Source organism: Antechinus flavipes, chromosome 2, assembly GCF_016432865.1.
Source record: "Antechinus flavipes isolate AdamAnt ecotype Samford, QLD, Australia chromosome 2, AdamAnt_v2, whole genome shotgun sequence".
NCBI lineage: Eukaryota > Metazoa > Chordata > Mammalia > Dasyuromorphia > Dasyuridae > Antechinus > Antechinus flavipes.
Genome location: NC_067399.1, coordinates 111,294,924 through 111,871,639, shown reverse-complemented (window position 1 = coordinate 111,871,639; position 576,716 = coordinate 111,294,924). Strand labels below are relative to the sequence as shown.

At 35.1% G+C, this 576,716-nt stretch overlaps 4 protein-coding genes across 7 annotated transcripts; 2 read left to right on the top strand and 2 right to left on the bottom strand.

Annotated features, from left to right (window-relative positions):
- Window positions 1–5,114: 5,114 nt before the first annotated feature.
- B3GNT2 (UDP-GlcNAc:betaGal beta-1,3-N-acetylglucosaminyltransferase 2) lies at window positions 5,115–41,916 on the bottom strand. Its single transcript, XM_051975357.1, has 2 exons — window positions 41,104–41,916; window positions 5,115–7,708 (listed from the first exon to the last, which is right to left on the bottom strand). The coding sequence occupies exon 2, from the start codon at window positions 7,697–7,699 to the stop codon at window positions 6,506–6,508; it is 1,194 nt and encodes a 397-aa protein (XP_051831317.1). The 5' UTR covers window positions 7,700–7,708; window positions 41,104–41,916; the 3' UTR covers window positions 5,115–6,505.
- Window positions 41,917–115,122: 73,206 nt separating this feature from the next.
- COMMD1 (copper metabolism domain containing 1) lies at window positions 115,123–358,314 on the bottom strand. The gene is made up of 3 exons (XM_051975356.1): window positions 357,987–358,314; window positions 260,625–260,906; window positions 115,123–115,345 (listed from the first exon to the last, which is right to left on the bottom strand). Exons 1-3 carry the CDS (start codon window positions 358,161–358,163, stop codon window positions 115,238–115,240), a joined length of 567 nt encoding a protein of 188 aa, XP_051831316.1. The 5' UTR covers window positions 358,164–358,314; the 3' UTR covers window positions 115,123–115,237.
- Window positions 358,315–371,274: 12,960 nt separating this feature from the next.
- Window positions 371,275–393,180, top strand: CCT4 (chaperonin containing TCP1 subunit 4). The gene is made up of 14 exons (XM_051975355.1): window positions 371,275–371,575; window positions 376,026–376,078; window positions 378,227–378,316; window positions 380,611–380,719; window positions 381,037–381,179; window positions 382,005–382,126; window positions 382,446–382,578; window positions 385,888–386,027; window positions 386,345–386,441; window positions 386,535–386,645; window positions 386,725–386,855; window positions 387,134–387,368; window positions 390,227–390,340; window positions 392,921–393,180. Exons 1-14 carry the CDS (start codon window positions 371,449–371,451, stop codon window positions 392,933–392,935), a joined length of 1,620 nt encoding a protein of 539 aa, XP_051831315.1. The 5' UTR covers window positions 371,275–371,448; the 3' UTR covers window positions 392,936–393,180.
- Window positions 393,181–395,462: 2,282 nt separating this feature from the next.
- FAM161A (FAM161 centrosomal protein A) lies at window positions 395,463–427,987 on the top strand. Of its 4 annotated transcripts, XM_051975350.1 has the most exons (8): window positions 395,463–396,830; window positions 413,962–414,209; window positions 416,190–417,371; window positions 417,852–418,019; window positions 420,318–420,417; window positions 420,539–420,559; window positions 426,723–426,868; window positions 427,492–427,987. In XM_051975350.1, exons 1-8 carry the CDS (start codon window positions 396,672–396,674, stop codon window positions 427,616–427,618), a joined length of 2,151 nt encoding a protein of 716 aa, XP_051831310.1. In that variant the 5' UTR covers window positions 395,463–396,671; the 3' UTR covers window positions 427,619–427,987. The 4 variants fall into 4 exon arrangements, with proteins under 4 accessions (XP_051831310.1, XP_051831312.1, XP_051831313.1 ...); XM_051975352.1 differs by lacking the exon at window positions 420,539–420,559 and having other exon boundaries at window positions 395,578–396,830; XM_051975353.1 differs by lacking the exon at window positions 417,852–418,019 and having other exon boundaries at window positions 395,582–396,830.
- Window positions 427,988–576,716: the final 148,729 nt, after the last annotated feature.

Below are 576,716 nucleotides of genomic sequence, written 5' to 3'. Positions count from 1 at the left end.
GTAGCAGAGCAAAAAAAAAAAAAAAAAAGCAGAGGATACTAAGAACTAGAGAGTTTCTAAACTATCTACATAAATTAATGAATGAAATTTGTATTCTATAAATCTACATTTAATTGCTGGTTTTCTAAATGTGATATCTTTTGTCCAAGAACCAAGAGGTGACAATACTCAAAGAAGAGAACTTTTTGGTATTAATATTTTCCCTACTAATGAAATTATCATTAAACTAAAGGGAAATATAGGTTGCTGTCTCCTTGAAAAAACAAATGGAAAGGAAGAGGCAAAAGGGAGAAATAAAAGTGATAAAGAAGAAATATATTACCTTAGCTTGAGGAAATAAATGTCTATTTCCTGGTACAGATCACAAAATTGGCTTCCAGGACAGAGATTTTTTTTTTTTTTTAACATATTAATTTATTTTATTTTTTTTTCTTTTTTTTTTTTATTTTTATTTAATAATTACTTTATATTGACACTCGTTTCTGTTCCAATTTTTTTTCCCTCCCTCCCTCTACCCCCTCCCCTAGATGGCAAGCAGTCCTTTATATGTTGGATATGTTGCAGTATATCCTAGATACAATATATGTTTGCAGAACCGAACAGTTCTCTTGTTGCATAGGGAGAATTGGATTCAGAAGGTATAAATAACCCGGGAAGAAAAACAAAAGTGCAGATAGTTCACATTCGTTTCCCAGTGTTCTTTCTTTGGGTGTAGCTGCTTTTGTCCGTCATTTATCAATTGAAACTCAGATCTCTTTGTCAAAGAAATCTCCTTCCATCAAAATATGTCCTCATACAATATCGTTGTCGAAGTGTATAATGATCTCCTGGTTCTGCTCATTTCACTTAGCATCAGTTCATGTAAGTCTCGCCAGCAGGACAGAGATTTTAACTATTTAGGGATTTGCTCGAGAAAGATCACTTCAAGAAAAAAGCAAAGCACCTGATATTATTTCCTTGCCTTACTGATAGTTTCTCCTTCCAGAAAGCAAAGAAATAATATGGGATAATATACAGACTACAACAATATAAATGAAAACAATTCTGAAAAAGCAACAGAAATCCAGTGAATCCTGATCAGAAGCTAAAACATGCATCCTGCCTTTAGGTACAAAGTGACATACCTCTAGGTGTAAGGGTGAAATGTTTCCTAAGTGGTAAAATGGTTATTTTATCGGTTGGTTTTTCATGTTATTGCTTTTTGTTACAAAGTAAAATTCAATGAGTGGAAGGTATATCTTCACAGAAATTCCTATAAAAATTGTTTAAAAGACTCTCAAATATTAATCTTTAAAAATAGGGGGCAGGGCAGGAATTAGGTTATACACTGATATTTTGAAATTAACTCTAACCAATAAGGAGGAAGAGATTGATGGAATAATAGGTAACTTAAGGAGGAAAGTGACCATATCATCTATAATGTTTAAAAAATTCAAGATAGTTTGTGGAATAAAACAAGTATTTCTATAACAATATAATTTTTAAATGATTGTACATGAAACTGTAAGTCTGCCATATGCAATTTGCTAATTCTTTTAAATATAAGATTGCCAACATAAATTTTCTTCCCTCTCCTTCCCCGACCCCCGTTTTATTCCCTCCTTCCTGGTTATTATTGAAGTCGTGTGAGTGTGTGTGTGTGTGTGTGTGTGTGTGTGTGTGTGTGTGTGTGTAGGCCTAGTAGTGGTAACTGCTGGGCCAAAGAATCAACTAAAAAGTTAGTTGAAACATTAACTTTAGCAAGATGTAAAGGAAATTCACATATATTTCAGCATTCCTATGTATCCCAAGCAAAACCCTGAAAGAGATAATAAGATACCCCATTTAAAATAACTAACCCAGTCTAAAATACCCAGTAGTATGTCTGCCAAAACAAACCTAGGAATTATATAAACAAAATTATAAAAAAAATTTTTTTCACATAAAATCAGGTTTAAGTAATTGTAGAAATATTCGTGGGCAGGCAGGGGCAATGTAATAAAAAATGACAATTTTATCTAACTTATATATTCTTATGCCACCTCAATTACCAAAAAAAATATTTTATTGAGTTGGAAAAAAAATTAACCAAGTTCATTTGGAAAAACAAAAATTCAAGAATATCAAAGAAATTAATGGAAAAAAAAAAAAAAGAGAGAGAGAGATTAAACCTTGCACAGAACAATCCACTTACATACTATTGGTGGAGCTATGAATTTGTCCAGTCATTGGGAAAAGCAATTTGGCTAGAAAAGTTACTAAACTGTGAGTGCCCTTTGATTCTGCTATACCATTATGAGGTCTGAAACAATCCTACATTTCATAGTAGACAAAAATTACAAATTAAGGGATGGTTCTACAAGAAAAAAGCTAAGCAAGTTATGGTATGTGAATATAGTGAAATTATTATTATGCCATAAAATAACAATGGACAGAAGAATCTTAAGATTTCTATGAACTGATACTTCATGAAGCAAGTAGAACTAAGAGCACAATTTATACAATGACAACAAAATTATAGAGAAAAACAACTTTGAGAGACTTTGAAATTCTAGAATTATTTTAGTTGTTGAATTTTAAGATTTGAAATGCACACATATCAAATAAATTTAAATTTAAAATAAAATTTTCATTTGATCCCTGTTTGGTAGTGAACGAGATAAGGTAAGATCTTTCAAGACAGTTGTGAAAATCGAGTAAGGCTTTATCTATTTCAAAGTTTGAGTAGGCCTGAAGGACTTTAAGCATTGAGTCAAGGGCATACTTAACTCCCCTTCTTGTTATCCTCCCTATTTCAGTCAAATAGGGGCAACTATGTACTTACTGGTCAAGTTCAATTTCTAGGGTAGTTCCCACATTTAGAATGTAAGCTCCTCAGCCAATAAGGATGAGGGTCAGTGGTGGGAGGGGAATTTGCGTTAGGGATTAAAAGTGTTGACCCTGCCCCCTATGGTGCTTCCTCCCTTTGTCTGCTTGATGGGTGGGACGCCCATTCTCCCAAGAACGTATAATAAACTTTGCTTTACTTCTAGAGATTTCGCCAGTCTTTTTTTATTAAATGGTTTCTGATCCACACAGTAGCCTTATTTGACAATGGAGTGAAAGGAGACAGGGAGTCAAATGATTTGCTCATAGCTAACAATTCTTATTTCTTACCTGGGTACAGTACCTTAGGACTTCTCCAGTTGACTTCTCAACTATTGCTATCATTATTAGTATACCTAATCACCCTTAAAATCTCATCAGCTTTGATACTGTACCTCTACCTCTCCAATTGCAAAGTGGGGTTGTGAATTCTGGAAGGATCTCAACTCGGACATTCCTTCACTTCTCGCCTGACTACATGAATTTCAACTTTGACTTCCCCACCATACCCCTGCAGCTGGTAGTTTCCCTTACAACCTCGGTTTTCAACTTCCTTTTTTGTTTAAATTGTAAATTCCTTGAGAACAGAAACTTTCTTTTTCATATTTGTATCCCCAATACTTAACACAGTGCCTGGATGTCAATAAATTTTTACTGTCATACAGTTAGTGATAGTTAGAAATGGAACAAAAGTCATGACTCCAAATCCAATCTCCTTTCTACATAATGTTTTCTCACTGTTTCAATGAGACATATTTGAAGTTAAATATAATATAAATTATTAAAAAGTACAAAAGTAATATAAGAATTTAAAGGAAAAGGCTCAAAAGATTTATTTATGGCTCTGAGGGTCAACAAAAGCCTCAATGAAGAAGGTAACATTTGAATTGGATTTTGAAGTGTAAATTGCAATTGCAAAAGACATGCAAATGACAACAAGAATTGCAGGTCACACACACACATACACACATTGTTCTTGTTTTGTGGAAGCTTAAAATTTAGTTGCTTTTAGTAGTGGTCTTATTGGCTTTAGAAAGGTGTTAATCTTTCAGTGAACATTTATTAAATAGGGGAGAGACAAGACGATAATTTGGGAGCATCAATACTTAATTACCAGAAACATTGCCCTTTTTGAGTGTTCTCCAAGCTCTGACAAAAGCAGCACTGTTGGTAATTCAGAAACGGTTACTGTCCAAGAACCTTCTTCCAGCTCATCTCCTTTTTTCTCTCCTGGTAGAAACAGACTCACTAAAACTTGAGTGAATAAGTAGGCTGAGAGTAGAGAAATATTACACAACTTTCAGGGGAGAAACAGATGCCTGAAAAAAGGCAGGGTAAGTTACATTGGCAAATACAAATTAAGACACCTTCCTCATGCAGTTACACTTGTATTTCATAACCGTTGTAAAAGCTAGCTGTGGACTTCCTTCTAAAAAAGTCACACAATCATTTTGCTATAAAGATGAAGGTATGATTAAGTCCTCTACACAGTAAGCTTGCTGATCCATTAACTCAAGACACCAACTAGCAAAGAACTGAAGGGTAATCGATTTCCCATTCAATTATCTAAAAATAAAAATTTTTAGGCTCACCACGTGTTTTCTATCTAGCTTTTTTAAGTATTGAGAATGTTGTCAAATTTCTCTATATTTGCAACTTTGACTATTGTTTTTTAAAGTTTATTTCACATTGCAAAGAGAGGCTGCTTGTTATTTTTGTGATAAACTAAAGATAGACCCCAAATAAAGATAAGTCAATATGATATAAAATATTCCATCTTCCTTAAACCCCTTGTTAATATTCTAACTGGACAATCAATCTGAGCTTCCTTATCTCATTAGTTTAATTCAGAAGAAAGGAGATATAGAGCTGAAAAATCCCTTAGATGGAAAAATCACTTGGCTAACCACTTCATTTTAGATCTGAGGTCTAAAGAGTAAAATGAATTGTCTCACGTCAGGATTTAAACAGAGTGTGACATCAAGTTTATTATTCTTTCCATTCTGATATACCACCTACTCCCCTCTTTCCCCAACCCCTTTCAGCTGTCTTACAAGCCTAAAAATAGAAAAACTTTTTTTTAAATGGTTATCCCTGTTTTAAACTTTCCAAAATGGCTTCAAAATATGAGCTATTGAAATAGTTAAGGGCAACTTCCTTAAAGATTCAGAAAAATACTGATGACAAAAAAAATAACACATGATTATGTACATGAAAAAAAATAAACATTAAGTTCTAAAATGTGGTAGATAAAATGTTACACAAGAGAATTAAAAATACACAATGACTTTATTTCAACCCTTTTACATAGTCAACTATAATCTATGATGCATAAGAATTCTCAGTGACAGAATAAGCATAAAAATGGTACTTCAAGATAACATGATACTGGATAATGTGCATAAGACAACAGTTTGGCAGGATTTTGTTAAATCTAATAGTATACACCCAAAATAACTTTTTGAATTCAAAAATAACACTTAGTTTTATTTGACATGTTACATCTTAACTTTTTAAAAATATCATGCTCTAGTTAAATATTTAAAGGACAACACTGTATACAAATAAAATATTACACAAAATATATTTAACAAAATGTTTTGGTCAATCTGAACAATAAATAAAAACACAGGCACTTCTACATATAGACACTGGGATCAGTCACTAGTCAGAATAATTATTTTATACAAGCAATGTGAGAAATATGGCAAGAAAAGAATTCGAGTTCAATAGACAAAAACTGTTCATAAAATGGTCTTCACCTTCAAATTATTACCTGAAATATCAAGACTTTCCCTCAAGGCCCACGGGACCATTTAGTAGCACAAACCAAACAATGTTAAATGGCGAGCAATTCGATAACAATTACCCACTAGCAGATCATAATCACCTCTTGCCAATATGAGAATGGGGACTACCTTTAAAATGTTATCAGCAAGAGGCAAGTTTACATGTCCAGGTAAGATTCAAAATTAAAACAAAATATCCTAATAATACTACCTACCATCCCCAAAGAAAGAAAATTTGTGTCCTCACTCACACTGCTATGATGGAGTGCTTTTAAAATTAGGTCTAAGGGGAAAACTGTCACTCAGTCAAGCCAGCTTCATTTTAAAAAATTAGGGGGCCATATTGACTCAAAAAATACTGTTGGGGTGGCAGCAAAGACAAAAGTGCCAGAGAAATTATTCCTAAATTTAAGTTTCTCTAGACCATGTTAAATATGAAATTCATTGCATCTCAGACATAATTCTCATAAAAATGGCCTTCTACCCAGGAAATTTACAACAACCAATGTACTAAAGAATAAAAGCATATTAACAACTCTTCCATTACTTCTGAGAACAAAATAAAGATAAATCTAATTGTGCAGTTATAAACCTGGGGAACTCATGACTTTCAAGTTGAGAGGGAAACAGCATTCAAACATAATGACCTCTGGGCAGAACTAAATTTTCATGCCATTCTTTTTATGAAGAATTATGACCATATGCATTCTCACTTTCCAAAATACTAGATGAAAAGTTTAAATGCCTCTAAAAAGATTCCAGAAAAAGAAGCAATTCCAATGATTCAGCAAGAAATTACACCTAAATTATAGGGAAAAAGTTAGGATGTTTTAAAGATATGTTCTCTTATGCATATTTTACTTTCATATATTTCAGCAATTTACACGAAGATTTTGAAGCTGGGACCAAATGTTAATCATTTCCTGTGGCTTTCTGCTATGTACTAACATTAAGTCTGTGTAAGAACAAATATTTTTCCTGTTTTTTTCTTCTATATCAAATGTTCTGAAACCTCTGTGTTTTTCTGGAGCGAGGCCAAGTTTTTGAAGGCACATGCCAGTATAAACGTCATCAATGGGATAGAGAAGGACCTGTTCGGACACTTTGTTCAGCCTCAGGGCTAGACTGCCAGAGTAGAGAAATCCACCCCCTCCTGCATAAGGAGGATAGGCACCTTCATAAACACTTTCTGGGATATAGTACTTTAGCTTTTTCTCCCGATGAGGTCCAGCATCTTTGATCACATCACCTATAAATAAGTCTTTGGCTTTCTCCTTGGATATGCTATTCAAGTAATTTAGGATCTGATGAGTATTGACAAAAACATCATCATCCCCCTTGAAAACAAACTGGACATCTGGGCAAGAAGTGCTCACCCACTTCAGAAACAGTACTTCTTTCAGAGTCAAGTTGAAGAAAGTATCTCGGTAATTCCAAAGAAGAATGTCTTGGTATTTGTCACTCTCAAATTTCAACATATCTGAAAGGTTGGGAAAATGATCCTCAGGGGGAGTCTGGCCCAATAAAAAGACTCTTACAACTGTCTGGTTCCCAAAATTAGTCTCTTTTCCCCAGGATTCTCGAATTGCTTGTCTTCTATCAAAATGGGATGTGAGTGACTTAATAGCTAGCAGAAGGAAAGGTTTCTGCTTGCACTTTTCCTGCTGGTCTATCAGTAGTGAATAATTTCTACATCTCAGATAAAGCAGAAAATCTTTAAATCTCTCTGGTAGGTTTTCAAATTCCTTAATTGCTGACATCACTGATAGGTCCGGCTCACAGGAATTAAGAACACTTGCATTAGAAATCAAATTTTCTTCTACTGTTGTATTAGCCAGGATGCTCAAAATGGGATTGTATAGATGATTTAATTTCTCTTGTTCCCTATTCCAAAAGGCCTTGGCAGGTACATATTTCTTCCAGAACTTGCCTTTGGGCAATATAACTTCTCCTTTTCCACGTTCTTCTTGATTACCACTTTTGGAGACTTCTACAATCAAATAAATAAAAAAGTTTGCCATCATCAGAACTCCCAAAAACTTTATCCTTCGGCGTCCAACACTCATTTCTCATATCTGTGGGGAAAAAAAAAAAAGAAAGAAAATCAAGACTATTAAAAACATAATAGGTCAACAGTTTGCATTTATTTAATGGCATTTTTTCTTCTACACATTCTTGTGTTTCATACATTTGTCCTGTACATCTAAATATATCAAGTCAAGTCCTGATAGCCATTAACTATCTAGCTATATTTAGCCATCTGGTTTGTTGGTGTAAGTGTGTGTGTGTGTGTGTGTGTGTGTGTGTGTGTGTGTGTTTAAGCCTTCACTGTGTCTACTCTAGACAGTGCCATGTGACTGGATGGTTATGCAAGTAATTTTGTTAAGATCCATAATTCAGTTTTTAGTTTCTCTCTGCCAAATCCCCAAAAGGCTTGTCCCTGAAAGACAAACAACATTTTTGCCTATTAAAAATATAAAAGGAACTTATAGTGTGAAAGAAGATTAAAGGATATGACCTCCTAAAAGATATTAGGGTTATTTTTGCCTTTATTTATTTATTAACTCATAGCAAACCAACTCTATCAACTAATGGTATAGTCTATATCCTGCAGGATACTGAATAAAAACAAGATACATCCTCAGAATTTGAGGGCAATGTCAGAAAAATACTAATTTCCTCACAACAATCAGGGCATATATGGAACTACTTGTTATCCTCATATGAAAGATGATAAACTTGACTTTCAGAGATTCATCAGAACTGTGATAAACCAGATCTTAAATTAAGGCTAAAGGGGAAAAAACATAAAATGAGTGAGATCAAACTAATATAGAATAAAAACACCATTACAAGATTGTGAATAGACTTTTTCTATTGAGGCTACATTTTCTCCCAATTCAATCATGGATAGATGTCTCCTAAATTATCAGGAGTAAATGTTTCTTGCTAAACCTCAAAGACCATAAAGTGGCACAAAGAAACTGATATGTAATGAATTCTAATACCTTCAAGATAATGATGTCATTAAAAAAAAAAAAAACTGGCAGGATTATAGAGAGAGAAAAAGTGAGGGAATAAGAATTTATTGATATTTATCCAGCATGGTTCAAAGACTGGCTATATTAATGTAATCTATCTTTGACAAACATAATAAAAGATTCTGGTAGCCAAAGGTGATAGCCTATAATAACTAGCACTTAAGTATTGTGTTTTACAAATATCCTATCCTCACAACAACCCTAGGAGGTAGGTGCTATAATTATCTTACAGATAAGGAAACTGGAGTAGACAGAAGTTAAATGATTTCTTCAGAGTGACACAGCTAGACAGTGTCTGAGATCAGGTGTGAACTTTGGTCTTCTAACTACAAACTCAGAGCTCTAACTACTGAACCAGGGAGCCCTCAACATCTTAAAAAAAAAAAAAAAAAAAAGGTGGAGAGGAAAGGTTTAAACATTTTAAAATAGATCTAAAAATGCTTAGTAAGAAACGCCTTTTATTTATAATAAAAGCAAAGTGGGAGGGAGAGGAAAGAAATAGTACATGGACTTTAATGACTTTTGCCAGTCTGAATCTGTTGCTAAAATGAAGGTATCTATTGAAAAGATCTCAGCAGTTCATTTTATTGGAAAATGAAGAGAGTGTGCTAAAGAAGACTCAGAATTGACTTGTATGTGTGTGTGCTCATATATATATGGATGTTTGTATGTGGCTAGGAGAAAAGAAGTTGGCATATTTATAAGAATTGTAATTCATTTTCAAAGTATTTCAAATATAGACCGTTCATGATTGGATGTTAATTATAATTTTAAATTCATGCATGAGATAAAATCTAAGGAGACAGAAGAGACCTTATTTAAACAGAGAATCTCAGAACTGCAAAGAGGAACTGATATCAACTAGAATAATCAATATCTCCAAAAAAATCCTCCAACTATCTCAAGCTTAAGCAATTTTAACTGCTAAAGAATACAATGGTTTTTAGTTTTGTGAATTTTTTTAAATGTTAAGAACTATTTGCATTTCATGCCCATTTCTAATATCTATTATACAAACAGTATAAAATTAGAGAGATCCAAGCAAAATGCATACAATGATATCCTGGCCATCTTTCATTATTGTCTTTGAAATTTAGAGTAACATGACAATTTTACTGGATTAAGAAGTTAAAAGATCTGGGTTTATCACAATTCAGATGAATCTCTGAAAGTCAAGTTTATCATCTTTCATATGAGGATAACAAATACTTCCGTATATGGCATGATTGTTGTGAGGAAACCACCTAGAAACTGGAAAGCTATTATTAGGAATTATCAATTCAATTATTAATATCAGACCCCAAGGAGGTCATTACTTTTGTTTTCTGGCTGCTGTTTTAGGTATAAACAAAAGTTTTGGATGAAACAACAAATATTACAATTCCTTTTACCACCCAGTTAACATATCATGCTTTTTGTAATTTATAGAACACTTTATATGAGATTTGATAATAACTTGTAAGAGAAAAGAATGCCTTTTCTATTTCCTGATGCCACACAGGTCATATATTAATGTAAAAAATCCAAATTTATGCTCTATAAGAAATGATGATCAAGTTGATTTCAGACAATCCTGGTAAGACTTATGATGTTGAATGAAATAAGCAGAATAAGGAGAACATCATATGCAGTAACAACAAGATTATGTTATGATCAACTGTGATGGACTTGGTTCCTCAACAATGCGGTAATTCAAGTTAATTCCAATAAACTTGGAATGAAAAATGCCAATTGCATCCACAAAGAACTATGGAAACTGAATGGGAATCAAAGCACAGTATTTTTACCTTTTTGGGTCCCCCCCCCCTTGGTCTGATTTCTCTTGCATAAGGCAATTATGGAAATACGTTTAAAAGGATTGCACATATTTAACCTATATTAGATTACTTGCTATCTGGGGGAAGGGGGGGATATTTAGAACACAAAGTTTTACAAAAATGAATGTTGAAAACATTCCAACATATTTCATGTACTTGGAAAAATAAAATACTATTAAAAAAAAAAAAAGAAAAAATCCAAACATAATGGAGTTCCACTGTCTCTGATGGAGAGAAGAGTTTGTTGTAGAAACACTCTAGATCAGAGGTAGCGAGGTAGCAAAATATATAGAACATCAACCCTGGAGTCAGGAGAACCTAATTCAAATGTAGCCTCAAATACTTTCCTAACTGTGTGAGTTTGGGCTAGTCATCTAACCATGACTGCCTCCAAAAAAAAGAAAAAAGAAAACTGTTGATCTTTTCCATCTTTTGTCTATTTGCTGTCCTTCCAGTTTTAGCCTAAAATGTCCTCAGGATGATCTGGCTGAAACAAATCTCATTACACTTTTTTTTTTTTGGTTAAAGCTTTTTATTTTCAAAACATAGGCATGGATAATTTTTCAATATTGACCTTATGTCCCAAATTTCCTCCACTCCCTCCCCTAGATGCCAAGTAATCCAATATATAGTTAAACATGTGTGTTAAATGCAATTTATGTATACATACTTATAAAAGAAAAATCAGATCAAAAAGGAAAAAATATGCAAGCAAAACAAAATCTAATGTTGTGATCCACACTCAGTTCCCACAGTTCTCTCTCTGGGTGTATATGGCTCTCTTCATCACAAGATCATTTGAACTGGCCTCAATAATCTCATTGTTGAAAAGAGCTATATCCTTCAGAATTGATCATTGTATAATCTTGTTGTTGCCATGTATGATGATCTCCTGGTTCACTCATCATCAGTTCCTGTTAAATCATCATGATCGTTTCTTATAAAATAATAGTATTCCATAACATTCATATACAATAACTTATTCAGCCATTCTCCAATTGATGGGCATCTACTTAGTTTCTAGTTTTTGCCACTACAAAGAGGGCTTCCACAAACAATTTGCACATAGAAGTCCCTTTCTTCTTTTAAGATCTCTTTGGGATATAAGCCCAGTAGAGAAACTGCTGGATCAAAGGGTATACACATTTTCATAGCCCTTTGGGAATAGTTCCAAATTGCTCTCCAGAATGGTTGGATCAGTTCATAACTCCACCAACAATGTATTTTTATCCCAGTTTTCCCACATCCCCTCCAACATTCATCATTATCTTTTCCTGGCATCTTAGCCAATCTGAGGGGTGGGTAGTGGTACCTCGGAATTATCTTAATTTGCATTTCTCTGATCAATAGTGATTTAAAGCACCTTTTCATATGGCTAGAAATGGTTTCAATTTCTTCATCTGGAAATGGTCTGTTCATATCCTTTTACCATTTATCAACTGGAATATGGTCACACTTTCTGTAAACAAAATTTCCCCTCTACTATTTCTATGTTTTAGAAAGTCATACTACTCTTAAGTGTCAGACATTGGCTTCTATAAAATTTTTTAATGACAACTATTCATGTGTCCTCTCATTTATAACAAAACTATTAGAAACTAAACAGCCTACATGCATTACCTCCTAATTTTACTATTTACATAGTAAAATATTTATATAATACAACATATACAACAAATACAACATATTAAAAAAATTTTTTTAACATTTAATTGAGGAAAAATCAAATATTTTTTTCAAAAGGAAGGAAGTAATGACCATCAAAAGCCCACATCAAGAATAGGTCATGCCAGGCTAAAGGGTTAGTGGATTTCTCCTTGGGTTAGTAGATTAGTAGATCTTGGATATTTTACTCCATTGAAATTTTATAAAACAGCTATTATAGGAAAGTTACTATAGAGACACTTAATAAATACTGTAGGCATAATTATATTTTAGTAAGGAATCTGAGAAATTAAGGAGAAATGTGACCTAGATGACAGTCCAGTCAGGAGGTAGACTTTAGAAATAATTGCGTGATCAAATAATACGGAGGAAAGGCTCTTCCAAACTGCCCAAGGAAGGGATCTGGCCTTGGCTTTGTTTTGCTCAGATTTCTGTCAACAAATTAAACATAGATGATACAAAATTGCAAGGGATTGCAGCAAAAATACTGAATAAAAGCATCAGGCAAAGAAAAAGATAGAAAAAAAGCTATAAATAACACCAGGCCAAACAATAAGATTAAATGTAATACAGATAGAGTTAAAGTCCTACGTTTGGAGGCAAAAGATGTAATATGGATAAAGGTAACATCCTATATGTGAAACTTAAAGGTAAGGTCCTACATCTGAAGGAAAGAAAATATCAATATACCAGTATAAGATAAGGGTTGGAGGGGAGGGTAGAGTTAGAAACAATTCAAAAGAAAAAGATCTTGAGGATTGTAAATTGTAAATTGAAAGATTCAGTATGAATCAACCATAACATAGTAGTAAAAACAAAACAAAAACTTTATGTAATATTAGGCACAATGTCCTACAGGATATAATAATCCTGTGTATTTTGCCTTAGTTAGGACCACATCTGTAGTATGGTGTTTACTACTGATGGCCACACTATAGGAAAAGATAAACTGGTATGAGTGCAAAAGCATCCAACTAAGATGAAAGAAGGATTAGAAATCGTGCCACATGAGGCACTGGGGATGTCTGACCTGAAGAAGAAAAAACTTGGAGGCACATGAAAGCCATCTTCAATTATCTAAAGTACTATCATATGGAAGAAAGCCAAGAGTGGGAAGGAGTAGGTAGGTGGTAAAGAGAGATTTAGTTTTAATACTAATAGAAAACTTTCTACAAATTCAAAACTACTAGAAATTGAACTGGCCTTACTTGGTAAAGAGTTGGGTTCCCTAAACACAAAGGTCTTTTCCATTCAAAATTAGAGAATCCCTTGTCTAGGCTATTCAACTTCCCTAAGATCCTTCCAATTTTGTGATTCTGAGAGATATCTTAGACTAGTAACAGTGAATGCAACTGCTTAGGAAGAAAGTCTGAAGAGAAGGGTGAGGTTAGATTTGTAAATTAACAAGGAACCGGAGGCAGAAAAACCAGTGGAGCATATCACAGAAGTCAAGGGTGGAGGAAAAACAAAGAAGAAAGATTAATTAGTCAATAGTATCGGATATCATAGACAAGCTAAAGAGGATGAGGACCAAAAGAAGGACACTAGATATAATGATAAAGGGATTTACTGAACAAACATTTTCTTCAGAGTGATACGGGAAAGTCTTTTTAGAGAGGATGCATAGCGAGTGAATAGGTAACAAAGAAATGGAAACTAATTTTTCGATAAAGTTTATAATAAAGGAAAAAGGGAAAACATAGAATGAAACTTTTACTTTCAAAGAAAGGTTAGCTGTTACTTAGCAAAATATATGGAGTGTTGACATCATTAAGAATCTATAAGACTTGAGCTCACTAGCTGTATGACCCTGAGAAAGTGACTTAATTTTTAAGCCTCATTTCCTCATCTATAACATGAAGATAATAACAGAATCTACTATTCAGAGTTATGTAAGGATCAAAAGAGATATAGAACATATGAATTTGCTTTGTAAACCTTAAAGCACAAAAAAAAAATTCTGGAGTTATCATTACTACCTTAGCGTATCTATAATCACATGGGAAGAAGCCAGTAGTCAAAGAAATTAAGAATATAAAAGTAATGGCAGCCAGAACAAGATCTGGAGGAAGAAAATAGAGAATGGATCAAGACAAGAAATAGGATCACCTTATTCTCTGAAAAAGTATTAGAGAATGAATGGGTAAAAGACACCCATAATTTTTAAGCATGTTAATAACCTAAAAAGACTCCCAGCAGATGGCCTGAAGAATGGTTAAGTTGAGAGAGGAAACAGGTGTTTTAGGAAATTAAATATGGAATGACTTAAGTGGAGAACCAAGTCATTTCTGAGCAGCTGGTACAGACTCATCTGAAGTTTTTTGCTTAAATTTTAAAATGAATTAAACTAGCTTTATGTAAGACTTCATCAATAATGCTAAGGAGGCAAGGGATAGGATCATAGAAATTAAATGGTAAGGGTAACCCCATGGTTAAGGATCAGTAGGACAGAAATGGTAGAAATTCAAGTGGATTCTAAGATACCACCATACTTCTAGTATAATAAAGTATGATTTCAGATAATATTCATAGTCCAGAAATGATCATACCTCATTTCCATTTGTCATCTTTCTTCTCCTTGGTTCCAAATTGCTGAGTAGAAATTTTTTCACAATAAAACCAACTATTTATAAGCCAATTATTTGTAATATTTAATTTCCTTTGCTTAAATCTGCATTTGTAACAAACATATTCTATGTTAAGTTCTAAATTACACTGAAATCAATCAGCTGATTGGAATCATTATATTTGCCCCTCTATCATTTTATTATCACAGACTGCAGCTGACCCTCGATTTTTGAAATCTAAGTCAGAAGAGTACAAACAGGTCTTAACCTAAACAAGGCAAGCCTTAAGTACTGCTGGTCCAGTCACATCATTTTTACTCCAGCTAACTATAGAAAGCTAGCTCATGAACAGGTCAGTTGCACAGTGATAAATTTTATGCCAAAGAAACTAAAAATTCAATTTAATAAAGCATGAAGGGGTTATGAGTTGAACTGGAATATCCACTACAATGAAAACACTAATTCTTGGAGTACTTTACTATACAGAACACTTTTGAATGCCAAAAAAAAAAAAATTTCTGAACCTATAATACTTTTGCAATCAAGCAATTGCAATAATGAGCTCCTTGAGAGAAAAGACTAATCTATCATTACTTTTCTTTTTAACACCAAATCTTAGCACAGTGCTTGGCACATAATAAGCACCTAATAAATGCAAATTGACTGATATCTACCAAGAAATAGGCACTATGATAATCTGTGGGAATACAAAGATGTGCTATGAAACTGCCAGAGACTGTGTGATCTAATGAAAATATAATCATGGTAGAATTCAGAATCATTACATCTCAAAAGTTGGAAGAGGTCTTAGAAGCAGTTAGGTTTACTCTCATTAAGAATCCCTAGACTACATCTGTAGAAAGTGGTTATCCATCTCTAAGACTTTAGGTGGCAAACTCTACTATGAAACATTCCACTCCAGTTTTAGACAATTCTAACTGTTTAAAAGTTTCTTCTTCTATTAGGGCAAAAATCTTGCCTTTTTGCAATTTCATCCCATGGCTGATATAATTCTGCTCTGATATCATGCAGAATTTACTTAATTCCTCTTCTACTTAGAATCAGAAAACCCTGAGTTTTAATTCAGACTCAACACATTTACTAGCTGCCATTTGGCAAATCACTTAAACCTCTCTGTCTGTTTTCTTATCTGTAAAATGGGGGAGATGACACTACTATAAGTTCACAAGCATTTATTAAGCACTCATTATGTGCCAGACACTGTGCCAAGAGAATCAAATGAGAATGTGTTGTAGTGTGCAAATTTTAAACTATTATATAATTGCTAGCTGCAATTATTAATATTATTAATCCTGTTTTGTTACTACTTGAAGGCTATTCTACCCTCCTCAAGTCTTCTCTTCTCTAGCTAAAAATCTCCAAAGTAAACTTTATAAGATCTCCAGTGCCCTAACTCTAATAGTTGACTTCCTCAAGATTTGATCCCAATATTTCAGCCATGAACTGAACTAGACCTAGAGTAATCTTGCCCTGGCACAGCTACTTACCAGCCTTATGATCTCAGAAATGCAACTTATCTTCTAAGTCTCTCAGTTTCTTCATCAGTAAATTAGGTCCCTAAACTCCTTTCAAAATGTTAAGAATTCTATATGGTTACAATAATTAGGTTAATTTTTTTTAAAAAATAAAGCCTTTAAAAAATAAAGTCTTTGATTCAAAGGGATATACCTCGAAGTGGTCAATGATCAATATCTCAAAGATGTCAAAATATTTATAGTGACACTTTTTAGGAGTAGCAGAAAACTGAAAACAAAGTACATGCCTATGAATCAGGAAATGTTTATACAAGTTGTAGTAGTGGTAACATTTTACAGAATTTTACTGAGGGGAAGACTTATTGAACCAAAGCAAAGTGAAGTGAAGTAAGCAGAATCAGGAAACCAGTATACACAGTGTCTATAACAATGGAAACCCAAAGAATGATAACCAAAATGCAAAATTTACTGCTGTAAATTATCATAATTAATCTGTAGTCCTCCTCGAAAAAAAAGATGAGAAGGTACCTCCCTCCCTTTTTATTCCCCTCAGAGATGGGGAATGCCTGTGCATATGAAACACTGTAAATATAATGTCACATTTAATTTTGGTTGGATCTGCTACAAACTATTTTTTTTTGTTGTTGTTAAAAAGTGATAGCCTTAAGGGAGGGGAGGAAAGATATTTTGAGAAATGGAAGTGCTGCACAAATAAGATATTAATAAAAAGCCCATTTTTTAAAAAAATTAAGAGCTTCAAAGCTTTTTTGCAATAATAATATATGTTACAGGATAAGAAGATTAACTACTTTAGAGGTTGTAAACCCAGGATCTTTACCATATGACACTTTTTCTGCATTGTCAAATGCTATGTCAAAAGGCATCCTATTCCATTTCCACAACAGACTATATTGCCAACTGAGATATTTAATTCTTCAACAGGGAAATAATGCCAAAAGCATGTAAATGATGCTGAGAGCATAATAAATTCATCAATTAGAACTTTGTTCAACCTATTTTTTACTCCCATTCCATTACATCCACACATCTCTGTGCTAAGAATATATACATATATAGGTGGCCCTCTGCACCCATATAACAATCCAAGCAATGTCCTCAGAAGCAATCTTTTTTTTTTCTTATTCTTTGCCTTGTACTATCCCAAAAAGTTCTACGAGTAAGGCAATTCCTACAAATGTAATAGAGCTCTTTAAAGTCAACCTTCTTCTACCTGCTTTTAATCTTTATTCCGTACTTATGGGGGAGGAGGGTTCAGAGCTTATTCTTTGCTCATACAGAAGACCAAATCACAAGGATAGAAGAGAACAGCAACACTTTGGACATCTTTCCATTACTGACATATTAGTTATTCTTCTCCGCTCCTCACCTCTGGCCTTTCCAACTCACAAAGGAACAAATACTATGATAAAGTCAGGGCAGAAGGGGGAGGAGGAACACTAACTTGAGAAAAGTTATCTATTTCTGTTCTAGGATATGGCTTTTGTTTTAAGTTAAAACCACCCTCTTTATCTTACTAGGGTTATAAGCAATAACAAAGTACAAAAAGGAAGCAAAATCTATTGTCTTCTTCCTTAAATTTTTCTAGATATCTCACAAAATCTCATCAAAAAAAAGGAGCTTAGGTGCTATCTAGTTCAGTCTGGACCCAAATAAGAACACTCTCTACCCTAAATGGTCATCTAGCCTTACCATGAAGATCTCTTTGCAATGGGAAGAGTTCTCATCCATACCTTACCTTGTATTATGCTCATCTGAATATAAGACATAACTCCCAACTGAACAGGGCCTCTAAGCCTTGGAGGGATTGACTCCTGGAGTTTTTATTTTTGTGTAAGGATTTTTTTATTTTATATAAGGAATGTAAGGTTTCGGGGAGAAAATGCATGGTCAAAATATGAACTGTCATCTTTTATCTTTGTAAACCTCATTAGTCTAGTTCCTAACATATTAATATTTGCTAAACTGTGTTTTAAAGATGCAAAGAATAAGTATTATTCCACAGATCAAATGATTTATTTCTAAGTTTTAAAGCTTTTTTTTTTTTACCCGACAGTTACGAGGGCAAAGGTTAGTTTTTTTGTGCCAGAGACTCTCTCAGAATAACATTTTTAACTGAATAAAATTAAATACAAAGGACTTTAAGAGAAACCAAATATATTGAAATAGTTATTTTTAAAAATTAGGTCATAAACTCCAGGAGAAGAGCCTTTGAACTAAAGGTAAATAGTATCAGTCATAGCCCCTATAAGCATTACCTGGCAAGTAGTCTTGGTCAACTTTTCTAAAAATTAACAAGGTGGCTTGGCTTTTTAACCAATCTTAATGAAACCTCTTCCCCTTACCCTCACAGATGAATGGTAGTTGTTAATTTAAAGTGATATTAATCATTTATTCATTCATTCAGCTCCAGGGAAAATTCAATTCAGGCAAAAGGCAGTTCTTGCTCTCAACAAACTTATGGTCTACAAGCAAATAAATATATATATAAACCCATTCAAAATGTGAAAATGCAACCATGACTCAAAAATTTTTATATGAAACTAGTTGGATTGCTTTCCAAATGTTACTGACATGATTTTTGTATAAATTACTATGCTTCCTGATCTCCAGGTATCTTATCTGGAAAATGAAAGTCTCTTTTCTCCCCCTTCAAGCCTGTATATCTCCTAGCTTCCCCACCCCTTTTTTTTATTAACTCTCAGTAACTTATGCTTTTCTCATTCCTTGGACCATATCCAAGATACCAAGTATAAGTTAATGCTGACATAATGGGACAGGAAAGACAACAATAGAGACCAACTCAAATATTTATTTGGTGTCTACTATTTGTTTAAGACATTGCACTGGCAACTGAGATTTAAAAAATAAACGACAGCTCCTGTCATCAAGAAGCTTACATTCTACTATGAGGGAACAAGCCACATAATCAGAAAAACATAATACAAAATAGGATGTGATATTAGAAGATGTACATACAACTGAAAAATCCACCTATTATGTCTAGAAGGAAGAGACAAGTTATCAAGGCAAAATACTGGAACTATGTTTAGATCTAGAAGCCATACACACAGAAATTCTTTAGAAACAGAATCACCAGGAGAAAGTCCAAACAAAATGACTGAAGACAAAGGCTGGGGCATGGGAAATTATCCGGAAGTAGGAGAAAATAGTTAGATAGGAGAAAGACTAGGAAAAAGCAGTGTCAAAGAAAAGGAGGAAGACCAGTTAAAAAAAAAAAAAAAAAAAAAAAAAACCAGTGTCTCAGAAACTATAAAGGAAGAGAGAATTTAGTCAAAAGTATACTTCATTGAAGTGAAGGGAGAGAACTCAGAAAAAACATATTAGTGGTTTCCTCTTTTTAAAAAATCAATTTCAGTAGGAGTGTGGTTTAGCTAGAATTGGATTCTTGCTTGAATATGCAAAGAGATAATCTGGTGGTTTATCATATCTATACCTGCTGGGATAGGGCTAAGGTTGCACATGCCAGCTAAAGCTGCTTTTTGACAATGAACAAAACAAATGTTCATCTCCTCCAGTCAGACTTTTAACTCTGATCTCACTACTTCCAAATCCTGCCACCAATCATCTAATCTTCTAACTCAGCACTTTAATTTCCCTGAAGTGCACAGTCTTTCATCTTTTCAGAAAACTTCTATTAGCCTATTGTTAACTTCCTTATTTGGAAGATTTCCAACCATTGCCCCACCCCAAAGGAACTCCAGATTCATCTTCTGCATTGTTTCCCAGCAGTCCACTCTAAGACTTGTTTGACACCAGTGCAATTTTAGCCTTCATCCCTAAGCTATAACTTTCCAAGGATGCAAATTCAACCTTTTTAGGCAGCTACTAACAGTGCAGAGTAGTGTGCTAATAAGCTTTGGGGAGAGGCAAAGATTAAATAAGACAAGGTCTCTACCTCATGGACTTTAAACACACACAAATCAGTACAGCAAAATGTAAGAAGATAAAGAAAAAGTAGGTAGCAAACCAAGGGTTTGTATGCTCCAAAAGGCAGCGGGAGGTGGAGCAGGATTAGGGAAAACTTTATGGTAGAGATAGCTTTTGAATCTGATCTTAAAAGAATGATTTGGATTTCAATAGAGAAAGATGGGAAAGGGAAAGAGAAGAAAGAGGCAAGGATTGTCATTCATTCATCAAACACTTCAGTACTATTGGGTAGGAAGCATTGTGCTACACACAATGTTAGGGATACAAAAATATATTCACCACAGACCTTGCTCTCACAGAACTTAAAATATAATGCAGAGAATAGACTAGTTATGTGTCTTCATATTAGTCATTTCACGTATCTGCTTTATGTGTAAATTGAGATAGGATTGATTTCTAAGATTCCTTCCAGTTCCAACAGCCTATGTTTATGCCTTTTATTTCACATACCATATTCAACTATGTAAAAGGGAAAGAAAAATAAGCACAAAAGATATTTCTAGGCATTTTATTATAAGATATTTAAGGAAGGCTAAAATCACTTGGTCAGAGAGGGAGAAAGGGATGGAAAGATGAGGGGGAAGAGGAGAAAAAGTGGAGGAAGGTAGGGAGAATGTCATCGGAGATAAGTCTAAAGAAGACAGGTTGGAGTCAGATTATAGAAGATCTTGAATAGTAAAGGTACACAGAAATGATAAAATGAAAAATGTCTTAAGCATTTGTACAAAATGATTCATACCAGCACTTTTTATGGTTACAAAGAACCAGAATGTGCTATATGAATGAGGTAAAATATCACTGCATTATAAGAAATGAAGAAAAGGATTGATTCAGAGAAACCAGGGGAGAACCAATGCAGAGCTCAATGAGAGGAATGAAAGTTATCTAAACAGTGAATACAATATTCTAAATGAAAAACTGAAAAGACTCCAGAATTCTGGACAATGCAATGTCCAATCACAACTCCAGAAGACAGATAGTTGAGAAATTAGTTACGATGGGAAAAACTGAGTTTGTTTTAATGTTAATATCAAGTCAAAAATTTACCGGATTTAAAAGTAAAGGATAGGCAAGAACAAAAGGAATAAAACAAAGGCTGGGTTAGCACTAATATATAATTAAATTAGAGCCAGTTAAAAAATATACCTCCAACCAATCTTGTCTAAACTGACTTTGGCATTGTATACATCAGTATGAGTGAGTACTGCACCACTAAAAATCGCCATTGTCCTTACAATTTTGCAAATATTCTCTTGCACCTATTACATGCTTTGATCTGTGCTATGTTCTACATTATGATAGTAGAGTAAGTCAAGATCATCAGAGGAGAGATAATGGAAAAATAAAGAATTTCTTATTTCAAACACCCAGGAGAAGAATGAAATTGTCTCCTGGCTTGCAGGTGAGATAAAAAATAACTAAGTTTTTATGTAAGAAAGCATAGGTTTGAATAGTGTCAGTCTGGAGGTTGGGAAATCCCCAAGGAGGATACTGAGCAAAAACTATTATGAGGCAGGAATGATGGATTTCTTCTACGTTGGATTTATCTTGAATTAATTTACAAAAATAAATATATGCCATACCACATTTTAGAAGGAGCCTGAAGGGTAGAAAAACTAACAGGATAAATCTCAACAAGAAAGGCAATTAAGATTTAAGAAAAAAGAAAGGGAATCACCACTCTAGGTAGACTAAACTATTTTGAGGTTTAAAGGATTCCTTCAATTCTCTCTGATGTCACTTCCCTAATCTATTTTTTTCTATCTGCTTGATGTTAACTCTTTAATGTAGATCTGTGCATAATAAAATATTCCTTTCCTTGGCTCCATTTTTTCTTTTAAGGGAGAAAGACATTTCCTCCTTCAGTCTTGTTTTGGTAATACATGAAGGAACTCTTAATTGTCTTTGTTCATTTCTTCTTTTAAAGTTCAGGGATTTTGGCAGTATATCCCCTCCATCAATGCAAATGACAACCTCTCTTCATATGAATACAGTATTCTATGAATTGTTGTGGCTTGAAAAGTTCACCACCTACTACTTCCAACCTTGACCTTCTGGTCTTCCAGCAATAAGCACAGTGTCTGTTACTGAAGTAGTACCCAAATCTAAGCAGGTTCTGGGATTTTTTATTTTAGTAACTTCCACAATATGAAAAGACACAAGAAGAGGAATTGCTAGCCTGGAAACCAATGATCAGAAGAGGTTTTTTTGGAGAGAGGACATGAAGTGATTACAACATCTTAAAGAGCAAGATACATTTGTTTGTTAATGTCATTAGATTCAATAGATATTAATGGTGTATTAGTCTACCTACCATCTGGGGAAGGGGTGGGGGAAAGGAGAGGAAAAGTTGGAAAGGTTTTCCAAAGGTCAATGCTGAAAAATTACCCATGCAAATATCTTGTAAATAAAAAACTATAATAAAAAATAATTTTAAAAAAGATATTAATGGAGCACCTACATGCAAGGCAAAGGTAGTTAAGTGGCAAAGTATATAAAGTACTGGAATCAGGACTCATTTTCCTTAGTTCACTTTGGCCTCAGGTACTTACCCATGTGTGACCCTGGCCAAGTCACCTTAACTCTGTTTTGTCTCAATTTCTCCATTTATAAAGTGATCTAGACAAGGAAATGGCAAACCGCTCCAATTATCTTTGCCAAGAAAAACACCAAATGGGGTCATGAAGAGCTGGACATGACTGAAACAGCTAAACAACACATGGAAGGCACTCTGCTGTACCAACAGAACAGATTAGAAAATGCTTTTTTGAAAATATTGGCTTGCCAAGTGTCAAAAAACAGCCAAACAAAGCACGTCAGGACTAAGAGTATCTATTAAGAAATATTTGACTCAATCTACACTATATAGCCCCATCCTTTTCCAAAATAGCTGCTGTTTTACCAGCCAAAGGTCAAGCTTATTTGCTCTACTTTTACAGACCCTGACTGATCAGTGACCTGGGGTGGGGGGGTGGAGGGGGTGAGGGATGGAGGGGAGGAAAGGGATCATTTAGATTTTCTTTAAAATAAAATAAACATGCAGGAGTTATGAAGACTTGACCAGGAGATAACATCTGTATTTCAGATGAGAATGCTATGGATCAATTAGTCCCTGGGCCAGAATTGGTGTTTAAAAGATGGACTCCCCCATCTTCACATCCTTTCAACCAAGAAGTACAGCCCCTTTCTAGTAAAAGACCTAGCTTCATCAAGTGACCTTTTTACATATGTATTCAGCAGGTCTTAGAACACCTAGTCCTGAAAAACCCTTTAGAATGGAAAAACAAGAATTCTTCAGAGTGCTTGCAAGGGGGAAGATACTGTGTTACTGCAGAGCAACAAAATAGGAGACATCCACTTCCCTGTCTGTGGGGAATATTAAATAGGTGACTTCCTCAAGGTCTGGCAACTATTTTTAGAAAACAAAAATTCAGTGCAGTCCTTCCTGAACATCTTAATACACTCATAAGTGCTTGCTGGCCTTGGTATCTACATTCTGTTTCACTTTGAACAAGCAGCTGGAAGAGGCAGGTGGGCATTTTTGACCCACCTCAATTTTCTAATATTATAATTAAGGACAGACTTGAAGGGTTCTTTTGAAAGTATTCAAAAAAAGACTAACTGACCAATGCAGGTAAGTCAATAGTCAGAAAATATTAACTATATGCCTACTATATAACAGGCACTGTCATGGCACTTTTTTTTTTTTTCAAAAGAAAAGTAAAATAGCAGTCCCTGATCAAGGAGTTCACAGTCTACCAATTTTAACTTTAGAAAACATACAATGATGTGTGTTTCCTCTCCTGCCTTTCAGAAGAGAATGATAGACCAGGTGTGCCGTTTTGTTCAATGATGCATTCTATGTGGCAGATAACTGTGAGAAATGAGCTTTTTTTTTTTTAATTTTTAATTAGAAAAAAGATTTTTAAAAATAATATCAATAAAGCAAGAGGGAAAAAAAGGCTGGAAGACTGCTGTTTGATTAAAATTTCTGAACTTGTAGTTCATCTAGAAAATATAATATAAAACCACTTCCAATAATATAATCTCAAGAACATGATCAACAACAAAATACTCAGCATGCCTATGTCCTTGATGAATTCTTGCATATATAAAGAGCCCAACTGGTTAAATTCATTATCTGCAAACACAATTTATATTTCCCATCACTGAATCTCTGTTCAAAGTTGATTTTTATTCCTGGAATGCCCTCCTACTTGCCTCCATTTTCACCTGTCACATTCTTTTGCAGATAACACCTTTTCTTTTTCTATCTCTGTAATCTCTTATGTAACTCCCTTTTTCTATCTTGTATTGTATTATTTTTTTATACTTAGTCATGCTACCAACATGAAGACCTACTGAATTTTACGTGTATGTATAGGTATTCTATCACTATTTTTCAAATATTTTAAAGTGCTGCCAAGATTTATAAAATACAAATTTAAGTTCATAGTAGTTTTTTTTGGCATCCTATTCCTCTATAATCAGCAGATACAGTTAGAATATGTACTGTCACCTGGGGGAAAGGGAATGCAAGAAATTTTTTTCAGAACTAAAAAGATGTTTTCTCATTTAAAAGGTCAAGAACTACAATTACAAGTAATAAGGGTCTGGGAATACAGAGGTAGGCAAGATAACAGGTTGAGAAAGGCCTCAGGAATGAGGTAAGGATTTGAAAGGACTTTCAAGGTAGGATAAGGCTTAGATAAGAAAGAGAAGGAAGCATACATAGTAAGCTAGGGAATGAAATAGGGACTTAACAGAAAGGAATGTCACATTTACTATTCACAGGAATGCTAAGCAGACCAGTTCAAGCTAGCAGTAAAAAGGCCAGAGAAGGAAGGAAGACAGAAGTCAGAAAAAAATAGTGGGCCTTATATGCTCTTAAGAAAGAAAAATCTATAAGAAAAATATTAAGGCAAATCATTTTGCCCAAAAGATGATAAAATTAAAATTCCTTTGCTAAAGTGAGAGGAATGAAGCAGGAAGTGCACTTCTAAGTATCAGTTGTTTTTAAAAAGGAATTGCACCACTAAATAGTTTACTCTATGATCAGATCGCACTGAAAGTAGCTCTGTAACAGAAGTGTTTGTTCTCAGGTTGCACATTATCCAGAACTCACAATGTAGAAAGGAAGTAACAATTTTCAACCAGGAACCAGATTCAAAGTTTGAGTGTGCATCTTTCTGTTAAATACAGTCTCAACCAAAATTACAGTATCAAGCAGTTTCCTTCAACTATTTTCAAGGACCAAATTTTATGGGATGGAAGTGGAATGTTGATGTAGGTATGGATCAGAAAGTCTCTACTGTGTTGAAATTAAATGTAGCAACCAAAACAAACAAACAAATAATACAAAGTGGAAAAAGCAGAATAAGAAGAAGAGAATATACACTATGACTATATGAAAAGGGAAGAAGAAGTGAATGATAGGAAGCAGCATTTATTTAAGCATGAAGTAGGTGCCAGGTACTGTGCTAAAGCAAAATTTTACCTAATTTAATCCTCACAGCAATTAGGGAGATGCTATTGTCTCCCTTTTACAGTTGAGGAAATTGAGGTAGACAGAGGTTAAATGACTTGCCCAGAATTACACAATTAGTATGTATCTGAGATCCCATTTGAACTCCAGGATACTCCAGGTCCAGTATTCTTGATTTTAATTTTTTGTTCTTCTAAGTTAATTTTGTTATTTTTTCTAGCTCAACCTATTATATTGGCTAATGAGCTTAGATTTGTCTTTATTTGTGTGAAAAGTAAGAGAATGAAGCTAACAACTTTACCCAATTCAACTTCACTTAAATCTAATTTATATACATGTCAAGGTATTATTTATGTCACTGATACTTTTTGAAAATAAAGGATGACCACTCTAACAAATGGGACTAACGGGAAAAAGAATCCTGATCAATGAGGCAACTAGTTGGCTGGAGCACCAGCCTTGAAGTCAGGAGGACCTGAGTTCAAATTTGACTTCAGACACTTAATACTTCCTAGTTGTATGACTCTGGGCAAGTCACTTAACCCCAATTGTCTCAGCAAAAAAAAAAAAAAAAAAAAAAAAAAAAATCCTGAGAGATTCAGAGGAAGTGAAAAATTGTTATACATTGAAACACACTAATTTGGATTTATTGAATCCAAAATTTATATTGCATGCTAATGTTGATCATTTAAAGTGAATAATTTTTAAAAAATAAATTACTGTACACGATGATGCCTCCAGAAAGAATAAATGGCAAGTTAACTGAGAAACAAAAAATTGAAGAGAAGGGATTTAAAAGGAGTAATCCAGTATTATCTACAACATTCTAATATCATTTAGAATGTGTAATATGAAATGAAAAATGTGCAATTTATTCACTTTTCAAATGTTACATATTGAGTCATTTAAAAGTTCTATTTTCAGACCAGTAAGTACATTTCTATTTGTTCGGTAAGCGTTTGGCTAAGACACTGAATATCAGCATTATCAAAGGAAAAAAAAAAAAAAAACCAGCATGAACAATGAAGGGTAAATATATACAACCTTAAATACATATAACTTTTACTCAGTGTTAAAGACCTCCCCAACAAAACCTTTTCCATAAACTGTTAACCCAGAGAAAAAATACTACATGATTTTTCATTGTTCATCTCTATCCAGAAAGAGGGAGTAATTACAGACTGCAAAAGATAGAACCACCATCAATAACATAGCATTTTCACTCTTTTTTGTTATCTGCTTGCATTTTGTTTTTTCTCATTTTTTTCTTTTTGATTTGATTTTTCTTGTGCAGCACAATAATTGTAGAAATATGTATAGAATTGCACGTTTAACATATATTGGATTGCTTGCCATCTAGAGAAGGGGGAATTTAAAAACACAAGGTTTTGCAAAGGTCAATGTTGAAAAATTATCCATGCATGTTTTGAAAATAAAAAGCTTTAATTTAAAAAAAGGACAGAACCACCTGTATAATTCATAAACAAAGTGATAATTTTTTAAAATTAACCTTATTATTTAAATATACTAAAATTTCACATTATCCAATAGACCTTAACACTTTGGGAAATAATAAGCACTTAATAATGCCTGTTGATTGATAGACTGTTGATCTCATTGATGTAGGGGCTCACTTCACTTAATATGGCTGAGAGTATTGAACTATGTGATCTCTATGGTGACTTGGATTCTAAATCTATGCTCATCCTACAAGGTCATTAAACTTCCAGGAATTCTATCAATAAGGCTACAACTCAAATAAATAAATAAAGATTCTCTTTATGGCCAAATCTAAAAATAAATACATTTCTCATTCTGGTGCAAAAATATTTATAGTTGTTCTTTCTGTAGTGGCAAAGAATCAGAAAATAAGGGGGTGTCCATCAACTGGATAATAGCTTTAAAAAAATGGTATATACGAATGTAATGGATATTATGGTGCCAGAGGAAATGATAAATGAGTTGGTTTCAAAGAAATCTAAAAAGGCTTTTATGAACTGGAGATGAATGACACTAAAAGACTTAAATTTTAATCAATGAAATGGCCAAGCATGATTCCAGCAGGCCAGAAAGTAACCATGTAACTCCCTACCTGCTGAACAAGAAGGGAATCTGTTTTGCTTGACCACATATATTTGTTATATAAAGAGTGTTTTGTTTTGTTTTTTCCAATTGAGAGGAAGAGGAGAGGGGATGTTCTTGCTTGGACCTGACTGAATCAGGCCAGTCCCTAAATAGTCCCCAGTGCCCAAATAAATCTCATAGATCCTTTCAATACTAAGTATTGTAACAGAGAGAATGCTGAATGTGGGTGGGAATCTCAGGAAGATCCAAGTCCAAAGCCTGTCTCATATAATGTGTGTGTGACCCTGGACATGGTCTAACCCCTCTCAAATTCCATTTTTTCATCTGTAAAATGAGTTTAATTCCCACTCCTTTGGGAAGGTGAGAGGTGGACAGGGTATATTAATTTCTAATATGGAATACATATATATTATATATATGTAACTAACATAAACAAAAGCTCTTTGGGGACATCAATAATTTTTGAAGAATGTAAAAAAGGTTCTCAGGGGGATTAAAAAATTATTAGCCCCAAGTCTCTCCCCACTCTAGTCCATCCTCTATTTACTCAATAAAGTGATTTTCATAAAAGCAGGTCAGACTATGTCACCCCCCACTACTCAATAAACTATAGTGACTCCCTATCAGCCTAAATTTGGTGTTTAAAGCCTTAACTTGTGTACCCCACTTCCAGGCTTAGTTAGTTACTTTCAATACCTCTTCCTCCTATACCCTATACTATCCTATACCCTATACTATATCATCACTAACCCAATGATACTAGCTTCTTTATTAAATGATACCTCCATATCTTGACTAAACACATTTTCACTGGTTGTCTCCCATACCTGGAAGCCTTTTCCAAATCTCCAAATCTTTGCTTTCTGATTATCCTTCAAGTCTCCATTAGAGTCCCATTTCCTGCAAGAAGCCTTTCCCAATCCTCCTTAATCTCAGTGCCTTCTCTCTAGGATTCCCCCCAATTTATCTTGGTTGTGGTTGCCTGCATGCTATCTCTCTGATTAGATTGTGAGCCCCTAAAAAGCAATCTGGCCAACAGAATCTTAGTCAACCCTCTCAGCTCTATGCTACCTGTAAACTTGACAAGCATACTACCTGTATTTTCCATTGATCATTGGTAAAAATGTAATCTAGAATAGGGCCAAGAACAAAACCTTGAAGTACTCCATTCAAGATGTCTCCAAGAGGTTAGCAAACCCGCAATTACTTCATTCTTTGGATCTAGTTGTTCAACAAGTTCTAAATTTATCTAACTGTGAAACTGCTAAAATAATAATAATAATAATAATAATTAAGAAAATTTTGGTGGTCAAAAATGGAAAAATCAAAACTGATACTGCTATTTCACTTAAGGTAAAATTAAGCATTCATAGTAGGCTTTTTGAAAGTAGGAAAAGTTGGGGCAGCTAGGTGGCCTAGTAGTTAGAGCACCAGCCCTAAAGTCAGGAGGACCTGAGTTCAAATCTGGCCTCAGACACTTAACACCTCCTTGGGCAAGTCATTTAACCCCAATTGCCTAAGCAAAAAAAAAAAAAAAAAAAAAGGTAGGAAAGGTTTCATTTTTGCTTGGAATTTAGTAAACACTAAATAAATATTTGCTAGAACAAATAAAATAAAAACTTGCCTTCTCTGGAATTTTAATTAACTTTCAAAGTAATTCCTACTGCTTGATTTTGACAGGATAGAAATCACATGTAATACTGAATTTAAAAATTTCAAAGTCATTTTAGTAATATTCAAAATCAAAAACAGAAAAGCTGTTTTTTAAAATTTCAACAATAGGCATAAATCTATTTTCTCTCTGGTAGTTCAGGGTATGTGTGTCCTACCATAGTACAAAAGTTAGGTTTTTTTAACCAGATGGTGAATTTTAGCCAAAAAAAATTTTCCAAATCTACAGAATAACAAAGAAGCTAAACAACTGTATATCAGTTCACTCATTTTTGTGATCTTCTACTATAATCACTCTATCCAGAAGGCAAATGTCCTGAAGCATAGAGGATTGAGCTTAATTTAATTTTGTGTTCCACCTAACATAAGGTAGGTGTTCAAAGAGAATTAAATCCTATTAGGTAGCTGTTAAGGGCAGGTCTGACTCAGGGACAGCTCAGGTTCAATGGAGGAATGAAATGAGATATTTGTTACCAAAAGGAGTTTCACTTTCCCCACATGTATAGCCGCCCACTTTTCCTTCTCCCCACTCATAGGGACTATTTCCCAAGACAAAGCAGTCTGGGACTTGATTAACTGGTCCTTCATCCTGGTCATCTAAGGGCATTAAAAAAAAAAAAAGTCCCATCCAAGTACAATCCTGGCCTCTAAAATTTAGTGAATACCTGAGACCAAATATGTCACTGAGCAACAGACCAGACATTTTTCTAAAAGTAGTCCAAGCTTATCAAAACTGACACTATCACTCACTGCATCCTTGCTGCATATTTTTTTCTGTGTTAGAGCAAAGTAATATGCATCTGGGTGATCAAGGAGCCACGTCAATATAACCAGAGGAATTGTCTGGTTACAAAATAATTTTTTTAAAAAAATAAAACATATATGCCCATCAATTTAGGAATGACTAAATAAATTGTGCAAATGTAATGCACATGTAATGCAAATGTAATAAATGTTACAAATATAATGCAATATGGTATGTGAATGTAATAAAATTACAAATAGGGAATAATAAAAAGTATGAGAAAACATAAAACTTGATGCAAAGTGAAGTACAATATACACAAACTTGGACAATGTTAATGGAAAGACCAATAAGCATTAAACCAAACCAAATACTGTCTATATAATGACCAAGTATGACAAGAAGAGAAGATCCATCTCCATTCTTTCAATGGACAAAACTGGTAAGACCATATACATTCCCTATCAGCCTCAGCTGATGTGTTTGCTAGTTTTAAAATATTTTTTTCATTTTTTTCTTCTTTGTCCTAAGGAATGATTCTCTGGGGGTAGAGGAGGGCAAAGGGATATATTTGGAAATGAAGGTGATACAAAACTCCCCCCCCCAAAATCAATATATACATCCTATATCTCATAATTATATAAATTACTCAATTCACATGACAGTAAATCCCTAATATAGGAAAAAATATGAAAAATCAGCACTTAAAATAGTAGTAAATATTGACATTTCAATTGGTTTTTTAATTTTAGTAACTCAGTGAACAGCTTTGAAAATTTCCAATTTATTGTATGCTAACAAAAGTCTCAAATAACTGATAATCTTTAAAAGCACTACTGAAAATTGAAGATCATAGAGACTAGTCTCAGTCACACTGAAAATTAAAGTGCCGAAGAATATATAATTGTAATTATCAGTGATGAACTAGTCCCTTTCATTAAAGGAACCTTAGTGCTTTTAGCTTATCAAATTTAGTATCAGACTAAAGATGGACAGAACTATCAACTATATATGGGCACAGAAATGAAACATGATTCCTAAGAACAAAGCACATACTGGGAGAAAAAGCACAGGATTACAATAAAAAAAGGTAAGGATTGCAGAACTGACTGGAGTGCGGAGTGCTAGTCAAAGAAGAAAGACAGAAACAGGAAGGGGAAGAAATAAAGAACACTGCAGGAGGTAGCCCAGCCAGAAAGGAGACAGAAGCTGCAGCCCAGCCAGAGTTCCAGAGAGCTGACATCAGGATGTTCAAAAGCAGGCTTGCAGAAACACAGCCAGATCTCTCTCCAATCCATCTCCTCTGTTCATATTGCAATTTAAAGCACTTGAATTCTGTCACTGCTACAGACTGCCTTAACCACATCAGTTTGGCAAAAGCTGAAGCTACAGTACCGCCTTTATCAAGGCCACCATACACAGCACAGAGATCAGATGAGTTGCTATGTTACAGAACCTCTCCAGTCTTCTGACATCTTTTTTCACTGCCCTCCAGACTCAGAGATACTGGGATATTGTATCTAGCCTCCCTGCTGCTCCTCCCACATAACAATACTCCATCTCTCAACTAAATATATTTTTCACCTACTGTCCTCCATGCTTTCATCTTCATTTCTGCCTCCTGCTTTCCTGATCTCACCTAAAATACTACATGGGGTGAGCATGAGGTGCCTCCTTTTCCAACAATCCTTTTAATGCTAGTTCCTTCTAAGAAATATTTTTTCAATTTATTCTTTCTATATCTTGTTTATATATAGTTGTTTACATGTTGATTCCTCCCTTTGAATGTGATTTCCTAAAAACTAAGAACTGGGTTTTTCCTTTCATTATATCCCCAGAGTTTAGTAGAGACCGGTAGTAGATGCTTAATAAGTGCTTGTTGACTTGACCTCTACATGCATTCATTTCAGATTCTGGCTTCTGGATTACTTTTCACAAACAAGTATCTTTGGATGTTCTGTTCTATAACTTGTCTGTTATAGTCAACTATTTATGTTGAAAGAATACTTACTGCCTTTCACTCACTCAATACTTATCAAGAATCATCTTCCTGGGACATCTACAAAATTTCAAACCTGTAAAGTATCTGAAAGTTCATTTCATCCAACCCAGTCATTTTAGAATTGAGGAAACTAAGGTCCAGGAGGTTAAGTTAATAAAAGGAGGCTTGGGGATATAATAGGTTAGAAACAAAATCTGGACTAGAAAGAAAAGACTAAATTTGGAAACAGAGACCTTGATTGAAATCCTGGCATTGCTACCTATGGGAGTTGGCCATTGAAGATGGACTTCAGGTGCCTCATGTGTAAATGAAGAAATTGACTACATCATTTCTAAAGACTTTTCAAGTTCCCCCTGCAAATCCAAACAGATCTCTTCAGCCTCCGTTCTTTCCTCTGTATTTCCTTGACAAATTATTTTTTAAAAAACAAACCTAAGACTCTTAGAAACACTTCACTGATATTTCAAAAATTGAAGCATCTCTAGATTTCACTTCTCATGATACTAAGTGATATATTTATAACATTCTGTTAAGTGAGAGACCAAACAGCTTAGCATCAAAGAATGTATATTTTATTTATCTGTAAAAATAATTCTACTATATCTTCCATTGGGACTGTCACTTATAGGCTACAGCAACATCTGTTAATATTCAACTACTTTCTTTTCCTAGATACTCTCTTCTTTCTGGGGTTTCCTGGAACTACTTTCTCTTGATTCTCTTCTTACTCCTACCTACCTCTTTGGTTCCTCCTCTGAATTATCCTCTATCCATCTGCTAACTCTAATTATGGATGTTCCCCAAACCTCTGATCCTCAGTCTTCTCATCTATTTCTATATGTTCTCTCAGTGATCTCATCACCTCCCATGAGTTCAATTTTCATCTCTATGAAGATGATTTCCAAATCTAAATATTCAGCTCTCCTGGCTTACCTGAGGTTCCAGGTCACCTACCACCTATCTTATATTTCCTACTAGATATCCTTCTCCATAGGCACCTCCATCTCAACATGTCCAAAACAAAGCTATTTCCCTCCCCGACAAATCCCTATTTCTATCAACGTTATCACTATCTTTCTAGTTACCTAGGTTCAAAATTATCCTCAATGCCTCTCACTCTATCACCTTCCACAACCAGTTGCAGATTCCTATGGATTCTACCTCCATACCACTTGCACCCATTCCCTTCTCTGATTCCAATGTTACCAACATAGTTCAGATCCTCATAACCACTCCCTCACTTGCATTTGGTTTCCCCAACTCTAATATTTCCATTTTCCAGTCCATACTTCACAGACTGATATTCCTAAAACACTGATCTGACCAGTTCACTCCTCTGTTCAAGAAGTTATAGCAGCTCCCACTACCCCAGGACTGTTTTACATTCAAATCCCTTTACAACTGAACTCCAGTCTACCTCTCCAGATACTTCATATTATTCCCTCTCATACACTAGGTTTTAGCCAAACTAACTCCTCACACTATATTCCATTTTCTATCTCTGTATACAGACTGTCCTAACTTTCATCTCTTAAAATCCTCATTTCATTTAAAACTCAAATTGCCATCTCTACTATGTCTTTCCCCTTTCCTATAGCAACTATTCCCCATCCTAACCCCAAAGTCTGGTTCATATTTACTTTGTATCTTTTTAATCTGATAAACTTTTTTTCTTTACCATTTTCAATTAAAATTTTGAGTTTCAAACTCTATTCTTCCCTTTGTTTACCCTGTCAAGGAGGAGAGCAGGGAGGGACTATCCAATATAGATGCAAGAGATACATTTGCAATTATGTGAAACATTTCCATATCAATCATTTTGTATTAGAAGACTTGACTAAAAGAAAAAACAAGTGAAAAATAGCATGCTTCATTTTCTATTCAATGACTATCAATTCTTTCTCTGGAGGCTATATGTACATTTCAGTAGTGCTTTGGAAATGTCATGGATCACTGTATTGTTGAGAATGGCCAAGTCATTCATAACTCTTCATTAAATAACATTGCTATTGCTATGTCCAATGTTCTCCTGATTCTGTTCACTATGCATCAGTTCATATAAGTCTTTCCATGCAATTTTCTGAAATCATACTGCTTGTCATTTCTTATAGCACAATAATATTCCATTACAATCATATACCACAGCTTGTTTATCCATTCCCCAAAGGCATCCCTTTGATTTCCAATTCTTGGCTACCAGAAACTAACGGCTGTAAATATTTTTGTACAAATAGATCCTTTCCTCCCCCTTTCTGGATGTCTTTGGGATGTCTTTTTCCTCCCCTTTTCTGGATGTCAGCATTTGCATTGCTGGATCAAAAGGTAATTACAGTTTTATAGCACTTTGGGCATAGTTCCAAATTATTCTCCAGAATGCTTGTATCAGTTCACAACTCCACCAGCATTGCATTAGTGTTTCAGTTTTCCTACAACTCCAAAATGCAACAGTTTCCTTTTTTTTTATCACAGCCATTCCGATAGGTGTAAGATAGTAGCACAGAGTTGTTTTATTTGTATTCCTCTGGTCAACCGTGATTTAGAGCATTTTTTCATATGATTATAGATAACTGATTTGTCTGAAAACTGCCTGTTCATAAATAATAAGCTTTTTGATGTAAGAGACATAGAAGTTGATTAATATGTACTTGCTAGATTGATTGAATTTTTAAGTATACAAATACTTTAATGCTTTTGTTTAATAAACTTCTAGCCACTCTAATGGGTGTTAGAAAAATAAGATATAGAAAGAAAGTAAATAAGTTAGCTTTTGGAAAAATGAAAAACTGCCATCAATTTATTAATACTATAAGGAAATAGTATAAGGAATTACTATAAAGAAAATCTTCACTGAAGTCTTATTCTAATGCCTCATTATAACATGGAGGTGGCCCTGGGTTACTGAGGTTTCAAGGAATCAGAAATTATGGAAGGCTTTATCAAGCCTGGCTACAAACTTTATATCTATTAGTATCAGTTAACATCAATCAGGAGCAACTTACTTAAATTGGGAGAAGCTTATCCCACAAAGTTTGGTACACAAGTGATGAGTTGGGGGATTAAGGATTAAATTAACTTATAAGGCTTGATGGATAGAATACCCACACAGAGGAAATCATAGATTGTTGAAGCATAAACAGAAAATAGTTTTTAAAAAAATCTTGGGAAGGAATTTACATCCTGATAAATAGTACCAGAGCAACCCTATAAATCTATTATTCCAACTCTTGTTCAAGTAAAAATAATTCTAATCCAAATATTAATAGATAATTAAAATGAGAAGTCATCAAAAATCAGTTATAGGCAAAATGTTCAAGAATAAATTAATTAGAATATTCTCAGAATAAAATAGTTTTCTTCATCATTATTTCTACATACACAAAGCTGAATTCCTGCAAAATATTTCCAAGAAAATGAACTTTGCAAATGTATCGACCAAGACAATCATTTTTTTTTTAAAATGGCTCCAAACTTTCTGGAGCTGTCAACAATAGAATCAAGATAAAATTATGATGTGTGGGGTGGAAATTTTTAAAACTCAGTACAGGTACAATCTATATGTCATGTAAAGAATATGAGCTCAGGCAAATAGAAAAGGTCAATAAAAACACATTCTAATTTCTAATTAGAAAAGTTTTCTAATACTAATTCTAAAAATTATTGAATTTTTGTCATCAAGTATGTGCTGATGAAATTATTTCATCAATTTCTTATTGCTTTTCAAAGCATACATCTATGCACACTAATCTCAATAGTAATTGCTTCTCAAGAGACTAGAATTCAGTCATTCTACAATTTATAGAAACATGTTTGCTAAGTATCTAACAATAGTTATTCCACCAAAGAAAAACTGGATTCAACAACTGCTTGCTATATGTTCTATTTTGTACTCAACTGCATCCATTTTTATGTACTTCCTGGCAGTCAAGAAATGGAAGGCTGATTTCAAATATTACCCCTTATTCTATTTTATGTTATTATTGCTGTTTAATTATATTGTATCATACTGTCACTGACTATCCAGTTTCATGTTATGAATGTTACAGATACAGTAGCAGGCAATTGTTTTGAAGAATACCTAGATAAAAAGAAATTCTCAATAATTACTTTTCTAACAAACTGTTTTTAAGATTTTCCTGAAAAATCTTACTATATATATAGAGTATTGATAATTAATCAACTTCAGCATACAAATAGTATACTGAAATATTTCACAGCCACACGTGAATAAATACAATAAAGCTACTGATAAGATACAAGGAATATGTGATCCTAGGTAAATCATTTAACCAAGTTCCCAAGATAATAGTTAATAATTGTTGTTGTCTGGTCATTTTTCAGTTATATATGACTCTTTATGACTTTTTCTGGGGTTTGTTTTGACGAAGATAGAATGGTTTGTCATGTCTTTCTCCAATTCATTTTACAGATGAGGAAACTGAAGCAAATAGGGTTAAGTGACTTGCCCAGGATTACAGAACTAGTATCTAAGGCCAGATTTGGACTCTAGGCATGCTCAATTCACCTTGTCACTTAGCTTTCCCAATCAGTAATAATAGCCAGCACTTAAATATGCTTTTAAAACATGCAAAATCCATCCAAATGAATAAGGTAACAGGGGCACAAAAGTTAATTGACTAGCCCAAGATCACACAGCTAGTATCTAAAACAGAATTTGAACTCTACTCTTCCTGACTCCAAATCCTATGTTCCTATCCATTATGTTCCCAAACTACTTATCTGTGAATTCCCAATACAAGTGAAATCATAAGTACAGACAAAACAACCTCATAAAGTACTAGCATTTAAAAGTTTAAAATTACTTTTGTAAACTATATTCCCTAATAAGCTTCAGGGAAGTCTTCTCAAGAAGCTAAATATTACATAATATTGTGTCCACTGGGCAAATGGGAAGCAGCTGGAAGAGATATTTCAGGGTCAGTAAGAAATGTTACTTATTCAAAGCCTTGGAGTAGTGCCCTTGGCAAAACATTTCTAAACTGTTCAAATCTTGAATACTTATTTTTTAAAAATAAAGTACAGTAATATTATAAAAGAAAGTTACATTTAGGATGAGAAATATGAACTTCAACCCTTTTCTTTTAGTCCTATGCTAAATGAAAAATCTACAGAATATTTCTGTTCAGAACACTTAAGAATCTATATAAATAAAGCATAAAGGAACGGTTAAGTATTTAAAAAATATTTTTCTATGGACAGGTAGGTGGCACAATGGATAGAGCACCAGCCCTAAAATCAGAAGGACCTGAGTTCAAATCTGACCTCAGACACTAACACTTCTTAGCTGTGTGACCCTGGGCAAATCACTTAACCCCATCTGCCTTAGTGAAAGAAAGAAAAAAGAAAAGAAAGTTAAAAATTTTTTCTGGTCCACTACTCTTATGTAACCTGTTTGGTGGTCAAAAGTAATCCAACAAAACAAAACCTATATGGGAAAAAATGGAAAGAAATGAAATGGAAACTCAGTGCCTTAAGAAAAACATTTTTGTTTACTTGTTTGGATCTGGGATTCCATCAATTCAGAGAACTCCTTCCATAAGACCATTCATCATTATAGGCTCATAAATTTGCATGGTGGATGACAGTGATTAAGTGATTTGACAAGATCACCTGGCTACTTGGAGTCTGTGGAAGAGAATGAATTCAAGTCATTCTGGTCAGCCCTATCCATTATATTTATTCAGCCTCCTACAGATTTTATCATGGAAAACATTTTAACCACATTCTACTTTTGTATTTTTAATGTGAACAAAGAATAAAAACTAAAAGATGGAATGTACAAAAATCGAAGGAAGTAAATATGAAAAATGTTCCTTTACATGGAAACAATTGCAAAAAATATAGTCACATTTCAGGCCTCAAAAGACTGGCTTGCCAAACAACTTTGACAACAAAATGAATTGCTTTAAATGTTTCCCAAGGTATCTTAATATCAGTAAATTAGGAAATACCTCCTTTAAAAATAAAACAAAACATATACAGTATTTTATTCTGGTCACTGAATAAACCAAGGCAAATATATGCAAATGTATAAATTATGTATGTACATGTGTGTAAATATACACACGCAGAATCAAATATATATAAAATATGCAATAAAAATTCTACCATGTGGTGGTTCATGTTTTTAACGGGGATTTCAGAATATTCACTGGCTCCATCAAGCCTAAAAATTCCAGCAACTTCTGCTCATCTTCCATAGTCTCCACCTACAGAGATGCTTCATGTGCTCTAGTCTAGTCTCTACATTTGACAGCAAGGAACAAAAATTTAAAATGAGTAGCCTAAGATCTCAAGGATAGTAAGAGATGTAATTTGAATGCAAGGTCTTTCATTTTAAATCCAGCACTCATTTTATTGCCTCAGTCTCTATCAAATCCTGAGTCTTAAAACTGACTGAAAGAAAATAATTTAAAATAACAAAAATTTGTTGTGATTCAAAGTGGGGCTTAACATTATAAATCTAAAGTGGTTCTTACAGTTTTATTGGGTTTTGATAATGGACATTTGATAGTGTTCAAATTATCTGTTAAATGTCAATTATGGAAACATCTCTAATAAAATTACCAGAGGATGACTATTTCTTCATCCATAAAAAGGAAAGCTTTCAAAAACCTTCAGTACAAAAAAATCAAATCCAGTTATTAAGGGAAAGTAGAAGAAAACATACCAACAACATTGAAAATGAAAAGCCCAAATTTCAAAAGAAATATTTTTTAAATAGTAGAAAAGGAAAATAAGACCGAAAAGTTTATATTAACAACTGCTAATGCAGTTATCATAATTTAAATAAATTTTTCTTGAGAATCACAAGTAACACCTATTTCAAAGAAACATCATAAACTAGGTTACCAACCTACCTTTCCCTAAGGGTCACTGTCAGATTAGAAGCCTGATTATTAGCATGAGTGTATAGAAGTTCACAAGATTATAGGTGCTCAGTTTATATCTCTTCTCCAGATTCAACAATAAACACATCATTTACTTCACAAATCTGTTTGTTTATTTTTAAAATATTGCTACAACTGGACTTATGATCTGAAAACTTATATAAGGTCATGCTAAAGGAAGGAAAAAGAAAGAATATAATTATGCAAAACAGTCATCTTGAAAGTTGTGGAGGAGAAATTTAAAGCTAATAAGAACCTTAGAAACCTAGTCTACCACACTGAATTTACAGTTGAGGGAATTAAAGGCTTGTATAGGTTAAAATATTCCTTCAGGTAGTAAAAGGGGTAGAGGGGAGTTGAGCAGAATTCAAACTCAGGTTCTCTGACTACTAATAAAAAAATGGGGGGGAGAGAGACTAGTTCATTCTAGCATCCTCACACTACTCCCAAAACAATCACAAATCTACCTCAAATCAGAATTTAAAACAAAATCATTCTAAGCTCTCACATTCACTATCTTTTATAACCCAGGATAGGTCTTGTAACTGAACCTTACATTTTTACAAAACGTAATCACTAACATAAAAATGCTGTAGTATGGAAGTGAAAGAAACACGAATTTACTTCTAGAAGTCTCTAGAAGGTATCGATATGTCTCTTTCTACTTCAGTGCTAAAAGAACGTGTCCTGTCCTGCTAGAAGTATTTTTAAGACATTTTGATTCCCCATTCTAAGGGCTAACAACAAACATGATCGCTATGGCATATTTCACCATTCCGGTTTTTTCTGTTTGTCAGCGATTGACTGTTTTAAATGCCTGGCCCTAATAAGAGTCTCTACAGTAACCCAAGTGGGATCTCAATTCCCATCACTCAAGCTAACAGCCTAGTTAATGATTCAACTTCGGCAGCATGGAATATTTTTCTAGAGGTCAAACTGAAGGGTTCTTTTAAATAAGTTTAATGGAAACAAACCTTTAGGGGCCAAAAAATGGGGGGTAGGGCGAAAAGCTGCTGCCATTATTTAGCTAATAAACCAGCTGACTTTTCCCAGCATAAAACACAATATTGTGCAATATGTAGAAGAGAAATGTGTTGGAGTTGAGAGGGAATTAGGGGCAATGTTGGTGGCTTGGGTCCTGATGTGGAGGAGTCAAGGTGAGGAGAGGCAAAGGGGGCAATGCGGGAGGGAAAGGAGGAAAAGAAGGGCAATGTGGCAATGGGAGCAGAGGACAAAAAGAGGGGCAAAAGGAGTGGAGAGAAGCCAATGAGGGGCAAGGGCTGTGCAGGAGAAAAAGAAGGGCAATGGGGGGAGAGGAAGGAAAGACGGCAATGTGGCAATGGAGGTGAAGAGGAGGGGAAAGGCAATGGGAGAGGAGCTTAAAAACAAGCTTCTCAAAGACAGCATTCTCACTAAATGCTTCAGACTGAACAACCCAACCCACCTACCGCCTTAAAAGGTCCTCGGACTCGGGCGTTTCCCCTCTTTCCCTCATTAAAGTTAGGGCACTAGGCCCAGAAAGAGCCAAAAGAAAGAGAAAGGCTGAATTAGACAGAGCAGCCAGAGGGCTGGGGCCCTTCGCGATGACAAGGAGGAGGTGAAGGAGGGGTGGGGGGAGGAGGGGAAAGGGGCGCATCTGTAAAAGTCAGTTCACTCTTCTCAATTGATCCGACTTTGGGGGCTCGGAAATTAACATTGCAGTGGGGAGGAGGGGGGAGAGAAAGAGTTGGGGAGAACGAATAAAGAAGGGGAGAAATAATGCTGTAAGAGACCACACTCACCAACAAACTTATAAGAGGGTTGGGGAGGGGGATAGATAGATTAAAGCCCAGAAGCAGAGACAAGAAACACACAAGGTAAAAGCCGAAGGGCGAGTGCGTGGGCTGCAGGAGGAGAAAAGGTCACAGGAGGAAGTGGCAGAGACGGTCTAAAGGGGAAGGATACGCAGCACGAGAGTGGGGCCACAGTGGACCCCGTTGGGAGGGGGGAAGGGTACGTCGGCGCCCCAAGTCCGCTTACCTTGTCCAGGAGCAGTGTCTGCTCACACCGGGCGGAGAGGGTGGGGGACGGTGGTGATCGGAGCCGCATCCACCCTCCTCCTCCTCCTCCGGTTCCCCGGGCGGGCCAGCCGGCTGGCCCTCGGCTCAGCCCCGGGCAGCTTCCCGGGGCCGTCTCCGGCGAGACAACACAGCTGCGAGCTCCATCCCAGCCGGGCTCCCCACCGCGCGTGGTCTGGGCCGGGCCGGAGTGAAGACGGTGTGGGCGTCAGCGGCGGCCGAGGCTCCTCCTCGCTGGGGCGGGCAGCCGGCTCCGGCTAGGCGGCTGGCACGCCACGCACTTGTTGCAGCTGCTGCTGCTGTCGCTGCGTCGGAAGCTGCTGCTGCTGCTGCTGCTGCTGCCGCTGCTTCCAGACCTCTGGCTCTCCCTCCAGTCCCCCGGATCTCCCACTTCACAATTTCCCTACAGCGGAAGACCGCCGGAGTCTCCCGATTCAGCCCTCCAGGCAAGAGCACACACCCCTTAGACCTCACTGAAGCTGCTGTGCGACTCTCCTACTCGGCCAGGTCTGAAGAGGGAGGGAGCAGTGGAATCCCGCCCGCCCCGTCCAAAGCCCGGCCCCCAAAATCTGGCAAAGACCAATCAGAAAGGAAGTAAGGAGCGGGGCCAGAAGAAGGTTTGAATCTACGAGGCCCGGAACCCTCAAGGTCGCCCCCCTCAACCTTAAAATCTTTGGAAAAACTCTTACACGCACCCCATAATAACTCTTCCTACTAAAGGTTTGAGGAAGAGTGTCAAAGAAGAAACTACAGCTATCCTCCCCACCACTGAGGTGGGAATGTCACCCAGAGAAAAAGTAAAGTCCTTAAAATAATGAGAAAACTCATTTTCTGGACAGAATAATACGATGGTTTTATGGTCTCAGGATGACCATTAACTTCTTCATTCTTTCTAACCTAAATACTGCTAGCTTCATTTTTGCCCCATTTGAATTCACTGAGGGAGAGGACGGACACATCTATTTTTACTGACCCTTAGCACTTAGTAAGTAGACATTTACCAAATATTAGTCGGTGGAGGGGATGCTGGGAATAGGACTAGGCACCTCTAGGTAAGTTTAAGATGGGAGAGAGAGACATAAAGGCTGGAAACAGAACCTAGTTCAAAATGATTTTTACCAACTCAACAAATAATGACATTGAATGAAAATCTGTTTCCTCTGTCATGTAAAGGTTGTTATACAGTCCATCCTATTGAAGCTTCTAGAGATTTCTCCAGCTTTTTATTAAAAGGTGACCCTTCACCATTTCTGAACCACACACTATCCCTTAGCTTTTCTAGAATAAATACGCTTTAATATGTTTGCTTAAATGTTTCTGCAGAGGGTCCACTGTCCCGCCTACACCTCAGTAGAGCCCCATCCACTATGTTAGAGAGTGAAAGGGAGGATCGTTCTCAAAATTAATAACCCCCTGGGCTAATAATCCCCTGGGTTTAAGGAATTTACTGTGATGCGAGTAGAAAGAATCCCATATCTGTATTCCAGGCTGTTCAGTTGACTACTTGAGCAACTTTGGACTAGTCACTTTTTCGGTTTCCATTTCCATGCCAATAAAAAATGAAGATTGAATGACCTCATAAATCCCTCACAACCCAGAATCTGTAATCCCAAAATGTCAAAAAGGGAATTTATACTGAGCACTTTGGCTGTATTACCACCGATTTACATATGGGGGCAGGACCAGAACACCAGAACTCTCCCTCTTATTTCCACTGCACCCCTGACTCCACCCTTCTCTCAGCGCTTCTCCCTTTTTCTGTTCGCTTGCTTTCTGTCATCTCCCCCGTCCGTTTGCTCTAGTTATGTAGAGATGTAGGCACTTCATTGGGCTTTTCCTTAAACAGAGCTCCATGATCATGGAGTTAAACTATTGTTGATATTTTTTCAATATTTCAATTTTTTTTTTTTTTGCTGTATATGTGGAGGGTCGAGGTGGGATGAAGTTTTTTCATATTCCATTCTCTCTTCACCTCGATTTAGTTACCCTTCATTCTTATTTTACTTCATTTATTTGTTTTAAGAGAAAAAAAAATCCAATAAAAGCATTTCCAAAAAGTCTCAGCACTAAACCAAGCTCAGAGTTTCCCATTTTAATAGTAGGAAGTTTTTACCTTTCCTGGGACTATTTGCATTTCAATAGTCACCTGGGAGGGACTACTTAGCCCTGAGGGATGCATTGCCAATAGTGGAATTCCAGGCATCAATTTAAGAATGTGGGAAAAGGGAAAGACTATATAAGAATTCATTGCCCTTTTTTGGACCCCTAGAAGATAGCTATTGTTTAGAGGCTTCCACTTCGGTTTCCAAGTCCCCAACCCTACTTTGCCTCCTTACCAAAAAGCTCTTACAATTAAAAAAAAAAATTATCATAAGGATGCTTCTTATTGTCTTCTTCAAATATGAATGGAAATAAACTACATTTCCTTCATGATCCCATTGTCTACTAGTAATATTTAAGAATTCTGTAATAAAACTTCCATCACTGGCATATGGATTTCTTGTCAGTAGAATTCAGGATATGAGGTCTCATCATTCTAATTCTTATTCTTCTATCATTCTTTTCCTCTGATAAAAAAAGAAAGAGATGGGGAGGAAGGAAGGAAGGAAGGAAGGAGAGAGGGAGAGAGAAAGGGAAAGGAAAGGAGGAAGGGAAAAGGAAAAAACAAAGGAAAAACTGGTAAAGCAGAAGGAAAAAAAGTAAGGTTAGGAAGAAAAAAAAGAGAAAAGGAAAGAAAGAAAAACTCAACAAAAAATTTAACAGTAACTCAGGGAAATTTAAATGAATGAAGTCCATTTCTTTCTAACTGTGCCAAAATAATAATTCTTGAAATCACTTTCCTTGCTTCAAATCAAAACTTCTACATGTTGTTCCAGACTTTCCACTCCTCACTCTGTTACTCTCACCTATGCACATGATAGAACAGGACTAATATTACGAGATTTTTCTGTCCTAACAAGTCTCAGATGAGTTTCTACTTCTCTAGTGTAATCTTTCATTTTATTTGTTTGATTTTGATGTTACATCAGTTTGTGTCTGCATTTGTATACCTTAGATGCTCACCTGACAGATATTGACACACTTTATCATAAAACTAGCCAAAAGATTTGCCAAAGGACTGCAAAAGTATCAACTGGCACTCAGCTAGGAAATTAGAATCCACATCTTTCACAGCCAAAAGCTGCTCACTAACACCCAGGATTCAAGAATAAAAATATTCTCTCTGCTGTACCTAAAATTAATACATCTGGGAATAGATTTTCATTGCTAGACTAAAACTCGATTCTTTCCCTACCACTTCGTATTATGTTGTGTAGAAAATCACTTCTTCCTGACTGGATAGATAACAATGGAGACAGTGGCTCTGTTTGAATAATCATAAGTAAAACCAAGGCAGGTGTCTCCAACCAATACTAGAAGATTTCAAAGTTATCCTGCAATATCTACAATTTAGCTGGCTCTTACATCTTCTCTGAGATTTGCTGGGATGCTCAAAGAACAAAGAATCCTACGATTTTCTTTCTCTCTACTCATTGACAATCAACCTAACCTTTCAGGAACTTCATTCTCAACCTTCCTTCAAGGTTTGGAGATTAAAAAAAAAAAAAAAAGTAATCCCTCTCCACCAAATTGTCAGGCATCCCGAGTTCCCAAATGACCATAGCAAATATCAGCCAATCATTAAGGACAAGCTTTGCACCAAACATAGAAGACAGATAGAAAAGAATTATAAAAATGGTATTCAGATTTGGAGAAACTTAAAATCTAATTGGGAAAAAAAAAGAAAAATACACATAAATCAATTAGATAATATTATAAGGCCATATACAATTAAATGCTAAATTATGTAGTGCAATCAGTAAAGTACTGTTGTAATTCAGAGAAGAAGAAGATCAGTGTAGGCTATATACTACATACTTTAGGAAGGCTTCATGGAAGAATGAACCAAAGTCATAATCCTCCAATGTAAGATTTGAGCTTGAGTTCCAGGAAAAAAACACACAGACACACACATACATACATACATACATACATACATACACATACTTATTCAGTCAGGAGTTTCTTCTCAACTGAAGAAGAAAAACTCCCCATTCAGGTCTGTGACAGGAGGAAGGGCCAAGATTTGATTGGAAAGTTTTACTTGTGACCTCTAAGGGGGAGAAATATTTCCTTCTAGATCAAAAATAAGCTAGTCTAGCTCCTCTGAATTGTAACCTTCATCTCTGTCTCTTTCACCACTTTCAGAAAGTAAAGAAATAAGCATTGATTAAGTACCATCTATATTTCAGGCGTTATGGAAAGCATACTAAATTGTTTAATTTTTACCTTTGTATTATTAGAACCTAGCACTGTATCTGGCCACTGAGGTACCTTCTAACACTGATAACCTGAGGTTTATTTGGAAACAAAAAATCATGTCTTTAATGATTATCCTGCAGAATTACAAATAGAAGGTTCTCATAATTGCAGTATGGAGAACAGTACTGAACTATTGATATGATTATGAGGAAATGAGCCCATTAAAATGTATTTGATGAGTGTTCTGCCTTATCCCTCCAGATTTCCTCTAGCTCTGGAAACCATCAAGGTTATAAACACAATGCTCCCTTCCTCCCCCCCAAAAAAGGAAAGTTTTTTTGTTTGTTTGTTTGTTTTCCAAGGGGATAAGAAAAGATCTGCTGACTTTCACCAAAGGTCAAAGCTGGCTGGCTAAGCAGTGTTTCTTAAAATGTTTTTTTGAATTGAATAGCTTAAGGAACAGAGGCTGCCAACTGAGCTGACTTTTATTAGGAAAAGAAATTTCTCTGGCTCAGGGCCTTCTTCCCTGTCCTTTTCGATAACCTCTCATGAATTAAGCAAAAGGCCCAGATACTGCTATTGCGGTATACGCACTGTATTTTAAATATCATACTCTGTGAGCGTCCGGGTTTTGAAGCAGGTACCTCCCAACCCCAGGTTATCATGTAGACAGGATGCTATTACCAGAAAGGAGGGCATTCTCAGGATATACATATGTACATACATACATATGGGTGGCTAGGTGGTGCAGTAGATCTAGCACTGGACATGGAGTCCGGAAGACTCCTCTTTATAAATTCAAATCCAGTTTCAGACACTTATTAACTATGTGACTCTGAGCAAATCACTTCACCTATTTGCCACAGTTTCCTCGTCTATAAAATGAGCTGGAGAAGGAAATGGCAAACCCCTCCAGTATCTTTGCTAAGAAAACCCCAAATGAATGGGGTCATAAAGAGTAGCACATGACTGAAACAACTGACCAATGTATACATATACACATATACTTATGTGTGTGTATATATATATTGACAATGAACCTAGCAGGAAATCCCTGTTCTGCTCATCCATTAACTAGGAGAACTTTGACCTCATTATTTCTCAGAAAAGAAATGCCTTAATTCCAGTAGACTTGAGATGGAAAATACCATCCATATCCAAGCAAGAGAACTATGGAGGCAATGCACAGTATTTTCATATTTTTGTTGGTTGGTTTATTTGTTTTTTCTTTCGTGTGTGTGTGTGTGTGTGTGTGTGTGTGTGTGTTTCCATTTTGGTCTGATTTTTCTCATATAGTATGACAAATATGGAAATATGTTTAAAAGAATTGCATGTATTTAATCATATTAGATTGTTTGCTGTCTTGGTGAAGGGGAGAGGCAAAGGAGGGAAGGAGAAAAATTTAGAACACGAAGTCTTACAAAAAATGAAGTTGAAAACTATCTTTACATATATTTGGGAAAATAAAATACTATTGTTTCTTTTCTTCCTTCCTTGATAGATCAAAGTGGGGGGTCCACCAATATTCTGTTTGGGATATGGCAAAACATGATGACTCAGTAACACCTTTCATCACCAATAAAGCCATCTCTGGACAGTTTAGGGTGCAAGAGTAAATCACACTATGCCCCTCAAATATCTCCATCATTTTTATACAGATGAAATCAGTTTAAAATAAACCTTAAATAGCCTCAAAGGGTAAAATAAATCACTAAAGGGCAACAGGTAGCCCAAAGTGGGCTATAATCCAAATTTGTTATAGTTTAGGAAGGAGGAAGAAGAAGAGGAAGAGGAGGAAGAGAAGGAAGAGAAGGAGGAGGGAAAAGAAAAAAGAAGGAAAGAAAGGAGGGAGGAAGGGAGGAAAAAACAATTTTTAAAAATGCCTGTAAGAATTTAGGCCCAAAGACCTAGTACATAGCAATGTGTTGAAAGACTGGACCAGTACTCAAGTAACTTAGACTTCTGTTATTTTTACTTATAAATTGTGCAACCCTGGTCAAGTTAATGAACCCCTCAGAATTCCATCTTCCTCATCTGCAAAATTTGGATTATAATAACTGTAACAACAATATTTAGCAGAGTGCCAGGCATATAGTAAGTACTTAACACTTTGAACTTTTCAAAACACTTTATATATGTTATTTCATTTGATATACTATATAGCTTCATAATGTAGTCAAATCAACAAGCATTGAAGTGTTACAGAAATGTCCATTAATTTTTTAAAATAAATTTTTATTGATATCTTTTGCTTTTAACCTAAATTTCTCCTGGCATCCTTCTCCCTTTCCCCCTCCCTATAACTATGTAACAAAACAATATTTTTTAAGAAAAAAGAAAAAGACACAAAGATGAGAAATTTGATTAATGCCTCATAAAAACATCTGGAAAAACATATGTAATAGTCAATATCTTTGTATCTCCTGACTCTCTTAAAGACCAGAGGAAGGTGTCTTCTCAAATCTCATTTTTGGAACTATTTTTGTTATTTTTAATTCTTTAATTATATTCACTTTTGATTGTTTTGTAGTCATTATTCTTTCCATTTACTTTGCTGTAGTCATTGCACATATTTTTTTCTTGGATCTGCTTACTTCACTCTGCAAGAATTCATTAATTAGTCCTTAGTATTAGTTCATCAACTTAATCAAGTCAAATCAAGTCAACAAAGCATTTATCAAGCGCTTTTTATATGCTAGGCACTGTGCTAAGTGCTAGAGATACAAACAGGACCAAAAAAAAAAACCCAAAATCAAATGAGTTTCTGCATTCTACTAGGAGAAAAGGGGAAGGGAAAAGATACCTACATAGGAGAATTGTAAAGAAAGATTACCAGAAGTTTTCCAAGAGAAATGAAGGAGTGAACATGACTGATCTGGAGATCCTTCCTTTAAAATTGAGATTATGGGAAGAAATGTGGAGCTATACAGGCAGAAGACTCTTCTATCATGAGAAGGCTGTATGAGCAAAAAAATCTTCCAGGATGAGAAGGCTGCTGGAACACTACAGAAAAAGCAGCTTTCAGAGTGAAAAGAATTTTGTAACATATTAGAGAAAGAAATCTGAACATTCAAGTGGGTGACTAGGTCAATAATCACCAAGTAATTTTGTCACAAAGTCATTTAGTTACAAACTAAGTGTGTTATCCTATGCAAAATTTTAGATTCTAAACTGGAAGAGACCATTTAGTCCAATTCTTGGTTTACAGATAAAGAAACTAGGGCCCAGAGAGACTGACTGACCCAAGTTCACACAGTAAAATGGCAGAGCTAGCCATTTGAATCAAAGATCTCCAACTACACGTTTATCTTTCTTTCCATTTTACCATAATGTAACTCTGTTCTTCAGTCCCCACATCTTTAAGATGAGAATAATAGTACGTGTCCTATCTTCTCCATAGAATTGTGAGGATAGAAGGAGATTGTGCATGAAAATGTTGTAAATAGCATTGTCTAATGTAAATATATTATTATTTTCTACATAAGTAAGTTCACTTGAAAAAAATTCTGCCATCACTTTAATGAATTGAAGAATCTCCCAATTCTCACATGGAGATCACATGGAATCCAAAGAAAAGTATTATTCAGAAGTTCCAGTAAGGACAATCTTTATTTTTTTAATAATAGTTTTTAATTTTCAAAATATATGCAAAGATAGTTCTCATCCTTCACCCTTGCAAAACACTTTGTTCCAAGTTTTTCTTCCCCAACTCCCCTCCCCTAGACAGCAAGCAATCCAGTATGTGTTTAAACATGGGCAATTCTTCTATATATATTTCCATATTTATCAAGCTGTACAAGAAAAATCACATCAAAAAGAAAAAAAGAGACAAAAAAGAAGAAAGCAAGCAAACAACAATAAAAAGATGAAAACACTATGTTGTGATCCACATTCAGTCCCAACATTTCTCTTTCTGGATACGAGTGGCTTGTATCTATCACAAATCCATTCAAATTGTCCTGAATCACCTCATTGTTGAAAAGACCCAAGTCTATCACAGATGATCATCCATTCAAATTGTCCTGAATCACCTCATTGTTGAAAAGACCCAAGTCTATCACAGATGATCATCACATAATTTTATTACTACAATGTTCTCTTGATTCTATTCACTTCATTTATATAAACTTTTTTATATAAATATATAAATCTTTTCAGGCTTTTCTGAAACCATCCTGATCATTTTTTTATAGAACAGTAATATTCTTTAACATTCATATACCATAACTTAATCAGTCATTCCCCAACTGATGGGCATCCACTCAGTTTCCAGTTCTTTGCCACTACAAAAAAGGCTGCTACAAACTTTTTTGCACCTGTGGGTCCCTTTCCCTCCTTTGTGATCTCTTTGGGATACAGACCCAGTAGAGACACTACTGAATCAAAGGATATGTGGTTTGAAAGCCCTTTGAGCATAGTTCCTAATTGTTCTCCCAAATGGCTGGATCAGTTAACAACTCCATCAACAATGTATCAGTGCAAAAGGGACAATCTTAAAAACCAAATTAACTCCCATTTGGTAGGTTGGACAGAATTCTCCTTCCTTTTCTTCACTTGGCAAAGTGTCTGGGGAAAGAAGTCAACTAAGTGTCAAGCTCCAACCTAATACTCAACTGTAAGACTATTGAAAGACTCTTGGGTGTTAGGATTCTTACAAAGTGCTAAGTAAGTGGAATTAAAGAGACAGTGGTTAAATCTAGTTTAGCATTGATTTAATCCTACAACAAACAATGGTTTCCTAATGATATAATGATTAATGTATACTCAGTGTACAACATATAAGCAAGAAGCTCTCAGGGTCAGATACACAAGTGCACCAGAAGCTCTTGGAGGAGGAGACAGATTCATTCCATCTTCCACCTTTGTGCTGGCTGGAGGCTGAAGCTGGCAAAGGCAAAGGACTAGTAGCAGAAGCTCTTGGAACCAAGGAGAGAGACAGGCCTCTAAGAATGCTAATCGGGCCTCCAGAAAGGAGACAAGACTTTGAAGGAAACAATAAAAAACTTGGACTTTAATTCCTGACTGCATTTGGGGTGATTATACTGAACTGAAAGGAAGACTGCCCCCAGAAGCCCTCCAAGAAACCTGCTCCCAGAGAACATATATTTTAGAGAAGAATATTACACTTGGGGAAAAAATTGGGGCTTCATTTGGATCCAAGTCTTTCAAAATATCACAAGCACATATAAGGTATCCCAAAAGTCTCAGTGAAATTTTAAATTATTAAAGCTTAAAACTGCCATGAGATTTTTGGAGAAGTCTGTGCTCACAGCAATAATTATCCATAGGATTCACCTGAAATAAATAAGGAGTCAGGTAGGAACTAGTCTGTGTTAAAATTTCCAAACTACATGCATTAAGTTTTTTTGTTTCACATGTGCATTGTGTTCTTTCTGACACATTTCTCAGCTCAGTCTACATAACAGAAAAAAATCAAAATAACAGAATAATTAAGAATAAAACAAGCCTGAGACATATTCCAGATGAGGTTTATACTCCAGATTTAGACTTCATAAAGAAACTTTAAAAAAAAATAAGAAAAAATAAGCAAAGAGAAGATGTGTGTGATTTATTTTTTCTAGCTTCAAGGAAAAACAGCATTTGGGGTCTTGCTTCCCCCTTCTACTAAAAACATTACCCATTTTTGATATCAACATGAGCAGGTTTGAACTGACACTGAACTAAGAGTTTCTAGACCAATAAACACTAAAAATAGCTGGTGTATTTCTGTAGTCCAGAAAGACTCAAACAACCTCTCCAACCTTGCCCCAGAAGCCTTTTTCTCACATTGGCAATACTTCCAAGTGTATCCTTACTTACCCCCTTCTTTCTACTGTGGAGTTCCTCTCTCCATCTGAGGAAGAACTGGTACCAGCTGTCACTGGGGCCAACCCCATAATCTCCCAGACCACCTTTCCTCAATCTCTCCACATTTTATGTATTGTCTTCTCCCCTAAAATGTAAGGTCCTTGAGAGCAGGACTGGCTTTTTGCTTGCATTTATATTTCCAGTACTTGGTACAATTCCTGGTACAGAATAAGCACATAATAAATGCTTTATCTAAATCAATCATTCAGATCAAGAGAAGATCAGGGTTCATACTGAGAGGAAAATAATGGAGTGAAAAAGAAAAAAGTCACTCCTTTTTCCAAGAGAAACGTTAAATGGCCCCAAGTACAAATTGATTTCTCAGAACTTTAAGGAAGAAAATAATGTCCTGAAAACTAGAATTGAGCACAAGGAATTTAATGACATTCTAAGACACAAGGAAATAACAAAACCAAAAGAATGAAAAAAATGGAATATGAAACCTCATCAGAAAAACAACTGATCTAAATTCTTTACATTATTAACTCTTTATTTTCACTAATCTCTCAATGGAACAGCATTTCCTTCCATTATGAATTTAAAACAAAATGAAACATTAATCTGAGAAGGTTTCCATAGGCTTCATCAGGCTGCCAAAGGGAGTCTCTGATACAAAGAATGATTCCAAACCCCTGCTTTAGAGATTAGAGAATAGACTAGTGTAGTATAATGTTCATGTAGGGGAGTAATGGGGAATAAGACTAAAAGAGTAAGGTTGCCGTGTTGCAGAGGGTTTCAAATGCCTGGCCAAGGAGTTTAGAATTTAGTACTGAGATATTGTCACTGAAATTAACATTAATAAAAACTAAATCTGTTCCTATGGCAAATATAGGGCTAAATATATTTATTAGTCAATTGAGAGTAATTCACATATACAGGTTGAATTATATATCATAATACATGTATGATCCTAATTAAAAGTAGTTATTTGTAACTATGAAGAAAGTTATAATAATGTACAAAGTACCCACAACAGGCTCATTGCCAGGGGGCCTGTAGTCTAATTTTTCATACCTGAGAGGCTTTTGACAAGGACAGCAGGATCTAGAGCAAAGAATGTTATATCCCTGAGATTAAACCCTGCAGACTAGAATTCTGGCTCCACCATTTACTGCCTACAATGACCTTATAAGTCACTTAACCTTTCTTAACTTTAATGTCTCTAAAATGAAAGAACTGTACTAAATAACCTTCCAGCTATTAGAAAACCTTAATCTTCACTTACCCGTGTTTCCCCGATAATAAGACACTGTCTTATTATATTTTTTTTTTTTTGGACAGAAAACCACCAGAGGGCTTATTTTCAGGGGAGGGCTTATTTTAATGAACATTGACAGCAATTTTAATAAACAGGTAAATTGAACAAAAAAAAGTACCTTTATTCAATAATGATCATGTCATCTTCTTCAACAACATCATCATAAGTGTCCATACCCTGAAGTCCATCCTGGATGTCTTGTGCCTCTATTTCCTTCAGAAGAAGTAGGCCCAATCTGTCATGTCCAGCAATATGGTTCTCTTTAAATGAACATGTCTTGTCCAGGTAATCTGCTCCTAGTGCCTTGGCGACACAGCTGTCAGTAATTTTATCCCATGACTTCTTCTCCCAAGTCACGACTTCTTGCAGACAGGGCTTCACAAAGTTTCCACGCTGATTTCTTTCCATTCTACTTTCAATGTAGTCATTGACTTCCATGCACAAATGGTCCTTGAATGGCTTGTTTATTGCAATATCAAGGGTGTGGAGATAGGCAGTCATTCCTGCAGGAATCATTACTTAATCTATTCTTCTCTCTGCAAGGAAGTTCTTCATTTCTTTAGCGCGGTGAGTGCTGGATGAGTTCTTCTTTTATCCTCCATCATGCCCCCTGAGTTCTTCTTTTATCCTCCATCATGCCCCTTTTATCTTCCATCATGCCCCCTCACTCCCACTTACATACTGGGTTTTTATGTTGTCCTGCCTCAGCTCTCCTCCGCGGCACTGCTCTCAATGGCGCCAGCAAGCAAATCACTGGGGAAGAACAGGATGACGCGCTCACTGCTGCAGCTCTGATTGGATGCGGCATGTGTTTCAACCCCGGGGGGGAGGGGGAAAATGGTGCATACAGAGGGTACCGTAATGTAGCATGTAGCGCAGGGAATCACCTTCACTACAGTAGCAATCTCAATAGGGCTTATTTTCGGGGGAGGGCTTATTTTAGAGGAATCTTACACAGTAAGGGGAGAGCTTATTTTCGGGATAGGTCTTATCGGGGAACCATGGTAGTAGCAACTGAACTATGGAGATTTATAATGTAAATAATGTAATATTCATTCTAATCCAATAAATTTGCCTGAAACAGACTTACTTCTCATTGAGTATGACCATACTCCCAAACTCCAAGATGTATACACGCATATATAATCTATACACACACACACACACACACACACACACACAGTAAAAATCTTAGTGCAGTTTTAAACTTCAATAACTTAAAAAGGCACTAAGGCTTTTGGACCACCTGTGTGTGATAAATATTGCTTGCCTGAGAAATTAGGACAGAAAAAAATAATTCTTTTTATTTATTTAATTTTTTAATTAAAGTTTATTTTCAAAATATATACATGGATAATTTTTGACATTCATCCGTACAAAACCCTGTGTTCTAATTTTTCCCCTCCCCACAGTTGGTAAGTGATCTAATATATGTTAAACATATGTATTTCCTCTATACATATTTCCACAAATATGCTGCACAAGAAAAATCAGATCAAAATGGAAAAAAATAAGAAAGAAAACAAAATTCAAGCAAACAACAACAAAAAGAGTGAAAATACTATGTTGTGATCCACATACAGTTCCCACTGTCCTCTCTCAGGGTGCAGATGGCTTTCTTCATTACAAGAGAATTGCAACTGGTCTGAATCACCTCATTGTTGAAGAGAGCCACATCAATCAGAATTGATTATTGTATAGTCTTGCTGTTGTCATGTACAATGATTTCTTGGTTCTGCTCATCTCAGCATCAGTTCATGTAAGTCTCTCCAGTCCTCTCTGAAATCATCCTGCTGATCATTTCTTACAGAATAATAATATTCCATAACATTTATACACCATAATTTACTTAGCCATTCTCCAATTAATGGGCATCCATTCAATCTCCAGTTTCTAGCCACTACAAAAAGGGCTGCTACAAACATTTTTGCACATGTGGGTCCCTTTCCCTCCTTTAAGATCTCTTTGGGATATAAGTCCTGTAGTAACACTGCTGGATCAAAGGGTATGAACAGTTTGATATCCCTTTGGGCATACTTCCAAATTGCTATCCATAATGGTTGGATTAGTTCACAACTCCACCAACAATGCATCAGTGTCCCAGTTTTCCCACATTGCCTCCAACATTTGTCATTATCTTTTCTTGTCATTTTAGCCAAGCTGACAGGTATGTAGTGGTATCTCAGAATTGTCTTAACTTGTATTTCTCTGATCAATAGTGATTTAGACACATTTTCATATGATTAGAAATGGTTTTAATTTCTTCATCTGAAAATTGCCTGTTCATATCTTTTGACCATTTATCAATTGGAGAATGGTTTGAATTCTTATAAATTTGAGTCAATTCTCTATATATTTTAGAAATGAGGCCTTTTTCAGAACCCTTAAATGTAAAATTTTTTCACAGTTTATTGCTTCCCTACTAATCTTGTCTGCATTGGTTTTATTTGTACAAAAACCTTTTAACTTAATATAATCAAAATTATCCATTCTGCATTCAATAATGTACTCAAATTCTTCTTTGGCTACAGATTCCTTCCTTCTCCAGAGATCTGAGAAATAAACTATCCTCTGTTCTTCTAATTTGCTTATAATATCACTCTTTATGTCTAAATCATGAACCCATTCCAACTTTATCTTTGTATAAGGTATTAAGTGTGGGTCAATGTTGAGTTTCTGATGTACTAGTTTCCAATTTTCCCGGCAGTTTTTATCAAATAGTTCTTATCCCAAAAGCTAGGATCTTTGGATTTGTTAAATACTAGATTACCGTTGTGATTGACTCGTTTGTTCTGTAAACCTAACCTATTCCATTTATTGCCTACTCTATTTCTTTGTTAGTACCAAATAGTTTTGATGACTACTGCTTTATAATATAGTTTTAGGTCTGGTACAGCTAGGCCACCTTCATTTGCATTTTGTTTCATTACTTCCCTTGAAATTCTTGACCTTTTGTTCCTCCAGATGAATTTTGTTATTATTTTTTTCTACTTCTGTGAAGTAAGTTCTTGGCAGTTTGATTGGTATGACACTGAAAAGTAGATTAATTTAGGTATTATTGTTATTTTTATTAATATTCACTCAGCTTACCCATGAGCACTTGATATTTTCCCAAGGAATTAAATCTGACTTTTTTGTGTATGGAAAATGTTTTATAATTGTGTTCATATAATTCTTGACTTTGCCTTGGAAGTAGACTCCCAAACAATTTATATTATTGACAGTTATTTTAAATAGAATTTGTCTTTATATATCTTGCTGTTGGACTTTGTTGGTAATATACAAAAATTCTGAAGATTGGTGTGGATTTATTTTGTATCCTGCAACATTGCTAAAGTTGTTCATTGTTTCTAGTAGTTGTTTAGTTGATTCTCTAGGATCTCTAAGTATACCATCATATCATCTGCAAAGAGTGATAATTTGGTTTCTTCCATACCTATTCTAATTTCTTTAATCTCTTTTTCTTCTCTTACTGCCAAAGCTGACATTTCTAATATTAAATAGTAATGGTGATAATGAGCAACCTTATTTCATCCCTTATCTTATTAGGAATGGTTCTAGTTTGTCCCCGTTATTTCTGATGCTTGCTAATGGCTTTAGATAGATGCTATTGATGATTTTAAGGAAATGATGATTTAAGGAAAACTCCATTTAATCCTATACGCTCTAGTATTTTTAGTAGGACTGGATGTTGGATTTTGTCAAATGCTTTTTCTACATCTATTGAGATAATCATGGTTTTTGTTACTTTGGTTATTGATATAGTCAATTATTGATAATGGTTTTTCTAATATTGAACTAGCCCTGCATGGCTGGTTTAAATCCTACTTGGTCATGGTGTATTATCCTGGGCATAACTTGTTGTAATCTCTTTGATAATATTTTATTTAAGATTTTTGCATCAATATCCATTAGGGAAATTGATCTATGATTTTCTTTCTCTGTTTTGGCCCTACCTGGTTTAGGTATCAGCATCATGTCTGTGTCAAAAAAAAGTATTTAGTAGGATTCTTTCTTTCCATATTTTTCCAAAGATTTTGCATAATATTGGAAATAATTGTTCTTTAAATGTTTGATAGAATTCACATGTTAATCCATCTAGCCCTGAAGATTTTTTCTTAGGGAGTTGATTAATAATTTCAATTTTTTTTCTAAAATGGGACTAATTTGTTTCCTCTTTCAATCTGAGCAATCTATATGTTTCTAAATATTCACACATTTCACTTAGATTATCATGTTTATTGGCATACAGTTGGGCAAAATAATTCCTAATTATTGCTCCAATTTCCTCTTCATTAGTCGAAAGTTCATCCTTTTCATTTTTGATAATAGCAATTTGATTTTTTTTTATTTTTTCTGATCAAATTAACTAAAGGTTTATCTATTTTGTTGTTTTTTTTTTTTTTTCATAAAACCAGCTCTTAGTTTTGTTTATTAATTCAATAGTTTTTGGCGGTTTTTTACTTTCAATTTTATTAATCTCCCCTTTTATTTTCAGAATTTCAAATTTGGTATTTATTTGGGGGGTTTTTATTTGTGCTTTTTCTAGCTTTTTTAGTTACATACTTAATTCATTGGTCTTCTCTTTCTCTGTTTTATGCAAGTAAGTATCTAGACATATGAAACTTCCTCTAAGAACTGCTTTGTCTGCATCCCATAAATTTTAGTATGTTGTCTCATTATTGTCATTCTCTTGGATGAAATTATTGATTGTAACTATGATTTGTTGTTTCACTCATTCATTCTTTAGGATCAGATTATTTAGGTTCCAATTAAATTTTTGCTTGTTTTTCCCTGGTTCTTTATTACAGTGAATCTTATTGCATCATGATCTGAAAAAAATGCCCTTGCTATTTCTGCCTTTATGCATTTGATTTTGAGGTTTTTATTTCCTAATATATGGTCAATTTTTGTATAGGTTCCATGAACCGCTGAGAAAAAAGTATATTACCTTCTACCTCCATTCAATTTTCTCCAAAGATCTATCATATTTAACTTTTCTAAAATTCTACTTATCTCCTTAATTTCTTTCTTATTTATTTTGTGGTTTGATTTATCTAATTCTGAGAGAACAAGGTTGAGACTCCCACCAGTTTAGTTTTGCTGTCTATTTCTTCTTGTAGTTCTCTTAAATTCTCTGCTAAAAATTTGGGTGCTATCCACTAAGTGCATATGTTTAGTATTGCTATTGCTTCATTGTCTATGCTACCCTTTAGCAAGATATAGTTTCCTTCCTTATCTTTTTTAATTAGATCAATTTTTGCTTTTGCCTGATCTGAGATCAGAATTGCTACCCATGTTGGGGTTTTTTTTCTTTTTTCTTTCTTTTTTTTTTTAGTTCACCTGAAGTATAATATATTCTGCTCCAGCCTTTTAACTTCATTCTGTATGTATCACTCTGCTTTAAATGTGTTTCTTGTAAACAACATATGAAAGAATTCTGGCTTTTAATCTAGTCTGCTATTTGCTTCTGTTTTATGGAAGAGTTCATCCCATTTACATTCACAGTTAAAATGACTAATTCTGTATTTCCCACCATCTTATTTACCCCAAGTTATGCTTTTCTTTTTCCTATCCCCTTTCCTTCTCCCCACTATTTTGCTTCTGACCACCACCTCCCTCAAATATCCCCCCTTTTTAATCCCCTTCCTTTCTTATGCCTTTCTGTACTGCTTCTGTTTTCTTTTCTATTAGCCTCCCCCTTTCCTTTCCTGTTTCCCCTTCCACTTCCCTATTGGGTGAGACAGATTTCTCTGTGAAGCTATATATGCCTGATATTCTGTCTTTGAGCTAAATCTGATGACAACAAAATTCACACAATGTTCATGCTTCCTTTTAGTGATACCCTCAAATGTTTATGTGTATAGTAAACAGGTACATAAATTGGCTAAACAGAAACACATCAACAGTACATCAACAGTACATCTTAAACAATGCAGAAAGTTTTCTTTTCCTCAATTATAATAGTTCTTCTTTGTGTCTTCATGAAATGGAATTTCCTTCATTTTACCTCCATTTTTCTCTTCTTCCAGTACAATCCCCTTTCCACTCTAGTTTCTTTTTTATATTATCACAATAAAATTAAATACTTGCATTTTCTAAGTATACTCCTAACAGAGATATAGTTCTCAAGACTTCTTTCTTTTTTACCTTTTTATGCTTCTCTGGTGTTCTGTATTTGGTGATCAATGGCAGCGATGGATACTATCGTGCCTGTGGGGGAGGAAAAGGTGGAGGTGGAGGCAAGGTTTCTAACTCTGGCTCTGCCACTGCTTCTTCCCCACACAGGGAACCCACACACATTCCTCCAGTATGGCATTGTGTACTCAGAGTGAGGGGACAGCGGGCAGGCCCTTTAAGAGCTTCTCTGACTATCCTAAAGAGCATAAAATCTGTGCCTTCTAAGACACCAGGAGTTGTGTCCTCATAAGAAGTCATTTGGTAACCTACAGTGTCAGTTTTGTCAAGATCAAGTCCCGTGTATTCCAACCATAGGGACACTATCAGAAGGGTTTTTACAAACTTTCTGCATTGTTTAAGATGTACTGTTGATGTACTGTTGATGTGTTTCTGTTTAGCCAATTTATGTACCTGTTTACTATACACATAAACATTTGAGGGTATCACTAAAGGGAAACTGAATTCAGATCCCATCCCAGAAGGCTTATAGCACTTCCTCAGCCTCAACCGCCCCACTTAGCTCAGGCTAAGCGGCTACTCTGTCTCTGGGTGCTCAAAACCTGGATTCCCCTAACTTTTGTCCCTGTTCAGGGTGCCAGTTGTTGGGGTCCTCAGCTAGTGCAGACCTGCTGACACCAGCTGCAGTCTGAGCATTTATCCACAATTATCATTGCCTCTACGACCTTCGAATGTCTATGGATACAACAGAGCAGTTGGATGCTACTTATGCAGTTAGAGAAGCTTTATTGCTTGGTTACATCATCTTGTCTCTCCTTCCCCTCTCTCCCTCTGCTGACTTGTACTTATACCCCTCTTGTCTGCCCTTGCTAATGTGCCCCAGCAACAAGTATGTATATGGCTTGTGTATCCAGGAGCCCCACTCCTGAGACGGTGGAGGCAATCTCAATTTGGTGCGTGCTTGATGCCTGTCCTGACGTGTCTACAGGGTGTATACCCCAGACCTTTAGCCAATGAGGCAGAACTCACACTGAAGCCGCAACATCCATTCCCGAGATGAGCTGACTGAGATCTAACCAGCCAAAGACTACAAGGGTCAGATAGCACAAGACTTGTCTTTGCACAGACTTGTTGCCTATACAAATGGGGCTTGTGTGCAAGGTACACAATGAAGGGTCTTAAGATTAATGCAGACTATTGTTATTCTGTTCCCTAGAATTATTGTTGCTAGGTTCCCTAGCAGTCCAACTCTGGTCTTTTCGGCAAAAAGAAATGAAATTCACCTGTGTCATTGAATGTCCATCTTCTTCCCTGAATAATAATGTTCAATTTTGCTGCATAGTTGATTCTTGGCTGCAAGAATCCAAGTTCCTTTGCTTTTCAGAATATCATATTCCAGGCTCTTTGATCCTGTATGGGACAGGAAGACCTCTACCTAAAATGATTACTCAGAGATCACTCAAAGTAGAAAGCAGAAAGATTGTTTATTATAGCATCTCATGAGAGATGGGCAGTCCAACTGTGAGAGATAGAGAAGTGAAAGTACTCACAGAAGGAGTGCCGAAGAATCAGTGAATATACACAGCTTTTATAGATTTTGTTACAAGAGATTACATCACAAGTAAGAAAGCATGGGGGGGGGCATCTAATTGGTTGTTGCTGTTGGAAAAGATTGGATTGGAAGGTTTCTGGCTTAGGCCTTCAGGCTTTAGATAATCAAGCTGGAAGTGGTCAAGCTAATAGACTAAATATAGATAAATGTCACTGTCTGGTGTTAAGTAACTACATCTGCATATTTTATATTTATGCAGGACAGAGGGAAATAACAAAAAGCGGGGGGAGGAGGGGAATTCATATTTCTACTTATCTTGTAAGTTCTTCATCTTCCAATATCATACAACCCTTTAAAGTGGAAGCCACAATACTGATTGTGGCTCCTCAATATTTGAATTGTTCCTTTCTGCTGCTTGCAATATTTTTTCCTTGATCTGATAATTCTAAAATTTAGGTATGATATTCCTTAGAGTTTTCATTTTGGGGTCTCTTTCAGGAGTTGATTGGTGAATTCGTTCAATAATTATTTTATCTTCTGCCTCTAGCACATCAGGGCAATTTTCCTTGATGATTTCCTGAAAGATCATATCTAGGCTTTTTTTTAATCATGATTTTCAGCATATTCAATAATCCTTAGATTGTCTCTCCTAAATCTATTTTCCAGATCAGTTGTCTTTCCAATGAGGTATTTTACATTTTCTTCTATTTTTTCTTTTTCTTTTTCTTTTTCTTTTTTTTTTTGGTTTTGTTTGATTGATTCTTGATGTCTCATTGAGTCATTCATTTCCATTTGTTCAGTTCTAATTTTAGTGAATTATTTTCTTCAGTTACTTTTTTTAGCTCCTTTTGTATTTGGCCAATTGAATTTTTTAATGAGTTGTTTTTTTCAGTGGGTTTTTTGTTTCCATTTCATAAATTATGTTTTTAAGGAGTTGTTTTCTTTCTTCTTTTTCCATTTCATTAAGGAGTTATTTTTTAAAGAGTTTTTTGCTATTTCCATTTCACGAAACTTATTGTTTAAGGAGTTTTCTTCAGATAATTTCTGTGTTTCCTTTTCCAAACACTCTTGCAAAGTCCTCATTTCCTTTCCCCATTTCTCTTCTAGTTAGTTCTTTTTTAAGATTCTTTTTTAATTCTTCCAAGAGACCCTTGTGAGATGAGAACCAATTCATATCACCCTTTGGGGCTTCATCTGGAGATGATCTGCTTTTAGTGTTCTCAAGGTTTGAAATCCATTCTTCTCTTTCTCCATACAAACTATCTATGATCAGAGTTCTTTTTGCTTTTTTTGCTCATTTTTTTAAAAGTTGAGGTCTGCTTTTAGGTTAAATGGAAGATTGTCCAAACTTCCTATATAGGTGACAGTGGCTGTACTGGGTCAGTGCTGACTAACTTAGTGGGCATTATTTTGAAGTTCAGGAGCTCACTATTTGCCTTTTGTATTTGTGTTGTATATCTTCCAGCTAATTTGCTGATCTACTGGATTACAACCAGGACAGAGTAGCCAACACTGCTGTAGATTCTTCCCAGTAGATTCCCTGTTTCAGGCCCTATACTACCCTCAGTCTCTGCATTATGCCTGTGCTTGACCACCTCCCTCCATGCCTAATTGAAACAGACTTTTTTCTGAAGTTCTTCCAAAATATCTTCTGTTGGAAATTTGTTATACTCCAAATATTTGTGGGTTCTGTCACTTCAAAACCAGTTCAGAGGCTTAATTTGGTATTGATCTGAGGAACATCAGGAAGAGCTCAGATAAAGATATGTCTCCTCTCCACCATCTTGGCTCCACCCCCCAAAAATTGATTCTGTTATGCTATTCTTGGCTACTGATTCATTTGTTCCTTGAAGAATGGTGCTTGTTCAATCAGAGTCCAATTTCTGGGCAAGATCAAGACATAACTATTTCTTTGTATAGATGACATTGCATAGAGAATCAGCAAATTCTTCATGCAAATTAAGGGACTGGTGAATTAGGATATTTGAAGAAATATCAATATGTATGTTGATATTTAGCTAGTATGAGATCAAGAGTTAGTGTAGAGAAGGAGACTGAAAGTCAGGTATTGAACCTATTAAGAAATAAGGGAGGATGCCCTCGTTGGAGGGTAGTAGATAATGGCTATTGAGATCTGGCCTTTGTTAGCTTGAACCTGAAAGGAAGAGAAGCCAGTGAGTAGTGATAATAGTGAGATCTGAGGAGCAAAGAGCATTATGACTTCTCCACCTAGGAAGCAGTCTCAGAAGGAAAGAGAGCCTCATTGACTGTCCAAAAATGGGAATGAAGAATGAAAAAGGAAAATAAGGAAAAATGAAAAGGAGTTTGTTACTGATGAAGTAGGAATGCCAGAGGGCACAGTAGAAGGAGTAGGCAGATCTGGAATGGGACATTGTTGGGAGTAGGAGCCAATTAATAGGAGTGTATAGGAGTAAGAAAATGTGCAGTAGGGGATGGAGAATGGGGTTTGTACCTCAGTGATCAGAGATTGAAAATTCACTGGGATGGGAGCAATATAAGATGACAGATCTATGCTAACCATTTAGAAAATGAGTTCAGGCAGAGTTTCAGGCAAAACTTGTGATAGGTAGTGAGGTTGCATCTTCTGAAGCTTTAGGAGGACTGGCTCACAAGAGTAAAGAGCATAAGGAAATGTGGGAGTTCAATCTGTAGATGGTGGTACTTTGTGTTTGCTAGAGAAGGCTGGAATGGCAGGGGATAGATGAGGTCTTGTGTCTAGATAGAAAGGCATTCAAGAAGAAGTGTCCAAGAGGCCATAGAGGCTGGGCGGTAGAGAGCACTATGTGGGTCTATCACTGGAAAAGTTGCTGAGGTAGGCCAAAAGAACAGATTGGACTTTTTGTTAGTGATGACATGGCTAAGTAAATGAATAGAAAGACTCATTTCTAGTACTGAGAGTTTGGGCTTTGTGTAACTTTTAAAATATTTCATATATTCATAATATCCCATAAAATAAGAAATACTTTAAAACAGAGTTTCATGGGGTTTTGTCGTTGTTTTTAACCTTGTTTGGGAGTCTAGTGAAGCCTAAGATCCTCCTCTCACAATGTTTTGGGTTTTGTTTTGTTGAGGCAATTTGGATTAAGTGACTTGCCCAGAGTCACAGAGCCAGGAAGCATTAAGTGTCAGATTTGAACTCAGATACTCTTGACTTCAAGGTTGGTGCTCTATCCACTACACCAACTAGCTGCCCCCTCTTACAATGTTTTTAAAAGCAGAAAATAAAGTACATCAGATTAGAAAGGAAAAAAAATTTATTGAAATACAGTTTAAAAGTAAGAAACAGATGTATAGCCTATATTAGACTGTTTACCCTCTTAGGGAGAAGGGAGGGAAGGAAGGGAAGGAAAAAAATTTGGAGCTCAAAATCTTATGAAAGTGAATGTTAAAAATTATCTTTACATATAATTGGGAAAAATAATATACCATTAAGTGAAGGCAAACAACAACAGCTAAATAAATAAATAAACAGATTAAGATTCCTTGCTTCAGATTAAAAAAAAAAAAAAAAAGCTTCATCTTTTCTCTTAACTGTTCACTTCACAAATCTCTTCTACATTCCTTGCCTTTGATGGCATTACTGATAAAAACTCTTTTATATGTTTAATCATCCTACATGCAACTGCATATATTTTTTTAAACATATACCATCACCTTGAAGAAGGAGCTCCCAAAGAGCATGGAATGGGTTGAGTATGTGTTTACTGATGTGTCTAACAAAATATGGCTACTTACTAGATGTTTGTATACTAACATCAAATTATGTTTTATATTATATTTTATTATTATGTTATATTAAATAAATAGATTTATATTTATAAATAAATAAATAAATTTATATTAAAATTATATTTTCACAGCCAAGCCTTCCAAAGAAAGTCTAAGTGGACCACTAAATACTAAAATAACTGGTTCCCAGAATCTATTTATTCCATTATAAAGTGATCAAGAGGGCCATGAACTCTGGCTTTTCTTGATTTTACCCGCCCATCCTGCAGAATCTTGTGATGTCATCTGGAAGATTTTGATCATGGGAAGTCCAGGAAAAAAAGTACTTGGACTCTAATCATCTGGTCATCTCTGATGGTCAAAATCCAGTTCAGACAAAATATAATTCATGTCATTTTTCATTCAAGGAGTGTCACAACTCATCTGCCTAGGACATGACTTAAAGTCTTCAGTTGTCTTCCCAGTGATAGGGAATTTGAACTAATTTGAATTATATTCTAGTCCTGCTTGTTACTAATGAAGACTATACCCAAAGATAAAGAAGCAAATTTTTTCTCTTATTGTCATCAAGCCCTGTATCTCTACCTAATTAACACAATGTTCTACCCACTACGATTGGCTTTGGAGTCAGAAAGCTTTGAGTTCAAGTTTTAGCTCTGACAAATACAGGTGGTGTAATCCTAGGCAAGTCACTTAACTTGTTAATGTCTCAGGCAATTCTTTACAGGATTTTTAACTTGGGGTCCATAGAGTTGGTTTTTTAAAAATATTTTTGATAACCATATTTTAATTTAGTTGCTTTACCTCATAATCCTATATATTTTATATTTAAAAATATTATTCTGAGAAGATATCCAAAGGCATCATCAGACTAAGAATTCATAAAAGTAGTCAATTAAATTATCTGCTGGCTTAAGATACCAGTTTTTCTAGTTGATTCAGGGGGTAGAACTTGAGAGCTAAAACTAGCAAGCCGAGTTGAAATCTCACTTCAAACACTTGCTAGTTGTGTGATCCTAAGCAAGCCACTTAACCTCTGTTTCCCTCAGTTTTTTCATCTATAAAACAGGAATAATAGCACCTACCACCAAGGATTGTTGTGTCTCAAATAAGACTGTGCTTAATACAGTACACCTAGCACATAGTAAGCATTATAGAAATGTTTGTTGTTTTACGGTTGTTATCCTTATTATTCCTCACCAGGGTATTCTATATATGGATGAAATCAGATGTCTAGAAAAATTTTAGATTATATCATATGTGTATACTTGTGTATACATAATCTTTATATTGTATATTATCTTTAATTTTCATAATTTTAAAGAGAGAAAACTTGTCTTTAAAATTCCATTTACCTCTGCTTTGTTATTTCTCTTTTTATCTTCTTGGAGGAATTCTCTCATGCTATCTACTGAAAAGTACATTCACCACTGCCAAATCTTTAGGCTCTCCCTTCCACAGGGAACTCTCATGCTCTGGACCTTTCCCCTGCCATAAAAACTTATACAGTGTAGTAGCAGAAAGTCCTCAGAATATCTAATCAGGAGATCTAAGTATGAATCCAGGTGCTGTTGACTAGCTAACTTAACATCAAAGAACCTCAGTTTATTCATCTGTCAAATGGGAATAATAGTGATGGCACTTACCTCACAGTTTTCTTATGAAGAAGGCCCTTTGTAAAGCTTAAAGATAAGGATTTATGATTATCTGTCTTGTGATCCATTCTTTTATGTCTTGTTTAAGTAACTGGATGACTAATTAGATAAACTAAATTATCCCCGGCTTAATCTGGAGCAAGCCTTTTAGTAACTGCCATGCTTTTATTACTACTTAGGTATGACCTCCCTATAGATCAAGTCCTTTTCCCGCTCATGTAACCATGATTTAAGGGAGTAGGGGAATAGTTGCATGCTATCACCAAATGATGCATCATCAATTAAATAGCAGGGCCTCAAAACTACAGCCCGCCGGCCAGATGCGGCAGCTAAGAACGGTTATCCCTATCTCCCCGGGCTATGAAGTTTCTTTATTTAAAGACCCACAAAACAAAGTTTTTGTTTTTACTATAGTCCAGCCCTCCAACAGTCTGAGGGACAATGAACTGGCCCCCTATTTAAAAAGTTTGAGGACCCCTGAATAGGGTATCACCAAAGTCCTAGAGTGATTTCAAACTTTGAAAGTTTAAAATTTTACTAGACCATTTTTTTTTGGGGGGGGGGAGAGACATCCTGTATTTATAAGTGGAGTCTCCCATTAAAATTCTACTCCCATGTGATGATCTCCAAGGCCATTCTGGTGGAGTAACAGTTCTGGCAAATCCTATGAAACTGGAAATGTCCTAATCCTGTGCCTAGGAAAGGACCATATGCAGCAGTGTATTGCAGCCAGCTCTAACAAGCTTGATATCCAATTATTAATGTTTCAGAATAAGCATTTGTACCTCAGAAAGTTTTAATCAGTACAAAACAGAGCTTGGTTTTTTACTTTGTTAATTATCTAGATTTTTTTTAAAGTATGAATTATATAAATAAAATTTAAAAGTGTGTATGTACATACATTTTTTCCTAGTGGGCCTAGTTGTTAATTATTTACCAGCACACCTCTGTATTGCTCTATAAACATTGCTTAAGCTTATCAGGAGTGTCATAGAAGACTCAGAGAATAAATCCTCACCAGACTGAAGAGTTACTCTTAAAAAAACTTTCCTTCATGCCTTACCTTAAGTACCACTTTTTGCATGAATGTTTTCCCAACACTCTACACTTTGTCAGTTTCTCTGTCCCACCCGATCACTTCCTTTCTATTTTGCATGTATTTTGTACATAGCTGTATGTATTTATTTCCTTTCTCTTCTGTGTAGAATGTAAGTTCCTTGAGAGAAGGGACTGTTTTGGTTTTGTCTTTCTATCTCCAGCATCTAGCACAAGGCTTGAGACTTAATAAACACTCAATAAATCCTCAGTGATCAGAACACATCAAGAGTACTTTCTCAGCTATGGGCACCATGTTTTAGAATGGAGATAAAACAAAAGAAGGTAGTTAGAAAGAGAAAGGGCCTCGAATTCATGCTATGTGAAGTTGAAGGAATTGAAAACATTTGTCCTGGAGGAAAGCAGAATTAGGAAAGAAGATCTAGGGAGGAAGATAGTGGTCTTCAAGTATCTGCAAATCTAACACCTAGAAGAGTAATCAAACTTGTTATCATTGACCTGAGAAAATAGAATTAGGGATATTGGAAAGAAGTCACAGAGTGACAAATTTAGGTTTAATTAAAAAAAAAAAAAACTTCCTTAATAATCAGCACTATCTTTTAGTGGAGTGGGCTGCTGCAAGAACAATGAGTGTCTTTTCACTTTGAGGGTTATGCCGGATGCCCTTTGGGTTTCCTTCCAATTCTGAGATTCTGTAACTCTGGCTAAAAGTGTGATTGCTAATCACAAATAACGTTTACTAAATAATAGAGGAATTGCCATTTCAAGTCAATAAACGTGTTAAGTATCCATTATTTACCAGGGCTAGTCTCTGGCCATAGAAGAGCTCAAAAAGAATCTTGAGATTCTAAAGTAAGAGAAATAGAGGAAAAATTGGGAAGAGAAAGGAAGAGAAAGAAAATCATGAAAAACAAGTCAACAAGGAAACATTAAAAAAAAAAAATGAAGAAAATAATACCTTAAAAAAACAGACTAGGTCAAATGATAAAGGAAGTCCAAAAGAACCAATGGGAAGAGTACTTTAAAAAGCAGAATAGGCCAAATGTAGGAGGGGGAAATTCACTGAAGAAAACAATGCCTTTAAAAGTAGAATTGGAAAATGGAAAAGGAAGTACAAAAGCTCAATGAAGAAAATAATTCCTTAAAAATTAGAATTGAGCAAATGAAACTAATGACTTTATGAGAAATAAGAAACAATAAAAAAAAGACCAAAAGAATGGAAAAATAGAAAACAATGTGAAATATCTTATTGGAAAAACAACTGACTTAGCAATACCACTATTAAGTCTGTATACCAAAAGAGATTTAAAAAAAAGAACAAAAAGGAAAATACATAATACATACTACATGCATATGTGTGTGTGTGTTTGTATTTATAATAGGTCTTTTCTGGGAGCAAAGAATTGAAAATTGAGGGGATGCCCATCACTTGGGGAATGGCTGAATAAAATTGTGCTATGTTATCATGATGGAATACTATTGTGTTACAAAAAATGATGAATAGTATGCTCTCAGAAAAACCCGGAAAAAATTGCCATGACATGTCCTGTGAACAGAGTAAAAACAATATTGTAGGATGATCAGCTGAGAATGAACTAGCTATTATCAGCAATACAATGATGTAAGACAACTCTGAAGGATTTATAACAAAAAATGCTATCCATACTATACTCAAAAAGTTATCAAACTGTGGATACTCTTTGATCCAGAAGTGTTACTAACTGGGTTTCTATCCCAAAGAAATACTAAAGAAGGGAAAGGGACCTGTATGTGCCAAAATGTTTGTGGCAGCCCTGTTTGTAGTGGCCAGAAACTGGAAATTGAATGGATGTCTATCAATTGGAGAATGGCTGAGTAAATTATGGTACATGAATGTTATGGAATACTATTGTTCTGTAAGAAATGATCAGCAGGTTGATTTCAGAAAGGTTTGGAGAGATCTACATGAACTGATGCTGAATAAAAAGAGCAGAACCAGGAGATCATTATACACTTCAACAGCAATACTATATGAGGATCAATTTTGATGGACATGGCTCTCTTCAACAATGAGTGGATCCAAATCAGTTCCAATTGATCAGTAATGAAGAGAACCACCTATGCCCAGAGAAAGAACACTGGGAAATGAGTGTGGACCACAACATAGTATTTGCACACTTTCTGTTGTTCTTTGCTTGCATTTTTGTTTTTTTCATCTCAGATTATTTTTAATCTTCTTTCTAAATCCGATCTTTCTTGTGCAACAGGATAACTGTATAAATATGTATACATATATTGAATTTAACATATACTTTAACATATTTAACATGTATGGGACTACCTGCCATCCAGGGGAGGTGGTGGAGGGAAGGAGGGAAAAAGTTAAAACAGAAGTTTTTTCAAGGGTCAATGTTGAAAAATTACCTATGCATATGTTTTGTATATGAAAAGCTATTTTTAAAAAATGCTATACATACCCAGAGAAAGAACTGATAATGTCTGAATTCAGAAAGCAGAAATCTTAAAAAAAAAAAAAAAAAAAAAAAAAAAACCTTTATTTCTTTCTTAATTTTTTTTTTTAGTCTATGTTTTCTTTTACAACAAATGTTTTGCATAATTATACATGTATAGCATATTGAATTACTTGCATTCTCAGTCTGTGGGGTGGGGACAGAGAAAGAAAAAGAATCTGGAATTCATAATTTTAAGGATGTTGAAAATTGTAACTGGGGGGAAATAAAATAATATTTTTTTAAATGCCATTTATTATTTTGGGGAAAATGAGACCCAAAGAAAATAAGGTCACACAAAGTAACAAAGCCAGATTTCATTTGAGGTCTTTTGATTCCAAATTCAGTGCTCTTTTGACTATCCCCAAACAATTTTTTTCATCTTTTAATTGTCTATAAAATTTAAGTTTAAATCAATTAAAAGAATTTAAATATCTTTTGTTTTTACATTGCCTGATTTCCTCTTGTATTCAGACTCTTCTCTCCCTGTCCTACAAAGCCATTCAATATAAGAAATACTTTTTTTTTACACTGATCTATTGATGCTTTTTATTTTTAACTTCCATGTGACTTCCCAATGATCATGATATCTTCCTTCTCTCTCCTCCATCCCTTGAATTCTCCTTTGCAACAAAGGAGTAACATTAAGAAAAACAAACCAAAATTCTGACCTTGTCTAACAACATAGATATCATTCCATACTTAATAGTCTTTTACTTCTCTACTAAGGACAGAAGTATGTTTTGTCATCAGTGCTCTGAAGTCAATATTAAAGAGTGCACAGATCAGAGTTCTAAAGTCTTTCAAAGCTGTTTTTCTTTTGTTATTATGGTGTACAGTATTCCCCAATTTCTGCTCACTGTGCTTTATATTCTTTCTTAAAAGTCTACTGGAGTTTCTTGGAATTCTTCATATTCATTCGTTTTTATGACATAGCAATATTTTATTATATTCACATGCTACATATTGTTCAGTTATTTTCCAATTGATGGACAATTACTTTGCAAAGATACTTTTTATTCTTTAGGGAGATAAAGGAACAGAAGAAGCTTAAAGGAGACAGAGAGAGAGACAGAGACAGAGAGAGAGAGAGAGAGAGAGAGAGAGAGGAGAGAGAGAAAAAGAATGAAAGAAAAGAGAGAAAGAAAGAAAGAGAAAAAGAATGAAAGAAAAAAGAGAGAAAGAAAGAACAAGAAGGAAGAATGGAAGGAAAGAAGGAAGAAAGGAAGGAAAAAAGGAAGGAAGGAAGAAAGGGAGGGAAGAAGGGAAAGAGGGAGGGAGAAAGAGAAAGCATAAGAGAGAGAAGAGTATGATAGGATAAATAAAGTTTTATGATTAATAATTCTTTTCATATTTGACAGTATTGTTTATTTGGTATAAATTGCCAAGTAATTTGGCAGTGGAGGTAGGGAAAAGAATTTCTAAAATGAAGCTTCAGTGATCATTGTCTTTATGGAGTACAACAAATGATGTTTGATTTAATTGACTAAAGATCTCATTGAAAAAAAATTATTCCTGGGAAACTAGATGAAGCCTTGGCATTACAGGGCCTGAGTAATGCTTTAGATTAAGTATTGCTCTTGGCATCTAAGGATTTGAAAGACTCTATTATAATAAGGTTAAAATATTTACAAAATTGTCTTTGCTGAGTCCCAAGGATAATGGAATAAACAAAGAAAAATGAAAAAAATAAGAAATCATGGCTGGGATATAAGAAACCTTCAAATATTAGAGTTGTGGAAACTAAGTTGTATCCATCTCTTATGTCTTATGTCTATGGAGATCAAAGATAAATTCAATGTTTTTGTGAACTCTATCAGGTAAAATAAAAGGCAAGGGAGCTATGCTAATTGGATTGCTTTGGGAAGCAGCCAGATCTTTCTTTAAGAAAAGAGATACCTTATAAGAGGAGTTGGATCTACCCAGAGCACAGGATGCAGAATTAATTGCTAAGCTAGCTGATGCTGAAACATCCTGCCAATTGGTAAAGTGAAACCTCCATGAAACTAGGTCCCTTTTATTCAAGGCTCAAAGGAGGAGGGGGAAAAAGGACTGATTTAACATATGACTATCTGACTAAGGATAAATTGGTCAGGAGAGGGAAGATTCTGCAGGTGTATTACTTCAGGTATTGAAAAACAAAAACATAAGGATGAAAGCCTACTTGACAGGATTGTAGATAATACAGGCAAAGCACCTTGAAAATTTTAAAACACTATAAGTGCAAGTTGTAGTTATTATTATATTTACATGTTTATTATATTATAAATATTTAGCATTATCTAATATAACATAATAGATACAAAATAATTCACCTATATAGTACATATATATTTTATAAGTAATATTATTTATATTATGTTATTGTATTATATGTTATTTTAAAATAATATAAAGATTATTTATTATTAAAAGACTTTTATCAAACTATATAGTGTTCTGACTTTATAAAAATGTAAGGTTATAGCCTCGTATGGGAAGAAATATTCTTTTGATAAGAATAGCAATAAAAACACTAAGCTAATTGGACACTCCCAGTCTTTTGATTAGGGATTTTGATATCCCTAGGGATATTGGGAATAGGAAATAAAAGTCAGAATGCCCTTATCAATCTATAGATAAGCATTTATTAAGTGTTCCCACTCTGCTAAGCAGCAGGGTTACCAAGACAAAAATGAAATAGCTCCTGCCCTCAAGGAGCTTACTTTATCCTTGCTAGGAACAGATATATACATATACAAAATATAAATCCAAGTGAGGAAGCAAGTGGAAACTTCTACTATGCAGAATTTCCATGTCTAAGACACAGTGGTTATTGATTGATCATTTCTATTTCTTCTTCTGAATACTGTTCCTATTCTTTGACCATTAATCCATTAGCGAGCCTCCCTAATCTTTTTGATAATGGTGAGCACTCCTCCTTCTTAATATTCTTTTTTACCTTGACTTCTGTGATAAAAGTTAATTGTGATTTTTCTGTTTCCTTCTCTGCCTGATCCTTTTTTGTTTATTTCACTGTCCTTTTTTTCTCCTCTTGTTCTCTAAATATGGATTTTATTATATAGAAATATAACATTTTTGAGAGCTTATTTGTAGTCTGAAACTTTGCTGAAGCTATTATTTGTTTCAATAAGTATCTTGGCCAATTTACAAGGATTTTCTTTTTTGTTTGTTTTTATTTTTTTATTTTTAATACACATTGCTTTATGAATTATGTTGGGAGAGAAAAATCAGAGCAAAAGGGAAAATCCATGGGAGACAGTAAATAATAATTAAAAAACAAACAAACAAACAGAAAAAAGAAGTGAACATAGCATGTGTTGATTTACATTCAGTCTCCTTAGTTCTTTTTCTGGAGGCAGATGGCATTTTCTGTCCAAAGTCTATTGGGATTGCTTTGGATTACTGAATTACTGAGAAGAACCAAGCCTTTCACAGTTGATCATCGAACATTCTTGATATTATTGTATACAATGTATTCCTGGTTCTGCTTGTTTTTGCTCAGCATCAATTTATGTAAATCTTTCCAGCCCTTTCTATAATCAGCTTGTTTATCAATTTTTATAGAACAATAATATTCATTACCTTCATTTACCACAACTTGTTCAGCCATTCCCCAACTGAAAGGCACCTGCTCCTTTTCCAATTCTTTGCCACCACAAAAAGAGCTGCTATAAACATTTTTGGACATGTGGGTCTTTTTCCTCCTTTATGATTTCCTTGGGATGGCACTGCTGGGTCAAAGGGTATGCACAGTTTTATAACCCTTTGGGCATAGTTTCAGATTGCTTTCCAGAAAAGTTGGATCATTTCACAACTCCAGTGATGAACTGGTGTCCCAGTTTTCCCACATCCCTTCCAACATTTGCCATTATCCTTTCCTGTCATCTTATCCAATCTGAGAGGGGTGAGGTGGTGCTTCAGAGTTATTTTAATTTGCATTTCTCTAATCAATAGTGATTTAGAGTATTTTTTCATATAATTACAAATGGCTTTAATTTCATCATCTGAAAATTGTCTGTTCATATCCTTTGATCATTTATCAATTGAAGAATGGCTTGAATTCTTATAAATTTGAGTCAATTCTCTATGTATTTTAGAAATAAGGCTTTTATCAAAACCCTTGAATATAAAAAAATTTTTTTCCCCGTTTATTGCTTCCTTCTAATCTTGTCTGCATTGGTTTTGTTTGTGCAAAAACTTTTTAATTTAATATAATCAAAATTGTCCATTTTGCCTTTCAGAATGCTCTATAGTTCTTCTTTGGTCATAAATTCCTCCCTTCTCCAAAGATTATCTTTTTGTCCTTGGTACAAATCAAAGTTGGTTATGATGAATGATTTCTGGATGAATCACTATGATATATGTGATGGAATTTAAAGTTTTAAAGAATCAATGTTCATTAATTGAATTGAATTATATTTCTCTTGTGCTTAATCCTTCCTTGCTTTAGGTAGTATGGTTATTTCTATCTCATAAAAAGAATCTGGCACAGAACTTCCTCAATATATGAAAATAATTTGTGTAATATTAATGTTAACTAAAAAAAAAGTCTATCTTCCCGCCCCACTTTTGGTAATTTTTTTACAAGAAGTTTTCTTTCCTTTTATTAGATTAGATTATTTAAGATATATTTTTTTTGTCATCTGTTGGTTTGAGTATTTTATACTTTTGAAGGTATTCCTTTATTTCTTCTGTATTTTCAGTTTTATTAACATAGAACTGTACATAATTAGTTCTGATCACTCTTTTTATTTCTTCTGGTTTTGTTGTGATTTTACCTTTTTTATTTCTACTTTGTTGATTTGATTTTCTTCTCTTCTTTTTAACCAGATTTTAATCAAAGAAACAGATTTGATTTTGTGGCTCAATTATCTGGTTTGTTTTGTTTTGTTTTGTTTGGCTTCCAGTTTATTTCTCCTTTGGTCTTTAATATCTCCTCTTTTGTGCTTACTTTATTTTTTTGCCATGAATTTTTTATGCATATATTCAATTCATTAATCTTTTCTCTTTAAATTTCATTGATTTATGCTTTTAAGGAAATGATTGCCCATCCTGAGGCCATACTTTAACTGCATTCCAGAAACTGTAGTATGTTGTTTCATCATTATAATTTTCTTCCAAATAATTACTAATTGATTTTTGGATTTGTTCTTTGTTCCATTCACCTAGGATTTCACTGTTAAGTCACTCTTTGAGAGTTTGTCTTTCACTTGTGTTCCTTGAACTTTTAAAAATATGTTTATTGTTATATCTGTGTGCCCTAAGGTATGGTCAATTTTTGTAAATGCTTCATGTGGGAATATGAAAAATATGCATATATACATACATAAATATGTGTACACATGTTCTTTAATCATCCCATTTAGAAGATACCTTGGGTCTTTTAGTTTTAGTTTCTTTTTTTTAAAATAATAGCTTTTTATTTTCAAAATATATGCAAAGATAGTTTTTAATATTCACCCTTGCAAAATCTTGTGTTCCAAATTTTTTCTTCTTTCTTTCCTCCCTTCTCCTCCTCTAGACAGCAGGTAATCCAATATATGTTTAGCTTTAGTTTCCCCAACAATTTGATTCTTTATTTTTCATTTTGTTTATTTTTCTGTTAGTCATATCCAAAACCAATAAAAGACATTAAAATCTCCTGCCACTATTATATTACTATCTATGTATTCTTATAGTTTAGTTAGTTTTTCCTTTATGAATTTAGATTCTGAAGCATAAAGAAAATATGTTTAATATTTAAGTTGGTTTGCTATTTATGATTCCTTTCAACATAATGTAATTTCCTTTTTTAATCCCCTTTTATGTTATAAGTATTTTATTTTGTTTTGTCTGATAGAATGATTATACCTCTTAGTTTTACACCTCTTATTATTATTCTCTCTTAGGTTATACCTCTTATTCATCTGATATGTTGTAAATTATTTTTCCCAACTACACATTTTTCTATGTATGTTTTTGTTTATTTTCATGTTTCCTATAAACAATAGGGGTGGGGCAGCTAGGTGGCACAGTGGATAGAGCACCAGCCCTGAAGTCAGGAGAACCTGAGTTCACATCTGGCCTCAGACACTTAACACTTCCTAGCTGTGTGATCCTGGGCAAGTCACTTAACCCCAATTGCCTCAGCAAAATAAACAAACAAACAAACAAACAACAGGGTATTGTTTTTTTCATTCAATCTATCTAACACTTTCATTTTATTTTTTTAATTATAGTTTTTTATTTACAAGATATATGCATGGGTAATTTTTCAGCATTGACAATTGCCAAACCTTTTGTTCCAATTTTTCTCTTCCTTCCCCTCATCCTTTCCCGTAGATGGTAGGTTGACCAATACATGTTAAATATGTTAAAATATAAGTTAGATACAATATATGCATATATGTCCATACAGTTATTTTGCTGTACAAAAAAAAATCGGACTTCGAAATAGTGTACAATTAACCTGTGAAGGAAAGCAAAAATGCAGGTGGACAAAAATAGAGGGATTGGGAATTCTATGTAGTGGTTCATAGTCATCTCTCAGAGTTCTTTCTCTGGGTGTAGCTGGTTCAATTCATTACTGCTCTATTAGAACTGATTTGGTTCATCTCATTGTTGAAGAGGGCCATATTCCTTTTTCTTTCTTCCTTTTATCTAGTTATTTATTTCTCCCTTTCACTTAAGTAGTCAAGTAAAATTCCTTTTCCTTTGATTTGTTTTGTTAGTAGCTTTAAATATTTCATTTCTATACCTGTTTTTCTAAAAATGATTTCTTTCCTTATTTCTTTATTTATTTTTCTATCTTTTCTAAACTTTTCATCTTGATTTCTGTTTTTGTTTGTTTGTTTGTTGTTTTGTTTTGTTTTGTTTGCTGAGGCAACTGGGGCTAAGTGAGTTGCCCAGGATCACACAGCCAGGACGTGTTAAGAGTCTGAGGTCAGAGTTGAACTCAGGTCTTCCTGACTTCTGGGCTGGTACTTGATCCCTGGTTTTTATGTTCACTTAGTCCTATATTACTTATGGGATTTAAACTTCTAAGATTTTTGGTTTATTTCCTCTTCTAAATTGTTCCTATGCTATCTTGTAAATCTTGGCCCTCTCTAATTTTTTTCCCTTGTTGTGTCTCACTCTCAATTGCCAGTTCTTGTAGATTATAGAGAAAATATTGTCATATACATGGAATTTTTCTATGTCCCTAATTATGAAATTTATTATTTAATTTTAAATCTCCTTTCAAGAGCCACACCTTCCCCAACTTCTGAGTGTCAGCTGCCCTAAGGAACTTTGATTCTCATACACTTGGTGTAGGATGAAAAATCTCTCTAAGTACCAATTCCCTAAAAATGATATTCATTGTAACAATCTCTCTTTATATAATATCTCTTTCCCCAAGGGAGCATTCTTTAGGGACATCCTCCTACCACTTATACAAGATATCCCCCTTTTGTTTGTGTGTGTGTGTTTCAATCTCTTTTGTCTCCTCATCCTTTTTTTAGTTTATCTTCTTCCTGAAAGATACAAGGAGGTATTTTCCCTTCATTGTTAACTTCTGAATTTTTTAGTATATATTACATGTCCTCCTCTATTTTCTCCCCACATTTTCTTTTTATGTACCCTTCTTCCCTATTCCTCCATAACAATATTGATTCACCTGTATGCAGAGATTTAGTTCATCTCTTGGACCTGTTTTTCCACTATCAGTTCTATTAATTTCTGCTTTCATCTTTGAATCCTTGTATGCTTTTAGAAAGGATCTTTTTAATGGTCTCTCTGTTGTTGTTTTGTTGTTGCTATTGTTGTTGTAGTTGCTTGCCAAATTTTATTTTCTTGAATATCTCTTGTTTGAAATGTTTGCAAAACAAATAATTTGTTTTTATTGGTAGGAATAATCAAAGAGCATTTTTTTGAGCATTTCTCTTTTTGTTATTGATAGTTAGGTACAAACTTACAGGTTATGTCATCTTGGGGTACATCTTGAGAACTTTTGTCATTTGGACCCAACTATTCCATTCTCTCCTACAGTTTCTATTGGATACAGGTTAATCTTGTGTTATTTGAATTAACTTTCCTTTGTATTTGGAAATCTTTTGTTATTTGTAGAATTTATTGTCTTCATTAGAATTGTTCAACTTAATCACTATGTTTGGAATTTCAATTTAATTCAATAAACATTTATTTTTTCAATAAACATTTTGCCTACTACAAAGGAGACATTTCAGTTGGCTCAGTGGATAGAGTACTGGGTCTAATGTCAGGAAGACCTGAATTTAGATCTGGCCTTAGATTCTTACTAGCTGTGTGACCCTGGCCAAATCACTTAATTCTTAATCCACTGGAGAAGAAAATGACAAAAGCACTACAGTATTTTTGCCAAAAAAAAAAAACAAAAAAAAATCCATGGATGTGACCCCATATGTCAAGAATCTCTGTAGTCCATGGGATCATGAAGAGTCAGACATAGAACAAAAACTAAGTATTGTATTAAGCACTGGGAATACAAATAAGAAAGAGGAAGAAAACATACAAAAAAAAAGCTGTAGAGCAGTGGTTGTGGACTGGGGAGATAGGGAAGCCAGGAGTTATTTTGTTCTGTGTTTAAATCAAGCAGAGCAGTAGGTGGAAAATAAAGATTAATCCTGCCTTCTATGAAGGAAAACTTTGAGAGAAATTTATTACTCCTTCCTCTAGCCTTCCAATGAGGGAGAAGAGGAGATTGTGGGACTTGGAAAGGTGATGAATATCCAAAGCAGAGATAAATCGTATGATGAGAAAATTTTAGATTCCTCTGCTTCCTTTTCTGTTATCTGAGCTACATTCCAAGATGCTATCTTCAATCCTCCACTTTTATTATGCTCTCTCCCTTAGTAATTTCATTCACTCCCAAAGCTATAGCTGTCACCTCCTTATAGATGATTCCCTTAATTTCAGCAGCGATACCTCCATCAAACTATAGTCCCATCATCAAAGTATACTGAAAAACACATTATATTTAGAAGCAAATTGAACTGGGAGGATTCCTCTTTCATTGATGTAAAATTACATAATGAATATCAACGTTGCTGAAATTCACCCACAGGCTCACCCAACAAAAGTAACCTCCAAATGTTAGATTCTACATTTCATTCATTAAATATATAATTTAATATTCTTTTTTCTAAATTTTTTTTTTTTTGCATTTGTTTTACAGTCAACAACTAACTAAATATCTGTGTGACTTTGAACAAGCTATTTGGCCTCTTTGGCCCTCATCTTTCTTGTTCAGAAAATGAAAGGGTTGGGCTTCCAATCTGAAATCTAATGACACATGTGATTTTAGAAAGAATCTGATAGGATAACTAGATTGCTTGATTTCTTGTGGAAAGAGCAATGGATTTAGAGGCAAAAAACCAAGGTTAAAATTCAGACTCTGCCAAACTTTAATATTTGTGAGGATTTGAGCAAATTATTTTATCACTCAGATGCTTGTCAGTCAGTCAATGAACATTTATTAAGCATCTGCTAAGTGCTAATGTTAAACTAAGTACTGGGGATACAAAAAGAGACAAACCCCCTCAAGGAGTTCCCAGTCTAATGGGGATAACACAAACAAATATGTATAAATAAGCTCTATACAAGTTAAATAAGAAATAATTAGGAGAGGAAAAACACTAGAATTAAGAGGGTTAGGAGACTCTTGAAGAAGATGAAATTTTAGGAGGCACTTGAAAAAAGACAAGAAAGCCAGTAAGCAGAGAGGAGCCAGCGTGGCTTATTGCTGGATAATTTCCTGACCTGAGAGGAGAATGTCTTATTCCTGTCACGGTCAAACCAGGAAGCTAGTGTCACTATTTCCTCATCTATAATCAAGCTTTAAAGTTATTATATTTATTTAAGCAATTTAGTATTCTCCTACTGACATGGAAGTCATTTATATACTTTTAAACATTTAGTTGAAGATAAATTATCATTGTTTGGGATCCAGTAATTCCTTGAAGTTTTAATTTATAATTCACGTGTATTTGTGTTTGATAATAGTTATTCCTTCCACATCATGACTTTCCCTATCACAGTTTTGATTTATCATAAGTCAGCGTAAGAAATGACATGAAAATTTTGGAAGAGTTTTGCAGAATTTACAAATGTTACATGAAGGTCTTCAGACGACACAGAAAAAGTTTAGAAACTCAGAAATGCATCAAACATATTTATGGTAGTGCATATTATCAAGCCAAATTTTTACAATAAGGTAGTTTAACACTCTATAAAAGGAAAATAAATAATTCAGATTTCTTATTTTTAAATAATAGCTTTTTATTTTCAAAGTGTATATAAAGATAATTTTCAACATTCACTCTTGTAAAATCTTGTATTCCAAATTTTTCCTCCTTCCCTTTTCCCCATCCCCTCCCCTAGACATCAAGTGATCCAATATATGTTTAACATGTGCAATTCTTCTATAGGTATTTCTACATTTATCATGCTACACAAGAAAAATCAGATCAAAAAGGGAAAAAAATGAGAAAAAAATAAAAAGCAAGCAAACAACAACAAAAAGAGTGAAAATACTATGTTGTGATCCACACTCAATTCCCACAGGCCTCTCTCTGGATGCAGATGGCTCTCTCAATCACAAGTCTATTGGAATTGGCCTGAATCACTTTACTGTTGAAAAGAGCCACATCCATCAGAATTGTTGCTGTGTATAATGTTCTCCTGGTTCTACTCACTTCACTGAGCATCAGTTCATGCAAGTCTCTCTAGATTTTTCTGAAATCATCCTACTGGTCATTTCTTACAAAACAATAATATTCCATAACATTCATATATCACAACTTATTTAGTCATTCTCCAATTGATGGCATCCACTGTTTCCACTTTCTTGCCACTACATAAAGGGCTGCCATAAACATTTTTTGCACATGTGGGTCCTTTTCTCTTCTTTATGATCTCTTTGGGATACCAACACAGAAGTTTGCACTGATTTTATTTGTACAAAACCTCTTTTAACTTAATATGATCAAAATTATCCATTTTGCATTTCATAATGTACTTTAGTTCTTCTTTGGTCACAAATTCCTTCTTTCTCCACAAATCTGAGATGCTTTGTTCTAATTTGCTTCTAGTATCACTCTTTATGTCTAAATCATGAACCCATTTTGATCTTCTCTTATGTTAGGTGTTAGTCAATCCCAACTTTCTGCCATATTAATTTCCAATTTTCCCAGCAATTTTTGTCAAATAGTGAGTTTTTAGCTCAAAAACTAGAGTCTTTGGGTTTATCAAACACTAAATTAATATAATCTCATTGACTGTTGTGTCCTGTGAACCAACCTATTCTATTGATCAGTTACTGTATTTCTTAGCCAGTACCAAATGTTTTTGATGACAAGTGCTTTATAATATAGTTTTAGGTCTGGAACAGCTAGGCCACCTTCAATTGCATTTTGTTTCATTAATTCCCTTGAAATTTTTGATCTTATGTTCTTCCAAATGACCTTTGTCATTATTTTTTTCTAGCTCTGCAAAGTAATTTCTTGGCAGTTTGATTGGTATGGCACTGAATAAGTAGATTAATTAGGGTAAAATTATCATTTTTATTATATTAGCTCAGCCTACTCATGAGCACTTGATATTTTTTCAGTTGTTGGGATCTGACTTTATTTGTATGGAAATGTTTTGTAAATGTGTTCATATAGCTCTTGACTTTGCCTTGGAAGGTAGACTCTCAAATATTTTATATTATTGACAGTTGTTTTAAATGAAATTCTCTTTGTATCTCTTGCTGATAGACTTTGTTGATACATATAGAAATGCTGATAATTTATGTGGATTCATTTAGTATTCTGCAATTTTGCTAAAGTTGTTCATTGTTTCTAGTTGTTTTTAATTTTTTCTCTAGGATTCTCTAAATATACTATCATATCATTTGCAAAGAATGATAATTTGGTTTCTTCCATATCGACTCTAATTCTTTTAATATCTTTTTCTTCTCATATTACTAAAGATAATATTTCTAATACAATATTGAATAATGGTGATAGTGGAGAACTTTGTTTCATCCCTGATCTTATTGGGAATGCTTCTTGTTTTATCTCCATTGCATATGATGCTTGCAGATGGTTTTAAATAAATGCTACTGATCATTTTAAGGAAAACTCCATTTATTCCTATGCTCTTTCATGTTTTTAATAGGAATGGGTGTTGGATTTTGTCACTTGCTTTTCCTGCATTTTTTGAGATAATCATATTTTGTTATTGATATAGTTAATTATACTAATGTTGAACTAGCCTTGCATGCCTGGTATAAATCCTGTTTGATCATGATGTATTATCTTAGTGATAACTAGCTGTAATCTCTTTGCTAATATTTTATTTGAAATTTTTGCCTCAATATTCATTAGGGAAATTGGTCTATAATTTTCTTTCTCTGTTTTGATCCTACCTGGTTTAGGTATCAGCACCATATCTGTGTCACAAAGGGACTTTGGTAGAACTCCTTCTTTCCCTATTATCCCAAATAATTTCCTTAGTATTAGAATTAATTGTTCTTTAAATGTTTGATAGAATTCACTTTTAAATCCATCTGACCATGGAGATTTTTCTTAGGGAGTCAATTAATAGCTTGTTCAATTTCTTTTTTCTAAAATGGGGCCATTTAAGTAATTTATTTCCTCCTCTGTTAATCTAGACAATCTTTATTTTTATATAAATATTCATCCATTTCACTTGGATTGGCATACAATTAGGCAAAATAGCTCCTAATTATTGCTCTAATTTCATTGGTGGAAAATTTATACCTTATATTTTTGACACTAGCAATTTTATTTTCTTCTTTCCTTTTTCTAATCAAATTAATTAAAGGTTTATCTTTTTTTTCATAAATCCAATTCTTACTTTTGTTTATTCTGTAGTTTTTCTTTCATTTTTATTAATCTCCCCCTTTATTTTTCAAATTTGGTATTTAATTGGAGATTTTAATTTGTTCTTTTTCTAGCTTTCTTAGTTGCATGCCCAATTCATTGATCCTCTCTTTTATTCAAGAAAGCATCTAGAGATATAACATTTCCCCTAAGAACTGCATAAATTTTGGTATGTTGTTTCAATATTGTCATTCTCTTGGATAAAATTCTCAATTCTGTTTATGATTTGTTCTTTGACCCCCTCTTCTTTAGGATTAGATTAATTTTTGGTCTATTTTTCCCTGGCCCTTTATTACATGTAATTTTTATTGCATTATGATCTGGGAAATATGTTTATTATTTCTGCCTTTCTACAAAAAAAAAAAATTAGATTTCTTCTCTGGCATGAGAAGAGAATCAAAAATTTATATGTGAAATTTCGAGAACATATTTCCCCCTAAATTCCCACGATGTGGAAGGGATAACTCTATGTGTGTCCTGATACCTATCTATAAGAATTTAAAGCTTAGGAAAGTCCACATGAGTGTTAAAGAATCAAGATCTGGGATAAGAGAATGTCTATTTCTGGAAAAATGTCTATATCTAATAGAAACATAGACTCAAAAGACTTAGTTGGAAGTGACCTTAAAAAATAATCTATTTCAATTTCCTCACTTTACAGATGAGGAAGCCAAAGCTCAGAGAAGCAATAAAATAATTTGCTCAAGTCCTCATAAGTATTAAAGTTTGGCAGAGCCTAAATTTTAACCTTAATCTTCAGCCTCTAAATGCAATGCTCTTTCCTCTAAATGCAATTGCTTTAAATCAAGCAATGTAGTTAACCAATATTAAAGTGTGTGTACCTCAGCACCCTAAATATTCACTTACCTTTGAAAAAAGTGTGTGTGTGTGTGTGTGTGTGTGTGTGTGTGTGTGTGTGTTTAAGCAGTTTACAAGCAAAGTAGGAGGTAGCTTAGGTTCCTTCTAATTCTAAATATGTAATCTTGTGATTTGAATTTGAATTTACAAATCATTTGAGCTTCTGACTACTTGTCTGGAATATAAGTGGCTTTGTAAATAACTTAGATAAACAAAAATTTGTGAAAATTGCAATGTTCAAGCAGAGGAAAAGAATGAGCACATATTTCAATTAGCTTTTCAGAATTGAGGTTCATGTTATTATTTGTTTTAGGATTATAAAGTCTCTTAACCAAGCACAGGAGAGATGTCAATGTTTCCCTTCCATACCTAGAAACTAATTGGTTTAAATAGGTTTTTGTGTATAGTAGAGGAAATTGGGTCAGGGTCCCTCTGATTGATTGATTGATTTCTGATCCTTACAATACAGATGATATAATCACAGAAAATGAGGGGCGCCTTAAAGAGAGGATGAGATCTTCATGAGTTTAACTACTTACAAAGGCAAGTCAATTCCTTATTAAGGTTTATAATGTGTGAAAGCATTCTCTGATAAAATTGAAGGGACAATTTTCCATTAGCTGGCAAAAGACTGACCAGTCACCTAATGGCCTAAAAAAACAAAAACAAACCAAACAAACAAAAAACAACTATCTTGCCAGTTCTGAAATTAGTCAAGGAAAGAATAAGACAGCTTTGTGGAGAGTGCTCCTCATGTCTCTACCAGAAGGCAAATGGGAAGGATTATTTCTCGTTTCTTCTTCCCCTTTCTGTCCCACATTGGGCATGACCTTTACAGAGGCATTCCTTCCCCAGTAGGAAATGTTACACCCAGCAGGGTGAGAGACAGCCAGTGAGGAGAATGATTCCTGACAGCCGAAAAGAGAGCCGGGACACATCCAAGAGCAAGTAATCGAGGTTTAAACTGTGGAGATGAGCAGGCCTAGGGAGTCCAGTTGAGAAGCTTGCCCAGAAGGGAAAAGTGAAAGAACCTTGGTTTGCAGACCCAGAGGTGGGAGTTGCCTTGGCCATGTGTATCTCTGATTTCCTTCAAGTTCCAGTTAAAAATTTCATCTTCTAAATGAAGAATTTCCTGGTACCTTCCCTCTATTGGTTTTCTGAATTTTATCCTGTTCAGTATGTATCTTGTTTGTTTGTAATTATTTCCATGTTATTTTCACCATTAGATTGTGAACTCTGAAAGATCGAGAGAAAGAGACAGAGACAGAGAGACACAGTGAGAGAGACAAGAGACAGACAGAGACAGAGAGAGAAAGAGACAGAGACAGATGGAGAGAGAAAAGAGATAGAAACAGAGACAGAGAGTCAAAGAGAGAGAGAGAGAGAGAGAGAGAGAGAGAGAGAGAGAGAGAGAGAGAGAAACTATCTTTCATTTTTCTTTGTGTCTCCTGTACCATTCCTGGCACATAGTAGGCACTTAATAGATGTTACTGAATGACTGATTGACCAACAAATTCTAAATGTGTTCTCACTCATGTCAGTGATGCTATATGTGTTTGTGAGAAAGTACATCACAGGTTTATGCGGGGAATGTTTTGTTACTTAATGAGCCATCTTTGTAAATGCTTTTGCTTTGAACTAATTGCACCCACTGACTGACTATTAAAGGTACCACTTAGAGAGCATTTGTAGAAAACTTTTGAAATCAAAGGATTAATTACTACTCTGCTTCTCCAAATACCCTAGTACCAGAACTAGGGGGAGAGAATAGCCCAGAGAGGGTGGTGTGTGTGTGTGTGTGTGTGTGTGTGTAGTGTACATATAAAACGTGTATTATATATGTGCATTTTAGAATACATATGTTATGTGGGATATGTATAGAAAGATATCTATCTGTCTATGCATCCACCTATAGATATAGGTAAGTAGATCATTTAGAATCTCATCACCATGCTTTTTAACTCAACACCTTACCACTTTCCTCTGGAGTATCTGGAGGATGGAACATAAAACTCCTCCCAAAGCTTTCTTTTACAGAGGGTAGGATTTGGACTCTCCAGCTCACCTACAACTTTCCACCTGCAACTCTGCTTCTTTTGAACACCATGGAACGAAATGCCCTTGCTGTGGCCCCAGTGCCAGGTAGAGTTTCCCCTGCCCCTCCCCAAACAAACCTGAAGGCACAATTTCTGTTAATTAGGAAATGGATAAGTTTTTTTTTTTTTTTAATTTGGATAAAACTGGTATATAAGGTAATCCTTATTGGAGATACCATATTGTTAAGGATTCTATATTTTTGATGTTATTGGGAGAGGAAATTGATATCCTTGACAAAATTGGTTATTTTTATGGATTTTCACCAATGGAAATAGAGACAAGCAGTTATAAATAATGAATTCTTCCTTCTGCAGAGTTGCTACTCTGTGATATATTTAGGTGTTTTTTGTCTTCTGATTATGGTAGTCATGGAGTATAATCACAAGAAATAGGCAAATGTATAGTTTAAACTATGACAAGAATTCATGGGAATGATTTGTACATGCAGTGTGATTTGTGCAAAAATTACTAAATTTTGAATCCAAAGCCTCAGAAGAGCTCTGTGGCCAGGCTCTGCCACTTGCTAGCAGTATGTTTGTGGACAAGTCATTTCATCCTTCCAGGTCTAGTCCTTTCTTTTGTGGAATGAGACGAATGGATCAGATGATCTCTAAGGTCTGGAAACTTTCAATTCTAATATTCTCTAGTCTTTGATCTTAAAAAGGAATCTTAAAGAATATGGCACAGAGTAGCACTTTGGTATAGTTTGTGCCAGTATTAAGGCAGGTCTTTTTTTAAAATTTTGTTTCAATAATATTTTGTTTTTCCAAATACATGCAAAGATAGTTTTCAACATTCACCTTTTCAAAACCTTATATTTCAAAATTTTCTCCTCTCACCCACCTTTCCCCTCTCCAAGACTGCAAGCAATCCGATATTAAACATGTGTGATTCTTCTAAACATATTTCCATATTAATCATGCTGTACCAAAAAAAAAAAAAATCAGATCAAAAGGGAAAAAAAATGAAAAAGAAAAAAAGTAAGCAAGCAAACAAACAACAATGTGAAACTACTGTGCTCAATCTCCATAGTTCTCTCTCTAGATGTGGATCGAACTTTCCATCCCAAGTCTATTGAACTAGTAAAGCAGGTCTTTTAAAGGTTCCTCTCTTATTAAGTTAATGGTTGAGAGACTCTGTATATGAATAACAATAATGATATTAGTGCATTATTATTATAAACTATGATTTATAAAGATCTTTTAGATTTACAAAGCATTTTACAAAAGTTACCTCATTTGAGCCTCATAATAACCTGATAAGTTAGGTTTTACAAGTAATAGTGGACAGAGTGCTGAACCTAGAGTTAGGAAGTACTAGTTTGAATCTCACCTCTGCAAGCCACTTCATTGTCTATCTACGTGTCCCTGGACAATTTATTTAACTTCTCTGACATTGTTTCCTCATCTATAAAATGGGAATAGTGATAGCATCTGCCTCTCAGGGATACTATATAAATGTCAAATGTCATCATCATCACTATCTCATTATTTATTATCCCTATTTTATGATCGAAGAAAGCAAGACTCAGAGAAATAAAATAACTTGCCCAGGACCACACAACTAATAAATTTCACAGGCAAGATTTAAACTTGGTACTTGGTACTTGGGCTTCTCCAGGTTTCCCTGTTAAGCTGCCTTGGCTGCAATATCTCTACTGAAATCTTGGCTCCAAGGTCAATTCCGGGTGCTGTGGGAATTATTGCCTGCTTAGTTTAATAAGGTAAAAAGGAGATCAGGAATAGGAAGCCCTTCCCTATTTACTGTTTCAGTTTGTGGGGCCGTTGCTGCCATCTACATGATTGTGGCACATAGACTACCTTCTCCCAGAAGCAGGGTACTTCTTACTCCAATACCCAGAGTAGTTGATATTGAAAGGAAGAAGTAACAGGAATCAACACAGAAAGCCCTTTTTGACTCTATGAAGATCTAGGAAAATCCCTTCCTAGAGGCATTCTCGGGAAAACACAAGTCTCCTTGCATTTTCCTTGTATCACTTCTTTGTGATAACAATAGGGATTTAATCTCTCCTTTCTATCTTACTCTCTCTTCCCTCTTCATGCTTGCTACCTATTGATAAATATGGAATGACAATGATTGCATTTCCCCATATTAGGGAAGATGAAACTTTATGACCCAAAAAACTATTAGAATTCTGATTTTTTGAGGGGAAGAGCCCCCCTTTTTTATTAGAGAACTTTATACATTAGGTATAGGTAGGTACTTAATAAATGCTTGTCAAGTTGAATTAAAAAAATGTAAGTTCTGGTTATTCCTCTTCCTCTTTTCTCAGTAGCATTACTTACTTGACAGCCTTTGTAATTCAACATTAATAGGTTAATTAGGATGAATGGTGTAGAAAACAGCAAGTAAATAAATCAATTGATTTTTAAAATATTTACTCACTTGAAATGATGGGGAGGAGAGAGAAATCTGTTAATGAACTATAAAACAAAACTAGATGGAGGCTCTGCTTCACTTAACCCAAACTAAAAGAAAACCAGGAAATCTGATTAAATGAGTGAATATATTATTTCACACCACTAGGAATAATAAATTGAAAATCAACCACCATGGACTGCAAGAAATTTCTTTTGAAGGATGTGGGATATAGAAATGGGGATGGAGAAGAAATCATGGAATTTTATAGTCAGATGAACCCTTAAAGTTTATCTAAAGTTCAATTCCCTTGTAAAAATTGAGTCCCAAGGAGATGAATTGGCTGGGCCAAGGTCACCTAGTTAGCTAGAGGCAAAATTAAGAATAGAATCCAATTCTTGGGACTTAGGCTATGGTTGTTTCCCTGTAACCTTTGCCAACTTCGTGAAATCATACCACATAGGCTCATCCTTCTTCTTCCCATAGGAGATCTTATTAAAATAAGCATGAAGGTCAGCCTTGTTCAACAGAACCAAAAGAGCAAACTTCAGGAACAGAAAAATGTTATAGAGAGGAGACATTGGAAAAAAAAAAAAAAAAAAAGCAGCAGAAAACAGCCTCAGGGGTTAAGAGTGTCTGGGGAGTAGAAAGTAGAGGAGGGAGGGGAATGGTGTTCGTCTGCTGCTGCTAATTCTATTTTGTTTCCCATCTGATACTTGTCTCTTTTCCTTTTCCTACAGCTGAAATAAAGGCCCTCGAGGCAATTCCTGTGATTTGCCATTCTGAAAGCACAGCTCCAACCTCAGGCCATTCTACTAAAAAATCATTTTGCAATGTGAAGGAGGAGGAGAAGAGACGGAGGGGGGTGGGGGGGTGGGGAGGAGGGTGAGAAGGTTAAATCTATCTAGTTTCTGTGTGACCAGGACTCAGGAGACCAAACTAAACTAATAAGAATCAGGCAGAAAATGCAATAAGAATGCAATATACATTAAGCTTATAAAATATATTATTATATAATACATAATATAGTGACATTATATTGTTATTTGACATTATATACATTATATTATTATTTGATAGATGTGTATGTGTATATATACACATACACATCTATCAAATGGCAATATAATACATATATATGTATATGTATATATATTCTGGAGGGGAGAGTAAGGCAGTTGACCTTGCCTGCCTTCCCTCACTTAAATCCAATTTACTAACATATAATGACATCACCTCCATGATGTCATGATTCTTTTTTGGAACAAAGGACAGACAACAATATGTAATATATGATTATATTATATTTTATCACATATAATTATATTTATATATACATATATACTTATATACCACTTAGCGCCACTTAGCTGCCCTGAAACTCATTCTCTTTGAAGATATGAAATGGAGCATGTCTTTTTCTATTTATCTGTCTATAATTTCTTTCTGTCTCTCTGTCTTTTTGTCTTTCTCTTTCTCTATACATAAATATATGTGTGTGTACATATGTATATATATACACATACATACATAAATATACATATACACGTGGCTATAGATATATCTATATTTTTGTTTTACACAGGTGCTTGCCCTTAGAAATAATTTTGCACAAATTCCAGTTTGTTTCTCTTGAAATGATTTTTGAAATTTTGATATAATTTGAAATTATAAATAATTAAATAAATTAATAAGCACTTATTAAGTACCACCCAAGTACAAGTATTAGGAAGGATATGAAGCAATTTAACATTTCATACCTACCTTTATAGAGATTTAATTCAGAGAATTGAAGTATAGTAGAAAGAGTATTGAATCTAGTATCAAAGGACATTAATGCAAGCGCAAGTACCTATATGATAATGGATAAGTCATTCAATCTCTTTGACCCTCAGTAAACTCATCAATAAAATGAGAGAATTGGATTAGTTGACTTTGAAGCTCTCTTCCAACTTTAAATCTATGATCCTAGGATCCAATTCAATAAGCAGACCAGATAGGCTAACTGCTTGGGGGAGAGGATTTGCTTGCATCTCTACAGGTGGAGAAGGAATCAGATGGGTGCCTACGAGCCGCATTCGCCTTGTCCATCGCAGAAAGATGGAGCAGACCCTTGAAACAAAGGAGAAGACCCAAGAAATATCGGGTGGTTCTGTTGCTGATTGTGCTCACAAGAATTATTAGATTCCTGGCACATGAACTAATGGACAATGGAATCCTATTGGACTGTTTCTAGGACTTATGGACATGTGTAAATTTTCAGATTGATTCTTGTTATTTGTTACATTACTACTAGCCTGTGTTATATTGCTATGTGCTCATGTAAATTATGTATAATGCCTCCCATATTGATGGATTTATGTATACCATGTATATCTGTTACAAAGTTCTGGCCCATATTGATGGATTTATGTGTACCCCCTCAGAAACCCTCTATGTTTTAAAACAAAAGAAAGGGGGAGATGTTGGAATCCTTACTAACTGCTAACTAATTAGAGTTGATCTAATCTTACAAGAAGATGTTTTGGCCAGAACCTGAAACAAGGTACTAAATAGAACTAATCAATACAAGGCTTGTGTTCACACCTTTACTCATTGGACTCCACAAGTATGCTAGCTTCACAAAGTACACTTTCTAACTTCAAGGGAGTCCACACCTCCCTTAAAACTCATTGGGCCAGAGAGCACTATGGGAGAAAACCCATAATCCCATTCTCTCAGAAGAGGCAGATAAAAGGCCAGCGATGAGGGTTCTATGGCAGAATACATGATCACCTACTATGTGCTAGGCCTTGGGAATATAAAGCCCCCAAAGAAATCAGTTCCTGCTCTCAAGAGACTTTCATTCTTATAGGAAAGTATAGAGGAAAGGAAGATTCACATGAATGGTTTACTAATAACACAAGCCAATATATGAAAAATGCATATATGCCTGGGATCTGTGATTAATGTTTTTGCTGTCTTTCTCATTCTAGTTGATTTACTTAGCTTGAAAAAATACCAAGAAAACTAGGCTTGAATTTAAGTTTTTAGACTCTGGTCATTCCTTAAAGACCTGAGTTTGGGAAGAAGGCAGGAAAATATACACAGATAAACAAGAAAATAGTCTTCTAGATACTCCCAGACCTCTATATCTAGAGCCAAATGAGCAATCTCATATTTCACGAATCAGGAGAAAGTTTTCTTTCATCATTTGGCTCTTAACGTCCTTGACCTAGTTGAAATTACTAAGCATTGTAGCCTCTGAAACCAAAAGCAGCTCAAAAATTTCAGGAAGGATAAATTTGAATCTGGTTCATTTACTCATAACACATTACCTTCTGAAGCAACTTAAAAGTCCTTGAGAAATATTCAGATAGTTAATTAAAACCTCCTTCTCCCCCTAATCTTGCTGCCCTCTTTCCAGAAGGCCAAAGGGTATCTTGAAAGGGTGATGACTTTTCTTCAGAGCATGAGAACTTACATTGGAAATTTTGGTAGAAAAGGATAGAGATGGTTTCTTGTCAGTGAAAAAGCTCTTTTTTTTTTTTTGCCTGGAATGCCTAGGCCAAATGCTTACAATAAATAACAAGCAATTCAAGCTGAGGGCTTTATGGATGCTCACACCTTCCAGTTATTCAACTAAAAGAGCTTCTCCCCAATAAATATACCCAAGATCACAGGAAATAATTCACCTCTAAGAGAACCAGTTAGAGAATCTATTTCTTGCCTGCAGAAAATCCGATTTTTATCTGATGTAAATGGAATATGATGTTCATCTAAGCATGAATTGCTTACTACTATTGGCTAGAGATTTCATAAGACAGAAAACTAAATAGGAAGAGAGAATTGGAGGAAAAGTTCATGAAAATAAAAAAGAGAGAGAGAGAGAGAGAGAGCTGTTGCCCCAAATGTATGTGAATTTATCTTGTGCTAATTTCTTTGCAAGTTCTTCATTCTGAAACAAAACACATCTTGGTTTTTCTGTGTATCAACAGTATCCTTCTTGAGAAATGTCAAGGTGGTTTCCTTGTGACTGAGGGAAAGTTAAGACCCAAGAAGTTCTAGAAATAAATAACACAATTCTGGGAACATTTAGCTGGGAGTTCTACTTGGTCAACAGATTTTCACTCTGAATTCAATCTCACTGTTACCAGGTTGGTCCAAATCTGAGATAACAGTGGGAACCATTTCACTTAGAATGGGACAGGATTAAAACTATGATAATCAGCTAAGTAACTGAGTCTCTCTTCCTCCTTTTTCTTGATCCCTTGACTGCTTTCATGTGGTCCCAGCTTGCTCTCTTCAACATTACCAATCCACATCCGTGCTTCAGAGATCTGGCAAGTTGGTTCAGGAAATACAATTTTATGGTCTCTAAGAATAAGAATGTTTGATCTAGTTTGGGAGGAAGGAAGGGAGTGGTGGGTTTTAAATGCTAACAAATGCAACTAATATGCTGAACTAAAGGAAGAATGTACTTAACCTGGGAGACACTGGATCTCTCACCATTTTGAAGCTCATATTCTAATTTTTTTGTTTACAGGAGAGGTTTTTCTTTCTTGAGGAAAATTACATATTTGTTAAAATGATTATTTGTTTTGTTTTTTTTTTAATTTTAGTTCTACCATATAACCACAGAATGCAAATGGGGGAGGGGCTGGGTTTTTAATCACAGGTTGGGGGTCTGGTTCCATATTCATACAGTACAGCAGTTTAACCAAATAGACAGAAGAACTGCTTAGAGACCTCTATTTCTAGCACACTCCTCTTTTATAACAAATGGCTCACATTTACGCCACACTTTTTTTTTTTAAACCAATTCCAAAGAGTTCTATCTGAATTTGAGGATGGAGCTTGCACCATTTTCTCCTAGATGGACTGCTGTGGGAGGAGGAAGTAGGATTGTTTTGATTTTTCTGATGTCAATTTATATTCCGAGAGCTGAATGGCAAAAAGAATATTTTTAATCTGCTAAAATGTTATAAGGAACCTGAAGCCACCTTTTTTTTGCTTTGAAAGATATATTGATGTTGCTATTTGGGCCATACAGTTTTGGCTAACTTGGATCTATTTTAAAAACAAAAACCAAAAGACAACCTGTCTACCAAAGTGTTCAATAGTAATATGACCAGGGATGGCAGATTTCTTAATCAAGACATAAATGGAAAAATCCAGTGGCAGGGTCAGAGGAAGTAATGCAGGGCTCTGTCCCTCCCTCCTCAGATCAACAAGATGTATCAAAACAAAGTTGAAAGGCATAAGGCAAGGATACTAATACTGTGTTCAGTTATAGTTTAATTCATCAGGGCTATATTCCTTTATTTGTCCTCCCTTTCACAGACAACCACCTGAAAAAAAAACCTACTGTTCTCATTTTCCATTCCTTAACCCCTAAAAACCTGGTTTCTGACTCAAGCCACCAATTCAATACCTAAATCAACAAGCATTTATCAAGCCCCAGGCCCTGGGGATCCAAAAACAAATAAGTAAACAGTCCCTTCTCAAAAGGAGCACACCTTCTAACCAAGGAGCCAGCACATTATTATATGCATGCACATAAAGGTTAACGAATGGAAATATATACAAAGTAGTCAAGTACAAAGTGGATTTAGGAAGCGGGATCCAACTGTTGGGAAAATTAAGAAAGACTACTTGCATTTCAGTGCTGGAGAAACTGAAGCAAGCAAAGAGTCACACAGCTGGTAAGTGTCTGAGGTTGGATCTGAACTCAGTTCCTTCCCTTTTAAACATGCACGAAAGGACAAGGCAGGATCATGGGATTCAGAATGTGAAGATGGAATTAGTTTACTAACTAACTAACAAAGAACTGTTGCAGCAATCAAACATTTTTTGGCAGGAGTGGGGGAGTCAGGAAAGGGATGGGGGGTGGGTTGGTGGGGGTTAATTTTTTCCTGATTCCAGACCCAGTGCTTTTTGTGTTACATAATTAAAGAACAGAGAGAAGACCAGTTTTGCTGGATGGCAGAGTAAGACAGAGAAATAGCAATGGGGTTGGAAAGATTGAAGTTGAAGCCATGTTGTGGAAGGCTTCAAAGCTAAATAGAGAAATTTATGTTTTGTCTTAGGAAGCCATTGGAGCTCACTGAGTAGGGGAATCATATAGTTAACTCTGCACATAAGGGAAATCATTTTGGTAGCTGTGTGTAGGATGTATTGGAGTGGTAAAAGACTTGAGTGCAGCAGACCAATTAGGAGGCTGTTACAAAAAACCAGGCAAGAAGTGATTAGGGTCTGAACCAAGGTAGAAGCAGTATGAGTGGAGAAAGGTTAGATGTGAGAAAGGATCATGCTGTAAATATTAATTTTGCATGGGAGTAAATGCTGCTCTGCTTTTATTTGAAAGGCAATTACATAAAAAAAAAAATAACAGATTTGTGAATTTCACCCCCTCTGGGGGTTGCCTGGCAACAATGCTTTGTTCCAAATCATCCCTTCTCCCTGATCTGAAATGATCTCTCCAGGGATGTTGTTTGCACTAAGGTAATCATAACACTCTAGCCCTTGCTTCCACTTGTCCCTTAGGTTCTAGGTAGAAGCGAGGCTGGTGATTTCACTCCAGTGAATTTCACTTCCAGGCAGACATCTATATAAAGCTTACATTAGTGGGCACAGATGACAGATGGTCTTGGGAATTTTGTATCTTAGTGGTCCCAGTTGGGGGACTTGGAGGAGGGTTGTGGGGAGAAGGGAGATATTAAAGCAGTGTGGAACATGGTTTTATACAAGCTTACGTTGAGCTTTTTTTAAAAAAAAAAAAGAAAAGAATCCAAAAATGAAATTAATCTCCTCTCCACCCCCAACCTTCACTACTTCAAAAGTTCTCCCTATCTCTCTTAGTTAGTTAGTTGGCAAAAGAATTCCATCATCACCTTCTGAATTCCCTGATCCTACCTGTGCTTTTGTGGATGTTTAAAAAGGATGGCAGAGGGGCAGCGAGGTGGTGCAGTGGATAGAGCACCAGCCCTGAAGTCAGGAGGACCTGAGTTCAAATATGGCCTCTGACACTTAACACTTCCTGGTGCTGTGATCCTATGGCAGAGATAATTAGGGTCACGATTGTGAGAAAAATATGGTATAGAGATGAAAAACCATGTAAGCTTTTACTATACTCCTCACCCTTTGGAATAGGTGAAAAGGCCCCTTATTAATACCACTACCATTTTCTAGAAGCATTCCAGAATGACAAAAGTTGTATCTCCTAAATGATCAGAAGACAACTTTTCTGAGACTGGATTCTCTTCCACAATTCTGCCCTTGTGAGATGTTCATACATCTTCATTGTGGCAGTGATATGGCAGTAGATTTACTATCTATTGATCTAAATATTTTTGGTTGCTCTTTCAATTCAATTCAACAAAGATTTCCTCAAGTACCTACTATGTGCTTACCATAGTACTAGGTTTTTTAGAGAATATATAAAAGAAGACATGATTCCTGCTCTCAGGGATTCTACATTCTAATTGAGGAAGGTAACATATACATATTGTAATAAAAGTATATGCAAAGCAATATATAACAATTTTCATAAATATTTATCTCCTACATATAAACATATAATATGAGTCAATAAATATCTGTTAAGTGTCTGCTGTGTCAGGCCTTGTTAAGTGCTAGAGATAATGAAGAAAAATAAAAGATAGTCCCTATTCTCAAGGAATTCACAGTCTAAAGGAGATAGCATGCAAACAATTACTTTTGGAAGTAACTGATGGAAGGAAGGCACTAAAATTAAGAGTGATATGAAAAGGTGGGATTTTAGCTGGCATTGGAAGTTGGGGAAATCAGAAGATGGAATTGAGAAGAAAGGACACTTCAGGCATGGGGACCATGGGTAAATATGTCCAGAATTAGGAAATGGAATGTCTTGTTTGAGAAATAGTAAGAAGATAGGTGGATTAAAGAGTCCATGAGGCATAAGATTTAAGAAGACTGGAAATGCAGAAAACAGGTTATGAAGGGATTTGAACTCCAAACAGAAGTTTTTATATTTGGTAATTGGAAGCCACTGGAGTTTACTGCATAGGGGAATAATGAGACCAGATCTGGACTTTAGGAAGATTAATTAGGCATCTGAATGGAAGAGTGGAACTGCAGCAGAATGGGGCTTTTGATGGGAGACCAATCAATTGTTGGGAAATAGTTCAGGTGTGAGGTGATATGAGTCTACATCAAGGTAGAGGCAATTTTGTTGGTACTATACATCCTTACTGGCATCATTGTATCTTAACTTGTTTCCTCTGCAAACATGAGAGTCTTGTATAGAGGCCACTTGGTGTAGGGAAAAGGCATTGAACTTGGGAGTCAGAAGAGTCTTGGCTTTGAATCATGTCTCTGACATTATGTGGGCAAATTACTTAATCTTTCCGACACTCAGTTTCCACAGCTGTAAAGGGGGATAACAATACCTGTGGCTATGCAAGATGGTTATGAGAATTAAATGAGCTGAGTCCAAAATGCACTGTATAAGTGACAAATATTATTTTTATTCTTTATTGGCTGACAATAGGGACCAGTACAGCACAAACAAAAAAGTTCTACTCAGTAAATGTTGTTCCTTTCTCTCTTTCTACTTCCTTCTGTCTACCTTCCTTCCTTCCATTTCTTCCTTCCTTCCTTCCTTCCTTCCTTCCTTCCTTTCTTTTTTCCTTCCTTCCTTCCTTCCTTCCTTCCTTCTTTCCTTTCTTCCTTCCTTCCTGCTTTCCTCTTGTCATTTATCTATAGCCTTGTGCCTAAAAGGAAGGATACCATTTACTGAAAATTTCCACTCTGAATACAATCACATTAATACCTAACCAATATGATTAGAACCAGTAAGAGAACCCAGAACCTTGAAAAAACATGCCTGCATGTTTATACACACACACACACACACACACACACACACACACACACACTTCTTTTCATAACCTATTAGACAAAAGACAAACAAGTGTTCAAGTGTTGTCTGGAAACCAGATTGCATTTTATATGGGCAATTTCCTAAGGAATGAATCTGTTAGGGAACTTTCTGACCTTTCTGGAACATCTTTTTCTGCCCCAACCCTTTCCTGACATTTGCCTCAAAAAATACTAATTGCCCAGACTCTAGTCTAAATTTGTGTTCATGGGCATAATGGTCACATTTTGCATTCATGGTGTATTCTTGACTATTAAGAGCTCAAATAATTCTCTCATAATGTCAAAGTTTTAGGAGCCATCCATACTTCTATAATGATCCATTTCACTTCTAATATGGTTTTGTCAGGTGGTTTTTAGTGACCTATTATCACACACACACACACACACACACACACACACACACACACATACACACACACTCTAGAGGTGATATAAAAGCTCTGTTCCTAAGACAATATTTTCTTTTCTATTATGCTCCAATTTAGATATTCATCACTTAATACAGGAGAGGGGTTCTTATCCAGAGGTCAATAACCTTGCTTTTAATAATACTTTGATAATTGTATTTAATGTAATTTTTCTTTATAATCTTATATATCTTTAGCCATTTAAAAATATTATTTTCAAAAGAGATCCATAGATTTCACAAAGCTGTGTCTATGAGACACAAAAAAAGGTGCAAAGTCTCAGTATAGAAGAGAAACCCAGAGGGACAAAGGGCTGGTTGTTGGCTAATTAAAACCTAATCAAACCAAATTTATTCCCACAACAAACATATATTCAGTTCAGAGTCTGTCTGAAAAGGCACAGATTTATTAAAAATTAGCACTCTGGGTTACCCTATAAGATGGATGGGATTGGAATCATTGATTTAATCTCCAAGTGAGTATCCTTCCTCTCAATTTGTCCTCAAGGGCAAGAAATGTCTTTCTTTGTATTTGAATCCCCTTTGTACAACAGTAGACACAATAAATTGTTTTGAAAATTATTTATTTGTTCAGCAATGATAGTACTTCACATCTATATTGTTTATTTGGTACTGAGCATGTGACACTGAGGTTTGGGGGTCCAGTTAAGCTGAGAACTTAAGTAACTTCTTCTATTGTACCCATCTCCTCTGTGGATCCTTATCTTCAGTCTGTCACCTTCTCTTCTGTTTCTTCTAAGCCACCCTCTACAGAATTATATTTTAAAATATGACATAAGTGAAACAAGCAGACATTTAGAAGGACACATGGAAAAAAATTGAGCAAATTTATGTAACTATTGTATGAACTTGTGCCCATACTATTAAAATTTGTGAGCTTGGGCAATACAGATTTATTTTGGTTGATCGAGATGTTAACTAAAGTCAAAGACTGATATTTAGATCTATAGGAAGGCAATATATTCATTGGTCATCTTAGAGCTTTTCTAAAAGAAAGTGAAGGAGATCTGCATCCCAAAGACATCATTAAAAAGGGAAAAGGGGAAACAGAGCCAAGATGCCGAGTTAGGCAGTGATTCACTGGTCTCTTTGCTAGCTCTGAGGCAGGACTCTGTTGCTTCACCCATACTCAGATCCAAGTTGCAGTGTTGGCTCATAGAAGGATCCATAGAAGGTCCCTAGAAGGATCTCTGAAAATAGCTGCACAAAATTCCTGAAACTTGGGATATTGCACCATCCCTCCTGGAAACAGTCCTACTTTAACAAAGAGGTAAGAGCTGAGTAATAGGCCAGGAACAAAACTAAAAGAATGAAAAAATAGAAAACAGTGTGAAATATCTCATTGGAAAAACAGTTGACCTAAAAAAATAGATCCAGGAGAGATAATTTAAAAATTATTGGGTCTTCCTGAAAACCATGATCAAAAAGAGAGCCTAGGTATCATTTCTCAAGAAATTATCAAAGAAAACTGTCCTGATATTCTAGAACCAGAAGGTAAAATAGAAATTGAAAGAATCCACTGATCATCTCTTAAAAGAGATCCTAAAATGAAAATTCCCAGGAATATTATAGTCAAATTCCAGAACTCTCAGGTAAAGGAGAAATTGAGCGTTCCTGGACCCATAGGTACAAGTTGGGGAGAGATAGCATCTGGTTGAAGTGTGAGAATATTTAATGGATCAGGAAAGAGAGAACTGCATTTTCAGATACTTTCTGATACCATTTCATAGGTCAGAGAAAAAAAAAAGAGAGAGACTCAAATAGAAATTCAGAGCTCTCTTCAAAGAAAGATTGTTCAATTGTTTTTCCTTTGTGTCCAACTCTCCATGATCCCATTTGAGGTTTTCTTGGCAAAAATACTAGAGTTGTTTGCTATTTCCTTTTCCATATTATTTTACAGATGAGGAAACTGGAGCAAACAGGGATAAGTGACTTGCCCAAAGTCACACCAAAAAATATGTGAGTCCAGATTTGAACTCAGTAAGATGCATCTTTCTGACTCCAGGTCCAGCACTTAATCTACTGCACCACCTAGCTGCCCTCAAAGGAAGGTTAGCCCCATAAATAAAGCAACAATTTAGGGAGTTTGGAAAAACTTTCATAACTAACAATTTCCTCTCATTTGGGGGAAAATAGCAAGACCATTTCAGTTGGATTGGCAATCAGCAAAGAAGGCTATTTTCCTGGTAGCTTTTTCCTCACGGTAAAGGCAGGGCTTTGGGCCCAGCATTGAGGGGGGATTTTGTGGCAATGTAACCCAAGTAGATGTAAATTCTTCCAAAGGTGGGCTTATCTCCACAATTGTGACACTTAATGCTTAATTAAATGTTAATCCCATGTTAGTAAGTCATCATATCTCATCTCTGGTCATACTGCAATCCAGGGAGAGTCAAACACCTTTCTGTTTGCCATCAACCTGTTGGCTGTTATTGCTGTTGTTATTTTGAATGGTATGAAGGTGGAAATATCAAAGATAAGAAGCATTAAAGTGGACAATGATAAAAATGGTTTGAAAAGGCTTTGAGGAGCTTGAGAATCATCTCTCTGGTCAGCACAATTAGAGGCAGCAGTTTGCTCAGGACCAGTGAGCAACCATCACACACCGTATTCATTCTGATTGTTCTTACTCTCATCACAGCAGTCATCATATCTGGTAGGTTTCCTTAACTTAGCTTTATCTACTCAGCAAAAGGAATATTATAGGGGCAAGTTTGCCTTTCTCCATTGGGAATGGGCTTTGTAGAAAATACAGAATTAGTATTATTGTTGTTTTTCAGCAGTGTCTGATTCTTTGTGATCCCATTTGGAGTTTTCTTGGCAAAGATAGTGGAATGATTTGTCATTTCCTTCTCCAGCTCATTTTACAGATGAGGAAACTAAGGCTAACCGGGTTTAGTGATTTGCCTAGGGTCACACAGATAATAAATTCCTCAGATCAGGTTTGAACTCAAATAGAACAATATTCCTGCTTCCAGGCTCAGTCTCTATCCACTGTACCAACTAGCTGCCCATGATGAGAACCTATATACTGGGTTTTCTAGGTGATGGCTAAAAAATTTTATAAATGAATTAAAAAGGGGAAACAGTATAAAGCATGTCAATAGAGAAATATGTTTTTTAATGTCATATGGTAAGATATTAAGTGTGAGGATAAGTGATAGAAGATATCACACACTGTAGATATTCTCTTGATCTCATGTTGATACTATGTGATAATATAGTCTTATAACTGGCTATAGACCCACAAGAATTGTTGTCTCAGGTGTTGCTGAAACAAAACTAAGTTCATATGCAAAAGGGATCACGTGTGCATTTCTCAGGTTCTTTCCTTTGTAAATATAAAGTAGTAGGACTGTTTTGAATTGCAAAAAAAGGAGGAAAAGTGACTGCCCTATCTCTCCCCAGCCACAGTGACTGCCACTGTCTCTTTGTGTTTATGCTCTCCCGATATTAGGCAAACAAGAGTGCTGAGGTGGACATGTCCAGCCTTTGATCCCTTGAGTTCTGGAGATGCAGAAATCCCATTAGAATCTGATTATCAGCCTCAGAGTTGGGAGCAGTAGCCACACAAAGAGATGGGGAGGAGATAGCATCAGTAGCCTTGAAGTAGTCTAGCCCAGGTGGGTGGAACATCTCAACAGAAGTGTCATAATATTCAAAGGGCCAGACCATCTGTGCCAAGAGTGATTTGTTTATTTTCAATGCTAAGCCTCTCAGAGAACTTTGAGAAGATTCTCAAAGAAAAGGGACCCACCTTTCAGGAGGACAATCATTTTTACAACTACTTCTGGGGAAATTTTTATTGTTCTACTCTACTCTAAACCCTGTGATGTTTAAAAAGTTGAAGAAACATAATTTCTGAGTGATTTAATCATTTTATTAATAATGTCAGCATGTTTATTAATAAAAGGATGGTCATTTGGCCATTTTTCTCTTAATTGAAGACAATTATGGCTGCAGACTCATAGCTTAAATGCCCAAAGAGAAGCATTCCTGGCAATCAACTCTGATTGGTTAACAATTAATGAATATTACAATGAGGAGATGAATCTATTCAATTGAAGTTTAATTATATCATTTACTTCTATGTTACCCCAGCCTCAGAAAATTTAAACAAAAAATTAACCCCCCATCTAAGCCTGAGCAGAAGGGAGTCTCATCTTAGATTAGAAGCCAGATCTAGGTGAGTAAAGTAGCAATACTCAAAATGAGTATTAATCTTTTTCATCAGCCCTGTTCTTGAGAGACTGAACAAGGAAACAGGACAGGGAAGAAAAGCTGTAGTCTCCTAAATTTTAATAATTGGCTATGAATATGAGAAAGACATAATCATTTCTTTCACCCATTTTGTAACACTTTGCCACTACTCCCTTTTTATATGTGTCCCTAACTTTGTATAAATAGTGCTGATTAGTGCAAATAATCAATCCCTTAAAGTGGTCAGATGTATTTGAATTCCCACTATTCTAAGTAATAATTACATAAAATTGGTCCTAGTCCAATGGAAATATGTGGTACAAATCTGAATAATGGGACCACTTCTGAATTTTGATTATTCACACTAATGGGAACAGAGTTACACTTAAATTTTGTGTCCTGTGCACAAAGAGATATTCCTCTCCACTTGGGAAAAAGGTTTTATACCAACTATTAATACAATCCTGAGGGGAAAAATTGTCAGCCATTCTTTGACCCTCCAGTGCAAATGGGAAGTAGGAAAATAGCCCAAAGGGGATCCTATAGTTCCACTAGATAAAGAATGAGAACCTAAAACAGAAGCACTCTTTCTTTTCCCCCTAAATCTTCTCTAATTTTCTCTATTTATTTAAGAAACTCTCCTTCAGAATATGCCACATTCTTGGGCTGAATAGAATAGATGTGAACTGTTCAGAAAACTGGAACTTCACCAATGGGGCTTCCCTTTTGGGGTTTTTGACTGGAGGAGTCTGTTCATCATTGTTCATTGAACATGATCTCTGATTGGAGGCAGGCAAACATTTGGGGATCCAATGACAAGGAATATCTTAGAATTTTAGAGTCAAAAGGAACTTCAGTGGTATCTATTTCAACTCATGCTGGAAAAATAATCCCCCACCAAATGTACCTGATAAGTGGGTTTACAGCCTTTGCTGGAATACCTCAATGAAAGAAGGTAGATGTAGCCCATCCTCTTTGGATAGTTCCAATTGCTAGGAAAATTTCCATAAAACAAACCTAAGTTTATCTTTTTGCAACTTTTACCTACAGCCCTGGATTCTTTCTTCAAAGCCCAAACAATGAATCCAATCCTTCTTCTACAGCACAGTCTTCAATGAAGACAGCTGCCATGTGTTGTCCATCCTTACCCTCAATCTTCCCTTCCAACTTAAACATTCACCATTCTTTTAAATGATTCCTGCATGGCACAAACTCAAAAGCATTCACAATGGTGTTTGTTTCTCTAGAACCTCTCTAATTTATTAGTGTCTTTCCTAGATTGTGGGACCTGACCTGAACTGAACTAAAAATAATACTTCAAGTGTGATTGGAAAAGATTCAATATAATTTTAATTACATCAAAGAGTCAAGTGTCAAGTGTCAATTAAACTTTGATTATATCATTTACTTCTGTTACCCCTAGCCTTAGAAAATCTAAACAAAGAGTTTATCCCTCCCATCCAAGCCCAAGCAGAAGGGAGTTAAAATAAAGCGTCAAGAGGCCTTGACACTAGGCCTCTAAGGAAGTCTAAGGAGTGCTGGTCCTGAAGTCAGGAGAACCTTACTTCAAATCTGTTCTCAGACACTTAACGCTTCCTTGCTGTGTGACCCTGGACAAGTCACTTAACCCCATTTGCCTCAGCAAAAAAAAAAAAGGAAGTCTAAGGTTGCAGTCATGTTTTAGGCTAAGACATCACTCTTATTGATATTTTTTATTATATTGAACTATTGATTTTTTAAAACTCCATTTTAGGGTTTTCCATTTATTCCTCTTAAATTTCATTTTATTATATTCAATTCAATATTGTTTGCCTGCCAACATCTTTTAGATTCTTGACTTTCACCCAATGTGTTAACTATCTCTCCTTACTTTGTCTCATCTGAAAGTATAATTAAATGTCATTTATGCCTTTAACCAAATAGCATGATAAAAATGTTAATAAAAGACCCAATAGAAATCTAATGAGCGGCTGATTCATATAGAATTCTAGATGAATGTAAATCCTTTTGAAAACTGGTCAAACAGAGTCCTGTCCTTATAAATATACGTAGTTGATTGATTGTTTTCCTTCATTTTCAAAGAGGATTAAAATGTTATTACTATGTCTGGGTTAAGGTACAGTGTCTCTAATTGTGCCTGATCTGACCAATAGGAGCTCAGAAGGTTCTACCATAGGTCAGAGATAAATGGAAATGTCTAAAACTGCACATCTCCCATTTCTTTTGAACTACTGCCACTTTGCTTGATTCATGGAGCACAGAGCCTTCTCTGATGCGAGTATATCGTGCTGGGTAGTCCTTTGCCACTGTCTCCCATGTCACAAAATTGATTCCAGAGTTCTTCAGAGAGACTTTGGGAGTGCCCTTGTATCACTGCTTCTATCCACCTTGTAGTAAGTGTTTGTCTTGGTTGAGACTCTTGGGCAAATGTACTTTTGGCAAATGAACGAATTGCACGCTCTGCAATGGAGGTTGAATGCTTGGCATTTTAGCTGGAGAATGACCTGAGTGCCCAGTGCCTTTGCTTGCCAGATGATCTTCAGATTTTTCCCAAGACAATTTAAATAAAAAATGACTCAGGTTCTTAGCCTGGCACGTGTAGACTGTCCAGGTTTCAAAGGGTACAACAACAAGGTCAACACAAACCTCCACAGACCTTCACAGACTTTCCTTTGGAGCCTCCCAAACACTGAGCCATCTTTGGCAAGGCTTAGTATATACATAGTATGCTCTGCTATTGGAATTCCCCCTCTTAGTTCTATGATACTATGATTCCTAATCCATAGAGAAGATTAGAAAGCTAACTCTGCTCTTAAGAAACTATCTAATAACTATGGCCATATTACTGTGTCTTGCTCTTTATAATCCACAGAATCCTCAAATGAAAAAAAAAAAAGGTTCCTTTTTTTTAGATCCAGGTTAAAGAACTACAAAAGGGAAAGGTGAAAAATATCATCAAATGGGACATATACAAAGCTTTAAAAATACTCAGTCTACACATTTGCATTGAAACTAAAACCATTTGATGCTATGGCTTAGAAATTATGATCTTTGATTTCCAGGCTAAATTTTTCTTAACAGGGATAGAAACTGTCAAAGTTACACATTACAGATAACTCTTGCTACTACTTGTCAGCAGGGATATTGCATATCTTTCTAAATGGCTCTGTCTTTGTGAGAACTGCCCACACAAAAAAATTAAGCAGTTCTGGGAAGAGCTAATTCTGTAAGGAGAATTTCTACTCCCTGGATCAGTTTTGATAAGGGAAAAGAAAGAAGATCCGTCTATCTTCCTCTGGGACAATTATCCTGGAGGAAAAAAAAAGCATTCTTAGATTGCTTTAATTTCAGAAGCAAAATGGAGACTATTATGTGTAGCTAGGTTGAGCTAAGGGTGCCTTCAACAGGTTCTAATCCCTGTATGAAAACCAGTTGGATTAGGAAATGCTAAAGTGTAGATTTCATTAGATTCTGTTTTATGAGAAGTTAGACTCAATAGGATGCCTATGCGGGAAATGTGATAACATATCTGACTATTTGGACTAGTAAGAAAAAAATCAACAGTAAGATCAGGAAATGGTTGCTTGTGAATATGTATGCAGTAGATACTACCACAATAATGATAAATCATATAGATATAGTTTGCTAAATACAATAGCTGGATTCCTTGACAAACTGTGGATCAATTTTCCTGTATTGTATAACAAATTAGACATACTTAGCTTTCTATTTAATGTGTAACAGAAAACCGGCTAATGAAAGTCCAGCCTTTGTGTGTAAGGTACAGTATATCCTACCAAATTCAGTCCCTTACATGGACTTCTTCAATGCATGAGCAAGTATTCTGTGACTAGCAAAAAAGAAGCCTTTTGATTGGCTATTGAGTGGGAACAGATTGCATATACAACTTTTGGACTTCCTACTCTTTCCTAAGAAATATTTCAAAAGTCCCTTCTCTCAATAAACTGGTCCCTTTCCCTTCATAAGGTTTAATATGATCAGTTTCATTCAGTTTACTCTTCCAAGCTCCTTTGGAAATGTTACCTACTTAAGTGGCTAGGGATAAAGATATGGATGAAATCTGGGTCCTGGAAATGAATTAACTGCCAAAATGATCACTTCATATGCAATTGAATTATTTAAATTTCCAGTCCTTTATCTCAGTTGGAGAATGCATCTGAAGATGTTCTCTTTTCCAAAAGCTTCTCTCCTTTAGCACTTTCTGACCTTTCATTTTGCCCTTGGACTTGAGAATTTCTACTTAAAATTTTTTATTAATATATAAAATATATTTTATTTTATATAATCTTAATTTCCTCTCGTATCACTTCCCCTTCTAGAGAGTCATCTCAGATAACAAAGAACATTGAAGCCTTTTGCAAATATTCCAGCCTGCTAAATCATTTAAAATGTGAAATTATTACATAAGCCCAATATTTTCCATAGTGATTTGCACATAGTAGGTGCACAGGAAGTACTTTTAAAATCAATCAATAAATTTTGAATGTCTTCTACTGAGATTGCTTAAATTGAAATAAGTCTATATTATTCACAGAAATTTGTCTAGGGCAAATGATGCTGGTTTTACTTGGAAGGGAGGTAAGATTCTATAGACAATATTCTGGACATGAAATCTGAGAACCTGAGTTTATCCTTTTTATTGCTATTCAATTATGTGACCTTGAATGAGTTTTGTTTGCCTATGTATAATAACGATGATAATAATACTTATTTTATGCAAATGTTGATAATCCAGAAAGTTAGAAGTAGAATTGAAAGGGGAATGAATGGCCAGTCTGGGCCCCTCTCTAAAATAGAGGTCCCAGGAAGACCATAGGTCTAACAGAAAGGACCTATCTTTATGATACTGATCTTCTGGTTTATGTTCTTTGCCACTGTCTTTGTGATATTTATCTTGTATGTTCTGATTTATATTTTTTGTCATCCATCCTAGATAGTAAACTCCTTGAAGGTGGCAGGTTTTCAATTCAGAGGACCTAAAATCCTCCCAGAAAGGAAATAGTTAATATTTATTTTTAATAGATGATGATATTTACCAAGTGTATCTATGAAAACTGAATCTAAAGACTATTCCCTTTTTCAGCAAGTGCTCGATATATATAATAATGTGTAGCTGAATGAATGGATAGTTATCTTAGACTCATGTACCTTAGAACTGAAAGCGACCTCAGGAAATCATCTGGTCTAGTTCCCTGTCTTGATGAAGAGATGGTGCTATTTTCCCATTTTACAGAGGCTTTATCTTTTTCAAAGCACGAGTTGGATAAGAACCCCCTATCAAAAAAAAATTTATACACATACACACACACACACACACACACAGAGAGAGAGAGAGAGAGAGAGAGAGAGAGAGAGAGAGAGAGAGAGAGAGAGAGAGAGCTTCTGGTTGAGTTTAATTCTGCCTCTAATAGTATTAATTACTATGTTCTCTACATAAATTTTTAAAAATCTTGCTCACATATTGGCAAATTGTTTGGTGACTAAAAGGTTAAGAAAGAGAACAGGATCAAATTCTAGAGCCTAACAAAAAAAGGAGCAAAAGTGATATTCAGTGATCGTTTTTCTTGTCATGGTCTTTTTCAAGAAGGACAAATAACAACAACAATCTTTTTCAAACCTGACTTCAGGCTGGTGCTCTATCTACTGAGCCACCTAACTGCCCCTATTTACTTTCTAATGGAGAAAAACTGAGGTGGGCAATGGGGGGAGGGGAAGAGGAGGCAGAAGAAATGGTGTCAGTCAGTCAACTAGCATTTATTAAGTGCCTAATATGTCCCAGGCACTGTGCCAGGTGCTGGTGTTGATAATCCAGAAAGTCAGAAGTAGAATTGAAAGGGGAATGAATGGCCAGTCTGGGCCCCTCTCTAAAATAGAGGTCCCAGGAAGACCATAGGTCTAACAGAAAGGACCTATCTTTATGATACTGATCTTCTGGTTTATGTACTTTGCCACTGTCTTTGTGATATTTATCTTGTATGTGCTGATTTATATTTTTTGTCATCCATCCTAGATAGTAAACTCCTTGAAGGTGGCAGGTTTTCAATTCAGAGGACCTAAGATCCTCCCAGAAAGGAATTTCTCCTATTTTGGTTCATTTGACTGGAGGTCAATAAATTAGGAGACAAAGCTAAAAGATTAAAAGTTTAGTTAGCATCAGTGGGTAGGGGGGAAAGGGAAGAACCCACCCATGCCTACAAAAGAAGAATACTTTTATAGGGCTTTACACAGCCTTAGGGCTGACATTATTTTGAAGCAAAAAAAGTCTCTTCAGTGAGATTGTTCAGCTACTTTTCTTATTTGGGACACTGAGTAAAAGGGACTATGTAGTGTTCTTCTTTTCTAAAATATAATGTTTCTCTGGGAGCAGATTTCTTGTGGAGCTTCTGGAGGCAGCCTTAGTTTCCATTTCATGTAATTATCACCTCAAATACAGCCAGGTGTTAAAGTCCAGTCCTTATATTGTCTCTTTCAAAATAGCCCAGTAAGCTTTCCTTGGTTCCGAGAGCTCTTGTTGCTAGTCCTTTGCCTCTGCCAGCTTTAGCCCCCAGCTCTCTGTGAATCTCCAGTTCTACTGACTCCTGACTGAGGCTTGTCCTTTTATATGCTCTTTTAGAGGTGTGAACTCAAAGGTTGACTCCTCTCTGAGAGAGTGGGATTGTGGGTTCCTGACTTGTGAATCTCCTCCACTGAACTTGTGAATCTCATACTGAATCCTAACTTGTGAATCTCCCAGAAGTGTGAACTCCAATGAGTACTTAAATACATTAGCGAGCTAGAGAACTTGCTAAGTACCATGCTAAATTAGATAAGTGACTTAACACTTTGTAAGGATTCTAACAGAACTAGACATCAGGTAACTTGTGGGAGAATTGGGTTAATATTGAAGTCTCTGGAATTTCCAAAGTCAGGTTTGTTCCTGTGGGATTAAGCATTTCTGATAATTTTATCAGACTATTTTGGTGGGCCAGTTAATCTTTAGAGTAACAGAGAACTTCCTTCGAGATAGAATAAGTAGGGCTCATTCTATTGTTGAATAAAATACCAATTGACGTCTGTCTCTATTTACATACCCTATTTCTTTGACCACTTAGATTATTTTTTTTTCCTGGATAGCTAAGGGGAGAAATAAATCATTTCTAACTACATCACTCCCAGAGCTAGGTGGTCTTGAGGTATTGCTATCTCCGTCCTAAGGGTTATACCATATCAGCAACATATCTAAAATTTAGAGCTAGGTCTTTTGATTCCAAATCCAAAGCTCTTTGCACCATATAGCACTACCTCAATGTGCTCATATAGGTAATAATCAACTATTAATTATTTCATATGTAAATCTAATTTCCTCAAATACACTTGGACTTGGGAGAGAGAGTCCTTATGTCTTCCACAACGTTGTTGAATTATTTCAATCATCTGACTCTCTCTGACTCCCCATAGGCTTTCCTTGGCAGTGATACTGATGGGGTTAATGGCAGTGTAGAGAGTTGTGGGAATCTCCTCTGGTTGACATAGGTTCAATGTGAAAGAATTCACAAACCCGAAAAGTCTGACTGGCAAAAAGGAAGTTTATTGTTGGCTGAGAACCAGCTTTGCTAGAAAGGCAGACTTTTGAGTGGCAAGGTCCTGGCAGAGAAATAGAGATTATCACTGAGAAGAGGGTCTCTTCACAGCAGGCAGGGATCCTGGTGGGCAGGTTACCAAGAGGAGAGCTTTGTTGGCAAAGTATAATCCTACTTCAGACTTCTGCAAAGATTCAGAGTTCAAAATGGTTATTTTATAAGAGATCTGAGACTGGGGTTTCTATTGAATGAGATCCCTTCAATGTTGTCACTGCTCCCAGTTGAATGAGACCACTTAATATATGAGGTCCAGATCTCCAGCTGAATGAGACCACTTAAATTTGAGCTAAATAGGGAATGGTCCTGGGCTAATTTTCAGCTCAATGGAGAGTGCAGCTAGTCTCCTGCCAAGATAACAGAATGAAGCCATTTTTTTTTTTGATTCCCTGAGGCGAGTCAGAACCAGAGGAGAGTTTCTCAGAGCTCACCCTCATGGCGTCCCCCCAAAGCCAGAGAGGACAGCTTCAGAGTTCCCCCTATTATTTCCCCCTTCAAATAGTGACCCCCAAATTCATTTGGGGTAAAGGGACAAAGATCTCTTCTTCTGTAATTGCTTCGAGTTGGCAAGGGTCGTAGAGATGCTCCTGAGTTCACTGGGGTTACATGCCAGGAGGGGAGGACAGCAGAAGGGCATCCAACGGGTGTTGTGGGTCCCAGTCAGTGATCCCATGATCTCCAGGCTGGAGGGCAGTTGAAAATTCGCAGCTTGAGGCCTAAGGGAAACAACTCTCAGGAGCAGATTAAAAGTGGGGTGTCATCCAGAGTGGAGATGGTGACATTTGGGAATGGGCCTTTTGCAAAAAATGCATCAGGTCCCGTCTGTAGGATGTCTTAAGGATGCTGATGGCCGGCCCAACAATGCTGAATGCCCCCACTGCCCACAGAGCTCCCTAGCTGAAAGACTGAGGAGTTGGCTACTGGCACGGGCTGTAGAATGCTAAGGAGTTAATTGCTGGCAGGGGCATAGAATGCTAATCAAGAAAAGTAGGAGAGAAAATGCTAGGAGCAAAAAAAGTTCTCATCCTTAGGAAAAATATTCATAAAACCAAAAGCAGTTTGAAACCCCCTGCAAGGGGGCATTTGCCTAAAGTCTATTTGCCAATCTCCACCTGGGTATGTGCCCCTTCTCTGAACCGGCTTCAGCTCCCTCAGGATTCACTTGGCCACAATTGGGCAGGCCTGGCAAACCTGTTTGATTGTTTCTCCCAGCTTGTGACCAATGCTTTTCACCAGGGATTGGAGAGTATTTCTGCCCAGATGCGTGGCCGGATGGAGACCACAGAGGAGTTTCTGTTGACTTGCCTCTGGGATTAAGAGGTGGTCTGAGGGTGTTTGAAACCAGCCAGGGGGAGAAAGGATGTATCCCCTTTCTTTTGCAAGGGTTTTCTCCTGTGGACTATAGAAAGGGTTATAAAAATCAGGGAGCTGGGAGGATTAAAAGTGCCATGGTCAGGGGTAAACGGGCAGCAGCTTTAGCAGCTAAATCTGCAAACCTGTTTCCCTTGGTCTTTACAAAATATGACTGAAATCTCCCTGGGTTCAGGGACAGCTTGCAATAGCTGTTGAATTTCTCCTGCATGTTAATGGGAGAATTCTTTGTTGTAAATGGCCTCTCTCTCTCCATAAAGCCTCATGAGCATGCAATTGGATCATGCAAGGAAATCTTCTAAGATCTCATAATTTTTGCCAATTATGGAATATCTTAAGTCCTAAGAAAGCCACAGGATGTGTGATTCACATAAAGTTCCATATGTCTTCAATAATTTCATTCTTCTTCCTCTTCTGAGTTGCCAATGAGCAACAAACTGAGTTTCATCTGCTTTGATTCTTTTTCCTGATCATTCTCTGTGGGAATTTAATACATATCACATAGTAGTCACTAAAATACTTTAAAAGAAAGAGAAATAAAGGGCCCAAATCTTCAAGTTACTTGTCAGTTTCTAAATTTCACAATTCTCTATGAAGTCCTATATTTTGTATTTACATGTGGATTTCATGTTTTGTTTGTTTTTTTCCTATTTTACTACTCCAAACTGGACCACACACTGGTTGTATGATCCTTGGCAGGTTACTTAACCTCTGTCTGCTTTAGTTCACTAGAGAAGAAAATGGCAAACCACACCAGTGTCTTTGCCAAGAAAATCCTATTCAAGGTAACCAAGAAATGGACACGACTGAACTACTGGATAAAAACAATGATTGGAATACAGTTTGAGATGTTTAAAGGCAGTTTAGAGATGTGAGATTGAAGATCAGTGGTGGGGTTAGAGCAAATTTGTTGATCATGGGTATAGAAACAGCAACCAAATCCATGGGAGCTGATGAGATAAACAAGCTATAGCTTACCAAGAGGGTGACTAGAAGAAGATCCAGGACACAATCCTGTGGGATGCTTATACCTAGAGAATGTGATCCAGATGAGGATAATACAACAAGAGAGGCTGAGAAGGAGTAGTCTCATAGGTAGGTGGAGAAGCAAGAGAGGGTATTGTCCTGAAAAGTTAGAAATAAAAGAATATCAAGGAAAGCATGATCAACAGTGTTAAAGGCCACAAAACATGGAAGACTGAAAAAAAATGCCATTGGATTTTGCAATTAAGAGATCATTGATAACTGGAGAGTGCAGCGTCAGAGGAAATATTAGAGGATGAGTTTTTTGTGTGAATAATCTCTGGAGGAGAAATTGCTGCCTGCAGTTGAATATAAAATGCTATTTTAGAAGTTCTGAGGTCAAACACCATATATTCTATAGCTGGGTTAAGCTCAAGCTAAATATATTTTATTTGGATTTTCCTTTCTCTCAGATCGCTACCACCAACATTTTTAAGTCTCCTGCAGAAAGCCAGAGAGCTGAAAGGGGAAAATGTACATTCTTTTCAGCATTCCCATTCTTGCAATGGAAGACATCCAATGATTTCTCAATAAACAATATTCTCCACTCTGTAAACTTGTTTGGTTAGTTGGTTGACATATTTATCATTTGCTGTGGGAAATGATATTTCCTGACATCTGTTTAGGATTTATTTTTCTTTAACTTCTATTTATATCCCATTTTCCTATCCTTCAAATATTTTTAAAAGAGCTTTTAATAACTAAGCTTGATGTGACCAGTTAAAGCCTCAGATAATGTCTTATGATCTGGCAGTGTCTTGTACATTAGAGGTACACTAACAAATATCTATTGAATTGCCTCACAACAGTTCTTTACTCATTACTTCCTCACAACCTTCCAAAAATGGAAGTTATAAGATACAGTAGAGATCTTTAAAGAATGGTTCATCAAGGCAAGAGTAATGACTTGGGAAACCTCAAGAAATCTGAGCTATGTAGTATTCAAATCTCATCAGTACCCAGGGACCAAAAGTCATCATCATGAACCAAGATGGAAGTAATCTCAGAGGGCATCCAATCCAACCTAGATCTGTTCAAGAATTCTCTCAACAACACACCTAGTGTTCATTTGATCTTGGCTTGCAAACCTCCAGTGATGGGGAAGCCACTGCCTCTCAGGCCATCCCATTCCATTTATGGATGGTTCTAATGGTTAGGAAGTTTTTCCTTCTATCAAGTCTCTATCTGTTTCTCTATAACTTCCTCCCATTATTCCTTGTCCTGATTTTTCAGGCTAAGAGGGACAAGTCTAAATTGTCTTCCACATGCCAGCCGTTCAAATACACAAAGACCAGAAATGCATGCAATAATCTACAGGGACCTAGTCAGGGCAGAGAATAGGGTAATGATTTTCTCATCTTACCCATTATGCTTCTTAAAGCACCCTAGGATATCATTAGGTCTCTGTGTTGTGGCTGTTTTGCCTTCCATGTCATTCAATTTACTCACTGAATTTGTTGCCTACTAATAAAAACTCTAATCTATGGTTTTGCCACATCTCCCATCTTGCACTTGGAATTTTCAAACTCAGGAGCAGAACTTTACATTCACCTCTATGCAATTCTATCTTATTCATCTTGGCCCATTGTTCTAGGTTATTGAATCTGAACTATGGCCCTCTGATGTCAAATTCAACATTCTTTCCACTAATACCACACTGCCTTTGTTTGCCTTTTAACAGGGCTTAAAGCAATAAATTAAAAGAATGAAAGTAAAGAAATTAAGTTTTAATAAATTTCAGGCATTAGTCAGTTGATGAAGGAAGTAAAGGGGAGGAGGGACCTCAACCAATACCAGGTGAGTTGCTGAATACATAGACACACAAACACACACACACACATACATATTTATATGGCACACAACACACACATATACACAAACCCCATACACAAAACTTACTCTGAAGAATTACAAATCTCCTGTTCTTTATTAATAGTTGGGCTCATCAGCTGAAACATCATTTTAAAACTGCATTGAAAAGGCTAATTAATGTTTTCTCTTGGTCTAGAAATGTTCTGAGGTAACTTGTGACGTGGTGTATGTTCCTTGCCCTCAGTATTTCCCCTGTCCTAATCAAGGCCATTTCTGGAAGATAATATCAGGGCTAAGGACGATGGATCCTATTCAAATTTCTCATTGTAGGAGATCTCAGAGCTAGACTCATTCAATCCATACTTCAGCCAGAAGTTTTACAACATCTCTGACAAATGGAGTCAAATAGCTCCTATTCCTCTGCTCTAAGCAGAATTCTTCTAAAGTTGGATCACAAAAGTGGGAGAAAAGAAGCGAAAATATAGGAATTTCTGGGTAATCTAACATCTAACGGACATGTTGGTCCTTCATACTCTATTTCTCATCTTTATTGAAGTTGGTAAAGGTATTTCTTTGCCTAGACTCAATGCAAAAGTCCCTCAAATCCTATACTCCAAATAAATTAATTAATTAAAGAAGACTATGAGTAACCAAGTGTGGATTATTTCTTTTGTTGAGGGGTAGGGGAAACAAACTTATAGTTTCTTCTTTCTTTTGGAAAATCAAGTGTATTCTCTGTGATATTTTTACCACTTGCCCTGAGTTTTAGGTTGGAGAAAAAGCTAAAACGTCTTTCAAAGCACAGATCTTCTTTTGTATTTTCTATTGCCATGAAACACCCAGCATGGCTACAAATATGGGCTTTTTTACGGTCACATGGGATGTTACCAAAGACCCATATTCTCAGAGACCTTGTGAATAAATAATCACTATATAGCTATGATTCATTTTCCCTTAGATTTCAGATATCTTGTTATCTTGTGAAATATGATGACCTTCATTTTACACTGGGAGATATTTAACAAAATTTCCTTGGGTCACAGCATAATCCCAAAAATAGAACCCAAACATTATGGCTGCCTGGGGCAAATCACAATTCATTCTGAACCTTTTGACTATGTGGTTTCAAGATGTTTTCTGAATGGCCTCACATGAGTTCCATTTTAAACCCCTCTGGTTATTTTTTGTTAACTCCCTGGATGGTTTTAATCAGAGAGTAAGTCAACATTTTGAGCTTGGATGTCAGGGCAGCTTTCTAAATTGTCTCTAGGCTGGTTCAGGAGAAACAGCTTGGGGAAAAGACTTCTTCCTGCCATGGAATAAGCTTTTTAGAAATGACATATACTGTCATTAGCAGACCTACAAAAACCATATATTTACATATTACAAAAACCACACATTCCATCCTAAAGGAATTATGTCAATCTTACCAACACCAGGTGGCAAAACCTGTTAATCACTGTCTTAAAAGGCCTTGCCTATAATCATTTCCTGAAGTTTGGTTCAAAATTTGATATAATTTTTCTGCAAGGGCTTAGTTTTTCTTTTTCAGATTCAAGGAAAATAGGAAAACCATATTAGTTTTTGTTGAGAAAGACAAATTGTACTATAAAACCTGTTTTTTCTCTCTTTAAGGTGAGAGAACTTGACTTAGGCCCAGTTAAGGCTAACCACAAGAGCCTATGATCACTAAATTAAGTTAAAATGTCAGGCTAACTCAGAATTGACTCAAATACCTGAATCAGTATCCAAATTTTCTTGCATTTCCTCTAGATCCTTTGGATTGAATATAGCCAAGCCTGTGGTGGATTCCCCTAATGCATCTACTTACCTGGATCTGCATTTTGGGGACTACTTTGGAACAAAAAAGCTCTAAATGTACCAGGCTAGATCAATGGTAAAGATATTCAATGGAAACCTTTAGTTGAATCCATATAATAGAAAGATCTTTCCTTTTTCTGTATAGTTTACCATAGATACATCATCTGTCTCAAAAGTTTCTCACCACCTTTCACTTCCCACGTTCACTGAAACAAACCAGTAGAGTGGGCAGAAATTCTTACCTTATGTTCCATAGACTCCCAAAGGTTCTATGGAAGAATTTCAGTGGAGTCTGTGAATTCTTTTTTAATATTTTAATAACTTTATTTCCACATTGTAATTGTGTATATTTTATTTTATGCATTTGTTTAAAAGCACAATTCTGAGAAGTGGCTCAATGGCTTTCCCAGGCTATCCAAGAGATTCATGGGAAGAAAAGAACCCCTATTCTAGAGTATCTTCTCTCCCTTCTTCTCCCCTCTAAGCAAAGCAAACAGGCAATATTTTAGTTTGAGAATTTAATGCAGTGGAATGTCATACAGAAAAGATATAAATGGTTAGAACTTGGGATGGCTCCTCTTGAGAATTTCCTAACTTCTTCTGAAATCACCTCCATGGTTAGGCTGGGTTGGTCAGGGTGTTGATACTGTCTTCCACCTCAGTGAGCTTCTTCAGGATCTGGTTGAGTTTGACTTCATCAAACTCCAGACAGAGGCATTCAGATTCCTAGGAAACATAAGGGGACGTCATTTTAAAGGAGGAAGTTTCAGGTACATTTATTATCAGTTTTTATACAGTGAATTGGTTACAAATTAATGTGTGAACATCAGACTGGGCTTCTTATAGCTATGAAAGCTGCTACATTACAGTGTGGAGAAAAAAATATTGGGCAGAGAGTCAGGAAAACTGGATTCTGGTTACAACTCTGTCACATATCAGTCATGTTAGCCTGAGAAGATCTCACAGACTCTTTGGGCCTCAGTTTTGACATACAGAAAATTCTGGGGTTGAACAAAATGATCTCAAAGATTTCTTCCAACATAAAGATTTTATGAGTTTGTACCATACAAAATGGCACAGAGATTATGTCCAAGAACGTGATACTAAAGTCCTGAACTAGGGTGATGGCAGTGAGAATAGAAAGCAGGGATTGTAGAAGCAAACAGTCCTGGAAATAAAATCCTTTAGACTTGACAACTGATTTTATGTAGGAGAGGAGAGAGAGGGAAGAATACAAGGTGAATCAGAGGTCTCAAGGATGTGCAGTTGGCAGAGGAGAAGTGCTATTTAATAGCATTAGGAAAGTTAACAGGGACTGGTTTTAAGGAAAAAAATAATGAGTTTTAAGATATTTTTTGAATTTTCAACTATTAACTACAGATTTCAGGATTTCAGAATCCTGATATCAATTGGCGAATAGCTGAAATTGGGAATGTTTAGTTTTGAGAAGAAAACACTAAATAAGTTTATGGCAGTTGTTTTAAATTATTGAAGGTCACTTAGAAGGGAAACTTTGTTCTGTGTTTCTATAGAACAAAATATTTTAGCCTATTGGACCTTGCAGACTAAATGCCTGAAAGAGAGAGACATTGTCTTTTCTCTCATACCTTCCTCTTCTTAACTTCCCTATTAATGTCGAAGATACCACCACTATCCCAGTCACCCAGGCTCATAATGAAGGTAACATTCACAATTTCACACTCTCTTATCCTCCATATACAATCTGTTACCAAGGCCTAAAAGCACTACCTCCATCTCCTTGCCTCATATCTCCCCACTCCCTTGTATCCTCTATTCAATTGTTAAAGGAATCTTCCTAAAGTACAAGTCTGATTACTGCCCCCAGTCATCTCCACCATTCAGTGAGTTCTCTATTAATGCCAGGAACAAATATGAGCTGCACTGGTATCTTTTAAAGTCTCCTGCCTTAGCTCCTTCTTTAGCTCTGCAGCCTCCTCACCCCTTAGTTCTTCTCCATGTCTTGGAGATTTAATGACCCTGACCTCCTGGCTTTTTCTCAAACAAGAAGCTCCATTTCCTCACTTCATGCATGTGCTCTACGATTGGAATGCTCCTTTTCTTCATCTCTGCCTCCTGGACAATGTGACTTTTTTTCAGGTCTCAGCTAAAATCCTCCCTTTTGATAAGAAGCCTTTCCCAGTCCCCCTTAATTATGCCAGTGTCTCCCCTCTGAGATCACCTCTAAATTTATCTAATTATTTCTTGTTTCTACATATGTTTACATGTTGTCTCCTTCCTTAGGTTGTTTTTGCCTTTCTTTCTATTCCTGGCTCTGTAGGCACTTAATAGATGCTTATTAACTTGATTTGAATACAGAAAGCAGAATTAGGAAAAAGGAGTAGAAATTACATGAGGATAGATTTCAGTTCAAAACAAGAAAGAACTTACCAACAACTAGAGTTATCTAATCATGGGATAAACTGCCTCAAAACTAGTGAGTTCCTGGTCACAAACATAATTTTTTTAAAATAACTTTTTATTGATAGAACTCATGCCAGGGTAATTTTTTACAGCATTATCCCTTGCATTCACTTCTGTTCCAATTTTTCCCCTCCCTCCCTCCACCCCCTCCCCTAGATGGCAAGCAGTCCTTTACATCACAAACAGAATTTAACTAGAAGCTATATGACTACTTGTTAGGAATATGATAGGAAGGATTCCCTTGGGTGTATTTTCCAACTCTAAGATACTATGATTATCAATACAAGTATTATTGTGTAGAAATGAACACAAGCACTTTGTCTTTGATTTGCCATCCTTTAAATAATACTCTGAGTATTCTCTTCAGAAATATGCCAAGAAGTAACTCGGTGTTTCTTTTTATTTCTTAAACTAGGAATTCTGAATATGCTTGTGAAGAACCTTTGCTAAGGTTTCCTACAAATTAAGTAACTGGGAGCTTGATCTTCTAAGTATTGCCCAAGAGCTTATGTATAAGTTATTCAAAATCTTTAACAAAATATTGGTAACTCAGCAGGATGAATACAGAGAGGCTTGGAGAGACCTACATGGACTGATGCTAAGTGAGATGAGCAGAACCAGGAGATCATTATACACTTCGACAACGATATTGTATGAGGATGTATTCTGATGGAAGTGGATTTCTCTGACAAAGAGACTTAACTGAGTTTCATTGGAGAAATGATCGACAGAAACAGCTACACCCAAAGAAGGAATACTGGGAAATGAATGTGAACTATTTGCATTTTTGATTTTCTTCCCGAGTTATTTTTACCTTCTGAATCCAATTCTCCCTGTGCAGCGGGAGAACTGTTCGGTTCTGCAAATATGTATTGTATCTAGGATATACTGCAACATATTTAACATATATAGGACTGCTTGCCATCTTGGGGGGGGGAGGAGGGAGGGAGGGGAAAAAACGAAACATAAGTGATTGCAAGGGATAATGTCGTGTAAAAATTATCCTGGCATGGATTCTGTCAATACAAAGTTATTATTAAATAAAATAAAATTTTAAAAAAAAATAAAAAAATAAAAAAAAGAAAAAAAAATATTGGTAACTAAGATCATAAACTTTTCCCCTTTCACAAAGTGACCAAGTTGTTTGGGAACCATTTTGTTTACTTAGAAATGACTAAGATAGTGCTTAACATTTTTAGCTTTTGAATTTCCTTTCATCCTTTAGACCTCAATCTGACCTCTGTTTCCCTCTGTTGTATAACCAACTGAGTATGAGAGTAATATGGTTGAGAGATCAAGGAATGAAGACTTTGGGATAAGTGATGGTTTTTTCTTTTTCATTCATCAAATGCTTGGAATTATTTCCTATAGTCTATACAGGGGATATATATGTCATATGCAAACAAAAGTAAACATGTGTCTAAATAATTAGATCACGGGCTCTTATCCTTTGAAAACAAAATACTTTTATAATCATATTTTAATACATTTGATTTTCTTTGTAATCCTAAGTATTTTATGTTATAAATTTAAAAGTATTATTGTGAGGAGGAGTCCATAATCTCCCCAAAAAGGTTGAGAGCCTTGGACTAGATACTAGATTCTAAGGAAAATCAAAGCACAATTTCAGAGTATAATGTCTCCTTCCCCTTCGCTTATTTAATAAAAATGGACACCCACGGAGGTCAAATGATCCGTTCCTTTTCTACTTGTCAGTGGCAGACCCAAGACCCTGATCTTCTTTTATCTTTACTTGTATCCCTACACATAGTACACTGACTGACCATAATAAATGCTTAATAAGTGTTTTCTAACTAGTTGAGTCAGTAAAATTTCTTTAAAATTGAATCAGAGCAAAATCTCTTTATTCCCAATCCACTGCTCTTTTCACTTATGCCATACTCCCCTCCCAATCCTATGGGAGAAAACTGTACTGTCATTGTTCAGTGGTGCCTGACTCTTCTATTTGGGATTTTTTTTGGCAAAGATAACTGGAGTGATTTGCCATTACTTCTCCAGCTCATTTGACAGATGAGGGAACTGAGGCAAACAGGATCAGTGATTTGCTTAGGGTCACACAACTAGTGAGTGTCTGAGGCCACATTTGAACTCGCATCCTGTGCTGTTGTCATGTTACCAACTCACATTATGAGTCAACACTGCCCCAGGGGAAACTGCTGAAAGCAAGAAGAGCCTCTTTAACTGAAAGACTTGTGAAGGCAGAGAAGGGGAAAGCAGTTTTCCTTGGCTAAGAGGAATGAATGCATTAGCTCTTCCCAATATATGTGTTGGAACAGAAGAGGCAAGGGAGTTGTCTAAGCATCATTCTAAATCAGCTTGGGAAAATGTCCAAGTGTCCATTTAATCCAAAACAAATACCAATTTTAAACAAAGAATATTAATAATGGAAGCAGCTTATGCCCTAGCTGCCCAAGGGGCTGTCTCCTGATAGGAGATTGAACCCATCTACCAATTCCAGCCAGTACAGTTGATGAAATTAAGAATGAGCCCCCAAATCTTGAAAGTCTATATAGTTCTTCTGTTAGTCTTAACATTTAGCTGGACTTACACATATTATTTCAGTCTTTGATCTTTGTAACAATTGACTATAAATTAAGAACTACATGAAACAATAAATACAGGAAAAATGCAGAAATAAAAGTCAAGAAAAATGTGAACTGAACATTTTCTACAACTGTGGAAAACTAGGTTAAATAAAAAGAAATTATTCTGTTTCCAGGCATTTGGAAAGTAATCAGAGAATTCATGACTAATGTATCACTAGACAGCTACACTTTGTAGTGTTTCACAAGAGCTCAAATCAGTTGATTCCATGACAGAAATTAACATAAAGGGAATTAAGTGCTTTGTTCTTTTGGTATGGTCCAGTGAGGTCATAAATGTGTTGAATTCCCAGAATGAAATTCTGTACTACTGATAACAAATCAACAACTTATCTGAAATTTAAAATCTTAGAATCCTCTGGGACATAGAGAGATGAAATGACTTGTGTGAAATACCAGGTAATGTATATCAGAGGCAGTACCTGAAATCAACTCCTTCTGATTCCAAGAATGGCCCTTTACTGTTGAACTGCTGTTTCTCAGGGCTTTTAAAGCAAAGTGTGAGGAAAGGGAGAGAGAAGTATGGAAGGAAAGATTAAGTATCAGGAGGAAAGCACAAGCTAGATTCAGTGGTTCTAAATTTCAACAGACTAAAAATCTTTCACATACTCATGGGTTTTAAAGAGAAGACTTGAGGGGGCAACTAGATGGTGCAGGGAATAGAGCACTGGCCTGAAGTCAAGAGGACCTGAGTTCAATCTGACCTCAGACACTTAACACTTTCCTAGCTGTGTGACCCTGGGCAAGTCACTTAACCCTAATTGCCTCAGCAAAAAAACAAAAGAGGGAGAGAGACTTAAACATTCAAGTTGGTGCTCCCTCAAATACCCCAACTTCCTAGCTCCTTAATTGCCTCAACGCCTACTCTTTTACCTCAGTCATACATAAAGATAGTTGATCAATCAATCAATCGAAGAACATTTATTATGTGTCTGATATGTGGCAGGCACTGTACTAGGTGAGGAGATACGAATACAAATGAAACAATCCCAGCTTTACATTTTAATGGAGAAGACAAATACACATATAAATAATAACAATAATGATAGCATTTATATGGTGCTTTAGCATTTGCAAAGTACCTTACAAATTTTATCTCATTTTATGCTAACAACTTTGGAAGTAGGTGTTACTACTATTCCCATTTTACAAATAAGGAAATAGAGGCAGATAAAGGTTAAATGCTGCACTCAGGATCCCACAGCTAGCAACTATCTGATACTCAATTTGAACTTGGGTGACTCCCAGTTCAACATTCCGGCACAGTACTACTTAGCAATATAAATACAAAGTAAATGAACAAAGTAATTAAATGCAGAGTACTTTTGAAGGGAGGCCATTAGCAGCTGGATGAATTAGGAAAATTCTGTTCTAATGTAATGGTCACATCCTGGATTTCATCATTATCCATAAGAGTTCTGCTTTCCTCATCAATACTTTGATATTCCTCTCTCCAACCATCACCTTTAAGCATTCCATGATCCCCTATGGCTCACTCCTCCTAGACTTCTTCACTGCCATCCAGCCCTACTACTGCTGCATTCTTTAGTGCTTTGAACTTTCCTCTCTTTCCAAACTAGATCTTGTAGTTTATCTAGTAAAAATCTAAGCTACCTTCTACTTCCCACTCCTTCAGCCCATTTTCCTCATGCTGTTCATCTCTTGCCAAACCTAACCAAACTTCCAACCCCCTCATTCCTGACCTCTCTGCAGCCTTTTACACTAGTGATAACTTTCTTCCTAAATATTCTCTATGGGTTTTAGTGACACTAGTCTCTCCTGACTCTTCGATCTATTTTACTGCTACCTCCCAGTCTTCTTTGATAGCTCTTCAACCAAATCAAGCTCCCTAATTCTGGTGTACTTCAATGCTTTATTCTGGCCCCTTTTTGGTCTACATCCTCTCACTTACTGACATCAGTAGGTCCCATAAACTTATCATCTCTTTGCATTTGACACACCAATCTGTATATTCAGGTCCAGTTTGGATGAAAAATGAAGATTAATCAGGATTTCAAAATATTTTCATCATTAATGACAGCAGAACTATCACATTTGGATTCTAGCACCGCAGTCTCTGATAAGGATATAAAATGATACTACAGAAGATGCAGGTGGTTAAGAGTAGCTGGACCATGTCAAATACACATGGAAAAATCCATGCCAGAGGCAACATGATTTTAATAGAATTGAAGGACTGATTTTAAAAATTCCTTAAAGAGGGAAGGATATAGCCCAATTAGGGGAGAAATCATAGATGGTGAAAGCTTATCAATCACTACCAATCCATATTTCTGTACTTGCTTATCTTTAGAAAAAATGTATAAAAGTAATGTACATGTCTGTTGAAATTATCCTTGAAAAATTATGAATGCAACAGGTAGTCTTTCATTAACAATTTTCTGCAGAACAGATCATTCTGCAGAATAATACATCCCAGAATTGTATATAGAAAACAGAAAATCCAACAGTGTTTACTGATTATAGATGATTAAAAAGGCATTTGACTTGGTGGAACAAAACAAAACTAAGAAAGAAAGTTTTTCCTTATTAGGATGTGTTGGATATGTTGATTATGGAGGATTCCTTCTTGTAAGTAACCACAGAAATAATTTAGTTCAAAATACTCTCATCATCAATATCAAGCAAACATAAAAGCCAGGTGGAAGCTTATCCATGCTATCAGTGGCATTCTGAGGGTCTGATGTGTGGAATCAGGTGAAAGCTATGAGAAGGTCCTTTAGGAGCATTGTGTTGGTTGTCCCAGAACACACGACTGTCTTAATGCAATCTACACTCATTCAAGGAATAACCCAAAAAATTCACATAGGCTTAATCGAATAAGTAAAGAATGCCAACTTATTTATCTTAAAATAAGGCATTAGATAAACAATAAAAAGATCCCATAGTTGAATAGGGAGAAGAAAGTTTATTTGGACTGCATTTGTGAAATTGCACAGCATTCTCAATTAGCATCTTCTCTGGCACAAGACCCATTTAAAAAAAACATTAAACTTCCTCTATTGCTATATTGCTGTGCATCAAGAAGCACTATTTTTTTTTTTGGGGGGGGGGGGAAGCACAACTGCTAGTGATCTAAAGGATAACAAAATAAAAAATCTCAATAAAAAGAAACTCTGTTTGAAACTGCATTAAGAAGGATCAACAAACCCCTGTTATGCCAATAAACTATTTTGCAAAGAATTTAAGGATTTATTGCAGAACAGGCACAGAGCTTTGTTTAAATTTTGTGTTTGCTTAGGGTGACCTAGAATGAATTTGTAAAACTTGTTTAGTATGCTGGTGGCAAAAGACTGAAAAAACCTGCGACACCTGAAATTATAAAAATAAAAATAAAAAAGAAAGTCACCTCTCCTTTTCTTGGTTTGATTGGAAAGGAGCTAAAAGAATTGAGCGAACTCCAAATACCTGTTATTTAAATATCTAGGCAAGCATTCCTCAATTCAGTAAGCATTTATTAAGAACCTTGTATGTACAAATTATGTATATTGCAAAACAATCCCTGCCCACAATGAGCTTACATTCTATTGGAAGAGAAATTGTGTATTTATATAAATAAATATAAAATATATATATTTGGGGTTAGAAAGTACCAACAACTAGGGAAAATCAGGAAAGGCCTTATGCAAAAGGCATTGCCCGGTGAGTCCTGAAAGAAGTTGAGCCAGGGATTCCAAGAAACAAAAAAGGGGAGAGTGGTTTCAGGCATGAAAGGATGAGCAGCCTGTACAAAAGCAAGGAGGTAGGAAATGGAGTATTATACATAAAGGTCAGTTTGGCTAGTCTACAGAGTTTTTGAGGGGAAGAAATGTGAAATCAGTCTGGAAATAAAGATTGGAACCATATTGTAAAGAGCTTGAATGCCCAACAGGAGAATTTATATTTTACCCTAGACGCAATAAAGAATAATCAAAGCTGCTCATGCAGGGGATGGCATTACAAGCCTGGATAGCAAGCATTTATTAAATATGCACTGTGGCTAAGCACTGTGCTAGGTGCTGGGGATAAAAAGAAAGACAAAAAACATCCTCTGGACTTATCTAGAAGCTCGTAATATTTTATACATATGCAAACAAATACATATGCATATATGTATACATATATACACACTTATGTATAGGTGTGTTTATGTATATATATATATATGTGTGTGTGTGTGTGTGTGTGTGTATATACTGTGTGTTATGTGTGTGTGTGTGTATATATGTACGTACAAGATAAATTGGGGGTATTCTCAGGAGAAAGGCAAGGAGATTAAGGAGAACAGGGAAAGGCTTCTTGCAGAAAGTGGGATTTTAGTGAAGACCTGAAGTAAATCAGGGAAGTCAGGAGGTATTAACGGAGGACAGACAGTTAATAAACATGTTCAAAGCTAAGAACTGGAACACCAGGTGGCCAGTGTTCCTGGATCATAGAGCATCTGGAGGGGGAAGGTATAGGAATAGTATCAGATTATATATTATAAGGACAAGAAGGAGTCAGATTACAAAGAGCTCTAAAACCAAACAGGATTTTAGATGATCCTTAGGGAGCCCTAAGAATTTCGGAGTGGGGAGGGCGGAGGTACGCCATGGTCAAATCCACATTTCAGGAAGATGGAGTTGTTAAACTGCACCCAGACAGAAAGCAGAGGGGAGAGAGTTGAGATGGGGAGAATCACGAGCAAGTTAACTGCAGTAATCCTGGCATGATGTGAGAGGGTCTAGACCAAGGTTGTGGCAATGTCAGATATTAAATATGTCAAATGTCAAATATTAAATATTTCCCAATTACATTTTAATCTTGTTCGACAGCACTAGAGAGGGCCAGCTGGCCATGTTCGATACCTCTAACCTAGTCCATCACTCTGCTTTCAGGCAGGACTACAATAAGGCATGCCAAACCAACAACAACAGATTTGTCTGTAAAGACCTCTGGAAAGGATAATACATAACCTTTTAAAGTTAATTCACAAGTCTACTTTTAACCACTGAATGAGACATTTTTTACTCACTGTCTAGTCGAAATTTGTCATGCCTCAATTTAAGATAATAACTTGAATAGAGAGACAAAGTCTGCTTATTTTACTCTATGTAACAGACTTCCAAATGCTTGAAAAAATTATTACACTACCCCTCAGCTTTCACTTCTCCATACCAAATAAGATTTGTATTTATTATGGAACTGGAATATTTTAGCTTAAGAGAATAAAAGAATCTATATGATAGCTGTCTTCATACATTATAAGGATCGTCTAGTGGAAGACAATGAAGCTCCATAAGCAGAATTGATCTAGTGGGTAAGATTTATAATGAAGTAGATTTCAACTTAATAAGAAAACACTTTCTCACATTACCACTGTCCAAAAATTCAGTACACTATCTTAAGAAGTAATGCGTTCTCCATCACTGAAAGAGATCAAGCAGAGGCTGGATGACTATGACTCCTATATTAGGTGAGAGGTTGCACTGGATGACCACTTCCAACCTAAGATTCTATGATCTCATTGCCTAGGACTGTAAACATGTTCTGAGAAATTTTCCAGGAGGAAACTTTGCATTAATACAACTTGAAAATAATAAAGCAATGAGGAATTATGATTTGTTAGGCCCAAGAGGCAAGCCAATTAAAACAACTATATTACCAATATCAAAATATTTTTTCAATACAGTTTCCCCAGTCATGCTAATGCTCTTGCAAAGGTCTCATAAAACTTTATGAGTCAGAGTTAACATTCCGATGTGCTTTTGGAAAGCTCTTGCTTTCTGTTTTTCTTTTTTAATAGGAATCCTTCTGAATACTGCTAATTTTTTTTCAATTCTACTCAATCCATCACTTTGAGATTTTGGCCAAGATCAGACACACAGAGCAAATGGCTAATCCTTTCTGAGTTTATTTCCTCCTGCTTATTCCATACCTCACAGGATTTTTGTGAGAATCAAAAGAATAGATTAAGTACTTTGTAGCTATGTAACTTTGTAAATATGAACTCTCACAATCATTATGATTTTTGTCTAACTAGACATAATGGATAGTTCTGGCTTCACAAAAATGTCTTCTGACTTCATTTCTTAACTTCAGAGGGATCTGTCAATGTCCTACTGTTACAAGGATGTATCTCTTCTGTAAAGTACTGATTAATTGTATGAGAAGTGTCTGTTGTGGCAAATTATCAACAAACTGAAAAAATAAGCTTCAGATGCAAAAAAAAAAAAGAAAAAAAAGAAAAAATTAAAACTGTTTAAGTATTTAAACGTTTGGTATTGGCTAAGAAATAGACTAGTTGATCAGTGGAATAGGTTAGATTCAAAGGACAAAACAGTCGATAACTTTAATAATCTAGTGTTTGACAAACCCAAAGACCCCAGCTTTGGAGATAAGAACTCACTGTTTGACAAAAATTGCTGGGAAAATTGGAAACTAGAATGGCAGAAACTAGGCATTGACCCACACTTAACACCGTACAACAAGATAAGGTCAAAATGGGTTCATGACTCAGGCATAAAGAATGAGATTATAAATAAATTAGAAGAACATAGGATAGTTTACATCTCAGACCTGTGGAAGAGGGAGGAATTTATGACCAAAGAAGAACAAGAGATCATTATTGATCACAAAATAGAAAATTTTGATTATATCAATTTGAAAAGTTTTTGTACAAACAAAACTAAAGCAGAGAAGATGAGAAGGGAAGCAATAAAGTGGGAAAACATTTTTCAGTCAAAGGTTCTGAGATAAAGGCCTCATTTCCAAAATATATAGAGAATTGACTCTAATTTAAAAGATGTCAAACATTCTCCAATTGATAAATGGTCAAAAGATATGAACAGATAATTCTCAGAGAAGAAACTGAAACTATTTCTAGCCATATGAAAAGATGCTCCAAGTCATTATTAATCAGAAAAATGCAAATTAAGACAACTCTGAGATACTACTACACACCTGTCAGATTGGCTAGAATGACAGAGAAAGATAATGCAGAATGCTGGAGGGCATGTGGGAAAACTGGGACACTGATACATTATTTGTGGAATTGTGAATACATCCAGCCATTCTGGAAAGCAATTTGGAACTATGCTCAAAAAGCTATCAAATTGTGCATCCCCTTTGACCGAATTTGTACATATTTTATGCTGATCCCCTTTGCTCATATCATTCTGTTTATTGATTTACTGTATATATATATATATATTATTTAATATTAAATGTCTATGTCTTGTGTTTGATCCCAAATGTGAGACTATAAACTCCAAGCCAGCAGTGACCATGTTTTTCATTATCAATCAATCGATTAGTTGACAACCATTTATTAATGTTCCAAATATTGTGCCAAGTGCTGGGGATATAAAGCAAGGTTTCAAAAGACAATCCATGCCCCCAAAGAGAGGACAGTTTAATGGGGGACACATCATGCAAACAATTATGTACCAACAAGATATACAAAAGATAAATTGGAGATAACAGAGAGAAGATATCATTATGAAGAAGCATTGGGAAAGGCTTTCTATAGAACATGGGATATTAGCTAGAACTTAAAAGGTATCTTTAAAAAAATCATCTAGTTTAACTGGTAAGAGGAAATTGAGCTCTCAAAGATGAAATAATTTCTTCATGACACAGTTAAGTAGTAGATCTGTGATAGTCAATGGCAAAGTAAAAGATTCTTAAGAGGGAAACCAGATAAGAAATATATTTGCTTTCTGAGCTGGGGAAAAAAAATCACAATAAAAAAACAATTAAAAAAACAAACAACTTCCTTTGCATAGACTTCCTAGCTGAGGGGAAGATGAGCTTATCAATAAAAATAAAATATCAATTATGTTTGTCATTTCCTCAAAACTGATCAGTGCTCTGAGAATGCAAAGACTTTTTAAAAAGTTATTGAAAAGTGAAAGAATGTCCACACTTTTCACCTCCTACCAGCTACACAAAGTTAGCTTTTTACATTCTTCAAGATTCCTAGAGTACAAATGTCTCCTTGTAGAAGGGATACTTGGAATGTTCCTCCCTTCTATAACTCCTTACCCTTGCCTCAAACTCCAAACTCTGTAAAATTACAAGTAAACTAAACTGAAAAGAAAGTAAGAAGATGAAACACAACTGATTAAAAGACTTTTTGACATACTGAGTGACTCCAGCAAGGCTAAAAGCCATGTTTTTCCTTTTACAACTGACACTGCAATTACCTAAAATTCCTTTAATTCATTGCAATTTTTTCTCTTAGTCATAAGTGAATTTTGGAATTAAAGCCCATGAATCTACTGAGCAGTTTATGGGTATAAGAAGAACAGTCAATATTGATTAGGTGAATGAAGCTTGTCAATATGTCTGGCTCTGCTTTTTATCCATTTATCCTCCTGGGCAAGTCTTTATCAGTTCCCATAAACAAAGAATATTCAAAACAGAACTAACTCACTAACTTTGTCCTCAAATCCTTCCCTTTTCCTCATTCTTCTATTACTATCTAGGGTATCACTATCTTCCCAGTCATATAGGCTCTCAACCTCATGTAATTCTCTCCTCCTCTCTTTTTATTACTTTGAATTTCTAATCTGATATCAGATCTTAATACTCTTTGTCTTCCCAAATCTCATATTCATTTTCCACTCATATAGTCACTACCTTAGTATAAGGCCCTTATCACCTGCCCACCCACCCTTCCTGCCAGATTTTTATCTCATCTCTCCCTAGTTCATTCCACCTTCCATTGAACTACCAAAGAGATTTTTCCAAAAATGCAGGTAAACCATGTCATCCCTCCTTCCTCCCACTCATAAACTCTAATGGTTTCCCCTATGATCTTGAGGATTAACTATAAAGCCCTCTGTGTGGCATTTAAAGACCTTTATAAGGCTGATTTCTTCTTATCTTTTTAGTCTTCTTATACCCTATATTCCCTTCTAGGTAAGCTATGATCTATCTCCAGTGGCCTATTAGCTGTTCCTCACATATAGCTTCCCTAGATTTCTTCCAGAAAAGTCAAATCTCACGTTCTTTGTGGATTCCCCTTGCTGCTAAAATCTTCCTTTTGAGATGTCCTCCCACTAACACTAAACATATCTTCTATGAACATGGTTACTAATAAATTGTTTCCCAATTTATTAGGACGCAAGCTCCTTGAAGGCAGGGATTGTGGTTTTGTTTTTCTAGGTGGTTCTAGTGCTCAGCACTTTGCCTGGCACATAATAAGCACTTAATGCTTGTTGACTAAGTCTTTGAATAGTGTTCTGCATTTATTGAAGGCAACCAATTTCTAAGCAGCAGATCCAAGAAATCATTCCTTTGTTGAATTTCTTTTTTCATCCTAAAGGTCATCAGAATTCATAGCACACCCAAGCCTGAATTTGTTCCCTACCTTTGAAGTTGACTGTCACTGGGAATAAATAACTGAGGATTCCAGAGCAAACAATTAAAGCTTATTTTTACTATTCAGAACACTAAGCTATTTAGAAAAGATTTGGAACAGACTGAAATTTCCATTCAAAGAGAAAATATAAACTGTTGATTTTCTTCTCAGCCTTTATAATTCATTTACCAAGTTTCTTACATTATTATCATCAAACAGAATTTGAGAAGATAAAGTCCTTTAGGACAGGGTGACAGAGGATGGATAATGTAAGAAGGAAGGCTAGAATCTAGTCTTGTTCATATGGTAACAGAGAGAAAGGCATTCCAGGAAGATGAAGAATATGGGGAAAGGTTCAGAATCAGGAAAGTGAGTGTGTTTGAGGAACTCAAGTACAGTTATCCCAATTGTCCCAGCTCAAAATATATCATCCAGGAAAGATAAAAGTAAGTTAACTGCAAAATTGAAAACACTATTGTAAATGTTAGTTCTCATTCTAATTAATAATGATTACTTTTAAAATAAGGATTCTTGAATATTATCAATGCCCATTCTCAAATTGTGAAGTGTGGATTCACAACCATCTACATCCCACCCACCCACTCACTCCTCTGGATTGGTTCACCAAACATTTAGTAAGCTCCTATTATGTGCAAAACAATGTATGTAGGAAAATGAGACATAGTTCCTGCTCTCAAGGAGTTTATAATCTAAGACTGTGACTAAACCACCCCATCACTAGTTTCAGGCTGCCTCATTCATTTATTCAACAAGCATTTATTAAACATATATTCTATATGAGCCAAGCACTGGAAATAGAGACAAAAATGAAACAGTTCCTATTCTCAAAAGGCCTAAACTCTAAATGTACACATTAACTAATCTCTACAAGTCCAAACCTGAAGAAAGGCAGTCCTTTTACTTTTCCAGTCGACTCTGTCTCAATTCCCGTAGGATCTATTCCAAACCTTTTCTTTACTGCTCGAGTTTTCCATGCCATTCCCTTCTTCTTCCTTCATTCCCCTTCTTGTCTCGTACTTTACTATTTGCTACTCTAATCATCTAAGGGCTCTGGAAGCACAGCTAGGTTATTCTGGTAGCACCAATATGGTCATTACACATCTGCCCTATAGGTCTAAGCTACTCCCTCTCCTTTGGAGGTTTGATTTCTTTTGGAATGTCAGTAAGAAAGCCACTGAGCTCAAGCTTTTCTGATAGAAGTCTGAGCATCTTGTCTCCCTATTGCTGCTTTAGACTAAAATGTAAATAATGAAATTGAGGTTTGGGGAGTATATTTGATCCTGTTTCTTTTGTTGTTATCATTTGTTCTTTGTGCTTGAGAAGGACCAAAATTACATCACCATGTTGGGGTCAACATGTTGTATGTCTGGCTGTATAATCATACCAATACAAGCTCAGAAGGTTACTGCAAGACAGGCACAAATAGTCCGTATGATTATTTTGTGCATCTTAGATTTCTTTTTATTTACTGCAATTCTTTTTTTGCTCATAAAGCACAGTATCTTTTTTGATGTGAGCACGCCATGCTGAAAGATTCTGTGCCAGTGTTGTCCATGTCTCACAATTGATACCAAAGTTCTTCAAAGAATGGAGTATACTTATATTAACTCTTCTGATAATCATGTGAGCACTTACCTTAGTTGAAATCTTCATAAAATCATCTTTTGGGCAAACATATATTAGACATTTGAACAACGTGGCCAGCCCATTAGAGCTGTCCTCCTGCAGTAGGGTTTGAAGACTTGGCAGTTCAGCTTGAGAAAGGACCTCATTGTCTGTCTATTTTGCCAGGTGATCTTCAAAATCTTCCTAAGGCAACTCGTATGGAATCAGTTCAGTTTTCTGACATGGTGCTGGTAGACAGCCCAAGGTTCTTTTATAATGCTTGTGAATGTCAAAGTAGTCTTTTTTTCCACTCCTCTGTGGCTCTAGCTCCCAATTCAGTTTTACTATATATATGATTGTGTCTCTTTTCTAATAAAATGGGATTCTCCCCAAGTCTTTTATCTAGATAGTTATATGCTGAGTAAAACACATCAAAAAGCTTGAGTTTCTGTTGTTGGCTATAACTTTTATTTCATTTTAAAGACTTATAAGTGAACATTTAGGGAAGGGAACATTAGAGAGAAATGTTCTCTTAAAAGGGAAAATTAAGGGAAAGCATAAAGCTTTCAAAGCTCTACTGGCTTATTTCAAATGGCTTGGAAGTGATGGAGGGAAAACAGGATCACAGGAAGATAAACTTAGAGATGGAAGGGATTTTGGAGGTCATGGAGTCTAATGCCCTCATTTTGTGCCTTTTTTTTTTTTTTTTTTTTTTGGCTGAAGCAATTGGGGTTAAGTGACTTGCCCAATGTCACATAGCTAGGCGGTATTAAGTGTCTGAGGCCAAATTTGAACTCAGGTTCTCCTGACTTCCCAGGTTGTTGCTCTATCCACTGTATCACCTAGCTGTCCCCTTCATTTTATAGCTAAAGAAACTGAGATACAGAGAGATTAAAAGAAAGTCAGAATTGGGACTATCAAAGCTTATAACTTTCTAAATACAAGTTAATAAGTACCTGAGGCCAGATTTGAAATCAAACCTTTCTGATTCCAGTTCTATCACTAACCTGGGAACTCGCCTACTAATCCAGAGGGAAAGGATCCCTATCTCTTCCTTCCAGACAATCTTGATCAGTGTGCAGATTCTTCCTGGTCTCATAGTTCATTCTCAGAATGTGCCGATCCTTGGCTCAGGATCATGATTGTGTTCATGCTGATCCAATTTCCTACAATGCTAGCATGGCTTCTCCCAGAAGCACCCCCATAATGGTTGGTGGTATCCTTTTTCTGATTCCCAATCAAAGTGAACAGCAGGCCCTGGAACTGGAATGCTGGGTAACCTGGCCCACAGGTTGTCTCTTCTCCTAAATTTCTTGATGCAGAGTGTCCTCTCATGGATGGCCATACTGAGAAAAGAGAAGACATGTGCTAGGGTCCTGAACTCTCTGCTAGTCAACTGAGGCAATGAATCTAAGCATACAGAATGAGACAAAATTTTTTTTGACATGGACAAAGATAAGATTTTTTTTTTTTTTTGCTTGACCAAAATGGTTAAAGATGAAATAAAATCTTCCCAATCTGGCTTTAGACTACCTTTCTAGGCTTATTATGCATTATTCCTCTTCACACAGTCTATGGTACAGATAAACTGGCCTACTTTGTGATTCTTCATACATGATATTTGATATATTATCCCTAAGTTTTTGCATAGATTGTTACCTATATCTTGACTATATTCTCTCCTCATTTCTACCCCTCTACATCCTTATTATATTCCTTCAAAGTTTGAATGAAATGCTACCTCTTTTTCTGATGCCCCTAGTTATTAAAGACTCCCACCCCATAATTACTCTGTATTTGTGCAAGTATATACCTAGACATTGGCAATCAATAAACATTTACTATATTTATTTTTAATAAGCACACTTAATATGTACCAGGTATGCTGCCAGGTGCTGTGGGCACAAAGACAAAAACAAAACAAGTTGATGTTTGTTTGCTTGCTTGTTTTTTCTTTCTCATTTCCCTTCCCCACCCTGATCTGATTTTTCTTCTGCAACAGGACAAATGTGGAAATATGTTTAGAATTGTCCGTGTTTAACCTATATTGGATTACTTGCTGTATAGGGGTGGGGGAAGGTGGGAAGGAGAAGATTTGGAACACAAGGTTTTGCAAGAGAGAATGTTGATATACTTTAATATATTTAACATGTATTGGTCAACCTGCCATCTGGGGGAAGGAGGGGAAAAATTGGAACAAAAAGTTTTGCAATTGTCAATGCTAAAAAAATTACCCATGCATATATCTTGTAAATAAAAAGCTATAATAAAAAAAAAAACTTTAAAAAGAGAATGTTGAAAACTATTTTTGCATGTATTTTGAAAAATAACAAACTATCATAAAATAAACCAAAAACAAACAAGTTCTGCTCTCAAGAAACTTGTTATATTCACTGAAACAATCAATTAAAAAGCACTTAGTGACTACTAAGTGTCAGATACTGCATTAAGGTCTAAAGATACAAGGACAACCCTTATCCAGGTAATCAGATGATTTCCTTTTAAACTATTATTGATGCCCTTTTCCAAAACCAGTTCTTTTTTCTGAACTACATCTCTTCCTTCATCCCAGCCTTCCCATATAACAAAGAAAAGTTCAGCTAGCCTGTATACATATCAAATAATACAAAATATACACAGAGTAAAATAGAAGATAATTCTAGGGAGAGAAGGTGGGAGCTATAGTTGAGGGGAAAGGAGAGATTCAGAAAAGAAATCATATAAAAGGTAACATACAAGCTAAGCTCTGAGGAAGCAAGGCCTTCTAAGAAGAGAAAGAGAGCAGGAGAGAAGGCATTCCATGCACGAGGAACCACCTGTCCAGAGGGACAGAGACAAGAGAGAATGTTCTGTGTGAGGAACAGCAAGCTGACCAGTAGGCTGGAATGTAAAAGACACAACAGGAAGTAATGTTCAATAGGGATGGAAAGGAAGGCAGTAGTCTCACTGTAAAAAAGCTGTAAATGCTAAATGGGGAAGTATTATTTTGTCTTGGAGCAAGAGAGCCACCAAAGCAGTGTGTGGTTCCCAAAGCGCAGGAGAAGGCCACAGTGGCGTGCCCTGAATTGTACAGAACTTACATTTAAAGCCACACACTAGTGCTTGAGTATCTTGCCTCTCCTAAAGTGTGAGACTATTCCTCATGGTAATGAATAATAATATTCCAAGAGCAAAAAATGTGTGAGAACACATTCGGATTTATCGAGCTGGTTGTAATTCAGTGAAGACAAAAAAAGCAGTTGGACAGGTAGTGGGAAGAAACCATGGGAGAAAAGAGTCATCAAACCCACCATAGTACTCCTTGTCAAATACTCCCCTATCATGGAGCCCTCATCATTCTCTTACCATTTCCTGCATGCCCATTAAGACCGAGGTCAATCAGAACAAATGCCAACTCTCTGCCCCTTCCCTGCTACCTCTAACAGACTGAGGTATATAAAGGGAAGAAAAGATTGGGCAACAACAGATACAAGAACTATTATCCAGAAAAAAACAACATAAACCAAACCTGATATCTCTTTTTCAATTTGCTAGTTTTGAAGATGCCCAGCTCACCCTCACCACCATCCTAGGGCTGTGAGCAGGGTGGAGGGGGAAAGGAGGGAATTACAAAAAAGGGACTAGAGGAGATCTATCTTTTTAATCCATGTAATTAACACCTCTCTCATTTATCCTGTTTCTAGCAGTCAATTCCTAATCCCCGTTGCGTTTAAAGTGTGTAGAAAATGGTTGTGATCATTTTCTGTCTCAGATTCTAGTGCAGGGGTGTCCATGATGACATTGAAGGCCCTGCAGTCAGTTTCCAGCCTTCTTTTCCATCTCTTTACTGTGCATCGTTTATTTCTCTAACCAGATTACAACCTCGATGGCTATAAAGTTACTACAGAAATGTACTTTGTAAGTCCCTCACAACCCAGAATGCCACCTTATGCTCAGCAGGTGCGCAGTAAAGATTTATTGACGGGATGTGTGCATTATGTCATTAAGCCAAGATCAAATCATCATCTGCTAGTAATGCTCTGAAGTGCTACTGGTGAGGCAGCGAGGTGGTGCACTGGATAGAGCACCTGTCCTGAAGTCTAATCTAGCCTCAGACATGCAACCCTCGCTAGCTGTGTGGCCCTGGGTAAGTCACTTAACTCCAATTACCTAAAAATTGCAGAAAATAAGTTCCTCTCTACAGTGTTCCTGGCGACTTGTTCTTTTTTATACAAGTTATTTCCTGCCTACCTCTATCCCTCTCCCAATCCTCCCTTCTGATAAAGAAGCATGTATTGAATATCCTCTGGGTGTGAGTCATATGCCAAATATGGGAGTATTTTAAGAAGATGAAAAAGTCACAGCTTCCTTAGAGTAGACAGAGAAGGCAGAGCAGAAAGCTGACTTCTTTGGGAAAGAGCACCGGAGTTGGAGGCAGGAGACCTTGGAATAAACCTTGGTATTGTCACTTGCTAGCTGTGTGATGTTGGGCAAATCTCAGCTTCTCTGGGCTGTGGTTCTCCCCTGTAAGGTAGAGGTGATAACTATATTCCATAACTTATATGGTTACTATGAGAAAAATGTTTAGAAACTATAACATCTACCCATTTATGAATAACTATCATTCTTTGGTCGCAGAATAGGAGAAAAGTGGCTTGCCAGGGAGTAAAACACAAGCAGAGGTATTTTTTACTTTACTGGGCAGAAAATGCCACTTCCCAGGCAGCACAGTTAGGGAACACTGGGGTGTATTCTGGAAATTTTCTACTCTATATCTCTTGCTTTTTCCTTTCCTTCATCCCCCCTTACACACACACACACACACACACACACACACACACACACACACACACCTCTGATTGCTTGAAACTTTGTAATTTAGTCATGCAGTGATGATACTTATAGAATTAGATATAGAATAGTTCAAATTTTCATCATCAGCTGTTCAAAGAAACTGAATCAAAAATCCTCTACTTCTTCATTAGCATGTAAGAAGTATTAATTTCATTTCTACATTATTAGTTGTTGAATAGATTTAGGTTTCAACTGACAAAAAATATTCATTCACTTTTGTGGCAAAATAAACCAAGGACTTGTTTCCACAGTCCTCAAAATGAATTTTTTTTCCTATTACACCTCAATCACAGGTGACCTCTCTGGGCTAAAAAAAAAAAAAAAAAAAAAAAAAAAGCCTTTAAGCTCCCCTAGGTCTTAGTTTCCTCATCTATAAAAAGAGAAGGGATTAGAGAAGATGATCTCTATGGTATCTGTAGTTTTCTGAAAGGATCAAAAGGATCAAATGAGATAACAAATGGAAAGCAAACTTTAAATTATTATATGAAGTCTAGTTATTTAGTAGTAGTAGTAGTAGTAATAATAGTAGTAATAGTAATATTAGTAGTAGTCGTAGTTGTAGTCAGAGTTGTCATAATTGTAGTAGCTGTAATCCTAGTAGTAGTCTATTATTTTCAGCGGATTCCACAGACTACTCAGTGCTTCCTACTAAGGTCACCAAAACACTCTGACTCTGGTATTCTTTTCAATGATAGTATCAGTTTTGTGCCCTTTGACAGTTAGACAAACTAAGAGAAAATATGGGGCAGAGCCAAAATTTCATTTCAGGACCTCTGACCACAGCCTGTATCATGCTGTCTCCCTGTCAAGACTTCATAAACCTTCATGCCCAAATACTCCAGTGCTTTGTAATAATAGCTGGCAGAACACAATAAAACAAAGCAAAAGAAGCTGTTCTCCACTCTCCATTCCAATTCCTTCCCAGAGAGACACTGAGCAAAAATTACTGAAAAATATACATGGTTCTCATAAACTGTTTTCCCTCCTAAAATTTATAATGTTTTTGATAATAGTACTCTGTTGTCCTAAAACACTGAAGAAGATAAGACTGTTTTAGATATTATGTCAAAATTTGTAAGGGTAAATTGGGAGCCAGAAGAGCTGATGATAGGCTTGCTAAAAAGAAAAAGAAAAGAAAGAAAAGATCATTAATGCAAGTTTAAAAAAAAAAGGACACAGAAAAGAAAAGAAGGGTGAGAAAGGAATACAAATAGACAGGACAGCTTTGAAAGCTATTATATTTATTCTATAGTTAGAAGGAAAAGCAAGCTGTATAAAATAGATTCATAGTTTGGTAAAATCTTTTTTTTTTTTTTTCCTTTTCTATTCTGTGAATGGAAATGCTCATAATTTTATTTGGTGTTTGTAGTTTAATGTAGTATAAATTTTTTTTTTAAAATTATAACTTTGTATTGACAAAGCATATGCATGGGTAATTTTTCAACATTGACCCTTGCAAAAATTTCTGTTCCAACCTTTTCTCTCTTTCCCTCCATCCTCTCCCCTAGATGGCAGGTAGTCCCATATGTGTTAAATATGTATATGTTAAATACAATATATATTTACATACTTATACAGTTATCTTGCTTCACAAGAAAAATAAGATTTAGAAAGAAAGTAAAAATAACCTGGGAAGAAAAACAAAAATGCAAGCAAACAATAACAGAAAGAGTGTAAATGCTATGTTGTGGTTTACACTCATTTCCTGGTGTTCTTTCGTTGGGTGTAGTTGGTTCTGTTCATTACTGGTCAATTGGAACTGATTTGGATCCTCTTATTGTTGAAGATAGATAGTGTAGTGTAAGTTTAATTTTTTTTTTAATTAAAAGAATCTATGTTAAACGTTCTGATAACCCTAAAGATGGTGAGAAAGGGCATAAACATAGATGTCTAAGCTCTTTGAGGGTAGACATTTTCTTATGTGATTTTCTGGTCAGGAATATATTCTCATTTCCTTGACCTCTCTATCCAAGTCAGTCATATTAATATTAATGCTTCTTCCTAAAATAATGTGCAAAATAAACAAGAAACACTAGATAAAGTTATAAATACACTTTCTTCTCCAACAGTGTTTCCTGGAAACGAACATTTGTGTCATGAAATTAAATTGAGAAGTCATTTTATCCTGAGAATCTTTCTTCAGAAATACAACGATTAAGCAAACCACTTCTCCCTTTGGTGAAAAGCACCCTAAACCTAGTTTACAAATCTAAAAAAAAAAAAAGGCAGATGCTAAGAAGTCAGAAAGTAAGTGATAGTACTTAAGTGTTAAAGAGGATGAAATCAAGAGCTCTATGACTGCATTTTATTTACTATATCTCTGAGTTAAAAAAAAAAAAAAACCTCAAAATACTCATTGTGGGTCCATGACATGAATAGGGCACTTCCAAATGGAAAGCCAGTCTCCAAGTCCTCATGAAATAAGGCACACAGGAGTTCATTATTGTGTGGGCATCCCTCAAGATTGTGCTGGATCATTTTCTCTTTATATTCCATGGATTCATTCTTTCCTAGCTCCCATGGATTCAATGATCATCTCCCAAATCCACATATATATAGATTTGGTACTGGCTAAGAAATAGAGAAGTTGATCAGTGGAATAGGTTAGGCTCACAGATCAAAATAGTCAATAACTATAGCAATCTAGTGTTTGACAAACCCAAAGACGCCAGCTTTTGGAATAATAATTAACTATTTGACAAAAACTGATTGAAAAATTGGAAACTAGTATGGCAGAAACTAGGCACTGACCCACACTTAACACTGTACACCAAGATAAGGTCCAAATGGGTTCATGATCTAGGCATAAAGAAAAAAGATTATAAATAAATTAGAGGAACATAGAATATTTTACCTCTCAGACTTGTGGAGGAGGAAGGAATTTATGACCAAAGAAGAACTAGAGATAATTATTGATCACAAAATAGAAAATTTTGATTATATCAAATTAAAAAGCTTTTGTATAAACAAAACAAATGCAAACAAGATTAGAAGGGAAGCAATAAACTGGGAAAACATTTTTACGATCAAAGGATCTGATAAAGACCTCATTTCCAAAATATATAGAGAATTGACTCTAATTTATAAGAAATCAAGCCATTCTCCAATTGATAAATGATCAAAGGATATAAATAGACAATTTTCAGATGAAGAAATTAAAATTATTTTTACTCATATGAAAAGGTGCTCCAAATCACTATTGATCAGAAAAATGCAAATTAAGAGAACTCTGAGATACCACTATAGACCTCTCAGATTGCCTAAGATGACAGGAAAAGATGATGCTGAATGTTGGAGGGGAATTGTGAATGCATCCAACCATTCTGAAAAGCAGTTTGGAACTATGCTCAAAAAGTTAACAAACTGTGCATACCCTTTATATCCCAAAGAGATCTTAAAGGAGGAAAAGGGACCCACATGTGCAGGAATGTTTTGTGGCAGCCCTCTTTATTAGTGGAAAGAGTGGATGCCCATCAATTGGAGAATGGCTGAATAAATTATGACATACGAATGTTATGGAATATTATTGTACTGTAAGAAACAACCAGCAGGATGATTTCAGAGAGGCCTGGAGAGACTTACATGAACTGATGCAAAGTGAAATGAGCAGAACCAGGAGATCATTATACATGTCAACAATAAGACTATATGACAATCAATTCTATATGTCAGCAATGAATTGATTCAGACCAGTTCCAATTGTTCAGTAATGAAGAGAATTATCTATACACAGAGAGAGGACTATGAGAACTCAATGTGGAACACAACATGGCATTTTCACTCTTTCTGTTGTTGTTTGTTTGCATTTTTATTTTCCTTTTCAGGGTTTTTCTTCCCCCTTAGATCTGATTTTTCTAGTGCAGCAAGACAACTGTATGGATGTGTATGCATATATTGGATTTAACATATATTTTAACATATACTGGAATACCTGCCATCTAGGGGAAGGGGGGAGAAGGAGGGGAAGTTTTACAAGAGTCAGTGTTGAAAAGTTACTCATGCATATGTTTTGTAAATAAAACTATAATAAAAAATAGCTTTTTATTTTCAAAATATGCAAAGATGGTTTTCAACATTCACCCTCACAAAATTTTATGTTCCAAATTTTTCTCCTTCCCTTCCCCCCCCCCCAAATAGTAAGGAATCCAATATAGGTTAAACATGTATAATTACAAGATAATATTTGTAAAACACTTAGTACAGTGACTAAGTCACCTCATTTTTGAAAAATCCATCACAATTGATTATCACATAATCTTATTGCTGCGGTGTACAATGTTCTCTTGGGTTTACTCATTTCACTTCACTTAGTATCAATTCATGTAAGTCTCTCCAGATCTTTCTGAAATCATCCTGCTGATTATTTCTTATAAAACAATAATATTCCATAATATTCATATACCATAATTTATTCAGCCATTCACCAATTTATGTGCATCCATTCAATTTCCAGTTCCTTGCCACTACAAAAAAGGTTGCTACAAACATTTTTGATCATATGGGTCCTTTTGTTTTCTTTTTCTTTTTTTTTAACTTAGATTAGTATCTCCTCTACTTAAAACAGTCATTAGAGCTTAATAAATGTTTCTATTTTTCCTTCCTTCTCATATCTTTCCCTAAAGCAGACAAGCTACACATTTTATAGATTCTACCATTATAACCTCTCTTGTATCCTGTTGGAATCCTTACAAACTGCTAACTAGTTAGAGTTGATCTAATCTTACAAGAAGATTTTGGCCAGAACCTGAAACAAGGTACTAAGTAGAACTAATTAGTACAATGCTTGTGTTTACACCTTTGTGTTCACACCTCCCATAGTGCTCTCTGGCCCAAAGAGTTTCAAGGGAGGTGTGAACTCACAAAGGTACAAAGTTTACTTTGTGAAGCTGGCACACTTGTGAACTCCAATGAGTAATATTAATGGATTTATGTATACCATGTATATCTGTTACAAAGTTCTGGCCCATATTGATGGATTTATGTATACCCCTTCAGAAACCCGTTAATCTGATTTGACTTCCTATTTCCTGTGGTGTTTTCATCTCCCTTCCTGAGGTGTCAGGAAAGGCGTGATCACCTTTTTTGGGGGTTCGCATCTCCTTGAGAAATCAGGGAGGTAATGACCATCCTATGTTCCAAAACAAAAGAAAGGGGGATATGTTGGAATCCTTACAAACTGCTAACTAATTAGAGTTGATCTAATCTTACAAGAAGATTTTGGCCAGAACCTGAAACAAGGTACTAAGTAGAACTAATTAGTACAATGCTTGTGTTTACACCTTTGTGTTCACAGTATCCGTCTACCTCTCTCTAGTTATAAAGCCTCTACTCAAGAAAATTCAGGACCATATCTGCTTGTTATTTCAATAGTCTACAAACTGGAGTTCCTTCTTCTAATCTTTCTCCTCTAAAATTGATGCTTTCCAAAGAACTATCAAATTGATAGTTGTAAAACATAGATGTGACCATTTTATCACCCTACTCATCAATCATTAGCAGCGTTCTACTGCCAAGAGGATAAAATTTGATATTTAAAGTTCTTCATGGTCTGGCCCTTATGTCACTTTGCAGAGTTTACATACTCTTCATTCTACCTGTTCCTAATACATGACATTTTCCCTCCTGACAAAGTATGTTTGAAAAGGTAGTCTCCCAATTTTGAGATGGCCTTCCTTCTTGCTTCTGCCTCTTACAATCCTTATCCTATTTTGTTGCTATTTTCTATATAAATAAGGCATTTCACAGAATTACTGGATTTGGGGAGTAGAATGAGACCTCAATAGCTGTCTAGCCCACTTCATCCAAAGGAATTTCCACTATAATGTACCTGACAAATGCTCATTCATTAAAGACCTCTAAGGAGGGAGAGAGAACCTACCCACCTCTAAAGGCAATATATTCCAATTTTGGACAGCTCTTATTGTTAGAAGTTTTTTGGGATTCTGAAACCTAATTGTCTTCTTTGTAACACAGTAATTGTGAAAAATTAAGAAACCAGAACTCGAATTATTTAAATTCTGTCATTCTATGGGACCACTTGGAACTTTTATTTATGTTTAAAATTTTAAATGGTGAAACAAGTCATAATCTCCACATCCTCTCTGCCTTCTCAATAACCAAGACTGCCGAGTATCAGGAGAGCTCAGGGAAACCCTTCCAAAAGGGCATTAACAGGAAAGTCCTAACTGACAGCCAAATGCTAGCTTTGCTTTGCCAACACAGAAGGACCTCCTAGAGGCCTTTGTTGTGTTTGCTGGCCCTGCTCCAGCCAGTTCTGGTGCCCTGTTGTAACAGGGCACTGGAATCCCAGGAATACTGCCCACAAAGAGCTGTCTGCATTTTTCAGGAGAGAGAAGACAGAGAAGACTAAGAACAGGGTCCTGGGGTACATTCCATGACTGGAAATGAGCCCTTCTTCTTATTCACTTTATTCTCATGAATAGTTAAAATGGACATCAATTTTGGACTTGACAACTGACTTGTTTTTGAATAGGCCTGAAGGAAGAAACAGATGTACTGTTGCTCAAACAAGAGGTTCTCTAATTGAATAAGTATTAAGGGAGTAGGAAGAGATCTTTGATTTCCTTCAGAAATCAAATCATACCTCCTCTTGTGCAAATTCACTTCCCTCACATAGATAAGCCTTTCCTCTATAAGGCAGAACTCTGGAGAAATGTCAGAGGCACTGAAAGGTTAAATGATCTACAAAGGCTCTTCAAGCCAATATGAAGTTGAGGCAAGGCTTGAATCTGGATCTTCTTGATTCCAAGAAAGAAGGGAGGGAAAGGAATATGTATTTATAGAGTGTCTATTATGTGCCAGGGACTGGATCAAGCACTTTACACTGATCTCATTTGATCTCCACAACAACCCTGGAAGGTAGGTGCTATTTATTAGCCTCTTTTTACACTGTAGCAAACAAAACAAAACAAGTTAAGTGACTTGCCTAGGGTCACACAGCTTGTAAGTGTGTGGGGCCAGATTTTGAATTCAGATTTGAATTTACTTCAGATCCAGTGCTTTCTATTCACTGCTATGAGACCCTTCTTTTAAGATGCAACTCAAGTACCATCTTCTTGCATGAATACTGTCCCAATTCCCCCAATCCATCATTGCCTTTCCTCCCAAACTACCGTGTATTTAACTACTTTGTATAAATTTATTAATTTTATATTTATTTTACATATGTATATACATGTTTGGTATCTCCTCATTATAACGTAAATTCCTTATGAGTAGGGATTGTTTCAATTTTTGCAATCATAACCCTAGGGCCTACCACATGGCAGGTACTTAATAAATATTTACTGATTGATTAACCCTCTATCTACTCCACTATTCTGAACCTTCCTTCACTGATTGTTTTCAATTATGTCTGACCCTGTGTGACCTTTTTTGAGGTTTTTCTTGGCAAGTATACCATAGTGGTTTGCCATTCCTTCTCCAGTTTATTTTACAGATAAAGAATTGAGGCAAATCTAGGGGAGGAGGTTGGAGGGAAGGAGGGGAAAATTTGGAACAGAAGATTTTGCAAGGGTCAATGTTGAAAAATTACCCATGCATATGTTTTGTAAATAAAAAGCTATAATAATAATAAAAAAAGAGAAATGCAAATTAAGACAACTCTGAGGTACTATTTTATACCTCTCAGATTGACTAAGATGACAATAAAAGATAATGATGAATATTGGAGTTGTAGGACACTAATGCATTAGTTGATGGAGTTATTTTTTTTTTCTCTTTTGATTTGATTTTTTTTTCTTGCATAGGATTAAATATGGAAATATGTTTAGAAGAATTACACATTGTTAACCTACATCAAATTATTTGCTACCTTGGGGGAGGATGGGGGAGAGGAAGAAAAATTTGGAACATAATTTTGTTTCGCAAAGGTGAATGTTGAAAACTATCTTTACATGTATTTGGAAAAAAATACCATGAAAATGAATAAATATTCCTTTGTAAAATAAAAAAAAAAAAAGAATTGAGGCAAGCAGGGTTAAGTGACTAGCTCAGGGTCACATAGTAAGTGTCTGAGGCTAGATCTGAATCAGGAAGATGAACTTTCCTGACTCCAGAGCCATTATTTTCTTTATTGATGTACTTAGCTGCCTAATATGTGCTCTTAAATCAAGAGCAAAAGAATCATCCCTGTACATTCCATTTGATCCTAAGATCTTAAAGAATCCATCAATAGTCATCTATTAAATACCTACTATATGCCAACCCTGATCTCAAGAAGTTTACATCTTGGCAGGGGAGACAACATGTCTATGTGTTCATACATATACCAATAGAGCATCCACAAAAACAGATAAAATGTTGAGGGAGGAAGGGAAGGCAGTGACAGCCAGTAGAAGTTCATGTAGAAAATAGTACTTGGCCTAAATCTTTAAGACCAGGGTTCCCAGAGGCAGATGTGAGGAGGGAGTGCCTTCCAGGCAGGGAGACTGTTCTGACAAATAGCTCCATCACACCGTGACTTATGTCTCAGTATGTGTGAAGACGATGGATCATATCATCCTAATTTTAAAACTGCAGTGAGCAACAGAAACCCAGACAGTTGCCCTTGGATCTAGACAGAAAGACTTGAATTCAATCCTCTAGCCCACTCAAAACACATCTGATTCTAGGTCTGAGCACCTTTAAAATCTTATTAGACTGCATTTATTAGAGCAGAAGTAGAATTAATCAGAAATTATTTGTTTCTTATCTGATTTTCCTAAGTACTGGGATTTAGGTATTTGTAAAGAGATTTTAGCAGTGCCCCACAAAAGCAAACAAAATGTAGCTAGGTTACATAAACACAACAAAACCAATCCAATACAATCAAAGCTCTGAGTGATTTCTAATGCTTTTCACAATAACATGCCCAGGTTTCACTTTATAAACTCCCATTTTTGGCAGCATCTTGTGTTTTTGCTGCAAAAATTTTCTGTACTCAGAAAAGCTTTAGCTGAAAAACATTCTGGCAGAAACTATTTTTAGATGTTCTGCTTAGAACTGCAACAAATCTGCAGGTTTTTGGCTAAAAAGAAATTATTCCCATGCCACAATGGAGAAAATATACAAGGAACAATTGTTGATCAACTCAAAGATGTCTCACATTTGGAGATGTGCCAGTTTTCACTCGTTCTTGAAAATGAAATTCTTTCCCTCTTCCCCAGAAGCACAGCAATGAAAGGCAGAATTTCTAATTTTAGTTTGGTGTTCAAATTAGGGATCTTCACCACTCCTGATTAGGCACATTCTATAGTAAGTTAATTTGCAAACAACTTTGACAAACAAATTGATTTATATTTACATGAAAGGAATAAGGAAGAAAAATGGAAACTCACTTGAAATTTGTTTAAATACAACCAAACACGTTATGTGGGTATACATGATTTTGAAGGAATTATTGATTACTTTCAAATAAATTCAACACAAAGACGGCACCAAAATATACACCTAAAGAGCTAGTTGGTATGGGAAAGCAAGAAGGTGGTAATCAAACCATTCTAAATTCCCTTCGACTAGATGATTTACAGAATTTCTTTAAGGGCACTTCTATTCTCTTTCCTTGATGTGGTTTCTCTCACTGAGCCCTTTAAACTTAATAGACATGGTCAGAAAGGGAAGGGCATGTTTCCTTGGTTCTACAGAATCTGAGCTATCATGCAAATCATAAAGAAGGCAAAAGCCAAAAAGCCAGGAAATTCAAAGTTTCAGTAAATGGAGGCTAATATTGTATGCCTGAGTCAAGGTGGGGAGTAGGGTGAGGGTAAGGAAGTGGGGGGAGATTACATATTGTTTTGAGAGTAAGAGCATCAAGAAAAAGACACATATTCCAGATTAAGTCTTCTAATGTCAAAGATCTCCCAGGTCAATAAAACCAGTTGTAGGACTGGTTAATTCTAGACTACTGGATAAAATCACTCTTTGTATCCTAGAAGCATATGAGACCAGTGCCTTACATATAGCTGTCAATCAATATGTGATGGTGATGATGATGTTCTCGAAGAGGATTCTGAGTTTGCTGATTTACATTGTAAGCAATTCTCTTTTGGCTTACTGCTGGCCTTACTGTTAAATAGTACCAAGACCTAGCTGACAGAGAAACCAGAAAAAACTCGGGATCTACAAAAGAGAAAGTTCTTTAGCAGTACAGTTTGAATATGTGAGAGTATGAAACTCCTGACATGTACTGTTCAATAATTTTAGCCAGATTATTCTTCTCCACAACAAATTTTAATAGCTTCCCCTATTGTCTATCATATAAAATTCAAATTCCTTGGCCTATCAATCAAAGTTTTCTATAGTCTAGGCCCTAACTATCTTGCCTATTTTATCTTACATTACTTCTCTGCTCAATCCCTCTGCTCCAAGCAAATTAGTTTACTCAGTATCCTCTGAATACATCATGTGCATTTCTGGGCCAATTTGGAATATCTTCTCATTCTCTGAATCCTGACTTCAAGCTCACTTTAAGCCTCATCCTCCTCCATGAAGACTTTGCTAATCCCCATAATCTACAATAGAGGTATCCTCCTTTTCTGAACACATGCAGCTTTTACTGCCCATATCTCTCAATTGGCATTTTAGATACCTATTTAGACATGTATGTTATATCCTTCCAAATAATCTATGGTTCCATAATGGCAGACAATATGCCCTCAAGTCAAGCCAACAGGTAGTTATTAAATGATTATTATGTGGCAGGAACTGTGGAAAATACTGGAGTCACAAAGAAAGTCATAAACAGTCTTTGCCTTTAAAGGAGCTTATATCCTAATAGGAGAGACAACATGTAAACAACCATGTACAAACTATATATATATATACAGGATAAATTGGAGATGATCTCAGAGGGAAGACACGAGTTCTAATTTTTTGAATCCCGAATAATGCCTTTTAATTCAATTCAATATTTATTATGAATATAAAGTTAAACAAAAATGGGGGAAAAGGACAAAACAGTTCCTGCCCTCAAAGAGCTTGCATTTTATTCAAACATAACTGGTGTTTACTAAATGTTTGCTAGTTAGTTTACTGACTGAAAAGATCATTTTCTTTCTTCCTTCCTTCCTTCCTTCCTTTTTTTTCTCTCTCCCTTCTTCCCCCATCCCTCCCTCCCTTTCTCCTTCTCTTCCTCTCCCTCTCCTCTCCCTTTCTCCCTCTCTTTTCCCCTCCCTCCCTCCCTCCCCCCCTTTCTTTTCTTGTTGGGAAATTCTCTTCACAATGCCAGTGATATTACAAGCTGTTTCCATCCAAAGAGTAGCTGTGATTGAAGTATTAATAAAACTTCATTTTCATTGCCAAGACTATCTAAGAGAATAACATCAACCCTGTACTTGGATGCTTAGAAAATGCCCTGGGGATCTTAGTGTTGCCTATAGTAACAGCCTGGAGTATACATAGCAACTGCAAATGGGAGAATATCGGCTGTGCTATCATGGAGGGCGTTCATGCTGCTAAGTTGTGGCCCAGGAGTCTGCAGTGGGAGCAGAGCAGGAGAACTTAGCTCTGTGACAAAGACAGACCAGTCCGGGTGCTGGCTCAGGCAGGAGCATGAATCTGGGCAGCTGAGTCTGAACAGCAGGAAACATAATCTCAGAGGGAAGATGGCGCTTTCCCTTCAACCCCAGCCCTGTCAATCTCAAGAAAGCAGAAAATAAACAAATTAAGCCATTTTCTTATAATCAAATTGAGAACTAATTTGAACATTCAACAATAACAACTGAAATTCAGAAAGCCCAGGGTTAAGAAGTCATGCATTTCCATAATTCCCTAGCTCACAGAGATGGGGGTTGGCATGTGGTGTGCAGAATGCTTGCAGTCGGTATTATTCTAGCATGTCAATTCTCCTTTCCCTTAACCACTTCTCCTCCCTGCTTAAATTAATCCTCTAAAATCAGAGATGAAATTACAGAGAGGACAGCAGGGGTGAAGTACAGGATCAAAACTCCATGTGGGGATCTGAAACTGAATATAATTTGGATGCATTTATGTTCCTCCACATAGTCCAGTTCTAATATGTGCCGAGGACCCTGGGTCTTACAAAGCCGGCCAGCAAACCACCAGACTCCCAGACCATACTGACTCTTCAAGGACCAGCCTAGCTCAACAGAGAAAAGCTCAACCCCAGGACCAGCAGGCTGACTTGTCAATCATGAATTCTCTGTTATGGCAAGTCATGAAGAAAAGAATAAGGCAATATGGATGCCTAGAGAATCCCCTCCTCTACTTCAGTGGCAGTGGCAGGATAGTAGAAAAGAGAGCAGAACTTGCTATAAATAACACTATTTTCAGACTGGCTACAGACACTGTGAGTGACAATGTAGCGCAGTAGATAGAGTTGGCCAGGAAGCCCTGGTTCAGGTTCTAGTTCTGACACTGCTGCCTGCATGATTCTGGATAAGTCATGTAACCTCTCAGTCTGCCAGACAACTCTCTAAGAATATAAGTTGCAGAAAAGGCGAGGGAGTTTCCTCACTTGAGAATTCCCTATATCACTAAAATTACAGATCTAATCCTTATCCCCTAAATCAAGGGGTTTTAACCTTTTTGTGTGTGTTTAAACCCCTTTGATAATGCGGTGAAGCCCAAGGACCCAACAGAGTCTTTTTAAATACATAAAATAAAATACATAGGACCATCTAAGAAAGAAATTAACATTGAAATCTTTTTCAAAAAATTTAAAAAAACTAATAAAAAAGCAGCCCCACCAAGTTCACAGATCACAGATTTGTGCCTTAAATCTTAATTTATTCAGTGACCTATAATGCATAGATATATTTTTATACAAATGTATCACATGAATCTTGATAGTCTTTGTATAAGGAAAATATGTTTGTGTGTGGCAGAGAGAAACAGAGATAGACAGAAAGACACAGACACAGACACAAATGGGGGGAAAGATACAGAGAGAGTGACAGAGAGACAGACAGACAGACAGAGATAGAGACAGAGACAGAGACAGAGACACACACAGAATATATCAGTTAAGTAAAAAGATAAGGAGATACAAAAATTTTATAAAGAATTCAATAAGGCCCCACTAATTAAATTAGCATATGGTTTAATACTTAGTAGCTTCAATGCAAAAGAGGACTTAGGGAGACAAATGAAAAGTCTGTGGGAAAAAAAATAGTTCAGGGGTAATAAATCAAAGATGGCAATGACATTTATGCACAAAATGCATAAAAGCTTTGTTTCTCTATATCAAGAAATCTTTCTTTAAGAAGGGTATTAAGAAGTGTTAGGTATGTGAAGCACAAAATAACATAACAAGATATGAAATTGACAATATTTTAACAGAAAGGACATTTATGGCTACTGATGAGGGAGTCATTTTCCAATTAGTTACAATATACACATAAATAAATAAACACATATGTCTATACATGTATATTAATATATGTATATGTATTTGTTTATATCTACATATATATCTGTAATTGGAAAATATTTCTTACATCAGTAGCCTGTCATTTTACATACAGTGTATTACCTATATTATATATATATATTTTTTGTATATACATATATATATACATCTACATATAAACACAAACATACATTTATTCATATATACACACATACCCACACACATGCGCACGCACACACACACATACATACACACACACACACACACACACACACACACACACACACACACTTAGATGACTGGTTTATTATAGCCCAAAATAAAATGCCCTATCAGAGTAAAGAGTAACAGTGAGAAAACATCACATATAATTAAAACAGGTCCAACTTGATCTATTTTTTAAAAGCTATTTACTCTGGAAAATGGGAAATGCTGAAAAGAATAGTAATTAACACACACTATCATCATTTTCTAATAAGTTTAACCAATATAAATCAATTTAAACAAATAAGAGGCCACAAAAGGCTAGAAATTGCCTCAGCAGACTTTCTTTGCCAACAAGAGGGATATGGAAGCCAAAAGCAATTCTGGTTTGGAATTCATTTATAAAATCTTACTGAGAAGAATGGAGGAAGATAATAAGTGGTATCACTCTATAAAGCTGAGAAAAGCAATAAATTTTTTTTCTTTTTAAAATTTTCTCATTTTGTTTTTTGTGTTTTCTTTTGCAACATGGCTAATAACAAAATATGCCTTACATGACTACACATGTATAATTAATATAAAATTGTTTCCCTGTTCTTTTTTTATTATTATAGCTTTTTATTTACAAGATATATGCATGGGTAATTTTTCAGCATTGACAATTGTAAAACCTTTTGTTTCAATTTTTCCCTTCCTTCCCCCCACCCTAACTCTCAGATGGCAGGTTGATCAATACATGTTAAATATGTTAAAGTATAAGTTAAATACAATATATGTACACATGTCCATATAGTTATTTTTCTGTATAAAAAGAATTGGACTCTGAAATAGTGTATAATTAGCCTGTAAAGGAAATAAAAAATGCAGGCAGACAAAAATAGAGGGATTGGGAATTCTATGTAATGGTTCATACTCATTTCCCGGAGTTCTTTCACTGGGTGTAGCTGGTTCAGTTCATTACTGCTCTATTGGAATTGATTTGGTTCATCTCATTGTTGAAGAGGGCCACGTCCATCAGAATTGATCATCATATAGTATTGTTGTTGAAGTGTATAATGATTTCTTGGTTCTGCTCATTTCATTCAGCATCAGTTCATGTAATTCTCTCCAGCCCTTTCTGAAATCATCCTGCTGGTCATTTCTTACAGAACAATAATATTCCATAATATTCATGTACCACAATTTATTCAGCCATTCTTCAACTGATGGGCATCCACTCATTTTCCAGATTCTGTCCACTACAAAGAGGGCTGCCACATTCTTGCACATACAGGTCCCTTTCCATTCTTTAAGATCTCTTTAGGATAAAAGCCCAGTAGTAACACTGCTGGATCAAAGGGTATGCACAGACTGATAACTTTTTGAGAAGCAGAAGATTTAAAAAAAAAAAAAAAAGATTTTTTTTTTTTTAAGGCTACATAAAGCTTGACAGGAGATTCCACCCAGAAAGATCATCTGAGAATATTTAAGGATGAAACTGGAAGGAAAAAAAATAGATGGAAAATGTAAAAGATTGTCAACATTTCTATAACCACTGTTTTCTCTCACAGTGACAGTGAAGCCACCATATTTGGGCATAGCTGCCAGGACCTTGCTCATTGTGAAGACATTTTCTTCTCAGTGTCAGCCTCCATTTCCCTAATAGGACTTTGCCACTGAAGAAGTCAGTTTTTCTAGCAAAGCTGACTTCTCATCCAACAATAAACTTCCATTTTTATTTAAAACTCTTCAGGTTAGTAAATTGTTTCATGAAGAACCTGTGCCAATCAAAAGGGGATTTCCACAACTCTCTGACTGCCACTAGAATCCCATCACATTTTAGTCCCTTTTGAATATATTCTCAGTTCTGGTCTACAACCACATGAAAAGCTCTCCTTTTTTCCATGGTAAAGGGACTAGAAGTAGAATCCCTCTACATGCTCTTTAGTGGGCACATATTTGATAACACATTTTTCTTGAAGAAGTCTCCACAATTTTTCATAGTTTTTGCAAGAGGGAGAGTATATTAAACATGCTCTCATGGAGTTCTATTGGCCAGAACTCCAGAGAATGTTCAGAGAAATAATCTGGACATTCATCAAAGATATCTTTAATGAAGATTTTTGAGAGAAGAGGCAGACTTAACAAACGATATTCTACCAAAAAAAAAATCACATTTTAACAAAAATGACTGAAAGATTAAAAAGAAAAACCAAGGCTGAAAGTTGGGATCTAAAAGGAATGCCTATACGCTCTTTCTGCTCACTTGACAAACTATTTAACTTGGTCAGGACAAGAAGATTAGGAAGTAGATTTCCAAATTCAGTTGAACCTTCCCTATCCATTAAGTTACCCTATCCTGAGAGCTTCAAAGCTTTCTATTTAATATCCTAACCAAAGCCACCCATTTTGTTTGTTTGTAATGAGAATTACTTGAGAGGCACAGGGAGGGGGGAAGGTTAGGATGGTAACCATTGTTTGACATACATTGTTTGGGGAACAAGAAGGAGAAGGAGGGGAAAGGAAGGGGTGTGCCTAGAAATTCTGAAATTTTTATTATGGAAGTGGTAAAGAAGAAAACAACTATTTGGTAAGAGAAATAAGGCAAGATTTTAATAAATTTCTCTCTCACCACCTCTACTTTCCTCAATATTAATGTGTATGAATTCTCTAATATACAAAGTCTAGCTTGCTGCCATTTGCTTCTCTTTTTTTTTTCCAGACTTAAAAAACAGATACCATTATTACTAATTGACTCCTCAATAACCGCAACTAGGTGATACAATGAAAAAATGTTTGTAAAGCATGAGTTCTGTAGTCAGAAAGACTAAGTTCAAATACAGCTGAAAATACTTAGTGACTGAGTGATCCTAGGAAGGTAACTGCTATTTGCCTCAGTTTCCTCATCTATAAAATGAGGGTGAAAATAGCACTTAATTTCATAAGGTTGTTGTGAGGATCAAATGATATGTTACATTTTCCTATATTGTCCCCAAGTCCTATTAAAATAAATTAGGAACTGTATCTTATTTATCTCCTATTTCACTCAGCAACTATCATCTTGCTTAATTGTTGTTGACTTTAACTTGAATTTGAGACTTAACAGGATGATAGGATAATAGATATAGAACTAAAAGGGACCTTAATGATCATCTACTCCAGTGCCCTCATTTTCAGATAAAGAAATTTGGTCCAGAATGGTGAGGTGACTTGCCCGAAGTCATACAGGTAGCAAGGGACAGAATAAAGATCTGAATCTTGGTCCTTTGACTTCAAATTCAGTTCTCTTTCTCCTATACCACATTATCTTAGAAATTAACTATCTTTGTTCAGTCATTTTTCAACTCTTCATGTCCGCATTTGGGGTTTTCTCAGCAAAAAGACTGGGAAATTTTTCCATTTCCTTCTCCAACTCATTTTTACAGATAAGGAAACTGAGGCTAACAGATTCACATCAATAGTAAGAGGCCAGATTTGAACTCAGAAAGATGAGCTTTCCTGATTCTAGGCCAGACAATCTATCTATTTAACTACTGAAAAATTAAAAATGATTTATTATAATAAGTGCCATATTTAACCATAAAATAATTAATCCACAGTATAAATAGGATCAATAGCACACTGTGAAATGAACTGATTTCAGGCAAGTAGACCTTGCATTAAATTCTTTTTCAAAAAAAGGAGCTGAATAGTGATAAGATTCTTTATATTATACAGTAAGTGTTTTGGATCATGAAGGGCAGGGGTGTCAAACTAAAACAGAAAGGGCAGCTATTAAACTATATATGAGATTCCCTGTGAGCCAACTATCAACTGAGAAAACTACAAATTAACATTATCTGTCTCTCAATTGTACTTTATTTATTCTATTAAATATTTTCCAATTCCATTTTAATTTGATTCCTATGTACTCAGGAGTGTCATGTGCCTCACATGGTTCACAGGTCATATGTTTTGACATCTCTGATGAAAGAGTCTTCCATACTGAGATATCACCTGAAGGTTTGAGCCATATGTCACCATGGTTCTTGGCATTCTATCTCCGGATCGGCACAGTCAAGCTATCCAGAATTCTGCTTTATCTTTCTCCTTAGATTCAGCCTGTGTACATTCTTCTATTTCCTTTTCCCATTTAGCTTGCATGGAAGAGTAGAAGTTGAAGAAAAAAAAACAATCCAGTACTGAGATCCAGCCCTTTCTTTTTACATATGTCTACATTTTTGTCCAAGGTTACACATCTAGTCATTGGAGCCAGGACCAGGATTAAGTCTTATGATCTTAGTAAAAGGCACAATTAGTATCTGATCAGTATTAATTCCTTGTAGCTTGAACGTCATGCTTTGCTTCATTTCAATAGACTTTCCATGTTAAATTTATTTCATTTCCAGTGGTTCCTTTAAGTTCTTTAAACTTTACCTAGAAGTTTGTTGCATAGCATGCAACTTTTGCTTCCCTAAGATGAGGAAAGAAAAGGTATGTGATTAAGTGATAGTCTTTCTGATTGCCAGTGTATGGGTTTTCTTATTTAATATTTTACTTTTCCCCAATTACATGCAAAAACAATTTTAACATTCTTTTTTTTCCTTCAAATTTTGAGTTGCAAATTCTCTTCCTTCTTTCTCCCCCTCCCCCACTGAGAAGGCAAGCAACTTGACATAGGTTATACATGTATGGTCATGCAAAAGACACTTTTATGTAAGTCATATTTTAAGTTTTTCCTAAGTTGTTGTTTCCTAAACTGTTACAGTTTTAAGAACCCTAGAGAGATGCAAATTTATAAAAGAAATCAGGGAATCTATATGTGCACTAAAGTCATTTTGATCTTTATTTAGCTCTAAAATATATGCAGTGTGAGTCAGTATAATAAGCCAACAAATCTGTGGATTGAATAAATACATCTCACACATACATTTACTTCTTTTTAAAAATATATGTAGATGCTGTTATGAGTAATCAAAATCCAAATGTACTTTAAAAGTTTTATTGAGTTCATAAAAGCTTTTTGCCATCATGTATGTTCTCAAACAATGAATAGTACAATTATTATTTCCTATATATGAGGGAAATGGTTGCGAATTTTTTTTAACTTTGTGAAAAAGGACCTCAGCAAGGGTAGATATCTATATCCTGGAGCAAAGCAAAGTAAGCAGAACCAGGAAAATAATATGTACAATGACTATAACAATTGGTCTATATAATGATGATGTACCATTCAACAACCTAGGCTCTATCCATAAAATAGTCTAATTATTTTTCTTCTGTGATTAAGATTATTTTAAACTAGTTAACAGGAATCTCAAGTTATAATTATCATGATGAATAGCTTATCTCTTGTTGCCAGAGAAACTGTTTATAATTGATATAAATCAGAAATGCTTTTGGATAAGTGAATTAGTTTAGTGCTCTATACAAGCTAAATGCCTAAATATTCAATAGAACATAAAAATGGCAAGATGAAATTCTTCACATTAAGGATAATGTTACACTAATGGCCAACAGACTAGACTAGGAGAAACCATTCTAGTTTCAGTTCTGGCGCTATTTGGCCTTATGGCATCGGGCAAATTATTTAACGTTCCCAAAGCTCCAGGTTCCTTATCTGTGGAATAGGGAACATTGTACCAGCTTGGCTTAGCTCATGGATTAGTATGAGGTTTGAATAAGATAGTGGATAAGAAAGTGATTTTGTAAGTTATAAAGTGCTATACAAATGTAAAGAATTATTATTATCATCTTATCACATGCCCTCATGAAAACAATACTATGGGAAAGGAATTTCAGAACCAGCTATGTTAATCCATATTCAGTTCTCTGGGTTCTTCAAATGCATGACAAAGTTCAAATGGGAAGAGAAGAAAAGAATGAGAGCTTATATTAAGATCAGCAACTATATATATATCATCTAATTTGAAACTTCTCCTTACATTCCTTTGTTTCAAGCAACAAAAAAGTAGATGCATCAAGTGATTCTAGACCTAGAAAAGACTCTCTTAATGCCTATACTCCACCAACAGTCTAAGATCAAAAATCCTTTTTGAAACAGATTTGATTTCTGAGTATCCTGACATATCTTTAGTTTATCATTTCTCATAATAAACTGATCATTGTTAATTAGGCATCAAAAGTTCAACATGGAATCATAATTAAAAAGCTAATTTATAAGAGCTTTGGACAGAAAAGACTTTCCTTAGCTTCTTCCTGGGAGATGCTCAGACTCCTTTCAAAACGTTAGTCACCTAATAAAATGTCTTATTCAATCCCACTGGATATTTGATTTAATTTATCTGATTGTTCTAAATATAGAATGTTTACAGGTAACTAATAATAATCTTAATGATAATAATAATATAAGCTAACATTTATATACCGCTTTAACATTTGCAAAGTATATCTACAAGGAAGACTACTTACTTGACAGGTGAGGAAACTGAAATGGGCAATCTATAAGGAAGTGATTCAGGAATTAAGAAGTACCCACGATGAAACTGAATAATCTAGTTGAGAGCCTTATTTGTATATACAAGTAGACTAAATTTAACAAGTAGACCTAATTTATATTTGCCTGTACTGGAATTTGAAGGATGTGGTTTACTTTTAGTGGTCCAATGATCCGAGTATAATTTATCTGAATTCAATAATGTAAAACTTAAATATTTGACTTGTACCTGATTGATCCTGGGTTTCTAAAGGCTTACAAAAATGAGCTACTTTCTTAATTGGCTAGTGGAATTGTAATCCTAATTATTTCTATCTTGAACTGATTGACTTAGATTTTCTGTGTTCAGCAAATAACTATAAAAAATACCAGGGTATAAAGGAAAAGAATTGTCCTGTTTGGCTGAGTGTAGTAAGGGCTTAATAAATGTTTGTCATGTGCCTGACTCTTTTTCCTCAGTTACCACCATTTTCCCAATCCCTGGGACAACATTAAAATCAGTTTCAACTTCCCATTCTTCCTTACCCCACATATCCAAGCAGGTGTCAAGTTCTGTCAATGTTACCTGAACATCTCATATCCTTCCCTTTCTCTCTATTCACATGGCCACCCTCTCCCTTGGACAATTAGCCTATTGATTGATCTACCTCTATTCTCTGTTCTCTCCAATCCATCTTCTACTCACTTGCCAATGTGATTTTCTTAAGGCACAAATCCAACCATTTCACATCTTATTCAATCAATTCCTCTAAGATGGGAGAGAGTTATTCTTAATTTTCTTTGTATCATGATCCCCTGTGATAGTCTGGTAAAACCTATGAACCTCTTCTCAGAATAATATTTTAAAATGCATAAAATAAAATACACTAGATTATAAAGGAAACCAGTTATACTGAAATATAGTTGATACCATTGTTGTTGTTTTAAAATGCACAGATGCAGTTTAAGAAACCATGCTCTCTAAAACTGATTTCAGAAAAGCTTGGAAAGACTTACATGAGAACTGATGCTGAATGGAGTGAGCAGAACTAGGAGAACAGTGTGCACAACAAGATTGTGTGATGATCACACAATGAGAGACATAACACTTCCCAGCAATACAGTAATCCAAGACATTTCCAACAAGACTCTGGATGGAAAATGCCATTTACATGGAGAGAAAGAACTATGCCAATTTTTGTAACTCCAGCACTTAACATAATTCTGGATGGTACATAGCAGATACTTAATAAATGTTTTTGATTGACTTATTGATGTAGTCTTTATTCCAGCCAAACTGTCCTTGTTATTTTTCATGCCATTCCATTTCCTATCTTTTTTGACCCAAGCTTAAAACATACTTCATCCTTGCCTTTATCTCATGAAATTTCTAGTTTCTTTTAAAACTCAGCTCATAAGTTTTGAGGCCCTCCACCCCTGTTACTAAAGCATCTGTCCCCAGAAACCTTCTATTTACTTTAAAAATATTTATATTTATATATGTTGTTTTCCTTGATAGAGTGTAAGTTTCTTTAAGGTAGAAATTGTTTTGTGTGTGTGTGTGTGTGTGTGTGTGTGTGTGTGTGTGTGTGTGTATCCCTAGTATCTACCAGAACACCTGGCATACAGTAAGAACTTATGTTAATTAAGTTTGTTTAATTAACTGACCTTCCTTCAGAGATAAATAAGAAAGCTTGCCTAAAATCATATAACTAGACTATAGATGGAGACTTGAACCCAAGCCATTCTAATTCCAAAACATCTTCTCCACCAAGTTGCCTCACATGACATCAAAGATTCACACCAAAATGGAAAAAAAAAAAAAAAAATCCTTGCATCTATCACAGTTCCTGGAATGTAATAAGCCCATGGAAGACTGAGATGGTTGACTTCAAATGTATTTCCACTGTCACTGATGGAGAAAATACTTTAGTGTGGAGATCATTTAGATGTCTTTGCTCATTGTCCTCCTTCTAGTTTAATCTTTAAATACTTTTGAGATGATCTGCTTTAACTGGGCATCATATCAAGGCTTTATCTAACTTATCTCCTTGTCTATTACTTCTTGCTATTATATGGATTAGTATTGTTCATAAACTTACACTATTTTTTCTTGTGAAATTTTGTAAATGGTTCTAAGCCAGTATTGCCTTTGGCTACTTTATCTATCTACTTGGCAAAAAGATCTAGTATTTACTGAGTGCATAAATACTAGATTACTAAATTATGTATCCCTCTATTGTATTGTCAGGTTCAGAATGATTAAATTTCCATAGCAAATGGGCCAGTTTGTACTTGTTTACTCCTTTCAAGACAATAGCAGCTTGCTTAAATATATTAAATTGGAGGTGTTTTTTTTTTTCCACTTTAATCTGTACTATTCTTCAGCTTTCTCCCCCTGGATATGAATAACATTTTCCATCATGGGTCCTTTGGAATTATTTGAAATGTTGCCTTGATCCCAGTACTTAAATCTTTCACAGCTGACTATTCTTATGATATTGCTGTTATTATGTACAATTTTGTCCTGGTTCTGCTCACTTTACTTTGAATCATTTTGTATAAGTGTTTCTATGTTTTTCTGAAACTATTCTCATCATTTCTTTAAGTTCTTTCTTTATTTTAGGTTATGCATGTACATTCTTTTTTTACATATTTCATTATGAGTTGTGTTGGGAGAGAAAAATCAGAAGAAAAGGGAAAAACCACAAGAAAAAAGAACAGGAAAAAAAGAGGGTGAAAATAGTATGCATTGCTCCATATGCAATAGCCATAGTTCTCTCTTTGGATGTAGATGGAATTTTCCATCTCAAGTTTATTGGAATTGCCTTGGATCATTAAATTGCTGAGAAGAACCAAGTCTATCATAGTTGATCATCATAAAATCTTTTTCTATGTACAATGTTTTCCTGGTTCTGTTTGTTTCATTCAGTATCAGTTCATGTAAATCTTTCCAGGCTTTTCTAAAATCAGCCTATTCATCATTTTTAATAGAACAATAATAGAACAATTTAATAGAACAACAATTACAATAATTGTGTAATTACAATTACATTAATTAATTAATTAAAACAATAAAATCTAAGATTTTAGATTAAATAGAACAGTATATATATATAATATTTAATATGTCATAACTTATTCAACCATTCCCCAAGTGAAAAGCACCCATTTATTTTCCATTTCATTGCCACCACAAAAATGGCTGTTACAAATATTTTTGCACATGTGGATCCTTTTTCCTTTTTTATGATTTCTTTAGGATATAGACCCAAGTAGTAGAACTGCCGGATCAAAGAGTATGAAGAGTTTTACAGTCCTTTGGGCATAATTTCAAATTGCTCTCCAGAATGGTTGGAGTAATTCATAACTTCACCAACCATTAGTGTCCCAGTTTCACCATATCTCCTGTTGGATACATTTTAATTGTAAACTATGTCTTCTCAGTTCAATTCTAATTTGATGTTGATTTTCATCAACAAGTTGATAGTCTGAACGTAGAAAGCTAACTTGGAAACAACTGTTACAACAGTAACTTAAACATTTCCTATCTGTTAAGACAATGCTGAACAAATCACCAACTGAGTGCCTGGTTTAAGCAACTATTATGTTAGTCAATACTGTTGGCACTGTAGAAGGTCAAGGCTTTCAAAACAAAAATTAAATGTTATGCAGAGGGATCTCCCTTTCTGATCAATAAAACTATTTAAAATTTAAAACTCAAAGAAAAGTCATTGGACTGTTTGGTTTGCTATTAGCTTCACCATTATTAGTCAAAGTCTTGTCCAGACTTCTAATGAAAAACCTGTCATTAACTAGGCCCATCTCACAAGAAAAAAAAAACAAAAACAAAAACAAAAAACAAAAAACAAAAAAAAACACAACACTTTCCATTGTGGGTTTAAGGCTCAGAAACAGTCTGCCATTCATTCACATCATGCAGACATGTCATCAGACAGCTCATGTTTCAATTATAAAGTTATTTCTTTCATCTCTTGTGGTTGACCAAATTCTAACTTTTTCTTAGATTTCAGTAGGGCCCAATTTCCAATGTCTTTAAGGAAATTCATAGCAGGAGAAGAAGCCAGTGATTTCTAGTTGGTTGTGCTAATCTATGGCAACAAATCAAGACAACTCAACTCTTTTAAAAAGAAATTCCCAAAGAAAGGGATCCTGAGGCAATGATAGCTAATGTCAGTTCAAACAGCTACAATGAGATATCTGTAAAAAGTGCTTGGCACTGTGCTTACCATATAGTAGGTGTTATACAAATGCTTATTCTTTTCCCTTTTTCCTTCCCCACTGGGGAACCAAAAGGAACTGACTACTGGGCAATACAATTCCTCTCCTCTTCCCTTCTCTCTTCTCTTTTTCTTCCCCTTTGGCTCTCATAGACTGACCAACAATAGGCTCACAACAAATTATTTCTGCTTTGGCAGGAAATCCTGAGGATCTTCTCTTCTCAGACTGATTTGGGTAAAAGAAAGCATTCCCGGCCTCATTCCTTATCTAGCCTTAATCATTGATTGGGCATTGCCTCAGTCAAACTTAGACTTGTCAAAGACCTTAACTTAAAAAGGCAAGTTCTCTCACTGCATCCAGGGCCATCTTCAGTCACCTTGATCTATCTGACCACTGTTCCCAGACGATTCTGAAGGGGAAAATAAGGTTAGTGACTTTGAACAGCCCTCCCTCACTCAAATTCAATTCACAGGCATGTCATGATATCACAGTCCCTTTTGAGAATGAAGTACAAACAATAATTTTCTGCTTAAAAATTTTGTAACCCTCATTAAAATTTCTTCAACCTTTACATCTATTGATTTGTCTGAAAAATTGGGCAATATAATCATTGGACATAGGCTTTGCTTTTTAAGGATCTCACAATCTCTTATATAACAATAAGAAAAACATTAACAAGATGAAAAACAATCTGCTACATTTCTCTAGAACTTCAATATTTATAAAGTACTTGCTCCATAATAGCCCTGTGAGATATTGAATCATCATCATCATCTATATAGTGCTTTACATTCCTTATCTAACTTAAACTGTGTAACAGCATTGCTAGAGAGGTATTAAAATATAATTGTCCTAATTTTTGAAAAAACCAAAATGAGACTGAGAGAACTTCAGTGATTTGTGTAAGCTAGCAGTAGTCACATACATCATTTGACCTTAGGTTTTCTGAAACCTGTCCCAGCATGCCATCCATGATGCCTAAGCTTTAAGTACTATCATTTTTCTTTTTACAAATGAGACACAAAAAATGAATTAAAGTCAAAAGACTCAGATTCCCCCAATTTCAGGAACAATTAGGGCAGTAGTCAAAAAAATTACACATGGGACAGTTTAGTTGAGGAGAGGAATGGAAGAATTAGTGAGAGATTCAAAAGACAGTCTGATAGACTGTAATGAAGCAGTAATGAAGCCCACAAGGATTCCTGATAAATATGTCCTCTGTATAATTTTTTTAGAATAATAAGATATAGGCAGCTAAGTGACATAATGGATAGAGCACCAGCCCTAAAGTCAGGAACATACACTTCCTAGCTGTGTGACCTTGGGCAAGTCACTTAACCCCAATTGCCTCAGCGAAAGAAAGGAAGGAAGGAAGGAAGGAAGGAAGGAAGGAAGGAAGGAAGGAAGGAAAGAAAGAAAGAAAAAAGAAAGAAAGAAAGAAAGAAAGAAAGAAAGAAAGAAAGAAAGAAAGAAAGAAAGAAAGAAAGAAAGAAAGAAAGAAAGAAAGAAAGAAAGAAAGAAAGAAAGAAAAAAGAAAGAAAGAAAAAATAGTGAGATGCATCATGGAAGTGAATAAAAAGCTGACTTTGACATCAGGAAGACCCAAGTTCAAGTTTTATTTTCACCACCTATTGACTATATAAATCTGGGCAAGTCATCTAATCTTTGAGTGTTCTGGGTTAATTCTAGGCTCATAGAGTGCTGAGCAGTTGCTGAAATGCATTAAGAAAGGGAGTTCTTTCACCAGAAATTCTTCATATGGGGAAGATACAAATTTGGTTCCTTATCCCTATTGCCACCAAAATAAAAAATAAATAAGTATGTTGGCTTGCCTTTGGAAAGTCACAAAATTCTCTTAATGATCCCAAACTAATCTCTGAAACATAGACCTATCTTATTTTTTAAACTAAATATAACAGAATAAAATTTTAATTCCATTCTTCTTAATCATTTGAGAAAAAAAAAGTTTGACTTTTTTAATCATCAAAGTACTTGAAAGGACAATTGGGATAGATCAGTTTAGCTGAGTAGACTTTTCTTTAATCTCAAAAAGCTGATAACTATTTCTACATTTGCAAATTGGGATAATAGCAGTTGCATGCCTCCTTCACAAGAATGTTATAGGAATTAATGAGATTATGTTCATAAAGCTATTTGAACAAAGTAGATGAAAGGTAATAATTATCAATGATCAGTGGACTTACTCTTTTCTTAGGTATCTTCCATGTCTATTCTTGGTCAGGGGTAGGAAAAATCTTTAGGTTTTGGTCTTGGCTTGTTCAATTTAGACACCAGGCCAAGTCAGAACAATTAACATTATCATGAACATTTCTTTTTTCATATATACCAGTAAAACTAAACGCATTTTAAAGAAAGATTCCCACACAGAGAATTGGAAACCATTTAGAAAACCACAACCACTCTTGGCATCTTTTTATTTAATTATAAAGAAGATCACATAAGGCATGGGATCTGTCATAAAAAAAATATCCAGTAATGATTCAGGAAACTATCATGTAGTCAATCTGGCAACTTGAGTTATAATAGTGACCTTGTAGTGACCACATTAGAAATGGAGGAAATAATTCAGAAGTGGAAATTTCAGAGTTTAAATTTATTAGACAAAGATGCTTAGCTGCATTTATTTTTACACAAAAGATTTGTAGCAAACCAGATTTAATAATCAGAGAACTGTACCTTACAGAGTAATTGTGGATGGGGTTAACTTTTGTTAAAATTAATAAAGTTGCCAAAGTTTGTAAAAATACTTTATACATTTTCATTTGATCCTCCCAATAACTCTATGGTGTAGACTGTGTGATTAACTGCTTTATAGGAGAGGATAATCAGGGTGAGAGAAGGAACACAAATATTAAGTATATGAAAGAAAATTTGAATCCAAATCTTCCTCCATCCAAATCTGATACTTTATCCAAACCAAAAATAAAAATTAATATTTTTCCTTATAAAATAATTTTCTTGATTCCTAATCCAAATGTCGCTTTATTTAATCTAACAAAAGTCAATACTGCATCATCAAATAAGTATCATAGTATACTTAAGGGCTACAAGAGAATAGTGAGAAGTATGGAAATGACTGGTATATATTTTTATGTTTGGTAAAATTCTGAACAATAGTTTAAAAAAGAATTACAAAATCATAACAAATACTCATGTAGCTATCTAAGGAAGTTGAGATTTGACGAATTGCATATATTTGCCTTAAAAGATTAAAATTCAAAAAAAAAATTTAGTTCCTCTGAGTCCCTATTTTAAATAAGTTATTTCATAATTAATCAAAGTCAAAGGAAATAGTGAAGTCAAGATATAGTTTGTTGAACCAGCCTCCTTACTCTATAGTAACCTCATATTTATTTGATCACAGCCCTTTCCTCCACACATATTTTTGGAAATGACATTGATTATGATACTTAAAATTTTATTTTATTTTTTTCACTTGGTTCTTAATCAGCCTTGTCATAAAGAATTTTTTTTTAAAAAATAGCTCACACAAAATGTTGAATACATTGTAAAAAGTCATTGTATCAAATGTTTTTACTCAATTATTTTTCTTTGTTCCAAGGAAGGGTTCAATACAGGGTGAGGGGTGGAAAGGGATGTGTTTCCAGAGATGCCTGTGATTTAAAAACAAAAGGCATCATATTACTTCTTTTTTTCTTTAGGCCATACTTCTTTTGACAGAAATTAAACCAAGTTACAACTATTTCATGGTAGAAGAAGATACAAATGAAGGAAATGTTTCAATGATGCTGATGTAAGGGAAGGAAATATCCTTACAATGAGAGCCTTAAGAAAGGAACTTTTTGTATGTAGTCTACTAATTCTGTTTAAAATTTCAAAGGTAAATGATTCTAATTTTGATTGTTTTTAATAAGCTGGTAATACTAACAATGTGTTAAAATATGTTTTGCATAGGATAGACACCTAGGCCTGAAGCCAGATGACACTTTTTAAAAATTACTAAGTAGATAAAGAGTAGTTCATCTTAAATTTTTATAGATATTGGGCTCCAATCTTGTTTTCAACTCTGACATCAATTTCCTGTGAGAAATTAGGCTAAACTAAGGGGAAAAAATAATTTGCAGTCCACTGGTGAATACTGCATGTCTTTAAATGGCATCTGACATTTCCAAACTAGAAATCCCTGCTCCAGTGGTATACTCTTTGGTGACTGTTGCAAGGGACATATTCCTCATATGCAGAACAAGTGTATTGGACTATACATCTATATATGTGTGTGTATATATATATATATATATATATATATATACACCCTATATTTCACCCTATATATAACCCTATAATTCACCGAATTAAAAATAAAAAAAAAAAAGATTTTCACTAGCATTGTGGAATCTCTGTGGACCCAGATCTCTCTCTTCACTTGCAATATTCAACATATCTCATCCTACCTTCAGGGATCTAAAAGGTTTTCATCCTAATTTTCTCTGAGCACAGTTGGTGGTATTTTCCCCTCTCCACTTCCACAGCATGCACACTATACAAAGCAAAATGCTACTGACACTCAAGAGGAAACTGAGGTCAGTCATTCCAGCTGACAAGAAGTATTTTGATGAGATATATAGAGGGCAAAAGATTTCCATAAGGAAGCCTTCTTTGTGGCTTCAAACTAGATTATAGTGATCCTTATGGATCTTAACTGTCTTCTACTGAATAATCTTTCTCTCCCACCTGAAAATTTGATAAGTATACTATCCATGCCTCTATCCAAGTTATTATTAAAATGTTAAATAGCTCGGAGCTAAATATAGATATAAGGGAATAGTCTACTAAATCCTATTATCCAGTGTTACCTTTTCTTTCTACTTTTATGCCATTTGCTATATTTAGCTAAAAGCTACTTGAGAGCAGGTATTGTTTCAATTTTGGCTTATATTCTTCGCATTTAGCATAATACCTGGAACATAAAAAATGCTAAATAAATGATGATTAACTAAAGTTGTTAAGCATGTTCCCTATGCCTCTCTCCAAATAAATGAGAAAAATGTTAAAAAAAAAAAAAAAAAAAAAAAAAAGGACAAGGGAAACCATAGATTTCTGGAGTAATTCATTAGACATCTCCTTCCAAGGTAACAAAATGAAAATATGTTAATCTTGCTTGCACAACTTATTCTTCATTGAAGCCATGATAACTCTATGTGATCACTTCTTTCTTTTCCTCTATCATCTATGGATTTTTTTTGCCCAGGAATTTAAGTCAAGCTCACTAATCTGGAATATGCTTTTTCTGTTCTGCTTTCTCACCCATTTGTTCTCTAGTCCTTTTGTCCTCTAGGATTCTATTCTCTATTCTATTTCTTTCAAAGATCATTAATAACTATCATATCTATCAAGTTGTTCAATGTCAGGGATGTAATTCATCTGGGTCTAGTGATATACTCATTAAGAGCAACTAGGTGAAAAGTCATGATTAGTCTTGTCAATTTTATATGATACTGCCATATTATTTACTACTAAGATTCTACTACTCTTATTTCCACCAATAATGGATGAGTATATTTATTTTTCCATAGCTTTGCCAGCATTATTTCATTACTTTATATCTGACAATTTAGTGAACTCAAGAGGTATCTGTTTGATTACTAATAAGGTTGGAGTTTATTTCAAGTATTTATAAACAATATTTTCCCCTTTTTGTAAACTGTTCATATTTCTTGACCATGTATTCATAAGGGACTAAGAACTGGATGTCAGAATTCTAGCTATCATACCTTGAGAACATTACTTAAAAAAAAAAAAAAAGAAGAGCTACCTATACATAGTCTTTTATAACTGCATTATTTGTAATTACCAAAAAACACTAATGCCTAGAAGGAACCTAAATATCCAGCAACAGGAAAATGGTTAAAGTATAGTAAATAAATGTACGTACTGTTTGCTGTTTTTTGACTAAAAGAATTGCCTTGATATTGCAAATGGCTCTCCTTAATGGCTCTCTTTGAACAAGGAGTTTCTTAAGCATATATCAAAATAATACAAAAAGTCCTAGAAATATATAAAGCCAAGGTAGCAGAGATAAGTTTGTTTGATGACCTTGTGATTATTAATATCAAGCAAGGAAAACAAATAGAAAGACTTATAGTCACCAAAGGTATTTGCCACTGTCTTTAGAGAAGCCTAGAAATACTCCAAATGGAAAATGGATTCATGTAATAACAAGGTTCTTAATATGTTCTGTTTGAGAATGATGTTGTGCTAATTGTATCAAGCCCTGAAATCCAATAGTCTCCTAAATGAGCTCATCAAAAGAGTTCAGTTTAATTATACATACAGAAAAAAAATCAAGTGAAGAATGTGCATTATTTAGCCTATATAGAAAGATAGATGGATGACCCATAAAGCTGATTGATGAATAAATTTAACTTGAGCAGATTTAGTGGATAGACAATGCACTGGTCTTAGAGGAAGAAAGAAAGCTAGATTGTATTTGGGAAATAGTGCAATGAATTTTTTAAAAACCCAATTTTCTACCTGAGAAAAGAAAGGCTATCTTTTGAACTTCGGTATTCTTCTAATGATGATTTATAATAGCAAGTCATAATTTCACAGCCTCTAAAGGTCAACGCAGATGTGTGAGATATATGTGAAGGGAGTTACATTATATCAACAACAAATAAACATGTAAGAGAAATAATATAATATCATCAAGTAGATAAATGATGGGAGAAGAAGATGGGATAGCTATGTAGGAAGAGTGAAGACAAAAGGACAGAAGGCCTGAATGCTTCACTGGTATCTTCACAACATAAGAGATGCAGTGGAAAGCTGTTGAGTGGACTCCCTAATAAAAGATTTGTAGATGGATATGAGCAAAAGTAGCTCAGAAAGAAAATGTGTAGATAGGTTTTGTTCTGTCCTCCTGAAAGGATCATTCATGTCAATGGGATAATAAATACATTAAATTATCCAAGTAATATATCTAATATATATATATGTATACTGGAGTAATATGATAATGGAGGAAAGATGTACAAGTGTGACAAAGATATTTGGAAGGAACTTTATTAAATAATATAAAATAAAAAAACAGAAAGAGCGTATACTAAGATCATATAAAAAGAAAAGTAAATAGTAATAACAAAGAAAAATCAACATACAGGGAACCAAAAAAATGACATTTTAAGGACTGAAATACATTTATATGTAAAAGTTGCGAGGTAATTTGGATTGGGTAAATCAATATATAGTATTAAGTTTGTGAAAAATCTTTTTCAAAAGGGGACATGAGTATTGTTATACTATTACCCTACTTTGTTGCGTACCAACTCTCTATTTAGCATTTTTGTCCTTTTCTTTTGGTGTTCATGACATTATTACCATACCATGCTTTTGTTTTCATCTCCCATACATCTTAAAATTTGTTGGTCTGTGAGTTTCCTGTGCATCTACCTCCATCTCTAAATACAGTTTATTTTCTTCCTCTTCATTGAAATTCTAATTCTATCTTTTAAATTTCATCCCTAAGGATTTTTTAAAAGAATATAAACTGGTTAAAAGCAAGGAAGGTTTGATTTCTTGTCTTCCAGTCATGAGTACTTGGCAGAGTGCTTAGAATACTAGATAGAATGTGTTTATTCATTAAATTGCTGATTGATCCTCCTCTCTCTAAGACTGACTAATCCTATATGACATAATGTCCCACCTAGCTTTTTACTGAGCTGCTTGAAATCTATTTTCTTCAACCTAATGAATTTTCCTTTTCTTTCCTGGCACAAATTTTAAGTTGGAATTATAACTTTATCCATAGGTTTCCTTATTTGTATGCCAGAAATTAGTTCTTCCTTCTTGGTCAGGATCATATACAGACTAGAATTTTCCTTGTTGATTCCTCTGCCTTTTGAAGAATGAAGTTTTCATTAAGGCAAATCAATAAATTATTGCCTACTCTGCTTTTGGCAAAGAGGTAGCTCCATCAGATCTCCAAATGATTGACATACCTTACTACTATTATATCATGCCTCTGTGTTAAGATTGTTAACTGTTTTCTGGATACTTTTTCTATTTACTTTCATCTGTGTGTTCTGCAAAATACTATAATGCTACTGTTTCCATTTCTGGTTCTGTTGAATTTTACTTAAATGTTTGGATATTTGTTATTCCCTCTTTAGTACTTGAGTCTATTCTCATGTTCATTTCTCTTTAATATCTTATACTTCTTTGCCCATAATCATATTATGTATATAAAATAACTTTGTGAATTGTAAAGTGTCATGAAATATATAAGGTTAAAAATATCAGCCACCAAGTCCTTTCAGCATTTCTTAGCAAGATCTCTTTCATCCTTCTCTTTTTTCCTCATTCCTAATGCTACCACCTAATCTAGGTTCTTGCCTAAATAGTCTTTTTAAAAGTTATTGATGCTTTCTATTTCCTACAGCATCACAAGATCCCATGTATTCTTTTTCCTTTTTATCCCAAAAAGTCATTCTATATGACAAATAGTTGTGGTTCTTTTTTGGAGGAAGAGGAATCAGCACAATCAATACATTGAGAAAGTCTGAAAACTTGTGTACACCTGGGTATCTCTCACTTCAAAGGAGTAGGAATAGTAGGTCCTTTCATATATTTTCATTTGCATTCCACTTTTACAATTTTACATTTATTATTATATTTATTTTTAATTCTTTTGGTGTGTTGCTTTTTCCTTTTAAATTATTGCAATTTTTGTATATATTGCTTTCTTGGGTCTGATTATATTGTATCAGTTAACATATGTGTATTCATCACACATAATTTACTTATAGCACAATAGTATTTATTGCATTCATGAACCACAATATATTTAACCATTCCCCAATTGATGAGAATCTATTTAATAGTCTTTTTAAATGATGTCTCCAGTGTCTCCTATTTCTAATCTCTCTAGCACACTGCCATGTGCTTAAGCTTCCTAAATTAAAACATTATCACGTTGATCCCCTATTCAAAAGTCTTCAATGAGTTGCTAATGTGTTCTAGAGAAAGTTCAATTTCTTTGTACAGTCTTTTGGATACTAAGATTCATAATTTATTTCAAACTCCACCTATATCTAAGCCCATCTTATCAATTCAACCTTAACTCTCACTATTCTCCAATGGAAATCTTCAGGCCAGGCCACTGTCTCCCTCCCCTTGAGAACATGCTCATGTTCTTTCCTTCTGTTTTTGTTCCTGCTCTCTGTCATCTATCTGAAATATCCTTCCTTCTGAGTCTCCAAATAATACTCAGCCTTCAAATTTCGTCCTAAGTGTCAGCTTCTCCATGGAATCTTCTTCAAATATTTCAACCCACCCTAAACTCATATTGCTCTGAAATTCTGCAGAATTTACGATTCTATAGAAATCATTTGGGCACTTCATTAAACATTGCCCTGAGGTGTTATTTAACTGTCTTGTGTATATTGTTCTGCTCTCCCTTTAAATCTTATGGTCAACTAGACCATAAACTCAGTTAGGAAGTGGTCAAGCCAGAACTACCATAAAGATTTCCTACTATCTAGTCTGGCACTCTTTCTACTATACTTTCTTGTCTATAACAAACTGAGAATTACAAAGTGTCAATCATTGACCTCAAAAGGATTTACCCTAACCTGTATATACTTCTACTCCCAATATAATTGTACCTGTAAATTCCAACAAGATTACAAAAGGGAAAACAAGGTGTCACTGTGTGTGATTATATGGAAGAAAGAGGCAGAGTAACTATAATAGGGACTTCATAAATGCTTGCTGAATGATTCTTTCTGGACAACTAAACAATATAATTCATAAACAGATAATAGTGTGGCTCCCCTCCTAGAAAATAAGGTTTACCTAGGCTTTCCTTTCAAATTCTGAGGTCATTGTTATTGTAGGCTTAATGATATTTATTCTGCATTTGTTCTTTGGGAAGAGGAAAAATGGGGCAGACTGTGAACAAGTAAGGATGCCTGTCAATTTTAATTAGTAGATCTTAATGAAAGCATTTTTCTTTTACATTTTTTAGCCACCCCTGTGATGACAGGCTTCAATACAGAAGATACATAAGAAGAAGATACATAATCTAATTCTTCAAATTCAGGATGGAAGGTGAAAGCTACAAAGATCATCCAAACAGTTTTTAACATACTGCCCCAACACACACAAAAACTTAGATTAGTAAATGTGAGTAGTGTGGATTTTATGCTTTTAATTAATTTAGGAGATTTGAAGGAATCTAAAAAATTTGAGGGTATTAAAATAAATCTGAATCTGTTTTCATATCTATTCATTTAATACAACTCAAACTTATTTTATATGCATAAAAATATATTAAAATTAATTCTGTTCAAATTGTTAATGATTTTTAAATGCAGTAAGAATAAGACAATGAAAGGGAAACAATATTAAATGTGTCATGATTAAAAGTATCATGTATCAAAATGCCTTGCTATGTTCTGGCGATATACATAAGAAATTTTGACTAACAGGCTACCTGTGGGAGCATTTCTTTTTTGGCTTCTCTTTGGAGAGCACCATTTTTAAATTGATTAAAAATGCATTTCCTCTCTAGGTCAGCGAACACTAACCATCCTGGAGAAGTTGTATCATTGGTTTTTAGCAAATGTGCACTAGCTAACAGAAGCTTAGGAAGGCAAAATATATCACTCTCCCAACTAGAAGAAAAACACAGAGTTAATCATTGATAAGCTTAATACACAGGAAAATAATGAATTAGAAATCAGAAGAATCAAAACACCCAAGCCAAAAACAGTCGTTCTTCTTCTACTTAGAGACTTTGTCAAACAAGGGAAAATACTGTGAAGAACTTGTGTAAATGAGGAAGAGATGGTGCTGGTGGACTGTGAAGCAGCTGGATTCACTCTCAGGAAAAAAAAAAAAAAAAAAAAAAAAAAAAAGGTCCAAGTAGGACAGCTAAGCTGTCTCCTCAAAAGAAAACATTTTTACTCCTGGCTGCTTCCCATAGTCTGGGAAGAGAAACAGCATGCAGAAACCTATGTGTATGGGTAATAATATGGAAACTGTTTTTGAGGAAGAAAAAAAAAAAACAAATTCAACCTAACAGCTTCTGTTCTGCACCTTTACTCGTAAAGCCATCTCTGTCACTGATTTGGAGACAGAGTGACTACTAAAGAAATCTAGCACATTGCTTGTCCATGGCTTTGAGTGCTTCCTCTTCTACACCTGCCTTTTCCCTTGTAATCATGCTGATAAATTAGCATTGCTATGTGGGCCTGGAAAAACTTGTCTTGAATGGGGTAAAATACAATTATCAGGCAGAATGCTACTGCTACTCTTCAAAGCATGTTCTAACTGGGTTTTCCATCTCAGGAATAAAGTATTAAGAAGATTAATATGCTCTTGAACAGGTAGAAATATTAATGATAGCTATCTTGTAATTTTCCTTAGACTATAAACAAATTAGGAAGTTCATTAGAGCTAAGTGCAGGGTTATGTCTCGATTACAATGAGTCTATTATGTAGAAAAAAAGGCGCAAAAAATGATTTACTTCCTTGCCTCTTCCCATTAGAGAGAATTCTATTTGAAGTACACAGATTTTCTTGGTATTAAATTCATGGGATTTGGAGCTGCAATGGACCTTGGAGATTATCTAATCCAAATTTTTAATTTTTCAGATAAGTGAAATGAAGACAAAATAGGTTAAATGATTCATCTAAAGTTACATGGGCAGCAAGATGGTAGCATAGTGCACAGACTCATTTTCCTGAGTTCAAATCTGACTTCAGACATTTACTAGGTGTGTGACCTTGAGCAAGTTACTTTACCTTATTTGTTTCCATTTTCTTCATCTGTAAAATGAGCTGGAGAAGAAAATGGCAAACCCCTCTAGTATCCTTGCCAAGAAAATCCCAAATTGGGACATGAAGAATCAAACATGACTGAAAAAGGTCACATAGGTAAAAAACCAAGTCAGGTCAGAACCTGAGGTCCTTTAACTCCAAAGCGTAGATCCTTCTACCGCACTGTGCGAATTAGGGAAAACACAAAGTTATATATCTTCACTGGCCCTAATTTTCCTAAAGTCATTTCATTATTTCTTCTGAAGGCTCCTTATTTAAAAATGAAATTGTTATCCTCAGTAATTCGGATAAATTAGAAGAAACAGTTATTTGTAAATGGATTACTAAAACAACTGTTTTAAACATATTTGACAGGTTCATAATGGACTAGATGTATGTGTGTAAATGCACATGCATATATACATGCATACATACATATATATCATTTATATTGTCATTTGCTTCAAAAAAGAACAAGGTTATTTACAAATTTAACACATACATAAAGTAAATCAATTAAAAATCTTAAAAAGAACAAAAGTCATTTGAAGGGAACTGGAATAGATATTTCAAGACACTTGAAATGAAATATCATCATTGTAGTTGAGCACTCAATTGCTGTGTTTCGCAGCAAGTAAGAAAAAAAAAAAGGAAATCTATTGGATTATAGAGTTCGTACTCATTTTCTGATAAAAAGAAGCACAAATTTTTGGAGAGACAAATCCCATTTGTGTGTATATGTACATATATGTATATTTGCACATAATGTACATACACACATACACACTGGGAGAAGCATATTAAGTTTTAACTTGAGAAAAACTTTTTTGTGGAGAGTTAAGATAGGATGGTCCAGACAAGTTGTTTTTAGGTAAGCAAACTTAATCCAATGATAAATAGCTTAAAGAACCTAAAAGGAATGGACATTTAACCTATTCACTCATTAGTTTGTCTCTCTCACATACCAGATTTCTCAAATGAGCCCGTGGAAGATTCAGATCACAGTTATGTGTTGATGGTATAGATATAGGGATATACTTAAAAAAAAAAAAAAAAACTCTTTAAAAGGAAAAAAAAGTCTTTATTATAAAAAAGTATTCCATCAAATATCTTACAGTACAGTTTTTTTAATTCATTCATTCATTTATTTGTTTGTTTGCTGAGGCAATTGGGGTTAAGTGACTTGCTCAGGGTCACACAGCTAGGAAGTGTTAAGTGTATGAGGCCAAATTTGAACTCAGGTTCTCCTGACTTCAGGGCTGGTGCTCTTTCCACTGCACCACCTCACTGCCCCTACAGTACAGTTTTTTAAGCATTTCTTCCCATTTACATTAAAATGTTTTGTTCATTCTTATTATCATTACTCTCATAATGCTTTAGTATATTAGTGAGAGGCTATGGTCAAGACAAAGAAACTAAAACAAAACAACTAAAACAAGATCTTTCACTCAGGTGAGGTATATGTGTGCACTGGGGAAGGGGAGTGTTCCTATTTTTCACCTTGTATAGATTCATTCAAACTCTCCACTAGCCTAACATGTAACCAGGAGCTCTTACCTTCTCAAACAGGCAATTCTTCAGTTTGGTCAATAGCTGACAATGTCTAAGCACTGAAGAATGGCTCATAGAATCACAGAAGAGAATTCAGACGACACTTCATTTTGCTTATACTTGAACAAGAGCCACATTGATATAATACCTGACAAATAGTGGACTGACCTTTGTTAGTAAAGAACAAAACCATCATCTCCTCATGCATCTCACCGTGCTATGGATGGCTCTAACCATTAGATAACTGTCTTTTTTTTTTCTCCTTAAGTTTAAATCTGTATTTTGCCAACTTTCATCAAGTTCTTCTACTACTGGGCCAAGCAGAATATGTCTAATCAACTCTGCTACAAAACAGATAAGACATCATATGTTGTCTTTGTATCCTTAGTGCCTAGCATAGTACTTTTAAAAAATGTTTTTATTTAATTAATTTTTTTATTATAGCATTTTATTTACAAAACATATGGATGGGTAATTTTTCAATATTGATCCTTGCAAAACCTTCTGTTCCAAATTTCCCCTTCTTCCCCCAACCCCTTCCCTTAGATGACAGGTAGTCCAATACATGTTAAAATATTTGTTAATATATATATTAAATTTGTTAAATTATATTACCATGTTAAATATGTATACATATTTATAGTTATCTTGCTGCACAAGAAAAATCAGATCTAGAAAGAAAAAAACCTGAGAAGGAAAACAAAAATGAGAAAGAGTGGAAATGCTATGTTGTGGTCCACACTCAGTTCCCATGGTCCTCTCTTTAGGTGTAGATGACTCTTCATCACTGAACAATTGGAACTGATTTGGTTCATCTCATTGCTGAAGAGAACCACATCCATCAAAATTGATCCTCATATAGTATTGATGCTGAAGTGTATAATGATCTCCTGGTTCTGCTCATTTCACTTAGCATCAGTTCATGTAAGTCTCTCCAAGCCTCTCTGTATTCATCCTGCTGGTCATTTCTTACAAAACAATAATATTCCATAATATTCATATAACATAATTATTAAACCATTCTCCAACTGATGGGCATCCACTCAGTTTCCGGTTTCTAGACACTACAAAAAGAGCTGACACAAACATTTTGCACATACAGGTCCCTTTCCCTCCTTTAAGATCTCTTTGGGATATAAGCCCAGTAATAATACTGCTGAGTCAAAGGGTAGCTAACACAGTACTTTGCAAAGAGCAAATGTTTAATGAATAATTGTTGAATCATTTAATTGAACATCCTGCCTCTTCTTCGCTAAACTAAGCACCCCTGCATATTCAACTTTTTTTTCAACTTTTTGTAAATGGTTCTACTTGCCTCTAGGACTTTTCTAAAATGTGGTGCCTCAAAATGAATGCAGTTCCTTATAGTGGTATACAAAATTAATTGGGACCAAGTTAAGTAATTAAATTTATGTATCTTTTAAAAATGTTTTATATATTGCTTTGATCACTTGCTCTATAGGATTGTCCTCTGAATTCACAAGATTCTGACACAAATATTCATTCATTGTGAATCTACACTCTTATGGATATTAAACATTAGTAGTTGAATAGAGGATGGATTGTAGCGGGGAAAGACTTGAAGTAGACGGATCCAATACTAAGTTCTTTCAATAAAGCCTGCATTATCAAAATTATTGTTTGTCCCAGGTGATTCATATATCAGAGAAGATATAGCCTGATAAGGGCAAATATATACCAACCATTACTTCCTATGTTCTGGACACTATGATTTTCAAAGTATTAGATTTTTTTGTAGCTATGTCATACAGCTGACTCATACTAAATGTACATGAAAATCCACAGGGGATATTTGTTGTGACTGTTTAAATATACTTCCTCTATCTAGTACTTATGAAGTTGAATTTTTGAACAGAAGTATAGCAATTTATTTGTATCCTTTACTAAATTTTATATTATTTTATTTGGGTCATCATTCTCACATAGCTTGTGTTAGCTGCCCTTCTGAGTTTGGTGTCTTTTTCTGTAGAGGGTCACAGATAGTGGGGGAACTCTGGGTGAGGTATAAGACCCTTCAGCCCAGAGGGAACCTGCTAACAATGTCTGGTTTGGCTCCCCGTCTCCCCTAAGGGCTCTCTCAGCCTTCTTGAGAAATCAGGGGATGGTGACAACCTGTGTTGTGATTGAAGCAGAGTGATACCAGGTGGCAAAGAGTCATCTACACACAATAGCAAGTTGTTTATGTGGTCCCACATACACAGTATATACTTAGCACATATGCAGTATTGTTTTGGTTATATAAGGGTATGAGAGTATATAAAGGGGGAAGAAGACCTTGGAATAAACAGACTCTGTATTTCCACCATCCTTGGGAGTCTCACCTCATCACTAAGATGGTATGTTTTAATCATCCTGGCATGGGGGCTCTAGAAAGCATGATACCTTTTGTCACCCCAACTTGGGGGTTTTAGAAAGCAGGACACAGCATTCTTCAAATCTGACAAGCTATCACTTCACTCAAGTTAGTGATAAAAATGAGAAACAGCTCAGATCAAGATCTCTTGAAGAAATAATACTCAATCAGTACTTTAAGGATCTATAATTTAACCAGTGTGAGTATCCCCTTTTCCAACACAAATTGCAACCCTTTTGTGACTCTATTTCTCAGATTATTTATGCTGAAAAAAAAAATCCATCACCCTATAACCAATCTTGGGATGAGAGTTTTTACCTGGGCGGGTTCTGAGATTCATTTCATGTACTTAGCAGTGGGTACCAAGCATATCAAAAAAGGAAATGGAAAAACAGGAAGAAAGAAATGAGAGAAAAGAAGAGAAGAGAAAAAATAAAGGAAAAACTGAATATAATGAATAAAATGCAAGATCTGGAGTCAGGACTCAGGTATGAGTTCAGACTTTGCCTTAGATACTTCCTTACCCTGGACAAGCCACTCTTCAGTTTCTTTTTTCTTTTTTGCTGAGGCAATTGGGGTTAAGTGACTTGCCCAGGGTCACAAAGCTAGGAAGTGTTAAGTGTCTGAGGCTATATTTGAACTCAGGTCCTCCTAACCTCAGGGCTGGTGCTCTATCTACTACGCCACCTAACTGCCCCTTTCTTCAGTTTCTTCATCTTTCAAAATGGTGGTAATAATAGCACCTATAACAAGGTGTGGTTGTGCCATATGTAAATATATGATAATATTTGTAAATTATTTTACAAACCCTAAAGAGCTATACTACTGTTAGCTACTGCATTTTTAGATGTGCAGAAAAGAATAGAGGGAAGCTAGAAGGAATCATAAACAACTTTGAAAGTTAGATACTGATCATGTGTTTAAAAAAGAGAAGCTAGATATTATTGAGATTTGTCATTTCATTTATAATCCTACTTTTTTTATCTTATTGTGCATATGGAAATGCTCATTTTATTTGGCATGTGGGTCTTAGAATAAAAAGAAAAGAAAAAAAACTATTGCATATAGTATTGCATTGCCTCTGAGTGGTACCTGGGTCAGAGTCTACTTATTATTTATCTAAATTAGCACATTAGAGGGTAAAATTCTATGTAAGAGTTCTGGTTTTACCTCTTTCTATAATTTTTGAGCAGACAGAAGTAGGAAATTTACAAGTATTGCATATATTTTTAGGCTTTTTTGATATATTGATTTTTGTGCCAATTATTTTCCTCTTTTTTTCTCTTAAAATACTACTTATTATATGAGATGGCTCTCTGGGAGGAAAAGGAGAAGAGAAACATTAAGAAAATATGATGATATAAAGCAAAAAATCAATAAAAAATATTATTATTATTATTATTTTGTTGAGGCAATTGGTATTAAGTGACTTGCCCAGGGTCACATAGGAAGTGGTAAGTATCTGAGGCCAGATTTGAACTCAGGTTTTCCTGACTTCAGTTGTCTCTAATTGTCTCTACCAGATATACTTTTAAAAATAATTTTTATTGGACTAGGTGGTGCAGTGGATAGAACACCAGTTCTGAAGTCAGGAAGACCTGAGTTCAAATTTGACCTCAGATACTTAATACTTCCTAATTGTGTGACCCTGGGCAAGTCACTTAATATCAATTGCTTCAGGGGAAAAAAATTATACTTGGTATATCCTACTCTTGCCCCCCTCTCCCTCAAAAAAAATAAGCAGAGAGAAAATTAGTAAAGGAAAAAGAAGCCTGCAGAGAGTTTGGTGTTAGACTAAACTGAAGTAGATCATCCTAATAGTATTTGTAGATAATAGATTTGTAGATCTGTAGATGATATAATAAGAACAAGAAATAAATACGTAATGAGGCAGATCTGCTCACATTTTTTAGTACTGAATTCTTATCAATGATAATACCAATAGTAGAATTTAAAACTTTGCCATCTAAATGGAATTCAAATGTCTGTAATACATTTGTTAGAAGTAGCAATGACACTTGTGGCAACTTAGTACTGCAATGGATAGAGACTGGGAGTGGAGTCAGGAAGTCTTGAGTTAAAATCCAGCCTCAGGTACTTCCTAGTTATGTGACCTTGGGCAAATCACTTAACCCTGCTTGCCTCAGTTTTCCCATCTGTAACATGAATTGGAGAAGGAAATGGTAAATCACTCAGTATCTTTGCCAAGAAAACCCCAAAATGGGGTCACACAGTCAGACACCACTAAAAAACATAACTGAAAATGACTGAACAACAGCTACAAAGCAATGACACTCAAGAAGATGAGGTTAGAAAGAGCAGGTTCATCTGACAAAATATTTACGAAAACCCTGATTTAAGGTGACAAAATTTTAAAAGCATTTAAGATCAATTCCAATATCTCAATGATGGGAAAAATCCTAAAGAATTAAAAAAAGTATAGATGGTAATGTTTTTTAAAAGCAAGAACTCAACAATTACCAAACCACATTCCTTTGTCATATCTAGAAAAATGTTTATGAAAATGGTATCGCACAGATGTGATCATTGATGAAAAAATGAAAAGAAAAAATTCATTTGCAATTTTCCAAAACAGACAACTTTAAACACATAACTGACCTAGAGAGATAAAGTCCCATTGTATTTATTGTGAAATTACTAAAAACATGTAGGATTTTATGAGTGATATGACTAGAGATAGTAAAAATAAATGACAATTATAAAGCATTTTAAATTTCTCACACACTTAACATTTACTACTTTATTTCATTCTCACTTTAACAAAGGGAGATGAGGACTACTGGTATTATTGTTTCAGTTTTACAGATGAGTAAACATAGAGAGATGAAGTGATTTTCTTATGGTCACAGAGCTAGCTAGGAAGCATTGTCAGGATGCAAGCCTGTCTCTTTGGACTCTTACTCTAACTCCCTTTCCATTACAGCAGTCCATATTCCCATAATGAGAAAGATTTACCCAAAAGATATGCTTATTTGGTAGAGAATCTCCTGCCTAAAATCCAAAAAGTAGAAGGATTTCTTATCAATAAAGATGATTTTATTTGTAACCAGTAGTGTTCTGACTGCATTGAGCTCCACATAAAACATCAGTTCAGATGACATAAAAAAAAAAAAAAAATCTAGCCATTCATACTAGATAAAACAGAAAAAAAAAAAAAAAGAATGAATATTGCCTAGATTATGACATAGATTCTGACAAGAGCCTTCTAAAATCACTCTACTACTACATATACACCTTGGATAAAAATGAAAAATCAGGTGGGCCCAGAATGGTATCACATTTGTTTAGGATGAACCAACTTGGATCACATTTAAGAAAATGCAGAGTTTTCAATAATTTCAAATTAATTGTTCAAATTAAAGTCTACCAGTATTTTCCTGGTGATGCTACATTGGTACAACAGATGGAATAGATCCTTGGTAGACAACAGTATTTTAATAGCCTATAGGCCAACTCAGGAAGACCAGCATCCTGTACTGACACAATGACTGCTCTGACTCACGTATACATTCTTTAAAAGAAGGCCACCCTGCTGCCATACACAATGAAGTTTCAGAACAGGATTCTGACAACACGGAAGTGACTGATGCCCTTAAGGAAAAAAAATTCTCAAAAGGATAAAACAAGTCTTTATCTATCTTTACTGGGACCATAGGCTAAAAGTAACCACTAAATTACTATGTAATTTATAACTGATTAATAGATCGTAAATACTAAAATGTCCTTAATTCAACAAGGAGATTTTTCTCTATAAAATAACAGTTGGGATCATCTAGTTTTCTCTTCTTTTCATCATTCTGATTATTAACTGCATGAAGGACATAGAAAAAAGATAGGTTAGAAACAATTTACATTTTTGTTCAGCATCCTGGTTCAAATAGTTTTCATAAAAAAGGTTAAAAAGATTCCACATCTATTGTTATCTTGAAAAATACAGTGATGTGCTTGGAAATAAAAGCCTGCTAGGAGAAGAATAACCTAGAAACTAAAACATTATATTTTACTATCCATAGGGACATGTTCTTTAGAGACCAATTTAGTAGGTATATCATAGTAGGTATATTAACACTATTTTGTCATTCAACAAACAGTTTACTATATTCCAACCATTGTGCTAAGTTGGAGGATACAAAAGAAGGAAAAAATTGTCTTTGTCTTCAAAGAACTTACAGTCTAATGAGAAAGATGGACATGGAAATAATGAGATACACAAGAAATATACAGAGTTACAGAAAGTAACCTTAAATGGAACAGCAATGTAAGTTAATTTTTAATTAATTGAATTGATAAATCATTAGCCTAAAATTATTAGGAAAGCTGAGTTCTATTCTTAGCTTCATGAATTACTTGCTTCTTGACCCACAGTCCAAACTCCTCTGTGTTATTGCTTTATCTCTTTCATAAAAATCAATAGATCTTGCTGTTAAAAGAAAACACAGCTGAGCTTCTCTATGGCAGAAAGTAGAATTAAACCATGAGATCATAGATTTAGAACTCCGTTTAGTCCAATCACCTTACTTTATAGATGACAAACTAAGGTCCAGTGAGATGAATAATTTGTCTGTAGTTATATAGATAGTCAGGGTCTGAGGCAGGATTTGAATCCAGGTTGACCTGCCTCTAAGTCCAATGTTTTTTCCACTGAATCATCTAACTGCTCTAAATGACTCAGTTGATATATCAAGTTTAGCAGACATAAAATCATACATAATTTCTTTTGCTTAAGAAATTTAAAAGGCCACTGTCTCTGACTCACTGACCTGGGAATAGCACTCAAGGGCACGAACAGTAGTATTTCCATGTATTCATCTAAAATGGTCCTGTCTTGAGGGACAAAAAAAAAGGGGGAACTGACTGACTGGCTTTCAGTTCCCCACATTTTCTGCAGTACTCTAAAATTCCCTTCTAACTAGATAGAAATAAAAGGCTGAGTCAGGAAGCCTGAGTCACCATTTCCTTTCTCATTAAATACCTGTCTACATAAGCGTTTCAGCAGTGTGATATTTTCATTCTGTCATTATGCAACCCATTGATGAGAAATATATTCTAACCTTCAGAGGATTTATCATAAAAATAGCCACACTAATATGGGATAAGATATAAAATAATTAAATTCCATTTTTCTAATGTGGAAATTCATTAAGACATGAAATACGTATATACTGTCTACCTTGGGCAATAACATACCTGTTCTTAGTGTTTCATATATTGCCTCAGGATTATGGTCAGCAGAGGGATGCTTCCTTACAAGGAGCTGTCCCTCAAATACCTAATTTTTAATCTATGTTTTGTAATAACAGAACTAATACTGTCCCCAAAACCATCTTATAATCATAGCTAATGAAAACCTTCAGGATATTGCTTCTAATCACCTCACTACATAAATACTCTATTATTTTTTCCCTGCAAGGTAAAGAAACAATTAAAATCACTACAATCTTTTTTATGCTTAGTCTTATGATAGAAATGATGCATTTCCCCTCACATCCAGAACTACCCTTTTTGTGAAGAATATTCATCAAAATGTGTGGTAAAAGGTTATAAAAACACATCAGTTCACATCAGGCAGTTCATTCTAAAACCAGGAACATTTCTTAAAGACTGAGAAAAGGGAAGTTTAAAGTTTAAGATGAGTAATTAATTCTACTTTACTCCATCTACTACAGAGTCCTAAAGTCTTCTTGACATTTTCTTTTTATTCTATCTTACTGGATTAGGTTTCCAATTAGTGTTCATTTGTCATGTGTATAATAAGAATGCATTCCACATATTTGAAACAAAAAAAGATGAAATATTTATTTTAAAAGCAAATACTATTTCAGAACAACAGATAATAAGCTTATGGCATAGCTAACCAAGAAGCAGAAAAGGATAAATACATAAATAGCTACTTTTAAAGTTTTAGATAAATTCATAGATAATATTAACAATGGATATATAAGGGAAACCAGAAGTACACATAATCATACTTTTCATTTTTTGGTGTCATTTATCATTGCCAAAGATAAAATATTGAGCTCTGTGGCAATTCTTATGTAGAATTATCTTAAAAAACAAAATTCTAACAAGATAATCACAAATTATCTCAGTGAGGAACAATCTGTTGATGATAGGGGGAGGGGGAAAAGAAAGAAAGGATATCTGGTGGATCTATAAATGGTTAAACCATCACATACCAAGAGTGCTGATTGTTCACTGAAATCTTTAGGGACATGTCCATGTCTCTATTTTAAACTTGATGCTATTTTTATAAAAGTTTTAGATGAAGATTTAGAAGGCATGCTTTTAAAATCTGTGAATAACTAAAATGAAACAACTAATGTGTTAAATAATGAAATAAAGATCCAAAGAAATCTTGACAGGCTAGGACAATGAACCACAAGATCATAGAGTTTGAATCTAAGAAAATGAAATATAATACAGATAAATGTCATGTTCTATTTTTAAGTTTTAAAAAAATCAAACGCACCAAAGTACTTAGGGAGGCTTAGTTATTCATGAGAAAAAGACTGATTCAATTCAAGTTCAATATGAATAATCTAGATACCAAGAAGCCTAATTTGTTATCAAGTTATTATTAATAAAAGTGCAGCATCCAAAACAAGGCAGAAAAATAAAACTCAAAACAGAGCACTCCAAAAGTCTAAGTACTTTTAAAAATCTTTAATAGCTTAAAATTGAACTAAGACTTTTAGAGTCCCCTACGTATTCTGTGATCAAAATATATTTGGGCTTCTGTCTTAATGTTAGGTGTTACATTTTAAGAGAGGAACTGAAAAGCTAGAGTATGTCCAGAAAAAAATGATCAAAATATCTAAGGATCTACAAAACATGTCACTTGACTAATTAAAGAATCTGAGAATGCTTAACCTAGCCAAGACTGAGAGAATATACAAATACCTTTCTTCTTATAGGGTCATAATATGGAATTAGGATTAGATTTATTCTTCATAGCTTCAGATGAAAGAATTAGTATCAAATAGGTGAAAATAGAGGGAAGAACAATCTTAGACTCAAAATAAGAACTTCGTCTATTAAGGCTGACCAGAAATGGAATGGATTGCTTCATAAGGAACTAAATTCCTATCCCTGAATGTGTTCAAGAGAAAGCTGAATAATTGTATCAGAAAATGTACCTTCACTGATTAGGAAGTTAGAATAGCTGAGCCCTCTCATCTCTATTCATTTGAAGTTCATATCATCCAATCATTTTTTAGATCCTTATTGTTGCAATCTAAAAACTACTAGATTCTCTGTGTGTGTGCGTGTGTGTGTGTATGTGTGGGGGGTGCGTGTGTGATTTTTTTCTCAATGACTTCAAAACTTAGATAAGTTTTCTTTTTCAATTCAAACTGACCAACCTGACTTTGGGGAATCCAATATTTTTAATGATGTCACTTTTAACACTCTAGACTCCAAATTCATCAACCCTCTCAGCCTCTATGAGCTTTACTTCCATTCTACTTCAACCAACCACAGGATATCCTCTTTGGGAATATTCCCTAGATTGCAAATATTTTTGTGAATCAGTGTCTAAATTTCATCACAGCTGGGTCACTGACAATATAAATCAAGTATTTTTCTGTATTCTTGGTCTAATGTAAGAAGATCTTCTCATATTTGTTTTCTTTATTGGCATTCTGCTTGCTAATGCAACACATAAAGAACTGCAATGTTAGAGTGCAAATGTAATTGCTCTGTGCTCATTTATGGAAAAAAATAATTTGTTATAGAAATCTTGACAGAATATTTCCATTTTTCCTATTCACTACCCTTCCAGTTTTATCACTAAACATCCCCAGGATGATTTGGTCTCAAATCAAACCTTCTATGAATTTAGTTTGTCCTCCACTGGTTTTCACTACATTATGAAGTAATAAATATCCCTTTTCCATTAAGGTTTTATAAATAAAATTACATTTTAAATGTGTATTCCTCTTGGTTGTTAAATCTAGCTGCTTGACATGGAGATCGTGTATTTTCTGGCTGAGGAGATCTTTAGATTTTCTTGCTCACCTTCTTAGAGTGATTGATTTATGTTGATTAAACTTCTTTAGAAAAAAACTTCTTTAGTCTACATTAATATCCATTCTTTTATCTACTTTCCATTTTTCAAGGCCACTCTGCTCAAAATTGTATATCATATCTCACATTTATTCTTCTTATAATCGACTGATTTTAATTTTTGTTCTAATGAGTTAGTTATGCAAGAGGAATTGATTAAAGAATTATTCCCACATTAGTAACAAGTCATTGCTGGTTTGTTAAAATATAGTCAGTTTTTTATTTTCTATGATGTTATTTAGAGCTTGGTCTAGTGCCTCTTGATTCTCTTCCTATAGAAAGCATTCAGAAGTAGCTAGTGGTGCAGTGGATAGAGCACCAGCCCTGAAGTCAGGAGGACTTGAGTTCAAATCTAGCCTCAGACGCTTAACACTTCCTGACTATGTGACCCTGAGAAAGTCACTTAACCCTAATTGCCTCAGGAAAAAAAAAAAAAAGGAAAAAGAAAAACAGCATTCATAATACTGCTGGTTTTGGGTCTTTCTTATTTCTTACTTCTAAACTTTTTCTCCCCAACATATTGTTATCATTCATTGTTGTGCTCAAGTGAAATGAAGTCAGTTATTATTTAAGTCTATTTTAACTTAATCTGAAGGTTTTATTGAAGTCTACATAAAATTACTCTTTTTATTTATTTATTTTTAAATAACTTTTTATTGACAGAATCCATGCCAGGGTAATTTTTTTTTACAACATTATCCCTTGCACTCACTTCTGTCCCAATTTTTCCCTTCCCTCCCTCCCCCCCCACCCCCAGATGGCAAGCAATCCTATATATGTTAAGTAGGTTACAGTATATCCTAGATACAATATATGTGTGCAGAACCAAACAGTTTTCTTGTTGCACAGGGAGAATTGGATTCAGAAGGTATAAATAACCTGGGAAGAAAAACAAAAATGCAAGCAGTTTATATTCATTTCCCAGTGTTCTTTCTTTGGGTGTAGCTGCTTCTGTCCATCTTTGATTAATTGAAATTGAGTTAGATCTTCTCTTTGTCAAAGAGATCTACTTCCATCAGAATACATCCTCATACAGTATCGTTGCTGAAATAGATAACGATCTCCTGGTTCTGCTCATTTCACTTAGCATCAGTTCATGTAAGTCTCACCAGTCCTCTCTGTATTCATCCTGCTGGTCACTTCTTATAGAACAATAATATTCCATAACATTCATACACCACAATTTACCTAACCATTCTCCAATTGATGGGCATCCATTCATTTTCCAGCTTCTAGCCACTACAAACAGGGCTGCCACAAACATTTTAGCACATATAGGTCCCTTTTCCTTCTTTAGTATCTCTTTGGGTTATAAGCCCAGTAGAAACACTGCTGGATCAAAACGGTTTGATAACTTTTTGAGCATAGTTCCAAATTGCTCTCCAGAATGGCTGGATGTATTCACAATTCCACCAACAATGTATCAGTGTCCCTGTTTTCCCACGTCCCCTCCAACATTCCACATTATCTTTCCCTGTCGTTCTAGCCAATCTAACAGGTGTGTAGTGGTATCTCAGAGTTGTCTTAATTTGCATTTCTCTGATTAATAATGATTTGAAGCATATAAAATTACTCTTTTATCATCATCTACACAGCCTTACAATAGCCTACAAATATCTTCTTTTTGGTCGCTGGGAAAATGTTTATCATGAGAAATTCAATATAATAACTCTAAGTGACTCAAGAAAGTATAGGGATTTTTTTTTTTGTAGCCTTTGGACATTTCATAAAACTCAATTTTTTGGTGGTGGTGGTGTTATTCTGCCATTTTTTAAGTTGTGTCCAACCCTTCATGACCCCATTTAGAGTTTGCTTGGCAAAGATGTTGCAATGCAAAAATGTTGCAAATGGCAAATGTTTGCCATTTCCTACTCTAGCTCATTTTACAAATGAGGAAACTCAGGTAAAGAAGATTAAGTAACTTGCCCAGAGTCATACAGTTAATATATGGTCAATTTTTATGTAGGTGCCATGTATCACTGAGAAGAAATATTCCTTTCTATCCCCATTCAATTTTCTCCAGAGGTTTATCTTATCTAACTTTTCTAAAATTCTATTCATCTTCTAAATTTCTTTCTTGTTTATTTTGTAGATTTATCTAGTTCTGAGAAGAAAAAGTTGAGGTCCTCCCCACTATAGCTTTACAATTTATTTCCTCTTGTAAATCATTTAATTATTCCTTTAAGAATTCATCCTATCCACTCTTGACTTCTCCAGCAGACTGTTTTCTCTATCTTCTCCATTAGCTGATCTTCAAGCTCTTTTTGTCTACTGGCTCCTTTCCCAATGCCTACAAACATGTTCTTCTCCCTTCCTTACTAAGTATTATCCTTCTACTTTCCCTTCTACTTTTTTGAGAAAATAAAATACAGTAAGTGTCTCAATTCTTTTTTCATTCTCTTTTGTAATCTGGCTTCAGATCTTGTTCCAACTGAAATTGCCCTCTCTAAAATTACAAGTGATCTCTAAATTGTCAAATCAAATAGGCTTTTCTCACTCCTCATCCTTCTTGATCTTTGTGCAGAATGGCATTGTTGAAAACCTCCTCCCTGACACTCTTATTAGATTTTCATAAATTTGCTCTCTTCTAGTTCACTTCCTGTTTATCCAATTGTTTCTTCTCACTATCCTAATTTGCTTCTTCATCCATGTCATCATGGCCATAAACTGTATATATATTTCAAGGATCTGATCTAGGCTCCTTATTATCTTGATGATTTCATCATCTTCCATTGTTTCAGCTATTAATCTCTATGCTGATGATTCTCAGACTTATAAATCAAGTGCTTGTTTTTCTCTACTGAGCTTTAGTCTGACTTCACCTATAAGTATCTTTAACTTAACATGACTAAAAAACACTAATCTTTCTTCTTTAGCACTCCTTTCTTCCCAACAAAGTTTCTATTGTTGAGGATATCACCATTGCTACCCCCCAGAATCACTATATCAGGGTCAAGATACATGTGTCCAATTATGACTGATCAGACCAACATGATCTCAGAAGGCTCTATCACAAATAGTCCATGTGAACATGTGGAGAGAGATGTCTTTAAATTCCTGCATCTCAAGTTTCTTTTGAGCTACCATGATTCTGCTTCACTCACAGAGCACAGTGCCTTCTTTGATATGGACATGCCATGCTTGGTGGTCTTTTGCAAGTGTCTCCTATATCATGCAACTGATTACAAAGCTCTTCAGAGACCTTGAGAGTATCCTTGTATTACTTCTGACTTCCAAGTGAGCTCTTGACTTGTGTGAGTTCTCTGTAAAGTAATCTTTTAAGCAAACATATACTTAGTATTTGAATGTGACCAATCCAGCAGAATTGTGCTTTCTACAGTGGAGTTTAAATGTTTGGTAATTTAACTCTAGAAAGGACCTTAATATCTGGCGCTTTATTTTGCCAGATGATCTTCAGAATCTTCCTAAGACAATTCAAATGGAAGCAATTCAATTTGCTGGCATAGCAAAGGTATAATATCCAGGTTTCACAGGCATACCTATGAGGTCAATACAATGGCTCTATAGACCTTCAGTTTGGTGGGCAGTCTGTAATACCTCTTCCCTCCCACACTTTCCTTCAGAGCCTCCCAATGAGCTAATTTTAGAAATGCTTGTGTCAACCTCATCACCTATATGTACATCCCTGGAAAGTATACTGCCAAGGTAAGTGAACTTATCCACAGCGTTCAAAGTTTCTCCATTTGCAGTTAACTCCTGCTTAAATGTATGAATGATGTAGTGTTAGCTAGTGGAGAAACTCTATTTTCTTGGTGTTATTAAGCAAAAATTAGCATAAACATCAGAAAACCCATATATACTCTGTTGCATCTGTCTCAGAGATTTCACTGAATATACAATGATCTGAGAAAAAATTATGCACCAATTCTCCCTCTACTTTAATCTTAGCTTGTAGTCTTTTTAAGTTAAATAATTTACCATCAACGTAGTAGACGATCTTGATGCCATCTTTGTCCTCACTGAAGGTGTCTGAAAACATTGCTGAAAACATCATACTAAAAATTATGAGAAAAAGTATACAGGCCTGCTTCACTCCATTTCTGACTAGGAAATCATGAGAGAACTGTCATGCCATCATGAAACTGACATACAATATTGATGAATTTCTACAGACAACTAAATTTTAATAATTTCCCACAAGCCTTCACAATTGACATTATCAAAGACCTGGTTAGATCAATGATAATAACAATCCATTGTTACTACAATGTTACATATTCTGTCCTGCTCATAGCATTTTTTTTTCCTGGAGTTGTTAGGCAGCAAATACCATACTGACCACTCCTTGGCTTTTTCTGAAGGCATGCTGGCCCTCGGGTAGATGACCACCTTCCAAGTGAAGGATCAGTCTATTAAGGAGGACTCTGGAAAGAATCTTGCCAGCAATGATTAAGAGAAAGATCCCTCTGTGATTGTCACAGGACAATCTATTGCCTTTATTTTTATAGAGACAGACAATGAAGGCACTCTTGAATTCCTGTAAATTATCTCTTCTTGCCATAAAACCTGGAAAATTTCAGGCAGCTATTATGTGAGCAATGGACCCTGTGCCTTATAAATCTCAGCTGGAATAGAATTAGCACTAGATATTTTGACATGAGAGAAGCCAAATGACATTCAAAACTTCGTCTTCAGTCAGAAGGCTAGAAAGTGATTGGCTCCAATCTGAGGTATATGATTTATGGTTTCAATATTGAATAATGATGGTCTATTGAGAATACTATAGAATTTTTCAGCTCTTCTCATTAAGATCACGCCCATGTTACTACTTAATGAGGCTCTCTCAGCACTGAGATGTACCATAGATCTTTGGCCCATAGCCTTCAAGGCATCACAAAGTGCTTTGGATTGTTATTATCAGCACAAAACTGAATTTCATCTCTTTCTTACTGAATCAGGAATCCTACATCTCTCTAAGCTTTGATTGTACTTTATTTTTGATGCCTTCTTAAAGATAGATGAACTACCCTGCTGATAAACCCTGTAGGATTCTCATTTTTTTGTTTAGCAGCTTCTGAATTTCCCCATTATTTTGTCAAACAGCCTTATGAGTGTTTTGGCCCACATGAATCTTGGAAAACTACTTGTTCCTTTTCTACTCCATTGTTGTGAACCATGTATTGCCTCAGCTTTCCCTCCAAGTTAGCAAATAACTGCACTCTAATCCACTGGCATTAAGTCTTCTGGTACTTGTCTTGCTATGAGACCACTGCTTTAATTGAATAATGAATAGCTTGGAAAGGATAAGTCTGTAATCAGTCCAGCATTCAGACACACATCACCTTTGTCTCTCTCATATCCTATCTTTTCTCCATACATTGACATAATCTATTATATAAAATCCAATAATTAATATTTACTATAAGGGTACATCCATGAAGTTTTATTGCACTTAGGTAAATGGAAGTTCATTAGACGTACACGTACATGAGAAGCATCATTGCTGGTGCTGTTTTTGATTCAATTCTTCCTGAGCACTCCCTGATATGTTTGGTAGTCTGTGCCTACTCTGGCATTAAAGTCACCCAGAATTTGTCACTGATGATAAGAGTTTCCAAGTCTATTTTTTTTTTTTTTTTGCTGAGGCAATTGGGGTTAAATGACTTGCCCAGGGTTACACAGCTAGTGTTATGTGTCTGAGATCGCATTTGAATTCAGATCCTATTGAATTCAGGGCTGGTGCTCTATCCACTGCGCCATCTAGATACCCCCAAGTTTCCAAGTCTTCATAAAATTTTTCTTTGCTTTTAACAGGGTGTAATTATGATGGAAGCACATGCACTGATAAGATGGCACAGTGCTATTCTTCAAGTGGTAATTGCATTGTCATGAGCCTGTCATTCACTCCTTTCCTACAATGCTGCCACCTTCAAAGAATTGCAGAGAAGTGAGAATTTTGTATTTTTCTTTATTTCCTTGGTTGCCAGGACCAAAGAATCATAACAAAGTGGCTAACCTACTGGGAATTAATTTTTCAGTACTTAACCATATTGGTCCTTGAAAAGAAAAATCAAATCCTCAAGCTCTTTCCAGATTGGTAGGATCCAAAAGAGATTGTACTTCATGAGCTCAGATTTGGGGAAGCCAGGTTTACCTCCACATCAAAGTGAGACATTGGAATAGAACTTTGGGAACATTAATTTTACTCTCATAAAATCTCTGTTCATGCTGTCATATGCTAGTTCAAGCCTTAAATGTTCTTATCTAGTCCAAAACAATAGCTTTCAGATTGATCTTTCTGCCCCTGTTCTCTGTCCCTCTCCATACTGTTCTTAATGATTCTGGTAAAATATTCTTCCTAATGGATAACTACCTGACCATGTCAATTCTCTGGTCATTCATCCTTCAATGGCTCTTTATTGCCTTTAGGATAAAATATATATATAACTTAGCCTGTGTGGTAGGCTAAGGGGGAGATGCTCCCTCACACACTTTAAGTTTCAGTCAAATTACATTGTATCTGTTCTCCCAGATTACGACCATTTTGTGCAGACTTGGATTATGTTCCCTCCTTATTTCCAGCCAACAAAATACTTCTCTTTCAAGGTTCAAAGCAAATGTTACTTATTTTTAGAAGCTTTCCCTTATATTTCCAGTTGAAAGTTTTTCTTATTTAATTTTATTTTTTAATTAAATATTCTTTTAAAATACATAACTTTTTTTCTTTCATTTCTCAGTAACTCTCCCCATCCACAGAAAATTTTCTTGCAACAAAACAAAATTCTCTTGCTAAAAGGGAAAAAAATCAAAACTGGATATATCTGATAACTAAGGAAGGAATGTTTTATTAATATAGCACATTTGAACATGATATTTATCAAAGTTCTGACATCTTTTGATATTGTTGTCTACTATATTATTGTGGTTATTCTTTAAATTTTCCTTAGGCACTTTATCTGGATCTTTCCTTTGCTCCCATCAACTCTAACTCTAACTCTTATTATATTTATTTTCTATTTCTATATTGTATACCCCCTAGTAGAGAGAATTCCTTGAGGGCAAATACTATAACACTTTTTATCTTTGTATCTCTAATGCCGACCAAAGTTTCTAGCAAATATTAGGCATTTAATAAAGGTTGCTAGATTTGAAGGTCCATGTCAACTTTTAAAATTGCATGAGCTCAAGTAAGAGAAATGACTAACTACTTAAACAGACTTCTCTCTGTACTCTCTGCTATGTTTTAATTTGGCATGTGATTTTTATTTGGATTGGGACTGCCCTCAGAGAGTCAGTCTGACAGCATGAAGAATGTTAGTCAGGATCATCTACGACTCTACCACTGATTCAATATGTGATCCTGGACAAGCTACAACATATCCGATACTAGGTTTAATCATTTTTAATTAACTTCTGTAAGGAAAGTGTTATGCAGATACAAATGATGCATCACTATACAACATCCTGAAGTTGTTGCCAAGTGATTTATTAAATGTAAAATACACGTTTAAACAAGTCTATGGTATGAACTCTACAGAACTTATTAAGTCAAATCTGGAAAATCATACCAGAGACTTAGGTGAACTTTTAAGGCAAAAACTGAGCTAATCAAAAGGTGATACAACCCAATCATCAAGCAAGATTTCTGACAAGCTGGTTTTATTTGACTGGAACGTTTGAGCCCATATTCTGTACAATTTATATTAGGACAAATTATTACTTTATGATATTGAACCTGAGAGGATATTTAATATGATCTCTACTTGCAGCCCAAATTTCCAGAGCTACATTCTCTCTTAACCAATTATCTCTTGGACATCAATATCCAAATGTCCCATGGACATCTCAAACTCAAGATATATAAGATATCATGTTTTTTCCAAAATCTTTCCCTCTTCAACATATCATACCATCCCTTCCATGCTTAAAAGAGAAATGTCACTTCATACTCACTCCACATATCTAATCAGCCTCCTCACCTCCACCTTCCTCAATTCATCTCAAATCCCATCTTGTACTATGAATTTATAATGTATACATTTTTTATGTATGATTTTTTGCTTCTTATTTCCCTCATTAGAAGGTGACTTTTTAATGGGAAGAATCATGTTTTTGCCTTTCTTGGAATCTCTATTACTTAGTGGGAAACAGTAAACATCTAATAAATATTTGCTGAGTGACTAATTGATGATCCAGAAACCCTAAGAGAAGACAAAACGAATCCAAGTTTCATTCTTTTTTTTCAACTTTCCTTTTTTTAAATCATAAATTTAGACATAAACAATATGCATATCAACCCATAAAATCTATAAATTTACTTACATACAACCTGACTTTGCATTACTGATCAGTCATTTTAAAAAATGAACCAGCTATACTAGAATTTCCATATTTAAAATCCACAGAAAAAAATGAGTATTTTCATACTACCATTCATTTGTATATGTTTCCTCTCTTCTCTTGTTACTAGCTATAAATCTAAATTAGCCTTGGTAGTCAAAGCAGGTAGTCAAGGTAGATTACAAAAGAAGAAAATAAAATTTTTGTGAGATTTTTAGAAATGTAGTTTGAAGTTTATAGATGAGGAATAGCTTCATTATAAACATCATCTAAAAATTCAAATGGCCTTTCTCCTAAGTAACTCTTAAAAATAAAATTATAAAGAAAAAATTTTTCATCCAAGACCCTTCCCTTTAAAAGTGAGCAGACCAATAGTGCAATTGTCAAATGCTCTCTCTGTAGTCACTGAAATGCTTCTCTTCTTGTTTATCATCATCTTTTTGTAATTCCAATCTCTTCCTCTTCTCCTCCTCTTTTGTCAAAGCAATAGGAATTAAGTGATTTGTCCAGAAACACACAGCTGGCAAGTGTCAAGTATCTGAAGCTGAATTTGAACTCAGGTCCTCCTCACACCAGGACATATGCTCTATTTACTGCACTGCCCTACTTGCCCCTTCCATTCTCTTCTAGCTTTTTTGTAATCAAAACTAATAAAGCATGTTAAAATTATATTTCTAACCATTCAAGAATGAATAACTTTTGGGGGTTTTGTTTTTATTTATTTGAAGAAATGACTGAATTTTTGATTGTTATTCAGATGTCAAAAAAACATATAATTTAAAATGTCCACAATTGCAATTATGTACCCAGAGATGCATGTTATTCTGTGTTTGATTTTTATAGAAAATTCTTACAAAAGAAAAAGATAAAACAAATGGAAGTACAGATGCATATACCTACTCTATTTTAGAACAAAAATATTATCCTATGCTGTTGTTTTATAATTAATCTTTAATATAGGAAAAGATCTGGCTAGAAAACTAATGGAAGTTCAGTACCATCAGAGCTACTAAAGTCAGAGCTGACCATCTGATCTGGAAGGGCCTGAAAGAAAAATTTAGTTCTGCTGAAATCCAAGTAGAAATGATGGTTGATTGAACATGCCTACCCAAAAAAGTGGTGCTAAAGACCTTGATTACTTGGTCTAGTAAAGAGCACATAAATAGATCTGTCATGGTGAATGAGCTCTAGTTTAGAACAACAATGGAATGAAGTTAAGAGAAAGATGAAAAGGAAAAGAATGATCACTTATATAGTGTCTACTACATGCCAGGCACTGTCCCAGATGTTTTTTTTTTTTAAATAAAATATTTCCTCATTTGAAAATCACCTCATTTTGAGCAATTTGCCTAAAGAGTTATCAAACTATGCATACCCTTTGATCCAGCAGTGACTCTACTGGGCTTGTATCCCAAAGAGATCATAAAAAAGGGAAAAGGATCTATGTGTGCAAGAAGTGTTTGTAGCAGCCCTTTTTGTAGTGTCCAGAAACTGGAAACTTGAGTGGATACTCACGAGTTAGAGAATGACTGAATATATTAAGTATAAGAATGTTATGAAATATTATTGTTCCTATAAGAAATGATCAGCAGGAAGACTTCAAAAAGGCCTGGACTTACAAGAACTGATGCTGAGTGAAATAAGTAGAACAGAAGATCATTCATTATACACAGCAACAATAAGACTATATGATGATCAATTCTGACAGACTTGGCTCTTTTCAACAGCAAGGTTATTCAAGCCAGTTTCAGTGTTCTTGTGATGAAAAGAGCCATTTGCACCCAGAGGGAAGACTGTGGAGACCTCTGAGTATGGATCACACCATAGTATTTTCACCTTTTTTATTGTTGTTTGCTTGTACTTTGCTTTCTTTCTTATTTTTTCCTTTTTGATCTGATTTTTCTTATGCTACATGATAATTGTGTCAATATGTATAGAAGAATTACACATGTTTAATATATTGGATTAGCTGCCACCTAGGGGAAGGGGTGGGAGGAAGGAAAGGAAAAAAATTTTGGAACACAAGGTGTTGCAAAGGTGAATGTTGAAAATGATCTACATGGGGCAGCTAGATGGTGTAGTGGATAGAAAACAGCTCTGAAGTCAGGAGGATGCAAATTCAAATCTGGCTTCAAACACTTGACACTTACTGGCTGTGTGACCCTGGGCAAGTCACTTAACCCCAATTGCTTCAGGAAGAAGGAGGATGATGATGAGGAGGAGGAGGAAGAGGAGGAGAAGAAGGAAAAAGAAAAGAAAAAGAAAAAAGAAAATTATCTGCGCATATGTTTTGAAAATAAAAGGCTTTAATCAAAAAAAAAAAAAAAGATAGAAAATCATCTCTTTTTTAAAAGTATTTGAGTACTAGGATTGATTCCTGCTTCAGACATTTAACTACTCTGGATAAGCTTCCTTAACTATAGTTTACTCATATGTAAGATAAGAAGGATAATACTTGTTCCACCTACCCAGAGAGCTGCTTTGTAAATTGTAAAGCTGCTTTAAAAATATGAGTTGTGGGGGTGGCTGTTTAGTAAAAAAATCTTTTGAGAAACTGCATGATATGCTAGGGAGAAAAACAGCAACAAAGGACTTGGTGTCAGGAGAGACTTCCACATCTTCTACTGATCAACTGACAATATACAGTGTGTCTACTATGTGCCTGTACATAGGCACTGTACAAGGTGCTTTTTTTTTTTAACCAAATATTACCTCATTTGAAAATCATCTCATTTTGAGCAATTTGAAACGATGCCCAACGAGCTCTCAAACTGTGCCTACCCTTTGATCCAGCAGTGTCTCTACTGATTTAGGATAAGCTGCCTAATCTCTCATAGACTGAATTTCCTCATCTGTAAGATACTAAAATCCTTGCACTACCCAATCCCATAGGACTGTTGCAAGGAAAACTCTCTGTAAACACTAAAGTACAATATAAATGCAAGTTCCTTTTACTTGCCAGTACTTCTATTATGTAGTTGAATCTCAAGTTTTATCAGTCAAAAGGGCATGGTCCCATATACTCCACTGACTAGCTGAGAGGATAATGCTGAAATAGATGTGGAAAAGTTTTATAAAAGTAAATATTGCTATAAGAACACAAGACATTATTTATGCTATTTAAAACTGGTAGTAGTCAAAAGAGAGAGAGAGAGAGAGAGAGAGAGAGAGAGAGAGAGAGAGAGAGAGAGAGAGAGAGAAGAGAAAGAGAGAGAGAGAGAGAGAGAGAGAGAGAGAGAGAGAGAGAGAGAGAACAACTAACCTGGCCAAGTATTCACAGAAAAGATATGCATTAGAGGCATTATAATTGTGAGTATATTGGATGGTCAGTTTTCAGATTATCTGAAATTGTGAAGGTAAAACAATCATAGACCTTATTATAACAGAAAAAAGATAACCAAGAAAATTAATTAACCAACCAACCAACTAACACTTGTTATGGCTTACATTGGGCCAACAACTATGCTGAGATTATAAAGAAAAAGGTGATAGTTCCTGTCCTTCAAAAGTTTATATCCTAATGGGGAGTCAGCATGATACAGAATAGATGAAAGATAGCTTTAGAAGGGAAGGTAACCAGCACTAGTGGGACTAGGAGGAGATTACAATGGAGGCCAAATGGGGGTGGAATTGAGGCAGAGTGACCAAAATTAATAGATAATTAGAATAGTATGGGTAACAGCAATAAGGTTAGAGCTATAGTTGTATGAATGGAGAACAGACAGGAATATAAAGAAGAAATATGGAGGTAATAATGGAAGTAGCATATGAGTCGAGTCTTGTTAGGAAACCAGGGATTCTTAAAAGCTGGGGCTAAGGAGAAAAAGAATTTCAGCAAAGCACAAAAGTCCAGAGATAAGAGATAGATGTAGTATGTGGAGAACAATAAATAATTTAGTGAGGATGGTTCATATGGAAGGAAAGAATGGAAGAATGGAAAGATATGAAAGGGTAAAGTTGTGAAGAGCTTAACTGTAAAAGAAAGGAGTTTATTTTGATCCTTGAGTTAACAGAGAGCTACTGGAGTTTATCAAATAGGGAATGACATGATCAGATTTTCACTATTTTAAAATCATTTTGGCAGTTATGTGGAGATTACAATGGAGGCCAAATGGGGGTGGAATTGAGGCAGAGTGACCAAAATTAATAGATAATTAGAATAGTATGGGTAACAGCAATAAGGTTAGAGCTATAGTTGTATGAATGGAGAACAGACAGGAATATAAAGAAGAAATATGGAGGTAATAATGGAAAGACTGGCTATATGGAGTGAGTAAGAGGTAGGAGCTAAGGATGACAAAAAAGTTAAAAACAAAGTAAGCAGAAGGATGGCGATACCTTCAACAAGAATAGGAAAGTTCAAAATAGGAGAGAAGGATTCTTTTTGGGAGAATAAGGAATTATTGTTTGGGGTATATTGAGTTTGAAATGCCTATAACACAATTAGAATATCATTAGGCAATTGGTAATATGGATCTGGAGCTCAATAGAAAGACTAGAGCTAGGATAGTCAGTTCATTTCTACCCTAATCTCTACTTTCAAATTCCTTCACCTACTTCTAGAGAAAGTTATGACATCATGCTGACTGAGTCCTTAACCTTTACCTCCATTTCTTCATCTGTAAAATTGGGATAATAACACCACCCAGAATTTTTGTGAGGATTAAGTGAGATACCATATAAAATGCTTTGTAAACTTTGAATTATTATATAAATGTTAACTATTAAAATATTAATCATAACTAGAATTTCATTGCAGAATACTAGTCCTCAGTGACTCAGCATGATGTCATAACTTCCTCTAATACTCTTCAGTATCATGTGAGTAGGAGCAAAGGAAGCAGATGTTGGAGTAGTCTGGGGTTAGGATTTGGCAAATAATGAGTAGTAATAAAAGAAGTAAAGAATTTGAGAGTAGAAAATAAGATAGAAGTCAACTGGTTTCCAATGGTCAAAATTAGAAAGGGAGAAATGTGTATTCAATGTAGAAGTAATACACTTCAAAAACAGCTGAGGATTGGAGAGAGTGGAAGTCATACTGAGAAGGAATAATAACATATGGGATTATTAGGTGTATTATTCACATACATATGCCTACTCTTCTGTCCTTACAAAATATTTATGAAAATAATCTACACAAACATCTAGGACATCCTTCTTAAAAGTATAAGAACTGAAAAGGGCTTCATAAATGATATTTTACATCATGTAAATTATGGTGAATAGAAAACTCAAGATTCTATGCTACCTGTTGTTTAGTGACTATTAAAAAGTATTTGATTCAGTCAAGCAAAACATCATGTAAGAGTCTTTTCTCCAACAAAGTATCTCCTTTGCATATGTCAAAACCATACACTTTGCCACCATATTTCAGGTTACCAGCTCACTTTGGAAATTCCCTCTAGGCCTATAGTGCTCTTTTCCGGGAATTTCCCTTACCTTCTTTGGTCTTCTCAACCTGGAACTTTTCTCAGAAACTATGGAAAAGCCCTTTGCCCCGCTGGCCCTTAATCCCATTCATAAATTCCTCCTGGAGCTTCCACTTTAGGGAGTAGTCTAAGCTGCCCAATCTTTATTTCCCTCCTGGTTTTGTTTCTGACTTTCTGGCTTTTCCTAACACTCCCTGGCCAGCACCTCACCTTGGAACTCCCCTTAGTGCCTGTAGTCTTATTACCCTGGAATTTTCCTTTGCCATTCCAGTCTTCTTTTCCTATTGGTGAGTTGTTTTTAGGGCCTCCATTTTGGGGAAGACTCTAGTTAGACGACCTTTATTCCCCTCCTGGCTCAACATCAATCTCTCTGGACTCCTTCCCTGGTATATTTTTCTCATATTCTTCCTTCTAATTTTCAGCTCCCTTTTGTGTGCTATTTTTTTTTATTAAGCTTATATTCATAAGCATCTTAAAGACAGGCGCTTTTTTTTGTTTGTTTGTTTTTTGCTTGTATTTGGATCTGCAGCACTTAGTACAAACCTTGGCACACAGTAAGTGCTTAATAAGAGATTGTTGCCTTGCCTTGATGATCCTTTATTAATTAATATCAGATTATTTTATATTAATATGTTTATTGAAGATATTTATCATTGTCATGAAAAATATTCAAAGTAAAGTCTAAATACAAAAGAAATTTCCCACACACCATGAGGTCTGCCACTTGCTCTTATTTGGGAATGATATTATATAGAATACATAATAATCCTAAAATAGTAAAAAGCCTTCATAATTGCTCAAAAATTGCTCATAATTTGACTTGAATATTCAAACAGAAAAAAATCAAGTATATGAAGAATGCCTATTGTCTAGTTTATAATACAATTAGATGAATGATTCATTTATGTGTGTGTGTGTGTGTGTGTGTGTGTGTGTATGTGGCATGACACACAGACTATGACCTGATCCCAGACCCAGAAAACAGAATGAACCCTATTTGGAAAACTGTGAAGTGCTTTTATTGAATTCAAAATTTGCCCTGAAACCAAAGGGCCATCCTTTAAACATCATAACTTATCATAGTAATGGTTCAATAAATTCTTGTTGAGTTGAATTACATTTCTACAATGATTTTTAGTTGTCATGTATAAAATGCCACAATCTCTGAAGAGTTAAAGTGTATAATGAAAGGAGAGAAATAAAATAACTTATGATATAACATCAACATTATACAATCAACAATTGTATAATCAACATAGCAAAAATGAATAATTTTGAAAAACTTAAGAACTCTAATCAATGAAAAGATTAATCATGATTCCACATAATCAATAATGAAGAATGCTATCTACCTTCTTCACAGAGAAGAGATGCATTAATATACAGAATGAAATATTTTTTTGACATGACCATTATAGGAATCTGTTTGACTACTTGTATTTGTTACCAAGGGCTTTGTCTTTTTTTTTTTTTTTTGGGGGGGGGAGGTAAAAGATAGGGGAGAAAGGAAACAAAATTAATGCAAATAATATTTTATTCTTTACCTAAGAATACCTCTGGTGTCACCAAAATTTTCCTATTATTAATTTGAAAGATGGCCCTCAAAAAATTTATAAAAGCTTCCATTTCAAGTTAGACAAACTGTAGCTAGTATAATAGTTGTTCACCCTTTGTTTTCAAAGAGGACCTATATTATCAACAAATGACTTTACAGGAATTAAGATGTGGGAACACAGAAGTTCTTTGCATTAATTTTGTTTTATGTGATAGTCATCATTCTCATCAAAAATTAAGTGCTCATTTTCTATGCTAAAGCATAAAATTAGGCAAAGAACAAATATACTTCTTCACACAAAAAGAATGCAACAAGTATATTTAATTTCCTTGTTCTAAAATCCTCCTCCAATTTTCTTCCAAAAAAATTCTCTGACTTGATAGGCTTCCCTACAAGGAAACATATTCAGCTATGCTTCTTACCTTTCAAAACTAGGAGAAAACCAGAGGGGAAATATGTGAATAATACACATGTTATATCTCAACCTAAAAATCACTTTCTTTTTTTGTCACTAAACTTATCATATCTGATCTCCCATATTCTGTTAGTAGCACAAAAATTGAACAATTGAGAAATTTACTGTGAGGTACTAGTTTCATGATAATCAAACAAAATAAATCAATCCATTTGTGACATGATTTGCAACTTCCTGAACCATTTTCTGAATGTTTTGAATTTAGCACTACCTATTGAAAAATTTTCTAAATTTAGAAGTCTAAACCTATAATTTAGTGAATGATTTTATTCATTTGATTTATTCTTTCTTAAGACCATCAAGGTTACTATAATTTAATGTGACTATTTATTATTATTATTATTATTATTTTTTGCTGAAGCAATTGGGGTTAAGTGACTTGCCCAGAGTCACACAGCTAGGAAGTGTTAGGTGTCCAAGATCAGATTTGAACTCAGGTCCTCCTGACTTCAGGGCTAGTGCTCTATCCACTGCACCACCTAACTACATATATATATATATATATATATATACACACACATATATATAAAAGATGATTATTCTCTTGTGACCCTGAGAAAGTCACTTAACCCCAATTGCCTCACAAAAGAAAAAAGATTTTTAAAAAAGATGATTATTCTCAAGCAGTTCTGAAAGAAAACAAGTCTCCCTTTTATCTTCTTAATTTCACAATCAATGAGAAAAGATTTAGAACTTCAACTCATATACCTGATTTTTAAAAACTATATGGTCTTTTAATGTTGGATGCCTCTTTATATTTTAAAAGTTGCTGGTGTTAATATATAGCACACTCTTTGGAGCATTAAGACAATCTATTTGTTACTTAGAATCTTCAGTAAGAATTCAATTTTAGGAGAATATAATAATATCATAACTCTGGTGTTACCAAAACCCTCCTGTTCTTAATTTGAAAGATGACCCTCAAATAATTTATAAAAGCTTCCATTTCAAGTTAAGCAAACTATTGCTAACATAATACTTATTCATTCTGTGTTTTCAAAGATGACCAATGATATCAATAAATGACATTTTAGAAGTTAAGATGTGGGAACACACAAGCCAAGTTATTCTGAACAAGGATGATATCAACCTTCTTTTCCATATATTACTGGATTCCCATTTCAAAATAAATTTCCGACAACTGGTTTAAAAAAAAACAACTCACAGGGTGAATATTCAACAGGTAATAGATTTACTATTTAGGTATGATCTGCTAATGAGATACATCAACTGTGCTAGTTGAATAGACAACATTGTTGTTTCCTGTTGCTCCATGGCTCATGAGATGGAAATTGTTCATGGGTGGGGTATTACCTTCCAAAGTGATGACATGATATAAGTAGCAGATTTAGTTAACAGCATGGGTCTGATAAAAATCATTAAGAATAAATATTATAAATTTATCAGGCATCAATTTAGCTTTGATTTAGTATATATTACTTTGTACCTAAGATATTGAAGAAGTAATGTGTTTGGCTTCCATTTTAGTAAAACTGATTGTTTTGCCTACACATATGGCATAGTACCTAGAACACCAATCTACACAAAATAATGCTAATTTTTATTAGTACTTAAATATGAGGTTTCTAATCTTTTCTATATGAGTAATTAATTACTTTTGACTTCCAAAATTTTGATGAGGCAGCTAGTCACTCAAAAAGCATTTGAAAAAAAACAAACACAAAACAAAACAAAAAAAGCATTTATATAAAGCACTTATGTGGCAGATACTGTGTTCAGAACTAGCGATACAATGAAAGAAAGAAAAAAGCCAGTGGCTGCCTTCAAGGAGCTCACATTTTAACAGGGGAAGCAATAGGTAAATAACCAAGCATATGCAAGACATATACGGAGTAGATAGAAGGTAATCTGCAAAGGAAAGCCATTAATAACTAAGAGGGAAGGGAAGAAGATGAGATCTGAGATAAGGTTTTTCTTCCCCCACCTTAATATTTTATCTTTTCCAATTATATGTAAAGACTGTTTTCAACATTTGCTTTTACAAGATTCTGAATTCTAATTTTTTTTTCCTCCACTCATCCTTCCCTCCTTCCTCTTCCCTCCATCTTAAGACGGCAAGCCTGTAGAGAAACTATATGAAAATATTAATGCTTGGTTTGTGATTCAATAATTTTTCCCCTTAAGAGTTTTAGAAATAGTATATGCTTAAGAAATATCTGTTGCTAGACTAACTCTATAAAACATTAAATATGAACAAGGTAAAGGTTTTTTAAGGAAAATGTATCGAGGTAAAACTTGGAATATTAAAATTAATTCTCCTCATAAAAAAAAAAAAAAAAAAGACGGCAAGCCTGATATAGGCTATATATGTATAATCATGTTAAACATATTTATACATTAGTCCTGTTGTGAAAGAAGAATCAGAACAAAAGAAAAAGAAAGAAACTGGAAAAAAAAAAAAAAGAAGAAGTTAAAATATTATGCTTTGATCTGCATTCAGTTTCCATGGTTCTTTCTTTGGATGTGAATAACATTTTCCATCATGAATCTTTTGGAATTGTATTAGGTCATTGAATTGTTTTAAAAGAAGTCAAGAAAACTAAGAAATAAGATTGAGGGAGGAAGAAGTATTCCAAGCAAAAGGGATCCAAAAGGGTATAGAGTTGAGAGAAAGATGAACTGGATATGAGTACACAAAAGGGACTAAAACACAAGAGGAAAGAAGAGGTGGGAAGGGGACAGATTAGAAGAGCTTTAAATTTTACATTTTATCTTAGAGGTAATACAGAGCCTCTTGAAGCTCTCTGAGCAGGGGATGACATGATACTGCCTATATAATAGAAAAAACTCACTTTGAAGACTAAGTGGAGAATGGAAGTGGGGAGAAATTTAAGGCATGGAGACCAGTATAAGACGACTGCAAGGGTCTCAATGAGAGGAAGTAAGGGCCTCAACTAGAGATGAGGCTGTGTGAGCAGAAAGAAGAGACTGTATAGAACATATACTGAGAAGGGAAAATCAACAAGATTTTGGCAATTGGATATTGGGGTAAGTGAGTGTGAGGAGTCCAAGACACTATCTGGTTTGTAAACCTAAGTGACTAGAAGGATGGTGGCAACCTTTATAGTAACAGGAAAGTTGGAAAGAGAGAAGGAAGAAAACAAGCATTTATTAATCATATATTATGTGCCAGAAACTGTGCTAAACACTTTTAAATATTATCTCATTTAATTTGCAGAGGAAGAAACTGAGGCAGGCAAAAATTAAATGGCTTGCCCAAGGTGATAAAGCTAATGAGTAAAACTAAATTCAAACTCAGATCTTCCTGACTACAAGTCCAGCATTTAATCCACTGCACCACCTAGCTGTCTCTATCTCAAGAGGAAAGATAATGAGTTCTGTTTTGGACTTGCTAAGTCTGACCAAGTCCAAAGGACACCCAATTTGAGATGTCAAAGAGGCAATTGGTTTTGAAGATGTTTCTCTTTTTTCTTTCCCTCTCTCTGTTACTGTCCTCACCTTTCCCCACACACATATACAAACACATACAAATATTGTTTTGTGTGCATTCAATTTTAAAGGTCTTAAAGTCAAGGAATAAAAGGCACCAGAAGGTAGGGATGCAATGAAATACTGATTAACTAAGAAGTGATTTTTTTGTGTGAATTGACTGTTTTTAAAGAAAAGGCACTATAAACAAAAATAATACAAAGTTATCACTTTAAACAACATTTTAGTTTTAAATAAATAACTTTGTTCTGAAATAAGAGGAGAGTCAGGAAAAATGACAAAAATGAACCAGCCAAACTATTAGAACAAAGAAAGTGAATGTCATCCACTGGAAAGAAAGCAGCAGTTAACCTTTTCAAAAAGTCCCAAGTCATTTGCAGGTGCTATTTTTTGACTGTTTATGGTGGCGTCTGATCAGATCTAGGATCCAAAATATTATAGGACAAATGGCTTCAATCATTTCAGATGAAAAACTGCATTTTATTGCCAGAAGTTTTTTGATGCCTATGAGGAAGGGGAAGAAGAATTATAAGATGTTGCCCCAAATGAATGTGGTATAGTGGATACCAAGCTGGCCTCAGAGCCAGCACAAGTCCCATTTCTAATTCATACTGTCTGTGTGAGCCTGGGTATGTCCTCTCAATGGCCTAGATAACTCTCTAGGACCATAAGTCACAGAGAAGATGCCATCCTACATCTATAGCATAAGTATTTCACCTGAAACTCTCTATATGAAGAATGAAATTAAAAGTCTGGCCCTTAAAATTCCTTCTCCTTCTCCTTCAGTTCTTCCTTCCTACTAAAGAGAAATCTCTGCCCTGAGACTTTCCTATGCTATTCACTCCCGGTACCACCATCTTAGGAAGGATTCGAACCATGGTTCACTACTTCTCCTTTCCAGCTCCCTTAATGCAATAGAAACTCCTTGAAGGTAAAGAAAGTCTTGCTTGCTTGTCTATCTTACGTACTACTTAGCACAGTGCCTAGAACACTGTTCTTCACTCAATCATGTTAGATTTTTCATGACGGTGTGGACCACAGCACACCAATTCTGTCCATGGGATTTTTTTGGCAAAGATAATGGAATGGTTTATCATTTCCTTCTCCAATGGATCAAGGTAAACAGGTTAAGTGTCTTATTTAGGGTCTCATAGTTAGTAAATGTTTGAGCTGGATTTGAACTCAGGTCTTCCTGACTCTAGGTCCAACACTCTATCCAATGAGCCACCTGATAAGTGACTTAATAAATGTTCTCTCTCTCTCTCTCTCTCTCTCTCTCTCTCTCTCTCTCTCTCTCTCTCTCTCTCTCTCTCTCTCTCCCTCTCTCTCTGTCTCTCCCTCTCTCTGTCCCTCCTTCCCTCTCTGCAATCTCTTGCAATCTCTCTGCCTCTTCCCCTGTCCATCTCCCTCTTCCTTCTGTCTCTTGGTCTCTCTTTCTTTCCTTCTCCCCTTCCTCTTTGTGTCTCTCTCCCTTCTTCTTCCTCCCTCTTCTCTCTCTCTGTCTCTCTGTGTGTCTGTTTTAAGTTCATCATCTTTGTCAAGAGGGAAATGGTCTATTTCATTATCATTCTTTTGGACTATCATTGCCTTGATCAGAGTTCTAAAGTCTTTCAAAGTTGTTTTTCTCTATAAGGCTCTTATAATTGTATAAAATATTCACCTAATTCTCCTCATTTCATTTTGTATCAATTCATAAAGCTCTTTATAGTTTCCTCAGAAATTGTCCGTTTTGTCATTTCTTATCACACAGTAATATTTCATTATATTATATAACATGATTTGTTTAGTTTCCAATTTTTCATTTCTATAAAAAAGTTACTATAAATATTTTTATATAATCATATATGTGTATATATTCATGTATATGTATAATGTATATGCATATGTCACAGGATCATAGATTTAGGCCTAAGGGAGAATTTAGAGGTAAATTATAAATACTCATTTTTACAGAAGAGGAAACAAGGCTAGGAACATTAAATAACTTGTTGAAAATCAATTAGTTATTATCAGGGTTGGAATTGAGGTCTCCTAACTTAGTTTCATGATCTTTCCAATATATCACCTGTATTTTCTTATTACTGTTTTTTTATATAAGAAAGAAGTTTCTCTTCCCTTTCTTATTCCAGAATGACTAAAGAAAAAGGCCTCTGAAATAACCTAGCAGTCCTTTTATGTATTCTTTCCTAAGAAACTTCATAGTGATCCATTTCTTTTTCTAAAAGATTTACCCAACCAGGAAAGTTGAGATCTAATTAAAAACAGTAAAAGAAAATCTAAGTTTAGCTAATGGGTGCATTCCTGCTCACTGTGTTTGTTCAGGAAGGTCTGGAGAAATGTGGATCCTCCCTTTTTGTCATGGAAATTGACCAAGACATGGTTGATCCAAGTCACATACCTCCAAGATTCTCATTGTAATATTCATTTTCTTATTGATTGCTAACCAATCAGAGTTAATTGTCAGCCTCAGAAACATCTGCTCTTCTAAGGATATAAATTGTTAGTTCAACGCCATGAAGGGTCTTTGCTTTAAGAGACAGCCGAATGACCGTTCCTTTATTAGTAAACATGTTAGTCTTATTAACAAAATTATTACATTACCCAGAAACTATTTCTTTTGAACTCTTTCAATGCCACACTGTGATGTGCTCCCTTTTTTGCTCCAGTAATACCCCAGAGAAAAAGCTCCCATTATGTGCTAATGAAATTTGCAGGCACACAAACATCTAAAGACAGACTTATCTATGTTTCCCCAAACATGAAGAATTGGGCTATTCTGGGTCTTTTTTGCCTACAAAAGTTGGGATAAGAGTTCTGAGGCAAAAAGGGAAATGAGCCCTCTTAAAGCAAGTAGGCTACTACTGAAGAGAAAGTAGTAGTGAGGATGCTTCTAGTGCCAAGAGTAGGAACAACTTTGGGGTGGGCTACCTTTTCATCTATTTTTTTTTAAAGTGCTGCCACATTAGAATTTACCCTGGACTAGCTTTGGTTACCCTTAGCTAAATAGACTTGGCTATAATTTAAAAATATTCTAAGCTTACCTGATCAGGAAAACTAGTTTCTGAACCTTATTAAATAGGAATTGAGAGGTCAACAAATGGACCTAAAGAGCTGAAATCCAGAAGAAGGCAACTTGGTAATGGGAAATACCAAGTAGAAAGTACATGATTCCTTTCAAAGATGCAATTCTCTACTACCAATATGATGACATCATCGAGACATCGGCATCCTTGCAGCACTGGAGATGGGAACTATCCCAGCCACATGGGTCCTCTCTGTATGTCCTGGACACATGACCACCTGGCACATGTCCTTCTACTCATGTTTCCTGGCCACATGTGTTCTCTCTGTGTGGTTTCCCTGATCATACACATTCCCTTTATACATGTGTCTTCTTTGCTGACATTGTGGTAACCTGTGGGAAGGCATATCTCATATATAAATACAGAAAAGGAACTTTCTTAAGGCTTTACTATTTTGTTTGAATAAAAATCTTTTGTTCTGAACTGTGTTCTCTGGCTGTCAGGTTAAAGAAAATATACTAATGAGGGCTCAAGAGCTGTGGTTCTGAGAGGATGTTGATTCACAGAGAACCTCAATCCTGGAGGAACTTTTCTAGGGATTCATGTGTGAGAAGAAATATTCTATGCCCCCACATAGGCATACAGAACAGTGAGATCAAAGGCCATGAAGAAGGAAAACACAGGACATGTTATAGAGGCAGACAATACTCCAGTGTGACCAGAATGTAGCATAAACACTGAGGCTAAACGAGGTAGAGTCATGCCAGACTATAAATAGTCTCAAATGTCAAACAAAGAAGCTTTTCCAGTACGTGATAGGCAATAAGGAGCCTCTGCATATTCTTGAGTTGAGAAGCAACACAGTCAGCTCTATGAATAAAAGTTAATCTGAATAGAGTATGAAGGGTAGAAAAGAGAAGGAAAAGGGTGAAGCATGACTTGCTCATGATCGTGAGCAATACTTGAACAATTAGCCAGATTTTTGGCATCTAAGACCAGTGGTCTTCCCACCATATCATATTGCCTCCTGGAACACAAGGAATGATGGATGCCAGCAGTGGTGGGGAGAGGAATTTCTTTGAAATCAAGAACTTTGAGAATAAATTGACCAGAAATGTAAGGGGAAGAGAGCACAGAAAAATAAATGCTACAATTCCACCAAAAGAAGAAAGCAGAATCACAAAGATGACTTTTCCAATAAAATCTGGCAGATTTTAAAGAGTTCTTAAAAAACATAAAAGAGGCTCCTTTAAAGAGTACATACAATGACTGGATTCGCCTTTAGAAAATTTATGAAATACAGATAGTTGCTATGAAGTTAATTCATGTATGTCATGTAACATGATCAATAACATGAGAGAACACAATGGCTTACTTTTATTGATCATTTGGTAAAAGAAACAAAAAATTCTTAACACTCCTTGAGGTAGGACAGCGTCCTATTTGGAAAATTGATGTGAACAATTTCAAGTATCCAAATGTCATTGTCTACTACATAGCAATGGCACCAAATTATGAGAGTCCAGATTTAGAGCTAGAAATCATCTGATTCAACTCCATTCTTTTACAGGAAAGGAAATTGAGGCACACAGGGACTGATTTGCCTGAGGTCACAGAGACAATAATGAACAGAGACAGGATTCAAACATGGCTTCTCACTCAGATCATAAATTCAATACTCTTTCAGCTATAACTTATGTATATTTTGTTATCTTTTCCTATCTGGATTTCATCTATTCAGATCAACTCTATGACAGTTAATATTCATTAAATTTCTCTATACTAAGTACTCTGTAATACTGAATATAATATGAATAAAAACTGAAATATATTTTACCTATTATACTTAGAAAACATTCTTTGAGAAGATTCTTTTTTAAAAAACTTAGATCTGAATCCCACCTGAAGACCTTTTTGATTCTAGTATATTTAGAGAGATAGTTTCCTAAGGTATTTTCAATTGTACACACACACACACACATACACACACACACACACACACACAAATATATATATATGTATGGTTTTACCAATTTGGGGAGCTTTTCCTTGAATGACACTACAGAATGTCTCTATACTAATAGCAACAGACTAAAATAATGTAATAAAAATAATAGCAATAGTAATGTCTACACACATTTATGAACATTTTAAAGACTGAAACCAAGAGGAATCATTAAGAATAAAAAGGGAATACAAAATAGGTTTTAAAATAAAAGGGAAAAATGGCAGCAATCAAAAATCGAATGCAAAAGGTACATAGTATTCTTGGCTTTTTTAAGAGTCTATGGAAATTTTCCTATCTTTTCATGCAGATAGAGCTACAAAATTACTATAATCTTTAATGAAACTTTTCCAAAATTATGAGATGAGAAAAAAGAGATATTTTGGATTTTGAAACCCTTATTGCTAAGTAGAAATGTCTACTTACTAAAAGTATGACTAATGGTAATACAAAAAATATTGTCAGGGAAAATATGGGAAAGAAATGTAGACAAGTTGTATACAGCTCATCCAAGTATTAGAAACCTCAGGTGGCTTAAAGGCTAAATGATTTTCAACACAAAGAAACCCCATGTCTAAGAAGGTTACTTTTATTTCTAAAAGCCTATCTTGTGATTTGCTGGGCGCATTTGCAGCTCTGACTAAAAGTATTGCAGTAATCAAACTATGCCTAAAGCAACGAATGAGACAGAATGTTCTTACATGATTTCCTTTAAGAGCTATGCACAACTGTGGCTCTCAGTTCTTCCGGAACTATTTAGTAGAAAAAAGCTAATGGTTATAAAAGTAAGGCCCACTTCTAAGAGTTTATATCATCATTAAGTAACTACCTATCATAGACTGAGATAGTTGTAAGTTCCCAGAAAAAAAGCAGTTGTTTTTGCTTTTGCTTTTCCCCCTCTCATTCTATAAATTCTTTTACATGTTTCTTTAGCTCTTCTTCAAAATACACAAATCAGATTTAAGTATCTTTGTAAACTATAAACAAACAAGTGCTATTCACTTAGTACTCCTTAATGTCAATTTTCAACAATCTCTAATATTAAGGTTCTCAAGCCCTAAGAAAGAAAATAAGAGATAGTAACTATAATGGGATGAGTTCAATAAACAACTATGATAAAGGATTTATTGACTCATATTGGAAAGTGTAATTTTTTCTAGGAACGTTGATGTAGAAGCAGCACCTCTTTGATGTAGACAAGGCTGCATTCATTTTGAAAGGGCAGGAAAGCCATCCTTGGGAACTTGGTTGATTCAAGAACTAAGGTTTAAATCATTAGCTTGGCCTCCCTGAAAGCAGGGTTAGAAAAGATCCAGCTTGCAGAGAGCTGCTGCTGTGCAGGGGCAAACAGTCCCTACTTGACCAAGAATCCTCCCTCTGCCTCATTTGTGATGAGTGATCAAGGGCTTCAACTCTGAGGCCTCCAATGAGACAGCCCATTTTACTTCCAGGTAATTGTAATTTTTAGGTTTATCCCTACATTAAGCCTAAATTTGCCTCTCTGCAACTTCTACCCATAGGAAATGTGCATGAAAAATATACCATATTGGAGTCAGGAGAATCTGGGTCATCCAAGAATTGCTCTTTGCTGCCTCATCTTCCTGAGCAATTTCTCTCAACTTTGTGGATCTCAAATTTCCTATTCTGCTAACTGAGGAAGCTGGACTAGGAAATCTTAATGAGATTATATATCTGAGGTGCTTTGCTCATTTTAAAATGGTATAATCTCTACTATTATTGTTATCTCTCCAAATGGACATTTCAAACATGATGCCCCAGAGACATCCGAAAGTCATGATCAATACTGAATTCATTTTCTTTCCCTCAAATCTTGTTCCAAACTTTCCTATTTGTCAGAGGAATTGCCATTCTTCCAACCATCCAAGTTAGTAACCTCAGCAACCTCAGCTCCTCTCACCCTCACCTTATATCATCTACTTCTACAACATTCCTTGCACATACTCCTTTCTCTCCACTCACACAACTCCTGCCTTAACTTCAGATTCTCACTACTTCCTACCTAAATTTTTGTAACAACTTCCAAGTGAACTCCTTGTTCAAGTCTCTTTTCCACTCCTGTTTATCTTCTACAGAGCTGCCCAAGTAAATTTCATTATACATAGATCTGATTATGTTACTCCCCTACACAATAAAATCAAGTAGCTCCCTATTATAAATATTACCTCACCAGCCATGTAATAAACTCCTTCCAGAGAAGGAACTGTATTTCTCTTGTATTCTCAGTGATACAGTACCAGGTATACAAGTCCACAATAAATACTTGTTAATTGTTCAGTAGTGTAATTTTTAAGATCCTCTCTGTCAATGTCTCTTTTTTTTTTCTTTCTCTTTCTCTCTCAGATAAAATATAAACACCTTTGTTTTATTTTTAAAGACCTTGTAATCTGGCCTTGACTTACCTTTACAAACTTAGTGGACATCACTCTCCTGTCCCTCCATACATACTTGATTCAATCAAATAGGCCTTTTCTCTGTTCCTCCTCCCATACAATACTCCCTATTTCCTATCTCCATACTTCTATACGATCTATCTCCCATGTCTGGAATATATATATATATACCCTTTTCATTTAGACTTCACGAAATCCCTTTGATTCATAGTAAGCACTTAATAAATGCTTACTGAATGGCTAAAAATGAAGCTGAAGTACTACTTTCTACATGAAGCCTTTTGTTACTCCTTCCACCCAGTGGAAGTGCACTAGTATACTCCTCAAGTTACCTTCTATTTAGTTAATTTGTCATTTATTTTCTTTACATTTATCTTGTATTTACATATATATGGATTTCTTGTCTCTTCCATTAGAATGTAACCATTCTATAAGTAACAATTGTTTCATTCTTTGTATTTGAATCCTCAGTGTCTAGAATTGAGCCTAGCATATATAGAATACTTAGTAAATACTTAGTCATTAATGTTGCATCTATTTTCATTGTCTTTAACTAGTCCTATTAATATATTGCCTTCCAATTGGATAATAAATTCCTTCCAGAAAAGAAATTGTACCTTTTATTTTTCTTATATTTTCAGTGGCACAGTATCAAATATAGAAGTCATTATTAAATACTTGTTAATTGTTTGGTGGTGTAATTTTTAAGATCTACTCTGAAAAGTTACTCAAATGTTTTGTGAAGTCATGCTCAAACTGTTATATAACTAAAGAATCTCTGATCAGTTATTTCAGTTTCTGGGGAGAATAGCCACCCACGATTAACATGTAGAGACAATCCAAAAAATTATCAAACTGTGCATACTCCTTGATTCAGCAGTGTTACTACTGGACTTATATCCCAAAGAGATTTTAAAGAAGGGAAAGGGACCTGAATGTACAAGACTGTTTGTGGCAGCCCTGTTTGTAGTGGCCAGAAACTAGAAACTGAATAGATGCCCATCAATTGGAGAATGGCTGGGTAAATTGTGGTTTACGAATATTATGGAATATTATTGTTCTGTAAGAAATGACCAGCAGGATGAATACAGAGAGGCTTGGAGAGACTTACATGAACTGATGCTGAGTGAAATGAGCAGGACCAGGACATCATTATATACTTCAACAACAAAACTATATGATGATCAATTCTGGTGGACGTGGCCCTCTTCAACGATGAGATGAACCAATCAGTTCCAATAGAGCAGTAATGAACTGAACCAGCTACACCCAGTGAAAGAACTCTGGGAGATGACTAAGAACCATTACATAGAATTCCCAATCCCTCTATTTTTGTCCACCTGCATTTTTGATTTCCTTCACAAGCTAATTGTACACTATTTCAAAGTCCAATTTTTTTGTACAGCAAAATAACTATATGGACATGAATGCATATATTGTATTTAATTTATACTTTAACATATTTAACATGTATTGGTCAACCTGCCGTCTGGGGGAGGGGGTGATGGGAAGGAGGGGTAAAATTGGAACAAAAGGTTTGGCAATTATCAATGCTGTAAAATTACCCATGCATATAACTTGTAAATAAAAAGCTATAATAAAAAAAACATATACAGACAATCCAGAGACATCAAACATTATTTAATCCACAAGATTTTTTTCTGAGCACAAGTGTTAGCTACTGAAGTAGATGTAACCAAGTTTAAAAAAAAAATGAAGTGATTTGAACATCTGAAAAATGTGAAAGCTTTGTAAATAAACTGGAGAAAAAAAAAATTTTTTGTGCATCTGGCCTATTTTTTCAAACTGTTACTTAGAAGCCAGCAAAGGCTAAATTGTTGGCATTGTGCTGTCAAGATTCAGCTCAAAGAACTAGAATGATGTTTTGAAGGGTAAAGGAAATAAAAAAGTGGAAATCCGTTCATAGTTACTTTCCTTGCTTAATTGCTTCAAAAAATTCCATATATCATTAATTACACATTTTACCCAAAGAACAGTGGAATCCATTGAAACTAACATAGTAGGTAACAAGTCCTAACCATTTTGAAGGAAAAAAAGTAACAGTGGGAAGCCAAAAAATGCTTTTCAAGAGTCACCTTTCTCAAAATGCCTTTTTTGGCTAACCTCATTCTACAATGATCCTTCCTTTAATTTATGTTTAGACAACATTTATACATGAGATGCAATTCATTGATTGGATATTTCATATTTGGCATTGTTCTCCGGTTGTTCTCAATCCAATAATTAATAAGGCACTTACTGTATACACAAAGCACTGTACAAGGCACTGAGGATATAAAACAAAAAGTAAAACAGCTCCTGCCTTAAAGGAACTTACATTTTATTGGGGGGATACAACATGTAAAGCGGTAAGTATATATTTGATAATGCGAGGAGGAAAGAGTGATCACTAACAAGAGAAATGATCTCCCAGAGTGAGTTAAACTTTGAGAACAGTGAAGAACTCTAAAAGGTGGAACTGAAGAGAAAATAAGGTTTAGGCTTAGAGGGAAGACACAGAGGTAAGAGACAAAATGCCAAGTTCAGAATCTGGTTGAAATAAAGAATTCTGAAAAGGGAGAAATGTGCAATAAGCCTGGAAAGGCCAGCTGGATCCAGAGTTTACAGGCTTTGAGGCCACGCTGAGAAGTTTGAAATATATCTTAGAGGCTTCTGGAGTTAACTAAGCAAGGGAGTCATGTATGGTCAGGTTTGTGCTTTATGAGCATCATTTTGGCAAATGTTTGAAGAACTGCTTAGAGAGAAGAGAAAGATTAGCTGTTATAATAGTCCAACCAAGATGTAATGAGGGTTAAAACTAGGTTTGTGGCCTTGTAAATGGTAAGAATGGTATGGATGCAAGAGATGTTGTGGAGGTAAAATCAATAAGACTTCACAATTAATAGGATATGTGGGATGAGGGAGAAGGAAAAGTCAAAGTTAATTCAAGGGTTGTAAACCTCACTGACTAGAAGGGCAGTCATGCCCTGAACAGAAATACATAAGTTTAGGTTGACTGAAAGAGGAGATAATGAATTCCATTCGGGATATGCAAAATTTGAAGTGTCTATGAGACATCTGAGTAGAAATGCCCAGTAGGCATCCAGTAATGTGGGACTGGAGTTCAAAGAGGCCAGAGCTGGATATAGACTACAGGTTTGGGATTCCTCTGCATGGAGATGATAATTGAACAATGGGAGGTAAAGAGTCTCTATAGAAGGCAAAAGAAAAAGCCCAAGACAGTGCTTTGGAGAACACCAGGGTTAGAGCATGGGGGACAAGGCATAGATGATGAATGAATAAATGACAAAAAGCATTTATTAAGTGTTTTCTCTATACTCTATAGTAAGTGCTGGGAATATATATACACAAGGCCCTAACCTCAAGGGCCTTATATTCTTATAAGGAAGACAGTGTACTAGGGAAGCTAAGAAGGGTAAGACAGGGAGGTATATGAACAGCAGCATGGATTAGAAAAGACTGGTAAGTATGGAGGTTTGGATCTGGGCAAGAAAAGGTATCCACCTACCAATGTCCAGTACCCCAGGGGGAGAGTCCACGGTGATAATGAGAAGGAAGAGAGACTGGCCAAAGTATAGACTTCATGATTTAGTAATAACCAAAAAGAATCATCTTCAGACTCTTCCAGATAATAAAATCAAGAGCACAAATTCAATTTGCTATTTATTTTGTATCATACATAGTACCTAATATTTGGTCTGCATTGAAGAATGGTTTTTCCTCTCTTGGTATTAACAACATAGATGATGTTACAAATCTGCTCCATATTGCCTAACGAGCAGCAGCAAAGCAGAATAAATAGGGAAGGTGGTATTCTGGTTCCATGTGATCTGCATGACTCTGGACAAGTCGATTAGATTTTCATTATACCAGACAATCTTCTAAAGCTAGTAGAGTTGTTTTCACTCTCCATGGATAGAAAGAGTTTCTTCCCTGGTATTTTCCTACAGTAATCCAATCACTATGATGGAGGGGGAGAGATTGGGAAAGGGTAATGAGTGCTAGGAAGTATCTAACATGTTTTCAGGAAGCACTCAACAAAGATCAGTTGAAATGAAATCATGACCAATCAGTGCCTCAATTTCTCACTCTACACAATGGCCCAAATATGCCCAATTTTTCCATTATGCCATTAAAGATCATTCTCTCATAAACCTGCAGAGAAAGACTCTGCACTAGCTTATCTATGAAAAGAAGAATACCATATTTTTTATAATACTGTGTTTTTATAGTCTATTATTTCCTTCCTCTTCTAGGACACTACTAAATAAATATGCTATTCTCTTCTTTCATTTTCAATATTTCTTCTCTCCATTCATTGACTCTTTCACATCTCCCAACAAATATGATCTGGTCTCTCTTATCCTAAAAAACAAAACAAAACAAAACAACAAAAAAAAAAACAAATCCGCTCTTCCTTTGAGCTCCTATGTCATTTTATTTGTTACTAAATAGCTAGCAAGAATAATTTATGTGCTTTACACCATCAAAAATTAAATTACATCAATTTCAAAGGAGGAAATATTACATCATCAAAGAATTATTCTGCAAAAATATTTGGTCCCAATAGATTTATAATGGAATTTTTTCAAACTTTCCAAGAATAAATAATGCCTATGTTACATAGATAATTCCTGAGTTTAAATATTACCTAAAACTTTTTACAAAGTAAATATATGATGTTATTTTAGATGATTTAAAGATAATACTACAAAATAAAATGATAGACCAATATGGTCAGTGACTATAGATTCAAAAATGCTAAATAAAATACTAATTAGAAGAATTAAGCAACAAATTAAGAAAATTATGCATTGTGATCAAGTAGAGCACAGTACATCAACCAAGTATGCAAAACTAGTTCAAATATCTAAAAAACTATTAACATAATAAAATAGATAAGCTAAACATTTTATAAATAGATGCTGAAAATGCATTTGGTGGTAGAATGACAAACATGAATTTTTTGGAAAATAATCTAGTAATACATAGTAAAAAATTACAAAAGTCATCATCTATTTTTTCCTAAAAATGCCATGTGTAAATACAATGCAAAAATATTTTTTTAAAAAGGAAGTAGTCCATCAAAGATGTTCATAACAATATTTTTGACTATAAAGAAACTGGAAGCAACTTAAAAATCCAACAATAGAGGAATGGTGAATCCCCCTAGAATAGAGGCTAATGATGAAACACTAAGATAATGTAATATTATAATGTAATTAAGCTAATATGAGGAATAGATATAAATATGGAAAAGTTCTTATGAAATCAAAAAACAATCAAAATAGTATGCGTGGGTATATAAATAAAAAAATGAGTAGGAATAATGAAAAAAAATACTGATGGCTACTTAGAGGAAGTAAAAGAGAAATTATAACTTTTAGGAATGAATTTAATATCTTTAAACATAAACAGAAGCAAAGTAATTTTAATTGATTATATTGATGTTCGATACTCAAATAAACCTGTGATTTCATTAATCTGATTGCTACCATGCAGTAAATCTATGTCTCCCCAATTTGTGTGACTTTTCTTCAAGTTCTTCCACAATTTTGTTATGGGAGCATATCCAAAATGATGAAAGTCTATCTAGCATTCCCCTAACATTGTAAGGCTACCAATGAAGCATTCAGGAGATCCCCTCACAAAATTTGTTCTCAATACTTGATTAATTTGCTTTTCTACATTGCTCTGATGATGTCTCTTACTTCAGTTCTTTGAAGTTCCTCATTGGTTATAGATAACAATCTGTTTACACTTACCATTCACCTCTCTACTGTCTTCTAAATGATATCATTTTTGAATATTTGGAGACTGTTCTGTTTTGTGACTTGAATAATAAAACAGTAGAATGTCAGAATTTTAAAAATGAGCCAAAGATTTTCAGATCACATGACCAACAAAATTGAAGATTAGTTCCTCTAGTCTGTACTCTTTTTCAACTCCCACCCCCTCCACAAAAAAAAAAAAGAATTATGTGCCAGAGGTAGAGAAATTACAGTTATATGTATAGTATAAGAACACAAGAAGTCTAAATAAAGTAACATTTTTATGAATGAGCAGCATTAAGGAACTCACTCAGCCTTACCCCATACCAGACTCCATGCCTCAGCCAGGGCCCTACAAATTTACTCCTGAGTGTATTTCATGGAACATGGTCAGCAATTTCTCTATTGTAAAAATCTCTCCTGACACATCCTGTCCTTCCCTGTCCCTATCAGTCAACAAGCAACAACCTCAACTCTACCCAGCCATATGAGGAAGAGAAGGAAGACCCTATAATAGGGAACTCCAGAGCAGCAAATTCTAACTAAAAATCTGCTTTTCCCAACCTCATAAAAAGTGGTGAACATTGACACACTCCAGTAAAAGAACCAAACACTAAAGGGAACAAAGCTATCTTGGGCTGAAACAAGGGGAATTAAAATCCAGATGAAGCCAATTCAATCCCCTTAAAAAGCTATTTGGGGCACAGTCTGAGAGGTCTGGCAAAAAAGGATGTAAAAAAAATTGGGACTAGTTGAAGGAGAAGAGAGGAAGATAGAATGTACTTGACTAATTTAGAGGAAAGACATAAATAAAAGCAGGAGAGAAAAAGGAATTAGGAAGCAAAAACCCAAAGAAAAAGAGATAACAAACAAGAAGAAGATATCATAGGGAAACAGAGACAATAGAATCAGATCCACCTTAAAAAGAAAAAAAAAGTTAAAATAATTGAAGGAAACAGTTCTCCAGAAGAATAGCTTCAAAAATATGAAATACCCAAACTATAAGAAGAACATATAGAAATTCTAAATAACTCAATCTCAGAAAAGGAAATATATATCTGGCTGTAAAGACATTACCAATGGAAAAAACTCCTCATCCTGATGGATTCACAGGAGACTTCTGTTAAACTTTTAAAAAAAACAGTTTGTATCATAATTCACAAGTTATTTGGAATCATGCAAATAATGTAACTAAAATGTCTATACCCTTTGAACCAGATTACATTACTGGACTTATATTTCAGGGAAGCCACTGAAAAGGAAAAAAAGTCCCCAAATGCTGCAAAATACATATAGCAGTACGTTTTGTGACTGCTAAGAAACAAAGTAGATGCCCATCAACTAGGGAATGGCTGAACAAATCACTGGTATATGAATGTAAAAGAATGTTACTGAGCTGTAAAATATGATGCATGTGATGAATACAGAGAAGCATGGAAAGATCTATATGAATTCATGAAAGACAATATAATAAGATATAAGAAAATAATACATGTTATAAATACAACAATGTGGATAGAAAGAACTGAATATTAAAATAAATAAATGTAATAAAATTATAATGATTAAATGAGACTTGATTGAAGAACTATGAGAAGATATTATCAGCCTAGCCCTTCAAAGAAGTGGCAAATCCACATATGTTAACATTTTGCAAATGTTTTGAAACTTTTTCATTAAATGAATCAATTGTGCTGATTTTCTCCCCATTCTTAAAGATACTCTTTGAATATAGAATGGCTCTCTGGGAAAGAGAAGATAGATACTTCGAATAACTATGATGATATAAGAAAGAGAAGGTAGGGGGCAGATAGGTAGTGCAGTGGATAGAGCACCAGGACCTGAGTTCAAATCTGACCTCAGACACTTAACATTTCCTACCTGTGTGACCCTGAGCAAGTCACTTAACCCCAAATGCCTTAGCAAAAAGAAAAAAAGAAAAGAAAGAGACAATATTAAAAATTTATAAAAGAGGAGAAAAACAGAATGAACAAGAAATAAAATTAACTAACAGAGCAAGATAAGAAGGTCTGCCTCTGTTTTTGGAAGACGTTTAGGATCATTAAACAAAGTGTGCAATTTCCTTAAGAAAACCTATAGCCTAGAAACTGGAAAGTGAAAGGATGCCCATCAACTGGAGAATGGTTGGGTAAATTGTGGTATATGAATGTTATAGAATATTATTGTTCTGTAAGAAATGACCAGCAGGATGAATACAGAGAGGCTTGGAGAGACCTACATGAACTGATGCTGAGTGAAATGAGCAGAACCAGGAGATCACTATATACTTCAACAACGATACTGTATGAAGATGTATTCTGATGGAAGTGTATTTCTTTGACAAAAAGAAGATCTAACTCAGTTTCAATTGATCAATGATAGACAGAAGCAGCTACACCTAAAGAAAGAACACTGGGAAATGAATGTAAACTATTTGCATTTTTGTTTTTCTTCCTAGGTTATTTTTACCTTCTGTATCCAATTCTCCCTGTGCAACAAGAGAACTGTTCGGTTCTGCATACATATATTGAATCTAGGATATACTGCAACATATTTAACATACAAAGGACTGCTTGCCATCTAGGGGAGGGGGTGAAGGGAGGGAGGGGAAAAATCGGAACAGAAGTGAGTGCAAGGGATAATGTTGTAAAAAATTATCCTGGCATGAGTTCTGTCAATAAAAAGTTATTATAAAAATAATAATAATAATAAAAAAACCTATAGTCTACTTTCCTTATTCTATTGCATTTTGATCCAACTTATCATTTCTTTATAATGTTTCTTCTAGACATAGACACACCAAGTGATAAGTTTTATGGCTTATCCATCTAAATTTATGTCATAACCTAGATAAAAGATATTTATCCTTCATTTAGTCTTACTTATGTGGATTATTAGACCAAACTGTTTCAAATGGTTATAGATCTCTCCCTGGAGGCTCTGCAACAACAACCAATACAATATTATCTGTTAACAGAAGTATTTGATGGACTACAGGAAATTCTTTGTCCATTGGAACACATTGATTGATTTCCTTCATTTTAGTGCTCCACACCTTTGGCAAATATAATTCTTTGCTTTTTTTTTTCCTGATGGTTACAATTGTAGGATTATAAAACAAAGTTACGCTGTTTATTTTAATTTTCTCAGATGATGAAGATGGGTTGTTAGAAAATAGTCTTAAAAGTATTACTCTATTTTAACTACCCTTTTTTTGCAATAAAAAAATAAGTATGGTAAAACCTTGTATCTCTATAATTTTCAGTCAATTGAATGATAGTTTTTGTTTTTGTTTTTTTTTACTGTAGCATCTCTCTTAAGAAAGCCTGTTTGTTTTGTAATGAATTCTTCATCAAGGATGTCCTTGATGTGTGCAGATTTCATAGGAATATTTCAGAAAGATTTTATTAGTATGGAAAGCAGATATACAAATAAATAGTTGTTAATGTTCTCATAGTCACTGGATGTTTTCCCATGCCTTTACAAGTTGTGTGACTCTAGGTAAGTTACTTAATTCTGATTGCCTCAAAAAAAATTATGTTGTCCTTAAGAATTATCTTGGGACAAACATTTCTTTCTGACCTTCTCTACAATCCTCAGACTAATTAACAAATCCAGCCTTCTGAATTAATTCTGGACTGGCAGAACATACAAATATTAGGAGTGCAACAAATTATCAGCAGAAGATAATTTTGAAGATCACCAGAAAAGGTCTGTTTCAATTGAAAACAGGAGGGAAGCAGCCAGCCCAAGCAGCTGAGCACAGGCAGGCAGTGCAGAGTCCTGAGGCAGTGCAATCTCCACCTGATAGAGAATCTAGGAGGAGGAAAAGGACCAGAAAAGGTCTGTTTCATTTGGAAATGGGAGGGAGACAGTGATGCACAAGCAGCTGCGCAGAGTCCCAGGGTGGTACGGACTATGGGGGTGGTGCAGACTCCCCATGGCGGAGATTCTACAGGGAAGAATGTACAGCAGTATTGACTGTATGTCAGCAGAGAAGTTATAAAACATCCAACACAAACAAAAAAGGTAAAGAGTGAATCCCAAAACACCAGAATATAAAATGGGACTTGGTCACACCCTTTCAGCCCCGGGGAGTGAACAGCACTGACCCAGAGCAGTCAGAGCAGCTTGGAAAACCTCCCCCACCCTAAAGGCAGACTTTAACTTTTTTTTTTTTAGAATGAGTAAAAAAAAAATAAAGAGAACTCTAACAATAGACAGGTTTTATGGCAAAAGAGAAGAACAGATTTCAAACCCTAAGGAAACTAAAGGCAGATTGTCTCCAAATGAAGCCCCAAAAGTTGATATAACCTGATTCCTACCACACAAGGCTCTCCTAGAAGAAATTTAAAAGGATCTTAAAAGAGAGATAGAAGGAAAATGGGGAAAGGAAATGAAAACTTTGCAAGAGGGTTTGGAAAACGCATATACCTCATTAAAAGATAGATTTGATAAAATGGGAAAAGAAAGCAACTCCCCCAAAAAAAACACAATTTGTGAAACAGAAAAAGAAAATAACTCCTTAAAAACAGAATTTGTAAAATGAAAAAAAATTCCATATAACAAAACAACTCATTTAAAAATTCAATTGGATAAATACAAAAAGAAGTAAAAAAAGTAAATGAAGAAAATAATTCACTAAAATTCAGAACTGAACAAATGGAAATGAATGATTCAATGAGACAACAAGAATCAGTCAAGCAAAACCAAAAAAATGTAAAATACCTAATTGGAAAAAACAACCTACCTGGAAAATAGATCTAGGAGAGACAATCTAAGGATTATTTGGACTCTCTAAAATACATGATGAAAAAAAGGAAATAGGCTAAATAGGAGGGAAAAGAGAAATAGTTGGGGAAAGATATAAAAAAGGGGGAGTGTTGAAGTTCTTGTTCTTCTTTAAAATAATATAATTGGTTCTCTTCTGGGAGAGAGCAGGTTTCTTAGGGAGGTTTTCTGGAGGCAGCTTTAGTTGCAGTTCAGATCAATAATTACCCCAAATGCAGCCAGGTGATAAAAGTTCAGATCTTTTATTGTCTCTAATATAGCCCGGTTAGCTTAGAGGCCTATCTCTCTGCTTGGTTCCAAGAGCTCCCTCCAAATGTCACCAAATCCAAAGGTTTGTCCTTGAGCCCAGCCAGCTAAGTGGAAAATGGAATGGATCTCTCTTGCCTCGGAGAAAGGACTTCTGGCTCTCAATCTCCCAGAGTGCTTTGTGTCTGTCCCAGCGTGCTCCTCTCCAATATAATTTCACTGAACTCTCGACTCATAGCTTCTTCACTCTGAAAAACTTCCCTGACTGACCCATTGAAACTCTATTTATGCTCCTTCGAGAGAGAGGGATTGTGGGATGCAAGAGAGAGGGATTATTGGTTTCTTCCCAGAGTACTCTCTGGCCCTAAGAACTTCAAGGGAGGTGTGAATTCACAAAGTTACACACTTAACTTTGTGAATCTCCCATACTTGTGAATTCCAATGAGTAAAGGCATAAACACAAGCATTGTATCAATTAGTTCTACTTAGTACCTTGTTTCTTCTGGCCCATAATATCTCCTTGTAAGATCAGATCAATCATACTAAATTAGATAATTATTGTCTCTATCAACTCTAAAGACTTAACAATTTGTAAAGATTCCAGCAGGGGAGAGTCTCTAAAGGGGGAGGACTGCTTGAGGCAAGTAGTGCTCATAAGTAAAATATTGGGAAAGAGGGAAAGGGCAAAATGAAAGAGAAAAGTATAATTTGGGGTTAATAAGATGACAGGAAATACAGAATTAGTAGTTTTAACTGTAAATGTGAATGGGGTGAACTCTCCCATAAAACATAAGCAGATAGCAGATTGGATTAAAAGCCAGAATCCTACAATATGTTGTTTACAAGAAACACATTTAAAGCAGAGCGATACATATGGAATAAAAGTAAAAGCCTGGAGCAGAATCTATTATGCTTCAGGTGAAGTAAAAAAAGCTGGGGTACCCATTCTGAACTCAGATCAAGCAAAAACAAAAATTGATCTAATTAAAAGAGATAAGGAAGGAAAACTACATCTTGCTAAAGAGTACCATAGATAATGAAGCAATATCAATATTAAACATATATGCACCATCTAAATTCCTAAAGGAGAAGCTAAGAGAGTTGCAAAACTATAATACTAGGAGATCTCAATCTTATACTCTCAGAACTAGATAAATAAAACCACAAAATAAATAAGAAAGAAGTTAAAGCGGTAAATAGAATACTAGAAAAACTGGATATGATAAATCTTTGGAGAAAATTGAATGGAACCTATGCAAAAATGGACCAAATATTAGGACACAAAGACCTCAAAATCAAATGCAGAAAGGCAGAAATAGTAAATGCATTTTTTCAGATCATGATGCAATAAAAATTACATTCAATAAAAGGTCAGGGGAAGATAGACCAAAAAGAATTTGGAAATTAAATAATCTCATCCTAAAGAATGAATGGGTGAACCTGCAAATCATAGACACAATCAATAATTTCATCCAAAAGAATGACAATAATGAGAACAGACAACATACCAAAATTTGTGGGATGCAGTCAAAGCGGTAGTAAGGAGAAATTTTATATCTCTAGAGATATGAAATAGAGAATAAAACAGAAAAAGAGAAGATCAATAAATTGAGCTTGCAACTAAAAAAGGTAGAAAAAGAACAAATTAAAAACCCCCAAACAAATTACAAACTTGAAATTCTAAAAATAAAAAGGCAGATCAATAAAATTGAAACTAAAAAAAAACTACTCAATTAATAAATAAAACTGAGTTGGTTTTATGAAAAAAACCCAACAAAATAGATAAATCTTTAGCTAATTTGATTAGGAAAAGGAAAAAGGAAAATCAAATTGTTAGTCTTAAAAATGAAAAAGGGAGAACTATCCACCAATGAAGAGGAAACTAGAGCAATTAATAGGAGCTACTTTGCCCAACTTCATGCCAATAAATTTGGCAATCTAAGTGAAATGGAAGAATACCTACAAAAATATAGATTGCCCAGATTAACAGAAGAGGAAATAAATTACTTTAAAAGTCCTGTTTTAGAAAAAGAAATAAAACAAGCTACTAATCAACTCCCTAAGAAAAAATCCCCAGGACCAGATGGATTTACATGTGAATTCTACCAAACATTTAAAGAACAATTAACTCCAATACTATATAAACTATTTGAAAAAATAGGGAATGAAGGACTCCTACCAAATTCCTTTTATGACACAGACATGGTACTGACACTTAAACCAGGTAGGATGAAAACAGAGAAAGAAAATTATAGACCAATCTCCCTAATGAATATTGGTGCAAAATTCTTAAATAAAATATTAGCAAAGAGATTACAGAAAATCATCCCCAGGATAATACACCATAACCAAGTAAGATTTATAGCAGGAATGTAGGGCTGGTTCAATATTAGGAAAACTATTAGCATAATTGATTATATTAATAACAAAATTAACAAAAAACCATATGATTATCTCAATAGACACAGAAAAAGCATTTGATAAAATCTAACACCCATTCCTAATAAAAACACTAGAGAGTATAGGAATACTGGATTTTTCCTTAAAACAAGCAGTAGCATCTATCTAAAGCCATCAGCAAGTATCATATGTAATGGGGATGAACTAGAACCATTCCCAATAAGATCAGGATTGAAACAAGGTTACTCACTATCACCATTACTATTCAATATTGTATTAGAAATGCTAGTTTTGGCAATAGGGAAGAAAAAGAGATTAAAGGAATTAGAGTAGGTAATGAGGAAACCAAATTATCACTCTTTGCAATATGATATGATGGTATACTTAGACAACCCCAGAGAATCAACTAAAAAGCTATTAGAAATAATCCACAACTTTAGCAAGATTGCAGGATACAAAATAAATCCACATAAGTCATCAGCACTCTTATACATCACTAACAAAATCCAATAGCAAGAGATACAAAGAGAAATTCTATTTAAAATAACTGTTAATGGTTATTGATACAATATTTGGGAATTTATCTGCCAAAGGAAAGTAAGGAATTATATAAGGAAAACTACAAAACACTTTCCACACAAATAAAGTCAGATCTAAGCAATTGGAAAAATATCAAGTGCTCATGGATAGGTCAAGGGAATATAATAAAGATGACAGCACTCCCTAAACGAATCTATTTCTTTAATGGGATACCAATCAAATCCCCAAGAAAATATTTTATTGATCTAGAAAAAAAGAACAACAAAATTCATCTGGAAGAACAAAAGGTTAAGAATTTCAAAGGAATTAATGAAAAGAAAAGCAAATGAAGATGGCCTAGTTGTACCAGATCTAAAACTATATTATAAAGCAGTGGTCACCAAAACCATTTGGTACTGGCTAAGAAATAGAGAAATTGATCAGTGCAATAGGTTAGGTTCACAGAACAAAATAGCCAATGACTATAACACTCTAGTATTTGAAAAACTCAAAGGCCCCAGCTTTGGGGATAAGAATTCACTATTTGACAAAAACTGCTGGGAAAATTGGAAACTAGTATGGCAGAAGGTAGTCATGGACCCATACCTCTCACCATATACTAAGATAAGGTCAAAATGGATTCATGATCAGGACATAAAGAATGATATTATAAACAAATAAAAAGAACATAAGATAGTTTACCTCTCAGATTTGTGGTGGAGGAAGAAATTTGTGACCAAAGAAGTTTTAGAGATCATTATTGATCATAAAATAGATAATTTTGATTATATTAAGTTAAAAAGGTTTTGTACAAATAATGCAGACAAGATTAGAAAGGAAGCAATAAATTGGGAAAATATTTTTACTTTCAAAGGACCTGATAAAGATCTCATTTCTAAATTATATAGAGAATTGACTCAAATTTATAATAGTTCAAGCCATTCTCAAACTGATAAATGGTCAAAGGATATGAACAGACAATTTTCAGATGAAGAAACTGAAACTATTTGTAGCCACATGAAAAGGTGCTCCAAATCACTATTGATCAGAGAAATGCAAATTAAGAGAAGACAACTCTAAGTTATCACTACATACCTGTCATATTGACTAAGATAACAGGAAAAGATAATGATGAATGTTGGAGGGGATGTGGGAAAACTGAGACACTGATACACTGTTGATGGAGAACAGATCCAGCCATTCTGGAAAGCGATTTGGAACTATGCTCAAAAAGTTATCAAACTATGCATACCATTTTATCCAACAATGTTTCTACTGGGATCATATCCCAAAGAGATCTTAAAGGAGTGAAAGAGACCCACATGTACAAAAATGTTCATGGCAGCCCTCTTTGTAGTGGCAAGAAACTGGAAAATGAGTGGATGCCCATCAATTGGAGAATGACTGAATAAGCTAGGGTATATGAATATTATGGAATATTACTGTTCTGTAGGAAATGACTAGCAAGATGATTTCAGAGAGACTTGGAGAGACTTATGTGAACTGATGCTAAATGAAATGAGCAGAAACAGGAGATCATTATACATGGCAACAAGAAGACTATACGATGATCAATTCTGATGGCTCTCTTCAACATTGAGATGATTCAAACTAGTTCCACTTGTTCAGTGATGAAGAGAGCCTTCTACATTCAGAGAGAGAAGCATGGGAACAGAGTGTGGAACACAACATAGCATTCTCACTCTCTCTGTTGTTATTTGCTTGCATGTTGTTTTCTTTCTCAGTTTTTCTTTTTTTTCCTTCTTGATCTGATTTTTCTTGTGTAACAAGGTAACTGTATATTTATGCATACATATATAGGATCTAACATATATTCATGTTAGAATGTGTTGAAACATATTTAACATATACTGGACTATAATATTCTTCTCTAAAATGTAATATTCTCTTATTTCCTTGGGGTTTTCTTGGGGTCTCTGGAGGCAGCCTTCTTTTCAGTTCAGTATTCATCCCAAATGTAGCCAGATATTAAAGTCCAAATGCTTTATTGTCTCTTTCCAAGTCTTGTCTCCTTTTCTGCGGCCCGGTTAGCTTTCTTAGAGGCCTTCTGCAGTCTTGGTTCCGAGAGCTTGAGCTCTGGCTTCTGAATCTCCCCGACTAAATCCTGGTTGAGGCTCCTAGCTTATATAAGCTCTCTTAAAGATGTGAATCTTTCTATATTATAGTGTATAGTATAATAAGTACTATAGTAAGTACATGTACTGAACTAGAGAACTGTTAAGCACCTTGCTAAACAACCATTGTCTCTATTAATTCCACTGATTTAGTACCTTGTTTCAACTCTGGCCCATAACATTGGACTACCTGCCAGCTAGGAAAGGGGTGGGGAGAAGGGGGGGAAATTTGGAACAAAAGGTTTTGCAAGGGTCAATGTTGCAAAAATTACCCATGCATATGCTTTGTAAATCAAAACCTTTAATTAAAAAAAAAATTACCTTAGACTGTTCTTTCCTTTGTTTCCAGAAATATAAAGGTTCTGTGACTGGAATAAATATTAAAGTCAAGTAGTCATCATGCCAGCAAAATACATCTATATGTCTAACATTCTTCCTTTAGTTTCTAAAGGGAATATTTTCCATTTTCTTACTTTTAGTTCAGTAAAAGTTTCTAATCTGCTCCAAAGAGAGAGATTATGTCATCATTTTAGCAAATAATAGAAATAACTTATTTTGTGGATAAACCTGAGACAAATTTTTTCCAGAATAAGACCCATTCTCCCTCTATTTCCATATTTTGTTGTTGTTCAGTCGTTTTCAGTCATATAATTTTATAGATGAAAAAACAGAAGCAAACAGGATTAAGTGACAGCTAGTAAGTGTCTGATCTCAGGAAGATAAATCCTGACTCTAGGGCCAGTGCCCTCAGTTCCACCTATTATATATTATGGTACAATCAAATGGGTATATTGTGAGATACATCTTGATGGGAAGGTAGAGCTTCTCACATTGTTCTTCTACTCTTAGAATAGAAAGAAAAAAATACAACTTATGCAAGAAAATAAACCAGTTTTAAAACAACAGTAATTACCAAAGATAATAAATTGCCAAACTAGAGGAAATAATATGCTGTCCCAATTCTCAGCCCTTAAAAGAATAGAAATAAAGCATTTTTATTTAATTTTTCTTCAAGAAACAAAGTTATGCTGCTGTTTATGTTAGACAGTTAATGTAAGTTTTTACTTACCATTTTTTCATTTGTTTCCCCATACTGGAGGAGAGAAATTAAGGGGAAAAAAATCAATAAATCCTAATACACAGAATATCCTTTATTATCTCCTGCTAGTAATGAAGCTTTAGGAAATAATGTTTTAATCAGAGTTTAATCAGAATAATGTCCTATTCTTGAATAAAGAAGAAAGATTCTGTACCTAGACTATATTCTGCTAAATAGTTCATGTGAATTTCTTTTTTCCTTCTTACTGGAATATTATTATTGTAGAGCAGCTCAAAGCCAATTAAGTTTGTTGCTGGCCAAGTACATGTAATAAAGACAGGAATGAGGAACAAAATATTAAGGTAGAGGGTAATTCTTTCACCAAGAGGCTTTGTTCTTGATCTTTTCCTTTCTAATTCATTTGAACAGGACACACACACACACACACACACACACACACACACACACACACCCCACACTTGAAGTTTGAGAAAACTGAGGTTGAAAAGTTGAAATATCAGATCCAGTACTTGGCTATTTATTGAAAGATCAGCCCCTGAAAATCATTCTAAAATGGTTCTGTTTGGTGATCAGAAACTAAATTATGAGTATAGAAATTCTTAGAATAGAGATAGTATCCCTGGCAAGTACAAAGAGGAGGTTTAAAAAAAGAATTATCAAGTCAGAGTGATGGGGGGAACGCTGAAACTGTCGGGGGGGGGGGGGGGGGGGGGGGGGGAGAGCAGGAGAAGAGGGGGAAGTCATGGGGTGAACTATTGAGAAACTCTCCTCTGGGAGAGGACCGCCTCAGGGAATCAAGATAAAGTGGATTCATTCTGTTATCTTGCTGGAACTAGCTGCACCCTCCATTGAACTGAAAATTAGTCCAGGACCACTTCTACTTAGCTCAAACTTAAGTGGCCTCATTCACCTGCAAATCTAGGGCTGGGGGCAATGACAACATTAAAGGAATTTCATTCAATTGATTTCTTATTAAAAAGGCAATTTTAAACTCATAACTTACAGAATGTCCAAACCAGGATTATGCCTTGCAAGGAACCTCTCTCACTTGGCATAGCTGCCTGCCAGGACCCCTGCCCGCTGTGAAGACATTCTCTTCTCAGCAATAACCCCTTTTATTTTTCTGCCAGGATTTTGCTACTGAGGAAGTCAGTCAGTCTTTCTAGCAAAGCTGACTTCTCAGGGCCAATAAAACTTCCTTTTTGCCACTAATATTTTGTGTTCGTGAATTCTTTCACATTGGACCTGCCTCAACCAGAAGGGGATTCTCATACCTCAACTCGCTGCACTGCCACTAACCATATTAAGAGGACACATTCTATGACTTTAGTCTTAGATAGGTAATATATAGTAAAGCATTTAATGAATTCTGTTTTCTACATATTTTAAGAAAAGATACCAAGCAATAAAGGACAGTTAGTTGGTGCAGTGAATAGAATATTAGACTTAAAATCAGAAAGACCAGAGTTCAAATATAGCCTCTGACACTTACTGTGATGACTCTGGGAAGATCACTTAACCTCTGCCTGCATAAAACTGGAGAAAGAAATGGCAAACCATTCCAATAACTATGCCAAGAAAATCTCACATACATTTGGTCCATATGTTCATGAAGAATAACACACGACTGAACAACTGAATACTACCAAGCAGTAAAGAGGAAAAAATAGAAGTATTGATTGGGGGATAGCTAAATAAGTTGTACATAGATATAATAAAATATTATTGTAACATAAAAAATAATGAATGTGAAAATACAGAGAAATGTGGGAAGAATATATAGAGTAAGTAAAAGTGAAATAAACAAAACCAGGAAAATAATATATATGTCAACTATAATAATATAAAAGAAAAGAACAAAAGTACAGAAAGCAAAACTATATAATTATCAGAATCAAGCTTGACCCTTATGAAGAGAGAGAAAAAGCTCCATAGTTACATAGTTAGTTACTATTTGTAGAAGTGAGGGATGGAAATATAGAACATTACAGATACTATCAGTCTCAGTTGATTCTTTAAAACTATTTTGCTGGACTGCTTTTTCTCCTCTCTATTTCTTTTCTTAATTATTCTTTATTATATGGAATGGCTCTTTGGTGAGGGAAGAAAGAGAGATATAATTGGAAATGAAAATGATATAAAAACAAAAGATATCAATACAAATGCAAAAATAAATACACAAAACTATATGCTTGTTTAAAGGTTTATCTTTAAATTTCCACTTAACCAAAAGGGTTCAAGAATACATAAACATTTTGTGTGGATCAGAAACCATTAATAAAAAAAAGACTGGATAGATCTCTAGAAGCAAGGCAAAGTTTATTATAGGTTCTTGAGAGAAGAGCAGACGATTGAAGGGAGGAAGCACTAGGGGGCAGGGTCAAGGCTTTTAATCCCTAACGTAAATTGCCCCTCCCACCACTGACCCTCATCCTTATTGGCTGAGGATCTTACATTCTAAACTCTCCTTCTACCCAAGAAATTGAACTTGACCAATAAGTACATAATTGCCCATATTTGGTTGAAATAGGGAGGATAACAAGAAGGGGGCTTAAGTATGTCCTTAGGGGGATAACAGGGAGGGGATAGCAGGGAGGAGACTTTTAGTATGTCCTTAGGAAGATGGCAAGGAGGAGACTTTAAGTATGTTCTTAGGAGAATAGCAGGGAGGAGACACTTTAAGTATTCCCTTGACTTAATGCTTAAAGTCCTTCAGGCCTACTCAAACTTTGAAATAGATGAAGCCTTACTCGATTTTCACAACTGTCTTGAAAGATCTCACCTTATCTCATTCAATTTTAAAGTACTTAAATAGAGGCACAATGGAGAAAAGTGCTCAGTGTTAACTTCAAGTTACCTGAAGGGCTCTGCATGATTTTTCTGAAAATTATGACTATTATAATTTTAGAAGTTCAATTCTGGGACTAAGGCCCAGCAGCACCTGATTTATAAGAGCAGGTAAATGTACTTGAGTGCAACATGAAGTTCCTATTTCCACCTATCCAGGGTCAAACAGAATCAATTACTCCTCTGCTCTGCAGCAATTACTGGCTGCTCTGCAAAAGTAAGTCCTACAGCCAGAGGCACTCAACAAGACTTGGAAAATACCGATAGAGAAAAAATGTAAAGAGAAATAAATAATTCAATTAATCATCAGGACATATTTCTTAATTCCAGCTGCCAAAGAAATTAATCCAATCTTACATCTTCCTTTTAAAATAAACCATACTCAAAATCATGAAAAATCAAACACATTTTGAGAATGAGTGGTTAAGTAATGATGATCGTGTACAAAAGTCACCAGTGAGCGAGCGCTTTATTTTCTGGGGACCTCATCTATGAAAAGCATTCAGTAACATTACCACTGAGGCTGCCAAAGTATCAACTGTTTGAGATTTGTGCCAGCTTTAGAAGAGTCGTCACTAACTCTCAATTCCCTTGCCTAATATAAAAAATAAATAAATAATTCTGCTATATAAGATCTGTCAAGATGAGATACATATTCTACAACAATAACATAATAGCTGTAATTGCAAGATGATGTCAAAAGAACACATCACAAACCAGAAAACAGATTCTTGTATACTTGAGGGGTTTCGGTTAAATTAGTCTTGAACCTGTAAATGTCTTTTCTAAAATGTGGCACCCCAAATTGAACACAATATCCCATACGAGGTCTTACTATAGTAGAATACTAGTTGAGAAAAATGTTTTTCTCTTATATTAATAACCAATTATTAAATTAAGATTAAGATTTTTCCTTCCCATTTCCTCATTCAGAAGCCAGCCTTTGTAGGTAATTCAGCCAGCCTCCAAAGGACATTGCGGATCAATGAGACTGCCCAAATCCTCAAGTTACAACCTTTTTAATTTTAGGTGAGACTCCACCCAATTAGAAAACCTTACAAAAAGGATCATAGCCTAGAGGAGATCTTGCCCTTAGGACATAAGCACTTCTCCTTGACACTTTCCTTTAGAATTTAGGGTGATCCAGTTTATGAAAGGGAAAACCAGATAGAAGGGTTTGGGTAGAGATAGATTCTTTTGTTCAGACTCTTGGAGTCAGCTGAGTCTCATAATTGATCATGTTCTCAGAAGGAGGAACTGAAGACTATTTGCCCACCTCTTCATTAATATATCCAACCTCTCCATGATTGCAATCAATCAATCAGAGTTGGTTTCTACACTCAGGGAAACCCTTTTTTCCAAAGGCTTTTTAAGCACTGAATTGGGGGGGGTAGGGGAGAGAAGGAAAGTCATTTATCAACAAATACTTAAAGACTTTATATTGGCTCAGCACTATCACAGAAACAGAAATAGTAAAAGACATGGTCACTGCCTCAAGAAAACCTAATATAATTATGCAGACCAAATTAATACATGAAACAATAATTAATCAATACATAGAACAAGATATCACAGAATACTATAAAAAAGTGTTACGAGTCTAGAGAGATGAGTTCAATTTCTACCATGACACTAGCTATCCATAGGCAAATTACAATCCCTCTAAATCTCAGGTTTCTTGTCTACAAATTGGTGACCCAATATTCATACAATTTATCATACAGGGATGTTTGCAAAAAACACTTTATAAAACATAAAATGATATATAAATATAATTGGTATTATTATAATTAGCAGTAACAATAAAAGTAACAATCAAGCAATATATAAATAAGTGCTAAATTGCATGGTACAGACCATAAATGTTATAAAAGTTGAGATTACAGTTGAAGTAGCTAGATAAAAATTAATCAATTAAGAATAATGCCAAAGTGATGGCAATTGTTCTTTCATAAATAAATACTAAAGCTAAAGAAATTAAATTTTCTACATTATAGATATAAAATCCTGATAAAACTCATCAGAATCTAAGTTTCCCAATCCAATAAAACTCTAATATGCATAAGTTTTCTAGTATTTTTTGCTTCATAGCAATTATATCAGCCTTTATGGAAAGGATATAAAACCACTGTCACATAAATAGTGGACAAATATTATAACAAAGGAAAAAGTATTCAAAAGAAAGCTTATTTCAAATTTAGTACCATGAAAATGAGAAGTAATTAAGTAAAATGTAGTATTGTAGTAACAAGCCATTTAAAAAAAAAAAAAAAAAAAAGGTTCATGGACTCAATGACATGCTGCATCCCAAGAAAGGAAAATGTTTTCGGTGAAAGATTAGATTCCAGCTCTCAAGTTTAATATATAATGAAAGAAACAGATCCAAGTTAATCAATTATTGAACACAGCCTATTTTTATTGGCTGTTCAAAACTACCCATGAGAAGATGGTATTTCTTGTGTCCTAGACCTACTATTGAATATTTATTAAGCAACTGTAAAGGCAGAGGGTATTGATGCAATTCATTCAAGCCAGCTACAACAGGTTTCTGACCAATCAATTGGATGAAAAATGATATGACTCTTGGTATTTAATTGTCTTATAAAAGATCAAACAATGATCTGCTGAATGATGTTCTGAATTACAGAGGAACCCTGATTTAACAAAATAAAATCCTGCAAAAATCTACTAATTCTCTAAATGTCCCAAATATTTCCTTTAAATATGTTTTAAAATTGAGAATTAATAATGGATATATGGTCAAATTACATGAACGGGCAATTTTGAAGGAAAAAAAAAATCCAAGCTAGCAACGGCCATATGAAAAAAATGCTCTGAATCATTAAGTGTTAGAAAAATGCAAACAAACCATTTTGAAGTTCTACCTCACATCCACAACTTCAGCAAGGTTGAAAAAAAAAAAAGAGAAATGCTAAAGGGCCTATGGGAAAACAAATACAATAATATATTCTTAGTAAAACTGTGAACTAGTCCAGCCATTCTGGAAAACATTTTGGAACTGTGCCCCAACATTATTAATAGTGCATAAACTTTAACTGCAATGCCAACACTAGGCATTTTTTTTTTAATGAGAAAGAGATTTTTCTTAATGAGAAAAGAACCTATATAATATTTATAACAATTTAGCTGCTCTTTTTTGAGGTAACAAAGAACCAGACCCTGAGAGGTACCTATAAAATGGGAAGGGGCTGAATAATTTCTGGTTCATGCATTAGATAGAATAGTATATTGTAAGAAATGATGGAAAACATGATTTCAGAGAAACCTGGGAAGGTTTATATAAATTGATGAAGAGTGAAGTCAGCAAAAACAGAAATTATATAATAACAACAATATTATAAATACAAACAAACTTTGAAAGACTTAGAACTCTGATCAATGCAATGATCAGTCATGATTCCAGAGGGGTCATGAAAAAACATATTATATACAAACTGAGTCAAACTGCTTTTGAACATAGCCAAAATGAGAATTTGTTTTTGCTAAGCTATTCATGTTTCTAACAGGGTTGGGTTGGTTTTGTTTTTTTTCTTTTCTCAGTGGGGAAAGTAAAAAGTGGGAGAGAAAGATGGTAGATTTTCATTTAGAGAAAAAAATTAATTAAAAAAAATTAAATCTTAAAAAGTAAAATGGGAATAATAAGATAATTCTAAATAGATTTATAATAACATTTTAAGCTCATACTTACGTTTTTGTGATTCAACTGTTACCACATTTCTCAAATGTGGTTTTTCTCAATCTCTCATTATTTCCATTTCACAAAAGGATAAAATATCAAAATGCAAATTTATTTGACAAAATAAACTATTTTTTTTAAGTTCAAAAAATCAAATATTGGGTATAAATTTTAGTTTCCAGCTCTGACAATTCTCCCTTATCAACTAAATTTCCAAAAATTATCCAAATAACAACCAGGGCTCAGAAACTATATTTCAGGTCATATCTTAAACTCTAACAAAGTGTGGAAAAAAGCAAAAACCAATAGTAATTATGGAATAAAATAAATAACTTAACCTTCATAACAAAATTATTTATCAGCATATTCAACAGACTTGTGCAAAATAAATATATTTAAGGGTTTAAGATAAAGGGTTCTATAAATATCAACAACAGAACCAAAGGGATGAAGATTAGTTAAATCATTATCAAAAACAGAGTGAAGAAGGACTTGACAAATTGAAAAAAGTATTCGCGAATTAAGTTTTAACTCCTTTCTTTTCAGTAGACATGATACCTTCAATCTATTCAAGTTTCTTCTTTAATTCATTTCAGTAAGTATTTAATGAATGCTTAAGAAAATTCACTTTATATGAGAAAAGGACATTGTGCTGGAAGACAAGACAATTGTGTTATGGTACTAATTTAGCTACTACTTAGCCATAATATTGGGATTACTTAGTCTTTTTTTTTTTTTTAAACAGAATAAGGGAGTTAACTTAAATTAAGTCTTAACCTGAAGATTCTTGAACTTAAATATATATACACACACATATATATTTCTTGTTAACTGCCCTGAAACCTGTCTGATTAGAGGATGGAGCAAAGAGTTTCTCCTAAGACTTTCATGTAAGGAGAGCGCCCAGACCAGCTATTCCTTCTCTCCATTTGCCACCAAACTGTACTCCTTTGGAATTCTATATCACATGTTCTTATACCTCATACCTTCCCCCCAACATATATCAGCTTCTTTATTGTTTTGTCTTTAGCCCCTGAAAGGCAGAGATTATCTTTCTTTTTCATATTTGTATCCCCAGCACTTAGCACAGTGTCCACCACATAGTAAATGATTAATAAATGTTTGGTGATTGACTGAGTGTACACTATTATACTTGGTTTCTTTTACAATCCTATACATTTTTTAAAATCGATTTTTGAGAGGGATCTATAGACTTCACCCAACTGAGAAAAATATCTATGACCTCCAAAAAGGTTAAAAACCCCTGGACTAGATGATCATTAAGGTCCCAAAGACTCAATGATTTTATATACCTAACTCACTGGGGAATAAGCATACCCATACAAACTGAAATTTGCCTTAATACCTGCCTGAATCTGCAAGGTTACCAGATAATGTCCTAATCATCAGAAGCAATGGTCATTGCTAAGTCCACATTTTTTCTTGATCTTGTTGAAGAATCAGCAATTGTTGAATTCCTTCTCAAAATGTTTTCTTCCTATGCCCAAATGACTATCAAACTGTGCACACTCTCTGATCCAGCAATATCTCTACTGGGACTATACCCCAAAGAGATCTTAAAGGAGGGAAAGGGACCTATTATGTACAAGAATGTTTGTGACAGGTCTCTTGGTAGTGGCCAGAAACTGGAAACTGGAGAATGACTGAATAAATTGTGGTATATGAATGTTATGGAATATTTTTATTCTGTAAGAAATGACCAACAGGATTATTTCAGAAAGGCCTGGAGAGACTTACATGAACTGATGTGAAATGAAGTGAGTAGAACCAAGAGAACACTGTACACAGTAACAACAAGATTATGTGATGATAAATCATGACAGACATGGCTCTTTTCAACACTGAGGTGATTCAGGCCATTTCCAAGGGTCTTGTGATGAAGACAGCTGTCTGCATCCAAAAAGAGAACTGTGGGGACTGAGTATGGGTCACAACATATATTTTCACCTCTTTTGCTGTTGTTTGCTTACTTGTTTTTTTCTTATTCATTTTTCCCCCTTTTTGATCTGATTTTTCTTGTGTAATATGATAATTGTGAGAATATGCTTAGAATTACATATGTTTAACCTATATTGGATTACCTGCTGTGATTCCTAGGGGAGCAAATTGGGAGGAGAGAGAGAGAAAAATTGGAACACAAGGTTTTGCATGCATTAATACTGAAAATTATTTTTGCATGTATTTTGAAAAACGAAAAGCTATTATTTTTTTAAAGTCTTCTTCCCTTGGCTTCCATATTTCTGTATACTCTTTTCTCTTTTTTTTTTCTTCCCTAATCTCTTCCTTAGTAATTTCATCTTTTACAGTTAGATGTCTATGAAATTTCATAATTTCAATTCTAGAGATAACTGGATAAAATTATTAAATTGCCCCATCTTTCCTTATTTTGTTTCTGCTTCTGCCTGAACTATCTCCCAAATTCATCTATCAAAATCCTATCTGCCCTCCATGTACTATATCAAACACTAAACTCCTCTATAAAGATTTTGCTGAATTTTGCTAGAAAGGATTTCTCTCTACTCTCTACCCATTATTTGATTATAGCATTCTTCTGGCACTTAACTAAAGAATGCCTCCTTTAATACTGTATTATATTATGTGTTGTGATGTAATTGTATCTTATCACCTGAGACCAAAGTAAATAATACTTCACCAAATATATATGAAAGCTCCCTAAATTATAAATTGATCCTAGTACATGTAGACATTGTACCTGCATGTGAGTAGAGGAGATATACTTTATTTATCACTTCATAGGGAGGCAGTCAAGGGAAGATTTGGAGGAAGAACAATTTTCATCATTTCTAATGTAGAGATACAAGCTAATCAGTTTTTTTTTTTAACAAATTCCTTTGCCCTAACTCCTCCAACTAGCTGTCACTTTATTGCTGAATGCTACCTAATTCCAATAAATAGAACTCACCAACATTTTTAATGTTAATTAATAACTAGCTTAGAAATAAATAAAACACATCACTGAATATAAATTCATTTAAAGAAAATTTTAATGGAAATGTATTGCAGAAGGCTCTACTTTTCTAAAAATTTTATTCTTTATTCTTGTGAAAGGAAGAAAAAAGATTATATAACATTACAAATCACTATTAGATAAATTATTAGTTTTTCTAAGCACATTTAAAAATTTTTTTAAGTACTAAATTAACCTGTTTATGTTCTTTTAAACCTCCTTTTACTCTCTCCTGTATGTTTTCTTAATATTCTGCTGAAACTCTTTTCATTCTTTTCTTTTTCCAATACCATAATTGCTCTCATTTCCTTCCATCTTTCCCCTGCCCCCTTCAAAAGAATAAAGGGCCATCTTTGTAACAAATAAGTATAGTCAAAAAAAGTAAATCCATATGTTGGCTGTGTCTGAAAACATATTTTCCATTTTGCACCTAAGAAGCTCTGTATTAATGTTTTTTCTGTCTGCACAATCAATACTAACATATGCATTTTGCAAAAAGCTGACAATCAATTATCATGGGAAAACATAAGCTCTGACATATACCTCACAAATGTAAATTTCCCCTCTTTTCGAGTCACTGAAACAGTCAGCAGTTGTAGAGAGCTGGTTCTTCTTATAAGGAGTAGATTCTAGTAAAAGGAGGAAAGGCAGAAAAAGCAAACTAATAGAAAAGGTGAAAAATGAAGAATCTTCACATGTAAATTGGGGATAATAATAAATTTGTATTCCCTGCCTCCTAGGGTTGTTCTGATAAAAGCACTTTGCAAACTATAAAATGTATAAATGTGAGATTTTCTTATTCTTAACAATGATATTAGTAAGAAAAAAAAATGAGAAAGGCTAAAAGAGGAGTAAGAGAAGATAGTAGTTCATGGTAGGAAACATGGTCAATTCATCATTATCCCAAGATCAAGAAAATTCTAAGCAATGGGGAAAATAAGGATATGGTTTTAATGCGAGGGCAATTCTCTCTGTTGATTATCCTTTTGTAGTTATTTGTAGTTATTTGCATGTATTCTCGCACATTAAACAATAAGTTCCTTGAATATAGGGACCATTTTTGCCATCTTTGCCTTATAAACATCTTAGTCTGACAGGATTCTCTCAGTCTTCTGACAGTGGTATCAAATTCAAATAGAAACAGGAGCCACTAAATCATACATAAGGATCCCTGCAGGCCACATATTGACTTATAAAACCACATGTTTATATATTTCATTTTTTAATTAATAAATTTGCTTTGTTAAATATTTCCTAATTATACTTTAACCTGGGTTCAGTCTGTAGTCACTGTCCACATAATTGACACTTTTGCTCTAGAAATAGGAAAGAAGATGGAAATTATTTGTCCTGGAGAAATCAGGGTTAGCCTATAACTTCACAATTTTATTTAAAGCCACTTAGCACCCATTTCATCTGCGTGGCTCTATGAGTCTTGCCTGCTTAAGTTTATCTGATTATACAAAATTTAGAATAAGCCAACTAAGTTGGCAGCCTGGTCCCAAGTTTAAAACTTTCAAAAGTTTTCATCTATGGTCAACTTTGAGATGACCTTAATCAAAATGGACACACAGCTGTAAAGTTTCTGGTCCTCATTAATACAGGTTTAGTGAGTAGATACCATCCCTAAACAAACATCTCTTAAATAGCACAATACCCCTTAAGAGTCTTGGATTAGCACCTTTATGATTTAATCACATGTCCTGCTTAAGCAAATTTATTGAATTCCTAGGTGAACAGCAACCTCAACTCCATCTTGACCAATCTAAACAAATACTACCTTGTGCTCATTCATAATGATGAGAACTCCTTTTCCAAGATCCAAATTTATTTTAAAAAATTTAGAGGACAGACATGAGAGAATTTTAAAGAAAAAAATGCACCAAAGTACCCACAACCCTCACTCATAGGGAAGCAGCTATTTAAGGAATGTTGGGGGGGAGAAGGCAAAGTAAATTTATCTAATAAATATATCTATAATTTCAAAGGAGAGAGGAAGGGAGACTTTTCTAGTTTATTTATCTTATTCTAAATTCAAGGATATAAAATTTCAAGCCTCCTAGGTCCTTATAGTCCCAAAGAACCTTTTCAATCCTTCTCAGTTTGAATGTTCAGTTCAGTAAATGAGTATTCATTGTACAAAATCCCATGGTCTGACTAGAAATTTAACTTCCAGTCTTTTGGGGAAGATAAAATGCCAGGAAAAAAAATCCCAAAACAATTTATTAGTTTTGAATTAGATATAATTAAATGCAAAAAATGTATGGTGAAATTTGGAAAAATGTAGATAAATTTTAGCTGAATTGCCTCCTGGATTTGAAATGAGCCTTCAAGGATAAGTAAGGTTTGAAGAGATTCACTCCTACAATTCTTAGAGGATCTCCCTCTAGCAGATGTATACAATGCCACCCTCGAGTATTTAGAGATCCTTAAGTATCCACAGCAAGAACATTCGTGGAAATATGTTTACACACATGTGCACACACACAGATAAATACATACACTCCTCTACTCATACAACAATAGTTCTCCAAGGGAAATGTGGGATCTATAACTTAAGCTTCCACCATCAAACATCTTTTTTTTTCCTGTTTATTACTGATCAGTGGGAGGAGATACATCAAAGACTGTATGTTCTTGCCTGTAGGCCATTTTCTCTGGTTGTTACACACCCCCACATAACTCTTGTGATTTGGGACACCGCCTTCCTTGCGCTAAACAAGACACCTCTTCTCTAACTCCAGGTATATTTAATGGGTTCTCTCCCAGGCTTGGAATGCTCTCTCTCCTCATCTCTGCCTCCCAGCTCTCCTGGATTCTTCAAGTCTCTGCTAAAATTCTACCACATAAAGGAAGCTTTGTTCTACCCCTCTTCATTCTAGTCCCTTCCCTCTATTGATTATTTACATTTTATCCCATGTATAACCTGTTTGTATATAATGGTTTGCATGTTGTCTGCTCATTACACTATGAGCTTCTGTAGAGCTCTCTTTATTCTCCAGCATTTGATACAGTACCTGGCACATAATAGATTGTTAATAAGTGTTTACTGACGGACTGAAAGAAATTCTGAATTGCATTCTAAGGTTTTTCACTGGCTAGATATGCAGTAAAGAAGATGACTAATTTCCATATTTGTAAAGCATAATATTTGTTTTAAAAGTAGATTGAAATGGAACAGAGTATTATTATTGGTATGGATCAGTCACAGAAATAACAGGTCAGAATCATCATCAGTTCTCATTTTATAATCAAGGGGGACCGATATAAACAGAGAGAGAGAGAGAGAGAGAGAGAGAGAGAGGAGAGAGAGAGAGAGAGAGAGAGCTCAGATCTTCTCCAAATAACAGAAGCCAGTAGATGTGCTACTTTGGACCCTTCTATTCTTCTGGAGCTGCACAGACTAAAATGAAGCTAATCTTCTCAATAGTGAGGCGGCAGGTTCTGATGGGAATAAAAGGAATGAACAAGAATGAATGTGACTAAAAATGGTACCAAGCCTGATATTTATTATCATAGGCATGCAAACAGGAGTGTGCTATATCGCTAGCTAGAACTGGAAAGCCAACTATTAAAATAGTAAGTGTGGGCATTTACACTTTGGAAATTGGCAATCAAAGCTTGTTTTGTTTTGTTGACCATCTATACTTAAAAAAATAACAGAGAAGATGTTAATAATATAGATTAAATGTAAAAGTGTCCTCTGTATATTTCAGAGGTGATTATTAAATATTTACAAACATACAGCTACATGTAAATTATGTAGGCCCACACAAAATCACTCCAAATCTAAAATGAAATCAGACTGTGGAGAAATAAATATTCCCATAAAGCTTGTGAGCAAACAAAAATTTAATCCTCCCTATAAGGCTGTATTATGGTTATAGATGATATCTTGATGATCACAGTATGATAACACAATGCCAACACAGTTATCTCAACATGTTGATTGATATTAGCACTGACTTATTCTGTTACTGGACATACCTTAATCATCAGGTTCTCTCTACTTTTTATTCCCCCTCCATTATAGGAAGCTACTTTCTAATCACTATGATGAGAAAGAATCTGAATAGAAGATTTATGTTCTTCTATTTCCACAGCACAGTGTCTAAAAGATAGTAGACCTTTAATAAATCCCTGTAGAATATAATTCTACAGAAAGAGAGACAAAGACAGAGAAATGAGGAGGGGGGGAAGAAAGAGGGAGGAAGGGAAGAAGGGGAAGGGAGAGAAGGAGGGAGAGAGGGACAGAGAGAGAAAAGAAAATTTATTAAACACCTACCATGTGTCAGGTACTGTGCTAAGCATTGAAAATAAAAATACAAAAATGGGCAGTCCATATCCTCAAGAAGTTTATTTTCTAATGGGGAAAGGCAATACATAAAAGAGAGCTGTGGGAGGGAGAGGAGGGAAAGAAGGAAGAATAGTGCATATCCAAATTGCTGCTTAGCAACCAGATGAATGAAAGGAATCACACAGATAGTATTCTAAACTTTTAAGCTTTTCAAACTTAAGACTTAGAATTTTTCCACTAAATAATTTCCAATTCTGGTAAGTATACACCCAATTCTTACCCAATAGAAAACACAATTTCTTTAGATTAAGGGAAAAGAGAAAAACAAAATATTTTAGTTTAAAATAGAAGCTTGTTCATGTAGGAATTATTTCCAAAGAGAAAAATTTCAATGTCTAAGTCTTTTCAGAATAATTAGCCTTATAGATCTGCTATGTATTTATATTTTCTAATATATATGCTAATCTAAGAGTTTCCCTATAAACAAGACCAACCTTTACACAGAGTGATACAGTAGAAAGAACATGGGATTTGAAGTCTGAGGTCCTGAATTCAAATTCTAACTCTGCTTACTCATCCATGAGATTTGAACAAGTCACACAGCCTTCTGGCCCTAAGTCTCTTTACCTATTAAATGAGGTAATATTAGCAAAACAAAACAGGGGTAACTAGGCAAGAAGAAGATTAGGTGTGGAGAAAAAGAACAGGACACAGAATAGGTGAGGATCCAATAAAAGGATCTAGTTAAAGCAACCAAAAAAGGCATCTTGTCTTCCCCAATATTGTCTGAAGTAAGCCCAGCCAACAGTATATTCTGGAGTTTAGGAATATTCAATGTGCAAATTACTTAGGGTCAAAGCATGACTGGCTTTACAGCTTGGTGAGATGAGCCCTTGTGAAATAAGTGTAGCCCTGACAGTTGAATTGGACAAGTCTCAGCTCCCTTATCATCCTACCTCTACTCTGCCCAAGTGTCTAACTTTCACTTGAAACATTTGAAACAGATGAACCTGCTTTTCACCTTTCAGCCTAGATGATCCAAACAGATAAAAATAACTTTTTAAGTATCAAAGGGAATCCCACATATGTAAGGAAGGCAGAAGTAAAGAGACAAAGGCTTCTGCCTAGACTGTTTTTAAAATGATGAACCATTACAATAAACATTTCTGCAAAGATTAAAGTTCTGTATAAAAGTTAAATCATAATCAATGTTCCTTCCAATTTGATGAAAACATTAGCCCGATTTCTTTCTGACAGTTCTTACAATTCACTACCAGAAATCTGTTTTATAATTTCATGGAAGCCTACTTGATTAGCTGTGTGAAAATTGATATTCCTTTCTCTTATCCATTTTCCAACTATTACTGGGTAGCATCATTATACTATAAAAACCACTCCTATTAAATCTGTTTTGTTTTGTTTTTTTTTTCCAGCAGTTAACTCAGAAGCCAGTGTCAGGCTACATTTATAAACCTTATGGAAACTTCCATATTAATTACTACAAGAACTAGTTATTTTTTCTGAGAGTGTGGGAAGTTTGCTGTTTTTTAAACTCAGAAATACTTACCCCCTTAGAAAGTGAGTCTATTGATGCTTAGGGCTAAATAGAGATAATAGACTGAAAAGTCATCAACATAAAGACAGTGACTAAAGTCACAACAGTGTATGAGATTATCAAAAGAGTATACAAATAGAAAAAAGCAAGCCAAAAATAAAGCCTTATAGACTGACCAAACTTAAGAGGAATAACAGCCAGTATTTATAGAGCAGTTTAATGTTTGCAAAATGCTCTACATAGAACATTAACTGTTTATTTTTGTTTGTTTAAGAGGCAGATTGGAGAGGCACCTAGATGGTACAGTGATTAGAACACTGGTCCTGAAGTCATAAGGACCTGAGTTCAAATACAGCCTCAAAGACTTAATATTTCCTAGCTGTATGACCCTGGGCAAGTCACTTAACCCCAATGAGAGAGAGAGAGAGAGAGAGAGAGAGACAGAGACAGAGAGACAGAGAGAGACAGAGAGAGAGAGGTAGAAAGTATAAAGCACCTGGAGCTGGGAGACCTAGACTCAAGTCCCTCACTTCTACCATTCATTAGATGTGAACTTTGGGAAGCTACTTAATGTTCCTCATCCATCAAATAGGAAATATAATGCCTAATTCACAATGTTGCCACCAAAGCAAAAGATAATGATAAATATTGGAGGGGGTGTGGGAAAATGGGACATTAATACATTTGCGTTGTGAACTGATCCAACCATTCTAAAGAATAATTTGGAACTATGCCCAAAGGACTATGAAACTATGCATATCCTTTGATCCAGCAGTGTTTCTCCTGCATCTGTATCCCAAAGAGATTTTTTTTTTTTTAAAGAGGGAAAACAACCTACATGTGCAAAATCCTTGTAAGCAGCCTTTTTTTTGTAATGACAAGAAATAGGAAACTGAATGACTGCCCATCAATTGGGGAATGGCTGAATAAGTTGTGGTATATAAATGTTATGGAATATTATTGTTCTATAAGAAATGATCAGCAGGATGATTTCAGAGAGATCTGCAAAGATTTACATGAACTGATGCTAAGTGAAGTGAACAGAACCAAGAGAACATTGTATACAGCAACAACAATATTATGTGATGACCAACTGTAATGGGCTTGGTTCTTTTCAATAATACAGTGATTCAAGGGAATTCCAATAGACTTGTGCCATCTATATCCAAAGAGAGGACTATAGAAACTGAATGTGGATCAAAGCCTAGTATTTTCACCTTTTTTGTGATGGCAGTATTAGTATTTGCTTGCTTGTTTTTTTTTTTTTCTTTCTCGTGTTTTTCCCCCTCTTTTGATCTAATTTTTTTGTGTGGTATGATGAATGTGGAAATACATTTAGAAGAATTACACATGTTTAACCTATATTGGGTTGCTTGCTATCTAAGGGAAGAAAGAGGGGGGACAGAGGGAGAAAAATTTGGAGTATAAGGTTTTGCAAAGGTGAATGTTAAAAATTATCTTTACAAGTATTTGGGAAAATAAAATAATTTTTAAAACAAACAAACAAACAAAAACAAATAATGTTGTCACCAGAAATAACTTTTATGAGTAGTAAAAGATAATATAAATTCTAGATATAATTAATGACATCATACTATTGGCTCCTATCTAGGTATTTTTCACATGTACTACTATTAATTTTAATTCCATCAAAGAATTGTACAACTGAATTACGGAAAGCAAGAGAATCCTTTACCTGTATCCCTATAAAATATCATCTTATAAGTTGCATTTCATCCTTCCATTGAGACCTTCTGAAATCCTGATTGTGTATTCTAAATGTATTGACTCTGCTTAGCTTTGTGTCATCTAAAAATTTTGTTAGCATGTTTTTCACATATATATCACTGATAAAATGTTGACCAAGAGAAAGTCACAGAACCTAGGGCTCAGCAAAAGATACTTTTCTTCAGGTTGCCTTCCATCTATTAGTCCTTTGTATATGATCATTCCAAGCAGTTTTAACTATACTGTCTTCCAGTCCATCTTTTTAAACAATCTTGTCCAAAGAAATATCACAAGGCTGTCAAATGTCTTATTGAAATCTAAACATACCAGTTCTAAAGCATTCCATGATCTACCAAGCAAATACAAAAAAGCGATGAGATTAGTGTAACAGTGTATTCAGGGAGATTCCCTTAATTATCATTGTTTTCTGTCTGTTAGCTGACAGAAATGAGCTCCTTTTAACTGAATACACTGCACTTCACTGCTTGATTAAGAGAGAAACATACAACATCTTAAACTGGTCAACTTACAAATCTGAAATCGCCACTTCTGTTCCCCAATTCTTTGAGATGCCTGAAAATCCCAAACCAAAGAACTAAGATTTGGCCTTGAACAGAAGCTCATTTGCTCTGCCTTTGTTGTTCATTGTGGAAGGGGTAGCACCTCTGGAAAGAAGCCCATAGTCAGCTAGCCAACATAGCTAGAAACCAAGAGAAACAAGCGGCTTCAAATCACTGGGCAAAAATACCCTGTCACCCTGGGTGAAATACTAATATGGTGATCTTTCGACCAAAAGTCCCTGCCAAGCTCTCCAAAGGACATAAATCCTGGCTTTTTCTCCCTACTTCCATCTGTCCATGAGCATGGAGCAAAAGAACAGATCTGCCTGAATGGTGGTGATTACAAAGAACCCTAACACTGGCAGATTACTCAGCTGGGACACTAGGAGTCCACTGACGTTACAGTCATTCGCATAGTCAAAACATTTAATAACATTTAAAATAACCCTCAGAAAGGAAGAAAACAAACATTTATTAAGCCTCTATTATGTTCTAGGTACTATGCTTAGCACTTTACAAAAAAATTTTTTTTTTGATCCTCAAAATAACCCTGTGAAGGAGATGCTAATTTTATCTCCATTTTACAAGTGAGGAAATTGAGAGGTTAAGTAACTTGCCCAAGAACACACAGTAAGTGTCTGAGGTTGAATCTGAACTGGAGGTCATCCTGACTTCAGACTCAGTCCTCTATCCACTGTGCCACCTAGCTGTATCAACCTCAAAGTCATTTCTCTAACAGTAGGAGTGAAATTATTCCAGAAAGAAATATTTGGGGGCAGCTAGGTGGCGCAGTGGATAGAGCACTAGCCCTGGAGTCAGGAGGACCTGAGTTCAAATCTGACCTCAGACATTTAACATGTCCTAGCTGTGTGACCCTGGGCAAGTCACTTAACCCCAATTGCCTCAGCAAAATTAAAAAAAAAAAAGAAAGAAAGAAAGAAATATTTGTATTATCTGCCAAGTGTAAAGATCCTTTTTTGGTAGGCTATCAAATTGTGCATACCCTTCAATATAGCAGTATTTCTACAGGGCTTATATCCCAAAGAAATCACGAAGGAGGGAAGGGACCCACATGTGCAAAAATGTTTGTGGCAGCCCTTTTTATAGTGGCTAGCAACTGGAAACTGAGTGGATGCCCATCAATTGGAGAATGACTGAATAAATTATGGTCTATGAATGTTAAGGAATATTATTGTTCTATAAGAGAGGTCTGGAAAGATTTATATGAACTGATGCTAAGTGAAGTGAGTAGAACCAAGACAACATTGCACACAGAAACAATAAGATTATATAATGATCAGCCTTGATGGATATGGCTCTTTTAAAAAATGAGGTGATTCAGGTCAGTTCCAATAGACTTGTGATGAAGAGAGCCACCTGCATCTGAAGAGAGGGCTGTGGGGACTGAGTATGGATCACAACATAGAATTTTCACCTTTTTTGTTGTTTTCTTGTTTTTTTTCTCTTTCTCATTTTTTTCTTTTTGATCTGATTTTTCTTGTGTAGCATGATAAATGTGGAAATATGCATAGTAAAACTATACATGTTTAACATATATTGGATTATTTGATGTCTAGGGGAAGGATTGGGGGGAAGAGAGGGAGAAAAATTTGGAACACAAGATTTTGCAAGGGTGAATGTTGAAAACTATCTTTGTATATATTTTGAAAATAAAAAGCTATTATTAAAAAATTAAAAAGGAAATAAACAAATAGAAATTATATATATACATATATATATGTAGCTTTTATTTTAAAAGATTTGTTTTTGTGTTTTTCCAAATTAAACCAAAGTGGAAAGATAATTATGGATATGACAGCCCAAAGAAGCCTAAAGTAAGTGATCAGTATTATTATTCTACAATATCAATCATGAGAGCATATATCAAAGCAGGAGTGAGAAACACCCACTGGATGCCTGTGGTCCATTTAAAGATAGCATCTGAGGCATTTGCACGCAGGATTGACACATGTGGTATATGTATATCTGTAATATGTTTCTTGGATTTTATCAAAAGAGACAGGGGAAGAAGTATTCCCATTAATTTGCTGCACGTATTAAAGACAGGTTGCCCCCTTCCCCAAAAAAAAACACAATATGATTTTCTGTTAAAACAAGACTATGAACACTGTTTAAGGATCACAAAACAGCATCTGACTTAGAGCAAAGTGCAGCCCTAAAGGCTTTCCTCCAACAAACTGCCTTCTATAAATAGGCTAAAATTAGCTGAAAGATGCAGCCACATGGACCCTCAGATGATTAGTAATAAGAAAGGCACAAAGTAGGGCACCGTCTGTTTCATCACTGTCATGGAGGACATCCACTAAAAAATAGATGCAAGATAGATTCCCTATAGATGGAAAATTCTGTTAGACATTCCAGTTGGGGGATAATTTTGTGTTGAATGCCTGAAACCTTAGGAATCTACCAAAAAAAAAAAAAAAAACGTATCAATAAGGTAAGTATGAGCCACACCATAATCAATCAAAAGATATTAATTTAACAGTACCCATGGGGAAAAAATGCATTTAATGTATTTATCATCAGGGAATGTGTGTGTGTGTGTGTGTGTGTGTGTGTGTGTGTGTATACATTATATACATGAAGTGTGTATAATATGTGTAAATTATATATGTGTAAATCATATGTTTCATTATATTTGTGTGTATGTGTACCTACAAAACATATACAAGGAAAGCAGATGGGGCAATGTATACCCAAAACTGAGAAAGAAGACAGTAGGCTGGATTACATTTGGGAAACTATAAAGGGTTTTCAATGATACAAAACTTTTCTCAGAGACAAAAAGACACACACACATATTTTTTAAAACCAAAATTTTTCCAGTGAAGTATATTATATTACTACAAATCACAGGATACCACAATCTCTGAAGAATAAAAAATGTAGGGTTTAAACCAAAGGTTAGTGGAAAGAAGCATGAAGGCAGATGTAGGGTAAATAATATTACCAATGATGGCTTACATGCCAAAAACCAAAACAAAAGAAGAAAAGTCATTTAGAAAATATGATTGGAAAAGAAAATGCACCAATCAGGTACTGAAAAAAGCATAACTATGATTAACCCAAGTGATGTGCCAGTACCCAGAAAATGCTTTTGAGTAGTGAATTCTATTATGGAAAATGATGAGCACTGCAGTGTTCTTGTAATAATCTCTGCTACCAGGGAAGCTAAGGCTAGTGGCTTACATGAGCTCAGCAGTTTCTGAGCTGCAGCAGCCTTTTAAGGGATCTGCCAATATTAACAAATAAGAAATAAACCAAAACCAGAATTTTCAAAATTAAAAAAATTGGACTCATTGGTTGTGGATAAAAGCTTAAGCAAACCCATGATTTAAATACAATGAACTTTGTAATTGCAGAAGTTGTCTATAATAATAAAATTAATGAATCAATTATATTATAAATGCAGATCTATTCAGAGAGCAAAAGAACCTAAAATTAGGTCTCTGTCACACTGGGTAGATCTACTATAAAGGACTTTTATGAGAAAATGGACAAGAGTTATATAGGGTGACAGTGTGCACTGATAGAGGAAGAATGCCTGTTCCAATGAGATCATGTATTCGTTGATGCATTTATCATAAAATATGCAAATATACCGTGTGTGGTGCGCGCACATGCGCACGCCCGCGTACTTATTCTGTATTAGTACTTAGTATCATTTACTTGTTGCTGCGGGAATGCATTTTATCTTCATTCTTAGTTAAAAGTATACCACAACACATATTAATCTTATAGAATAAAAGAGTTCTCAAACTTAAAAAAAAAAAAGAGAAAAGTAAGTCTGGCATCCAAATCCACCACCAGTCCCATGGTGAGCCCGAGGGAGCAGGGAGCTATCAAGCTGCCTAAGAAAGGACAAGCCTACCCAGATTGAGAACTGAGCAAGTCTAAGATTCTGCTGCAATCAGTAATAAGAGCAGGCCTATGAATGGGAGCTGTTAGATTCCCAGTCTAAATAAAATAAGGAGAGAGTTGCAGAGAAGGGAAGGAAGGAGGAAGGGAAGAAGGGAGAAAGGGGAAAATAGAGAGAGCAAAAAGGAGTTATGGAAAGACCTCAACACGAGTCCCACATAAGAAAGCCTGAGTAAGCTGCAATAAACATCTTTGATCTTAAGCAGCTCCCTAAAACACATTTTAAAAAATCTTGGCGACAGTACCCTTATAGATAAAATCATGAATTCCCTGAATAGATTAAAAAGTAAGAAAGTAAGCAGACTTAGCCCTATGGCAGATCCTGTTGATGACCACCACAGGAAACCTAACTCAGCCTTCCTTTCACAACGGACAAAATTGCAAGTGTGACCACTGTGACATTTAAGAAAATCTGATTAGAAAATTAATCTTAAATAAATAAAAATGTTCAATGCTGATGTGGAAATTGTTTTTGCATGACTTTACATTTATAATCAATATTAAACTGCTTGCCTTCTCAAGGAGAGGAAAGGGGCAAAAGGGAAAAAGAGAATTTAAAACCATTTTTTAAAGGATTGTAAAAAAAATTTACACATGAATGGGAAATAAAAAAATTTATAAAAAATAAAAATGTTCATTTGATTACATCTATATGATATGATGTTGAAATAGTTATTAGGCAACATCTGTTACTCTGTAAATCTACTAAGGACACTCAAGGAAAATCTTTAACTTTAAATGACAGATTTTAAAAATAAGATGAATATACATATCATTTAAATGAAAATATATAATATGGGAGAATCTTATCACACTCTACACTCACTGAACAAAGTCAAAACTGAAAAACAAGTTTACAAGTTCTATTTTAAATTGTCTCTCATGCAATTTGTACAAATTATACATTTCATAAATAATTATTTCTATACATGAAGAACTATAGTAGTTTTTCAAGTTGTCATAAGAATAATGTTTTATTTAAAAAAAAAAAAACAATAACAGTCCATTAAATTTCACTGACTGTGAAATGGTATAACATTGTGGGGTAGATGATAAGGTGTTATCTGTATATCTATATGTCCGGGAAACATACTGACTTTTTGAAGCCACTTTTTCAAAAGGAGGATGATACGAAGAAAAAAACTGACATTTATCACAGTGAAAATCATAAAAATGAAGCAAATTTACTTGATAACAAAATTTCCTCCTGAAACTTACATGTTTAGTGGCTAATTTTTTTTTATAATAACTTTTTATTGACAGAACCCATGCCAGGGTAATTCTTCTACAACATTATCCTTTGCACTTGCTTCTCTTCCGATTTTTCCCCTTCCTCCCTCCACTCCCTCCCCTAGATGGCAAGCAGTCCTATATATGTTACATATGTTGCAGTATATCCTAGATACAATATATGTTTGCAGAACTGAATTAGTTCTCTTGTTGCACAGGGAGAATTGGATTCAGAAGGTAAAAATAACCCGGGAAGAGAAACAAAAAATGCAAATAGTTCACATTCACTTCCCAGTGTTCTTTCTTTGGGTGTAGCTGCTTCTGTCCATCATTTATCAATTGAAACTGAGTTAGGTCTCTTTGTCAAAGAAATCCACTTCCATCAGAATACATCCTCATACAATATCGTTGTTGAAGTGTATAATGATCTCCTGGTTCTGCTCATTTCACTTAGCATCAGTTCATGTAAGTCTCACCACTCCTCTCTGTATTCATCCTGCTGGTCATTTCTTACAGAACAATAATATTCCATAACATTCATATACCACAATTTACCCAGCCATTCTCCAATTGATGGGCATCCATTCAATTTCCAGTTTCTAGCCACTACAAACAGGGCTGCCACAAACATTTTGGCACATACAGGTCCCTTTCCCTTTTTTAGTATCTCTTTGGGGTATAAGCCCAATAGAAACACTGCTGGATCAAAGGGTATGCATAATTTGATAACTTTTTGGGCATAATTCCAGATTGCTCTCCAGAATGGTTGGATTCGTTCACAATTCCACCAACAATGCATCAGTGTCCCAGTTTTCCCGCATCCCCTCCAACATTCATCATTATTTTTTCCTGTCATCTTAGCCAATCTGACAGGTGTGTAGTGGTATCTCAGAGTTGTCTTAATTTGCATTTCTCTGATCAATAATGATTTGGAACACTCTTTCATATGAGTGGTAATAGTTTCAATTTCATCCTCTGAAAATTGTCTGTTCATATCCTTTGACCATTTATCAAATGGAGAATGGTCTGATTTCTTATAAATTTGAGTCAATTCTCTATATATTTTGGAGATGAGGCCTTTATCAGAACCTTTAACTGTGAAGATGTTTTCCCAGTTTGTTGCTTCCCTTCTAATCTTGTTTGCATTAGTTTTGTTTGTACAAAGGCTTTTTAATTTGATATAATCAAAATTTTCTATTTTGTGATCAGTAATGGTCTCTACTTCATCTTTGGTCACAAATTTCTTTCTCCTCCACAAGTCTGAGAGATAAACTATCCTATGTTTCTCTAATTTATTTATAATCTCGTTCTTTATGCCTAGATCATAGCCCCATTTTGATATTATCTTGGTATACAGTGTTAAGTGTGGGTCCATGTAGTGGCTAACTTTTTTAAAAAACTGAATTCTCTAAATATATGCATTCAGGCTCTTCAAATTCATACTCTGATCCAGAGATAATGTTAATGCATTTGTGAATATGGTTAGAACTATGTCAATCAATGCAATGACCAATCATAACTAGGAAAAAAAAAAAAAAAAAGATGAGGCAAACTACTCATCTCCTGAAAGAGAAGTGAGAGTCTTAAGATGCAAAATAAAATACAGGTTCAGACCAATGTGGGAATTTATTTTGCTTGACTATATTGTAAAGAATATATTTTAGTTTCACATAAAAGTCTCTTTTTCTCCTCTACTTTGTATATGGAAATGCTCAGTTAGTGTTTATGTCCATAATTTTAAAATAAAAAATGAAAAACAGAACAATGATAATACGTTTACAAAATAATATTTTGGATAATCACCAATTTAAAAAATATCCATCTTATAGAAATAAAATTAAAATTTCTTTATTAATCATTTGCCTCATTTGCAAAAGAAATTCTCATTTTATTGTAAAAACTTAAATATTTCTAAATATGGATGGTTAAGGAACCTAAGGTCATAGATAAATATAATGCCTTTGATCTTACTTCATCTAAACATATGCCTTGTGATTATAAGTTGAAAGAAGAGTTAGGACACGAAAATCTTATATTTTGATTATGGGTAAATAAAGAGCTTTCTGGTTTATCAAACAAAGCAATACAAATTTTACTGTTCTTACTGTTTCATGGTGCAACAAACAGAGCACTAGACCTGGAATAAGAAAAATTCAAATCTGGCTTCAAGTCTTTCCTAGTTTTGTGACTTTAAAGCAAAGTCTTCACCTGTGACTGCCTCAGTTTCCTCCTATTTAAAATGAGAATAATAATAGTACATATTTTCTAAATTTGTGGTGAGAATAAATGAAAAAAACTTGTAAAACATTTTGCAAACCTTTAAGTATTATTAAGCTGTTAATTGTTAGTATTGTGTGAAATATTGTTTTCTATAGTTGTTAAAAAATTCAATAAACTTGTGGTTGAAAGAATTATGAGCTATAATTGCAATATCACCAATGAAATCAAGTTCTAAGAAACTCTGTGCCAAACAAATCAATTCTAGAATGGCCTACCAGTACAAGACCTTACAGATCAATCAAAAAGCACTAATTAAGTGACTGGTATATCCTGGGCACTGGGGATACAAAGATAAAAGTAAACAGTCTTTGCTCCTGAAGCACTTACATTGTACTTAGGGAGACAACACCTACATATATGAGTGTATGCAAAATAAATATCAGGCAATTTGGGGAACTAGCAGCTGAGGGAGTCAGGAAAGATTTCACCTAGAAGGTAGCAGCTGAGTTGAGTTTTGAAGGGAACTGGAAATGATAAGGGAAAGAGAAGGTGGCACATTCCAGGCATGAGAGATAGTCAGCACAAGGGCTCAAAGACCCAAACTGGAGTGTCACATGCAAGGAAAACAGGACCAGTTTGGTTGGAATGTAGAGTAGAAGAAAGGGAGCCTCGAAAAACAGATTCTGGCCAGGTTATGTGGAGATTTAAGTACTGCACAGAGGAGCTCATATCTGATCATGAAAATGAGAGGGAGCTTACTGGAATGGGTCAGACCAGTGCTTTAGAAAAATCACTTTAGTGGCTAAGCAGAGGATATTTTGGAAAAGGGAGAGACATAAGAAAGAAACTCCAATTATGAGGCTAATGTAGAAGTCTGGAAAAGAAGTAAAAATTGCCTGAACTGGAGTGAATTTAGTGAAGAGATAGGACCGACTGGGAGATGTTGGAGGCAGCATTGATAAAGAATTTAGGATTACTCCAAAGTTGAGAACCTGGGAAACTGGAAGGATAGGGATACTCTCATGAAAAAGGTTCAGAAAAGGGGTAGGTTTAAAAAAAAAAAAAAACTTCCAAGTTCTCTTTTGGGCATGATGAGCTTGAGATGGTTCCAGGACATAGAGTTCAAAATGTTCAATAGGCAATAACTTGGAAGTGGAACTTAAAAGAGAACTTAGAGCTAGCTATCTAGCTCTGAAAGTTATTGCATAAGGATGATGATGAAGTACATGGTCGCTGATAAGGCAGCAGAGAGAACCTGTAGAGGAAAGGCTTTGTGTAGAAGTTAGTGTTCAAATGAGTGTGGAAAGAACAAGGTATTTCAGGGGCAATGGTGAGGTGGAAAGGCAGTTTTTAAGCCTCAGTTTCCCTAATGTGAAATTAGTGACTAGAACAAGATCGCATTTAAGTTTCTCTTCAGAGTGCACTCCAGTGATGCTATAACTGATAATACCCACACAGCAACCTCTGCAAATTTCTATAATTCTGGATCAGTGGTGTCTAAGTATTTCCCAGAGCTAAAGCCCATCCAGCAGACTGAGTTTGATATAACAACAATCCTTTACACTCTGGATGATCTCATCCCTGGCAAAGTGTATTGTTTTGACCAGAACCAGATATTCACCAAGGGATTCTTGATATTAGCTCCCACCATTTCCCTGAGAAACAAAATGTATCACATATCTTGACATGCTCACAATCCCTGTTCCTTAGAACTGCCATGTGAACTGAACAAGGTGCTGCATTCCTGTTCCTGCTGGTTCTGTATCTTTCTAGGAGACAATCAACCTGCAGATGGTTCCCAGAGGCCCAAGAAATGCCTGCATTGTCCATACATGAGCCTACTCAAGACCTGAAAAAGATTAGGGTCATGGTCCAGCCCATTTGTGATTTTTATGTAAATAAATTATCTTCTCTCCCCTTTCCTCTCCCCAGCAAGATAAAATCTCTTCCTCATGAAGACTTCTGCTGCAAACATAGTTTTCCTCACTCTGAAATTAATTAAATTTCTGTTGGATTCCTGATTCTCCTGTTTTTAACAGGCGGTTTGCTCCAGGTTCTGGTCCACGTCTAGTCTATGTGTCTCTTTTTTTGTTTTGTTTTCTTCTGTACAAGCTCTGAATCTACCAGGTAAAACTGAATTTGTGTACTATGGCTTTTGTCTTATCATTTTTTTCTGTGTCTAAGATGAAGAATGTCTGTGTTATATTTGTATTATAAGTCAGATCTTGTTACCTTGAAAGAGTTAAAATGCAGTCAGCCAGAAAAACTTCTAAGGGTTTTGGCCAGAGAAGCATTGAGAAAGATTAATGAATTTTCATAACTGAAACAGTTGTCCCAGTAAGCAAAACTAGCTCTACTTTAAGCTTTCTGCAGAAGATTGGTTTTAACAAAAGAGAAAAACCTGAAAGACTTTTTTTTCCTGTCATTTCAATACTGGCCAAGTTGGGATTACAGAAATAGTGTTAATCAAAGTTTGTAGAACTCTTAAAAACATCTTAGCAAAGTCTAGAGGTCTTGAAGTTAATCGTTAAAGAGTTTGACAATTTGTTATTTTAAGACTGCTAGAGAGATTCCTGAGACTTTGGAGTAATTCCAGGAATCATTCTTTATTGAAACATCTTAGTAAGTTTTGGGGTACCACTCTGTGGAATTTGTTTTAAGGAAAAATAAGAATTAAATTCCATAAAATCTTTTTAAAGTAATTGGCAAGGTTAGTAGTTTTCATTGTTTGAGAGCAATAAATGAAAGCTAATTTTAGTAGAAATCTGTCTTTAGAAAGGGAAGAAAAAATAAAAATAGGTAAATAATTTGTACCTTAATTCAATCTCTTGTTAACCATTCCTTGACTTTTCTAAAGGTTCCCCTTTGAGATTGCAGCTAGAGGAAGAGGTTGAAATTAATCCTCGATTCCCTTCTGCACCATTAGGAAAGGAAACTATGGTTCCTTAACCAACAAGAGATACAAGCTAAGAGTTTGTTTTACTTTAAGAAGTCTGGTCACTGTAAAACAGATTGTAGAATAAAGATGAGGACAGATGCTAAAGCACCCCCAGAAAGTATTGAGGTACCCTCCCCATAATGCTGACCACTCAGCTTGATAAAACTCTAGAATGATCTGGCAAGAAGGAATTATTCAGTAAACCCTTCCACCTTCCCCACTTCCCTTTCCTGGAGTTCTAGCTCCGTTGTGGGGATTGCTAACAAGACCATTTCTCTCTGTTAACCCCCTCATCTCAGATCAGATTAAGAAAAAAGAATGCTAAAGAAGTGCATGGAAATTCGAATTATGTTATGCTACATCTGGGGAGTGTGGGGGAGGGGGGAAGGGGAGGGGGGAGCAGCAGCCACATAAACAATGGCCCTGGCAGCCCTATGTCACTGGGCATCCTGTTGCCTGCCCCTCTAGGAAAACCTGGGGGCATCAGCTAGGGGCAATACATTCTACTTCAGCAGTGGAAAGTGACCCCAGGCCTAGCAGCACCTGTGTGGGTTGGAAGGGAGGGCAGTGGGGGTGGGAGGCAGATCAGGCCCCACAGCCAGCATCCCCTGAGCTCTGCCACCCCAGCCCCCAGGCAATGGCAATGGTACTGGCAAAATCTAGTGCCCCTGGCAGTGTCTAGTGGGGTAGTATGAGAAGGAGAAGTAGTCATCCTCTGCCTTTGGTGACCCACCCTTCTCTATTCCAGTAGCACTGTGTAATCTTAGGCACCTAAGACAACTTTCCTGATTTGTAAAGAGAAACAGAATAATGATATCCACCTGTCAGAGCTGTCATCTGAGATCCAAATGATATGACTATAAAGTGCTTAACACAGTGATTGACACATGCTAAGCACTACATTATTATTATTTCTCTAATTGAATGCAACTGTTCCATATATGATAAATCTAAAGTAATTTTAATATGCCAAAGGTAATGAATGGGACTGACTGGATGAAGTATTTCTCAGTATTGTCACATGATCCCTGTTTCCAGAACTGGGACCTTGGGGAGGTCATTTGATCTCTGGAGGAATGAACTTTGAACTTGGAGGTACAGGAAGTTGCAGGAAGTGACGTAAGCTGTGGGAGGGAGCCAGCATTGGGGACCATTGGTCAAGGACGGTTACATCCTTTTAGTCTATCCAATGAGAAGAGTCGAGTCTTTTGCTTTTAAACTCTAGACAAACTGGAAGCTGGCCAGGTTCCAGGAAAACACAGCAGAGTTGGGATGGCTCCCAGCTGTGTGTCTTAAATGCTTTCTCTTTGTACTTGATGATGTCTCTGATTAGTTAACTGGGAAGGGAAACTTGTATCCAACCTGTCCCACACAGTAATAAAATCAATGGTTTTTATATGTAATCATTTGGAAATGCAATTGATATTTCCCAAAATTTATTATTTGTGTTATTATTGTATTGTTTAAACCAGAGCTTCTCAAACTTTTTCCATTTGCAATCCCTTTTCACCCAAGAAATTTTTATGTGCCCCTTAGTATATTGGTATATAAAATAGGTATACAAACTATGAAGATTAAATGTGAATCAAAGCATAGCATTTTCACCTTTTTTAATTGTTGTTTGTTTGCTTGTGTTTTTTTTTTCCTTTCTCATGTTTTTGAGGGAGATTTCTACCTCTCCTTGTATTTGTACCTTGAGACTCAAATCCTACTGGAATTTAATATAAGATAGAGAGCCATGTTATATTTGGTTGGTGGAGCTAAGAGAGATTAATATCTAACTGTTGAAGAAAATCCATGGCTCAAAACTCTCCTAGGATTTTCTGCTACTCTCTTTGGGGATAAAACAAATCTCACTACTATTATTTGAAAGGGATTGTCTCTTTCTATTATCGTAACCTACAATTAAGTTTTTTTTTTTTTTTTTGCTTAAAAAAATTATACTCTGTTTGAGAGGCATCTTGATGATATATTGCTCAGAGGGTTTGTTCCTTGAGAGGATATATTGAGGAGGTATGTCCTAAGTGTCATTGCTAGCCATCACTGACTTGAAAACAGAAAAGGGTGGACAAGAATGAAGGAAGAGAAAATGACAGCACACCCTTGAATTAGAGCCTAACAAAAGGGGAGGAAAAAAAAAAAACATGGACAGTAGACTCAGCCGTTGTCCAGAATCTTGGGATATCAGTCTTATCTGGATATTACCGTGTTTCCCTGATAATCTTATTAAAGATAACTGTGTAAGTTTCCTCTAAAATAAGCCCTCCCCCGAAAATAAGCCCTATTGAGATTGCTACTGTAGTGAAGATGATCTCCTGCACTACACCCTACATTACGGTACCCTCTGTATGTACCGTCCCCTCCCCCCCTTCCCCGGGTGAAACGCTGCCGTGCTCCGAGCTGCATCCAATCAGAGCTGCAGCAGTGAGCGCGTCATCCTGTTCTTCCCCAGTGATTTGCTTGCTGGCGCCACTGAGAGCAGTGCCGCGGAGGAGAGCTGAGGCAGGACAACATAAAAACCCGGTATGTAAGTGGGAATGAGGGGGCATGATGGAAGATAAAAGAAGAACTCAGCCAGCACTCACTGCGCTAAAGAAATGAAGAACTTCCTTGCAGAGAGAAGAATAGATCAAGTAATGATTCCTGCAGGAATGACTGCCTATCTCCTTGATATTGCAATAAACAAGACATTCAAGGACCATTTGTGCATGGAAGTCAATGACTACATTGAAAATAGAATGGAAAGAAATCAGCGTGGAAACTTTGTGAAGCCCTGTCTGCAAGAAGTCGTGACTTGGGTGAAGAAGTCATGGGATAAAATTACTGACAGCTGTGTCGCCAAGGCACTACGAGCAGGTTACCAGGACAAGACATGTTCATTTAAAGAGAGCTATATTGCTGGACATGATAGATTGGGCCCACTTCTTCTGAAGGAAATAGAGGCGCAAGACATCCAGGACGGAATTCAGGGTATGGACACTTATGACGATGTTGTTGAAGAAGATGGCATGATCATTATTGAATAAAGGTACTTTTTTTTTTGTTCACATTTACCTGTTTATTAAAATTGCTGTCAATGTTCATTAAAATAAGCCCTCCCCTGAAAATAAGCCCTCTGGTGGTTTTTCTGTCCAAAAAATTAATAAGACAGTGTCTTATTATCAGGGAAACACGGTAGCTGCTAGAGGAACTTAGAGGTAGTTGGAGGGTTCTACAATCTACTCAGAAGCTGGGGCTTCCTTTAGATGATCCAATTTTCCAGCCCTATATGGTCAGGTTAAATAAATCCCAGCTTTCTAAATTGTGGTTTGTCTCATAATTAAATGTGAGGGTTGAGAAATTATGATTTATTATCAGTAAATGTTTGATTTGTATACCAATTTTTTAAATCATAATGTTTGTTCTTAATATTTTATTTTTCCAAATACATGCAAAGATAATTTTCAACATTCACCTTCACAAAATCTTATGTTCCAAATTTTTCTCCTTCTCCTCTCTCTCCCTCTCTCCCCAAGACAGTAAGCAATCTGATATAGCTTAAACATGTGCAATTCTTCTAAAGATATTTCCATATTCGTTATGCTGATCAAAATACATACATATATATATATATATATATATATATATATATATATATGTCAGATCAAAAGAGGTAAAGAGTACTGAGAGAACTGATGAGGTGTGAGGAACAAAGCTGAAGCAATCTCATAGGACAATGAGTTTTCTGATGATGAGGTTTCCTGGGGAAGTGGAAATATCTTCCACATGCAAACATTTTCTCACTTTGAAATTAATAAATACCTTTTTGTGTCTTGACCCTCCAGTCTCTAGATAGCTGTTTGGCCCCAGCCAAACAGTACAATCTATACTCTCTTTTAAAAATGTCCTAACTCTCAAAGGCACAAAGTAAAACTATGGTTGATAAAACCTACAGATCTATTTGCAATTTAAGAAAAAAGTGCATATACATTATATTGAATCTCAATTACTATTCAACCTAAGGAATGGTCAAAATAAAGTGTCTGAATTTTGGTTCATATAACAACGTCCTAAGCTTTCCACTTTATACATTTAAACCAATAAAATACTGACTCAATTTCACAACAGTACTGTCACATACCAAATGAACTAAATAAAAATAATAATTCATTATTAAATTAATAACAGATTTTATCCTATAACAAGTGAACAAAAGTGTCAATAGAACACTTTTTAGAAAAGAATTTGGGGTAGAAAGGTACAGAATAGGAGACTGCACCTGTCTTGGTATCCCAAAGAGGAAATTCCCTCTACTTATGCAGACCAGCACTTGCTCTTCAATTTAAGAGGCTTAGAAAGTTGCCTGTAGCATTGGACCTGCCCAGGATCACAGAGCCTAGGTGTTTCAGAGGCAGAACTCAAATCCACCAAGTATTTTAAACTCTGAGTATAGCACTCTATTCACTGCATCCCACTGTAACCACAAAACAAAAAAATATAAAACCTACACCACAATAAAATGAAATATAATGCAAAACGATTATAGAATGCTCCTGAAAAATATAAAGAAAGAAGTGCACAGAGGAAGCTCAAAAGAAAATCTAATTAAAGATGCTGTTTTAATGGGGGCAAAAGGATAAAAACCATATCATGATGTACGGGAAGTACATATTTGGTTATTTATCTAAATAATTTCACATTCTAAAAAACATGATTAGGTTATTCAATAATCTGGGCTTTCTAGATCTAATTATAAGTTCTCTTTTCATACAGACAAATAGAAAAACCAAGTTAATAAAGACCTGATCTGGCAATCCATATTCAGTAAGCCAAATGATTTCAAAAGATATTGGAACAGAGGTTAAAAAGGACTGAGTCACTACCCTAATAGATCTGGGGTCATTAAAATGGAGAAAAATATGGATTTTTTTTTCAGCAAAAATAATTGAAAATAGTCACAATAAAATGAAAGACTATCTATGGCATAAAGCAAACAATCAAAATTCAGAAACTCAGAGACAAAACTAGGAGATTTCATGTTGCTTCTTCAAACTGGATTAGATTGTGAAAATAAATGGGTAGAATTCTGTGGGTTTTTTTCTCTCTAAATCACAATTTATAGTCTTTATTTATTATCACAATCACAGCTTTTGAAATTCTGCTCCTCTGCCAAGGAATCTGAGATCCACCTAAAATGTATTTAGAGCCAACTCTTGTGCATTTTTTCAATCAAAATTTAGGCACATTCTGTTCATCTTGGCTAACTCCCATGACCCTCAGTCTGGGTTACAGATTCCTCCCACAATATAGTGACCTCCACATTATCAGGAAATTGACTTACATGAGGACAACAAGAAATAGGACCTATTGATACTATTTTTGAATATTGATAGAAGGCAGATAATGCCAAAGTCAACTATTACACAAATTAGCTTAAGTGCTATATGGTTTTCTAGCATAAATAATAATGAAAAACAATGAATCCACAGTTTCTCAAATGAAATATTAAAATTTAACTTACCTGTCCACTCTTCCCCAGTTCTAGTTCCACAATAGCAACAGGAACATTAATTTGGTCAAGGTGTTTTGATTGAGACTTCAAATCTACTCTCCAATTCATGGTTTTCAGACTATTTTCCCATCGACTTTGATTGATTAAGCTCTCCTTGATTTTTGTCTTGTGGCTTTTCCAGAATTTGGAAATGACTGCTGCTTGATCAGCTGTAATTCCACCTTGTTTTTTGGTTTGAGCAGTCAAGAATGCCTCTAATTGGTTGAAATCCATGTCTGCATATGCAATAGACTAGATAGATAAAATGGAGAGAAGGAAGGAAAAGAAGCATTCATTCTTTGGTAATGAATAATAATAATAATAATAATAATAATAATAATAATAATAATAACAATATTACATGTATTTAGGACCAATTTTTTCACATGACAGTCCCATGAAATAAGTAATGAAGGGATTGTTACTTCTACTTTATATCTGAAGAAACTGAGATTCTTCTGAAATAAAATACTTTGCCTATGTTTGACAACAAGTGTTGATTTCTGGCAAAATTCTAGAAATAGAAAAATGGCTAAAAACATCTAGAAAAAGAAGCAATAAAGAGCCAATAAGACTTCAACAAAAACAGGTCATGCTAAACTAATATCATTTCCATTTTTTGGTCATTTATTAGACTGGTAGTTCTGGGAAATCCTATAAAGTTTAGTTGGATTATATTTTTCAAAATAATTTTGTAGCCTAAATTTAAGAAATGCTAAATAAAATGAATGTTGCAACATTCATAGTAGAACAGAATTATACATGAAATTGAATGTTATAGATTCCTTTATTAAAAAAATAAATTATAAATTTAACATGCAACTGGAAAATTGGTCCTTTTGCGATTCTTTCTGATCTTCCTTCTGTTCTTTTCTGTGAATTTTTAATAAATGCCTTAGAAATTTCTTTTTCATTTTTTACTTTAAAAAAAACTGCTCTATCCCTAGTCTCCCTCTTCCTCTTCTCCATTCCACTAAAAAATGAAAACTAAAAACAAAACAAATATGCATAGTAAAATAGAACAAAATTTCACATTGGTCATGTCTGAAAACCTATCTAATTCTGTACAAGTAGTTATATAGTACTTTAAGATACATAAAGTTGCAAAAATTGTTCTCATCCAATCCTCACTATAACCTTGTGAGGTAGAGGCTATTATTAGCCATATTTTATGGATAAAGAGATTGGATAAGATTAAATGACTTGTCCAGAATCAACAGCTAATAAGTATCTGAAGAAAGATTCAAACTCAGGACTTCCTAATTCTAAACCCAATACTCCAGCTACTTCTCCAGCAAGTTGCTTCCACACAGAGATATAGAGTAGATTAGTTCAGTGAATTCAAAACTGGCTGTACAGCCAGACCTAAAGAGTCATCATTAAAGGTTCCATATCAAGTGGGAAGGAGGTCCTAAGCAGAACTTTAAAAACTTTGTTTTGGGCTATGTGACATTTTTATCAATAAGTGATGATAACACTATAAAATGATTTACTTATCAAACTTATTGATGATGCAAAAGGAAAGGGGAGAGTTAATATAGATTTTGGACTTAGAATCCAAAAAACTTCTATATACTAAGAACCTAATAAAAGGCTGAACCTAATAAAAGAAAATAAAATCAACCAACAAGCACTTTGTGGGAGAGGATGAGTAGGGAAACTGCTGAGTTGTTGAACTCAGTTGAACAACTGAGTGGGTGAACCTCCCATGGAGCTAACATGTACTCTGTCTCCTTACTGAGGGATGTGACCCTTGATAAAATGAATAGGAAACTCCTGGTTAGTTGCCAGTGACAAGAGACTTGCAGTAAAGATGACTGGTAACAACAATATGGATTGTTTCATGGGTTCTCACAGCCAAAAAATTTATCAGTAAGTAGCTAGCCTATTGGTGATGAATCTCTCCATACTTAAGTAGACTGGTCCTAGAAAAGCATAGTTGATCTACTGCTGGTACATATACTAAAAGACTTTCTAGGATAGTAAAAATTTCCAGTTGCTATTCCACTAGCATAGCCTTTGACAATACAAGCTCACATTCCATTCCACACTGAAGAATCAGAATAGGTTTTTATGGAATTTAAGAATGATAAAATTAAAAATTACTTTTCTATCTACTACCTCATTTGAGTCACATGAGGTAGAGTCTGAAAAAATAAAAAATCAATCTAGAAGTCATAAAGTGTTAGGTCTGCATTCAGGGAGACCTAAGTTCAAAGCTTACTAACTATGTGATCCTAAGCAAGTCACTTCCTGTTTGCCTTAATTTCCTCATCCATAAGATAGGGATAATAGCATCTACCTCCCAGGGTTATTATAAGAATCAAAGGAGATTATAATTGTAAAGCACTTAGCATAGTGCCTGGCATGGGATGTACTTTGTAAATGCTAGTTATTATTAATTCAAGATTCTGCTAATTCAATAAATACTTATGGTACTGTCAAACCTTTCAAGATTAATAAAATAATGTACTTGTATGCTAAGATGTCTTTGAAAGCTAAGCTTTTTAAACTACAGAAGACCAAATTTCCTCCTTGGTTGTGTGCTTATGTTTTGTTCTTTAGTCTCTGGGGTAGTGGTGAGAGGAGAAAAGTAGTTATTGCTAAGATACTCACGAACAGGACATGCTTGATTCTCTTGGGAGAAGAGAGATACAGGATAATGATGCAGCCATCATTAGATTGCTTTTTTGTTGGTATGTTCAAAGAAGGTCTGTTTTATAAAAGTGATTTGTCCCTGACTGTATATAGTAAATCCTGAAGAGACTCCTTTGCTTAACTCCTACAATTTTTCATTCCTTTTTTGCCCCTTTATTTTGAGTCCTCTAAGACTCTATCTGTACTCCAATCTTCAATATGAATGGACTCCTTTTATCTCTAACTCAGGTCATACAATTCTCACATTGAGTTTAACTCATTTCTAATCCCATCCCTGACCCTCTCCTGAGTAGACACAGGTAATCAATAAACTTAACAAGCATTTAACTTCTACTATATGCAAGCTTCTAAAATATGCAAATCACAGTGCTAGATATTATGAGTCTCATTTGGAACCATTGATCAAAGAAATATTAACTCTGAGAATTTATCCTTATATGAGGTATTTTAGCAGTTTTGTGAAATATAAATAACTACAATTTGTCCTCTTGAATCACCTCTCTGTGATAAATAAAGTTGGTTTGATTTTATAGGAAGAGTAGGAAATAAAAAGCTAGGAGACTCAGTTTCTAATCCCAGATCTTCCATTAACTTCCATTTTGTGCAAGTTCATTTGTCCTGTGCCTTTTTCTTTATCAGTAAAATAAAGGACTGAATTAAATGACCAGCAAGGTCCCTACCAGTGCTAAAGTTGTATAATTCTGCTTACTTATTGATGATCAATTATCAATTTTATTACAGATGAATTACCCATGTTGCTTTAGTTTCCATAAAAATAAAAAAAAAAAAAAAAGCATGTATCTTTCCCTTTCCTCTCCCTATTAGTGAAATAGCTGCTACATTATAGAAAGATTGAAGGGAAATATTTTATTTTGCAATTATCAAAGGGGTCAAAAATTTCTGGCTATGATGCCAAATATAGTCATTTTAGCAAATGGCAGACAATATATCATTAAGTCATATTTACTATTTCCATTAGTAAGTTGCTCTATTACTGTGGCAACTCAAATGTCTGTCTACATAGTCTTCTTAAATGATGAAAGTGAATTTTCTTTTGTCACACCTCAGGAATAAGTTAGTAAATATTTCAACAAACTTCAAACTCACATTTGTACCAGTTTGGGTTAATTTCCATCATGAATATGCTACTTAAAATTCATCCAAATTTATAAAGATGACCAAAAATTCAATTCAACAAATATTATTTAAATACTATAATTAAAACACAGAAAAGAAGATACAAAGACAAAAACAAGCCACTCAAGATGCTCACTTTTTACTAGAAAAATACAAGAGGTACATGAATATATAAATACGAGATAATTTGTGAGAAAAAGAATTAGAGGAAACAAACAAACAAACAAAAAAGCTTTACATGAGGCTCCATCTAAGATGAGTTTTGAAGGAAGCTGAGGATTCTAAAAAGTGAAGATGAAAAGGGATTACATATCAGACATGGCTATAATAAAAATTCTTACCCTGAGGTCTGTAACATTTTAAGATAATATTTTGATAACTGTATTCTTATAGAATTTTTCTTTGTAATGTTATCTATTTCATTTTATGCATTTAAAACATATTATATACATGAGTATCACAGAACAGATTTGCATGACTATACATTTATAACTTATATTTGAAATGCTTGCCCTTTCAATATTGGGGAGTGGAGAGAGAAAAGGAAAGACTCTGGAACTCAAAGTTTTAAAAATGAATGTTAAAATTTGTTTTTTACATGTAACAGAAAAATCAAATACTAAATTAATAAAAATCAACAAAAAATTAACAAAAAACAAAACATTATACTAGATAGTTTTCATAGGAAATCAAAGCTATTTATAGTGACATGAAAAATGCTCTAAATCACTACTGATTAGAGAAATGCAAATTAAAACAATTCTGAGGTACCACCTTACCCCTGTCAAACTGACTAATATGGCAAAAAAAAAAGAAGATGGCAAATATTGGAAGAGACATGAGAAAACTGAAACACTAATGCACTGTGGGTATAGTTGTGAAATGAAGAACAATTTGGAATTATGCCCAAAGGGTTATAAAACTGCATACCCTTTGACCCAGCAATACCAGAGATATTATTTTTAAGGGGGAGAGGGAAGGACCTATTTATACAAAAATCTTTATAGCAACTCTTTTTATGGTGGCTAAGAATTAAGAAATTGAAGGGATACCTATCAACTGGAGAATGGCTGCCATATATAATTGTGATGGAAAATCATTGTGTCATAAGAAATGACAAGCAGGATGATTTCAGAAAAATCTAAAAAGATTACATAAACTGATACAAAGTGAAGTGACCAGAACTAGGAGAACATTATACAATGATCAACAGCAAAATAACAGCCTTAGAGCCCAAAGTCCCAAAAGATTCATAATGAAAAATGCTACCAGCATCCAGAATTAATATTATCTGAATATACACTAAAGCATACTTTCTTTTTTTTTTTGACTTTTCCTGCACAAAATTACTAATATGGAAATGTTTTGCATGATTGCACATATATAACCTATATCAGATTGTTTTATCATCTCAAGGAGGAAGAAGGAAAAGAAGGAATAGAACTTTTTTACCTTTACTCTGCCAATCTTCCTTTTGAGCTCACCCTATTATTGATATAAAGTATACATTTCCCAAGTAAAAAAACATAAACAATTTATCCATATTTAAACAGTACGTCCATGTTGAGTTCCTTAAAATTACTCTTTGATATTGGCTCTTACATGTTAAATTTTCTGTTAAGTTCAGATTTGATTGACAGAAAGTTCTGAAAAATCTTTAAGTTTATTGAAGGTCCGTTTTTTTTCTCGTTTAAAATTATAGATAATTTTGCTGGATATGATAGTTTTGGCCACAAGCCTAGCTCTTTTGCCTTTCTGTAGTTAGGATTCCAAGACCTACAGTCCTTTATTGTAGCTGTTGATAAATCTTGTAGTTCTAATTGTAGTTCCAGTATATTTGAATTTTTCCCCCCTTTTTTTTTTGCAAAATTTTCTCTTTGATTGGGGTGGGGGTGTGGGGTGTGGGGTGTGGGGTGGTTCAAATTTGGCAATAATATTCCTATGTATTTTCCAGGAAGGATTTCTTTGAAGTGGTAATCTATTGAGTTTTCCTATTTATACTTTCTCCTCATGTTCTCACTCCTGGGCAATTTTCTAGGATTATTTCCTGCATTATTGTATCAAGGTTCTCTTTTTAGCCACAACTTTCTGGCAGTCCAATTATTCTTATATTTTCTCTTCTTGAACTGTTTTCCAAATCTTTTGTTTTTCTTATAAGATGTTTCACATTCTGTTCTATTTTCTCATTCTTTTTAATCTATTTTGTCTTGGTCTCTCATAGCTTCACTAGTTTTCCCTTGCCTGATTCTAATTTTTAAAGAATTATTTTCATCTGTGAGACTCTATACCTCCTCTTCTAATTGGTTAACTTTTTTTTTTTTCATAATCTTGTTTTTTTTGGATGATTTAAATTTTTTTCTTTAGTTTTCCCTCAATGTCTGTTAGTTGATTTTTGATTTCTTCTATAAATTCTCTCTGGGCAGGAAGACATTTCACGTTACTCTTTGGGGTAGAAGCTTTTTTTTTTTTTACTAAGTGTTCTCTGAAGATGAATCTCAGTCTTCCCTGTTCCCTTAATGTTTCAATGGTGGGTTTTCTTTCTTCTTTGCTGGTTCATTTTTTTTTAATAAGAGGTATTAGTATAAGCCCCTCTAATCATGGATGAGGGGATGGTGCCTCAATATTCCCTTCAGCTCTCCCCTCTGATCAAGAACCCCAAAGTCAAGCGCTCCCTGCTCCTGCAAGTACCCACAGCCAGCAGAGTCCCTGCCCTCTGCCTCGGCACTCACAGGTGCTGGTTCCTTCTCACCCAGGGCCCTGTCTCAGGAGCACAGCTGGGCCTGGTGTTCCCAAACAGCCGAGGTTCCCTCAGACAAACTTCCCCTTGACAAACAGTCAGGAAGATGAAAGTCTCCGTGGTTTCTGCAGAGGATCCAGACACAACCAGCTTGCCTAAGGGGTCCCCACTTTCTGTTTCTGAGGAGCTAGCCCGGAGGTGTTTGCACTTCCTGACAGGGTTAATCCCCGGCCCCCAGTCTTCCTTCAGATCTGGTGGGATTGTATCAGGAGGACCCCAGTTCTGCCCCAAGTCTTCTGGATTTTTCACAAGTCTATGTCCAGCCTGTTTGTGAGGGAAAAGCTTGAAATTTACCAGCCTACTCCACCATCTTCCCAGAATCCTCTCCAATAATCTTTTTTTCCCCCGCTGAGGCAATTGGGGTTAAGTGACTTGCCCAGGGTCACACAGCTAGGAAGTATTAAGTGTCTGAGCCAGATTTGAACTCAGGTGTCCCTGACGTCAGGGCTGGTGCTCCATCCACTACACCACCTAGCTGCCCCAATAAGCATTCTTTAAACTTAGAATGTATCAGGATAAGTTCTAGGAATACAAAGAAAAAGCAAAAATAGTCCCAGGCTTCAAGGAATTTAACATTCTCCGGAGGGAGACAACATTTATAAATCAGAACAAACAAGATAAATGCAGAGTAGTTAGAAGGTAAACTTAGAGGAGATAGCAGTAGCAACTATTTGGGGCAATTGCACCTACCCAAACTGACTACTCAGGAGTCACTCCAAATAATGTACAGAAAGAATTTATTAGAATCTCGAGAAGCGGACCGTCCTGGCCTGTGGGCCCGAAAGGACAGCAAAGATACCCACAGGAGGAGAGTCATTCACGTGAAGATGCTTACAACTTTTATACATTTCAGACAAAGAACCCCCAAAATCCCACCCTTTACAGGCTGTGATTGGTTACATAAACCTTTATCTCCCTATTTGGTCAGTGGACTGCAGTGAAAAAGGTGAAATATAGCTTTGGCCACTTAATTCCTTCTTTGGACAATGGAATGCAGTCCAGATCTCATCTAAAATCATGTGACTGGGGCCTATAGGCCTGATCTACTTCAGTTAACAGTCTCTGATCAATATGTAAGTTCTTCACCTTTCCACACAATTCCCCCTGTTATTCATAAATATATATGTATATATATTTCCTCATGAAGAACTAACATTGTGGTCAAATTCGATTAACATTTCTACACATTGCTTGTTAATCGCTTCATCAGGATTATCCCTTGCTACCGTCTCCCATCCCTCCTTTTGTAAAATCATCATTTTAATGGCATCCTCTGTAAGATTCTTGACAGTGACCTCTGAACTATTTTTGTTACCAATGTAATCATACAGGGCAAACATAATGGCAACAGGATGATTCCACTTATAGCTATTAACCCAGATCCCAACAGTTGTTTCCACCAGCTTCTACTGAACCACGACCAACAGCCATTTGTAAAGGGAGGTTTCCAAACCTGCATGGGTACATGTGCAACCTTACGGATGTTCTTCGTGATTTCCTTAACAATTTGCCCATTATCATCAATCTGCATACAGCAGGTGGACAAATTCAGTTTCCCACAGACCCCTCCTTCCTCGGCTAGCAAACAGTCTAGGACTAGCCGATGTTATAACACTGCTTCCCTTCTCTGAGTTGCCTGATCAGCCAGTAAGTCTAAGGCTTGAGCAGTTTGGTTGGTTATTACCTCTAGGACTGCTTGTAGCCTCATCAACCAATTTAACACATATATCGGTGTTCAGTGCCCCCAGCTACCATCCTGGGCCCATGTTGCTGGTCCGTACTCTTTCATAATTCTCCCCAGGCATCTCCCACCCATTGGCATCATTTGTCTGGGTCAAAGAAGTATCAATGTAAGTTAGGGAGCGGTCCGCACTTCGTGTTTCCCTTTCCAAATCTTCATATAACCATATTCCCAATTGCTGCCAACGCTTGATGGGAGAAAGAAAAATTTAGGTCTAATTATACCTATATAACAAACCCCAATTCAGTTTTTGGGTAAATGGGTATAAGCCCCCTTACCACAGATCCAATAATGCCCCTTCAGGGCAGAATTATTTTTATACCAAAATATAACATATATAACAGGTCCACTTGAAGGTGCAAAATACCTGACATCCCAGGGACCATCATCTCCAAAGATGACTTTCAACTATCCATTGGCAGATGCAACCATTTTCCCCAGTTAGATCTTGACGTCTCCAGAAATTATTAAACATTTTCCTAACAGTGTTTTCTCTATTCTCCCACTTCCATTCTATCGAAGTGTAAGTAGAATCTGGTGCTGTGCTATTCAAGGTTATACATGTCCATATTTGGGGTCCCTCTGGATTAAACAAGCAGGTGGCATTTTCCTTGCACACTCCTCACTACTATTAGAACGTTGGATACAGCGAACCACTGATCCTTCATACCAAGTTATACTGATTTGGTCCCATCTATTCACATACCTACTGCAATCTACGGCAGCTCCCTTCTCTGGCCTGCGAGAAAATGTCATTTTCTCTCATCCATGGCCCTGTACCAGACTGATTCAGGCAATCTCTCCCTAAAACTGTACTGGTCAGAGTCCAGTGATGCTTTTCTTCTGCTGACCAGAAACCTGTTCCGTTGTGTATCACTGACCTGTTGCTCGAGATTCAGGCCAGAGACAAGGGAACAGGAACCGAGGGCCACTGTGTAAGTTGATTAGGTCCCCCACATATCCAACAGTCAGTTGATCTAAAGCTACTGGCTATTGTTTGGATCAGGGTTTGAAAGGTATATTCATGCCCCACTGCTCTCGAGGTACCAGTACAAAAGATATACCCACATAACATCATACATGCATATACAAGGCGCAGTTTCCAACCCTTTGGGTTTGGTTCACACCCCATTCTTCCTGATAGCATATAATATCCCTAATCCTAACAAAACAGTTCAACAAAATGTAATATCTAATACAAACAAGAAGAGTCCTAAGAGAGTTCCCCAAATGAGACAAGTCAAAAAGATTTTACATGCACAATTCATCAGTCTTTGCTAAGTTTCCTGTAATTTCAGCTGCACTTTCAAAGTGTCTGGATCAGTCTCTACTGCCCACTTCTTTGGCGCATCCACGGGATCTTTGACTCGAGCGTGATGTGTCCAACCTCTCTCTTTGGTGTATATTGCTGTATCTGAAGTCAACAGGATCTGGAACGGTCCTTCTCAGCTCAGGGTCAGCCTGTCCTCCTTCCACGTCCAAACCAGGACCCAGTCTCCAAGCTAAAACTTGTACACTGTGAATCCTAAGGGAGGAGTCTGAGCAATAAGCCCTTTTAGTTTTGAAGCTTTCAGATGTTACAGTAAAGACAGAACATATTTCTTTAAAAACAAATCCTTGGTCTCAAATATTGGATCCCAGGAAGAATTTTGAATCCCTTTTGGATAAAGGTGACTATACAATAATTCATAAGGTGATAATCCCACCTCCCTTTGGGGTTTTGTCCTATTCTTAATAAGGCAAGGGGATGGCATTTGGTCCAGGGCAATTGTGTCTCTAACGCCAATTTAGTCAGTTGCTGTTTAATTTCCTTATCCATCCTTTCCACTTTATCTGATGAGAGTGGAGGTCATGGGATATGTAAGACCCATGATATTTCTAGAGCTTGGGCCACAGATAGGAGGATCTTAGCTGTGAAATGGGTGCCTCGGTCTGAATCTACCTGCTCTACCATCCCATACCCTGGAGTGATATGCTCAAGGAGGACTTTTACAACTGCTGAGGCATTGCCCAGGTAAGGGGAAAGGCCTCCGCCCATGAGGTCAGATGGTCCACTACGACCAACAGGTATTTGAGACGCCCTACTGATGGGAGCTCGGTAAAGTCCACCTGAATGCTTTGGAAAGGCCTGATACCAGAGGGCCTTCCTCCTTTTTGGGCTTGTCATTGGGCCGCCCTATTCATCCTTTGACAAACAGGACACCCACTGACCAGTTGCCTGCTAGTGTGTACAAGCTGGTGCCACAAACATGGTCAGCACCGCGTCACACAGGCCTCGGACACCCCAAGGACTGCCCTGATGTAAATGTTGGAGCACATGTCCCATACCTGCTGTGGTCAGTACCTCTCTGCCATCAGGGAGGAGCCAGTGCCTCTCTTTATCCTCCTGAGCACCAAGGCTTTGGATATCCTGCTTCTCTTCTGGAGTAAGGGAAGGTAGAGGCACTAGAGGCAGAATGCCAGAATTAGCACCTTCATCTCCTCCGTGCTTACAGATTCCTCTCCTCCAGCCCATTTCGCCTCCTCATCCATAAAGCAGTTTCCCCTTGTCTCAAATGAATCTCCTCTTTGGTGCCCCTACACATGAATCACTGCAATGTTCTTAGGTGACATAAGATTAGTCAAAATTTAAGTGACCAATGCCCTGTATGCCAATTCCTTACCTTTCTATTTCCATTCTTTCCCCCAAGTAATTTATAGGATCTAATTTCTTTTTTCCTTCACTTATACAATGACCTAAATGTTTTACCTCGCATTTCACAAATTGCATTTGGTCTTAAGAAATTCTCAGGCCCTGTGCTCCTAAATAATTTAACAAATTGATAGTGACTTGGACAAGGTCACTCTTTTTCCTTCTTGACACAAAAGGATCATCTACATATTGTAAGACTTTTAACAGTAAGAAATTTATCCCAGAATATTCACACAATTCTTACATACCCAAGTAGATGTTTCATAAATTGAATAATATACCAATCATTTTGCTTTTAAAATACCCAATACACAGAAAAATCCCAAACTACATATTGTCTATAACAAAAACTTTTTCAAAAGGACAAAGGCAAAAACTATTATCCTTGGAATCCCTTTAAATAATTGGCATCAATACAGTTAATTAAAACTTCCTATTTTCACATGAAAGAATCTGAAAAGTTCTTAAAAACATCAATTAAACTTTTTGAAATAATACTTTCAAACTATAGATCGTGTTTATGATCATATTCCTTAAACAAGAAAACCATTATGTTTCAAAGAAACAAATATTCAGTCAATTAACCAAGCCAGTACAGAAAGTGACTGGAACGCACTTGGTGAGGGGGAGGAGGGGAAGAGAGGATTCCATGTGGCCACCCTTCCCCCACTCCTGCACTCCTGGACAAAGGAATCCCTCCTGTTTCTCCACTCAATTTCCCACTTAGGAATCCTTCTCAAGATTTAGGCAATCAGTTTATTTCCTTTTATTTTCCAACTGATTCCTTTTTGATATCATTCAGGCTCTCAATTTGCTCCTACAAATCAATCCTTCATAAATCTCCTGCATTCTTCCTTCCAGTTCCCTTCAGAACTTTTAAGATTCACAATATAGTGAATAGCTAGAAAAACTCCATAAAGCATAACTTACAATGTTAACAAATTACCCAATTATGTTTCCTTGTTTTCCACATGTCCAACATTCTAAATTTGGATTCCTCAATGCACCCTTTCCTTTATTGTTTTGGACTCCCAGCCCCTCCTGGGTCCCTTATATTCCTTTTTAGCAGCATCCGAGTTATGGATCAGCTGAATCATGAACCTATTTCTCTTTCTTTCTCTCTTATCCCTATGCTTTCCCATTCCCTTCTCTGCCCCTCTTTTTCCTTAGCCTGATCCTCTCTCCTTACATAAACCTTAGTAGTTTCCCCAATAAAGTTTCCAAAGAAGACCGCATTTACCCTTCAGTCTTCTGTAACTTCCTATTTATGTCCAGCCAGGCATTAGATCCAAACTGCACCTTTAACATCTGTTCATTCTCTGGGCTATCAGGATCTGTTCCTGAATATTTTCTTATTCCTTCTCTAATTCTACGTACTGCGCTGGTGACTCGTCCTTTTCTTGGGTGATAGCTAAGGCCTTGTTTATATTTTGCCTCTTTGGGAAGGCATCCCTCAACCCCACAACTATTAACTCGCTCAGATCTTCCATATTCTGTCTATGCGCCTGAGTATTACCATCCCACCCTGGGTCATTCACAGGATACTTCTGTGATGGGGACCGCCCCAACATTCAGGGGTGGGTGCCTCCTTTCCCATTTCCGCAAGGCTTGTGCCTGAATTGAGCAGCACTCTTCAGGAGTAAACAATATTGACAATACATGCATTAATTCCCCCCAGTATATAAACTGGGGCCCAGGAATCGATCTAACTATTTTGACGTCCCCAACTGAATCCTCCATAACAGAAACTAATTCTTTTTTTAAATGCCCTGACCTCACTTCTTGATAGAGGTGCATTACATATCCAATGCCCCCTTGAGCCCCACCTAATGGGACTTCCCTGAGGGGGAACATATCGGCATCCCCCGCTGGAAGGGACACCTCTCTACCTATATCTCCCACTGAACTCCGTGTCTTTCTTGGGAGTGATCCTGCCTCCTCCCTAAAGGGGAGGCTCTGAATATCCTTCTGCACCTGGTGCAATTCCCTGGAAATAGGAGAATACAGCCCTTCTCTTATCTGCTCTCCTGGAGCTTTAGCCATGAACTGGGCCTCAACCGGCTGTGCCTCCCCTGGGGGAGGGGGCAGAGCTTCTAAAGGGTCCCAATCTAGCTTCTCTTCCTTTACTACTTTCTCTTTAGCCCCTGACTTTTTTCTGTTTTCTCTGACTCTGACTCTAACTCTGGGGCTGGTTCAAAAAGACTTTAGCAGACTCATCAAGCCAAAGATTAGCACAGGTGGATTCTTCTGGGTTAAAAGAGTCTTTACCATTCACATACAAATTCAGTTGTTGACATCCCCAATCTTCGGAGGAACCAAATCTCAGCCAAATCGTTCCCCCACCAATATTTTGGCCGCTCTAAACAAAGCAGCAATATTTAACGATCTTTCTTTTGTCCTTTCCTTTGTATCTGGGAAGTTCCTCCCAGTCCTTAAGTCGACTTCCTAATGGGCTGTCGACTAGAATTCCCTGGCTAAGGTCCTGACACTTACTTTTGGACTGTGATTTCCCCATTTAACTTAGTTCCTCAAACTAAGTTCAGCAGTTTCTCGGCAGCTTCCCTTGGCAGTTCTTTACTATTGGGGCCTGTCACAGTCCAGCACTCCACAAAATTTAGCGAGGGCTATTCCCTCAGGTTCCCTAAAACCCAGCCAATAAGACCCCCAAACTATTCCAAGAGCTTACCGAGCCACACGGTGCGGATTCTATACTGCGCCGGCCAGTCAGGACATTCGTTCCTTCCAAAATATTAGTTTCTGTACATCACTGAGTCCCCCTGCTTCGGTCCGTTGTCTGATAGGGAGGAAGGACGCACTCGCTTGAGTAGGAGACCACTGGAAAAATTTCTGCGTGGGCGCCCGCCTCCACTCAAGGTGCGCACCCATCTCCCCAAAAGACACCATCCCAGAGAGCCCCCAAAACAGTTTGGGGAAATTGCACCTACCCAAACTGACTACTCAGGAGTCACTCCAAATGATGTACAGAAAGAATTTATTAGAATCTCGAGAAGTGGACCATCCTGGCCTGTGGGCCCGAAAGGATAGCAAAGATACCCACAGGAGGAGAGTCATTCACGTGAAGATGCTTACAACTTTTATACATTTCAGACAAAGAACCCCCAAAATCCCACCCTTTACAGGCTGTGATTGGTTACATAAACCTTTATCTCCCTATTTGGTCAGTGGAATGCAGTGAAAAAGGTGATATATAGCTTTGGCCACTTAATTCCTTCTTCGGACAATGGAATGCAGTCCAGATCTCATCTAAAATCATGTGACTGGGGCCTATAGGCCTGATCTACTTCAGTTAACAGTCTCTGATCAATATGTACTTAATCTGGAAGTTCTTCACCTTTCCATACACAACTAAGAGTAATAGAAGACTTTTAGAAATCATGCTTGAACAGCCTTAAAGGAAGCTAGGGAATTCTTCCCAAGGTCATCAAGGTGAGAATTCTAGACATGAGGAACAAACAGAGCAAAGGCATGGAGATAGAAAACTGAGATCTAGTGTGAGAAATAGCAAATAAGACAGGATGTACAGAGGGAGTACAGAGGAAGACTGTAAGACTGGAAAAGTAAGAAGGGGCCAGGTTGTAAAGGGCTTTAAATGCCAGAACCTTACCTGATTCTGGAGCAGCAGAGAGCCACTAGAGTTTATTGAGGAGAGGAAATATTGTGGTCAGAAAAGGTTTAGGAGAATTATTCTGACAACTGAGTGAAGAATGGATTAGCATCCTGAAAAACCTGAGGCCTGAAGACTAATAGAAGACTAAGATGTTCAGATAAGACATAATAAAAGCCTGATTGTGTCTAAACCATCTCACTGGATAAGAGAGTTGCTAAAGAGAAAGAAATTATAATATTTGGCAAGTAATTATACATGCAAGATGTATAAGGAGAAAGGAGCCAAGGATGGCACTGAAATTGGTCTTCTCTACAGTAATAAGAATGTTCAGAAGAGAGATACTTTTGGGGGGGTAAATAATGTGTTCTGTTTTGGATATCATAAAAATGATAGATATCATTTATGTAATACTCAACTATGTGTCAGGCACTATGCTAAGCACTTTAAAATTATTATCTCATCTGATCTTCACAATAACCCTGGAAAGTAGGTACTCTTATTATTATACAGATAAGGAAACTGAGACAAAGACAAACAGAGATTGTGATTTGCCCAAAATCATATAACTAATAAGTGTGGGAAGCTGGATTTTAACTCAGATCTATCTGACTCCACATCCTGGTGCTCAATCCACTGTTCCAGCTAGCTGCCTAAATGTTGAAGGTAAGATCCATAACAGAGATAAATAAACAAAGTGGATTGTGAAAAGTAATTAAAAGAATATTAAATGCTGCAAGATTATATATAGGGTAGGTCAATTAAAACTGGAGGAATCAGGGAACGGTTTAGTAGGAAGTGACTTCTCAGCTGTGCCTAGTTGAGAACTGTCAGGTAGAACGTCTCAGGAAGAGGGAGCACAGTAAGCAAAGGTGTGCAGCAAAGGATAGAAATGGTCAAGGGGGTGGTGAGCAATCCAATTTGGCTCCCTAAAAATTACAGAATCCTAGAATTTGGTAGAATATTGAAGTGAAAATCTGTAGCAGGCAGTAAAAAGGAAGAGAAAGAGGAAAAGCAAGGAGAAGAATGAGGAAGAGGAAGGAAGAGAAGAGGAAAATGACAGACACCACTAGGATAGAGCAAAACCATCCTATCTATTCCAAGTCAACAAGATAATAGAATCATAAATATAGAGCTAGAAGACACGCACAAGACCACATTATTGTCCTACTCTTTCTGACTCCATCTATTACCCTTCATGGTCCCCACCATGTAGTTCAAACCTAGCTTATTTTGACCTTGAGCGTTCCTATCATTATTCTTATGGGATTAAGCCATTCTTCTGCATTGCTATAGAAAGCTACAAATCAAGAAGGAACCACATGGCTAGAAACTGGAAAATGAATAGATGCCCATCAATTGGAGAATGGTTGGGTAAATTGTGGTATATGAATGTTATGGAATATTATTGTTCTGTAAGAAATGACCATCAGGATGAATACAGAGAGGCTTGGAGAGACTTACATGAACTGATGCTAACCAGGAAGCAGAACCAGGAGATCATTATATACTTCAACAACAATTCTGTATGAGGATGTATTCTGATGGAAGTAGATTTCTTCGACAAAGAGAAGATCTAACTCAGTTCCAATTGATCAATGATGGACAGAAGCAGCTATACCCAGAGAAGGAACACTGGGAAGTGAGTGTAAACTGTGCATTTTTGTTTTTCTTCCCAGGCTATTTTTACCTTCTGAATCCAATTAGAACTGTTCAGTTCTGCACACATATACTGTATCTAGGATATACTATAACATATTTAACATGTATAAAACTGCTTGCCATTTAGGGGAGGGAGTGGAGGGAGGGAAGGGAAAAGTCAGAACAGAAGTGAGTACAAGAGATAATATTGTAAAAAAAATTACCTTGGCACGGGTTCTGTCAATAAAAAGTTATAATAAAATAAAAAAAAAATTAAAAAGAAAAACCCAGTCTCTGAAGAATAAGAATTAAATGTAACCAAAGGAAAATGGAGGGACATACAATGAGTGAACCATTAGATGTTTGCCACATATTCTCAACAATATTAAGGAATAACAAAAATGATGGCATTCAGAAAACATCAGATTAGAAATGTTACACTTGATAGTTAATAAATGAAGAAAAAGTAAAGTGACATACTAATATTGCTCAAGAAATGCTAAACAACTCAGAGAAAAGCTTTTCAATAGAGACACATTAAAAAATTGCACAGAATAAGGAATAGATGGGTTTCAATCTCTGCCAATGGAGAGAATATCCTCACTGATGAAATCATAGCTATTCTGAAGTATTTGTACCTGCCCCAGATTTCCTCTTTTCTGCCTTCCTTCTCTCTCTCTCTCTCTCTCTCTCTCTCTCCCTCTCTCTCTCTTTTTCTCTCTCCCCCTTCTCCCCTCCCCTCCTCTCTCCCTCCCTCCCTCTTTGTTTCTATCTTTCTCTCCCTCCCTTCCTCTCCCTCTGTCTCTCTCTCTCTTTCCTCCCTCTCTCCCTCTCTTTCTCCCCCTCTGGTGGTGATTAGTGTCATTAGCTCCCGGGAGTTTATCATCCTTTTGCTGATGACTGATGATCTGTTGTTGTCATCCTTCTTTTTTGCAGAGTATATCACAGGCCTTGACTTGCATGTGAAATGGATTTAAGAGAATCAAAATTGCACAAAGTCATCATCAGCCTCACTCACTTTCTCTTCCAGGGTCATCAGAGTCCAGTGGCAAGATCAAGCCAAGACAGTAGATCAGGCTGCAGTGGATGATGCTGTGTCTTTGCTGTCTAACCAAGCTCTAAGAGCGCCCCAGTGCCTGTTTCAGCCACCTTCATTGTGGTTGGAACAATTTGTTCTCATCTGCCCATTACACTGCTTTAACCTCACTCACTCATCCAAGGATTTGAGACCTGTTGGCCACTGTCAACCTGGGTTAGCCCATCTGCTGAGACAGTTTTACAGGGGATTGTCCACTGGGCAGCTTACTCTCAGGTCTACATATCATCTAGAGCCAATCTCTCCAGAGTTTCAGTCATGTATTACCAACTACTTAATAGAAATTTCACATTGGATGTACCAACTCAACATGTCTAAAACAGAACTCATAATCTTTTTCCCCAAACCCTCTCCTTCTCCAATTTTCCCTATTTATATTGAAAGTACTCCCATTCTTCTGATCAATTAGGTTCATTATTTCAGTATTATCTTTAATCTCCTTCATCTGACAATAAATTGCCAGATTCTGCCAAACCTCCATAAAACTCTTGCATCTGACCTCTTCTTAATATGTTAATATCACTACTGCGTTAATTTAGGCCCCCATTACTTCTTGCCTAGATTATTACAATAATCTCTTATTAAGGCTCCTGTCTAAAATCTTTCACTCTTCAATGAGTCCTCCACATAGAGGAACATTGGGGGATACCCAAAGTAACCCGGTTGAAGATCCAGCAAAGCAAACTGAGGAGTCATTGAGATGGATCACTGAGAAGGAGTGATTCAACAGGCAGGAGAATAAGGACAGAGCAGTCATAAAACCCAGAGAGAAGAGAGTATCAAAGAGAAGAGGGTGATCAATAGTAACAAAGGCCATAAAGAGGTCAAGAAGGATGATTATGTGATAAATAATTACTAATTTATTAGCGAGAACTGTAATACTAACCACTGTACAAGTATGAGGTTTAAGGTCAGACTGGATCACTCATAATCAGTATTTAGTCTGTTTTATTCTTTCCAGAGCTATTACTGCTTCTCATTATAACAAGATTGATTTAATAACTGGATCTGGTCATTAAATGAAAAGAAAAATGCACTCTTTTCCCTACAAGTAATTGAAACAGACTGTTCTTTTTCAAAGGGGATAACTACTGCCTGTTTAAAACTGTAATAACACTGGCCCACTGCTTTGTTATTATGCAGGCATGTTTGCTTTAGTTCTGTTCTCCATTTGTAAGAGATTCATTAAAAATAGTACAGGAGAAAAAAACAACAAAAAAGGTCATTCTGTGAAGGATGGAGAGATTTGTAATCATAATACATACATATAATACATAATAAAATCATAAACATCTGACAATAAATGTTTGCTGAATTCGGTCAAATATTTATAATAGAAATATGGTAGCTAAGGATTCCTAAGAATTCTATAGTAATTCTCTAAGAAATGCTTCCAAATGTTACTTTTTCAGTCTATACTTTATAATGAACAATTTTAGCCAAAATTAGGTGGTTGATGAAATCTGAAGCATGTCATTTGGAAGCTACTCTCCAAAACTGTGAAAAACTTAACACTGATAGTACTTTTTTAATGTGTAAGTACCTTTCAATGTAGCTCTGATTCATCATTTAAAACTTTTTCTGATGAACTCCATTAAAGGAAAAAAAATGTTACAAGTGACTAAAAAATTATTCAAGTAAGTAAATGAGGAAATTCACCTACAGGAACATTAAACATGAACAATTATTCCCATGAGTTTCATAAGCATACTGTCTGACCACATGGACTTTATATGACCACATTTCAGCCTTCACACTAACCCTTACTTCTTCCCAAGTCCCCACTATTGTTTTTGTAGAATGCCCTTAAGGAAATTAAACACTAAACACCCAGAAATTGCAACAACTTGGCTATAAAACACACAAAAGGCAGGAAGCACAGATGTTAATGTTTTAAGAAGAATTCTAAATCACCAGCTAAACAGATGGTTAATAGTTTTCCAAAATCCAAATCTTAAGTACTTCTGTGCTGTGAGGCAAGTACAACAACATAGCAATAAGAACTTTATTTCATTTCTTGTTTGTGAAGGTTTAAATTTTCCAGGTTAAAATGCAAAGAGTAACCTTTCTAGTGGTAAGCTTGAATAATAGTTCTATGCTGCTTGTGAAAGTAAAATATGAACCTAATTTTTTTTCAGAGATCTGAAATTAAACCAGATTGAGAATGGAATAGATTTGAATTTAATCAAACCCCAAATCTTTCATTTATGCCTAAATCAGTCAACAGAAGAGTACAATATTTATACACAATTGGCAATTTGCTCTTAAAGAAATGTGAACAATGTTTCATAGATTTAAAATTGGCACCAGAAATAATGACAAAAAAGACAGTTTCAGTTACGTTTTGATAGAAAAAGACTTGCTTTTCCATTGAATCCCTTTTTGTGTTAAAATGTAGTTTCACAACAGACTGAGCTAAAAGTAAACAAAAGTAAATAGCATCTAGGCAGAGAACATACTTTCTCACAATGTGTAAACAATACACAACATCTGATTATTCTATGTTACTCATCACTTTCCAGAAAGGAGTTCCACAATTATACCTTGGGTTTTCCTAAGAACTAGAATTTCCTTTTCATTTCTCTAATATCAAACACGTAACTAAACATCTTCTGAATCTACTGATCTTAAAAGTTTTTTTTTTTAAGTCTTATTTGAATTATTAAAAGTCACTTTGAATTTTCTGTCCCACTGTCAGTTTGCTTCAAGAGTTACAGACTCAACCATGGAAGAAATATTTATCTCAAAGAAAGATCACTTGATAAAAGAAAGCTGCTGTGTCAGACCTGGTAAGTATAAGATCTCAGTTGTGGTCTTTAGGGTGTCAGTAAAGCCCTTTTAAGAGATTTCAAACTGACACACTTAAAAAAAACCCCAACAACAATAAAAAGTATATTGGAGATGTCAAGAAGGGTCAAGTTACCACCTGCTTTATAAATACAAATATTAAAATTTCTTTTCTTTCCACAGAATATAAGAAAGACAAACTCTTATCAAACTGTGCATACCCTTTGATCCAGCAGTGTTTCTACTGGGCTTATACCCCAAAGAGATACTAAAGAAAGGAAAGGGACCTGTGTGTGCCAAAATGTTTGTGGCAGCCCTGTTTCTAGTGGCTAGAAGCTGGAAAATGAAAGGATGTCCATCAATTGGAGAATGGTTGAGTAAATTGTGGTATATGAATGTTATAGAATATTATTGTTCTGTAAGGAATGACCAGCAAGATGAATACAGAGAGGACTGGCGAGATTTACATGAACTGATGCTGAGTGAAATGAGCACAACCAGGAGATCATTATATACCTCAACAACGATACTGTTTGGGGATGTATTCTGATGGAAGTGGACCTCTTCGATGAAGAGAGCCTTAATTGATCAAAGATGGACAGAAGCAGCTACACCCAGAGAAAGAACACTGGGAAATGAATATAAACTGCTTGCATTTTTGTTTTTCTTCCCGAGTTATTTATACCTTCTGAATTCAATTCTCCCTGTACAACAAGAAAACTGTTCGGTTCTGCACACATATATTGTATCTAGGATATACTGCAACCCATTCAACATGTAAAGGACTGCTTGCCATCTGGGGGAAGGGGTGGAGGGAGGGAGGGGAAAAATCGGAACAGAAGTGAATGCAAGGGATAATGCTGTAAAAAATTACCCCGGCATGCGTTCTATCAATAAAAAGTTATTTTTTAAAAAAATCTCAATTAATTAAGCAAATTCAAAAAAAAAAAAAAAAAAAGAAAGACAAACTCTGGCTTAGTGCATTGCTCTATACATCAAGATCTGAGCTAACTTGAGGACAAGTCAGTACCTCAGATAGTGGAAGAATGAGTAGGGAGGTGAATGAAATGGGACACAGAAGCTTTATTTCTCTGCCTCCTTAGCCAGAGGTTATCTGGGGAAAAGGACTGAAGAGAGTAACAACATCTGATAGAAAACACAATACCAGATTTCTATACAAGAGTATTTTCTGAAAATCACAGTACTAAAAAGTGAATTTTTAAAAATGGATTTATATATAAGGGCTCTTCTTCACTATGGTGACACTACTAATTCACCATTAACACAACATAAATTTTGAAGTCATTTTTCCAGAAGTGGAGATGAATATAACATTTCTCTTGTTCAGGAGTTCTTAATCTGAGGGCTATACTTTAAATATATATAGAGAGAGAGAGAGAAAGAGAGAGAGAGGTAGTTGTATTTCAATATAATTGGTTTTCTTAGTAATCCTTTGTATTGTATTTTATGCCTTTACACACATTATTGTAAGACAAGACCCTCACGCTTGTTAGACTGCTAAAAAAAAAAAGTCCATGACACAAAAAAGGTTAAGAACAAACTAGTTGAGAACTACCTGGTCAAGTCAATCATATCTTAGGTTTGGTATTATTGTCCACAGCTAAAGAAATAAAGGGTATCAAGTACCCTTAATTGCCATATCTCCTGATATTAGGCTGGCATTAGAAGAAATCCATAATTTTATTCATAGAATCATAAGAATAAATAAGAATAAAGACTAATTCTGTGAATTCGTTAGTAAGAGGAATTCCCAGGTAAGGAAATTCCCTCTACCAATTCTACCAAGACCAGCACTTTCTCTTAAACTTAAAAGCTCAAATAGAAACAAGGGCCTAAATGTGTCTGACACCTCTGATCTAGAGCAGGGCTTCTGAAACTTTTTCTACTTGTGACTTTTTCATCTGAGAAATTTGTACATGACCCTCATATCCAGGTATAGATAATTTCATGACCCCTACATTCAGTTACGAGACCCCCATATGGAGTGGTGATCTGTACTTTAAGAAGCTGGAGTCTAGATAGCACTTAGAAGTTAAGTGACTTGTTCAGGGTCACCCTATCATACTATCAAATAAACAACATATTTATTGAGTATGAAAGTACTTGCCCATGTTTTTGTCTGCTTGTTTTTTAAATAACTATGATACTACACCTAGGGGGAATGAGCCTGTGGCAGCTTTGCCCTTCCTCCTCCTGCTTCAGGGCAGTCAGAAGTGATTGCCAGCTCTGCCCCTTCTCTGGACAGCATTTCTGGAACTTTCCTGAGGCTGCTCTGAACAAACGTTTTTCATGGCCAGGCCGTCAGTCAATAGGCATTTCTTCGGCAGCTATTATGTGCCAGGCACTGTGCTGAATGCTAGGGATGCTTTCCAGGAGCTCATGGGGAGGCAGCATACAAATAACTTTGTATAAAATAGATAAACACAGGATTGATAATCAATAGAGGGAAGACACGAGTTGCTAGGTGTTTGTTTTTCTGAGTCTCTCAAAGCCTCCATAGGGTGGGGCACTCTGCCTAGGGAAAGATAGCGGAATTAAGCCACTCTGATTCAAGCAGGAGGTAGAGAGACGGAGCAGAGCCAGACCTTCCCAGCAGCCCGAGGGGCTCCTCTGTCCACCAGCTGGGCTAGGGCCCGCCCTGTGCCTGACAGGCTTCACAACAGAAGCACTAGAACGTGTCAGTCAGGCTGCACACCGGCCTGGCCATCACCGGAAAGGACTCCAAGACTTTCTCTGGGAAGAGGAATGCGATGGAAGCAGTAGATTAAGGAACAGATCTCCCGGTCTCAAGGTCTACAGCCAAGAGCCAGAAATAGAGAGAGCACAATCATCACGTTGCAGGGGCAACAGAAACGGAATGGACACCCCAGGGAGCAGAATCTACAGTCCAAGGAAGGGGGAATAGCTAGGATTAAGAAGCAAGAAGGCGCAGAGGCACGATGTAGAAGAGCAGGTGCAGACTTGATTGTATCTTTCACTAGCAATGTGAGTCATGTGGACTCGGCAGCACCAGGAGAGTGACGGTCAGTCAGTCCAAACCTAAGTCCCTGCCCCATTTTGGAAGCCCTCAAACGCAGGATGTTGTGATGTGTATATAACAAATGAAGTACACTAAATTGATGCCAATGGAAATGGGGGTGCAAAAATTTTTTTTTAATTCTAAGGAATCTTTTGACAACAGATTGGAAATGAAAGTCAGATGAATAAAGCATACAGCCTAGAAGGCTAGAAGAATAATGACATTACTGAGAGAACAGAAAAAGGGGAAAAGTTTAAAAAGGAAAATGAGTTTACTCTTAGACATGTTGAATTCTGTGATAGATGAATAATAGGTGGTTCTAATTAAAGTGTCATTCTGGCAGGCTGATCATGGAATTCGAATCCAGAATTAGAATCAGCCTGGACTTGCAGATTTGAGAATCTTCTACATCAGGGTCCTCATCTGCTCACTGTTCCCTCTTTCCCATCTTCTTTCAAGTCCCATCTGAAATCCTACCTTCCACAAGGGGCCTTTCTTTTTCTTTTTTTTTTTTTTTAAGAATATTTTTTATTAAAGCTTTTTATTTTCAAAATATGCATAGTTTTCAACATTCACCCTTGCAAAACCTTGTGTTCTAAATTTATCTCCCCCAGACAGCAAGTAATCCAATATATGTTAGATAGGTGCACTTTTTCTATGCATATTTCCATACTTACCATGCTCTACAAGAAAAATCAGATCAAAAAGAAAAAAATAAGAAAGAAAATAAAAAGCAAACAAATAACAAAAAAGGTGAAAATACTGTTGGGATCCACACTCAGTTCCCACAGTCCTTTCTCTGGGTGTAAATGGCTTTCTCCATCACAAAATCATTGAACTGGCCTGGATCATCTCATTGTTGAAAACAGCAGCGTCCTTCAGAATTGATCATCATATGGGGCAGCTAGGTGGCACAGTGGATAAAGCACTGAAGTCAGGAGGATTTGCGGTCAAATCTGGCCTCAGACAATTAACACTTCTGTTAAGCTGTGTGACCCTGGGCAAGTCACTTACCCCCAAATGTCTCAGAAAAAAAAATTGATTATCCTATAATCTTATTGTTGCCATGTACAATGATCTCCTGGTTCTGCTCACTTCCCTCAGCATCAGTTCATGTAAGTCTCTCCAGGCCTCTCTTAAAATCATCCTCCTGATCATTTCTTATAGAATAATAATATTCCATAACATTCATATACCACAACTTATGCAGCCATTCTCCAATTGATGGGGATCCACACATCTATTTCTAGCCACTACAAAGAGGGCTGCCACAAATATTTTTGCACATTTGGGTCCTCTTCCCTCCTCTAAGATCTCTTTGGGATACAAGCCCAGTAAATATACTGTTAGATCAAAGGGTATGCACAGTTTGATAACTTTTTGAGCATAGTTCCAAATTGCTCTCCAAAGTGGTTGGACCAGTTCACAATTCCACCAAAAATGTATTAATGTCACAGTTTTTCCAACATTTATCATCATCTTTTCCTGTCATCTTAGCCAATCTGAAAGGTGTATAGTAATATCTCAGAATTGTCTTAATTTGCATTTCTCTGATCAATAATGATTTAGAACATTTTTTCATATGATTTAGAACATTTTTTCATATGATTATAAATGGTTTTAATTTCTTCATCTGAAACTTGTCTGTTCATATCCTTTGACCATTTATCAACTGAAGAATGGCTTGAATTCTTATAAATTTAAGTCTATTCTCTATATATTTTAGAATGAGGATTTTATCAGAATCCTTGGATGGAAAATTTTTTTCCCCAGTTTATTGCTTCCCTTCTAATCTTGTTTTGCATTGGTTTTGTTTGTAACAAAACTTTTTAACTTAATATAACCAAAATTATCCATTTTGCATTTCATAATGTACTCTAGTTCTTTTTTGGCCACACAGTCCTTCCTTTTCCACAGGAAGAACAAAGGATAGTCTATCTCTCAGATCTTTTCCACAGATCTGAGAGGTAGACTATCCTTTGTTCTTCTAACTTGTTTATAATATCACTCTTTATGAATAAATCATGAACCCATTCAGACCTTATCTTGGTATAGGGTGTTAGGTGTGGGTCAATGCCTAATTTTTGCCATACTAATTTCTAATTTTCTCACCAATTCTTGTCAAATGGTGAGTTCTTATCCCCAAAGCTGGGATCTTTGGGTTTATCAAACACTAAATTATTGTAATCATTGACTACTGTATCTTATGACCCTAAACCTATTCCACTGATCTACTACTCTATTTCTTAGCTAGTACCAAATGGTTTTGATAACCACTGCTTTATAATATAATTTTAGATCTGGTACAGATAGGCCACCTTCATTTACATTTTTTTCATTAATTCCCCACAAAGAGCTTTTCTTGATCCCCCTTAATACAAGTGCCTTCCCTTTATTCATTAAATAAACTCTCTCCTATATATAGTTTATTTGTATATGGTTATTTTCACATTGTCTCCTCTTGTGAGATTATTGAGAAGAGGGATTGTCTTTGTCTTTCCTTTTATCTCCAGCACTTAGCACAGGGCCTCACTCATGACATGCACTTAATAAATGACAAGTGACTGACAGATTGAGGTCCATGAACTTCTCTTTATAATTTGGTAACTGTATTTCAATATAATTGTTCTTCTTTGTAATCTTGTATGTTTTATTTAATGCATTTAAAAAAAATTTTTGAGGCTTCCATAAGTTTCACCAAAAAGTCACACATAAAGTCCATGACACAAAAAGAGGTAGAGCCCCAGCTCTACATAATATCACAAATTTCCCTCTTATTTCAGTATTTAGTATTCTCTCCCCTTTATACTTTATAAGTTTAATTGTGAACAAACTGAGCCCTTCCCCAAGCTCCTTGAGGTCAAAGACTTTCAATCTGTGTTTGTAGTGATAGCACTTCACACAAAGTGGATATTTGGTAAATGTTCGATGAATTGAGGAGTATGACTTGTGCTAACATAAAAGGTAGGAAATGGTATGTTGAGTTTGGTGAATAATGTCGTGGTTCAAAACTTAATGTGTATCAAACTGAAAAGATTTTGTACAAACAAAACTAATACAGACAAGATTAGAAGGGAAATAATAAACTGGGAAAACATTTTTTTATGGTCAAAGGTTCTGATAAAGGCCTCATTTCCAAAATATGTAGAGAATTGACTCTAATCTATAAGAAATCAAACCATTCTCCAATTGATAAATAGTCAAAAGACATGAACAGACAGATCTCAGACGAAGAAATTGAAACTATTTCTAGCCATATGAAAATATACTCCAAGTCATTATTAATCAGGGAAATGCAGATTAAGACAACTCTGAGATACCACTACACACCTGTCAGATTGGCTAGAGTGACAGAGAAAGATAATGCGGAATGTTGGAGGGGATGTGGGAAAACAGGGACACTGATACATTGTTGGTGGAATTGTGAACACATCCAGCCATTCTGGAGAGCAATTTGGAACTGTGCTCAAAAAGTTATCAAACTGTGCATACCCTTTGATCCAGCAGTGTTTCTACTGGGCTTATACCCCAAAGAGATAGTAAAGAAAGGAAAGGGACCTGTATGTGCCAGAATGTTTGTGGCAGCCCTGTTTGTAGTGGCTAGAAGCTGGAAAATGAAAGGATGTCCATCAATTGGAGAATGGTTGAGTAAATTGTGTTATATGAATGTTATGGAATATTATTGTTCTATAAGGAATGACCAGCAGAATGAATACAGAGAGGACTGGCGAGACTTACATGAACTGATGCTGAGTGAAATGAGCAGAACCAGGAGATCATTATATACCTCAACAACGATACTGTTTGAGGATGTATTCTGATGGAAGTGGATCTCTTCGATAAAGAGAGCCTTAATTGATCAAAGATGGACAGAAGTAGCTACACCCAGAGAAAGAACACTGGGAAATGAATATAAACTGCTTGCATTTTTGTTTTTCTTCCCGGGTTATTTATACCTTCTGAATTCAATTCTCCCTGTGCAACAAGAAAACTGTTCGGTTCTGCACACATATATTGTATCTAGGATATACTGCAACCCATTCAACATGTAAAGGACTGCTTGCCATCTGGGGGAAGGGGTGGAGGGAGGGAGGGGAAAAATCGGAACAGAAGTAAATGCAAGAGATAATGCTGTAAAAATTACCCTGGCATGCGTTCTATCAATAAAAAGTTATTTAAAAAAAAAAAAAAAAAAAAAAAAGAATCTCGAGAAGCGGACAGTCCTGGCCTGTGGGCCCGAAAGGACAGCAAAGATACCCACAGGAGGAGAGTCATTCACTTGAAGATGCTTACAACTTTTATACATTTCAGACAAAGAACCCCCAAAATCCCACCCTTTACAGGCTGTGATTGGTTACATAAACCTTTATCTCCCTATTTGGTCAGTGGAATGCAGTGAAAAAGGTGATATACAGCTTTGGCCACTTAATTCCTTCTTTGGACAATGGAATGCAGTCCAGGTCTCATCTAAAATCACGTGACTGGGGCCTATAGGCTTGATCTACTTCAGTTAACAGTCTCTGATCAATATGTGCTTAATCTGTAAGTTCTTCACCTTTCCACACAGTTTCAATTGATCAAGAATGGACAGAAGCAGCTACACCCAAAGAAAGGACACTGGGAAATGAATATAAACTCTTTGCATTTTTGTTTTTCTTCCCAAGTTATTTTTACCTTCTGAATCCAATTCTTCCTGTGCAGCAAGAGAGCTGTTTGGTTCTGCACACATATATTGTATCTAGGATATACTGTGACATATTTAACATGTATAGGACTGCTTGCCATATGGGGGAAGGGGTGAAGGGAGGGAGGGGAAAAGTCAAAACAGAAGTGAGTGCAAGGGATAATGTTGTAAAAAATTACCCTGACATGGGTTCTGTCAATAAAAAGTTACAATAAAAAAAAAAAAACTTAGTGTGTGATGGTAGAGTGTGAAATAGGGATGGGAGGATAGCTTGAAATCAAGTTTTGAAAGGTTTTGAATGTCAGGCTAAGGAGTTCTTATATTATTCTAGAGGAAATAGTAAATCACTGAAAGTTTTTGTTTATTGAAATAATAGCCTTAGGAGAATGACTTTTACAACTTTGTAAAGAATAAACTAAAGAGGAAATGAGACCTGTTAGGAATCTATTACAATAGTCCAGACAAGAAAAGGCAGATGTAAGATTTTTTGGAAATAGAATCAACAAAATTTGAAGACAACTCCAAGATTCCCAGATCAAATGGCCAGAAGGATAGTAATGGCATTAAGACAAATAAGAAAACTGGTAGGAGAAGCAAGTTCATTTTACAACAGTCATTTATCAAGCTTGCTATGGGATAGGCACTAGAGATTCAAAAATAAAAATCAAAATATCATTTATCTCAAGAAGCTTACATTCTATTTTACATATAAACAAAATGGGAAAAACAAAGATACATACAAAAGAAATAGCATCTAACTTTCTGACAGAAATGTGAGCAAGTCATAAGAACAGGAGAGACCTCCCATACAAAGCAAAACCTGATCTGTAGCCTGAAGGAAGCCAAAGTTTCCTTGAGGCAAATGCAAGGAGGGTGAATTCCAGCCATAGGGACAAGAGAAGGGAAGGGAAGGAAATAAACATTTATAAAGCACCTACTAAGTGCTTTATAAATAGTCTCATTGGATGAAATGTCAAATACGGGCAAGCTTAAGCAGGATAAATTGGCAGGAACATGGAGACTACCCCTCTAATTTCCCCACTCCAGCTGTCCTCTGATCTTCCTAAAAAGCAGAGCTAACTACATCATCCCTCCCCCAAATGGCTCTCTATTATCTCCAGGAACAAAGAAATATGAAGTCCTTCAAAACCTGACCTTTCCAGGCTTCCTATGAGTTACTTCTCAACCTCCAGCCCCTAAACTCTTTTATGCCCCTCAAACAATACTCTAGGCTTCTAACTCCAGGCATTTTCACTGGCCACATGTGTCTCCTGTCTAGAATCATCTCTCTCCTCATTTCATTTCCTAGCTTCTCTATCTTTCTTCAGGACCCAGCTAAACTCCCACTTTCTGCAAAAAGCTTTCCCAATCCCCTTCTTTGCCAATTCCTTCCTTCTAAGATTATCTCCCATTTATCCTGTGAAGCATCTGAACTGTTCTGTTCTGTTCTGGGCATTACATTAAATCTTCTTAAATGAAGGACACTGACAGAGCAAATGGCATCTACAAGAGGGCACATGGGATGGTGAAAGGCTTTGAATCCATGACTTATGAGATCAGTTAACCATCTAGTCAGAAGAAAAGAAGAATGAGGGAAAATATAATGATTATCTTCAAGCATCTAAAAGGCTGGCAGGTGAAGGAGTACAAGGGCCCAAGCAGCAGCAATAGGGGAAAAAAAATGCAGAAAGACAAATTTAGGCTAATTTTTAGGAAAACAATAATTAGAGCTATCCAAAAGTAGAAATGACCTTCAAGGAGTGGGGTAGGTTTCCTCTCCTAGAAAATCTTCAGGCATAAGGTGGACATCATAGGCAGTTAGGTTATGGTGGAGATCCCTTTTGCTTATGGGTCAGACCAGATGATCCCTGAAATCCCTTCCAACTCTCCAAGTCTGTGATTTTGTGAATTAAGAAGCCCCTGAAAACTTTTCCATAAGAGGGTAATGTTACATTTATACCTTAGGAAGATTATTTTAGCATCTGTATATAGAATAAACTGAAAATAGAAGATATCGACAGCAGGGGAACCAGTTAGAAGCTACTGAAAACAGGGCAGGTGAGAGGTGATGAGCATAAACTATGGTTGTAACTGTTTGTGTGGAGAAAATGTGGGAGCTATAAAAAGAACATGACTTAGCAACTAATTGGATATAGAGATGCTGAGATAAATGGAAGAGACAAGGAGGACTCTAGGGAAATGAACCTGGGTGACTGAAAGAATGACATGACTCTTACCAGAAACAGGCTACTTCTGAAGTAGAGAGGAGGGTTTGGGGGGAGATAATGAGTTCCACTTTGGACATGCTGCATAAGATGTTCATGGGTCACTCAGTGAACACCTGGAGGAAATAAGATCATCCAGGGGAACTTCTTTCATGTAGAGAAAGAAGAAAAGAGTTTCTAAGAAAGAGCCTTGGGGGATATCTGCCCTTAGGGGGCAGGGGACCATGATCCAGCAAAAGAGACTGATAAGGAATAGTCCAATGATTAGGGGGAAACAAAACATAAAAGAGTACTAAAATGGAAAAATAGGGAGGAAGCATGCAAGAGAAGGGTAACACTGTCAAATGTTAAAAAGGTCTTGAAGACTGAGAAAAAGGTATAGAATTTAGCAATTAAAAGGTAATTCAGGACTTTTGTAAACACAGTTTCAATAAAGAGGAAAAGATTGAGGACTAAAGGTATAATGAAGTGGAGGCATAAAATATAGACTATTCTTTATGGGGATTTAACAATGAGAGAGATGATGCATAGAAGATGATAATTTAAAGAGAAGTCAGGATCAAGGAGATGTATTTGTTTTTTGTTGCTGCTGAGAGGCTTTTTTCTGTTTTATTTTTAAATATTAATAAAATTACAATATTAATTATATTAATATGTTATATAAATTATATTAATATTTTATCATGTTATATTATTTACATATTTACATATAACAAAACATATTATTTATATTATATTAATATTTAAAATATTAATTAAATTAAAATAATTGATTATATTGGTGTGATTAATAATAATTAATAAATTAAATTAAATATTAATTAAATAATAATTCTTGATAGGTGGCACCAAGGAAGAAAATATAGTGAGTTCTCTTCTCCCCAAGCTCCTCCAAAGAGATTTAGAAAAGACACCAGACCAAATCCAGATTAGGAAATCCAAGGAAAAGCCACAATACAATTTCTTGGGTTTTTTGTTGTTGTTGTTATTGTTTTCCCAGTCCAAACTGATATTAGGATACGGTATACAGTGGAAACAGAATCTATCTAAGCGTGCTGCATGTAGTATACTAGTACATAAGGGTTGAAAGAGGATGGGAGCTGTGGACCAAGATGAAAGGAGGTCCTAAGCCATACCATGACACCTCAATCTCATGCAGGATATAGGAATAGATGCTGGCCAACAGCTTTGTCACATACTACCCAGTTCTGAGAGACACAGGGTGCACCAAAAAGGTTATCTATCTCTTTTTCACTCCCTCCTTCTTAAGAAACTGTTTTCCTCTTAGCATTGTTTCCTTAAATCTACTCTCCATCTTATTCCCATTTCCTGTAACCCTTTTCCTCCTCCTTTTCTTTGGGGAAGATGAATTTCTATACCTAACTATGTGTGAATGTTTATTCTTTCCTTCTTGAACCAGTTCAGATGAGAGTTAGGTTCAAGTGTTTCCTGTTGTACCCACACCACTGCCCCCTTACACACACACATACATCCTCTATTTTGTATAAACTCTCTTGTGCACTTCATTTGTGAGAAAGATTTCTCCATTCTTCCTTGCCCCTCCCCACTTTCAGTACAACCCTCTTCACTACATTTCCATTCTTTTAAAATCATCCCAACATAACAGGTCATCCCAACATAACAGAATCATATCCAGGACTGCTAATTAAATCTCTTTAAAATCCTTGGTGATATGATATCCCCAAGAGATCTTAAAGGAGGGAAAGGGACCCATATGTGCAAAAAATGTTTGTGGCAGCCCTTTTCATAGTGGCTAGAAACTGGAAACTGAGTGGATGCCCATCAATTGGAGAATGGCTGAATAAGTTATGGTGTATGAATGTTATGAAATATTATTGTTCTATAAGAAACAATCAGCAGGATGATTTCAGAGAGATTTGAAGAGACTTATATGAACTGATACTAAGTGAAATGAGCAGAACCAGATCATTGTACATAGCAACCACCTTGATTATACAAAGATCAATTCTGATGGATGTGGCTCTTTCCAACAATGAGATGATCCAGGCCAGAGAGTCATCTACACTGAGAGAAGAAGACTGTGGGAACTGAATATAGATCACAAGATGGCATTTTCACTTTTTGTAATTGTTTGCTTGCATTTTATTTTCTTTCTCATTTTTCCTTTTTGATCTGATTTTTCTTGTGCGAACAAGATAATTGTATAAATATATATGCATATATGAGATTTAACATATTTGACCATGTTTAACATATACTGGATTACTTGCTATCTAGGGGAGGGGGTGGAAGGAAAAGGGGAAACTGGAACACAAGATTTTACAAGGGTCAATATTGAAAAATTATCTATGCATGTGTTTTGAAAATAAAAAGCAAATAAAAAGAAAATACTGGCAACAACAAAATAAATAAATAAATAAATCCCTGGTGATAATAAAGTTCTGAGGGATTACATATATCCTCTCCCCATATAAGAATATAAAATAGCTTGACCTTGATTAGTCTCTTATGATTTCTTCCTCATATTTACTTTTTTTGTATTTCTCTTGAGTTTAAATGTGTTTGAATGTCAAATTCTTTATTCAGCTCTAGTCTTTTCATCAGTGTTTGAGAGTCCTCTATCCCATTAAATAAAAAAAATCCCCCATTCCCTATTCTCCTGTAGAATTATAAATTATTCTTGGTTGTAATTCTAGTTCCTTTGCCTTCTTGTCTATTGTACTTCAATTCTTCCATTTCCTTATGATGACAGCTGCTAAATCTTGTGTGATCTTACTGGTGGCAGCATGGTATTTATATGCTTTCTTTCTGGCTGCTAGCAGTATTTCTTGAGCTGAGAGTTCTGGATTTTGGCTATAATATTCCTGGGAGTTTTCATTTGGGGTTTCTTTCAGAAAATGATCAGTGGATTTTTTTTATTTCTATTTTACTCTCTGGATCTAACCTATCAAGGCAGTTTTTCTTTATAATTTCTCTAAATATGATGCCTAGGTTCTTTTTTTGTTTTGTTTTTTTCATGGCTTTCAGATAGTTCTATAATTCTTAAACTGTTCTCTCCTTAATCTGTGTTCCTGATCAGTTGTTTTTTCAATGAAATATTTCACATTTTCTCCTATTTCTTCAATCTTTTGACTTTATAACTACTTAATGTCTGATGAAATCATTAGCTTCCATTTAGCCAATTCTAATTTTTAAGGAATTTTTTCCTTCAATAATGTTTTGCACCTTTTTTATAGTGGTTAATTCTTTTTTCATAATTTTCTTGCATAGCTCTCATTTCTTTATTCTTTGTTTCCTCTACTACTTAATTAAATTTTAAAATCATTCCTTTGGTTTTTTTTTTTTTAATGTCTTTATCTCTTTTAGGAATTCTAGTTGAGCTTATGTTCCATCTGCAGTTTTTTGAGGCTTTGCTTATAGATGTTTTCAGGTCATTGTCTTTTGCTGGGTTACATATTGAACTTCCCCAATGCAAGCTCTTCATGATCAGGTTCTCTGTTATTGTTTGCTCATTCTTCTAGTCTACTTCTTGATTTAGAACTTTATGTTAGTGTTGGGGGTCTTATTACTTTTGGGGGAGAATGTTTGCCCTGAACTTCTGCTTTCAGTTCAGTCTGGGGACCTACAAGCTTCATAAGTAGTCTGGACTGAAGAGCCCTCCTGGTCTGAATTCTGTAAGTTCTTGATCCAGGTTTGGATCTGCTGGCTAGTATGTAGTTGAGTTTCAATAGATTGATGACTAAAAACTGCAACCAGGAAGATTCTACAGGTTCAGAGTGACTGACTTGCTGACTCTCCTTTAGCCTCCTGCTCTAGTTGTTAAACTGCATGTTTATGTGCTAAACTGAAGACTAGAACTAAATTGCCACCATGTTCCTGGGCTCAGAGCCACATAGCTAAGTTTCTGGAATTTGTTTTATGCTCAGTACCCAGCTAGAGCCTTGTACTCAGTTGTATTTACACCCTTACACCCTGGATCAGTGACCTGAAATTGGGCAATGAGCGATGTTTGCCAAATGGCACCCAATACTGCTTCTGCACTAGTTCAGAAGTACACTGGGATTCTTTCTGCCCTGGTATTCAGTTTCAAACTCCCTCCCCCTCACCCCCACCTCTCTGAGTTCTAAAATGCTCCCTCCCACTGTCACTGAGCTATGGTCCTTTCGCTCCCATCTCAATGTCCACAGATCTCTTTAATTTCATAAGCTATCCTAGGTTGGAAAAATTATTCACTGTGACCTCTTTTAGTGTTTCCTGATAAGAATTTGGTGCAGTGCATTTTCTAGTCTGTAGAAAAGGCAAGAGTGGATGAGCTGGGCCATATTGCCATCTGCCATATTGACTTGGTGCTTCCCCACCTCAAACCGTATGAAGAAATTGAAATCAAAATGGATTTAGTGACTCTCCCAAAGTCCTACAAGTTTAAACAGCAGAAAAAGATTAGAGCTTCAGTTCTTTTACTCCAAACTCAATCTTCCTCCTCTTGTTCCACATATGCAAATTTTTTCATAAGAATGATGACTAACTATCTATTTCCAATGTATATATCCATTCAATTATGTCACACACAAAAATACAGATTTACATTTAGCAGTTTTGATGAACAGCCTGATATGGTAGCATGTAATGCTACCAAGAATTTGCCAATTATTGAAAATGTATTTTGAAATTGATCTTTGTAAGCAAAAACAAAACTTCATTTGTCAATAGTTCTGGTAAACTTCCAAGAATTTCCTCTCCTGGAATGTGTAAGGCATTTGCTTTAGTGAACACTATAAATTGCTGATTGGTGCCACTTGTTAGCATAGTGCAATCAAAGTATTGTAAAAGCCAAAGTTATTTGGCTTTAAATATAATACTAGTTATTTTCTTCATCCCTTTCCTTTTGTTTGGCTTTTGTAAACCTGTGAATCTACTCATTTAAAAAGAAAGTGTTCAGCAGAGAACAAAAACATCTTACAAGGAAATAAAGACGGACACTCATGAATAAAATTTCTTCTACTAATATATATATATATATACACACATATATATTTATATGTATACGTTCTTAAATTGGTATTTGTTGTTACATATTTTGAATCCTCCCTGATATTTTAAACATAATGTTTTCTTTTTTTTTTATTATTTTTTGTTTTGTTTTACTTTTGTTTTTCTTTTTTCTTATTTCTTCAAATAAAATAAATTTGGGGGGGCGGGAAACCAAGTTTAAGGAACTTAATTGCAACTATATTCTCTAATAATTAAATAAGAAACTAAAATTAAAATGAGAATGTCCCACTGGTATCTATAGATAAATGATTACCTTTAGGGCTCTTGAAAATTGTATTGCCTTAAATAAATTACAGATTTCCCTTGAAATCTTGTTCACATTATTAATTTAATTACCATATTCTTCCCCACACACACATAATAGAAGTTTTTAAATGCTAGTTTACCTCTGTATATGTCCTATTGTTCATATAATATAAACTAGTGCATTTCAAATTAATAAAATGCAGTAACTTCTTGACAATAAAATGTGCTGGTGTGACTGATGATGCTTCATTACATTAAGTAGTTCATTTTTTTCTTTGACAATATTTTTTACTAATTTCCCAAAAGGCTTAATGTAGATAACAGCTGTCTTTTATTGAAATAGATATGAGATCTGATCTATGTTAGATATTTCCCCAAATATACAGATAGATACCCATCTATTCCTCTGAGTCCCATCATAACTATATTCATCCACTAACTGACATATTTAATAAAAATCTTATTTGTGGATTGATTGTGAATACTTGTCATTTATGGAATATTAGCCTTCATATTTGGGATCATAGGCTCTAATGAATTCTTTTTTTTCCTCTAGAATGTTGTTTTAAAGAAAAAATTGCTGAATGTGAATGCTTTTATCATACATTCTATGCATTTGATTCTTCTCTCCTCAAATCTTCTATTATATTCTTGATCTTGCCTATGCACTTAAACATATTTTAATTTATATTATATGTATAATATATATATCATCTAATATATATTATCTACATATATAACATAACATAACATAACATAACACAACATAACATAACATATACCAACCCAGTGGAAGCTTAATGCTTTTTATACTGAATTAAACAGAGTCTACTTGTAAGGTACCAATATATGCAAAAGTATTGGTTCCCTGTTCACTCTAGTGTGTGTCTTTGTATAAGAACTCTAAACTTCACCTCCAAATTGATATAGCCAAGTGAGATTTATGGGAATGAAGATAGAAAGTTATTATCTTATTTGAAAATTTGTGTTCCTTGTTTATTTACAAAGCTTTGAGTTTTCATATATATTCTATATTTATATAGTCAAAAAAGCAGACATTTAAATTCGACAAAAAACAAAACTAGAAGAGAATGTTCTTTATGTTAATTATCTACTTCTGTCATTCTATTTGAAGTACATAAATATGAAAGCTCTTGGTAATCAAAAAGATTCTTTCCAATTTTTTATCTTCTATCTCTAGGCAACATTGACATAACCATGTTTTCTGAGGTTACAAGAGATCCTCATAGATATTCAATCCAAGAACACAAACTGGGAAAAGTAATAAACATTAGTCAACAATCATGTATTTAAATTTCATGACTTCAAATATTCAATGATTTTATTAGTTATCTCATTTTCACTTTTGATCTGGCAATCAGACATACTGGGGCTATTAGGCTCAGTAGAGAAAAAAATGAGAGGCATGATGTAAACAAGTTTATGGAGGGACTGGCATCCTACCAAACATTTCAATGGTCTTGCTCACCCCACTACTATACAGTGATTCATTGCACATTTTCATTGTTTGCCTCTAAAATTCAAGTTTTGTGTTATTCCCTAAAGCCCAGTTAAATGAATTTAGAGATTATAGTACATTGTTTTAACTAAACAAATCTTCATAGAATGAACAAGTGGCTTTTTAAAATTTCTTCAAAGAAATAGCAGATCAAAGATAAAACTAAAACCAAGCACAACCAAAAAAAGAAAGAAAGAAAGAAAGAAAATGTCAGAGCTGACATTTCTACTCCAAATAGGTCATCTTCACCAAAAACAATGATATTGTTAACAAATTTGATAAAAAAAATTTAATCCAAAATTATCTGAATAAAGCTTTTCTATTACTACTATTAAAAGCCTCCCCCTAAAATATATATTGTGCCTTAAGATAGTATCTAATGATAATATGAAACTATTATGATTAGGAAGATATTAAGATAAACCAAGCTTTTTTTTTTCCTTTTTTTTTTTTTTTCTTGCTGGGGCAATTGGAGTTAAGTGACTTGCCCAGGATCATATAACTAGGAAGTATTAAGTGTCTGAGGCCATATTTGAACTTCAGGGCTGGTTTTGAAGCCAAAAACAAAGTGTCACCCATATATATCTTATTAACTCATTTAAACATTGAAATATAGTTTTCCACTGGGAAACGAATGTGAACTATCTGCATTTTTGTTTTTCTTCCCGGGTTATTTATGCCTTCTGAATCCAATTCTCCCTATGCAACAAGAGAACTGTTCGATTCTGCAAACATATATTGTATCTAGGATATACTGCAACATATCCAACATATAAAGGACTGCTTGCCATCTAGGGGAGGGGGTGGAGGGAGGGAGGGAAAAAAAATTGGAACAGAAACGAGTGTCAATATAAAGTAATTATTAAATAAAAATTTAAAAAAAAATGAAATATAGTTTTCTAATTTATTTAAATATTTATCAAACTAAGAGTTCCAGTGAGTTTAAACTTCTATCTTAAATATAAAATGAAAGACCTTCTGATTAATTTGCAAAAGCAAATTACTTTCCTCAAGGAAAATGAACATGTACTAGCCAAATGCCAAAAAAAAAAAAACTTTTGCTTGATTGCTAAATAGGATTGAAAATTAGTATTATCAACTATGATGAACTTGGCTCTTTTTAACAATGAAATAATTCAAGACAATTCTAATAGATTTGTAATGGAAAGTTCCATTTGCATTCAGACATTGAATTATGAAGACTGAATGTGGATCAAAGCATAGTATTTTTACCTTTTTTGTTGTTTTCGTTGTTTGCTTGCTTTTTTTTTCTTTCTCATTTTTTTCCCCTTTTGATCTGATTTTCTCTTATGCAGCATGAAGAATGTAGAAATATATTTAGAAAAACTGCACATGTTTAATCTATATTAAATTGCTTGCTGTCTTGAGATGGAGGATAAAAATTTGTAACACAAGGTTTTGCAAAGATGAATGTTGAAAACTATCTTTGCATGCATTTGGAAAAATAAAATATTATTCAAAAAAGGGAACTGTAGATGTGGGGAAAAAAGAAAATGAGTATCATGATTTAAGATGCAATAAGTGATTCTCTTCTTCTATTTAGCTCTATCTAGACTTATGAGATATATTTTTCAACTTTAACAGTCATTAAAACCAAGGACTGAAATACACTCGAGTTGAATCTCTGCATCACAAAGGGTTAAATCAAGATATGATACAATTAAGTCATAATGCTTTCAGTAAAAAAAAAAAATCTAATATAGACATAATGATAGATATACCTCTGTGTGCACACATACATACACACACACACATATAATATTTGGGATCAAAAATTCAATTTGGGGCCTACAAATATTACAAATGTCTAAATGAGCAGGTTTAATAATTAAATAAGCACATTTTTAACATTTAGCACAACTTAGGACTTGAGAATATTTTTGCATTTCCTTGCAGGAACTCATTTAATAAGATTGCTAGATTGCATAGAAATCGGCCTGGGTCAGGAAGATTCATCTTCCTGAATTACAAATCTGGCCTCAGAAACACACTAGCAATGTGATCCTGGGCAAGTTACTTAACTTATGTTTGCCCTAATCCACTAGAGAAGAAGTGGCAACCCCTCCAGTACCTTTGCCAAGAAAACCCCAAATGGAGTAATGAAGAGTCTGACACAACTGAAACAACTGAATAATAACAAAAGGGGAGGATTAATTTCATTAATTGTTATATTACAATATTGTTCTTTTGCCATAACTGGTTATTAATGCTTGCTGATGAATACTGATATATTTAATTATTAATGTTGCAATATTTTAGTGAGAGCAAAAACGGTTTTATACCAGTAATAAATAAAATGCAATAAAATTATTTTAAAATGTTTTTTAATTTAAATATTTCACCTTTTGTTCATTTTTAATTTTAATTTTTGTGCAATTAAAAGATGCTTATAATAATTAGAACATAATATTAGAACAGCAACAAATGTATATATTTTATTTATAATTTTTTTTTGAGGATTTTTTTGAGGATGTATGGTCACAAAATTTTACTGATTGGAGAATGGAACTGAAAAGGTTTGGAGATCACTGATCTAAAATTCAAAACATTAAAAAAATAACAGGAATAATTTAAGAAAATATTTAAATTCATCAATTCAACTTACTATTTTATGGATCCATGATTTTCCTGCTAGAGATATTCTCTCCCATAACAGTGATTAAAACTATGTCTTTTTATATAGTTTTCAAGAGTTGCAAACCTCATGATAATAAAAGTGACTGATTTTATTCCTTATCATGAGTATAAATCAACCAATATGTATTCCATCACCTGTCCATAATTAAAGCTTTAACAGCTTCTTAGGGTCCCTGATAATATTCTTCAGAACCATGAGATGCCTTTCAGGCATAATGAAGCATCAGCATAAGTTTTACTGCAGTCTTAATTCAATAAGTTACATAATTTAAAAAGGGCTAATAATATTCTAACTACAGGTTGCCTTTCAATTTTTACAAGTTCTAAAAGTAGAAACAAGGATTGAAAAGGAGATGACAGATTAAAAAAGCGAGGAGGAGAGAACCTGTATATTAGGTAGAATAGGAAAATTCAATTCTACCAAATTTCAATTAAATAAATAATTTAGTGAGCTCATATTATGCTCTGGCAGAATAGAGAAGAGAAATGATAAAAAGATGAATATGAGAGATTTCATTTCAAGGAGGAAAATAATGTTAGAAAACTACTTAACTTTCACTGGACTACTAGTGACAAAAAGTTTACTATAAAATTTGAGAACAGTATAGTTTTAATATTGGAAAGTTGACAAATAATAACAGCTATGCTAATGTAGTTCATTCCAAAAGTATGACCTTTATACCTAAACAGAAATGGTTTTCTTTCAAACTCATAATTTTTATTAAATAAATCTTACTAATGTCAGATTTAGAGCATGCTCTGATAAATTACACAGCTATAACCAAAATATCGATTAAAAACTAGCTTCTGAGAATTACCAGTATATGCAACAAATGGATTAGGAAAGAATAAGATTAAGAAAAAGACAAATTTAGCAATTAAGAGATCATTGCTAAGTACAAAACGTGTAGGTTTAACTTTTTCAGGGAGTTTGTTATAGAAAAAGGAAAGCTTTAGCTTGTGAGGAGAAATAACTTGATGGAAATGGCAGGGTACAATAGAGGATTTCCAAGGACTAGGGAAACATGGGCATATTTGAAAGCAGCAAGGAAAAAACTAATTAACAGAAAAAGTGAAGAGTTAAATATATTTATATTTATATTCAGGAACCTTGATACCACATAGACACTAAAGTCTATGTTACAGCTAATATACAGAAAAATAAGTAATTTCATTAATGCTGATTCTGTGCATCTTCTTATCACAGGCAGTTTACCAATGGAAATTTTTCTTTATACTAAGATTTACATTTATGGTGTTTCTTTTGCCCTAACATGCTTTTTTCATGATTTAGCAGCGCCTATTTGCTTCCCTAGAGATCTTTTACCTGGAGAAGTAAATAGTAATCACAATTTTAGGGAATGTATTTTTTCTGGGGGGAAAAAAGGTAATCAGACCCTGGTACCCGAACTCCAGATCTGTTGGAATAAAAAAGTCAGTCTTGTAGGTGCTATCTTTCCCATGATAGAGATTCCATCTAGCTCAGAATCATCCTCAATCTAGCCCAATGATTCAGTGACAGAAAAGTCAATTTATATGGCTACTTTTGTTTGCTCTTAGAAACAAACAGCTAAATGTTGGTCCATCTACTTAGCATATAATTTTCAAATAAAAAAAGAATTTTAAACAACAAAGAAAACAAAGTTATACGTAATGACTCAAGTCTTTCATCCTTTGACATGGCTTCCTAGAAAAATATTAAGTTTGTATTTACATTTCAGGGAAATTTATTTTAATTTTTTTTTTTAGCTGACGCAATTGGGGTTAAGTGACTTGCCCAGTATTAAATGTCTGAGATCAAATTTGAATTCAGGTCCTTCTGATTTCAGGATTAGTGCTCTATCCACTGCAACACCTAGCTGTCCCTTAAAATAATACTTTAATAGGGGAAGGGGAAAAGGATATTTGTTTTGTTTAGTGATGGGAATTTTTTGAAAATAAAAGTGAAATCCTAAAATAACAGGAAATATTTTTAAATGTTTAAAATCAGGATCCAGTAGTCAATGACCATAGTAATCTAATGTTACTACAGCTTTTGAGATGAAAATTCTCTATTTAACAAAAACTGCTAGGAAAACTGGAAAAATAATAGGACATAAACTAGATAGAGATCAAACTCTCAGACAGTATACCAAGATAGAGCCAAAATTGATGCATGATTTAGACATGAAGGATGATACAATGAACAGTAAGGGAGGGATACATGACCAAACAAGAGACAGAGAGCATTATAAAATATAAAATATATATTTTTGAATATATTAAATTTAAAAGCTTTTGTACAAACAAAATTAATGCAACCAAGATTAGAAGGAAAATATAAAGCTGGGAAGCAATCTGTACAATAAGTGTGCTGACAAAGGCCTCATTTTCCAAATATATAAAGAACTGAGTCAAATTTATGAGCATACATGCAATTCCCTAAATGATAAATGGTCACAGGATAAGAACAGGCAGTTTTCAGATAAAGAAATCAAAGCTATCTATAAGTATATGATGAAGTGCTCTAAATCATTTTTAGAAAATGCAAATTAAAACACCTCTAAGATATTACCTCATTAAATTGGCCAATATGATAAATGTTAGAGTGGATATGGGAAAATTAGGACACTAGAGCACTGCTGGTATAATTATGAGCTGATCTAACTATTCAGGAGAACAATGGAACTATGATTAAAGGGCAACCAAACTGTGAATATCTTTTTATCCTGCAATACCATTACTAGATCTGTATCTCAAAGAGATCATAAAAAAGGAAAAAGGACCTACATGAAAAACTATTTATAGAAACTCTTTTCATGGCAAAATATTGGAAGTTGAAAAATGCCCATCAATTGGGGAAAGGCTGAACAAACTGTGGCACAGGAATATAATGGAATATTATTATACAATAAGAAATGATGAACTGGCATGTAATATTCTCTCTAAAATGTAATTTTCTCTGTTGAGGTTTTCTTGGGGTTCTCTGGGAGTAGCCTTCGTTTCAGTTCAGTAATCACCACACAAGTAACCAGGGGTTAAAGTCCAAATCCTGTATTATCTCCTTCAAAGTCTTATCTCCTTCACTTGGGGCTCAGCTAGTTTTCCTGGAGGCCTATCTCTCTCTTTGGTTCCGAGTTTGAGCTCCCGCCTACCTTCTCTGGCTTCTGAATCTCCCTGACTCCAAAGATTTGTGTTTCAACCTCCAGCCATAACAAAGGTGGAAGATGGAATGAATCTGTCTCAGCCTCCTAGAGCTTCTAGTGTGCTTGTCCTTTCTGGCCCTGAGAGCTTCTCCGTATGTGCCCCACACTGAGAACAAACCAATCATTATGTCACTAGGAAAACATTATTTGTTGTAGGATTAAATCAATGCTAAACTAGATTTAACCATTGTCTGCTCAATTCCACTTAGTACCTTGTTTCAAGTTCTGGCCCATAATGTCTCCGGCTTTCTTTTGTTTTTAGAACATAAGTGGTCATGACCTCCCTGACTTCTCAAGGAGGTGAGAACCCCAAAAAAGAATGTGATCATGCCTTCCCTGAATGCTCAAAAAAGGGTGAAAATACCATAAAAAGGGGTGATCACACCCTCCCTGACTTCTCAAGAAGGGAGATGAAAACACTAAAGGAAATGGGAAATCAAATCAGATTAGCGGGTTTCCGAAAGGGCTCATTTGAAACAGGTATACATAAATCCATCAATATGGGAGGTATTGCATATAATTATATAAATTATATAGGCACATAGTAATATAACACAGGCTAGTAGTGATGTAACAAATAACATGAATCAACATGAGGAATTATACATGTCCATAAGTCCAAGAAACAGTCCAAAAGGAAACTATTGTCCATTAGTTCATGTGCCAGGAATCCAATAATTCCTGCAAGTTCTGAAGTCCTGCAATAGTCTCATCAACAAATTTTCATCTCAAGGAATCCAATGATTCCTGCTGGTTTTCAAGTCCTGCAACAATCTTATCTTGGGTTAGGGAATCCAATGATTCCTGCAGATTTTGTTCTTAGGTCTTCTCCTTTGTTTCCAAATTTTTCTCTTTTTCTGTCTCTCTCTCCAATGGACAAGGTGAATATGGCTCGTTGGCACCCATCTGATTCCTTCTCTATCTATAGAAATACAAGCAAACCCTTTCTCCCAGGCAGTGAATCTATCTAGTCCCTTCCATTTACCACTTTCTAGATCTCTCCACCTCATCTGGCAATTACATTGGAGCTGCTCGCACTGGACACTGCCCTTCTGTTTGGTTAAAAAAAAACCTATATTCTCCCCAATTGTAATCCCTTTCTGCCATCTGATTGCTTTTTGGCTGATTGATCACATCAGAGTCCTGAACTTCTCTGGGTGTAAACTCGGCTGCCATCATGCTCCATCTGTCTTTTTTTTTTTTTTTGACATCTTGGAGCTGGGCCCTGCCTCTCATTTCTCTGGGTCATTCTACAGTCTGAGGCCCAGTGGAAGCCCTTGTGGTATTTTGGAAATAAGGTTTTAGGTCTTCTCTCACTCTGTCTTCTCACTCTATCTCTTTGCCTACACTGAGCTCTTAGATGTCCAACTTTTCTACATTGAAAGCACTGACAAGTCTTTCTAGAAGTCCCTTGCCAAGAGGGATTCTATCTTTCCATATTCATCATAGTCTGGGTATAATAAGACTTTGTGCCCACTGTAGCACAGCATCTTATGATCTCCTCTAAAGGAGCATCTTTGTGTAGTCCCCATATAATTCTTCTGCAAACCCCATTAGCATTTTCCTTAGCCAGTTGTCTTATCATTATTTCTGAAGCTGCATTTTCTGCAATAGTTCTTGTGACAGCTATTTGCAGATGTCCTACAAAATCAGCAAAGGGTTCATTGGGGACCTTGCTCTATTTTTGTGAAGGCTTCCCCTCAATCTTTTCCTAGGAGGAAACCCCAAGCTTTTATAGCAGCAGTAGCAGTTTGCACATACACTTCTATGGGGTAATTAATCTGTGATGAATTGTCTTCATTCTGACCTTCACCTACTAATTGGTCAAAGGTAATTGGAGTATTAACTCCAGTTTGCTTATTGCATTGGGCTTGAATCCTACATAATTCATGATACTCCAAAAGCCACAAGAAGTCTTGTCCAGCTTCTAAACATGTCCTTGCTATGGATTTCCAATCGCTAGGGGTTAAAATTCCTTAAGCCAAATTCTCTAGTAACATCTTAACATAAGATGATGTAGCCCCATAAAGAGTGCAACCCTTTTTCAAATCCTTAATTTTTTCCAAATCAAAAGGAGTGTATTTTCTCCTTTGTTGACCTGAAGAGTCAAGCTCTTCAATCACAGGGTATGCATTTATTAAATCAGATATATCCTGTCCTTCGTTTTTTTGCCTTAACCAGTGCCTTTTGTAATACTGTCATAGACTGCTTCATAGGTGGTGCTGATTGTGTTACTGCCTCTCCCCCTCTTCCTTCTCCCTCCACCCATGAAGGGTTAAATTGAGGGAGGGAGGTCAGGGGATGGGGAATGCCCTAATGGCTTCTGCTGTGAAGCACTACACTCAGAATTGTACTTAACTTTATCCTTATCTGATAATTCATCCTTTTCACCTAGTTTATCTGGATCTTCCTTCTCCTGCTCTTTCTTCTTTTTCCTTATTCTATAACTTATATAATTTCCTAAAGCCAGTTGTATTAAATTGTATGTATAAAGTGTTTCTTTGGAAATTGAGTCAGGTCCATTATCACTGTAATATTCACATAGTTGCTCTCCTACTAATTTCCACTTGTCTGGATTCAATTCTTTTTCCTTAGAGAACCAAAGAGATGTGTGCTGTATTGTTTCTAAAAGTTTGACGATCTGCTCCCAAGTTACAATCAAACCTTGGCTTTTCATAAGTCTGACAATGCTCTTTACACATTTTCCTTGAATTGGACAAGAAGGCTGTTTTCTATACATCTGTCCCATTTCAGCTGAAATACTACTTTAGCCCTTAACAAAGTTTCCATTGTCTATTTTTGTACTCACCCTAATTTCTGGGTCACAGATGAAGGTTCTTGGTCCCACGTTCAGGCGCCAAAATGTAATATTCTCTCTAAAATATAATGTTTTCTGTTGAGGATTTCTTGGGGTCTCTGAAAACAGCCTTCATTTCAGTTCAGTAAACACCACATGAGTAACTAGGGGTTAAAGTCCAAATTCTTTATTGTCTCCTTCAAAATCTTGTCTCCTTCACTTGGGGCTCAGCTAGTTTTCTTGAAGTTCTCCTTGGTTCCAAGAGCTTATGCTCCCGCCTACCTTCTCTGGCTTCTGAATTTCCCTGGCTCCAAAGATTTGTGCTTCACTCTCCAGCCACAACAAAAGTAGAAGATGGAATGAATCTGTCTCAGCCTCCGAGAGCTTCTAGTGTGCTTGTCCTTTCTGGCCCTGAGAGCTTCTCCTTATATGCTCCACACTGAGTATAAACAAATCATTGTATCACTAGGAAAACATTATTTGTTGTAGGATTAAATCAATGCTAAACTAGACTTAACCATTGTCTGTTCAGTTCCACAAGTTCTGGCCCATAACAGTGGCAGATTTCAGAAAAATCTGGAAAGACTTCTACAAACTGATACAAAGTGAAATTAGCAGAACCAGGAGAACATTGTACACAACAATAGCAACACTGTGTGGCAATCAACAATGAATAATTCGGCTCTTCTAAGCAACACAATAATCTAAGACTATATAAATAAAACATAAAGGACTCACAAAGGAAAATGTTATACACATCCAGATAAAGAACTGGGACTCTGATAAAGAACTTGGACTCTGAGTGCAGATTGAAGTATATTTTTTTCACTTACTTTATTCTTTTTTATGGCTTTTTTCCTCTTTTGATCTATTTTTCCTTTCACAACTGTGACTAATAAGGAAATATGTTTTACATGTTAGCACATTTATAAACCATATCAAATTGCCTAATACTTTTAAAAGAGGGGAGAGAAGAGCTGAAGGAAAAAAATGGAACTGAAAATCTGGTAAAAAATGAATACTAAAAATTGCTTTGACATGTAACAGGAGGGAAAAAAATTTAAATAATAAAACACAATTAAAGGAAAAAATTACATCAAATATTAGCCTACATCTATTACATTAAATAATAACTTACCTGAGGAAAAAATAAAGTCTGAATTGATAAGCAGACTGTCTTTTCAAATATTCCACTTGTTAGTTTGCTTTATTTTAAAAAATTGGTTTTACTGCTTCCAGTTAATATAGATAATATAATTAATTATAGTTAATAAAGATTGCAGCTCAGTCACAAAAACATTCTGTCAGCAAGAATCCTTGGCAAAAGCCCATAAACATCCTCAAAATTTGATGAAAAGTTCAATCTTTATATGGGAAATATAAAATTTCATTCTCACTACATGGCAGCTTAAAACACACTACTGCTAGTTCAAGACGGTAGTAAATGGAGATTTGTACATAAAATTTGAAGACTACAGAACTTTTAATTATTTAAATAGGTTGACTAAGAATCTTAAGAAATTTAAAAATTTTCCTTATTTTCAATTTAATAGAAATTATAAACCATATCAAATTGTTTGAGTAGGTTGAGTTTTTATTCTTTCTTAAATATCAGGTTCTACATTAACTTTGAACTTTCTTTAGTAATTAAAAATGCAAATGTTCATTATTTTTCATAACAATATAAAAAATGGCTTTGCATTCCTCTGAATGGATTTAATGAACAAATAAATCACAGGTGTTTCACAAACCTGAACATTTTTTTTAATTCTCAAATTGAATACTATATTTAGCTGCCTTGTCTCATGAAGCACATTTAATTTAAGTTTTGTGAAAGTCACCCTTTCCCTAAGGATTCTCATATAAAGAAAAATAATTCAAATTGAAAGATGATCATAGAAAAAACATATAATCATGCCATTTCTTTCATCGGATAATTAATTCTACACACTCTTTATAAATTATACTTAACAATCTAACTCATGTTTCTAAAAGCTTCTGAAAAGAAGAAAAAATTTTAATAAGATGTTAGTTATAGAGGAGTACATCCTCCAGGTTTGGGGTATTTTGTTTTGTTTTGTGGTTTGTTTGATTTTTTCGTACAATGTCCAGATAACTTTTAAGCAATAGTTAGCATGAAGACTAATCAGGGTGGAAACCTCCATGGGGTCATCAGAGTCAGAGCTGGAAGGAACCACAGAGATAATCTCATACAACCCTCTCATTTAACAGAAGAGGAGATTAAAAGGCCAGATACCCAGGGAAGAAGTGGAAGATCTGGGATATATATACAAAGCCCTCAATGCCAAATCCAGTGTTCTTTCCTCTTTACCGCAATACCTCCATTGCGGAGGTCTTAGAAAATGGATTTCCGAGTTCTCAAAAAGAAAAAGAAAAAAAAAAACAAAACAAAAAAAAAAAACATTGTATGGTATCAAACAGAGAGAGAGAGATCACATTTATTTGGGAACTAAGTACCAATATTTCTGGCTTTACATGTCAGTGTGGCATTTCAGAAAAAACAGAAAATACCATATGACACGTCAAACTCTAGCATCACATCTTTTTAAATTTAAGAAATCATCTTAAATTAGTTGCTATAAATCAAAGGAATAAAAAGCACTTATAGAGTGGAATTACGGTGCTTGGTCAGACACACAGTAACATTCCAAAATATCCTAGCTTTTTCATAAAAATTAATTATGCATAAAGCCCTTTCTTAAAAGTAATTTCATTTTAAAGTAAACCTTAGGGTTTCAGAAAAAGTAAAATGTGAATAAAAAGAGGTCTCAATTAATCATAATCATTTTTTGCCCTCTGCTTTTAGAAAGAGTCAAACCAATATGCAATGACACTAGAGAAGTAACAAAATGGTTCATATTCCTGTCCCAGGGATTTCACTGTAAAGTGCTTAGGAGTTTTCTTAAATAAACTCAAAATAAAGCATTTATCCTAAACAATCTGTCAATACAACATGAAGAGACTCCTCAATAGATGTGAGGGAATTATAAGACGTTGGTCAGAATAGACAGTTGAGAAACACAAGGAATTTCTAATTTTTTTCTCCCTCCCTCCCCCATGCCTATCCCCTTCCAATAGCTCTGCCCTTGGTAATGGCATCTTATTGAACAAAAGCTCCTGGTGGCAAGTATTCAATGGATGGAGAATACAGCTAAGGAATCATGTCAAATCAGCAAGAAGAGTAAACAGAGGAGGGCCAGGAGCTGAGTTCTTGGTTGGGAGCTACACATCTCAGGAGCAGAGACTCTTGCAGGAATTAAGTAAAGAATTGGGCTCTTTCTGAGAGTGGAGAGCAGCTCCCTGTGGTACAGAACATCAGCTGAATCCAAAGTTGGAGATAATGCTGACAGTGGGCAAGTGATTAGTGAAGTAGGATCCATCAGAGGAGCATCTGACTCTCCAGGAGGGCAGTATACATTGAAAACTTTGAGAACAGACAGGAAAGATCCATCTATAGCACTGGAAGCATAAGGCACTTGGTTTTATGAATTTCCCACCTAAGTGACTTTCAATTGAAGAACTCTGTGTATTTACCCCTCCCACTAACACTGTGTATCATTACAGAAGAGTGTATCCCCAATTAAGGGGGAAGGAAGCATTTTGCTGTTTATGTTCTTATTGTACCATTTCAGTAAATGCCTTTGGCTTTGAGCTAAGTGTCTTCTTCTTGGCTGATTAAAATTAAGATAAACACAGCAATATGGATCCACAAAGTATCTTGAAGAGGGGATGGGGGATAGTGTATCCCTGGAGGATACATCTGCAAGTGTGAATTGGCAGGCATAGTTCAGAAGGGTATTATACCCTAAGCATATACTTCAAGGGAGTTAAAGAAAGAAGGAAAGGTACCAAAATTTTACATACATGTACCAAAATTTTCATAGCATCACTTTTTGTGATAGTAAAAAAATAAATGAAACATTTAAGGAAAGAACAGACAAATTATAGTATATAATGACAATGACATATTATTGTACTGTAAGAAATGACAAATATGAGAATTTAAAGCAACTTCACAAGCGTAAAACTCCATGTCTTTAATGTACTTCTTCCTTTGATAGGATATCTGAGGTCCCTTCCTAATCTAAAATACTTTGATTTGTTCTCAAGACCTTTTCATTTCCTTATATTCCCCTCATATGGACTTATACAAAGTGGCACAAGTAGAACCAATCAAACAAATAAATTATAAAACACCCACTAGATGCAAGATACTATGTTACACACTGAAGATCACAATAAGAGAAAGGAAAACAGTATAAGACATCAGAATTCATAATATACAAAAAGATATGACTTTTATTGCTCTTCCAAATAAATTCTAAAAGTTCCTATTGTCTCTCAAACAAAATAGACACCTCCTCCATTTGGCTTAAAAAGAAAGTCCTTCACAACCTAGTTTCAACCTACGGTTCCAACCTAATTATACAACACAATAACCTATCCTGAGTCCATATTACTGAAAAGGAAACAAATTTTCCACTTCTTGGGAAAGAAGCTGTAAACTACAAATATGAAATAAGACGCACTTTCAGACACAGTGAATATGTCCTTTTGTTTTGCTTTGTTATACTTTTTGTTACAAGGCTTCTTTTAGGAGAAAGAACTAATTGAGAAGTGGCAGTAATATCCCAAAAAACACATCAACTAAATTTTTTTCCTTAAAGTTCAACCCCCAAATAACAAGTCCATATTAGAGAATTTGTTTTTTAAAAAAAGCCCCCAAAAAAAAAAAAGCCAGCCCACAAAATTTATAATGGAGTTAATATCCATACAACCTAAGTTCTTAGCCATCAAAGGATTTAATTGTAGTCAATTTATTGTTACTTCTATGGTAGATAATTGTTTTAAAATATTTTGCAATATTAGAATTGAAATACCAAAATACTAAACTATTTGAATATTAACCAGAAAAATACCTAAACATTTTTGTTAATTAATATTTTACTGGATAGGAATCACTTACTAATTTTAGCAAGCTAATAGTGAACATTGTACTTGAGATATCAAAATGTACTCTAGAGGTTGCAGGAGATTGTGTTGTATGGTAATAAACCCTAGTGACAATCACTTGGAAAGCATGGCCACATCATCACTCAATGTGTATCTCCCTGCTTCCTCTCACTAAAATATGAGATAATAAAATCCATAGCTTGAAATCTTTTAGTTTTTCTATCATAAAACTATATTCTAACATGAAAAAATGTTCTCAAAAGCTCTCTTACCAAAGCTTTTAGGGAAGATTATTTTTATCTAACATCCATGATCCTACCATCAAATAAAATACTTTATGAATTTTAAACATATTTTGAATGATCTTTAATATTAGGGGGCTGAAGTAGATGATCTCTGAAATGTTCCTTACAGCTCTAACTGTATAGTTACAAAGTATACAATGAGGAATTCCAAAACTGAAATAGAGAAACTTCATCTGCTGGAAGTAGGATCAAGCTTCTATCATGGCAAAAGAAAAGAAAAAAGCAGAATAGAATGTAAAATCTCACAACTATACCACAGAATATAATTCAGCAGCCTCTTTCACAGCTGAGATGACTGGAAAAAATGGGTAGTCTTAAAAAAAAAAACTCTTGGGAACTGAAACAACTGAAATAAGGTCATGAAAGTGCCACAAGTGAGAGTACTGTCACATATAAATCCATTTTTCTGTTCACATACATTTTATTCCAAAGAGCTTTGCAGACTTAAGACATACTCTGTCAGAGAAAAAGGATAATTGAGAGCATCAGCAAGGAAGGAAGGAGATAGAAGCATATTTAAGAAAGGGAAAGGAGATTCATATTTCTTCAATAGAAATTGCTGGAATGGTTCTCATCCCTATGAATAGGCAGATAAAAATGATTGATTTGGGGAGTAAAATGGGATACAAGATTAAGGACTTTAAAACTGTTTAGTGACTGATTTGCTCCCAAAATTAGCTTTAAAATATTTATATATCTAATTTGGCATCAAGAAAACCTGTGTTCAAATCTCATCTCAGATATTTTACTATAAGACCATGGATAAACCACCATATACAAACCAGAGAGACAGAAAGACAGACAAAGAGAGAGACCTATGTAATTAACTGGAAAAATTACAAAAGAAAAGTATAAGAATTAGAAAGGATCAGGAAAGACCTTCCCAAAGAAGGTGAGCTTTTAGCTGGGGAAGCCAGGAAGATGTGATGAAGGAGAGAAAATTCCACACATGAGAATAGCCAGTAAAAGTGCAAGAAGTTGGGAGATGAAGTAGCCTATGTAAAGAAGAGCAATACCTGAGGATTTCAGAGTAAGATATAAAACTGGAAAGCTAGAAAGGGGCCAGATTATGAAAGGCTTTTAATGCCAAAAAAAAATTTAATATTTGATCCTGGAGATAATAGGAAACCACTAGAATTTACTAAATAAAGAATCTATGGTCAGACCAAAAAAGCATCTCAATCAGCACACTTTAATTAAAAATCTACCATAACTAAGGATGTTAGGATAAAAAGGATAAAAAGAAAAATCAAAAAAGTTTGTGTTCTGAAGAAACTTACTTCTGTGGATACTTCATATTCCCAGTACTTCCATATCCCACAAATGCTTATGGAATATTTTGTGACAGGAAATAATTGGAAACAAATAAGTCAGCAAGTATTTATTAAGCATTTTATCAAGCCAAGCATTACACTAAGGACTGAGAATTCAAATATAAGCAGAAAAAAGGAAGAAATTACATTAAAAAGAAGTTGAAAGGGGAGGAAAAAGCACACTCAGGAGCAGGGAAGAGATGTAGTAGAGAAAATCCATTGATTCAGGAATATAGCCCAGAGTGGTATAAGGCTATCCTGGGTGCTTCCCTTCTGAGGTCCTGGGAAGAAGCAGCCAATCAAAGATAGAATCTATAAAGGCAGTGTACTTTCAGTATAAAAAAGTCAAAGGCAGAGGGAACTTTAAGAGTGAGAAGACTTGTGGCACAGTAGAGAAAGTCCACAGAGTTTGGAGTAAAGCCCAGTAAGAAATGAAAATGCCCATCATTTGGGGAATAGCTGAATAAACTGTGACACATAAATGTAATGGAATATTATTGTGCTCTAAGAAACTGGATGTAGAGAAGCATGAAAAGTCTGAGTAACACAAAACGAATTAAACAGAACCTAGAAAGCAATAAATGCAATGTTGTTCAGTTGTTTTCAGTTGTGCCCAAATCTTCATGACTCCATTTGGGGTTTTCTTGGTAAAGATATTGGAGTCATTTTTCATTTCCTTCTCTAGCTCATTTTACTAAGGAAACTGAGGTAAATATGGTTAAGTGATTTGCTGAGGGTTTTACATATCTAGTGCCTAAGGTCCCACACCCAAGTCAGGCCCAGCATATTATCCACTGTTCCATGACAACAATATAAATAAAAGGAACAATTACTGTAAAGCAAACAAAAATTAATGTTGCAAAGTTACCCAAAAAAGGGGAGGGGGGCTGGCCCCACAGAAGAGATATGAGAAGATATCTATCCCTACTCCTTTGTAGAATAAAGAGAGGGATTTCACGGATGTGCAGCATTACATATATTGTCAGTTTTTTTTTTTATGTTTGATCAATTTTGCTATGGTTCTTTTTTCTCTTTTTTCTTTCTCTTTTTTCATTTTAGAAAAATTTTTGCTACATGTGAAAGCTCTCTGGGAGGAGAAGCAAAAAAGTGGAAATTTAAGCAATATAGAAACAAATGATCAATGAAAATTTACTTTGAAAAAATTACTTGTTGACCAACTGAAGTAAAACCTGAGAGCAAGTCAGTTTTGGCAATGCTACTCTGTGAACATAATGTCATATACTGATGTGCTAAGCATCTGAATTGGCACATATGGGATGGCCACATCTCACCCTTAAAACTCACTGTAGAATGAGACCTAGTGAAGTATCACTGAATAAAAGTAGAACTAGAGACACATAACTATGTGCACTACGTTCTACTTTTCTCTGTTAAGTATTTCATTATAGAGTATAGGCCTAAGGTATTGATCACTGGTGTTATCCACCTTTGGTATAGAGTTTACTTGCCTCCCTAATGCTATAAACTATACTCTTGCCATCCCCAAACAAGTCACTGTAGAATAATTGCATAACTCTTAACATGTTAGTAATAATTAGCATTTGGGTGTACTACTAGAGCTGAAAAGATAATGACCAATAATCCACTTCAGAAAATACAAACAATTCTCTTTTGGGTCTTTCAAGTGAAACTGTTCTTTAAGGCTAAGTCTATGATATTGCTTTTTAAATTCAGGGTTTGTCTGAGAGCCAATGAAAAAGCTACTCATTGCAGCCACACAACAGGTTAGTAGTCTAATGTTGCTAATTCTCAGCAGTTCATAGCTATGCAACATTGTTGGAGCAGTGCTATATCTGATACATCCTTGAAGTATTTCTTTTCTTCCGTTTTCTATTCTTTACACATTTTGAATTATAACCAAAAAGAGTTTGCAAAACTTTTTTCAGGAAGTGCTAGGAACAAAATAACTAGAATTCAGATCATGTTTCTTAAAGAGGTTATCAAGGGTTGCTCCCATGACATTCCAATAATACTGGACAACTCATTCTTCCTTCCCTATTCCCATTCTGATCTCTTCTATCTCCGTGACTGGGCTCACACAGTACTAGAACTGTCTCTTCCTGTTGTCTTGTTGAAATCAATCCTTTTCTTCAAGGTCCACCTCAGAAGCCGTACTCTTCATAAAGGTCTTGTTCTGATTCTCACTGTCAGCTGAAAGTAATCTTTCATTCAAAATTTTTCATTGTACATTGTTTGGTTCTCTTCTTTTAACTAACCCTAAATAAATATCTATAATACAAAACATATAATATGGAAGGGACATTTCTGAATGAAGTCAGGAGCTTCTCACTAAAGTTGGCTCTTGTGCAGTCCTCCAACTCAGATGAATGAACTACATGAATGCAAAGTCTTCCCAAGGCAGTAGATAAGACTGCTGCCTCTCAACCTAAAGTAGAAGTTTTATTTCCCAAATCGAGCAGCTTTCTGAGAGCAGTTTGCAGTTCAGGATCCAGGACATAACTGGGATTCATATACTCTCTATCCTAGACTCTGAGTCTCCCCCTTTCTCTTCTCCCCACAAAGCTTTTGCTCAGGGGCAAAAATGTTTACCCATCCTTTTAACCCTCAATTTGCTTTCTTACCGTTCTACCAATCTTGCCACACAGCAGTCATTAATCATACTAGATTGAATTATAGCCACCATATTTTCTACTGTGACAAATTTTTAAAAAATTTTCTTTGTCACTATTATGAACTTGACTAGTATCAGGCATTAAACATTTAATAGTGCTTACTTTGTGTCAGGCATTGTGCTAAGCACCAGGAAAACAAATGATAATAATTAGGCAAAAATATAGTCTCTGCCCTCCCTATTATGTTAATCTCCTTTGAGGAAAGGAGGTTTTATTTAGTTAGTTAGTTTTAGTTTTTAAAGCTCCTGACCTCATTCAGAAATGTCCCTACTGCATGCAAAACAGTGTATTCTGTCTATACATGGGAAACATAGAAATGAAATAAAAATTTAAAAACTAAAAGTTCTTTGTGTCATAATGTCTATTGGGGTGTCAAATATACCCTGAGAATCACACTCAAGCATCCATCACACTTTTTCCTCCAAATATAAATTTCTTTTTTGCCCTTACAGCACACAATTCTTTTTTTAAATCAGACTCATAGTTTCTCAGTATAAATATATCATAAGATTAAGGCCACACATATGGTAGTGGCAAACTGCTCCACATTTTCTACAGATTTGCCAAGACAGATATAACTGAAGATCAAAATGAGAAATGAATATATTTCTTAAGCATAAAAGTATCCTGAATGTGGTGTGCCTCCACTGCAACTCAGTATCCTTTCTTAGGAGTCTGTCCATCATCAATCATATACTGACATTGTACCATCAATTGACCTGCCTGCACAACTTAAGATACCACAATGAATTCAGTTTTTTAGCATTCCAGGTTAATAATCATCCTTTCTAGTTTACCTCTCAGACCTGTGGAAGAGGAAGGAATTTACGACCAAAGAAGAACTAGAGATCATTACTGATCACAAAATAGAAAATTTTGATTATATCAAACTGAAAAGGTTTTGTACAAATAAAACTAATGCAGACAAGATTAGAAGGGAAGCAATAAACTGGGAAAATATTTTTACAGTCAAAAGTTCTAATAAAGGCCTCATTTCCAAAATATATAGAGAACTGACCCTAATTTATAAGAAATCAAGCCATTCTCCAATTGATAAATGGTCAAAGGATATGAATAGACAATTCTCAGACAAAGAAATTGAAACTATTTCTAGCCATATTGAAAAGATGCTCCAAGTCATCATTAATCAGAGAAATGCAAATTAAGACAACTCTTGAGATACCACTACATACCTGTGAGACTGGCTAGAATGACAGGGAAAGATAATGTGGAATGTTGGAGAGGATATGGGAAAACTGGGACACTGATACATTGTTGGTGGAATTATGAATGCATCCAACCATTCTCAAGAGCAATTTGGAACTATGCTCAAAAAGTTATCAAACTGTGCATACCCTTTGATTCAGCACTGTTTCTACTGGGTTTATATCCCAAAGAGATCATAAATAAGGGAAAGGGACCTGTATGTGCCAAAATGTTTGTAGCAGGTCTCTTTGTAGTGGCCAGAAACTGGAAACTGAATAGATGCCCATCAATTGGAGAATGGCTGAATAAATTGTGGTATATGAATATTATGGAATATTATTGTTTGGTAAGAAATGACCAACAGGATGATTACAGAAAGGCCTGGAGAGACTTACATGAACTGATGCTGAGTGAAACGAGCAGGGCCAGAAGATCATTATATACTTCAACAACAATACTATATGATGATCAATGCTGATGGACCTGGCCATCTTCAGCAATGAGATGAACCAAATCAGTTCCAATAGAGCAGTAATGAACTGAACCAGCTACGCCCAGATAAGAACTCTGGGAGATGACTAAGAACCATTACATTGAATTCCCGATCCCTATATTTTTGCCTGCCTGCATTTTGGATTTCTTTCACAAGCTAACTGTACAATATTTCAGAGTCCGATTCTTTTTGTACAGCAAAATTAACAGTTTGGTCATGTGTACTTATGGTGTATCTAATTTATACTTTAATATATTTAACATCTACTGGTCATCCTGCCATCTAGGGGAGGGGGTGGGGGGAAAGAGAAGAAAAATTGGAACAAAAGATTTGGCAATTGTCAATGCTGTAAAATTACATATACTTGTACATGTAACTTGTAATACATATAACTTGTAAATAAAAAGTTATTATTTAAGAAAAATAGTCATCCTTTCAGTAAAAACCTTAAGGTACTCACCTTTATCAGTTTGACACACAAAGCTCTAACTCTCCCTAGAATACTAAGTATAGATTCTGCATATATAAATAAGCAATCAAGCTGCCTTTTAAATTCTGGGCACTTGCAAGAGATTTTTTCTCTAAATATGTGGCTTTTTGGTGTGGTATCAATTATACATTTATATACCTTGGCAAATGTCAGAAAAGCCTATAGCCATTATTTGAATCTCTCTAATATGCTATATTAGAAATTCATATTTCTTTAATGGTGTCAACTCTATTATTATTGAGAAACATTTAGTGATGACCTAGTAATAACGCATACAAATAAAAAAAATTTTTTTCTTTGAAACAGAAAAAAGTGATCTGGTACAACCTGCTTATTGTTTTTTTCAACATAAATAATGCCATGCTTCCTATATAGGAAGAGATACACATAGAATGGATATTAAGATTTTAGAGGGGGGAAAGTTTACTATGGGTATTTCCAAGCAAAAACAGCAATAAGATATTGACCATAAGATCAACAAAGTTCTTTTTAACTACTTTGCTCTGACCTTTGGATTTAAGTCAACTCAATCAATATTTATTAAACACCTACTAGATATAGGTGCCAATCTAGAACATGAAGTAACGAGAAGAGAGAAGGGAAGAAGGAAGAAGAAAGGGGGGGGGGGGAAGGAGGAAGGAAGAAAGGTGGGAAGGAGAGAGGGAAGAAAGGAAAGAAGGAAGAGGGGGAAGGAAGGAAGGAAGGAAGGAAGGAAGGAAGGAAGGAAGGAAGGAAGGAAGGAAGGAAGGCAGGAAGGAAGAAAAGAAGAAAAGAAGGAAGGAAGGAAGGAAAGAAGAGAAGAAAAGAATGGAATGGAAAGAAGGAAGGAAGGGAGGGAGGAAGGGAAGGAAGAAAGGAAGGAAGGAAGGAAGGAATGGAAGGAAGGAAGGAAGGGAGGGAGGGAGGGAGGAAGGAAAGGAAGGAAGGAAGGAAGAAAGGAATGGAAGGGAAGGAAGGAAGGAAGGAATGGAAGGGAAGGAATGGAGGAAATGGAAGGAAGGAAGGAAGGAATGGAAGGAAGGAAGAAAAATCAGTCACTTGCCCTCAAAAGGTTTAAATTCTATCAGAGGAGACATAAAAACTAATAAGTAAATACACAATAGTTTGAAGAAGGAAAGGATACTAGCAACTAGGTGGATCAATCAGGCAACAAATATTATTTAAAATTTACTATGAGCCAATCACCAGAAAGGTTTCCCAGAGGAGGTAGCACCTGAGTGAAGACTTGAGGAATATTCTAAGAAATAGAGATGAAGAAAGAATACATTCCAAAGAAGGGAAGCCTTATATACAAGAGTAATGATAACTGATGGTATCTAAGATACACAAACAACTATGTGTATATTTTTATACTTATAGTCACATACACACACATATTCCCAAATGTACATACACACATATAATACATACACACACACACATATATATGTATGTATATATATATATATGGTATGTTAAAATCAAAAGTCATTCCTCAATGGATAAGTATTCAAAGAATATGAACAAATACTTCTCAAAGAAAAATGTAGAACTGCAAACCAGTAATAACCACATGGAAGAATGTTCCAAATCACTAATAATAAAAGAAATGCAAATCAAAACAAAAATGAAGTTTCATCTCACATCAATCAAACTGTCAAAGATGACCAAAAATGGGAATAGTCTGTGTTCAAAGACTTGGTGGAAGACAAAATATTGCTGCTCCTTTATGAAACTATGAATCAGTAGAACCATTTTGGGAAAGCAATTTGGAATTATGTGTATGAAGTACCTAAAATGACTGTTTCCATATACTATACAAGATGTACACTAATACCATATATTGCAGTACAACTTAGCTACATATCCCAAAGACCACTAACAAGAAGAAAGTCCCCTATACCTATGGTGCTTCAGTCAAATGAAACATACAAGCTACAATGAAGCAAAGGGAAAAGGGAAAAGATAGAGAAGTAGGTTGTTAAGAGCAATGTACTCTGATTTTGCCTATGCAATGTTTGCTCAAAGGATAAACAGGAAACTGCCTCTACCAGTCTTAATCTGGTTTTATTGAAAGTAAATAATTTCATTATACAGGTTACAAATAAATTGAAAGTCAGCTGATCTAAAAAACAATTCCACAGAAGAGAGAGAACATTTTCTTTTATTCATGTGTTAGTAATCAAAGATAACATTTAGAATGAGTATCAGTTTGGTTTGATTTGCTTCCCTGTTAGGACATCCTACTACCAATGTCTTTGGAGCATAGGGAGGAAAGGATCTAGGCATAGAAGTCAATTCTGTTTTATTCTGTAATTTTTGGTAAATTTCATTTAATTGCATATACAGGAAGATAGAAAGATACTAAATTTATAACTAAAGAAGCAGTACGGTATAGTGGATAAATAATCAGCCTCAGAATTTGGATAGGCCTGTGGAATGGATAAGTCATCAATGGATATAGTCAGAAAATTTGCACATTACTAACCAATTATATGAAATATTCCTACAAATGACTAATAAGAGAATTATAATTAAACAAATGAAGTTTCACCTCATGCCTAATAAATTAGCAAACATTATAAAAGACATAGTTAATGTTGTACAAACTACAGGAGAACACACACACTAAAACAATGTTGCTTAAGCTATGAATTGTCTGACAATTATGGAAAGTAATTTGGAATTCTGTTTACAATTGATTAAAATATCCTTTTAACCCACAGATCCCATCTAAGAAGATCAGACAAAGAGAGGTCCTATATATAGCATTATTTTTTATGGTAACGAAGAACTGGAAATAAAGTCAGATACTCATAGAGCAATGGCTAAAGATTTGTAGTAAATCCAAGAATTGATATAGTATGACGTAAAGAGAACTAGGAAAATAACATATATAAATATGATACCAATTTAAAGAGAACAGCCCTATGAAAAGGAAATTATATGCTATTTAACTGTAATTATCAAGAATAGTTGAAAAAATGCACCTCTCTTTCTTTTTTACAGAGAAGAGAGACTATGAGTGTGTACTATTGCATATCCTTGACAAACAATTAAAGGATATCTTAATCAGTTATAAACAGAATTCCAAATTACTTTCTATAATTGTCAGATCAATTTTTAGCCCAACCAACAGTATTGCTCAATGAGAGATGGCTCTTTAGGTACAGAAAGGGAAAGAGATATTCAGAAAATTAATATAATGTTAAAAAAAATCAAAAGAGAAATGAAAGAAAACAAACATTTTATATTCAATCACTGTAGAGAAATTTCAGTTGGATTCTGTTGAGGGAAGGACTTGAAAGAAGAAAAATGATAACTCATTAGGAAAATGGATAACCATGATTCTCTAGTGTCTAGATTCTTAAATTATGGGTTGTGATCCCATATGAGGTCTTGTAACTAAATGTGGGGGTTAAGAAATTATGATTTATTGTCAGTAAATGTTTGATTTGTATACCTAGTTTATATTTCTATGTACCTGGGGTCACATAAAAATGTCTTAGACAAAATGTCTTATCCTTTGAGCAAACATTGCATGTCTGCTTTTCCATTTGTAGCCTCAGTGCTACAAATATAGTATGAAGTGAAAAAAGAAAAAAGAGAAAAAGAAATAAGAAACCCTGCTCTAGACAATGAACAGTTAAGAAATAGGAGATAAAAAGAAAGACAAGTCTTTTCAAGATGCTAAATCCAGACAAATTCACTATATTAACAGTTATCTGAACAAGGCTTATTTTCTCCCAACCAACAGTAACAGCAATAGGATTAGAAGTAAGCCTTGAGTGTGATATCTTGAGCTTCAGGGCAGAAGAGTTCTTAAACTATATGATATTTACTCATGGAAGAAAATGTCTGGGCCACAAATTATAACAACTTATACAGCTTTGTTTTAAGTTCAATTTTATTCAGTGCCCAGGAGCTTCCAAAATAGCAGTACTCCTGCTTACTCTTTAAATACTCTCGGGAGTATTTCTCTAGGTGCCATTCCTGGCACCAACCAAAACCAAAAGTTGATCAATTGCAACTAAGGGAGCTTGTAAATCAGGAAGGCATTCAGAGGGAGAGAGACAGGAGACAGCAAGTGACAGGTACGTTCAAACCACACTCTTGACTACCATATCTTCTCTCTCACCCTAGCAGAAACAGTCCAAAACTCTGAGCCCAAGAGTCTCACTCCTCAAGACCACCAGCCTTATTTCCAGCCTAAACCCTAAAGTCATCAGTCAGGTAAAAATTTGTGGAGAAAAGCTCACAATCCCCTCCTCTATAAATTCCTATCACTACCAATACTAACTCTTGGCCAATAGCCACTAATAGGTGGCTAAGCCCAAGAGATCCTGGAATAACCACGTTCCAGAAACAGCCAGCTCTGCTTAAGACCTGGTAACCTGTAGCTATTGTCCAAGGAAACAAATCTTGTGGCAATGCAATGTGGGAACTGTGTATGCAGAAACTATCTCCTCTGCAGTCACTATAACTGAAAATTCAGAACAGAACATTTTTGATGCCAAAATCTTTGGCACTGTTATATGTTTCAACATCATCTATTGATATAGTTTTTATCTATGGAAATGATACTAAAGAGGCATTACCCATCTGCTTTGCTGCTGTACAATAAGGACCTTTGGACCCATCCTTCTGCATTACAACTGGAACCTATTGTACTTTCTTCAATGCTCCTTGAAAACGGGATCTGTCTGCTTTTCCATTTGTAGCCTCAGTGCTACAAATATAGTATATATACATAGTAGATACTTTTTCATCCATCCATCCACCAATAAATCATTCTCAGAAATCAAATGCCTGTAGTTAACTTTTACAAGGCACCATGTCTTTTTAAATTACATATGCAACCTTCTGATGGGTTTTCTTCTAGGTATAATGACCAGAGACTTTTAAGATGAAGTTACAAATCATTGTTAATATGACAATTAGAGATTAGGAGCACATAACTATGGGAAAAGAAAAAACATAAATAAGTTGTTTTATGCCTTGTGAGGGAATTTAACTGTGTCTGTGGGCCCTCCATCTGGTAAAGGTTGAAAAGAGGTATAACTATGTTGAAATGCATTGTTATAGAATATACAGGCAAAGGAAGGGAAGGCTTTCTTAATGTTATTGAAGATACCAGTAATATCTACAAATAATTATGGGAAAGGGGACAATGAAAATCCATGCCCACGGTAATTAAATGTTATTGAAATGTTACTTTATCTTGATTTTAATATATAGGCTTTATACATACGGCTATATTCATAATGTTATATGTGGTTATTTTAAAGACAAAGCATATTATATGCAGGCATATACTAAATTCTGGGATTACAAATACAAACAGAAAGGACAGTTGGTCCTATCTCTGTAGATTTGTATGATAAAAGAATAGAATGTGCTAAAGAGATAAAAGAGTTTGATAGATTATCACCAAATATTCTGCTCCTGCTATGCTGTAAACATTGAAATATTCGGTCTGACTTATGAGGGAATCCCACTTGAGGTGTCTCACTGATCATGGGACCCAATCCCAGGAACTCACTTGTCTGACTAAGATTGCTTTTATAAGCATATTCCACAAATACAACATGAACTATGTTAATGAATGAATCAAGTACAGTATAGGAAATGATAAGGAGTAAATTATCATAGGCTCAAAGAGGATTATAAGAACTTAGGTCCACAATGTAGACAGAGATGACTTTCCATTCAATTGTATCAAGTAGGTGACCTATTAGTACATGACCTAAGATCTCAATCAATTTAAAACTCACAACGGATTTGTAAATGGAAGAACTGGAATATGGTTATTATTGTGTAATAATGTCAACTGAGAGGGCAGACAAGAAACCAACCCAAACATAAGAACGTCTTTTAACACCATGTGAAAAGTATTGATACATGATCAATATTAACACGAGTTGTATATTATATACACATTGTGGTTATACATATGTATCTATCTTTTAACCTCACTAATAAAAATAAATAGGCAGGTTCTAAGGAAAGTCTACAAGTTACTTTAATTTATTTTTTATATTTTGTTTATTTATATTTTTAAAAATTATGTAAAAGTTTACAAACCAAGTAAATGCTTAATAAATATAGAAGCTGAAGTCAAAATTTTGAGAATGGGATAATAAATTTTCCAGTTTGTTTTGATTAAACTTCTATTATCCATCCTAAATGATCTTAGTGAAAGTTCACATTTGGTTACAAAACAATATAACCTCTTAACATTAGTATTTCACATTTCACTGCAACAGAAAGTAATGGTACAATCCAAGATGGGACTTCCATTTAAGAAAAAAAGTAATCATAATACACTGTTGTATGTTTTACATATCACAACTTGGACAAATGCTTTTGGTGTTGCTAAATCTATATTATCTCATAATTGTCCCCAAAAAGCAAATTGTACAATGTACATAACACTTCAAAAACAACGAATTACTAGTATTGTTTGTGATTGAAATTAATCATATTAGACATATGTGACATGAATGATATTAGTTTATTTGGTTTTTTTTAATCTGTATACAACCAAGAAGCACCTAGGATCTTAACTGAACATTTAAGAATTAATCACCAAGACAACAAATATTGGAAATATGGTGTGTCATAGTTAATAAAAAGAAATCCAGCTCAGTAAGTTCTGAAATCTTTTCCATAAAGAAAGAAAAAAGTTCACTTTGATACCGAAAAAAAAAAATTGCTCATAAGTTCAAAAGAGTTTTAAAAGAACAGGGTCTGAGAAATAGGCATGGATTCTCTTCCCCCAGGAATATTTGACATTCTGTTACTTGCTTCTTTAGCAGTTCCAAAAGATAGATAGGAACAAATACCATCTCTATTTAAATAAAAACGAAAATAGTAACCAAAAACAGTTACTATTTTCTGCCTTCTCTGTGTGCACAGAAACAAATAAAAATTTGGGAGAGTTCCATAATATGAGAGAAATCATTATAACTTGTGTTTATTTAGGTCCAGAAAATAAATCTAAATGTCTACAACTAGCAGATTCTAATTCTATAATTTCAGAGAAACCGTTTCATAGACTAAAAGTTTAAAGAGTAAGCACAAGAAGGCCTTGTTTTTCCCCTTTCCAATAAGGGGCTATATAACAATTTATTAGTGGTTCATCACATTCTTGAGAGATACCTCTCTTAAAATTGCATGTGTTTCAGGAGTGCTAGTATCCTCCACAACCAGAAGAGTAGGAATTGTCCATCTTGGGCCAGTGCCAAGGACAGAGGGCAATAGGACAAACATAACACCTCTAGCATCAGCCCAACTGGCTACCTGCCCAAGTACAATGTCAAGGCACACCTTAGTGCTCCCTCCCATCACTCAGTCCCCGCCACTGTCAGCAAAGCCTGGTGTGCCACCTCTCACCGCCCTGAAAGGTCTGTGCTGGCATTGTACTGCCCCCTGGTGGTCCCCTAACACTTCACCAGGTGAAGAGGAAGCACATAATCATCAGGCAATAATGCTCAAGTCTTCTTAAGAAAAGCACTGTGTACTTGAAAGGGTGTGGAGTTGGAGTCAGAAGATCCAGCTTTGAGTGTCCTCACCAGCAATTACTATTTACAACAAATAAATAAATTGCCTCCCTCAACTTTAAAATGCAGATCCTGATAACTACACCATCTACCTTGACAGAACTGTTATGTGAAAAACTGCTTACAAAATGCTATGTAAATATAAGCAATTTAATCTTCTCTCTAAATCTTCACCTACTGGCATTAGGCGATACGGCTATTATGGTGCATCCTTGTGCATCCTTTTAAATCATTAAAAACTAATTTTTCACATCTGAAAAACAATTTCAAATTCCAACTTGATATTAGGAGAGGAAAAGCTTACTATCAGATTAGTGGTGCTTTGCTGAAATCATAAAATTTATAATTTGCTATGACTAACATGATAAATATAGTATTAGGAAAACCACAACAGAGGAGCTGAAAGGCGAGCGAGGGACTGGTTGTAGAAATATCTAAGTATTGCGGACTGAAAACAACCGTAAAGGCTTACCTCACTACTAAGGTTCAAACCAGACCATTGCTTGATCGTGCTCTTTTACTCATGACTCACAACTCCAAAACTTACTTATTAATTTATTTCCCTTAAAAATTAAAATTCACGACCATTACCCAACATGGAAACTCAGGAAAGGAGAAAATACTGTTTTGAATCGAAGCAAACATAATACATAATGAAATATGATGAAGTTAAATAATCATCTATAATGAAATATGATAAAAGTATACTTAATTTCTTTATTTAATGGCATGAAAAAGACATTCTTATTATTCAGGGCCAATGAGGCAACTTATATATTATTGATTTCCCTTGCTTTTTTTCTCTTTTTCTCTTTCTCCTGTCCTCTTTTTGCCCACTTTCATTGCTCATTGAATGTAAATAATAGCAAAATGTAAATAATGTAAATAATAGCAAAAACAGATACTTTCTAATTAAATAAAATTATGACTTGCTTAGCAGCTCTCAATGAAAGAATGTTAGGGTAGAAGGTGAAACTATGGCTAAAATGAAGTGCTGTATCTGAATTAGCTATAAATTCACATAATCCTTATCCACCATTTCCATGTATCACCAAAAATTAATTATAAAGTCAAGGACAAGAGAGAGCACAGTCTATTAAAAAAAGCCTACTTCTTATTAAAAAGCCTTTCCTAAAACTTCAATCTGACCTTTATGCAAAATAATCTAAAAGGATAAAAACAAAAACTGAGTTGTATGGTCTGATAACACCATAAATAAAATAAACTGAAAGTGATGGCATCAAAGGCAGAATCTGAACCCAGATCCTATAATTCCAGACCAGTATGCTTACCAGTATTGCTTACATGCTCCTCCTCATCTCCATCGATTGAAGTCTCTCTCTTCTTTCAGAAGGCTGTTAAATTGTCACATTGTTCATGAAGTCATCTATGAATCCCTCTGTCCCCTAGGACAGGGATTCTTAACCTGGAGTCTTTGAACTTTTTTAAAATAAGTATTTCAACATATCTGGCTTCCTTTTTAATGCAATCTATATATCCAGCCCTAATCTCTTCCCTGAGCTTTGGATCCACATCATCAAAAAATGGCACCCATCTCAGTTGACAAACAGTCAGATTAGCTGAAGCTAAAGACAACAAGGAGGAACCAGTCATCAGAGTTCTTGTCTTATAGCAAAGCACTTCAAAAGTTATTAAACATTCCTTCAATGGTTTTTTTTTCTTTTTACTTTGGTAAATGTGCAAAGACATAGACTTATTCTATCTCTTTCTTTCTATAGATACATACATATAAATAACATGTGAAATATAGTCATAGAGAAAATGTAATCTAATTTGAGATCTCTGAAAAGCAAATAGAAATGCAAAACTGGAAGTCAGCAGAGAGACTGGGGTAGATTAGATAAATCTGAGAATTCTTAGCATAGGGATGGTAATTAAATCCATAGGAGCTGATGAGATCACAAAGTAAAGTAGGATAGAGGAAGAAGAGAAAGAGATCCCCCGCAAAACTAAGGGATATCCATGGTTAGAGGGTGTGAGCTGGAAGAGGAACCAGGGAAGGAGAAAGAGTGCTCAGATAGCGAGGAAAAGAACCAAAAGAAAGTGATGTCCTGAGAACCTAGAGACAGGAGAATTAAGATATACGACTTAATGATTTTTAAAAATTATTATACTGACTCAAAAAATACAAAACAAATAGTTTAATAAATTTTATCTCTAATTCATTTATTCTGAGAATTTATCTTTTTCTTAAGCCTCGCTCATTTATAATATACAAATTCTGACCAAAGAGGTCTATTGAGAATTTTATTAAGTAGATAACTACTGCCTCATAACTTATTTTGGAAGTAGATACTTTAAAAAAGAAAACAACAATAATAAAGTAATCAATACTGCCCCTAGAAATGAGTCAAAATTAAAACCTAGTACCATGGAACATTGGGGGGAAATTTTTAAAAGGAAGTAACTGATAAGATGAAATATACTTATAACAAAGTTAGGTAAAACATTTACTACTATGCTATTCTACTGTCAAATGATGCATCGTGCTAGCATTTTATTTTCTCACATTGTCCAGAGAAATTCGACATAGCAATGAGAAATTAAGATCACCGCCAAGCATTGGTTCTCAAAATGCGATTCTTAAAACTTCTAAAGGTCCCTGAGACTTTTTAAGGGGATCATGAAATCAAACTATTTTTATAATACTAAGAAATTATTTGATAGTAAATACTCTTCCCTTTTACAAGTACATATTTATCTAATAAGATCAGATTTTTTTTCATATATTTCAACTAAATAAACATATCATAACTAATTAGATGCAGCAAAAGCAGATAAAAGAATCCAAACTATCTTCTATTGAGCCAGACATTAAAGAAATTTGTAAAAATAGTAAAACAGTGCTACTATCCTCACTAAATTTTTGTTTTAGAAAAAAGTTTTTCATTAAAAATTAACATAATAGGCTTGTTATAATTTTAAATATTTACCAATTTTCATTTCTAGTGATAAATAGTGATCTAAATCACATAAATAAAAATTCTTTGGGGTCCTTAATTTTTAAAGGCATAAAAAGGGTCTAGCGACAAAAAATTTTCGGGACCACCATCTGAATATTGGAAATATACATGAAATCTATTTTAAATAGAATGCTGTGGCTCCAAAATGATTCCTGATCTCCTTGAGCATTAATTATGCATGTTCTTTTTTTATTATTGTTTTTAAAATGCTATAATGATGATCTTTCCATCTTTTTATTCAATGGCTCCATTCAATATCACAAGCAATCTGGTCCCTTGTAAAAATTAAATACTATATACACAAGTAAATCTAATCAATACATTGGTTATGTCTGAAAATGTATGTCTCACACCACCTATAGCTTACCACTTCTCGGCTAAAAAAAAAAAAAAAAAAAAATTCTCTCTTAAAACACTTCTCTTATGTCTTAACTAGCAGCTGTGGGAATTCCCAAAACACATAAATAAAGGACCTAACTTGATGAAGAATTCATCTACTCATGATTTCAACTTACACACTCAAAATCAACATTTCCTGTACTGATCTTCCATCCTTTTTTCATTTCCATTTTGAAAATATTAGTAAAATGTTCCTGGGTGTCCTACATGAATACCTGAAACTTAATTTGATTAAAAACTAAGCTCATCATAAATCTTACTTTCCAAGCTTAAAACTCAAGAACTATTTTATTTCCCCCCTCTCTTTAATTCTCCAAATTCCAGTCCTTCATAAAAATCCTTTTACTCTTTCCACAATCTCTCTTCATTGAGAATAAATTAAGACAGTCAATGTCCTTGTTCAAGTTTTCATTACAACAATCTCCATACCAATTTCCTGCCTCCAGTCTCTCTTCACCTCCCCAAAGGAGTAAAGCCTGTACAATTTTAACCATGTCATTTGCTTCTTTATCCATCAGTTATTCTTCTTATTACCTGTCCCAGATTCTCCTGTCTGGCCAAATATGTATGCTGTTTTTTGTTTTAACTTACATGCTCCTACCTTCACCGTTATACATTTTTACCTGCATTTGGAACTTCTTCATTCTTTTGCATTCGTTAGAATGCTTTGAATGTTGTGATTATTCTCAATAAATGCTAACTTACAAACCCTCAAAAACAATACTAGGTTCTTCAAGAAACATATAATTTAAGAACTTAGGAAAAAACCAATTGCATGAAACAATAACCAGCAAAACAAAGCTATATTTTACTGCACTTTTTGGAGTGCCCCGCAAGGGTCAGAGCCAGAGGAAAAAGAGAAGGGAGCAGCAATCAGCAAAGCAAAGTCTTCTTATCCTTCACTCAATTTGGGAAGGATTTATACTTGGCCTGATGCCAGATTACCAAGAAAGACACTGACCCTGACCTTGGAGTGATGGAACTTTAAAGTAGAAGATATGGAAATCAAGCATAAAAATGAAGAAGAAAGAAGCAATAGCCCTGGTGAGCATGAGATACAAGAGCAGAGGTCCATCAGAAGCAGAAGGCATATGTCCTGAATTACTAGGCTAGGGGTTATATACCAAGTGTTGAAGGTACTTAAAATACAATTTATGCTCTTAGTTAACCCTGTACCATCAATCCATTTTGATTTCAGTATAAAGACTGGCAATTTTCCTCACTGCTTCCCATTGGCCTTCCCAGTAGCTCTTGTTCCATGAGTTCATTTTGTTTTTTAAACCAACAAAATATGATAAAATGTTGATTAAAAGAAAGTCAAAGGTATGTATGTGTTGTGTCACAGTTAATGGTTACAAACACAGAGTAGAAAGAAAAAAATCCTTTAAAGATGAAATGGTCGGTTTCAGAACAAATCTAAAGAGTCTTGAAACTGATTTAGAACAGTTGGATCAAAGTGGAAAATTATTATGGAGCTGACACAAACCTGGCACGTGGAAGCCAGATACTCTTAGGTTTAAATCTGAGCTGCTAAATGAGAACCACAGACAGGAAAGACAGGAAACTCTGGCAATTTTACTTCAACCATTCCAGAGAGCAATTTGGAACTATGCCCAAAGGGCTATAAAACTATGCATACCTTTTGACCAAGCAATACTATTATTAGGTTTGTGTTCCAAAGAGATTTTTTAAAAAAAGGGGGGGGGGGGGAGAGGAAAGGACCTATGTGGATAAACATATTTATAGTAGCTCTTTTAGTGGTGACAAAGAATTGGAAGTTGAAAAGATGGCCATCAATTGGGAGATGGCTGAACAAGTTGTTGAATATGATTGTGATGAAATATTATTGTGCTTTAAGAAATGATGAGCAGAATGTTCTCAGAAAAACATGGAAAGACTTGATGCAAAATAAAATGAAAATAACCAGAAGAACATTGTATACAATAACAACAATGTTATGTGATGATCTACTATGAATAATTTATTCTCAGCAATACAATGATCCAAGACAATTCTATAGGATTTAGGACGAAAGTTGATGTCTCTCTCCAGAGAAAAAACTGGTAAAGCCTGAATGCAGATCAAAGATACTTTTTCTTTACTTTATTTTTCTTAGTTTTTTTTTTTTGTCTGTGCTTTCTTTCACAGAATGACTTACGTAGAAATTTGTTTTATCTGTAAAAATATCAAATTGCTTGTTTCTCAATGAAGTAGGATATACAAGAAAGAAGAGAATTTGGAACTCAAAATTTGAAGGAAAAAAGAATGTTAAAATTGTTTCAGCATGTAATTGGGAGGAAAAATAAAATACTAAATAAGATAAAATTTAAAAAATAAAAAAGCTCTAGAAGAATAAGAACTGAGAACAAGTCAAAAAAATTAGGTAATTAGAAAGGGAGGTCATTGCCTGCAGAAAACTATTTCAGTTGAGTAAAAGGAAAAGTAAAGTAGATTGCAGGGCTGAGGAGTGAATGGTAAGAACAGCAATCATAGACTAATCTTTTCAAAAGTTTATTAAAGAGAAAAAAGAGAGAGGAAGAGAGACATGAAATGCACTAGGAGATAATGATAAGGCAGAAGTACTTAGGAGGTAACTAGGTCTAAGAAAGGCATTTTGTTTGTTTCCTAGGATAAGAGAAACCAGAGACTATTTATAATTAAAGAACAAAGAGATTTAAAATGAAAAGAATTGGGAGAACTGGATGCAACAAGTTCTCTATGTAGACAGATTCCAGAAGATAGAAATGGACAGGGGGAAGGAGGAAAACAATTTTTTCCTCAACGGAACAAGTGAAGATATAAGGAAAATTTGAGCTATGAGAGAAGGGAGAAATTGAAGGAGCTCCTATCTTATGGCTTTCATCTTTTTAATAAGAGAAATCATCAGTAGCAAATGTGTAGGGGATTTAATTGAGAATCTTGAAGAAAGGAGAAAAAGAATGCCACAGAAAATAATCTATCAGGGATAAATAAAAGGACCACTGCTTAACAAACATTAAAAGGTTGAGGTTAGATAACATGAAATTATAGTCAAGATAATCATCTATTATCATGACTCACTAGTAAAAATGGTAGAGAAAAGAAGGCAAAGAATTAAATTCATTCAGTATTGGCCTCCAGTCAGATGGGTATAATGGAAGCACAATGGAAGAAAGGAATCTAAGTTATTATCCAAAAAAACCTGAAATGGCTGCTCATGGGGTATAGGCTAATTGTGATTATTGGCACACTTGCCTTATCTGCCCTGTTAGATTCTAAGTTTACTAAGGGAAGAAACTTCATTCTCTTAGCCTTTATATCCCTTCTTCCCCTTGTCCTCAGCATACGGTCTTGCATACAGCAGGTACTCAAAAAATGCATATTAATGAAATAAAGGATATGATCTATTCTGTTTAAATCCAAAAATTCTCCTCTTAAATTCTAACAAATGCTCTTGCTTTAGGAAACTTTATGCCTCAAAGAAATCTCAAAATGATTCTGATATATAAACTAATTAACTTCAGGACTAGCTACAAAATAGGTGATACAAGTTGTTAGAGCAAATTAAATATGCTCTCAGGGGAGGAAAAAAAAACTGATTGTTTTGTAAATAACAGATTAACTGGCTCTATTATCTGACTGAAGTGATATACATGACAAATGTTATATAGCTGAACATTAAAAAAGTTATTTTTCCAATTCTGCACAGAATTAGGAAAAGGTTTGTCAAGTTATCAACGCAATTCTCAAGAATGCTGGATGGAAATAACTGTATATGTTCATGCAAAAGATGTGTGGAATTTAATTAATGTTTCACCAGTAAAAAAGAATCCAAATATTTTTATAGCACTCCAAACTATCCAGAAAATGGTATTTCTTAATCCAAAGTATCAATCCAAATGTTTAGACTTCTTTTTGGATGAGAAATTCTTATTGTTAAGTAGCCAACATCTGACTGTGTTCTGAACTAGACTATGCAAGAGCAAGAATGTTTTAGAGTTTCAACATTTTTTTTCAGTTCAGTATTAGTAAATCCCTAAGTCTAAGATTCTACTGCCACCTAAAGATAAAAAATGTAACTGCTACTAAATTAATCTTAGAATAGGAATTTTTTGTAGAATCAAAAAAAAAAAAAAAATCAGATATTACAGACAAAAAGACATTAGCAACCTCAATTTTTTCCAGTCTAAACATATAGCCAAAGTTAATTTTGGCCTAATTAATATTTGTTATCCCAGTTTTCATCGGTAAGCTTAATTTCTTATTTAACAGTTGGTGATTAATATAGGAAATAGCTAAGGTCTATTTAAAGATTCTTGAATTTAGGAGCCAATATAAAAAATCATTACTTTTTCACAAATTTGTTTTATTTGAAAAAAAAAAGAAAGAATGAAGGAAAGAAAAAAATGATAGGCATAAGAGTTTTTATATCACTACTTACAAAATGTGTTATATAAAATAGAAGCCTTCTCCAAAAGTTAATTGACTATGATGTAAAAATAAAGATTAAAAAACCAAATGAAAAGGTTGAAACACATAGCATTTTTTTAACAAGAGACAAAATATTCTCTCCAGAAATTTCACTAAAGAAATTTGATCTATAGGGGATATATAATGAACAATAAGTAAATACTACTCTTTCAAAAATAAAGTTGATTCTGAAAGGCAGCCATGTCCTCATTCTATAAATTTGATACCAAGTCCCTTTTAGACCTCTATTTTCACTGTCCAAGTTGATCTCCAAAACTTTCTGGCTTATAAAAAGGAACCTGGCCCTTTCCTTTTCATTAAAGGCTTGAATTTTAAAATCAATATGCCACAGAGTAGGTAAAGCTATAGATTTGGGGATTATCAACTCTCTATATTGGCATTCAGGGACTTAAAGAACATAATTCCAATTTATCTTTTTGGCCTTATCTCACATTACAATCTTTCAGGAACGCTACCTTTCAATCAAACTGATTCACAGTTTTCTGAATTCATTCCACCTTTTTCTACTTCTGTGCTTTGTTCACATTCGTTTTCACACCTGAAATGCACTCCTTTCTCACACCTCCCCTCCAGAAATCCTAGATGAGAGAGGGGAGAAGAGAAGCAGGGAGGGGAAGGAGCAAGGGAGGGGAAGAAGGAAGGCAGGGAGGGAAGGAAGAAGGAAGGGAGGGAGGAAGGAAGAAAGGAGGGAGGGAGAAAGGGAAGGAGAAGGGAGGAAGGGAGGAAGGAAGGAAAGAAGGGAGGGAGGGAGGGAAGGAGAGAGGAAGTGATGTGGTTAATGGCAGTGCAGAGAGTTGTGGAAATTGCCTCTGGTTGACACACAGGTCCAACGTGAAAGAATTCACGAACCCAAAAAGTCTGAATGGCAAAAGGGAAATTTATTGGCACTGAGAAGCCAGTTTTGCTAGGAAGACAGACTTCTGAGTGGGAAGGTCCTGTCAGAGAAATAGAGATTATAACTGAGAAGGGTATCTTCACAGTAGTTGAGTCCTGGTGGGCAGCTGTGCCAATAAGAGAGGTCCCTTGGCAAAGCATAATCCTACTTTGGACTTCTGCAAAGATTTGGAGCTCAAAATAGTCTTTTTATAAGAAGTCTGAGGCTTGGTACCAATTGAAAAGAGAGTTAATGGCCCCAGGCCTAGATACTTATTTTGGGAGTTTCAAGCACTCTATAGAATGTCTGGTCCAGATCTCCCAGAGTCTGGAATTTCCTGAAAGGGGATCTGGCTACCCCGAAAAGATCAATGGGGGAAGGGGGAGAGAGGGATTTGCCCAAGATCTCCAATTGAATGACACTACTTATCTTAGCAAAGGCTTGTCTGGAAAGTATGCCCCTTCCCAGACTCTATGGAGTCTGAGACCCCAAATCTCCCTTCTTTTACAGATCAAAGGGGACACAGTTTCAGAGTTCTCCCCATACCCCCATCCCCATCAGAAGGAAGGAAAAAGGGTGGAAGGGAGAGAGGGAAGAAAAGAAGGAAACATTTATTTTTTTAATCTCTTTTTGGTATTCATGCCAAGTAGTGGCATTGTTAGGTCAAAGGATATATATAAATTTATAATCCTTTGGGCACAGATCATATTTCTCATTATTTATCAATTGATGCATGGCTCTTATTTTTTATAAATTTGACTCAGTTCCCTTTATGTCTGAAAATGAAGCCTTATCACAGAAACTCTGCTTTGAAATTCTCTTTACAATCACTACTGACAACTATATTTCCTCCTATTTATTCTCTCCTTTTACCCTGTCCCTTCTCAAAAACGTTTGGAACTGACCACTCCCTCCCCAATATGCCCTCTTTTTTAACATTCCCCACCCAATACCCCATTCCCTTCCTATTTTCCTACTGGTAAGATAGATTTCTTCTATACCCCTACTGTTATTTCTTCTTTGAGCTAATTTTGATGAGAGAGAATATGGTTCGCTTTTTTCACCCTCTTCTCCTCCTCTTTCCCTCCACTGTAAAAGCTTTTTCTTGCCTCTTTTTGATGGAAGATAATTTGTACCATTCCATTTCTCCTTTTCCCTTTCTCCCAGTACATTCATCTCTTATCCCTTAATTTCATTTTTTTTTTTAAAGATAGTATCCAAAAGGAAACATTTATTAAGCAGCTAGATGTGCCAGGCATTGTGCTAAGTACTTTCCAAATATTATCCTCATTTGATCCTTATAACAGCCCTGTAAGGTAAATTTAACAATTAAGTCAATTTACCACAGACAGAGATTAAGTAATTTGCCCAGAGTCACACTGCAAGCAAGTATCTGAAGCTGGATTTGCACTCCAGTCTACAGAACTCAAATCCAGTTCTACATCCACTGTCACTTAACTGTCTCCAGGAATAAGAAAGGGACTTGTGATTTTTCACTCATAGGAAAATCCCAAGCGAGGAAATTCCTTCTATCAAGACCTGCTCTGCAAACTACAATCTTAAAGAATTGGCTAGGGCCCCAGAAGTCACGTGCCCAGTCAGTAGGAGAGAAGGGATGTCAGCCCAGGTCTTCCTGGTCAAGGCAACCTTGTATCCACTCTGGTGTGCTTTGTTTCTGGAATAAAGTCATGAGGCCTACAAATTTAATCATATTCAGGGACATTCAGAAATGTTTTCTTTAATTTCTGGAGTGATTCCAAGCACAATCTAAACTGGAAGTTAAGTTTAGATCTTCTGAGCTCCAAGGCCTGTTCTTCAGCCATAACACTCCACCATCTCTTACAACCAAATGATATTTGTAAAGCACTTAGCACAGTGCCTGGCACGTGGTTTTTTGACAAAATAAAAATAAAGACTTTCTTTAACATTAAATCAGTTTTCTGGAGGATTCACATGAGAATTATGAACACCTTTCATAGCATTCAATGAGAATAATTTTAATTTTAAACTAAAAAGTAAATAGTAAATGTTTCAGTTCTTTGAATAAACAATCATCTATACATGATTACATTCTAATAATTACTAAAAAATACTTGAGAAATTACATAGTGCCTATAATCAAATGATCTGCAAGGCACTTTTCTTATTAGTTAAAAATATTATTTGTCCCTATTAACATTAAGGGATGAATTAGTGAACTTTCTAAAAGAGAAGAATAAAGGATTTCCAGTTATTTTTTTTTAACCAAGCTTTTTAAATACCCTTCACATTTTACATTCCCTCCAAATATTAAACTTCAGCAACTTAATCAGTTAGTAATCAAAGCATAGCATTTTCATCAATATTTGAACTAAGAAATTTCTTTTTAAAATATATTTGAAAATAGTATGCTCATATGTTTCGGGCAAATATGGCCTAGGTTTTTAAATTCCTCTGTTCAACACAGTTCTTCATAAAAGAACATTTATATACATAAGAAATGCATTACTGTCCTATTGATATAAGCTAAAAACAGTATCTAATAGTATCTAAAATTTAATTTACAAATAAAAATATCAGTGGTTAAGTTGGCTTTTGATTAATGAAAATTAAGTTGACCTATAAGTACTTTTATTTCCAAAATAAACATTTTTCTTATTCATACTGTTGCTTTGTAAATGTTAAAGTACTAAATAAATGTAAATAGCTAATATTATTATTGCCCAACATCACAGAGCTGATGAATGGAGGAATACATTCAACTCCATGCTTTTAATAACAAAATTCCATTTTTAAAATGCCAAAGTCTCACCACAAGGTGGCAGTGATTACTAAATGTTCATGAAATCTGAAAATAATTGGCATGGCCTTATAATACAATATTGTATTTTCACCAATGTGTCTTCCCTAACCTCAAAATATCTGAATTTGAAGTATATGTTTAAGGCTGAAAGAATTAGTTTGGGGCAAATAAAAAGCAGCAATTGTTATAATAGTCAAATGGATTTATGTTCTCTTCAACATGGGTGTCCTTTCCAATAACACTCAAAATCCATCCCCATAAGATCACATAGTCAATAGGACCCTTGTCCATGTTCTCATATAAACTAGATACAAAAAGGACTGTCTTGCTTTTCATTAACATCAGGAGGATACCAATGTAATATGCTGGTCTGTCCAACAGTTATCCTTCACTTTTGCCCCATATCCAGTCTATTTTTATTTTCAGTCATATATTTTCTTTTTTATTATTATAGCTTTTTATTTATAAGATATATGCATGGGTAATTTTTCAGCACTGACAATTGCAAAACCTTTTGTTCCAATTTTTCCTCTCCTTCCCCCACCCCCTCCCTCAGATGGCAGGTTGACCAATAAATGTTAAAATATGTTAAAGTATCATATATTTTCTTAATGACATCCTTTATAGCTTCTCCTTCATAATTCCTTGTTTGTAACACAACCTGTTCAGACCTCACCATGTATTTCTCAATGTTTTTTTGAGTGATCCCCAATTTTTGGAATATTGAAACACTATAGGGCTTGAAGCCATAAAACATCATCTTTTATTTCAAGAAGAAAATGGGTCATTAAAATAATTTATAAATTTTCCAAAGGCAATCCAGCTCATTTTCCTTCTTATCTTGGTCAATTCTAGGTTCAACTCATTGTCCATTTACTGTTCTTGTGCAAGTTATATGTAATAAAACAAGTTCTATAGACTGTCATTCAACTTCACATATAATATAGACAAGAAACATTCCTTAACCACTGGATTATTCCTATATGGATAGTTAGGTAAACTCATTTAGGAGATTCTGGGGTTTGATGCAATCAAGACAGTAATTTCCAAATAGAAGTATTACAAAATAGGAATTTCTCTTTGACTAGGACTCTTCACTAGAGATTGTCTATGATAGTGATGAAGACCTTCGAAGATCAGAGGGCAGAATGATGTAGAGGATTGAAACCCTCTACCATATTGATTTATATTGTTTGTTATATCACTACTTGGATATATAATTCATGTGTGTTGCACCACATTGAGCCTGCACTGACTGTGGGGAGAGTCATCACTATTAGCCTGTGCGTTATTGCTGTGTACTCATGTAATACCTGTTTCTAATAAGAGCCTTCAGCCCAGAGACCCACTAGCAACCCCCACTTCCCTTTGGTGCTTTTCATCTCCCTTTCTGAGAAGTCAGGGGGAGCATGATCACCTCCTTTTTGGTGTTTTCACCTCTTTTCCTGAGAAGTCAGGGAGGGCATGACCACCTGTGTTCTAAAACAAAAGAAAGCGAGAGATGTAGAGGGCTGAAACTATGGAATCAATGCACTGAGGTCAGGACTGCTGAGTACTTGAGGCTAACTACTGATTGGATAATACTCTATGAGCATATGTTGGGAAACTACTATTCGTACTCACTCAATGATTGGTGTATAGAGGATTGTAGGAGGGATGAGGGGGTGGAGGAAAGCTAGCCAGGGACACACTCTCGGTGGGAGATGAGGAGAAGATGGTTGTGGAGCATTTGCTTCTATCCTGTTCAATCCCATGTCTGGGGACCAAGGATTAAGATTAAGGGCTTTTGCTTATCCTGACTCTGGCTGATTCTGGGGTGTCCTGGGTGCTAGCGCAGTTACAAAAAATGAAATGCCTTCTAGATTATGTTCCTCAAACATCTTACTTCTCTCTCTTTTTTTTTCATCTCTCTTGATTTCTCTCCAGCATTTGACCCTTCTGACTAAACTTATTCCTGGATATGCTCCTTTTTCTGAGTTTTCATGACACTAGTCTATAATGGGCTGAAGCTCGAGTTGATGCACTGAGGTCCCAAGCACATGAGGCTAAAGAGTAATTAAACCATACTCTATTAATATATAAGCTTGGAGAAAGAATGGCCCCGCCCACTCTTTGTGCAAGTCCTGATGTGTTGTATAGGAAATGATGATTTTGGTGGAGGAGGCAGAGGGACAGAGAGAGGCGGAAAGAGACTGCTGGCTGGGTCCTGTTGCAGCTGCTCACATTACTATCATGATCCCCCTTCACCTCCACAAAGAATAAAGACTGAAGATTTTCCCTTAACCTGAATTTCTGACTCCGGCTGATTTTAAAATACACAGTCATCACACTAGTCTCTCCTGGTTCTCCTACCTGTTTGCTCACTCCTCAGTCTCCTTTGCTAGTTCATCCATATCATCTCTCTTACCTGAATGTGTGCCCCTCCTGGGCAGATAACTAATAAATGATTCATAAATCTTTCTACCCAGCCTGTCTTTTTGTTGAGCTCTATTCCCAAATCATCATATGCTTATTAGACATTTCAATTTGGATATCCCAGAGTCATCTCAAACTCAAAATATCCAAAACAGAATTCATTTTTTCTTTCAGACCCATTTTCCATACTTTCCTAATTTCTGCTGAAGGTATCACTATTTTTCCAAGTCTCTCACCCCTCAATGCCCATTTCTGTCATTTCTACCACCACTATCTTCTCTAACATCCATACTCCTTCTCATGCCTTATCTTAGTTCAGACCCTCATCATCTCTTATCTAGATTTTTACAAAAGCTTCATAATTCTTCTGTCTCACAACTCCCTTCACTCCTATCCATCCTTCACACAGTTGCCAAAATTATCTTTCTTAAATCATTCCCCTACTCAGTCAACTTCACTAGTTCTCTATTGCCTCTAAGATAAAATGCATGCTGTGTTGGGCAGTTAAAACTCATCACAACTTGGCTCCAACCCATATTCCCAGCCTCAATGTATATTACTCCCCTCCCTCATACTCTGTGATTCAACTAAACTGACCTCTCTGTTTCTAAAATACCACATGCCATCTCCCATCTAGTACCTTTGTACTGAATGCTTAAAAAAGCAGTCCTTTATAAAAATCTATTTCAGTGAATCGGTCACTTCTTTCAAGTCTTAACTCAGTACCATCTATTATATAAAGTCTTTCCCAATCTCCCTACCAGGGATCCCAATCTCAACTACTATAAACTTCCCTCTCTAACTACCTTGTATTTATTTTGTATTCATTCTGTATATTCTTACATAGGTACATACTGATTTCCCTGATAGAATATAAGTGTTTTAAGAGAAAGAACTATTTTATTTTTTTAACTTTTCATTTTATGCTTTGTATCTCCAGTACCCAGCATAATGTCCTGCTAATTAATTAATTGATTGCTGTTACTATCCCTCAGTTACCTTTTTCTGACAATGATAAAGTCTTTTGCTATTATTAGGTAGGAGGTATCTCCTACCTAACATATCTTTAAAATAACAAGCTCAAAACCGTATTGTCTTTAGTATTGCTCCCAGCTTCTTAAACTGTGAACCCATATGGGATCTTGTAACTAAATGGTGAGCATTGCAAAATTATGGTTTATTATCAGTGTTTTATTTGCATACCTATTTTATATACCTAAACACCTGAAGTCACATAAAAATTTCTCACATGAAAAGTGGTGAAGAGCAGAAAAAGTTTAAGAAGCCCTGGTACTGACCTCCATTTGATTTAGACCAGTTTTTCCTATATTTAGTTCCATCTTTAGTGCATTTTTAGTCCTTCTATAAGCACCACCAGGATTTTAATGTTAAAATTCAAATGTGGTAGCTTCATAGTCCTCGATGTTTGTCACAAAATCTTTTCCATCTTTCATTTGTCTGTTGTCTTCCTTTCAGTTTCATGGAGAATTTTCACCTGAGATGATTTTGCTTGATTTGGTCTCTTGACTACCTTTTCCTTTCTTTCTTTCTAATATTTTTTTTTTTTTACTTTCAAAATATATGGAAAGATATTTTCAACATTCACTACTGCAAAATCTTGTGTTCCAAATTTTTCTCCCTCCCTTCCCTTCACTCCCCTCTCCTAGACAGCAAGTAATCTAATATATGTTAAACATATACAATTCTTCTATACATATTTCCACATTTATCATGCTGTACAAGAAAAATCAGATTAAAAAGGAAAATGAGAAAGAAAAAAAGCAAGCAACAACAGCACAAAAGGTAAAAATACTATGTTGTGATCCTCAGCCCCACAATCCTCTCTCTGGGTGCGGATGGTTCTCTCCATTACAAATCTATTGGTATTGGCCTGAATCACCTCATTGTAAAAAAGTCAAGTCTATCACAGTTGATCACCACATAATCTTGATGCCACTGTGTACAATCGTCCCTTGGTTCTACTTACTTCACTTAGCATCATTTCATATGAGTTTCTCCAAGTGTCTCTGAAATCATCCTACTGGTCATTTTTTATAGAACAATAATATTTCAAAATATTCATATACAATAACCAGGTCCAGTAGAGACATTGCTGGATCAAAAGTATGCATAGTTTGATAGCCTTTTGGGCATAGTTTCGAATTGCTCTCCAAAATCCAAGTTGGATCACTTCACAACTCTATCAACAATGTATTAGTGTCCTAGTTTTCCGACATTCCCTCAACATTTAACATTATCTTCTCCTGTAATCGTAAACAATCTGAAAGATGTGTAGTAGTACCTCAAAGTTGTCTTAATTTGCATTTCTCTAATTGACTTTCTTTAAAATGGTTTTTCATTCAACCACTTCTTGCTGGTATATGAAATAATGTTCATCACTTCAAACTTCATCACTAAGATTTTATCAAACTGTTATAGTCAAAGTTAATGATACCATTTACTACTACATCTCTTCACTTAGGAAGTCAAACATTCTTCAAGGATGGTGTTTTTAGGGTCTTTTGATCTCCTCACTTTGGCAACTGATTTACATCAGTTAAACTTTTTTGTAACCTGAGTTCAAATCCAGCCTCATATATTTAATAGTTGTGATATGCTAGACAAGTCACCTGTTGGCCTCAGTTTCTTCAATTGTAAAATGGGCATCATAGGGTTGGCAGATTTATGGGAGGATATGTATAAGCATAGGATGGGCAGGCATAGATGGGCTGTGATTTGCATCATTGGAAGGTGCATTCACATGAATGAGATCTCTATATTTCTATATTGAGTATATGAGTATTGATGCTATTAAAAAAAGAGAGAAATAGAGGGGAATGGGGAATGAAAAGCTGCAAAGCATTTCACAGTGTCTACTATATGTCAGTCACTATGAAAAGATTTTCTTACAAATATCTCATTTGATCTCACTTGATCCTCATAGCCAACAAATAAGTAACTACAAAGAAATGTGATGTTATCAAAATAATGAATAAAAAAACAGAGAGAATGAGGGATGTTCATCACAGATATTCTTACAATGTTGAGAGAAAGCAGAGGAGGCTTTTTGTATTTCCTTTTCCACTATTCTCAATTCTCTTCCTAATTCCCCACCTCTCCCTCTCCCTCAGTCTCTTCTTCTCCATCTCCTTCTCTCTCTCTCTCTCTCTTTCTCTCTCTCTCTCTCTCTCTCGCTCCTTCGTTCTCTCTCACTTTTTCCGTCTCTGTCTCTCTGTCACTCTCTCGTCCTGCATCACCAGCTCTCTAATAGATTTCTCCACCTAGATGTCTCATTAGGATCTGAAACTTGAAATGTCAAAAACAGATTTAATCATCTTTCATACAAAAACGATCTCACCTCTATTTCTATCAAAGGTACCATTATTTTTTAGCTATCCAGATCCCCAATCCCAGATCATCTTCATTTTCCCATCCCATATTCAGTCACCATATTTAGCCACCAGACTTTGTTAATTTTACCTCCACCACAACTTCTTATACCCAAACCATTCACTCTACACTTACGCAACTATCACCTCACTACCTTCATCACCATTGCCTATACTACTGCAATAGTCACCTAACTGGTATCCATGCCTCCAATCTTTTTTCTTTCTAATTCATTCTTCAGATGGCTACCAAACCAATATTCCTAAAGCACATCTGCCCATTATCACTATTTTTTTCAAGAAATATTAGTGGCTCCCTATTGCCTCTAGGATAAAATTGCAAACTATTCTGTTTGGCATTTGAAGTCCTTCACAATCTGGGTTCAACTAGCTTTCTACATTGATTTCATACTGATAAAGACAAACTGACCTATTAACTATTTGCTGAAAAAGAAATTCTATCTATGATCTTTCTTTTTGTCCAATCTTGCTCCATGCCTGAAATGATTGCCTTCCTCATCAACTCTATCATGGAATCCCTAACTCCCTTCAATGCTCACCTTCAGCATTAACTCCTGCACAAGACTTTTCCTAATGTCTCCACTTTATAGTACCATCTAAAGCCTGAAAATTACTTTAAATTTGTTTCCATATGATATTTAATTGGAAATATGTCACACACACACACACACACACACACACCAAAAGAATAGAAGCTTCTTTAGGCAATTACTAATTGACTCTTACTTTTGTATTCTTGTAAGAACATTGATATTTGGCTTATAATAAGTCTCTAATAAATGCAATTAAAATTTGAATTATTTTGATGATGGTATTTTTGTAAAAAAAAAAAAAATTATCATGAGCAGAGAAGATGACCAAATATTCCATGACATGATATTTCTTCCTGACTAAGAAAAACAGAGATCATCTCCTTCTACATTAGTACATCTGTGCAACTCTCAACCATGAGATACAATGTTGGATTTGGAGTTGGGAATATCCAGGCTCAAATTTTATCTCAAATACTTTCTATCTACATGACTCTATGCAATTATTTGGCAACAACAAGATTATATAAAGATTAATTCTGTTAGACATGGCTCTTCAACAATGAGATGATTGAGGCCACTTCCTGTGGTGTTCTTCTTTTTTATAATATAATCGTTCTCTGTGGGAGCAGGTTTCTTGGGGAGGTTTTCTGAAGGCAGCCTTAGTTTCAGTTGAAAGTAATAATCACTCCAAAGGCAGCCAGCTGATAAAATGCAAATGTTTATTTTCTCCTTCCTTGGGCCGGGGTAGCTTTCTTAGAGGCCTATCTCTTGGCTTGGTTCCAAGAGCTCCCTCCCAATGTCTCCAAATCCAAAGGTTTGTCCTTCAGCCCAGCCAGCACAAAAGGTGGAAAATAGAATGAATCTCTCTTGCCTCCGAGAGAGGGCTTCTGGCTCTCAATCTCCCAGAGTGCTCCTTCCGAGTTTTGTCTTCCTGCCTAGGGCTGGGCAGCTTTCTGGAGAGCCTTTCAGACCAGCCTTGGTCTCAGTGGGGGAAGTGCAGAAGGCCAGCCATCATTCCAAATATCTCCAGCCAGCACCAAAATGAAAGTTGGAATGAATCTGTCGTGTCTCCGAGAGAGGGCTTGTGGGCTTCTGTATCTCCCAGAGTGCTCCTGGCTCTCAATCTCCCAGAGTGCTCTGTGTCTGTCCCAGAGTGCTCTGTGGCCCTAAGAGCTTCTTGCTTATATGAGCTCTCTAAAGGTGTGAACACAAGCATTGTTTCTATCAGTTTCACTTAGTACCTTGTTTTAAGTTCTGGCCCCTAACATCTCCTGGTAGGATTAGATCAATCATAGGGAACCATGCTAAATTAGGCAACTGACTTATCACGTTCCAATGATCTTGTGATGGAGAGAGCCATCTACATCCAGAGAGAGGACTGTGAGAACTAAGCCGGTATCACAACATAAACTTTCACTCTTTTTGTTAATGTTTGCTTGCATTTTGTTTTCTTTTTCACTTTTTCCTTTTTTGATCTAATTTTTATTGTGCAGTGGCAGCACAATAATTGTAGAAATATGTATGGAGGAATTGCACATGTTTAACATATAGTGGATTACTTGCTCTCTAGGAGAGGTGATGGAGAGAAGGGGGTAGGATTTGGAATGCAAGATTTTGCAAGAATTAGTGTTGAAAAATTATCCATGTACATGTTTTGAGAATAAAAATCTTTAATTAAAAAACATTTTTTTTTAAATAAAAGAAAATGATCTCTAAAATCCCTTCCAGTTCTAAATCTATGATTCTATGATCTTCCCATAAGTTGACCATGGGGGATCCATCCAACATGCTAGCAGGTCCTTCTTTAGATTTTTTCATGCTGGGGGATAAGAAAGGAGCACATCAGTTGTCTATCAGTTATCCCTCATGCTTACCATGTGATCACTCATAATTTTGTCTTTTTACTGTACTTTTCCTGTCTAATTTCTCATTGGTGATATGTTATAGCCTATTATTTCTTCCATGTGCCTCTCCACTGGCTTTTGGGTAGTCTTCAACTTAAATTTTTAGGAGATCATAGCTTTCTATGACTAGTAGCCATATATGAACAGAAGAATACTGATTTTAATAAGTTGTAATATTACATAGTGACATGTTACTCATTTTGTTGATATTCTCAGAAATATTTCAATTAGCAACATGTTATAGTGTATACAATACCAGCCTTGGAATAAGAAAAAGTTGAGTCCCTACTTCAGATACTTACATGTATGACTCAGGCAAGTCACTTAGCCTCTCACTGTGGCTCTGTCTCCTCATCTTTACAATAAGGAAGCCAGTCTTGAGACCTTTTAAGTTCCCTTCTGATTTAAAAATCTCAACTTTGATGATAATATAACATTTCCTTTGGAAAGGTAACTTGCAGTAGTTCTACGGGTAGTTCTGGGTAGCACCCTAGCATTAATCTACATGGTCTCAGCAATGACAGCAAACTAAACATTAGCTCAAACATCTTATGAGAATCCATACCAAAAAAAAAGGACATTTCTTCCCTGCCCAAAGGACAGCCAGATTTGTAAATAAACTGGGGGTGCTATCAATGACCCAAAGACTAAAAGAAAAAAAAGGGCTCATACACTATCCAGAGCCCCTTTTTCCATTTATAAGCTCATGGTTTTCAGGGATTAAACTCTTCTAGGACCAACTCCCCCCCTTTGCTTGTCTTAATTTTCTCTAGTTCACACTGATGTGTTTCTGTTATACTAAAGGCAGTAACATAAAGACAACAAAGACAGCATGTGGGGAAATTGTACAAAAGTTTATAGTTTATGGTCTGATCTGTAGTTTTGCCTAGGCTCCCCCATTTATTAATCTTTGTGATCTTAGGTAGTACCTTAACTCTCTGAGGATCAATTTCCTCCTCTTTAAATATAATACATTTAGCTTTTTGTTTTTCGGGGATGGGGGGGTTGTTTTATTTTGTTTTTTTTGGTTTGTTTTTTAGTGCTTTATAAGCTGTGAGGGATTAGATAAATGTGAGGTATTTTTTCAAAAAGTTCTTTAGGAGAACAAAAGGTCAAGAATTTCAAGGGAATTAATAAAAAAAAACAATGCAAAGAAAAGTGGTCTCACTATTACCTGATTTAACTATAAGTATGACCTAAAACTATATTATAAAGTAGTAGTCATCAAAACCATTTGGCACTGGCTAAGAAATAGAGTGGTGGATCAATGGAATTCATTAGGTTCACAAGACACAATAGTCAATAACTATAGTAATCTAGTGTTTGATAAATCAAAAGGCTCCAGAATCTGAGATAAGTACTCATTACTTGACAAAAATTTCTGGGAAAACTAGGAAATAGTATGGCAGAAACTAGGCACTGACCAACATCTAAAATCCTATAGTAAGATAAGGTGGAAATGAGTTCATGTTTTAGACATAAAAGGTAATACTATAAGTAAATTAGGAGAAAATGTAATAGTCTATCTCGAGATCTGTAGAGAAAGGAGGAATTTGTGGCCAAAAAAGAAACAGAGAACATTATGAAATGCAAAGTGGATTATTTTTATTACATTTAATTAAAAAGGGTTTGTACAAATAAAACCAGTGTAGCCAAGTTTGGAAGGGAAGCAGAAAAATGGGGGGAAATTTTTACATCCAATATTTCTGATAAAGGCTTAATTTCTAAAATATATAAAGAATTATCTCAAATGTATAAGAATACAAACTATTCCCCAACTGATAAATAGTCAAAAGATATAAACAATTTTCAGATGAAGACATTAAAGCCATTTTCTAGTCATATGAAAAAATGCTCTAACTCACTATTGATTAGAGAAATGCAAATTAAGACAACTCTGAGGTACCACTTCACAACTCTCAGATTGTCTATAATGACAGGAAAAAATAATGATAAATGTTGGAGGGGATGTGGGAAAACTGGGACATTAATACATAAATTGTCGATGGAGTTGTGAACTGATCTAACCATTTTGGAGACAATTATGGCCAAAAGACCATCAAATTGTGTATACATATCATTTAATCCAGCAGGTCTCTACTGATTTGTATCCCAAAGAGATAATAAAAAAGGGAAAAGGACCCACATGTGCAAAAATGTTCGTAGCAGTCTTTTCTGAAGTGGCAAGGAACTGGAAACTGAGTGGATGCCCATCAGTTGAGGAATGGTTGAATAAACTATGGTATATGAATAGTATTATTCTATAATTCTATAGTATAATTCTATAATACTAGAATAATTCAAGTATTATTCTATAAGAAATAACAAGCAGGCTGATTTTAGAAAAACCTAGAAAGACTTATATGAATTGATACTAAGTGAAGTGAGTAAAACCAAGAGAACATTGTACACAACAACAACAAGATTATGTGATGATCAACTGTGCCAGACTTGGCTCTTTTCAAAAATGAGGTGATTCTGCAACCATTCCCAATAAGATCAGGAGTAAAACAAGGTTGCCCACTATCACTGTTACTATTTAATATTGTATTAGAAATGCTAGCTTTGGCAATAAGAGTTGAGAAAGAGATTAAAGGAATAAGAATAGGCAATGAGGAAACCAAATTATCACTCTTTGCTGATGATATGATGGTATACTTAGAAAACCCCAGAGATTCTACCAAAAACTTATTAGAAAAAATCTACACCTTCAGCAAAGTTGCAGGATATAAAATAAATCCACATAAGTCATCAGCATTCTTATATATCACTAACAAAACCCAACAGTTAGAATTACAAAAAGAAATTCCATTTAAAGTAACTACTGATTGTATAAAATATTTAGGAATCTATCTGCCAAGGGAAAATCAGAAACTTTATGAGCAAAACTACAAAACACTTTCCACACAAATTAAGTCTGATCTAACCAACTGGAAAAATATTAAATGCTCTTGGATTGGGCAAGCAAATATAATAAAGATGACAATACTACCTAAATTAATCTACTTATTTAGCGCTATACCAATCAGACTCCCAAAAAACTACTTTGATGAATTAGAAAAAATAACAACAAAGTTCATATGGAAAAACAAAAGGTCAAGAATTTCAAGGGAATTAATGAAAAAAAAAATCAAATGAAGGTGGTTTAGCTGTACCAGATCTAAAATTATATTATAAAGCAGCAGTTACTAAAACCATCTGGTATTGGCTAAGAAATAGACTAGTTGATCAATGGAATAGGTTAGGTTCAAAGGACAAAACAGCCAATAACTTTAATAATATAGTGTTTGACAAACCCAAAGACACCAGTTTCTGGGATAAAAATACATTATTTGACAAAAATTGCTGGGAAAATTGGAAATCAGTATGGCAGAAACTAGGCATTGACCCACACTTAACACCGTACACCAAGATACGGTCAAAATGGGTTCATGATCTAGGCATAAAGAATGAGATGATAAATAAATTGGAAGAGCACAGGATAGTTTACCTCTCAGACCTGTGGAAGAGGGAGGAATTTATGACCAAAGAAGAACTAGAGATCACTATTGACCACAACATAGAAAATTTTGATTATATCAAATTGAAAAGTTTTTGTACAAACAAAACAAATGCAAACAAGATTAGAAGGGAAACAATAAACTGGGAAAACATTTTTACAATCAAAGGTTCTGATAAAGGTCTCATTTCCAAAATATATAGAGAATTGACTCTAATCTATAAGAAATCAAACCATTCTCCAATTGATAAATGGTCAAAGGATATGAACAGACAATTCTCAGATGAAGAAACTGAAACTATTTATAGACATATGAAAATATGCTCCAAATCATTATTAATCAGAGAAATGCAAATTAAGACAACTCTGAGATACCACTACACACCTGTCAGATTGGCTAGAATGACAGGGAAAGATAATGGGGAATGTTGGAGGGGATGTGGGAAAACAGGGACACTGATACATTGTTGGTGGAATTGTGAACACATCCAGCCATTCTGGAGAGCAATCTGGAACTATGCTCAAAAAGTTATCAAACTGTGCATACCCTTTGATCCAGCAGTGTTTCTACTGGGCTTATACCCCAAAGAGATACTAAAGAAAGGAAAGGGACCTGTATGTGCCAAAATGTTTGTGGCAGCCCTGTTTGTAGTGGCTAGAAGCTGGAAAATGAAAGGATGCCCATCAATTGGAGAATGGTTGAGTAAATTGTGGTATATGAACGTTATGGAATATTATTGTTCTGTAAGGAATGACCAGCAGGATGAATACAGAGAGGACTGGCGAGACTTACATGAACTGATGCTGAGTGAAATGAGCAGAACCAGGAGATCATTATATACCTCAATAACGATACTGTTTGAGGATATATTCTGATGGAAGTGGACCTCTTCGATAAAGAGAACCTTTATTGATCAAAGATGGACAGAAGCAGCTACACCCAGAGAAAGAACACTGGGAAATGAATATAAACTGCTTGCATTTTTGTTTTTCTTCCCGGGTTATTTATACCTTCTGAATTCAATTCTCCCTGTGCAACAAGAAAACTGTTCGGTTCTGCACACATATATTGTATCTAGGATATACTGTAACCCATTCAACATGTAAAGGACTCTTGCCATCTGGGGGAAGGGGTGAAGGGAGGGAGGGGAAAAATCGGAATAGAAGTGAATGCAAGGGATAATGCTGTAAAAAATTACCCTGGCATGCATTATATCAAAAAAAAGTTATTAAAAAAAAAATGAGGTGATTCAAAGCTATTCCAATAGACTTGTGATGGAAAGAGCCATCTACATCCAAAGAGAGGACTATGAAGACTAAATGTATTTTCACTTTTTGTGTTGTTTGTTTGCATGTTTTTTTCTTTCTCATTTTTCCCCTTTTCATCTGATTTTTCTTGAGCAGGATGATAAATATGGAAATATATTTAGAAGAACTGTATACTTATTTAACCTATATTAGATTACTTGCTATCTGAGGGTGGGGAGAGGGAAGGAAGAGAAAAATTTTTGGAATACAAGAGTAAATGTTGAAAACTATTTTTGCATGTATTTTGGAAAATACAAAAGCTATTACTATTTCTATAAAAAAAAAAAAAGTTTACAGGGAAAAGGATTACCACTTATCAGGCATAGAGTATTGTCCAAGGGCCTCTGCTCAGTTTCAGCCCATTACAACTTTGGACAATCATTTAAGTTCCCTATGCCTCAGCTACTTTATATCTCTTCAGCCCTTTTTGGTTAAACTGCTCAAAAAAGCTATTTACAACAGATGCCTCTACTTTTTCTCCATCATTCTCTTCTTGACCCCTTACAATCTGTCCTTATCATTCCACTGAAACTGTTCTCGGCAGTCAGTAATGGTCTGTTAGTTGCCAAATCCAATGGCCTTTTTCTCAATCCTCATTATTTTTGGCTTTGCTGCAGTCTTTGACTCTGTTAGTCATTCTCTCTTGCTGGATATTCTTTGTAGGCTTTCTGGCTACCACACTGTCTTGGTTTTCCTCCTCCTCTGAAATCTTTGCTGGATCTTCCTCCCGATCATACTCTCTCACCACAGGTGTCCCCCAGAGCTCTATTCTGGATCCTCTTAGCTTTAGTCCGTACTATTCCACTTAGTGCTCTATTTCATCAGCTCCTACAGATCTAATGACCATCTCTATGCTCAGGATTCTCAAGCCTCCCTCTTCTGCCCCCATCTCTCTGCTGACCTCCACTCCCACATCTCCCACTTTCTGGCATCTTGAACTGAATGTTCAAAAGACATCTTAAACTCAATATGTACAAAATGGAATTCATTATCTTTTTCCTAAAGTCTCCCTCCTCCTACCTTCCCTATTACTGTAGAAGACAATATCATCCTCCTTCTCCTCTTAGGCTCACAAATTAGGAGTCATCCTGGACTCCTCAGGATCTCTTACTCATATCCATACTAAAGCTAGTGCCTATCAATTTCACCTTTGCAACATCTCTCACTCTTCTTCAATTCTCTGGTACTGTCACCCCTGATTTACACCTTACAGCTACTGGTGGTCTCTCTGCCTCCAGTCTTCCCACTTCAATCCATCCTCCACTCAGCCATCCAAGTGATTTTCCTAAAGGGCAAGTCTAATCATATCACAAACTGCCTCTGAATAAACTCCAGTGGCTTCCTATTGTCGCTAGTATTTAGTACAAAATGCTGCTTGGCATTTAAAGCCCTTCATAACTCAATTCCCTGCCACCTTTCTGGCCTTGTTCTCCTACACAAACTTTTAAATCCAAGGACACCAGCCTCCCGATTGTTCTTCAAACACAGTTCATTTCTAGGCCCTTGGTATTATCTAGATGCCTATCTATATCCTATGCCTGGAATGCTCTCCCACCTCTCCTCTGACCATCGGTCTCACTAGTTTTCCTCCCACCTTCTACAGGAAACCTTCCCTCATTCCTCTTAACTTCAGTAACTTCTTTCTGTTAATGATTTCCTATCTACCCTATACACAGCTTTCTTTGAATATTTTTGTTTTCAAGTTGTCCCCTCCATTAAAATATATATTCCTTGAGGACAGGAATCTTCTTTTGCTTCTTTTTTAATTTCCAGCATGTAGCACAGTTCCAAATATATAGTAGGTGTTTCATATTCATTGATTAAAATGAGAGGTTTGGATTAGGTGACCCCTGGGATTCCTTTCTGCTCTAAATTCATGATCCTCTGAGAGACAACCTCCTTCATTTTACAGCTAAAGGAACTAAGAATTAAGGTATTTACCCAAAATCACCAAGGCAGTAAATAAATGCCACAGCTGCAATTTTGACTCATCCATGTTCACTGACTTCAAAATTGACTTAAAAAACTGACTTTCAATTACACTGTACTACAACATGAGATGTGAACTATCCTTACGATATTCCCTTACCTCCTACCAGATTTTTGGTTAAGGTCACTTAGTGGGATTTCTTCAAGCTGTCATTAACCTTAAATGTCCATTAATTACTGTGACTGTTGTTCAAATGCTTCCAGTTCTTTGTGACTCCTTTTGACAAAGACACAGAAGTGGTTTGCCATTTTCTTCTTCAACTCATTTTAGAGATGAGAAAACTGAGGCAAATAGAATTAAGTGACTTGCCCAGATTTGAACTAAGGAAGATGAATCTTCCTGACTCTAGACCCAGCACTCCATCCTCTACACCCACCTAGCTACCCTAATAAAGAATTTACAGACTAGAAAATGAGCATTTTGTAGGATACTTGTCACATAATGTTTGCTTTCATTCCTTTAACAGTGCCTATTATATGTAAAACATTGGGCTAAATACAGTGAATAACATTGTGAAGGATACAAAGACATAGTCCCTACCCTCAATGATCCTTAAGTCTAATGAGGGAAATAAGATAGAAACAAATGACTATGATAAAAAAAAAAAAAATGAACTGTGTAAATGCCACATTAGAGGAGTACAGAACAATAAGAAATCATTTCTCTCAGAGAGGAACAATTTAGATTTCATGAAAGTAGCAGCACTTGAATTGCACCTTAAAGGCAGTATGGATCTCTCTAGGCAAAGGGAGGGAAAGACAATATTACAGGTGGATGGAACACAAATGGACACAGGAAAATAGGGGCATGTTTCTGGAGATGAATAATCCATGTTGGCCAGTTTGTAGTTATCAAGAAGAACAATACAAGTATGCAAAAATAAGTTAGAAATAAATCATAAATAAATAATCTTGAATGCTAGGGTTAGTTTAGGCTTAATTTGATAGTGTTGAACCAAAAAGGACCTGATTAAGTTTCTCATGAGAAGCTGAACTTAGCCTCACACACTAGATCAAAGTGACAAGCATGACCATAGAGTCACCTTGCCTATTTCTGTTCTTCTGCTTATTTGAGCATCACACCTATGAGGTGCTTCTACAAGTAAGATCAGTTACTGTTTTTTGAAAATACTGATCCAGGAAGGTCCCCTTAAACCCATTCTCACCATTACATCCCAAGCTCATTCCCACTATTATGTGCATCCTATTATTGCTTTAGGCTGTGAAAAGCATATTTTTCTTGTATAATAGCTGCCTGATGATAAATAAGGAAATTACCTAATTGCATTCTTTTTGCTTCTGTTATCACCTGCTTGCTTTACTAGTTACAATCCTATATATATAAAGTCTGTGCCTCAGTCCCTTTGCACAGAATCCTTTGAATGATAGTCCCATTGGTCAGCTAGCTTATTAAACTCTCCACTTTTAAAATTAAATTAGTCTCTACTAGCCTCAGTATCCCTGTTATTATAATAGGAAATGGGAAACCACTGAAAAGGGTGTCAAAATCAAGCTCTTGCCTTGGATTTCATTTGCCATGTCATATTCTGGGGTCATCAGCTATCTCCTCTATTTGGAACCAATATGGAGGACCTTTGCCTTTGAACTCAGAAACTTCTTCTTTCCTTGTGTCCCAACCATTTCCTATGGATATTCTCTGATAACCTTGAAGAACCTTGACCCCCAATATTCTTCAATCTCTGTGCTAGCCTTACAATCTCCATGTTTGGCAACCATAGTCCTCAAGTCCTAATTATATCACCCACTTCTTCTGCTACTGCCAATCTTATCTTGGTGCTAGTTAATAGTACTGACTTCCCCTTCCTTCCTAGCATCACATAAATCAGACCATAAGAATGCATATCTACTGCACCACCTAGCTGCCCCCATTTTTTATATTACATTAGCTATGTGACCACATACATATCTTAAATATGCTTTATATAAATGTTACCTATTATCGTCCTGCTCACTATATCCATATTAAACATCTTCAAGTAAAACACTGGTTATGACCTCTTGTGATGAACTTTAGTTTTATGTGGGGGGGTTGGATTGGGATGGAGTTAATATAGAAGATGCTTTATTTTGATCTTGATGGAATCTTGAAGGACCAAACTGTATCTGTAATTTAGAAGTGAAATACTGCCTAGTCTGGAACTTGGCAATGGAGAACAATGAGTAGAGTCCTTAATTTGGAGTCAGGAAGACTTGTCTCTTGACAGTTACTAGTTCTGTGATCATGGACATCCTCATTTAACTTCTCTAAGCATCAGCTGCTTCATCTGTACACAGAGTAGTTATCCAGCTCAGGTGATATCTGTATATAAAATAGTATAATCTTTTTAAAGTACTTGATAACTATTAGTTGTTACTAATGTAATTAACAGTAAATGAAAATTTTAATATTAAAGAGAACCTGTGATTTTGTAGTTCTTCAGATTAGTAGATGGTTTGAAGAAATTTCTGTGGCTGAAATTGTTTACCCAGTAAACTGATCAACTTGATAATAAGCATTTAAGTTTTGACAATAGACTTTCATTCTAGTACTAGAGCCACACTCCAAGCCTTTTTAACTCTATAGAAGCTGCCACCTGAGCTTGTGCTTTACTATATACTAAGGTATAGCCTTAGGAGCCAGGATCCCCTCTATTCCACAATGAAACACTACATCTTAATGGATAATAGCAACAGCTCACTTGTATATTCCAATGACTTCCCTTTGTCAATTATTTCCTATTTATCTCCAATGAAACAGTATGCTTTCCCTCCTAGTAGCTTTGAAATACTGTATTAACTTCATTTTACAAATGAATAAATTTAGAAGATTAAATGCCACACACTGAGTTAAAGACTCTACTCATTGTTCTCCATTGCCAAGTTCCAGACTAGACAGTATTTCACTTCTAAATTACAGGTATAGTTTGGTCCTTCAAGATTCCATCGAGGTCAAAATAAGGATCTTCTATATTAACCCCGTTCCAATCCTCGCCTCCCCCCTTCCCCCCACAAAACTAAAGTTCATCACAAGAGGTGAGTGACAGCTAGCATTGTACTTGAAGATGGTTAATATGGATATACTGAGCAAGACAATAACAGGTGATATTTATATAAGCATATTTAAGATGTATATGTGGTTAAATAGCTAAAAAAAATCAATGCCTAAATTTGAATTTGAGGCTTTCTGACTTCAGATTAAACATTTTATCCACTAAATTTTGCTCCATATAGACTGACTCAAGATAGAAGAGAATAGAATCATGAGATTAGTTAGGTTCCCATGAGAGTACTCCAGATAGAAAGTAAATAAGAAAATAACGTTGGTAAAAATGTATAAAAGGAGACCAATGAAAGAGTTTTCAAAAACAGAAATGATATAACTTAACTGACATTTATTTACATTTACATGTTTTAAGGTTTACAAAGCACTTTCCTTGTAGCAACCCTAGTAGCCATGGAACAAGTTTGAGAAAGATGATATAATTAAGAGGAGAGAGTCTCAAAAATGTTAAGTGACATGCATAAGGTCAAAGTTAGTAGATAGGAGAGCTGTGGATAGAAAGTCACCTCTAGAGTCAGGAAGACTCATCTTCCTGAGTTCAAATCCAGTCTCAGACACTGTGTGATGCTGGATAAATCACTCAACCCTGTTTGCCTCAGTTTCCTCATCTGTAAAATGAGCTGGAACAGAAAATGGGAAACTACTCCAGTATCTCCAAAATGGGGTCATGAAGAATCAGATCCAATGGAAAATAACTGGATAAGAACAAGCACAGCCAGGACACCCAATTGCAACTTCAACACTGTTTCCATTATAGTAGGCTGTTTGATCAAAAGTGGTGGAGAGAGGTAGATTACTCTAAGAATTCAAGTCAGGATGCTTGGGAAGAGAGTGGAGCCATTCACAAAAATTGAAAATTGAAGGAAGAATTTCTGGATTTATGCAAGTAATAAACTTTCTTCTCGGTTCAGATGACATGTAAAAATTGAACTTTGTGTTTAATCCTCTCAGTTATTTGAATTACTAGATATGATGGCATTTCAGAAAAGAAGAAAAGGAAAGAAGGGAAGGAGGGAGAGAAGAAAGGAAGGAAGAAAAGAAGGGAGGGACAGAGAGAGGAAGAAGGGAGGGAGGAAGAAGGGAGGGAAGAAAAAAGAAAGGAAGAAAGAAAGGGGGAGAGAGAGGAAGGGAGGAAGGAGAGGAAAGAAGGAAGGAAGAAAGAAAGGGGGAGAGAGAGGAAGGGAGGGAGGAAGAAGGGAGGGAAGAAAAAAGGAAGGAAGAAAGAAAGGGGGAGAGAGAGGAAGGGAGGAAGGAGAGGAAAGAAGGAAGGAAGAAAGGGAGGGAGAGAGGAAAGGAAAGAGGGAGAGAGGGAGGAAGGGAGGGAGGGAATAAGGAAGGGATGAAAAGAAGAAGGAAGAAACTGCTATCAGTTCAATGTCAATAAAAACTCTGGTATATTTTTCCAGTACAAGGGTAACAGGTCACTTTTTCAAAAACACTGAATTGCCTTTTTTCAAGTATAGGACTAACTAATAGAAAGTGAAGCTGAATGAGATCTATCTGAATTATATTTCAGTAAACTGTGATTTCTTTTAAAATCCAGTTTCTGCTATCATACTGGATCTCAAAGCTTGTAAAAAGGATTCTTGGGGCACCGAGTTAGTGTAGTGGATAGAACACCAGCCCTGACAACAGAAGGACCTGAGTTCAAATATGACCTCAGACATTTAATACTTCCTGGCTGTGTGATCCTAGGTAAGTCACTTAACCCCAACTGCCTCAGGGGAAAAAAAAAAAAAAAAGATTCTCTAAGCTTCTTTCCAGACTCAAATTAAATCCTCCTCCAACTGCTGGTAACTTCTTCCATTTCCTCTGCACACATGTAAGTACTTATTTAGTTGCATATTCTCCCCTTTCCCCCATTTGAATGTAAACTACTATTTTTGCTTTTCTTGGTATACCTACCTTTGGCACAGTGCCTAGCACACTGTAATTGCTAAGTGACTTGATTGATGAATCTGCTTTTTTTTAACCTTGGGTCCAATGACATGTTTATAATACTCTGAAAATTACATTTCAATATATTTTATTTCCTTTGAAATCCTATTCATTTTACTTTGGGATTCCTTGGAATGCCAAGGGGTCTCTGACCCCTCCCCAAAAAGGCTAATACTGGATACTGGACTATTTCAAAACACACTAAAGAAGCTGCTTCACAAGCAGTACTTTAGGGATCATCTACTGTTTGCAGGATATCCACCAATTCTTAGGGTGAATATGTATATCTGGTAAATTCTGTCTTCTACTCGATCCCTCTTAATAACTGAAATCAGCTTCCTAAATTTTTGTTGCTGTCCAATTGTTTCTCAATGGTGCAAGACTCTACCGTGACCCCATTTAGGGATTTCCTTGGCAGTGATACCAGAGTGGTTTGCCGTTTCCTTCTTCAGTTCATTTTACAGATGAGGAAAATAAGGCAAATAGGGTGAAGTGACTTGCCCAGGATCACATAGTTGATAACTATCAGAGGCCACATTGGAATGGATGATTAAAATGACCCTCTAATCACAGTCTGCACCATTAATTTCTTGTAATAATCTCGCCCGTTTTTTCTCCTCTGGGTTGATCAAGGAGGGGAAGGGAGGAAGGGAGAAGAGCGTGGTCAGCTCCGGTTCCAGCAGGTGTCATTTCCCGGGGTAGGGGCGGGGATATCTCGTGTCCAGAGGGTGAAGGTCGCGGAGTGGGAGTGCGCGCAGCCAGAGAGCAGGGCAAGAGGGGGGAAGGGCATTAAAGAATTCATCTGGACCACTAGCTTTGCTTAACTACTCATAACCTTACTTTGGTATTGTCTTTTTAAGAGGATGTCTGGGCAGCAAACATGAAGTGCCTACTTTGTGCCAGGAACTGACCAATGCGCTAGGACAAGAAGAAAGATTTGTTCATTGAAAACCAAAATAAGGGAGGGAAGAAGTTACTAGGTTCAAAGACAACAGGCACGGCGCCCCTGAGGTATCGGTAGGAGAACGTTGGTGCCCGAGACCCGCAGAGGAGGCCGGGGTCGGAGGCGGCGGCGTACGACACGTCCTGGCGCATAGCGACGCAATGCGACGCGGAGGGTTTTTCCCCTCGCGCGCAGCCTTCAGCCTCATTCTCGGGGCTGCCGGGACTGAGGGAGGAGCTCGGAGGGGAGGGGAGGGGCGGGACGGGTCGGAACGGAAGCCGGTACCTTCAGGAGCCCCCGCATCTTTTCCAGGAAGGGGCGGAATTCCTCAGGAGGTACCTCTGAGTAAAGCTGGCTCCGCAGGAGCTCCTCCGTGATGCCTGTGTGCCCATGAAAGGTGCTTTGGGCCAAGCCGCTCAACAGGCCGCTTAGGGGTTTGGATCCCTCGAGTTCGCCCGCCATAGTGACCACTCGTTCCGCCTCTCTCCGGCTGAGAGCTCGCTGTAAGCAACGGCGGCCGAGAAGGCAGGGGGGAAACGGTGCACCACCTGCAGGCTCAGGATGGCTCCGCACTCACTGCTTCATCTTGGATTGCATCCCCAATCCCACCCCAATCCCTCCTTTGCCCTCCTCTTTTCTAGGCTCCTCCCTTCGAGTGAAACAAAATTTGGTTTATCACGTGAATGCAATGAAGCAGTAGTTACTGCACTTTTTTCAGACAAAGCAAAAGTAGAATTTCACCAAACCAAGAAAGAGGAACAAGGAAACTATGTAATGTTTCAAAGAAATCATTGATCAATTTGAAGAAACCATTTTATATAATATAGCCAATATAAATGGCACTTATATACCTTTATTCCGAGATTATCTTCAATCTATATATGTATATGTGTATATACATTGAGATTATCTCCAATTTATCGTATCTGTCTATCCATGTACCTATATATGTGTATATCTGTGTTAGGTTAAGAGCTCTGATTTATATATAGTAACAAATTGATATAAATTACACATATAAAATTTATCCACATAGATAATTTGAAGATAGTGTCCATATACAATTGCATGTTTTATGTATGCGTTGTTGTACATTTCTTGCATGTTATTTTCTCCTTTATTATTGTCAAATATTTTTTTAAAAAATTAACTTTTATTTCCTCCTCCTTCCCTCTCCTTTCCCCCACTAGATTATGAACTCTCTGAAATCAAGGACTATTTCTGTCTCTCTTTTTATCCCCAGAGTTTAGCAAAGTGCCTGGCACATAGTTATATAATATTTGTTGACTTGAAATGGCACTATCTAAATTCATAAAGGAATAGCTGATTAAATTTCAAAAAAATACAATATGTTAGTCACTCAAAACTGGATAAATCTAAGATGCAAAAAAATAGAAATAAAACTTGAATTATCTAACACTGAAAGACCTATAGCGTTTCAGTAAAAACATTGAGAATATACAATTCTCAACACCACTTTTGCAAAAATAGATTGTACAGTGGCCCTCATCAATTCCTTGAATATAAGGACTTCATTTGTATTTTACCTTTCTTTGTGTGCCAGGGACTTCAGCACAGTCCCTAGCATAATAGGCACTTAATATATGTTTGTTGACTAGGGCTTCACTATCTTCATGAGTGGTTACTTCATTCATCCATTAATTATATCTAAGCCTGGTTCCAACCATGATTCACTGAGTTCCGACACCATATCCTCACTGATTGCCAAGTTTGATTACATGTATTTGTTGTCTCACATAATCTAACCCTGCCTACTTAGCCCAAGGTTTCCAATTCTGGAACCCTAATCTGGTCAGCTCTGTCATTGCTCCTGGAAAGAATACATCAATTAATTCCCCTATGGCTGCAGTCAGTTTTCAACTAACCAAACCAAAATGCCCCACTAGGCCATCTCCCATATATGTCTTCCCATATTATATTAGCATATAAGTTCTTTGAAGACAATGATTGTCTTTGCTTTTGTACTTGTATTCTTAGGACTTACCCCAGTGCTTGAAACATAATAAGCATTTATTAATTGTTTTTTATTTTATTCATTCATTAATGTTTTAAAAAATAAAAACAACCTTGCATACCTTAATGTAATAAAAATATTAATACAAGAACATAAGCAAAAGATAAAGTTATAAGTTGATACTTCATAATTACTTGCTAAAGTTAGGGAAGAAATCACAGAAATTATTGAAAGAGAATGATAATGAAATAATATATTAAAATTTCTGTAATGTCATGAAACTAAAAACAAAAGATATAAATAGAAATGTAAGTAAACAAACTTGGAACTAATAAAAATGCATCAAAGATTATGAGACTTGTAATCAGAATAGTTATGTGGAAGCAAAATAATAAGACAGTTTTCATTCCATTCTTGTTATATATATTTATATGTGTATATGTATATCTAGTGTTCATTCCAATCTTGTTACATATAGAGAGAAAGAGATCAATGTTTAATAATAAATGATTAATATTTTAGTTTCAAATATTTCTTTTTTTGGCACATATTGAAAAACATAGGTTTGTCATAATTTAAATATTAATATATATCATTAGCAATATTATCACTAACCCTATGGGTACTCAATAGACACTGAGTTAATTTTTAAAAACTTGATGCTGTGCCACCAGAGATTGCTGTTACCTGAGCTAAAGTCAAGCACTTGTTAATAATTCTATATATAAAAATACCTTTCACACAACAGAACCAAAATACAAGGTTTTGTTCATGAAAATCGTCTCCATTTTATTGACAGAAAAAGCAGTGGCATATCAGAGTCCTATGCACTTAAGGGAAAGGGAGCAAGCTGCCATAGGAAGAAAGAAAAACTTCTTTGAACCCTACTCCATCCAAAGAGGAAAAAAATACCTTTCTGACAAATCTATACAAGCAGATCACTTTCTTTTAAAGTAAATTTGCCCCAGGAACCAAAATTCCTAGATAATGCACAGGTATAATTAGCTCTTACATTTAGTTGGGGGGAGGGGGATAAAGGAGCCTGCAGGATTTCATTAGATAGTCTATCTGGAAAAGGTTGTTCTTCCAGAAAGTCCCTGCCTTGCCTGCTGGGGCTAAGGGTAAGGAAGGGCGTCCAGCTCCTGGCTCAGTGGGAGCTTCACTTTAAGCCAGAGAAACTCAACTCAGCAGCTTTGTTTGCAGACTATGTCTTACTAACTAAAACCTAGGGAAAAGTTCCATTTGTCCCATACAGGTTAAAACTCTGGTGTAAAGTTGTACAACTTATATTTGTTGCTGCTAATTAGGAATATTATCCCTAACAGGATAGGTATAATATAGTTAAATCATGCATAGCAATGTATGGAACAAGAAATGTGTATTACAAATAAAAACTAATTTAAACTGTTAATTTGACTTTGAATTTTAGGGACTGTCATAAATATTGATATATACATAGATACGTGTACACCTGCAAACATGAATTCATAACTTCTGGTTCAACCTCAACCATCTCCTAGCTCAGCTCTCATATTAATAGCCTAAAACGTGAAAGGTCATCAAAGAAAAAAGAGCCTACATTTGATAGCTAAGATGTTTCACTAAATTGTATTACATCATGTTTCACAGAGGCATTTGAATCCATTGATACAGTCAACAGGGGAGTAAGAAACATAAAAAGGTGTCAAAACACAAAAAAGTTTTAAAAGGTAAACAGTTTGCAAAAGTTATATAATTACATTTTAATATATATTTACAAATACATGCCTTGTACATTTGTTGATTTCAGTCATGTCTGACTTTTCCTGACTCCGTTTGGGATTTTCTTAGCAACGGATCCAGGAGAATGATTTGTTTTCTGTGTTTTGTGATTTTTTTTCCCATTAATTTTTTGCTGTTGGCATTAAGTTTCTGTTTGCCTCATAATGAATCAATATATTTAGGCCTTAGTTCATCTCAGTGGGAAGTTTTAATCAACAGAAATTGGAAATTCACTTAAAATACTTTCACAAATATGAATCCAAGTCTATCAGTGATCAGTGTGTGCGGGTCAGAAACCATTAATAAAAAAAAGACTGCATAGACCTCTAGAAGCAAAACAAAGTTTATTATACGTTCTCATGAAAATCTGGCGTTGTACCCATTGAGCAGACAATCGAAGGGAGGAAGCACTGTAGGGGGCAGGGTTTACGCTTTTAATCCCTAACGCAAATTCCCCTCCCACCCCTGACCCTCATCCTTATTGGCTGAGGATTTTACATTCTAAATGCAGGAACTACCCAAGAAATTGAACTTGACCAATAAGTACATAGTTGCCCATATTTGGCTGAACTTGATCAATAAGTACATAGTTGCCCATATTTGGCTGAACTTGATCAATAAGTACATAGTTGCCCATATTTGGCTGAAATAGGGAGGATAACAAGAAGGGGGCTTAAGTATGCCCTTAGGAAGATAGCAGGGAGGAGACTTTAAGTATGTCCTTAGGAGAATAGCAGGGAGGAGACACTTTTAAGTATGCCCTTGACTTAATGTTTAAAGTCCTTCAGGCCTACTCAAACTTTGAAATAGATGAAGCCTTACTCCATTTTCACAACTGTCTTGAAAGTTCTCACCTTATCTCGTTCAAGTGCTAGTTGTCTCATAGGCAACTAGGCAACTTAGAGCTATCTCACTTATTATCTTACATACAGCAGTCAAAGTGATAGCTCTAATGTATACATCTGACCATCATCATCTTGCTTTATGTTTCACTGACTTTGTGTGTGTGTGTGTGTGTGTGTGTGTGTGTGTGTGTGTGTGTCCTTTAGGATAAAATTAAAATACTTCTATATGGCAGTCTACTTGTCACATTAATCTCACTATATTCCACCCAAATTGGCTTCCTTATAGTTCTCCATAAACATCTCCTACCATTACATGGGTTATTTTCAATGTCTGAAATTGACATTGACAATGTCCTCACCTCTATATCTTTTAATCTCCAGTTCTCTTCAAGACTCATCTCAAGCTTCTCCTTTTGTATTTGTCCTTGTGTGCCCAGCACCTAACACAGTGCCTTATAAACAGTAGGTGCTTCATAAATGCTTGCAGAACTTTCTGCTAAATATAACAGGTCCTTTTACTAGAAATCTATCTCCAAAAGGCTTTGGAACTACAGAGCACCTAGAAAAATCTTTACATTTATTCTTATATCAATATAAATTAAGTGGTGTTGCTAGTCACTAGCAGTATGAAAATGAACGTCTTGCATATATGAACTTTAAACTCACTAGTACAAATTAGAATATCCACAAAGATTTACATTAAGGCATAGCTGTCTACTTTTTAAGTATGAGTAACAAAATATTTTTAATGTTTTTCTCCCAATTAACAAGCATGTATGTTCATTTCCTCCTACTTGGCCCTTTTCAGTCAAAAAAGAAAAACAAAACTCTCATAATATAAATTCCCATACTGTCCATGTTCAAAAACCATGTTATCTTATTATGCCTGCTTATGCCATCACCTGTGAGGAGGACAAAATTTTTCATCATTAAATCAGATCACATATATAAAGTGCCTACTAACTTTGAAGGGAAACTAAATGCTATTTGTTGTTATTGATTCTCTGGAAATCATGCTTATAAGTGCCTTGATCAAAGCTCTTTCAAAATTGTGGATTTTTGAAATATTGTTTTTTAAAAGTAAAAATGGCTTCCCTGGTTATGCTCATTTCACTCTTCATCAGTGAGATCATTTAAGTCTTCCTAAGTTTCTCTGAAACTAATCCCCTCATTTCTTATTACTCAATAGAATTCTATTATGTTCATATACCACAATTTGTTCAACCATCCTTTAATTGATGGGTACTTTTTTTCTAGTTCTTTGCCACCACAAAAAGAGTAGTTATAAATATTATGCGTGTATTATATATATATATATATATATATATATATATATATATATATATATATATATATATATCATTATATATATATATTCATCTTTTATCTCATTGGGAGTATAGAGTATAAATCTAGAAGCAGTATAGCTGAATCAAAAGGAATGCACAATTAAGTAAATGGGGACTTTAGCCATTCAAACATTTGTCATTTTCCTTTTCTGTCAACTTTGTCAATCTGATAGATGTGAGTTGGAATCCCAGAGATACCTTAATTTGCATTCCTCTAGTAATAAGTTGGAGCATTTTTCATAAAGTTATGGATAACTTTCATTTCTTTCCTTGAAAATTTCTTGTTCATATACTTTGACTATTTTCCAATTAGGTAATTGCTTTTATTTCTACAAATTCGAAACAGTTCCTTATACGTCATGTAAATGAGATACTTGCTGAGAAACCTGCATCAAAGATTTTTTTCCCCAATTAACTAAAAGTGAATACATTGGGCTACCTTAAATAGTACCTTGTTAATCAAGCATATAGTTTTCTATTCTTTAACACAGTAAATTAAAAAAGTGAATGACTGCAGGGAAGTAAGGAAGAAAGCTTGTGGCAGGCAGATGGAAAAATCTCATGTTGATAGACAACACAGAAGGATATAGGTAACTTGAGGAGAGGTTTGAAACACCAAAATAAGGAGTTCAGAGGTACCTGTAATGGACTAACAATAGACTGCCATATAGCAGGGAGGGTTAGCCAGGATTAGAAAACAAATCTGTAGTTGTCTAAGTCATTATGAGGACAGGATCCAGGGGTCAAGAAAGATGAGAGATCTTGATAGAATAGTAGAACAACAGTTGAGAAACTGTAACCCATAGGAGACAATCAAAGAAAGCAGTTATGGGGAGTTACAAAGGTTTCTGTTCTTGGTACAATGAGTACTGAGAAGAAATGCAGCAAATTTTATCACCAATTCTATGATAAACTGATATATATCCACACTGATATACTCATCGGACAAGATGGTTAAACTGGAAACCTTTGTTTGAACTTCTGCCATATGAGGATGAGTATCAGGTTTGCTGAATATTCCAATCAATTTTGAAAGGAGGGAGTAGTTTCAGCATAGTTTTCTCACTGAGATCATTACAATTGATCAAAGAGCAATTAATTTTTAAACATTTTTATGCAAAAAACCCCTAAACATATTTTCATTATTGTAGTCATAATAACAGCCAGCATTTGTATCTCCCTTTAAGGTTTGCAAAACACTTTGCAAATATCTCATTTTATTCCCACAACAATATGATGACTGCATTAGCAACCTGGATACCTTAGAATCAGCTGGAGTCAGGATAAGCAAAAGTCCTTAGTCTTTATTCTTGGTCTTTAAGGATAGGATTGAATTGGATGGAAGTAGAATCTCCACAACCTTCCTTCTTCATCTCCCGCCTAGAAGTGACTCTGGCTAGTCTTACTCCAACCCCTAGTGACCCTTACAATCCTCTGTATACACCAATTATCGAGTCAGCACAGGATAATGGGAAGGGCCATTCCTCAAGCACATACCCATAGAGTATTGTCCAATCGGTAATTAGTCCTAAGTACTCTAGGAAATAGGTCCTGTTGGAATCCCCATGCCAAGACCATCCCTAATTTTTTTAAATTCCTCTCCTTTTACTATTAGAAGACACCCAGTTTTCCAAAGCTAAGATCCAGCAAACAAACTGTGTCCTGAGCTGGGCATTCAACAATCCCTTGCATTTACCTTCTTAAAGAATTTAGCTGCAACAAAATCCAAAAATTGTTTCACAACAAGAACAGCACCAGGTAGTCCATGAGTTCAGACAAATAAATAACTGCTAGAACCATGTTCTGGTCATGAAGGTTTACTATGAATCAAACTTGTCTCATTGTTACTGTTACCCCCTCATTGTCAGAGCTGCAATTTGCTGTGTAGCCATTGTTATGTGTATTAAGATTTAAACTCACTAAAGTGGGTCTTCTTCTAGAGAAGCCCCAGCATATGTGTCTTATTTCCCTCTTTTAATGATCTGATTTAATCAAACTTTTTAATTATGACCACAGTTAACTCCTTGGTTATTTTGTTTTTACTTGATTTCTTAAGAGTTAACTGTAGTTGTGATATTGTTGATATTTTTAGAATTGTGATTGTGATTGATTTTATGAGCTCAGGTATTTTAAGAGTTAGCAGTGATTGCATGACTTCTGTAACTTTTTGGTCATTTGTTTTCAGATTTGACAGTGCTATTAATATCCCTATTTAATAGATGACAAATCTGAGGAAAAGGTCAACTGAATTGCCCAAGATGAAGTGGAGTCTTTCTGACTCCAGAACCAGTGCTCTATCCACTTGATATCTCACTGCCTATTTATTATGTAAATATAAGTAATGTGCATTGTGTAATGTGCTCCATTCACTACAGATTCATTTCAGTCAATCAAGTATTTAAGCATCTCCAGGTACTGCACTAAGCACTGGGGATACAAACAAAGACAAAAATATAGTCCCAGCTCTCAAGGAGTTCACTCAAATGGTGAAGACAATATGCAAACCATTATATACATACAAGCTACAGGTAATCTCGAAAGGAAGGTGGGTCAAAGATTGAAAATGGCTTCTTATAGAAAGCTGGATTTTAGCTGGGTCCTGAACAAAGCCAAAGGAGAGCTGGAAGTGAGGAGAGAGAGCATTCCAGGAATGGGGATCAAAAACCAAACACCCACCCCACCCCTCAGTATAGGAGCAGTCAAAAAACAGTGTCCTCTGCACAGAACATCAAGATCAGTGTTGCTGTATTGCAGGAGTAAGTAAAATGTGAATAGATTGAAAAGCATCAGGTTATTAAGAGTTTTTAAAGCCAAATAGAAGATTTTATATTTGATCCTGGAGACAATAGAGTCATTGAAGTTGACTGAATAGCACAATGACATGATCAGACCTACAATATTAAAAAAAATTTTTGAGAGAGGATTCTGGGAAGATGGTGGAGTAGGTTGGCAAATTTCAAGCTCTCCTGATTTCCCCCACAAATAGAACAAATTGGCGCCTCAGGGCAAACATAGACAATTGAAAAATCAAGATAACTTGGATAGAACCAAGGACTTCCAAATACAACCCCAAACGATCTGTAGAAAGACCCGGGACTGGGAATTAACCTGTCTAAAGTGCAAACACTCCGGGCTAGCTCCAGCAGAGACACCAAGTGGGGATCTCTAGGGCTAGCTGCGTATGGCTGAAGTCTCCCCAGGAACCACAGACAATTTCACCTCCCAGACTCTGTACTAGGGGTTTGAGTCCACACAGAGTGAACTTCAGGTGATTGGGAATACCCTGGTTGAGAAGGAACCAGCATCTCCAGAATGCAGAGGCAACAGGCAGGGACATTGCTGGCTGCTCAAACTTGCAGAAGTGTGGAGCTCTTACTTTAGGGTTCTTGCTCAGAGTGGAGAGATGAAGGGTTGCTTGAGGCACCCTCTCCCCCGCCCCCGATTAAAGGTACTTACAACAAATACCTCTTATTTAAAAAAAAAAAAAAATATCACACCATTGAAATGTATTATGGGAATAGGGAAGACAGGGTTCATCTTCAGAAGACACTTTAGTTAAAAAAAAAAAGAAAAAAAAAAGCTTCTACCCCAAAGTGTAACATGAAATGGCTCCCTGCCCAGAAAGAATTTATAGAACTCAAAACAATTTTAAAATCATATGAGAGACATTTAGGAAAAAATAAAATAAAAATAAAAATAAAAACTATCCAAGAAAAACAAGAAGCTTATTTTTTTAAAAGCTTTTAATTTTCAAAACATATATACAGATAATTGTTCAACATTGACCCTTGCATAGACTTGTGTTGCAAATTTTCCCTTTCTTTCCCCCAACCCCTCCTCTAGATGGTAAGCAATCCAATATATGTTATACATAAAACAAGAAACTTATGAAAAACCGTTAACTACCTGAAAAAGGAGATACAGTCTCAAAAATGAAACTAATTCTTTGAAAATTAGAATTGGGTAAGGAGAAGCCAGTGAAGCTATGAAATAGCTTCCAAAAAAATAACAAAACAGTATAAAGAATGAGAAAATAGAACAATATGTAAAAATAAGAAAAATGACATATCTGGAGTACAGATCAAAAAGAAAAACATACAAATAATTGAACTGCCAGAAAGTTCTGACTAAAAAGAGAGCTTTGACACAATAATGCAGGAAATAATACAAGAAAATTGTCCTGCAGTGATAGAACAGGAGGGGAAAGTAGAAATAGAAAAAATCTACTGATCACTTCAAAAAGATCCTTTGTGGAAAATACACAGGAATATTATTGCCAAATTTCAAAACCCCCAAATCAAAGAGAAAATTTTGCAAGAAACAAACAAACAAACAAAAAACCAGTTCAAATATATTGGAGCTACAATTAGAATTGTACAAGACTTAGCAGTAGCTACCATAAAAGACTGCAGGTCCTGGAATCATATCTACTGACAATCAAAAGAATTAGGTATGTGGCTAAAAATATATCCAGCAAACTTATTTATAATTTTGAATAAGAAAAAAAAAATGAACATTTAATGAACTTCCGGATTTTCAGGATTTTCCATCAACCAAACCTGAACTTAACAGAAAATTTAACATATAAGAGTCAATATAAAAGGTCAATTTTAAGGAACTTAATATGGACAAACTGTTTAAAAATGGACAAATTGTTTATTTTTTTACATGGGAAAATGTATAGTATATGTTCACTTCACCAATAAGGTAGCTCAAAAGAAAGACTGACAGAGTAAAGATAAACATAGTAATTAAGTTATACAAATGAGGTGAAGAGGAAAATAGACATAGAGACATTAGAAGGGAGAGGAGAGCTCATAGTTCTGAAAACCTGCTCACTTTGGGAATAGGTTCAATAGGCAATACTACATATACCATGAAGGGTATAGCACCCTCCAAAATCTATAAAGAAATGAGGAAGGGGAGGGATAGGTGGATAGGAAAATAAAGGATGAGGGAAGAAAACAAGGGAGGGATCCTTGGTTAGTTGGTGAAGTTAAGTAATAGCAAGTCAAGTTATGGAGCAGAATTTAATTAAAGAGGCATCAGGGATAGAAGAGAGATGTGTGTGTATGTGAAGTGTATATGAGTATGAATATATGTATGTATATAGCTACATATGTATACATAAATATATCTTTTCTTAACTATTACTTTCTTGAGAGTGGGGATGGGAATGAATGGGGAGAAAAAATAAAATAAATAAGGCATGTAGCAGAGAACCAAAGAACAATTTACAAAGAAGTAAAGAAAAAATGGACATTCATGAATATAATTTCTTCTACTAATATATATTTTCTTGATCTGGTAATTCATTGTTATATATTTTGAATCCTCACTGATGTTCTGCCGGGCACATGATAATGTTCTCTTTTGTTTTGATTTATTTTGTTTTGTATTTCTTTCCTGTTTTTCTTTTTTCTTTTACTCTGTTTTTCCAACTAAAATAATTTTTTTTAAAAAAGAAAATAATTTTGTACATTGGAGTGGAAGGGGAAGTCTCAAGAAAGCATTCTTTAGGGATACACATAGAAGTAAGAGAGAAAGCCTAACATGTTGGCTTTTGTAATTGTGGTGGATAATGGGAAGTAGAGATAGGAAAATTACAGCATTGTTGCATATAAGAATTTAAGTTCATTTATTTTTAAAACAAATTATATTAATTTCCTTCGTTGTCATATTCCCCATTATTCCTCCAACCCAGAATCACCTCTTACTACAAAGAATTAAAAAGAGAAATAAAGTCATTCTATAGAACTACAAATATATATATATATAATTTCCTTAGGTAAAAGGAAAATGGACTGGAGTGGGAAGAGATTTCAAGCAGTGAGATCAACCAATAGGTTATTGCAATAGACCACATGTGAAATGAGATGGCCTGTATCATGTTATTGGCTATATGAGTACAGGAGGATACATTTAGAAGATAGTCTTTAAAGGTAGAATTGACAAGATTTGATAGCATCTTAGATGTGGGAGTAAGAATAAAAAATTGAAGACAATAATGAGGTTGTAAGATTAAGTGACTCTAAGTATTGTGTAGCAGTAATTAAGAAGCCCAAAGTGGGGAAAATTTTAGGAAAAAAATGGTGAGTTCTGCTTTGGACAAGCTAAATTGGAGACTTCTTTCGAACTTGAGATATGCAATAGACAGTTGGTGATATGGAAATGGAGGTATAGATAAGCATCATCCCTTTTGAGTTGATAATTTAACCTAAAATAGCTGATGAGACAATAAAAGGGGATAGTATAGAAAAAGAGGATATAGGATAGACTTGGCAGAGGGGGCATCCATAGTTAATGAACAAGGTCTGGAGAAAGAGCAATTAAAGGAGATTGTAGAGAGGTCAGGCATTGGACAACCAGAAAAAAACAACAACAAAAATTAGGTCACAAAAAGCTTTTTCTCTTCTAGGCAGAAGAGAGTATATGGGAAAGGAGGGTGAGATCAAGAAAGGAGTAGATTGGAAAGTATGAAGATCGAGAAAAGACCATTAATTTTGGCAATTAAAAGATCATTGGTAACTTTGGAGGGTTTCAATTGAATGATGAGGTTTGAAGCCAAATTGCAGGTTTAGAAAAGAGGAAATAGAGGCACCAATCCATTGATGGCTTTCTTAAAGAATTTAGCCAAGAAAGGAGATGAGATAGAGGACAAGAGCTAAGCTTGGTCAGATCCTGCGGGTTTTTTAAGAATGGAAGCGACAAGGATGTGTTTGTAGGCCGCAGGGAAACAGCCTGTACATAGCATGAGATTAAGGGGTCGTGCAAGAATAGGGATATAAGGGACAATCGTCTGAAGATGGGATGGAGGGGAGTTGACGTCACAGGTAGAAAAATTTGCCTTGGCAAGAAGGCCACTTTTTCATGTGACGAGGGACCTTGGGAGAAAACATCTGAGTGACATACAGGAGGAGAGCAGAAGTGAGCAATTCACCACCAATGGCATTAACTTTAATGCAAGATCTGCAGGGGAAAAGGTGGAGAGAATTTCATGGGAAACTTGAGGAGGGATGAAAAGTTTTAGAATAAAATTGGTGGTGAGACAGTAAATCAAAGAGGTGTAAAAATGGCTCACTGTAGTGCATACCCAGTTGAGATTAGGTAATAATATTTGTAGGAATCAGAGACTGCCTTTACCCTTTCTTTGTGTTCACGGCTCTTAGCACAGTGACTAGCACACAATAGGTGCTTCTTTAATGCTCACTGCCTAAGTGCAGAAAATTGTTTTGTTTTTTTTTTTTAAATTCCCGGCGCCTAACACGAGTTAGCTCGACCCACCGGAACATAAGCCTTTAGCCCAGGGTCGTTGTCCCTCCAATACAAGAGATGAGCAACGACCCTGGCCCTCACACACGACAAAGCGTCCTTCAAGCCTAACCCCGCCCCTTTTATGCGTGGGGGCTTTTTGGCGGCGAGACGAAGATGGTTAAAACCTGCCTTTCTCTGCCTCGCTGCTTTCTAAACGTAGTCAGAACTACAGCCTCGCCAGGAGATAACCAGGAACGGTGCCACTAGATTTAATGACAAATCTTGTTCTTCCTCCCTCAACTTGAGAACGATTTGCTTTCCACGCGCCACCTCAGCCTAAGTTTCGGCGCGCCGCAGACACCTATTAATGACGTCATCGTCGGTGCCGCTCTCTGAGGCAGGACCCGTCACCGCCTCCATCCTCCTCTGCTCAGGCGCCGGCTCTGCTTTCTGGAAGCTTCGTGGAGACGTTGGTCGGAGACCGTTAGGCCACGGGTCGGACACAATCCGCGTCCATCCGGGGCTCTTTAGTCACCACCGAGCCGCGCCGAGCCTGACTGACCATGCCGGAGAATATGGGTCCCCGGAGCAACGGGCCTGCCGGAGCTTCCGGCAATCGGGGCAAAGGCACTTACCAGGATCGGGACAAACCGGCCCAGATCCGTTTCAGCAACATCTCTGCCGCCAAAGGTAGTGAACGTGGGGCCGCGCCTGCGCTTTATAGGCCGCAAGGGGCGGGCTGAACCGGGCTTGGCCTAGCTTGGAGGTCTCTGGGCTGAGTCGGCCTCAGTGTGATGGCTGCTCTCGGGGAGTGGCCCAGCTCGGTCCCGGCGACCGGCGTGTGTCCACAATCGGTTCTTCTCCTCCCTGCTTTTCTCCCTCCTATTCTAGCTCTCTTCGGTGCCGCCCCGTTCCATACCCAACCACCGTACGCCCGGAATATTCTTCTTTCATCAACGTGACCCGTTTTCCCTGGTGTCCTTCGAATCCCGGAAAACACCCTTTCTTTTACAACAAACCTCCCGGGTTCCTCTGGATTTGACCCTCCCCTTTTAGACTGTCCCCTACTAATCCTGAGTATTTATTATTTGCACGTGGGTATTAATTGTTAAAACTTAACTCGAGAAGCAGGGGTTGTCTTTTGTTTTGTCCCCATCTTTTAGCATAGTGCCTAGTACAAAGATAGACATTTAAATAAATACTAATTGACAGACTTCCACTAATACTGGCATTCGCCAAATTTTTTGAATCAATGCTTTCCACTACAAAACATGGAGGTGCTCTGGTGTCGGCCTCAGGATCCTTGGAATCAGAGTATGTGGCTAAAACAGGTCACTTTTTTGCTGAAGCTACACACTTGCAGATTTAGAGTTAATAGAGTTAATCTGCATTTTCCTACTTCGTTTAGATTTTTCCAAGTGACTTTTTGGAGGGTAGCAAGGTATACTTGAGAGTCATGCGAATATTGAATATTAATCCCCGTCTCTCAGTTTTAGCTGTATGAGTAAGGATAGTCATTCTTTCTCCCAACCTGTTGCCTCATCTGTAAAATGAGGATCCATTAACCCAAGAAACAAAAAGCTCATGCTCTGTGCAAGACAGAGTCCAATGCTCTGGTTATATAGTAAAGTCATCCCTTTCTCTTGAGAGATACAGCATTTGTGTTTGTTTGAATGTGTGTACTTAGACTAATTTGAGGAGAGTGGGTGCAAAGCTTTGAAGGAAGCCAGGACCTACTCAAGGACAGTAATAAATGTAGTAGCAACCTCATACAGTTTCATGTGCTAATCAAATAAAACAATGTAGTAAAAGGACTATTTAAATAAGCAATTAAGTAGACTCCACGAATGAGGGTAGAGAAAGTGTTAACCTCTGGAGATCCAAGTACCAGGAGGGAAAAAAAATTAAATCACAATTAAGTACCCATACTGTTGTGAAAGGTTTGAATGTGAGACTGAAGCTGATATGTGGTTATGTGTAGCTAAATAGGACTTAGGGTTTGAGATTAGCAGCAGGACTTGTACTTTTTGTGATGTGCTGATTTAATGTAAAGAATATTGGATTCTAACCATTAAATAAGTTCTGACTACTTCTGTCATAAGTGTGATTATAGCTTAGGTCCTTTTCTGGGCCTCATTCTTCAAGGGAGGTTAGATGAGATTAGAACTTTGACATTGTCATTTTGTGCTTTCTTAATTATCAGTTTAGAAAATGTAAGTATGAAGCATTATATAGATGTAACATTGATTACATTTGTACAAAAGATTCCCTTTTGTATAGCGAGAATATCTTTTTACTTAGAAAATGATAGGTAACAATTTTACATATCAGGGAGAGGATTATTGCTTATGAGGAGCAAAGAATGTATTTTATTTTATTTTTTTCATGTACCCTCAATCCATGATCTGAGAAATAACACGATAACAGATCTGGATAATATAGTACTTAGAAACAATAGATCCAAAATTACAATAAGTGGTACATAGGAATCCAATAAATAGTTGTTTAATGAATGAACAAAAAATGAAAAAATGATATAAAATGTAATTTTATATTAATAATTAGAAGTGTTTCCTAATTAACGAGATTTTGTGTCTGGAATAAAGTAGGGTATAAATTACCTTAACAATTTTGGTAGTTGTTGGGCTGAGAGAGGTTTCTGTTTATTTGCCCACTTTAAGGAGAGGATGACCAGAATGTGTTGGTGCAATCAATATGTCCCAGTGGGCAGGTGGTAAATGACTACATTAGCACATGTACCATATTCCCATAGATACTTTAAAAATGTATATGCCTTTAGTTTATGGACATGTAAACCGAATCCTAAAATTGACTTTTAATGACAGGCCTTAAACTCTTAGTAATGAAACTGGCGGGGATGAGAATAGTTGGTCTTGTCTTTGAATGAATCACTCACCCAATTGAGGATCCAATTTCCCTGATACTAAAATTACTGGATTTGTAAAGATAAAGGATTTAGAACTTTTAAAAGAACCTCAGAAAGATTTATATCAAAAAAAAAAAAAAAAAAAGGAAGATTTATATCAGCTCTGTAATTATGGACAAGTCATGTAGCTTTCATAGTCAGAGGTGTGAGTGATTATAAAGTGTAAATGAGATGATGTATATAAAGTTCTGTGTAAATTTGAAAGTACTGTATAAAATGGTAGTTAACAGTATTTTACAAATGGGGGACCCAAGGCCTAGAACTATATATTCCAATGGTAAGAAGTAGTAGATAGTAGGGTCAGGATTTGAACCCACATCTTCAGACTCTTAAATTCAGTCCTCTTTTCCATTATGCCATTTCAGAAATCTTAACCAATTAGATGGCATCAAACAGCCTTTCACTTCATAAATTCTATATGCTTTAAAATTCTCCAAAAGAGACATCATGGTATAATGAATAGAGAACTAACCTCGAAGCCAGGAAGACTTGGGGGCCAAGTCATTTAGCTTTTCAATGTACTCTAGGCTACTCTAAATCTATAGAAGATGTCAGTTTGCATCAGAATAGGGAGTTTACAGGACTGCTCCTTACTGACGTCCTGATTCAACTTAACACATTTATTAGGTGCCAAAGGTGGGTATAAGAGTGCTATACTAGGTAACTGAGTATGTTTCAAAGGCAAAAATGAAACATTGACTTTGAGGAATTCAGTCTGCCTTTTTTCCCATGTATTACACATTTCAAGATGATTTTAAATGGCTTACTTGATGGATCATATTTAGCTTTTTTGAACGTTATTCCTTCTATGACAAAATATATACATGGGTGATTTTCAACATTCACCCTTACAAAATCCTATGTTCTAAATTTTTTCCCTCCTATTTCTCCCCAGATGGCAAGTAATCCAATGTATGTTAAATACGAACAATTCTTCTATACATATTTCACAAATCTCATGCTGCATAAGAAAAAATAGATCCAAAAGGAAAAAAATGGGAAAGAAAACAAAATGCAAACAAACAAAAAGTGAAAATACTATGTTGTGATCCACACTCAGTTCCCACACTCCTCTCTCTGAGTGTAGATGGCTGTCTTCATCATAATACCATTGGAACTAGATGCCTTTCAAAAGGAGATAGTTGATAATACAACTTGAAGGAGGGAAAGTGAACTATGACAGCATTAAAAAATTAAATCTAATTTTAGAAAGTATTCCAAGTTTTGTTTTGACACACTTTCCAATAAGCCATTCTTTGTTCCCATAGTTCCTAACTATACAAAAAATTAAACAAAGCCAATATAATAATAGGAATTGTGATTGACAGCACAAGCAATTGTTCATAATGACGAAGAAGAGTGTTTTCAATCATTTGAAATCAACATTGCATTTAACCTGAATTCTGTCATCATTTAGTGTTATTTTTGCCTTTTCCATATTGTGTGATTTGTACTATAGCTAATGTTAGACTGATTCTTCTAATTTCAAGCTGCTGTGGCTTAAAGAAAAGATTCTGTCCTTTATTCCAGTGATAAAAATATTCCCTTATTTCTGCTTTGGGAACTTCTCGGGTATGTGACTAAGTTGTGATTTCAGGTTAGGTTTAAGTACAGTATTTTGGTTTTTCTTGGTTGCTGAATAAGGTAACAACACTACCTGTAGCTTTAAAATTCCAGGTTTCATGTAATTTAAAATTGAAAATAAGAATGCAAAGCCTTCTAATTGGATTCTTAGCATTTTTATTTTTGAGGAAAAATAAGTAGGTTGAGGGGCAGCTAGGTGGCGCAATGCATAGATTACCAGTCCTGAAGTGAGGAGGACCTGAGTTCAAATGTGATCTCAGACACTTAACAAGTCATAGCTGTGTGACCTTGGCAAGTCACTTAACCCCAATTGTCTCAGCAAAACAAACAAACAAATAAATAAAATAGGATGAGCCCACAAACTGAATTTTCTTATTGCAGTGTCATAGAAAAAATCTCAAATATTGTACATAGTGGTTTATTATGAAAAATTGAAATAATACATATTTGGGTTAATAATAGTTGTGCTCAATTGACAATTTATAATGCTTTCTTTTTTATTAATGTAAGTGGTAAAACTGAAATTTTAAAATGCCCCCCCCCAAAAAAAAAATACTTATTGAATAATTTTCCTTTTTTTTTTTTTTTTTTTTTTTTTTTTTTTTACAGCGGTCACGGATGCTATTAGAACTAGCCTTGGACCTAAAGGAATGGACAAAATGGCAAGTTCTTTTAAAAGTTTATTAAAAAACTATTGGGATTTAATTACTTTGAGAAGCATTGCATTTAAAGTGAAGATGTTTCATAAAGCACGCATTAAGTGTTAGTGACTAATGGTCTGAGAATTTCTAGACCTGCAAACCAAGTATTAAAGTCATATTATAAAGCTCTAAGTCTGGAAAACCTATAAATCTGTATATCTTTCCCATTTATTACTCTGTCCATCTCCTATCCCTTCCAATTTCATGATGGGAATCTATCCATCTCTCAGATGTGCAAAGATCATAGCCTAATTTAGAACTGATTTAGTTTGCTGTTTTATACCATAATTAGAAATAAAAATGTTTCTTTAAAGGAATTGGGGGGAAAAAAAGTTGTTTTGATATATGGGGCCTTTATTCAATGACCTCCTTAAGGGATGAGTGTAGCAATGAAATGTTTGGGTCAAAGGGTATGGACATTTTAATCATTTTATTTTATTCTAAATGATTTTCATTCTGATTATCCTGATTCGTAGCTCTACCAACAGTATAATTACAATGCATATCTTCTCACAATCCCTTCAACATAGATGATTAGCTAGCATCTTTTATCCATTTTGCAAACGCTGAAGTGAACCTCACGGTTGTTGTGATTAGCATTCCTTTTGTTATTAATTATTTGGATTATTCTTTCCTATGCTTTTTTATTCTTTTGAGGACTTCATTTATGTATCCTTCATTTCAGATATCTATTATTGTTTCTTGGAGGAATGACTCGTGGCAGTGACAGAGAAGGATGAGACTGAATATAGATATTTAAAGGGATTTATAGATGGATATGTTCGTGGAAATTTGATAGCAGTATTTTTCCTTGTTAGACTATTTCTTTTCTTAATCTAGGTGCATCAAATTTGTACAGAAGCTTTTCCATTTAATGTAATCAAAGTTAACTGTTTTATATTTTGTAGGTATTGCTTGTTTGGGTGAGAACACATCTCATATCTGTGAAAAGTATATAATCTCAGTTATACAAAAGTATATACAAAAATACGAAAGTAGTTTCTACAATCTCTATTGTAGAAATATGATGATTCATGGTAGAAATGTATGTTAAATCCAATATATGCATACAAATTTATATAATTATTATGCCACACAAGAAAAATCAAATCAAGCCAGTAAAAAAAGAGAAGCAAAATAAAATGCAAGCAAACAACAAAAAGAAGGAAAATGCTATGTTGTGTACACTTGGCTCCCACAGTCTTCTTTCTGGGTGTAGATGGCTCTCTTCATCACTGAACAATTGGAACTGGTTTGAATCATTTCACTGTTGAAGATGGCCATGTCCATCAGAATTGATCATCATATAGTGTTGTTGTTGAATTGTATAATGCTCTCCTGGTTCTTCTCATTTCACTTAGCTTCAGTTCATGTAAATCTCTCCAAGCCTCTCTGAATCTTCCTCCTGGTCATTTCTTACTGAATGATAATATTCCATAACATTCATATATCATAATTTATTCAAACATTCTCCAACTGATGGATAGCCACTCAGGTTCCAGTTTCTTGCCACTACAAAAAGGGCTGCCACAATCATTTTTGCACATGTGTATCCCTTTCCCTTCTTTTTAAGATCTCTTTGGATATAAGCCCTGTAGAAAGATTGCTGGATCAAAGGATATGCCCAGTTTGATAATTTTTTGAGCATAGTTCCAAATTGTTCTCCAAAATGGTTGGATCTGTTCACAGTTCCACCAACAATGTGTTAGTGTCTCAGTCTTCGCACATACCTTCCAACATGCATCATTATCTTTTCCTGTCATCTTAACCAATCTGAGAGGTGTGTAGTGATATCTCAGAGTTGTTTTAATTTGCATTTCTCTGATCAGTGGTGATTTAGAGCACCTTTTCATATGACTAGAAATAGTTTCAATTTCTTCGTCTGAAAATTGTTCATATCCTTTGACCATTTCTCAATTGGAGAATGACTTGAATTCTTCTAAATTTGAGTCAATTCTCTATGTACTTTAGAAATGAGGTCTTTATCAGAATCTTCGAATGTAAAAATGTTTTCCCAGTTTATTGCTTCCTTTGAATAGAATGTTTTTGGAAACCAAATTAATTTTGACTAAAGAAATTTTGTCTTTTTTAATTTTAAAAAATTTCTAGATTCAGGATGGCAAAGGTGATGTGACCATTACCAATGATGGTGCTACAATTTTGAAACAAATGCAAGTTTTGCATCCAGCTGCCAGGATGGTAAATATATAGCTTTTCTTTTATATGACAAAATGCTTTTTAATTTTAATTTAAATTTCACTTTATGATTTCCATATCTAAATATGATGAACATTTACTACATTTTCTTATTTCAATACTTTGGTGATCTGTGAGTTTTGTCAGTGTGAGCATCATTAAAATTAAGATAAAATGAGACCCAAAATCCCAAGCACAGTAAGTTTATTATTAAAGTATAAATTTGCCAATAGATAGGATCTGAATTTCTTTAGCAAAGCCAATATACAAAATAATGGGCATAGCTCTCTTTTATACTTTGGGAAATACAGAACAAAGAAGAGGACGTCATAGGCAGGGAAGAGCTTAAATTGATTAAAAGAGCTCAATGACATGATTGGCAAAATCAATATGCAGATCTGGTGCATAGGGGAAATGTGATTATTTGGAAATTGGGAATGAGGGGCATCCTTCCTGTGGCTAACAAATATTGTTTGAGACCACCTGCAAGATTAGAGATCCTGGAGCAGACTTTTTTTTTTTTTTTTTTTTTTGGGATAGCAAAGAGAAATACTTGAAAGGATTTGGTAAGACAAAGATACTAGACCAAATTTACTCATATGCCCAAAGTATAGCAGATTGCCTTGAGGCAAGAATGGACATGGGATTAGCAAAAGAATTGAATTTAATTAAGTTTAATTCATTATAGGTTATCTGAATTTCTGGACTAATTTGAGACATAACCATGATTTAGGCAGCTATTTGTCAAAATTAACTGTAAAATAAGATCAATAAAAAAGAATCACTGATCATTTCACAGTTTATTATAATCTTGAAGATTTCAGTGACTAACAAAATTTCCTTTAGGATCAAATGCAAAACTCCATTGGTCAGCATTGAATATCTTTCACAGACTAGCTCCAGCTTTTCAAACCGATTATAGATTATTTTTCTTTATTAACTGCACTTAGACTAGCCAAGAAATCCGACTTGTTAACCCTACATTGAAATTTTAATCTTTTCTTAATATGCCTTTACAAAGATTTTCCCTTAATGACTAGCATATTCTCTTTCACTTAGGCACCTTTTGGAGCACCTAATTACCTTCAAGGCTTGGCTCTTGTGCTGAGGTCTTTCTTGATTTTTTTCCAATTTGAAGTCTTCCCCAGTACATCACTCTATTTCTTTTTCATTCATATCCTATTTAATTATTCATAAGCTTCTAGTATAAACTCTTTGGAGGGAGCTAACTTTTTATATTTGTATCTTCAAATTCAATACCATGTCTGACATATAGTATCCCACTTATAATCATTTGCATGAATTGATTTAAAAATCACTGGCTTAAAAAAAAAAAAATCTGACAAACCTTGTTATGACCCTTTCAAAACTTAACTAAGCTAGCCCCTGAATAATGGGCATATAGTAAGGTCCCTGTTCAAAACTATTTCTTCAAAAAAGTGTCATTTCAGTGTCAGTATTCTCAAACTTTTTTTTCTATTTCTTGATAGAAAGACTTTTTAGTCTTTGACTTCCATATTACACTGTTGACATTCATTATTTACTGGCCAGCCTGCTTGGATCTGTCTTTGTTCCTAGTTATATTGGTCTCATTCTCAGCTTTTTTTTTTTTTTTTTTTACCTTGGTAAGACCCACCAGAGCTTGTATTCTCTTTAAGAGCATGCCATTATTTATGGGAATGTTTTGTATAACTTTACATCTATCTTCACAATGAGGGGAGGACAGACTGGAATTCTAATTCAAAAAAATTGTTTTACATATAACTGGGCAAAATAAAAATACTAAAACAGAAGAGGAAAAAAAAAAGTTAATTCCCATGCCATGATAAGGCAGAGGAATAGTCCTTATGTGGAAGAGTAAACATTCTATAATTAATGATCATAATACATGAAATTTTATGTGGCTATGGAAATACAAATTCTGCTATCTCTCTTCCTCTTGCTCCTCTGCATATGCTTCTTCCCTTCCATCTTAATACTTTCACTACATGCCTTGGAGAATGAAGAGCAAGGAGCAGGGATAACATTCTTTTGTGGAATTTTAGGTGTTCTACAAAGGCAAATTTATGGCATGGCATTTAGATTTTTTTTCTTTCTTAGGAACTAACTTGCCTTGGTTTTTATATTTGCCAGAAATACACATGCTGTAACCCATTGTTAAATTTTATGTGTAGCTAAAGCCTCGTGATTTTGCCAAGATTATCCAAGTATCTTTACAGGGCTGTTGATCTGTTATTTAAATCAGGTCTTAATGTGCTCTGTCATTTAAAATTGGACAACTTTCTATATTTTCTTAGTTGGTGGAGCTTTCCAAAGCACAAGATATTGAAGCTGGTGATGGTACCACATCTGTTGTTATCATTGCTGGATCTCTTTTGGATTCCTGTACCAAACTTCTTCAAAAGGGTAGGTTGAGTTTGCATTATTGGAAAGTAAGGGTAGGATAAAGATTATTTTCTGTAGAAAAGTTATTACAATTTATTTCAGAATAATGAGGTCTTTCATGACTGAATTAGATTTAGTTTTCCTTTATTACTTGTAGACTGGATTTTCTTGGAATAAACTTGATATAACTCATCAATTAATGTAATTTGCTTTTCAAAAAAATAGTTCTTAAAATTCCTAAAATATAGCTGTTAAAGTAATTTAACAAATGTGCAGTAGTAAATAAGATGTAGTTCTAATAATTAAGTGACTAACAATTGGAGTTTGAAACTTGACAGGGATTCACCCAACCATCATTTCGGAATCATTCCAAAAAGCTTTGGATAGAGGTGTTGAAGTCTTAACTAAAATGGCACAGCCAGTGGAACTGAGTGACAGAGAAACATTACTAAATAGTGCTACAACTTCACTCAACTCAAAGGTATGAGAAGTTATAGGAATGATGCCCTTTTAGTTTTGTTGAGAAATCTTTCTAGGGTTATAAAAAGTGAAGAAGCAGAAAATTTTCTTTTGCTCTGTAGTGGGGGGGAAAAACATTGTGGTGCAACATATTAAGACAATTTTTCTTTGTCTTAAATCATAAAACATTTCCCTAGGCCATTTTTAGGTTTGTTAATTTTGTATCATGTGAATGTGACTTAACTCTTATTAATCATTCAGCAAACTCATATTAACATAGGAATATCTAAATTTTTTCCTGAAAATTTGGTAACCCTTAGCATCTTAGCAGCTTCTATTTTCTTAACTTTTCCTGTTTATAATCTCCATTCTTCCTCTCAGTGCCAGACACCTATATTTTCCTTGATTTTTGAGCCTGTGGGAAAGACTGGATTGTGCCTATAATAATTGCCCTTCCAGAACTATCCTGACAATAGCTTAATATTGAAGGAAGTTTACTGCTATTTTGAAGATACAGCAGGATACTAGTTAATACTGTGGGACTATGAGTATCCAAAAGTACTTAGTGCTGCTTTATGTTACCTTCCCCTTCTCCCCTCTCCCCCCCAACATAGATTATGGAACCTGTCTTTGAAAAATTAAAATATTAGTTTTGTTTTTCCTTTTTAAAACAGTTAACAGTATTGAAAAGAAACATGTTTCATCTATAAATGAAAAAATGTTTTTATAATAATTTTAAAAATTTCTCCAAAATGGTTTATTTTCCTTGTTTATCTTGTTTGTCTGTAGTAAACAGTTCTCTTTGCATATTTTAAAGCTGATCTTTTTTAAAATTAAATACTTGTAGGTTGTATCTCAGTACTCAAGCCTGCTTTCTCCAATGAGTGTAGATGCCGTGATGAAAGTGATTGACCCAACCACAGCTACTAGTGTAGATCTTCGAGACATTAAAATAGTTAAGAAGCTTGGGTGAGAAAAATCTATATTTATTATTTTTATTAATCAAAGTTAATGTTTCAAATAAGCATGATTTCGATGACAAAAAAAATAATGGAATTGGACAATAGAACTAACAAATAGGGGATTTTTTTGGTTGGTTCTGTCATTCTGAGAATTCTGAATATCCCAGTGATATGAATTTGTTATCTTCGTTTCATCTATGTTAAAGGAGTAAGACGAGATATGTATGAGTGGAGCCAATGTAAACTAAAAGATTCTAAATTTTTTTAAGTTTACATCTTTTAGATTTAAAACTTAACATTACTTTTTTTTTTTTTTTTAAACTTAGAGGAACAATTGATGACTGTGAACTGGTGGAAGGATTGGTCCTAACCCAGAAGGTGGCAAATACTGGTATAACCAGAGTTGAGAAAGCTAAGATTGGTCTTATTCAATTTTGCTTATCTGCTCCTAAAACAGATGTAAGTAAATCTTATTCTGATTGTTAGCACTATTTAAGTAGATGGATTGCTGAGAACCAATAAATGGGAAAGAGCCTACATCACGCCAGTGTCTTTATCCTGTAGAAAATGCTGTTTGCATAAAGTCAATATGCCAATCAATCTTCTGACCAAGAGGCCATACTTATTGCATTTCCTAGAGGCATAATTTAGAAGGATGTGAACACAAATAATTATCTTGAGCTTTCTGTCATCTTAACTGCTATGACAGACAGAAGTAAAAACAAGTAGCTGAATCTATATCTCTTGCAACATTCCAGTCCTAAAATAACATTTTATTCACACCCAAGTAAAAACAGCCATTATTTTGACAGCTAAAAAGACTGTCCTGATATCTTTTTCAGATGATCAAAGAAACTTAAGAATTGGAAGATGATCTCAAGGTCATCTAATAGTCTGACCTATGCCTCAATGGGGATCTTCTGCAATAATTCCTAATGATCTTCTACCCTTTTGCAAATCTAAAGGAACATTTCACTTTTGGACAGATTTAGGACTTAAGATTTTTATTTTACATCAAGCTAATAATTTCCTCTGTAGCTTCTGTCCTTAACTCTTAATTAAGTTCTGCAGTCTGAGATCAAGCAAACAATTTATATCTTTGAAGTGTCAGCTCTTTATTTGTCTTTAATGTATATCTTATTCTGAATACTGTACTTATAGTATTCTTGATTGCTGTCAGGATGTTAGCTCTAGCCTTTTTATATGCATTGCTGTATTGCAATGCTTTCTTTATCCTATAGTTGTATAGTTGAATCAAAGTGGAGGACTTGATACTTAACTCTGAATTTCCATCTTAGATTAGAATTTATTTTTTTTTGTTTTGCTGAGGCAATTGAAGTTAAGTGACTTGCCTAGAGTCACACAGCCAGAAAATGTTAAGTGTCTGAGTTCAAATTTGAACTCAGGTCCTCCTGACTTCAGAGCTAGTTCACTAATCACTACACCAACTAGCATCCCCTCAGATTAGATTTTACTCATTATCTTAACCAATTTTCTTGGGTCATGACGTCATCCACTGGGTTTGCTCTGAGCTTTTCAGATGCCAATTTGAGAATCATAGCATTTTGGAGAAGGAAACCAAATTATCACTCTTTGCTGATACTTAGAGAACCCTAGAGAATCAATTAAAAAACTATTAGAAATAATCCACACCTTTAGCAAAGTTGCAGGATACAAAATATATCCACATAAAATCATCAGCATTTTTATACATCACTAACAAAATGTAATAGCAAGAAATACAAAGAGAAATTCCATTTAAAATGACTGTCGATAGTATGAAATATTTGGGAATCTATATGCCAAGGGAAAGTCAGGAACTATATGAGCAAAACTACAAAATACTTTCCACACAAATAAAGTCAGATCTAAACAATTGGAAAAATATCAAGTGCTCTTGGATAGGTCAAGCGAGTAATAATAAAGATGACAGTACAACCTAAATTAATCTATTTATTTAGTGCTATACCAGTCAAACTCCCAAGAAACTATTTTGCTGACCTAGAAAAAATAACAACAAAATTCATCTGGAAGAACAAAATGTCAAGAATTTTAAGGGAATTTTTTAAAAAGGAAATGAAAGTGTCCTAGCTGTACCAGATCTAAAACTATATTATAAAGGAGTGGTCATCAAAACTATTTAGTACTGGCTAAGAAATAAAGAGTAGTTGATCAGTGGAATAGGTTAGGTTCATAGGACAAAATAAAGAATCATGGCATTGGAGTTTTTTCATCTAAGTTTAATTTTTATTGCCGTTTCCGATATCATCATAGTATCCTATATATCCTTCCCCTATCCTCTTTTAGCTATCTCATATATCATATAATAGGGATTTTTTTACAGTGGGAAAAAAAACTACAAAACTTACTGCTCTATTAGAATAACCAAAAACATCTTCAACATGTAACACCTCCACCAGAAAGCAGGTTTGGAGGTATCTTCATATTTTCATTAGAGTTCTGCTTGATCTTTATAGTTTTACACTTTTGATTTTTTTGGTATATCATTCTTAACATTTAAATTGTAAATAACTGTGTATATTGTTTTCTTGGTTCTCCTTGGCTTTGCATTAGTTCATAAAGAGCTTTCCATGCTGCTCTGTATTCATTTGCATCATTTCTTAGTATTTCATGTACCAAGATTAGTCATTCATCAGTGGACATCTATCTACATTGTTTCCAATTCTTAGCTTTCACATAATGTACTATTAATATTTTGTAGTAAGTGGGGACTTTTTTTCTTAATAATGGCTTCCCTGGAATATTAGCCCAGTAATAGAGTTTCTGGTTCAAAGGATGTGGACATTTTAATCACTTTATTTGTATAATTCCAAATTATTTTCCAGTTCCTAGATTTTTCTCATATGAGTAAATTTAATATGCCCTGCTCCTTTACCATCCTTTTAATCTAATTCTGTTCCTTGTAAATAGGATTTTTTTTCCTGACCATTTTTTATTTGTGGTCTGTATCTCCACCAAAACTTGTGGACACCTATGAAGTTTACTTTATTTTAGATTCTTTAGGTCACTCTATTAATTACCATGTACTTTAAATTTGTGTGTGTTTTAGTGCTTTCTTCCTTGAGTAGTGTTTCTCGCAAATTACAAGTTATTTTAAATGATAGTTTCTGTATGTTGTCTCTTCCAGTAAAATGTGATCTTAATGGTAAGGACCATGTTTTTGTTTTTCTTTGTATCCTTAGTGTTAATCACAGTGCTAGTAAACCCTTGACAAATGGTTATTGATGACGATAATGATTCTATGTTGAATTATATAGCCATAAATTAGTGGATTTTTTCTCCCACTTGAAAAAGAAGAAAGTTGAATTTATTAATAAAGCAAGGTACATGATTTCCTAAGGTAGCATAAATCATAATAGATGTCTTTTAATGTTTTTGTTTATACTACTGTGTTTTCTTCTTGTAATCAGTTCATAAACTAAATAGAATTAAGAGGTAGAGGACCTCAGAGGTTAGCTGGGCCAACCCTCTCATTTTACATCTAAGGAAACTGGCTTTGGGAATTAAGTAGTTGCACAAGGTCATACAAGGAGTAGAAGTAGAAATAGGATTTGAACATAAGTTTCTAACTTCAAAGCCAGGGATTTTTTTCATGGTACAATTGTACTTCACCCAAGTCTTCCCATGTTCCTCTGAATTCCTCAAACTCAACATTTTTATGGTACAATATTTAATTATAATCAGCCATTCCTTATATATATGTTGTGAAGCTTAAAAATGCATGTTTTTCATATTCCCTTTGAACAGATGGATAATCAGATTGTAGTTTCCGACTATGCTCAAATGGACAGAGTCTTGCGAGAAGAGAGAACTTATATACTCAATTTAGTGAAGCAAATTAAAAAATCTGGATGTAATGTCCTCCTCATACAGAAATCTATTCTAAGGTAAGTGACATGAAATACATCTCATTAAAGTTTTTAAAACTTAACTTTGCTTTCTAATTGAAAATATCTTAGTAAAATTCCATGTAGTTAGTTATAATCCAAGATTTGGACATCAGGCCTTTATTTTTACAAAGGATTTTGGACTATTCTATTTGACAACAGTTAAAATAACTTAGATTAACAGTTAAATTATTTGAATGACTTCTTGTTCATGTTAAAGTGATAAAAGAAAATGATGTAAAGCAGCTGAACCAGAATAGAGCTTTTTTTCTGATATTGATAGGTTCACTTACGACATTTTAACTCTTGACTTCTAGGGATGCTCTTAGTGATCTTGCTTTACATTTCCTAAACAAAATGAAGATTATGGTGGTTAAGGATATTGAAAGAGAAGACATTGAATTTATTTGTAAGGTAAGTGGGAGTTTTGAACTCTTATGAAATGAGGTTATCAGCTAAATTTTGAATTTTAATAAACATGTTTGTGCTTTGACTCTATTTTTATAGACCATTGGAACCAAACCAGTTGCTCATATTGACCAGTTTAGTCCTGAAATGCTTGGCTCTGCTGAGCTAGCAGAGGAGGTCAACTTAAATGGTTCTGGCAAACTGCTCAAAGTAAGTATATAATTAAGTTTGAATTTGCTAGCTTTCTTCACCCTGATGGGTAGCTAATAATGTTGCTTATTTGCTGTAGATTACAGGTTGTGCAAGCCCTGGAAAAACAGTTACTATTGTTGTTCGTGGATCCAACAAATTGGTGATTGAAGAAGCAGAGCGTTCAATTCATGATGCTTTATGTGTCATTCGTTGTTTAGTAAAAAAGAGGTAATGTATTTTGTCGTTTTATTTGTTAATAATTCTGTATCTAAATATGTTTATACATATATGTGTACATATATGTAAACCAAAAAGTTTAGTGTAGTTTTAAGCTAATCTTCACTGATAGAAAGTCTTCACCACAAATTCCCTAAACTGATGAAGTTACAGACTTAGATTTTTAAAACATCCTGTTATTGAGTAGTTATTGAAAGATGTTCTCTTAATGTTTGGACAATTGAGTCCATTTGAAAAAATTAGCCATAAACCTATTTTGTCAATTTCAGAGCATTGATTGCAGGAGGTGGTGCTCCAGAGATAGAACTGGCCTTGCGTTTAACTGAATATTCACGGACTTTGAGTGGGATGGAGTCATACTGCGTCCGTGCTTTTGCAGATGCTATGGAAGTAATTCCATCTACTCTAGCTGAAAATGCAGGCCTAAATCCCATTTCTACTGTAACAGAATTAAGAAATCGGCATGCACAGGGAGAGACAACTGCCGGGATTAATGTCCGAAAGGTAATAATGTTTCTTTACTCGATCAGCAATCATTTGTTTGTTTTATTATAGCTTTTTATTGACAGAACATATGTATGGGTAATTTTTCAACATTGTCCCATGCAATCACTTCTGTTCCAACTTTTCCCTTCCCTCTCTCCACCCCCTCCCCTAAGTGGCAGGCAGTCTCATACATGTTAAACATGTTAAAATATATCTTAAATACAATGTATGTGTACACATCTGTACAGTTCTCTTGTTGAACAAGAAAAACCAGATTCAGAAAGGTAAAAACTGGGAAGAAAAACAAAAATTCAAGTAGACCACATTCATTTCCCAGTGTTCTTTCTCTGGGTGTAACTGGTTCTGTCCATCATTGATCAATTAAAATTGAATTGGATCTTCTCTTTGTCAAAGATATCCATCAGAATATATCCTCATATAGTATTATTGAAGTGTATAATGGTCTCCTGGTTTTGCTCATTTCACTTAGCATCAATTCATGTAAGTCTCTCCAAGCCTCTCTGAATTCATCCTAAATCAGCAGTCATTTATGAAGTTTATACCTGTAAGAATGAGTTAGCACCCTGGATACCTTAGAATCAGCCGGAGTCAGGAGAAGCAAAAGTCCTTGGTCTTTATTCTTGGTCTTTAAGAGTAAAAGTGAAGGGAATGGACACAGGATCTCTGTGACCTTCCTTTTCCAACTCCACTGCCCAAGTGACTCTGGCTTGTTTTACTCCACCCCCTAATCCTTCCCACAATTCTCTGTATACACCAAAAGATTGAACCAGCACAGAATAGTGGGAAGAGCCATTTTCCAAGCATATGCTAATAGAGTATTGTCCAATCGGCAGTTAGCCATAAGTGCTCTGTTGTCTGACCTCAGTGCATCAACTCAAGAGTTTCAGCCCTTTACATATATCTTAGGTCAGTTGGGATAAGGGGACCAAAATTAATAATCCCTCTCCTCAAAGGACTTCCATTCTATTTGGAAAACTCTGCGTATGTGTATGTGTGTACGTGTGTGTGTACATATGCACATGCAAAGGAGGATAGCACTGACAATTGAAAGAGGATATCAAATTGGAAAAGATGTCTTATGTAGGAGCTGGCACTTGAGCAGTGAGGAGGGTGAAATGGAGAATATATATAAGGAATAGCCAGTTGGGAAGGGACTTATATAATACATATAGAAAGATAGGTAGAACTAGGTTGTAAATCTTTGAATGCAAAAATAAAGGAATTCGTATTTGATCTTAAAAGTAGAGAAAGCACCTGGAGCTGTAGGGTTGTCATTTAAGCAACTGTATGAAAGAGGGATTCATGATACATTCATTGAATGGTGATAGGAGCCTGCAGATGAAGATTACTGGACCAATTTAGGAGAGAGTAGTCTTGTTAGGAGAATTAAGAAACATAATGCTGGATTTGTTAAAGTTTTTTCATGATGCCTTTTCATCTAAGAAATTTTCACATGACTCTGGGTTTATAGGTATATTAAAATAGGCATACAAATCAAACATTTAATTTCATGACTTTTTACCCTTCTTTCCCCCCGTTCAGTTATGAGACCCCATATGAAATTATGAACCACAGTTTAAGAAGCTGAGGCATAGTGAATAGAGCATTAAAACTAGAGTCAGAAAAGCCTGAATTCCGATTTAACCAACCAGACACATATTTGCTATGTGACATCCCTAGGTCAAGACTCTTAACTCTGTGTCAGTTTCTTCATCTGTTATTAAAAAAAAATAAACTAAAAAAGAACCTGTCAGGATTATTGTGAAAATATACATATTTTTTAGCACTTTATAAATCTTGAAGATGCTATAAATAATATTGTCATCATTTTTAAGAATGTGACACCTTGAAATATGGATAGATCTGGAGACAATACTACAAAGACATTTTAGTCAAGCAAAATAAAAGTATAGAGAGTAAAGTTAATGTAGCTAGGCAAAACTAAACAAAATCTCTTAAAGGAAATATTGAGTGATTTTGTTTTAGAAGAATAGGAAAAAATAGTTGCAAAGACAGAATAAGTCCACATGATAGATGTCAGTACAAGGATAAGGAAAGATTTTGGATGCCATTCTGTAGGGAAACCATTACAGATTCTGGAATGGTAGTCATAATAAATAAAAGTAGCAGGACTGAAAACAAAGAAAAGTTAGAAGGCTATTGGAATAATTCAGGTACATTGATAAAGGTCTAGTACTATTATTGATGTTAATAGAAAATAACTTTAGTCAGATGGCCTTGATTCCTCATTTTTGGGGGGAGGGGTGTATGTGTGAAGCATTTGGGGTCATATGACTTGCCTAGGGTCACACAGCTAATGTTAAATGTCTGAGGCTAGATTTGAACTCAGGTCCTCCTGACTTCAGGACCAATACTCTATCCATTGTGCCATCTAGCTGCCCCTAAAGGCCTCTGCCAACTCTTCTGGGTAATTTCTAACTTCAGACAGATTTCATCACTTCCCTAAAGCTATTTTCTCATTTATATAATACTTTAAAAAGATTATATGATTTAATAAGGTTCCATCTGTGAAATGGAAAGGTAGCTATAAATTTTGAGACATATAAATACATAGAATTAGGTAAAAAGCCTTGCCCAATAATGAATTAAGGAAAGGTATTCTTTTTTTAATAATGTCCATAATATAGAAAATGATGTAAGAAGAAGGAAAATTGTGAAATCAGTGTTTACCAAAAACAATCAAGAACCTGATTCTTAGGAAAGAACCTGATTTAAAGAGATAATCAGGTTCAATGAGCTATGCTGAGGAAATAATGATTTGTTATTCATTGTTAAATAAGACAAACCTTTGTTAAATAATACAAACAATAAAAGAAAAAAAATTTAATTTCCAGGGTGGAATTTCCAACATTTTGGAGGAGCTAGTAGTTCAACCTTTGTTGGTGTCAGTCAGTGCTCTGACCCTGGCTACTGAAACGGTCCGAAGCATTCTCAAGATTGATGATGTGGTAAGTTATGGCTTCTAATTTTCTAACATAAAATCACATTTAGAAATTGAGGCATTTTGAAAAATTAGAATAAATCAGGCAGGTAAATGAAGTATGAGCCAAAAGTTCCTGAGAAATCCATTTACAGTACAAGCAAACTTAATTCTAACATACAGAGGTCTAAAAAACCTCATTTCTACTTAGAAAAAAAATAAGTTAAACTATTTTAGTCTTCATTTAGAGAGAGGCTGGAAACCCATGTGGATCAATCAGTATTTTGTAATTATTTGTTGTCTTTAGCCATTTCTTTTTAATAGGTAAAACATTTTAATTATTAGAAACTTAATGAACTATATGGGTCCAGTTTCTCTACAATTAGAGGTTAATACCAATTATGACTCACTTTATATAATTAATGTTTAATTATTTTACTAAGAACTAAAATTAGCTTGTGCTATTAGCCAGTGGTTTTAACAAGGAAAAGTTGATTTTTTGTTGAAGAATTTTAAAAAGGCACTAAACCTTGAATAATGACCTTAAGAGCAATATTATTTGGTTAAGTAGAAGGAAAATGTGATTACTGAGCTAAAGATGAAGACTATGTGATTTGTGTATAATTGAGAGATAAACATATAGTTGTCAACCCTTGACATTACTTTTTAGTTTCCTTCTAGAATTGGGCATTTGTGCTTATGTGATTCACCAGAATTCAAGTTATTTAATTTTTTAATTGGGCAGGTTCCTTATTAATGCCTTCTGAGATTTTTCTGTTCTTATTAGTACTCCCAGCAGGGAATCAACATTTTCCCCTTGTCCTATTTTCTCTTTGTCTCTTTTCTGCATAGAAATAGAAATTTGTGGGGTTTTCTGGGGGTTTTTGTTGTTTTTTTCATCTAATAACTTCTGTGGCTTTACTTTGTGTGTATCTTTCTTTGGAAGATAAATAACATCTTCCTCGGAGCATATAGCTTCTCCTTCTTCAGGAAGAGCTTCAGTTTTGAGCTCAAACTATACACGTAACTGTCTGTCTTCCCTGGAGATAGATTAGGAATAGATGGAGCTAAATCAAAGGAAAGTTACAAGTTTCAGGGCAGTGAAGGCAGTAAAAGATCTAAAAAGTCTTTAAGAAATAAAAGTAAACATAATAGCATCATTAAAGTACTATTTATGATACTCTTCTGTTAAAGTTGTGACCTAGGTATTGTACAAGTATTATCTCTTTTTCCCCCAGAGAGAAAAACCAGAAATAATGGGTAGAAGTGGCTGTAGCACGTTTAGGTTTTGTGTCAGAGATACTAACTCTCAGAATTACCCGTGTGAATAGGCTCTGGAGGTAGTTGCTTCCTTCTTATGGAAGTCTTTATTGGCTGGATTATAATTTGTCAACTATCTAGTAAAGGCAAGTGCCTTTCAGAGTATAGTCAGGTTGTTATAATTCAGTATTCAATTCCCAAAAGCACTGTGCTATGTATAATTTCATGTAGTGTATGATACATTGCTATGAGCAGTAAAAACCACAGGACTAGTGGAGAAATGGGGTTAGAGTCAAAACACAAAAATTTCTTCATGAACTTATTTTATAATAACTAAGTAGGAACCTAATACAAATGGTACCATGGTTTTATACATGTTAAATGTTAAATGATTTGATTAAAAAACGTAAATATATAATGGCAGGATCCAGACCCAAGCTGCTGCTCATGAGACCCGCACCCCCAGGTTTTGTGAGCCAGGCTGGCAAAATCTTAGGCAAATTGGACCAGCTAAAACTCCAGCCTGAGAAATCAGAGGTCATAGAAAGTGGGAGAGAGGGCCTCAAACCACCTCTTCTCCACCTCCAATTACTGCATCATAAGGTGCACAATAAATGTTGCACTTTGCTTTGAACAAGAACTGAAACTTGGTGTTGGAAATGAAAAGGGTTAAAAGCATGTGAGTTATTGTGAAGCAGTGTCATTTTCTCCATTCTCACCCTAAGCTAATTTTATTAATGCTCAGAATGTTCCCTAATGAATCTGTCTTGGAATAAATTCAGGTTTTCAAATAAGTGTATAGTAAAAAACTGACTATATCTGGGTTGGATTACATATCCAGTTGAGTTCCTTCCAACTCTTAACATTTTGTGATTCTGAGGCTTGATGTAACCTGTCCCCAATCACACACACAGTTTCAGAGCACAGTTTCTATTTATAAAACTAGTGTTTTTTCTTCTATAGCAGGATATAAACCCTTGCAGTTGAAGAAATGAAGCATAATTGCAAGGATTACAGAAATCCAATTAGGAAAGAATAGCAGAATATTTTGCTAGACTGGGAGTTTTCAGGGGGAAGAAATCTGACTCCTAGACTGAATATGTCACACTAATTTGGAAGGTACAACATAGTGTGGTACAGGGGGGAAATAGAGAAATAGGAATGAAGATAATCCAGATTCTAGTTCCATTTCTGCTACTTAAATAGCTGACATTGGGCAATTCACATCATCTCTAATCCTCATTTTCCTTAATTGTAAAATGACATGATTTGACTAGATATTTTAAAATTCTTTCTAACTCCATTGATTCTAAAGTTTTAAATTCTTGATTTAACTTTTCTTCTTCAGGTGAATACTCGGTAATCTTTTTGACATACTCCATCTGTTCTGGTACAGACATATATTATACAGCTGTGGTGGAAGAATATTACCCTGTGGAACAATTAGCAGTTTGGAAGACTTTGTCTTGTTTCCACTTGTCATTCATCTGAAAACTGTCAATATAATCTAATAAAAATAGTAAATATTTGGTTTCAAGAAAGCAGATTTTGTTGTTATTCCTGGAATGTTTTCAAAAGTTCTATGAAAAATAAAAATGGCTGTACCCATTTGAGTGTGGAATTGAATTTCACTTTTTTTTCCTTGAAGGCCCACATGGATATTTTTACCCCAAAATTTAAAGAAAAATTATACAAGTTTAAAGAATTACCAAAGATGGCTATACATAGGTGGGTAGGTTATTTGATTCTTTTGTTCTCCAGGTCGGGGGTGAATGGGGGGGTGGGGTGGGGAAGAATCCTTATTCTCAAGACACTTAACATTTCTAATGGGAGAAGAGGACCAAGACAGGAGCAGAAAAAGTTGACTTGGGAACTTTAAGAGACTGTTTTGGTAAAAGACAGTGAATGAACAATAACTGGTTCCTTCCTCAAAAAGGAGTTTCTAAGAACTCGTTAGTGGGAAAGGGTGGCCACAAAGATAGAGGGAGAGAAAATTGCTTATGTGTCTAGATTAAGTACAAGCATAACCTATATTCATATTATTGATTCAATTATCCCAATTAGTGCTATTTTCTTGTTGGCTCAAATTTTCTATTTTTGGTTTGTTTTGATACTCAAGAATTATTTAGTACTGATTTCCAAACAACAGGTGCAAACACGTAGCATGCAAAGCTCATAGAAAATCCATAAGCATCTACTATCATTCCAAGCATGCCACGCTGCTATTTTCAAAGGGGAACCAACAATTTTATATTCCTGACTTGAGTAAAATGCTTAAGTCTCAAATGCTTTCTGGAATGTATTCTGTATGTAGGAATTTAGAATAGCTCTAAGACAAGTAAAATTCTTAAAAGTAAGAATGTGCAAAACAAATAATACTGTGATTTCTGATACAGCATTTTAAAGATTTCCCTAGTTTCAATCATTATTCATTTAGATGTTTAGGAGAACAAAATGGTTAGCTTTGCAATAAGTTGTCATCTTCTATTAAGGTTTTCAACATCTAGTCAAATTGGTTAAATTAAATCCTGCAGGATTCACTTTGCAGTTTTCACAGTTTATTTAAATCTAGGTAAATAATTGCAGTGTTTGTGCAATTGTAAACTATTTGTAGTGTTTGTGCAAAGGAGCATATTGCAGAAACAGGACCCGGAAACATTAAAAATTTAATTTTTTTTACTTCAAACTAAAGTATATTTTAACATAAATGAGAATATTTAAAGGCGTAACTTTATAATTCAGGATGAGAGAAGCTACATCTCTGATCTCACCAGGTAGCACATAGGGACAAAAAACATCAAGAATGTCATTGATAAATTTCACAATATTTCGATGTTTAAACACCTCCATTTTCTTTTTAAGTGTGATTCCACAGTACTTCAACTTAACTGCTAACATTAAGTATCAAAAAGCCCAAACCTCTTGATTAGATTGTCTTCTACTGAAACATAACTGCCAAACTGCTCAGTCAATGGTGGCATGAGAGAATCTGTACTTTGTTTAAATGCTAGGTGTTTTGAGTATACAAGTACAGAATCTCATCCTTTTAAGAGCTTGTTTCCTAATGCACAAGGTTACATTTGTAACCATGAGGAACAATGACCCAAGAAAGGATGTTCAGATTTCTAGTTGACTGGCTTAAGGCCTTTCCAAAACTCAAGAGGATAAGATGGCAGGAGAAAGAAGGCACTAAAAATCACTTGAATATGATTATCAAAGCAGTGTGGAAATTTAGGTTAATATAAAAAAGATTCTTGGTTGCAAACATCTGCAGACCTAGTAACCATAGATTCTATACTGTTGCACTTCAAAAAAAGTTGGCAGGTTTAGGGAGTAAACAATTGGCCCACACAGACTGGAATCTGATTTCTTTGAAACTTCCAAAGGACAAAGAATCCCTGAACTACATAGATTATTTGTTTTTAATTTTTTTCTATTAATCTTAAAACCTGACAAAGGTAACAAAAGAACAAGAGGATTGGCACACACTGACCATCCTAGGAAGAAAAATGAGAACGAACAAAGAATTCTAATGGGCACATTAAACAAAAAATTTACATTTTCTGTGTTAAGGTAATTTCAATAGTTACAAAGTAAATTTAACTAGTTACAGTTAATATTAAGGCTTTTTTCCTTTTAAAAAAAATTAGGTGTTACAAAGTTAACTTTTTCAGATATTTACACAACGGCCTCTTGTCCTTAGGGTTACTCCTGCACAATCTCATAAGAATATAAAATCACTTTTCACGGTTTGGATCCAGTGTTTGCCACTCATATCTTCCTATCTGATTATCAACCCATCGCCTTGTTTTGGTGAAATGTATTATCCTAGAAAATAGTTTAGAAGGATACTTGCACCAATAGATGTTTATTGACTGACGGGGCTGATCACTCCTGGACTTCAAGCATGGCCAAAGGTTCCAGATCAGCTCTGGCTCTGGCTGTACTTTCATTCAGGATCCCTCTTTGGCTTCCCAAAGTAAGAAAGGCCGAAGTTCTTTTTTCCAGTTTCCAGCTTGTACAGTAGTAATAGCATTTTAAGGATCAAGAAACGTTTAATAAATGTAGGCAATGGGTTGATAACCAGACAAAAATCGATTAAGTCACTTAAAGGGTCACAGAGTGAGTGTCGGAGGAGAAATTTGAATACAGATATATAACCTGACCGCAAACCTTAGCGATCTGTAACACTACAGAAGACTCAGGCTGATTTAATCAGGGCGGGATGGAGGGCCTCATATGAGCCTACGGAAAATCCAGTAAAATCATACTGCTAGGTGGGTGGAGCACCAAAGAGATGGGGGAGGTAGTGTCCAAAAGCGACTTTGAGGCAAAGGTGTATAGGAGAGGGCCTGGAAGGGAGGGCCTTAAGGAACCACGCGACACCCAACATCCGGGTCCTCGTTCGCTGCCCGGGCAATGGGGTCTGCCAGGCAAAGCCAGTAGACAAAGTACGGAACTAGGGACTCCTATTGGCCTTTCCAAGACGAAAAAAGGTGGGACAAAACATTGTTCCTCCTGGTTGGTCCTTTCCTTCGCGCCCGCTGGTCAGTCCGCACGAACAATACCCTTTCTTTCTCTGGCCTTCCCAGCACCATGTTAATTGAGGATGACATAATCTTTTCACGGGAGCGCGCAGCTTCGTAAGTCGAGAGCGCGCATGGTTTCCCTTCTCTCTAAAGAAAACCTGTTTGAGGAATGCGCTATGGCTCTTTCTAAAGGGCTGAATGCACGTGATGTGATGTCATCAATCATTCAGCGATTACATTGAAATTCGAAGAGGTGGGAAGGAAGAATTCCCCCCGGGCCAACTGTTACCAAAAAACAAAACAAAAAAAAAAAAAAAAAAAAAAAAAACGGGGTATGGAGGGGAAAAGGTGGACTCCAATGACTCGCAGGTGTCCCTCGGGAGCTTTGGGTCCCGTTTCTGCATTTCGGGGCGGAGGCTTTGGTCCCTAGAGAGCATCCGTAGCGCAACACGCAGCGTCCTGGGTTACGGCGCCCGGTAACAACCACGCCCTCGGCAGGAAGTCGTCCCCTGCTGGTCCTAAGTTCCCTCCGCTCAAACTTAAGCGGGCAAGTACCAACTGCCCCGAGCCATGGACGCTTCCCATCGAGCGACTGTGCTCGCCTCGTTCCGTTACCGAGCCCCGCTAAATCCGCGCTCCAGGTCGTCAGGCTTCGACTTCTGTGAGCAAGAGTGCGCCAGCGAGACCACGGAGGAGGAATCAAATGAGGAGGAATCCAATGAGGAGGAGGTAGGAAGCTCCAGGCAGGAGCGGAGGGCGGATACCCTCCCCAGACCCCGACCCTGACGCCGGCTTTTGGTCGGCCAGTCCTTAAGTCCTTTTGCCCCAGTGCTTCTCAGCTGACCTACGCCCCTACACGCTGACTCCCGACTCCGTGCTCTTGCACTGGCCGTGCCCTCCTCTGTGCCTGAACCTCTCTCCCTCGTCTTCGGCTCCCACCGTGATTACCTCTCCCGCGTATCCTGTACATTCATAGTTGTTAATTTTCCTATTGGACTGGTATTGGGGGCAGGAGCCGCTTTCACCCTTTGGATCTTCGGTGCTTAATTAGTGTGTATTGACCCCCTCGCACCCCCTCCCCAATTAGAACGCGAATACCTAGAAGGGCTGTGCTTGGCCCAGTGCCTGGCGTAGAGTAAGCTTTTAATAAATACTTGTCGACTGACAAGCAGTATGTGATTTTTTTTTTTAATCCTTATACATTTAGATGCAGTGCCTTAATTTTGTTTTAGGGAACACAAATTACTATTTTACTTGACTTCAGTTCTTCTCTGATGTACGGGGAATCGGTTGTTTATTCTACCCCTTTCATACTTAAAGTTTGAAATGCCCTAATAATTGAAAGTCTGTAGGAAAATAAAGGGATTTCTGACCCTGACTCTACTCATTTGTTGTAGTAGGGTCTTATTTACAAAATAAATGCAAAAAAAAAAATCAAGTTGGATATTTAATTATGAAAAATCGAGTTCTTACTCCAAAAAGCAGATGGAAAAATTAATTAAGAATCATTGGTGTGATAATGTTTTTCTTGCATCTCTCACTTGTGCACCTAAGATTTTGTTTTTGGTCAATAAGGTCACAGAATCATATATCTAGAACTGGAAGGGATCTAGAAGATTGAAAGGATGGATGAAAAAATTTTAAGTGTTAACCGAGCCAAGCACTCTGCTAAGCCCTGAGGAGACATGTAGAAAAGGCTACACAGATTGAGCTCAATGGGATTTCCTACTCTAATTAAGGGAGATGCTGTAGGAAGTTCAGGTGCAGGGCAGATATAAAGGGCCCCGGAGAAGACCCAGGGATTCTAGTTAGGTCAGGAAGTCAGAAGATAGAACTCCAGATTGTTAGGGCAAGGCCACAGATGCAAGAAGTGTAGTAAGGCTCACAGCAAAGAATAGTTGGTAATTTCCATCTCCCTCAAACCATGTGAATAGACAGGCAGGTTGGATGGGTCCTGAACCACCGCAGTAGGGGATGGGAGCAGAGGTGGAAGACCAGGGGAGAAGCACATGGTCAGTTTGGTTTCTAGAGGAAGAACACTGTTTGCCCTTTGCCTTCCCCCTCTACCCTCACCCTTCACCCATCTCTCTTAGAGGCCAACTAGGAACTTATTTGGCAGAAGATGAAGGGAGGGTTCCCGCTGTTATTTTACAGATGAAAAAATTGAGATTCATTGAGATGAAGAGACTTGTTCAAGATCCCCACAGGTAGTAATCATTGGGGGCAGGATTTGAATTCAAATAGTCTTCATTCCAGAGCTAAGGCCTTTTCTACAGGACTGTGCTCAGGTTTCAGTTTCTTGTGGCCTGTACACCTGAATCTTGGTTGATGAACAAAAACAGCTGTCTGGTAGTAACTTCCAACTAAAAACCAACAATCTACTGATATAAATCTCCATATTCATTTGTGCCAGATGTTTGAAGCTTCTCAATGACCAAAAATCAAAATGGTTTGGCAAAGTCAAAATCTGAAGACAGTTAATAAAACAGATGTCATGTATATGGCAGTTATAGGTTTGATCTTTATAACCTTAAAAGTAGTTAGCACAGTTCAATTTGCTTTATTTTAATCTCACTGATACTTTTTAGAATTGCACTACACAAAGCTAAGACTGAATTAAGAGGGTACCACATGTGGATTAGGGATACAGTATAGATATACAAGCAAAAACACTGGGTGGGAGAACCAGAAAACCTGAATTCTTGCAAGTCATTTTAACTGCCTGAGCCTGTTTCCTCACTTGTATAATGATACTGGACTAGATGATCTCAGGTTGTCACTAAAGGGCCAATGGTTGGTGTATATCAGGAGAAAGAACACTAAAGGGGATAGAGGAGTTTAAGTGACAAATGAATTCAACAAAACATGTTGACTAGATCAATCACTGGGATATAGAATTAGAGCTGGAAAGGGACTTCTGAGGCTGACCCTACCATTTTACAGATAAAGAGAGTGATCAGAGATCCAATGGTCTTGTGATGAAAAAAGCTATCTGCACCCAGAGAAAGGACAGAGGGAACTGAATGTGGACTACAAAATAGTATTTTCACTCTTTTTGTTGTTGTTTGCTTGCATTTTGGTTTTTTTCTCATTTTTTTCCCCCTTTAGATCTGATTTTTCTTTGCAGCATGATATGTGTGGAAATATGTGTAGAGGAGTTGCACATGTTTAATATATACTGGCTCACTTGCCAACTAGGGCAGGGGAATGAGGTGAGAGGAAAAAAATTACAACACAGTGTTTGGTAGGGGTGAATGTTGAAAATTATCCATGTATATGTTTTGAAAATAAAAAGCTATAATTAAAAAGAGAGAGAGAGTAGTCAGTCAAAAATTTATTAATCCTACAAGCTCACTATGTACTAGGCAAAAACTAAACAGTCTTGTCCCCAAAGAGCTTTAATTCTTTAGTGGGATATACAGATACACATTGAAGGAGTTATACACCATATAGTTTTGCTGGAGAGGGTCAGAAAATATTTTTTCAAAGGAAAGTAGGGATTCTAAGAAATGGAGATTAGAGGAGAGGGCACCTGAGGTTTTGAAGGGACAGGATAGTCTGTGACAAGGTACAAGGAGATTGAATGTGGTGATTAAATGTGGTGACTGAGAAAAGCCAAAAGACTGGTTAGCTAGACTACATAAAGAAGTTGGATATGCTTAAGTCTCAGAAAGTTAAGTGATATAGTGTCCCAAACATTAATCCTAGAGACCCTGACTAAGGGAATGACAGGATCAAAGGACTTACATTTTGAGAATCTTTTTAGAAACTATTGTACGGAGCATAGGATTGGAGAAGGGAAAGACTTGAAACAGGTGAACCAGCTAGGAGGGCGTTGGAATAGGCCAGGCAAGAGGAAACGAAATTTTGACCTAAGACAGTGGAGTGGCATTGTGAGTGGAGAGGAGTGATGTGAGGGCTGCTTTGAAAGTATAATTGACAAGATGTACCTATTAGAAAGAGACAGTGAGGATGACTTGAGAGAAAGGTTGACAGTACCTTTAACAGCACAAAGGAAATTAGGAAGGAGGCCTACCTTCCCCTCCCCACCAACTCCAAGCTTTTAAAGGAAGTCAAGAAATAGATCATTTCTGACTGCCTTTTATTCCACTCTAATTAACCTTCTCCCATAAACTAAAGGGAAATATATAGCACTAATGCTTCAAAACTACTACTTCCCTTTAAGCTCCATCCCTTCTGTTTTCACTCTTGATCTGTCAGCAAGTCTGAGGTGGCAAAAATAAAATTCTTTATCTTCAAGAAGCTTACATTTATATATAAAAGTTTATACAAAATAAATAGAAATTTCTTGAATGAACATTGACTGGGACCTCAGAAATCATGTAATCCAGAGCTTCTGAACTAGAACTCTTTCTACAACAACATCTCTAACAAGTGTTTTTCAGCCTCTATAGGAGTTCCCAACATTTTTTGATCTTTGTATCCCTTCATTTTCAGGAGACCTTCCTTTACCCACTTATTCAATATGAAATAGTAATGAATAGATTAGTAGAGCAAACATTTGCCTTACTGTGTGCCAGTGCTACATTAAATAATAAGAATGCCAAAAAAAAAAAAAAATGAAACAAGGTTCCCACTTTTCAAGGAATTTCCATCCCAAAAGGGGAAGGCAAAACATGAAGGGGCATTGGAAAGTAGGAAAGGGCCAGAAGGAAGATGAACTTAATATGATCAGGCAACTGATATGGTGGAAACAGCCTGATGGTGTGAGTAAATGGTAGAGAACAGCTTATCTTGGACTTATAATATGTGATGATTGCAGGCAAGATCTCCACCAGTCATTGAATATCACCTCAGATTGCAGTTATCCCCAAGAGAACAGACCGACTGTGTGAAAGTAGAAAAAGAAATCTATTGTTTATCATGCATATTCACATTAAAAAAAAAAAAACTGCTTAATTAGAGTGATAAAAGTTTTGTTTTGTTGTGTTTTTACCAAATATGTGCTGTACCCCCTTGACAAGCTTTTTGTATCCAGAGTAGTATCCGTGCTCCATATTGGGAAGATCTCCAAAGAGGGAAAACTCGATACCTTCCAAGACATCCCATTCCACTTTGGGGCAGCTCTGATTCTTAAGACTCTTGCTCCTTCTTTGTGGCTTCTTTATTGGAGAACAACAGTCCTTGAGAAGGGAGAGTCCTTGTTCTCTCAGTTACTGCTCAACCCCTTGTTATCTGGCTTCTGATTCCACCAAGGTTAATAATAATCCTCCTTAAAGAGTGGTGTGCTGCAGTGAAAGGGTTGGTGCAGTTGGGATAACCTGGTTTTGAATTCATGTTCTACCATTTATTCCTTGTTTGATCTTGGGCAAATAATTGAAACTCTCAGAGCCTCAGTTTCTTCATCTTTAAAATGAGAAGATTAGATTCGATGACTTGTTGGAACCATTCTAGCTCTACATATCCCTACATATCCCTTTAGGATTACATAGGACTAGAGTCCGATGAAGTTTCTGAGAAATCTTATTAAAGCACAAAAAGAGAATTGTATATGAATTTCTGTTCCATCTTTTTCTGAACTTTCTGTATTCCTCTGAGCTTTAAAAAATGTTTTTTTGCCTTGCCTCACCTTCCCCTTCCCCCTCTTCTTTCCCTTTCCTTTTCCCTTCCCTTTTCTTTTTCTTTTCTTTCTCTCTGTCTCTCCTTATTTGTAGTCAACAAAGCATTAGTAGATGCTTTTCTGGAACTCCTTTGCTTTCTCTATACTCCAGCAAATATTGGTAATTTGGTCTCTAGTTCCTCCGTCTCTTTGAAAACCAACTTGCTCTTCTAGTAATTCTCTAGTCATATATTGCCCAAATCTAGGTTATAGAATCTTAAGCTGAAAAGAGTGCAATTATTCAATAATTTTAATTTGTTTATTCTAATTGTCAAGGAGTCCAATCCATGACTGAAGAGTATCACTCTGTCCTAAACTAATCTTCCATTTCTTTCCTCTAAACCTTTAAAAAAAATTATTTAATCTCATGCTTAATTTTTTCAGGTTATTCAGGAGAGCACTCTTCACATTTATATTCAGGATATTTCAGGGTAATCCTTGCAGAAAAGCCATTTTTTTCTTTCCTTTGAATCTTTGCTTATTGTAGTTTATCATTCATAACATTCAAGTGAGGGAGGGTTGTGCAAAGTCACCTGCTTCAGTTTCTCCTCCAGAGCCATCTGGATCCAGTGGCCAAGTATAGATCAAGCTGGAGATGACCCTACCTACATGCAGTGGGAAACCTAGACCTTTCTAAACTAAGTTCTTCAACTAGTCACAGTTTAGGGGCAGCTAGTTGGTGTAGTAATAGAGCACCAGCCCTGAAGTCAGGAGGATCTGGGTTCAAATGTGACCTCAGATACTTAACACTGCCTGGCTGTGTGACCCTGGGCAAATCACTTAACCCCAATTGCCTCAGGGGGAAAAAAAAAGTCAGTTTAAGTCCACAGCCATTCAGTGATTAAGGCTAGGTAGCTATTCAGGGTAAAAATCTCCTCTTGGGAGGGGAAGACCTTGAAGTTTTCTGACCTAAGCAAAAGGATTGCTATTTACAGTCAATCTCAATCAATCAATTAATCAGAATCAAATGGGGCTTAATCTGGGACCTAGTACACTGTAACCATTGTATAATGATGATCAACAGAGAAAGATTTGAGCTACTTAGATTAGACAATGATTTGAGACACTTTCAAAGAACCTATGTTGAAAAAGGCTATCCATCAGCCAAGAATAAACTACCCAGCTAAGCTGAGCATTTTTTTCCATGAAAGAAGATGGACATTTAATGAAACAGAGGAATTCCCTTTGTTTCTAAGGAAAAAACCAAACTTAAACAAAAAATTTGATCTCCAACCACAGGACTCAAGAGAAGTAGAAAAAGGTAAAAGGAACTCTTGAGAACTGTATTTCTGTTGTGGATATACATAAAAACCACATGTATAATTTGATTTTACTGATATAACATAAAAAAGGGAAGTAGAAGTGGAAAGGGGACAGTGTCAGAAAAAGGGAAAAGGGGAGATAAAAAGAGGGAAACGACATCCCACAATGAAGCAAAGGAAACCTATCATATCTGAGGGAATTTAGAGAGGGGGAGGAACATTGTGTGAATCCTACTCTCATCAGAGTTGACTCAAAGAGGAAATAATTAACATATTTGTTTTACAGAGAATCTTCTCTCACCTCATTAAAAAAAATGGGAGAGGAAAAGGGAAAAAGAAAAAGAGTAATAAGGGAAAGGTACAAGAAAGGGGAAGGGATTCAAAGAGAGGAGGGAGGGATCCTAAAGAGGGAGAGCTGCGTAATGCAAGGGGGACCAATAAGTTTAATACTAGGGAAGAGGGGAAGGAGGGCAAGAAAAAGAAAAGCATAATCTGGGGATATTAGGATGGCAGGAAATACAGAATTAGTCATTTTAATCATAAATGTGAATGGGATGAACTCTTCCATAAAGCAGAGGTGGATAGCAGACTGGATCAAAAGTTAGAACTCTACAATGTGTTGTTTACAGGAAACACATTTAAAACAGGGCGATACATACAGAGTAAAGGTAAAAGACTGGAGCAGAATCTATTATGCTTCAGGTGAAGTCAAAAAAGCAGGGGTAGCCATCCTTATCTCAGATCAAGCAAAAGCAAAAATTGATCTAATTAAAAGCTATAAGGAAGGAAACTATATCTTGCTAAAGGGTACTATAGACGATGAAGCAATATCAGTATTAAACATGTATGCACCAAGAGGTATAGCATCTAACTTCCGAAAGGAGAAATTATCTTAATTTTTTAATTAATTAATTAAGTTGCGAGAAGAAGTAGACAGCAAAACTATAATAGTGGGAGATCTCAATCTTGCACTCTCAGAATTAGATAAATCAAATCACAAAACAAATAAGAAAGAAATTAAAGAGGTAAATAGAATATTAGAAAAATTAGATATGATAGATCTTTGGAGAAAACTGAATGGTGACAGAAAGGAGTATACTTTCTTCTCAGCAGTTCATGGAACTTACATGAAAATTGACCATATATTAGGACATAAAGACCTCAAAATTAAATGCAGGAAGGCAGAAATCGTAAATGCTTTCTTTTCAGATCACGATGCAATAAAAACTATATTCAACAAAAAGTTAGGTCTAAATAGACCAAAAAGTAATTGGAAACTAAATAATCTCATCTTAAAAAATGATTGGGTGAAACAGCAAATTATAGACACAATAATTTCACTCAAGATAATGACAGCAATGAAACATCATACCAAAATTTGTGGGATGCAGCCAAAGCGGTAATAATAAAAATAAGAGTTGGTTTTATGAAAAAACCAATAAAATTGATAAACCTTTGGTAAATTTGATTAGAAAAAGGAGAGAGGAAAATCAAATTAGTAGTCTTACAAATGAAAAGGGAGAACTTTCCATCAATGAAGAGGAAATTAAAGAAATAATAAGGGGTTACTTTGCTCAACTTTATACCAATAAATTTGATAACCTAAGCGAAATGGATGACTACCTTCAAAAATATAGGCTTCCCAGATTAATAGAGGAGGAAGTAAATTGCTTAAATAGTCCCATTTCAGAAAAAGAAATAGAACAAGCTATTAATCAACTCCCTAAAAAAAAAATCCCCAGGACCAGATGGATTTACATGTGAATTCTGCCAAACATTTAAAGAACAATTAGCCCCAGTGCTTTATAAACTATTCGAAAAAATAGGGAATGAAGAAGTCCTACCAAATTCCTTTTATGGCACAGACATGGGTGTGCTGATACCTAAACCAGGTAGGTTGAAAACAGAGAAAGAAATCAATATAAAGTAATTATTAAATAAAAATTAAAAAAAAAAAAAAGAAAACAGAGAAAGAAAATTATAGACCAATCTCCCTAATGAATATTGATGCTAAAATCTCAAATAAGATATTAGCAAAAAGACTACAGAAAATAATCCCCAGGATAATACACCACGAGCAAGTAGGATTTATACCAGGAATGCAGGGCTGGTTCAATATTAGGAAAACTATCAGTATAATTGGCCATATTAATAACCAAATTAACAAAAACCATATGATCATCTCAATAGATGCAGAAAAAGCATTTGATAAAATCCAACATCCATTCCTATTAAAAACACTTGAGAGTAGTATAGGAATAAATGGACTTTTCCTTAAAATAATTAGTAGCATCTTTTTAAAACCATCAGTAAGCATCATATGTAATGGGGACAAACTGCAACCATTCCCAATAGATTAGGAGTGAAACAATAATTGCCCACTATCACCGTTACTATTTAATATTGTATTAGAAATGCTAGCTTTGGCAATAAGAGTTGAGAAAGAGATTAAAGGAATAAGAATAGGCAGTGAGGAAACCAAATTATCACTCTTTGCTGATGATATGATGGTATACTTAGAGAACCCCAGAGATTCTACTAAAAAGTTAAGGCTATCCATCTGCACAGCCAAAACTGATGAACTCTTGAGTACAAATTGAAACATCTTTTTACCACTTTTTTTCTTTTCTTGTTTATGTTTTCTTTTGCAACATGGCTAATATGTAAATGTGTTTTTCATGACTTCATATGTATAAGCAATATTGGGAATAAGGGAAGTATGGGAAGAAATAGTGTTTTGGGAAATTCAAGCTTTTAAAAAATCAATGTTAATTTCTTTAAACAATTTATTTTTTTTTTTTGGAATTTATTTATTTATTTATTTTTGATTCAATTCAACAAAGATTTATTGAAGATTTATTACATGGAAAGAAAGTATAAAGCATTGGCCTCACAGCTAGCAAGACTTGATTTCAGCTCTCTGATGTATATTGATTGGTCTGTAATCTTGGGGAGGTCATTTTTCTTTTCTTTTTTAAATAAAGCTTTTTATTTTCAAAACATGTGCATGGATAATTTGACAACATTGACCCTTGCATAGCCTTGTGTTTTGCATTTTCTCCTCCTCCCACTCCTTCCCCTAGATGATAAACAGTCCAATATATATTAAAGATGTTAAAATATATGTTAAATATTTATACAATTCTCTTGCTGCACAAAAAAATCAGATCAAAAAAAGAAAGAAATGACTAAGAAAACAAAATGCAAGTGAACAACAACAAAGAGTGAGAATGTTATGTTGTGATCCATATTCAGTTCCCATATTCCTCTCTGGATGCATTTGGCTCTCTTCATCACAAGATGATTAGAACTGGCCTTAATCATCTTATTGTTGGAAAGAGTCACGTTCATAAGATTGATCATCACATAATATTGATGTTGCTATGTATAATAATTTCCTGGTTCTGCTCATTTCACTTAGCATCAGTTCACGTAAGTCTCTCCAGGTCTCTCTAAAATCATCCTCCTAATCATTTCTTATAGAACAATAATATTCCATAACATTCATATATCATCACTTATTCAACCATTCTCCAACTGATGGGCATCCACTCAGTTTCCAGTTTCTTGCCAGTTGTGGAATTTATTTAACAAAATAGATAATAATATCATTAAAACTTTATTCCAAAATTCTTGTGCTCTTTTTTGTTTGCTGATGTTCTGTTATTCTAGGATATAGAGAGCACTCTTCAGATTCCTCAGATTAATGATTGCATCCTCTTCATGCTTTTTTAAAACCTGAGTTGGCTGTAGCCAATTTTCCAAGTTATCCCCTAGTAGCCAAACCCTTGGTGATAAGAACTATTCCTTTAGGTTTATAGATTTAAAGCTGAAAAGGACATAAAATACCCTCATCTTACAAGTGCTGAAACTGAAACCCAAAGACTTAAAAAATGATTTGTTCAGATCATGCATATTCTGGGTCTATATCCCACAGAGATCATAAAAAAGGGAAAAGGACTCACATGTGCAAATCTATTTGTAGCAGTCCTTTTTGTAGTGGCAAGGAACTGGAAATTGAATTGGTGCCCAATCAATTGGGGAATAACTGAATAAGTTGTGGTATATGAATGTAATGGAATATTATTGTTCTATAAGAAATGATGAGCAGGATGATTTCAGAAAAGCCTGGAAAGACTTATATCAATTAATGCTGAATGAATTGAGCAGAACCAAGAGAAACTTGTACACAATAACAACCAGATTATGTGATTATCAACTATGATAGACTTAGCTCTTCTCAACAATGAAGTGATTTAAGGCAATTTCAGTAGATTTGGGATGGAAAATGTCATCAGCATTCAGAGAGAGAACTGTGGAGACTGAATATAGATTGAAGCATAGTATTTTTTTTTGTTTCAACTTTTTTTTCCCTTTGGTCTGATTTTCTTGTATCATATGACAAATATGGAAATATGTTTAAAAGAATCACATATATTAACCTATATGAGATTACTTGCTATCTTGGGGAGGAAGGGAAGGAAGGAAGGAGAAAATTTTGAAACACTAAGTCTTACAAAAATGAATGTTGTGGCTCTCTTCAACAATGAAATGATTCAAACCAGTTCCGATTGTTTAGTAATGAAGAGAGTCATCTCCACCCAGAAAGAGGGCTATGGGAAATGAGTGTGGACCACAACATAGCATTTTCACTCTTTTTTTTTTTATTGTTTGTTTGCATTTTTTGTTTTTCTTCTCAGGTTTTTTTCTTTCTTTCTAGATCCAATTTTTCTTGTGCAGCAAGATAACTGTATAAATATGTATACATATATTGGATTTAACATATATTTTAACATATTTAACATGTATTGGACTATCTGCCACCTAGGGGAGGGGATGGGGGGGAAGTAGGGGAAAATTTGGAACAAAAGGTTTTGCAAAGGTCAATGTTGAAAAATTACCCATGCATATGGCTTTGTAAATAAAAAGCTATAATAATAAAATAAATAAATAAAAATTTTTAAAAAAATGAATGTTGAAAACTATCTTACCATGCATTTAGAAAAAATAAAATACTACTGAAAAGATTGGAAGTGTTAAGGTCAGAATTTGAACCCAAGTTCTCTTGAATCAAAAACCGGAGCACTTTCTAGAGGACTATAGTACTTGTGATAAAATGACCTCTGTCATTTTCTTTTAATCTTTTTTTTAATTCTGGTGCCTTCTCTGTTGTTTATAGAGTTACTCCTTCTTGCTAGATTGGATTTTTGTGTATCTCTGAGTGTGTTACAGTGCTAGTGATCTGTACATCAGTCGTCTTCCTCTGCCTAGTTCCTAAATCGAGGCTTCATGCTACACACCATAGTTGTATTTTGAGGTGGGGTGATTGACTCTGCTTGGCCTCAACCATGTGACTCCTGGGATTCTGCACTGATTTCTACCAGCTGCTCTTATGAAACCATTGAGGTTCAGAGCACTGTATCTTCAGGATCCTTTATAGCATCTCAAGACAGAATGCCAAGGACTGAGAACCTTTTAGTCTGAGGTAACCTGGTCTACTGACTACTGCAAAGAATTCTTGCCATTCCTATTGATTTCTGAGTCTCTGCTATGGGTTTCTTGGAGCAACTCTCCACTCTTGCTATCTTCTCTCTGGCCACGGGTTGCTGGATAGTCTACTACCTTGTTTGCCTACCTGGGTGGTAGTGGTTTTATAGGTTGGCTTCCTTTTCTATTGCCTGGGGGTTTCTGGCTGACTTTCCCCACTCTGAAATGGATGAAGTCACTTACATCGTTTCTTTTTGGATTTCTTTATCATTATCTGGTCTGGTACTATTTTTATGTTTTTACTAAAGTATATATATGGGAGGCAGCCATCTGGCTTGAAATTTTCTGTGCCCTCTTTGCCCTGTCCTTGACATTTCTACTCTAACCATGTCTTCTTGTATTGTATGTAATAACTTTTTAATCTACCTGCAGTCTATTCCTTCTCCATCCTGTACTCCACTCCACTGTCAGAATAATCTTGGTAATACATCTCTATAATAGTGTTGTTACTCTTTCTCTTTAGAACCCTTGTGTTCTCTTTGCCTGACTTGGTGGGAGCATGTTATTAATTCCCAGTTCTCTTATTTCAGGGCTTCCACATTCTGGCTGTAACTTTCTTGTTCAGCATTATTTCATGTCACTCTCCTTTATGTATTTTCTCTTCCAGTTAAACTACACTGTTCCCCCTTATTCATTTTCTTCTCTTCCATTTCTGTACTTTTGCTCATGTCTTTCTGGTCACCAGAAGAATTATTCTGGTCTATGATTTCATGGAAGGGAAAAGTCTGCATTAATAGCCACATTTTATAATTTATAATAATTAAAATTAAATCATTTTACTTAAATATAAATAAAATTAACCTATGATAAGTAGTTTGAAAACCTTCCAAAGCAGGAGATAGATTTCTTATATGTCCAGAAAATCTTCATTGTTTCCTGTATTGCCTAGCAGAATTAAGCTAGGTTATAATGTATTTAAGTTACTCTTTTCTTTCTACTTATAATTTGTAATTACTGATTAAAATGTATTGAAAGGATTTGTGGTTTAAATAGGTCAAATCAGTCACATGAGCTTAATCCTCTAATCCAGAGACTTTTATTCTGCAATTTGTGAATCAATAATAATAGTTTCAGTATAATTGGTTTCCTTTGTAATCCTGTGCATTTTATTTTATGCTTTTAAAACATTCTGAGAAAGGGTTCAGAGGTTTCACTAGTTTGCCAAAGGAAATAATGACCCAGCTCCCAAAAGGTTAAAAACCCTTGTTCCAAAGGTTATATTTAAACTATAAATAATTTCAATGTGAAGGGAAAATATTCCTAATTTAAGGTCTTAAAAAATAAAATCACCCTTAAAAATTTTTTTTTAAATTAATTTCCTATGATGCTATGCAGTAGTATTAGAAAAAAAAAAGTTAAGCCATCCATTTATTAGGTAAGTCAAATATCATAAAATGTACTTATTTGTGGAATTGGTTCTTGGGTTAATAAAATCCATCCAAAGTTTCAAAACCAAATGGATAGGACAGAAAACTAAATGCAGAGGCTATATAGGGTAGCCTATTAAGCTTTCAAATCCAAAAAAGAGAAAAGAAATAGACAAAATTAAGGATTTTGTCTCCATTTCTGCCTGTTAAAGGAATTTTAGCAAGGCAAAACAGCTAATAAGTAAACAGGCTGAAGAGACCAGAAACCAACTCAAACAATAAACAAGAAGAGAGATTTAGTGGCCATGAGCAGCTTTGATTTAGGGACGTTTCATTAGAGAAGAAGAACTTTAGAAAGCTTGAAATGACATCTACCTAATCCTTCTCAACCTAAGAGCATTGTAGATGAAACTAGAAGGGGGAGGTCAACTAACAGATTCCTCATGGAATGGATTTGCATTTAATTCCCCTCTTCTCTATAAATTATTTGTATATACTTTTTTATAAACTCTTTAAAATCTGGGTTATGTCATTTATAACTAACTGTGTATCCCAGGGCTTTGTTTACACTAGATGCTTAATAAATGTTTGTTGACTGAGGGACTCAACTAATAAAAAGTAGAATGTTTGAAATCTACTACCTAAATATCCAGTGTGTTTATTTATATGAGAAAGTGACCATTAAGTCCATAAGAGTGTGAAGTCAGTAAGAGTGAGCTTGATCCAACAAAATTTGTGCTGAAGGTGACTCAGTTTTAGGAATTAATTTTCTTTTCTTTCTTTTTAAAAAAATATTATTTTTCCAAATATGTACAAAGATAGTTTTCAACATTCATTTCAGTAAAATTTAAGTGTTCCAGATTTTTCTCTCTCCCTCCTTTACTTTCCTTCTCCCCAAGATAGCAAGCAAACCTATGATATAGGTTAAATATATGCGGTTTTTTAAAAACATATTTCTATATTTGTCATGTTGTGCAAGAAAAATCATATCAAGAGGGAAAAACATTAAGCAAACAACCACAAAAAGTGAAAATACTATATTTTGACACACATTTAGTCTATAGTTTTCTCTCTGACCGCAAATGGCATTTTCCATCCCAAGTCTATTTGGAATTTTTAGGCATTAATTTCAAGAAATCATAAAAAAGGAAAATTTTTGAAAAATAGAAAAAAAAAACAAATAAAATTAGGTAATTTGTTTACCAGAGAAAGGTAACAAAGAATATAAGCAACATAACTGCTTTTTCATCCATATCAAATCTTTATGAAAGAAGATAACTTTATGTACTTAGATGCTGGTTTCAAAAGATCTTATTTTGGATCTTGCCTTTGATACTACATGAATGATCATGGACAACTTAAGCGTCAGTTTCTTCATATGTAAAATGCAATACCTATTAGGAAAGGCCTTTCTAAGCCTTAAAGCACATATAAGTGAGTTGTAGTTACTGTTTATATGTGCGTATTTCCTGATGAAAACATGAAAAGAGAACAAGATTACATTTGGAAATGATTTTCTGTCACAAACTACATGTGATGTGGTTACATATCAACCCATGAGATGTGTAGAATTTCAGAGCAGAGGAGGGTAGTTTACAGAATTGATCTCCAAATTAGGGGCTATGGCTTGCTATCTCATATACATTGTCTCAGTTGATCTTTAAAACAAGCTTGAGTGTTAAGGACTTATTATTCCCATTTTACAGATAAAAGAGATTAAATGATTTACCCAGGATTGCATAATTTTTAAGTGTCAGAGTCAGAATTTTAAAAGTAATGGTGAGAAGATGATATAATCAGATTATATGTATCCCAGAAGAGAAAAGATTGTTGAAAATTTTTGATTGCCTGAGGTATGAGACAACAGATTATCCCCATGAAACCATGTTGTTTCCATTTTCCATCCCCTAAGAAGTCTAGTTAGTGAATGTGGCCTACAAACCATCTACAGTCCTGACAGCCTCACTTTTGGTTCACAGTAGTCAGTCATGTAAGATCAGAGATTATCTGCTTAAATTCCTCAGTGTCCATGGTAGGCTTTTTTTTTTTTTTTTTTTTTTTTTTTTTAATAAAACTAATGTACGAAGGGCTAATTGATTTGTTTATATAGCTCAGATTAAAATCAGTCCTCATCTCTTTTTTATTTTGTTTGGGTTTTTTGAAAATAAAGTCTTTTTATCTCATCTAGATAGAGGTCCAGGTACTACTCAGAGACCCATCTTCCTCTTAATTAAATAAACTGGAGTTTGACCTGCCCCATCTCCAAGCTCAGCTGGTTTGCACATCCTTAAGTTTGCCCCTTCATCACTCCTTGCTCCCAGGAGCTTACTATAGTAGTGCTGGACATAATGCAACTTGATCAGCAATGGCCCTTTAAAGCTGAGGACCCCTGAACTTGAGATCCACCAGTCTAGTCTCTGTCTCTCTCTCTCTCTTTCCCTCTCACTGCACAATGGCTAGGATTACAGGTATGTGTCATCATTTTTAGCCAGCTCTCATTTTAGTTTTTTAAAAGCTAGTAGAGCTAGTGTTGTATCTTTTCTGGTTAGTTTATTCTAGAGAGTATTGCTTATCCCTTCTAGAACTCATCAATGAAAGCTATTTCATTTTAAGTTAGGACCAGAATAGTTTACTGTAGTTCACTACTAATCCCCTGCCCTACTATAGATATAAATGATAAATACCAAAAGATACCCATAGGTCTTCAGACTTGGGGCTCATTTTTGGAGCTCCCATCCAAGGACTCACCTCAGCTGATTGATGACCAAACAAGTACAAACCATTTAACCTGTTCTCTTTTCAGCTAGCTCCAGGTAGTGGACCATGCTTTAGTCTTTCATCCAGCCATTTCATCATGCACCTGCCCCCACACAAGCATAATTCCTCATATTTCATTCCATCTCAATTTTCTTCACTCAACATGCTATGTGTATTATCTTCCCTTAGTAGAAAACCTGACCAACTAGGTGATCAGGAAAAAAAAAAAAAGCTTAAATGGTTTAAAAACTTAAAATGGTTGAAGAATTGCAATTTGAATAACATGCCACCTTGTCAGACAAAGATGCCCAGGGAGGGAGGGGAGAAAAAAAAATTTTATAGGGTTTTGTTGTAGAAAATAGAAGGGGGAAGTATAACCAGAATACATAAAACAACCGAACTGCAGGAGGGAATGTTGAAATATCCTTGCAATTATCTCTGTCCAGGAACGGGGGTAGTTAGAGACTGCAGAGCTGGGTAAGAATCTTTTTGAGGGCAGTTAGAAACTGCAAGGCAGAGCAAAGGTTCTCAGGAGTTGACCTTGGTGAGGGGAGGGGATTAGAAACTACTAATCAGAAGAAGGTGGGAGTCTAAATATTCCCAAAGGATTGCCAGTAGAATGGAAGCTTCTTGAAGGCAGGGGATCAGTTTTTAAATATTTGAGCTTAGCATATATTAAGTACTTAATAAATATTTTTTAATTCTTTTGTTGTGCTAGAGTTCAGCTTTGAATCCTTACAGTCTTCCAGTGAATTCAGACTTGGGTAAGGATGTTAGGGCTCCAAGTAACCAATTTAGGAGCTTCCAGACTGTGACTTTTAATAATTTGGGAACATTACCTTCCTCTCTTTCTCTGTCTCTGGATTTCTCTCTCTTTTCCTTCCTTCTTCCCTCCCTCCTTCTCTCTCTCTGCCCTTCTCTTTTTCTTTCCCTCCCTCCCTATATCTCTCTTTCCCTCCCTTTCTGCTTCTCCCTATCTCTTTCTGTCTTCCAATTTATTCTTCAGGTTTGTTTTGTTTTTTATAATAGAGTTGGTAAAATGTCAGAGAAAAAGCAATCATGACTGATTTTTTTAGAACTTGTCATTTCTGCAAGTACCAATCACAATGTGCTTTATGAAAAAGCATTTTGTCAGCATGACCATCATTAGCTTTCCAGATCTAGACATTTAAAATATTTAAATTCTAGACATTTGGTCTAGATGGTCAGCATGACCATCATTAGCTTGCCAGCTCTAGACATTTAAAATATTAATTCCAGGAATTTCAAATTCTTACTTAAAAGAATAGGATTTTTTTTTCTCCTAGGATGATTTTGAAACTGACATTTCTATGGTGGATGAGCAAAGCCTTCATGAGAATAGGAGCTATGAGGACTTAGTGAGCACTTCTGAAATCTGTGACTCCAATCAAGAGTATTTTAGGAAACTTGAAGAGCTGAAGGCAGCCCACATGAAAACAATGGCAAAATTAGAGAAACTGTATCAAAATAAATTGTATATAAAAGGAGTTCAGCCAGATACCGTGAAGGAACAGATGCCTGGCCCATGTTTTAGGTAAGTTTGTAATGATTCTCTCTACATTTTCTTGGATTTGATCTCAGAAATGATTTGTTGTGCTGAGTAAATGGTTTGAAATATTGTAAGAGTATTTTTCCATTACATGTGTACATGTTATATGCCATAATGCTTTGGATATAAATGTTTACTAGAAGATTTTGTTTGTTTTTTAACTTTTGTATGCATCCAATGGTCATAGGTTTTCTTCTCTCTGGCCAGAGATAGGTAGAAATATTTTATTGCTGTTCAATCTAGAGCATTTTAATTTATCTATGATAACATATATTTTTTTTATTAAAGCTTTTGTTTATAAAACATAGCATGGGTAATTTTTCTAACACTGATTCTTGCAAAATCTTTTGTTCCAAATTTTTCCCTCCTCACCACTCCCCTAGCTGGCAGATAGTCTCATACATGTTAAATATATTAAAATATATGTTAAATACAATGTATGTATACATACTTATACAGTTACCTTGCTGCACAAGAAAAAATCGGATTTAGAAAGAAGGTAAAATAACCTGAGGAAAAAACAAAAACACAAGCAAACAATAAGAGAAAGAGTGGAAATGCTATGTTGTGGTCCACACTCATTTTCCAGTGTTCTTTCTCTGGCTATAGCTGGTTCTGTTCATTACTGATCAATTGGAACTGATTTGGATCCTCTCATTGTTGAAGAGAGCCATGTCCATCAGAATTGATCATCATATAGTATTGTCGAAGTGTAATCTCCTGGTTCTGCTCATTTCACTCAGCATCAGTTCATGTCAGAGATTCACATTAAAAAAAACTATTGACACATTTGCTACCAAGGTTGAATCAGGAAATAGTAGAGAAAGGTTACCCAGGTACTCAAGGCCTGTCAGGCAGGAAGCTGCCCAAAGCTGGCTTGATCTTAGGGATGCAGCAGGTCAGATTGTTTGGGAAAGGGAAGGTGCTCACATCTTTTGGGTCGGAGGTCAGGACTGAGTAGTCTCCCCCACCTTTATTATCCACTTCTCTTAGAGTCTCAGACAGAATACTTGATTCATAATTTGGGTGTGATTCCATGATATAGTACCTTGAATATAGTGAGAATTAAGTAGCTGTTTGTTGAACTGAATTGAATAGATTTAAATTGGTAGCCCTGAGAAGGTAGTGGGATGAAATGGGATTGACCTCTTGCCTCAGGCATCATCAGTGATTCCTCACCATGTATAGGTATTGTTCAGTCTCAGTCATAAACTGTGTGCACTTGTACTAATTCCATATTAAAGACAAATCCAATTACACACACACAGAGACATGCATACGCTCTCTACCTAGAAATAGGAAGCTGTTAATTGTAGACCAGACAAGGCATGTATATAAGAGGATTTATGGCTGTTTCTACAACATACCACAGAAGAGAAGGAAAACAAAGATAAGCCTTTTGTTGTTCCAAATAAAAACGTACTGATCATTTCTTCATCAGGTACCGGGAAATGTTCCCAGGGTCTAAGGACATGACTTAGCTCCACAAGAGTCTCTAAGCTTTAAGATGTGCTCCTCAGACCACAGACTCTAGCTGTGTGACTGCGGGCAAGTCAATAAAGTAAGCATTTATTAAGCACTTCCTATGTGCCAGGACCTCAACACTGGGGCGCAGACAAAGCACTTAACCAGTTTAAATCTTAATTTCTTCATTTGTAAAATAGGGGCAACCACTCTTAGCCTGCCTCTCTCACAGGGATATTGTGTGAAAAGTGCTTTGTAAATCTAAATGTTTTGTGGCATGTGAATTATCAACCAACTCACTTCAACTCTGACCCTCAGTGTTCCTCATCTATAAAATGAACTGAGACAATGTGATTCTTATGATCTCTTTTAGTCTGTCATAATTTCATCATCTCTCATGCTGTTTCAGTCCCATTTAATTTAATAAATACACAAAGATCTCATATAAATCTATTGTGGTTTCCTGTATTTGGTCACAATGTAACATTACTTTTTCTTTAGCTCAGTGTGGATCAACTCCTCCTATCAACCTGCCATTTTGCAAAAATCATTTTCTGATTCTGATTTGAATCAGCCTTCAGTTAGTGTATCAGATCTGTCTGAACATGGATTTTCCAATATAGAAAAAGAAACTATGAATGAAATAAAAATGATGACTTCTGCTAAAGAATACATCAAGAATATGTGGAATGATTTTTCTGTGAAGGACTATGCTTATACTCACTCTGATAGTTCAGACTCACCAATAATTGAGAAACCACAGAAAAAACCAAAGGAGTGGGTGCCGAAGATTACAGTGCCTAAGCCCTTTCAAATGACTATCCGAGAAGAAAGGAAAAAAAAAGAGTGGCTCAAGTCGCGCTCAGAAACTGAGATGGCCTTTAAACTGCTGAATAAGCAAGAAGGAGAAGTGGTCCAGAAAAGAAGGTTCCGAGCCAATCCCGTTCCCGAGTCTGTTTTCCTCCCCCTATATCATGAAATATTAGAACGGAATGAAGAAAGGAAGAAGTCTGTGAAGGAGAGAAGCAAAAAGATTCTTCTGGCCTCCCAAAAGCCATTTACATTTATTGCAAGGGAAGAGCAGAAGAAAGAAGCTCGGAAGGGGCAGCTGGCTGAGGTGCCAAAGCCTGAAAAGAGAAAGAATCCCTTTAAGGCCAAACCTGTTCCCAGGTCCACCTACAGCCCCCCTCTCAGTGACAGACTCAAGGAGGAGGCATTCTTCAGAGAAATTAGGGTACATTTGAGAGCCCAGAAGCTCTTGCAGAACTCATCCCTGCCCAGAACCATGCAGACTCACCAGTCGCCCTCCAGGAGGAAGCCAGAGCACATGGCACAGGGCGAGAAGCCCCGGCGCAGGAACAAGTCCAGCTGCCGGGTGCCTGACTTTGAGAGGCTCCATACCAAGCTCCAGAAGCAGCTCTTGGAGCACAAGAATCCCAGGCCCACTACAGTCTGTGAGCCATTTGATCTCTTAACTTTGCGAATTCCCTCCAAAAAGGAGAAAATTTTGGAAGATATTCAGGCTGATGAAGAACGTTTAAAAGAAACACGCTGGCCCTATCTGTCTCCTCGAGGAAAAGTACGGACCAGGTGCTCAAGGGCAGAACATTCCTTCTGCGAATCAAGTGAATCAGAATCTCCCAGACCTACCGAGTCTTCCAGAAGGAGACAGCAAGCCATCAGGTAACTCAGCATCTTGGTAATTCATTTGCAGGGTTCACTAATCGATGATGGATGAATAATGACTAATAAATAGTCTAAGGTAAAATATTTTTATTTTGGTCAACGGAAAAAAATTACTCTCTGGATTAAAATGTCTGCAGTAAAACTCTGTGGGAGTCAGTCAGAGGGTGGACAGGCATGAATGGATTGTACTCTGCTTTGGTAGGAATGCCTACTAATCAGTTGAGTATGGGCAGAGTATTTTTCCCAAATAATACATTTTCTGTCCCAGGGCTCTCCAAGGTGAAAAAGACTGTAATCAAATAGCCTAATGTTCTCCTGTTTTGGGGTCTGGTGATTGAGTTACTTAGTTTACTTTATCTCAGTCTATCTGTTTTTTCTCCTTTAGTTTGTCCTGTGTAGATTCCTTTAAAAAAAAAAAAAAAAAAACTATTCTCATGGGCTTGCAGTGAATTCAGCCTTAGTTTATTTTGCCCTCAGGAGATCCCTTGAGGAAAAGAAAACATTAGAAGAGGACCGAAAACGGAATCTAGCTAAGCAGAGACAAAGAATGAGAGAATTGCAGAAACTCCTGGTAGCCCGAGCTCGGGCTATTGATACACACCAAAGTTTAGCTCAAATGTCTAAATCCAGAATGACAACGCTAAGGTATCATTTAAGGAATCTTGAAATTCTAGCTGAACATTTTTATGGCTAACATAAAAATGTTTATGTCTGAAAAGTAAAATGTTTCCCCAAAGCCAGGAGAGGAATGGAGCCTAACATTTTAAAATAATAAGATGTTTTTGAGCTAAATAATAGTATATTGTTTTGATCGATTGCAAAACATGTTCCTTTTAAGAAAATTAAATTTTTTAAATGTTTTAAATTTTAAAAAATTATTAATATTTATATAATAGGAATGATTTGATACTGAGTCACCATAGTTTAGAAAAGTCTTTGGGAAGTGGGTTAGATTCTTTCAAGGCACCAACTGTCAGTAGAATTGTTATTCAGAAAATAGCTTATTATTATTATTATTAGGATGAGAGGAGTTACATGGAGTTTATCCCTGGGCATCCAAATTTCTCTTTTTTGAAGAAGAGAGAAATCTAGACTTAGGATTATAATAATATAAGCAGCTCCCTGGGAAGAAATTCCCCCTCTCAATGCAGATTGGCAGCTATTCTGCCACATAGAGACTTTAAGTTGTTGTCTGGGCTCACTGAGACCAAATAAGACCAAATTTGTGAGAAGTGGGGATGTGTATGGGATGTATAACCTAAATGTATATAAATATACACACACACATATACACTCTTCTGATGGCCTATGTACAGAATGTCCTGAAAATCTTAGTACAGTTTTAAATTTTAGTAATTCAAACGTATAAATGCTACAAATTTTAAAAAACAATATTTGGAAGGTTAAATATTTTTAAAATTTAAAAATATTGGTTGTTTCTTGTTAAAATTCAACAATAACCACAATCACTAGCCAATTTTCAATTTGTAAATATTTTCTTCAGCTGCTATTCAGTGACTAAAAGGATTGCATTTGTAATTTTAAAGGAACATCCAAAGAAGGAGATTTTGATGGCTCATTGAGAGTTTGACATGACCTAGAATAAAAACTCTTAAGGGAAATAGATCAGGTGGATTAGCAAGAAGACTTCTTTGTCCAGTTCACTGGTCTGAGAAGAGAATATCTAGAAGTTATCACAAAGGCAGTGCATAATTTCAGGGTGTACAGTCTTGTTCAAATTAAAATTTTATTATTCAGAATAAAATTGTAAGCATAGTAATAGCATTATAAAACTAAGTATATGTAAAAGAAATTTAATGAAGTTTCTTTTTTTTAAGCTAGTAAATGTTTATTTTTATTATTTTTTTATTATGGCTTTTTATTTACAAGTTAAATGCATGGATAATTTTACAGCATTGACAATTGCCAAACCTTTTGTTCCAATTTTTCCCCTTCTCCCCCCCAAAATTTAATTAAATTTCAAGTGATTGTTTTTGGTTTTCATTTATATTTCTAAAATTATCAAAACTTAAAACTGCACTAAGATCTTTAGGACATGCACATGCATGTGTGCATGTGTATCTATGTATAAACACATCTGTATCTAGATATATATGTATATACGTGTGCATATGTGTGTATACATGTATGAGATTCTGTCACAAGAAATCTTGAAACTTATTTCTTCTCAGATTTGGATATATGAGAGAAAGCATTTGTTTCTCTAGCCTAAAATTCATCCCTAAAGGTTACTAATTATTTAATATTAATTAATTAATAATAATACTAATATAGATAGACAGATATAAAGCAATGTGACATGGTAAACAGATAGCAGACTTTAAATTAGGAATGACCCTGATTCAAGTTCCCATTCCTGATCCATACTGGCTTTGTGATTCTAGGCAATACAATTTCCAAAGACTAGAAGTTGAAAAATGGTGGCCTCATGTGGCTGGAGAGAAAAGGAATTTCTTTACTGGCAGGTCCCTGGATACCATTGAAATCACAGGCTTATATAATTAATATATAAGGTGTCCCAAAAGTCTTATGTGACTTGTATAGAGACATGTGTATATAAAGGTAAAATATGTGTTTGTGTATATATGCCAGCTATTAAAGTGGATGATTTGCACATTAATTAGTTGGTATATATTAACCTCTTCAGGCCAGTTCCTGTTTACTAACTAGCAACTAGCAACCAGTATATTCCCACTGAAGAGAGTGATTCTGCCAGTACATTTTCTACCTCACTTAGGTACCATCAAAAAGAAAAAAATATTCAACCTTGATTAAAGAAAGGGAATATGGTATACTATTTCATACGTAATTCATTTTTTTAAATGTGTCTTAGGGAAATATACTTGTTTTTCTGTTGCAATTTTTATTTTGAGCATAACTTTTAAAAACTAAATTTCTTCTTTTATATTACTTCAATGATAGAAAGAATGAGAAGGAAAGGATGAAAGAGTACCTACAAGAACTAGAAGAAATAGAAAAAAGATTGAAGAAGAGGCCATTACTGTTTGAAAGAGTTGCTCAGGTTGTGTGGATTGGCATTTAGTTTTTTAGTATTTTTTTGCTCTTATGTTTTCAACTCCTAAATATATTCTCTCTTTCTCTCTCTCTCTCTCTCTCTCTCTCTCTCTCTCTCTAACTCTCAGGCACTTGGGGGTCACACATTAGTAAGTGTCAAGTGTTGGAGAGCAGATGTGAATTCAGATCCTTCTAACTCCAAGACTGGTCTCCTATCTACTATGTCACCTAGCTGCACCTATGAAATAATTTTCTAAGAAATATTTATGACAAATGCATCAAATTAACCAAATAGTTTTGCTTAAAAACCTAAGAACTTAGCTATGTCAATGATACATTTAAGTCTGTATAGAATATAAAGTATATTTTATATTAAATATTTTTTATTTTTTTTAATAGAAGCATTTTAGTAACTGACTATAAAAAGTGGTTATTGGTTATTTGTATTTTTCAGAACTGACTTAATTAGATCTTAGGGTAAATAAAGCTTTTTTAAAATTTTGAATGGTGAAAAGATTTTTAGGGGGTTTCATTAAAAAAAAAAACAGCAAGGATCATCATTGTGACCTCTAATTATTACATTTCATGCTGTCAATTAAAGTAAGTTGTAAAGAACATGTAAAGAACATTTTTTTAGAACTGCGATTTTTTTTTAAATGGCATCTTAATAATAAAAAAATAAATTTGCTATGGTAGCCTGAGACTAAGTACTTTTTACAGCCCACAATCCCTGTTAAATTATCTTCTTACCTGCCCCCAAAATGGGATGTATATGAATGGTTTGGCTTTAAATAATTCCCACTCAAAAGGGAAGAGTTACCAGTAACATTATACATTTTTAAGCCACAAACCATAGAGAATTTGGGTCAAAAACTCAAAGATTCAGGACTGGAAAAGTCTAAGGAAAGTCAAGCCTCCAAGGGGCAGCTATATCTATCTATAGATGTGGTCACATAAGCTTAGTAATACCATAATATATGTCTTCAACAGGTAAATATTTGGATTTTGTCAAAAAGGGATGTGTATATAGGTCACAGTCTATTGATAAATAAACACAGCATCAAAATGTCATAACATTTTTTTAAAGATGCAAATGTAGGCATTATGTGCCAGTTTGAGCATAATGTTATATCTTACATTTTATATCATATGTTTAGGTATAGATTTTTTATATCAGTTTTAAATTCAGGCAAACAGAGCCTCTGTTTTAAATTGTGTGTTTATAGCACAAAGTAATTTTATCATTATTTGATTAGTATGACCAGTATAGTTGTCTGAACAGGATAAAAAAGTAAAAAAAAAAATCACTTAAAGACAGAATTATAGTTCTCTGGTCTGTTTTAACCATATCAACTAGATTGTGACTTTCTAAAGTGGTTACACTTTATCATTGGTGAACTCTAGCATTAGTAAGCAGCTACAACATTCTATGAATTACCATTCCTTAAATTTTTTCTAAATCTAAAGTCAATGTTTTATGAGGAGAGGAACAAGGAATAGATATTTTAAAAGATGTAAAATAAATATACAAAATGAAAGTTTAAAAGAAAATTTTACTTATAGTCTGTATTATTTTTTCTCTAATGCTTCTCTCCTCATTTGATTTTATGAAATCTCTTTTTTTAAAGCTTTTTTAAAGCTGTATCATAGCAAATGAACATTTCATTTTCTGACTTTTTTTTGGCGGGGGGGAGGCTAAAGCAATTGGGGTTGACTTGCCCAGGGTCACACAGGTAGGAAGTACTAAGTGTCTGAGATCAGATTTGGACTCAAGTCCTCCTGACTTCAGGGCTGGTGCTCTATCCACTGCCCCAGAACATTTCATTTTCAAGGTACAGCACTATTATAGAGAAATTTTTATTTTTATTTTTATTTTAACTTACTATTTTTTGTTAGTTCTCAGGAAAAACACATGTTCACTATCAACTAAAATATATTTTCTTTAAATTTTGAACATTATTGTTAGCATATAGCTTTGAATAATGGGAAGGGAGGAAATAAAAATCTTGCTGCTAAAGTCATTGAAGAGGAGGGGAATATCCTGGAAGGATTTTCTGTGATTTCTGTGATAAGGAAGGGAGAGAGCAAGTAGATATTTAATAAGTGCTTATTTACTGGCTTAAAAGAGGAGAAGTTGACCATGTCAAAGACATAGAAGTAGCAGAAACAGCAGAGAACAAGAAATTTGAAGGCTTTTCCCTCTATATTCAAGAGGAGTGGGAAAAGGAATAGTCAGTCATTGGCAAGAATGAGTATAGATAGAGGAAAGTGAAGTCAGTGGCAGAGGAAATATATTATTAGCATATCCTACATTTCTACCTGAGTTGAATGAGGAAAGTAGATGAGAAGTTTGGGGAATGGATCACAATTTGAATATAATGGAGTCATGATTGATTATTAGTGGAACAATTCAGTAATTCAGTTATATAGACATCTCTTGGAATTCTATTCTCTCTTTGCCAAAAGTAGAAAAGTTAATTAATATCTTCTTGGCTTAGTGATGATTTCAACCTTCAAAAGATCGAGAAAGAAAAAGGAGAAATTCTTATTCTTTCAAAAAGAAAGAATTGTGATGAAAATGATGAGGAACTCTAGCAGGAAATGGCCTGCCCTCCTAGAGTTTGTGATAAAGAAAACAGACTGTATTCTGACATATTCCCTAGCGTTTATGAAAGCATATATCAAGGATGTTGATGAAAAAGAGTTAGGATCCCATGGATCAAAATGTTGCAGAGGAAGTTAGCTCAGGAAGGATGGGAGATGCTCAGGAATGTTTAAATTCCAAACGCAAAAAATTCCAGTGATATATGGAAAAGGGGAATTTATTTGAAGTGACTGATAAGTGAAGCAGATGCATAGAGAATTCACCCACCAACTTAGATTTAAAAAGAAATTAGACAGAAAATAAAAATAATGTCATGTAAAAAGTTGCTTAAGGCACATGGCATTGTCCTGTAAAAATGCCATCTGTAATGCTAAAGCTCAGAAGCATCTAGGTTTGAGGGAAACTAAGGACAACCAAAGGGCTTGTTTGTTTGTTTGTTTTCCACTCATTGGGAGAAAAAAGAGAATCAAAGAAGAGATCAGACTTTTGCTTTGAATGGATGAGATAGTGGAGCCTGATAATAGAGAAGCCAGAAGCTCAACATTGGTTTTATTGCTGTTTTCTTTGCAAGGGAAAATAACCTTCACAGTAGAAATGACCACACACGTGTGCACGCGTGCACACACACACACACACACACACACACACACAAGATTAATAGGAAGTTGTTCTCCAAGATAAGGAAGGAACTAACAAGAGAGTACTTAGCTGCCCTTGATGAATTCCAGTTACCTAGCAACAGTCTCGAAAAAAATGATTTATGTGATTGCTGAGCCATAGTCAGTGATATCAAAAAGATCATGGAATATAGGAGAGGTTCTATAAAAATGGAGAAAGGCAAATGAAGTCCTGATTCAAAAATGGTAAGAGAACAGAATCTACAAACAGTGAATTTGATTGACCTTAGTTCCTGGGAATATTCTAGAACAGTTCTTTAAAGAGGTAATTAGTAAACACTGTAAAGATGAGTGATTATCGAGCCAGGCCAGCTTCATCAAGAACAGGTCATGCCAGACTAACCTCATTTCCTTTTTTGACAAGATGAGGTACATGCTGTACATAAAATTTGCCTAGATTTTTAGCAAAGCTTTAGAAAAAATAACTCATATTTTTGTGGGGGAAAAAAACAGATGTAAATTAGACAATAATATAATCAGATGAATTCAAAATAGTTTGTTCTCAGCTTGGCTAGAGATTTCCAATAGAATGTCCAAGAGATTGTACCTTGACTCTATATGACATTTTTAGCATGGATTTATGTAAAGGCATTTAATGTATGATCATCACACCTGCAAATAAACAAAAGCTGGCTAACAGAAATAGCTAATAGATTGGATGACAGAGTCAGCATCCAAAAGGATCTTGATAGACTGAAATAGCAGTTCTCAAACTTTTTTTTGTCTCAGGACTCCTTTATTTTCTTAAAAATTATTGAGGACTTCCCAAAGAATTTTTATGCAAGTTATATTTAGCCATGTTTCCTATTTTTAAAATGGAATTCTTAGTATTATCATGAAAACAGTTTTAATCTCATGGGTCCCTGGACCACACTTTAAGAATTGTTGAACTAAATGAAGCCTTGGGCTAATCTAATAAGATGTCATTGGGTAGGGATAAATGTAAAATCTTTCGTGTGGGTGTAGAAAATCACCTTTATGTGTGGGTGTAGAAAATCACCTTTATAAGTAAGTACAGGATGGGAGAGGTATGGTTAGGTAGTATTTCTGGAAAAGATCTGAGGATTGTAGTAGACTGAAAGTTCAGGAGGAGTCAGCAGTGTGACTTGACAGCCAAAAAAGCTAATGAGATAAGGGCATAGTTTCCAGGAATAGGGAGGTGATTAATTCCCAGGGCTCTGCCTTTGCTGGACCTCATCTGAGTATTGTGTTCAATTTTGGGCACCACAGATTGAGGACGGAAATAACTTGGAGAACATCCAGGAAGGACAAGAAGGAAGATGAAGAGCCTTGAGTCTGTGCCACATGTTTAATAACCTGGAGAAGACAAGACTCAGAAGGAACATGATAGGTGTCCTTAACTACTACAGAGAGACCTTCACATGGAGAAGTGATTAAACTTGTTTTGTTTAGTGATGGGTGAAAGCTGCAGATTGCAGTTTGGCCTTGACATTAGTAAAATTTCTTCTCCATTGGAATGGGCGCTTCTGGAAGGAGCACTTGAAGCATTTGTGGGGAATGTTAGAGTGAGGGATCCTTTTTGTTTGAGGTTGGACAAGAAGACCTCCGGGGGCCTTTCTGGTGCTCAGATTGATGAAGTAGAGCAGGCTGAGAGAGAGCTGTGAGGATCTTACTGGCCAGTAGCAAAGGATGTGGAAAGCTGGAGTTGTCCAGGGGATATCGGCCAGGATGGTGAACTTTAAAATCGGGTCATTTAAGGATCACTTGAAGAAATTGGAGCTTGTGAGCCTGGGGAAGGGGAGATTTAAGGGAGTAGAGGTTGCAAGAAGAAACCTAGGTATTCAGGCTTTATTAATTGAAAAAAAAATGCATTGGCTAAAGTTAGTTATTATGGGAGAAAATGGCAGGTAGAGTCTCCTCTACTGGTTCTTTTTTCTGGTATCTCCTAGGAGACGTTGGCCACTTACCATTCTAAGAGGTCCCTGAACTTGAGAAATATAACAGTGACTATTATTCAAACTAGTTGAAACTATTAGGCTTTCAGTCATTATAGGATGGTTTCAGATTCCCAACCTACAAGGGTTATTGAGCACTGTGAGTCGAGTTTTACTCCATTCCCAGACTATTTTGAGGAGTCAACTGCAGATAGTTATTTGGTCCCTCCCCTCCAGTCCACTTTAAGGTAGCTATAGTTATTTGAGAAGGCTTTGTTTACATGAAGAAATTGGCTTGAACTGGCTCTTCCTGAAATGTGGGGAAGGTTCATTAATGTGGCTGAGTATTCAGGGTTTCATACTCACTTATGAGAACCTCTATCAAATTCAAATGTCCAGTGATTTCCAAGTGTTTCAAAGCCTCTATAAAAAAGCTAAAGCACCAATGTAGTACAAATTAGTAAGTAGCCCAAAGCTAGTCTAGCTTTACATCTTAGCTGTGTGACCCTGGGGTAGCCACTTAGCTTCTCAGAGTTTGTTTCTCATCTCTAAATTGAAGGAGCCAGATTCTCAAAGGGAAAGTTACAGGTCCTTTGAGCTCTAAATCTGTAACGGTGACTCCCAGTCAGCCAAGGGGTTCCCCAAACATATGGTCCCAGGATCCTTGGAGGATTCAAAACTTATCCAAGGTTCACCAAAGCTAATTCCACAGTCAGCTAACACCACAGAACATTCCTGCTGTGTTGCATGGAATTGTATTTTACTACTAACAGTTCTTTATCACAGAATTAGAGACTTCTGATGGGACATGGAAATGGTAAGGGAGAGAGGTCTGGACTTAAAGGCAATTCTTTATAAGTTATGAAATATAGTTTTTTCCAAAGGTAACTGCAGTAACTGTTAGCTTGTTGATTAGCCTTAGGCTGTGGTCATATACATGGTAACAAATGCAATAATTAAAAGTAAAAAAAGTTTGTTTGTTTGTTTGTTTTTTTAATGTAGATCCATAGTGGAATTTATTTTTTGAGGAGCTTCTACCCACTTTCCTGATAAGTAATAGTGTTTTAACTTAAGGAAGTTTGCTTTCTTGACATAGACATTTGTTAATTAACAAAGGTTTCTTTTTTTCTTTTAGAAAAATGCAAGAATATCAGCCGAAAAGAAATATTCTAAAACTTTAAGAGGACTAGGACTTTGTGATGAGTTTGTGTCAAAGAAAGGCCAAACTGCAGAGTATTTGACAGACCAAGAGATTGAAAACTACTCTGAAGATGAAGTAAGGTAATATACATTCTTAATAGTTTATACTTAAAGGAGGTCCTTTTTATTCAAATATTAAATTTTTTTATTTTTCACATACAATTTTAGTATTTTCAAAGCACTTTACTTACATTATATCATTTGTTCCTCGCAGCTGTTCTATAAGGTAGTTGGTAACATTATCCCCATTTTAAGTTGGGGAAACTAAAATACAAAATGATTAATTAAGTGACTTGCTTAAGGTCCTACAGCTCTTAAGCATCTAATGTGAAATTTAGACCCAGGCTTTCTGATTTCAAGTACAATTCTCAGTGTCCACCATGACATAAAGCAAAAGAACTTGTTACTGAGACTTAGAAAATGTAATGATAACAGAAATTTGGCACTTTTATTTGTGTGGGGGGGGAGGGGTGTTTTAAGTAAAGCCTTAATAATAAATAACAAAATCATTGACATAGAACATTTCTAATTTCCCAGCGGTCAGTATGTCTACAAAATTTTCTGGTAAGGCATCACATTATGAATTTAAGGAAGACATATAATTATGTAACAAGAAAATATGTGGGAGGATTTGTTTGTGTTGTAATCTTTCCTTTGGTTGATTAGCATAGGAAATTCTTGTTATTTATTTTTCTCTGCCTTAGCCTTGATGAAGACAAAGTAAGAGAACACTGGGGAGAAAATGATCAGGATGGCTTTGTCAGCCAAGATGATCTCAATCAAGACAGTGAAACTCATGAAGATAGTGCAGAAGAAACTCCGCATTGTTAGAGAAAGAAGTGGGAACAATAAAAGCTTTTTAAAAGTACCAGATTTCTGTTGATTACAGCTAACAACTGACATGTTAAGTACATCCTTGGAGGCACATTTTTTAGATACAGGTCTGCTGCAGTCTGGAAAATGTTGCATTTCTGTTTAATTTTTTATCTCTGCCCCCCCCCCCCCCCATCCCAAATCATTGCACATAGATGCTTTGTAAAGTAAATCATGAAACATGCCTTTTTAAAAGAAATGTAAAAAAAATTTTTAATTAAGTGTTAATATGCAATTATGGATTAAGTATTGTTTTTGTTTTTCTTTGCACACACCATTGATTATATATCAGCATTTGTAGTTCAAATAAAAGAATTCTTAAAAGGATGATGTGGCAAGTCATTTTAATTTCTAAATACGTCTTTCTTATAGTGGAAAAACTAATAAAGGTTCTAGTAATATCAGTGAGATATCTCAACTAGGTGTTCACAGATGGGTTTTAAGAAAACTGTTTCTAATGAAGGGCAGTGTTGAAATTGAAATTCTGTTAAAACACATTGAAATTCTTTTCTACATTGTATTAAACAATCAGTCACCATGTTTTAAAAATTAATCTCAAGTATTATTATGCATCAACTATTTTTGACAAATATATTATGAATATGAAACGTGTATAGAAATGTCCTAATTATTAAGAATTGAGTTTTATTAGTAACATCAAGACATAGAACTGAACTCATTCAGTTTTTTTTTTCCTTTTATCTTTCACAGCTTTGGCTAAAAAATTGAGTTATGTTTTAAAATTGTTGTTATTCATTTTATTTTTAAAATTAATAACCATTTATTTTATTTTCTATCCCCAATTTAAAAAAAAAAAACATTGAGGCAAATAAATATACCTAGTCTAGCAAAATAAATTCCCACATTGGCCATGTCCAAAAATTGTATGTTTCATTCTGTATATTGAATCTTAAAACCCCTTGGATTGTGTAGCATAGTTCATCTGCCCTCTGATGAGGTTGTCATTACACTGATCAGTTTTCTTATGCTAGAGATGTTAATTTTTTCAGAGTTGCTGGTATTGTAAAAATTGTTTTCCTGATTCTGCTTACTTCATTCTGCATCAGTTCAAACAAATCTTTCTAGGCAGGTTTCTCTGAACCCATACCCTTCATCATTTCTTACATTTCTTTACATTCATGTGGCACAATTTTTCAGCCATTCTCCAACAAATAGGTATCCCCTTTCCATTTCTTTGCATCCCATTAGACTTTAATATTTAAAAAATGGATTTTTTTCCCAAAAAGATTTGATACTATTCTATCATTTTGTGACTGTGTCCCTAGCATTAGTGAGTCCTTCCTGGGAGAATGTAAGGTTCCCCTGTTGATACTTGCCATTTACAACTGAGCTCACAGTCGTGGCTGTCAATAGATTAAGTCTTTGTCCAGATATCCAGTGTATGTCTAAGGAAAAGCCTTAGGACCAGTCAAAAACATTAGAGGAAATGATCCCTTAATGACTTTTTGGGTGCCAAGAATAACAAATGTGAATCAATTCAATGCAAACTTTTATTATAAGCAATGAGAAAAAGGGAGAAGGGAAGAGAAGAAAAAGGGATCCAAAATACAGCTCAAAAAACCACATTAATAGAGAATAACTCATACAAAAACAGTGCTGCATTGGGAAGCATAGAAATGGGTCCATTCAGCAGGAAGGTGCACTCCATTGCCCTTCTGAAGGTGGATTTCTTTTTATTTTATTTTTTATTATAGCTTTTTACATACAAAATATATGCATGGGTAATTTTCCAACATTGACCCTTGCAAAATTTTCTGTTCCTGGTTTTCCCCTCCTTTCACCTCTTCCCCTAGATGGCAGGTAGTCCTATACATGTTAAATATGTTAAAATATATGTTAAATACAATATATGTATACATATTTATACAGTTATCTTGTTGCACAGGAAAGATCAGATTTAGAAAGAAGGTAAAAATAACCTGAGCAGCAAAAAAAAATGCATGCAAACAACAACAGAAAGAGTGGAAATGTTATGTTGTGGTCCATACTCGTTTCCCAGTGTTCTTTCGCTGGGTTCTGGTTCTGTTCATTACTGGTCAATTGGAACTGATTTGGATCATCTCATTGCTGGAGATGGCCACATCCATCAGAACTGATCATCATATAGTACTGTTGTTGAAGTATACAATGATCTCCTGGTCCTGCTCATTTCACTCAGCATCAGTTCATGTAAGTCTCTCCAGGCCTTTCTAAAATCCTCCTGCTGGTTGTTTCTTACAGAACAATAACATTCATATACCACAATTTGCCCAACCATTCTCCAATTGATGGGCATCCACTCAGTTTCCAGTTTCTAGCCACTACAAACAGGGCTGCCACAAATATTTTGGCACATACAGGTGCCTTTCCCTTCTTTAGTATCTCTTTGGGATATAAGCCCAATAGAAACCCTACTGGATCAAAGGATATGCACAGTTTGACAACTTTTTGAGCATAATTCCAAATTGCTCTCCAGAATGGTTGGATCCATTCACAACTCCACCAACAATGCATCATTGTTCCAGTTTTCCCACATCCTGAGGATGGACTTCTTATACTCTTGGTTTTTATTAGCCTTCCTTGGATGGATGGATTGATTTGTATATTTGAGTTTTGTTGTCAGAGATAATAAGTATATGTTGCAGCCTGTTCACACTAGCTAAGCTTCCTTCCATTGCCTTCTGTAATGCTCAGTATATGGGAACTCAAGAATTGAAAATTGTAAAAATTTAAAAAAATGTATTTGTAATGAAAGCGCTAAGAAAAATAAATTCCCAGAAAACACATTATATTCTCATCTTGAATTTTTTTTCATAATTATAACTTTTTATTGACAGAACCCATGCCTGGGTAATTTTTTACAACATTATCCCTTGCACTCACTTTTGTTCCAACTTTTCCCTCCCTCCCTCCATTCCCTCCCCCAGATGGTAAGCAGTCCTATACATGTTAAATAGGGTACAGTATATCCTAGATACAATATATGTGTGCAGAACCTAACAATTCTCTTGTTGCACAGGGAGACTTGGATTCAGAAGGTAAAAATAACCCAGGAAGAAAAACAAAATGCAAACAGTTTATATTCATTTCCCAGTGTTCTTTCTTTGGGTGTAGCTGCTTCTGTCCATCACTGATCAGTTGAAACTGAGTTAGATCTTCTCTTTGTCGAAGAAATCCACGTCCATCAGAATACATCCTCATACAGTATCGTTGTTGAGGTATATAATGATCTCCTGGTTCTGCTCATTTCACTTAGCATCGTTCATGTAAGTCTCTCCAAGTCTCTCTGTATTCATCCTGCTGGTCATTCTTACAGAAAATAATATTCCATAACATTCATATACCACAATTTACCCAACCATTCTCCAATTGATGGGCATCCATTCATTTTCCAATTTCTAGCAACTACAAACAGGGCTGCCACAAACATTTTGGCACATACAGGTCCCGTTCCCTTCTTTAGTATCTCTTTGGGGTATAAGCCCAGTAGAAACACTGCTGGATCAAAGGGTATGCACAGTTTGATAACTTTTTGAGCATAGTTCCAAATTGCTCTCCAGAATGGCTGGATGTAGGTAGTCACTTTCTTAATAAGCCTCAGAACACATTTTTAAGGGAAGGGATTCCTATTTGAAAAAAAACTGGGGAAAACTAAAAAGTAATTTGGCAGAAAAGAAATTTAAACCAATAGTTCATACCATATGTTGCAAAAAATTCAAAATAGCTGATCATGAAAGGTCATATTTTTGAAAATAAGAATAGGTCATTTTACTAAAGGTCATGTTACTTGAAATAAAGAGGAAGAAGAGCAAGTACATTTCATGATATAATGAGGGATAGGAATTTTTAACCAAAGAGCTCTAGAAATATATATTTTTAATAGACTTTTTTTATCATATAAAATTTTTACTTCACTTTAAACCTTCTAAAGGTTTTCTGTAAATTAAGGAAGATAGAATTAGAGAAACTGTAAAGTAGGAAGTATTAGGAATTGGTAGGAATATTAATAATATATAAGGTATTAATATTAATTTATAACACTTAAAGTCATATCCCAATAGACAAATGGAAAAGAATGTCCATGTCCTTTGGACCGTTGCAAAACATTTTGTATATTATTTGTTAGTAACAAAAAGAAAGCCTGTATATATACCAAAATACTTATAACAGTATTTTTTGTAGTCTCAGGGAATTGGAAACAAAGTAGAGACTCATCAATTGAAGAATGATATGGCTAAACAAGTAATACATGAAGTAATGTAATCTTATTATTGGTATAAAAGAAACGAGCTTCAGTGATAAACATCAAGAAGCATGCTAAGACATGAACTGATGGGGTAGTTGGTTGGTGTAGAACACAAGCCCTGAAGTTAGGAGGATCTGATTTCAAACCGGATCTCAGACACTTAACACTTCTTGGCTGTGTGACCCTAGGCAAGTCACTTAACCACAATTGCCTCAGCAAATAAATAAATAAATGAAGACATGGACTTGTGCAGAATAAAATAAGCAGAACTAGAAAAACAATATACACTATGACTATGACAAAATAAAATAACAAAATAAAATTACAACAGAATAATACAAGTTGAATGTTACAAAATCTAATAAATAAGCCTGGCCCTCAAAGAAAAGATATGAAAAAACACTTCCCTTGGCTTCTTTACAAGGGATTCACACATGTGAAAAATTGCACATGTGTTGACTGGTTTAGCTGATTTTTTTTTCCTTAACATCTTTTTAAAAATTCTTTGTTATAAGGTATGGATAGATCTTTGGGAGATTAAATGAGACATATGTATTTTTTTTCCAAAATCAATACAAATCTACTAAAAAGATAAAATTATGTGGAGGATTGTTTAAACATTTTCCTTTGAAGGAATAATTCTAAGGGCAGAAACAGAAAATTATGTACATTTCATTTGTATCATAACAATAGCAAATAAATCTGTGACGATAGCAAATACATAGATATGTGTATATATAGATATATGTAACATATCTATATATATCTATATATATATTATAAAACTGAATTAGACACAATAAATGATTTGTTCTTTAAATTGTGCTCTTTTGTTTTCCTAAATTGGGATTTCAAATCTCTTCTCTCACCAAAGCAGCTGTTCCAAAACTTCTTATTTTTCAAGTCTCCCATGGTACCTCCTCTCAGCTGAAGACCTTGCCTCATATTTCACTGAAATAATTGAGGCCATCTGCTGGGAGCTCTCGTTTCTCCCCTTCTCCTCATTTCATATTCCTCTGACGGCTTCCTTTGCTATCCCCTGCTTCAGTCCTTAATGAAGAGGTGGCCTCTTTTGCCAAGACTATCTCCTTCATCTCATCCCTTTCTGCCTTCTTCAAACATCATCATAACTATAATTCCCATTCTCTTATTTCCAATATTTCTTTGGGAAACAAGAATACTAATGTCTTCAACCACCAGACCTGCTTCTCGCCCAATCCCCATAACCATCATTGAAGGGAGAAATTATCATAGAGAAGGGACCCACCTTCCTCATTACCATCAGTGACAACTGCTGAGCAAGATGCAGAAAAATACAAGAGGCCTGGGATTAGTGGAATCTCCCAGGTGATCTTTCCTGCTTCTAGTGCAGTTCTAGCATCCATCATTCAAGGCAACAATTCCTGTGGGGGAAGGGTCAGCCATCCCCACCAAATACTACCGGATTGCCACTCGAGGGGCAAGTAAATGAGGCTAGCAGAAGCAGCAAGGCTCCCTGACAGAGCCAGGAGGCAAACAACCACGACCTCCTAGACCATTGTCTTCTCCTCAAACCCTGATGGAGGCAATCTAGGACCCTGAACCTAACAGATTTAGGAATATCAAATTCCAGCCAGCCATCATCCTGGAAAGCAACTCCCGTAGAGATAATAAGGGGTCCTCCTTGTATTGAAGACCCAGAAAAGAAAGTTCTTGCCACAGTCAAATAGTTCAACATCAGAAACTGATATTTTTTTCAGTGAAAATAATTTTAAAGAAGAGGCTAAATTAACAAGTATCTGCTTTACCAGCTTACCCTAGGGACTGTGGGATTGACTTGCAGTGGAAACCTCTCATACAAATTCTCTGTTGTCGCTTGATTTCTTTCAAGAATGAACAAAAACACATCTTTCTTTAGTAAGCCTTCCCTGTCTCCCTAACTGCTGTTTGTTCCTATTCATTTACATTTTATCTTGCCCAATACTATAAAAGCTCTTTAAGGGCAGGGATTATTTTTGTATCTTTGCCTTTCTTTGTATCCGTAGAGTTAGGATAATAAATCCTAAATTCTGTTAAGATGTGATTATTATGCCTCATTTCAATTAACAAGCCTTCTTGGGGAAAAAAAAAAAAAAAGGTATAGTCCTGCCCTAAATTAATTCTACAATCTAATAAAATGTTGCCTCCTTAAAGGAATTTGAAAATAATATACAATGAAAGGAAAATTTCTGCAGTTTCCTTTATTCTGCTTTTAGGAGAAGATTTGATCTTTGAATGTGACTTTATGTTTAAATAACTTATACAAAACTCTTTCATATTTACATCTACTTCAAAAGGAAATTTTGTACTTAGCTTTACCTGTAGGAAACCTAAAAACTGAGAACAGTGCTAATTTTTCTCTTATTAAAGTCTTTGGGGCTTTTTTTCCCAGGTTATTCATTTCCTACTCCTTTTACATGTTCCAAATGAATATTCCACAGTAGTATAATCACTGGAACAGAAAAACAGGTCAGGAGAGCATGTAATGCCTGAAAGCTGACTGCTAGGCAACAGATGGTTGGTAAATGCTTGTTGAATGAATAAATGAATGAACAAAGATTTTGATATACAGTATAACAATAAGATAATAGGACTGACCTTTTAGCCAATATAAAATTACAAAAACAATCTGGTGTGATGGAAAGAACATTGGATCTGCAGAAAGACAACGTGGATTCGAATGAAGGCCTCTCACTTTGACCTAATTTGACCTTGGCAAATTAATTTATTTGGACCTCAGTTTTCTCCAATGTAAAATGAGGAATTGGACTAGATGATCTTGAAGGTCTCTTCCAGTTCTAAATCTATGCTCCTAATTCCAAATGAGGGACTTCCTCTTCAAAAGTCATCTTGGGACTTTAAGGAGTTATTTATTTATTCGAAAGATGTCACCATTGTTTAGCTACTTTATTAGAATTCTCATAATTATACTCATTCTTTTGAAAAGTCTCAATGGTGACTAATGTTCATCCTTTGAAACTGAATTTTTTTTAACATAACATATATAGCCACTAAGGTTGAAAATTAGTTTATTTCATACTCTTAAGTATATAGCTTCATAAGGTACTGAACTTGTACAGACATAGATAGATAGATAGATAGATAGGTATACATCTCTAGATATATATATATCTAGAGATGTATACCTATCTATTATGTATGTGGGGAGAGAGGGAAGGAGGGATAGAAGAGAAAGAAAGGGGATGGGAGAGAGACAGAGACAGAGACAGAAAGGAGGAGGAGAGAGCTGGATTTATGATTTCATCACTAAGTGGAGTTTCCAGTATGAAAATTCTTTCTACTAATGCACATCAACAATTTGTTCCTAAGTTATAGTCTTTAAGAATTGTCTCCATAAGTATTTTAGAACATATAGATTCTTTTCCTTTTTACCTAATCATCTTTGGAAATATATCCAAATAGAAGGTCAAAGGGTATAGGCAGTTTAATAATTCTTTGGACATAATTCCAGATTGCTCTCTTAAATGGTTAGGTCAGTTTACAATTCCACCGACAATACATCAGTGTCCCAATTTATTCACATTCCCTTCAACATTTATAACTTTTTCCTTCAATCATTTTAGCCAATCTGAGAGGTATAAAATGATTATTTTAATCAAGGTTGTTTTATTTTAATTTGTACTTGTTTTGTATTTCAAGATTATTTTAATTTGTATTTCTTTAATCAATAATGACTTATAGCATTTTTTACATAAAATATTTTAAAGTTGTGGGACCATATACATAAATATATATAACATATATGCAAAAATATTATATACACATTTATATACGTGTGTGTATGTGTGTGTATCTTAACAATTTAGAATCCTAAGTTTGTTTGAATTGACTTTAGAGATCACATAGTCCAAACCAGGGGTATGTTGATAAAAAAAATGTATAAAAAGCACACTTTTAAGTTTAAGATACATTTTTAAAATTTTTATTTTATTTAATAATAGCTTTATATTGACAGAATCCATGCCAGGGCAATTTTTTACAACATTATCCCTTGCACTCGCTTATGTTTCAATTTTTCCCCTCCCTCTCTCCACCCCCTCCCCAAGATGGCAAGCAGTCCTATATATGTTAGATATGTTGCAGTATATCCTAGATACAATATATGTTTGCAGAACCGAACAGTTCTCTTGTTGTACTTCTTATTGTTGGAGAATTGGATTCAGAAGGTAAAAACAACTTGGGAAGAAAATAAAAAATGCAAATAGTTCATATTCGTTTCCCAGTGTTCTTTCTTTGGGTGTAGCTGTTTCTGTCCATCATTTATCCACTGAAACTCAGTTAGGTCTCTTTGTCAAAGAAATCCATCAGAATACATCCTCATACAACATCATTGTGGAAGTGTATAATGATCTCCTGGTTCTGCTCATTTCACTTAGCATCAGTTCATGTAGGTCTCTCCAAGCCTCTCTGTATTCATCCTGTTGGTCATTTCTTACAGAACAATAATATTCCATAACATTCATATACCACAATTTACCCAGCCATTCTCCAATTGATGGGCATCCTTTCATTTTCCAGCTTCTAGCCACTACAAACAGGGCTGTCACAAACATTTTGGCACATACAGGTCCCTTTCCCTTTTTTAGTATCTCTTTGGGATATAAGCCCAGTAGTAGCACTGCTGGATCAAAGGGTATGCACAGTTTGATAACTTTTTGGGCATAATTCCAGATTGCTCTCCAGAATGGTTAGATTCGTTCACAACTCCACCAACAATGCATCAGTCCCCGTTTTCCCCGCATCCCCTCCAACATTCATCATTATTTTTTCCTGTCATCTTAGCCAATCTGACAGGTGTGTAGTGGTATCTCAGAGTTGTCTTAATTTGCATTTCTCTGATCAGTAGTGATTTGGAACACTCATATGAGTGGTAATAGTTTCAATTTCATCACCTGAAAATTGTCTGTTCATATCCTTTGACCATTTATCAATTGGAGAATGGCTTGGTTTCTTATAAATTAGGGTCAGTTCTCTATATATTTTGGAAATGAGGCCTTTATCAGAACCTTTAACTGAAGATGTTTTCCCAGTTTGTTGCTTCCCTTCTAATCATGTTTGCATTAGTTCTGTTTGTACAAAGGCTTTTTAATTTGATTTAATTTAAATCAAAATTTTCTATTTTGTGATCAGTAATGGTCTCTAGTTCATAAGATACATTATTAACATTTTCTTATGCTTGGAAATCAATACAATAAGTCAATAACAAAACATTAAATCAAGTTTGATTTGTAGCATTTGCTGATTTCTGAGGCTTACGATACAAGAGGTTAGCTGGCTTCAGCACAATCCTGAGTCCAACCTCTTGTATTACCAACAATGAAATGAAAGCCCTGTAAGTGCAAATAAAATTGCCTGAGATCACACAATTTCTAGTCTAGTAGAACCAGAACTAGGCTGCAAAAGAATCTAGAAGTACAATACTTTGAACATCATTATTTAAAAGAAAATTTACTAAATATATTCCTGCAATCTTGGTATCATATTCTCTTATGCTGCCAGCCTATGTATGTTAGGAATATTGGTATTATAAGCTTTTACCTAAGGTCCTATGAGATTCCATAGTTCAATAAACATCAATTATAATTAATAATCCCAAGATGAGCATTACAGCAACATTTCTGCTGTCCTATTTTTTTTTAATCTCCAATTAGGTGGATAAATCCCTTGTCTACCTTGACACAACAGCTTCTCCCCAGTTCCTAAATTAATCCTAGGCAATTCAAGTGAAGTGCTTAGAAAGATATATAAACCCTTTCAGATTACTGTCATTTAGTAGCCCATGTGAAACAAAGGTTCATTTGTCTCGTGAACACTTTAAAAAAAAAAAAAACTGAACAGTGAAAATAAGTTCTGCAACAAATGACTGATGGCAGGTAAAACCTTGTTAATTGAATATTACAATGTTTCTTTTCTCCATAACAGAATCATAGTATAGAGCCCCAAGAACAACTGCTTTCTTATCTGGTGATACATTTTCTACATGGAATAATAGCAAATTATGCTACATCCCCCATCCTCGTGATATTCACTTGTTAAAAACAAACTAACAAACCAAAAAACCCCCCAAAAAACCTGACTCGTAAACTGAAGAGTTTTTCAAAGTTCTTTTATCCTGCTGCCATTGGCAACAGATGGTTCTAGAGGAGAGAGGGAGGCTGCTGACCTTGCACAACTCTCCCTCACAAGTCCAATTGACTTGTATGTCATGAATAATCTCCCTAATGTTATGATCATCTTTGATAAGGAAGGATAATTTTCCTTATATTCTAACTGAATCATCATGGCCAACCTGATTCAAAACCCAACCTCAAATCCGAAATTGAAACTAAATACCTAACCCAAAATAAATAAATCTCCAGCCAGAGTTGAGAGGAAGAAAAAGGGCAGGGTGAAGGTATTCTCCTTTTTGCAGATCTGTGATTTCATCAAGGTAGGGAGCAATGTGGTGAGAAAACTCCTACCAAAGCAAATAAACAATTGAGTGAATTGTCTAGCACACCTCAGGTTAAGGGTCTTGCCCAGGTTCACTCAGCCAAGGTGTGTCAAAGATGAAATTAAATGCCATATTTTCCTGACTCTATAGCCAGTTTTTTAGGACATCTAGATGGCACAATGGAGATAGCAAACCAGTCCTGGAGTTAGGAACACTCATCTTCTAGAGTTCAAACCAAAAACACTTTAAAAAAAACAAAACAGAACAAAACAAAACAAAAACCCAGCTGTATGAGTCTGGGCAAGTCACTTAACTCTGTTTGCTTCAGTTTCCTCATTTGTAAAATAAATGAAGAAGGAAATGGCAAACCACTCCAGTATCTTTTATCAAGAAAATTTAAATGGAGTCATGAAGAATCAGACATGACCGAAAACAATTGAACACCAAAAACTCCAGTTCTTTATCCACTATGGTGCCTCTCTCTTACTAGGAAAGAAATTCCTTTTTTTTTCTTCTTAATTTACAATAGGAACCTTTAAACTGAGAGGTGGTACTGTGAAAAGAAGGACTGAGCATGGAGAAGTCTCTTGAGCTCTGTCTGCCTCAGTTTCCTCATCTATAAAATGAGAATAATAATAGGATCTGCCTCGTAGGATTGTTGTGAGGATAAAAGGAGATAATATTTGTAAGGTGCTTGACAAAACTATTAGATGTAGTAGTAGTAGTAGTGAGAGTAGTTTGTTCTCTGGAAGAAGGGAATATGATTCCTAACAGCATATTTTAAGACCCTAATGAGTCTGTGTGATTTTATCCATATAAGCACTATTTCCAGCGACAAAGTAGATTGCCACCCAATTGTATCTATCCACCCTGTTCTCTTGTCCTTGTCTTCCCTGATATGGGATTAGTATACTCAGTCTGACAAAGATGTGCTAAAATTTAAAAATGTTTGTTCTCCATAGAGTTGATTATAAATGCTATCTGACACACTATTTTACTGATAAAGTTTATTTATAAATATCCAGTTCTATGTCAATATTAGGCAGTAATAATCTTTTCTTGCCTTTCTTTTCTTTCTCTAAAACTTAAAGAAATGTTGCAATTTTTTTTTCTAGAGAACTGAGAATTGTTTTTTCCATGCAGTAAAAACAATGAAAGACTGTTCATGACTCATTCATTCAATGCTTGTTTTTTACCAGGGAACTCTCACAAAATTAAATTAACAAACCATAGAGGTGATTAAAAATGATTAAAAACAAATTGATACTAGTATGCAGCATTCTATAGAAATTACATCTCATTATATATATATATATATATATATATATATATATATATATATATATATAATTCCCCAGTTAGAACCATCTTAGCACTTATTTCAAAAACAGATTTTAACTTAGTTTTTTGACAAATGTCAATTAATACAATAGGACTTACTTTGATAGAAACAGCTGCAATCAGGCTACCTCTGTGCTTGGCCCCATGACACAAAAATGGTTTTGGGGAATGGTGGATTGGAAGGGGATCATTCAAATTTTTGTTTAGAGACTTAATTGTGCCACTATTTTACAAAAAAAAAAATCTCATTTTAACGAAATATTTTTTTTCATTAGCTATTCAGTTAGGTAATGAAGCAATGCGAAAGAGTGTTTAAATATGTGTGTATGTGTATACATATATACAGACATATATATGTTAACAGTATATAAAATGAAATTTATTTTCCATAACAGCATTTTGGTTTGTCATGATATTTTGATTTATATAAGTACTTCTAGCTATTCACTTAATTCTCTTTTTTAATTTCTCTTTTTAATCCTATTATATTGACTATAAATTCTCTATAAATTAAATTGAGTGTTTTAAGACATTAGATTTAATAGATTTTCCTTTGGGTCTCCTAAGAGTAACTGATAAGAACAGATGTACATGAGCTATCCATGTTATTCTTCATTCCTTCTTATCTCTTTCTGGCCTGTATTACTTTCTGGTTATAGATCTCCTTTATTATGTTTTTTGTGTAACTTCTGGTGCATAATTCTTTGTGTTCCCACTCCCTACTTCTTCCCCCTTCTCATCCAGCACCTGTGCATTGCCTTTAAATTAACCTGAATTTTAGTTCTTCAGTGACTAACAATGTATGATTCTCAACTACATACAATACTGGTAGATTATTGGTTTTAAAAGATTAGTTTTTCTTTCAAAAAGAAGTTTGGGGGTCATTGTAAAAATTCTGTAGTTTCCCAAATATAATCCACTCTCTTCCTTTATTTTATTTTGGATCCCGTTTAATGTCTATCTGCAGTCCCTGCCCAAACTACATGTACTGATAGTCTATTTATCAAACTATATATTGGAGTCTGGACTTGATTTTTTCTTTGTGGATGGTGACATTGAAGTCTTTTGAGAGATTTATATGTACCACATTCTAGAGGTTTTTAATTATTCTGGAGCTTGATACAATCAGTGTATCATCCGCACATGGATATATGGAAGATTTATCTGCAGAAGCCATATGTGTAGAATTCTTCTTCCACTGGCTCTTAGGTAGATAGCATCAATGATAAGGACAAACACTTCTGCTGAGCATACATATCCCCATTTTATGCCTCATTTGATATTAATAATCAATTATTTATTTAATCAATTTATCATAATTGTTGCACTTTCAAAAAATCATATATGATCTTGACATATTCATGGGAGTTATTTTGTTGGAAAAAGCTTTAAAAAAATTTAGTAAAAAAATTTTTATTTTCAAAACATATGCATGGATAATTTTTCTACATCAAACTTTACAAAACCTTGTGTTCTAATTTCCTTCCCTTCCCCTACTCCCTCCCCTAGATGACAAATAATCAAATATAAGTTAAACATGGTAAAAATATATATTAAATCCAATATATGCATATACATTTATACAATTATCATACTACACAAGAAAAATCAAATCAAAAAGGAAAAAATGAGAAAGAAAATAAAATGCAAACAAACAACAAAAATAGTGAAAATACTGTGTTGTGATCCACACTCAGTCCCCACAGTCCTCTCTCTGGGTGTAGATGGCTCTCTCCATCACAAGATCATTGAGACTGGCCTCAGTCATCTCATTGTTGAAATGATGAAATTCCATCAGAATTGATCTTTGTATAATCTTGTTATTGCCTAATAACAACAATAAAATTGTTATTGATCTCCCGGTTCTGCTCACTTCACTCAGCATCAGTTCACATAAGTCTCTCCAGGCCTCTCTGAAATCATCCTGCTGGTCATTTTTTACCGAACAATAATATTCCATAACATTCATATACCACAATTTACCCAGCCATTCTCCAATTGATGGGCGTCCACTCAGTTTCCAGTTTCTGGCCACTACAAAGAGACCTGCCACAAACATTCTTGCACATGTGGGTCCCTTTCCCTCCTTTAAGACCTCTGGGATATAAGTTGAGTAGTAACTCTGCTGGACTGAAGAGTATGAACAGTTTAATAGCCCTTAGGGCATGGTTCCAAAATGGTCTTCAGAATGGCTGGATCAGTTCACAACTCCACCAACAATGTATTAGAGTCCCAATTGGGACCCAGTTTCCAGTTGGAAAAAAAAAAAACAAAAAACTTTTAAGTCAGAATTTGGATCTACCAAATCAAATATTTAAATTAATATTAATTAAATATTTAAATTAAAATGAAGATTTATAGTGCTACAGTAAATAGAATTGTGACAGGAAGACAGGAATCCATAATCCTGTCTCAGACCATTGTAACTATATGGCCCAGAATGAAGTCATTTCATTTTTCTCCACCTCAGTTTTCTCATCTGTAAAATGGAGATAATAGTATCTACCTTACAGGGTCCTCATAAAGCTGAAATGACATATCAAGTAAAGATAAAGAAATGCTAGCTGTTATCTCATCTATGTGAATGCTCCCTCCAGTGTTGCAGATTACAGGCCCCATTTTTGTCTGATCGTTCTGTGCAATTCCACACATTCATTCAGAAGTTCACCAGAGGAATTCATCTAAGATGTGGCCTTCTTTACTTTCTCGTGACATTGTAGGGCTAATCACTGGAGCACACAGTACTTAAAGTCAGGAAAATCTGAGTTCAAATCTGGCCTCGGACACTTACTAGTTGTGTGATTCTGAGCAGTTACTTAACCCTATTTGCTTTAGTTTCCTCATCTGTAAAATGAACTGGAAAAGGGAATGGAAAACCTCCAGTATTTTTGCCAAAAAAAAACCCCAAATGGGCCATGGAGTCAGATATGACAGAAGATTGACTGAATAACAAGAATCTAACTGTATATCACAGTCAAAACAATAGTTCCTCTTTAACTGCTAAGTTTTCCCTGGGCGGATAATTGCCCAGGAAAATAATGTCAGAAACTTAGAATAGGTCTACATCTCACACTCCATACCAAAATAAGATCAAAATGGGTACATGATTTGTGCATAAAGGATGATACCATACACAAATTCGGAGAGCAAGGGATAATTTAACTATCAGATCTTTGAAGAAGAGAGGAATTTATGACCAAAGAAGAACTAAAGAACATTGTGAAAGGCATATAATTGCCCAGGGGATAATTTGATTTTTTTTCAAATCCTTTTGCATAATCTTTCCTGATTAAATTGTAAACTCCTTGAGGACAGGCACTATCATTCTTTTTCTTATCCTTAGTTCTTAGCAAAGTACTTGCTGTATAGTACATAATCAATGTTCATCAAATTGAATTGAATTGATTATCAATCTCATCCAGGAGAAGCTTGTGGAATCTTTGTGATTTGGACTTCCATTGGATCTCTTCCTTAAAAGTGGCAGATATGTTTGATGAACTTAGATCAATTTGTTTTATTTTTCACCTGATATTAACCTTTAAAAATATGATCAATAAGGCTCTCTCTGTTATCTTTCAAGGAATCTTGTGTAATTTTGACACATGCATAACAGACACTTTGTTGGAGGAGAGCCTTGGCTTTTATATAGCCAAAAAACAATAAATATAGTTTGATTTTATATTCTGAATGTCTGATAGTCTGTTGTCTGTCCATAAAATTTTATCAACATTTTTCTAACAAACATCCACCAACAGCAGTAGAGCTTCATTTCTTTGCTCTAATATCAGAGCTTTAAGGGACCCATACAAGGAAGTAGAAAAGGTACTAAAAAAAAATAATAATACAGGAAAAACCAAGTCTACCAGATTCAGCATCCACAGGTCTATGTTAGAGGTGTTAGTTTTAAAAGATCATTTCTCAAGATATCTCAAAGAAGGGAAAAGACCAAATATTTGAAAGAAAAAAAAATCAAGCATTATTACTATTGAAAAAGACAGCCAACATATATCAGTAAATACTAACTCTTGTGCTGACTTTTTCATCTATACAAATTTTTTTAAGGGAATAATCTCTCTACATATATTAAGAACATTCTTTATCATGTTACTAGAAGGGAAAAGGTAGAGTCTCTCAAAGAATATTCTAGAGTAGACCACACTTTGGTTTACTGCATATAGAAGCATTAGGTATCTTACATAGTATTCTAACAAAAACACTAGCTGTTTGTTAAAGAAAAAATAATGAATTAATAAAGGAGATTTGAATTATTCTTATAATTTTGTTGTGTCATTTATATTAGATTATTGTGGGAAATTGTTTTATTTCATTATTTAAATGAAAAATGTTCAATAAAATATTAAAATTAATTTCACATATCTCTTTTTCCATAAAATCCAGTTTTATGGTGCAGATATATTCATTTTTTTGTGTTTTGCTTTATTGAGCCTTGCAGATAATGTATCTATACAAACTGAAGGTCTGTGGCAAGCATAAATTAAGCAAGTCTATCAGTGCCATTTTTCCAGTAGTAAGCTTTCACATCATTTCTCTGTTACATTTTGGTTTTTGTAATATTTTAAACTTTTTGTTATTATTATATGGTGATCTTTGATTTGTGATCTTTGATGTTACTATTGTAATTGTTTTGGTATGTCACAAACTGTTTTCTTATTAAGATTGAGAACTTAATCAATAAATGTGTGTTTTCTGACTGCTCTACCTACCAATCATTCCCTCATTTCTCTCCCTCTCTTTGGGCCTCCCTGTTCCCTGCGGCATAACAACATAGAAATTAGGCCAATTAATAATTCTACAATAGTCTCTATGTGTTCATATGAAAGGAAGAGTCAATTCATGAAGTAAACTTCATTTAAGAAATTTTACTATTTTTAAAAATTGGTATAGCCACGGAAACTTTCAGTAACCATTACCCTGCTCAGTCAACACCCATATACAAGACCCTCCACCAGTAAGAAGATTATGACTTGTTGAAGGCTTAGATTGATTAGCATTTTTAGAAATAAGGTATTTTAATTAATTTTAAATTAAGATGCATATGTTATTGCATGCTTAATAGATTATAGTATGGTGTAAACAATTTTTATATGTACTGGGTAATCAAAAAATTGTTGTGACTCACTTTATTATGATGGGTATGCCTTATATAAAGGATTCTGACCCATTCCTTAAATGGAATTTTACCATCTAATTTCTTCTATGGGAATTAGAATATTTCACAAATATTGCATTAATTCTCATAGTAATTTTTTGAAATAAATTTGGAAAATTAGTTCTAAAAAAAAAGAAACAGCCTACTACTCATAAAATTTATAGAACTACAGAGCTAGAAAATTCCTTACAGAGAATCTAAAGATCCTTTTAGTATACAAATGAGGAAACTGAAGTTCAGAAACATCAAATGACTTTCCCAAAGTCATATATTTAATTAATGCCAAAACTTAAGTTATCAAAAATCCAGATTTCCTGGTTCTTAATTCTGTGTTCTTTCTACCACACCATATTGCTTCTTAAACTTCTCTCTAATATTTTGTTCACAAGACAAAATCACTCCCCTTAAAGTAACCTAAGTAGATATAATGGGGATCTGGCACATGTACCTTCAACTTTTTCAACTGATACAACCTCCCTCATGAAGGATGTTGAGTAGGTGCCTTCAGGGATAATCATGAGAATGTATAAAGGAAATGCTTTGGAGAAACCACTGAGTGTATCAAGTCAACAAGTATGTTTTAAGTGGCAACTATGTGCCAACTCTATGCTAATTGAACTGACAATGCCCCCCCCCTAAAAAAAAGTTTCATTCTGCATCACCTCTTTTTCAGAAGATAGGTAGCAGAGGCTTCTTCATTGGTCCTCTGGAGTCAGAGTTGGTTATAATGTTAAATTAATAAAAAATAATTTTGGGCAGAGACTTGTGCCAAAAATGCAGGGCAGAATATTAACAATTTCTTCAGCCTGGAAATCACTGATTTACTAAGAGCTAAGGAAGCTAGAAATCACAATGCAGCTCACATCCAGCAGATGGCAATCAGCAAATGGAAAATAATAAGCAAAACCTCCCCCCACATTTGGGCAAGGCCACTTACGCAAAACCTTTTTTTTTTTTTTTTTTTTTTTAACAGTAATTATCTTTATATTTCCATTTTTATGAAAGCTAATGTGAAATTGAAAGTCTATACAAGTTCCTAGGAATAAAAAAATGAAAATGAAAAAAGGAAAAACCACCAAGCAACTTAAATTTTAATAAAAATTTAAAATAGAACCTGCATCACTATCTAAGCTAAACATGAGACCACTGAAATATCTCAATAGATATATAATATACTGAAAAGATTAGGCCAGTTGATTGCTAATGTTCCTTGCAGTCCTGAAATCCTATGATTACAAGAAAAACTGTAGCAATAGCATTTTAGGAAGATTATAATTAAATCATGAACCCCAAAGACCAGGCAGGATTTTTTTTTTTTTTTTTTATTTTGCCCAACAATTCCTAAAGAGGACTGCATGGACAGGACACCTGAATTCTAATTTTGCTGTTAATCAGCTATGTGATCTCATGTAAGTCACTGAATCTTTCTGATTTTCAGTATCTTTAAAAGCAAAATAAAAGGATTAAATTAAAATGATCATCTCTAAGTTCCCTCCCAGTTCTAAAATTCTATGATTCTGTTTATTTAGATCCCATTTGTATAACAAAGGGAATTGTATTTTCTGAGTTTTGAAGGAATATCCTTGAGTCCAGTCCCATTTTCCCAATGTACATAGGAGTCCCTCGACTCTTCTTATTCCAGCATCTATTGTCCTTCCCCATGGTTCACAAGGGAGATCAAATCTGCTTTGGGAACTGGCAGTTCCAAGGAAAGCAGATCTGGGAGTTCTCTAGCATGACATGCTTGTGTGTATCCTTCTAAGAAGATCTGAAAGATGATTATGAGAGGATTTTTTGGTGAAACATGCCAAATGGTTTCCAAGGTTTCCAAGGATAAGATTTTATTGATCTATTTCGAAGTAGATATCCTCCTCTCCTGGAACAGCTTTTGTCAACCTCAGGCACTCCTGGGAAACGAAACTGCTGATGTACCAATCATTCATTTTGGACCTGTAGAAAATCATCCAGAATATGCAGTCACAATGAATACTCCACTGATTATAACTGCTTTATAGATAGGATTCAGTAGAAATCTTAGGAAACAGACAGTTAAGAGTTAAATTTTAACAAATGGAGAAAATTAGAAAATAGTGATGTTTATCAGATCTCTTCAGTGCCAAAGACAAAAAAAAAAAAAAAAAAAAAAAAAAAAAAAAAGGAGTCAGGGAGAGGAAGGGAAAAACAGAAATTGAAGAAATGACATCAAATGTGATCTGACATTAATTCAAAAGAAAAAAAAAATGGCTGTTTGAGCATTTAACCTGTGTAGTTTGTATCCTGAATAGTCTTTTAACATCAAGCATGATAAATGAGCAGGAACATGATCTTATTTTAAAAGGAGTAGGGGCATGTCTCTGCAAGCAAGAAAACTGATTGATACCATTTTAATCCGTGGGAAATACTGCTGCCAATATGTTTAAAGTCTATGTCAAATAAATTGGTTCTTTGCTCTTTAAGAATTTGTCTATAGAAAAAAACCATGAAATATATTCCAATACTAGACATTTCAGGTGCCTATGGAAGAACAATTTAGAAGACTTGTTTTGCATACTCTCAGCAATAATGCCTCTTTTAATAATGGTCTTCTAATGTAATTCCTTATTTTTTTTTTTGTTTTTTTGTATTCTCTCTATTGTTGCCCTTAATAGTTTAATAAATGTTTCCATATGCTGCCACCTAGTGTGAAGATATCTACAACTATTTGTTGTCACCTTTGTGTTTCCTACAGTGTCTAGCACATAATAGCAACTCAGTAAATATTTGCTAATTAAATAAAGGAATAAATAAATGGAATTTTTTTTTAAAATAGTGAATCTAGTGAAGAAACACAATCACTCTACTGTTGCACTTCATAAACAATAGAATCACAAATAGTTTATTCCATCAATATTCTTACTATTCAGTATTCCCTCTTCCCTTTGACTAAATCCTTCCTTTCCCTCAACCTCCTGCTCTCCTAATCCCTGACATCCAGAACTGTTGCTCTGATCCAGACCCATCACTGAAAAAAAGAATTTCTACTCCAACATCCTGAACAAGTATTTATTCATCCTTATTTCTCTAGTGAACCTATTGCTACTCAGCCTAGCCCCATTCCTTCTCTGTGTAATTGTAACAGTTAAGAAAACTTTCCTGAAGTCAATCCTTAATTTGTTTCTCTGCAGTCTCTGATTGCTCTTGGCCAGATCAGGACTAATTTGCCAGCATAATTGGGAGCAGGGTTTTCTAATCCAAAGTTTCTTAAACTATGGATCACACTGGGGTTAAACTATGGGATCATGAAACTGAATGTGGGAATCACAAAACTATGATTTATTATCGTCAAATGTTTGATTTGTATATCTATTTTACATGCTTAAATGCTCAGCATCATGTAAAATTTTCTTGGGCAAAAAGGGATTATGAGGGGGAAAAGTTTAAGAAATCCTGTTTTAAACCACTTTTTGATTCAGTTGCAGAGACTGCATTTCATCTATTTCTGAATCAGAGAACACACAAATTTCATCTTTGTAGTGTTTACTAAGCCTTGATTTTTGTGGTCATTTAGGAGAAAGGTTAGTATCATGATGCTGCATGATGCATTAGATTCATTCTTCCACTTACTACCTAGAGGCAGTTGGATAGTGCAATGGACAGGGATCTGCGCCTGGAGTCAGGAAGAATTCTGGTCTGCCTCGGACAATCACTAGCTATGTGATCCTGGGCAAGTCACTTAATCTCTGCCTGCCTCAGTTTCCTAACACCATTTAGCTCCCAGCGTTATTATTAGGCTAAAATGGGAAATTTGTAAAGTATTTGGCGCTGTGGTAGGTGGGTTTACAGCCAGATCTCTCTTAAGGACCATTCCTTCAAACCAAATCACCCTGTCTCTCTTCGAGTAGCCAACAATAGGTCCCAGACCATGCCCCACTCCTTCATTGTTTGGGTCTGATTGTAATGTGACAGAGTGAATGTAACTTGCAGTTGTTGCTGTTTGAGTCAGAAACCTGAAAGTCTTCCCCTCCCAGATATTGTGAGTGAGTGTGTGTGTGTGTGTGTAAGACAAAGCAAAAGGGGCCATTCTCTGCCTCCTTTCTTACCTGTCCTTAAGCACTGAATGGACATTGCCTTAGTCAAACTGAGTCTTTTGAAGACCTTTCTTAAAATGGCCAAGGACCATCTAGGACCATCTCCAGTCGTCCTGATCTATATGGGTCATTGGATCCAGATAGCTCTGGAGGGGAAAGTGAGGCAGGCGACCTTGCACAACCCTCCCTCACTTAAATCCAATTCACTTGCAAGTCATGGCATCCCCTCCCTAATGTCATGGTCCTCTTCCAGAATGAAGAACAAACAACAACAGGGACACAGTAGGTGCTTGTTCACTCATGACCTTGGCAATAAACCATTTTGCACTTCAGTTGGATAAGATGCCCTTTCAGGTCACTTTCATCTCTAAGTTTATTATCTTATATAGAAGAGAGAAAAATTAAGGACCTTAGGCCACTGGTGTCAATGGACAAGTATTCTTTTTTTTTTTTAAACTTTTTAAAATTATATTATAGCTTTTTATTTAGAAATTATATGCATGGGTAATTTTTCAGCATTGACAATTGTAAAATCTTTTGTTCCAACTTTTCCCCTCCTTCCCCTCCACTCCTTCCCCCAGATGACAGGTTGACCAATACATGTTAAATATGGTGAACTATAAGTTAAATACAATATATGTATACATGTCCACAGTTATTTTGCGGTACAAAAAGAATAGGACTCTGAAATAGTGTACAATTAGCCTGTGAAGGAACTCAAAAATTCAGGTGGACAAAAATAGAGGGACTGGGAATTCCATGTATCATAGTCATCTCCCAGAGTTCTTTCTTTGGGTGTGGCTGGTTCAGTTCATTACTACTCTATTGGAACTGATTTGGTTCATCTCATTGCTAAAGAGGGCCATGTCCATCAGAATTGATCATTGTATAGTATCATTGTTGAAGTATATAATGATCTCTTGGTCTTGCTCATTTCACTCAGCATCAGTTCGTGTAAGTCTCTCCAGGCCTTTCTGAAATCATCTTGCTGGTCATTTCTTACAGAACAGTAATATTCCATAACATTCATATGCCACAATTTATTCAGCCATTCTCCAATTGATGGGCATCCACTCAGTTTCCAGTTTCTGGACACTACAAAGAAGGGCTGCCACAAACATTATTGCACATACAGTGGACCAGTATTCTTACAAAAGTAACACAATATGATAAATTCTATAATAAATATTTATTAAGTGCCTATTATGTGCATTAAGAAGCATTAAGGAAAAACAGTTTTGGGACTCTGTAAGAAGCCTGACCAAAAGCTACCCTACACCATATGTGCTTTTTAAAGTTCATTTCCCCTGGACTCTTTAAATACTTTGTGAGAGACTTTGTGAGATGTCCTCTGAGAGGAAGAATGTGGGCATTTACACCTAAGTAAATACCCTTTTTAAAAGGCTAGTTGACTTATTATTATTTGATAATCATGGAAGGAAGTACACTGATGGAGGCTCATGAGCATTGGGAATCACTCCTAAAATAGTACAGCAGGTAGAGCACTGAGCTTAGAATCAGGAAGACTCATCTTCATGAGTTAAAATTTGGTTTCAGACATGACTATTCATTGCCCATGAATCTGGGTAAGTCACATGATCCTGCTCACCTCAGTTTCTCATCTATAAAATGAGCTGGAAAAGGAAATGGCAAGTGACTCCAGTATCTTTGCCAAGAAAACACCAAATGGGGTCACAAGGAATTGGATATAACTGAAAACAATTGAACAGAAAATATCTAAGGGCTACCTCTAGAACCCTGAGGAGAGATGTAGTAGCTGTTCTCTGGGGTCTCAGCCTGCCAGTGAGTATGGGAGTTGGAAGAGAAGCTCCATAGCATATGCTCTGCATTTATATGTGTTCATGTTGTCTTCACTATCAGAACACAAACTCCTCATGAAAGAAGATTATGTTATGCTTTTTACTTATATCCCCATTACCTAGTACCATGCCTGGGATCTAGTAAGTGCTCCGTATTTGCTTGCCTGATTGAATTACACAATCAACAATGACTTTTGCTCAATAAGAGTGGTCTCTACCTACTCAGTTCCAGACATTATTTCCTCTGGGAAAATATTTGCATAAAGAAATACTGATCTGCATTTAAGTATATTTCAGTTACGATTTCTGTTATATTGACTACAAGCTAAAGCATCAAATAAGAGAAATGAAATCAAAAAGGAGATGGTTCAGAGGGCAAAGAACATAAATAGAACTCAAAAAAATAAAAAAAAAAACAAAGATGGATAGCAATAGGTAGAAGAAACAGTGGTAGATAATTTTGCAAGTGTGCATGTATGTGTGTGTGTGTGTATGTGTGTGTGTGTGTGTGTGTGTGTGTGTGTGTGTGTGTGTGTGTGTGTGTGTGTGTGAAGGGTTGGAGAGTCAACTAGAGATATTACGATAAAAAGAAAAAGTGATGGAAAGATGAAAGGTAGAGATGACAAGCAATGGAAGAGACAGTAAGAGCACATAAGCTCATTTAAAGAACAAACATGCAATTTTCTGTTGGTGTATATATATGGATGTTGGTGTATGTATATGTATATGTATCTATCTATCTATTTATATTTATATCTATCTATCTATCTATATCTATATCTATAAAATTCGAAGTCCCTTAATAGAAGAGAAATCACACACATACATTCTTTTTTTCAAGCTCTCTTCAGGAGGCAAAAAGTAGAAAAATAATTGAGTTGAAGATTTCCTTTCATTCTGTAACACCATATGCATTAAAACTATGCAAAGAGATCTATCTCAAAATGGAATGAACTGTCTCATGAGCAGGTGGGTTTGCCATCTTGAATACTTCAGTCAAAAGCTAGTTGTTGAGCATGGTGTAGAGAAAGATTCTCCTTTATGGGCCATTTGGTCTAAAGTACTTTTTTGTTTCCATCAAGAACTAAGTGGGCATTAATGTCAATCACAGATTAGATACAATAGTGAGGAGTTTATAAATCAGCTTTTTAAAAAATTCTTTTGTAAATGACAGACATTTATCTTAGTATAAAGTTGACCCTACGTTTGTTGTTCAATCATTTTTCAGTCATTACTAATTCTTCATGACTCCATTTTTGGAGGGTTTTTGATAAATATACTAGAATGGTTTGCCATTTCCTTCCTCAGCTCATTTTATACAGAGAGTTAGTTTAATAGGGTTAAATGACTTGTGTAAGGTCACACAGCTGGCAAGTATCTTGGGCCAGATTTGAACTCAGGAAGATGAGCCTTTCTGATTCCAAACCCAGTATTCTAGGTACTGTGACTCCTAGCTGCCTATCACTATGCTTATAGCTGTATGAAAAAATTCTAACTGAGCCCGGGTCTCTGCTAACTATGTGAAAATCCAAACATATTTACTAATAAGCCTTAATGTTTCTAATGAAAACAAAAGCTCTTAGTTCAAACAAGTGACTATAATTGATAGCAAAAATCTAAACAGTGGCCACAAGTAATGAATTTGCTATTTTTTTTCTCTACTGTGAATATCGGTTTATTGCCTGTAGTCACAAACATGTATGTACATATATATATATTTATGAGTATACATGTACATATTTATATATGTTTACATATTTATATATTTACATATGCATATATATGCATGTGCATGTTACATGTATATGGACCTATCAGTTTACCATAATTAACTTTGTAAATAAACTGTCTAATTGGATGCCCAGCCAGATACAGAAAATGTTAAGGTGTTTCTTTTTCTTGAAAGTGACCTACTTGGTTACATCACAGAAGCCAAATTGTTTTTCCCATGGCCTTGGTCTTTATTTCCTATCATCTGACTCTCTAAAAATAGTCTTTCTGCATCAAGTCCTTTCTTCCTGAGTTTCTTTTGGATATTTCTTTTTCATTAACATGGATTTTCATCCAATTAGAAACTATTTTGAGATAGTAAGTAGTAGTATTCAATATTTATTATCCTTTTACTTTTCCCCCTTGCAATTTATTTAGGGTTCTTTCAGTTTGGAGAACATATTAAATTGATCATACCCATTTCTAAATTTTCAAGATGAGAAACCCTGACATGTAATTCCTGTTTTCATAGTAGATACACATTTCTTTTGTAGTGGTATACCATCCTCTGATAAGGCTTTGGCTGCCCAAAAAGACCCTGGGAGCTGTAGGTCTTACCTGCTTGGATGAAGCTAATGGGAGATCAGCATTAAACAGATTAGGATTAAATTTACAATGGCAATAAGGAAAATTACACGAAAAAGGAAAGGGAGAAAAAGTCAGTGATCAGAAGCAAAATACACTTTATTAGAGAGACAGGATAAAAAGAGAGAAAGAAGAATAAAGAGTAGAAATATCATGAAGGGAAATGCAAAGTTATTAATCACAACTGAATGTGAATAGGATGAACTCATAAAACTGAAGCAGAATGTATTAGAAACCACAATACAACAATATGTTGTTTATAAGAAACACACTTGAAACAGAGAGATTCAACAGAGTTAAAACATGGAGCTGGACCAAAATCTATTATGGTTTGGATCAGGTTGTTTTTGTTTTTTTTTTTTTGTCACCGGTCTGAATTATGATCTCAGACAAAGCAAAAGCAAAAATAGACCTAGTTAAAAGGGACAAACAGGGAAACTACATCTTACAAAAAGTTACCACAGATAATGAAGTAATATTACTACTAAACACATATGCACCAAAGGGCATAGCATTCAAATTCAAATTCTTAAAGGAATAGTTAAATTAGTTACAAGAAGAAATATACAGTAAAACTATGCTAGTAGGGGACTTCCATTTTCCCCTCTCAGAGATAGATAAATCTAACCATAAAATAAATAAGAAAATGAATAGATTCTTAGAGAAATTATGTATGAGATACCTCTGGAGAAAAATGAATGGGAATGAAAAGAAATACCTTTTTCTAACATGACTATGGCACCTTTGGAAAAAATGACCATGTAGTAGGGTATAAAAACCTCACACCAGATGCAGAAAAGCAGAAATATTAAATGTATTCTTTTCAGATAATAAAACAGTAAAAATACATTTTAAAGAGGGGCATAGAAACATATATTAAAAGTTAATTGAAAATTAAATTATCTAATCCTAAAGAATGAACGTGTCAAAGAACAAATCATACAAACAATAATTTCATTAAAGAGAATGATAACAATGAGAAAACATTTCAAAATTTGTGGGATGCGAAGTGATACTTAGAGAAAATTTTATATCTCTAATTGCATGCATTAGTAAAAGAAAGAATAGGTATGTGAATTGCACATATAACTGGAAAAAAAAGTAAAAGAACAAATTAAAAACTCCAATTAAACTACAAAATGGAAATCCTAAAAATCAAAGGAGAGATTAATAAGAATTGAAAGTAAAAAACCAAACAAATCTTAAACTAATAAAAAAAAGTCTAAGAGCAGGTTTCATGGGGGGGAAAACACAATAAAATAGATATACCATTGGTTGATTTTTTTTTAAAGAAGGAAAACCAAATTACTGATATCAAAAAATTAAAAGATGTATCATTAACATTATCATCATCATTATCATTAACAAATATGAAATCAAAGCACCTATTAGAAATTATTTTGCCCAATTATGTGCCAGTAAAACTGAGGACTCAAGGGAATTGGATGAATATTTACAAAAATATAAATTTCCCAAATTAACAGTAGAGAAAATACTTTTTAAAATGCTATCTTAGAAAAAGAAATTGAACAAGCCATCAATGAGCTCCCTAAGAAAAAATCCTCAGGACCAGATGGATTTATTCGCAAATTCTACCAAATATTTAAGGAACAATTAATCTCAATAATATATAAATTATTTGGAAAAATAGATAAAGACAATTAGAATTAGCTCTTCTCAGTAATTCAGTAAACCAAGACAATTCCAATAGATTTGGGATGGAAAATGTCTCTGCACCCAGAAAGAGAACTATGGAGACTGAATGTGGATAGAAGCACACTATTTTCATTCTTTGTTGTGTTGTTGTTTGTTTGCTTGCCTTTTCTCTCTCATGTTTTTTCCCCATTTGATTTGACTTTTCTTTCACAACATGACAAATATGGAGATATGTTTAAAATGATTGTACATGTATAATCTTGCTTGCTGTCTTGGGGAGGGGAAAGGTAAAGGAGGCAGGAAGAAAAACTTTGGAATTCAAAATCTTACAAAAATGAATGTTGAACACTATCTTTACTTGTAATTGGAAAAATAAAATATTATTGAATGGGGAAAAAAAGGAAAAGAGAAAAAAGAAAGAGTCCCACCAAATTATTTTTATGATATAAATAAAGATTAATGAATAGCGATGTAAAATTTTTAAACAAAATACTAGCATGGAGATTATAGCAATACATTACAAAGATCATGTTTTATGACTAAGAAGTATTTATACTAAGAATTTAAGAATGGTTCAATACTAGAAAAATTATCAGTATAATTGACTATATCAAATAACAAAACCAACAAAAATCATCTGACTTCATCAAAAGACATATAAAAAGCTTTTGACAAAATTTCATTCACATTCCTATTAACAACCTTAGAAAGCATAAAAATAGAGCCTTTCTTAAAATAAGTAATGTTATTATTGTTCAGTTATGTACGATTCTTCATGACATCATTTGGGGTTTTCTTGGCAAAAATAGTGGAATTATTTGCCATTTCCTTCTCCAGCTCATTTTACAGATGAGAAATTGAGACAAACAGGGTTAAGTGACTTGTCCAGGGTCACATAGTTAGTAACTGAATTTAAACTCAGCTCTTCCTGATTTTAGGTCCAGCACTCTATCCACTACACTACCTAGCTGCCAGATAATAATTTTTTAAAAAGATAAATACGATCTATCTAAAACCAAACATAAGCATTATCTGCAACAGGGATAAACTTGAAGTCTTCCCAATAATATTAGGAGTGAAACAAGGATTTTCATTATCACCACCACTATTCAAGATTGTACTAGAAATGCTAGTTATAGCAATGAGATAAGAAAAAAGGAATTGAAGGAATAACAATTGGCAATAAGGAAATAAAATTATCACTCTTTGCAGCTGATATGAGAGCTTAGAGAACTCTAGAAAATCAACTGGAAAACTAGGTGAAACAACAACTTTAGCGAAGTTGCAGGATACAAAATAAATCTACATTAATCATCAGCATTTCTGCATACTATCAACTATTCCATTTGAAATAAATGCAGACAATCTAAAATACATGGGTGTGATGACCATGCTAGCGCCCAGGTTACCTTAGAATCAGCCGGAGTCAGGATAAGCAAAAGTCTTTAGTCTTTATTCTTGGTCTTTAGGGGTAAGTGAAGGGGATGGAAGTAGCATCTCCACAACTGCCTTCTTCCTAGTCCACAGCAAAAAATGACCCTGGCTTGTCTTACTCCACCCCCAAGTCTCTCCTACAATTCTCTGTATACACCAATCATTGAGCCAGCACAGGATAGTGGGAAGGGCCATTTTCCAAGCATATGCCCATAGAGTGATTGTCCAATCAGTAGTTAGCCTCAAGTGCTCATCAGTCCTGACCTCAGTGCATCGACTCAAGAGTTTCAGCCCTCTAACATGGGAATCTACCTGTTAAGACAAACCCAAGGATTATATGAACATAATTAAAAAACATTTTTCACACAAATGAAAACAGATCTGAACAATTAATAGAAATATTAATTGTTTGAGGATAGGCTCAGTCAATATAATAAAAATAATTCTACATAAATTAATTTACTTATTTAGTGCCATATCAATTAAATTACCAAAATATTATTTTATAAAGCTAAAAAAAAAAACCCAAAAGTCTTCTGAAAGAACAAAAAGCCAAGAATATCAAGGGAATCATTAAAAAAAAATGTTAAGGAAGGTGACCCAGCAATTCCAGAATCCAAACTATATTACAAAGCCGTAATTATCAAAGTAATCTGGTACTGGCTAAGAAATAGAGTGGTTGATTAGTGGAGTAGATTAGGTGCACAATATACAGTAGTAAATGACATAGCCTTTAATAAACTCCAAAATCCAAATTTTGGATTAAAGAACTAAAAATCTGACAAAACGTTGTTGGGAAAACTGTAGGGCCAGTTAGGCAGAAACCAGGCATAAATTAACATCTCACTCTATAACATGATAAGGTCAAAATGGGGACATGATTTAAACATATTGTAAGTAAATTAGAGGAGCATGGGAAAATGTACCTATCAGATTTATGGATAAGGGAAGAGTTTATAGCAAAACGAGAGAGAGACAGAGAGACAGAAAGACAGAGACAAAGACAGAGACAGAGTGACAGAGAGAGAGAGAGAGAGAGAAAGAGAGAGAGAGAGAGAGAGAGAGAGAGAGAGAGAGAGAGAGAGAGAGAGAGGCAAGCATCATAGGAAGTAAAATGGATAATTTTGATTATATGAAATTTAAAAGCTTTTATACAAAAAAAATCTACTGCAGACAAAATCAAAGTTATCTATAATTGCATGAAAAATGCTCTAAATCATTTCTGATGATATAAATGCAAATAAATACAACTCTTGGATGCCACCTTACATTATCAGATTGGCTAACATGACAGAAAAAGAAAAATGACAAATCCTGGAGGGGATATGGAAAAATTGAAACACTATTACATTGTTGATGGATTTGTGAATTAATCCAACCACTCTGAACTACCCCAATTTGGACTACCCCAAAGGACTATAAAACTAATATTGACCCAGCAATATTTGTACTAAATCAAATATCCCAAGGAGATCAAAGAAAAAGGAAAAATATCTATTTGTACAAAAATACTTATAGTAGCCCTTTTTATGGTGGAAAAGAATTAGAAAATGGAAAATGATTGAACAAAGTTGTGGTGTATTATTGTAATGAAATACTATTGTGTTCTAAGAAATGATGAGCAGGATGCTTTCAGAAAAACCTGCAAAGTATGAACTGATGCAAAGTGAAGTGAGCAAAGAACCCAAGTTTGCTCATTCTGTTCATCCCAAGTCCTTGTCTTCCCATAAATTGGCCTCAGATTCAAATAGGACAAAAGAATTCCTTCTTTCAAGCATATCATTTCATAATAGAAGAAACTTGAACTGCAAGTCTGGAGGAAAGGACCAGTGGTCCTTAGGATGCAGAAGTAATACATCTACTTTTAATGCTATTTCCATTAATAAAATCATGTTTATTTCTGATTTTGAGCTTTTTTGAAAATGCCATAGCCTTTCAAAAAAATCTGATGGAAAATTGGTAAAAAAAAAAAAAAAATTCCTGGATTTTGAGGAGGTAAGAGATACTTCACCTAAAGATACATTAACAGGTTCCTTCTCCACAAATATTGCTTTCCTAGATAATGACTGCAAGGGTGGGCTAGTAATAGAATTGGTGGTCTAAGGGCAGAAGTCCTGGGCCTCAAAGGTTCTCAGTTCTAGGCTATTTTTGTCAAGGTCTAAAGATATGGGCAGTTTTTTAACCTATTTGGCACACGATGTTTCCTGTCTCTCCTCTAGGATGCCTTACTTCTTCAGTGAGACTGGCTTCCCCACCTTGTGGCTGTTGCTTGATGATAAATTGATAGTCAATTGATAGTTGGCCCTCCTTCATATGAGTTTCTTCTAGATAATATCTTGGAAGGTAGAAGGTTGAAAGGGAACAGACTAAAAGCAGAATCATGGTCTATGCAGGTGTTGCTATTCCTGGGGCTTTATCTAATTATTAGTGTCATTTGATAGGTGATTAATATGCATAGCTGTGAGGCTAATTGACCCCATTATACAAGGATTGTTCCCCTAGATGATAGCTATAGGAATTGAGATGGAAGCAAGGCTGGGAATGTTGGGAATGAAAACCATAAAAAATACAAAATACAAAATTTCCCTCAGCCTTATGCTAAAGGAATATCTTAAAAATTTATAAATTGACAAAGATTCCTTTAAAATATTTTTATGTAAAATATTGAGATAGAATAGATCATCATCTTTTTAAGAGGGGAAAATATTTTTAAGAAAGTCAAAAAAATGATTAAAGTTTGAGGGGACCAACCATTCTGTAAAATAAGTGTAAAATAAGCGTTTTTAAAAATATTACTAAAAGTCAATACTCTTGAGGCAAAGATTCTGCTAATAGGCATATACCATATAGGTAAATGATAAAAAGAAAGGCCTTGTATATGACAAAATGTTACAATAGTACTTTTTATAGTAACAGACTTGGAAACAAAGTGAATACCCATCAATTACAGAATGGTTAACAAATTGTGGTACATGAATGAATTGGAATACTATTGTATAGTCATATTTTGAAAATTTTTAAAATCATTATTGATTTAAGAAATAGAGATTAAAACAACCTTGAGGTATCATTTTATACCTACAACATTGGCAAAAAGGATAAATGAGGAAAATGACAAATGTTGGAGGGGATGTGGACACTAATTCATTCCTGGTGGAATTGTAAAATGATCCAATTGTTTTGAAGAGCAATCTGGAATAATACCCAAAGAGTTCTTAAACTACCTTTTGATCCAGCAATACCACTACTTGGTCAATTCCAAAGATGATCAGGAAAAAAAGACAAAGAAGTTATATGTTCTAAAATGTTTATAACAGCTCTTTTTGTGGTAACAAAGAACTGGAAATTGCACAGATGTCCAGCAATTGGAGCATGGCTCAACAGTTTGTGGTATGTGATTGTGATGAAATACTACTGCGTTATAAAAATGAGCTCAATGACTTTTAGAAAAATAGGGAAAGACAAAAAATGAAGAGTGAAATGAGCAGCACCAAGATAACATTTGCATAAAGTAACAGCAATATTGTTTTAAGAATAATTTTGAGAGGATATGAACAGACAATTTTCAGATGAAGAAACTGAAAGTATTTCTAGTCATATGAAAAGGTGCTCCAAATCACTGTTGATCAAAGAAGTGCAAATTAAGAGAACTCTGAGATACTACTACAGACCTCTCAGATTGGCTAAGATGACAGGAAAAGATAATGAAGAATGTTGGAGGGGATGTGGGAAAACTGAAACACTGATATATTGTGGGTGGAACTATCAATCAATCCAACCATTCTGGAGAACAATTTGGAACTGTGCTCAAAAAGTTATCAAACTGTATATACCCTTTGATCCAGCAGTGTTTCTACTGGGCTTATATCCCAAAGAGATCTCAAAGAAGGGAAAGGGACCCACATGTGCAAAAAATGTTTATGGGGGCCCTTTTTGTAGTTGCCAGAAACTGGAAACTGAGTGGATGCCCATCAGCCATTCAGCTGAATAAAATATGGTATGAATGTCATGGAATATTATTGTTCTGTAAGAAATGACCAAGAGAATGATCTCATAGAAGCCTGGAGAGACTTACATGAATTGATGCTGAGTAAAATGAGCAGAACCAGGAGATCATTATACATGGCAACAAGAAGACTATTTGATGATCAATTCTGATGGATGTGGCTCTCTTCAACAATGAGTTCATTTGAACTGGTTTGAACCAATTCTAATTGTTCTCTAATGAAGAGAGCCATCTACACCAAGAGAGAGGACTGTGGGCACTGAGTGTGGACCTCAACATAGTATTTTCACTCTTTATGTTATCATATACTGGCATTTTGTTTTCCTTCTCAGGTCTTTTTTTTCTTTCTAGATCTGATTTTTCTTGTGCAGCGAGATAACTGTATAAATATGTATACATATATTGGATTTAACATATTTAACATGTATTGGACTACCTGACATCTAGGGGAGGAAGTGGAGGGAAGGAGGGAGCAATTTGGAACAGAAAATTTTGCAAGGGTCAATGTTGAAAAAATTACCCATGCATATGTTTTTTAAATAAAAAGCTATAATAAAAAAATTAAAATAAGAATAATTTTGAGCAAATAAGTCATTTTGACTATTATAAAAACCAAGTTATCTACAAAGAACATGTGAAAAAGATGCTCTCTGCATCCAGAAAAAGAATTGAAAAATAGAAGTATTTATAAAATAATTTTATAAATATGGATGTGTGTGTGTGTTTGTGTGTGCATGCTGGTTGTGTCTAATGCTATATCTTTAAGTGGTGGGGAAAGAAGGGAAAAGCGAGGGAGAGGAAAGTAAGGAAAAAAAATAAATTTACATGATAATTTTGTATGTTTAAAAGGAATAGCAAATTGAATATAATAAATTTGTAGCTTCATGTGCAATCATATTTTTTATTGTACTATATTATGGAAATACTCGAATTATTCCACACATTAAAAATTAAGTTTTAAAAAAGCTACTGTGCCATAAAATGCTATGAATATAATAAACACAGAGATTTACATAAACTTATACAATATGAAGTAAATACAACAGGGACAACAAGAAACACAATAACCAAAGCAAACTAAATGGAAATAACAACAACAATTAATTGAAACTGAATATTGAAAAATTAGGATAATCAAGTTTAATTCCAAAGAAAAGATATGAAGGTGTGTCTTCCTCCTTTTTTTGCAAAGTTAGAAGACTAGGGATTCAGAACACAACATAGAATATTCAATTTTACTGCAGTATTGTCTGAATTTCTTTTTTACTTTTTCTTGTTTTAAGGATTATCTCCCTGGGAAGGAGAGGTAAGAAAAAATAGATGAAGTAAAAAATAACAAATGGAAATTTAACATTTTTAACCCACTTCAGGAAATTATCGAGTAGCAGCTATAACTACAGGATCATGAAAGGAGTAAGTAGTACAACTGAAAATAGTAGTGATGATTAGGCATCAGACCACAAATATCAGCCATGTCTTCCATGACTTCATACTCTTAATATCTAAGGTTTCATACAGGATGTTTGGGGAGAATTATAGTTATGCAAATTCAGCCAAAGTCTCCACTTAATTCATTCTTAACCAAAAACTAACAACCATAAATCATATATAAAAGCTTTTAATTACTACAGAATGGCAAAATAAATAACAAGGGACAGTTTATGCTAAGATTGTATCTTTGTTGGAAAACTCTCATGGTTCCATCTCTTATATGTGCATTGTGACTGCTTTAATATGCCTTTGAAAATGCCATTTGCTACTCTTTCATCAAGATGCTGTTATCATCAACTGCTGGGCTTCTTTTCTGTCAAAGTGCTTTTACTAAATGCTTAACTGTCTTCAATTCCTATGGATTCTTATTTCTCAAAAAGAACATTATCTTTTTTTTTCTTTTTCTTTTTTTGTGAAATTGCCCGTTCAATAAGCCTAGATATATGACTTAATATCAGGAGGAATATCAGCAGGGAATACATTTGAAAGATTTTTTTTCCAGAATGAAAAGGTCATTTTCAATTCAATTAATTTAACAAATATCAAATTCCTAACATGGACAGATGGAAACAGGAAAACAAAAACAAAATAATCACTGCCATAATAAAATTCATTTGGAAGAAGAAAAGATCTTGATAAATGAAGAAAAAGGTAGGGATGAAGGAGAATAGCACTTCCAAAACCCAAACTATAATATAAAGCAGGAACCATCAAAATTGGTAATTGAATGGGACAAAGTCACGTGATCCACAGGAAGTAAAAAGCATTGTTGTCCATTGGTCACTAGCTAATTCTTTATTCTAGAACCAATGAACTTAAAAATCAATAGGAAGACGGGATGGTGGGGGGAGGGGAGACCATGTCTTTTCTGCTATATAATCCTGTTTCTGCTTCTGCACTGGACCACACATCATACTGGACTGTCCAGTTGGTCTGCTTGGCCCATTTCTTGTAAACCAAATAAACGCTTTTTGTTTATACTTGGAGACAAGTTGGAGTAGTCAATTTGAGTAAGAGAGAGTCTAGCATCCCCTTCCCCACATAAAAATTAAACAATGGGAAAGTAGAACAATGGAACAGACTAGACAAGGAACAAGATGAATTAAATAAACTCAATAATTCAGGGTTCAATAAATGCCAAATACAAATTATCTAGCAAAGAACTCCTACTTGATAAATTGAAAAGTTTCCTGGCAGAAATTAGGCTTAAACTTTAACATATTCTATACCATATTCTAATATAACATCAAAGTAGAGGGGAAGATTCTGGGAAGATGGCAGAATAGGTTGGTAAATTTCAAGCTCTCTAGAGTTCTTCCACAAACAGAACAAATTTGTACCTAGGGTTGTTGTACCACAGTTCTCTTTTATTGTCCTGACTCAGTTTCCCTAAATTGTCTTGCCTCGGTTTCCCTGAATTATTCTGCCTCAGGTCCTAATTGTTCTGCAACACCACCCCTCCCTCCTAATCATGATGATCCAGATAAGGAGAAAGACCTTCTATCTTAGACATCATGACCCCAGCCCTTACCTACTTATCAGAATGCTTCTCCCCATCCCAGAATATCCGGTGCCTCTGCCCATCCTGTCAGAACCGGATTGAGAGTCCTGTTCCCGCTCTCTATGCTCTGATTCGGCCATGCCTCGGTCTACCCCTGTATCTGGGGCACTAAACTAAAAATAAAAACCATCCAAGAAAACAAGAAGATTCTGAAAAAAATTTATCCAGCTAGAAAAGGAGATACAGAATCTTAAAGACAAAAATAACTTTTTGAAAATTAGAATTGGGCAAGTGGAAATCAGTAAAACTACAAGAGATCAAGAAATAATCAAAACAGATTTATAAAGAATGAAAAAACAGAACAGAATGTGAAACATCTTATAAGAAAACTGACAGATCTAAAGAACAGATCAAGAAGGAAAAATATAAGAATAGTAGAACTACCTAAAAGCTGTGGACCCCTCCCCCCCCAAAAAAAGAACATTGACACAATCATGCAAGAAACAATCCAAGAAAATGTCCTGAAATAATAGATCATGAGGGAAAAGTAGAAATAGAAAAAATCCACTGATCCCTACCTCAAAAAGATCCTTTGTGAAAAACATATAGGCATATTATTGCTAAATTTCAAAATTCCCAGATCAAAGAGAAAATTTTGCAAGAAACAAGAAAAAAGCAATTCAAATATGGAGAAGCTACAATTAGAATTGTGCAGGACTTGTCTGCAGCCACAGTAAAAGACTGTGGGTCCTGGAATTATATATACCATCAATCAAAAGAATTGGGCCTGTGATCAAAAATATCATATCCAAAAAAATTACCCATAACATTCAATGAAAAAAATGGACATACATATATGGAATATTTTTTGATGTTATGATTTGTTTTGTTGAAATTTTTTTAACCTCTTCTTTATTTTTTTTAAAAGCAAGAAAATTTTTTGGGGGGGCAAGATTGACTATCTGGGAAATAGGAAAGGAAATTGACATAGGGGAAAATGTAAGCTATTTTAAAACAAAAGAGATCAATAAAATGCACTTTTAAAAAAAATCTTTGCCCTCAAGAAACTTACATTGTATTGGGAGGTAGCAGGAGAGGAGAGAGGATGGATTGATTCAATCTATACACAAGTAAATATAATTTGTGGAGGTTAGGAAAGATTTCATGAAAGAAGTTGCATCTAAAGTGAACTTTGAAGAAAAATAAGGATTTTGGGAAACTGAGATTAGGAAAAGAGTTGAAATTAATTAATCAAAACATCAGAAAGTGAATCTCATTTGCAAAACTCAAATAATTTTGAATTTTCTACATTAATAGGGTAAAGAGATATGTGCTGTTGTTGGTGGAGTTGTGAAATGATCCACCCATTCTGGAGAGTAATCTGGAACTATCCTTCAAAGGGTGATAAAACTGGGCATATCCTCTGACTCAGGAGTGCCATTACTGGGTTTGTATCACAAGGAAATCATAAAAAAAAAAAGAGAGAGAGAGAAAGAAAATGACCCACATGTCCAAACATGTTTGTAGCTCTTTTTGTAGTAACAAAATATTGGAAAATGAGTGGATGCCCATGAAGTGGGGAATGGTTGAACAAGTTGTGGTATATGAAGGTAATGGAATATCTTTGTTCTACAAAAAACGATGAACAAGCTGATTATAGAAAAGCCAGAAAGATTTACATGAATTGATGCTGAGCAAAACAAGCAAAGCCAGAAATACATTGTACACAATAACAGCAAGAATGTCCATTGATCAACTATGAAAGGCTTGGTTCTTCCCAGTGGTTCAATAATCCAAAGCAATTGCAAAAGACTGTGGACAGAAAATGCCTTCTATACCCAAAAAAGAACTAAGAAGAATGGATGTAAAGCAACACGTGCTATGTTCATTTTTGTTTATTTATTTGTTTTCCTCTCCCATGGTTTTTCCCTCCCAAAATGATTCATAAAAATAATGTATATTAAAAATAATTTCTTTAAAAAAGAGATATGTGTAATATAAAACAACACATAATCAAAAATATCTTTAACTTAGATATGGAATTCAGTTAGAGAATTACATTTATCTAAAATGCACACCAGAATACAATGGGCACACATTGACTCAGACACAAACATTTTTCTGTGCCAGTACAACTCTCTTAGTTCAATCTATTCCTTAATGGCCCAGAGCCTAGAAGGACAGCAAGAATCACACAGTGCAAGATTGACATAAAAAACCAACGAAATGTATAATCAAATATAATTGAGTTGATTATTTCAACTCTTTTGAGCTCCAATTCTATTTCAATAATCCTTTTCTCTTTTTAAAAATTATTCATATCTTTCTTTTTGTATCATTTTCTTTACACATTATATCGCCTTCTAGTCTCTGTTCCAGATAATCTTCCCTTAAAATAAAGATTAACAGAGGGGAAAAAACTTTGTAAAAGCCAATCAACACATTAGCCAAATCCTACATTAAATATAGTGTTCCACATCCATAGTCCCCTGTCTCTGCAATGAAGGGAGGGAAATTCATTCTCATATTTCTTTTCTAGGAACCATCAAACATTCCATTTATTGATTAAAGTGGCAGTAAATTCAAATGAACATTATAGGGAACATAAGCCACTAATCCAGATATAAGGAACCAAGTCAATCCATCAATTTCTCTCTCTCTCTCTCTCTCTCTCTCTCTCTCTCTCTCTCTCTCTCTCACACACACACACACACACACACACACACACACACACACACAATAAGTGATAAGATGCTACACTCTGATGTCTTAATGAGGTAAAATGACTTCTCTAATAGATTAAGTGTAAAGAAAATCTTTTACCAATTTAGGCATCCACAAAAGCCACGAGATAACCTTGAGTGATGTTGCTTAGGAAGTGTTTTTACACTGTTTGAAGAAACTTGGTGAAACCTATGAATCAAGAATGAATGAATGGGGGAGGGAGGAGGAAAGAGAGCCAAGATGGCAGAAAGTAGACAATCTTTGATTGGACTCTTCCTGGCTTTCCTCAGACTCAACACCACATTAAGCCTCTGAACAGCTTTTGGAGTGACAGAACCCACAAATATTTGGGCAAATATTAGAGGGGAAAATAAGCCCACAAATATTAGGGGGAAAAAGGTACAGCTATTAGTCATTAATCTTAGACACAGTCAAACTTGAAGATTCAATTGAGAACTATATGTCAGCCATACTAATATTGTTTTGGATGCATGTTTACATATGGATAAATGTATGTGTGCATTTATATATATTATATATGTGTTTGAATATATGTGGATATGTATGCATGTTGCTCTATGTATATGTGTATATAGATATGTGTATATGTACATGGTCTGTGGATGAGTGTGAATGCATATGTGTGTGTGTGTAACAAATTTCCAGCAGAAGATATTTTGGAAGGAGTTCAGAAAGATCTGTATCAGTGAGGGAACTTAGCTCAGTGCAAGCACAGCACAGGGAGACCCAGAGTGGAAAGGCCCCACTCATGTGGGGTATCTAGTGGGAGGCCTTAGCCAAAATCTACAGTGTTGGCTACTCTGTTCTGGTTCAGAAGCCAGTGGACAGACTAGCTATGAGACCTGCAGTGCAACTACAGAAGGCAAATAGTGAGCCCCTGAACCCCAGCATAACAACTTGGTCACATCCACCCAGTATGGGAAGGAAGCTGGCAGTACCAGCCCCAGGATAGTGTAAAACTCTTGTTTCCTGTGGAGGAAACTTGGGACAATCTCCCCTTTGCCCTAAGAGTAGACCTCACCTTTAAAAATAAGCAAAAAAGAGCTCTGACCATATATAGCTGTTATGGAGGCAAAACACCTCCAGATGAAGCCCCAAAGGGTGAACTGAGTTGGTCTCCAACTCAAAAGGCTCTCTTGGAAGAATTCAAAAAGGATCTTAAAAGAGAGAAAAAAAATTGGGGAAAAGAAATGGGAGCTTTGGGAAAGGAAATACAGAAACTGAAGAAAACAACTCCTTAAATAATGCAGTTGATGAAATGGGGTTTTCTTATACCGAAGAAAACTACTTCTTTTAAAATAGATTTGGCAAAATGGAAAAAGAAAATAACTCCTTGAAAAACAGAATTGGTGAAATAGAAAAAGAGAACAATTCTCTAAAAAATAAAATTGGTAAAATGGAAAAAAGTCCAGCAAACAAAATAACTCATTTAAAATTCAATTGATCAAATGCAAAATGAGGCAAAAAAATTAACTGAAGAAAATAATTCATTAAAAATTAGAATTGAACAAATGGAAGTGAATGACTCAATAAGAAATCAAGAATCAGTCAAAATTTTTTACAAAAAAAATGGGGAAAATAAAAGAAAATGTAAAATACCTCATTGTAAAAACAAATGACTTGGGAAATAGATGTAGGAGTGGATTGCTTGAAAATCATGATGAAAAAGAGTACAGACAACATCTTTCAAGAAATCATCAAGGGAAAACTGCCCTAATATCCTAGAACCAGAAAGTAAAATAGCCAATGAAAGAAGCCACTAATCGCCTCCTGAAAGAGACCCCAAAATGAAAACTCCAAGGAATATTGTAGCTAAATTACAAAGTTATCAGGTCAAAGAGAACATATTGCAAGCAGCCAGAAAAAAATAATTCAAATATCAAAGAGCCACAATCAGAATTATCCAGGACCTAGCAGCTTCCATTTTAAAGGATTAAGGGACCTGGAATATGATATTCCAGAGGGCAAAAGAGTTTGGACTACAGCCAAGAATCAATTATCCAGCAAAACTAAGCATTATTTTTAGGGGGGAAATGAATATTCAATGAAATAAGAGATTTTCAATTATTTTTGATGAAAAGATCAGAGCTGAATAGAAAATTTGATTTTCAAATACGAACTCAAGAGAAGCATAAGAAGGTAAAAAGGGAAAAAATAAAACCTATGTTTTTTAAGTTAAAATGTTTACATGGGAAAATGATATGTGTAACTCTTGAGAACTGCATCTTTGTTAAGGCTATACTTAGAGGGTGTCGATATAATTTGACTGTATTGTCAAATATATGAAAAAGAAAGTAGGGGTGGAAAAAGGATTGTATGGGAAAAGAGGGAAAGAGGTAAAATGGGGCAAATTACATCACATGGAGAGACAAAAAAAGACTTATTACAGTTGAGGAAAAAAGAGAGGGAGATGAACATTGTTTGAAACTTGAATATCATACATCTTTAGTTTGGTATATAAATTTGTCTCACCCTATAGGGAAGTAGGAGGGGAAAGGGAAAGGAAAAGGGGAAGGTGCTGAAAAAGAGGAGGGCAGATTGAGGGAGGTAGTAGTCAGAAGGAAAACACTGGTAAGTAGGGAAAGAGGGAAAGGAAAGGGAAAAGTGTAACTTGGGGGAAAATAGGATGGTAGGAAATACAAAGTTACTCATTTTAACTGCAAACATGAATGGGATGAATTCTCCTATCAAGCAGAAATGTATAGTAGACTAGATTAAAAGCCAAAATTCTACAATATGTTGTTTACAAGAAACACATTTAAAGCAAAGTGATACATACAGAGTAAAGGTAAAAAAAAAAAAGCAAGCATAGCGTGATCTCAGATCAAGTAAAAGCAAAAATAGATCTAATTAAAAGAGATAAGGAAGGAAACTACATCTAGCTAAAGGTTATCAAAGATAATGAAGAAATATCAATACTAAACATATATGCACCAAGTAATATAGCATCCAAATTCTTAGAGAAGAAAATAAAGTTGCAAGAAGAAATAACAAAACTATTGTAATGGGGGGGTCTCAACCTTGCTCTATGAGAGCTAGATAAGTCAAACTACAAAATAAACAAGAAAGAAGTTAAAGAAGTAAATAGAATTTTAGAAAAGTTACAGTATGATAGACCTCTGGAGAAAATTGAATGGGGATAGAAAGGAATATACTTTTTTCTCAGTGGAATGTGTAACCTATATAAAAATTGACCATGTATTAGGACATAAAAACTCAAAATCAAATGCAGAAAGACAGAAATAGTAAAACGCATATTTTCCAGATCATGATATAATAAAAATTACATGGAATAAAGGGCTGGGGAAAAATAGACCAAATAGTAATTGAAAATTAAATAATCTAATCCTAAAGAATGAATGGATGAAACAACAAATCATAGAAACAATCGATAATCTCATCTAGAAGAATGACAGTAATGAGATAACCTACCAAAATATATGAGATACAGCCAAAAGAATGAATGAATGAAATTTTTATTAATTGCTTATTATATGCAAAGTTTTGAACTCAGACAATTTAGCAGCTTAGTGGGAGAGGCTTCCATGCCAGCTCCTATGAAAGAATGATTTATAAGTAAATAAGCCCTAGATTTGACCTGAACTTTATTCTTGGTCATCTTTCCTCTCCCCTTCAACTAAAACAGAGTTTTTTGAACTTTGGAAGACTAAAGGATCTGGACTTTATCTTATCATCCTAACAGTATCTCAGGACAATAGTAGCTACCTGCATTAAAAAATAAGAAATCAGGGCAGCTAGTTGGTGTAGTGGATAGATCACCAGCCCTGAAGTGCAGAGGACCTGAATTTAAATCTGGGCTCAGACACTTAACATTTCCTGGCTATGTGACCCTAGGCAAGTCACTTAACCCCAATTGCCTCAGCAAAAAAAAAAAAAAAGAAAGAAAGAAAGAAAGAAGAAGTTAACTAAATTCAAGTCAACAAGTATTTATTAAATACTATGTGCCTGACACTGTACCAAGTACTGGGAACACAAATTAAATTTTTTAAAAAATACAATCTCTTGGGAGCAGCTAGATGGAACAGTGGATAGTACACTGGCCCTGAAGTCAGGAGAATTTGGACTTAATAACACTTACTAGCTATGTGATCCTGGGCAAATCATTTGAACCCAATTGTTCATCAATAAAACAAACAAACAAAAATTTTAAAAGACAATCTGCCTTCAAGGAGCCCACATTCTAATAGTGAGACACAATACTTAGGAAAAAAGCTAATAAGCTAAAGGAAGGAGTGGGACTACCCATATAGGTGGCATGGTAAAAAAAAAAAATTCAGATGAGTGGAGGATGCACATGGGTTAAAAAAGTGACCATCACTAATCTGAGTCCTTCTTCAAAGTAGAGATTCTGGGTCTGAACAATCAGAGAAAGAGGCCACCAAGGTGGAAGAATCTTCTAAGGTGAGAAGGTTGCTTGGGTGGGATGAAAAAAAAAATCTAGAATCAAGAGGAGAATCCAGAGAGGATTGAAGGAGTAGGAGTAGACTGGATGTAATAATGCAAGGAAAATTGAAGACTCCAGAATTAGTTCAGCAGAAAAGCTATGTCATACCTAAGGAGAAATTCATGAATACCCCAAAAAGAGGGATAAAAGACTTCCAGCAACCAGAAAGAAACTCTGGTTGAGTTGTCTCAAATATTCTCCAACTTGAGTCCACATTCTTCTCGATTTTCTATTTCCTATAGGAGAGTGTGTCTTTTTTTGGGGGGGTGGGGGTGGGAAGGTGTAGACATTTTGTACCAACTGTTCTTACCATACCATCTTAGTCAATACTCTTTTCTAAAAACTAATTAATTCTGGCCTTATTGATAACTAATAAAAGGTAGAACACACTAGTGGAGGTTTGTGACCTATAGTATTAAAAAAAACCCGTTGAGCCCTTTGGACTGTGCTTGAAACTCATATATAACAAGTAGTAGCTGCCTTCTGTGAACTTAACTGGCCAGTGTGAATATGGGATGAGAGAGTTGTTCCAGAGCATCTTCTATAATATATTCAACCACTCAATTTACCCAAAAGTTAACAAATCTAATTTTAAATATTTTCCATTAGTCCTACTTGATTTCAATCCATTTATTGCTTTCAGGATGATATGTGGAAAAAAATGCATCAGCTACAGTATAAATAAGTATCCATTTAGTACAAAAAAATCATTTATTAATGTTAAGCACAAAAATGGGATTTTTGCTATTCATCTTCAAAATTTCCATCTAGGGCTTTTATACCAGATCTGAGATCCTGTGAGAATTCCCCACATTAAACTCTAATTCTAGCCTTTTAATAGTTTCCCTAAGAGTCAGGAATTCTGAATGTTAAGAAGCATTTAAAAATGATATTTTTTAAAAGAACCTAATTTGGGTAGCTGGAAAATATATTAAAAATATGTCAATATGGAAAGATAAATACAAAAGTTAGAATGTATTTGTTACCTGAGTGCATTCTCTTTAATGCGACCAAATACATTTTGCATGAAATAGGTTTTGTTAAATAATAAAAAAAAAAAGACATATACTTTCCCTGAGAATGTTTCTTTGCATTAGAGTCCAAATAAGAACTCATCAAAAGAAGAAAAAATGTTTGAAAGAAATACAATAAACAACCTATATATTTTATCCAATTTTGTAAAATGACCTAATCTATCAGTTACAGAAAGGACCAGATTTTCACATTAGGGAAAGTTCATAGGCATTCAGCTTAATTCTTCCTCATTATATTATAAATTCTTTGAGGACAGGAAATGTATTTTGTATCTTCAGCACATAGGACAATGACTGACACGCAGTAGGTACTTCTAAATATTTATTGATTAATTGAATTCTAAATACCTGCTTCTACCTTCTCATATGCTTATTCTCATCCTGGCTATTGGCTTTTCTTCTGAGATTCTTTTGGATAGGAAGCTCACAGGATCACTTAGTTAACAATAGAAATAGGATTTTTAAAAAGCAAAGGATAATTGCTTTAATTAAATTATTGACCATTAATAAGTTATTGATGCTCTACTAATCTGGTGCTTAAAATTAAGGCAACTCTAAGGTACCAACTCACAACTATCAGATTGACTAAGATAACAGGAAAAATAATGATAAATGTAAGTGGGAAAACTGGGACACTAATACATTGTTGTTGGAATTATGAACTGATCCAGCTATTCTGGAAAGCAATTTGGAACTATGCCAAAAGGACTATAAAACTGTGCATACCTTTCATCCAACAGGGTCACTCCTGGGTCTGCATCCCAAAAAGATCATGATAGAAAAGGATCAACGTGTACAAAAATAATTGTAGCATCTCTTTTTGTGTGATAAGAAATTGGAATTTGAGTGGATGTTCATCATTTGGGGAATGACTGTTATGGTATATGAATATAATGGAATATTATTGTTCTATAAGAAATGATTAGCAGACTGACTTCAGAAAAGCCTGACTTACATGAACTGATGCTAAGTGAAATGAGGAGAACCAGGAGGATATTATACACTGTAAAAGGAAGATTGTGTGATGATTAATTATGATAGATATAACTCTTTTCAGCAAAACTGACGCAAGACAATTTCAATAGACTAGGGATGGAAAACACCATTTGCATCCAGAGAAAGAAGTATAGAAACTGAATATGAATTGAAGCAGACTATTTTCACTTTTTTGTTTGTTTTATTCTTTCTCATATTTTTCCCTTTTGTTTTGATTTTTCTTTCATAACATGACTTACATGAAAATATGTTTTAAATGATTGTACATGTATAACCTATATCAAATTGCTTGCTATCTTGGGGAAGTGGGAAATAAGAAAGGGAGAAAGAAAAAAATTTTGAACTCAAAATCTTACAAAAATGAATGCTGAAAATTATTTTTATATGTAATTAGAAAAATAAAATATTATTTTAAAAAATCAATTGCTTTAATTAAACTTACAGCATCCTTACCTTCTGGTAGGAAGATGTCTACCCAACCATTAGAAAATTATAAAGTTTACTTAGACAGATTTTTTTTAGCGGGGGAAAGGAAGCAATCAGGGTTAAGTGACTTGTCCAGGATCTCATAATTAGTATCTGAGGCCTGATTTGAAGTTAGCTCCTCATTTCAGGGCCAATGCTCTATCCTCTGTGCCTCATAACTGCTCCAGTTAGTTTTTAAAAATTGTTTCCACGAGGTGCACAAATAAATTTGGCTGGATATTTTCTTTTTTTTTCTTTTTTTCTTATAACTTTTTATTTGACAGAACATATGCATGGGTAATTTTTTACAACATTATCCCTTGCCCTCACTTCTGTTCCAACCTTTCCCTTCCCTCCTTCCACCCCATCCCCTAGATGGCAGGCAGTTTTATACATATTAAATACATTATGGTATATCCTAGATATAATATTTATGTGCAGAACTGAACAGTTTTCTTGTTGCACGAGAAAAATTGGATTCAGAAGGTAAAAATAACCTGGGAAGAAAAACAAAAATGCAAACAGTTCACACTCATTTCCCAGTGTTCCTTCTCTGAGTGTAGCTGATTCTGTCCATCATTGATCAATTGGAACTGAATTAGATCTTCTTTGTCGAAGAAATCCACTTCCATCAGAATACATCCTCATACAGTATCGTTGTCAAAGTATATAATGATCTCCTGGTTCTTCTCATTTCACTTACCATCATTCATGTAAATCTCTCCAAGCCTGTATTCATCCTGCTGGTCATTTCTTACAGAACAATAATATTCCATAACATTCATATACCACAATTTACCCAACCATTCTCCAATTGATGGGCATCCATTCAATTTCCAGTTTCTATTAGCTGGATATTTACACTAAATTGAAGTAACAAGTCTGTGTAACATCATTTATACATGGCTTAAAAAAGACAAGTACAGTACCAACATATTTTCATTGAACCCTTTACATTTTTGTATTACACATTTGAATAGAACATCACAATTTATAAAGCTCTTTAAGATACATTATCCCATCTGAATCTCACAACAGCTCTGTGAAGTAGATAGTACTTATTTCCTGGATGATTTAATGATTTGTTATGTCATTAATGTGGGTTATTTCCTTCAGCTGTGAAAAGGTTTGACAGTTTATCTCCATCTTCTCATTCTATACAGTTCTAATCCTTATTCTCTTTCTACATCAATGCCCAATTAATGTATGGGGAGAGTTCTTCCTCTGGGTGTCCTGAAATCATCTGTGTACTAATGGGACACAAACTGTACATCTGTTACCTCTTGTCCTATTATGAGTCCATGTCATTTTCTGGTCATTCTGCTCTTTGAAGATGTCTTTTTTACTGCTTCTTCTGTTCGGTTAATAATAGGCCAGAGCTTATTTATTCATATTCACTATGCATTTTTTCTTCACCATTTAGGTGACCTGAGATTTTGATTTTTTAAGAGATTGTTATTATCCTAAGAGCCACACAGCATCACTGGAAGTAAAGTGGCATTTTAAAAAACAGGTTTCTGTCTTAAAAGCTTAAGGTTCTTAAAAAGAACTAAGCAATTTGCCGAATATAACCTAGCCCATTTTCTTCTGACTTAAATTCTGAGCCCAGTTCACAGTCTTTCTCAAATGGCTCTACAGTATACATTGTGTGTGTGTGTGTGTGTGTGTGTGTGTGTGTGTAATAAGAATGGACCAGATCTAAGGCCTGTTTGTCTAATAACATAACATAGCCTAGATAATAAACAACCTTTTTAAAAAATTAGTTTCATTGATGCATTTTCAAAATGCCACTGTCACCTCCCAATAACCTAATCTCCTTTCAATCGAATTCTTTCTTGCAACAAATGACAGACAAAATAAATGGAATCATACCTTCTCTGATAATATGTCATCAGAATATAATCTTTTTCCGGAGGAAAAAAATATGCTAGTTACTAAGGGAAAAATAGGCAAGCTAAACCAATCAGCAATCTTTTTTTTTCTGTATGCTATGTTAAGTACTCTTTGACCTGTTCTAATTAGAAAAGGAAAGATTATTTTTTCATCTGGTTTCTGAAATTAATAATGGCCATTGCATTTCATCTGAGTCTACCAATCTTTATTTTTTAAATTTATTTTATTGTAACCATGTATATTGTTCTCTTGATTTAGCTGTCTTTGCTATGCAAGTCTTCCCATGTTTCTGTGAATTCTTCCAATTTTTTTAGCATATTCCATTTAACTCATATACCACAATTGTTAAGTCATAACACTATCCAACTGATAGACAGACACTTTGTTTACATTTTTTTGTTACCACAAAGTAATGCTATCAATATTTTGGCATATATGGATCAATTCTTTCTCATATCTTTGTGGAATATATACCCAGAACTGAATTGAGTCAAAGGACATGAAGAGTTTTATGAATGTTCTTATATAATTCCAATTCTTTTTCAGAACACTTGAACTACCCTATGTTTTAGCTATAGTGTATTATTATCTATATTCTCATAGCCATTCCAACATTGACTATTTTCTCATAAGTGTGAGGTAGACTCAGTTATTTTAATTTCCATTTCTCTCATTATTTGTGATTTGGGGCATTTTTTTGAATGGTCATTGATCATTTGCTCCTTCTTATTTTGAAAACTGCTTATTGGTATCTTTTGACAAATTAACAAAGATGATTTCTTTTAAAAAATAGATAGTTTTTACATCACAATCATTTATAAAACCCCTTCTTTCATCTAAATCAAACTCTCCTTTGTATCAAAGGGGGGAGGTAAAGAAGGGAGAAAGAAAAGAATTTTGAACTCAAAATCTTTCAAAAATGAATGTTGAAAATTATTTTTATATGAAATTAGAAAAATAAAATATTATTTTAAAAATCAATTGTTTTAATTAAACTCACAGCATCCTTACCTTCTGGTAGGAAGATGTTTATATAACCATGAGAAAATTATAAAGTTTAGTTAGACAGATTTTTTTGGGGGGGAAGGGAAGCAATCAGGGTTAAGTGACTTGTATCAAAGAAACATATATAGCAAAAACAAGAAATACAGACATCATATTTGAAAATATATACAACCTTTATTTAAGAAGGGAACCCAGATCAGGAACTCTTTATTTCCTACTGGATTCCTGGACCTCTTCATTATTTTCCCCAACTCTTTTCAGTCTTCCCTCAGCCATGTATTTTTTCCTTCCTTTAAGTCAAGGGCTGTCTTAAAAAGTAAGAACAGGAACTGTGCTTGGCACATAATAAGCCTTTTGGTTTATTGACCTGACGTTCTTTTGTAATTATCAGTCTCTTTCCTGAGAAGAGGGAAGGAGTTTTCATTATTGATTCTTCCAGACTGTTAGGATAACATTGCTGAAGAAGAAAATCTGGGCTCCACAAGAGAAGTACCAACTTGTTCCAAATTACAAACCCAACTAACATCTATTAGTATATGCCTTTAAGAAACACTTATCAATAGCAAGTAATCATATCTATTACTATGTGACAGAGGACAGAATGCTAGACCAGACATTAGTAATTTTAAATTCAAATGTAGCCTAAGACATTTTTTTTAAATTTTAATTTTATTTTTAGCCTAAGACATTTACTAACTCTGTGACTTGGGCAAGTCACTTAATCTTCTCTCTGCCTCAGTTTCCTCATCTGTCAAATGGAGCTAATACTAGCACCTACTTCCCAGGGTTGTTGTGAGGATCAAATAAGATAGTAATAGTAAAGCATTTAGCATAGTTCCTGGCACATAGTAAGTAACATATAAATGTTAGCTATTGTTATTATTATTATAGCTTTAGAAGCATGGATTTAGAACTGCAAGAGCCATTAGAAATACTTACTTCTACCAAATCAGTTCAAATTGTTCAGTAATGAAGAGAAACCAGCTATATCCAGCGAAAGAACTATGAGAAAAGAGTGTGGACCACAACATAGCATTTCCACGCCTTCTGTTATTATTTGCTTGCATTTTTGTTTTCCTTCTCAGGTTATTTTTATCTTATTTCTAAATCCGATTTTTCTTGTGTAGCAAAATAAATGTATAAATATGTATACACATATTGTATTTAACATATACTTTAACATATTTAACATGGAAAAAATACTTAGTTCTAAATATTTTGTTTTATTAATGAAGAAACTAAAACCCAAAAAGTTTAAGTGATTTGCTCATGATTATACAAGGTAATTATACATGGTAAGATTCCACATCAGGATTTGAAGTCAAATTTTGATTTCAAATCCAGGTCTAAGTAAATTATTTGCTATGCTATTAAGTTTGGAGGAGGGGGGAGGGAGGAGATTTGAAAAGAAAAGAAAAGAGATAATTAAAAGTATTTTACTAAACAAAGGTTCTGTTTTTAGAGAAAATGGTGCTTGATTTTGCAACAGATCTTTTCCTCGAGGTACAATGAAATTCAATATTCACAAGGATTCATTTTTATGCTTAGCAAAAGTCATGCTGAAGTCCCATATCTGCATTCCTATTAGATTATGGATTGCTCTCACAAAAGGAAATAGACTCCTCTTTTTGAGGACATTATATTTTCTGTATTTCATTTTAATAATTTTAATGTTCCAACCCAAATAAAATTACTAGACTGTCTTCAAGATTTGCTTATAAGGTCGTATTTGCCTAAAGTATGCATATAGTACTAGTCTACTAACTCTAAAATAGGTATGTCTCACATATCGTATCAAGTCAATTTCCATAGAAACAGAGAGCACATATAACAGAATAATATTATGATAACAGCCCACACTTATAAAATGTTAGCAGTTTGAAATACTTATTTTACAACTATAATGGGGATTAATCAGAGAAATGATTATCAATTTGATAATTCTCAAATGAACATGATAAGATTACAGGGCACTGACCTTTGCCTGAAGGGTTATCTTCTAAGAAGGTAATAAATGTGACCTAACAAAAATATTCATGGCAGTTCTTTTTGTGTGGCAACGAATTGGAACTTGAAGGGATGCCTATGAATTGGGAAATAACTGAACAAGTTGTAGCATATGAATATAACAGAATACTATTTTATTATAAGAAATGATGAGCTGGTGGGTTTCAGAAAAACCTGGAAAGACTTACATGAACTGATATCGAGTGAATTGTTTATAGCAATAGCAATATTGTGTGATGATCAATTTTGATTGACAACTCCTCTCAGCAATACAATGATCCAAGACAATTCCAAAAGATCATGGTGGATATTCCAGAGAAAGTTCATATCCAGAGAAAGAAGTAATGAAGTATAAATACACATCAAAGCATACAGTAGGTACACTTTCTCTGTTTTCTGTGTATATGGTTTTTTTTCCTTTTGTTCTGTTTCTTCTTTCACAACATGACTAATGTAGAAATGTTTTGCATGATTGTGCAAGTTTAACCCATATCATTTTACTTGCTAGCTTGGGGAGGGGAGAAAGGAAGAAAGAAAGGAGGCATTTGGGGAACTCAAATCTTATTAAAAATGAATGTGGAAAATTGTCTTTATATGTAATTGGAAAAAAATAAATATTATTTACATTATAAAAAGAAAGAAAGAAAATGTGATCTAGCCCCACACTGGATCCCTTTAGATTTTGTTCCCCTGATGATTGCTTAACAAAACTCAGGCAGACTTACTTAGAGGTGCTTCCTATTTTGTAGTCCATAAGAATAAGCAATAAAATTACCCCCTTTTTATTCTTTTTCATTTTGTAATGGGGAACTGTTCGATGATTGCTTAGGCCTGGGAGTATGTATATTTTGAAAGCCTCTTTCTGGAGGTACTTGATGATGTGAAATGGAGAATCTCTTCTTTCCAATTCAAAGCAGGTATAAGTATTCCAAGACTATTTTCAACTCAATTATTGAGTTCTCCAAGAAGACCATGTCATTAGGGAGATGATGCCATGATATACAAGTGAGTTGGATTTAAGTGAGGGAGGGTTATGCAAAGTCACCAGCCTCACATTCTCCACTAGAGCCATCTGGATCCATCTATTTATTCCTAGTATAGGTGAGGCAGTATTGGAATTGGAGTTAGGAGTTTCAGAATGTTAGAAAAGTGAGTCTCCAGAGTCCATGACAGGATTTGCCAGAGCCATCCAAATCTGATGAGGAGCAAAGTCCAAAGCGATTGCTGTCTATTTCTTCTTGCAGCTCTCCTAACTTCTCCTTTAGGAAGTTAGATGCTACACCACTTGGTGCACATGTGTTTAGTATTGATATTGCTTCATTGTCTATGCTACCCTTTAGCAAGATATAGTGCTCTCCTTTATCTCTTTTAATTAGATCAATTCTTGCTTTTGCTTGATCTGAGATCAGGACCACTACCCCTGAGTCCAAAGTGATAGACTTGATCCAGCTTAGCAATGAATCTAACAGCCAAGATGGGTTTTGCCCAATAAGCCATCTTTAGAAGTGAACTTGGTACTTTAAGTATGAACCTTTTTCCCAAATAATCAAACTGGTAGATGGAAGAGTGTACTCTTAAGTATTGAGTGAAATCTTTTGTACTTTGTCCTCTCAATATGTAGCTCTTTGTACAAATTAATTGATTTTAGTTGGTTAAATGATACTAAGGCGCTAGTCATTGAAGAGTTTCAGTGACATAAGGGAGACACAAGCTCTAACTTGTGATTAAATAGGGACTAAAGTCAACAAGCATTATAAAGATTATAAAGAACCCAACTTGCCATGAGAGTAGAAGTTGATATAAGGAATTCCAGAGTTTACAAAGGCTATATTTAGGGACTTACCTGAGGTAAATAGGGGCTCTTTTCATTTGTTATTCAATTATTTGTCAGTCTTGTTCAACTCTTCACTATTCCATTTAGGTTTTCTTGGCAGAGACACTGGAATGGTTTGCCATTTCCTTTTCCAGATCATTTGACAGATAAGAAAACTGAGGCAAACAGGATCGAGTGACTTGCTCAATATAACACAGTTAGTAAGTGTTTGAAGCCACATTTGAACTCATGAAAATGACTCTTCCTAACTCCAGGACTGGCACTCTATCCACGTGCCACCTAGCTGATTTTTCACATTTGTGGATGGACACAACTATATTTCCTTGCTTCCTCACTCAAATACAATCACACAGTTGATTGGGCCTTGGGTTTTTCTTCATGTTTGGTTCTAGCTCAATAGTCGATCAAAATTTATCATTTCTTCATTACATGATAAGCAAACTGGAAATAATCATAGAATGCCTGCTTATTATTACCAATAATTAGTAAATATTTGAACTCAGGTCTACCTGTATATTAAAGCAACTAAGTATAGCTGGTTAGATCCTGTACCTAGAGTCAAAAAGATTTGAGTTCTGCTTCAGACATTTACTATCTACGTGACTCTGGGAAAATCATTTAATTTCTATTTGCCTCAATTTCTTCAACTGAAAAATGGGGATAATAATAGCACCTATCTCCTAAGGTTGTTGTGAGGATCAGCTGAGATATTTGTGAAGTACTTAGCACAATTACTGGCAAGTAGTAGATATCTAACAATAATAATAATGTTATTATATGATCTTAAATAGAGAATAGGGCACCTCTAACCAGCGAGCAGGGGGTGAAGCTGAAGTTAGAGCTCCTTTTGCTTTTCTTTCCTTTTCTGAGCATAGGTCAGAAACTAGTGTTCCTGATTTGGATGTTTCTGGTTTTGGTCATAGGCAATCTTAAATTAAAAAACCTTTGTGTTTCATAAGATCATGGTTCTAAAGCTTTAAGGAATTACAGAGACCTAGCCAGTATCAAGAGTTAAGGAAATGCCATGAGGGTGCAGGGGGTCTGGACTCCTGACACCCCACAGAATCTTGTTCTCAGCTGCTCAGATAGTGCAGGTCTGGGACAAATCAGCAATGATTTTTTTAAAATTCTAGAAAGGGTCTCAATCTTGCAGAAGATTGTTATGAGCATAAATAGCTATTTGAGTGAATTACATTTCCTATCTTTGATCATGAATGCTTCAGAGTCCTTTGCAGTTTCTAAGGTAGAGGAAAAAAAATATTGAATATGCCCATACTGAATACCCATTATATAATGAGCCAATTCTGAAACCAGAAAGAGTTGAGTTCAAGGCCTGCTTCTGACACATATAGTTATATAACTTTGGGCAAGCACTATAATCTTTCAGCATTCTAGGCAATTCTAAGAATGTAAATTGTGGAAAATGTGTAGATCTCAATTGGCAGACGGAGTCTCCTCACTCAGGAGTTTCTTGGGCCAAGAAATCACAGGTCCAGTTCTTATCTCCATTTTTTGAGAAAGAGGTAATATATTCCTTGTTTTTCAAATAAGGACATTGTGATATATTGAGATGAAATGAATGTCCCTGAGTCATACAAGAAGTTATCAGAGCTGGACCTTGAATTAAGGTATTCTTCTACAGCAGTATTTTATTATTTTCATACAACCATTTATGTCCTAAAAATTTCAGAACTGAAAGACTGGAATTTCAAGGTTCTCAAAACTTCTACTCCAACCATGGCATAACAGTGAGCCTGGGTTATTGAAGGCAGGGATGAACTGGTCAATCAATGCTTAACAGGCTCTCTGAGGGAAAAAAGGTTCCCATGACCTACTCTTAAGTCTAATCTGTATAGCTAACATGTTCCATCATTTTCTTAAACAATTAACAAGACCTGATTTGTTAAGTGTTCTGCTGATTTCTGGGGTATAGAGGTTCACACTGAAAATTTAACAATTGACTTCACAAAGCTAGTACAAACTGATTCCAACACACCCCTAGCTGAATGCTATACTAACTAGCAAACAGAAGCCTTGGCAGGTTCTATCAAACTGAAAAAGTTTCTAATATAGTTCTAGTTACAGATATTCTGATATCCAGAGATCAGTCTTGCTAAGTACATGGAAATACATCAGGGTTCAATTGGTAATGAATTCATTGACCATGGCAATTAAGGAACAAAGAAAATTTCAAACTGTTCTTCTGTCCTATGTTGGCCTTTTTTTTTTTCCTGCAATGATTATAACAGAGAGACAAAAACAGGAACAGAATGTACTAAGATTCATATAGTCCTTTTTTCAATGAAATGTTTTATTTTTATTTTTAGTTCCAAATTCTTCCCTTCCTTCCACTTCTACTCAATGGATACATTGAGAAAGCAAGATATGTAACTATTATACATAAAAAATCATGTAGTTCTAAATCACTATTGATTAGAAAAATGCAAATTAAAACAACTCTGAGGTACTACCTCACACCTCTCAGATTGGTTAAGATGACAGGAAGAGATAATGATAAATGTTGGAGGTAATGTCAGAAAACTGGAACACATTAATGTATTGTTGGTGGAATTGTGAAATGATCCAATCATTCTATAGAGCAATCAGAAACTATGCCTAAAAGGACTATAAAACTGCATACTCTTTGATCCAGTGGTACCATTACTGAGTCTGTATCCTAAGGAAATCTTAAAGGAGGGAAAAAGGACCCACATGTGCAAAAACGTTTACAATAGCTCTTTTTGCGGTAGCAAAGAATTGGAAAATGAGTAGATGCCTGTCAGTTGGGAAATGGATGAACAAGTGGTGGTATATGAAGATAATGGAATATTATTGTTCTATAAAAAATGATGAACAGGATGATTTTAGAAACTCCTGAAAAGATTTACATGAACTGATGCTGAGCAAAACAAGCAGAAGCATTAATAAATTGTACACAATTATAGCAAGAGTGCAATGATCAACTTTGAAAGACTTGGTTCTTCTCAGTGGTTCAGTGATCCAAAGCAATCCCAGTTGTAAATGTAAATTAACACATGGTATGCTCTCTTCTTTTTTTTTGTGTTTTTTTTTTTTAAATCTCTTGCATGGTTTTCCCCCTTTGCTCTGATTTTCTCTACCAACATAATTCATAAAGTAATATGTATTAAAAATAAATTCCCTAGAAATTTGTTTAAATTATGTAGTTCTTACTAAATATGAAATCCTTGTCCAACAATTAGTTGAAATATTACTAGAATAATTTAACTATATGAAGATTGGCATTCTTATCATAAATAAAACTAGAAGATATAAGAAAGAAAGGGTGAGTAGAAGAATGGTTCCTGCGTTTTCTATAAAGTAGGCTAATAAAGAAGTTAGAGGAATTGGTTTTGTTCTGCAGTCAAAAGCAAAAGAAAACGTGATTTCATGAAATGATTGCTCATCTTGTCTTGTAGGATTCAGGGTAAGTATGAACTAAAAGAAATGAAATTATTTAGATAATTATAGCTTACAGTCCCACATTTATTATAAAGGATGAACTCATAGGGATTTTCAAAGTAGAAGTTTACAAGACACTGAAGAACAAGTTAATATATATATATATATATATATAAACTGATTCTTGGTGACTGTACAAATATACAAAATGAAGGGAAAGACAAGTTCTGTGTATTAGAGGGACTGAAAATAATTAGAAAAATGGTTTTATCCTTAAAGATTTCAAGGTGCTATGTGACCATAAAATGCTAAACCAAAGGGCCAAAGTGTGAACATATAATACTAAATCAAAGGACCAAAACTGATGATAGCCAAGGCCAATCTCTCTATATGTGTGCTCCACTATCCTAATGTTAAAAATAATGGTTCAGGATGGAAATATGAACAAGAACTAAAGTTTATTTACTATTCAGACATGTGGCAGTCAATAGAAACAATAAATTATGATATAGACCATTTGCAAAATATTTTTTTGGCAGAAGATTAAGCAAAAAAAAAAACCAACTATCTTAAAAATTTGAAAGGAATGGTAGAGATGGGAGAGAACTTAAGCCAGGTGAAGCTAGAAGGAAGAAAATAAATAGTTTTTGAATAATTATGAAGAATTTCCAGAATTCCTATAATGACCTGTTTAGATCAGTTCCATTTATGATAATGGAAAGACACTATTAGGAGCTTGAGTTATGAAAGGGAAGAGAATGGACTAAAATTTAGCTTGTGGGAAGTAAAGGGAAGTCTTTTCTTAGGATTGAATGAAAAAGTATTAACCAAGCTTACTATGTTTAAAGTGCTGGGGAAGCAAATACAGTCCCTGCCTTCAAAGAGCTTATATTCACTTTTCCCTTTTTTTTTTTTAAATAGATTTTCTTATTTTTTTTTAACATCACCTGAATCTATTCCTCTCCCTCCCAGACAGCTATCCCATATAACAAAACTTTTTTTTTTCAAGAAAAAAGAATTTCAGCAAAACTTACCAATATATAAAAAACCCCTGTATTATCTGCAATGCTCCATACTCATGGAGCACCTATCTCCCCAATAGAGTAGAAGAATGTATCTTCTATTTCATTTCAATTTTATAACATTTGTTTTCAATTACTTTGGGGTTATTGTTCTTTTCACTTATATTGCTGTAGTCATTATGTAGAAGCTCCCATTTAATAGGGGAAGACAATATAGATAGGGAAGCGATGGCTGAGGAGGGGTATTTCAGTTTGGAGACCTAAACTGGGCAGTAGCCACAGGAGAGTTCATTGATAGGCATTTTCCATCTCCCATCAAAGTATTGTTTTGATTAAAGTTGCTGAGGTAGAAAAAGGAATGTAAAGCAATGTGACAAATTTACCAACTAAGACAGAGCAGGCTCCAGGGTAGGAGTTCCAGAGCTGACAGGATTAGGTTCTTCAAGACAGGGTAGATGGCAATAAGTTAATCAACATTAAAAAAAAAAAAACAAACCTGAGTATATTTCTAGATATCTGAGTCCATGGAGAAGGAACCGATAATGCTTGAGAAAGAGATGATTAAAAGAAAAAAGTATTTGAGAAGGTAGGAGAGTAGAACACACAGCTAGAGGGATTAGTCTTGGCTGTCCTCACTTTTGGCCTCCTGGTATATATATTATATAGTCATATAGCACCTTGAAATTTTTGAGGTATAAAATTATTTTTCTAATTGTTTTCTGTCCCTCTAATACAAGGCTTCTTAACCTGGATTTAGAAATCATTTTGATAATTATATTTCAAAATAATTTATTTTCTTTGTTATTCTATGTATTTTATTTTCTGTATTTAAAAACATTACTCTGAGAAAGGATCCGTGAGCTTTGCCAAACTACCACAGGGATCCATAACAACCACCACCAGTTAAGGACTTAAATGTTAAAATAATACAAATAGGCAGTTTTCCAATGAAGAAATCAAAAACAATTTATAATCATATGGAGAAAATACTTTAAATCATTGTTGATTAAAAAAATGCAAATTAGAACAATCTTAAGATAACTTTTTATACTTATCAGATTGGCTTAAATAATTGAAGGGGGAAACAACAAGTGTTGGAGGGGATGTGAAAAAACTGGGACACTTTTCATTGTTGATGGAATTGTAAACTGACCCAACCCTTTTTTTTTAAATTAAAGCTTTTTATTTACAAAACATATGCATGGGTAATTTTTCGACATTGACCCCTGCAAAACTTTCTGTTCCTAATTTTTCCCTCCTTCCTCCCACCCCCTCTCCTAGATGACAGATAGTCTAATACATGTTAAATATGTTAAATTATATATTAAATCCAATATATGTATACATATTTATGCAGTTATCTTGATGCACAAGTAAAATCGGATCTAGAAAGAAAAAAAGCCTGAGAAGGAAAACAAAAGCAAGCAAACAGCAATAGAAACTGTGAAAATACTATGTTGTGGTCCACACTCAGTTTCCACAGGCCTCTCTCTGGGTGCATATGGCTTCCTTTATCATTAAACAATTGGAACTGGTTTGAATCATCTCATTGTTGAAGAGAGCCACATCCATCAGAACTGATCATCTTATAGTCTTATTGCTGTGTATAATGATCTCTTGGTCCTGCTCATTTCACTCAGCATCAGTTCATGTAGGTCTCTCCAGGCCTTTCTGAAATCATCCTGTGGTCATTTCTTACAGAACAATAATATTCCATAACCTTCATATACCATAATTTATTCAGCCATTTTCTAACTGATGGACATCCATTCAGATTGCAGTTTGGGGCCACTACAAAAAGGGCTGCCACAAACATTTTGGCACATACAGGTCCCTTTCCCTTCTTTAATATCTCTTTGGGATATAAGCCCAGTAGAAACACTGCTGGATCAAAGGGTATGCACAGTTTGATAATTTTTTGAGCATAGTTCCAAATTGCTCTCCAGAACCATTTTGGAGAACAATTTGGAATTATGCCCAAAGACATATTAAACTGCCTATACTTTTTGACTTGGCAATGCCACTAAGTAGGTTTATTTCCAAAGATAATTAGAGAAAAAGGAAAAGAACTTTTATGTTCTAAAATATTTGTAACAACTCTCTTAGTGGTGGCAAAAAACTGGAAATTGTGAGGATACCCATCAAGGGGGAAATGATTGAACAAGTTTTGGTAGATGTATGATGAAATACTACAGAGCTACAAGAAATGATAAATTCAATGATCTTAAAAAACATCAATAGAGTTGCATGAAATAAAAAAGAGAAATGAAGAGAACCAATGTATAAAAAAAAGTATTATTTTAAGAATAATTTTGAGTGAATAAGTAATTTTGATTATTACAAATACCCAGAGTAACTACAAAGAAAGGACATATGAAGTAAGATGTGAATTAATAAATAGAAATATACATAGAATGATTTTACACATACACATTTGTATCTAACAGTAGCTATTTTTAGAGTGGGGGAGCAGGGAGCAGAGGGAAAAAAATTACATGTTAACTGTGTCATATATTTGAGAGGAATAGCAAATTGTACATAATAGAGTTGCAGTTTCATATGCAATCATTTTTTATTATATTGTTATGAAAATGCTTGTTTTTAGTCCATAAATTTAAATTAAAAAAATAAAAATAGAATCTTTGCTTTAAAAGAACTTGCTTCTTAACTTTTCAATAATCTTTCTGAAAGGGGAAAGGGGAGAAAGGTATAAGAAGATGGAGAATCCATAAAAAACAATTTTTTACTTAGGCACTAAGAAATATCCTAAAAAGGAAGAGCAGAAAAAATTGTCAAACATTTGATCAGCCAAGCAGTCAGATAGCAAAATGAGTTTCAAAAAATAAATAAATAAAAATTCCTCAACTTATCTTAACTGAAATATTAATTCCAAATAGTCAGTGCTGCTAGGCATGTTGTTACTGATTCAATGCATCTAAAACATCCAGAAAATATGTCCTTTCAGTGAAGCTGGCAAGCTAGTCAAAGCCTGACATTCCTTTAACAGAAATAATGGGAGCTTAAAATGAGCCAAAACCCACCTCCAAACACATCCCTGTGCAGTAAGCCTCAGGGTACAAATTATTCCCATACTATGCCAAATCATTTAAGATCTGGGGAAAAGGCTAATTCTAAATCTTGAAGCAAATTGCCAGGGATGATAATGAGCTTCCTGGATGATCTAAGCAGGGATCAATTCAATAGCATATAACAATTTAGAAACAGCTTGATATATTGGGTAGAATGAATGCTAGGCTTAAAGCAGGAAGACCTGGATTCAAACTACACTGCAGGAATTTACCAGCTGAGTGTAACTTTACCTCTTGTCTATCTACAATAGGTTGTAAAATGAGGACAATAATAGCAATTGGCAAACGGGACAAAGCACTGGGCCTGAAGTCAAGAAGGCTCATCTTTCTAAATTCAAGCTGATCTCAGCTACTTACTAGCTGTGTGACCCTGGTCAAGTCACTTTGCCCTGTTTGCTAGTTTCTTCAACTGTAAAATGAACTAGAAAAAAAAAAATTACATACCACTTGCATATCTTTGCCAAGAAAACCTCATTGGGTCACAAAGAGTTCAACATGGCTGAATATAAAATAGCAACTACTGCCCTCGATTTTATGAGATCCCAGACTATCCTCCCCTGCACTATTCATTCTCTTACCTTCCATCTCTCAGATCAGTTGGTGAAAAACCAACTGAATTCTACACTATTTTTCACCCAGGATTCCGCTAGTCTTTTTACTTAGCATATTTTGCCAAGCCCTAATCCTGGATAACTCAAAACATCTGACTTCTTTCCTATTGTTCACATACTGAGTGACAAATACAATTTAAAAAAATATATTATAGTGACAGAATTTAGGAAAAGGGAAGGATGTTACATTATCTGTTCCCTGATTCCTCATTGGTTTTTAAAATTGCTCAAATCAAGAGATTGCTTGGTTCTGCTTATCTTAGTCTGCATCAGTTAACAGGATTATAGCTTTAGGTCTGGTAGGGACCTTAGAAGCTTCATAGTACAAACTTTTAATTATATATAAGAGAAAACTGAAGTTCAGAGAGATAAACAGACTTGCCATCACCTTATCAATAAGTGGAGAATCAGGATTTTAATCTAAAGACCTCAGATGCTAAAATCACTCCTCCCATATTTTCTGAATTCATGATGTGCCATTACAGTTACATACCAGTTTTTTCAGGCACCCCAAATGATCACCTTAAATCAATATGATGATTGCACTTAGTCAACAAGCATTTTTAAAGAGACTGCTATGTGCCAAGCACAGTGACACTAGGATTACAAAGGCAAAAAGTTCCTGCCTTTAAGGATCCCACATTCTGTGATGACAATCACTGACATTTATATGGTGCTTTAATGTTTGCAAAGCTTTTTACAAATGTTATCTCATTTTATCCTCCCAACAACTCTGGGCATTAAGTGTTATTGTCCCCTTTTACAGATGAGGAAACTGAGGCAGAGTTTTAGTCACTTGCCTAGAGCTGAATATGTAGTAAGTGTCAGAGATTGAACTTGAATTCAGTTCCTTCTGATTGAAGGACTAGGGCTCCATCCACTATACTACCTAGTTGAAGTATTTTTTAAAAAAATTATTAAACTTTGCTCAAAAGTAAAATGACAATAATAGCATTTACCTCTCAAAGATATTATAAGGATCAAATAAGATAATAGCTTAAAGTACTTGGCACATGGTAGTTGTTATATTGTTTATTACCTTCATCACCTGGGAAATTCACATATTCACACAGGTAAATTCTGGACCAAATTCCATTCTTTTTTTGAAACAGCTAGTAAAAGTCAAAAAAAGATACAGCTCACTCATAGATTTCTTTAAGGTATCGTACGCTATTTGGCTGTATTACCTATGGAAAACAACAATAGAAGAACTGAGGCTAGTAGGAGATGGAGAGCTAGACCTGGTGTCAGGAAGACCTGAGATTAAACAAGCTTCACACACTAGCGAGGTGACCCGGGAGAAGGCAATTCATCTTCATCAGGCTGGGTTTCCTCTTCTGTAAAATGGGGCTGGGAGTAGCACCTACTTCATAGGGTTATTGTGAGAATGAAATGGGATGCTTGTAAGCGCTGTGCAAACGCACGAATCATTTTCTGCAATAAAGAACATGTTAGGTGGATATTCTGGTACACATTAAATTTCGTTTCTGTCTTTTAGGATACTGGCCAGATGCCCAGGAGCGAGGTTGCTGGGTCAAAGGTAAATTAGCTGGGGAATGCAGGCAGTCATTCCAACAATGCCTTCCAGGTAGTTTTGGCACCCACCCTTTTCCATCCAGCCCCGCCCCCTTCTCCTGGGGCTGAACCAGTTGCAACTCATCTGATGAGCTCATACCTCCGTAGGAACTCAATAATTATCTGCTGAATGCCCGTCACGCCCCTCCATCTCTCCACCGGGCTCCCAGTTCTCATTTTCTCCTCCCTTCCGTCCAGCTACCCCCTCCCTGGCCTTTTTTCACACCTTCCTCCCTTCCTTCCCGCGGTTCCCCAAGGATGCTGGGGACCCTGAGGTTGCCAAGCGTGAGATACATTTCCCCCCAAGGGAAACAATGTAGCCTCGCTCTCAGTTCCTTCTAGGAGGGGAGGAAGAAGCAACCTCACTCCTCCACACGCGTGAGCCAGAGGAGGCGGGGGAACGCGCAGGGAGCTGCTTTCCACTGCGCAGGCGCTCTCATCCCTTCCAGCCCCAGTCTTTCTTTACCTCAGTACCAGGAGGTGTGGTGGGTGGGGCGGGGACTTGCCCCCCAAACTTGGTAGCCAAAGAAGGTAGTCACTGTCACTTTTTGCTCTTCCGCTAGACATTTCCTCTGGCTTTCACACTTTCACAGTAGTCCTATTGGAAAAGATCTTATACTTGAAAGATTGGAGGTTATTTGGCTCAATATAATTTTACAGGTAAGGAAGTTGAGGTCCAGCAAGGTTGAATAATTAGTGTCAGAGCCTGGACTCGACCTAGAGCCTGTGAGAAGAGATACAGGGCTTTTTTTTTTTTTTTTTTTTAACCTGTGCCAGCTGCCTTCTCGGGAAGAGGGGAGATGGGTAGTAGGCTGCTTTTCATTTACCAAAAAAAAAAAAAAAATGCTATTTTATACATTTTTAGCTCCCCCACCCTTCCTTTCAAGAGAATGTCTGAAATTTGGAGGTAGCTTTTTTCTCTTTTCGTTTCTTTTTTCTTTTTCTTTTTTTTAAGGGCAAGAGAGAAAGCAAATGTAGATAAGAGGGAAGCAATAAAAATTAAAACTAACATTTTACTTATCTCCCTGACTTAATTTTAAAAAACCATTATTTAATTTTCAACTGTGAGCAGTACACTGTGCTTAGCAATTTCTATTTGTTGTTGTTCAGTCATGTTCATGACCCTATTTGGGGTTTTCTTGGCAAAGATACTGAAGTGATTTGCTATTTCCTTCAGCTCTTTTACAAATGAAGAATTGAGGAAAACAGAGTTAAGTGACTTACTCAGGGTCACATAGCTAGTAAGGGTATGAGGCCATAGCTGAACTCAGATGAGTCCGACTCCAGGCCTAAAGTCTATCCACTGCACTATTAGCTGCCCTGACAATTTTTATTTAGAGATATAAATTAATTTAGAAAAAAAAAAAAAGCTCCTCTAACAGTTTAGTAGGAGTGAATGATGTACACAAGTGAACAAATAGAATCAAACTAGATAATATTATCTTTTAAAAATGAGAACAGTAAAAGTTAAGGAAATACAGTCTACTCAATTAGATTTCCTAAAGATGTGATGTATCCTATTTACCTATATATTACTTATACAAAAGAAACGAGGCTAGAGTTAGGATAGTCAATATTGAGCAGTTATCTATAGTACAATATGATGGGGAGAGAGTAGGGGGAGAAGAGAGAAGAAAAGGAACCAGCAGAAAGTTCTCTTGACATTTCCCCAAGGGTATAAGATTTAAGGAGCAAAAAGGGACCTCAGACCCATAGTTTCATTACATAGGAAGCTCCAAATGAGAGAACTCTACTAATACAGATTAGCAACCTTTCATTCACTTATCTGAAGTGGGGGTTGAACCCCATGGACAAGCATTTGTTCTTCAATTTATAGTATTAGAGTTAACCATAGGTACTTACTGGCTAAATCACTTGCCCTAGGTCAATCAGACAATAAACAGTTATTAAATGAGTACTATGAGTTAGATACTATGATAGGAATCCAAAGACAGGCAAAAAACAGTGTCTATTCGCAAGGAACTCAGTTTCACAAACAAGAATCTGTTAGAGGCGGGTCCTTGAGCCCAGATCTCAAAGGGTAAGTGTTCTCTGACCACTGTTACTGTCTCTTAGTTTTATACTTTAATGCCAGAAAATTTTGGTCAATGAGCATTTGCTTTGTGATGTCAAGTTGTATGGATAATATCACTCCTGGGATTATTCCCTCATCCCATAACAGCTGTTACAATTTGGGTCCTGAGATTAACCAATACCCTCTGATTCTAGGGACAACTCTTAGGAGTTTCACTTTTTAACATGGGGCTCTTTTGCCCTCACCTGTGTATTTCCCATTAATAATTAGCCAGTAGACTACATTTTTGTTGTCCAATTGTTTTTTTTTTTTTTTTTTTCAGTCGTGTCCAATTCTTCATGACTCCATGTGGCGTTTTCTTTAGTGAAAATACTAGAGGGGTTTGTTATTTCCTTCTCCAACTCATTTTACAATGAGGAAACCGAGGCAAACAGGATTAAAGAATTTGCCTGGGATCACACAGCTACTAAGTATCTGAGGCCAGATTTAAATTCAGATGTCTTCCTGACTCCAGAACTGGCACTTTATCCACTGGGACACCTAGCTGTTCCCATAGACTAAAACAGCCCTTACATTGTTTGCCACCTACACCTATAAACCTGTTTCAAATTCTCCCACACACTTCTTCAGTGCTCTTGGGAAAAATGGGCTCAAACTTAAAGCATAAAGGATAACTTACTACTACTGGAATTTCAGGGTTTAGAAGTCCTTTTTCTCCATAATCTTCAAACAGAAACCCCTGAGGAGAATTTGATTCCTGAAGCTGCCTCCTGGCTGGGTACAGTTTCTTATTGCAATAGGCTCTCTGATGTTAATATAAACAAGGTGGGATGGAGGAGTGGGTAGGGATAGGAAAGATATAAATCTTGTTTAAACATTATAATGTAATTATGTGTTATTGTGTTGTTGCAGAAATGTAAAAAAAATTCCTTAACCCCTATTATTTTATGATTACTTTCTGACCCTGTTGATTGATTGATTTTGTGACTACATTATTGTGGCGTTTCAGAAAATTGCTTAAACCTACAACATTGTAATTACTTTTTGGTCTTGTGGATTACATTAATTGATGGGGAGGAGGATGCAAGTAGAGTGCCCACCTCCATAGTTAAGCATTCTTTTTCCCTATTCTCTTTCTGATGTTTGTATGGCAGGTCCTTCCTAGTGAGCATGTGAAAGCCTCTGCTCCTGTTAAATGTCAAAATTTTCGGCAATTGAGAAAGAAAGAAATCCTTGATGACTGAAATCCAAATTCTAGCCTGAATGTTGGTATTAAATATTACTCAGTTTTATAAAAAATAGGAAAATCTATAGATATAGAATCCTCAATTATGGGAAAGTTAGCAAAGCCTATATTTATATTACACAAGATTAGAGTTTTCTGTGGCCACATAGTTTATTTAAAAGCAAAAATAATATGAAAGTTTCAGGATTCCTATGAGAGCAGCTAGGTGGTGCAGTAAATATGGACCTGGAGTTAGGAAGACCTGAGTTCAAATCCAGCCTTAGATACCAGCTGTGTGACCTGGAGAAATCACATAATCCTGTTTGCCTCCGTTCCTCTTCTGTAAAGTAAGCTAGAGAAGGAAATGACAATCCAGTATCTTTGCCAGGAAAACCTCAAATGGGGTTAAAAAGAGTCAGACAAGACATAAGAAATGACTGACAACAATTGCATCCAATTAGATTCTAGAACTTCCTCCTTATACTCAGATACTTCCTCATTGTGGGAGTCTGGACAAATCAGTTAAATGCTGTCTCCCTCAGTTTCCTCAACTGTAAAATGGGAATAATAAATATTATCTGCTCACCAGGATTATTGTGAGCATAAAATGAAATATTTATAAAGCAGTTTACAAACCTTAAAGTTGGCAAACAAATTCTTATTAATTAAAAGAGTAGTTTGGCATAACCTATTCCGGATGAGGTCTTATTGGTTCTTGGTGATCATTGCTTCACTTTCTAGATATTTGCTCGCAATCTTTTTAATGATACATTTCAAGATTTTACCAGGCATCAAAGGTAAGCTTAGTGGCCAAGATTTTGTAAATTCAATAATTTTTTCCTATTCTCCTCACTTTTAAATCAGGGCAATATTTTCCCTTTTCTAGGTCTGCAGTTTTTCTTCTATTCAGTATGATATTTTAAAAATCATCATCCCAGCAATCACATTGTCATTTCTTCTAAAACCCTAAGATATAAATCATTTGGACCTGATGATTTCAATGAGGGCAAAAAGATGCTCCTTTATTATCTCCTCTCTTTTTTTGGCCTATCGATCCTCTGCTAAGCTATTTTTCTTTTGCTCTCGGGCCAGTGAGCATTCTCTTTGGCAGAGAAAAAAGAAGAAAAATAAGAAGCTTTACCTTATTTCCATTATCAATTATCATTATCCCACCCAACTAGAGCAACAGTTTTATCCCTTCTTTGATCTTCCCCATCCTCAACTTAGTTTAAAATTAAAACTCAACATTTTATTAATCTAATTGGTTAATAAGGTAACAAAGGGATTGAAAATGCTGGGCCTCAGAGGTACAAAGCCTTGAGTTAAATCCTCCCTCAGACAGCTACTAGCTGTATGACCCTTAATATGTCTTTTAACCGCTATTTGCCTCAGTTTCTCCATCTGTAAATTGGGGATAATAATAGCACTCACTTCCCAGGATTGTTGTGAAGTTCAAATGAGATAATATTTATAAAGCTTTTAGCTTTTTAGCAAAGTGCCTGGCAAATAACAAATGCTATATAAATGTTAGTTATTTTTAAACAGATTTTTATTTTTCCAAAGACATAAAAAGATAGTTTTTAAGATTCACCTTTATAAAACCTTGTGTTCCAAAATTTTCTCCCTCTCTTCCTCCCTCCCCAAGACAGCAAGCAATCCAATATAGATTAAACATGTGCAATTCTTCTAACCATATTTCCATATTTGTCATGCTATGCAAAAAAAATCATATTAAAAGGGGAAAAAAAACATGAGAAAGAAAAAAAGACTAAGGAAACACCACCACCACCCCCCAAAAGGTGAAAATACTATGCTTTGATCCATATTCAATCTCCATAATTCTCTCTCCAGATTCATATGGCATTTTCCATCACAAGTCTGTTGGAACTGTCTTGATTCACTTCATTGTTGAAGAGAGCCAAGTCCATCACAGCTGATCATCATAGAATCTTGCTATTGCTGTGTACAATTGTTCTCTTAGTTCTACTCACTTCACTTAGCATCAGTTCATGTAAGTCTTTCCAGGCTTTTCTGAAATCAGCCTGCTCATCATTTCTTATAAAACAATAATATTCCATTATATTCATATACTATAACTTATTCTGCCATTCCCCAACTAATGGACATCCATTCAGTTTCCAGTTCCTTGCTACTACAAAAAAGGGTAATGCAAGCATTTTTGGACATATCGGTCCTTTTCCCTTTTTAAGGATCTCTTTGGGATATAGGTCCAGTAGAGACACTGCTGGATCAAAAGTTATACACATTTTGATAGACCTTTGGGCAATAGTTCCAAATTGCTCTCCAGAATGGTTGGATAAGTTCATAATTCCTCCAACAATGTATTAGTTGTCTCATATTCCTTCCAACAGTCATCATTATCTTTTCCTGTCATTTTAGCCAATCTGAGTGTTGTGAAATGGTACCTCAGAGTTGTTTTAATTTGCATTTTTTTAATCAATAGTGATTTAGGACAATTTTCATATGATTAGAAATGGCTTTAATTTCTTCATCTGGAAATTTTTTGTTCATATCCTTTGATAAATTGGGGAATGGCTTTTTTCTTATAAATTTGAGTCAATTCTCTATATATTTTAAAAATGAGACTTGTTTCAGAAATACTGGTTGTAAAAAAATTTTCCTAGACTTCTGTTTCCCTTCTAATCTTGATTGCATTGGTTTTGTTTGTACAAAAACTTTTTAATTTAATTTAATCAAAATTATCCATTTGACATTTCATAATATTCTCTAGTTCTTCTTTGGCCATAAAATCTTCCCTTCTCCACAGATCTGAGAGGTAGACTATCCCATGTTATCCCAGAGAATTCTCTAAATATTTTCCTAATTTGTTTATAGTATCACCCTTTATGTTTAAATCATCAACCCATTTTGCCCTTATCTTGGTATAGGATATCAGATGTTGGTGAATGCTTAATTTCTACCATACTATTTTCTAGTTTACCCAGCAATTTTTGTTAAATAGTGAGCTGCAGTCTATGGGTCTATCAAACACCAGGTTACTATAGTCATTGACTATTGTGTCTTGTGAACCTAACCTATTCTATTGATCTACTACTCTATATCTTAGCCAGCACTAAATAGTTTTGATGACTATGTTTTTTAATGTAGTTTTAGTTCTGGTACAGTTAGGCCACCTTCATTTGCATTTTTTCATTAATTCCCTTGAAATTCTTGACCTTTTGTTCTTCCAGATGAATTTTGTTATTAGTTTTTCTAGCTTTCTAAAGTAATTTCTTGGCAGTTTGATTGGTATAGCACTGAAAAAGGAGATTAATTTAGGTATTATTGTCATTTTTATTATATTAGCTTGGCTTACCCATGAGTGCTAGATATTTTTCCAATTGATTAGCTCAAATTTTATTTTGTGAAGTGTTTTGTAATTGTGTTCATATAGTTCCTGGCTTTGTCTTAGCAGGTATTTTATATTGTTTACATATATAAATATATATTATTTTAAATGGGATTTCTCTGTCTCTTGCTGCTGAATTTTGTTGGTAACATAGAAATGCTGATGATTTTTTTTAATTAAAGCTTTTTATTTTCAAAACATATGCTTGGATAATTTTTCAACATTAACCTTTGCAAAGCCTTGTGTTCCAATTCCCCCCCTTCTCCCACGCCCTCCCCTAGATGGCAAGCAATCCAATATATGCTAAATGTGATAGAAATATATGTTAAATCCAATATATGCATACATATTTATACAATTATCTTGCTGCACAAGAAAAATCAGATCAAAAAGGAAAAACAATGAGAAAGAATATAAAATGCAAACAGACAACAACAAAAAAAAGTGAAAAATGATATGTTGTGAACCACACTCAGTTCCCACAGTTCTCCTCTGGGTGTAGATGGCTCTCTTCATCACAAGTTCATTAAAAACTGGTCTGAATCATCTCATTATTGAAGAGTGCCATGTCCATCCGAATTGATCATTGCATAGTCTTGTTGTTGCCATGTACAATGATCTCCTGGTTCTGCTCATTTCACTTAGCATCTCTGGTTCATATAAGTTTCTTCAGGCCTCTCTGAAATCATCCTGTTGATCATTTCTTACAGAACAATAACATTCCATGATATTCATATACCATAACTTATTCAGCCATTCTTCAATTTATGGGCATCCACTCAGTTCCCAGTTTCTTGCCAATACACAAAGGACTGCCACAAACATTTTTGCACCTATGGGTTCTTTTCCCTCCTTTAGGATCTCTCTGGGATATAAGCTCAGTAGAGAGACTGCTGGACCAAGGGGTATGCACAGTTTGATAACCTTTAAGCATAGTTCCAATTTAATGCCACTGATTTATGTGGGTTTATTTTATATCCTGCAACTTTGGCTAAAGGTGATAATAGCTTCTAGTAGTTTTTTGTTGATTCTTTAGAATTCTGTAAATATATCATCATATCATCTCCAGAGTGATAATTTTATTTCCTCATTACCTGCTCTAATTCCTTCAATTTCTTTTTCTTCTCTTATTATTTGAGCTAACATTTCCAGTACAATATTGAATAGTTGTGGTGATAATGGGCAACCTTGTTTCACCCCTGATTTTATTGGGAATATTTTTAGTTTGTTCCCCATTACATATAATGATTGCTGATGGTGTTAAATAAATGCTGTTTATCATTTTAAATGTTAGGTATTATCAATATCCTTGTGTATTCTAAGGTTTAGCACTCCACATATTATTCTTTTAGGACCATGCCATGCTTTTGAATTTCTCATCTCTTACCTACCCTTGTTTCTATTTTTTCTATAGGTATGACCTTTGAAAACTCTAAATTAGTTGGTGACATTTTACTTTATTGGAATTCTTTTTCTTTGTGTCCTCAGAATTTCATTCTTAAGAGCTCCTCATACCATCTCTGTTGAATTCCTTTGTGGAATTTTCATGCAATCCTACCTATTATTCTTCTGAATGCTTTGAAATCTGATCTCCCAAAATCTAAGATACATTTCAGTGTAATTTTCTTTTCCTTCTCTTTCACAAATTCTAAAATGAACTGTTCACTTTCTTCCAAAGTTCCCTGCATTATCCTCTCAGCAACCAATTCTTTCATGTTGGTAAGAATCATATCCAAAGCAAAACTTCACTTTATTGTATTCACTTTTTGAAAGATAAAATCATCATTAAGGAAGTCGAGAAATAATCAATTTTTTTGTTCTGGACAGAGAAAGAGAGAGCAGATGTCCCCCAACAGTCAGTAATTATGATGTTCCTGCCACTATGCTAATTAGGGATATAAAGACAGTCCTTGTTCTCAGGGACCTTACAGTTTAATGGGTGAGACAACATGCAAATAACTATGTACATTTGAGATATATTCAAGATAAATTGATGATAATTAACAGAGAGAAAGCATTAGAATTAAGGGGTACTAGAAGGGTTTATTATAGAAGGTAGGTTGTTAGTTGGGACTTAAAGGAAACAAGAGAAGCAGAGAGGCAAGAGATGAGGAGGGACAGGGTTCTAGGCATCTAAAACATCTCCTGTGAGTTAGGAGAGTATGTCTTATTAGAGGTAAAGCAAGGAGGTCAGTGAAACTGGATATATACTGAGAATAAGATACAGGAATACTGGGAAGATTAGAAAGAGCAATTTATTGAGGGCTTTGAATGCTAATGGCAGGATTTTGCATTTGATCCTGGAGATAATAGGTATCCAATGGAATTTGTTGAATAAAGGAGTGACATGGTCATTTCTGCACTTTAGAAAAATTATTTTGGCAGGTGAGGGGAGGATGCACTGGAGAGGAGGGGGAAACTTGAGTAAGGAAGACCAACTGTCAGGTTGCTGAAGTGGTTCAGATAGAGCTGATGAAGGTCTACACCAGAGTGGTGACTATGTGAGTAAAGAGAAGGGAATATAAGAATAAAAAAGAGATATATAAAGAAATATAATGTTAATAATATAATATATATGTAAAAAGTGAAATATAAAGATAAAATTCAACAGACCTTGGAAACAGATTGGATAGGGGTAGGCGAGAAAGTGAATCATCTCTGAATAGAAATTGTTAGGGCAGCTCAGTAGTGTAATGGATAGACCTGAGCCTGGAGTCAGAAAGACTTATCTCCCTAAGTTCAAATATGGCCTCAGATACTTACTAGGCATGTGACCCTGGATAATTCACTGGACCCTGTTTGCCTCAGTTTCCTCATCTGTAAAATGAGCAGGAGAAGGGAATGGCAAATCACTCCAATATCTCTGCCAGGAAAATCCCAAATAGGGTCAAACTGAGTCACTGAACAACAATAGCATAAAAGATGCCATCTGGGTATGACTGGAAAGGGAGGAGAACTGGTATTTGTAGTGAAAACAAGGTAATAACAGATGGACAGAAGTGCTACCATAGGATCCACAAAAAATTACAGAGCTAAAAAGATCTCTTTAGGTCACTGGTTGGATCTTTTATGAAGGATATGTGATAGGAGAGAAACATTGCACAGAACCAAGAGGCATCATTGGCTTTCACCTGGGCCAATGGAGGGAGTAACTTTACCAGTGTGCTCAGCATCTAGCAAAGTAAAAGCCCTGGAAAAAGTTAATGAACAAATCAGAGAAATTTGGCCTTCTGAAGAAAGTGTTGACCAATGCATGGCACTCCAAATGAACAGGAATGCTCAAAGGGGCACTGCAAGTCCATCAGCAGATTCAGAAGCTGTATCCAGAAACAAAGAGGTCCCTTTCAAAGAGATTCTCCATTTTTATGCAAGCTGATAACCGGAAATTGAATTCTGAGTCATAGTAATGTCTGACATTTAAGTAAGTCTGAGAAGCATTTTACATGTATTATTTGCTGTGAATTGCACTAGGAGCCTGAGAGGTAAACACTAGTTTAATTTTACAAGTGCCTGTGGCTTGCCCCATTACCCAACTGAGAAGTATCAAAGGCAGAATTAAAGTCAAGACTCCTCCTGACTACAGCCTCGACAATTGGGGCATTGTGACTTGTCAGGCAACCCAAGAATGTGACAGCTAAAATTCTCAAAAATATCTGAATCTCAGCTCTCCTGATTACTTACCACTTGGAGATCTCTAAATAGTGCTACTAGGTATTTACCATGTACTTATTCAGAACCTATGCCCCAGGAGTCCCTCCTGCCCTTCTTCCCTCTGATTAGAAAAGCTGGTGAGTGGACAGCTCCTCCCAAATCTTAAATTTAAAGAGGATGCCTAGGGTGATCATCTCATAATTCCTTTCCTCTAACCATTTCCCTACTCTTGCACTCCTTCTCTGGACTTCATCTTATCAGCCTCTCTAGGCAGCTTTTCATGTTTTTTTCTCTGTCTCTCTGTCTGTCACTGTCTCTTTTGTCTCTGTCTCTTCCTCCTCTGTCTCTGTCTCTTTGTCTTAATGTCTCTCTATGTCTCTCTGTGTCTCTGTCTCTCTCTCTCTGCTTTTCTTTTTGTCTTCAGCACATCCCAATGTCTGTCACATTGAAGGTGCTTAAGAACATTTATTTACTATTGACTGAGCTAGGTTGTATAGTGATTAGATCAGAGGATTTGGAATCTAGTAGTCCTGATTTCAAATCCTTCCACAGACATCCAACTGTGTGATTCTACTTTAAGTCATTTAATCTCTGTCTCCTTAGTTTCCTCACAGGTAAAATGGAAGTAACAAAAATTCCTTCCTCCCAGAGCTGTTGGGAAGTTATGATAAGCTAATATTAGTAAAATGCTTTGCAAACTTTTAAAATGACATATAAAAATGTCAGCTATTATTATTACTATTTGTATGATGTTGGGGTAAATGACATTTCTGAGCCTTGACTCCCTCGTTTACAAAATTAAAGTGCTGGAAGAGATTTATCTCTCTTTTAGCTCTAAAATCTATTATCCTCAACTAATTGATTGATAAGCATCTTGTGAATATTATATGAAACCATATTTAAATAATCTTTCATTTATATTTAAAAAACAAACCAGAAATCCCTATCACATTTCCATCAGAAAAACAATAAAATAAATATTTTGATTTTGTATGTAAGACATAATTTTTTCTATAGAGGTTTAGTGTCCTTTGGGGATTGCCAAGTATTTGAAGCAGATGTTGAATGGAAATGGATACTTTCAGGTCAAGGTAAAAATCAGGTTATCCTGTTCTGACCCAGGGATTTAATATGTGGACACTGGGTTTGAAAGCAAGTTTCTCTTCTGTCCTAAAGGATGGGAAAATGTAGAAGTCTTTACAGAAGTGAGTGAGTAAGCACTGTAGTAGAAACACTGGCATGGGGAATGAAAAAAGGATGCTATGATGTCAGTACAAAGACTATACAAGTGATGCTGAGATGAAGCTGAGCAGGATCCAATGAGGGTGTCTGAGGAAGTGTCAGAGCAGTCCATTGTTCTTCTGGGACAGAACCAGGGGTTTCTATTTTCTTATCCTCTGTTTCTCAGCTAGTCCCTTATTCTTTCAAGGGAGAAATAAGCTTGGTTTCTCAATCCTCATTCTTTGAGTTTATTTTGTTTTCTTATTTACATTCATTTTAGAATAAATTGAGTTTTCTAACATGGCATGGTCCATCATTAGGTATTGCTTTGTGTATATGGTGGTGGTGGGGGATGGTATTATACACAGAAAAAGAAGGAGGTAGAGAGAGAGAAGAGGGAAATGAGAAGGAAGGATTTTTATTACTGGTGAGTTTCTTGGGAGAATTGGGTGTCAAAATGAACAAATGAGGTTCATATTTTTATAGTTTCCCCAAATCTAAGAAGCAACATGTGAATCCAGACCAATACCTGGTTCTATGAGTCAGCAATCCTTTTAAAATCCTTTAAATTTGAATTAAAGTAGCCTTTCTGAGGAAGTTGCCTCCCATACTTCCTAAAGTCATTGTTCTTTCCAAGGCAAATTTTAAAGGAAAAATATTCTCCTGAGCAGTGAAGCTAAAGGAGAAGACTAGACAGAAAATCATGCCTGAAAGGAGGAGCCGGGAAAGAAGAGTTCCACTTACTTGGCTCTTCTCATCAGTCAATCACCTTCTACCCCACACACCCATAGTAAAATAAAATTTCAGTTTCTCATAATTGACACAATTTGGAGAAATGCAGTTTCCAGGAAATTATTAGATTTTGAATGCCTTTATAGTCTTGTACTCACAATGATGTGACTGAATTATTTAAAAATTGCAATCATTTTAACTGTGAAATATATCAGGATTCAATGCATTGAAATACTGCTTAGAGATGCGATGTGATGGAAATTAGGTACAAAATTTACTGCTTTAGGTAAAATCACTTGGCCAGCTAATAGAGTATCATATCCTTGGAACTGCTAGTCAAACATAGAAATGATATTATACAAAAAAATCTAAAAACACAAAAAAATCAAACGAACCCATCCAAAAAACCACTTTCACTGTAGTATCATGTAAAGCAATTTTCAGGAAACTAAGAAAATAATTCGACTATAAAACCTTTGGGACAGCTAGGTGGTGCAGTGGATAGAGTACCAGCCCTGAAGTCAAGAGGACCTGAGTTCAATTTTGGCCTCAGATATTACCACTTCCTAGCTGTGTGATCCTGAGCAAGTCACTTAATCCCAATTGCCTCAGCAAAAAAAAAAAAAGAACATAAAGACCCTCTGTGGAACAAGATCAACTGTCAAATGTAAGTAAAGTTTTCATTTAATATATTATTATATTGGGGGGAAGGGAGAGAGAAAATAATTTGGAACACAAGTATTGAAAACTATGTATGTTTTAAAAATTAAACACTTTATTAAAATAAAATACAATAAATACATTATTACAGAGCACATTGATTTGAATGATATAATCAATGACTTTATAGACAGTATTACAAACCAAGTTGTGCTTTAATTACTATAAAATTCTTAATTTGATTTATATAACTATAATTTTGATGTACTCTTACAGATATACCTCTAAATTGAAATAAACTGTTCCTTTAAGCTTTACTAAATGTGAAAAATGTGTTCACATTTTCATTGTAGAAGGCTGGGGAAAGGGAGCTGAAATTTTTAATTTTACTTTGGTATATATTCTCATATGTATACTTTCTCTGATTTCTGTTTTGGTACCAACTTGGATAAATGATTTCCTTTGCCTAAAAAAAAATTTTTTTAAACTTTGCCTTAGAGGGCACAAAACATGAATTTCACTTTGGTTTTGGGTTGAGCGATAGAAATTAAATTTTACTAGAAGAGTAGTGGTTCAGGGATATGCAGAGGGAAGAATCTATGTAAGCCATCTTTGGCATATTTCCAAAAATGAGATGCAAAGTATATCATCACACTAACATTTTCCCTGGACACAAATAGCTCAGTCCTCCTGCCATCCATTGGAGACCTCTTTCAATTACTACCTAATTTACACAAAAGTTATTACTTTCTAGAATTCAGACTTTCTCCCAAGGATGCCAAGAGTGTAGCCCTCAACCTTCTATGTGCATCACTGTTGCCAAACTTAAATAGAAGCCACTAAACTATATATAAGGATCTCTGTGGACCTCATATTGTCTTAGAAAACTATATAATAAAACTATGGTTTGTTGTATTTTTATTTAATTTGTTAAATTTTTCTCAATTATATTTTAATGGGTGCTTTGGAGAGTGTTGTAGGCTGCTTGCATCCACTGGCAGTGTGTTTGATAGCTGTAGTGTAGATAATATGTGAAACCTTGAATTGTTTTTATTTCTACTTTAAAGATCCATCTAGGGACAAAGATAGTGTTGGATTGGTTGTGGACAAGCATACTAAAGTATTGTTGATGAAACTGTACATTGGCACAATTGTTTTAGAAAACAATTGGAAAAACATGGAGAAGGGTGACTAAACTTCATATTCTGACTAGACAATCCTATTACTAAGTATGTAATCCAAGGATGTCAAAGACAGAGAGTTTTCATATATCTCAAAATAATAATAACAGTATTTTTGTCGTAGCAAAAAAACTATGTGAAGTTTGTGCCCATTGATTTGGAAATGGTTAAACAGATTGTGGTGTGAAATGGAATGGAATGAAATATTGTTAAACCACAAGAAACTATGAAAATGAAGCATTCAGAGAAACATAGGAATAGGAATGCTGGGGAAGAACCTAAGCTATGCTCAATCAAGTATTTTTTAAAGATGCAGACTGTTCTAGCTATATAGCTTGTGGAAAAAAGTGTGCTCCCAACCAGGTTAGGTCAGTGCAATATGTCATCCCTGTGGCATTTCCGCCAGAAATTGGTCCTTCATCTCTTCCACATGGCTTAAACCATATTAGGTGGTCTAGACAAGTATAAAACCACCATTACACTCTTCTCTCCACCCCACCCCACCATTTGAAAGTTTTCTATCTCCAGCAATAGGCAATACAGTGCCTTTTGAACCCCTCATCCATATCTTTCATCCAGAATAGTCCTCTGGGATACCTGGGTAAATATAAACATTATTCTTTCACTTGCTTCCTTGGTATAGTACACAAGAAAGTCTCAAAACAGTCAATATGACAAGATTTAGGATCTGAGATCAACTAGTTGTCACTCCCTTTCTATTAGATAAAAAATCTTTCCGAAGGGAAAATTCTTACCATGATTCTCTCAAGACATAAGACCATCTAAGGAAAATTTTTCAAGTGTCCTTTTCATTACAAAGTCCATCAAAATTTCTCTTGGAGTCCCTGTACCCAAAGGATAGCCTCTCAGATGGCCAGGTACATTTCTTGTGAGTCCTTATTGTCAAAGGCACCATAACCCCCCCAAAAAAATCCCTGCCACTGCAAGGATGATGCAAATGGAATTATAGATTCCAAGACAAGTAGACAAATAGGTTCAGTTAGAAAAATAGGAAAGAAAGTCAAATACTTGAAATTTCTAGGTAGAGGCAAAGTGTACTCTACTGCAGACAAATTGCTCTCATAATAAAGCAATCTAGGTCTGTTTAAATATAAAAGAAAAAAACCTGAACATTTCTCAAGTAGGCCATGCATTCTAGGACATAAACTTCATATTTTTCACATTAGATTAAAAATCAGTACTTTTACAGAATCCACAAATGCAAAATCTCCAAAATTACATTGGTGAAACTGACTCTTTTCTCTAGGATCTTGCAAACTATGAGTTCTAAAATGTAAAGTTCCAGATAGAGAATCTTTATTGGGTCTCCCACAAATGCAAAGGGCCCAATACTATTCCAAATGAAGCTCCACATTCAACGTGGGTATCTCTGGTCCTATTCTCTGAGGGCCAGATATGTTAGATTTTAAGCCACCCCCCAGCCACAAGATTCTCCAGTAACCTCAGAGAGTTGTTAAATGTCTTCTCTGCCATAGGTTCAAGATCCCTCCATTTATATTCTTTCCACTTTTAGGGGTTCACTAGCTGTAGTGAATTTAGCCACAACATCAGATTAGTTTTTATAAAGGGATATTTACTTTAAGATATAGCAAGAACAAACACACAAACATTTCCTCCCAGTAACTTGGAAGCATAATTCCCTCTAACTGAAGAAGGAAAGAGAATTAGGTTTACAGCTTAATTCAGTTCCTACATAGCAATAATCCTACCAAATTCAAGTCCAAACCCTCACATCATTTCAGGGGGCCAGGGAACTGGGTTTGTGCTTGTTACCAGCTTGAGTGAAGAGCCTTTCACCCTCACATACAAATGCCAGAAAAAGCTCTGATTGCATCATTAAGTAATTTTAAAGATACAGAGTGTACTGGCTATGTATCTACTTGAAAAATTTTTGCTCCTAATCATGTGTTAAACCGACATAGAATGTTCATGAATGCATCAGTTCATCTATCTCCTAGAAACAGTTTATTCCAGCCTTTTCCACATGAGAGACACCATTTTAGGTGATCTAGGCATGCACCAAATTCCCATTACACTTGTATGAGAAATGCAGAGGAGAACAGCATGCATAATGACTTCATGAATTTAACTGAGATTTTAAAAAGCGTATAGAAAAATAAATATCAAAATATTTCTTTTAAAATGTTAGTCTTACTGAACTTTTTCTTTTTTGTTTTTAACTCTTGGTTTTAAAAAATGGCTCTCTGAGAGGAACTTTACGGGGGGGGGGGGGGAAATATATATATATATAAAGAAATATTGTTATAAAAGCAAAAAATGCCAATAAATGGATAGACAGATGATAGAGAGATAGATGAATAGTAATGTGGCTGGGGTCTGTGCAGGAGGGGGGAGGAGGGAAGAGAGGACCAGTTCATTTGCTATGATGAAATTCGGAGGTTACATGACAGTCCAGAGTCCTGCTGAACTCCAAGGTAGCCTCAGGGGATGGTAGCTGCACTCCAGCCTCCACCCCCACCCTTCAGACAGGCAGAGTATTTTTCCAAAGCAGCCTGCCTGCAGAGAAGCAGAATCTCTCCAACATCAATTTCATGTGACTTTGACATGCTTTCAAGTATACCTTTAAACCATTGTTTAGTTACACTAAAAATGAGCACCCCCCCTTCTCCCTCCCTCCCTTTTCCACTTCCTCTTTCTCTCCCTTTCTCCTTGTTCTTCCTCCCCCCAATCCTGGTGATGTCTGTCCTGACGTCAATGAGTCATTAGTACTTTAAAGAAATATGGAAACTCAAAAATCTGATTTTTAAGTCCCTGAGTCTGATTGTTTCTTCCTTCACAAATCATACCAAGATTACTCTGAAGGCACTCCTTTACATAACATGTATTTAATGAAGAAAAGTGAAAACAAAATATTTAAGAGGCCAGTGTCTGAAAAGAAGTTCCAGGATTAAGGAGAGTTAAGGTGTGCAGTCTCCTTAGTGTACACCACACAATTTAGCAAAGGGAGACTTTAAAAAATATATTATTTAATGCATTTATTCTCAAAGCCACAAAATTCTGTTATCTACTGCACATTAGGTATTGATTTTATGCTGAATCAAGTCCTATGTATTATGTAGTAAGGCGTGCAAATTTCTTTCAATACTGATGATTGAAAATCTTTATATGTTTGGGGTACATGAATTCATTAAAAAAAAATACAATTACTAATTAATCTAAGCTAACTAGAATACTTGACCAAAGGTAGTAGTCGTCATATAATAAGGTCCTCCTGGCTTATTGATACGTGCTATTTAATTAGGTTGTGTTTATTATTACTATTCTTATTGTTTTGTTAGAAATTTCAAGTGGCTTCATTTTGGGATTAAGTGGATTACATTTGGTTTAGAAACTACATGTTGAATGCCCAGAGGTATATAGGTTTAAGGCTCATGGGGCTGTAACATACAAGACACGTGGATTTTTCAAACCTTGCTTATGGCTTTGTTCTGCTGAAAAGGGTTAGCATAATAGCTAGAGGGATCCAAGGCAACCGCAGGAATAGGTGAACTGCACAGTTTGTAATTATGTTACAATTGTGCTGCAGGGTAGAATTCCCAGGGATGTTTAAGAAGAGGAAGGGTGGTAATTGTTGCCAGTGGATTAGAGTACTGACCACAACCAAGTTTTTTCCAGGCAATTTTAGCTATTAATGGAAAGAGGATCAACAAATAACCTGTGGGCATCACAAAGGTACAGCTGCATTGTCTGGATATGTCAGGAAGATGCCCTTTCTGTAATGATTTTTCTGTGTGCCTGGCTGTGCACTCACCTAGAGAGGGCAGCCGGGGGTGGGGGTGGAGAGGCAAGGGGGTAAGGGGTAGGGTGGGGGGGTGTCAATTTTAGTATGTCTGTGTCTTCCTCTCCCCAGTCTTCAGTGTGCTGTGGCTATGCTTGGTATTCACTGCAGAGCCTGTTTACTAGAAGAGAGAGTCTGTGATAATAAGGCATTTCAGACACAGGTCAAGCTGCATTTGTGACACAGCCATTGTTCTTAAATTCAGTCCTATCCCTGGGAAGGGTAAGCGGGTGGATCTAAGGTTTTAAGAGCCCTAGAATATGACAAATAGGGAATTTTATGTTCCAACAATAATTAGCTGATGTTGAAGTCAGTACAGATGACGTGATGGAAAACATTTTCATGATAACAATTTTTTTAGATGCAAGGCAATAAAAGAATACAGAATTTGATTCTTTTGGAGGGGGAGGGGTTTTTTGTTTTGTTTTGTTTTGTTTTACAAAGTAGGATTAAAACATAGAGGGGATCTTATTACTTGAGCAAGCAAACATGTCTACATTTCACCTGTTAGTACCAGCTGTTCATGTCATTTCAAGAATTCTCTAATACTCTGATTTTTGCTAGCTGCTTCTATGGATTTTAATATTTAATCTAAAGGCAAATAAATGTTTTTAAAGACATAGAGCATTTATTTTGAAGTAATAATTACAAAATTGTGAAAGCAAATTTTATTGCTGTCTATTAACTGATAATTAACCATTATTTCATTCTTATAGGATTTTGATTAGTAAAAACTATGTAAGAGATGATTTATTGCTCCCTCGTGAATTTAAAACAAACAAAAACCACTCTTTTTTGGCCATTATTCTGACTTATTATTAAACATATCAATAAAAGCTAATCCTGGCTTTTTTTTAAACTTCTCTAGAACATGGAAGAATACCCTTTTAAATGTTTCATAGTTTTAACAATATCACATTCATTTCAATAGAACATCAATTTTTTTATTCTTTTAGGGAGTCTAGTAAAATTTTTTAGCTTATACGACTGATCTGTTAGATGATATTAGTTATTTTAAGTGCTATTTACCTTGCCTTTTTTGGTATTTTGAGGCAGTATGTTGTAGTACAGAAACTTGTTATATATTTAGTAATAGATGCTAAATTTAGGAGGAGTCTGTTTTATTAAAAAGGAGATTCATAGATATGCAAATAGGCTTTGGTATCAATACACCTGAAAAAGAAACAAATTAAAGTAAGAGTTCACATTTACATAGCATTTGATGCTTGATGGCAGAGTGTTCCCCTGCATTATCTCAAAAAAACAAAAACAAAAACAAATGTACCAAATAAAATAAAATAACACACAAAACAACAAATAATTATCTGAAAAAGAACCCAAAAAGTGACTCAGCAAAAATGTGACCCTCCCCCCCAAAGTAATGCATAAATACTATAGGATTAAAAACAAACAAACAAACAAAAAAAAAAAACTGAGGAACAATCATTGGAAAGAAAAAATAAGACGAAACCAATTGTGATCCTAGAAAAGAGAATGAACATACTTGAAGAAACTCTAAGTGGTTTACTATCATAATGACTATATTGGTTGATCTGAAATCTGTGAGATTTTAAAAATAAAATTGTTAAGGACTAATAATTGACAAAGTAAACAAAAACAATGATGGAAAATCTCAATGCAGCAGTTGAGTATATGAACTTTATTTACTACAAATAAATATCAGATAGTAGTTTGGTAGAAAACAGCTTTAAACCTATACTTTCATAAAATATCAATTCAATTTCCAAATTAATGAGTTAAACATAAAAAGTTGTATTATTAAAAAAATTAAAGGATCATGAAAATCTATATTTTTCACAACTATGGATAGATTAACATAGGAAATGTTATTATACCAAATAGATTACTTAAATTCAATGCAAATAAAATTAAAGATGTGGAATAGAAAAAATAGAAAAAAACTTTATATAAAGACTGACAAAATTCTGAGACTCAAAGACAACAGGGAATTGAAATAAATCCATAATGGACCATTTTTTTTGTCTCATGTTATGATGTCCATAGCACTTAGGACAATGCCTGACTGGACGAAGGTGCTTAATAAATTCTTCTGAAATTAAATTCCTCAATTGATAAGTGGTCGAATGATATAAATACATAATTCTCAAAGAAACATAAATCATTAACAAGCATTTCAAAGTGCTAAAAATCACTCTTAATTAGAGGAATGCCATTTAAAAAAAACAACTCAAGATATATAACCTCACACCTTTCAAATTGTCAAAAATGGTTTTAGATTGAAAATGTTAATATTGTCAATCTGGCAGCAGAACAGACACTAATATGCTACTGTAGAGTTGGGGATTACTCCAACTAATTTAGGAGAAAATTAAGGATTATGGAAGAATTGCTAACTTGATAAAACCTTTGGAACCAGGGGTCCCAGTATTGGGAATATAATTCAAGGATGTTACCATCAAGAAAAGACATAGCTATATGAAAATATTCATATCCACATTCTTTGTAATAGCAAAGCATTAAAAGCATGCTGTGTGCTCAATAACTGAGGAGTAATTTCAATTTTTAAATAAAATGAAATATTGCTATGCCATAAGGAACAATTAAATATTAAGAATTCAGATAAATACTGAAAGACATATGAAGTGGCTGGTATGAATTAAGTAAGAGGGAAAGAACAATATACATAATTATTAAAAATATGTAAATGGCAGCTTTAAGTAGTAGCAATATTCAGATCAAAAGCATTGGACAATATTGGTCATAACTTTGAACGCAAATCTTTTTTTTTTCTTTTGGTCCCAGCAAACAAATAGAGAAATGCACCTTCCTCTTTTTAGAGAGGTTTCAACAATAGATGTAGAATATGGGCAAGTGTGATTGTGAGTTGACTGACTTTGCTTTAATGTTTCTTTTCCTTATAAATTGGAGGTTCTACACAAGTGCTATACAAGGAGGAGTTAATAGGGACAGAGACTAAAGGACAATGACTGGTATGAAAATAGAAACTATTAGTGTGTAAGTTGCATTTATTATCATAGAATTCAGAGTAAGAAGATACTTCAGAGGTTAAATCCAAATCTAGGGCAATATATTGTACATTAATAATAATAGTTAGCATTTGTATGACAGTTTAAGGTTTGCAAAACTGGGTGCTATATTATTAGTTAGTTCAAATCCTTTTTCAGACATTAAAATGGTGCTAATAGCACCTGGTGTTTGTGAGGGTTAAATGTAATCTCGACTACATCTGTAAACCTCTGAGCAAACCTCAAGGTGTTACATAATGTAAATCATCTTGTTCTCTTCTTTTTCTTCTTTCTCCCTTCTTTTCTTCTTTTTCTTCCTCTGACTTTCCTTCTTCTTCTTATCATACTTCTCCTGTGCTACAACTGCCATCACCCTGCCCTAGAACTCTCTATTCTCCATGTCACTATTGCCCATCTGTACCCTAGATGAAAGAATTCTTAGTTTTCCCCTATTTCTACTATGTACTCAACAAGTGGTCTTCCAACTTTTGCTCAAAGATCTCTAATAAAGAGAAACCCACTATGTCCTGATGCTACCTCTTCCTTTTTTGTATATTTCTAATTGTTACAAAGTTGTTCCTTGCCTCAATCACTGTTTTATGTTGTTTTACGTAACTTCCTTCAGAGATTGCACATCAAGAAGGATTCAAGCATGAATCTGGTGGGAATTTGTATCATGTATTGAAATAGGATATATTCATTTTAAAATATTTCTAAAACCTTCTCAGGTGGAACTTATGATGTCTTTGGATGCCTAATTCACACAGTGTGTATATTCTTTCATAGATATGTATAATATTTAATATAACATATTTCATTATATATCAATATATATGTATATGTGTGTGTGTATATATATATATATAGAGAGAGAGAGAGAGAGAGAGAGAGAGAAAGAGAGAGAAAGAGAGAGAGAGAGAGAGAGAGAGTGTGTGTGTGTGTGTGTGTGTGTGTGTGTGTGTGTATGCTTGTAGGAGGCTGAGGCAACTAGGTGTCATAGTGGATGGATTTGGAATCAAAAAGACCTGAATCCAATCCTGCCTCAGATCCTTACAAGCTGTGTGATCCTGTGCAAGTAACTTAACCTCTCAGTCCCAGTTTCCTGTTCTGTAAAATAATATCACTTCCTTCACAGGGCATGTGTGATGATCAAGTGAGATTTGTATTCCTTGGCCACTGATCCAACCAATATAGAGAACAATTTGTAACTATGTCCAAAAAGCTACAAAACTGCATATACTTTGATCTAGCAAACTTTAATGCACCATGTAAATGTAGCTATTGTTACTTTCAGATGTAATTTTTTGGGAATGCTTTTTTTTTTTTTTGCTAGATGACAGTAAAATTCATAGCAAACATTATTTCCTATATTTTAGTATAGTATAGCCAAGAGCTACTAATCCAACAAAAGTTTGCTTTCATGATAGTTGATGTGTATAGATATTCATATTTTCACCTCCAATTAGTAGAAAGATAAAAGTATGCTTCATTTCTCATTCATCTATACTTTTAGATTGTACTCCCTTATCATCATATTCTACCCCAGGAAAAACTTATCATCAGAAAACTCATCACATCGATTTGTTGCACTTTGGTACTCCTGTTTCATCAGAATGCTCAGAAGCTTCTGCCCTTCTGATTGAAGAGCTGAAAGACAGAGGGAAAAAGATATTTTTCCAAAGTCTTTATACTAAGAGAGTTCAGAAGCCCAGTGAATTCTTCATTTCCAATCAGCTGCACTCTTTGGATTCCACTCCACCACCATCATGTCTTTGCACTAGATAGATATCTTTTCTTCCTTCCTTTTCCAACAGTGCTTTCTAACTTGATTTTTAGTGTTGTGTATATTAGATTGTAAACTCCTTGAGAAGGGTATAATGTTTGGAAGACTACTACAATGCACCCACCCCATTCTCTCAGGACTGTCCTGGGTAAAGAGCAGCATGCATGAAAGAAATGATTCTCTTTTTATCTTAGCTCTGATTCTTAGGTAAGAAATACATAGAATCAGAAGCAGCTAGGTGGTGCAGTGCATAGAGAACCAACCCTGAAGTCAGGAGGACCTGAGTTCAAATGTGACCTCAGACACTTAATACTTCCTAGCTGTGTGACTCTGGGCAAATCATTTAACCCCAATAGCCTCAGCAAAATAAATAAATAAATACATACATACATACATGGAATCACAAAATTTCAGAATTGAAAGTTATCTTGGTAGTCATCCAATTCAATCCCTATTTGAAAGAGTACAATATTTTTTTTAAATAATATTTTACTTTCCCCTAATTACATGTAAAAACAATTTTGAACATTTTTAAAAAAGTTTTGAGCTCCCAATTCTAAACCTCCTTTAATCTTCTTTGTTCTCTCCTTGAGACAGTAAGTAACCTGATATAAATTATAGTATTCAACCATGTAAAACATTTTCATATTTTGTGCAAAAAGACTGAAAGAAAGAAAAAAGAAAGAAGGAAGGACAAAAAAAAGGAGGAAGAAAGGAAGGAAAAAAGGAAGGAAAGAAGGAGGAAGGGAAGGAAATGAAAATAATGTTTCAGACATTCAGACAACATCAGTTTTTTCTCTAGAGGCAGACAGCATTTTTCATCATGAGTCCTTTGGGATTGTCTTGGATCATTGTATTGTTGAAAATAATTGTCATTCACAGCTGTTCATCATATAATATTACTGTTACTATGTGACGATATTTTCCTTTACTGCTCATCTTACTTTGTATCAGTTCATATAAGACTTCCCAGGTTTTTCTATCATCCTGCTTGTCATTTCTGATGGCACAATGATATTCCATCACGGTCATATAGTAAAACTTCTTTAATCATCCCACAATTTATAGGCATCCCCTTTATTTCCAATTCTTTGCCATCAAAAAAAGAACTGCTATATTTTTGTACAAGTAAGTCCTTTCCCTTCTACTTCCTTTTAAAATCTCTTTGGTATACAGACCTAGCAGTGGTATTGCTGGACCAAAGTATATACACAGTTTCATAACTCTTTGGATATAGTTCCAAATTATTCTCTAGAATGGTGAGGTTGGTTCACAAGGAGAATGTAACATTTTTAAGTGAGTAGTCATTCGAGCTTCTAGTGAGGGGGAATCCATCAATTCCCATAGCAACCCGTTCCAATTGGGATAACTAATTGTTAGTAATATTTTTCAGTTACAAAAGAATTTAGCTTTGGCATTCTTGACAGAACTCTTGTTGAGATATTTTCAGGTTAAAGCTAATATAGATTCAATATTTAATGGGTTATATAAAAAGTTATCAGTCTTACTCTAATATAAATATGAAATCACAACTTAAAACCAATATTTTTTCATGGCCAAGGAAGAAATAGATTGCAACAAGCTCTGTAATTAGAATTAGAGAATCTGGGTAAGAATATTTACTATTTGTGTCAATGATTAAATTCTTTTCTCCCTTTGTGACTCAGTTTCCACATCTATAAGATGAAGGAAGTGGAATAAATAGCCTCTAAGGTCTCTTCTAGCTCTAAATTTGTAATCCTATGATTTAAAATCATATAGTGGTAAATTGTAGACTATTGGAATTGGGAAGGATCTCAGAGATCCTTGATTTTTGTTTATCTTCCTTGTTTTATAGATGAAGAAACTAGTTCAAAGCACTTAAAAGGCAGGTTATCTTACTAATATTTTCTTAAGCATTCACCTCCCAGGAGATGTTGAATAAATGTTAGTTTTTCTAACTTATCATTCACAAAATGCTTGTCAGTCACAAAAATTTCCAAGCCATTTTTTTATTTTTTATTTCTTTTTAGGGTTTGGCACATGTACACAATGCCTCTAATGGCACTTCCCCACTTGGAGATGCTCTGGAGCTTTCTCCCTGGAGAGATGTGACTCTCAGGAAGATCTAGATTTAAATCTTACTGCATCCACTAAGTATATAGCCATGGTCAAGTTATTAACTTCTCTACATTAAGATTAAGTATTCAATTTCCTTAGCTCTAAAATAAGGGTAATAATTCCGATGGAGATCACTCCCAGGATTATTGTGAAAGTCAAATGGAGTAACATATGAAAAGTATTTTATCAATATCTGCTGTTGCAAATAACCTTGTGGGCTAGACTCTTCAGACATTATTATCCCCATAAGGAATTAACCTCAGTTGTCAAGTAACATGTCTATAATAATAAGCATCCTAAACAAGATTCAAGTTCAGCTACTTTTTTTTCTAAATATTTTAACTGCTCCACTCTTTCCATTATAATGCCAATTAGAAAAGGGACTGACCTTTGAAGGCTCCATATTAAAGCACACTCAGATTTGCACTTCCTGGTAGGTTTTATATAAAACATACCCAGATATTCCCTTCCTAGATCCGATCAAACATGTGGATCTTTGATAGCCTGATGCTAGTCATGTGCAATAAAGGGATTGATACTGTGTGATGACAGAAAATATAATTAACTGAGGAGCTGGAAGTGCCTTAGGAATTGAATCTGCATGTGAAAGGAAAGACCTGCTGATCTCAGTTTGTTTTTTTTCCTTCTGAGAGGTGAATGAGTCAAGAACTGCTGTAATTTTTGTGGGGAGAAGGAAAAGAGGGACGGTAGTAAGCTATGTATCTGTGAGCACTTGATGCATATGTTCCTTTTGTGTTTGTGATTCTATGATTTTCTCCAATCATGAGATTTCATGATCTTAATGAGTATTATAAAATGGAATAGTCCACTTGTGAGTTCTTAAGATCCTGAGGTTCTATCCAAAGAAACCAGTCAGAGCAGAATCCACAGAATTCATCACTCATGGTTGTCCACAGAAAGCATTTAAATTTGTGAAAAGCCAGTCACCCAAGGATCGTGGTGACTTAAAGGGGAAGATGCTTAAAGAACACAGGGCTGGTTATACAAAGGTATTGACATTTAACAGACCATAATGCAATAAAATTTTAATTTAATAAAAAACTATGGGAGCATAGATTAAAAATTAATTGAAAACTAAATAATCTAATGCTTCATAATGAAGGGATTAAAGAAACAATCAATAATTTCATTAAACAGAATGACAATGAAACAACATTCCCAAATTTGTGAAATATAGCCAAAGCAGTGCTTAGGAGAAAATTTATATCTCTAAATGCTTACACTAATGAGAGGGAAGGAAAGGGGGAAAGGGAGAGCAGATCTATGAATTGAGTATTTAATTAAAGAAAACTAGAAAAAGAACAAATTTAAACTCTCCAGTTAAACACCAAAATAGAAATACTGAAATTCTAAGGAAAGACTAATGAAATTGAATGTTAAAAATAAAACAAGATATAAAACCAAGAGCTAATTTTATGGGGAATGCGGATGTGATAAAGTGATATAGCATAATAGATAAATAAACACCTAATTAATTCTATTAAAAAGAAAAAAAAGAAGAAAACCAAATTACCAATATAAAAAATGAAAAGAGTAAATGTATCACCAAAGAAGATGAAATTAAGACAATTACTAGGAGTTTTTTTAATATGTCAATAAAACTGATAATCTCCAAAAAATTGTTGAATATATTTATAGAAATAAATATAAAATACTTAGAAATTTAGAAATAGAATCCTTAGAAATTCTTTGAAAAAGAAATTGAACGAGGAAGTAAGCAAAAAATCCCAGGATCAGATGGATTTACCCTCAAATTCTACCAAATATTTAAAGAACTCAATTCTAATACTTTATAAACTATTGGAAAAAAATAGTTAAAGATAAGGTCTGACCAAATATCTTCTATGACACAAATATAGTTTTGATACCAAATTTAATACAAGCAAAAGCAGAGAAAGAAAATTATATGCCAATTTCTCCAGTGAATATTGATGTAAAAATTTTAAATAAAATATTAGCAAGGTGATTAAAATAATATATTGCAAAAATGATACATTATGACTAAGTGGGATTTATACTAGGAATACAAGGGTAGTTCAATCTTAGGAAAATTATTGACATAATTGACCATATCAATAACAAAAATCATATATTATCTCAATAGATGCAGACACTTTTGATAAAATGTAATGCCCATTCTAATCAAAAACCTTACAGAACATAGAACTTTTCTTAAAATGATAAGAAGTATGTACCTAAAACTAAGATCAAGCAATATCTGCGATGGAAATAAACTAGAAACCTTCCCAGTAAGATCAAGGGTGAAGCAAAGATATCCATGATTTCTCTATATTGTGCTAGAAATGCTACCTTTAATAATGACAAGAAAAAGAAATGGAAGGGATAAGGTAATGAGGAAATAAAACTATCACTCTTTGTAGATGATATGATGGTATATTTAGAGAGCTCTAGAGAATCAACTAAAACCTAATTGAAACAACAGCTTTAGCAAAGTCATAAGATATAAAACCTGAGAAGTATATTAACATGATTACAAAACACTTTTCACACAAATAAAGACAGAACTAAACAACTGGAGAAATATTAATTGCTTATAGATAGACTTGGCCAATATAATAAATATGACCATTTTAAAATTTATTTATTCAGAACCATGCCAATAAAACTACCAAAAATATTTTATAGAGCTAAAAAAAATATACTTCTGAAACAACAAAAGGTCAAGAATATAAAAAAAAAATCAATGAAAGAATGTGATAGTATCAAATTTCTAATTATGTTACAAAGTAATAATGAAAACAATCTGGTACTGGCTAAGAAATAGATCAGTGGAATTAATTAGGTACATGATAACAATAGTAAATAACTCTAATAATCTAGTATTTGATTATCTTAAAGATAAGAATTTCAGGCAAGAACTCACTATTTGACAAAAATTGATGGGAAATCCAAAAAGTGGTTTGGAAGAAATTAAATTTAGACCAATATTTCCTTCCATATACCAAGATAAGGGTCAAAATGGGTACATGTTTTAGAAATAAAGGGAGGTGTGATAAGCTTATTAGGGAAGCATGGAAAAATATACCTGTCAGATCTATGGATAAAGGAAGTGTTATTCACCCCCAGAGACAGAATTGAATTACTTTGAGTGCAAATCAAAGTACATCAAAGTTTTTCATTGTCTACTTTTCTTGAGGTTTTTTTGTGACATGGCTAATGTGGAAATGTTTTATATGATTTCACATGTATAATTGATATCATATTACTTGCTTTCTCAATAGTGAGGGAGGGACAGGATAGAAGGAGAGAATTGAAATTCAAATTTTTTAAGGTCAAGAAATAAATTTTAAAAATTGAAAATCAAATAAAAAGACATTACTACTCACAGCCCAATGGGAAACTATACCTAAAGAAACTTTAGAAGGACTACATAAAGGGAAAAACAACTTCTTAGATCAGAGAACCCTTTGGCCATGTTCATTCTATTTGCCAGCTAGGTGGTACCTACCTAGACCAGGAGTTAGGAAGAACTGAGTTTAAATCTAGTCTTTAATACTTATTATTTGTGTAATCCTGGGCAAGCCATTTAACCTGGCTACTTCAGCTCCGTAGCTGTAAAATGGGAATAACACTTATTTCACAGGATTATTGTGAAGGTGAAATAAGATAATATTTGTAAAGCACTTAACTTTAATTTTTCATGGAATCTAATAGGCTCTTAATGCTAATTCCTTTCCTTTGTCTTTCCCTTTCCTTAAATATGCTGCAATAATATTATTCTTCAAGTTTAAGCCCAATCACCTCAGAGTCCTTTTCTACAAGGAAAGAATGTGCTCTAGTGGGTATGAAATGGGTAAACATTTTCGTATCTAAATCTTCTCACTAAATCCCTTTTCTAAAAGCTACTAGATTTAATGGTACATGCCTGTAGGCTATAGTGGGTACTAGTCAATAATCAATAGTCAATAAGCACACTTTAGGTACCTCCTATGTCCCAGGTACTATGCTAAAGGACTAGGGATAAAATACAAAAAGAAAATGACAGCCCCTGCCCTCAAAGAGTTTATAATCTAATGGGAGAAGACAAAATATAAAAAGAAGCTGAAAAGTGAATGGGGGTGGAGTAGCCAACAAAAAGATATAATTGAGAAGTTAGTCAGAGAAGTCCCATAGTTGTGAAGTCCAATGAGAAATGAGATGTCTGAATTGAGCACTCTTATTTAATGGAAGTTTGAAGTTCATAGTCTGTTATGGGCCAGAACTCTGAACTTGAAACAAAAGATTCTTACAAGGTGCTAAGTCAGTGGAATTGATAGAGACAATAGTTATCTAATTTAGCTTGGTTCAGTATGATTGATTTAATCCTAAGAGGAGATGTTATGGGCCAGAACTTGAAACAAGGTACTAAGTGGAAGTGAGGAGACAATGGTTAAATTTAGTTTAGCACTGATTTAATCCTACAACAAATAATGGTTTGCTAGTGATATAATGATTGGTGTATACTCAATGTGGGGCATATAAGCCCAAAGCTCTCAGGGCTAGAAGGACAAGCCCACTAGAAGCTCTCAGAGGCTGAGACAGATTCATTCCATCTTCTATCTTTGTTGTGGCTGGAGGCTAAAACACAAAATTTTAGAAGTCAGGGAGATTCAGAAGCCAAAGAAGGCAGATGGGAGTTCAAGCTCTCAGAACCAAGACTATAAGAAGGCCTTCAAGAAAGCTATCCAAAAAAATGAAAGGATGTCCATCAATTGGAGAATGGTTGAGTAAATTGTAGTATATGAATGTTATGGAATATTATTGTTCTGTAAGGAATGACAAGCAGGATGAATACAGAGAGGACTGGCGAGACTTACATGAACTGATGCTGAGTGAAATGAGCAGAACCAGGAGATCATTATATACCTCAACAACGATACTGTTTGAGGATGTATTCTGATGGAAGTGGATCTCTTCGATAAAGAGAGCCTTAATTGATCAAAGATGGACAAAAGCAGCTACACCCAGAGAAAGAACACTGGGAAATGAATATAAACTGCTTGCATTTTTGTTTTTCTTCCCGGGTTATTTATATCTTCTGAATTCAATTCTCCCTGTACAACAAGAAAACTGTCCGGTTCTGCACAAATATATTGTATCCAGGATATACTGTAACCTATTCAACATGTAAAGGACTGCTTGCCATCTGGGGGAAGGGGTGGAGGGAGGGAGGGGAAAAATCGGAACAGAAATGAATGCAAGGGATAATGCTGTAAAAAATTACCCTGGCATGCGTTCTATCAATAAAAAGATATTAAAATAAAAAAAATAATAAAAAGAAAGCTATCCAAAGCCCCAGGAAAAGAGATAAGACTTTGAAAGAGATAATAAAGGATTTGGACTTTAAACCCCTGGCTACTCTCATGGTGATTACTGAACTGAAACGAAGGCTACCTCCAGAGACCCCACGAAAAACCCCAACAAGAGAATATTACACTTTAGAGAGAATATTACAATGGTCCTATATTCTAATCAGAGAAGTAGAGGGTAATGATGAGGGAGAAGACCAAGGCTGAAGAGATCTTTCAGGATGATAAAGCTATTCCACTACTAAGTTTCCGGGAGCATCAGTGGAGAAGTCAGCCAGGTGAGAAATAAAGATTGCCTGAGGCTGGTGGATTGCTTGGGTTTGAGTTCTGTAAATCATTAGTGCTAAAGCCAAGGTGTCCTCAGTAAGCCCACAACTCACAAAGTGTGAACCTCCAGGAGCAGAGGTCTACCTCTGGAGAAGCTAATCAACTCAGGTTTGGAAAAAAAAATGGAGCAGGTCAAAGCTTTCATGCTAATCAATATGGAGATCGGCTCATGAATAAGTTCCATATTTCTAGCCTAGGTGAGATAGAAATAATTTGCTTTTAAAAAAATGTTAATATTATTCAACTGCTTCTGATTGACAGTGGAGAGCATCCCAATCAGGACTCAGGACTAGTGTTAGAAGTCATAACTCCTCAGGCTCATCTTTAAAACTCTCCATAGAATAGTAGTTAACAGCCTTCTGGGGACTCAATCTGCCAGTATAAATTGGAAAAGTTTGTGTGTGAGTGGGATAAGATGGTACTGCATCTCTGTATCATCCTGCCCTGCTTAGAGACAGAAGTGTGATACCATTCTACTCTTCTAGCATCTTTGAGGTCTAAAACTTTCTAAAACCTTCAGTGAAATTGAAAGACAAAGTAATAAGTTTAGGAAGATGTAGAGATTTTGAACTGAAGCCATTCTGATTTATCTTTCTTACTATTATACAAGAGAGACTGGCTAGCACTGGTGTTGTCTCATTAAAAAAAGACAACTTGCATGGCAATGGACAGTTAGATCCTGAAACCATGATTACCTGAGTTTATCCTAATTCTGACACATAGTGTCTGACCCACAAATCTCAGAACAAATGTTTATCTGCATTAGTAAAGGAGAGTTTCTGCATAAGAAATTTCTTATTTGATTGTACCTCCTATTCCCCACCCCCACCTCATCCCACCCTCAAAATGGGTAGAGTGTTTATTTTTAGAGTAATTGGTCAACAAAAGGTTATTTAAGTAGAAGACTCTTTACTGTGCCCTTGAAAATATCTAGAGAGATAGGATTTCCTAAAATAAACATTGAGAATATTATCCCACTTCCTTTCCCCTCTATAGTAGAAAGTTGTTTAAGTTGAACAGTAATTATTCTTTCTGTGCTAGTACCTCTCTGACTAAGAGACTTCAGGAATTTCCTGTGAATAAAAATAAAAACCTTGAATTTTCTTGATATTTTTTAAAATTACTAAAACTCACATGCCTAGAGTCTTAACAATAATGTTATCTCTCACATTTTCTTTTCAAATTAAATAGTTATTTATTACATAAATTTATTTCTTCTCTCATGGTTGGATTTATTTCTATTACATCCCTCCTCCCCCCTTTATTTTGTCAGTATTTTGTATATCTTTGGAGTTAGAGGAATGAGAGCTAATCTTGACCTTGCCACTTAATACCTATGTGATTTAGAGTGAGACACCCACTGGGTTTCAGTTTCCTTATTTGTGAAATAAAATGGATTAGATAATCTCTGAAGTCCCAACTCTAAATTTGTGATCTATGACAATTGTATAAGGTAAACTTAATTTCTTCCAAGTGGGTAAGGAAGAAACAAGGGATGTAATCTATTGGATCATGTCAGACTTTTGATTCTCTCCCACGTAACTCTTATTAGTAAACTAAGAACCTAATGGTCTAGATATTCATTTTTCAAACTGTTCCACAAAGTATTTCTAGGGTTTCTTCAAGAAGTGTGGCTACAGAAAATAGATTTCATTTATGACTGTTCTAGCTTCTGTGTCAATACTATAACCAAAAATCTCACTGTTTCTACTGTACCCAGTCAGTAATGACAAACCATCACCTCATGTCTGAAAAGAATTAATGGGACAGGTTGGTAGTGCAGTTGGTGGTGCATCAGCCCTGAAGTAGACACTTAGCAGTTTCTAGCTATGTGTCCCTTGGCAAGTCACTTAACCCCAATTCCCTCAGCAAAGAAAAGGAAAAAGAGTTATTGCAATTTTTAAAATGTATTTGATCTTCATTCTGTGAATGAGTTGACTATGACGTGATAATTAATTAGCCATTGCGATATCTCTACACATAAACAAAATGAAGATATTACTATTCTAAATTTTTTGATCTTGCATAAACAGTTCAGTGTATTCGATTTTCAATTGTAAAATGGCAATGATATAATCCATAACTTGATCATTTACTTTAACAAACACTTTTTATTATTAATGAATATCAACTCTATCTAACAACCTGTGATAGATACTTCACTTGATACAAAGAAGAGATCTGGCCCCTGCCCTGATTGAATGTCCAATTTAGAAAATTTGAAATCATTAGACAAAACAAAACAAAAAGTTCATCTGGTATAAACTTTGCTTTTAATTTGTATTTTTCATTTTGTTTTTTTTCCTGCATTTTCATGATAAAATGGGAAAATAGTAAGTATGTAAAAATCTACATAGATACATGTTTAAAAAAAAGCCTTTTTTATAAAACTGGAAATATTATTAAATTATATTTTCTCTGTATTGATAAAAATCCCTTTTTTTGCTTCCTAGATTGAAAGTAGACCATATCAGGACAAAAGGAGGGAAAAACTGTTTATTAAGTGAATAAAAGTGAATTATTAAGTGAATGAAATCTAAGAGCTGTTTAGTTATATCCAGCTCCACTCCATTTGATGTTTTCTTGGCAAATATACTGAAGTGATTTGCCATTTACTTTTTCAGTTTATTTTACAGGCAAGGGAACTGGGTCAAATCAGGTGAAATGATTTATCCAGGATCCCCCAACTAGTGTCTAGAGTTTGGATTTGAACTCAAGTCTTCACTGTTCCCTAGCTGCCCCATAATAAAAAATAAAACAACAACAACAACAACAACAAAAACTATCTTCTTATCTAGATGAGATCATTGCTTTTCTCCACTCCTGAAATGATAGGGATATCAATATATCTAAAAGCAATCTCTTTATTAAATTCCCTTAAGAGATTAGGGTCCACCCAATGGGACATTCCTGCTTTTCTGAAGGCAAAAATCAGTTCTGATTTTCTAGAAGTGGTTGCTTCTTGGAGTAGTGATCTGGAGGAATGAACTAGAGTTATAGTAATTTTACTATTTAGAATGTCAACTTAGAACCTTATTTTATATATATATATGTATATATGTATATATATATATATATTATATAAATTTTTTTTCTTACAGTCTTAGAAATGTTACTTAAAATTATTTGGGGATAGAGACATATTGGGGAAAACTATCGTTTTAGACATCTAATTCAGAAATGACCTGGAATTAGATTAATCTTAAATAATGTTCTTTCTGACAAGCTGATGCCTAAAGAAGAATACAGCATTAATTTTTTCTTTTGTAACACTTGGATCCTGATTCCATGCTATCCCATTATCATTATCATTCAATAACTTGAAAAATCTCATCTCATTTTCATTGTGAGCAGGGGGACAACTGCTCATAATAAGTGGTGACTTCATTTGAAACCTATCTCTAAATGACCAAGTTTGACCCCCAGAAGAGTTGAGAAAACTACTTCTCTACTTTCTTTGCAGAGATGGGAGACTATAAGTGTGGAATATTGCTTGTACTGTCAGATACAGCTGATGTATTGGTTGCTTTCATTGAGCTGACCTTTTTTCTTTTCTTTTCTTTTTTTTTTTTTTTTTTTAATCTGTTAAAGTGGGTAGAGGAGAGTAGAAGAACATAGCTGGAAATAAATGTGACTAAAAAGCCAAAGGTGTTAATAAAATTTTTACAAAGAAATCTCTACTTCATATTTCCTAATTCTCACTACTTATTGAGTATGACTGACGGCTTCCTTTGTGTTAATGATTGGGGTGGAAAGATTGTGATTTATGTATGATTGAAAGGTGATATTTACTTCTCTTCAGGTTTCAAGTTTGGACTTTGCTCACCTGTGAGCCAAAAAGGAAAAAGAGTAGGCAAAGGATGAAGTCCTTTCTCACAGCTCATATTTCCCAACAGTGTTGGAAAAGCATTTGAGGACCAAAACCCCATGCCTTTTATTTCAGGAAAGTTAAAAGAGTGGCAAATTAGGAAGGGGTAGATGATTGAAAACAGTAGAGTGAATATCATCTTTTCTCATTCCAGAAAAGCAGCCAATTCTGTTTTTAAGTTAACCCTTCATTTTCCCTGGCAAGAAGAAAACGTTCTTTTTAAAGAACTTTAATCATGTAGTGCTTTTGCTTCTTGAAAATAGAAAAAAAAAAACTATAGTAAAAAGAAAATTTTCTAAGGTTAGTATTTTTTTAGTTTCTTCTCAAGAAATCTGTATAAAAATACAGAGGGATAAAATATATGGATAAATATGGTACTGCTAGTAAGGGAGGAGTTGAAAGCCTAGAATTTGCTAGAAGACACTGAAACTAAAAAAAATTAAAATGATATTTAGTTGAGGCCAATGTTTAAAACTTCCATACATCTTCCTAGCTGTGTGACCCTGGGCAAGTCACTTAACCCCAATTGCCTCAGCAAAAAAAAAAGAAAGAAAGAAAGAAAGAAAGAAAAAAAAAAAGAAAAGAAAATCTTCCATAGAAAGTGAGATGAATTAATCATTTTTATAAATTTTATGTAATAATTAGAATTATTGCTGGGCCTAAGATATTGGGTATTGCTTCCTCTCCCTTTCTACTTAAGAGCCCTTTTGCTCTGAACACAGACTAGGTTTAGGGATGGAGAAGCCTAATTTTGACTCATTATTTCCCCCACCCATAATTGAATAATAAAAAATTATTCGAAACTTAGGTTTGTTTCATGCCTAGAATCTCCATAAAAGATAGAATAAAGATAATATATCATATGAATGAGATATGTGTTGGCGATTTCCTACACACAAAAGAAACAATACAAAAAGCTCTCATAAGCAAACATTAACAAAAACTTAAAATAAACAGCAATAGGAGATTAAGACCCTCAAAATATAAAGCATTTGATCAGATTGCTGAAGCCATTTTGCATTTCACCTTGGCTCTGTATTGTCTAAACAATTTCCTCCAGTTCTGTGTCTTCTGGAATAACAAGTCAGGACTTAGGTTCATCTTCTTGTTGGTGTTCATCTTCCCTGATAAAAGAAGCTACCAATCAACTATGATTGCAGGACCCAGGATCTTCTACTTCTAAAATTCTAAGACTGGGCCTTTCCTTCTCAGGATTATTGCATAGTCACTTATCAATCGAAGAAGCATAGAACAGAAGAGTAACCAGAGGCCCAGGCTCCATAGCTCATCTTTCCCTCTACCTCTAATAGTATTTTATTTTTCCAAATACATGTAAAGTTAATTTTCAACATTCATTTTTTGACAATAGCTTTTTATTTTCAACATACATGCAAAGATGGTTTTCAACATTCATCCTTGCAAAACCTTGTGTTCCAAATTTTTCTCCCTTTCTTCCCCCCACCCTCTCCCCTAGACAGAAAATAATCTATGTTAAACATGTGCAATTCTATACATATTTCCACATTTATCGTGCTGCACAAGAAAAATCGATCAAAAAGGAAAAAAATGAGAAAAAAACAAAAAGCAAGGAAACAAGAATAAAAAAGGTGAAAAACTATGTTGTGATTCACATTCAGTCTCAACACTCCTCTTTCTAGATGCAGATGGCTTCCTCCATAACAAGTCTATTGGAATTGACCTGAATCATCTTGAAAAGAGCCATGTCCGTCAAAGCTGATCATCACATAATAATTTTGTTGCTGTGCACAATGTTCTCTTGGTTCTACTTACTTCACTTAACATCAATTCATGTAAATCTCTCCAGGGCTTTCTGAAATCATCCTGCTGATCATTTTTTATGGAACAATAATATTCTATAACACACATATACCATAATTTATTCATCCATTCCTCAACTAATGGGTATTCACTCAGTTTCCAGTTCCTTGCCACTACAAAAAGGGCTGCCACAAACATTTTTACACATAGAGGTCCTTTCTTCTTTTTTATGATCTCTTTGGGATACAGTAGAGACACTGCTGTATCAAAGGGTATGCACAGTTTTATACCCCTGTGGGCATAATTCCAAATTGTTCTCCAGAGTAGTTAGATCAGTTCCCAACTCCATCAGCAATATATTTAGTATCTCAGTTTTCCCACCTTTCCTCCAACATTTATCATTATCTTTTCCTGTCATCTTAGCCAATCTAAGAGATATGTAATGGTACGTTAAAGTTGTCTTAATTTGTATTTCTCTAATCAATAGTGATTTAGAGCATTTTTTATATGACTAGAAATGGCTTTAATTTCTTTGTCTGAAAATTGTCTATTCAGATCCTTTGACCATTTATCAACTGGAGAATGGCTTCTATTCTTACAAATTTGAGTCGTTCTCTATGTTTTTTAGAAAGAAGACCTTTATCTAAATCCTTGGATATTAAAAAAAAAAAAAAAACTTTTCCCAGTTTTCTGCTTCCCTTCTTATCTTAGCTGCATTGGTTTTGTTTGTATAAAAACTTTTAAATTTAATGTAATCAAAATTATCTATTTTGCATTTCATAATGTTCTCTCATTCTTCTTTGGCCATAATTTCTTTCTTCTCCACAAAGTTGAGAGGTAAACTATCCTTTATTCTCCTAATTTGCTTATAATATCACTCTTCATGTCTTCATGTCTAAGGTCTTTTGACCTTGTCTTGGTTCAATATTCATTTTTGTAAGATTTCATGTTCCAAATTTATTTTCCCATCCTCCTTCACACCACTCTCCCCAAGACTATAAACAATTTGAAATAGGTTATAGGTTTACAGTACTTTTAAACATATTTCCATATTTGTTGTGTTTTACAAGAAAAATCAGACCAAAAAGGGAAAAACCATGAGAAAGGAAAAGCAAAGAAAAAAATAAAAATAGTATATTTTGATCTACATTCAGTCTCCATGGTCTTTCTCTAGTTGCAGATGGCATTTTTTATCTCAAGACTATTGGAATGTCTTGAATCATTTTATTGCTGAGAAGAGCCAAGTCTATCATAGTTGATCATCACATAATCTTGCTGCTGTTGTATATAATGATCTCCTGGTTCTGTTCACTTTACTCAACATGATTTCATGTAAACATTTCCAGGTTTTTCTGAAATCAGACTGCCCATCATTTCTTATGGAACAATAATATTCTATTCCATTCACATACCACAGCTTATTCAGCCATGCCCCAATTAGTGGGCATACACTCAATTTCTAATTCCTTGTCACTACAAAAAGGGCTGTTACATTTTTGAACATGTGAGTCCTTTTTGTCTTTTTATGATCTCTTTGGGACAAAAACCCATTAGTGACACTGCTGGATCAAAGGGTACACTCAGTTTTATAGCCCTTTGGGCATAGTTCCAAATTGCATAGCTCACCTTATTGAGCCCCAATGCAGTAACTCCCATATGGGAGCAGTGACCATACTGCTAACATGAAGGGAAGAATAGTGGTGAACATTTCTGTATTCCTGTAAGATTTGAATATTCTTCAGAGAAGCAGATAGAAAGAGAACAGCAGAAGACTGAGCACTTCCCTTTAAAAGTCTACTAAGAAGGAGAGAAAAAAATAAAAGTCTATTGAGTCATCAGCAATTCTTGTTCAGTGACCAAGAAGACATTGCACTGAGTCATAAATGTCCCTGGTGCCAGATTGAGGAGGAAAACTTTTCTACATATATCCATTCTTCTGAGGTGCAATCTCTAATTTACAAATATAATTTCATTTTATCCTTATGACAATCCTAGGAAGTAGATGACTTACCCAGGGTCACATACTAGTAAGTATCCAAATCAAATCTGAACTCGCCTTCCTGACTCTAGCTCCAGTACTCTGTCCATTGTCCCACAATTTTGATGCCATATATAATTGTCCCAATATATGGCATCAAAATTTATAATACATTTCATCTGTAGTGCTTCCTCACAACAATTTTGTAATAGAGTAGGAAATCAAGACTCATGAAAGTTCTCTGATTTCTCAGTGGTCACCAAACAATTGCTAGAGATGGGATTTGAATTCAAGCTTCTTCTGGCCATAAGTCCAGTGTTTTCTCTATAACATAAGTATGATGTAAGATGTAATTCTCTATACTCCATATAAAATATCCATAATGAGTCATGAATAAGACACCAATTTGAAATTAAACTAAAAATTTCTGGCATAAGAATCCAAAAAAACAATATTGTTTCAACTTTAATATCATGGGACTCCCCACAGTTCCCCAACTTTGAAGATTTTCTGTTTATTTACTTAAGGAATACCTGGTATATCCTTTTATTACCATATTATTATGTTATAGAATATTTAGACTTGCATTCCCTGTATTAGCAAATTGCTGAAAGACATAGGACCATAGTTAGTATATTTTCATTTAGGACATAAATTTTTGTGAAGGTGGTGGGACAGGAAAAGGTCTGACCTTAGGTATAACTGGGGCTGGGGAAAGGAACAGACTGACCATCACCTCCATGGACCTGAAGAGGTAAATCCCATTGGAGTGCTATAATAATGGGATGCTAAGGTGGAGTAGAGGATAGTTTGGAGGGAAGGTAGTATATCATGAACCAGCAGTGGACCTCAAAGATGACCTTCCTGTGTGGGAAGTTGTTTTCTGCCCCCTCAGAGAGGGAAAAAAATTGTTCTCTTCCCTAGAGATGCCAGTACTCTGGAGTACATTATTTGCCCCATGCTAATTATGAATAGTATAGGAAAACAAATAAACAAACAAGAATTAGAAATGCTCTTTGTAATGTCAATTGTTGTTATTGTTGTTGTTTGTCCTGAGATGGATGCAACAGGAGACCTTAGCCTTTTTAAGTTAAGGTTTTTAACAGGTGAAGTCACAAATCAATTTCATTTAGTAGATCATCAGGCAACGTGGATTTTAATTTTTCATTTAATTTAATTTAATTTTTTTTTCTAGTTAAGGAAAATTTACCTTCTCTCTGCCCCCTTTTCCTTTCACTTTCCACCAATGAAAAAAGAAAGAAGAACAAAGCTTTTTTAAGGAATATATATAGTCAAACAAAACCAAATCCCACACTGACCGTGCCCCCCAGATATATATATACACAGACATATATAGGTGTTCATATATAGCATATATGTACATATGCACACATGAATGTGCCCATCATCTTTCTGTCTGAAGCAATATGGAGAATATGTATCATCATGAGTCCTCTGGAATCATGTTTAGTCTTTACAATGCTCAGAGTTCTGAAATAATTAAAAGTTATTTGTCTTGACAATATTGTTATTATATAAACTATATTCCTAGTCTCACTTCATTGTGCATCATAAAGTCTTCCCACATTTCTCTGAAAACCTCATCTTCACAATTTCTAAAAAACAAGTTTTAAAAAAATTATGGGATAAAACAAGCATCTCTTTAACAGTACAATAAAAAAAACTTGTACATGTAACCACAAATCCACTGTGTACAACTTGTTATTTCTTTCAAATATATAACAAATTCTCATATAAATTTTCTTTTTTTAACCTTCCTTTACCCCTGCCCAAGAGATGGCTACCATCTGACACAACTAGATATAGATAGGTAGATAGATAGATAGATAGATATGTAACATTATTCAATACATACTTATATTTATCCATTCTCTCTGCATTTGCAGATAGTGTCATGCTTCATAGATCCCTTATAGTTAATTTGGGTATTTGTAATAGTCAAAATAACATTCATTCAGTTATTCTTGAAACAATATTGCTATTACTGTATCTGATATTCTCTTGTTTCTGTTCATTTCATTCTTCATTATTTCATACAAGTCATTCCATGTTTTTTAAAAAGATGATTGAGCTCATCATTTCTTATAGCAGAATAGTATTCCATCACAATCTTAATACCACAACTTGTTCCATCATTCCCAATTGATGGACGTCCCTGCAGTTCCCAATTTTGCTACCAGAGAGAGAGCTGCTATAAACATTTTACAACAGAGGATTTTTTCCTTTTTTTTTCCCCCTAACCTAATCATCTTTGGAATTAGATGTGGTATTGCTAGATTAAAGAGTATAAATAGTTTAAGACTCTTTGGGTATAATTCTATATTTCTTTCTAAAATGGTTAGACCAATTCACAATTCCACTAACAATGAATTAGTGTCACAGTTTCTTATAGTAAAATAATATTCCATTATATTCACATAACATTATTTGTTCAGCTTTTTCAAATTGATGGGCATTCCTTCAATATACAATTCTTTGATGCAACAAAAAGAGCTTCTATAAATCTTTTTTTTTAACATATAGGTTCTTTTACTCTTTTTTCCCCAAATATATTTCTTTGTACTGCAAGTCTAGTAATGATATCACTGGGTCAAAAGCTATGTGTAATGTAACAACGTTCCAGAGTGTTCTCCAAATGACTGGACCAATCCAAAACTCCAACAGTATATTAAAGTGCACCTGTTTTCTTTCAATTCCTCCAACATTTGTCATTTTTCTTTTTTGTCAATTTTGCCAGTTTAATGAGTAAGAGAGATTGCATTTAAATTTAACTAATTAAAATAGATCAAATTGCATTTCCCTAATTAATGATTTACACATTTTTATTGTTTGTTAATAGCTTGGATTTCTTCCTCTAAAGATTGCTTTTTCATATCCTTTAATCATTTATCAAGTGGGGAATAGCTCTTAGATTAACAAATTTAAATCAGTTCTCTATGTATTTTAAAAATTAGATCTTTATCAGAAAAACTTGCTGCAAAGATTTTCCTCCATTTATCTACTTCTCTTTTAATTTTAGCAAAATTGCTTTTGTTTGTGTATAAATTTTTAATTTTATATAGTCCAAATTGTTTACTTTACCTTTTGTGATCTTCTCTCATTTGGTCATGAATTTTTTCTTTATCTTTAGATATGACAAGTAATTCTTCTTTGTTTCCCTATTTTATTGCATATGACTTTAAATACTAGTCACACATTTTCTTCCTTTGCCCTTAAGTAAAAAAAAAAAAAAATTTGTTTTAGTTTTTATCACCATGAAATAATAGTAGTTCTTCCCTTTACAAAAAAAAAAAAAAAAAGTGCACGTATAGTAAAAGCTCTGTTCCTACCTACAGGGGAAAATAATATTTGTCACTGCATGCTCTGATTTGTGGGACTGGGTTTGTCCTATTTAAATTACTGATATTTCTGCTCTGTCGCAACAATGTGAAAATTAAATTTTGCTTCCTAAAAGGCAACGTAGGACTCTAAAGAACAAGGCTCTTTTGCAAAATAGTGTATCTACAATAAAATAGTCTAGAATATACTGTGTGATTTTTGCTGTCACTGAAATCAGTTGGATTTGCAAGGTAGTCTTCTTGAGAGTGATTATTTCCCCTGAAATTTAGCCTTGGAATTCCTGAGGCTACCAGCTGGTGGTAGTGATGCTTTGAGTCCTGAAGTCCAAACCAGGCAAAGAAATTGCTCACCAGACTTATATGGTTATTTTACATTTTAATCTTCCCATAAACTATACATTCTATATGCCACATCATAGCTTATCTGTAATGAATTTTGATAAACACCAATTTTTGGTTTTGTCTCATTTGAGATTAAGGAGAGATAGTAATGAGTGCTATTTTTAATGTTACTTTAAGGAAATATATGTTTTGATATTAAAAGATTCCACTTTCTATATATAGAAAGTATTTATTCTGAAATAAGTAGCATGTTCTATAATGAAGACTCCAAAATGCTTGATATACAGTAACAGAACACAAGCACAACTTTCTGTCCTGAGCACCATCATGTTGGTAGCAATATTGTTGTTTGTCTTTCATTCTCAAAGAGGACCTCGACATCAGGGAGGTGATGCCGAAATGCAAGTGAATTGGATTTAAGTGAGGAAGAGCTGTGCAAGATTACTGGACTCATTTTCTTCTCCCAAGCCATCTGGTTCCAGTGGCAAGATATAGATCAAGGTGACCCCTTAGATAGCAATGTAGTTATAAGGAAAGCATCTTCTCAAGATCTCCATCAAAAAATGCACTGAAAATACCTCAAAATAAGCAAACTTGTTGAAAATCATCATAACAAGAATTAAAAATCACCATGAAAAATCAAGAAATCTAAGAAGGACATTACTATCATTAAAATGTATGAAGTATAAAGAAAAACAAGCACAGATCAAAAAATCCAAAGAAAAAATAGGAAAAATGACAGTTTAAGAAATCCCTTAAAACATAATAAGATGGATAATATATACACTCAAGGAATTAAAGGAAGGAACGTTCAGCTACAAAAATAAGTGTTAGAGAAATTGAGAGAATGCTAAGGAAACACAGAATACTAAAATGATAAAGTTCATCTGGTAAAAGATAAGCTTATAAAATGTAAAATATCAATGAAAGTAGTTAAAAATTAAATTAATACAGTAGAAAGCAATGTCAAGAAGTGAAGCTGTTGTGTGTGGTGGCGGGGGAGGAGGAAAATCTGAATAACTACCTGAATCAGAAAAAGTTGAGGAAATTATACAAATGAATTTGACAGATTTGGAAGTCAGGTTCCAAAAGAATAAAACAATTTGACCACTTTATTAAATGAACTTGAACAAGAAAAATTCCTTAAAATTTTGAAAAAGGGAAATATGCTAGATAGAATTCATGGAATTCTAGCATGGAAGAATCCAAAATTAAATTAATCCAGATACATCATTGTCAAAGATCAAAAATATATAATTATACAGGAGAAAAAAATTCTTAAGTCTCCAAGAGAAAAGAAATTTTCTATCAAAAACATTAATTTAGGGGCAGCTAGGTGGAGCAGTGGATAGAGCACCAGCTCTGAAATCAGGAGGACCTGAGTTCAAATTTGACCTCAAACACTTAACACTTCCTGCCTGTGTGACCCCAACTGCCCCAGCAAAAACAAACAAAAAACCATTAATTTAAATCTCACAAAATTCCCAATAAAAAGAAACAACAGGGGCAGCTAGTTGGTGCAGCGGATAGAACATTAGCTCTGAAGTTAGAAGGACCTGAGTTCAAATTTGATCTCACTGAACACTTCCTAGCTGTATGACCCTGAGCAAATCACTTAACCTCAGTTGCCTCAGCCAAAAAAGAAAGAAAGAAAGAAAGAAAGGAAGAAAAAAAGAAAGAAAGAAAGAAAGAGAATAAAACAATACAACATCAAAACTTTTTATCTTAAAAACCTTTTCATTTAACAAGCATTTTTTTCTATATATATATTATATATTCCTCCCCCTTTTTACAGCATTTTTATATGCTGTAAAAAAAAAAAAAAAAAAGAAAAGAAAAGAAAAGGAAAGGAAAAAAAAAAAACTCATAACAAATATGCATTGTCAGCCCGGTGGCACATTGTGGCACAAAGTCAGAAAGTTCATGTATGGCACCCATTACCTGTACAACTCTGGGCAAGACACTTAACCACTACCTTCCTCAGTTTCCTTATCTGTAAAATGTGAATAATAATAATAACACCTATATTCCATGATTATTGTGAGGATAAAATGAGATATTTGTAAAGTACTTTGCAAACCTAAAAGTGCAATGTAAATGCTAGCTATTATTGTTTCATTCTGCATTTTGAATCCATTGCTTCCCTGTCAAAGGTAGTATTCTTAATCATCAGTCTTCTGAAATTGTGGTTAATCATTGCAATAATCAGAGTTCTTAAATCATTGAATGGAGTTTGTCTTTACAATGTTGTTGTTATTGTACAAATTGTTCTCCCACTTCCAGTCACTTTACTCTGCTTTGGGTCACACAAATCTTTCTAGGTTTGCCTGAAACAATCCCTTTTATCATTTCTTATGGCACAGTGATTTTCCAATATATTCATATAACATAATTGTTTAGTCATTCCCAACTGATGAATACTCTCTCAATTTTTACTTCTTTTCTACTATAAAAAGATCTACTATAAATGCATATTTATATATTATACATTTTAAATATACATTTTTATATAATACATGTACATATATTCATATATGTAACTGATGGGTACCCTCTCAGTTTCTAGCCCTTTTCCACTATAAAAAGAACTACTTTAAATAGCTTGGGTATCTGCACTATGTCTGACATCAATATAGTAAGCCCTCAGGAATAGAGGAGAGGTGTTACCAGGATGCCTAAAAAGGGTAAACTAGCTCAGATTGGTAATAGAGCAGATCAAGATTTCTGTGCCTTTCAGCTTTGAGATTGGGCCATACATAAGTGGCCATGGTATTTCTAGCCTGGGTGGGATTAGGATACTTAGTCTCAAAAGAAAAAAAAGTAATTCAATTAGTTATTAGTTCAATGTAATTACTAGGAGATAAAAAATTATGATCTTATTCTATTGACTAATTGCTTAGTGATACAGTGATACAGTGAGGTGATAGAAGAGAAGGAAGAGACTATGAATGATCAAAATAATTTAAAATAGTATGGAATTAAAAAGATGTTTCATATATAAACGAATGAGGTGGGGAGGAGCCTTGTAAAAGACATTTAGGAGAAGAGAGGGATGAGCTAATTCCAGGCTAAAGTTCCTATTATTAAGAAAAAATAAAGAGGGAATATTTCATGAAAAATTTAAAAAGTTAATAGTATAAAGCATAAGAATCTATTTCGTGTTTATTTCTATGTTTGATTAAAGATTAGAAATAGTGACATAAGAATATTTGTATTCTCTGTTGTAAAACAAAACAAAACACATTTTAACAAAAAATGGTAGGACACAAGTCAAATTGAATAATTATTATTTTTGAGCATACATATATTAAATTCTTCTTTTAAAAGAAAAAGGTCTTTTGAATGGATTAAAAGAAGAATTTAATAATTTATTTTCTATTGGAAACATTTATTGTCCAAATTATGTATAAGCAAAGTTTAAAAAGTAGACTAAAATTTATTAATATGCAGCCAATTCAAGAAAATCTGGCCTTAAATCTGGAAAACATTAATTTGCACCATAAAGCGTTAAAGATATAAATAACATATCACTCATACTTAAAGATGCTATGTATCAGAAATATTTTAACTTTTGAAGGAAATGTTTTAAAATAAGTATAATAACTATAAAGGAGAAAACTTAGTTTTACAAGTAAAAATTCAAAGAAAATTAACAATAGTGTCAGTTTCATTTGTTTAATTGTTTTTGTTATGAGGATAGAGACAAAAAAATACATGTATTAGATAAATTCTATTTTTTAAAAAGTAATTAAGAAAATTAACAATAACAGAAATCAATATGAACAATAAGATGAATCAAAGATGAAGATAAATTAGAAAGTATTAGAAATTCAAACAATATGCTGTAAGAAATTATATTTGAAAGATATAGAGAAAATTTAATTAATGCCAAAAGCAGGGATTATATCTTTTAAAATACATATGGCAATTCACAAACAAGTTTTAAAATAGTCATCATATTTATAAAGAAAAAATTGTTAATCTTACAAGAAAAAAGATAGGAAATTAACAGTAGTAAATTTCTATACCTTAACAACAATAAGGTGAATGATAATTCAATGAGAAGTAAAAATTAAAATATAATTAAAAGATCATAGTTACTTATCAATGAAAAATGATTTATTGAATAATGCCTAAATTAATGATCACATTAGGAAGTAACAGATTGTCTCAAAGATAATAACAACATTAAAACCAATATATCAAAATTTTATGTGGTATAGTACTCAAAGACAAATTTAAAAACACAAATGCTTATACTAATAGGAAAATAATATATTTAACAAATTGAGTTTGCATTTACAGAAATTAGAAAATTAAAAAAGTAATACACAAAAAGAAGACATGATGATAAAGTTATTGAAATAAGCCAAAATTAATAAAATAAAAATTGGAAATAGATCATTAAATTTGTAAATGAAATTGAGGTTTTTTTTAAAGACTTATGAAAATGATAAGGAATTAACAACTTTAAGGTTTTAGAAAAGAGAGAAATCAAGTGATCAAATTAGAAATTTTAAAAAAGAATTCACCATGAAAGCAAAGTAATTGAAGAAAATAACCAAAGATCATTATGCCAGTAAAACTAAGACTTTAAAAAAAAGAATTATTACCTACAGTGTTAAATGGCTATTTCACAGAATCAGGGAAAATGAAGCTATTGGTTATATGGAGAATGAATAAAGATTCAGCATACATTCAGTTTGATAATCATATAGTCCCTGCTATGAACAAGGCACAGCACTGGGTGTTGGAGGTACAAAAACAAAAGGTGTCAAATAGGTTAATGTGGGGAAAATTTGATGAGGGGAAGCTTGCAGTGCTAGATCTCAAATTGCACACACACACACACACACACACACACACACACACACACACACGCCTTCCAACAATTGTCAAAACCATCTGGTTTTGACTTAAAACAAAGAAACAAATAATGACAACAATTGGACAGATTAGAAAATCCAGAAGTAAAACCAAAGACACAAAATTGATTTTGTTAATTCATTTTTCAGTCATGTGATACCAAATGGGATTTTCTTGGCAAAGATACTGGAGTAGTTTGCCATTTGTTTCTCCAGCTCATTTTACACATGAGGGAACTGAGGCAAACATGGTTAAAGTGACTTGCCCAAGGTCACACAACTAGTAAGAGTCAGAGACTGGATCTGAATTCATGAAAATGAGTCTTCCTGATTCCAAGCCCAATATTCTATCCACTGGGTCACACAGTTATCCTGTAAAACTGATTAGCAATCGGCAAATCCAAAATAATAAAACATTGGAAAACATGAAATGAAGTAATATAAAATGAAAAGAGCACAAACAAAACAATTAAATGTTCACTGATTAATATTAGAATGAAAATTGAGAGGAGACATGTGATTTCATTGATATAGGGAAATCCTAGATGAGGAAATTCCCTCTACAAATGTAGGTCAACACTTCCTCAGTAACTTATCCTCTTAGCTGTCCAGGTGGTACCTGGTTTAGTGATTTTCCCTGAGTTATGTAGCCATTACTTGTGAAGGGACAGGACTTACATGCCTTTCTGATTCCAAAACTAGCTCTTTATCCATTATGCCACACTTTCTCTCATATCATATATGCTTTTAAAAAGCAACAAAACCTGATAAATGGAAGAAGATGGAAAAGAGATGAGAATATATACAGAAAACATAATTGCTATTACTATATTGAATTTTATATGTGTTATGTATACATACATAATTTTATAAAATAGCAAGTGATATTATATATATATATTTATTATGTATTTTCCATATAGCAAACTATAAACAGTTTGTGTTATTAATTAATCATAATAAATGGGAATTAATAGTTAATCATATATAACACAATTGTATTAATAATTTATTCTGTTAAGCTGTTTAATTTTAGTGGGTACAATTTTTTAGCATACTAACAAACTCAGATTAACAAACTCTTTAATAGATAGATGATATAGAGAAAGATATTGGATCTGAGATCAGAGGACCTGCATTCAAAAACTGCCTCTGTTACTTGCTGTTTATTGTGATTTGGGGCATCTTAATCTCTCTGGATCTTCACTTCCTTAGTTGTAAAATGACTAGAATCAGGGGTGCAATGGCAAATATTTAGCAACTTGTTCTTCAGAACATAACTCATTTAAAAAAAATAATAGATTTTTATTTTTTGAAATACATGCAAAGATAGTTTTTCAACATTCACCCTTACACGAACTTGTATTTCAAAATTTTCTCCTCCCCCTTCCCTCCCCTAGACAGCAAGTAATCCAATATAGGTTAAATCTGTGCAATTCTTCTAAATACATTTCCACATTTACATGACTCACTTTTAAAATTTAATCTGCTTATAAGCATTTTCTCCATCAATTTCTTAAGTCTAGACAAGCATGAAAACAATATGTCAAGTCCCAATTTGAGGTATTTGCTGATTTCTGAGATGTAAATGCTCATACTGAAAATTCAACAATTGGCTCTCCCCAGCCTCTATAAACTGGTTTAATCACTCCCCTGGATTAGACATCCTTTACAATCCCTTCAGCCTTTAGCCTGGATCAATGATTTAAATTAAGTATAGTATGAGAGATAGGCAGAGTCTTTGTAGTTATCTATTTCTATTTTAATGTTTTCATTTTTCTTACATATGTTTCTCTCTCTCTCTTTTTGTGTGTGTAAATTATGAAGAATCTTGGACTTATAACATTGCGAGACCACTCAGTAGTGCCCACAAAGGCTAAAATACTAAATTCTTCCATTTTCTGTACCCAATTATGCAGTATAGACTGAATTCACATATAGAAAGCCTTGACTTTAGGGAGTAGAGAAGCTCCCTTTTCTCTCATTCATTGGTTCATAAAGTCCCCATTCTGGGATATGCTGGAAATTATTTTTATTACAGAAGACTAAGATTTACTCAAAAGGGAAAAGTAACAAAGGTAATCAATATACAACATGGCCAGTTTTGAGACAATTCATTTATTCCTACACACTTTGCAAAATATTATCTACTACAAATATTCTCTCATTTGATCCTTTCAACCCTGCAAGGAGATTCGATCAGTAACTCATTTTACAGTTTAGGAAATTAAGGCAAACAGAGGTTAAAACTATTTGCCCAGGATTAAATTAACAACAACAACAACAAAAAAAAAAAAATCAGAAGAAACAAGGAGCTAATTCCAGTGTATAAGAAGACAAAAAACAAAAAAAAAAAAAAAAAAAACTCAACTTTTTGCTGTCTTCATTAAGAAATATTTTTGATACAGATTATGAAATTAGTGATGCAGTTGTATTTTCCAGTTTTCAGAGGTTGATAATAATTCTAGCACCATTGTAAGGAAAACCTTTGAGGTTCTTTTAAGACTCTTGCTCTCCAAATTCAAGAGCCAGTGTAAATTGTTTTATTTGCAAGAAAGCTTGAAACTCCTCCCCCAGCATAAATATTAGTAGATGATCACCCAGACCTTGCCAGTACCTTTCATCTCTCCAGGGCAAACTGTAAACCGTGATCTTAGTTCTAATCTGATTTTGAGTCATAGGAAGAAAATCTCACTTAATGCTTCTTAGTGAAGACTAATTCCACTTTTAGAACTGTGGCAGGACCTGCTCCCAGTAGATACATGAAAAATTCTGACATCTCTAGAAACACAAACTTCTGGGATCCCAATCCAATACCTCCAAATGACAGGAAACACTATCGGTTTTTATCTTTCACTCCACCAAAAGATAGATCTTAATTGAAATTCCATTGTGACCTTAGGATGAAAGAAAGAAATCACTAATGATCAATTTTTTTTTGAGAAAAAAAATACACAACAGAAGTGATTTACAAGAAACAAAAGACACTTAGAACTCCCACATGCTGGTGGACATAAGAAACTATACTATATCCAGAGGGAATTTTTCCTTGATAGAAAAGAGATGCAAATCTCAAATCCCTAAGCAAGTCAAAGAAACTGAGATAGTTGCTTTAGACCTACATTAATATCTAGAAGGATTGCCTGAAGGTATGGAAAATACAAGATTTGGGTCTCAAGAGGAAACACAAGGAAATGAACATAATGATCATAATGATGATGATACTACAGGACAGGTAAAATCTGAAATATGTTTAAAAAGAAAAGAAGCCCATCAAGATTTATGAACATCCAAAATAAAGCTTTTCTTAAAATAGCATTTTAAGAACCAGAAACAATGAAAACAAAAAAAGAAAAATGAAATTTCCTGTCATTCCATTAAAAATGGAATCATATAACTAGAGAAGACCTGAGAAGTCTTTATTCTGGGCTAAAAATCCTTTCATTTAACAGATAAGAAAACTAAGGTCCAGAAAAGTTAAAGTGACTGCCTTTCCTGCCTCATGATTTCCAAGGGTGTGCTAAAGTACTTTCATGTTTTCAGATATTTCACATCTGTCAGTTCATTTTATATTCAAAATAACTTTGTGACATAGATAGCACAAATGTTATTAATTCCATCATTATACAAGAGAAGGAAACTGAGACACAAAGAGCTAGAACTATTTGGAAAGGATCACACAAGTAATTAATATGTGAGGGGGAGGAACACAAATCTTCACCATTGTGTAAGATCCATCTTTTCATTCAACAGTAAATTCAATAGAAAGACTCCTACAGATATATATGAGACCTTCTTCATTTTCTTTTAATATCACAAAGGTAACAGTGAAATATTCTGACTGTCCACTTGCTATACTTTGTCCTAACAACATGAGCAGTCCATTTTTTTTCCTCTTTATCATGTATTTCCTTAATGACATCTTTTATTCTTTTTCTTCAAAATTCTTCGTTGGTTATTTATAGTAGCCCACTCATTTCTACTATATGTTTCCCTTTTCCCTGCTATGCAATATTTACTTTTAATTTTCCAAAAACCATTATATTATATTTCATACCCATGCAGCAATGCTATGATGCCTTCAAATGGTGAAAAGTTTGCTATAGTAATTTTTATAAATCCTTTTCATTTTTCCTTTATTTGTTGTCCTTTTTTTTCACCTTTAATTGCCCTTGGAATGATTTTACTTAGCAAAAGCCAAGTTTTCTTTAAACTACTTTTACCAACTATTGCTTCTACATTTTAAAATGTGATAATATTCATGATCATCCAGCATTCTTCTTTGCAAAGAAGGTTGAAATTTTTTTTATTATATCTTTTTTATTTGTCCTTTGTTTTCTTTTTTAAAAAATCATTACAGCTTTTTATTGACAAAACATATGCATGGGTAATTTTTCACCATTGATCCTTACAAACACTTCTGTTCCAGCTTTTCCCCTCCTTCCCTCCACCTCTTCCCCTAGATGGCAGGCAGTCCCATACATGTTAAAGATGTTAAAGTATATGTTAAATATAATATGCATGTACATATTTTACATTTCTCTTGTTGCACAAGAAAAATTGGATTTAGAAAGGCAAAAATAACCTGGGAAAAACAAAAATACAAAGGAACAACACCAGAAAGAGTGCAAATGCTATGTTGTAATCCACACTCATTTCCCAGTGTTCTTTTGCTGGTTCTGTTCATCACTGATCAATTGGAACTGAATTGGATCCTCTCATTGCCAAAGATCGTCACTTCCATCAGAATCGATCCTCATATAGTAACTAATTATTTGTTTTAAAAGTTCAGGACTGAGTTGTTTCAATCTATTTATGATGTTGATTTTTTTCATTATTTTTTCTTTTTCTTTCGTTCTTCATAAAATCCTAATCTAATGTCTTGTTATGTTCTAGAGTTGATGCTCAATTCTTGTAGTCTTTGCCAATAGATTTCCAACTGTGGCATATTCTGTCAAGTTGGAAAAGCTCTGAGTATATACCCTAATAGTAAAACCATCTGATTTCAGGAGACCAACGTAATTAATTATGGATAGGGTCATCACCAGTAGGCTGGCTTTTTATGATGAATTTTTTTTGGCAACAGCAATCCATAAAATAAAGAAAAATACAAAACAGCTCTAAAAAAATCTCAGAGGACCAATAATTAATAATTAATTGAAAAGTACTCAGTAGATAAGAAAACTTAGAAAATATTGGCTAAAAATCAATATTATATAAGTATATAACTTGTCTAGAATATACAAGAAGAATATCAAATGCTTGAATTGGACTTAGATGAATGAAAACAATTGGATTGATTTTTGTGGTAATAATAATAATAATAATGGCATTTTCAAGGGTTTTGTAAAATGTTAACCATTACATGAATATGAATTATTATTATTATCATTAGATCCTTTAAAAGATCCTTTAAATGTTTTATTATTGATAAGACAATAAGAATAATAGAAGATAATATAGTCTTATTTCTATAACACTAGATCTTGAGACCTAATTTGTGTTTCTACTGGCAGGGGAAAAATTATGAAATTAGCTTTAGGACTCTGTTTTTCTTTGATATTCCTAACTGAATATATGTTGCAAACCTACTCACACTCACTATGTGCCTCTCCATTGCCTCCATTGTATGATATTCGTTTTCTATTATTTGAAGATTATCCATGAATTACAACCATGTAATAACACTTGCAGAATACTGTTTTTAGATAGAACTTTGTTTCCAGAAGAAGGTTGAGGATCATTAAAAGAACTTTCAATTTCCTGAAAGCAAATCTCTCCTCTGTTTTTTTAGTTCTGTCCATACAAGTTGGCTAAGGTATCCATCCAACCGTATGCTACAAGTTAGGCAATAGCATTCTCATCTATTTGGTTGGTCTTCCTTGTATGAATGACAAAGCCATATTTTATTAAATAGTAATGAATTTCTCTCAGGAGGCTCTACAGTGTACTTGTTGCTCCCAGCACAATGTGGTAAAAGATGCCAAGAGACTCTTTTCTAGAGCTTGATATAAACAATACAATGTAATTTGAAAACAGAAGCATTTGCAGTAGGAATTCATCTTCCACATGAAATCTTTCTTCAAACTGGACTCTACCAATTTGGAACTATGTCCAAAGGGCTATAAAACTGTTGTACACCCTCTGATCCAACAATGTCTCTACTGGGCCTGTCTCCCAAAGAGATCATAAAAAAGGGGAAAGGAGCCACACATGCAAAAATGTTTGTGGCAGCCCTTTTTGTAGTGGCAAAAAATTAGAAAATGAGTGAATGCCCATCAGTTGGAGAATGGTGAATAAATTATGGTATTATATGTATGTTATGGAATATTATTGTTCTGTAAGAAATGACCAGCAGGATGATTTCAGAAAGGCCTGAAGAGACTTACATGAACTGATGCTGAGTGAAATGAGCAGGACCAGGAGATCACTGTACGCAGGAACAAGGTTATATGATGATCAATGCTGATGAATGTGATTCTTTTCAACAATGTGGTGGTGATTCAAGCCAATTCTAATAGACTTGGAGAGAGCCAGCTATATCCAGAGAGAGGATTGTAGGGACTGAATGTGAATCACAACATATATACTTTTTTCACCTTTTTTATTGTTTTTTGAATGCTTTTTTTTCTGATTTTTCTTGTGCAGCATGATAAATGTGGAAATATGTAAAGAAGAATTGTATATGTTTAACATATATTAAATTCCTTGCTGTCTAGAAGAAGGAGGGGGGAAAAGGAGAGAGAAAAATTTAGAACACAAGATTTTGCAAAGGTAAATGTTGAAAACTATCTTTGCATGTATTTTGAAAATAAAAAGCTATTATTTAAACAATAACAAAAAAAAATCAAATTGGACTCTACATTGACTCCTTTATTACAGTGGTTAATACCTTTGGCAAGCAAACATCTTGATTTTATGCCTTGATGTTTATGTATAGAAGCACTGCACAGAATTATTTGTTATTTATGACACTGTATCTTTCAAAGGATTTTGTATGATTTTAATGTATGTGTAGTACATTCTTTAAAGCAACTATCTCAACTCACATTCCCATTGATAAGTGGGTCCTTCAAGCATACCTACCAACCTCTTGGGTTCTAAAGATATTCTTGGGGGGCTGGAGTTTGTATTTTCTAGTACGTTGGTCCATAAGCCCCAACCTGTGTGCTTTCTGGCATGATTATTAGTTGACATCATTTAATCATTCCCAAATAGCTTTTCAAAAGGTGTATTTATTATGCTAGTGCAGTTAATACAACACATTATCCCAAAACAAATACCTACAGAGTGTAGGGGAAATGGGGTCAAGTTTAGAGAACAAAAGTCACAAAGGTGTAAGTCATACTTCCAGCAAATCCTCTTTACTGGGAATCCTCAAAATATCCCCCTTAGATACAGAATGGTGTTTCTATTGGATAGAGGGAGCTCAAAGTGCTCCAGGCCCTTTAACATTCAGAAGTTCCTATTTTGGCCAGTGCAGGAATAGATGCCCCTAATGCTAATGAATGCCAAGGTGCTGTCTTCTCCTGTAAATGATTTCTCCTCAGGAATTTGTCTGGAGTGCCATTTTCTGACTCACTACTCACTCAAATCAACTTGGTTTTGAACTAGTTCCTGCTTTATACAAGATCCCCATCATAAGACCAAGTACCCCAGCCAATCAGAATAGAGTTCAGTGTCCTTCCAGTTTGTGAAGGACTTTTTTGTATTTAGTTCAGAGTCTATGATCTATTGATTCAAAAGAGAGGTGTTTGCATCTGGTTATTTGCTATTTATGACACTTTCTTTCAAAGATCTTAATTTATTTTTATTAGGGTTCAGCATCTTAACACATTAAATGGAGTAAATTGATTGATTTGTTCAATTAATTCCTCCCTTCACATATCAATGGGAGACACTTTATTGGAAGAGCCATTTTATATTTATTTATAAAATAAGCACTGTTTATATTCTAAACAAATTTTACTTTGACCTGCCATCTCTTCTCACTGGGGAAGTAAGTCAGATGTTTTTTGACAAAGAAACTTTTTAGACATTTTTTTCCCCTCTTTGCTATTGAAGAATTAAAATTATCCCACCTACAATAAGAGAGATTGAAGCAGAGGTATGAGCAATTGTCCAATGACAATAAAATGTCATTGGACATTTTATTAAAGAGTCCATGGTCCTCTCTAATGAAATGGACTCAGATCTTCCTCATGATCTGAGATGCTACTTCTCCTTAGGGCTCTCTCTCTCTCCCTCTCTCTCTCTCTCTTTCTCTCTCTCTCTCTCTCTCTCTCTCTCTCTCTCTCTCTCTCTCTCTTTCTTTCTCTCTCTCTCTCTCTCACATACACACATACACACACACACATACGGTTACTATTATGCTAAATATAAAAAGTGATTTCATAAGTTAACATATAATACATAAGCTAAAAATATGAGTACCAGTAGGGTTACAAGCTGGGTGAAGCTACTGCAGTATGATTGAAGTGGTCGCAATATGGTCAGTGGTCTTAACATGGTCACCTGTTCCTGTTGGACAAATGATTGGTCCAGAGGTATAAAAATATTTTGGGGAGGACTTTCCAAGATTGTTGTGATCTCTGCCACCCTGGTCACCATTTCAAGGCAAATCAAGGGTAGAGGACTTTTAGTTAACTTTCTATAGTTCAGCAAGTGAACTTAGAACCTGCAGCTCACAGGTCTGGGGCCTTATATATAGAACTTTGATATAATTCTATCAAAATGATTAATACTGATTGGAATAAAGTAGAGGGCCAAATAAATTATTTCCTTCACTATAACAATAGTCCTATGTAAAACTATTACAATAAATATTGCTATGATTTAACTCTTCTAGCATTATGTTCCCTATTGGTCATTGGACAAAGACGTCATATTTAAAGGACCAGAAGTCAAATGAAAGTTCATAGACAGTCCCAAAATGCTGTGATTCTCAGTACCCCTATATTATCTCTTCCACTATCACTCAAAAACAGAAGGGATCAACACAGAACAGAAGGTCATTTTGTACTTTTATTCATGTCATTGATTGACATGGTAAGAAAATTCATCACCAAGTGGCCAGATTATTGGAAATGAGCCTATTTGTAGTTAACTAAATTGGTCTATGGAAAGTAGACCAACTGTTATTACCAGACCATACTTGAAGACTTTTAAATATGGTAAAGACTTCCAGAGTTTGAGCTTTACTGAAATAGCATTAGATAACCCAGCCTCATCTCCACTGCAGAGTAGGACTTTGTGGAGGAAGACTGGTTACATCAGAATTTAAAATTCTTTCTGTCCAATGTATAAAATAGATAATATAGTAATAGACACTAAAGAGCTATTTATACTAATAATATTATATTAATAAGTATACTATAGTATTATGCTAAAGTATATTAACTAATTTTGATAGAATATTAATAAATATTAATACAAAATTTTGAATTTAGTCTGTCTTCCCCTATGTATATCATAATTACTTATATAACATTTTAAATTTGTTTATTAGCAATTTCATGTAGATATTATCTCTCTCCCCATTTAGGAATGTTGTTTGTCTTTTGTTCTTGAAGAGGACCATGAAGTCAGGGAGGTTGCCATTACCTGCAAATGAATTGGATTGAAGTAAGGGAGGGCTGGGCAAGGTCACCTGCCTCATTTTTCTCTCCAGAGCCATTTGGGTCCAGTGGCCAGATATAGATCAGAATGATTGGAGATGGCCCTGGATGCAGTAGGAGACCTGGGCCTTTTTAAGCTAAGGTCTTCAACAGGTCTCAGTTTGACTACGGCTACACCCATTCAATGATTAAGGCCAGGTAACAATTGAGGTAAAGAATCTCCTCTTTCATCTAGTCCAAAAAAAATCTGAATAAATGAATGAATGAATCTGGGAGGGGAAGACCTTCAAGGTTTCTGGCCAAAGCAGAAATGACTGCTAATTACATTCAAGCTGAGTCAATCAGGACCTACACAATGACCAAATGAGGCTTGGACTAGGACCTAGTGGTGACCAATTACAGAGTGGCTTTTGTTTAAGATCTGATCCTTAAAAAAGAAATCTAACCAGTAAACCCCAAGATATCTTGGGAGGATTCAGAAATGCAAAAGAGAAAAAAAATGCTTTTAAAAGGTAATGATATAATACCCTATGTGGACAGGAAGAGGAACGGAAGAAGACAGGAAGAAGAGAGAGGAAAGAGTCTTGCATCTGACCAATTCCAAGCCAGTTTTATTCACAGAGGTTATTATTAGTCCTTTGTTCTCAAAGAGGACTATGACCTCAGGAAAGTGATACCATAATCTTCTTAAGAGTAAGCTCTATATTGCCAACTTTTCCTCTGTGCCTTTTGTACCTGTCTCCAACTAGAAATTTAAATAAATACTTATTGAAAACAACCATCATCATCTCAACCCACTGTGGCTGTGGTGATAAATCTGATTTTAGCACATTCTAACAGTATGAGCTCTTTTGACCATTAATGTTATTTTTACTCTATTGTTAGTATAAAAATTTAACTGAAAAACATATTCAGAGCTATCCTTTTAAAAACAAAAGCTCTTGATAAATGTAGAGACCAAGCAATAGAAAAATCTTATTTCAAGCCAAATGTTTGACATTTGAATACTATGAAATTAAACTAGAAATAGAATTTTGATCAAAATAAAATAAAAAGAATCTTTTTTTAAAGGTTGAAAATGGAACCCTTTGAAAGAACTAGATCAATTAGAATAACAAATGAAGTTTAAATGAAACTCCATTTCTTGCTGCAAGAGAGAGGGAAGCTTTTCCATATCAAGCCAGGAACTTCAAAGCCTAGTTTTGTGAGTGTGGGCCAACATATAGTCTCTGTTCACTTGTGGAAGAACTTAAGTCACAGTGGCCTCCAATAAAAGTATGGACAAGTCATTTGGAATGTCAGAATAAAAAAGAATCAGATAGAGAAAGGAAAATAAAAGCTCTGTCCAGGTTAATGCAACTAACATTGGAATGATTCCTCTTTCCTACCTCTGAGTAATGTACTCTGACTACTTTTTCTATGGATTTAGCAAGTAGAGAATAATAATTTGAATAGAATGTAAATTCCTCTAGGTCAGAGATTGTAACATTTTTATCTTTGTACATCTAGTACAATGCCTGATCTATGGTGGTTGTTATCCAGTTTTTCAGTTATGTCCAGCTCTTCCTGACCCTAAGGACTATTATCCATGGAGTTTTCTTGGCAAAGATACCAAAGTGGTTTGCCATTTCCTTCACCAGTATCTCTGAGAAACTGAGGCAAATGGGGACTAATTGATTTATCCAGGGTCATACAACCAGTAAGTGTCTAAGGCCATATTTTAACTCAGGCTAATTTCCAGACCCAGAACTACCTAGTTGCCCTCTGGTCTATGGTCAGTGCTTATGGAATAAAAGGATAAACTGAAGATATGACAAGATCAAGGGAAGAAATTTTTAAAAGATATTTAATCATATTTATAAATAAGATGGAAAGATAAAAGAGAGCAGAAGAGAGAAAGATATGAGGGAAAGAGAGGAAGAAAGAAATTGGAAATAAAGTGGAGAGAGATGAAATGAGTTTTGTAACAAACTTCTGATACAGGTAATGATATAGCCAACATTTATATGGTATTTTAAGATTTGCAAAACACTTTACAAATGATACCTCACATGATCTTTATTTCAACCTATGAGGTAGATACTACTTCAATCTTCATTTTACAGAAGAAAAAACTAAAAGGAACATTGTTTTCTTTAGGGTCACACAGATAGAAAATGTCAGAGGAAAGATTCAAACTCAGTGCTTCTGAAACTCTGTCCAGCACACCCCATGGATCCAGAACATGTGGTGAGGTTAGACTAAATGCTGAGGAAGGTCACTTCATCATCTGAAACTGGAAATAAGAGAGGGTGGGGGAGAAGCAAAGAGGGCTAGAAGAGACTTCAGGTGAGATTGAGTCCAACCCCTTCATTTTATAGATTCATATTGCTAGGTACAATAATGTTTTCCAATAAATAACCACCCAGCTCTACCATTCTTCAAACTCTTAAAACAATTGAGCAAAGCTACCTATGAGACAAATAACTTCTCCATGACTTCTAATACTTGGCACTTTCCACTTTAGTTGTTTACTGATTATTAATAGATGGATGTGTCATTTAACTTGAATAGCTTGTTCTATTGTACTTGGTCTGAGTTTTGTTGACTTTCAGTGCCATCTTTATTTGCTTTATTTTATTGTGTGCACTGTTTTTTTTTTTTTGTTTTTTGACTCTGCTTTCTTTGTGTCTCATTACTTCATGCAAAAAAAAATTTTTTTTAACATATCAAATGAGAGATGGAAGATAAAGAACTTTATGAATGATGGCCTCAATCATTTCAGTAAAATAAGTGATGAAATCATCTGCTGAGGGAGAGTGGATAAAGAGCTAAGTTCTTCAGAAGAGGAAAAGGTTTTTTTTAAGCCTTTATGGAAAGTATAATAGCGTGTCAGTCTCTGTGTAATGGGGCCCATTTGAGGTTCTATAACATGAATCTGTATTAGACCAAGTCAGTAAGATTCATTATTTCTATTAGTACTTGCTTGCATTTTTAGAATAAGAGTAGAGAAAGCCAATGGTTAAGAATCATTAAGACTGAAATAATGAAAGGTTGTTAGGATGAGGAATTTGAAGATAGTATACTGCCAGTTCTTTGTTGAATGACTAATTAGATGATCCAGAATGTAAGAAGAAAGAGAAATATGAGTATTTCAGTAGTAGAGAATGATTTTTTTTCTCCCTGAATTTTGTTCCCAACCCCATAAAAATGTCTTTGCTTTTTTCAGAACTAAAAAGGATATTGATCTTATCTTTGTAAGGGGCTTATATTGAATAAATGACTATTCTTCAATATTCAGGATCTAGCACAGAAAAGGGGCCTACACAGGAAGTCTTAAACGAAAAGACATGATGACCTCTTTATTAGATCTCTTCAGAACTGCAGATGTCTCTTGAATTAATCAGAAATTAAACAAGAAAGAAAATAACATGATAGGATGACTAATGATAGGCTACTTCCTCAGAATGCTGGTAAATACAATGAATAACCATAACTTCACTATCATTTTATTGATGTGTTTAATGAATTCATATATGAGTTTAATTTTTTCTCCATTTAATTCTTTTATGATGATTGAAAATTTTTCTTCTCCTTTAAATCAGCACATAGTCCTTGTGATTTGTTTTGTTCAAGGTTTCTTCCCATACCCTTTATTTTTATTGTCATTCTTTTGATTTTTTTTTAACTCTTTCCTTTTCTAGTACAGATTATAATCCAATATATAATTCTCCCTGTCCTGATCTCAGGCCCAATCATTAGCTGTCTAAGTTTGATTTTTTTTTTTTGGCATCTTTTTTTTTCCCTTTCTTCCTTCCTTTCCTTCTTTTTTCTTTCTTCCTTCCCTCCCTTCCTCCCTCCTTTCCTTCCTCCTTCTTTCCCTCCTTCCCTTCCTTCCTTCCTTTCTTCCTTTTTTTCCTTCCTTCTTTCCTTCCTTCCTTTTCTTCTTTCTTTCATTCCATTCTATACAGAGAAGTCCCCTGAAATATCAATCCCCCTTGAATATACTCTTTGCAAGACCCCTGTCACCTTTCTTTAGACAAATACCACAATATCCCCACAAAGTGTCCCCTCCATTGTAGAGACTGACTTTTATTCCCACAGAGACCTTCCCTCCAATGTTCTTTCCCAATTTTCCCAAAAGCCCTCCCCTTCCTCATAAAGAGTTTGAGCATGGGCCCTTCTCCTCCCCCCAAATCCATCATCTTCTCTTTCCCCTTTTCTCCAAGCTAAACATGGTCTGGCTCCCCTATCCCTCTCCTCCCTTCTTACTATCCAGATGCTTTTTTCTCTTTACTTGCTCATTCCTTAAAATATTGACTTACTAATGAAAAAATGAGGGTTAGTTTGAGAAATATTAACTTTGGTCTTCCTTTCTCTTGACACTTTTAATTCTCCTAAGTTCTTTTGCCTCACTGATTCTTTTACTCATAGATCTTATTGTCCCCTGAGGAAAGAGTACTTTTAATAGTCTTGACTAGCTTTAAAAACATGAAAGCATCAATATTACTGTTTACTTTTTTCTTGCAAACAGTTCTCATTTTTTTCTTATATTGTGATTTTTGAGTTATTTTTAATCTAATATATATTCACTTTATTGTTTCCTTTTATAGGTCACTTGTTTATTTTTCCATCTTTATCAGTCTCCCTAATTTTTTTTTTTTTTGGTGATGTTCTTCTGGTTATTTGTTCTATCATATCCTTTCTTTCCTGTTACTATTGAACATTATAGGCAGACTTCAAATCCAAGTCCTCTGACTCCAGAATCAATGCTTTTTCCACTGGACCATGAAGCCTTTGAGGTGCTGAAAGTAGAAACTAGGTTTAAATACAACATCTGACGCAACCATATGACCAAAAACCACTAAATAAGTGATAATATGCTTTGATTCTCAATCAGTCATGATTTTTCAATTTCTCATAAAAGAAAATGTAATCAATTTTCTTGTTTTAATTCTATAGTTTAATGATTCAATAAGCAATTATTGATACATTCCTAGGAATTGTTTAGGGGTAAAAAGTGCTTGGCAAATGATTAGAAGACTTGGCTGGAATCTATCTTTGCTAAGCAAAACCAAATCTTTCTAGGCTCTTTTCTTCAGACATTATTTTCTCTGAAATCAACACTTTCAGTTCTAGCTCTTAAGGAAATGGTCTTCCTTTCAAACCTGGTTAGGGATTAGCAATGAGAAGAAACTTCTGAGGTTTGTCTGAGAAAATTGAATTCTAGCTCTCTTATAAACTTCATCTCTATCCCCATCACTGAAAGGTTCATTTGTGTCTAGAATGGATTCATATGTTCTTTTTGTTTTGAGAATGATATTTTTTTAAAAGCATCAATAATTTTCTTTTGTTCACAGTTGGAAAGCCCTGGATGAGGGGGATAAACATCCTCAGCTGCCAAATCTGACCCGTGGGCCGTAGTTTGAGGACCCCTGACATAGGCCATCTAGCCAGTAATGCAATAGTTACTTTCTTCTCTCTATCGAGTCAGCAATGTTGGCCCCAGCTTTCTTCAGAATCCTAGCACAACTGAGTATGTCTTTCAATGCTTTTTCCATACTGTTTGACACTGTTGCCTCTTACATGGCTTCTCTTCTCTGTCTATTCTTTTAGGAATGGGAGCGATGAGTTAGTTCTCCTAGGACTCAAATATATAAACACTGCAGAATTCCTATTCAACAATAGATATAGGTCTCCAATGTCTGGTTATACATATGTAGCACTATACAGTAAGAAAACTATTCATTTTTTTCTTTTAAAACAGAAATGATAGAATTTTCTCCTACCCCCATATAAATTTTTAGAGGGTTTACAACTCCTATAGCCTTAGGTCTATAGAGTAACTTAAATACTTCTGAAGAGGCAGGAGATAGAGAAATTTCATATTTTCTTTTTGAGATAGCAAGGCACTGAATACATCTAGGTCTTCACAGAGAAAATATGGGCATATTCATGATAATCAGTAAATTGGACAATTGCTATGGCAACAAAATCTCCTCTAGGCTTTAGTTTACCAGACTAACACTCATGCCAGAATATCAAGAGGCATTTAGGCTACAGAGAGGAAAATATAGAGCAGAAAAATAAAGGCTTATATTATTTCCAAATAACAGCAGCAGGAAGAAATGACAGCTAAGATTATTTTTTGTTGCATTTTACTTTTAGCAAATTTTTACTGATGTCTTTTGTTTTTCCATTACCTATATTTCCCAACCTATCTTTTCCTCCTCTCCCTCCCAGATTGCCGTGCCTTATAACAAAAAAATAAAAAAGAACCAAAAACAAACAAACAAAAAATTCAAACCATATAAATAAAACTAACCAACATACAGAAAAAGAGCCAAGATTTATTCTATTCTCAAGATCGACATTCATATTTGATTCAATGATGGACTAATTTTTTCCCCCTTAACTTTGGTCTCACTTAAAACCACTTAAGGTTTTGTTTAGTACTAATTCTGTTATCCTCATAATGATGAATAGTTATAATTATATTTTTATTGGCCTAAAAGAATAGAATACAAATATTCACCTGACCCCACATTTCCTTAGTAGATTGAAATACTGCTTACAGTAATTGCTTCTTCACTAAATTTAGATTGTCTCAGTGACAAACTTTCCTTCATTTTAACCATATGGGTCATTCATTTCTAGTAGACATGCATCTTCTGCACCTATTTTCTTTATGAAAGTGACTTTGAAAAATCTGTCATTCACCTTCCATAGCCAGGATCAAATCCTTCCAGATGAACTGACACATAAAAATTTTAGAATTAAAAGGAACCTGAAATCATCTTATCTGTCTAATAATCTATTTTATAAATGAGATAACATGTTTCCAAAATTATTGTAGAATAATTTGCCCAAGGGTACATGAATAATTTGTATGAGAGTTACAACTAGCATTATGCTTTCTTCATTCCTAGTCTAGTAGTCTGTCCCTTTTCTCTGACTCTCAAACAATAATAGCCAACATTTAAAATACCTTACGGTTTGTAAATTGCTTTACATATGTTATCTCATTTGATCTCTATAGGGAGTACAATTATCACCAACATTTTACAAAACAGAAGTGGAGAGATCAAGTGACTTGTGGCCAGGGCCACAAAGCTAGTGTCTGAGACAGGATTTATACTCAGATCTTTTTAACTTTAAGGTCAGCACTTTATCCCCCCCATACCACCATGGCTCCCAAAGAATTGTTCTTTATAGAAAAACTTAGGATAACCACAGGGGGCAGTAAAGTCAATGTCTTTTTTTTTTTTTCTTTGAATTCAAATCACTATTCTTTCCAGGTCACCAAGTCATCATTACCCTCATCTTCCTAATCGGAAATTGGCAAAGGTTAGAGAGAAATGTAGAAAATTATGATGTAAATATGTCTCTGCAGAAATGCAAATCAAGACAACTCTGAGATACCACTACATACCTGTCAGATTGGCTAAAATGACAGGAAAAGATAATGATGAATGTTGGAGGAGATGTGAGAAAATTGGGACACTAATACATTGTTGGTGGAATTGTGAATGGATCTAGCCATTCTGGAGAGCAGTTTGGAACTATGCTCATGTAGGTCAGCAGGATGATTTCAAAGAGGCCTGGAGAGACTTATATGAACTGATTGTAAGTGAAATTAGCAGGACCAGGAGATCACTGTGCATGGCAACAACAAGACTATACAATGATCAATTCTGATGGATGGGGCTCTCTTCAACAATGAGATGATTCAAACCAGTTCCACTTGTACAGTGATGAAGAGAGCTATCTACATTCAGAGAGAGAAGCATGGGAACAGAGTGTGGAACACAACATAGCATTCTCACTCTTTCTGTTGTTATTTGCTTGCATTTTGTTTTCTTTCTCAGTTTTTCTTTTTCTTTCTTCTTGATCTGATTTTTCTTGTGCAACAAGATAACTATATAAATATGTGTATATATATATTGGATCTAACATGTATTTCAACATATTTAACATGTATTGGACTACCTGCCAGCTAGGGGAGGGGATGGGGGAAGGAGGAGAAAATTTGGAACAAAATTAATATGGCTTTGTAAATAAAAAGCTTTAATAAAAATAATTTAATTATTTTTTAAAAAATTATGTCTCTGCAATGCAAAAGGTGATAAAGGGGAGATTCAGAAACAGGTTTTCTGTATAATCAAAAAGGTATACACATTATTATGGCAGGCCCCCTGAATTCTCTTGATTCTTTAAAATTGTTTCCCTTAGATGCTAGAACTATGAAATGTTCAAATTATGGGAAATTTTCCCCCCTACTGAACCATGAAAGATTAACTTCGATTTCTGTACCTCTTCAACAATTTTAACATAGTAAATTATTAAAACAAAAGATTAATGCATCCACATGGATATTTACCTTGTTATCCCCATGATTTTAGTGTTAATAAATTACTCCATTTTGTGAAAAATATACAGTTTTAAAAAACCTCCAAGTTCTATTCATTCCTTTTTTATTTTAAATCATACCAATTTCTGGATATGCCATCCTTCCTCTGTTTCCCTAATTATGACAAAAGCAGGTAAGTAAAACCAACTGCTACAATGATTACATCTCAATTATAAAACATTATGCACAAGAGTCCCTTATCTCTCCACTGAGAATAATGTTTTATCATCTATCCTCTGGGACCAATATTGGTCATTCCATTTACTCAGAGATTGACTTGCTTTTAGTGCTCTTTTCATTTACATTACTGTAGTCATTATTCATGTTGCTTCCTAGTTCTACTTAATTTATTCTGCATCAGTTTACAGATCTCTGTTTCTCTGAATTCTTTATCTTGTTACAGTACAATAACATTCAATTACCATCCCACATTTTGTCCAATTATTCTTCAATCAATGGAAAGCCACTTCATTTTCTGTCTTTTATGATTACAAGAAAACCTACTATAAATATTTTTTAAAATATATCAGAGCTTTATGAAACACATTCTTAAGAGAATACTGATGCTGGTCTGATAAACTATTTTTGTCTATCAAAATGGTATTAATGACTTTTCATGTTGTAGAGGGCCACAGTCAGTGGGGAACTTTGGGTGAGTAAGACCCTTTAGCCCAGAGGGAACCTACTAGCAATGTCTGGGTCCACTCCCCATCTCCCCTAAGGGCTCTCAGCCTTCCAGAGAAGTCGGGGTTGTGGCAATCTATGTTGTGATTGAAGCAGAGTGATACCAGGTGGCAAAGAGTCATCAACACACAATAGCAAGTTGTTTATGTGGTTCTGCCTCCTCAGTGTTGTTTTTATTGCATTATAAAAAGGGGAAAGCCTTTGAAATAAACTGACTCCATTTTTCCAAGCATCCTCAGGAGTCAGGAGTCCTCACTTCATCACTTCTCCACTAGAAAGCATTATATTTGAATCACCCTATGGAGATACAACAGTTCGTTTTGTAACTCCAACTTGGGGGCTCTAGAAAGCAGGACACAACATCATGTAAAATAAAAAATAATTAATTTAGTATTAATTACCCACGCATATGGCTTTGTAAATAAAAAGCTCAAAATAGTTCTTAGAGTAGGTTCCATATGAGCATGAAGTTCCATAATTGCTGGAATAAGATTTTAAAAAGAGGGTGCTAAACTGAAATGTTTAAATTCTATAGACCTTAATTAATATTGTTCTTAAACTGAGTAACTCAAAAAACTAAAGGAGCTTCTTCCCAAAGCAGTCCCAAGATATTTACTGACGGTTGAATAAAGGCTAGCTAAGATAAAAAGTGAAATGTGCTAGAAGATAAAGAAAAACTGAAATTAACCAAGGGCAGCAATTTAGCTACTTTCAAAATTAAACCACTGACTTGCCAGCTTTATTTCTGTGACCTATGTATGTGTGTCCTGAATTTCAATTCTTCATTTTCCCTTCATATACATTTCTTTGTACACTATATATCTTATAAAATAAGCTACAGTGTTGCAGATATATGAACCACAGCAAATCTTGAAGAAACATGACTGAGAAGAGAATCATTCTTTGAAAGTCCCCGATGCATTGAAATAAAAAGAGAGAGCATGCTCAGGATTCCTGGCTAAAAGCCTTTAGTTTCTTTTTCAGTACCCCTTTTCTGAAGCTCTCACTCCAATGGCAGGCGTACAGCTGATCCCAAACACTAAACGATGACGAATATCACACTGTTTAAAAGGTCACAGCCTGTTCTGCCAACAGACACTACCAGGCTGACTTGTGAGTGGAAATTTACAAATGATAATGGGGCGTCTCTCCTTGCTTTAAGAATTCCAACTTGGGAAATCTGAAGCTGGATTTACTTGCATGGTAAAAATGTGGCAACATTTAGATTTACTGACAAGTGGACCTAACTTTATTTTTTAAATGACCAGTTCATTCTATGCATTTCCAAGTTTACAATTAACACATAGATTTTGTATGTGCCATTAGCTTTTGGCATTCATAAACAGCAATAAATGTTAAATTTATTTTTTTTTTTGCATTTAAGTTGCAATTTGCTTAGTAAAACAAGTAAAACTACAACCTATGTGAATATAAAATTCTAGGAATTGTTTTCAATTTCTCTCCAGGTTAAAAAATCTTTTTGTTATGTAAAACTGCCTACTTTGAAAATATCTAGGCAAAGGGTCAAGATAACAATTCAGCTATTTAACATAGCTCAGGAAACAAATCACCCTAGAATGGCTTAAAATGAAATAATCAACATAGTTTATCATCTAGAGGAGTGAGTGAGATAGTTAATAAACATTTATTAAGGGCCTACTATGGGCCAGGCTCAGAGCTAAATTACCAAGAACACAAGAAAGGCATAAATAGGTCCCTGCCCTCAAAGAGCTCATTATCTAATGGGGAAGACTTAGAACACTTTGGGAAAAATAATTAAAAGTGGGTGGGAAAAGGCCTTGAGGGAAATGATCTGAGGAAGTGGGAGTTCCAGAATAGATTTCATCTGAGAGAAGGATGAGTTTCTGGAGATCTTAAACAAGCAGCTGGGTGGAAAATAGTGGTGTGAATTCCCAGAAGGCTCTCCTTATAGGATGGAGGATCAAAGAGGAGGTATCCAAAGTTCACCTCCAGTCGGTAGGAAGGATAGGGCCCAGGAGCAGGGAATAATGAAAAAGGCTGTTTCCTTGTTGATTTTATTTAACAGATAACATCATTCTGAAGATCATGAAATCCACTGAGCATCTGGGAAATAAATGGAATAAACCACTGTTTCAGAGAATAAACACAAGACTATACATAAATATTCATTTTTTTTTACTTTCTTTAAATTAAAAAACAAACTTGTAACCTATACATAACTCCTTAAATATTTGTTAGTTTTTTATCTAAATCTGAGACAAAAACTTTTGATAAATATTCTGAAGATATTTGTTTTCTAAGAGAAAATTAGAATTAATGGACACTTCATGATCATATTGTAGTTATTTTCATTACCAATTAATGAGTATAGACATACTTTGTTTGGTTGCACTTCAGAGATATTGCATTTTTTACAAATGGCAAGTGATAGGGTTTGAGTAAGACACCCAGGTCTTTGGTAGCAAGCAGTGGCATCTGGAGAGAGCCTGAATTACTGTAAACAATCTGGGAATTTGCTACTACTCCCTCAGACAAGTGGGGAGGAGCACTGATAGGATTATAAGTGGATCTTTTTAATTTTGATTAGGCCTTTTATTTAAGTGGATTTTATTTTAGCCCACCCCAGATATAGGTCTCTGATCCGGGGGTCCTCAAACTACGGCTCGTGGGCCAGATGTAGCAGCTAAGTTTGATTATCCCCCTCACCCAGGGCTATGAAGTTTCTTTAGTTAAAGGTCCATAAAACAAAGTTTTTGTTTTTACTATAGTCTGGCCGTCCAACGGGACGTGAACTGGTCCCCTATTTAAAAAGTTTGAGGACCCCTGAATGGTTTAGACCATCATAACTCCACAGTTACTATATCCAATCAGAAAGCCAAGTTATGATATCAATCCCCCAAAGTTATATTTCCCTTATAAAAAAATTACTTTAATTCCCTTACTAATTCTGTTTAGGGTGCTAAATCCCTTTTAATGTTAGCCAGCCAGTCAGTAGCATAATTAACCCCCCTACTTTTTGGAATTAGACAGTCACAATCTAATCCCTATTAACAGGAGGTGGGGGGAGGGGGGAGGAAAGGAGGGAGATAACTAGGTGGAGTTGCCTGAGAAAGCCAGAAGTACTAAGAAGATTACTCCCTGAAGCAAGCAGGGAAGGACACTGATAGGGATCTGTTCCATCTTTCAGTCCCACCCCGTGTGGAAATCTTGGGTAATTACCTTACTTTATCCAATCAGAAATCTGTTATGTCAAACCCCTTAGATTAAATTTCCCCTATAAATCTGTCCATGGCCTATACCATTCTTGCTGAATCCCTTTTGGGTTAGTTGGCTATGTATTCTGCCTCTTGGTATCTTTCCTCTGGCTCCCTCCTCCATGCCTCATAGATAGTGTCTTTCTCCTTCTTATAGCAACTAACTCTTTTTGGAGGCTAAACTCCGATATGGATTTAGCCTGCCAGTCAATGGCACATTCCCACATGATGGTGTATTCCCTTTCTCTTGATTAATGGTGAGTTCCACTGGAGAACTTTTCTTATCCATTGCTAATTGTTAAAACCCCTTTCCTTGCTAACTATTGCTCTCCCAAATCAATATATTTGCCGCTCCTGGTGTATTTCTTCATTTTGTCTGCTGCTTCTCATAAATAAACCTACCTTTTGCCCTTGGCAAAAGGCCGTTGTGAATTTTATTATATGACTGAATCCCAACATTTGTGCCCAGACCAATCCTAACATTAGGTGCCAGTTGTTACATTCAATCTCATTGTTGGGACCCTAAATTCCTTTTAGAGTTTGCCGCAAAATCTCCCTACTAAGCCAGGTGTCTCTGCTAGGAAACTTGTCTTTCCCCTTGTTAATGGCTAACTCCTCTTTTTATGTATTTATTTGCTAAATCCTTGTGGATTTAGTCTGCTATTAACAGCCCAATAAAATCATTGCCTCTTGGTTAGAAGAAAGTCTAAGCCTACAAATTCTTTTGAGACAGCTTGTGATGTCTGCCTACAACTCCAATATACTTCTTGGATATCACCACACATCCCATCATTTGGTGGTTTGGTACAAGGAGAGTCTCACTGCACACCATACCTCAATACAAGATTTGTGGCAATTACACTGAGCAAGTCTATCAACTCCCTTTTTGCAAAGCATGTGCTCATATCATCAATCTGTGTCACATGGTAATTCTCACAATACTTCATAATAATGAAAAAAAAGGAATAACAAAACAAAAAAAAGAGAACATTGTCATGGGCCCAGCAGAATATCAAGAAGGATTCAAAATATACAGCAAATTGCTACTTCAAGAAAGTATATATTTTAGTAGAAAATATATTCATAAATGTTCCATCTTTTCTTCATTCCCTAGTAAATTATTCTTTTTTTCTCTGTTGTGTAACTTTTTAACTTTATTTTTTCCCTCTTCTTTCCACTCCCAAGCAAACAATAGTTAAGATATATTTATGTATACGTGTATGTGTGTGTGTATATGTTAAGATAATGGTAGGCAAGGACTGGAGGGCAGAGGGAGAGGGGCCAGAGAGTCACTTGGCAGCAGGACAAGAAGGAGATAAGTTGATGACTCCAGACTCCCAAATCCAGGACTCTGCTTGCCTGCGTCTTTCACTTCTTCCCCTAAAGACCAAGGACTTTAATTTATCCTGACTCTGGCTGATCCTGAGGCCCTCCAGGGAACTAGCCCATTCTCTACATATGTGTATACACACACACACACACACACACACACACACACACACACCATCCTCCCCCCTCATGCACATCCATACATATCTTTCCTGTCCCTGCTGACTTTTTGCTTTAATTCTGTTCTTTAACTTGCCTTGCTATTACTTAACCTTCCCCCACCCATGGATCACTCTGTCTTCTTCCCTCACCCTTTGCTTCTCCATCCACCCATCCTTCCTTCCTTATTTCTTTATAGATTTTGGAAAGTGCTATACCTTTCATGATATACATACATACATACATACACACACACACACACACACACACACACACACACACACACATATATATATATATTTGACTATTTAACTTATTCCTGATGTGAGTAGGTTTTTAAAACAAGAGTTCTCCTCCCCGCGCTAATGCCTCTGTGTCCATTCTTCTTTTGTATAACATGATTACTATTTTTACTTTTACTCTACCCCAAACTTTCTTTTGAGCGACCCTCTTGTTGATGTCAAGCTGAAACATATGGTATTCATTTCACATATTTAAAAAAAAAACCAAAAAACTAAAACAATTTGTTCATGCTGAGTTCCTAGAAAATGATCTTTGATATTGGCTCTTATATGTTAAATTTTCTATTAAGTTTAGATTTGATTGATAGAAAGTCCTGAAAATCTACAAGTTCATTGAATGTCCATTTTTTTCTTATTCAATATTAAAGATAATTTTGCCAGATATGATATTTTTGGCAGCAGGCTTAGTTCTTTTGATTGTCGGTAGATTTGATTCCAGGACCTTCAGTCTTTTATTGTGGCTACTGATAAATCCTTTACAATTCTAATTTTAGCTTCATCATATTTGAATTGTTTTTTTTCTTGTTTTCTGCAAATTTTCTCTTTGGTCTGGAGGTTTCAAAAATTGGCAATAATATTCTTATGTGTTTTCCCCAAAGAATCTCTTTGACATGGTGATCAGTGTATTATTTCCATTTTTACTTTCCCCTCATGTTCTATCACTCTAGGACAATTCTCTTGTATTTGCATTATTGTGTCAAGGTTCTTTTTCTGGTCACAACTTTCAGGTAGTCCAATTATTCTTATATTTTCTCTTCTTGATCTGTTCTTCATATATGTTTTTCTTATAAAATGTTTCAAATTCTGTTCTATATTTTCATTCTTTATTATTTGTTTTGTTATTTCTTAGTCTCTTACAGCTTCACTGACTTCTTCTTGCCCAATTCTAATTTTCAAAGAATTATTTTCATCTTTGAGACTATCTCCTTTTCTAGTTGACTTTTTTTTCATAATCTTCTTGTTTTTCTTAGATGATTTTATTTTATTTAGTTTTCCCTCAATGTCTCTCATTTAATTTTTAAAATCTTTTTTGAGTTCTTGTATTAATTCTCTCTGGGCAGGGAGCCATTTCCCATTATTCTTTGGGGTAGAAGATTTTTTTACTTCAGTAAAGATGAACCTGGTTTCTTCCCAGTTTCCATAGCAGGTTTCAATGATGGGGTTCTTTCTTCTTTGGTGGTTCATTTTTTAAAAATAAGAGCCTCTAACTGTGGGGTGAGGGCAGGGGGGTGGGAGTGAGGGCAGGGGGGTGGGGTGGGAGGGGTAGGGAAGAGGAATGGTGCCTCTGGCTTCACTTCAGCTCTCCCCCCCAATCCAAAAGCTTCACCTTCCTACAAATGCCCACAGCCAGCAGGGTCCCTCCTCCACTGTCTCTGCACTCACTGGGTGCTGTTTTCTTCTCACCCAAGGCCTCATTTCAGCAGCACCTCTGGACTTGGCATTCCTAATCAGCCAGGAAGACAGCCAGACTCAGTCTTCCCAAACTCAGATTCCACCCCCCCCCTTTTCTCCCTTTTCCTCCCATCCTCACCAAGCAGTCTGGGGAGGTGAAAGTTTCTAGGGTTCTTGCTGAAGCTCCAGCCAAATCCAGTTTGCCCTGGGGCTCCCCACTTGATATTTCTGTGGAGCCAGCCTGGAGATGTTTGTACTTCAAACAGGTTAATCTCAGACCCAGGTCTTTCTTCAGATCTTCTTGGGCTATACCAAGAGGACCCCTGTTGTGCCCCAACTTTTCTTGATTTTTCACCAGTCTATGTTAGTCCTAAGGTTCAAATTTGTTCTATTTGTGCAGGAAATCTGGAAAGCTTGAAATTTGTCAACCTATTCCACCATCTTCCCAGAATCCTCCTCTTATTTAAATATATATTTTTTTAAAGTTGCTACTGTTTCAAAAGTCTGGTTAAATAAAATAGCTTTGGATTATTTTCATAGTGCAATAGTAAATCTTTTATTACAACCTTTAAAAAAAAGATGGCAAACTTAATTGTTAAATGTGTGTGTCCTGACTGCTCCACTGATCAGCTGCTTCTACGGCTCTCCTTCTCCTTGAGTTTTCCTAATCCCCAAAGCACAAACATATTGAAATTAGGACAATTAATAATCCTACAATTGCCTCTAAATGTTCAAATGGAAGAGTCAATTGATGTCTTCATTGTCTTATTTTAAGAAATCGCCAGGCTACTCCTGCCTTCAACAACCACCACTCTGTTCTGTTAAAAACCATCAACATTGAGGCAAAATTTTCCACTAGTAAAAAGATTAGACTTGCTGAAAGTCCAGATGATGGTTAGCAACTAAAAAAAATAAATAAATAAAGTATTTTTTAATCAAGGTATATACATTTTTAGACATAATACTATTTCACATTCAAAAGACTATAGTATACAGTAAACAAATTTTATATGTACCCAAAAAACAAAAAAATTCATGATTCACTTTATTGTGATATTAGCTACATTATGGCAATCTGGAACTGAACCTACAATATCTTTGAGATATGCCTGTACATTATGAAATATTTGCTGTACTAGGGTATTATGATGTTTTGCTGGGGATAATATATATCAAGATCCTTTTCCCTTCCTAGTTTAAGGAGATGATACTACTGCTTCTGATCAATCTTAGAATTTAGCAGCTTATATCTGCAAAGGTTAGGGATTAGCTTTCTAGCTACTAGATCCATGCAAAATTTGATTATATGATTTCAAAATAGGACTAATACAACACTTGCCAGGAAATACAATAGGAACTCTTCTGCCCTTTCTAAGACTGCCCAGTTGAGATTATGCTAGGATGCTTTAAAAAAAAAATTGAATCATACAAAACATTTTCATACTGGTCAATTTGTACAAGAAGACTTGAATAAAAAAGAATGAAAGAAAGAAAATGAAAAATATCATGGTTCCATCTATATGCGGATAATATCAGTTCTTTCTTTGATGGTAGATCATTTCTTTCATCATTAGTACTAGATCATTTTATTGCTGAGAATAGCTAAGTCATTCACAATTCTTTATGGCACAACATTGCTGTTACTGTATATAATATTCCCCTGGTACTGCTTACTTCACTTTGCATCAGTTCATATGCTAAAAATATTTTTTGTCCTTCCTTCCCCTTCTACACTTAAAAAAAAATTTCTTTAGAATATGAACCCAATAGAGGTATTGCTGTATCAAAGGAAATACACAGTTTTATATCTGAAAGTGTTACAGTATTATTACTGAATGTGAATGGAAAAGGAACTATTCTGTCCTACCTTTATTAAAAACAAAACAAAAAAAAATTCATGTTTCTGCATCCCTCACTGGAAACCTTAAAGTTTCCAATGAGAATTAGTCCACATTCTCAGGATTCCAATTTAACCACATAGCTATAGCTTCTCAAGGAGTTATTTCCAAATCCTATTTGACAATCATATTAGAGTTGCGTTGCCACTAGAGAATCCCCAGCTTTTGATTTTGCATATATATTCCTTGGTTCTCAGAACAGGCTTTGGAACGGAAAGCATAAAATGAGAAAGATGGATGATTCAATACAACTCATCACTGGCTGGCAGTATTGTCAACATTTTCTATCCTAGACTATTTGTCTAATGCCATTAATCCTAAAGAAATCTGAAGAAATTCTGGTAAATGTACTTTCTTGTGGGTTAAACCAAACATTAGATTTTGAGCTAGGTATTTGACACTGAAAACTTGGCTAGATTTAATTAAAAATTTGAGCAAACTAGGGAGGAGAGGAAGAAAAACTGAAGACGCAAGAAAGGAATGCAATTGTGGCTAAGATATCGTAATAAATAACATTAGAAAGGATGTTAAAAGTGAAGGATCTGGATTTAAATTCCACTTCTTGCCAATAACTAAATCTTTGACTTTGAGGAAGCCTTTTCCTCTCAATAGGCCTCAGTTTACTCACCTATAAAATAAGGGGGTAAGGCTAATTGATCCATAAGTTCCCTTCAAGTTCTATTATAAAATACCAACAACAATAAATAATAACAACCAGCATTTTAAAGTTTGCATTATCTTTTTTTGCAGTTGTAGAGGAATATGAAGAATATGGGAATCAAAGTCACAGAGAGGTCCACTTCTTTTTTATATGAAAGGAAGGCAGGGAAGAGAGATTAAGATGAACTAGCAAAATTCTTTGCACATATCAGATGCAATATCTGTTAAATTCACAAAGGGGTATTGTGGGAGAAGGGAAGTTGGTAGAATTCAGGTTTTTCAAAAAAAAATAGGAGATAATATCTTTGGAGTCTGGAATTGGGATTTCTTTTCCTTTTCTTCTTTTAGACTTGCCAGTCCCCTTATTTTTAAAAATTATCTTTCTCTCTACATTTGTTTATACATTTTGTAGGAAATGTTTCCTACATATTTCCTGTTGCTGTAAAGGGCACTTTACACTTCCTCAGGCTCACAACCTAGGAGTTATCCTGAACTCCTCAATATCTCTTGCTCCCTATAAATAAAATCTATTTGTATCATTCTTATAGCATATCTCTATTAAGACCCTTTCTCTACTAAAACCCTGTTACACTTCATGATAGACCCTCATCACCTCACAATTGGATTATTTCAATAACCTGCTGGTAAATCTGATTGCTTAAATCTTTCCTTCTCCAATCCATCTTCTATTCAGCTACTAAAATGATTTCCTAAAGTGCAGATCTTATCAAGTCACCCCCTACTCAATAAACTTCATTGACTCCTTATTGCTTCCAGGATCAAATACAAACTCTCCTGTTTGACATTCAAAGACTTTCATAATATAGCCACCTCACCTCTTACCTTAACCTTGCTCCCCTATATAGATTGTCCGATCCAGCGTCCTTGCTGCTCCATGACCAAGACACTCACTCCATCTCCAAGCGTGGGCATCTGGTTACTGCCAGGAATGTTCCCTTCTTCACTCTACTCACTTTTCGGGCTTTCTGAAAGTCCCAACTAAAATCACACTTTCTACAGGAAGTCTTCCCATAATCCCAAGGCCTTCACTCCATTAACTATTTCCTATTTATTCTACATTGAGCTTGCTTTATATATATATGTTTGCATGTTAACACCCTCATTAGATTTTAGGTTTGAGGGCCACATTTGTCTTTTGCCCCTGTTTTGTATCTCTGGTGCTTGGCTCAGAGGGCAGCTAGCTATGATAGGTGGATGGAGCGCTTGGCCTGGAGTCAGACAGACATGAATTCAAATCTAGACTCAGGTCCTGTGAAAGTCATTTAATGCTGTTTATCTCACTTTCTTTATAAAATGATCCGGAGAAGGAAATGGCAAACCACTCTAACATATCTGTCAAGAAAGCCCCAAATGGGGTGACAAGGAGTCAGACATAATTGATTGATTCAACAACAACATAAACAAACTTAATGAATGATTTTTATTCAAAGCAACTCAAACATGTTTGTAAGAAGTCCAGAACACATATTTTAAACATTTTTGCTACATTGACATTCTAGGGAAAAAGTGAAATTCTGTTTTATAATATGATTATTATCATAAACCTACATCAGAAAACTTGGAGAAGATGATTAAGAATAAAATAAGTAGAAGCAGAGACTGATTATAACTAATAGAGTAAGTAGAGTGACAAGATGAAAATGCCCACAAGCATTTTGTCTCAGTAAATCTACAGGGGAGCAAGAATCATAAGGACTGGAAAACTCACTTCCACCAAGTATGGAAAGCAAGGATAATTTTACAGTGACCTACATAGAGTATATAACATTGGTTTTTTTGCCATGTCCAAATGATTCTCTACACTCAAAATGTAGGCTGTGTTTATGTACATGTGTGTTCATGTATACGTGTGTGCATGTATGTATGTGTGCATGTACATATGTACACATGTGTGCATTATACAAAGTGTGCCGGTGTGAATATGTACATGCACACACATAATATATGTGCACGGTTATACAGGCATGCAGGCTGCATAGGCACACATGTGCATAACCCACATATATGTATAGCATTGCATATGCATAATATGTATGTATTACGTGCATGCATATGTAGGTATGTGCACATTCATGCATATAATATTGTGCACATCATGTGTGATATTGTGCATGTGTGTGCACATGCATGCAGGTGCGTGCACATGACATATGTGGACTGCAGGCATGCAATATGCTTGTTGTGTGTGCATGTTTGCATGCATGTATATGTATGTGAGTGTATAATAGATGCTCAAGTATATATGTATGTTGGTGAGTATGTGTATGTGCATATATAGGTGCATGCATATGCAATGCATGTAGGTGTGCATATGTCTGCACATGTGGTACATATGTACACCAGACATATGTGTATGTGTTGACATGTGTATACATATATTACATGCATGCATGTGTAGCTGTGTGCACTATGTGTAATATGTGTGCATGTAGATGTGTATCTGCATGCACATGTGATATATGTGTGCATGCGTCACATATACGTACATATGTGTAGACACATTTTGTGTGCATGTTGCATGTATGTGTGTAGCTGTGTGCACACAGTATAATATGTGCATGTATAGCGTGTAGGCATGTATGTGTCTGCAATGTGCTACATGTGCATGCATACCATGCATATGTGTGCACATGTATTTCATGTGTGTGTAGCTGTGTGCGCACGTGTGTAATATGCGTGTATGTGGGTGTACATATATGAGTGCATGTATGTATGTGTGCGTGGATATGTCTAGGTGCACACATACACGCACCCACACGCCTTTCTCTCGGAGAAGAGCAGCTTAGGACCTCCACTCCACTCTTCCTCACTCCAGACTCAGAGGCCGGTCCTTTTGCTGTTCTCACTGAGCGTCACTGACTTAAGGCTCAATTTCCTTTCTTGTCTCCTGCTTGAACGAGAAGGGACACTGTCTATGGGAACAGAGCTGGCTTCTAACCTGTGGGCGGCTGGAGCCAAACCAACAGAGCGGGCTAGAGACAGGCGAGTCTGGTCACAGACACGTCTGTGAATCTGAGTGAGGAAATCGACATTTGCAAATGCAAGTCCTCTCTCCTAAGAAGGGTTCAACATGCCGGACCAAAGTGGGCTGGATTTTGACATAATCGTTTTTCGGTCTTGAGTTACTCTTCCCGCGGAACCTGTGGGAACAATATTGTCTCAAGTCTCGGAGGTCATAGCCACCCTGAAGGGCACAGAATCAGTTTTATGGGGAGCAGAAGTGCCGCACCCACCAGGGACAAGGAACAGAGACTGTGAATATGTGATGGATGCCCTGGGGAGGAGGGGAACTAAATGCCATAGGGGACACCTGGTGTGGTCCAAGTCATTAATATACTTTGCTGGAGGGTGATGTTGTCCTGAGAGCAAAGGATTATTGTTATGTCAAGTTCAAGATACCGTGTATTTGCTGGGCCTTAAGCCTGGGGGATGGGGTATCTCCAAAATATTTTGACATCAATTTCTACCATTTATAGGCCTCTTGATTCTTCTCCTTTGATGGATTGCTGTAGATGTATTGATCCTTATCCATGTGTGGTTCAGAAATGGTGAGGGGTCACCATTTAATAAAAAAAAAAGCTGGGGAGATCTTTAGAAGCAAAACAAAGTTTATTATACATTCTAGAGAGAAGGGTGTCCCACCCTTCAAGCAGACAATCGAGGAAGCACTATAGAGGGAGGGTCAACACTTTTAATCCCTAACACCAATACCCCCTCCCACCACTGACCCTCATCCTCATTGGCTGAGGAGCTTACATTCTAAATGTGGGAACTACCCAAGAAATTGAACTTGACCCATAAGTACATAGTTGCCCATATTTGACTGAAATAGGGAGATGCTGATGTCATGGGAGGATAGCAGGAAGGGGACTTAAGTATGCCCTAGACTCAATCTTCAAAGTCCTTCAGGCCTACTCAAACTCTGAAGCAGATGAAGCCTTACTCGATTTTCACAACTGTCTTGAAAGATCTCACCTCATCTCGTTCATCCATATCCTAGTTGCAATTTTCCGCTGGCCCCTAAATGACTAAATGATTTCTAATGATTTACATAGTTACATATGATCCTGCAAAAGCAATCCAGATAGTAAAAGTCCATGTCAACTCTGCTTATCTCAAATATGCTTGACTCAACCCATTACCTCCTACTTCTCTACTTCTGTTCCAGCATCCATCTTGTGTGGGTAATACTTCCACCCTTAAAGACTCCTTTTCTGATTGGTGAGTTCATCCCCAGCAAGTATTCATACCACCTATGCTCACTTCAAACATAATTTAGACCATATTTCTCTGGACTACTTCTCCATATCATCCACTACATGTGTGACCCGTGTGTTTTGTTTTGACTCCTTTTTATGTCTTTTTTCCTCCATTAGAATGTAAGCTTCCACAGGGCAGGGACTGTCCTTCTTTTTGCTTTTATTTGTTTCCTAGAGCTTCTTAGCACAGTACTTGGCATATGGTAAATGCTTCACAAATGATCAATCATCTGTTAATCTAGCTAAAGATGACAAAGTCCTGGGCAAGAAACTAAAGACTTTAGGGACCTAGATCATTGTTGTCTATTAGAGGTAAGGATTTGAGAGGAGAATGGGTGATTAAGAGTATTAGTACTGTCTTTGGGAATGAGATTTGGATTTCTTAACCTTTATGAATGTATTTGGTTAGCATCTTTACAATCTAGAAAAAGGTGTTTAAATAGCAGGAGAAAGCTACCCTGCATACCCACCAAATTAGATACTTGGCTGAAGATATCTAGAACTACATGCTCAAGTGTAGAAGGAATGAAAAATATGATTCAGTGGATTTGAGTACAGATCACAGTATAAAAAACCTAGTCCCAGCCCTCAAGTCCCAATCTCATAGCGGAAGCTCCCCTCCCCCACCCCAAAAAAAAAAGAGGAATCTGAAAAGTGGGAGTGGGAATTGGGAACACAGAAAAGTCCTAAAGTAGTGCCACCAAGTAGGAAATAAAAATATTTCTGCGCTGGAATCTTTCCTTAAATGGAGGTTTAGAGTTCATAGTGATTAGGTTACTTGTCCAAGATGACAAAGGTAATTGGGCTAGGATTTGAATTCAGATCCCATGACTCCAGAGTTTATAAAATATTTTCCTTACAACATTCTCTGAGGCAGAAAACAGATGCTTAGAGAGATTGTCACTTGACTAGAGTGTAGTGTCCCCTTATATATTCTGATAACTTGTAATCCTATTAGGTTCCCAGATTCAAGGTACAGTAAGTACTCTATGGGTCCATATTCCTAAAACTATTATTCAGAAATCCCAAGTCTTACCTTTCAATAGACAATTTAAGGTCACAATTAGCTTACAGCAAAGGCATTTACTGGACCAGTATAGTAAGAAGATTTACATTAAAGCATTCTCCAGTAAAAGTTTGGGCAAGTAGAATTTATCATGTTAAAAAAAAAAAAAACAGGGGTAGTAATCATGATCTCAGACAAACTAAAATGGATTTAATTAAAAGAGAAAATTGGGAAACTATGCTATATGTCACCCATATTATTCAATATTTTTTTAAACCATTTAAATTAACTAAACAGTATAAAATACCTGAGCGTAGTATACCTGTCAAAATAGACCCAGGAGCTACATGAACATAAACATAAAAAACTTTTTATACAAATAAAGTCAGATTTAAATTACTAGTAATATTTATTATTTATGGTTAGGTAAAGTCTCCCATTTTCTTTAAAATGACAGTTTTACTTAATCTATTTATTCAATGCTATCCAAATTAAATTACTAAAAAAATTTATCTTGAATTAGTAAAAGATAATAACAAAATTCATTTGGAAAAACAAAAGGTCAAGAATTTCAAAGAAACTACCATGAAAAGATGTAAAGGAAGAAGGTTCAGAAGTATCAGACTCTAAATTGTAAGGTGAAAGCATTGTTGAAGAGTAAAATGGATAATTCTGATTATTTTAAATTTTAAAATTCTCATATAAATAAAACCAACATAGCCAAGAATAGAAAGAATACAGAAAATTGGGAAGAAACTTTCATAGACAATCTTTTAGATAGATGTGATTGTGTTAGAATATTGCTATGGTGAAGGAAATGATGAATTTGTTGTTTTAGAAAAATGTGGAAGGACTTGGACCATTGAAGGAAGTTGATATGTTTCTCCAGAGAAAGAGACAAGTGAAAATATGCATAATATGGTTTCACTTATATGTATATGACTATTTATTGTATATATAAATGTGTATTTATCTTTGTGTGTGTGTGTATATATATATATATATATATATATATCCTTGTTTAATTGTAGCCTTCTTTGGGGGAAAGCAGGGAGGAAGGAAAGAATAAGGTAAAATGTGCACAGCAGAGAACAAAAGAAAAAACCTACAAGGAAGCAAAGAAAAGCTGGGTAGTGTTGAAAACAATGTATAATTATAAAGGTTTTCTTGAAATGGATATATATATATATAATTTTATATTGAATCTTTTCTAATGTTCTGTCGTATACATGGAACTTTTCTTATTTCTTTTCTCATTTTGTATTTAAATACAAAAATGAATAAAAAATTAAAAAATAGGTAAGTGAAAGTTTGGGCAGGCATGGGAGATTTAGGGACTTGCATTTCTTCTCAGCCTAAGTAAAATGGAAGTTATGGCCAGGTTAGGCCCGCAAGGGGACGTTCTCCCACCACCACAATTGGAGTTTGGGAGGTCTCTTAAGAAGGTGAAAAGAAAAGGGAAGTATTGAAATTTTCCCAACACAAAAATAGAAGCATGAACAAAGTGATTAGTGGAAGGCAGGCAGTCATCTGTGCAGTTCCCTTCCTCAAAATAAAGCTTTCAAGCAAGAAAAGGAGAGATGAGAATTAAAGAGATAATCAGGAGGGTTTTGTTTTATTGTTGTTGCTGTTTTAAATTTCAGGTGCTCATTCACTTGGCCAGAGCATTGGCAGAAACAACGTAAAGGAAGAGTTGAATGTTCTTACCTCAGTCTTCACCTTACTCTATATGAGTGTGATGACGACTTGTTGCAAAGACTTTTTGTACTATTCAAGATTATATTTGACTGATCTAAAGTAATATTTCACTGTCTTTTAATTTCCTTGTGTTGTATTGTTTATAACATAATGGCATTGGGCAATTCGGGGTGCCATACAGGAGAGAACGATCTTTACAGAACTGGGCACACAATGAACCTAGTGCAGCCCTTCAGTTCAATGTTAAGTCTTTTGATCTCTATATGGGGAAACTATCATAAGCCATTTTTGTATTTCATAAGTATACTTCCAAAAGCAATTCCTGTGAATTTTGGACTTTTAAAATCTGCCTCATCAAATAGCCTAAATTGGTGACTAAAGGTTATATTAGAAAATACACAGTATTAATGAAGAAAATGAGCCACTACAGAAATCACAGATAAAAACTCTGTACCCATCATACTTCCACCAATACAAACACACTGGAAAAATGGATAAAGAGACAATGTATATCTCAGGTATTACAATTCCTTGATAACTTCTCAGAATATTTTTGTACTATTCCTTGCTGGGTGTAGCATCATTGCTGGGTTAGGGGAAAGGCTTCTCTGCCAGTTAGGACACTGTCAGGCACATTCATAGAGAATTAGAACCCTTACCTTGGGACCAATAGGAAGCCTTTCCAGTTCTTAGTCTTAGAAACATGCTTGCTATAAGTACTAAGTGCCTGCATGAACTAACTCACTCTCCTCTCTCCTCTCTGTCTGTCTGTCTCTCTCTCTCTTTCTCTTGTTTTCTCTCTTTCTTTCTCCCCTTTTCTCTTCTCCCTCTCCCTTCCATCCTGTACCTAGAAGATTGGGATTATCAATGTATTTGAATTCTACTCTTAGAATGCCTTTGAGTTCATGCCTCCTGGGGCCATATGTTTCTGCTGCAGGTTGCCATTGACAATGGGAGAAAAGACAGAAATATATTCCCCTTCCCCCTTTGCTGACATCTATGAGAGTCTATGAGAAATAAGATCTTGCTCCCAACCCAGCTCTTTTTGACTCTGGCAGCTGATTCAGAGTGAAACCAACTTGCTTTTTATCCAGGTCACAAGGTGCATAGCTAATCATCTTAGCAAATCATTAGAAGTCCTTGTGCCTCATGAATTACTTTCTCCTAATAGCTAGTACCCTATAATCCCATCAGTTTGATGAAGGACTTCAGTTTGATTAGAGACCAACAATAGTCTAGCTTTATCATATTATCATTTTGGGAAACTAAGGGGGTGGGAAGCAAGGGAATGGAATAAGCATTTATATAGAACCTACTATGTGCCAGGAACTTGCTAAATGCTTTATAGATATTAACTCATTTGATCCTCACTACAAATTCAAGCAAATTGAAATTAAGTGACCAGAATCTAGAGCTGGTAAGTATCAAAGACTAGGTTTGAAATTCAGGGCTTCCTGACTCCACTGCATCATTTCGCTGATTATTTAGGTAACTCCACACTCAGTTATAAAGTTGTTTAGGAAACTTCCACAATTTGAATAAGGACTTCCCTGATCCATCTTTTTTTTACTCTTGTCATAAGCTACTATTAAAGTTCAGGTGATGATTATGACTATAGAAAATGGAAATCTTTAGAATGGAAAAGCACTTTGTATCAAGGAATAGATTGGAATCATTGAATACACTCCTCAATTTCCCAAATGTATTTTAGTCTGAACTCTCTCTCATAATCACTGCCTATATGTATTGGCCAAGTTATATTTGTAACCTGTGGCTCAAAATCCATTTGAGTAAGACTTTCCTCGTTAATGAAGATTTATTTTTCAGTGTTCCCTACCAGCATGGGAGAGTTGGTGACACTTTGACAGAAGAAAGATTTGGTCTTCTGGCTTTCAGCTTTGAGAGAGAAGAAACACAGTTTTAGACTCTCTGACCTTGAAGAGAAAGAAAAACTCTAAGAAGAAACTGATATAAAGGTGCCAGCACCTCAGTTATGTCTCTGTTTCTTGTGATGTTCTCTTTAAAATATAATGGTTGGCTCTGGGAGCAGGTTTCTTGGGGAGGTTTTCTGGAGGCAGCCTTAGTTTCAATTCAGAGTAATAATCACTCCAAATACAGCCATCTGATAAAATCCAAACTTTTATTTTCTCCTTCCTTGGGCCTGGGTAGCTTTCTTAGAAGCCTTAGCTTTCCTTGGTTCCAAGAGCTCTCATTGCTAGTCTTTTGCCTCTAGCTCAACTCTGACTCATGGCTTCTTCTGAACTGGCTGTCCTCCACTCTGAATCTTTTCAACTGAATTGTTCCCTGAAGCGCTAAGAGCTTCTTTATATATGATCTTCCAAAGGTTGACTCCTCCTCTGAGAGAGTGGGATTGTGGGTTTCTGGCTTGTGAATCTCATACTGAATACTGACTTGTGAATCTCCCAAAAGTGTGAACTCCAATGAATACTTAAATACATTAGTGAGCTGGAGAATTTGCTAACTACCATGCTAAATTAGGCAACTGATTTACCACTTTGTAAGGATTCTAACAGTTTCTAGTGTATTACATTTTTCCCTCAGGTAAAATCTGAGATTTACTTTCTTGGTTGAGCTGTTATCTTACTTTTAATGGAAGAGTTCATTCACTTTGTATTGTCTAGTAGATTCATATATATATATATATTCTCTATTTTACTTTGTTATCAATTTGAGCAAATTGGTTTATTCATTATGAATGTGTGTTTATTGTGGAACTGGAATTTGGTGGAACAGGAGTCAAGCCTTAGATTATGTAGCTTAGGGCATTCCTTTCCCATAAAAACATATCCATCAGGAACACAGCTTGAACCTAAAAATTATTTCCAATCATTGACTTAATCTATCTGGGGGAGGGAGGCAGGCAGGCAGGTATAGTGATAGTCCAATCTTCTTTCTCTAAGAGAACAGAAATGATTTTCCTCTGGACCCTGGTAGGAATCAGAATCCTTTGGAGTAGGATGGGGAAGGACACTCTACAGACATCTCCTCTGCAAGCCACATCTAGAAAGACTCTGTAGACATGCAGCCTACATGGGCAAAACGCACCACAACGCAAACATATTGTTTATGAAGACATAACAATAGTTAGTCCAGCTAAGGGGTTGAGGAGGTATCAGGCTCACTTCACTACACAAATCTTTAAGCAACTGGGCTCATTGTAAGATTAGGTTCCTATTCAGTTCTGAATTGGATCCTTTAGAATTGGCTTTAAAGGTTTCTCTTAGTTATTTAATCCTGTAATCTAATAATTTCTCTGTCCCGTTTCAACTTCATGGAACAAAATACCTTTGAGTGTCTATCATTCCCAACTCAGACTTTTCAATCTCCTTTTGTGTGTTTTCCACCATTAGACTTTAAACTCCTTGAGAGCAGGAACTGTCGTTTTTTTTTTTTTTTTTTTAATACTAATACTTAGTACTTAGTGTCTTGCATGTCATAGGCACTTAATAAATGTTTATTGAATTGAATTCAACAAAATGATCTCTGAGGCTGATTCTATCTGGGAATCTTGAATGATCTTAACATATGTATGGGACATCATGTAGGAAAAGAGCCTTGAAATCTATATTTCATTCTTTGGAATCAAAGGTTTTTTTTTTTTTTTAAATCCACATTCTACTTGTATAGTAGAAATGGTAGTGATAATAAATCTGTAATTTTTTTTCTTTTCTTTTGGAATCTTCTTTTTAAGATATCTAGACATTTGATTTCTGTTTGGGTCTAAGATTATTTTATCTCCTATCACTTTTTGCTATTCTGTAAAGTAATACTGTTTATAATTTTGGTTTTTAGTCAGGCTCCACCATAATGTTTTGCAAAGGAACTACACGCTAAACCAATATTGTCCATTGCTGTTATGTCTCAGCTTGGCAAGGAAATCAAACATTTGCTAACTAAAGTTGCTTCTGGGCTCTTTTGGTTTCATTTGATAACTTTATTTCTCATTGGTTAATATCCTCTAAGAAATAATGATAATAAGAATGGATGTGTTCCTGAAGCGGGGAGATACATGCAGGTTAAAGGTAAAAGGTTGGAGCAAAATCTACTATGCTTCAGGTGAAGTCAAAAAAGCAGGGGTAGCCATCCTGATCTCAGATCAAGCTAAAGCAAAAATTGACCTAATTAAAAGAGATAAGGAAGGACACTATATCTTGCTAAAGGGTAGCATGGATAATGAAGCACTATCTATATTAAACATATATGCACCAAGTGGGGTAGCATCTAAATTCTTAAAAGAGAAACTAAGAGAGCTGCAAGAAGAAATAGACAGTAAAACTATAATAGTGGGAGATCTTAACCTTGCACTCTCAGAATTAGATAAATCAAACCAGAAAATAAATAAGAAAGAAGTCAAAGAGATAAACAGAATACTAGAAAAGCTAGATATGATAGATCTCTGGAGAAAATGTAATGGAGACAGAAAGGAATACACTTTCTTTTCAGCAGTTCATGGAACCTATACAAAAATTGACCATATATTAGGACATAAAAACCTCAAACTCAAATGTAGTAAGGCAGAAATAGTAAATGCATCCTTTTCAGACCACGATGCAATGAAAATTACATTCAACAAAAAAGCAGGGGGAAGTAGACCAAAAAATAATTGGAAACTAAATAATCTCATACTAAAGAATGATTGGGTAAAACAGCAAATCATAGACATAATTAATAACTTCACCCAAGAAAACGATAATAATGAGACATCATACCAAAATGTATGGGATGCAGCCAAAGCGGTAATAAGGGGAAATTTCATATCTCTAGAGGCCTATTTGTATAAAATAGAGAAAGAGAAGGTCAATGAATTGGGTTTGCAATTAAAAATGCTAGAAAAGGAACAAATTAAAAACCCCCAGTCAAACACTAAACTTGAAATTCTAAAAGTAAAAGGTGAGATCAATAAAATTGAAAGTAAAAAAACTATTGAATTGATTAATAAAACTAAGAGTTGGTTCTATGAAAAAACCAACAAAATAGACAAACCCTTAGTAAATCTGATTAAAAAAAGGAAAGAGGAAAATCAAATTGTTAGTCTTAAAAATGAAAAGGGAGAACTCACCACTAACGAAGAGGAAATTAGAGCAATAATTAGGAGTTACTTTGCCCAACTTTATGCCAATAAATTCGACAACTTAAATGAAATAGAAAAATACCTCCAAAAATACAGCTTGCCCAAACTAACAGAGGAAGAAGTAAATATCCTAAACAGTCCCATCTCAGAAAAAGAAATAGAACAAACTATCAATCAACTCCCTAAGAAAAAATCCCCAGGACCAGATGGATTTACATGTGAATTCTACCAAACATTTAAAGAACAATTAACTCCAATGTTATATAAACTATTTGAAAAAATAGGGATTGAAGGAGTCCTACCAAACTCCTTTTATGACACAGATATGGTACTGATACCTAAACCAGGTAGGCTGAAAACAGAGAAAGAAAATTATAGACCAATCTCCCTAATGAATATTGATGCTAAAATCTTAAATAAAATATTAGCAAAAAGATTACAGAAAATTGTCACCAGGATAATACACTATGACCAAGTAGGATTTATACCAGGAATGCAGGGCTGGTTCAATATTAGGAAAACTATTAGCATAATTGACTATATCAATAACCAAACAAACAAAAACCACATGATCATCTCAATAGATGCAGAAAAAGCATTTGATAAAATCCAACATCCATTCCTAATAAAAACACTTGAGAGCATAGGAATAAATGGACTTTTCCTTAAAATAGTCAGGAGCATATATTTAAAACCATCAGTAAGCATCATATGCAATGGGGAAAAACTGGAACCTTTCCCAGTAAGATCTGGAATGAAGCAAGGTTGCCCACTATCACCATTATTATTTAATATCGTATTAGAAACACTAGCCTCGGCAATAAGAGTCGAGAAAGATATAAAAGGAATTAGAGTAGGCAATGAGGAAACCAAACTATCACTCTTTGCAGATGATATGATGGTATACCTAGAGAACCCCAGAGATTCTACCAAAAAGCTATTGGAAATAATTCATAATTT

Excerpts from the sequence above, each read along its gene's own strand:
- B3GNT2 (XM_051975357.1), bottom strand. The coding sequence starts at position 7,699 with ATGAGTGTTGGACGCCGAAGGATAAAGTTTTTGGGAGTTCTGATGATG.
- COMMD1 (XM_051975356.1), bottom strand. The coding sequence starts at position 358,163 with ATGGCGGGCGAACTCGAGGGATCCAAACCCCTAAGCGGCCTGTTGAGC. Across the intron at positions 260,907-357,986 it reads AGATGCGGGGGCTCCTGAAG|TCTATTGCATATGCAGACAT; the intron begins GTACCGGCTTCC and ends TTATCTATCTAG. Across the intron at positions 115,346-260,624 it reads AACTGGGGAAGAGTGGACAG|GAATCTGAATGCCTCTGTCT; the intron begins GTAAGTTAAATT and ends TATGTTTCCTAG.
- CCT4 (XM_051975355.1), top strand. The coding sequence starts at position 371,449 with ATGCCGGAGAATATGGGTCCCCGGAGCAACGGGCCTGCCGGAGCTTCC. Across the intron at positions 386,442-386,534 it reads ACATTGAATTTATTTGTAAG|ACCATTGGAACCAAACCAGT; the intron begins GTAAGTGGGAGT and ends CTATTTTTATAG. Across the intron at positions 387,369-390,226 it reads CCGGGATTAATGTCCGAAAG|GGTGGAATTTCCAACATTTT; the intron begins GTAATAATGTTT and ends TTTAATTTCCAG.
- FAM161A (XM_051975350.1), top strand. The coding sequence starts at position 396,672 with ATGGACGCTTCCCATCGAGCGACTGTGCTCGCCTCGTTCCGTTACCGA. Across the intron at positions 418,020-420,317 it reads TCCAGAATGACAACGCTAAG|AAAGAATGAGAAGGAAAGGA; the intron begins GTATCATTTAAG and ends CTTCAATGATAG. Across the intron at positions 426,869-427,491 it reads TACTCTGAAGATGAAGTAAG|CCTTGATGAAGACAAAGTAA; the intron begins GTAATATACATT and ends TCTCTGCCTTAG.